Genomic DNA, 576,716 nt, shown 5'->3' on the forward strand with positions numbered 1-576,716 from the left:
AGACAGGAATTTAACTCTGCTATCCTTTTGTTGTGGGTTAACTCCAGCAGGTAGCTGAGCCCTACACAGCCCCTCGCTCACCCCTCCCCAGGCAGGACAGGCAGGAGAATGGCAAAGGAAAAAGTGAGAAAACTCACAGGTTGAGATAAAGACAGTATAATAGATAAAGAAAAAGCTGCATGTGCAAGCAAAGCAGAATAAGGAATTAATTCAGCACTTTTCACTGGCAGGCAGGTGTTTAGACATCCTCAGGAAAACAAGGCTACATCACATGTAATGGTTATTTGGGAATACAAACACCTTATCCCCAAAGTCCTCCCTTCTTCCTCCTTTCACTCAAGTTTTATTGCTGTGCACAACATCATGTGTCCCAGCTGTGCCCCCTCCCAAGTGGCAGTGCCCCTCCAGCCTACTCACTGGTGGGGCAGCATGAGAAACAGAAAGCTGCAACGCTGTGCAAGCACTGCTCAGCAGTAGCTAAAACATGGGCCTGTTACCAACACTGCTTTGGTCACAAATCCAAAACATAGCACCATACAAGCTACCACAAAAAAAAAGAAAAAAAGAAAATTACATCTATCCCAGTCAAAACCAGTATACTACTTCTTTTTATCACCACAGTGCTTATCTTCTTCAACTATCTCCTGTGGTCACTTCACGTTCAGTCAGCAAACCCAGTATTTTATAGTTATTCCGGCCTTTTTACTTTGTTTAAAGAGCAATTCCAACAAGCTAGTTCCATATTTTATTCTTTCAGTGCATCGGATGTATTTAGCAACTCTGCAGTTGTAAAAGGCTTTGCCAAAAGAAACCCCGTAGCTGACTGGCGTCACACTTAACAGCTCCAGCAAGAGGAGCTCTTAGCTACTGGCTCATTTCCATTCTCCTTTGCATCCCTATAAATCAGGAGATAGTTATTTAACACGTAAAGGGTATAAGCAGGAACGGAAACTGGGTTTAGGCTTCCCTACTTTGCACTGGTATCAGACTGTTGTGCTGCGGACAGCCACGAGCCACTGCAGGTCCCAAAGCTGCATCGCCTGCAGCTTTCTAAAGCCACTGTAGATTACAGACTCACAGGGGTGACGTGAAGGGATCTGTGTTGCACATATTTTTCACTCATTATGCTAACTAGAAGAAGTACTGATTAAAAAAAATAAATAAAATAAAAGAAATTTAGATAGCACTCTGTGGAGAACAGAGAAAAGGTGATGGGGACAAACACAGCAACGAACAGAAAGAGAAACCCAAACACTAACACAAGAGACTACTAGTGACTGCATGGAGCAGTGGAAGGCTACTGGATGGCTGAAGGCAACCGGAACACCCCAAAGAGAGAAATCTAGTGATTACCAGCCTCCTCCTGTGGTTTATTGCCTGGTGTATAATGTCCTGAATACATTAGGTATTACAGGCTCATTCATCACGAATGCACTTTAATGGAACCAAAGGGCAGGGGCAAAAATAATGCTGAGGAGAAGGAATGGCCTAAGTGTGTATGGAAGGGGGGAGATGATTATCTCTGTTTTAGCTTAAATTAAAAGATTGCTCTGTATTTGTATATGCAAAGCTTTTCACTAATAGCTACTGAAAAACCACAAAAGTAAGCAAAGAGTACAGAACTGCTGGATTTATGAGCATACAGATGATGGTTATCATAAAGCTCAATTAAAAAATCCCAGATATACTAGGTAAACATTACGATATGATTTTAAACTAACAAAACAAAACAAAACAAAACAAAAAGATGCTAGAAGACACAATTCATCCCTGTTGTGAGAATGCTGTAATATTTAGCCACAAGAAGGGGACTTAAGCACACAGAAGGAGCTTTATTCCAAGCTATTTCATTTTGCTTTGCCGATTTAATTCAGATTTTTAATGTACCTTTCTGAAAATCTTGAGAAAATTGGATGTAGGAGAGCTAGCAAGAGACTCTCTTGCAATTGGGACTTTATGAGATGTCAGAAAAATAAATGTGGTGAAGACTTCAGAGATCACTAGGGTCTCCAGTTGAGTCACTGAAGAAACTGTAAGCAAACACTATGGGAACCAATACGTCCCATTAGAGGCTATATGCACCTTTCTAACTTGCTCTGCACACAAAAGCAGCTCAGAGGAAAAAAAAAAAATCCATATTTATGAAATCTGAATTCACTTCAGAATATTTTAATAACAATAATAGCTTGATTAAGATCTAAGTGAAAATATGAAGCTCTAAAATGAGTTATTTTAATAGTACATAATTTTCCCTTTTGAAGCTTTGCCTAGAAAGGAGTTAATCCTCATGGACTAAAGAACACAATACACATAGGAAAGACCTTTTGAATGGTTATTCATTTCTGTAATGTTAATGACACACATGCAATTGTGCAGGCCCTACCCACACAATTAAGATGGCAAAATCAAGCTCTCTCAAACCCAGGTATCGCCAAAACTCAGATTGCCTCTACAGTTGCTGTTCAGCCCCCTTCCATGCAAGTTCTGTGATAGTATCATTGGTTTTATGGGTAAAAACTACTTTTTTTTTTACACTGGAGTCTGCCTTTAAGTACAGAATTGACTGTTCAGAGAGCTCAATAGCTGTAAGAAATATAGTCTTCACAATTCAGTTAGTGACCTACTTATTACCCACCATCCAAAGCCTACACAGAATCGAGTTTCTGCATGTGAAGGGAAGCTGCGGGAAAGAAAATGATGAGATCATGCCACTGAAGAAGGAACCGTAATGCACACAACACAAGAGGACTAAATTAGGGATGCTCACAACCACCTCAAGAGTTGCATTTTCAAGCACTTCAGCATTTCCTAAGTATATTTCATCTAATGATCTGACTTCTGAATGTTATTTCCTGGGTTTTCTTTATGTCTGAAGACCCAATAATAAGCCACCATCAAGAACAGGGCTGAATTCTGATATGCACTACTGCTATATAATTGAAAAATTACAATTAATAACAGAAGATTTATAATAAGGGTTATTCTTTCTCCAACATATATCCTGCGTCAAAATGAAGAAGTAGAAGAAATTGCCAAGGATATCCAGCCCAAATTGCTCTACTCATGCTCCTTGAGAAGATGTTTGTTCCCACAGCTCCAAGCTGACTAAACACTGTTGTTTAGTTCTGGCCTGGGAGCATGACTTCCCAAAGGCTAAGTTGAACCAAAGTTTCACAGCCACTGAAAAGGAAAATTTGCTCTCCCTTCCATTCCCATTGCTTTTCCTCCATCCTCCTCATTGCAGAAGAGAGACTCCTCTGGCCCCAAGATGCTCCCTCTGCTTGAATTTCAGCAGCTTTCCATACACCGAGGAAGACCTGCAGCTTTCCCAGATAGGTCAAAAGACATTTTTACAGTGGGAAGCATTCAGCAATCCAAATGCAGGGTTGCTCCCTGCTAGTTCTAGAATGTCTGGCCTGGATGGCAGTGTCACAAAGTACTGTTCATTCATATCTGTGATGGGAGTTTATATTTCCATACATTTATGTCTTTGGATTTCAGGCAATGACTTGTGAGAGACATGATATTATCTCAGCACTGGTGTCACATAAGCTCATGTTTATAGGGATTTACTTCTTGGCCATCTCAGAAGGAAATGATCTAATTACAAGCTAATATAGCAGGATCATTATTATGTTAGCTGCCCAAGCCTTCTCATTATAAGACCCCTTTTTGCATTGCCTGTAATGTTGCAGTTTTAACTCTTTGACCTGATTTCTTTCATCCCATGAGGCTTCTCAGTCTTTTTTAAAAGTAAAATTTTCTGCCAAAACCCATACTAATTCCCAAGAATGCAGCTGAAAAGAGAGATGCTATTTTCCTAATGCCAAATCTTCCATATGAAAACTCTAGCCTACATGTAGCTTTGAGAAGCTTTCTAGAAGACTAGAAATCTGGGTTGCAGGGGGACTTAAGGGATTCTCCTTTGAAAATCAAATGAAATCTAGTGATGCAGCAAAAGGCTGGAAAAACTGCAGTTTGCACACATTCACCAGAGACTTGCCAGAACTTCACAATGCAGCTCTTCAGAAATGCTGTCTACAAGGAGCACACTAGACTTTATAAGGCTTTTCTGCGGCAGGAAGGTTTATAACCTAATACCACTAATAATTGCTCCTTCAGATTAAGTTGCAGGTCTGTGCAACAGATTTAAAGTTTCTAGCATGCCGATAAATCCTGTTATTGTCAGGACAATCACACAGCTGAATTTTCCTTGTTTGCATCTTTCATAAGCTTAAGAATTTTGGCATAGAAACTCTCCTTCAAAAACAACAGGCAAAACAACAGTATAAAACCCATGCAAAGTGAGTATTATTATCCCCATTATAGAGATTTGCATCTGAGATATGTGAAGTTTAAAGCCAAATGTATCCATTGGTTTTTGGGTATCCAGCCAAAAAGACAAATTTGATTTTTTAAAAGTTTTATTTTTCTGAGCACATGGTTTGACACAGCTGTAGCTGTGTGTTCTCAGAATCCTGCAAAGCTGTTTCAGGTCTCAGAATCAGGCACTCAAAGAATAGGGAATGTGCAAGATGAAGACTACCTACGAAGAACATGGAAACAAAAATGCTCTCTCACAGCCCGTATCTGAATTTGCACTACACAGGGAAGTACAGCTAAGATGTGAAAGGGACTTCCTGACTGAGAACTGACTTACAGTAATATCCTTTTAACACAGTTTACCCACCGAGATTAAACTTCATGTGATATAAATAGGCATATTCATTTCCCAAAAAGTATTTGGTCAGACCTATTTCGATATCAGCTTAGTCTTTCTGTGGGTTTCCTCTCTTGTTTATATGACCAAAATTGTAGAAAATTATTAGCATATTTTATCTTGAAAAAGTTTAATCACTGTTTACACAGTAATTATGGCAAGTATTTGTATAACAAAGATGTTACATAAATACAAAGATAATTTCATTCTAAGATTAAACCTTTCATCGTGATGTATTATACAACAATTAATACCTTCTATTTCAGGAAAACTGAAGTTTAGCTAACAATAATAAAAGTATTACACTGTGAACTCAAGTACTGGAAAAAGTTGAGACAACTGGATGTAATGGTAGTCACACAGCACTAAAAAATAAGCAGGGAAAATAAAATGCATAATATTTTCTTTAAAACTGTTGAGCCATTCTAACAAACACAGAGAACCACTCGCAATTAAGATAAACACAGCATCCTCTTAGCACTGTTGTGTTTACAGCTCTTTCAAACAGCACATGTTTTGTGCTTTTATCAAGTGTGCTTAGACACTTTTCTCCTAATGAACAATTGTATGCATGATAGTTGAGGAGCAAAACAAGACTAAGTTAAATACACTCTGGCTGCCTTAACTCAGAATTTCCTTGTATTTATGGATTTATATTAAATCCCTAGGGTTATTTTAAAATTGTTTTCAGTGTTATTTTATCATTAATCTTATTATCATCCAAAAAAAACTGGCTGCAAATGATTGCTTTGGGGATTGGCAAACACATTTGTACAGCTTGGAACAATTTATTGAAAACATAAGAGAACATGCTGTCTTTAAGTGCTGTTATTCAGAAATGTTCATTTCTTGAATTTCCATTCTATTCATGGATTCTGAAGACAGGAGAAATACAATTTAAAGCACACCTACAGGTTGCATACCTTTTTTTGACCATCTTATTTTAACCTCAAGAGAAGGGATCTTCATTGTCTAGCCATGACTTTGCAATGGAATCCTCGCGAGTGGCACACAGCCACACACCAGCCAAGGTAACATGCCTTTTCAAAATACTTGATATTTTCTCCAAGGGAGGAACTTGTAGCCAGTCATGTTGTAAACCAGTGAACATTGCTTTAATAATGAGAAGAATTTTAGTTTCAGTTCAACAGAACGATCCTTTTTAGCCAAATGTGTTTCTGTGGGCATTGTAGGTATAATGAAGATTTATGGCAATGCGTTTCTTTATTCCCGCCTCCCATATATTTGCCATCTCTATAATACTTCAGTCGTTTGTACATTGACATAACTCCCCAAGATGAAATATAATTATTTTTGCTATTTTACAGCTGGTGAAAATGAGCTACAGCCAGAGTTGCACAGAGCACACCTAGAAGAGCAAAAGTATGAAACTCCCAAATTATGAGTTCCAGCTCAAACAAGATGAAATTTCCTCTTTCACGTGTGTGATTCAAGCTCCAGGGGCCAGATCAAGTCACTGACAATTATTAGTCACTGACAATTATTAACATGTGAGCTCCACACATCCTCGCCACAGCACGCTGGATGTTCATCTCCCCTCTCCAGGGATGCGTTGGGTGTCCTGCTCGGGGGACGGTCTAGGACTTTCCCTGATCACCAGCTAAGGCAGCAAACCAAACTGCTCCGTCTGTTCCATATATTTAAAAATAAATCTTCACTTTCCAGAAAATTGCTTATTTCAGATGCCATTTTTAACTGATACCTGATTTTTAGTAGTTTATATTGCCCTTTATGGAGGTTTTGAGAGAGTTACGTGATTTTTCTTCTGCAGTTGTAAATCTTATTACTTCTGCTGACTACATAAGTAGCAAATACAGAGTTTTTTCCCCTCCTTCTGCTTTCCTGGTCTGCCACTGATCAAGTACCTCGTCACCTGCTTTTCTTAAGAACACAGAAGCCCAGAGCTTTTCATCACAAATGGTTTCTTATGCTTTCATTGACTTGGGAAGAGGAAGAAAGGAATGAAATATCCCAAAGCTTTTAACAGAAGTTCATCATTCAGAGCATCTTCCAGAGGGACAAAAGAAACCTATTGATTACTTGGAGTACTGTGGGCAGTTCTGGTGTCCTCAACATAAAAAGGACATGGAGCTGTTGGAGCAAGTCCAGAGGAGGGCCATGAGGATGATAAGGGGGCTGGAGCACGTCCTGTATAAAGACAGGCTGAGAGAGCTGGGGCTGGTCAGCCTGGAGAAGACAAGGCTGCTTGGAGATCTCATAGCAGCCTTCCAGTATCTGAAGGGGGCCTACAAGAACGCTGGGGAGGGACTCTTCCTTAGGGACTGTAGTGATAGGACAAGGGGTAACAGGTTCAAACTTAAATAGGGGAAGTTTAGGTTAGATATAAGGTTAGATATAAGTTTTTTACTGTGAGGGTGGTGAGGCACTGGAACAGGTTGCCCAAAGAAGTGGTAAATGCTCCATCCCTGGCAGTGTTCAAGGCCAGGCTGGACAGAGTCTTGGGTGACAGAGTTTAGTGTGTGGTGTCCCTGCCCATGGCAGGGGAGTTGGAACTAGATGATCTTAAGGTCCTTTCTAACCCTAACTATTCTATGATTCTATGACTTTCAATGGTGAAATTCTGCTATAACACTTCTAGGTCAAGATTGTTTAAAAATACAATCTCAATTTCTGTAAATCCATCTACCTGGTTGGATACAAAGCTCTGCCTGCATTATCTGTCTGCACGTAGGTTTCCTACAGGAACAAATGCAAATCTTTTCTCTATACTGGAGAGAATGAGCTGGCTTGCTCAGGAATCAGCTAGAATCCCATACTTCTAGCTTGCTTCCTTGTGTGGTCACTTGTTTCAAGTTCACAAAGGCTGGACTCAAAGGCCCAGCAGTCCAACTTGACTCTCCCACATTATTATTACTATTATTTTTTATTTTTTAATCCAATTTTGAATGAGGAGAGTGACATATGTGCTTAAGCATTCAGAATAGCTTCCTTTTAAAATTAAATATAGCTGTCTCTTAAAAAACTGAACTTTGGAAATGCGCTAGATAGAAAGATTCCCCTGACCACAAGTATGCATAACTTACAATCACAGCCAGACTTCAAAGATGCTGCCTTTACACCCACACCAGGGTCTTTTTTATTGCAATTCTTTTCTAAATAACTAATTGCCTGCTAAGCATTAAATAAGCAATTTACACTTTCCCCTTTATGGTGTAGTTGACCTAATGCTGAGAGCACAACTACCAGCTTAACCAACAGCAACACAACATTGCTCAGGTCACTCCATCCCAGTTTCCCAGGGCTATGAGGCGTGTATAATGACGTCACTCCTGTTTCATTGTGCTGCAAAGGTTACTTGAGTAACTTTTACCATGTTCTATTTTAGGTCTAATTCAGCATCTCCTGCCAAGTAACCTAGTCCTTACTTAGACTGACGACAGAGAGCTTAGCAGTGCTTTTGTCAGCGCTCAAGAAAGCTGAGATTTTGTACAGAAACTGCACAACCACTGGCAAAAATTCAGCAGCTCGACTTGCACATTGACTTATGTGTCACTTCTGGTTCCCCAGCAAGACACCAGAGCTCGCATATTTGTTTGCCAGAGGGCCTTAAAATGAAAGTTAGCTTTTGGGAGTTGTATCTGTACTCTGCTGAAGTCTCCTTTCATCCCATCCTGAGCAATATGACTCTTTCCAGAGCTGCTGCCGAGGGAGGGGGCCCTGCTGTCCTAGCCACATCCCGTCATCACACTCACAAATGATGCAGAGTTAAATGCTATGGGTGCCACAGCTTAGCATACAGACTCATCTAGACAGGTAAGAAGTTTATCAAAGACAACACTGGGTTTGTATTTCCAGCACTTCTCCTCTCCCCACCCCAGTATCTCCTATTGAACTTCATACTAACAAAAAAACCAACAACCAAACCCCCCCAATCCTGCCCCAGCCTCCCCCTCCAAAAAAAAAACTATTATGGAAACCTAAGACCATCTTCAGCCATTTGTTATCAAGTTACTCATCTACAGACAGAAAGAGAGATTAAGATAGCAAGATCATAAAAAACTGAATGTTTATTGGCACTCTCAGTAGATCATGCTTGAGATAATCCAAGAGCATTTTCTTATATATCTAGTATCAATCATTTAAAGAGCAGTGGTCAGGTTTTCACAAACTCTGAGATGTTACATCAGGACCAGTGGCCTGTTTTTATTTAGACACTATGTACTTTGCAGCATACTTTTGTTTGGCAATATATAAACTAGTGACACAAATTCAACTGATCCCAATTACTACCAGGTAAGTAGAGAGTTTACTTTCTAATCACCTTGTTAGGTCAGCACTATTTATTGACATACACTTACATTGACATGGGCACTAAAAATAGTTCCCCTAGATTCTTCTTTAAGGTCAAGCCTGGAAACTTATGGTAGCTGTTGCAGTTTTTATGAGCTTTAGATCTTCCTGGAAAGCCACTGACTCAGGCCTCCTTCCCCCAACTGAGGGGGAAGCTTGGGGAATCTGACCTCTTCGGTCAGTGGTCTAAATTAGGCAAAGTGAGTAATTTTATTCTCTTCACATTCCCAATTGCTGTTTTATGGTTACAGTATGTTAAAACTCCTGTATAAAGCCTACCTGTCAGTATAAATGTTCAAAATAAAAAGAAACTGAGCCAATTATGTCCTGTTGACCAAATGTTGATTTAATCTCCATGAAACCCACCCCAAATTATTTTATAAAGTTTTAAAACAGGCATATTTTGTAAGTTATAAAAATTTATTTTCTTAGGACATTATGGTGTTGTTTATTTTTTATTTTTCCTGAATTCCATAAGTCTATTCAGGAGTGTACAATTATCATGGGCAACCTTCCCAAAGTGTTATGCAAGGTGATTTGGTATTCTGCTCCAGGAGCTTAATCCATCCCTCTATCTATCTATCTATCTATCTACATTTCAACAGTTAATTCCTTCCTTCCCCTATCTGATCTGTGCCAAGTCCTCTTTCTCCTTTCCCTGAGAGTCCATGTTAACTCACTCCCCACACTGAATCTGCAATATAATGATCCATTACTGTTCGCTTTATCCCTCTCACGGTTACAGTTGTCTTGCTTAGATTTTATACTTTGCATGTATTTTATGCACATAAACTTTATGCAGAGACTGAGATGTTTATTCTCATCTTCTCCCACAATAGCCCAACAAAGGAAATGACAAGTCCAGAAGAATATCATACTCAGCATAAGGTTTCTAAAAACGCTGTTAGAAGCTCAAATGGGGGCAAGGGAGCACATGTAGAATAAAAGCCCACTATGCTGAACGGCATACCAGTCTTTCTGGTATATCCTAGGAAGGGACTGAGCACCAAAGCAAAATGGCTAAGCTTTCCTGGGCTGAATGCAGTAAAGCATTTCAATCCAACCACGAGCAAGCAACCCAAGCACTTCCACTAACTAGACAGCCAACAGGCAGGCAGACTGAAGTGTCCAAGGGAAGGAAACACCTTAAATAGATTAAAATGCTGAAGTATTTTTGCTGAATAACAAGTACTGCCTGGAGGACACTGTCCTTACTAGCAGTTCTGGCTTGGTTTTGGTTACTGTATAAAGAATCCCCCAGGGTTCAGTATGGTTTCAGGAACTCGCATGCTACTCAAACGTGCAGCCTCTTTCCCTGAAGCCACGTCACCAGGCACTAAGAGATGAGCAGCCCAAAAATAATATTTTGGAAAGAGCACTGCCAATCCACCCTTTATGTGAACAGTTTTCTCACTGGCTTGCCTTGGGGAATTCAAAGTTATGATACAAAAGCCCTCCAGGCAATCTGTCCCTCCTGGTACTGTTAGCTTGTATCTTTAGTAATTTTAGTCTGCTGTGATGACCTCTATCACCTACCAGGCAGAGTTTTGGTTTTGATTAGTGCATTTAGCTATCTTACTCCTGGGCTATAGCTTTTTTCTAAATCTGCAGTTTTCTTCTCACACCCATTCCTCTTTTGTTTGTTGTTTCCATAAGGCATAATGCAGAGAAGAAATGCTGCTTCCCATTCACAGAAAAAAGCCCTAACAAAACAAATCCCAAAGCCACAATTTGTCCTCCCTCTCCTCATGCCTGCTGGCCATCAGACCATGATGCCATTTTCCATTCATCTGCTGCCAACCATGAAAAGGGTAGCAGGCGGCGCTCGTGCCCCTACTCCAGAGACAAATCCTACACCAGGTGTAGGGATCCTCCTGTAGCAGCTACTGCACACTTGTGGAGGAAAGCTGGGAGGCTGAGAGCGCTGGCTGAAGCTGTACATTTCACAAAATGAGGAGCAAAACTATCATCGCCTCTATGCTTCTAACAGAACCCTGAGAAACATGTTAAATGGTAGAGCTGATTGGGTAGATGAATGTACCTCAGATCAAAGATCGACGCTGCAGCTTCAGGCAGACGTACTGAACAAGTATGTGGAAGAAGGAGTGTGTATTACCTGTGAGGAGATTAGCTAAAATAACCCTCAGCTCCAGTGCTGGTGAGTGGGAAAAGGACTGTTGAACTTGCAGCACAGGGAGAAATGTAACTGCTAGGACACCAAGTGCAAAGCAAGACAACAGAGTAATGTTGGAGAGACAAGCTCTCATCTTTCAAACGGCAGAACTCCCTTACTCTGAAAACATCCAGAAAATCCTTAATCCTCCACCATTTGAAACAGTAAACCCAAGCAACTCAAGGCGCCAAGCTTCCTCAGGGCACCTCACTGCCCGCGTGCAGCATTTTAATGCTATGTGAGCATCACAAACTCATGCCCTTTCAAACTAATACGACTGGCAGTACAAGTCTGGTATATTCTTAATCCTAAAAAAAAAAAAAATAAAATAACTGCAATACAGTAAGAGGAGGAAGGAGAAAGAGCTTTATTACATGTGAAGAGAGATCAAAACGTTTTTCTATGCCTATAGGGGTTTCAGAAAAAAGTATGACAAAACGTAACTTTCAATGAGATGTAACTGATGAATGATTTATGGGCTATTTGTGTAGAAGTACTAAGCATGATAAAGTCTCATCTTGATAAATCAGCTCAAATTCCACTACTGCCATTAATAAATCAAGCGCAGGTCAGCTCCATTCTTAATGTTATTACTATGGTGCCTTCTGTCTGCTAATGCAAGTTTTAACATCATCTTCACACATTAGTATGAGACAAAGATACATACATCTCCTTAGTGAATTAATTAGCAGGATCTTGCATCCTTCACTTCACAGCCAGGACACCTCCCCATTCTCTCCCTCATACTCCTTTAGCTACCTGAAGGGGACATCTAAAATACACTGAAGGACAAGTATATAACACTATGATAAATCTGAGCCAAATTAACATGCCAGCCCTTCTAGAAATGAAGGACTTCCCTTTCCCCTTCTCCAATACCCTCTTCTCAACCCATTCCCTTCACCCCCCAGCTGCACAGGTCACCCCCTCCCTAGTGCTGACACCAGCACTTGTCCAATTGCACAGAAGGTTGATGCAATTTTCTGTCCCAGCAGAACTTAAAAAACCCCGAGCAAAAAACATCAACAAAAAACCCAACACCCCACACCACACTGTTTTGTATGCAAGCCAGAATATCTGTGGGAACATTCAGCAGAATAGAAAGGCATTTAAGTGCTTTAAATTGATTTAAATGCAGTCATGAACACCGAAGCCAGCTCAAGGTAAGAGGAGAGGATAGGATGATATCTCTCCCTTCTGATAGCTGCTAGTTGCTTATTTGGCTCATCCACGTATGAAACTTTATCTTAAAATTATATGACACATTTGTGGGCTTAAGAATCATTAAAACTACCAATTAGTCTAATTTCCAATTTCAGTTAGTCTAATTAGTTCCTACACACAAGTAATTCTCCACATGCCTTTACTGTGCAGGTCATTGCTCATCTGCAGGAAGAGCTGGGCACTGTATTACATTTCATATCTTTTACACATCTTAAAGACATTAAGCTTCTACTTGTAATATGAAGCATCTTTAAGATGACACAAGAATTATTTTTTTTCATAATGATTTGATAAGCTTATGTCCTCTGAAACAGAATCGGGTTCTGGTCAGTGTGTAAACCCCAGTCTTTACAGCTTACTTCCAAGGATATTAGAGAGAGAGAGAGATAGAGTACAGATAAAGACTGAGATGAAATAGCTTCTACAGACTCTTTAGAGACTATTTGGAAGAGAAGGGAGACTGAAGAACATACCAAAAGATAGACTGTGGAATTTAGAAATCTTAACACAAGTACTGGCATGCTAGTCTGAGTGGCTTTTTCCGTTTTAAACAAAAGCCCAAGAGTAGTTTCAAAAAACAAAACCAAAACCAATTTCTACAAGGCTATGATCTACTATTTAGTATTAATTTTGCCAATAACACAATTTTATGCACAGAAACTTAAGATGTAAAAACTCTGAATAAAGCTGTATTGGTCAGACACTGCTATACACATGGTCCCTGTTCTGCAGAGTTTACAAAGAGCTCATGAGGCACTCCCCTAAAAATGAAAGGACTTTATGTAAACTGCATATTTCAGTCCCAAATTTGAAAGTGCTTATTAAACTGAACATTCACTGACTTCCTATCTCTGCATTAATCAAACATTAACTAGACTCAGGAATGAGATGATGTAGTATGAAGCTTTATTCCCCAGTGTTTAATCTTCCCAGAGATTTTCACAAATGGTTGAGGCATGACCAAGATTTGCAGGTGTTTATAGGCTTAGGTTCTCACTTGTCAGTCACTGTTGCAGCCTCCAAGCACCTTGCAAGAGCTAAAAACACCACCATCAATCACCTCTCCTTCCTTCCTTCCAGTAGGTAGGCGTAAATTACCTGACTTGGATGACTGGGCTGGAGGGGAGGAAAACAGAAGCAGGGCAACTGAGGAAACTCACTGGAGGAGTTGAACACTTCATGCCAAACGTTCAGCGCCTGTGGTTGTTCTTGTATCTCGACACACAGCTCCAAAGCCAAGGTCTTACTCGCACATAAATTTGGGCTCCTACCTGCAAATCTTCTGCATTTTCTGCACAGGCCTGTGGCCACAGTGAAGCACACCTGCTGCAGAAAGCCATACAAGCAAAAGGATAACCATCTCAGAAGGCAGGGGCTAATCCCACAGAGGGCTTGGAAAAACAAGATAGCCAATGCATGGGAAGAGGACCTTATCAGCGTACGGGACATCAGTGTGATGATCTTACAGTGACCTGCATTGCTCAGCAGGCAATCTACAACAGGTTTGGACCAGATGGGACTTTGCAGGGTGTGATCTTGGTTCTTGCTATTGGAAATATTCATGCCTGGCTGTCTCAAGCGCATGGATGACTGTGGAGGATAGGATGAGATGCAAACTCATAACCAGAAGCAGATGGAAACATTTATTATTGTGGCTCTTCTGCACTCACAGAGCTGTGGGGGGTCTAAAGGGTCTGAACACCAGAGGCTGACAACATCCCTCTGTGGTGGTGGATGTTACGGAGAGGCAAGTTATCTCAAGCACACTCCTCTTTTCCAGCAAGAAATCAAGCTCAGCTTTTGTCCACTGCTGTTACACCAGGAGTTCCCAGTTAAACACCAATAATATTTAAACAGTTTGTCATGTATTAGTCTTCCTCGGGAAGATGCAAGGAAAAAGGATATTATCTTATTCTGACTGCTTTATTTCCTTATTATTATTGCTCATCAAAATTTACTCCATGTTTTGCCACACAAAACCCTGCACTGCTTCTTGTGATATACGTATATATAAGCTGGGCACTTTAGTAACTATCTCTTGCAGCCTTCCTCCCTCATTTACTGCTCCTCCCCAAAAGAGATTCAAAACAGGAAAGACCTTATTTTATATCTGAACATGGGATAAAATGCTCACCAACTGCTTTCAGTAAAGAACAAAGATAAAAATCACAAGATTACTTCATCATATAGGCTACGCATTCTACAGTGGCTGTGGAATTCACTTAACACTTCTTTACTCAATTATAAAGAGTGTTAATCTCTTTCACCCTTGCAAAGATTTCTGTCATTATTGAATGGAAGCTATCAGTAAAAACAATGCAATGGGAAAATACCAGGCTCAGTAGGAGTTGGCGAGCAGCAGACATAACTGTGGGAGTGACTCCCACAGCAGGTTCTGGCCAAGATATGCCAGTTATGTGTTCTTATTTTATCTTCATCGTAAACAGGGTTTTTGACAAACACCTTCCCCCCCATACAAGGTTATTGAACTAATGAAGTGTGCAAGGTATTTTGCAACTGAAAAAAAAATTGGCGAGGGAGGTTTTTCTTACTGTTCTTTCAAGCTAATCAGTAAAGGCCAATCTTATTTTGTATCATTAGACTAGTACTTATCCTAGGAAACGGGAACTCAAGTGCTTTATACATAGAAAGGCACTCTCTCTTGCCACAGGTGCTTAGGTGGTGACCCCACTTCAGGGAGAGGTGATGACCTGAAGAAGGAAGAGCACCACGTCAGCAGCTGAGCTGGAAGCCCAGCACCCATCTGGCCCCCACTCCCCACCTCCTTAGCCACTCACATAGCAGCAGTGTTGGCTTGGTCAGCTTGCTCACATCAGCAGAAGTAATAAATCTTTGTTTAGTTTATAGCTGCATTTTTAAAATCCAGCATGATGTTTCTGACTCATCAGAAACTGTAATCGTTATAAGCATCCCAACTGAATAGAATCACACCTGAGACCGATCTGGCCTCACTTTTTCACTTGCTACAGGAGAGATGGATTGGAATGAACCAGTTTAGCTCCCTAACATCTGCTCGGCAAATGCTCACATAAATCAGGATGCAGAATATAGTGTATTTGCCACACCCTGAATAGCAGTAGTCATGCAAGATGAAGAAAAGCGTGAAATCCTGGACTTGAAGTCCATGGCAAGACTCCCGTTACTTTCAGGAAGGGCAATATTTTAATGTAGATTGTTACCAGATGGTAGATTTTAGGACCAATTGCAAAATGCAATTAAAAGCAAAAAATAATTAAATAACATGCTAGCTGCATTTATTTATTGCATTACGATTATCAAAATACACAAAATTCATGTATCTCCCAGCAAAAACTATGACTGTCCTCTTAAAAGTACCCATTTTCACTTAGAAAAAACCTCAAATTCTTCTAACTAGTGAACATTTTCCCCCAAGCAAGCAGATTTTTCCATACCAATTTGACTTTTAAATGTAGAAAGATGCTATTTGTTAATGATATGTCACATAGTGTATTTTAGATAAATACACTATCTTATCTATGCTTAGATCATTTTCCCCACATGTTAAATAATATTAAATATTAGAAGTAGCAAAGATAAAAACTGAGGGTTGTTTCCGAGATAATACTGCAACCCCCTAAACCAAATTCAAACCAAACATCAGCTAATACGATAAGCCTAAAGGTGATTCTACAAGTTCATGTGTGGCTGTTGCTTCCCCCTCCCCCCCCCCTTAAAGTCCTTACAAACAATGTAATAAAGATATTGCCTTCAGACAGTTATTCTTAAATTCATCCAAGATTGAGATGAATTACTGTAACTCACACTTCTCAGTGTGACTGTTTCAGATTGCCTGTATATTTAGGAAAATTAACTTACACTGATCACATTATTAAAATTTTTCTATAACCCTAGGGGAGAATAAAAGCACCTTTTTCTCCTACAGGCAGCATCTTCATGCTCCAGAACTACAGTTAACAGTTCGGTGAGCTATTATGAACAGACACAGTTGGACTGCTGGGCAGCACAGTGAGATGTTTTACCCAGGGCACAAATTTGAGATACTCTTTCCAAAGTTATTTTGAAACATCTTTTTATGGGTCTGTTTATATTTTCTCATTGGCTCCATCTAATTTTCTCACAAAGTGAGTATAGGGATTGTTATTTTTAAACTGCTGGCCACAAACTCCATTTGACATCTTAAAGACAAGTTAGTCTTTCTCACTCATGCTACATCATCCATGAGGACTCCAGAATTTCAGCTTCAGTAAACTATCTCATGTCCAGCTTAGCTGTCTCAGCTATCAAAAGATTATTAATAAAAATGCTTTTTTAGCCACTGCTGCTAAGAATTTTGCCTTTATACAGAAAGGCAGGAATCACCTTGATTATACTATTGACTTTCCTGAGACCTTTGAGATACCTGCAGCACCAACAGTCAGCCATTTATCCCGACAGTCTTGGCACCAGCCACTAAAAAGAGGAATGCTAATCGACTTCCACATCGAAATCCATCACTCAGCTATTCAATACAAAGGAGAGACTGGAGTATGGCTGCAGCTCCAAACTGTGGGCAAATGTTAGCTTATCATTTCCTGCAGACTCCTCCTTTACACTCTTTTCCTCCGAACTATTTATAGCAGAGCTTCAGCCATACACTGATTTAGAGAAAAGCCAAGAGTCCCAATCCCAGCCCAGTGCTCCACAGCACAGTATTGTAAGACAATACTGAAGAATTTGATGGGAATATGAACTACGAGATAGTAGTGTCATTAGTGCTCTCTACTGGATGAACACATAATTACTCCAAAATTAATACAACACATCAGGGACATCAGTAACAAAGTGGTTTAAAACAACTTGTATTTAAATTACAATACTTGGATTATATTTATAAAAGCTTTCGCTACTCAAAGCAAGTTAAAATCTTACGTCGAGATGCAACAAAGAAGTCCTTGAAAACAAAACATAGCTGAAGCCACAACTGATACCAGAAATAGGCCAATTAGAGAAAAAGCAGGCAAGGCTGTACGATAACACTTGAATCAGGGTAGTCCTAATCAGAAATATTCCTTCCTATTCTTCACATACTATAATCCATATGCAAAGATTAATTTATAGCTAACAATTGTGAAATTCAATTTCAGAAGCTCCTTTGCCCTCAAAAGTACTAATGTATTCGTTACAAATTCGTCACAAAACAATTTTCTTCCCAGCTTTCCCTACCCTGCAAATAAAGAGCAAGCTTCTACTTGGCAGTCACACTAAAGTGTCACTTAGTTCACTGCGACTACGAGGTGAAGACTAAGTAAACATTTCTGTTACCCTCCACCATCACCACCGGTGCCTATGGCTCCATCTGAATGAAAAGAGCCATAATTTGCCATTTCCTCAAGCCAACAGTGAATCATCAAGCCTTTCTACGACCAGCAGAAAGGTTGTGCTGCCCTGTAGTTCAGCATTATTCAGAGCCAAAAATATCTAATTTGGCACTGAAGTGTTGATGGTTCAAGCACCTGCAACCACAAGCCTTTGCTTAAAAATGAGTAGTGATTGGCCTTTGTGGGAACCTCTTAATAGTGCAATTCCCTACAAGTACCTGAAGCACAGCTACCACTATGCTACTTCCTTCTACCAGTGGGCATGCACACTTCTTAAGCAGTTCTTAAAGTGTTGAAGAAACACAAAACTTTACTGTAACCGCTACTTGTCTGAATTTCTACATGCAAAACAGAGGCTTTACTGAGTCACATCAGGTTACACAGATGCAATAGCTCATTTTGATTTTTTAATTGCATTTATGTTATCCCATGTGTGATGACATTTAAGTTTATCACAGTAGCATTTAAAAGCTAACCAAGAAACACACACTATTACACACAGCCCAGTGCTGACATGCATGCAGTGTACAAGATGATCTGTGTCCTGTATCAGAGTCAACTGGCAGCTGCAAGGGACTTGAGGAGGGGGAGAGGGAAAACACCACAACACTGAAGAAGCCACAGCAAGAAACATCTCATAAGTACCACGAGAATTTATTCCACCGAATTTGTTTAGGGGAGAGTAAGATAAAAGAGTTGCCAGATGGACAGGGCAGAACTGGTAAAAACCACTACTAAACACAGAGCTGCTGAGAAATTTTCCCTGCTTAGTGATCCTGCAGTTTTTCTTACTGAGTCTCTAGTTTCATTCCTGTTTTTCAAGTAGGAGGGGAATAAAGACAATAATCTTGCTGGGTCCTAGTGATCTGAAGGAGAACATCTATTCTAAAAAAAATTTGGAGGTTAAGGAGATTTCAGGGATGAGGCTATCTACAACCTAAGATACCTATTCACATCAGATTGGACGAATTCCTACAATACGTAAGAGAGTGTGCATCATCCTTTAAGAAAGTGGGAAGAATATTCAGGCAGAAGAATTACTTGGAAAAAAATTAATCTCCTTTGAAAATAGCTATTAAGCTAAAAAGACAAACCCCCAAATATTTACTTTTGCCCAAAAATATTTGCTTGAATACAATGTAGACAGATAGGAGGCTGGGCATAAGTTTAGCTGAAATATTAATGAAAACACAAGTAGATCACAGTTACCTTGACCAAATGATTGCTGTACTTTTTCCCACATGGGTTTTTCTTTATGCATACATGACATGTGAAGTTGGTAAGGTTTTGCTTAAACATCTTCTCTTTGGTCTCAAAAAAAGAGTAGGAAATCCACAGCTTTGCATACCCACATACTCTGAAGCTCTTGCTCACCTTTCTTTCCAGCTTTTCCCTTCCCTTTTTTAAAATCCTCTTGTTGCTTTCTTTTCATCAAAACCTCTCCAAAGCTGAGCATTCATGTCCACTCCCAGAAGTGAACTCTGGAATGTGAAAGAGCTGTTATAGTTCATTCTGGTCTCACCCACTCAGCATATCCTTAGCACCAAAGATGACCAAGTTAGATGGAGATGAGCTGACTCCAAGTTTAAAAGCAGCCTTGTCAAATAAGCAGTTACAAGCCTGCTTAGTTGGAGTTTCTCCCAGCTTGTGGCTTACACTACACATTCACAACTGGAAAAGAAATACTGACCACAATATACAAACTCAGTATTAGATGTGCTCCCAGGAAAATGAGAAGTTTCAGGAAGAATTCTCTACTCCTCCATACCTGTGATGAAAGGAAATGTTCTTCATCTGTGACTACACTTAAGTCTGTGGTCTATGAACAGAGGGTGCATTTCAGGTCTTAGTGTACTAATAACATTTTAGTCTTTCCATGGATGCCTTTCACCTTAACACACCTTGTGAAAGCATGGGAGCAGCAGTACTATTGCAGACTGCAATGCAAGATCACACCAACACTACCTAGGATTCCATTCCAGGAACTGATCGCTCTTCTGCAGAACTGTTAGTAACTGCTTTTAAGAAAGTAACTACTTGAGGCCTGTTTGCTTTCTATTCCACATCCTCAGATTCATATTGCTATTATCCTCACACGTCTTAATCCACACCAATCCCCAAATGCAAAACACAGCAGACAAACCCAAATGATGAAATAATCCACCTAGTTGCTTGTTTATACTGCAGCCAATTCCCTTTCCCAACAAATTCTGCATAGCTGCAGCTTTCATGCTCTCATCAGTAGGAAATACCTTTTGCAGCCCTGGGATTTTTAAAGTACAGCAGAGAACAAGCAGCTCCCACTGGTGCCAAACAATTTTTTATTTTTTTTTTTTCCTTTTAATTATTATTAGGTCCTTTATTATGTTAAAGCTTGATCTGTCCTTTACCTTGGCTGTTAACAGATTTGTTACTTAATCAAAGCAAAACTGAAACAGCTCAGGTCAAGAATAATTCTTCAATTAGCCTGAATAGGTCTTGAATGAAGGGGAGGTTCCCACGATTTTATCCTCACAGGCAGTACCAAGCTTAATCCTGAGACCACATAAAGGCAGCTGTTTCTAATGCCAGAGGGAGGTGTGGGCAGCCAATTAGAAGAGATTCAACTTCGAACTACACATTCTAAGGGCAACCCAAACCTTTCCTTTCCCTCTCAAACAATTCACCACCCAGAAGTAATTTATCCATTATTAACTGGCCTGTTAATTGTTTGAGTTTCCTAGGTATTCTTGTAGTCAAGAAAAAACCAACCAAACCCAAAAACCTCCTTTCAACTGGTAGTCTGTGGAACCTTGAGGCGAAATACACAAAAATTGAAAACAGCCTTGAAGAACCTTGTCTTTATTTACAGGAGGTCTGAATGTTTCTGTGCTGTAACTTCCATGTTCATTGATAATGGCTGCATTTTAACCAATGATGATGATGTTTATTAATTGAACAGGTTGAAGGTCAAAGATGATGAAATGAAGATTTAAATAACACCAATTGAGAAGACAACTTAAATGAAACATTGCCTTACCACTGCAATTGAAATACACATGAAATTCAGCTACTGCCTAACACTTGGTTCTCCAGATCTAGTTGGCCCATTAGGAGCTCTCTGCTCTGATTTACTTTCCATGTTTTTGTGCAAGATCCTTCAAGCTGAGATTTACAGATATAATTTACAATCCCCGTAACAACCCCACCACTGTTATACTTTACTAGAACATCTATCTTTCAACCCAAGCCAAACAAAAACTTAGATACTTTCGGACATCTTCTGAAACATTAAAAAAAAAAATAAATATATATATTTTGACTTCTTTATGCAGCCCAACATGTGTATAGTGAAACACTCATTTATCCCATTTTTAAAAACTAAGATGAAATACCATTAAACATTTAAGCCATTTTACAACAAGATTTAAGAACAGGCACACTGCAAAAAATATTTCAACTGTAGTTCAGTAGAACAAACACTAAGAGATACAGCAAGAAAAGGAAATGGCTTTCTTTTCAGGAGTTGACAACTAAATATTGTAATTCTTTAGAGAGCACTTGAAAAAGGGCAAGTAATTTGAAAAATGGTACTAACCTTTAAAGCCAAGTACTAACACGCTCCTGCATTTGGTAAGGGATATGCCCTCCCCTCAGAACTGGAATGGCTTTGCATCTTTGCAAACCAGTTAAGGCTGACACCTTTTTTTTGTCATTTAATGCACACTGCAGAAAAACAAATGATGAAACAGTTCACAGCCCTTGCATCAAATTTTGTAAGAACTCAGAATAAACAAAGATCCAAAACACAGTCATGCAGCATAAAGTAATGACAACATTCTATATTCACTAAGTAAAAGAAACCACTATTATAAACAGGTCAATTTTGACACCTGTTCCCATCAAGGTAAAACTCTTTTCAAAACTATAACCAAGAGAAGTGGTCTCTAAAGTAAATTGCCTGCACCCCAGTGGATGTGCAAGTCAATCCATTTGGGTGCAAGAAGAAAGTATATTTTATACCATTAATAAACAAATTTTTAAGTAATTTAAAAATAGTGTTTATTTCATCTTTATCTCATACTTTTTCAATTTCTACTCTGTGTATGTACGTATTAGGACAGTAGTACAATATACTATAAATGAATGAACATACATATATTGGGTGCACCTTAAAGTTTTTACTGATGGGGTGTGCAATCAAAAAATGTTCGGAGACCACTGGCCTTGAGCAGCTGTATGATACTACAGCTGCTAACCCAAACATAACTGCTAGCACCATCCTGTCGCTGAATTTATTTTTTTACTGTCAATCTGAAACAGTCTCCTCAGCAGCATGTTTCATGTTTTCAATATACGCATGACAATTTTTTTTCCACTCAAGCATGCTGATATAACAGAAATTTTAGAAAGATGAGGCCTGGCTAACAAGGCCTTGTTGACAGAGCATCCTTTAGTGGAGTTACACTGAAGTTATAACTTTGTATCAGATACATATGAAATTATCATTAAAACATACACAACTTCTAAATCAGATTAAAGCTATCCTTTCCTTTTTGCAGTTTGGTAGTCTTGTTTTCGTCCTGCACCAGCACTTCTCTTTCACCGCCCCCCACCCCATCCCCATGTGAAACCATGCAACCTCTGCTTGCTGCTTGCCACTTGGTCTCTGTCAGTGCTGCAAGCAGTCCTTGAGCTACACACTCTGGGCCTTGGGATGCTGCTGAGGGGTCTGGGGACCGTGCCCTACTTGAGCTAGCACCTCAACACTTCAGACTCCTCTTGTGGCCCTTGCTGCAGACACAAATGCTGAGGAGACACCACAGGGTGGCGGCCTCTGGCCACGCAGAGATGCAGATGAAGGTGAAGGTCCGAAATGGCCACCCAGCAAGTATCCCAACATTGCAGTGCATGTGGTAGCGTGCTGTTTACCAAGGCTTCAATGGAAGGTTGTGCATTTTCACGTGCCTATTCCAGCACTCTTACAACCAACTCCTAAAAATGTTACCTGCACTGGAAAAAAACAGGAAGAAGACATGTGTATCCTGAATCCACATACCTGCCTAGAATCCAGCAGACATAGAAAAAATACTTCTGTTTTAAATAAGAAAGCAGCATATCGTATTTAAAACCACCCATCTCTGCTTCACTCTGGCTAGTTCTGTTTACACTTGACCTGACACCTGTATGATTTAAGAGCGTATTACTCAGCCATGAATTCAGATGAAGGTAGGCCTATGATGCCTGGCTGTAGGGAACATGAAAGTTTTTAAGATCATGTAATCTGATCTCATTTTTAAATCATAGATCATTTGAAAACATTGAAAAAGTCCAATAATTTACATCTGATTACAGCCTAAGGATACCAAGGGCTACAGCCCATTTTACATCCCATAGTAGGCTGTTAACCAAGGAATCACCCATGTTAGGAATGGAAAAAATTTCCTTGCATCACAAGTCTTTCTAGCTTTCAATTTCTATCACTTCATAATTTTTATGCCTTGCTCCCCTAAATCAGAGACCAACACCACCCAAAACTGCGCAGTCAGTCTTTGTTATGTCATTTTTAGCATTCCCTTCATTTACACTTTAATCTTGGAGCCTTAAAAAGAAAACCGGCAATGTGGCACAATGGGAAGCCCAAAAGAAAACTCTAGGAAAGGACCTCTGGTTTATCAAGTCTAGTTGCCTATTATTCAGACACCACTTTGCATTTAATTTCTTTCATAGATATACTTGGCTCTTCCTTCAAAGCAGGTCTCTGCCTGGAAGGCTGTTCCAGAATTAGTTCTAGTAATTAGGAACTTTGTTTCTAATCTAAATCTTATTTACAGAAAGTTATACCCACTTGCTTTTATTCTAACACTCCTTCAGCCCGGAGTACTTCTGCCCTTCCCCTTGACATTCATGTAGAAAAAAAAGTAATATTCTGACTCCATAAACAACTATACTGCTACAGCAAAAAAAACCCCCCCCAAAAAAACCCCAAAAAACCCCCACAAAACAACAAAAAAAACCCCAAACAAAAAAAAAACCCCCCAAAAAACAAAAAAAAACCCCCCAAAAAACTTACCCATTAAAACTTCCAGAGCATACGGAAGAGAAAATGTTTAACTTTCCAGAGTAAGGAACAACGGGGAGGGGGAAAGGATGGAAAAGGAGCTTCCAAAGAAGCCTTTTCTCTCCTTATCTTGGATAAATGAGCTTGTAGATACTGTAATCACTTGTTACAGGGGGGAGAGATCACAGCAGTCCACTGTAATGCTCCATGTGAGTAAAACTGTACAAAGTGACCTGTATCGAGGAAAGTTAAGACTCCACTGACCACTAAAACAAAAGCCAAAACACAATCTGTCTTGTTGAAAGGAAACAGAATTTTAAAAAGACATACCATCCTTGAGTTTGGTACAATAGCATATCCTTCGTGAAAGGAAACAAGAAAAACCCCTATGCTTCAGAAACAGTATTATGTATTTTGTATCTTTCTACTGATTCAACTTAGATAGTAAACAAAGAAAGAATGGAGTCAACAAACAAATCATCCAGCATTCATTCACAGGAAACAAACTGAAGTACCATATGTACATTGATCTCATATTATGTCCAGAAGACAGGAGCATGCAACATCATTATTGTAAACCATGAAAAAAGGTGTACATTTTAGAGTGGGAAACTTCTCCACTTTCACTAGTTTTATTGAAACCTTCCAAGTTAGGTCTGAATCGGCCTACAATGGTTGTCAGGTCAGCAAGCAGACTTGCAAATAGGTATTCTGAATTTTAAAGTCTATTTGTAAACCCCAAAGTAACTGCATCAACAGAAGCCAACAAGGAGAAAGGAAGAAGTTATTTTCAGTTTCAGACATACCATCATTTATACCTAAGGAGATCCAACCCTATTGGCATTACTCTCATAAAATTTCCATATTTAACACCTAATTTAGAACAGGCAAACAAGGGTGTAGAAAGCCTTCTATGATCTCATGAATTAAATATAGTACAATAGGTATACAAAACTCATACTGCACATTATTTTTAGGTAGGCTACATAATTTGTATTTTTACTGTGAGAACATAAAACCAAAGCTGAACTTTACCAAATTATTATTTCATTTAGAGTAAAAACACTTGTCCCCGCTTCTACTTACTAGCGTTTTAAAATGAATAGTAAATTGATACAGAGACGAAATATTCCCATTGTAATGCAAACAGCAGACAGCTTTTTAGTGTGTCCTCATAAAGTGGAAGAGAAAAGCCAAATTAACCTGTCATACAAAACATTTCGAAAACAGAGCTAACTGGCAGAGAAGCCTGAAAGGAAATAAAAAACCCTCTTAGACTGATAGTTACAGAATTTCAAAGCAAAGTGAGCTTTCAAGAAAACCTCGTCCAAGCACAACAAAATGAGAACGTTCCTCACACTAGTCTCATAACATTCGACATTTCCACAGCTGAACCCCCAGATTCAGAGACCTACAACTGAGATAGCAATGAAAAGCGTAGGTCAAAGCCAAGGTACTACAATCAAAACAAAGCTTGGAAACTTAGAAAAGTGAATTTGAGCTGCTCTAGCATTCTTGAGCAGTAATATCTGAACCTATAGCAGAGCAAATAGCATAGTTTTAGTAATAATATAAAAATAGCTTGCAAGCTAAGTTATCTTTCAGACTAAGCCCATATATTTAATATGAGCAAGGTTTAATTTTCAACTTACTTTATGCTTTTAAAAGGCATTTTTGAAGAAATTTATTTTGTACAGTTAAGCTAACACCTGCCAGGTTTGCATGCTTTCCAAGGATGCACTTTGTCACCTAGTAGAATATAAAAACACAGTAAAACTGCAGAATTTTGTAAAAATACTTTAAATAAATTTACACTTCACTAAGATTATTCAAGTTAAGAATTAATCACCAGATTAAACAGTGTAACTCCTTCTGTTACCCTCATTGCACATCAAAACTTAAGTTGCTACTTCTGCCAAGACTTTGGAGAATGGATCCTCAACCTCTGCTGGCCTAACAAGCAAGCCAACACTGCTCCATGGACAGCATCATTTTGGTCTTCTGTAGACAGCTAAAACCTGAACTCACCAGAAATTTCTCACTCAAGCAAAATCAGAAGGCAAAACTTCAGAGGATTCTTCGAGGCAGAGATCCTCAGCAAGGATCGATACAGGTAGCCTCTCTGCGATTTCACAAACACAGCTCAGTGTTTATGACCACCTTTTTGTTGGCAATGTAGGCTACTAAAGTTGTGGATCACTAGGTATATACTTTTTAAATCAAAAAAATAAGGGACAACATACTCCTTCAACTACCAGATTTGTACTGCTAGAAACCTAATAGCTTTCTATAAGTGTACTGATTTCTAATACTGACAAAAAAAACCCCCACCTAATTCATTTTTCCCCTTTTCTGCAGCCTCAGAAAGTTTGCTTTAAATTACAGTACTGCAAGGCACATACAGAATCTCTTCCTTTCCAATACACAGCAGATATATCCCCTGAAATAATTTTAAAATCCTCAAAACAATTAGAAATGCTACAAAGTTAACAATTTCTATTTAAAAACATTGTTCCTACAGAACATGCACTTTTTTGGAAAACAACTTAGCAAATATTTATAAATTATTTTTTCTTCTTGACATTTACACTGGAAATATATTGAATAATTTTTGACCTGCAAAGTACTGTATCATGTCACATTTAAGTTATTGCCTTCATTATAAATTGCATCATCTCTGGAAATCCATAGAGATACTGGATTTGAAAATAAGGTGGAGGTGACAGACTATGTATGCAGTTTAGCCCATCTGAAAGGATTTCCACATAAAGCAATCCCATCAGGGTAAAAAGACGAATGTTCTTCATTCAGTGGATGAGGAAAATAGAAACTGATGTAAGTGCATGCAATTCAGTTCAATGCAGTATCATTAGCAACTACTTAAAAATCTCCATTTTCTGTCTTTAGGGCAAGTGTATCTTACTATAAAAGCAACTGAATTTTAAAGAGGTAGTTTTTCCATTATGCGCTTATTTATTTCAAATAAAACATAACCAAAAAGCCCCCAACATTTGCTTTTGAAACAAAGATCAAGTCTCAGAACTTAGTACAATATCCGACAAAGTTCACTATTTTAGTTGTCCTCGGCAGTACAGAGCTGCTTTGGAACCAGTGTATTCCAGGGTGTCTTCATAGTCAAAAGACTAATCTACCAACAGTATTGAACCCACCCCCTCCTCCTCCACCTGTAGGTCCACAACTTCCCGGGGGGTCATTGTCATCAAATCCATTGGGTCGGAAAGAGCATGAGGCTGAGGCAGCTTGAAGCGCCTGTGTTCGAGCACTAAGCTCTTGCTCCTGAAATGAAAGAATAAAAGAGAATGAAAAAAAACCAACCAACCTCAAGTCCTTGAAGCAGCTTATTTCTAGTAAATTTTGAAACAGTTTTTAAAGTTACATCACTAACTTCTGGACTTCTAAGTCTGAATGGCTTTGCTGAACTTCAGGTTGAATATCCACAGCCAATCCAAGATGTGCAATTTTGCTGAACCTAAGTATATGTGCATCATAATTAAATCCATTTAAGTTTATGCTAAAATTGTATTTTACAGAAACATGGGATGTTATAAAGAATTAAGAGTGATGACCAAAAGCTAACAAAACATTAAGTTTTGATATGTTTCACATGAATTTTCATCCTATCAATTTTAAGATGCCCTTGTTCTTGGTTGCCAAATAGAAAGGTAAGACAAATGTTAACTATTTAAAAGATTTTTTTATTCATTCCATTCGATCAACTGCATAGAGTAACAACATATTCAGAAAAATGCAAAAAGATGGAAAGCTATTTAGTTTCCATTCAGACCAGCTTTTTAACTTTCAAGTCTTACTGCTATGCTAACTCTTTTTTAACATTAGTAAGTCTAAGGAACTCTCAAGCACTCCATAAAAACTAGGGTCAGCAGCTGAAAAAAGTACCTGCACAAGTAGAAGGACCAAGAAATCAAAGGCTCCTGGCAGCTGCTTTTTCAGCTGAACGCCCCTGTGGCTTCTTAGGCATCTAAGACGGGCATGAGCACAGGCTTTTCCCTCATTAGAGATACCATATACTATTTTGTCTCTGGCCAACTAGCTTCATAAACCTTGCAGCAATTTCTTAAGTATCCCTTTCTGAAATTGGTCAAGAGCTTCAAAAACTGAAGGCAGGTGTTGGGCTCTGGAATACTAACAAGAAAAAACACAGCAGACCTGTACAAGCTTTATTTCTTTAGGAAACAAAATGGAAGTATCCATGTGCTAAGGCTCAATACCAATAGCCTCCTTCACGTGACACTTCATCACTATACACCTCCCTAAAGGCAAAAGGAGGAAATTTTCACAGGATTTTAGTAATTACATGGGTCACCTTGAATTGTTCCTTTTCTTCTCCACCTCCTGGTGAAAGCAAGGAACAGAGCCAAGAACCTGGAAGACTGTTTGTATTATGCTACCATGAAAGCACTAAACTTAGTCTTGTTCATGTACTTTCACAGGTGCTAAAAAATAGTACTTGTGGGTTTAAATTACTCTGCCCTCTTAGAAAAACAGCCTAAGTTTGAAACTATTTTACACTACTAACGACTGAAAGGCATACTTGTTTCTAAAATTTCCAAATAGCTTAATTAAAAAACTACACTGCAAAACTGCTTAATACAGGACAGAATTTCTTCTCAAAAGCAAACAGTGGGAGACTAGCTACACTGTACCTGGGCTGGTCTGGCTTTTTTAGTAAAATATTTATGAAAAATGTTTAAAAGCAGCAAAGTACCAAACCAAAAAATGGAGTTTTCCTTACTCCCTCCTCCACTTTCACCCCTCCAGAGAAGTATTTTCTGGCAACTTTATACCTCTTAAACCCCAGTAGTTGAGTTTTACCTAACAAACTGTACTACAGATGTATATAAGCATCAACAACAGGTTTGCAGACTATGCTATGTTAAATAAAGGTCTTAAATTTGTAAACAAAAAGACCACTATAGTCTTACAGCTAAAGTTTGGTTGGTTGGGTTTTTTTGCCAGATTTAGCTAGAAACATGACTGAATTTGCCTTACCGCAGTTACTGAATAGCGTGAGGTTTTGGCATAACTATGCAGCCAACTTACTTTATGTATGTCTTTATTACATACCTTTCAAAATACTATTAACAGTACAATCGTTCCACTGTCACTAGGCTTTCTTACACAGGGGACAAGGCAAGAGGAGAAGCACTACAACAAACAGCAACAGCACAGTGCCTTGCACATGACTCAAGTTCAAGGGATAACTCATTTCTGGAGACATGCACCACATTCAGTATAGAGTGTAAATAAGCTGCAAGCACGGCTTTTGTCAGCCACCCAGAAATACTGTTCAGAAGCAGCCATAATACACTGAGAAAATAAACCTCAGTCCTGATCTTAGCTTCATTTCTACCATGTACAAAATATTTTCTCTAATGGATGGAGAGTATCTATATAAGCACGCGCACAAGAGAAATATGGAGCAGTGACTAAATTATCAGTTATTAATACTAATACTCTGCCAAGAAACTTTAAAATCCATACACTATTTGTATCTTCAATGCTGAAGGGAAAATTATTTAGCAGTTTAAGATGTTTCATGCTTTATTCCCGTTCAATAGTTTGTGCTAAATGAGCACATTTCTTTCTTCTCTCAAGGCACATACTGAGTCAATTAATATTAACCTATATTAAATTTTTCTAGTATAGCATCCAGCACTAGCTTCTTTCTCCAAGAAACATCCTTATTTCTTAAAAAAATTATGAATGTTTTCAGACTGACTGTATTTTTCCCAACATATACTAGATCAGATAAGTAAAACTTGATAGTCGATACAGTTCTCTGGACTGAGAATAACACAGAGCATCAGAGGATTTCCCCCCTCCACACACACCCGCTTTCCACTTGTTCCCAGAATGGGATTTTTAATTTGTTTTAACTGGAATGGGAGCTACCCATATTGCAGGTTTTGTTATTTAAAATAAAAATATTTTATTTCACCATGTGGCCAAGTGGTATGCAACAGTAAAACAAAAGCAGTAAGCTAAAGATTTTTGGAAGGTTTCTTTGAAAAAGTAAAGGCCTTCTCAGGACAGAAAAGTATCTGCTTAACTGGTTTAGAATTCTGCAGGACAATGAAATGCAACTTCTCAAAAATGCAATTACAGTACTAGTGTTAACTTGAGAAAAATAACTAATCAGCCTCATTTAAAGTGAGAAAATGACAAGATCTCAACAACTTTGAGATTAGTAGAGCACTACAAAGAAAGCCAATACTCAAGTACTCAAAATTGAAACGTGGGTAAAAATCAGAAATTAAAAAAAAAGTCTCCAAAATAAACCCCAAACAAACACTAGATGCTTGGGGGTTTTTTGTTTGGTTTTGGTTTTTTTTTGGGGGGCGGGGAGGGGGTGATTTGGGGGGCTGATTGGTTTTTTCTTTTTCCCCCTTTTTTTTTTTTTTCATTTTGAGGAGACTTTTTTTTTTTCAATTGCAAACTAAAGGTTTCCAAGAGACTACTAACTTGGCTTTCACTGGTAAGCTATAAGAGAAAATGATCGCGCTTCATAAAACTTCTGCTATGTGTTCAGTAGAGAAAGCTTTGGTCTGCAAGATTATCAAAAAGCAGTTTTTGTGTATATGTACCAAGTGACTTTAACTTCTATAAAATCACATTAATTTTTCACTGATTCTGGACATACTGCAAAGTATGTCCAAAATCTTACAGTAGTTAACTTCATAGCATATTCCAGAAATCCCATCAAAATGGTCTTGAAAAATGTTAATTCAGAGATATCTATTTATAAATAACTTCATTATTTAACAAATTAATTTCTTAATATCCTGACAGTGTTGCTTGTTTCCAAAACATCACTCAAATCTGAAGAGATGGTTAAAGCATTTCTTCAGATTTGAAAAAAGCTTCCGTCACACATACTCAGGTAATCACCTATCCTGTTGATAACAGTGAAATATGTTGGTGCAGACATTGGATTCAACCAGTAAATATACAAATAAGAATAGTTACTAGGATTTATATTCTGTGTGGATGACACAGTTCCACCTTCAAATGCTTGGCTTTATTTAAAAAAAGGTTAAGTATCACTGTAGTAGTTGTACTACTTTTCTTCAGGCTGTGTTCTTAAAATGGGTTTTTTCCCCCCATTACTCAATTACCGAGATGCTGTCACAACTGTACTCGAAAAATGAATCTGTCTTTAAGTTTGAAATTTCAATTAAAGCATTTACGCATCAGTGGTACTCACAGCAATTCTGACTGAAAGCATGACATTATTTTGGAGGCAAGTGCACAGGCAAACTCCCTTCTTGCCCACCTTGCCTTCCCAGGTGCCCCTGTACAACAGCCATGAGGCTCTGGCTGTGAAAGGCCAGTCAATGGATGAGATGGATGACAGCCCATCTACACCAGAGATGGTCAGAAAAGCCCATGCCCCACACCACAACCACCTCCACGAGAAAGAAAAATTACTTTAAAGTTGTAGGCAACTGCCTTCTGATGGGAACAGAGGGCCCAGTATGCTGGACAGACCCTCCTCTTAGGGAAGCCTGCTGCCTCCCTGGGTCCCCTGTTAAGAACATCACTAGGAAACTTCCCAGCCTGGTATGGCCCTCAGACTATTACCCATTACTGCTCTTCCATGTGGGTAGCAATGAAGCTGTAACATGTAGTCCAAAGAGACTTCAGGGCCTTGGGACAATTGGTAAGGGAATCTGGAACACAGGTTATTTTTTACTGTCCTCTTCCATCCGTGGGCACCAACATTGGAAGAAACGGATGGACCCTGACGCAATACAATAAGCGGTAATGGTTTTGCACTTAAAGAGGTAAACCTAGACTAGATATAAAGGAAGAAATTTTTACAGTGAGGGAGGTGAAACACTGGAACAGGTTGCCCATATTGGTGATAGATGCCCCATCCCTGGAAACATTCAAGAGCAGGATGGATGGGCTCTGAGCAACCTGATCTAGGTGAAGATGTGCCTTCTCACTGCAGTGGAGTTACACTAAATGACTTCCAACCAAACTATTCTATGATCTGCAACTGCTGCTAAAGAAGCCACATTTGTGCTACACTGTAGTCAGGAAGTGGCATATAAACAAAGATCGTTAGGACACAAACGCTTTAACCACAGTCTGAAAACAGCAGCAGAGTTGCAATTTGAAGTCTCAGTTCTCGTTTATGTTTGTAAATACCTGCAGCTATTAACAGATTTTCCACAGTGAGATTTAGCTGTTTTCAATTTGAATTTACCTAGTTTTTCTAATTTGAGTAGGCATAGAACTCTCACAGGAAAAGGTAACCCCTGCAAAAAGCACACAGTAAAACACACTTCTACTGTTATACGATCCAAAATAGTAATGATGCTCAAAGCAAAACAATTATAATAAATTACAAGAGTAGCTAAAGTAAAGCCAATGAAAATCAGAACCATTTGAAGTCTTTCCTGCATAGAATTACAAATGGTTGAACGACCCATAAGAGCATCTCCACTAAAAATTTAAACTGAAATGAGTTTAAGCCATGTTCCTTGATGCTTCCCATCTAGTGGTGATCACTCTACTACGAAACCTGTCTAGCTGTATCAAGATGGAAGCGAGATTGGTGATTTATGTTAATACACCAGAATATTTAAAAGCTGACTTTTTTTTTTAGACTCTGTCTTGTGAGTTTTAAGGAGATCGCTCTTCATACATGATTTCCATCTTACCTGCAAGTACAGTTTGTTATCTTTTGTAATTGCATCCATGAGGTCCTTTTGTAGGGGTGGGTCTCCATTTACCCAGAGTCCATTTGCTGAATTGGTGTTGAAGCCACAGGTGCTGTTCTGTTTTTTGTAAAACAGAACATAAGCAGTGTCCTTTGGAAATCTACTGGTAATTTTCTGGACTGACTGAAATGAGGTAAATGTCACTCTGCTATCATTGAACAGAAACCATTCTCTTGGCATCTCCATGTCCAGCTCATTTTCTACAACAGTACAAGGACTCTCCTCTGTCAATAACTTATCCTGAGGAGAAACTAAAGAAAGAGCTGTAGACTGGTGGCAGAGTCCTGAAGGCCCTGACCCAGTAATATTTCTAGCATATGAATAATAATGTCCACTTTCAGAGGATACACCAGAATGCACCACCACAGAGCTTAATGTGTAGGGCACCAATTGTGGGCAGGTCACTTCATCAGCACCTGAGGGCTTCAGTTTTTTAGCAAGATTTTCTCCAGTATCAGAAATCTCAACACCAGCAGACCAACTTCCTGGATCTACAGCTAGAGAGGATGTTGTTCTTTTGACTGGTAGTTCCAAAACAAGTGGCAGGGAAACATTGTCCAAGATTTTGCGCCTTATATGACACTTTGGATCATACGAAAATCTCAAGAGAGTGAGAATGAGGTATTCAGGTTCCTCGATGATTTGCATAGTTTTCTCAGCATTCTGTAGAGAGGCACACTTTTCACAATAATACTTATTGTCTCCACTGAGGATCTCAGGTGCCAGAAAATAATTCAGTAAGTCTGTAACTGACAGAGTGTTTTTACCTACTAGCCTCTGAGACATCTCTCTATTATCTTGAACTTTGTTGAGTTCAGAATTTGTGGTATTCTCAGAGTTTGGCTCAGTAGAAAAATCTTTGATGGTTCCTTCATTCATTATTGTGTCACATCCACCATTTACTTCCAAATTATTGAGAGGTGTTTCTCCAGCAGGACTAGTTGCTAAAGTGTTAGTCTGCACCATGTAATCGTCTTTCACTTCAGAACTTTCCATACATTTTGGGCCAACATTTTCCAAGGAAGTGGGAGGACAGAAAGCCAGAGAGAGATCTGTGAAAGCTTCTTCCTTTTGAGACATACTTTTGCAGTTCAAACAGCATATAGTAGTCCTCAGCTTTCCTCCAAACATCTTCTCTATCAGAGTTCTTTCTTCACTTTCTGTATAAGGTGCAAATACTTGTGCTTTACGATCAGCTTCTTGTGTCTGGGACTCTTCATTCATTATATTTTCAGAAGTCTTTACTGAAGACAGTGCTTTCAAGGTTCTCTCTTCTTCATGCAGCCTGAAGACAAAGAAAAATAAATCCAAGTAGCTGTGCTGTTTTCCAAACAAATATTGCTGCACCATTTCAGACCTTTTTTCCAGTTATGGTAAAAATATAGACGGTGAAGTGGCTGGAAGTGTCTTACATTTAAAAAGTTGCTATAAGCAAGCTGAACCATACAGGTCAGTACTATCCAAAAGAGTAGGAGAGAATCACAAATGCATTTAATGTGGGCTTCATTATATGTAACATAACACAATGGATATACTGAGAACTAGCAAGTATTAAAAAAGAAAACCCCTCACAAACAACATTTTTATTATTTACTATTACATTATCTTCATAAATCAGTTCTCCAGTTGACTGGTTCTGTATGTCAGATTTTGTAGAGAACAAGTAGCTATTTATCTAGTGCCAGACTATTTCCAAAGAAAAGGTCAGGATTTTGTAGCCAAGAAAGTTAAGAAACTACAGCAAGAAAAAACAAACCAAAAAAGAAACCCAAGATAGGGGAGCAAGGGGGGAGTTGAGCAATTTTTTTCTTCTTCTTAAGCTGCATCTCAGCCAAAATAAAAGAGAGCTACTAATAAATTTAGGTATTTTTATCTGTGCCACAGTTAATTTGCTTGTTTATTAAACTAGTTATAAATGCATGTACATCTCTTCATGATTTATCTGACCTGTATAAAATACAGCTGTCTCTCTTCCAACATGAAATTCCAAATGCACAACTACACTGCTTTCAGCAACCACATTAATTTTACAACAGGACTATGATACTAACATAACGCCCAAGTTTAGGTTTCTAAGAATGGAACATTACTACCACTATAACCTGCTTTACATGTGTGGGTACAGGATGGTATCCGTACTTTACCACAGATTAAACCCATGAAAAACATTTCAGACCACACAGAAAACCGGAGGCCCAAAATTCCTAGTCCCCACTTAGGCAGTGGAACTGTTACATGACTGCCCCCCAGAGTTCAGCATAATGTGATAAGAGTGTAGATTCATTCCCATTAATGGCACAATAACCGTACCTGTCTAGCAGGAATCTAAGATATTCTGAGCAATCTTGCTGGGATCGAGGGGTGAACCATGGTGGTCTGGAAGCCTCAAAGAAAATTCTAGGAGCATATGCCTCCCTCTGTTGGTATAAGAGAGGGACAGACAAGGTTACATAAGAACTACTTAAAAAACTGCTTATATTACTTCGATACTGACCACTGAACTTGAGAGTACATTGTTCTAGAGGAACCATACGAAACATAGTACACAAACATTTAAGCCACTTAATCATAGTAACAGACACCCTTCAATTTTATAGTAATCACTTCTAGTACAAAGATACAAGCAGTGGATCCTGCAGGCAAATATGTAGCAAGTGTAAAGCAGATGTTAGGTGTAATAGCAGTTACTACCCTTGCTCGCAAGCTTAAAAAAAAATAATAAAAAAATAAAAAGTGTTTTCTTCCTTCAAAACATCACCAGTATTTCATAAGCAGCAATTTATTTTAAGGTGATCCAGCCTCATCCCCTTCACAAGTCAAAGAGCACAAAGCATCTTATGTCTTTCTAGTGCTAGCAAAATATTCTGAACTTTAGAATGAACTTTAGTTCATTTTAGAATTTGAACTATACTGAAATTTAGTCTAAAAAATCACTGCAGAAAGTCACAATTTATCCTAGAAAGTTACATAAAGTCAGCTTGTACATCAAGTCAGTTCTTATTTGGATTTTTTCATTTGGCTTCTCAAAGAAAGCCTGTTACTGCCCACTTATAAAAATGACACAATGCCAAGATATTCCACTTATGAAACAGAGATTCCTCTAAGTCCATCCACACCACCTGAACATTTGGAGGGACTCATTCCCCTACAAATATATCATATTTGTATTTCCAATATAGTCAAGAGGACTCCCATAGCATTGTGTTTGTTCCTGAATTTTGGTATACAGATCTGCGCTTAAAAAACAGCAGATGAAGTGAACTGACGTACCTGAGTATGCGCCAAAAATGCAAAAAGATGCTGTAATTTTCTCATTAGTGAATTACATCCATTGAGATTCAGAGATAAAACATGTCTTCTGAAACTGAAAAAGAAAGATAGACATGAGGGTCCCTGGTAGATTTCTAATAACAATGCAGTTATCATTGCAGCTCAGATAATTACTTCAATTTGGGAAAAAAGCAAGCACGTAACACTTCCCTTCAATACCTGGATACAAAACTGTTGTATGGTAGGAACTAACATTGCAAAATCCCCATTCCTTTAAACATTTAAATGTATAAGAGTGGGCTGTAAACAGACAGGTTTTTTTTCCTCAACAACTTCCAGATTATAAGAAAAGCATCACCATAAACTTTAACAGTACTCAAGGGAGCAGGGACAGTGAGGAAAAAGGGACTTGACACTGGACAGAAGGATCAGGATTTTTAATGGCTAAAATTGCAGTTTCACAGAGCTGGACTTCAGCAAAGCAATCAGTAACTGAGTGCAAAGAAACCCACTCAGCTATACCAATCTGAGACACCCCAGGACATGTTAATATTCTGTGTAAAGCAAGACTGCCACAACTGTGGTAGTTAATTCACAATGAAAAGAGTTGCTGAAAGGAACTGTTTAAAAAGACTTACTCTGTAGCCATAAAAAGTGCCTGAATAACACTGTTCATGTAGCAAGTATTTCCCAGATTAATTAGGCCTGTCTTCCCAGTTTCAGATTTTCCAGAAAGTCTAGATAAACAAGATGGCAAAGAACTGGATTGCGAAGTCCAGGCACTCTGACTGAGAATCAACTTAATCTTCTCCTCAGTGGGTTTGGGCATATCCTACAAGAGAAACATTTAACACGCACACTTAACACACAAAAAACTGTATTTGTTTTTACAATAGGTCCTGTGATTCAGCAGTCTTATCTTCACCTGCTATCCTCAATAGTGTAGTAGATGCATCCCCTTCTCTTCCCCAGCACCCCCTTCTCTTCCCCACCACCCCCCAGCCACCTTCTTCAAAGCTGTCTTGCTTTACTCAACTCTCAAATTGCAGGAATAAGGAGCTGCTTGTTACCTTTGACCTGCATATTCACAGAACCCTTGAATTACAAGCTTTAACAGACCCCTAAATTATCCTCTATTCTGCTTGAATTATGTTCCTGCTGTCACATCAAAATATAAGAATGAAAGAATAAAGTCCAGAATTCTTGGAACTGACTTGATAGTGGCTTTTTAAGCACCAAAATATTTAACTGCAATACTACTGCTATGAAAACCAGGCAGTAATACCCAAGTCTTTTTTTTTTGTTTTTTATTTTTTTCCAAGTTTATTTTACTTGTTCCGGAAGTCTTTTTAAATTTTATTTTTTATTTTAAGCACATTATGAACTTAAATATTTATCTAAAAAAACGCCAAATTTTGCTTTGAAACATCATAGGCCATCATTCTTTACCCAGAGGCATGCAATACCCACTGCAATATTAAGATGTAGTACTTAGCAATGGTGTCTTGAGGTTAGCCAAAAATTAACAGTATGCCAAGTACTCCTCAGAACCTACTTCTCTTCAATACTATCAGTGCTCTGAATTTATATTTGAAGAGTTACAGTTTCTAGCTTGGGTTGAAATGAAATGCCTAGAATAAGCCTCAGAAAAGCATATTAATAGCTACATAAGGCTTAAAAAATTACGACTGTACTTTTATTAAAAGAACTCATTTCAGGCTTTTGTTAAAGGCTGCTATAATTGTATCATGGACACTCAGAACAATTTTTCTAACATATTCCCAATACAGTTAGAATGGACCTTAGATTATGCAGTTAGCTCTTCTCTCCTAACAGAAGTTCTCAAGAATTTGGATCTATGGAAGTAGAGCTTTCACGTTTGGGAAAGCAGAAAAACAACATTCCACCCTCTTAATATTCCTAATATACCTTAACAGCTTCCAGAATAGGTTCATAGAGCTCTGGAAATCCTGAATAATGATACATCATACAGTGTATTAACTCAGTCAACTGCATCAAAAAGGCTGTACTGGAAGGTAAGCCATCTCTTTTGAAGGAGTGAACCAAACTGACCACATGTGGGACAATCTGAAAGGGAAAAAACAAACAAGAAAAGGGTGTTAATTACTTTTTTTCCCCCCTACAGACACCTTTACTGTTTTACACATGCCAAATGACAGGGGACCTTTTGTTCTTACAAAAGAAGTGGTTCAGAAACAATGACTCAAAAAACATACATTATTCTTTACTTATGAAAATTTTTAAATAGCACCATTAAGTATTCAATGCTCTCTCTCGTTGACATATCAAGCTTTGTAACTTTATAAACTTCAACAATGCATGTTAAAATTTTAAATGGTCAAGTGTCCAAAGTACTCATCTTCAAAAGGATATTGACAGCAAATATTTTGCTTTTGTGCCACCACTAACAGTGCAATATCCCGTTCTAATTTCACAGATAAGGTTTGTTTTAAAACAAACCTTTCAGTTTTCCTTAAACAGAATCTAATGCTTCGGATCTGAAGCCAATGAATACAGTCATGCTACGTTAGCTTACAAGCAGGAGCTGGGTCACAGCTCCACCTAGTGAGGGAGCTAGGCTCAGTAAACCAAGACAGTCATTCATTCAAGAGCTAAACAAACCCAACAAAACGAAACTCAAAAACGTTTACTCCATCTCCTTCCCCTTCTTAAGCACAGCTCTGTATTTTTAAATGCACGAGGCTTTTTTATATTAGGCTTAAAACATCACGTAGGAAATTATTTCAATGCAGTCCCAAGGCGTAGGGACTTTTCACCATGAACCAAAATATTTTAGACACCTCTGGCAGTTTTCATGTGATCAAAATGGATTAACTGTGAAAGAATTGGATGGAATAATTTCTCATCACAAATTAGCTTACAAATTGTCTGGTAGTAAAGACATGAGATACAGAGCATAAATTGTAAAAATAATATAATTTTAGGAAAGTATACCCACTACAAAACTTCAAAAGATCAAAGAGGCCACATGCAAAATACTTATTTGAGGCTTTTTCAAGTATCAGTTGTTCTTTAAGTATAAGGAATATTATTATACCTCGGAGAAATAAATCCTACTCCTTTGGTACGATATCCACTGTTTAAAAACAAAACTACCAAAAATTAAGTGTTTGATGTCCTACAGCATCAACAGTGAAAGCTGTAATGACAAAATGTTGCTCTTTCACTTTATAAATGTGCACACATAGCAAGGAGAAAGCAATCACTGAGCTCCAAGAATGAGACTTGTATAAAGCAGGTCTGAGATACAATAATTTGGCACAGACAAAGAACAAGAAGAATAGAAAAAGTATAGGTTCTCAGCTCTCCCAAATTGAGAGCTAAAGTCTGTCTTACAGCATGCTGCATAATACTGAACATTACACTTCAAATACATACAGAAGTATCACTTCTGGCTTGAGGTTGAATTAACATTCAATTAACATTTTATACATCAGTAGATTTTAGAATTCCATAGTATACATCATGATAAATTCTACATCATAAGTGCAAGACAGAGTCCTTCTATAAAAAACCCAAGTCATTTATGCTAATGACACTCAAGCGTAGGGAAGGGGAACGTTAATTGAGATGCAATGCAAAGTAAATTAATTTATATTTATTAATGTCTATTTAACCATTTTTTATAATAAATGGTCTGAATGTAAAAGTAAACAAGTAGTTTAAGTGCAGGAAAATATTATTGGATACTAAATGACAGGAGTAGCTCAAGAAGTGACAGTAAAGAAAATGGTCACAAAGATCTGAAAACAGATATTTATGCAGTACTGCATGCAGGTATGGTAGAAATTTTTTTTATTAAAGCCAACATCTATTTCTAGAATAAGCCTTCTCACATTTATACATTTTTTCTCATGAATGCTTTTTCCCTAAGGAACAAAGAAAAGCAAAACAGTAAATGTGTAAAATATTTCTGTTTTGAGCGTATTCAAGGCTACTTGGCTCCTTCATTTACAACTTAAATTCCTATGCTAGGCCAAGATGAGGGCAGTGGAAGGGAGAGAAACTTCAGACTTCTACCATTAAAAACAGTGTAACAGGTGTAAGGCAATTACTCTGACGCTAATCAAAGGGTTGTGATCCCTTCAGGCCTAAAAGCCTTGGTGACAGCTTAGAGAAACAATGTGCTAGGCTGTTACTACGGTTAAATCTGAAGACTGACATTTCACTTAAACATTAAGTTAAACACCAAGTATAAGAATAGGGAAGACACAACACATCTTGCTCTACTAATGTACCCTATTATTACTAATGCTCTACTATTATACCCTGTTATTGCTTCAACTGGTGAATTGTGTTTTGAAGAGCGGCCATTAAAAACAGCATCTATCAGTTTGCCCATACATACGCTGAAACCTAGATAGCATAGCTTTCTTAAAGTCAAACACTTCTTGGTGTCAGGCACCTATACAGGGCGACCAGGTTATATATAGCAGATAATTGGTTATCCGTTTTCCCCAAACACTTGTGCTTGAAACTCTACTTGCTACCCAACCTTATCAGTAGACTTCACACCACATAACTGGACTTCCAGAAGTATACGGTCAAAGATAGGAATGGTGCACCCAGATACTATTGCCAGAAATATGTACGTACCAGGAAGAACAATGCTCATTTCCAGTTACAAATTAAGTGGTTGAACCTGGGAGTTAGAAAGCCTAGTAGTGGTCTGTGAACCACAGAAATCCGATTCTGGAACTTGAAACAGAGGAAATCCAAGCACACCAATTATGTTACTCTTGACACCTGCTTTAGAAATCGCAAGTGAATGACATTTCAAATAATTGAAAACCATTTATTTCGTAACTTACCAAATGAAAAGCTTCTGGAGAATGCTGAAAACTAAGTAACATATGGGAAAGGACAGCAAGGGCACCAGGCCTCACTAGAGGGAACCAAAGACGATTAAAGACCTAAAAAAAAAAAAAACAAAAAACCCATATGTATTTCAGCAAGTCTAGAAAATTAAATTTCACTAAAAATGTAAACAGATCTCCAAATCCACAATATTTGAAACAGTCAGAATCACTGCATGCAACTGAAAGCTATAGATAAATTTACATTCTCTTTGCAGAATAAGACAATATCCATTGCAGTACAAAAGATGCTACTCAATTGCAAGACTGTTACAAATTCCTTTCCCTCTCCTTTAATTTTGAATGTTCTTTTCCAACATACCAACTCAATCTTAAGCAGAGTGACATCAATGAGAATGGTAAATTTCTGGACTGCGGCCAGTCCTTTTAGCAGTGCAATCACCCATGTTTCCACGTGCTGAGCCAGAGGCCACGACAACCAGTCAATCATTCTGAAAGATTAAAGAAAAATAAAAAGATAACACAAAAAAGCCAATATGCCACTATTTTTAATCTCAGTAAAGTTCCTATATGTTACCCAGATAGTTACATACCTACAGAGACTCAGAAGTAATGCAAGAATGATTTTGATTATAATTTTGATCATATCTGAAGCAATTTAACTCTGTAATGAATACTGATCTATTTAATACATTAAAATACACCCTCCCCCCAAAAATATGGAAGTATATAAAATTAAGTATTATGCCTATTATTGTTACTTGTTGTTTAAGAATACGAACTCTGCTTTTACAGACATTGAGCTAACATTTTTATTTTGAGGCAAAAAGTTAGTACTGAAGGTGAAAAAGTGAACCTCTCCTCCTATACCTTTTACCCCCAAACCAGATCCAAACTATTAATTTAAATTTTAAAAGGAAGCTTTTTCAGCTTAGAACTAAGTTCCTGGAAGCCAACTCAAATACTCTGTTAAAAAGATAAAATCTACTCATTTTAACTACATTGCAGCAGGTGTTATACAGATCTTATAATAGCTATCAGCAGCCTGTGGTCTACATATGCCCTGAAAGGAAGAATTTCACCACAGCAAAGGAAAAAGGACTTCCTTGCAGAAAGCTCTTATGTTAATTAGACAAGGCCCTGAGCAGTGTCTGACTTCCGAACTGGCCCCGCTATAAGCAGGATTGAACCAGATGACTTCCAAACGCTCCACTCAATCTATAGAAACAGGAAGTTAGAAGTATATTTCTTAATTTACTTTCTGAAAAAGCTCCTTAAATATAAATTGTCTTAAGGGACTAAATTCTAGCACACAACTGAACAGGTTACAGTCTAGTAAACAGCCACTATCACTACCAATAGGCATAGTTAGCGATTATCACTCTGAAGCAAAACTATCAGCCCCTATGTTCTTCCCAGAGATCAAAAGTGCTCCAAAGAGACTGAAATGAGGGTTTCATTCCTCAGATTCCAAACTAAAGAAAACAACGGTCTTCAGCAACACCAGATATGCATTATGAGCATGCTGTATTACCATAAACAATTAAATTTCCAGAGTTTGTAATTTGGGTCTAAAAATGTATAGCACACATTTAAAATTTATGTATCTTAGAATTACGTACTATCTGCACATGTAACATTCAAAGGAGTCATTAGGACAGCCAGCACAGATCTTACAGGGTTTACCTCATATTACTAGGGAAAAAAAAAAAGTCAAAGCAAAACCCAGAACTTGGAGAAAACATGGCAAGATCATAATCATTGTTCTGAATTTACACAAAGCTCTCATTTCCTCAACATGTTAAATTCAAAACATGTTTATTCTGAGCACCCTTTCCATATACTTTTTAAAATGGGGACCAAAAAACTAGGCAAAAATTGCTTTTGCCTGCAAAGAATTAACCTAAAACCAGGCCCCAACCCTTGCAGTCCTATTGTCTTCACCTCCCAACAATTTGTAGGCTCGATCTTTTTCAGCAGTGGCACTAACACCTGTGCAGTTAATTTAAGCCTAATGACAATATATTTGGTTTTCTTAATTAACTTTCTATACAAATGAAGATGATTCTGTAGACCCCTACATTAGAACCACTGTTACAAACCATTTGATCACCACCTTTATACCACACGCACTTTCAATCGTGCTGACTCACAAACACCTAATGAAAAAGGGGGCTTTTTGGTGAGAGCTGGGGCTCCCCATACTCCATTCCTTTGCTCTGGTTACGTGATGGGCAATCTTGTGTCATCTCTAGTCAGTATAATTAACTACTAAGCTATTCAACCTTATTACTAATAGGACAATGGCCATACTTGCAGCATGATTAAGCTTGTAAAGAGAAGCGTCATTTTTTGTATAACTGATATAAACAGAATTCCCATCCTTAAAATCTGATTCTGCTCTTTTCTGCAGAATCAACACTCTTTAGAGCAGAAACGAAAGGCAGAAGAGGAAACAGAAGTGAACTTGCAGACATGCTTCGCACCGTCCTAAAAAGCATCAAATCTGAGATCTAGTAAGTGAAGATTAGACACTCTGCTTACTAAATCCTCTCTGCGTCTGCAGTTCCTGCTCTGTTGCAATCAATGACTGCATTTTTAAGGCAAAGGCAGATCTTAATATAGGACATGATGATCGTAAATAAAACCACAGGGGATCTTTTTTGTGTTTACCAGATTAAGAGAACTTTAAAGGCTTCAAGGGGACCTTCTGCCACATATCACCCTAAATTGAGCAGGTCTGCTCTTCATGTATGCGCTTAGCATGGATATTTCCATTATCTCTTGATATAAAAAAAAAAAAAAAATTATATGTGCAAACTCGGACAGTAGTTTCTTTCACAATAATATCTTCTTAGCCACATCAAAGAATTTGGCAGCTCAGGTGCAAATTCCTCAGATCAGAAAAAGAATAAAACAATAACAGAAGATCCCCAGACTACCTGGCACACACCCGCTGTCCCCAGCCCCCAACATAACATTTTTACAGTATTTTACATTTTTACCAATAGGGCAAAGGGCCTGGTCACATCTGGAGTTTTTCTTAGGAACATTTTTAGTTTCTCAAAGACACTTGGTTTAAAGTGAAAACAATATACTAACTATAGGCAGCCAACTTCCTCCGAGACCTCTGAAGCAGACTTTTGATGCAGTCATATATATTCCAGAAGAGATTCAACAATTTTCTGCTTTTCCTCACAGATGCTTCAGGTAAGGTTTCATGAGACAGCTGAGCCAATTAAGAGCAGCTCAGTGATACCAAAAAGCAAGCACTTTTTCTTTTACAAACCTGTGCCTAATGTAACCCTCCAGTGAACAGATTCAATTTATTAGTCTTCTAATTACAGAATATTTACTAATCTATGTTCTACTTCAGACAGATTTTGCCATGTCATGGAAGTGAGCAATAAGGGCTCTAATTTGCAGTCACCAAAGGTCTTCTGACTCTCACCAGGAGACCTTCTTGTGCCCAGAGCTCTGCATCTCCTGGGAATGATGCAAGCCTTATGACAACATTGTCATTTGGTGCTCCAGACATTCCAACTGCATTATCCTTTTACAATTACTCCTCTAAGCCAGAAGAGAGTAATTGCTGCAAAGTGTTCCCAGAGGTAGAAAAAGAAACTGGATACAGTGTTGACATGAGAGCATCTACAAAAATAACAAGGGGTACCAGAAAAGTTCCATGGAACAGAACTAGAGGCTCTTAAAATCAAGCACTACTTCAAAGAATGAACAAGGCAAATAAGATCTCACTGCCCTTTCAGAAACAAGGTGAAAAAAACCACCCCAGGACTAATATTCAGAAAGATCACTGATTTGATAATAACAGCTCCTCTTATACCCAAAGCTCAGCACTGCATTACTTCCCTAAGCAGAGGCATACAGAGAAGCCATTCTAAAGCTACCATTATACAATCACATTATGTTGAAACAGGTAATACCACATAAACGTTAAAATTGCACTAACATGAAAATTAATCACCAGCACACTGCTGGCAGATTATTAGCATGTACAAGTCCTTCTGAACTTCCCAGCTTTGAATTTTAGACTGGGCACACAGCTTTGTTAAAAACTGTTCAGTTGAGCAGATTCCTTTTCAAAGCCCTAAATGATATGTCTTACCCCATATTACAGCATTAATGATGCTGCTTCTCATTAATGATGTTTTCAACTGTAAGTACAAAGAATGTTTTCAGCGTGAAAACTCCTCAGTATCTTACTAAGATACGCAAGTGTTACATTACATAAATGTGCATTACACCAACTCAAATGGATGTAGTTAACAAATAATATAGCAGACGATTTTAGTTGAAAGACTTGTTAAAAGTTATTTTTTAAAAATACAAATTTCTAACAGATTCCTTTTTAATTGCTTGATTCATTTTTCTACCCTTCAGTGCCCAATAACAGCTTCTTCCATAGGCTTTTAAATAAATAATCCACAGACCTTCAAGGTCTTCGTCTTTCTCCCATTGTCATTCTTCTGCATCACTAGTATTCACATATCTGAAGATACTAACCAAGACTGCAACCTGAATCACAGCCTCTTAATAGTGCTACTAATCTCAGTGTTTAGTCATGTTTACATTAGTAACAAGCAGCATAATACACAATTGGTTTTCATTCTTCCTATTCTTCTATTCACAGAACATTCACAAAAACTGTGGAGGCTTGAGTTAAGATGGAAATAAGAGACTGTTCCCTGTGAATCCTACTAAAAAGTAATGGAGATATGTAAAGTAGAAAAAAGTCCTCAAAAATAAGCAGTAAAACTCATTTCTGTCTCCTCTCCTCGGAAGAGAGAGGATGGGTAAGAATCATGCGAAAGCATCACTGTTGCTAGAAAAAGTGTAAAAGTTGATCTTTCGAAAACAAGGCCTTATTCCTCAGACTGACTGTAAACCCTGTGAAGTTTCCTATTTATCCATCTCCTATAAGGTAAGAGATCTAAACATAAGATGACATCTAAAAGGAACAGAGCTGGCTTCCTTTTTGTCTCTATACAGCCCTCTTCATCCACTCTAGCAAAGCATGAGAAAGAAGCCACATTAGCAATGAAGCAACAAACTTAAACTGAAACCATACCAGTAACATCCATAACATCATAAACATACACTATCTTAACAGGCTAAACAGCATAACTTTGAATACCACTTTTATTTTTTAATGTGGGGGTTTTTTATTTGGTTTGTTTGGATTTTTTTGTTTGTTTTTTTTTTTTTTTTTTTAATGGAACCTAAGTGACAAATAACTTCAACAAAGGCAAGAATACGGAAAAAAAGAGACTTTTCTTCCCTTTACAATGAAACACAGTACCTGCACAGAGCTTGAGTCATACTTGCATCTTTCACATTTGGATCTGTAGTAAGGCTCCTGATGAGTACGGTAATCATCTGTAATGGTATGTGCTGCACAAGACTTGCCAGTGCAACAGAAGGTTCGAATGAAGTATCTGTAATAGTTGAACATGACATAATATAAGAAACTCAAAAGAAAACCTCGCAGAAAAAATATGCTTTATCTTCTACCCTACAACTTCAGTATAGTTGTAAAGTTTTGAGTGGGTCTATCCTATATCTAAGATTCTATTATCACAAACCAAAATAAAATTTAAGAGTTTCAATGGATTAAGGACAATGAACAGAGCTGAATTACAAACACCTGTTGTTTTTATGCATGCAAGGAAGTGAGAGTCTGCCAACTTCCTCCTCCACCTCAATAGAACTGAGAAGTAGGGGTTTTTTTCCTCTAAAAAGAAGTACCACACAATTGTTCACCATTCTCGATGTTAAGCCTAAGGATCCAATACATCTGATATTTCCCATATCCTATCTCAGCAACTGCTCGCTAACCATACCAGTTATGAATGATGTTAAGTTTCCCAGGTGCCTCAAGAGCAAAGGTACTTTCCAGGGTGAGCTTATACAGTACTTCACAGATTTTTGAGGTCAGAAAGGACCTATTTACAATCTCGCCTACATTATGCAGGCAGTGAACCCTCCCCACAATACCCAAGTTCTATGTAATCCTTACACACACTCCAGTTCCATAGACTACATAGTTTCAAGACCCAAGGTATCTCTCTGGAGAAAGCAAGGAGGAAGAGTAGCTTCTGACATTGAGAGTTTTAGCTTTTCCTAACAGGACCCCCTGAACACTGTTCCTGTGTATCATTTAAAGCATTGCAACAGGAGATGGGATTTTTTTTGTTTGTTTGTTTAAATAATAACAAAACCATGCTGCTCTGCAGCTAAATAAATCACCATCTCCTCTCCAGCTTTTTTTGCAGGGGGCTTTGTTTCTTTCACGGGCAAAACCTGCACTTTACCACCTGGGCAAGGAAGCAACGGGTCCAAGACAATGCCTGCAAAGCTACCCGATGCTAGCAGTCCGGCTCTTCCTTCCCGCTGGCATACCTGCCGCTCTCCTTAAGCGCCCACGTTACTGTGCGCGCCTCCTGCCGCCTTTCCCCCCCCGGGCCCCGTCGGGCGGCGCTCACCGGCGGCGGAGATGATGGCGAAGAGCTCCTGTAGGGAGGGCAGCAGCGTGTCGGGCTCGGCCTTCCAGACGCTGCGCAGGAGCCCGCTGACCTGTGTCACCTGCGAGACGTAGAGGCGCAGCTCGGCCTCCCGGCTGCCCTGGCTCTGGAAGTGGGCGATGCTGCGCACCAGCTGCTGGCAGAAGGCGAGCGAGAGCTTCCTGCCGCGGGGCAGGCACTGCGGGAAGTCGCCCAGCAGCTGGCAGAGGCGGGCGCAGAGCGGCGGCGCCGGCCGCTCGCACACCAGGCGCAGCGCCTCCACCTGCAGCAGCTCGAAGAGCTCCAGCACCGAGGGGCAACTCATGATGAGGCGCAGCCCCGCCTGGATGTAGTCGAGGATGGCGGGGTCGCGGTTGCTCAGCTCGCCGTAGCCGCGCTGCAGGAGGCCGAGGACGAGCCCGCGGTTGAAGAAGGCCTCGAACTCGTCGCGGTGGTACCGGCCGTAGGCCTCCAGCACCTGCCGCCCCACCTGCCGCTGGAAGGGGTCAGGGCCCTGCAGCACCAGCCGGGTGCTGAGGGCGAACATGGCGCGGCACTGCGCCTGGCTCAGCGGCGTCTCCGCCGACTCCACCACCCGCCGCACGATCACCCGCTTCAGCGGCAGCGGGTGAGACGAGCTCACCAGCCCCTCCAGGATCTTGTCCATGGCGGGCGCTCCGGGCACATCGGCCGAGCGGCGGCGGCGGCGGGCCGGCCCAGGCCTCAGCGGAGGCCGCCGCCGCCGCCTCCCCGCGGCCCTTCCTCCGCCCCGCCGCGCTATGCCGCCCGGGCGGCGGCGGCCGCCGCTCCCGCGCCCCTTTCTCCCCCCGTCCCGCCGGCCCCTCACCCGGGCGGCGGCGGCGGCGGCGGCGGCAGCCCCAGCCCCGCTCCTCCGCCCCCGGCTGAGGCAGCGCCGCGGCCCCAACGGCGACCGCCCAGCTGACCCGGAAAGGCAGCAGCGCAAACAGGAACCCGGGCCGCCGGGCCGAGCGAGCACCGCGCACGCGTTAACCGGCCGCGGCGTGCCCGCCTCCTTGCTGCGGCGCCGGCCAATGGGGAGCGAGGGCGGGGCGAGGCGGGCATGGAGGGCGTGAGAGCTCCGCGGAGTCCTTCGCGCAGCTTAAAGTCGGCGGGTGCGGTTCGGCCTTTACTTTCTGCTCCGCACATGCAACGTCCCGCCGGCCTCCTCGCCGCTCAGTCGCAGCCATGAAGCTACCCCGCTGTGGTGAGGCTATATCCAGGCGTGTCCTGCCTTTAGTCGGCGCCCAGAGCCTCTCTTCTGCTGTGACTGGCGTTTGTTGTATCTATCACTTATTCTTGCCTGTAAGTGTGTTTGTAACACTTATTTAGAGAAGCCTTTGCTGTTTAACAGCTGTAAGAATGCTCCCATCTTTATTTAAGCCCGCTTATCCCTCGTTTTGCACCAGTTAGCTTCAATTTCTAATGCTCACATTGTGTTGGGATACTGTGTGTTTTCATACCAGAATGTATTTCTAGCAATAGAGATTTCTGCAATTTCCAAGGACTGAGAACTAGGTAACAAGAAAAGTCACAAAATGGGATTAAAAGCATCATTGGCAGTATGCAAACCAGAAACCAGACTCTACTTCTGTAGACAAATAAAATCCTTCAGGCCAGCTCATCGGTCACATAAACTGGGTGTGCTGGCAAAGCCCTCCCTGTGGTGCTCTTGTTTCTCAATACAAACAACTTCATGGCATGTGGTTGACTAATACCTGTAATTCAGCATCAGGAGTTTATGGAAAATGAACCTAATTAATCCCTGGTAATATTTGATGTGTAACAGGTGCAGCGCAAGCAAATGTGAAAGAGCTGGAATGGTCACCTGAAAAGCTGGAGATGGCTTGCAGGTACATGAAGATGCAGGAAGCATGAGTAGCTCTAGATTAGCAGCATCACGGCTCCTGTGAACTGGGAGATCAAAGGTTTGAGCAGGTTTTCACTGCTTTGTCCTTCATTTATCTAGTGTTGTGGATGGGAGGGGAAGCAGTGCCGGCTGCTTGGGATGAGGGAACGGTCTTGCTGGCAGTCGGGGGGTCATTCTGTCTGGTAGCTTGGTCACAGTGATTCTGCATAGATAAAGCAATTTCTCAAAGACACAAAAAGGTCTGAAAATCTAGAGTCCTGAGAAAAACTAGAATTGCTGTTTGAAGCTCTATAGTTGGGGGGAGGGTTAGCGACCTCTAGCATAAGAACTTGGAAATAATATTCTTATTTGCATCTACATGGCCAAGTATGCAAACTCCTTATTTAATGAGCTTATTTCAAGTAGTAGAACTAGCAATGAAAACCGAGTGGTTAAGAGTTATGATGGTTGGCTGAGTCACTGCGTATGCTTATGACCTCAGAGCTAAGAATAATCTGAACTGTAGGGATGATCCTAATTACAACCTTTCTATTAAATATGCAATTATCAGTGTATAATTATGTGCTAAATTCTGGAACACAGACTGTTCCTCCGTTTTCAGTGAAATCTAACTCCTATATACAGATATATTACTAAGCTGTGACAAAACGAAAAATAAGTGAATTCTTCAGAGAATAAAAGATAAAATATTTTCTTAGAAAAAGTAAGGAAAAAAAACCAGTCATGTTTCATCAAAACCAAAGATTATTGGCAGATCTGAACAATAATTATTCTTCCTGTGAAACAGCATAAATAGCAGCAGAAGGTTAACCATGGTGGCATCTCCTTAATGACTCAGAAATCTTGAAGACAGTAAGGCAGAAAGGAAACTTTTTACTAAGAACCCTGATTAAAGATATTCTTTCAGCCTACATATATTTTGTACCTCATGATTGAGATAACTGCTTTCTAGCAGAACTTTTTTTAGGTAAGGGGACTATCCTGCAGGGCCATCCTAAGGGCTGGTGAGGCTCTAGATCAATATCTGCTCATTCCTTATGCCACCCACATGAGCAAGTCTAGCATGCTGGGCTTCCTGCTGATGTACAGAGATATCCACGTTGCATGTACAGTGAATTCAGTGTCCCTGAGAGGCAGGATCCCCATGTATCTGTGGTAGGTTCAGGGCATCTGACACTGGGCATCATGTGGCTTGGCTGTGTGGTTGGATGACTGCTAAATCTAGTGCAAGCCGGGCAAGAGGAGCCCAGGGGACACGGCAAGCAGGCCTCCCTTTTCAGTCACAGTTTGATGTTAGATCAGTTTCACTGTAACATGAAACTGCACTGTGAGTCAGGAGCTTCTGAGTGCTAATCATGGCTCTGGTATCAACTCCATCGGTGGCTGCAAGCAGCTTGCTTAACTGCAGGGTCAGTATCTGTCATGTATAAATAGTAGTAGCTAGGTACTTGAGAGCGCTGCAAGGTTCAATTAGATAATGTTTACCAAGTATTAATTAATTTAATTTTCAAAGTGTTGATTAAAAATGCCTGAATGTTGAGTCATAATGTTCTAGTTGTACACTGTCACATGTCCCAAAGGTTTATTCATCCAATAAACAGCAAGACACTGGTTTATTCATCAAAAAATCAGAATAGCACAGCATGTGGCCCCAGTGAAACCTGTTATCACGATGCAATTATTTATTTTTGAGGAAAGGAGCTTTGATTTGAAAGAGCTCTTTTGTCTCCCGTGGATACAATCCTTCATGATTCAGTTTTGCATATATAAGATACATATGTTTGTTGTGTCAAGGAGCAACATTTGACTGAATGTGACTTTATTTCTAATTCCATATTGGTTTTCCTCTGTTGTAACAGGAAGATGTTGCAGAGATTGCATTCAGTATTGAGAAGACCTGTGTAGTAATCGCTGTGAAAACGAGGGGCATCTGTAGCTTCAGCCAAATAACTGACTATTAACTGTGATTAGAGGCAGCGGTGGTGGGAGATCTAGTAGCTCTGTAGCATTTGTGTGGCAATAATATGGGAGGGTATTAGGTTGAGACACTAAAAAGTTTAAGGAGACTAGGGTCTCTCTTGGGATTAAAAGACATACAGTGTGGACTGTGGGGCCAGAAAGTTCGTATTTTAAAAGGCTGGCATATCCATGTGAGATAAACTGATAGACCACATCTGCCACTGGAAATTTCCAGGAATAAGAAGCATCTTGGTACTTCAGCATGGCTCAGGTATCTTTTGGCTGAAATACTGTCTTTAGACTCAGGCTTCTTTACTAGGTACATCTGCCTTCTTTACTAAGTACTCTTGTCTCAGTGAAGGGCTCAGCTGGTCTACTATGATGAGTGTATTTTGTGTTTCATCCTTTTACTCAAAAGGATAACTGGCCAATCTTTGTGCATTACCTTTCTCTCAGATCTCTATTACATGAATAAACAAAATTGCTTGTTACCAAATGTACCATTTTCACTGCTATCTCATTGCACATCCTACTGAAAGTGAATGTACTAGCCATAGTGAAACAATAGTGGTTAGACTGATATTTGGACAATTGGAAGCTTAGCTGTGCATTACACCCTCCTTGATTGCTCTTACGTCTTTGTGAAATTTGGAATTGCATCAGTGAAGTTCCTACAGAGATCAGGAAAGTTTAAGGTACCTTGACATTCACAGCAACTACCCCAGAGGCTATGTATATGCTGACAACTTAGGTTTCACTGGCAAGACGTGCATAACTTTTCAAAGCCTTGACAGTCTAAAAAGTGAATTTTCAGGCGCTCCATATCTCCTCCTTCTCTTGCACTACACAAAATGTTCACAGTAAATGTCCCAGATTTCAAAGTCAACAGAAACTGCATTATGTTTAGGATGCATAAGGCTAGATGTTTAAATATGGAGAATCAAACTAAGTTATGCCAAAACCCCTTGAATTTGTGCAATCCTTTATCTGTTTTGCTTGTGCAAATGCGTATTTTGCATGCATACATTTGCAATACAAATGCAGCTTGAGTGTGCTCATATGAAAATGTGGCATTATGTAGGAATTTATATGCAATGATACATACTATTTTCAGGAAAAAAATTTGTAATGGTGATCATCTCTTTCAAGTATAGACTGCTTTTAAAACAAGAAAAGCTGTACCTATATGAAGAGCTTCCTTTGATAAATGATATATTTGATTAAATTTAGATACCTGCTGAGGAAATAGTCTGTTTATAGAAATAGACTTATACATCAGCCCAACTATCTGACAGAAAGTAATAAAAGTAGATTGCCTGCAAGGTGATCTGTAACTCAGAAATTAGACAGAATATGGGCTGTGGAAGTCAGCTGTAAGGCTATCACAGAGAACAATGCATACTTCATTGAATCTGCCCCAAAAGATGTGTCAAATATCACACCTTTTTCTAAGAAGAAAAGATTCAGTAGGTGAAGAAAATATTAAGCATTGTACTTCACTGCATATTATGCACGTCTGACTTAACAGGTTTTTCACTGTGTGATGTTTCTGAAATTTTGGTGAAATGTTTGCAAGTTGAACATGCATCCAAATAGATATATATTCTAATTTGCAAAAATATGACAGCACACTTCATTTGGAAAAGTAGCAGGGTTAGCTTAAGTTAGGCGGCTGTTTCTTTTATAAGTTTTTAATGAGACACTAGGCAGAACCAGTACTGAAATCCTTACATGCATTGGCTGACACTTAGGATGCCTGCTGCTTAATGAAGGAGTAAATTGTATCATAAATCTCCTATTTTTATTGCCATTTCTTCATATGAGGAGTCCAAATCATCTTTCAAACTTACAGGTTTCTGCTGTCTCCTTCTTCATATATTATCCATGTGTATTGTAAAGGATACCGTAGAAGAGTGTAATTTGTCCAAGACCAAATATCAAAGAAGTTCATGCTATCACATCTTCTGGATATATATTTTATGGATGACATTTGAAGGAATAACTGAGGACCAAATGAGCATAACCATTAAAAGAAAAATCAAAAAATACGTGGAGAATGCAGAAGGGGGGGGGGGGGGGGAGGGAAGTGGCATGTTGAGTTTCACGACAAAAAGTTTATCTCTCACAGATATGACCATGGTTTGATTGGTGTGTGTACCTTAAAAGAGGTGCTTCAGCTTATTAGAGCCTGATGATCTGCCAGTATTGAAAGATTTATACATCCTGTGAGGAATGAAGCATCTCTCTGTACCTTTTGTAGTTGTTACCTTACGTTTACAACACTTTTTTCACTAACCCAGCATTTTGGCTTGTATGAAATCCTTTGCCGTGAGCTAAGAAAATAAAACGTTTCAGTATATGCCTGATAATGTGGCACAAAAGAAACCTTGTTTTTTTGAGTTGACTATTGTAATGCTCATCATTGCCCAGGACTTTGCGGCTCAACTAAAATGGGCAGACTTCTCCTAAGGGAAGTAATCCACTGTGCCTTGCATCTTGGTTTGTGTCTTGTTTTGCCTTGTGTTTGCTACAGCGTATAAGATCTATGCACAGTTTTGAAACTCTGGTGTCTTGGTGCTTTTCTTCTCTTAGGTTTTGGTTTTGTTTGGGTTTTTTGGTTTTTTGGGGTTTTCTTGGGGAGGGGGGAGGGGGTGTTTTATAGCATAGATAGAGTCTAAATTTTCTCTTACTTCTGTAGTGCTCTCATTATCTGGTCAGACTTCATATATTTCATGAACTATATGACTGGCTTTGTTCTGATTATTTTGTGAAAGATTAAGCATTGGTTTTCTCAGGGTCTGAGAATTTTGTGCCAGGTCATAACCATAATTCTTCTTTCTCCACTTAAGCCATCAAGAATCCAAAGATGGGTTTGTCAATTGTAAATCAGTCACAAACTTCTCTGATCATCTCATTCTTGGTCTCTGTATAAAACCATATTGCTGGGACCTCAAGGCAAAGTTCAGATGTCTACACTTGCACCATTATCTCCCTTCTTACTCCTGAATCTTTCCTGGCAGCTTGTTGCTTACAGTTCTGAAGCAAGTCATTGTTTAATTTATTTATGTTTGATTTTTAAGAGTGTCCATGCTCCTAAGTCCCAGCTCAGTATTTCCTTGGTTATGCTCCCAATACTCTGAATTATTCAGTAATCACTCTGTGTCAAAAATGTCTGACAGAGGGCCCTTTCATCCTCAGTCATCATTCTGACTGCATGTAACCTACATTGTGTTGTGGGGATACCCAATTTAGTTTCAGCTTGAGCAGGTGTGTCTGCACCCTGCCTCAAATAATAAGCAATGCAAACTTTTCATTCATAGAGGCACAGCTGCTGCTTCTGGCACTGGAGGTCATTGCCACCAGTTTAAGTATCTCCATTATATGCTTTAAATGCTTTTTGGGGTTGATTGGTTCTTCATTGCACAAAGAAAGTCTGCTTCATCTGGCCAAATTGGCTTTCCAAGCCTGCTTGGAGTGTCAAAGCATTACATCTCTGAAATCTCTACTTCTTGTAAAAAGTAAGTGAAGTCAGCCCTTTTATTCTGATGCTTAGGATGAGCAAGAGGCGGACACACACACACGGATGTTACTCCATACACCTTGTTTCCTTGCAACACTAAGAAAAGGTGTCTGACTTCAAGCTTAAGGAATCCTGAAACATTATAGAATCATAGAATAGTTAGGGTTGGAAAGGACCTTAAGATCATCTAGTTCCAACCCCCTTGCCATGGGCAGGGGCACCTCACACTAAATCATATCGCCCAAGACTCTGTCCAACCTGGCCTTGAACACCACCAGGGATGGAGCGTTCACAACTTCCTTGGGCAACCCATTCCATTATGGAGATCATACACTGAATAAGTTCACCTGGCAATGAAGTACTGTGGAACGAGGAACACAGTAGCTTTGGACAATATCAAGGGACAGAAACTAAAGTGTATTTTATGCAAGCATGTTTAATAAAACAGAAGTCAGATGCAGACCCACCAGCACAGGTCCTCCAAAATCAGGGACAGCATAAGAAATAAGGGGAGATCTTATAGCACCCTGCCGTTACATAAAGGGGGCCTATAAGAAATCTGGAAAGGGACTTTTTACAAGGGCATATAGTGATAGGACAAGGGGGAATGGCTTTAAAGTGACAGAGGGGAGATTTAGATTAGATATTAGGAAGAAGTTCTTTACTGTGAGGGGGGAAAGCCACTGGCACAGGTTGCCCAGAGAAGCTGTGGCTGCCCCATCCCTGGCAGTGTTCAAGGCCAGGTTGGACACAGGGGCTTGGAGCAACCCGGTCCAGTGGAAGGTGTCCCTGCCTGTGGCAGGGGGGTTGGAACTGGATGATCTTTAAGGTCCCTTCCAAACCAAACTATTCTATGGTATGATTCTATGAAATGCGTTATGTTAGTCTTTCACAGATCCTCAGAGACTTCACACTTAAGTGAGCAGATCACAAAGAGTAATATAGCCCTAAGACACAGTGTAGTCACACTGGTAATCAGAATGTACAATTAGTTTCTATCTTCTGCCAGAAATGTCAGTGCAGTTTAATGATTTTTTGGAAGAGTTAGCTCAGCTGCTCTTTCATTGACCTGTTAGATCGTGGGGTTTGGTGGTTTGGTTTTTTTTCTTTTTCGAATTGAGCTCCAATATTTGGATCCCTGGAAGAATTTTTAGCAACAAAATAATATATCTAATTCAGATTCTTTTGATTTGGAATCTGTGAGAATATTCCAAAATAAGCCAGCTTATCTATATTTTGACACTTTTTGTGGTGTTGCATGTATTAGTTAAAGTGCATAACAACAAAAGGAATAGCTGAATTCTCTAGTATAAATTTGGATCACTAAGAAAATTTTCTGTAGCTCAGGCTTACTTAAGATCCATGAAGAAAAAGAATTGTGGGGTATAGAAAAACAACACAGGGTCAGATGGGTATTCTGAAATGTGAAATTGTGTAAACACATTTTTATTTGGATTCCATTTTAAATTTCAGCACAGATGGAGCCTGTGATAATTCAATAGTGGTGGTATTTTGTCATAAACCAGGATCTGACATGTTCTTCACTTACACTAGCTGCTGAGGAGGGCTTAGGTTAATGTGTAAAATAATTGGTTCTCTGAACAGTTGGGCACAGTCTCAATCAGTTCCTGTTTCAGTATCAGATTTCTTGTAATCAGAGGGAAGTGTAGTCTTTTTCTGATGCTCTGTATGCACTGAAACTGGTTGGAAAGAAAGTGTTTTGAACAGTGCAGCATAGAAGCAAATGTTCAACGTTATAAATAACATATGATTAGACAAATACACTAAGCTCGTAGAGCTTATTTATGTTGAATCATGTGTCAGGGTGTACTATGGACTTTTCTGACCTGATTTCAGTGATCTCATTCTTCTAGGAAAGGACCTATTTAAAGTAAAACTTCATTGCATGTAAGGCGTAAATACATGTAGAAAATTAGTTCTTTTTCTTTACTGAAGGCAAAATTATCTACTGCCTATTATCTACAATATGAAAAAAAAATTAAAACTCATTACTCATGGCCCAAAACATTTAAAAAACATGAAGCAGATACAGCCCCATCTTTTTAAAAATCATATGGTGTATACTGACAGCTTGATACAGAACTTACCCAAATAAGAACGTGGATACTTTTTTCCCTGTAGTTGTTATATGTTTTTCAGTATCTTCATTTTCCTAGAGTGATTTAAAGGCAATGAGTCACAGAAGGTTTATAGTGTCATAAGCTACTGTAGGAAATTTTGGATAACAGAGAGAAAAAATATTTTTTATTTAAGTGGCTGTAAATCGCTTTTGGCTTGTTAATGCTTTTTAGCTTAATGTAAATCAGACACCTAACATATACATGGAGTGTTCTTTCTGACAAAAAGAATTGCCATTTCAGTTTTTCAACAAAGATCTGGCTTAGGTCTGTCCCCTGGGGAGGGCTCAAAGGTACTTGATACTCTTGTCATCCTCTTAGGCCAGTTGCCTTCCAGTCTGGCCACTCACCAGTCAGAACTTCAGTTGTGACATAAGGATTTTTGTCTCCTGTTGTTTCTTGCACTGCAGGTTATCATTGTGAGAGTAACAGCTTCCTAGCTCCTGCTCACTTCCTGAGTTTGCTTGAAGTATTCACCTGCTGTGCATCCGTATTTATGCTAATGCTGGAGAAGTATCTTCCTCTCAGAGTAGATCAAGCCTTGGAAAACCTGTGCCTCTGAGGGCAATGTCTGATTGCACAGAGCACTCAAATTCTTGTTTCCTATCAGCATTAGACAGGTCCCCTTCAAAACTGAACCATGACCAATGAACATCCTCTTATCCTGCAACCTCTCATAATAAGAGGATGGTTAGGGCAGCTGACATACTTGTGTTCAAGCAGTGCTGCCAAACCATACATCCCAGCCTGAATGTGCTCTGTTGGGTACTTCTGAGTCCTGCTTTCTACCAATACTCTACAAATACCAGTGCTTTTGAAGGTAAAAGGTCTTTAATGCTTGGTCATTTAGCCTTTCCTACTGTCTCTATAGCCCTTGCAAAAGATTGTGGCCTACAACTTGCTTGTGAAATGACATGGCTGCAGAAAGTCTAAATGATTCACCAAAGGCCACAAAATGATTTTACAGCACCTGAGACTCTCAGAGAATTATGCTTGACATGAGCTGATAAAGCAATTTGATTTTGTTTACACTGTAATTTATCTGTATTTTAAAAGTGGATCAGGAGGACAAGAAATTACACCCTGTGCTTTCAAAGTGCTTTGTAAGTATCAGGCTTACTAAAAGCCAGTAAGGTCCATGTTCTAAAATGACTTGGGTGCTTTTGAAAATCCTCCTCTGTAAACACAGAACATTTTTCCTGATGAAGCTCCATCTCACATACCCTCATAAATATCTGCAGAACCACCTCATTCTCTTTTCATGGCTCTGTCAAACTACGTCTTGATGTGATATGTACAGAAGAGCTCCAATTTGCTTTCTGTGATCGTTCTTTGTTTCACTGGCCTTGATTGTCTTGTTACTACCTCCATGCTCCATCAATTTATCTCTTCTCTCTTGGCTCATATTTGCATTGGCAGTGTTCAAGAACTGGATGGTTCTTTCCATTTTGTGCTTTTACAGCATGTACTAGGGCATGGCTTGCTTCACAGTGAACATTTCCAGCGATGACAAAATAATAACACACTAACTTTGCATAGCAGGGAAAAAGTGAATATTATATGAACATAGGTTCATCCAGCAATGTGTAAGTAGGGAACCCTACCCACAGAGGGACTTGCCACTGCCATGCTAAGAAGAGCTTCAGAATGGGGTGGAGATCACCAAAGTCTTGTTCATAGTTTTGCTTTAGTATGCAGGCTCGTGTCCTGACAGTAAGATTGCAGAGGACATGCCATGAAAAGATGTTTCATTACAGTGGAATTATGTAGCATTGGAAATAAGTATAAATAGGGATGTCTAAATAAAAAGGGTTGGGATTCATCTGGAAAGAATGAAGTGGAACTGATTTTTGCTTCATTTGGATAGTTAAAATAGGAAAAAGATAACCATTATAGTGACAGTGACACACTTGCTAGCACAATAGAAATAATCAGGATTCAAGTTTAATGAGATGTTATAGAACGTGAGAATATTTCGAAGTGCTAATGAAAAAGAAAAGAAGTGTTATGAGTGGTAGAAAATGGTAATTGGTAGATAGTAACACATCTAAGGAATACTGACAGTTTTATATGAAAAAGCATTGTAAGAATGTTGATTAGCTAAACTGGGACAGGAAAGATTTACAGAAAGAAGGGATTCAAAAGAAGAGCAGCCTTACTCCTGTCCTTGCAAAGCATTGCTTAGTATTAATTAAAACAGAGACAGGATAAAGCTTAGGGCATGCGTAATAGCACAGCTCCTTTTATGTGCAGCATAATTCCTTTCATGTCCATGTAGTCAACAAAATATCCTCTGAATGGCATTGACCAACACAGGTGAGTGATAGATGAGCGTAATATTGCAGAACATTTGGAATAATTACTAATTGTAGATCACTTTACATTGTACCTACGAGATTGCATGGGTAAAGTGTTCATATCCCAGCTGTTGGTTTACATTGTCCTGTGTACTAGGTGATGTGGGGCAGGAGCTCAGGGAATGAACATTCAACTCTCATTTTGTGTAACCACTAGCATAATATTTAAGCCTCTTTTTCACATGAAACTCAGAATTATGTAATATGATGCTCCTGGCATGGCTTTGTGCATCGTATTTATCTAGATAATGAGACAGTCCTACTGGCATGAGGTTTCAGTAACTAACACAACTGGATCCTATTCTGGGCTGATTGTGTGTGATCCAGGTCTCAAACTGCCAGTTACAACCTGCTCTTTGTTCTGAGTGGCTGCTGTGCCTTTCCCGATTTTAGCAGGATTAAATTAATGTGTTTATTAAGTGAGCTCTACAATCCCAGTTCTGGATCTGGAGCAATAGCAATAACCTGCTTTCTCAACAGGCCCCCCAAAAAGTGTACTAATAACCATGAAATCATCTTTACCTTTTGGGGAAGACAGCAAGAATCCAGTCATCCTGGCTTTGAATGCAAAACAGGGAAATGGCAAGTGACAACCTGAGCTTCTATCTGGGTGTATTTAGTAAGATCTGTCTTGTTCACACTGATCACTGGCAAAATTCATACCATCCTCAGGAAGCAGAATTAGATCCACTTTCTCCTTTAATGTTCAAAGGCTTCTCCATTAATGCAACAAAACTCTAATTCTGAAGATTCTGGCACTGTACCTTTACTATGAATTTTGTGCTCCCAATTGCTTTCAGCTAAGTAGGAATTCCATTTAATCTCAAAATACTAGCCATCCATGCAATGTAAACTTTTCCTTTTATTTGTTCTTTACTATACCTTATTTATTATACTGAAAATACTTTTAAGAAATACATTGAATATGAAATTAAGATTCTTTTTTTATTCTGAACCAGCTAATGTCATTGTCCGAAAACCTTATCTTGCTTGTCAGTAACATAATTAATCTCATAACACTGAAATAAATTACCAGATTCATCCTAATCATTCTCTGATTTGTCAGCTGAAGTTAGACCACATTTAATGGTAATACAATATAAAATCAGACGTGCTGGGAATATATAACATATTTCTGAAGGGTATGATGATAATCAGATTTGTCTAGACATGTAAAACACATTTTTGATGCTGTGAATTCCTCCAGTTAATTTCATGAGTCTTCGAGACTCATGATAATTTAACTGAGATGTAGTGTGGGAATTAGAAATTGTAATAGTCACAAAGTTTTTAGCAGAAAAGCCACTGTCACCTTGAAATAATAAGGCCACATCACCATGTGCTGTAAATAGTATTAGTGTGTTATTTCCATATTTGATGTATTCACTAGGCTTTTTGGTTAATGCAGGCACTTGTCTGTCTGAGGAGGAATAAATTTAGACATCAGCCAATATAGTGTATCAACTTGTTACTAAATGGCATACTTTTCTCTGCTGATAGCCATGCAGCTGTGAGCTTTTTCAGTTCATTACACTTCTCTTGTTCTGATGCAGCACATTCCGGCTGCAGCGGGAGTTGGCACTTGCACACAATCCCTCTTGCAATGTGGTTGAGGAGTAGTGGAGCAGGTCAGGAGATCCATGATTTTCCATCATAGGTCTGCTCAGTAGGAAAATAACATTGGCAAAAACCAGCACTGGTAAGCTGGTCACATGTTTTGAAGTTGCAAAATGAGAAGTACCACAATGCTAGTTTTTAAGCCGGTCAGTGGTGCTGCAGGTCCTTGCGGTCAGATCTCTGCCTGTTGCCGCCACTTCAGAGCCATGGAAAACCTGCTGGTTTTCATAGCTGTCTCTTCAGTTCCCCTTGCTTTCCCCCAAAGCATGGTGTACAAGCAGCTGGCAAAAACAGGCCTCTGTAGATGAATGTGTTCATCTGAAGCGCTGATGACATTTTGTTTGTCAAGCTTTTCGCATCCCAGTTTGAATTTGGAGTGAGGATTCTCCACACCTCGTTTCTCCAAGTGGAAAGAGAAGTTTGCCTTTCTCTCTTTCTTCTCGCCACCCTTCCAGCCCCTTATCCCCCCTGCAGACTGTCTATAAACAATATAACAAAATGTGGGCAGGCATGGGAGACCTGGGTGTGCTCTGAGCATAGCCATGGGAAGCTGAGGGCAGCCTGTTTCCACTGTCCCATTTCCATCATCAGTTTGTCTGTTTCCACTGTCAGCCTCCACAGGAGCAGTGGCCAACTGAGAAAGATGGGCTGTTTCATGGAAAGGACAGCCCCCATCCCAGCAACATATCTGGGCTGGTCTCCCCCACAGTCACCTTGCTCCTGGCTGGGGTGGTGGGACAGGCCCTGGCTGCCAGACCCTGCCCTGATGGACCCTGTGTGGGTAGCCCCCACTGTCCCCAGCTCCCATTCCTAAAGAAGCAGCTAGCTCTTGCTGCACTCAAAAAGAGCCACCTGGAGAATAAAGGCTTGGAAATCATGGTGACATTTAAAAAAAATATATCAATCATTGAAAGGTACGCTCCTGTGTTGGGTATTTTTCTTCTGCCAGGAGAAAATTACAACAACCTGCTTATTCAGCTTGACTGTATTAGTGTAACTGCTCTTTGCTGCTAATAATAGTTACAGGCAAAGATTACATAAAATAAAATTTGTCTTCCTTTTAAAGGTGTGGCTTGCAAAGTTTTGGTGTGTGAAATCCAGTTCTACCTAGGAGCTGTCTCACCTCCCTGTGTAAAATAAGCCCATCATGGAAGTGGAATTAAAAATGAGGAGCAAAAAAAGTGGCCAAGAAGCCATAGGGGAGACAACACAGGAATTAACTGGGGAAAGCTCCAAGTAGTTTAATCTGCTGGGGGTGACCGCCTCCAGGAGGCTCATCTGTTTGCAGGCCATCACCAGGAGACCTCTGTAGGGGTCTAAATGCCAACCTGTCAAGCCAGAGTGCATGGGCAGGAAAGACTGGAAAGCAGGAGATGAAGAGGTTCCTGCTGTCTTTCCTCAGTTAAAAAGTAAACTGTACAAAGAGGGTGATAATTTATTCTAGAAAGGTAAAATATCTCCATAGGATAAAGAAAGAGAGAATCTTTTAGGCAAGACTGGAATCATCGTTTCTCAACAGATGAAAATCCAAAAGGATGATGGAAAACATAATCTGAGATTTTGACAGTCTGGGCTTGAGCACTTGCAGTGCATTGTCGGATAAATGAGTCTCTGAGACTCTGGGGACAGTCTCCAAGTACTGCAAGACAGTTTGTTCTCTGCAAGGATGGAGAAGAGAGGGAGTATTCCCTCTGCATCTGGGGTTTCTCAGCATAGGGTCTAGCTGTACCTCTGCTCAAGGAAGATGGCAGAAGAACTGGCATAGCCAAAGCTAAGGCACCCAACATTGTCTTCCCCTTCTGCCCCTGTGTGCATGTGTAGGTGTCAAGGTCATTGTGTTGGGCGAAAAAAGCCTGACTAGAAACTTGCAGTTGTCAACTGTCTTCCGTTAGCAGTACCTTGGTTTGCTCACTTACCTGACTGCTTGCTTGTAGGATGCTGCTAAAAATGGTAGTCCCGTCTCTTCTGATGAATATTTCAGCACAGAAGGTTTGAAGATCCAGGCGTTTTTATTGTGAAGTTAGCAGCTGCCAGCTTGAATGTACAGTGCCAAAATAGCAGTTCCCCACATCAGACACCATATGTGAGCCTTATTCTGAGAGTGAGGTTAGAGGAGAGTGCAAATAGTTTTCCCTCAGTTGACAGGAAAACTTAGGAGCTTGAGGTAGCTCTCCAGGGGAGCTGAACATTATTCCCTGGCGAATACTGGTAGACCTGAGCATTATCATCAAAATCATTTAAAGTTGTTCCTACTCTCTCGAGATAAGTCTGAAATGCCAACTTAGCAGACCACTGAAAAAGTTTTCCTTGTTTCTGTAGGAGGTCCTGAGCTAAAGTATTCTTCATACTTGCTGGAAGCGGAATCACCTCTGCAGTATAAAAAGAAATTAGATTCCTTTTCTTTCAATTACATTGTTATAACACCTTACTCTGGTGTTCATATGGAAATATATTAGTAATGAAAAGTACAATTCTAAAATCTCTTGAGTTGGTGCATGAATAAAGCCGTCAAACAAGACAAAGTGCTAATAAAATCTTAGACAACTTGGAGAATATTACCAGAACACCACCAAATGAAGAATAAGTCATGCATAACAAAAATACGGTAATGCAATAAAAATAATGTAACTAGAGTTAAGTGTTACTTAATTAAAGCCCTTTCCCTTGATGTCATTTGATTATGCTCTCATTCCACTAGGGGTCAAATTCGTCCCTGGAGTGACTTCAAGAGAGCGCTAACAGGTGGATTTTTGCCTTTGATTAGGGCTACTCAGAAGTTTATGTCACGCTGCTTCTGAAGAAGTTCTGAGCACCCTCTTTTGTCAGTTGTGTAAACCTGAGCTGGAATTTTTCAGTTATCTTAACACCACGTTCCTGCATGTCCCTGCTCCTTCTGCTCCTGTCCTTGAATGTCTTGTAATGATACCAGCACTCCTACAGGAACAGAGATGTTTGCTTAAATCCTGGCAGTAGAGGCCTCCTAGTACCTGGGGTATACTCATATCAGCACGTGGGGCTGTACCACGCAGCAGGAGCTCATTTAGATACACTGAGTAAATCCACATCAGTACAAGCATTATGTTAGTGCAGATAATTTGAAGAAAATCTCCTCCCAGTTGTCCCTGCACAGTGTGCTTGGGCCAATGGCACAGAAGGCAGTCCTGTGGGATCTTTGCAGGGTCAGGACCATTCCACTGGCAGAGCAGAGCATTAAATTAAGAAGCCACTAGCACTAAAGACTGCTTGCTGAGTACACTTGAGATAAAACTGTTGCGAGGTTGATCAGAAATCAATAAGCCATTCTTTGTTTAACTACAACCTTTGTCTCCTACTAATCAGCTTGCCAACTATTTCATAATCATGAAATCGAGCATTTTCAGTGCTGCCCTAGGGTGTATTAGCTACAGTCAGGGGTCTGCATGTGCAGATTACTTTTTTAGTAGGTGTGTTTTCTGCCTTCTCACCGAAATAAACAAACCATCACTTGCACTCATTGCATTCATTTTATATTTGTTTTGGTTACTTGGTAATTTATTCTGTATGACTGCAGGTTTTTGAATGGAATACCTGTCTGAGTTCATTAACTCAAACAATGAGTAGGCTACTTGGAGCTATCTCCTCTAGCTTGTAAGTGGCTTTCTAGCATTAAAACTTTATTTCTATTAGTTTTATTAGTCCCTTTCACAATTTTCAGTTCTATTAGGCCACGCTGAAGTTTTTTGGGTTTTTTTTCGTATTAGTGTATCTTCAGCTCCACAGAAATTGCCTTATGGTGTTAAGACTTGGTTTTATCACATTAGTAACTCTCAAAAGGCATGGTGCCCCATACAGCAAGCAGTGGGACTTACACAGCACATCCTGTAAGCTCTCTTGTTTTTATTCTGATCACACAGCACAACATGTAGAAACATACGATTTCATTTGCCTCCTTTATTGCATATATGTACTGAACAGATGGATGTTTCAGTGATTCTTCCACTATAACTGCAAAATCCTTTCCCTGTTCACTTTGCTGGATGATTGCTCCATTTAGCACATTCTTGAACTTGATTCTTCACTTCCAGGCTAATTATTTTACAAGGTGCAATGGCTAATCTAAGCTGTTATGTCAAACTGTCAATACCTAGAACCCATCTTTTTTTCCCTCACAGAAACAGCAAACCAAACATTCCATGGGGAAAAAAAAAAAGAGGCCAACTCTCATGTCATTCATATTACTATATTAACCAGGTGACAAAGATCAGAGATCAGTGAAGTAGCACACTGTGTATTCTACATCTTTCTGAGTTTTCCTCCACTCTTTCATATAATTATCTAAGGGCTTCTTTGCCACAATAATACCTGAGAAGATCTATACTTACCCACTTTTAGCAATAATCTCAGTTAAATAAATACTGCTTCAGCAATGTTTTCTTTTAGAAACAGCCATTTGCTTTTGCTGCCATTCCATATCCTCCCTTGGGCTATATGAGCTTTATGCAGAAAATAATTTAGCATCTCTCAAACAGTGTTTTTAATCCTCGCTTTCTGATAGAGGCATTAACTTCTTTCCAGGGACTAAAGACCGATTAAGACATCCTTATCTTCTCTTTGCTAAAACATTCAGACTAAATGATGTAGATCTCAGTATTAGCAATGAAAACTTGTTTCCCTGCCAACCAGACAGTTGTCTAGAGTAACAAAAGTGGTCTTGTGTTGTACCCAGTTTTTGCCTCAATCATTGTTAAAAGGAGCCAAAAGAGTATGTAGACTCAAGGAAGGCACAACTTGCAGCAACAGAAATTCCAGGTAGACTCTAGTTTAAAAAAAAGGATGTTTGACAGTCATTGAAGCAGGCTGCCTTGGAAGGTTGTGGAATCTCCATTCTTAGAGATATTCAGCACTGGACAGGTAACTTGTTCTTGTTTTGAAGCAGGATCTGACTTTGAAGTTGGTGATGCTTAGTGCAGTGGACCAAATGACCTCCAGAGGTCCCTTCTAACCTACATGATTCTGATCCTGTGGTTATAAAACATCTGATGAGTTGGGATGAGAAAGTAAAAACTGGGAGGGTAAAGGGGAAAAGGCAATGCTAGTTTTGCTGCCCTCTGTAAACATTTTGCTTATGTTTTTATTCTGTCTTGAACTATTACAGAAAGCTGAAGAAAATGATGCTATGACCAGCTGACTAAGATACACAATGATTACAGTAGTACAACAGCAGCATGTTTATAAAAACAAGTTTTTGTTGAAGTATTTGCTCTTCTTAGCATGCATTTGATTGGATCTTGTTGAATTTAGCACCATTAAGAGCTAGATCTGTAGGAAAAAAAATCGAGATATAGCAGAAATGTACATAAAGATAGACCATTGAGAATCTATCTTCCACAGAGAGATATCTTTAAAACTACATCAAATGTACTAATTACAATATCTGCTTTTGGCATGGTTGAATCTTTTCTGTGGAAGCAAAACTAGATGGGATTTTCAGTATCATTGGTAGCCGGCTTATCCCTGATGACTTATATCAATTCCTATTGATTTTTACACCTATCCATTGATCAGTTGTTTTGTAACTGAATCTGCAAATACTTTCTGGCTTGAAACTCTACATTTTGAGGTGGAATAGCAGTTTCAATGGAAAGTTGCAGCTCAGAGCAGTAGAGAAAGTCATAAAGTACTGTGGTGATTATGTGGATTTCTCATGTTTGATTGTCTTGTTTATTTGTAAGTCTTCAAAAACAATGCTTAAAATCCTTGGGCAAGGACAGTAGGATGGTGGTCAGTGATCTAAAAATAGCAATGAGAACATGCGCAGATTTAGCAGTGACACTGGTGGTTCATGATTTATCTGATTCTTCCACTTCAAAAAATATTTCTTGCATCTCTGCATGGCATCATCTTACATCTTCTCTCCAAGATCTGCTGCATTGAAAAATCAGTAGAGCATAAAGTTGTTCCATTTTCCACATAATAGGAATCCAGGTTTTTCTGGATTTCATATTTTTGGGGGGGTCTCTGAGTGACATCTCTGGCTTAGATTGTACATTTGTTATATTTCATTTTCCTTTCTACAACATGCTGAACTAATGGAGGATATGTGAAAAGATCTGTAGTAGTAAAAATTGAAATTATTTATGCTCCGATCAGTATTTTTCCTGAGAAATGCTGTGCAAATATAGCAGCACATTACAGCCTTTCGCATACACACAAAGAGTATATTGTCATTTGGTGATCAGTGTAGGAAAACTTGCTGAAGTGACGTTTCAGTGTAAATTTATGTATTAAAACATTTGAAATGCTTTGCTAAATCACTTTCCTCTTTCCTTTCCCTTGTGCCTTCACTATCTTATTCATGTGTAATTCCTTTCTTGCTTATATGAAAACTCTATGCCATACAAACTGTGAAAGCTTTGCCATTAATGTGGTTACTACTTCTCTGATCCTGACTGAGGGACGAAGGCATTGAAAGCGATTGGGAATGACTACTGAGAAATAATTTTAATCTACTTAATTGAACACAGCCAGACAACAGTTACTAAAATGAAACTCCAGTGTATTATTTCCAGCAGATATTTATGTTTATTGTTCCATGTCTGTGTTTATGGTTCAGTGGTTAAACCAGGAAATACCACCATCTCTGCAGAGACAGTGAAACTGAGCTGCCTTTTTCATTCCCCATGGTGATGCCCTGTTTCCATTACCAGCAAAAGCGTTTCTGAGAGGAAGGTGTATGCTCACTGTGATCACTCTGCTGTTATCTTCCTGTGGGATGTAAAGAATGCTCCAGGGCAGTCCTCGCCAGCCAGTACTTCCAGGTGGGCTGGGCTGGACTGGACACATGCTCAAGGAAGGACCCTGAGTGTCATGCAGAAACGTTTATTTCCCTGATTTTATGCAGGAATTGAGGCTCTGTTTTTGTTTGAGTAAGGGTATTGGTGGCCAACTCATGGCAACTCACGAACAAGTCAAGAGCTGTTCTAATTATTACTATGTTTTCAAAGTTGAATGATTGGCTTCTGATCATCCCAAGACCAGATACTGAGATTTGTGGTCAACATTTAACCCTGATTTTAGATGTAATGGCAAATATTTTCTCTCACCTGACTAACTGACTGACAGGAGAATAAAGGGATTAGAGCTTAGGGGTGGGAAGATTGGCTGTGGCCCTGTAACTTCTTTCATTTTCCTGCAGTTTGTTAGTTAAGGGAATTTTGGAGGCTAAGAAGCTGTTAAATGAAGAGCTGCTACAGCTATTCTCCCTCTGGAGTTCCCTCTTGCTGAAGTGGCCTCCTTACTCCCTCGCTGCTGAGGATCAGTTTAGGAAGGCCCTGCAGTCCTCTACTGTAATTATTAGCTTATTCAGGGAAGTTCTTACATAGTTTTTTTACAAACTACTAAAATGCACACTCATGTAGCCCTGGAGCCTTAGTTCCCATCTTTGCATTTACAGGAGCTCCTGTGTTTAATTAACGGCTATGGCTGGTACACAAAAAAATAATACAGTAAATCAGAGGTAAATAAGCAACCTTTCATCCTGAGTCTGTGTGGAGAATTAGCCTTTATACCTCATTAGCAAAGTCTCTACTGCATATATCTCTGCTTGATAACAAATGACAGCCAGAGATGTAAAGTTTCTAAGAAGTGACACTCCTGTACTACTGAGCAGCCTGCGCTGCCACCGACAGGAACCAGGAACGCAGGGCTCCAGGCACTGGTCTTTAGGAATTATTTAGTTTAACAATGTATCAGACTTCTGTGCTTGGATTCCAGAGTATGTGCTCTTACCTGTTACAGCTCTAGAGTCTGACATGAGGAAAACTTGCTTTTTATCACTAAAATTCAGCAGATGTGATTCTGATCATACTTCAGGACTGGATTTGCTGCTGAAGTAGGAACTATTTTTGTGATTTTCAAAGAGCCATGCTAGAAATTATGTAAGATTTGCAAAGCAGACATATTTTTATAGTGGGAAAAAGCTCATGTTTCTATGCGTCTTGGTGATAACAACCCAAAGATACTGGTTTTGTACATTTGATATAAAAAATGAATTTATGTTAGCATATCCCTGCAAGTCAGTGATGAATAAAATCAAAAGGGAATGTGCACACTTTTATAGATACATGGATCAGTTGGTATTGTATCTCCCTTTAAAAGGAAATCAGATCAAACACTGCTGTCAGCATCTGTTTCTAAGAGTGCAAATGACCTATTATTTGAATCTCAATAAGAAAATGTGCAGTGCACCTGTTTCTCCCAGTTCAGTAAGCTTTCCATGAAATGTAGCTTGGTCTTCAAAGCCCATATACTGGTCATGGTGCATAAGAAGAAGATAACCTAGCTAAAGTTCCATAATCCTTTCCAAAGAGTTTGTAATTTGTGTGGCAATAGAGAAGGGGAGGTGGAGGAGGAGAAATATTTTTAATTTATAAACTAACAAATCTGATACAAGCCTTTTTGAGACAATAAGCTAGGTTCCTATTGAAATCAGCTGGAGATGCACATGTTTGAGAGGCTCTTGTGGATAATTGCTGTGTTGAACCTGTCTTGAGGGCCTCCTCTATGCTGCAGAGGACCTGGGTGCTGATGTATTAACTTTCAGTCTGGTTCATACTAAATTGGGCCCTGAGGTGGTGTTTCCAGTGAGGTTCCCAAGTAACAGAACGCAAGGTATGAAAGGAAACTTATACAGAAAGAAAATTCTCTCTTTTTTTTTTTTTCTTTTAACATAGGGTTCTGGTTTTTTGGGTTTGGTTTTTTTTTTTCCTTAAAAAATAGTAAGTGAAACCCTGTTATTTATCAATTCTAGATACAATGTACCTAAGTACAACTAGAAAATACCTTGGTCACAGTAACCTCTCCTCCAACAAGAAAATCCTGACCTTGCATCAAAAGCCTCTAAAGCCATTATTACCTGGCCCATTGCAAGGTTGTAAGCTGAGACAGGGACTACTTTTTGTTCAGTTGTAGTAAACATCAGGCAGAGTTAAGTCATAACCCTGGAGCAGTTTGATATTACCACATGATGTTGATAGAGTGCTCAGTGGCAAATGGCATACAGATGGAACAAATCATCTGTGATGCATTTTTTTATCACCACAATCATTTTTGTGTGATGCGGTTAGGTTTTAGTATATGAAGGCTCATTTTTACAACCTTTTGGTTTTTTTTCATTTTGTGCCAACTTATTTTTTCCTTCTCTATCATGATCAAATGTTGTGTTAGTGTTATATAAACACTTCAAGTGATAGTAATTTGGATGATTTTATTACAAATGTTAAGTGTCGTTTCCTTTATTCCTTCTATTTGTGTGCCTGATGAAAGTCTATAGTGGAAGAATGATTTACTAAATGTGTCTGAGGATTATATGATGCTTATTAATCAATGTCCCTTGTTGCTATTTTACCAGCAAAATGTGAAGTACAGAAATTCAGTATAAGAAATATATTGAAATTTCCTTAAATCATATGGAACGTAGCTATACTAATCATAATAGATGGTGGAATAAACGGATGAAATAAACTGAGTTTATCTGCCAGCAGGCACAAGTCAGTTAATCAAGAAAGTACGTTTACCATATTTCTGCTATCCAGAAATGAAAACCCAGAAGGAAAAAAAACCAAACCCAACCAAAACATATCTGGTAAGAAAATGCTTCTTTTTATAGGCATTTTATTTCCCCTTTCACAAATCTCTGTAATCCTTTTCGGTGGTGTATGTAGTTGTTTACAAATACTCTGAAGGAGCACCTCCTGGAAGAGCTTCCGGCAGCTGGGAATTGGCTTAAGTGCACACAGCAATGTTATCAGTGCTGTAGGTTTAACCACAGCACTTCATGCTTTCAGAGAGCAATATTCGAACAACTTGTCAGGATAAACTTTGTATTATGCATTAGCTGTCAGGAAAGCTGGTACTGGAGCAAGAATTCAGTCTCCATACAAATATCGCTTTCTCCCTTTCCTGGCCTTCTCAGAAGGGTGGAAACAGAAATATTTGCACTTTTCCCCACAGATTTCAAGAGACTGCAGCAAATCCTCACTTTTCTTCTTGTCCTTCTTACATTTTCGAGGGTAGTGAAGACAGGGACTCTAAAAATTAAAATTTTATGAGATAGTGTAAACATTCAAGTATTATGGGATCAAATTTATTTTTGGACTCTACCACTAACTCTTTGTCCACGATCCATACAGTCCAGCTTATCTGCAGTTGCCTACAGTCACGTTTGCCTGCTTCCAGTTCAGATGACTAAAACCCTACTGCGTACTTCCCTGGCAACGCTCCTTCACATAACCAGCTGCTGCTGCTGCTGTGACCACTTTTATGTGACGACTGTAGGATTACAGCACAGGAGGTACAGATGTGTGCCTACGGCCCCATCTTTTGGAGTTATACAGTGAGATAAAGTTGTCAATGTTCACTTAGGAATTGTTGATGGATACATATAATCCTTGTGAATATAAAGAATATCTATGAAGACACAACTCAGGTGTGACTCATGAGAACAGTGACCTCCTGAGGAGGTGGGAAGGTAGCTTCAGATGGTACTAGCTGTCCCTTTCATTGTAACTGGCTCCCTCTGCTGTGTTAAAGGAAGGGCTGGAACAGGTATGCATAATGGCCATAATGTGGGAGAGTGCAGGAAGAAACACTTTACAGATTCCATACAGGATCCAGAATGACATAATTTTTGTTCCACAGACACTTTAAGTACAACATGGAGATGTTGTGAGAGAGACTTTGCTTGCAGGCTGCCGAGGCAGAATTGCTGGACTGAGGGCTGGTAATGGGAGAAATAGCTGGAATAATATGAAACCCTAAAGTGTTGTAACAGGATGTATTTCCTAATGTAAAAATTTTATGATGGCTGTTTCTCGGAGTAGGATGAAATCCCAGCTGAATTGCAATTGGCATTTTGTTATAGCGGCTCGTCCTGAATTTCTCATAAACTGAGACAGGGTTGCTTTGGTTGAGGGTGAACAGTCCCCCAAAGAGAAGAATGGCACTAACACACTTCTAGCTCTAAATCAGAGACAATTGCCTGTTGTCCTTCTTTAAGTGGAATTTTATTCTAATAGCATTCAATCCTTCTGACTTCCAATTTTTTCCCTCCAGATAATTTTAAAGAAGCACGTGTACTCAAAGCAAATAAAAGATTTTATTGAAACAGTTTTTATAAAGAAACACATTTCTATCTGGTAGTTCTTCTCCCCTCCCCATTATATCTTTTACTTTGAAGAAACTTTATTTTAAAGAAAGGAGAAATATTTTGGAAAACATTTAAACATCTTGTTGAACAGCTGCAGAATGAAGTGTCTTGGGTTTTACTCATATTTAAAATGTCTTTGCATAAATTAATGTAATGGAAACATTTATAATTTATTTACATGATTGTGAACTTGTGGTACAAAAATCTTGATTAATTGAAAAAAATCACAATAACCTGCCTTTTTCTTCCAGCTTGGAATTTAAATATTTCATTTTCCAGTCACCACTATGTATTCTTACTTTAGAAAGAAGAACTATGGAAATGGGTAGGCATGACTGCTAATGAATCTGTCTGGGATACCTCTTTAGATTTATTTCCTTTCCCACAGTTTCCATCAATTGTGGTTACATTTGGGTTTGTTGTGCTTTAGGACAAAGGCCATACTTGATCATGGCAGCTCGCTATTTTGCAACAGCGACAGCAGCAAAACGTTGACTACCACAACATCAGACCAAAGCCCACAGTACTAACCCCTGTCTTTTTGTCTGTCTGCTGCTCTGTGCACTCCCATCAGCCTGGCCCTGGGAGATTATCATAATTTTGCCAGTCCTTCCACATTCAGACTGAGTCAGTTGCAGCCCCCTCCAGTGGGTTTACCACTGGGAGTTTTCTGGGGGGCTCCACACTCTCTCATGCAAACAAACACACAGTGAAAGTTTGTGCCTGACCTAAAAAAACTACCTTAAAGCTGTTCAGGCAAATACGTAAAGGAGAAGCTGGAGCTGAGACTAATTAATCTGGTGCGGTGACTCCAAACATCAATTAGCTGGGAATAAATTTTAATCCCTGCTTGAGCCAGGCAGGATTTAATCTGGTATCAAGAGGTGACAGGCTGTATCGTTCATTTGCCACACTTTGTGTTCTGGGAAGAGGCTTATTATATTAAGTCCTAATCTTTTTGGATTTCGCACAGACCCAGTCAACCTCGTTTCTGGCAATACAAGTGAAGCTGCCTAGGACAAAGGGTGCTCAATGTTATTTCTTGGTTTGTGTTGGGTGCCACCCTTGGCAGTAGCATCAATCTGCACCCCAGTTTGGGTACTGATTTGAGATAGTCAGCCTTTCACCACTGGAGTGCATGCTGCAGTCTGAGAAGCACAGTCTGCGCAAAGCATGGAGGCTGCCACAGCTTGTCCTTGAAGGGCTGGATGCTGCTAGTCAAAGTAACAAATGTACACCAATAAAAGACATTAACACAAATTTTAACGTAAGTCATATGTTAACTCAACACATAGGAAGCAAATTATTCTAGAAGCATCTGATTTGACTTCTCCTCAGTCTGTGCAAGAGCCCTTACTGGCCTGTCAGTCCTGGTTTCAGTGCTGTCCAAATCACTTTTAGACTTTCTTTTTCTGCAGAACTGGGGAATAATAGTTACTGTGCAATTGAATGTAATGTCTTGGGTTGTGAAGGGCAGAAAAATATTAACCACAGTTGGCAGAACAGCTGGGACTTGAACAATTAGCCTCTGGTCACGTAGATAAAACTCTCTTCCTCCAAGCTGTAAGACATTTTGAGGGGGATTAGTTCCTCATTCTCATTTTGCTTTGCAAAAATTTTGTGAAAGTTGCAAGATTATATATAGTGACAAAACAGCCTATAGCAGTGACCAGAATTATGTTACCTGTGATTAATAAAAAATGACAACACTGCCTGTATGTGGCCTATTTCAGCATGAGGAATCCAGAAGTTGCAAACACAAAGTCTGATCTCCATCCCTCTGATATTTATGGTGAAGGAGTCATTGCTTTTACTAATGTAAGAACAGGCTGCTTCCAGAACTAGCGTACAAGCTACACATTAATCTTCTGCTGTACTTTAGCCACTAGATGTTTGAAATGCTGTAAAATCCAACAGTTCATGGCCTCACTGCATAGCTGTGTAAGACAGTGGTGGGGAAAATCACAGGCACTTCAGGCTGCAGAGGCAACAGGCCCACCATCTACGGTCCCATCAGGGTACCTGTGCTAGGCTGCTCACACTTAACAAAATCTCTGTAAAATAACAAATAGTATTTGTTTCAAGACTTTGGGAGAGATGGTTTCCTTTTCTTTGGTTACTGTCTAACCCATCAGGGCCAGAGGAGCCAGCTGCGAATACAATTTGTGGGGCACGGGCCCAAGCTAAGTGTCCTGGAGGAACTTCCCCATTAGTTACAGGAGGTGGACTAGAGTAAAAGTCAAGTCCTTGTGCATGGCTCTGGAGGGTTTCTGAGGTGTACAGTAGTCTGCAGATCATATGGGATGATCTGGATGATCTTCTGTAAGTTGGAGTAATTGATAATTTGCTCTCATTTATTTGAGGTTTAATTTTTAACCTCCAAAATGGCCTGTACTCTGTAGGGCAAAAAATAAAAGCAACTATTAGTCATACAAATTCCTGTATCTTTTTGTTTTTCTGGTTTTGTCGTCTCCAACAAGTACAGCATGGCATCATGTATCTTAGTTGGCTGCTTTGGAAATCAGACACCTTCAGCAACTCGATGCCCCTTTCTCACAGCACTGAGGAAGTGATTCATTACTGACTGGGAGAGAGGACACTGTGCAGTGGGTATCTGTTATGACTTGATTTCTCTGTACTAGTTTATTTGCCTTTTTTCTAAATAAGAAACATTCCTGCGAAGTGGGAGTGGTGTTGGTTTTGTGATCAGATGCAGCCTGCAGCAAAATAATCATGGAAATGGTAAGGAAGACCTTCTCTTTACTCTCTGAAGCTTTTAGTTCAGTGTAAGATAAAGGTCATGCTGGAGAAACATGTCAAGATTTCTAGTAAGGGTGGCAGACATCTAACATAACTAGAGAACCAGGAGGTTTAAAAAGGATTTAAAACTACAAGGAGAAAAAAAAATTCTAGAAGTATTTTTAGAAATCTGAGAGTTTGCTGTTTGAATGTGAGGACAATCATCTGGGTCACGTCTTCTGAACTGGGCAGTACGCACAGTACACTGCAGAAAGCTTCGAGTGTAAAATGATCTCTCCTGTTACTGTTTAGAAATGCAGCAGTACGAACCCAGCCTTCTCCCCTCCCTAGTGTTTTGTAACCTCCTTGGTAAAGTGAGATGATACTTAGCAGACACTTATATACTAGATTACAAAAGAAAAAACAAAAGCATATCGCCGAAAGAACAAGCCTTAACAGATACAAGTGATAATACCAATTTCTGAATCACTTCCTGAAACCTCATTTTCCTTTGAGGTGTCTCATTCCTACTGAAATTGGAAGAACTGGAATGAAAGTTATTACGGAGGTCACTGTAATCAGGAAGTGTAAATTTAAAAAGAGCCCTTTAAATATTGAAAGGAGAGTGTAAGAAGTGCTTTTCATCACACCGTCTCTCCCCTCTCCCCATTGCCCAATTCAGAATGTCATTCATTTTCTTCTTTGGTAGTCAAGGTTTCGGAGTTTGTGTACTAACTGGTACACAAAGTATGAGAGCAAGGGCAGCTCTGATTTTGGAGCTGTTGGCTTCTTGTCTGGTAGGCAGATATGCAGGATCAAAAATCCTCTGGGTTTGGAGAGCTAAATGGACGAGAACTGGAGATAACAGCATCATTTTTGGCTGATTGACAGAAGATTTGGTGAAAAGTTGGCCTTGGTCATCAGCCTAAATCAAATCAGTAGTTTAAGTGTCTCTTTCTTGTTCTAATTATATCAAAAGAGCACCACCATGACTATTGCTAGTTGCTACTCTTTCTCACTATGCGAAGGTAAAAGGTAAAATGACAAAGCAGGGTGCCCTTTTGGGGGGGCAGTGGCTTGGGTGGGAGCATTGGCTGAACTGTAACTGATGTTTACTTCTTTTTCAAATGCAGAACTAAGCATGATCTGCCTCACTAGCTGCTGTAAAGGCCTTCCGCAAACAAAGTGGATAAAGAACATGTAAGAATTTGGCTTGGCACTTCCAGAGGATGCCTCTGACATTTGAAGTTGGATAATGCAGTTCAGAAAGGGTATTTACAAGCTGATCATAATACAGCTCATATCGGTTTGGGTCAGGCTTGCATTTCCCACCCTGTAGCTATTTATTCATTTATGTGTATGGCAGTATTTCTGAATAAGCAGATAATGACAAGTGTAACTATTATCTTTATTCCATTCATATTTGAGATGAGCTCCTAAAATCAAACTTGCTTTTGGGGTCTGCTGGAAAAACACAGTCTTGTGTCAGGCACTAATTTCCCAGTGCAGTGGGTGCTTTGCACCCTGGCTGCTGGGGTATGCCCTCCTTTCCCCAATAGCAAACTAAAATATCTCAAGTGTTAGTAATTTCTTATGGAAGAGCCAAAGCAACTGAGTTTTCCCAGCAAGCTGCTAGGTCAACTTTGGGCTCTCTCTCCTCCATCGGTACATCCCATTGCTCTCAGGTGCGAGGGCTCTTGCACCCATGCCTCTTACTTCACAACTCACCGGTGCCAACCAATCCTGCCAATGTTTTGAGGGTGGTGCTGCTTAGCTTTTAAATTAGGACAGGGGAAAGAGGTGAGAAGGGTGAAAAGGCAATCAGTTTAGGGTCGCTTTCTTGAAATGGAGCTGTAAAAGTATTATATTTGTATGCTAGACCCCGCGTCTGCGCACAAGTGAGTCCAAGAGCTTTTTGTCTGTATAGGAGATGACTTCTCCATGGTTTAGGACAGGTAATGTGGCTTCACTGCCACTTCTAGGACTCTAGGAGTGTGGCTGGGTGCAGGATGGCACATCTAAGACTATCAGAGCATGCCTGTCCTTGTCCTGGTGATGCTCTTACTTGCAGCTTGATGCTAGGGCAGTCTTAAAACAGCTCTAAAAGATGACTGACAAATATGTGGCCTAAGAAGAAACAATAAAACATTAGGAAACTACATATGCAGGCACTGAAAATGTGGACCATGGTACCTGAATGTGTCATTAGGCAGGTAGTACCAGCATGTATGATTTCCATGCTTTTTTTCCATTTCAGATTGATAAGCATTGTATTCATTTATTCACCAAAGTTAATAAAAAGTGCTGGTAGCAGGCTTCGAGACTGAATTCCTGTATTCACAGAAGATATTCAGCAGAGGTAGTGCCAATGTTCACTTCCCTATGATAGTTCTTTCATAAGTGCCTTTATGCTCAGTCACCATCTCTGAGATGTTAAAGGGCAGGTCAGTCATAATGTTTATTGAATCCTTGCCCTTTCTACTTAAATTACCTACAGGGAAGGCAACTAATTCTGGCTTCCTGGGGTGTAAGCAGGAAGGACTGTTTTTTAAGCACCCTTTTTTTCCCCTCCAGAAATTCTGTGATATATAAAAAGGTTTTATCGTTTTACTGAAACCTTTCTCTACTACAGTAATTTCCTTATTATGCTGAAGTATAGATTGTCATGTCCAAATACTCTTTGCTGTTTTACAGAGGTGTTTTTATTAGGAATAGCTCCTAAGTGGGCCATGAGACTGTCTCCCTGGCACAGAAACAAGAAATGAGGAGCTGCTACTTACTTCCAACCTTGCACCCCGCATCCTCAAGCACAGAATGATGGAGAGTAGAACTCCATCCCTCCAACATGCTGACTCATATACCTCTACTGAGCACATAAGTCAGGGGCATTTACGTCCTCCGTGAAGCATAAAAATACTTTTTTTTTTTTATAGCTCACAGGCAACAATATTTCTTCTCCTGCAACTGGTCATGTACCTAGAACATAATCACATTCTTAGCAGTTAATTTTAGGAAGGAGAATAAATACTGGGCTGTCAAGATTATCTGTATATTTAGCATCTTGATATTCTTCAGATTTGTTCTTAATTATTCATTCTTTGGCAATGGTAGATAAATGCTTTTTTTATTTTTTTTTCTCTTTGTGAAGTAACAAGACTTTCATTTGAACAGCTTATTGCTCTTAAGAAAGTGGCTGTAGAGAAAAATCACTCAGAATTCATAGGATCATAAAATAGTTTAGGTTGGAAGGGACCTTAAAAATCACGTAGTGCCAACCCCCCTGGCATGGGCAGGGGCACCTTCCACTAGACCAGGCTTCTCAAAGCCCCATCCAACCTGCCTTGAACACTTCCAGGGATGGGGCATATACGTCTTCTCTGGGCAACCTGTGCCAGTTCACAGAAGGCTAGCCTGTTTCTGGCTAGATTCCACTTTCTGTGGTGGGCTTATATATTTTGCACAGTTAAGCAGCCATTAAGCAGAAGGGATCTTCTCTTCTTTGTAGTAATTAATTACTGCAATAGCCTTGTGCAGAGCACATTGTAGCAGGAGATATACACCAAGCAGCAGGTTCCTATCCCACAAATTGTAGGATTTTAGAGAACACAAAAAAATAAAAATAGATATGAACACAGAATGTTGAGGGCTTGTATTAGCTGAAATCTTATGAGGGATCTTGGGTAAATGGAGCCCATTTCATTCACTGTAGTCTGTGTGGAGAAAAAGTCAGGAAAGATTCATGTCACCATTGCTCAACTTTTTTTACTAATAGTGCAAAGAGGGTATTAAAAGATACCATTTAGATATAATAGCTTTTTGTATTTGCTCTGCACTGATTTAGCATTAGTGAAAACAGATGTATTTCTTGTTTTCTGAAAGTGGCAGAAGCTGTGGCATTTTCTCGTCTTCCTCTTTGGTGTTGCTTTCCCTCTATTTTCACAGCCATAGTTCAATACAGATTTGACTCCCCCTCAGTGTTGAACCCTGAGCCAGTCTAACCAAAAGGAAGCACATTACCACGGTGAATATGAGGCAGCAATCACCTTTCCACTGAGGGAAATTTCAGGAAAACCAGCAGCAGTTCTGGGAGGATGGTGACCTTTACCACAAGGAACATCATGTTGTCTCATAGACCATCCATCTAGCCTGGACCTGCCGTGTTAATGTGGATCTGTGGCTTTCAGGATGGAGGTGGGCTGCACTCCATCAGCCGGAAATATGGGTAGGCATGCTGGGATTGACCTAAATATGTGTAGGGAGACTTATCCCAGATCCCTCTTATTCTGTTATGGAGAGCTCCACTAGGGCTCTCCGTAAGGAAATGGTCTCTCACCCCAACCCAAACACCACACAGGACACCTGAAACCGCAGACTGTCCCATTTTATGGCTACCTGCTGCTCAGAGTCTTTTCTTCATGTTCCTTGCTCTGATCACCAGGCAGGATCCCGCCCAGCTTCTCTCCATGAAGTCCCTCCAGGATTGCTGCAAGACTTGCCTGGAGGACGAGGCTTACTCCCTGCAGGAAGAGGGATGTAAGGCAGACTGCTCTTCACCTAGAGCTGCCTTTAAACATCCAGTGGTCAGCCTGTTATGCCAGATAAACCTTTTCCTTCTTTTTATCTACATTGTAGTATTACATGGATTATTTAAAAAAAAAAAAAAAAAAACCTTTCTTTTGCTGCTTTGTGGCAATTTAATCTCCTCTTACATATTTCTAACACCAGTACTTCCTGATCAAGGAGTTGAAACCTTGTGTTTTGTTTTCAGTATTCTGTGAGCAAAGGAGTAAGTCTGACTGGTGTTAAAATAGAGAGGAGTCTGCTTTCTAAGACCAAAATAGTTTATCATCCTCTGCCCTTCTCAGTATGTTCTCATCTTTTATCGGTTCTTTTATTAAAGACTGCTGTGCATAACTGGTTTGATGTTTACAGGCAGAGATGTAACTGTGAGGATGGTTAAGGGGTTCTGGTTCTGCATACATTTTTGACCTATGTTTACTACTGCCTCATATTTCTTTCTTTACATATCTAATTGCCATTCCCAGTTTGCACTGTCATTAGTTCCCCATGCCATTTAACTGATGCTGTTATGAACTCATCGCAGCAGTGATTTAGAAGCTCTCCTACCTACCTGAAGTTTTGTGGATGAAATGAAAGATTTGTCCCCATCTGCAAGGCTTGGGGATTGCCATGCTCTCAGTTGCGTGAGAGAGAAGTAGGTTTTGACAAGCATCCAAAATGGAAGTGCACCAGAAACTGCTGGAAGAAACAACAGTTAGCCTTTCAAAAACTAGGGGAATAATGTTTTTGGTGCCAGTCAGAAGACCTGATAAGAGGAGAGCTGAGTGAGTTTTGACCTCTGACTTGTCAGGTTTTGTCCTTCAGTTAAGATTTCTGCAGAAGGGCATTTTTCCAGAGCAAACTCACTGATAGGGAGAAAAAAAGAGATTGCAGTAAAAAGGAAGAAGAAAGGCTTAAAAGGTAAACAACTAAATGGAGAAAAACATCATCTTTTCCCTTTGAACCTTCCACCAAATCCTTTGATCTGTTTTTGGAGTTGTGATCTCTGCTGAGGAAGATAAAGCAATATCCCTTACAAATGTTTGCAGAGGTGTCTGTGGTTTGGTTTGTTTATACCAGACAATCAAATTCATTAGCTGGTTTTGCTCCATCACAATACTAGACCTGGAGAAAAGAGAAAAGACTAGCAGTCATTATACTAATAAAGCTTGATTAGTGTGTGAAACCAAAGCTTAAAATCAAGTGCATCCTGTCATTTTGGCCCAGCTACTATAATAAAATCCTTTTCCTGCTCTATGGAATGATGCTAAAAAATACTGTCAATTCCTTAGATTTCAGTTCAGGATTATGTTTTCATACCTATTTATGTGATAGCTGTTAAACAATGTTATGAGATTTTACAAGGACCAAATCCTCCACATGAGTAGCCCCACTGAGCTGGATTTCAGCTCAGTAACATGGGGGTAAATGCAGATTAGCTCCTTCAAAGGCAGTGGAATAAGTCCAGATTATGGTGGTGTAAACAGGTCGCTAACATTATTATGACTATTTTGGGGGAGGAAGGGTGGGAGACAAGCTTAAGACATTTGCTTAAGTTCTCCTGAGAGAGTCTGAAAGAAATTGTGTTCAGGTTATCAGATGTGACAGTTCAGGAGGACTTAAAAAGTGACTGTGAAGGTTTTGAACCAACAGTCAATGAATCAAAATTTCCAGACACCCCAACAGGGCGTTTGGTGAAGAGTGAAACATCTCAGTACTACACATAGGTCTTCTGTCAGAACAGTAATAGAGTAATTGCACAGGAAACAGGGTGACTGCTGTGAGCAAACTCACAAATTGTATAGGAGAAACAGTGGGAAATGGTGGGAAATGCTGACTTTAAAGCACTGGTTTTTACTCTGCATTTTAAGTCAGTGTACAACCCAGTCTAGCATTTAGATCACAATACACTTGCCTGAGAAACTACTGCCTGGGAAGATAGCCAAGAGCTAAGAAAATTAGTGAAGAGAGAAAACAGGTTCTGTGAATGTTGAGCTTCAGAGAAGGTATGCTCTAGCCTGATAGTTTTACATTTTTCTTGCGAGTGATATTCATATCCTTAAAGCAGTACACTTTTATGTCAACACCAGTTATTTCTTTTTGATGAGAAGTGAAAGGGTTTGCATCTCTGGTTCCTTTCACTTTATTTCCTCCTGTGCTTACTTCTCCTCTCCCCATCCCAGTAACAGGTTATACCAACTGTTTTACAGCAGCCAGAGAACTGAATTTAAGTTAACAGTGACACTATTTACATAAATAGTGTCACATAAATAGTCCTTCTATTTTGCCACTGCCTGCATCTTTAAAAAGGAAATGTAGATTGGGTGGTCTGCAATATTATTACTAAGCTATTCTCTAATTTTGGAGAAAACTGTACAATTAGCTTTGTAATAGACAGAACTGTAGTCCACTAAATACCATCAAATTAAAACATTCTTGAAGGTTTTAGTTCAGCACCTTATTAGCCTGCCAAGATGAATAGTTATACGCATGTTTTAAATAACAACACATGCCATTGCAAGAGTAGAGCTTGGACAGAAAAAATTCCCTTCAACTATATTGCATAAAAATGACTCAGAAGGGTGTAGTGTCTTGTGAAGATGCAACACTCTGTTTCATGGAGCTTACACAGGTGGCTACAGAAGAATTCCATTTTGGATAGCAAGCATGTTTTTAGGAAGGAAGTTATAGGATAAAGTTTAGGGCTGCTAAGTAAGAATGTTTGCAGTTTTTGGTATCCTGTAATAAAATAGTGGAAATAAACTGGAATAACATGGCTGATCTAATTTGAACTTACTGCCCAGAGATATTCATAGATCTTTCCTGTAATGTAAATCAAATCAAGGACTACAAAAGGTGAATAAAAGGAGCCTAGGTTACACATTAGTGATTTGTGAAGTGTGTGAGCTCAAAGTTGCTTCTTAAAGAGAAATATCTGAAATAGTGCCTCAACTGAATTAATTGAAAGTCTTTCTAAATCCGTGTAGCATTAAATTTGTTTTTACTTTCCCAAACTTTGGGGTTTATGTGCTAAATTTGAACACATTCCAAAAGCTGAACCAATGAAATATTCCTGGGGTTTTAGGAAATGGAGATCACTTACAGCTAAAGGAAGGCGTATGCAGAATGCCTGAGACTTTAGAATGTAAAAGGAAGGGGATAACTGTTGCAAACTTACCAGAACTGGCAAATTACTCTACCACTGGACCTGAAAGATTATGCTAGCATGACCAGAGTAAAGGTTTTGGAAATTGACAATGATAAAACCTACTTCTTCATGGGTCACCAAAAGTTGAACACATTAGATGCTTAGACACAGCAGAAAGTTGTCCTTTCTTAAATGATAAATTGCTTTGCAGCATAAAACCTCACACAACATGATTTCATACTCCTATTTCTATAAAATATGTGATTGGTTTTATGACCATTTTACTTTATTTTATTGCTTTCATATGGATTCTTGTAATACGTTTTCAGCATTATTTTTACCAGTGGGGTAGTAAAAAATAGTAAGAGTTATATGGTTGCTGAAATGATTTATATGTTATTATATTATATATTTTACCACTCAAAATCATTATTTATTACTTTAGATAGAAGGCAGATGAAACAATAAATAGAAACAAAAAATTGAATTGCTTTATCACTTTTCGAAAAGCCCTGTACACGAAAATGACCAATCAAGGACATTTATAGAAACACAGTATAATTATTGTAAAGAAATAATTACATAAGTATTATAATAATTATATTTTTATGTAATTACCAACAATAATGATATGAGAAAATGAATACAGACAACTCAGAAGCAGGGGGTTTTTTTTCTGTAACTGGCAATGTTCAGGGCCAGGTTGGACAGGGTTTTGAGCACCCTGGTCTAGTGCAAGGTGTCCCTGCCCATGGCAGAAAGGTTGGAACTAGATGAGCTTTAAGATCCCTTCCAGCTCAAACCATTCTATGATTCTGTGGTCATTTTTAATGTCCACAGAATGCAGGACTAGTTTCAAATATAAAACAGAAGCAGTTCTGCCCATAGACAATGCCAGGGAAGTTCTCCTGGTGTGCAGCCCAGCCCCATCCCACTTTTCCCTGCTTTCAGAACAGCTATCATGCTGAAGGCAAGCTACAGCACCTTTATGCCTACTGAAGGCTACCTGTGGTGAGATTCTTCTCTATACAAGTTGGTGCATTTTTCAGTGTCTGCTCTTTGCAGGAGCCCAAAGGGGATGGAGCAGGCCAGAGTCTGGATTGTAATTTTAGACACTTCAGTAAGAAAGAGATGCATAAAGTTCCTACTACAATATATAGCAGGGATCCCAGATTTGATTGGCCAGATATTTTGACAGCTATGACAGATTATAATTAAAACCTGGTTCTTTTACATAGGAACAACTTCAGGAGCCAGACACAAGGAAGGAGATTTGCCGATGTGTGAAACCTTGCTGCATGGTTAGGCAGGCGCCTTCCCCAGGGCTTCTCTGCTGCCTGCAGCGGATTCTGACCTCCTGCCCTGACCACACACTTCCAAGGAACTGCCTGGTTTTGCAAGTACTGTTAGAAACAAAGCCCTGTACTAACCTCCCACCTAAGGTTTTCTTCTGATTGGTTGTCATATGGGCCAAACTGATGAGGAAAAACCCCACAAGGCTGGGGTATGTAGGCTGGCTAGGTATGTCCAGTGGTTTCATTTTAGTGGACACAGCTGTGGAGAAGGAGCCTCTGTACTCAGTCTCTCCCCTTCCCTAAGCAATCTCTGTGGCCAGCAACCTTTGATCTGCCCATGATGCAAACACATTTAGGGTGTAGCACAACGTCTGCAACTTAAGAAGTGTTGCTATGAAAGATATATTCCATTACATTATAAAAACTATAATTTTCCTTCTTCTTTCCTATACCCCACAGTAAAAAACAACTACCATGAATTCGTTACAGAATTCAAAAGCTTCTTGCTAACCAGAATCCTGGCTCACTGTGTAGGAATGAGAGCAGAGAGGAGTTGCAAACCACTGTCAGAGACTGGGGTTCTGTTTTCACTTTTTTGGCCAACGCACCATGCATATTCGACATGTTAGTCACATTTGACATGACAATCTTCTTCAAATAAATCTTTCTTTCCTACGAAGGAAAGGTTTTGATATCATTGGTCATTTGGGTTTTTTGTCCTTCACAGAAGGCATTTAAGAATTCACAGCTTCAAGTAATGGCATAAGAGTCTACAGGAAGAGCCTAGCAGATATTAAGATGTGTGCCCTTTTGCCTTCAACCACTTTTCTTACATTAACCTGAAAACTGGATTACTATTGTGTGGTCTTGTAATTTAATATTTTGCAATATGCTGTGCATTTTCCAGTCTCTGTAATATTCATTGTACCTTGCAGAGCCCAGAAAATTAGCTGTTTCATACTCAGGTAATCACTTTTGTGGTAGAGGTGGATCTAAATAAAGACTTCTATCTGAATCACACACAATTATACTCTCTTCTTCTTGCACACTGGTCAAATTTGATTGCATTTAAACTTAGTTGCTAATGGCTGTTGTCAGAATGGGCAAAACAAACCCTATGGCTCCTGACTTGCTAGAAAACAGCATTGAGCTCAGATGTGCTGCACTGGCTGGAGGAACTGTGCTCTCTTACAGTAATTGAACTCCAGCGAGAGGGAAGCCACTTGCAGCAGAGAAGTATAGAAACCCCTCCTGTAAGGTGGTCATCATCATTCATTGGTCCTTTGCACCTCAAAAGCTCAAGCCTGAAAGTGTAGTTTTTTTCTTTTCTTATAATCTGAGCCCAGTACACGAAAAGCATTCGATTGTTAGGCAAGTATGCCAGCTGTGCAGGTATCTGGCACTAACATACATGTCAGAACTTGTTAAACAGTTTGCTTGTTTAACGCATAAAGAAAATCCCCTACGGAAAGCATCTTAGTTTTTACCTGTCATTTAAATTACCATTGAGCTCAGTCCTATCGTCTTTTCTTTCCTTGATGAGGAGAAACTCATGTTTAATTCCCTCTTAACTTGATGGGCATTTGATCTGTTTAATCAGTCTGAGTAACAAAGGCAGGATTTGGTCCAGTGACTTTAAAGGACTCCTATAATCTATAACCAATTTTGGAAACCAATTCCATGTAGATCCCAGAACACACCAGCAAGTATGTTGGGTGTTTTTTCTCAACTTTTGGGTACCAGTAGGTTTTCTTTCTTCATGAAAGTAAGGGTTAGAGCATCTGAAGTAAAATTCTGCAGAGAAGCAGAGCCATTCTTCATAGCCCCAGTATAACTATTGCATTAGCAAACTTTCCAATTAACCTATGATCCACAGCTTTATGATGCAGTGATCACTCAAAGATGTTGCAACTGTCCCAGAGGAATCTAAAGTGTCTAAAGTGCTAGATACATTTATCACAAAGCCTACTTTCTACCATGCCAGATATTGTCGTAAGTTCATTCTCCATCTGCATTAATGGCTGGTTTAACTAAAATGCATACTCAGGCTGAGTGGTCTCTGGAAAATCTGACAGTAAGTGAAGACAGCCTCTATGATGTGGGGTGCAAATGCACACTTCGTAGCCGCTTTAGTTTAGAAATAGCTCAGGCAGAAATCAATATACGAGCGAGGCAGAAGGTAGGTGCCAGACAAGATGAATAATCTTGTTCACCTGCCTGCACCCCAACCCAAAATCGCTTGGCTGCCAATCTTGCATCTGTTTTTAAAAGATTTTGATACATCATTAAGCAATCCTCATGTGTGAGCTACCAGCTAAAGTCAGCCTTTCTTTGAAGAAAAACAGGCTGCTGAGCTCCACTTAGGCAGTTTTGTACTCCAGAAACTACAGCAAACATGGGTAACCCCCCGTATTTGTATCTTAAATCCTAGGTTGCTTTTAAAGGAAGCACATAGTGAATGATGTACAGTACAAGAAAATGGGATGTTCCTGTTTGGTGCTCTTGGGCCGGGGAGGGAGCAGAGGCATCCCACTGTAGCTGTCTTCTATCTGGCACTGCTGGTGACGGCCAGCGGCGTGATGGCCAAGTGCCTACCAGTGCCTCAGACGGAGCTGAAGCAGCACTGTGTGCTCAGGGATGAGCATGTGCATCGCTGCTGTGCATCTCACCTCGTTCTCCATCCACCAAATGATGGCAGGGACAGGTTTATGCTCAAAAGCAAACAATCCAGCTTCTCAGTTTTAGCTGAGAAGCCACCTAATGCCTTCAAGTGAAACAAATGAAACGCTTCTAGGTCAGGTAGTCTCCAACACTGGATAGCAGACAAGCAGTAGTCTACATCTTAAATAAAGAAATATGCTGGGGTTTGCTTTTGTGGGGTTTTGTTGGGTTTTTTTTGTTTGTTTGTTTGTTTTGTTCTTTCTAAAATCCTTACTATTGTAACAGTATATTGATCTGGGATGTTCTGTTCTTAAATTCTTGTTTAATACTTACCTCTGTCTAAAACATCTGAATAAAACCAGAAACATTTGAAAAATTCAGGATCAACTTAATTTTTTTTTCTTTGGTGGTGGTGAAGCAGGCTCTACCAGCCATCACTGTGTCAAAACCATCTCTTTTTCTAGCATTTGATAGTCAGTCCTTAAAACATCTCATCTGATCAGGAAAATTCTTCCAGTATTTAAAATCTAACACTGTAAAGGTATCAGTTCACAAAGATAAAAGCCATCTTAACTGGAAATTGCCTTTTGTATTATTATTTTTTTTTATTAGGGATCGGATTATATCAGCTTCTTAATAAGAAATTTAATATTATTCTCAGACCAGTAAGTTACATACTGAGTAACATTTATAAATAATTTTACTTTGTTCCCTTTTTGAAATGAAATTCTACCGTTCTCAAGTACAAGGCAGATACTTTTTTATAAGTCTAGCCTTATGCAGTGTTTCTGGACTTAAGAACCAAGAAACTGCAGAATACTATGAGCCCAGTTATCCCTGATGCAATTCAACTGAAGTAATGAGAATTGCATTGGAGATTAACTTGAAGCTAGTTTTGATACCACATATTTCTGCAGCTAAAGGTTACCTATCTGGATATTTTTACATTACTGAAGTTACTACGGAACATCTGCTAAAATGATACCTTTTTTTTTGTTATTATATTATTTTTACAAATATTACAAATACTGTTGCTTTCTTATCAAAACATACAGCATGCAAGGGAGTCATATCCTCTGTAAGTCTGCACTGGGTGAATTTTGGACTTCAAAAAAACAGTTTAGTTGAGGGATTCCATGATGCTAAAGACATGAGCTTTGAAGACTTTAAGCTAAAATAGCAACGTGGTGATGCATTCTTAATTCTCACCAAAAGGCCAGCAAAGTTAAATCACTTTTTGCCTTATTGAAATTCAGCATCTTTTTGTCAAAGAAGTTACCAGGAGAAACTAAACAAGTGTCTTGGAATACACTGCATAGTTTAAAGTCCATCAGTTTTTCTCAAGACAAAATCATTTTCTTATTTCAGTGTAGAGTTTAAAAGCATCTAAGAGGTAAAACTTTTTTAGTTCAATGCCAAAGCTCATATTACAGAGAACAGAGGGACTTCTGTTAAAGAGCAAAAAAAATGAGTTTGCCTTTTCTGTTTTGAATAGGATGACATAGTAGAAACTGCTATAAATTAAAAGTGAGGTGAACATGGACATCATATGGACAAAGGTATGGACAAGGAGTATGGACAAGGTATTGAGACCATTGTGGTTCTGATCGGCATCTGTTCCATTAATTCTCATCTAAGAATTTGTCATTTAGTTTTAAAGCAACACCTCTTCTGGCTAAATGCCTACATCTACAAACAGGACAAAGCTCACAAGCAAGCCAGTAGATTACATAAATGCAGAGTATACTTGTAGAGTACAACTGTCCTCTATTAAATAATTTCACTGTTTTTGACCGATAAGCTCTGTGCTCGTGTTTGGAAGCCCCTGTGGTGCATGGAGGGAGGAGAGAATGTAGGATCCAAGGTGAGACAACAATGACTTCTCTAAGCACTGAAACTATCGAAGTCTGGTTTTCAATCATGCTTGGTGGATTTTAGCATAGATTTTAGAAGGTGTAAATTTAATGGAATGTTTTCCTGGCTGTAGTGTTATTCAAAAATGTCTCTGCCTCTGTCCCCCAACATAGATTCTCCAGTGTCTAATGTGTGAGCACATGTTGCTGCCTTTCCGTCAGTCCAGGCTCTGTGTGAAGTTTCCTTTCTGCATAACTGTCTATATTAACAGAACTTATAGAAACCAAATTATTTTGGGGATTCCTTTTTCATATTAGATTAAATGTGGCCAGGATATGAAAACACTGTTGAAGGAATGGAAATAATACACCCACAAGTACATATACACAGCTTGAACTTGAAGGCCAGTTTCCACGTAAACCAATCTAACATGCAGAAAATGTGAATAGAAGTTTCAACCTATGGGTTGGGTACAAGGGAGGGTACAAAGAAGCAAGAAAGAGTAATGTCCATAGTTCATGCGCCATAGTGCGTCTGCACAGACTACAGCCAGAACCTGGTATGTGTGGCAGGACCTTGTGATACAAACCTCAGCAGCAAGACTGCGACACATTATGCACATTGAGAAATCGCGATTGTGCAGGCGAGTAAATTAGGGGCATAGTTAATGTATAAAAGTGAGAATAGTTCTTCCCCTTTGGTTCAGGTGGTTGAATGTCATTCCCCAAAACCCTGAATGCGACAAGGGATCTAGAGCTTAATGGTACCAGGGCCCAACAAAGAAGAATCAGGATGTGGCTGGGGCATGGGCAACCGTGGGAGGCACATCCCAGTCCTCAAGTTAGACACAGGTCAGCAGTATATTTTCCCTGTAAAAATGGAACAATCACAAAAGGAACAACATACGTCACAGTAGGTATGAAACCTGTTGCAGAGTTTTTTTCATATTAAGTAAAGTGAAAGTTGCCTGCCTATTGTAAGTTGAACTTTAGCTACTGTTAGCTTATTGAAAATTCTCTTTGTCCTGACTTTGAAAGAGCCCTTCAATTTCCTTTTATATATTTTGAAACAATACTGTTTTTTGGAGCTGGTTATTTTATAGTCTAAGTTAATGATGATTCATTCATTTTGCATTTCTACAGCATTTTGTGCTGAAATTATCACCAAGGTAATTAAATGTTTGTTATCAGGCAATAATAAAACATAATAACCTCTAGCAATTAGGAAGGCCTTAGAACATGAGGTTGAGATTGGCTAAGAAGAGAAAAGGTTGAATTCAGAGAGTTACGCATTTTCTTGAAATACATTCCTGCCTCTGTGCCCAATTTTAATAATTACATTTTGGCTAAAACTTATGTTTCATTACAGCAATATTGTCCATATGTTTAGGTTGAGTTCCTTTAGTATAAATTTAATATCTTATTTCAGATTCCAGCTTTTACTATATTTTGATTGTTTTATTGTATATTGTATTGAATACTTTAGAGATATTTCTATGACTTATGATAAATCTGCTTTGAAAGGTCAATGATTCTTTTATGATTCTGAAGAAAGCACGATGCTCCATGTTTATGCTTTGCTAAATAATTCTATTGATTTAAATAGTGAATTATCTTAACAAATAGTATATACAATATATACAAATAATTTCAAAGTATTGTATTTACATAAAATTTAATTCTAAATAATTGTGTTAACTGTATACACGATATATAGTTATACATGCAGTATATAGTATATACTATATACAGTAAATAGTATTCTATAGCATACTATAATATACTGAAAAATCTAAGCTCTATATATAATATACTCTTAAATGTAATGTATATGGCTTCTGTATGTATGTATACTATGCAACTAAATATACAATTAAGTTTAGTATATATTTTTGCATGCTTATTAATGTGATTGGAATAGAATTTTTCTTGTTAAAGGAAACATAGGCTCCAAGCATGTTTTGTTAGATGCTCCTAATTTTTAGTAAAAGTATGGTAAATTTAGTAATATGGAAATGGAAAACTTGAAAGCATGTTGAAAAACTGTAATATATTTCCTTCAGAGCAACCAGGTGGCAGGTAGCAATAGGACAAGGGGGGATGGCTTTAAACTGAAAGAGTGTAAATTTGGGTTAGATATTAGGAAGAAATTCTTACTGTGAGGGTGCTGAGGCGCTGGCACAGGTTGCCCAGAGAAGCTGTGGCTGCCCCATCCCTGGAAGTGTTCAAGGTCAGGTTGGACGGGGCTTGGAGCAACCTGGGAGAAGGGCAGCTCTGGAAGCTGGGAAGGTACTGGGTTCAGATGCCTTGCTTAGCTCCCTCTGGATGCCAGCAGCAAATGAACTTTGGACTAATCTGGACTACTGGGTTTTTTCCCCTTGAAATGTACATTTTCTCCCAGTCAGCAGTCCTACCTGCACGAGGGCCCTAACTGCAGGAGACCCACACCACCCTGTCTGCAGCATACTCTGGCAGCAAGACTCTGCTTCTGCCTTTGCCTCTGCCCCTGCCTGCACAGATGGACTGCTCCCTCCTGGCAGACCCTGCTCCTGGGGCCTGCGGCACCGCAGTGCAATTGCTGGTGGATCCGGGAGAAACCCCCCTTGACAGCCCATCTCAAGCATGAACTGCAACAACTCTTGCTCTTGAAAGTCAGCATGACTCCCATAATTTATTCATCCCAAGATATATTCATCTATCCATTATTTATTTGCGTTTGTTTTACTACTATCATTACAATTTCATAAACAGTGGCATAGAGAAATGGGAAGTTAAAGGCAGAGGTAGCTGCTGGACAAGGGCCCTGGGCTTGCTTCTCCTTTCTGCTGACTTCCTCCAAGTTTTGTATAAAGGTATAGCACAGAACAAGCAAAAATCCTCTGTTCCCTTCACTAGGTTGGTGGAAATCCTTTGTTTCACCTAAATTGCTCTCTGCAGTCATCTATATTCTGTTAATGTGATGAGGACACTGGAAAGTACTGAAGTGTTGGGGAACACTGTCATGTACAGAAGCCGAGAGGAGGGTAAGGGTGGATGGGAAAGGGGTGTCAATGCCACAGGTTCACTGTCTCACCTCCTCTGTGTGTGCTGGCATACAGGTTTCTGTGAGAAATTAACTGATTTAAGGTATACTTATACAATGAGTAGATTTGGATTTAGTATTTCCAGAAGTAATCTGGTGTGGGGATTATGAGGGAAATGGGAGATTGTGTTGAAAGGAGCGGGAAGCAAATCCTGTGCAGAACATCACCTCTCCTGTATTCTTCCTTAACAGGCTCAACTACCTGGGCTGTGGAGAGATTTCAGTGATCCATTTCCTGCTTGGCCATGGCAGCTGACTGTCCATACATGCTCCTCACTAATCAGCTTCTAGGTAGTAAGTGTTGACTTAAACTGCCTTCTTGATTACAGTGTGGAAAGAGAAGTTCAAATATCAGGTATGTTAAGGCACAAGATTGAAGGCCACTGGGTTTCCCATTAGGGAACTCCAGCCATTCTGCAGCACAGGGCTTTTTGCAATGTGTTATTGACTTTATAAAAGCCATAGCAGCTTTGTTCTGAGTACTGCCCTCTGGACCTCCTTCTTTCAAACAATATACAGCTCGATTGTAAATCAATGTCCAAAACCATTGCAGCAATACTACTTTAATCTGGAGGGACCATTTTGTAGAAAAGGGATGTTTCTTTAAAAGGAAAAAAAAAGGTATAAAGAATTTCCTAAGGAATCATTTTGAGCCTTTTCAATCAGCCAGATTATTCACTTCATAGTACAGAAACACAGATTTGTTATTCAAGTTTTCAAGAGAAAAAAAATAAGGAGAAGAAAAAGATTGCTACTTTACTCCTATATGGAAGGAAAAATGAATTGCCATGGAATTAGATGGTGGCATATAAGGCTTTTAAGTAAGTCAGGAGGTTAAGAGGTTAAGAAGTTGTAAAAAAGCCTGTAGCCGTGTGAAACATGAAAAGTGAACTGTTTCAGATTATGTGTGTTCTGGATTTTTAAAAGGACAACTTATCTATAGCTTTGTTTTAAACAACTGGGGATTTTGAAATACATGAATCCAGCAAAATGAAATCGAGGTCTTCGAGATGAAATTTTAATCAGGGAAAAAAAAGCCCTAAATAATACATGGAAATGTCATGGATATTTGAACATTTAGTTGCGCAATATAAGGTACATAGAGTTGTTTCTTACAACACAAGAAGGTTAGATTCTCTTTTGATTTTTTCCTGAGCATAAGCACAGGTGAGAAGAACAGCTGTGAGATGGAGGAGCAGAAGTTAGCATCTCCTGTTCTCTTGAATAACTGTAGAAAGTGTGTTCTGCTGATTGTCCTTGCTAGGCATGAATGCACAGATAGGCTCTACGTCAGCAGACCTGGGGCATGGTCTGTGTATTTAAATGTGTAAGCCACCAAGAAAGGGAGTTTTTAGACCCTATTCTCTTACTTTTACATCCTTACTAATATCTTTCCTAGTAGATTTTAAGGAGTCCCTGGCTAGCTCTGGCTGCAATAATCAGTTTATTTCCCTGTTATTTTCAAACAAGAATACTAATAGTCTCTTAAGCTGAGGTAAAAGTTATGGCCATGGATGTACTATTAGATAGCAAGACTAGTAAGTAGCAACAGTTTCCTTATTTCTGTACTTGGAGGATGAAGAGGAAACACATTTGCCATTTGGTTTAGAAATGCTATCCCAAAATAATGTTCTCTCTTTTGCTGTTATGCATTTATTGGAACTCTCTGGTATTTCTTAAGCACCTGCATCGCATAATTCTGCTTCAAAACAGAGTAAATTTGGGTCAGTTTCACTCCCACGTACATCATAACACCAAATGTAGAGTGACTTAAAATATTTATAGTATTGTGCTGTATGATATCTTAATGCAAGCCTTGCATTTACGTTTGATTTAGCTGTTATCCTGCCCTTAGGGAAATCTCTTTTGCCCAAGAATGCACACTCTGTGTAACAAATAGGATCACAAAATCTCAAAAAAATTGAACAGTAGTAATATTTTTAGAAGGAGGAAGTATCTGTCAGTTTGCTATTATCAAGAATATTGACCTAGAAAAGCATTTTTGCACCCAATTAAAACCATTATTAAGCACATGGACTCAAAACTTTTCAGGGAAAAATGAGCAGGATGTTTATTACATAGTGTGATCCACTGTTCAAACTTTCTATAAACTGAAGATGTATGATGTGTCCATAACAATATCTCAAGGCACCTGATCCCCTGTGGTTTAGATCCCTGTTCTCTGATCAAATCCTGTGTGGAAAGGCTCAAGCAGTTAAGGGAGCGTGGACCATTTTTTAATTCTTCACAAACCTCAGAAGGTAAATGGCAGTTTCAGTGATCTAGGAAAAATAAACCAAAAATAAACTCTAGGGAAATAAGTGTTTCTAATAGACGTGTAGTTAAAAATGAAGGGAGTTTTGTCCAAAATTGAAATTCAACAGAAACTCCAATCCACATGACTTGAAAACAATTCAAAGGTGGAAGAATAGCCCTTTGATCAAGGCTTGAGAGTAAGCACAGGTTCATGTCCTTGCTCCACTGCTGACTTCCTGCATTGACGTGCGCTGTCTCTGTGCTGTGCTTTGTTTTCTGTGTAGCAAGACTGACAGCATCTAAACTGCACGCTGTTGGGGTAGGGCTATCTTTGTCTGCTGCAGAGAAGTGCCTCGTTCAGTGAAGGCTCAACCGTGTAGCATCGTGGCCCAGCAGTAATGCTGCACAGGTTGGTAGAAGCACATCTCAAGAAAAACGTTTCTGAATTCAGCATGTCTTTGCCATGCTGAGCTATGGTTTCACTGCACAATACTGCTTAGAAGTTTTTCAAAGGTTTTTCCATTGGAAAGAGCTGACTAAAGTGAATTAAAACATTTCAGTGGAATGTATCAACCTCATCACATGCTTTAAGGTGCATTATGAAAACATTTTGCTGTACAAGGGACAAAAGGAAATTTGATTTCCTTCAAATTTACCACTTCCTCTTTTACAAACTTAAAAAGAAGTTTGACCCTTATCAGCTCGAAGTATTTTATAACATGTTGGCTCATAAAAATAGGGAGATTTCTGACATTTTGCCTTGATTTGTGATTAAAACAAGTGTAAAAAATCTTTGCATTTCCTCTCCAACATATGTCCTACTTTTCAACTCATGTTGCTGCACAGTGTCCACTGAGATCACCATTTTAATAAAAATGCCTTCAAAGCATTAATTCCACTGTTATTAATTCAAAAAACCTTTCAGAAATTCAGTATTCATAGAAGAAAAATCTTCTTTGGCTCACCAATATATAAATGTAATCCTTCTAATACGGCAGCACTGAATAATAAGGAGTCAAAAGCTACAGATCTAATTACTGGGCATCACTGGCTCAGGAGTCATAAAAACCTTGACTCTAAATAAACAACCCAGATTTCTATTATTCAAGTATAACAATTACTTCTTGTAGCAAACAAACCCTGTATCTTCTTATGATAAAGAAATGCATCCTTATGAAAAGATTAAACCATCTGATTATGTAACAGCGTATTTGTGGCCTAAAAATATCCAACCAGAACCAGTCCTGCTATCATTAATCTTTACACTGAATTCTAATCAGAGTATGGTAACAAGAAAAAGAGAAGGGAGCTGTCCCTCAATGAGACAGGGCTTGCTGATGTTCCTCCAGGGAAAGGAAATTTCAGAAATCTTATGCCCAGCTCCACTGTCTGTCTGAGAAAAATATGTGTAGAGCGGTGTTATCAAAAATGCTCATCAGCTGGCTCATTGAAGTAGACTCAGCAGACTTGGCTCTTCAGAGAGAATAGAGCTGGGCCACTGACAAGAGCTCTCTGAAGTCCTTCCCTCCTCTGCTCTCCATAGATCAAATCACCCCTTCCTATGGCAGAATGAAAAAAGAAACTATTACAGGAAGAAAACCTCTAGATCGCTCCTTTGCACTGTTTTGTGTTGTTTTCCAAATTGTAGCATGCAGGAAAAGAGCTGGACTTGTTAACAAATGCGTAAAGTGTTTTCACTCAAAACCAGTGGTGGAATCTGGGAAGCAGCACGACAGCACAGACTAAAAGGGGAGCATGTTGAAGGCTTTGCATCACCTTGGGGATCTTTGTTCACAGCTGGCCTTGGAGCCCTGTAAGAAAGGGGGTTTCTAGCCTTCCAGGAGTACCACAGGAAAGGTAAATGGCGTTTGATCTTACTAGCTTTTCTGGTCCTCTCTGTTTCTAGGCAGCTTCCTTTTTCCAAAAGCATTACTGGGCTTTTACAAAGCCTACCATTGATCAATGAGAAGACAAGAAGATACTTGTGGAATAGCTTGCCTTGAAGTGGTGCATAGAGCAATAGCTTTCCATGTTTGCACACTGTTATTCACATTCGTTTGAGAGGCAAAAGCAGATTCTGTGTAAATCCTTACATTTCTGTCATGTGAATTCCAATGAATACCATTGAACTATTTCTCAAGGAGAAAGCTGATTTCCTAATTATGGAGATATCTGTCACTGAGAAATTAAAAAGAAATGAAATGAACCTACTAAAAAGCAGAACAGTCATTTCCAGGCTCTATTTGGATTGGGAATTTACAAACTTCAGGTCCATGCAGGCACAGAAGAAGTACTGGTTGTAAGACAAACACAGTTGTGTTCCAGCACCCTGGAATAAGAAGACTGTAGACATCAGAACAGAGGCTTGCAGCTCGTGCTGATTTAAGCAGATAAGAGAACAGTGAAATAGCTAGAGATGTGGCAGGGCTAGATTTCAAATGAATGAGGCTATGCATCAGGACTACAGGAGATAAAACATCAGGAGTGAATAAGTTAATTCGTCTTAAATTAAGGCTTGATTGAATGAATCCACTGATAGTTGCGCAAAGCAATAAAAATATAATCTGGGGGGAAAAAAACCTATAAAGAGCACTCAGCCTTTGTGATAATATGAGGCAAGAATTAATTTGGTTCTTGTCATACGAAATCAAGGGGCTAAGATCACCTTTACTTCAATGGTGCCAATTCAGCCCAATGTGAACAACAGACAACTTCTATGACAGGATATTCAAAGTGCCCTAATCCTCAGGGCATGTCTGAATAACCTACCATTACAGCAGAGGAAATTTATGGAAGAAATAGGCAATAAAATACTAATAATTCAAATACAGACATTATATTGTATTCATAATGGGAAAAATTAAAACCTTCCAGATTAAATTTGAGGAACTGGTGACTAGTGAGGAGCTTTAAGAGAAAGAGTGGAGAATAGTACCCTGGTGAGGAGTTGAATCCTTCTTGTAAGGAGAAGCTGTGTCTCACAAGCTTCTTGGAGTTGTCTAAATATTAAATTTAGGGTAATTGAGTTGATGTAATCCACCTGGATTTCCAGAAGGTGTTGGGTTAGGTATGAAATCTCTTAATGAAACCTTGCAACAATGGCATAAGGGGAAAGATCTTTGCGTGGATAAAAAAGTTGTTAGATGACCATTATCAAAGGATAGTAGTAAGTGAATAATTTGGCAGTGGAGAGAGCTGATGGGAAGTTCTGCAGCATCAGTGCTAGCATCTAGGCTATGCAATATATTCATGAATAATCTGGGAAAGATGTTGAGCAGCGAGATGAAAAACCATGCTGATAACAGTAAGTGATGCAAGAGAGTAAAAAAGTCCAGTTAAGAAATATCGCCAAAAGGTCCCATGATCTTAATAATAACACGGTGGAAATTGAAATTCAGTGTAACTCAACTGTGAAAGGGAAAAACCCCGTAAGTTTACATGAACTCTGCATTTACTAGTGACAGTAGAGAATGAGATACTGAGTTTGTAAAAGACAATTTTATGAAAATTTCTTGTCAGTGCCCAACTGCAGTCAAAAAATGTTAATCTAGCATTAGAAACTGTGAGGAAAAGAACAGAGAACACAACAGAGAACCATTTCTCACCTTTGAATACCACATGCTGTTCTGGGCCTTGCATTCTAAAGGATGTAGGAGAACTGGAAAGGTTCAGAAAATGGCAGCAGGCACATCAAAGCTATTGGAACAATTCCAGTTGAAGGCAGGATTAAATAGATTTGAATCCTTCAGACTGGAAAAAGAGATGCCTGAGGGATGTAAACCAATGAGTGACATGACCAAGTGGATAGTGATTGACTGTTCAGTTGCTTCCACTGTGAGAACAAAAAGACATCAAATACAGCCAACAGAAGACAAATTCAAAATAAAGGAGATGATTTCCATGCAGTTGATAATAGACCTGAGGAACTCTTTGCCACAGGATGTTGTGAACAGTTTACTGGCATTTGGGTGAAGAAGGCATGAACTTACGTAAGGGAAATCTGTGGAGGGATGCTCAGTGCCCAGAAACCAAGTCTGGTTCAGAAATCCCTTGAACCTACATAAGGTTGAAGTGTGGGAGAGACTCAGGAGAGGACCACGTATGTTCGTCCTGTTCCTCAGGCATTTGCATTTGACCCTTGGTGGAAACAAAATACTAGGTTAACTGGATCTTTTGTCCAATCCTGCATGGTTTGCTTATGTTTTTCTATAACATTATATCAGTAACAGGGCAAAGCAATTTCTAGTTGCAGGCCATGCTATGTTTGGAGGTTCAAGGCACTGAACCTCCAAACCTACACTGAAAACAATATCAATCTCAAAGTCTTTGTGAAGCTCCTCTGGCTAAAATACATATCCAGAGCAATTCACAGAGAAATCTTTGCCTAGCAAATAAAGCAAATAAACTCTGGCATCTCATCTTGTGCCCTGGAGAATTGTGTGACAGACAGATATTGAATTAAAATGCTTATCTGCAATTTACTAAACATACAAAGTTTCTGCATACTTTGGCCCTACATGAGTGTAATAGATAATACTGTAGAGACTATGCTGGAATTCTAAAATTTTCCTATGTCTGTGGCAACAGGACCAAATATCCCAAGTTTAGATTTGTAGCAATACCAGGCATGCAATAAAATTGTAACAGTTAACATTTAGGTCTGGATTGTTGGTTACTCTGAAGCCGCTTTATACAACACTGGCAATATAACAGGGTAGTTAAAGTGAGTGCAAGTTACCCTTTTACATCCATTTAAGTCTCTTTTATGCTGCCAGAGCAAAGAAAAATGGTCTTGGAGTAGTGAGCAGTAGGCTGCTCCAGTTTAAATCTGCCATTGTTTGGGAGAGGTGCTCCCTGCCTGTTTCATTTCAGACAGGAAAAAAGTACAAGGGAAATGGCAGGAGAATAAACTTGTCACTGATGCGGCCCATAAAGACATGCTGCACAGCTATTTCCTTGATTTTAGGTGACAAAGAAGAACAAGTTGAAACAAATGACACAGAAAAATGTTCTTTAGATTTGAGCTGTTTCAACAATAATTTGTTGTCCATCAGACTCACAAGGCTTAACTAATGCTTTGTGAACTGTATCAACTACCATATCCTTTTTCTTCAAATATCTTTTCCAGTTCATTAGTCTGTAACTAAAACGTCTCTTGGGTAACCCACCAATTCTAGAAGCCCTAATAAACAGACTAACCAGTAATTTGTTCCCACTGCCACGCCACTTTTGTAATTCAAGAGGGTTATTCCTGTCAGTATAATTTTTCTATAAAAAGTGTTAATTATTCCCCACCAACTCTGTATTTGACCTCACCCTTCCTGATGTAAATTTTTGAAATTAATGTGGTACTATGTGTATCAGCTGAATTCTGCATTTAAAGCCAGGCCTCCCCTTTTAATGACTCCACGAAGCCAGCATTGTAGAGGTAACCAGCAGAGTTCCTTTTTACAGGTTTTTGGCTGGTTTTAATTTTTAGATATATGTTGTCAAAAGATATCTATTAGCTGAGAAATATAAAACATCTTTTATGCTATGACATAGGTGTGCAGTACTATTTTTGTGGGCTTGTGGGAAAGCAAATAACAAGTACTAACCTCTAACTGCAGTAGACTATCAACATAAAAATCAAGCCTTGCGTTAGCACCTCTTCATCCTAGCATGGTGTTCAACAATAGTCAAAGCTTTTAGCCTGCAGGGACTAAGGAGGAAGTAATTCTGATATATAAGACTTTCATTATCATTAGGAAGCATGCTGGATTATTCATGAAAGTCCCACTCACAGAGATAAGCAGACATTTGCCATTTATTCCTTAGTGTAATTTCACTCAACATATCACTTTTTATGTTAACTTTGTGGAAGGTATTTTGATCTTAATTGGGTTTTTTATTAACACATTACTAAAACTCTGTATCCATTTGCAACTTCCCATCTAGCACTGGGTTGCAGAGCCATCCATCAGGGACAATATATATGCCTATGTTATGGGAAATTCTGCAAGGATTACCTAAATGAGGAGTCTGGATTTAGCTGGAAGTGTATTGGGAGGACAGGCTCTGTAGGGCCACCCCACTTCAGCAGAGGACAGGGAGACTGACACCCTGCTTGCAAGCATTGCTCCCAACAAAAGAGTGTTTTATAGGAAAAGAAGTGTTACTGTCAGATGCAGTTCCTTTCCAGGCTCCTCTTTCCACAGCACTTCTCTCCCTTCTTTGGGCCTCCTCGGGAAATCAAAATGCAGAGCTGTGTCCTGCACATGGTCATTGCTTCTCTGTACTGTGCCACTGATACCCTGACATCCAGGGGAGGATGAGCAAGGTGAGGCACTATATTAGCATGGCAAAGGATGGCAAAGGATAGCCTGCTTGTGCTACAATCTCATCTCCAAAGAAAAGGTTGAACAAACTGGTCTTTTATGTGGTTTTGGCTAGGCATGGTCAAATTACAGAATCATAGAGCCATAGAATGGTTTGGGTTGGAAGGACCTTAAATCTCATCTAGTTCAAACTCCCCTGCCATGGGCAGGGACACCTTCCACCAGACCAGGTTGCTCAAAGCCCCGTCCAACCTGGCCTTGAACAATTCCAGGGAAGGGGCAGCCACGATTTCTCTGGGAAATCTGCTCCAGCATCTCACCACCCTTACAGTAAAGAACTTCTTCCTTATATCTGGCATAACATACTGGTATGTTTTTAGCTGAAGAGCAAGTAAAAGGAATACTTCATAGCAAACTTACCTTGTTTATTTGGATGGGACCAGGAAGGAACAGAGATGTTAGAGGAAAATGATTTGCCTAGTTTTTATGTTAAATACACAAAAATATATTTACATATGGCTCCCTCTTCAAATGATGGTCAGTGAGGTAGTGGTAAAATGAAGTGTTGCCTATACTTGAAATCTGCTTTTTCGTGGTAAGGCCCGCAGAAGTGGGTAATTTCTATTTGCCAAATTAGAGTAAGGTTCTCTCTGTTGACTTGCATTTTTCCTTGACTATACAACTCCATGTAGTTATATGGCTGGTTTTTTTCATATTCATAATATGTAACAGTAGCTCAAATCAAACAAAATGCACTAAACACTTTATACTTTTTAAGTGATCATAATCAACCAAAAATGGTCTGCTTAGCACTGGTCTGCTTAGTGCCTTTAATTGGGTATATTCTTCAAGATTGTTAGCTGTGTATTTATTTCAGTTGCACTTCATCGTTACTTAAAAATAACTTTTTAGAAAAAATAATTTCTAGAGAAATTAAACAGAATTCCCTTAGAAATTGCTCTAACAAAACATATATTCCCACTAAAAAGTTATGTTATCTCTATGTGACTTGTATTATACAGTACAATTCTCTGTTAAACTGTACAGTACCTGTTTAACTTTACAGTGTAACTGTAAAGTACCCTAGGGTATTTTATATGTATATAATACCCCAGGGGAGGTTTTAATAGTTCATTATTCAGTGGAAATTTTCCATTAAATGCTTTGGTTTGTACGCGCTTCCTCTCACCTCTCCTCTTCTTGATTGTTCTGCCTACTCCAATATCTCTTCACCGTTCTAATAAATGACAGTCATGTCAAAAAGCCAGATAAATCAATGAAATCATCGATTTAGAGCAGAATAAAAAATGGTGCTGTAGAAATACCCCTAAACAAGAGGCAGTGAAGGTTTGACTCAGTCGTTGTGAAGGGAAGAGCAGCTTTTTGGAGGTGGATCTTCATCTGTTAACCAGAACGGTCTCTGTATAACGGCCTTATTTTCTTAAGTTCCTATTACTCCTTGTCTTGGCTCCTATGCTGAAACTGTTATTGTGGCAATAACGACATTTATGCTGTTTACGTTATCATCCTAATGTGTGACATGATTAGCTTGCTTACAACATGAAAATATTACAATATTGTTTATGGCAACTACTGTCTGGGAAAGCATAGAGAAGGGAGGAACATGCCACACTGCATTACAGCTCACACTGGAGCTGAACAAGCTGCTGTGTTCCTCCTTCATGGGGAACAGAAGATGAGTTCCTTTCTATCTCAGCTTGCATCTTTCTGAGCTTCTTTTTGGATTTTGTTTAAAGATCCAGCGAGGAGAAAATAAGAATAGGTCAAGCGGCCTATATAATCGTTGCATTTCACCTTAACATGGTAAATTCTGCATGCTTGAATGTGAAGCAATAAATATACCCAGGGTGAACATTTTGATAGAACCACATTACACAGTGATGCAGCAAAACCAAGGCAGGTTCCATGTTATTTCAGATTTTTGAAAGGAATTACAGACATTTCCTGCAGCCATCATGCTATCATTTTATATGGGCCAAAATTGGGCCACCACCAAAGGTAGAATTTCTGCTCAGTTATGGGTATTTTAAATCCCTGCCAATATTTCTGAACATCCACAAATATAATTAAAATACTTATTTCAGTCCAGCCACCAGCTGCAGGAGATGACATTTGGGTTTTGGGTTTTTTTTTTTCCTTTTTCTGAATCCACCATCCTCATTAAAAAAAACCCACAAAAAACCGAAAAAAAAACCCCCAACCCCCAAAAAGTAAAAGAAAAGTTGTCTCTTTGCAAGCCAGTCTTGCTTTAACACTGCATATCAGAAATTTCAGACTCTTACTTTGTCTGCAGATGGTTTGGTTTTCTTTCATTTTTAGGAGTTTTGCTTGATCAGTAAATAAAGGAACTTCAGAAATGTGCTTTTTTTATTGAAATGTACTCATATAGATTCAATTGCCTGCATGTAGCGCATCGCAGAATGCAATAGATATTTTTCATCTGCATACTACCTGATCTCACAGACTGGAAAATGGCATAAACAAAATGTCAGGCGAGAAAAATGCTAGATTCCGTGTACTCGATCAGTCACTACAGGTTTAATTTTAAAGAAATATTTTGGCATACTTCCTGACATTTTAACCTTTATATTATTACACTGTTCCCTTTGTTAACAGCACTGTAGAGGCATATGGATTTAGACTTGTTTACCACTCTTCTAGACACAATTTCTTCTGGAAATCCTAAAGTAAGGGGAATAAATGCCTCAGTGCTGATCAGGGTAGATTACATCTGTGCTGAAATGCATAAACTTGGTATCTAAATCAACACTACTCCATTTTGATAGTATTTCATGTTATGATAGCTCTTTGTTTTCTTTTTTCTAACAAGCATATTTACAGAAATAGTACTCAGAGATTTAAAGCATCCCGTTACATTTTATATGAAGTACTGTAACTATCACAGCACAGTAACTATCAGCCGATAGTCTGAGGGAGAAATTCCTTGATAAAACCATGGTCATTGTTTTAATGTTTCATCTCCTTTATTTATAACAAGTTTTGTCACAAGGAAAATATCATGCACCAAAATACATCTGGCAAGCAAGTGAAGATGCTGTTGCCAATAGCTGTTGAGGTAATAAATGTCATGCTAAATGAAGGACTGCAACACCTTGAAGAGCATCAGATTTTATTGTGCTTCCCAGTCCTTGCTCAGATTTTGGCTGGGTTATCTCTGCAGTCATATCGCTTTCCCACATTTTGAGATGATTGTCTTGATGTCAGTTATACAAAGAAAAGTTTCAATGTACAAGAAAAATAAGCATCTGAACAGTGAACGGCAAGAAGCCCTGACATACTTCTACCTTCCATCACAAAATCTGTTGTAATGCTTCAGCTCCCCTTGCTTTCCAGGATTTAATATGAAAATGAGTATGAAAATAAATCAATTTCTGCAGGTGTAATCAAGAGAGATGGCATTCAGCAGTTTCTTCTGAAAGTAAAGTGGTAGTGAAAGCACTCGATAGACTCAAGCTCTTGCAGACTCATTACTAGTAGCTATTTCACAGGCTTTTTCCTAGTACACTGTCATCCTATTCTCCCCTCTAATTGTGAAATGCTTGTTCATTCTCCGTGTTTTAACCCCTGCCCTCATTAAGAAGAGGAAAATGAATTCCTAACTTAGAAGTAGTGCTGTGATATTAACATTACCCAGTATATATGTTTCCCCTCTAGCCAGTTTCACGTGCAGGCTAATTTTGTTCTTCAAGCCACAAGGGACATATGTTCACCCTGTCTTTTGCAGGCAAGTTGGAGCTCATTCTGGATGTCCTCTGAGCAGGGCACAGGTGAACCAGCTCTGACTCAAGGACTTTGTTTAATCTATAGCCATGATTTCTTACATCCAATAAATGTTTGGGAAAAACTCCTCTGGGGGCATTATTTCCACCTGAAGGAGAATTTGTCTCAAAAAATGTTATACACAAAGCCAGAATTCCATAGTTCCCACACAATTTTATTTGCCATTGTTTTTTCTCCAAATTTTTTTTTTCTTCATTTAAAGTAAATTGCAAGCAACCTCCTCATGCAGGCCACTGTTTGCACACAAAAGACAGGAAAAGTAAAATATATGTATATTCTGGAATGAGATCTTCAGGAAGTCCTAAAGAAAATCAGTATTTGCCCCAATATACATTGCAGTAGGAATACAACATTTCTACAAGAACATGAATTTCTTCCCACAGAAGAAGGCAAAGCTTGCTGTACAGGGACCCTGTGAAAGCCAGCATTTGCTTCCCCTCTTCTCATCTAACCTTTTGCTCTCCACAAAATGTTTTGAGGTTGATTTGAAGGATTACTGTCTTTCCACAAAACAGCCCCCGTGCCATGTACAGCACAGGCTTTTCTCCTCGCTTGTCCCCAACATCCTAGCAACATCAAACCCTCTAATGGGGGGTGCTCATACGAGCTCGGAGTAACGCTAGAGAAAAGACAAGGTAGCCACAATGCCTCTCGTTACACCGGTCAGAGGGTGGAGAAGCCATGCAGTGTGGCTGCAGCATTTGCCTCTGACTTGCTGTCCACCTCCGTCCTTCCCTCTCAGCTCATCTCTCACTTCCTCCCCAGCCCACAGCGCAGAATTAAGCTACTTGGTTCACGTTTCCTGAGGTTCTGCTGTTTAATTTTAACAAGAAACATTAAAGGTGCAAGATAAATACTACCTGTGATTGGTTGGCAGGCAGTTACATGTTTATCTCTTACAGAGTGGTGGAATTCTGTTCTTAGTCAGATGCTGCAGCTTCAGAACAGTTCAGCTGGATCCAAAAGAATTTATTTGAATTTGTCTCAGGGGAAAAAAACGTGAACAGACTCTGACCCAATGTATGAAATGTAGATAACTTAATACTTGTATAAGAAGCTGTATTTTCTATTTCTTTTCTTCTTGACTTACAAGCAATGTATGTGTACACCAGTTTATCTCACTTTGTCCCTAAAAATAATGGGGGGGGGGAAGTGGTTACAGGGTTATTTTACATATTAGCACCATCTACACTTGTTAAAACATTTTTCCAGGAGCATGTATGTTTATAACTCTAAAGTTAACTTCTACTTAGCAACTAATGTTAGTTAACTAATAAAAGAGACAAAAAATATAAAGGATGAATGCAAACATTATATTGTAGTGGATTTATACTTTGAATGTGAAAGTAAGTTTCCTTTTAATAAGTAGTCTTTACAAAAATAGTGGTGGTCACATAGGTTAATTAACCTAGAAATAGCTGAAATAGTATTTACTCTTAAGACATTTATCTATATGCAGTTAACCAAGCAAATTAACACTCTGGAGTTACTATTACATGCCTACCAAATGTATATTTTTTTGAGGACAAACAAGAAAAAGTGTTTCTCTCTTGCTAGATGTGCTGTATATCTAAAGCTATCTGCACTACATGATTCTGCTCCACGACACAGAAACCTTTATTTTTTTGTGATAGCAGCAAGATATTAGAACGTTTGCAGACAAATACATAAAGCATAGAGCTAAATATTCTTACTGTCGAGCTGCAGAAAGAGGTCCTAAAGCTTCATGATCTTAAGGTCCTTTCCAACCCTAACCATTCTATGATTCTGTGATTCATGAGAGTAAATTCAGTGGAATATTTGCATGTATCGAGATGACCTAGATAGAAGTCAGGAAGGAGCAGGGAATAGTTCTTGAAACTAATTTACTGCTAACCACAGAAGCTGAGAGATGTTAATTCTTGATAAAACGGGCTTGACTTCTCATGTGACCTGACACATGACTTAAGTTATTTAAAATATGTTCCTCTTAAAATGAATAATAATACTTTGCTCTCGTGTAGTTTCTGTTGGTTGAGGATTTTAAATTGTGCTTAATGCCTCAATTAATTAAAGTTCTAGACATGGAGAGTGAAGCAGGCAATAGTCTGAGAAAGATTCAAAGAAAATATGGTTCCTTCCTAAGCTTTGTAAGCCACCTTAGGCCAACAATTTCATATGATTCTACTTTCTCCCAAGCTCTTTGAGGCAATCTACTGCCCTATGACACGCAAAAGAAACGGTTTCCCATGATGTTTCCCCAAAATTAATTCATTTTTCTTGGTCAAAACAAGGTTTTACACCCTGAATGGCACGCAAGTGCTGAAAGGCCAGCTATAGCTAGGGCCCAAATCTAACAGTACCTGGTGAGGTCTGTGAGGGAGATTATAGCTATTTTACAAGTGGGTCAGATCCATACAAATTTAGCAAAACTCTCAAAACTATGTAACAGGTCAGTGACAAAGCTGGAACTAAATGTGACTGTCCTCACCATCAATCACCTCATACTAATTATTTCCATTTATTTCATTTACTTTATGATGCAGGGCAGATACTCTTTCTGAACACAACGGAAGAAACAGACCTTGGCCAGCAGAATGTACAGCCCGCTTGAAGCAGTGAACATCATTAGCTCTTAGCTAGTCCATTCATGTTACATACAAGTTTCTACAGGACAGACAGGGTCAAAATCCAAAATATATCAAAGATCAGCAGATGAAAAGTGAGGGACATAATCAGCTAGGAATATATCAAGCTCTCCAAAATATTCTTTGTATTACTGTTTTAAATTGCAGTACAGGGAAAAGAATACACCATTAAGCAGTGATGATTTTAGATTAAGCATTTACCTTAAGACAGACTACAATGTCATACACAGACAAGAGACTGCTATTTTTGAATGGCATCAAATTGTGAATTGAAGCACAGTGGGTAGGAAAATGCTGCAAAGGATTTTGAAAATGATTGCTCATCTGTGTAGTAAAATATATTCTCTTTAAAGTCCTGCTGTGACCAGTATAAAATGATCAGGGGTGAGAGCCTGCATGGGGTCTGCCGTTGTGTAGGAAACAGAAGGAAAATCATTGTCCAGCAAAGGCCTGGATACATTGCAGGTAAATGAATAAGCCCAGACAAAATACTGACAGGAAGTTATCCTATAAGTAAAACTTCTCTGAAATTGAGGCAGCTGTGGTTTAAAACATTAGCTGATTAGAACAGGGACTAGCAAATTGTCAAACGAGGGGTGTCAGAACTGTATTTTTCTGTCTTAAATTAGAGGAAAAGTGTGACAGCAGGAGCTCAGCAAGAGCTCAGCAAGAGCAAGAAGAGGTTTCCCCTTCAAGAGATAAGATGTTGCTAATTAGCTGACTGGTAACATCCTACCTGTGTGGCAGGCAGACAGGAGCTCCCTGCCTCTGGTATTCATATGGAGCTGGAAGCCAGCCCCTCCTTCAGATGTCTCCTCTGAGATGCTGTACCTGCAACAGCCCACTATGTGCTATTCAAACCTGCTCGCTTGCTGCCTTGAGCACTGGCAGTATCTTACAAGTCCTTGATTTTGCCGGTCGGTATTTAATGTGGTTAATCTACTTTTGTCGTCTATGACATTCCCTTTGATGCATGTATGGACTTGCAGAAATCACTCCCTCAATTATCAGCTCCACCTGTCACACAGGCCTGGACTCCCATCCAATGAAGAGGGAATGGCCAGTAAATGAAGAAAATGCGACTTCTCAAGATTATTTTTCTATTTGCATTCACACCTTATTCCTGAAGGTTCTTTCCAAGCTCTAGAAACCTACTTTTATATGGAAGGGAGTATTGTTTTCTTTACTTTCCAAGTGTTTAGTTTTCAGACAAGTGTGGTATCTTGTTGAGCTACTCTTGCTATGAATTTGCAGACTATGCATTAGAGGATATATGTATGCAGCTTTAAAAGGAAATAGATTTTTAAATGAGAATGGAATTCACATAATCATTTTATGAAGCTACCAATGATGAGGTATCCTATCATCTTGCTACTTCAATCTGGCAGGCATTTGTGAATTTTCAGTTTTTTAGATGTTGCTTCAACCAGCTGCCACAAATGGAGCTAAAATCTATTTCAAAGGAGGGTGTGAACAAGTGTGTGAAATGCTCCACCAGAAGCACTGGAAAGCTCTAAGGGCTTGGTTTTCTGTTGCATCAAACCTTTTAATTTTCACCATGCAAAGTAAAAAACAAATAAATGCTATCATAATTTGAGAGAAAGTTATCTTCAATGTAATACACATAAGTAATTACACCAGTGGAGGGCAATGCAAATGTGAACTCAGCTGCTGTCTGCCAATTTGTCCTTTTGGAAAATGAGAGAATTTGGAACAGCTGGCTATTGCCAGGGATACTCTTTTTTGTAGGCATTGCTGGCCCAGAGGACAGTTTTGTCTCTGAATGGTGAGACAAAGGGATTAAATGTGGGATTAAATTTAGGACCAACACAGATTTTTCTGAGTTTTTTGCAGAGTTTTAAATGGAGAAGATCATTAATATTCTTTTTGTAAGTAGGGAATGGTTATAGTTCTAATTTCTGAGAATGAAACCGGAAGTCTGAACTCTAATTTGTAGGGGTGGTTGTGGGGGAATGAAAAGTGCCATGAAACTGCACTTAAAGCTATAGGAGTGGGGTTGGGGTTTGGTTTTGGGGGCCAAGGACGAAGTTGAGAAATTTTCTTGATAGTTTATTCTTTTTTCCTCTGGTGGACATCAGCACAATGCTTTAAAATAGGTCTGTTCTGGCATTGTACAAACCTTCCTTGAGATTCAGCCTACGTTAGGAACATGAAGAAAGCAATGGCAAAATCTCGTCGGCACGTAGGGAATCATGTATTGCTTCAATTTCAGCTTGTCTGATGACTTTATTGTTTCAGACAGTAAACTAACTGCTGGCTTGGCCTTTCACCTTCTGTCCCACACAAGTATTGCTGAAAGATATTGAAGTATTTTTGCTGTCTCAGATAAAATAGAGCAGTGTGATTTTTTGGCAGGGGTTAAGCATCCAACATCTAGTAACAGGGCACTTGGCCTGAAAGATGGCATACAATACTAGTAGACCTAATAAAAACTATGGTTTCTGCCCCATAAGTAGGTCAGTAAAAAGGCCCCTAAAGTCTACAGAGTTTGTACTAATGGAACTGGACTAATAATTTAATCCCTGATCTTGACTCTTTAAAGCCTTGCTTACTATCTAGTCATTTACGTCAGTGCAAAGTGACCACAAAATGAAACTAAAACTCTCTCTTTTTTTTTTTCTTTTGGCTGCAGCCCCCCCAGTCTTTAATATGAGATCTGCACGTGTCTGTCTGGCCTGGCAAATATGAACCAGCTTAGGCCTGGGCACACAACTGCATTATTGTCAAAGTGGCCAGAGCGCATGATGCAGTGGATAAACTTTAAGAGAGGCTACTTGACATAGAGGCTGTTACAATAAAGTCACTCTAGTACCATGCTTTGAACAGTAGAGTAGGATTAGGCTGTTCAGCATTGTGTGTCGTGAATATGATATTTCCAAGGTCATACTAGTGATAAAATCATGTTTGTTGTCCTTTGGAACTCTGCTGCTTGTTCCTTGGTTTGATACAAAATTTTGCACAGCAAAAAATGACAAAAAAGAGAACAGTAATAGTGCTTTGTCTGGGATTTCTAAGACTGACTTTTTCCTGACAGTGGGGCAAGAAGTGAAATTACTGTTCAGGTTGGCTTTGATGATAAATATTTGCATGATATATCCAATGTACAGAAAAACAATTGAGTTGGGTCATTTTGTTATCATCATTCCTTACTCGTACAACAAACACAATAAATATTGTTAAAGTGTAAAGGTAGCAAATCTGTCTTTCAGCAGGAGGTGTGATCTGCTCAGCACAGGACTTAATTTTGGTTTGGTTTTTTTTTTCATTATTTGCACTACCACCTCATCTCATTTAGTACACAGTATGACACTATCTCTGCAGTCATTTTCTCCAGTGGTTCTGTGATGTTTTCCTTCACTGTCTTTTGATGGAAGGTGTGTGATCATTTCAGATAACTGAGGAAGTGTTTTTCTTTGACGTTGCTTTCTGTGGTATTTGATAGTATGGTATTTGTCTTCATTTCAGTTTCACCTCCACTACATTAGTTATACAACTTTTCTTCTGGTGACTGTTGATCCTGAAAGTTGTTTTATGTTAGCAGTGGAGCCACTCGTACAATTGATTACCCGCACAGAACAACCTGTAAAGACCTTGATTTTTTCAGTAACGCTTGGTTTTCATTCCCTTGCAGAACCTAGTTCACCAGCATCTTGCTTCTTTTGCAATAATACTGTAGCTGCATTGTACTATGTATATTGGGTATAAATCATGATTAGATTAGCAGTGTAACTTTTTGCACACATTCATCATCTGTGTAAATAACAAGGTGTGAGGCACCAAGAGCCAAACTGTAGTTCATGGTCAGTGATTCTGTTTGTTAAGAGCCTGACATAGTTCACAGATTTCATTTTGTGCAGTAATCTACAGCGACACTGTTATGCAGGAAGCGGTACCAGTCAAGTTCAGTCCTGCTTTGCTTAGATGTATTTTTGCTGATTTTCACTTGGTGCTTTAGGTTTTGGTTCAGTGCCAGGGTTTCCTTTGGTTTCAGGCAGAGCTGCTGGTTACACCATGAGGAGGACAGTGGCTTTAAGAGGTGGGAGGCATCAGCCACTGATATGGGAATGGTTTATGCTTTCATCGGGATTTAATTTTTGATTGCCTATTTCTTTGCAGTTAAAAAGTATGTATAAATTCAATATTCTTTGCTGTATTGTGGTTAATATGTAGAAGCAATGCAATTATGCTATGCAGTCATTCATACTAGCTGTCCAGAGAACAAGCAGCCTTGGGTTTTTACTCTAGCTTTGCCTTCAAAGATGTTTCAGTGCTCAGGAATACAGAATGCTTTAGATCCTCTTCAGTCCCCCCTTTGATACTGATACTAAATTTAACTGCTCTGGCTGACACAGCCCTGCTTCCTAACAAGGTTAGCATGACAGACCCAATTGCGTTTGGTGTACATTAACTTCTCTCTCTTGGTAAACTGTTATACAGAACGCTGATCGAAGATAACACAAAAAGAACTTCCTGAAAACAAGCCATTTCTGTCCATCTAAATGTATGCTGAGCAAAGGCCTCAAGAAAGATTTGCATTTCCTCTTGCTTAGACCTTTGCCTTTCCTTGAAAGTTTAGTAAATTCTTGTCAATCCTGTTATTTCCTCCTGTGCAATGGGAGACTTGGATAGCTTGCTTAGACCTTCTCCAGCAGAGAGGCTTTACTCCAGCTGCTGGTAGGCCATTAAATCCTACTTGTTTTTCTCATCCTGAAGTTCTTTAATGATTTGGTGTTCTCTTTGATCCCAGGCCTTGGTCTGGAAACAGTAAACCCTGCTAGCCAGATTAGATCTGGCTAGCAGAGCAAGGATATTCTCCAGTAGCTCCATGTGCTGTTCTCTTGGGAAGTCTTAAGTCTGTCTCAGTTCAATTTCTTGTTTGCTCCTTCCCTCACTTACTTACTTTGCAAGTAAGAGATTCTTGATTTGACTCGGTGAAACAGAATCATATCAGACCAGGAAGCTTACTTATATCTAATATTTATAAGGTAGAATATGGGAGATCATACACATAGGAGTTGGGGAGATAGCAGAAAGGAAGATTTTAAAGAAGGAAGCACATTGATTTGAAAAATGTTGAGAAATACCATGAATAATAGGAAAAAAATGCTGCAGTAGGTCTTTCGTTTAAATTTTTCTCCTGCTAGTACAGTTATCTGCTAAAGACTGGTCTTCAGATGCTGCTTTCTATGCACCAGAATGATTTGAATAATCCAGTCAAGTACTTTGTCAGGTTGGTGTCTCTTCTTCTAATGGCTCAAGTCTGTGTTGCTTTTTAGAGAATGCTTTTATAGCTTGTCTGGAGCTTTCTGATACATTTATTATGAAGCACAGGTATATGTACGCTAAAGTTTTCAAGCTTGAGTGGATGTAGTTAGACACCCTAAATCCACATCTAGGCACTTACAGAAATGTGATTTTGAGAGGTAGGAAGCATTGAAACACATTTGAAATCATTTTGAGCTCAGTACTTTTGAACATCAGAAGACATTTTTTCTGCTTAAGTGTAATTTCAAGCTCTGAAAATTTTGACTGTATGATGAAATAGAGTTTTAGGCTATATATCCATTTAAAAACAATACAGAGTGGATAAAACTCTGATTATATTCTCCCCCCCCATATTGACACATGGAAGGTTTCTGAACAGGCACCATCCACTAACATCTTGCATCTTAACATCAGAGTAATCTAAAAATCAGCCTTTTTCCCTCTTGTGCTGTGCAGCATGACTAGCTGTACAATAAACCTGTACAACAATTTTCTTGGGCAAATTTTTCTTTGCCCAAGAAAAATCATACTTCAAGACTATACTTTTGATAACTGCTCCTTGCGTGTTACAGTGCTGTGTGTATTTAAGGTTTCATTACTGAAATAAGTAAGCAGGTGTTCTCATCGCAATTCCTTCCAAATCTAACAGGACAGCAATTTGACAGACTTTGTCCTCAGTTCTGAACACATCTAAGAGATTGAGATTGCTTTCATTTGAAAAGTAACCAAGGCTAAACCTAAGTAGTACTCAGTTCTTAAGGGAGCACAGAGAAAGAAGCAGCCTATGCTACTGAATTACATGTAGTTACGTTTTCAAGTCCGCTGCTCATGAGCCAGATTTTCATCAGTGGTGCTCTGAGCCTGCTGGTACCGATTCCTGGGTCGGCAGGATCTTTTCTGCTGTGTGGTATACTGTGGAACATTAAAAATTGAACAAGAAGGAAGATTATGAAGAAATTCCTGTTGTGAGAAGCAAAATATTGTTTGTGGGAGATACTCAAAAGACTAATCTCTGAATTTAAAAGGCAGTTTCACTTTGTTACAATGGTTTGTTCAGTATAAATGTAATTCTGCAAACATTTAATGCATGAGTAGCTTTACTTTTGTCATCAAGCTAGGTTTTTGTGTATTACTTCTTATGTTCTTATGTTATTATGTTCTTATGTTGGACACAGCCAAATCTCTCTCTTTTGTGCATCCTCAGAGTTTTCCTTTCAATTTTTATGTAGCTTATAATGCAAGTGTTGGGTTCGCTCCCCTCTGCTCACAACTTTTTCTCTCTGTATAACTTCATTTTTACTCCAAGCTCTTGAAACTAAATCAGTCTTGCTTTGCACAGACCATTGTCAGCCTTTGTCCTGGTACCTTGTAGATGACTGCAGCTACTACAACATAGAAAACCCTAAAATCCAGCCCTGTAACAAATCCTATTGAGTAAGTTAAGGTAGCTATCTAACCTGCATTAACTTCAGTTGGTTTGTGTATGATGGCGTAGGAGTTTCTCATGCAGCTCAAATCCCAGACGGTGTCCTGCTATAATGTACAAGTAGTCTCAATAGGATTAACTAAAGTTTGAAATACCAGAATTTATCCAACTATGTAAAAAAAAAAAAAAAAAAAAATTATATAGAGGTTATTATCAAGTGAGCAAGATGCTTTAGAAATTACTTTTCTTAATTCCTCTGTTGCATCTACACACCAAACTGATTTTCAGATGACGGTCCATGTGGCATGTTGTACTAGCTGAGCTTTGTGCAAGCTAGAGGTCAGCCTGGCCATCAGGGCCTCCTGAGGGGGCTTTTCGTGAGGAATCACGGAATGGTTCGGGTTGGAAGGGACCTTCAATGTCGGCCTGACCACGCAAAGCCCAGCATCGCTTAGATGCAGTCATTTATTCACGAAGAGCAACGCATACAAAGTGCCCCCTCACCTTGCCTCAAGGGTGGCCATTGGTGCTCCTACAGAGCCGGAACAAGGCGGCAGTGGCTCCCTGCGGACCAAGGGCTGGGTTTATGGAGCCATTAGCGGTTTGTGGAGGCTGGGTGAAGCCCTCCCACCTCCAATGCTGGCAGAAAGGGGCTTCCCTCATCGCCCACCCCCAAACTTTTGAAGCTCACAGGAAGCCAGCGCGGCGGCTCCCAGAAGCCATTCGCTTGTCTCCTAGTTTGTCCCTCGCTCCAGGTGTAAGACGGGGAATAACCAACGTTTCCCCCTGTTTCCGTGCTGCGTTCACCTCGGTGACCGTGCCCTGGGGAGCATCTCCAGCCTTGGGAGGAGGTGCAGGTCAGGAGCTCGGCAGAGCGCTGGCGCCGGTTCCCCGGGAGGGACCCCCGGCTCCTACGGCCGTCCCCTCGGGCTGGCGGGCTCCCGCCACCGCCTCTTGGCCCCTGGCGCTCGAAACAGGCGGCTGCGGCGGCCGGGCTCCCTCTGGGCGGCAGGAGGTGAATGGCAAGCGGCGGCTTCTCCCTCCCACACCCCAGTGTCGGTCTCGCCTCTTCCAGCAGCAGCAGTAGCGGGTCACCTCTGCGCGGCTAAGCCGAGCCGCGCCGCGCTGCCTGACTGCCGGCCGCAGGGCTGGGAGAGAGGCCGAGGCGGCTGCCGGTTGCCTTGCCCGCCGCGGGCTCAGGGGCGCTACCTGCGGGACTGCCGCCGAGCTGCGGGGACACTGGGAGGAGACTCGCCCGAGGGCGGCGCCGAGGGCAGGAGCGCCAGTGCCCGCGGCGAGCGGCAGCCGCCACTCGCCTTCCTTAAGGCGGCAGGGAGCGGGGCGGGCAGGCTCGGCAGTAGCTGCCGGGGCGCTCAGCCCTTCCTCTCCTCTCGCCGTCGCGCTGCTGGAGGCTCAGGACTATAAATAGGCTCGGCAGGCACCTAGAGACACACGCACGCACCAGAGGAAAGTGCCGGTCGCCCCGCCGGACAGGCGCCCAGCCGCCAGCAGGTAACTGCCGCTCGGGGCGGGCGGGACGCGGGGCTCTTTCTGCCGGCAAAGGGTTTGTTTCCTCGTTTCGCCGCTGGCTCCGGTGCGTCAGGAGAGATTAAAAGCCGGGGATCGGTTCCGCCGGACTCTTGTACTCCGTTATCAAGTTTCTTAAGGTTGCAGCCGCGAGGTGTGCGCAGCCCTTGGCAGAAGGCGAAGTCACTCTCGTCGGGGGCCGCCGCAGCCCTGTGAGCGCCGACCCGGCCGAGGGCGCGCTGAGAGCGGCTGCCGCTCTCCCGCCTCCTGGGGCGGGCCCCGCGCCTTCTCACGGCCGGGGCTGAGGGAAGGGAGGCGGCCCGGCCGCACCGGGGACCCCCGTACAGCCCGCCGCCGCTCTGCGGGGATCACCGCGGGCGCGGGGGGAGCGGGGCTGACGGGGCAACTTCCAGCTCGGCCCCGCGGGGCATGTCTCCTACTTTCTCCTGCCGACAGCGGCGTTGCCTGCCGGGGAGCCTCGGTGCCGCCTTGGCCGCGGCGCCTGGCCGCCCCCCGCGGCCGTGCCTCCACCGAAGGGGCGTTGTGGGGGGATTGAGGACCCTCTTTGCAACGGTTTTCTGTCACGTTTAAAAGTTGGAGGTACTTGGCTTATGAGGAGGGTAGCAGGCTCTGTAGGTGCCGCTAAGGGGTTAATTTGGTGGGGTAATAGAGCTATAGGATCCTCATATTGCAAATAACAGCGTCTGCTGAAATGTAATAGAAACCACAAGGAAGGTATTACATATAAATAAGTTGGGTAGAGTTGTAACTTGGAGTTGTATCAGCCGGAGAAGGGGGGATAGGGGTGATGTTTAATTTCTGAATTGTGATGAAGTGGAGCTCTGTTTTCTTTTCCCCAAAACGACATACAGATTTTGGAAGCACGGATGGCAGAGCTGGTGCTATCTGGTTTCCTCGTCGTCGAAGCTAGCCCAGTGCCTTATTTGAAATAGAAATAATAAGATGAAGTCTTTGTGGAACAATGTTTTCATCTGATGCAGAATTATGTTTCCATTTCTCTTCCTTGCCAGAATAAATTTACTTGTTTATTTACCCATTAATGATGTGTTAAAATAGAGATACTAAAATCAGGCTATGTATATATGCCATTTAAATCTAGATTTGAATCTCAACAACAAGACTAATTTTCAGTCTTCACTGGTTTACAGGCACCCTCTATCTATATTTAAAGGATATCTACTTAGCAAGAATGATGGGGGAAAATGTCTGTTTCTCAGTCTGTATCAAAGCAAAAATTTATGTAAATAACTAGTTACTAATGAAACTACTTATATTCACGTAAGTATTTATTTACAAGCGTGATAGCAGTCTTTAAAAGGCAATGTTCCAGTGATTTGATTTGGTTTTTTAAATGTTATTTTTATTTTGCTAGATTGAATTTGGACTAGCTTTAAAGTCCTGTGGTATCTTAGTTTTCTTATCTTGTGAACCTGTATATTGGATGAGGTTTGTGCATATAAGTCTTCATTACTGTAACTATCCATGCAGGACTGAACGGTGTTTACTTCACACGTTCTGAGAATTCCACTAAAATTAAGGTGCAAATCACAAGACTAATATGAGCAGAAATGAGTCCTGTGAGATTTTTACATCCCTGATGACATTAATGGGAACATGTGGCAGTGTTACTACCTCAGAGCCCTATTTTTGCTTTTTTCCCTCTGCTTTCTGACAGTTTTTATAGTGCTTAAAATGAGATTAAATCTTTCTTTAAAACAAAGCTTTTCTTTTACTGGCTCTCTTGGACTACTTAAAGCTTCAAGTTCCAGTTCTCCATGGGTTCCTCAAACCTTGCAAGTGCTGCTGATCTCTCATTTGCTCTGGTTTCTTTGGAGAGACTTAACTATGAGAGTGCCTTCGTTCTTTCTGATCAAAGAATTCTGTTTTCCTCAGGCTAGGGTATATCAGTTGGAGCAGGTGTATCCACATGCCTCCTACAGATCCTCCTTTATGACTGTCTCCTTATCTTCTGATCTGACCTGAAGATTTCACAACATTAGGTGGAGGTTTTGTGAATCAAAATGGATGATTTACACTGTGCTTAGTACCTGGATGCTGACTGTAGTGCAAGAAGACAAAAAAACAAAACCAACCCCAAAAAAAGCAGGGATAGAAGGTCTGCCTGGAGCATCGAAGTCAGCTGTGGAGGATAGTGCTGCTAGCTGACAGTCAAGAGTGGTGGCTGTGAGATAGTCTGCAGGTGAAGTAATTGTTCAAATAGGCCTAAGCCTAAATTCACTATGAATTTTGAAGAAAAGTAGTTGGATTGATATGTCTGCTGAATTGCTTAGCTTGTTGCAGATATGACTTCTGCAGTGAAATATGAAAACAATACTTTCTGGATTTATGCAGCAGATTTGTGGGAGAAGGTAAGATAGTTTGCTAAGAGAGACAAACGGAAAGGTGGACAATTACTGTCAACACTAACATTTCTTCAAAATTTGTGATAACTTGAACTAGCATTCTTAACCACTTCGACAGTTAGCTGTGTTTCTCTCCCTAATTTATATTTTCATAACCTTTCCTGTACGCCAAATGCTCTGACTGATGGAAAGTTTTAGGAAGGGCTAGTTAGTTTTGTTTGGCTTATTAAGTATTTTGTATTACATTAGTATTTTATTGTAACCATTGATGAATGGTGAATGATATTTATCACGCTTTTGAATAAGAATTCCTTCTTCTAAAGTAATCTGGACTGATATAAATCAAATTCTATGAAATACTTTTGCTTGGCTTTTTAGAATAGCTTGGAAATCTAACTTCACGTGTCAAAACTTGGCATGGATGGAAGGCTGAAATGTCATTTAGGGAGAGTTGGCAGTCCTGGTTTCACCAACCCTTTGGTCTCGCCTACTACTTACCCTGGGTTTAGGAGCCCTCCCCACGCTTCCTGATTTCACCTACGTATCAGTCAGTCTTGCTACAATTTTGTCCCAGATTCTCCATCTCCTCCTTTAGGAGCAGTAGTTGGTTTTGCTCTTGCAGCTCTTAAGATTCTTTTTTTGGGGGGAAAAAAAAAATTCTTTTTTTTTTTTTTTTTAGGAATGCCTAATTCTCCCTTAACTCTGCCAGATAAGGATCTGGTCAGTTCTCCACATAGGAGAGCCAGGTAAGCTAGATGAACTGTTACAGAAAACCTGAGACAAACCTTGAAAGGCCATCTGAATTGCACAAGGTTTGAGTGCCGTGCTGGACTTTAGCTCATAGATGTCTTCACAATGATAGAGGATTTTAATTAAAAAGGCAAAATCTTCATACAAAATGCACACTGGCAATTTTAAAATGGAGTTGAGGTTTGTGAATTTCAATTTCCTGCTGTTTGGAAGACTATGTTAACTGCTTGCCAACTGAATATTAAGAGAGAAAACCTATAAACTAGTGATGGAGGGATACTTTAGTTTATTTTCCCCATGAACTGAAAAGATAGATTCAGTTAATTTCTCCAGGTCAGTAACAGATCGTTTCGGAGAAGAGGCTTTTTCTGATTTCTTCTGTCAGAATCTCAAACAGCAAATCCGATTTCTATAATGCTTTCTGCTGTGAAAACTGCTGTTAGGAGACAGGATACGTTGTCTGTCTTCCAAGTCTTGCATGCCTTTTGGCAAGGTATACTAAGAAAACATACTGAAAAGTGAAGTGGGCATCTTACGCCGTACAAGGTACATATATTAATTTGTCTTTTAGGAGGGAGTGAATAGAATAAATTGTATGTGCTTACTCTATAGCTTTTTCAAGTTTATAATGATACAGTTTGCTTACATGTTTCAGAAATGGGTTTTAAATTGTTTGATGTATCTTTAGTGGGACTATTTAAGAACGTAGGATTACTTCTGTTTCTAAGGTGCTTTAGATCCAAGTTCTATAGAACTTACCACCCTTCTGAGTCCAGAAGAGATTGGGCAAGACAGTTCTTCTCTTTATAGTAGTTTCAACTCTGTAGCTGCGCAGGAGGTTTATTATTGCTTTCCATAGGTTAGGATGCTAATAGGCTTTTTGCCTCAGCCTGACAAACTAAGCCTCTTCTAGTTTGTCAGTGAATTTGCCCCATAGGTTCCTTAAAATTGTTTTTGATGTTGAAGAAGGCTATAATCAATGAAAATACAGAAGACAACACAAGCTAAAGGTGCTTACTTGACATAATACAGTGTCAAAGTTGTTCAATGTGATGCTGTTTATCAAGTTAATTTCTTCGGCAGGCTGAGTTTGTGCTCTGTTACTCTGTGCCATGACATGAAAAAACCAAATCCATCTGTGTGTTTTTGGTGGATGCTTTTTATTTCATTGTATATCCTGTTTCTATGAAATTTCACCCTATGCTGTGACCTCAGTGAGAATTTATCCTGTGTATAGTAGTATAGTCAAGCTGGACTAAGTCTGTCTGGGGAGCATTTTCCCTTAAATTTACCATGTGTATATAGCTAAACCACTTTCATTTGTGTCAATTTCTTTAATTTTGTTAGCTGTACACTTGTCAATAGGAGTTTCTCGCTTGCTGCGAAAACACTAATTTGGAAAACAAGTGAAATTCCTTAATAAGAGGCACTGAAAAGACTCAGTTTTTTATTGTAGTGGTAAGAGGTAGATGTGTAATAGACAATTAAGAGGGAGAGTGTCTTGTGGGAAATAAGCTTTTATTGTATTTTGACAGTTTTTCATGTACTATCAGGTTTTTTTTGTATTGTTTGTTTACTTATAAACTATGATCTTAGTATATTATAGCAATGCAATCTTACTAAGATGCAGTGAACCTAGGATGCATATTCCTGTTACAAAAATGACTCAAACCAATGAAAATGGGTGTAAAAGTCTAGGCACTAAATGTGACTTGGTGTCTTGTGTGTTTACTGCTGTGACAATGGAGCATTAGGCAGAACACATCAACGCTTTGGTATTGTACAGTATTTCTGTTACAGGAGTAACATCACTGCTCTGCTTGGATTTTGTTTACTTTGTGCATATGTAAATGGCTAAAAAACCCAGGTGTCAGTAGAAATTACTTTTACATATTACTTTCTCTGCTACAGAGACATAATTCTGGAATAATTCCTTTTCATGGGTTATTCCAGTTTATACTGTAAATGAGAACAGTATTTGACGTTCAGGACAACGTCAGCCCACTATTTTTATAGTTTTAAAAATGTACTTTCGATTGATGAGATCTTTACTTTTTCAAGTTAATAATCTAAAAGTTGGAGTGTACATTAAAAGTGCCTTTTTGCTTTAGCCAAGTAAGTGTGTGGGTTGGGTAGTTAATTTATTATTTTTTTCCCCCTCCAAGAGGCAGCTATAGAGCTACACTAGATCTCAAATTTCTGTTACTGTCTGTCATGACACACGATTCATGTGGCTTTTGTAGAACAGCCACATGGTGTAGCCTCTCTGTGTTAGCTGGAAGTGGTAAAGATGGCAATGTTGCCTCTGTGGGGGAAGCTGATCATAAAGCAAACTTTCCTGCAGTCCTGCACAACAGCTCTTTCCACAGGAGCAGCATGATCAAGTGGTGATCCAGTGATTAAACCTTGGAATAAAGATTGAGGATGTGAGTGTTGAAGAAACACCTGGTTTAAGAAAAATAACATATTGGAATAAGCATTCTCAGTTTAGACCTGCTGTTGAGAAATACTGTTTAATTTGATCTGTAGTTTCTGTACAAGCACAGATGCTTAAGATGCGTTAATTAAGTTTTCACTCGGTGAATCTACATTAAACAGTTTTCCAAATGAATCATATTTGCTGATTGTTTAGCCACTGAGTTAAAAATATAGATATATCATTCTTAATTGTATCTCTAGGAATTTTTTTCAGCTTTCGGTTATCTGTCAGTGTCAGATAGCTTTAGGTTTTGGTATTTTGTTTCAGCTGGCTAATGTAGTCTTTTCCTTCTAGGAACTGGCAGTTTCCAAGTAAAATAAACAAAAGCAGCAGCTGCTTTTTTTTGTGGAAGGTTTTGTGGTTTTGAATACCTCAGGTGCTGATAGTTGGAAGCTGAGAATATATGAGCACAGCCTACACTAGATGGCACTGTAAAATATGAGGAAGCCTTAAGACATTTGGAATTCTTAACAAACCCAGTAGAAGCTGCCACACTTAGGGCTTAGTTCATAGATAAGCATATTTTTACGACGTGTACTCATGTTAAATATCAGGTCACTTATCTTTCATGGTCTAATTTCGTCTTGAATTTACCTTGTTTGGGCAGTTACTGCAAGATAGCTGGCATACTGTAAGTTCAGTCTACACTTTATTCTTGGTTAGCTGGCTTGTGTTTGTAGTTATTTATTGGTTAGGAAAACCGCAGGTATTTTCGAAGATGTTATTTGAGATGTACGTTTTAAAACTGTAATACAAAAGCTATCAACTGATAAAACAACGATGGCTGAGACTTCATTTTAATATTTTGTAGCTGTATTATGGCCATTTATCATTTACCTAGGATGATCTGGTATGTATACGTCTGGGTTTTTTTTAAATTAATTAAACTGTACAAAATCTCCAGGGCAAATTACTGGTGTCAAATTGCATGTACTGTTACGGTTTATTATCTTTCCTTTACAGAAAGTGCCTATGTGTGTGAAGTGATATATATAAAACCTGTTGCTGCGATGTTAGTATTTTAAAATTTGGTACAATGTATAAGCCTCTTAAGGCTTACACATTGTACCATTATACATATACCAAATGCATCTTCATGTTATTCAAGCATTGCAAGGGGGCTTCCTTGACAATGGGAATTAAGAGAGTTGTTTGTGACCAAAGTACGTCCCTTGTTAGTAAACGTTGGAGTGCTTTGCAAGTTTTCTTGCAGCAGTGTCTGATTATACAAAAATCCTGATCAAGGTGGCAAAAATAACATTTACAAGAAACCTTTAAATCAGTTTCTGTACCATGAATATGTGATAGCCTAGAGGTAGATTACCCTACTAAAGCAGAAAAAGCAAGAGAGATTAGAGGACCCAGCCTATAAAGGTTGTGTGCATAGTTGTTGTACTGCTTTGTTACATATTTGCAAGTGAAATTAGAAAGCAGTTTGATGTAACACTGTGAAAGCTTTATGTTTTTATAAATTGGATTTTCTTTCTCTGACAAAAATGAAAAGCCTGGTCAGAATAGCTTCTTTGGAACTGAGTATTGGAAAAAGCAAAGCTGTCCACATCCTGAAATTGTTAAATCTACTCAGGCAGTCAAAATACACATGTGAATATATGTAGTACTTTGCACTAAAATTGATCAGTAATCAATCTGGTGGTAAATTAGGAAGATTGTACATGCTTAAGATGTAAGTCATGACATGCTGAATATGGTTGAGAAGAGAATATTGTGCAAAATCCCAACTTCTGAGAATGATTCCTTTTAAGTAGAAGATGAAAAAGTACTATAAAATAGTAGGAGTGTTCAGTGAGGAAATAACACATCTCTTTCCTTGCTTTTCTGCTACTGCTATAATGCTTTTCACAGAAGCAAATGTTAGGTACCATTAATACCTGTAATATCAGTATTTTGAAGATAATGTGAAAGATATACCAGCAGAAAATGTAAGTGTTCCAGTAAACCTGTGCTTGGAGAGATACTATATGTGTGCATATGGGTCTTTGTGTCCCTCTATGTTTATGTCATCTTTTGAAGATACAACTTTAACTTGTTTATAGATTGCAGCAAAGGAAACCTTGTGTAAATTCTCCTTGATGGCTCAGAATCTTAGTTGTTGCTTGAACTCCAAGTGTAAATTGAGATACCATGTACTCAATTCAGATCTTTCTGGTTCGGTGTTCATAGGTAATTTTCTTGTTTGTATGTTTTGTTTTGATTAGTGTTCTTAATTGAATGGCAAACTGTGGTAACCTTGCACAAAAAAAACCCAAACCCCAAACATGTTGAACACCACAGAATACAGACAGTGAAGCAAGATTAACTGGCAGTTTATTTTAGACCTGTATAAAAAGCATTCCAGAAATGAACTGTCTGATTTGGTGTTCAATGCTCTCACCTCCAACCATGATCATTGGGAAACTGAAACGCCTTTGTCCAGTTTGGGATTGTGTTTCATCAAGGCTGAGGAGGCTTGATCTGTGCAGGTGGGATGGTGTTAAGTCCTATTTTCTTCCCCCCCTAACCTGGAGGGTGGTCACCCATTTTCCTGGTATTTTTGTACTGGCACTTGGCTATCATTTGAGGTCTATCAGCTAGTTCTGTAAAACTTTACTCTTGAGAGTGGGTCTCATGGTTGTCTAAGTGTTTGGGATGCTACTGAGTGTATCATGCCTATGGCATGGTGTGTGATCAAAAATGCAGCAGGCTACCAAAGTAACCCTCTAAACTTCCTGTTCTTGGTAGTATGACATTACAAGGAAAGTTAAAAACTTATATTCATTTTACTTTTTTGAGCACGTAGGAGAAAATTCTTCTATTTCTGTTACTATGAGCGATTCAGTTGCCAGTTGCAGGTACAGCTTTCTTGTCTGTTGTGTGGGCATGGATGCAAGTTAGAGGAATTATTTGGGAATAAAGTGATGAGTCCCAGAAAAAGCAAAGCAAACAGAGTCTCTGGAGCTCCTGGGAACCAGTCACTTCTTAGCAGAGCAGTGGGGACAAAGGGGAACTAACCCATTTGGAGTAGTTTATTTTTCTAGTACAGCCAAAGCTTGCAGTCTTCTTCCAGGTGGTAGCATTTCTTGGCTCTCCTATTTCAATAAATCTATGTTCTACTTAAGAAAAATGCTACAACTGTTTCCATGTTGCTATGAGAAGATACATTTATAATAATTGTTTAAAATACCTAATTCAGCACTTGCTCAACTTGTTGAACAGCTTGCTGATGACATGTCCTAGAGTTATCTATGAATATTTATTAAGATTTATAATAACACAAGAATAAAGAAAAACTGTACTCTTTTTCAAAAGAAAAATTATGTTACTCATTTCAGTGCACTGGAACTACCTTAACAATCAATGTTTCATGTTACAATAGAATGACATGCTTGGGCATTTTGCCTGAAGCGGTGATCTGAGGGTTGTGGCTACCTCTTTTAGTAAATACAAAAATAATGAATAGCTTTGTCCTCATGAACTGTTCCAGTTGGGAAAAAAATAAACCAAAACAGAGCAGGGAACCTCAGGGGAGTCATATAAACATCACGGCTATTAGAAATTTTCTACCAGATGGGAAATGAAGGGATGTGCCATGAACAGTCCCAGTGTTGCAGCTTTCCTGAATCTTTAACAATGAAGTTAAATCATTGTGTGCTTGGCCACTTTCCATCTTACCTCAAAGGTTGTTTTGTCCTTGTTTATGTTTAGAGAACTGTGTATATGAGGAGATGATGAGCTGGCTGCGTCCTTAAATGTTTGCATGTGAGACTGTTTCCCTTTATGAGGCAGGAATGCATCAGGGTGCATTTGGGTCATGGAGAGCACCAGAATTTTCAGTGTCTTTAATTTTGATTTGTGAGTATCTTGATGAAACATTCCTGGGTCTCTTTTACTATTTGTATTGGCTGGGATAATGTGCCCTGTTCTTTGTCTTTTGTGTTGTTCATACAACACAAAGAACAGAAATCAGACTTTCCCATCTATTTCCTGTTTTTCTCCTTCTGTTGCCTGCCTGGCATGATGTCCTGGCTTGGCAAGGTCTCTAATCCTTTCCTTCTAGACACCTTATAGTAAGCTTCACATCTAGACACCCTATGGTAAGTTTTTACCATCCAAAGGGACCTTGAGAAAAGTGAGCCAATGTGAACCTCATGGAGTTCAAAAAGACCAAGTTCAAGGTCCTGCGCCTAAGTCAAGGCAATCACCAATATCAGTACAGACTACATGATCAACTGAGTGAGAGCAGCCCTGCTGAGGGAACTTGGAGATACTGGTGGATGAAAAATTAGAAATGAGCTGGAAATGTGCACTTGCAGCTCAGGAAACAGATTGTATTCTGGTTCACATCAAAAGAAGCATGGCCAGTGTGTCAAGGGAGGTGATTCTTTCCCTCTACTAAGCTCTTGTGAGACCCCACCTGGAGTACTGCATCCAGCTCTGGAGTCCTCAATACAGGAAATACATGGATCTGTTAGAGTGGGTTCAGAAGAGGGCCACAAAAATTATCAAAGGGCTGGAGCCTCTCCTCTAAAGAAAGGGTGAGAGAGCTGGGGTTGTTAAGCCTGGAGAAGGCTCCAGGGAGGCCTTACTGCAGCCTTTTACTACTTGTGAGAAGGGGGCTTATTAGAAAGAGGAAGAGAGACTTTTTACCAGGGTATGTAGTGACAGGACATAATGGCTTTAAACTGAGAGTAGATTCAGATTGGACATAAGGAAGAAATTATTTAAGATGAGGGTGGTGAGGCAGGTGAACAGGTTGCCCAAAGAAGTTGTGTGGCTGCCCCATCCCTGGCAGTGTTCAAGGCCAGGTTGGATGGGACTTTGAGCAACCAGGTCTAATGAAAGGTGTTCCAGTCCATGGCAGGGGATTGGAACTAGATCTTTAAGGTCCCTCCCAACCCAACCCATTTAGTAATTTGATGAGCAGGATTTGCCTTTTAAACTGTCCTGTAGTGTAAGTCTTGATGGTTATTTAGGAGATAAAAAGCTTTGTGTTTGTTCTAATTTGTTCATAATTGTAATTTGTTCATAATAATGAGTTTATTTGTTCCAATTCTTAATGAAGATGTAATTTAAGTTCTGTATGTAGAACTACTGTTGGTCAAGCAGACCTTGAACTAAAGTAAATTCTATTCTTACATACTGGTAAGCGGTCAGGTGTTTTTTTGTTATTTTTTAAACGAAAGGTGCATATAGTTATTTTTTGGAATTTAATGAGAAGTGTTTGATACACTTGTGTTCATTAGTGAAGAAAACTTGTAAAGTCTCTGTATGCAATTCTGGTTTTTGCTCTTTCTTCATACATGGTTGTCTTTCAGCTTGTTCTGGTTTTGCCAAATAGTATTGTTTCCATTCTAGCCCAGTGAAGGATATTCACAGCTTTCAGACCTAGTTCTTATCATACCCAGACTACTAACAGAAACAGACAGTGTAAGCCAGGACCTAGTGTTGAGGTGGGAGATACATGTAACTTGCCATGCTCTTCTCAGTACAATTTCCTGCATCTGACAGATGATGCAACCAGGCAAGTAAATAAAATTCATATCTTGTAGTATATGTAGGTAGCAGGTGTCTGTGTAGGTAGGTCATGGACTACAGTGGCTCAGCTAACTAAAGAAAATAATTTAAACTATATTTAAAATATACACTGCCTTAGTCCATCAACTTACAAGTCATCATAGGTGAAGAAGGGAACACAAAGGGTAAGTAAATTCAAAAGATCGAACAGAGAAAGACAGACAGATAATTCTTTTTGTTTGCTATGCTACACACACACAAAAAAAAAAGAAATGCCTTAAAAGAATTACCAGGCAAGAAGGAGATAATTAAACCATCAAACACAGGGAATTTCATGGCCATTGTGGGTAAACAACTCTGGCTGCTCCAGGCAAGGAACCAACTTAATTAAAAAAAGAAAAAAAAAATCAAATCTAATTTAGTTAACCCATTTATCAAAGACATATGTTGGAAAACCATTAGTCTTTCTACAGGCATGAACACTTTGCCTGTAAGTGTAACTTTAGAAAGGAACTTTCTGAACTTTGGAATGTGCAAACAGCGTGGTGTGCAAGTGTTTTGTTGTTTTTTATTTTATTTTGTTTTTTCTAATCCTAACTGCCTGATATTTCATTCCTTTTTTCTTTTTTCTTTTTTTTCCCCCCCCTAAAATATTTATTTTTCCTTTTTTAAATAAGGGGAAAGTGGAGATCTGTAGCAGGAATTACATTTTCTTGTACCATGGGCCGTGAAGATGGTCAGAGGGCTGGAGCATGTCTCCTAACAAAAAAAAAACCAAACCTGAAAGAGGGTAGCTTTAGATTAGATGTTAGGAAGAAGCTCTTCACTATGAGGATAGTGAGACACTTGAACAGGTTGCCCAGAGAAGCTGTGGCTGCCCCATCCCTGGCAGTGTTCAAGGCCAGGTTGGACACAGGGGCTTGGAGCAACCTGCTCTAGTGGAAGGTGTCCCTGCCTATGACAAGGGATTTGTCTTGATGATACATAGCTAATGAAAGCTTTCTCACTTCTACCAATGAGTCTGCTCAGGCTTTTTCATAGAGAAACGTGTTTTTTATCTCATTCATGGATAATGGTAGTTTTAAAGATAGATTCACTGTAAGAAAATATGCTTAGATATTTAAAAACTGTAGAAAAAACACCAAATAAAGCAAAACTCTTTTGTATTAATTTCTTTAGTAACAGCAGCCAGCAGAGATTTTTTTAATTTATTAACTGGTCTAGGAAAGAATGACTAGTAAGCAAGCCAACAAACAGTCTGGAGATTATTTAAAAAAAAAAGAAGTGTCGGTCCATAGTAAAGATATAAACAACTTTATAGTTGACAGGTGAAAGGCAGTTAGACACTTGAGAATCACAAAGTTAACGTATATTAGCATACCAGAGAACAAATTCCAAATCATACGGAAATGCATTGTTGTTCAAGAGGCATTATGTAAGCTGCAGTGCTGTGTTGGAGTAGGGGATGGATTTAAGCAACTGTAAAGTCGAGAATTTTGAAACTTGAAGAAGCTGTGTTTTGTGTTACATGTGATTTGGAATGAATGGCTTTTCAATATTGGGCAACATGAGAAGGAAAAGAGCAGTAATTTTTTTGAAGGAAGGAAATGTAGAGAACCTACAACAGAAAAATATGAGAATATCTTTCACCATGTTTCCCCTTGCTCTTACTGTGTTGAGAGAGATTTCTGCTCCCAAAGGTGAAAGTGTTACAAAATCAGCGTGAATCCATTTTTTTTTTTCCCTACTAACTCCTGTGGTATCTGGTCTCCTCAAAACTCCACTAGGAATAGGAGCTTTAATCAGTAGACAAGTTAACCTGGACAGCATTGATGGGATTTTTATTCCACAATTTATCCAGGGATTTGACCCGGAGATTCGGAATGGCCTGTTAAGAAACTGTCATCTCTGTCCTTACCAATCTGTATGTCATAACCAGATAAAATAATACTATATATGGTTGGGGTAATAGTATCAAGCCAGACATCCTCCTCCTGTAATTCACTATGCAAAATAGGTAAGGTTGAGGGATAACAAGTGAGTGGATGAGAGCATTAATTGGGAAATTACTACTCGTGTTTAAGGGCAGAGAAGAAAATCAGGGAGAAGAAGCAGGTGAGATCTTAAAGCTCTGTATACAGAGTTATAGTATCACTAGGTATGATTCTAGGTCCAGGAGTTTAACATTTTCAAAATATTCAAAGAAATGAATATATAAATTATTAAAAATAATGTTTTGGTCTGGCCAATTATCGCTTGTCTCTAAGCTTGAGCAGTACATCATCTGTGCAGTCAAGCAAGTGCTATTTGCACTAGGTTATACAGCAGATAGTGGTGTGAATGCTGTCTTGGCCTGCAAACCATGTCTTATCTGTTGTTGCACCGCTGTGGCTACAGCATTACAAGGTGAACATACTCATTAGCACTGGAAAGTGTATGGAAATGGTAGTGGCTGGATTGCCCAGGGAAGCACCCAATTGCTCAAGCAAAGATGAATGTTTGTGTGAGCTTGAGGCTGGACTGTAACCAGAGCTGCCATATCTAAAACTTTAAAATCACCGTTAACCTAAAAATTCAGAATGAATCAATGTAATACTTTCAGCCTTCAGTTTGAAATAACACTTGTACTTGGTTTCCTAAATCGTTACAGAATATATGATGTGGTATTTGCAAATAGCAGCATTACTTTATAAATTTCTGGCATTCTCACTGGTCTATGTAGATGCATTAGTCACTGACTGTTTTGCTGTAGCTGGGGAAAAAGCAGGAGCTGAGTGCTTAAGTGTAAATGAACTCAGTGTAAATAGAGCTCAGTGCCAGAAGGGCAGCAAGAGAGAAAACATAGGCATGCCAGAGGTAGCTGTGAAACCAAACGGAAGAAATCGGCATTCTCTTAAGAAGCTTCTGCTGTGGTGCTTACACTAGATTAACAGTATGTATCAGGTTTTCTTGTTGTGTCTAGTTGTGCTGCTGCGTTGTGCCTCTCTGATATGATTTTGGAAATGTTTTGAGTTGGAGCGTTTGCATGTGTATCTTTTCTTGCAGTGATTCTTGATAACAGCAACTAGATTCAACTTCAAATTCATATTATTACAGGGCATATTATTACATAGTTATCTAACTCATTTTTGCAAGTAGTTTTCCAATCTTACTTTTAATTGTGGATTTAATATTTAAAATGCGAGGATTCTTAATGTTAAGAGTAATATTAAGAAACATTAATATTTAATTCGATGTCATAAGAAGTGGCTTAAAGTCATTTTGGCAGATGAGATAGGTAAGATACCTCCATTAGTTCTACTGGAATTTTGGTGGTTATTAATCACTCTTTGCTTAAGGGATGAGGCATAAAGTCTTCCTTCGTATGTGTCTGCCAGAAGTTGAATTACATTGGAACTAAATAAACATCAAGCTGGGAGGAATTTAGATTAAGATCCATATTTGTAGATTTTTTTAATTGTCATAATCCTGAAAAACAAAGCTGAAAGTTCTCATCTGTGTCCGCACCACAGTAAACTCTGGGTTGGCACAGATGGCACGTACTTCTGTGCTGCTCTGTCCTTGGCACTTGATATTTTTCAGCTCTATTTTCCATTCACGGAAGTAAGTAAAAGTAAGATGCAGTGGAAAAGTTGTCTCCTTAGATGTATGCTTGCAAGGATTTCACTCCGCAGGGGAGTTTGCGGGTCATAGTTGATGACTTAACTGGAACAGAAGGTTCAGATCAGACCAAGAACTCAACCTTGATTAAGGTCTTCAGTTCTTCTTAGATGTATGCTCCTAAGGATTTCACTCTGCAGGGCACTTTGCTGATCACAGTTGATGACTTCAGCGTAACAGGTGGTTCAGATCAGACCAAGAAATTAACCTCGATTAAAGCCTTCAGTTTTAAAACTGCTGCCTTATTAAAACCAGAACACATTGGTGGGTTTATTAAAAGCCTTGCTGTGAGTTTTGGTTTGAATATCTTTTCTGAAGAATTTTTTGCAAGATTTCTTCTGGTTCCCTCGTGCCTCCACCATTTCCCCTCCCCCAGGTGCAGGGGCACTTTTGTTTGTGCTCCTGGCTGCTCACTAGCCCAGTTTCCTGTTCTTTGGCTTAGTTGTAATGCAAAATAATTAAGAATTATTTAATAATCTGGTTAGAACTATGTATTGCCATATACTGAAACTATATGTTCGTCGTTTCTTCTCTTTGTTCTTTGTATCTTTATAATTGATAGTTTTCTGCCTTAATCTAAAATGTAATGTTATTCTCCACACTGAATGCAGAAGGTATAATTATTTTCAACACAAAAGTATAGAGTTTCTGGCTGGAAAATATCTTTTCGTGAAATACATAAAACTGTTTAAGATACAGCCTTGTAGAGAATTTCTGCCTGTATGTGGAAAAAAAATAACCATGTCTACCTGGGAAAGATTTGGGAATAAGAGCGTTCTTTCTAGAGAAAGTTTATGTTGGAAGTGGAGGAAATCTAGCTTTGTGGGAAGAAAGACTAGGTAGTCATGTAATGACAGCAAGGGATAATTGAACTAGGAGGTAGGTACGAAGGATCAGGAGGAGAATATTTTAGTAAGAGTGAAAAGGATGAGCACTGATAGCCTGGAAAGCTGGAGATGAAGTGACAGTCCCTTTGTTTGTTTTGCTGTCTTCATTGTTTTCTTCCACAGTTTTTGAGGCTGTTTTCCTGACAAATTCTATTAATTCAGTGATGAGGAAAAGAAGCTGGAAGGTTGTGCGTGTGGTTTTAGACTAAGGAAATCAAATGGAAAAGTAACAAAGTTTATCTAAATTGTCTCATTATATGTCTTGTCTCCTGGTTTTGGTGGTGATAGCAGTGTAGCTGCAAATAAGTTGATTGCACAAACCTTTGGGCAGTTTGAGAAACTCTTAGACCAGAAAAATGAGAAATGACAGAAATGCTGGGAGAACAAGGGAAAAGATGACATTTCTGTATTTCTCCTAGTTTCTGCCTGTTTTTCTTTATAAAACTTAAGTGCAGCTTACTTCAGGGCATGACAGATAGGCTGTTGCCTTTTTCTTTTTCTTTGGAAAAGCCCAAACAAAAACCCTCTCGCTTGCATGTTGAAAGTAGTCCTTTGTTTTCAAATTACATTCTTATGCCTGTTTATGTATAACATTCAAATAGAAATTAAAGATTTTAAAAATTTAATATATTTTATCGATAAAATGCAATTTATTTTGGATAGTCTACAAATAAATTGCCTCTTGCCTATCAAAAATCTTGTGCAAACCATAATCAAAATGCTAATTAAAAAAGAAATCTAGTCACCCTTTTCAATTTGAAGAGAATGGGGAGTGATTGTAATTTTCTGATCTATCACAGGAATAAGTAATCTTAATTAAGCAATCTTAGTCTGTAAAACTGAGACTGATTTCTTATCCTACTGGAACAGAATGACTGGTTACAAGGTACTTGGATAGTGCTAAAATTTAGTTAGATGGAGAGAAAGCTTTATTCTATGAACAGATTAAAATTTGGTCACCAGGGAGTATCAGAAGACTTGGAAATGTATGTTGTAGATAGGCATGAAATGAAAGATAATCTAGTGGTAGTCACTAGTACTTTTTTGTTAGTCAGTATCTTCTTAAATGAAGGTTGGTTGCCTTGTTTTCTCCCACTCCAGGTGAACTGTACAGGAAGGTGGATTGTACTGGATTCACCTAGTCCAGGTCCAGTAGCACAGTGCCATGAGAAGGTGATAACAAGTTCTTATTTGTGAGTTTCTCTTCTTTTGTCACTTCTTAACACTGTCAGGGAACAACAGACAGAAGAGCATGCAAATCCTTTCCAGGTAGTATTGAGTTCACCCTTATGAAAGAAAAGAGTGATAGGAGTATTCTGGAATCGGTTGGTGCAGAACAGCAGTGTATTTATTGTACTGGATGACCTGAATGCAGTAACCGAAATACCTGATTTAGTAGCAACAACAAAAACTAAATTGATACCAAGTGCAATGCTGAGTTGGAATCTGTGTTTATCTGCCAGCAGCCACTTGTGAACTGGTACTCTTCACTCCTTGCAGCATAATTTAGCAAACCCAAGAAAGGAAGGGGGCAGAACTAGCACCACACAATCGAGTCACCTGATGACATAAAGAGAGACAAATTATACTTTTCTGGGCCAATAAGCTAAGGATCAGAACTTACTGTTGTATTTTTTTTTTACCACTTCTTACTATGGTTTTCTTCCTTTAGTTTTAATATGCAAATTACCAGTCAAATCTGTTGATTGTTTCATCTGCACCCATGTAAATGAAATAAAATGGGAGAGAAAGCAGCTGTCAGTGGGAGCTGTGCTCATTTAATGACTGTAAAATTTGACCTCAAGCTAGGCCTCCTTTTATTTCCTTTCTTATGGATAAGGGATTTGATGGAAGCATTTTGGTACGATAGCATTTCAAAATTTTGACATATTTAAATAGGCATGGACTGCATACTTGAATCTGCACGTAGCCTTTCACTTAACCTGAAGACCTATAAATTCAAACAAAATAAATGAACAAAGCATTCAGTAAAATTGTCTTGAGTAATGCCTGCCAAGTAAGAAAACCAGCAAACTGCCAAACAATGTCGGACCTAAAGGAGATAACCTTGGCTCTCGCTGGGAATGGCAAAGAGTTGTAGTAAGATATGGTTACTGCAAATTAGGTATTAGGCGCTAATTAGGAGCTATCCTTTCTCTATTTTTGTTTTAAATGCTCAGGTTTAGAGTAAATAGATGGCATAAATGCTGCTGATATGTCTTAAGATGTATGAAGTGTCCTAGAACAATGTCCCTCTGTGATACATGGCAGCCGGTGACACCACTGTCTTCTGTGACAAGTCAGTGTGGCACTGCTGGAGGCAGAGCAGCGCTACTGAGAAACCTGAGATATGCTTTGCCTTCAGGGCTTCTTTTCTGTTAAATAGATAGATGTCCCCACACTGACGATCATCTCCAGAGTGCAAGATCTGAAGTACAGTGCTGGATTTTGGGACAGCAGAAGATTAATCTCTTACTTTTCTCTCTTCAGGATCAATTGGGATTGTTCTAATTTATGTCAGTTTTGAGCTGATGCCTTACAGTCTCTGTGCTGTTCAGATTAGTCCAAGCATAAGGTGCTTTGGGTAAATTGCTTTTCTCATGCTCAGATTGGCTTCCAGCACCTCTCTCCCTGTGGTGAAGGGGGATTTAAGACCATTTTGTGGCTGAGGAGATGAGGGTTTAGTTTACTACCAGCCACATTATGGCTTCTTTTAAGGATTAGCCCAGACTAGAGAAGGGAAATACTTAATTTAGGCACTACTCCCCTCCTTTCCTCTTCTTTTTGAAATAGTTCCAAACACTGTGCAACCAGATACTTGAAATATATATACATTGGTAGGTGTCGGGTTTTTTCTTGCTGGATTTTTGTTTATTTATCTTTAACATGTTGGGTTGAAATGCAGCAGGCATTTGACAGAATGAAATAGCCACTGATAAGGACAAAGGGAAAATCGTTATCTATTTGAAACTGCATAGAAAATTCTAGGTATGTTTCTTAAAGTTAGTCAGACTTCGACCAGGATGCCATGGTTAGCGGCCTCAACGAAAGGCAAGACTTCATTGCTTAGATTCTTAATACCACCTGTATGTGTATGTTCATCCCAGTGTCAGAGAGTGCTGTGGCGCTATGAAGGTATTGCTTTTTTACCTTTTTATTTGAGCTGTAGGTACCCAGAAGTCCTTTACGTCTTGGTACAGTGATGAGTCCATGAAAGATCTTAAGACTACTTGCATTCTGTGTATGTGTTTTTGATCTCCTTACTGCTGAGAATACATAATACACAAGTCAATACACTCCCCAGATATTGCTGCAGTGGTGGAAGAATATTTAACTCACAATCATGGTTTTAATTATTTTTTCAAATGTAAGTGAAATCATAGCTCACCTCAGCATGAATATTCCATTAAGAATGTGAATTTAACTAGAAAATGTTCTCAAAATTAAACTTCCACTTTTTCTTTAGATGGAATCTTTTAGTAATATTTGACTGATTCTCCACAGCTGTGGGGTTTTTTTTGTGTTCTCTATCTAATACTTAGATATAAGCTTTTATTTATTTATTTATTTTTATTTATTTTTCCTGAAGAAAATTTCAGCAAGTTGATCAGTTTTTGCTTTTTGCTCCATTACCCATTCAGCTCAGCTTGATTTGTGTTGGTAGGAGTGGTAGAATGTAAGGAGCAGAAAAATAAATTGCTGGTTCTGCATGTCTCTTGACCAGAAGCATTTGTTAGTTAGCTATTCCATTCTTCTTATGCTTCCAATCAGGGCAGTCTGTACAGAAATGAATTTCTTCATCAAAATGAGAGAACATACCACTTATAGTGCCACTTTCATCCTGGAAATAGAAAATTAGTTTTCCTCTGGAAGGCACGAGCATTCACACACGTCTAATGTCTTTGCAGCTCCTTAAGAAAATGAATAAATCAACCTGTCAGGCCTATAATCTCTGTCCAAGAACTCGGTGATTCTTCCAAGGCTCAATGTGCAGAACCAGCATCTTGTGCCTGTGAAATGACAGTCTTGTGAGTAAGCAGAGGTCACTGTTTCACAACTTGTGAAGTGTATCATTGACCTTTCTCATATGTCTGAAACATTTTCTCTACAAATATACCATGCATTGGCTGATTGAATGCCAAGACTGAGCTAGGATTGAGTTTTTTTTTTAACTACTTTTCCTAATTAACCAAATTGTGTGTGGTGGACAACTGTGGTGCAAGAGAAGCAGAAAGTGGATTGCAGTTGTACACTCATTAATCAAGTGACCAGTCACTGAAAAGCCAAAGCATTTGCCCGATCACAGCACTAACATACATCTATCTGTGATTTCCAGGGCCTGTTTTGTCTACCTAGGTTTTGAGTAACATAGAGCCACCTTGTAAAGACCTCTGCTGAGGAATGATTTTGTTGCAAACAGGATGACACCAGTCTATAGGTAGCCATGTCTGGTCTGTAGTCAGACTCTGTAGGGCAGATTAGGTGCTCTCATAAAGGGAACATGACTGGAGAAGATTGGCAGGAGAAAACAACATAGATACTGTAGCACCTGGCCTTAGATAATTAGTACTCCAGGTGGGCAGAGAGATTTGTTTGGTTCTGAGTGCTTTCCTTAAATTTAGGCTGTAGGTGTCTGTTGCAGCATCATGTTAGATATATTTCTGGTCACACAGTGTCTGCTGTCTTTGTGCTTTCCCCATGCTTCTCTGATGTTTCCCCTGGTCCCCGTTATTCTACACAAAATAAAGCCCAACAGCAGTAAATCCTGCAATATGCAGATTTTGGTCCTACCTGCAGAGATCTGCTGTGAAGGAAATCTTGAGCTATCTATGTCTTTCTTATTGATGAGTCTTGTAAGTTAGAAAGTATGGATTTGTACTTTGTATGTTTGTAAATAACCCCACGTTATGCTTGTTCTTATATTTTCTAGAAGCTCTTTGGTTTGTCTCCCTGGGAGAACACCAAATTAATACCTTATCCTTTTATTTTGGGACTCACTTGTCTTTTTCTTTTCTTCAATAGCAGAACTTGATACCTTAGTATTTCCTGTCCTCTGAGGACATACCATTCTCTTATTCTCTATAGGCCGTGGTAGAAATTGCTGTAATATATAAAAAACCTGCTAAAGTGATTAGGAAGTCTAAAGGTTTTACCGGTAATCCTCATTAGTTTCCATTTAAGGATACACGTCTAGACTCCAGACTTTCTTCCTTGGACACAGGGGCCATTTGCGGTTGATTAGGTTGTTGACTGTGTTTTAAAATTTATAAAATTCACAATAAGTGGTTGTACATTGGTACATGTTTGTTCCTGTTGTGTCTGGAGAAAAAAAAATACAGATGCAATCAGTCATACTGAGAGTTACCTGCTGTCTAATCCCAGGGTAAATCCAGAATGATTTTTGAGTCATTCATCTAATATTACCCAGAAGTCCTATCAGTGAGTTGGTCTGTTAATCCCAGATGGATTAATTTAGGTATAACGTGTGCTTATATATCCTGCTAATCCTTTATATGATCAATCCTACTTTAGGTTTTTCAGTAAATAATTTTTTTCTCTAACCCCATCAATTCATGCATGCGGTTTCTTTACTGGCTATCATTTAACTGTCTTGTACCTGTATCAGTGAATTATATCTGAGTACATAACAGTTCTGGATAAAGAACTGGTAGTGGTTTGAGCATAATGTTTGGGAGAAACTTCCATCTTTTCATTGTTTTTGTGAAGTACAGGTTGACAAGTTTGTCTTCAATGGAATCCCCAAATTGCAAGTAGATTAGGAATTGATAATAAAGAAGAGATAGTCAGTAGTCAAAGACAGACCAAAAGTGTGCTGATCTGTGTATTGTAAGTATAGCCAGTATGTGGGATATCAAGCAGCATTTAAAATACTGAGGTACTTAAAAATGACAAGAAACAAGGTTGCTAGTAAGAAGTTAGGTAAATGTGTGTGCATGTTGCATGTGTATATATATTTATGTGTGTGTGTGTGTGTTCAAGCAGACGTTGTAAGTCTAGTTAAGGTCTGTCAGTTGCTGGAAAAATATTTTGGAAACCAAATGTAAATTAATTACATATTTTGGTTTTTAAACATCTAGTGTGCATTGAAGCAGCTTTTCTTGTTTTACTAGACTTGTCTGATCATATACTATAGGCAAGTTATTCAGACTTTGTCAGGGTGAAATACCTGTGGCTTACATTGTTCCTGAAATTAAATAACTGCTAGTAAAGTGAGGCTGGGTAAACAAGAAATAGAGTTAGGTTAATGCTTGCAGTAGAGCCAGACTTCCTTGAAGGGGTGAGTTGGTGGCTGTGAAATGCCCTGGGAGGATTTACGTGGTGCCCTTTCAGCAGATGTGGTAGAAGCTGTGTTCCCTCTTGTGTTTGTGCAAGTGTGTTTACACAGTTACTGCGTTTCTGTGTTGCTGCGTGAAGCTGCATTTCAAAATTCTGAAAAGGACTGGCTTTTCTTTTTCTTTGTGTAAAATGGGTGAGATTCTGTTCTGTGAATAGATGGATAGCTCTTAGATGCCATGAACTGGAGATAATGGTCATTGCCATCTTTAGTACTTCAAAAGATGCAATTGTAACTTTTGGTTTTAGGGATTTAAGCTTCTGTGATACAGTCTGGAGCCAAAGAGCAGGCTCTGTATTTTAAATAACCTGGCTCAAAGCTTTTTGATAAAGGTATCTGCATATAATTAGCTTTCCTACGGGAATATGAGGCTTAACTCAATGTCCATAAACTTTGGATTGAGTACCAAAATACTTTTGGTATTGAATCCATGTAGTGTTTTGGTAGTGTTACTGTTTGCATCTCCTCTGTACAGGAAACCAACAGCCGGTAAAAAACAACTTGTTACGGCTATGTGCAACCTCTTGTTTACTTGTCCTCCTCCATTTTTTAAATCATACAGTAGTAGAAAGAAGAAAATGATACCAGCTGCTGCTCTGTCTGTTCTTTCATGGTGGTAATATGATTAGGAGTTTAAGTGATTCCAAGGAGAGATGCAGTTTTTCTTTAAAAGCCATATACTGTTATTACCAACCATATTACTGAGATTGAGAGGGGCAGGTAAAATGAGGAAAAATATTATTTACTTCAGGTATGGGTGAATAACATTTGTTCTTCCCAATAAAGACACAAAGACCAAATACCTTCAGAAAATATGTGCTGAAAAGGTTTTCTTTTCATAGTACTTTTATAGAAGTACTTTTCATAGAAGAAAGTACTATCATTTCGTAAATAGGCCAATAAAATTAGTGTTCCATCATAACTTTATGAACTTAAGCAATTAATCTCAAAGAATTTTAAGCATTTTAAATGGAGTAGTTAGAAACCTGTCTTAAGGATGCAGAACAGAAATGTTATATTAATTTTTCCTGTTCTATGCCTTGAGAAACTGCAACTTTTTGTCTTTACTGCTTATATTCTGCACATTTTTAAATTTTACATTCTCTTTTAGTAAGTGGAGCTTGTTTTCCTATCAATATCTCCTAGTGACAGAGATAGTGCTTTCTATTGTTTCTTTATCTAAATTGCTTCTGACTTCATTTTACATGTAGGGACTGTGGAGGGGCAGATTTATGGCTGCTGCTTTCATATATTGTCATGGTTTTCTTTATTGTTGCTTAAGAAAAGTGACAAGCCACTGTTTGAGATTTGGAGCGTTCTTATTATGTTAGTACCATTGCAGTTCTAAGTTTTGCTGTGAATATAGGACTAAAGTGTTTAATACTTTTTTGTGTATGAAAAAAAATTCATAAGCCCATTTCAGTTTGAGTGTTTTCTAACTTCAGTTTCTAGTAGGGTACTTGGATTTTTGATACTAGAGGAGTATGTTTAGTAGCTTTTAGAGAGAATATTTAGAAATAAACCTGCCCCCTTTCCCCTCCCCTGCTCCGCCTCCTTATTAATGGTTAGAAAACGAGTCACTAGAAGCTCTAGGTAACCCATGGCAGTGAAGGTAATAACCTATTTTACTTTAGGGCAAGGTGGAAGGGAGACCTGGTCCTACAGAAAGGGTTTGGAAAATTTAACCATTAAAAATGCACTTACTGGAAGAAGAGTCTTAAAAGATGAGCTGAAACTATGATTTCCAGGGAAACAGCTTGCTGACATTGAGAATTCATGCAGTTGCTGAAGAACTTCAAATTGAGAAATGTGATAATTTGCATAATGCCTGTTATTTTTTTTTTTCCTTTAAAGTATACACAAAAAGAGGTAGGAAACCCAGGGTAGCACAACAGGAAAAGTGACGTAACTGTACAGAACAGTGGACAATTATTAGAATAAAACTTGTGTAATAAATATTTCTGAGAACAGCTGGTGGTTATGACTGTGCCAGCTTTGAATGCAGTTAAGGTTTTCTTAGGTGAAGCGCAAACAAAGCTGAAACACTTGTGTGCAAATACCATGAGCTTGGGGTATATATAAAATGGAATAATTTGAATTGCAGCATACTGAGCTGGATATCACAACCATAAGATAGTAGCATAGCAGTCATGACAGAAGATGAATATTGAAGGACGCAATCTTTTCAAGAAAGCTAGAAACAGAGGTTGTTGAATAGCACTATAATACATAATGCTTTGCTCTAATAATTTAGAGACGATGTAAGTGAAACAGAACTTGATGTCAGTTTAGTGAAAGGTGTTAAGAGACTGCTGTGGCATTGGTGGATTCCTGAAGTAGATGCAGTGCTGCATCTGGAAACAGGTAATTGTAATGGAGTGAAAATTAAAATTACTAGACATGCTGTGAGAGAGTACCTTCATGCATATCAGCTGGAGAACAAGTGTCTCTGATAATGGTAGGTAGGGCCAAGATACTGTGTTTAAGAGCTCTGACAATTTTTGACTTTGAAAATAAGTCATGGAGCCACGAAGAGATGCGGCTGGTTTAGAATACTGTGGTTCTAACTCAGACGTTGTGTATCCTGAGTACTTATATGTTTTCAGTCCTGTATATTTTCCTGAGAAACGGGTTCAGGGAAGGATTATGAGGACTGGAAAGCATTCCCTACAGGGCAAGGATAAGAAAAAAACAAACCCAAAGCTTGGCTTGCTTTGACACTTCTAGTAAGGGAAAGAAGAGAATATAAATGTAACTTAAAGGTCAGCGTTGGCATAATAATGTGGATAATTTGGACATTAAGACATGTAGGCTGGAAATAACAGAAGGTTCTTGCCATTAAACCAGTCAGGTGCTGGAACAACATTCCTTTGGGGATATTGAGACAAAGCTATCTAGCTGCTTTTTAGGTTTGAGCTCAATAATACAAGTTATGAAAAAGATTTGAATCTGATGCTGTATGTAGTAGTAGATAACTCAGAGGTCTCTTTCTGTTTGTTTTTTGTTGTGGTTGGACTAATCCTGTGTGTCCAGTGTGTGCTCTTTGGGTTCCACTGCCTCACTGGTGTCCATAAGTAGGTAACCGGTAAGTGACTGGTTGTAGTCAGTTTGTCTCTTTGTATTATCTCTACAGGCTTTACAAGGAGTAACTTTTTGTTACAGTTTCTTTTGAGGATTAAATCCAATTAAGTTGAAATGCCACTACAACACTTAGAAAAAGAGTTGCCCTAAGCCTTTCATTTCCACGTCAAGAGAAGTGTTTTATAGCACCTCAGATCTTTAAAACAGATGATGTTATAACTGACAAGTTTCTGACCCTTGGTAATTTTTTGTGCTTGAAAGGTAATCATAGGAACAGTCTTTCATTCTTGCACATTTCAAAAGCAGCAGCACAAAAAAAACCCAGGCAATAATAACAATACCCCTCCTTCACCTGCTACCCCTCTAGACTTCACACCTCTTCCATTCACCTGCAGAAAGAGTCTGATGTGACTGGTCTTGACACTTGTGCTAATGGCAAGGGAGTTGCTTTATGCATCTCCCTACACAGAGATTTTAGGTTAATGTCATACTGTTTTGCTAGATCAAAATAAAAGTTGAATCTTTATATTTTGGTAGAGCAGGAGAAGTTAGTTGATGTATGCATAGACTAATTAAACTTAGCAAGGTGTTTTTTGGGGGGAAGTAAATAAACAGTAAATAGCTTAATAAAGAAATCTTGTGGGTCAGTGTTACTGGTTGGAGCGGGGAGGAATAACATTTTAAAACAAAAGAGAAATGTTGGGCAGAAGTTAAAGCTTTGGTCATATTTACCTGGAATGTACAAAGAAAATGCCAAATTAGTGGCATTCCAAACAAAATGCAAAATTTCAGTCTTCCTTTTTTGCTTTTTAATTTTATTCTAAAAATCTGTATTCTGGGAAGGGAAGGAGACAGTTAAGTCTCAGAAGCAACCAGAGAATCTTGGCACTGTGCATGTCCTCCAACTAACATACTACTAATGGCCTGAATGCCTTGAGGTAATTAAGGAAGAAATCAGTTTTTGAGTCATTTGTGGATGTTTTGTTGCGGGTTTTGGGTTTTTTTTTTGCCTTCCTTGTAAGCTGAATTGGTGTGTATCCACAGCAGCCTATGCTAGATAAATTGAGTGGAATGCTTTCGTAAAATACCGTTCATGTGCTTGCATGTGTGTGTGTACTTGCAATCTGCAAATTCTAATATGTTCTCGGGATAAGGCAAACAGCTATTTACCAGTAGCATTTAAGTTTCTTAAACCTGTCTAACTCCCGCACAAGTTGCTTTTCTGCCTTGAAGCAAGGTGGGTAAAATAGTTTAGACTAATGTCTGAAAATTCAAGAACAAGAGGAAAAAATCCCAAAGCCATTGATGTTCTACTTGAAATAACAGTTTTAGGCTGTTATGCATCAATTGCAGAACATATTCCTACCCACCAGCTGCAGCAGAGCTGTTGGTTCACAGAGCAGCCACCTTTCCTGGGTTTGTTCAGAGAGTTGGAAGAAGCTGTGGTAGGATCATAAAACTGGCTCCCTGCAGGCCTGGACCCTGAGATTTGAATGTGCTCGTTTACCTCTGTGTTACCCTTCTAGATCAGCCAGCAGCTTCCACACAGGGTGCTCTTTTTGCAATCCTTCACATATCCTTCTTCCTGTTCCTGCCAGCTCACCTCTTCCCAGGCTAGACATTGCTCATTATTTCAGCTCTAAAAATCAACCCTGATCCTTCTCTTGCTTGTCACCTTTAAAATGCATTAGCATATTTGGTTCTTTCTTTCTCTGTCCCCAAACATTCCTCCTTTCGTGATGTCTTAGTCCAGTTGTTACTTTCTGGTGGCTCTTTCCACAAAGTCTGCAGTCTTGAAGCACACTTTGAGAAGCATATCCTTGAACTGCCTTTCTAAGAAAAATGCTTTTGCCTCACATTCTTGAGAAATGTGTCTCATAAGTTACCTAATATTCCTGATTATTTCATGCAAAAGGAAGTATTTGTTCTGAAATACGTAAATCTTAAGAGATTCACATCTCTTAACGTATGCAAATAGAGTTAAGATCAAAATAAACTGCAAGTCTGCAGTGCTGCAATGGAATTGTGTTGGAATGATGCAGTGAGGAGGAGGAAGGTAGTTCATTATGGTATTATTAAAATTTATTTTTGTGCTGAATTAATTGTACCATTATGTAGTCACTCTGTTTGTATGGGTATATTCTTCCCCAGTATCTGTGATGCTCTGGCTGTATGTCACTAGTACGCATTGGTAACTGTTCCAGTGCCCTATGGGACTTTCACGTGGAAGGCATCTTCCTCAGATTGTGCTTACTGTGTGAAGCCCTTCTCCACAGGCTGTGAGACTTCACTGCTGCATCACTGCCTGCTGCAAACATGTGTCAAAAGCTTATTAGTACCCAGACTGGTGAGAGGAGCTTACTCAGAGCTCTGCCCAAGCTCTAGGTATTCTACTTTGCCTCTATGACAAGATGACAGGAAAGCAAATAACGCAAGTGTGACCAAGGAACAACCTGTTTGTAATCACCACAGCAGAGCTTTGCAAGCTGAACCCCTGAGGGATGTTCTTTCTTTTTTAAGCCTTTTTAGAGTTGGGTTATTTGGTGCTTTGAGTTTGTTGGTCCCCTTCTGAGTTCTGTTTCTCTGCTTCAGGCTGTTTTCCCTGTTTATTCTTACCCAGAGGGTCTTTTAGAAGCTGAGTATCCTTCAAAGTGTGTAAGTCTGATTAAAATGTGGGTGATAATCCTTCAGTTAGATGTTGATCAGCTTTTCCAGGCTGGGCAATCAGGTGTGATTTTTACTAGGGATGGAAAAGAGGCTGTTACCAACCATTCACTGAGGCAAGCTCAGCTTCTGTGCCAAGGAGCTTGGCTTGTACTACTGTGCACCTTCAGTTTTTATCATGGGAACATTCAGCCCTGGACTGCCTCCAGTGAAAATCATAGTTATGTTTCATGTTTAATACAAAGCCATGCACTTAATTCAGTTTTGTAAGAATTGTATCATAACACAGAAGACGTGGGCTCTTTACCCAAATAATTCTGTACCTAAGAAGCATGAATATCTTGAGAATGAAACCAAGTCTTGAATTTTGTATTTTGTGTGTAACTGTGACAGCCTTATTTTCTTTATTGCTGTCAACTTTATCCTTGCATGTGGTGTTTAATCTGAAAAACACGTAATTTTCGTGGTTTTTATGTAGCTGGGCTATTTGTCAGTTCCAGCTTCTTAGACTAAGCTTATTGAATATTTGCCTATGATCCCTTATAGCTGAAAAGAGTAGGGTGTCATGTCTTGTAGAGTGGATAACTGTATGCAGAAATCCAGTTAAATATATGCGTCTATTGCCCAATTAATAACTTGTGAAATAAGATTTAATTTGTTTTCTAGGATTTCTCTTTTTTTTTTAATTTTCTCTCTTTTCAGCCGGTGAAAAGTTGCATATTAGTGAAAATAGGTAGTGTAGTGATGGATATTCGAGAATAGGAAACTGAATTTAAGTGTTAAACTTCTCAAATCGCCTGCCTGCATGGGAAGGCATTAGTAGATTTTGACTTTCCACACATGGTGCCTCTGTCACAGGTTGTAATTGTGAGAAATTCTGCAGCCACAAAATCAGCAATCACATAGGTCACTGTGGAACAAGCCAAGGAAGAGAGCTTTTGTACTTGCAAGTACACAGGTTGAGTAGTCCTAATCTTAACTGAAATAGATGTGTGAGGAGAGCTTGATCATCTTCTGTATCATCCTTTGGCCTTGGATTCAAGTTGTGGTTCTAAAGTATCACTTTGCACTTTATTCTTTTTTCACTTTAGATGAATATAGGGAGATTTCATCAGCCACTTGGTTTAAAACAAACCTGTGAAGCTTGTTGGTCTTCTTGAGGTGTCTTATTCTTTACTTAAAAATATATAAACTTTATTCCTATCTGCTAATTGAGGATATGTCAGTGATCTTGACTTGTTATTGCTTTAGCTGCCAGGTCAGTATAAAGCAGTAATGTCCTTAGTGGTTTTTATGTTCCATGAGTTTTATTGCATTTCTTCCCCCTGTAATTTTGTTTTGCATCTCTCTCTGAATATTCCCTTCCTGAGATAACATAATAGCTTCTGCTGAACTGAGACTTCCATTATATATAGAAATTGAATCATTATTAATGGGACACAGTTAAAGCGATTTATTGCTCATTCTTAATATAATAGCACTAAGTCACAATTTCCTAGATTTATTTATTCAGCAATTATGTTCTTACTGGTGGTAGTGGCTTTTTAATTAAAATTGTAGGTAACCAGATATTTGTGAACATTCAGGAGCAGTATATTTAAGTAGGGAATGTACTTCATACAAAGATTCTCCCCCAGGTATTTTGGTTGACTTCTAATTATCCAAATTAATTGTCATCATAAAATATTAACTCCCTTACTTTTCCATGCTTTGCTTTTGTCAGTTTGAGGGAAGCCCAGTAATCTCTTTCCTTTGAAAAGTGCAGGAGCAGGGGAGCTCATGGTGTCTCCTGGAACTGTGAGATAGTAAAATCAAAGCCTCTGCTAGATCTTCACATGTACGTTAAAGAGTTTCTGTAGGGGAGAACACTTCTGTTATTTTCTTGAACACTGTGGGGGGAAAAGACAGCCAAAGCAGAATTGATACTATTAAGAAAAGTGGGAGGGGTTCCTTCCTGTGAATAGCAAAATAAAAAGCGGTGAATTCCAGAGCTGTCTGAAATTTAGTGGAAGAATTTTTTCCCAAGTATTTAAGATTAGAAATAGAAGGTTGTATTTTACTATGTGGCTGACTTGACTCAGTTGTCTTCTAGGAAAATCTTTTTAGAGCTCAAATGAACACCAAATCTCTCAAATATGCTGTTAAAATCTCTTTAACATTTATAGCTCAGACAAACCCCAGATATCATAAATTTGGGGAATGGGGAGTAGTAGAGAGAAAATCTCATCACTGTGTTTTCTCAGCAATGTGGTAATCTTTCTGTCAGTATAGATGCGAAGACCGTTGAAGTTGTTTGGTTCTAGGATATGATGCAAAGCAAAAAAGGTTAAGAAATGTAGTCCCCAAACAGTTTTGTAAACTTTTTAAGATTAAAAAAATGAAGAAAATCCTGTATCTTAGACTACAAGCTGCTGTCTCACTGCAGTAATTTGTCACAGTAAAAATGACCAGTAAAACTGATGTCATAGTTATGTTGTACTTTAAGTTTGCCTCTACCTTTTGCGTCTTTTATAGATATTGGAAGAGAGAGGAAATAAGTCTTCTAGAGGCAAAAATTCCAGTTATTGCCGCTCAGATACTGTCTCTTGCAGAATGGAGCATGCTGCCATTTTTAATATTGTGCAGTATTTTTTTGAAATGGGTTACTGCGTCCTCTCCTCATCCTTTACTTTATGGGATCAGTGGTTGCAGCACACTGCCTCCTCCAGACTGGTTTACCTACTATGGTGTGTATAGGAGCTGCAAGCAAATAGAGCTATGCTATACTCAGGTTTATTTTGGGGTTTTGTTTCCTTTAAAGGGCGGGTTACAAAAGGTATGTGTGTTTACATCCCTAGAGCCTAGAGAAAGGAATCTGCTGTGTAAATAAATTTGTAACTACGTAGTCACTGAAATGCTATTATTTAGCTGGAGACCACCTGCTCTGAAACCACAGTGTCATAATAGTGCCTGAACTCATTGACAGAGTAATTTGTGTGTAGCTGGTGTCTTGGAAGCATTAATGATGCAGTCGCCTTTGAATAGGGTTTTGGAAGACTAACTTAATCTTCTGGTGTTTGTTTTCTAGTGTTGGTTTTAAAGTGGATAAGTTTGATAAATCCACGTTTCTAGCTGGCCCAAGGGAAAGTTATAGCCAGCGTGGTTGTGCTCTTCAGCAGTGGAAGGCAGGCAGTGTGGTGGGGCAGCAGTCACCTGGGCACATGTGGGAGACAGGAATTTAAGACAGTATTCCTTAAAAGCGTAGTAGGAGATTTGAGAAAAGCTCATGGATTAATTTGGATTTGCCAGGAAGCTTGATGAGCAAGGACTGTGATTGAAGTCCTTTATATGTGAATTTTGCCCTAAGGCTGCAGTTATACCATCGTACTAAGCTGACACATCTGTGGTCGTCTGCAGAAAGATTACCTGTGGATGCAAACTTTTGTCGTCTGTGGTGGGCTGGCACTGGCATTTCTGCAGCCAGGTAGCCGGTCTGATCAGGGAACAGCTTGATGAGGTTGGTATTGATCAAGGTAAGTTCCTTAAGCTGATGCTGCGTGGCTGCATGAGCACTGGTACTGCCATGAGGAGGAGGGACTCCCTTTCCCCAGGAGCCTGTGTCAGGCCGGAGGCTGCTCAAGCACAGCCTGAGGGAAGTTGCAGTTTGTACACTTTAATTCATGGTAAGGTAGCTGTGCTGGTGAAAGCAGCAGCTTCTTGTTCAGTTCTCTGCCTTGGGTGGTACAGGCTGTTTGGCCATGAACCACATGGGGCAACTCATGCAACTGAAAAATTACTTAATTTTCACAAAGCTGGTTTTTGGTTGGATCGGTATCCATTGCTAGAAGTGTATCATTCAGTAGGTGTGCCAGGTTATACCTGTTTGCAGTAAATGTTTGTATTATCCTTCTTGGGGGAAGCAAAATGCAAGAATATATATGTATATATATTTTTTTCCCTTTTCCCCTGAAAGGTCACATCTGAGCTCTGGGGAACTACATAAATCATTTAGGAATTTGCTTGACTGTGAAGTCTATCAGAGGAAGGGAAGACAAAGCTGTTCTGTGTAGTTGCTTTCTTTTTTTCTTTTTGTTTCAGCTGAAGGGAATACCTTCCAGCCAAGCCAGCTTTTAATTTTTCATCATTTGTCTCTAAATAAATAGCTCACCTCTTACAGGTGTGATTGTTTTTTTTCCCCTTCCAGTAGATACTTTACTTTTAAAGTCATGTTAGTCTTAAGACTTTAAAAGGCCCTTGCAGACAGTAGTGATACGGATAGAAGGGTGCTGGTTGGTTTGGTTTATGTAGTACTGTATTATGCCATTGCAAAGTCATGCCTCCTTTGGGAGAAAGCTGGCTCTAGTCAGGGAGAGTCTTGTTGGCTGGAGCTCCTATGTTGTTTTTTAGGGCACTGTGAGGTAAGGGTGATGGAGCTGAGGATAAAGACATAAAAGCTGTTAGAATATGGTGTGTGTGTGTGTTTCAGCATAAAATAGAACTGAAATGACCACTGGTACTATTGAGAAAAACAGATAACTATTGAAGATTTCTGTCACCTTCTCTCTACACTCACAAAATTCAAAATAGTTTTTCTATGTTACTGTTCTTTTGTGCAAACTAGGAAAGCTCAAAAAAGTGTGTTCTAAGAAGTGACGTGTCTCACTAACTTGCTGAATATTGCAGGCCTGTCATTCTTTAATCCTAATTTTTCTTTTGGAAGGCCGTAGTGGTTGATAAATGGTGGGAAGCAACATTTGAACTAGGTTAAAATGATAATCTATTCAAGTAGATTACAACAGTACTGGCAGCCTAACAAAGTATAAGGGAAAATGACAAACAATGTATGATCAGCCTAGCTTCAGTCTAGCTAGTAGGAAATAAGATAGCCAGAAGACAGAAATGAAGGGATCAGAAAGATAGAAATAAGCTGAATTTTTCCATCAGCTCAGTTGACTGCATGCAGCCAGCTGATAGGCATCTTTAACTTCTCATAGAAAGAAATAACTTTGTATTGCAAATAGATACCTTATGTAGACAATTTAGCATTTAGTGATACTTGATATATAGATCTTGCCTATCTTCCCTCAGTGGGTGGAAAAAAATACCAAAAGAAAGGTTCAGTTTAAAGACAAATGTTTCCCTACTTTTTTATCCCTCTGTATTAAGGTTGAAGTCTGCAGATCCCCTCAAACCTTCTTTGGAATACAGTCTCCAAGTTTATGTAAGCCAGGACAGTTTTCTTACCTAATCAGCTGATCACCTATTAATGATTTTAAAGGTAAAACTTACATACAATTTAGATTTTCAAACTTTTCATTTGGATATATGGATATATCTGCATATTTGAAACTCCTGTCATATATTCTTTTTGCTGGCACTGCATTGTATTCTTCTGTCTTGGACTGAGGAAATAAAACCTAGTATTTTGTTTGGCTATGCAGGGGTCGGTGGTAGAGTGGATCAGTGGTAGAATGGAGAATTTTAGGTGTGTGTGGGGGCATAATGTGTCCTATTTATATTTTATGGCCTAATAATTATGGGTGAAATAAAGAGACAATATGTGGAATTAGCAATACCTTTTTGCTTAAAAAGAATACTGTTATTGAAGACAAAACTGTGGACTAATTTTGCAGCTTTCCTTTTGAAGGCTGTTTCCTGCGCTGTGTGTGTTCCAAAGATTAAAGAAGCTCTTAATGCAAAATGATGTGAACTAATAATATTACACCTTTTCGAAGGAGGAGAAGGGAAATTCAGAATGTATTTGGAAGGGTCTCTGAGGACTTGCAGACATGAGTTCTAGTGTTTTTCTTCTTGAAATTGCTGAAATCAGGCAGCTGATTTTATTGGCTTTGTTTAGGAGGTTTAGGAGATTGCATCATTAGGAGGCTTGTGTTTTAACACTTTACCAAAATATCTAGCCTTAAATGCAGCACTAATGAAAGCTGCAAGGTATTATGTGCTAATTTCTTTAATGTTGAACTGCACTTAAGAAAACTTGGAACCTAAAAGACAGTGTTGAAGGTGTTTCAGGGTAGGGTATGCAGCCATGAAAGTGGCTACTCTCTTTGGTTACTCTCTTTTGTATTGGCGCTAGTGAAACTCCTGCATTTAGTACTTTGCACAGCTGCTGTTTGGTGGTTATCAGAAACTAATAAAACATATCTTAGTAGCTGTACTGCAGGGTGCAGGAGCTGCAAACTGTTTCAGTGTGTAGCTTTTTTCATGCTGGTCTTATGTGCTGAAGTCGATTTTGTACAGGTTTTTCATGGTAGAACTTCCCTGTAATTTAATATTACTTGAACATGCTACTAGTTTTGATTGACTTTTAACACTTATGTATAGGGATGAGGTGGTCTGACATTTCAAGTGCTCAAAAATATACATATTTCTCATTGAGATAATCAAAAATGTGCAACTATATGGCTGGTACTTAATAGTTACAATATATCTCGGCTCTTTCTGTGTCACGTGAATCAAATAGTTATGATTGTTCCATGTCCAGAGAAAGCGATCATCAAAACTGTAATGGCAAATACAGGGGGACAGGGGACATCTAACAGACTTAATAAATTTTGTGGTCTAGGAGCTGTCTGAACTTCATCTGTTATAAAATTATTGCTTCCAAGGACATCGACTCCTCCACCTCTTTCTTTCCTGGCCGCTTGCAAAGTAATTGACTGGTCTGGTTTCCTCATAAATTATGGTTGTGGTGATTGTGTGGGGAGAAATATTGAGAGAGACTTTAGATGCAGCATGACTCTCTCTAGCCACAAGTATTAAATAATGCCAGTCTCTTGAACCACCAGTATTAAATAACTGAAGATAATATCTTTCCTATCGGAGATCATGCTAGGAAAGAGATTAGCTAGGAGAAACATTTAGAGGCACTCTATAACTAAATAGTTTCCCCGACTGACAGCTTTATTCCGAAATGGAAGTAGATTATTGAGCTAAACGGTCTTGCTGCTCCTTCAAGGAGACCCAGTGCTACAGCTGAACACAGACGCTTCTATCAGTTTTTCACCTTTTAATTTTATTGTTGTGTCATCTCTGGCTGTGATCACCTTTGGATAGTCATCAAGCTTCTAAGTTAAATGCAAGTTTGAATCCCACAATCTCTTAGGCCTTTTAGGTTTGAATAATATTCAGACACTGGCAGATTAGTTTAGCTTCTCTGGCAAATTTCCAGGGAACAGGAGCCTTGATTATTAGCACGGTGGATCTCTGCTGTCCAAGCTGCCTCGCATTTAAAGTCTGAGACAGGCTTGTATGTACCAAAGCATGCTGTCTTGGGGGTTTTAACTGCTGTATACCACTCTTGCTGTCCCACATGATTTACATGTTATGGCTCGTATGCAAAACAAGTGGTGCACAGATGTGATAAAAGGAATTTCTAGACTGTTACCACTTTACAGGTAGATGTGTGCAATCGATAGACAATCTCTCTGGGGGGGAAGGGAAATAATAAAATCAATATGCGCATCACTTCCTGGTGTTTCTTTGTTCCTTTTCATGACCTTTCCAGAAAACCACAATGGTCTGTTTACCTGGTTCTGTTTTTCCCTTTGCTGGAAAGCAAAAGCTTCCTTAAATAGCAGCTTATAACTTGTCCTCTGGTCTTCTGTGTTTTGCAATTCTATGTAGATTACATATGTCCATGCATTACAGTAATTACTGCATTCAAGCATAATTAGAATTTAGCCAGTAACCTTCATTTCTTTGTTCAGTTACTGATGGTTTTTAATGACTTTTCCAACTGGGACCAGACTCATAGTGTCTGACTTCCTCCATGCTACTCAAAAAGATAGAACCAATCTAAGGTATCTGTATGTAGCTGAAGATGCTGTTTAGGGTAGATTTATAAGGTGCTTATACAATGGACTGGAACTGATTAGTTCACAAACCAGTAACTAAGTAGATTGCAGTTGAATTTCTAGAACTGCATTCTCTAAAACAAGAAGGCTACCAATAAGCTATGTGAAAGGTGTGCAAGATATCTGCCTGAGAGGGGACCAGGGGGTAACAAAACAGTGCACGGTTTGAGATCACAAAAATTATTTACCTTGCCAAATTTGTTTGGTGTTTTTAAAAACAAATAGGTCTATTGCAAACAGTGTGCTTTGTTGTTAAAAATATAGTTTGTGGCTGTAAACCAAAACCAACAATTAATTCCCCTGAGCCTGCAAAGGCTAGTAGGAATTACTCATTGCCAGTCCCAAAGTACCTGTATGCCCTTGTAAGCCTTTTGCAAGGGTCATGGGTTTTGTGTATCATGTGGCCGAGCCAGCAGCTTCTCCTGCCCCCTGATGGATTTGATCTTCAATGCTGGATATGCCTGTAGTATTAGATTACAGTGTATGATAAATATACTTTTTGTAAGTGTTCTATGACTCATCTTGCCATAGTTGTAGTCCATCAATTCACCAAACATAGCCATCTGCACCTGCATGGAACCTCCGCTGGAGTCAATAGCTCATTTTTGGCATAGCAGCATCCTTGCATGTTGTAAATTGGTGGCCTGGTTCTGTGATGACCATAAGGTTATAAGGCTGTAATTTCAACAAGATTATGAAATGGAGCCAAAGGCATGAAGGTGGACTTAAAAAAAGAAGTGTTGCTGCTAATGCTAAAGGGAAAACAAGAAAGAAGGTGTATGTATGGGAATGAATGGAAAAAGAAGCTGCAACCTTCTACTGCTTAGATATGTGCTAGGAATGCTTGCACCTATTCTGTTTCTTGCTTGCAAAGGTATTTGATAATGAAAAGGAAACTACTTTTTGGCAGTTCTCCATAGAATTGTAGAACCTTTGTAGGAGAAAAAAAAACCTACTTGGAGATTTGTCTTCTGAATGTCATATTTATGGCTCAGCTGTATGAATAGTTGAGTTTGGTCTGCTTTCACTGTTAGAATTGAGTGTGGTTTGGCCATTAGAAATTAAAGGAGACAGCAACAGTCATTTATTGAGGGATAAACTTCAACAAAAAAAGTGAATATAGAGGGGAAAAGTAGGAATGAAAGAGCCCACAGAAAGATACAGTGCAAAAGATGTAACTTGTCCTTCAATTGAACAATTAAGGAACTTGGTCAGGAACGAAGAGTTGTAGTTCTCCATCCGATGATGTCAGTGCTGTCCTCTAAAGAACAAAGGCTTCTGATTTAGAGACAGAAACTGGATTCTGAAGCCCATGTGCTGTGCATTAGGTGCCTTTTTAAAGTGTATAAGAGTATCAAAAGCAATCTGGAAAAAAAAAAGATTGCATGTTACGAGCATAGAATATTTTGGGGATTAAAAGGCAGATCTATTTAGAACTACTTTTCTGGCCTTATTTTCCCTTCCTTGCGGCATTGTGAAATGGTGGTGTTAACTGTAATTTGGACATAAATATTTGTTTCCAAACTTCCACTGGTCAAAACTACAGCTACAGAACCTGATAATAAAATAATTTCAGATAAACCAAGGAGGAGCTATGAGAGAAAAAAAGATCTCTCATGTGTATGTCAAGTATAATTTTTTCACAAACTTCAGTAGATGTAGTTCTAATAAATTAAAACTGTTGGTTTTGGGGGGGGGTGGTTTTTTTCTTTTTTTCTTTTTTTTCTTTTTTGATTGGGAGGTGAGGAACAACAACTCATTTCCTGAAAACACAGAAGAAAATGTTCCAAAAGTATTGAAAACTGTTAAAATATACCATAAACCAATGGGAAGCACTTGGTGTCCTAATCAGTATCAGTATAACAAAACACGAATACTTGAGTGTGGGGTGAACTTCTATAGTTAACACTTCATATTTTATTACAGTTATTGTTCCTGTGAAGGAGATGGAAGTACAAGGCAATCTTGCCTTCTCCCCCTGCCCCTTGAATGCCTGTTTGAGCTTTCTAGTTATTTATATGCCTATAGCCAAAAAGTATTTTTAGCAGTATTGATAAACTGTGGAAGTGCAGGGTAAAATTATACCTTCTGCATGAGGTTACAGAGACACTGGAAAGCAAAACTACATTTTTCTTAAAAAGTGTGTGGGGAGATGTCATCACCTATGTAACCTTGGGGTATTTTCCTAATGCGCTATCCCCATGCTATGAAAGGAAGTGTGGTGTTTGGAGTGCGCAGGAGTGGAAAACACAACAAAACCCACTATCTCTTGCTTTTTGTTTTGTTTTTAATATTTCAGTTGACCTTCATATCTGCTGCCTAGGTTTTCCTCAGCTTCAACAAACTAAGTAGCATCATCATTGTCTTCCTCTATCTCTTACTCATCTTCATCCTCTTCCCTGGCAGCCCCATGAGATTCAATGCTAAAGATCTGGCTTTGCTGGCCAGGCAACCACCAGGTTGTTTTGACAAGGAAGGAGAACTGAAGATTTGCAGAGTGGTCGGGGGTGAAAAGTTAATAGGTAAAAATGACTTGCACTGAAAACTACCTGTGGTTGATGCGCATGTTTTCTGCAGTTGTCAGCTTGCAGTTTCACTAATCACATGCACCTCGGGGTTTACAGTTTTCTTCATTACTGATGCTTGAGTGGTGCTAAATACCTTTCTAAAGAAAGAAATTTAAAGCCAGCTCTTTAGTTTGCTGAAGTTTTCAAGCTTCCTTTGTCATGTCCCTGAGAAACAGTACTTGATCCTTACATTATTATTGTTATTTTTTCCTGTAAGAAAGATTGATTTTTTACTACTAGTGATTGCTCGTCACCAGTCATTAGTCACTGTATTTCAAAGTTTAGATACCCAGTTCCTCAGGAGCTGCCCCTCCCATACCCAAAACCTGTGTTTTTTTATCATTATAGATTTTTCTATGGCTCACTTCCCACCTCCTTTGCAGGTTTCTTCAGGCTTTTATGATCATGTTTTAAATGTCTTTCAGTTTCCAGTAAGCTTGAATAAATGTCTGTTCCCTCAGTAGCTGTTAAGAAATAGCTCCTGTTTAGCTGTAAAATCAGTTCTAATACAATAATTTCAGCAACAGCAAATGTTTTATTTTCACTTGTCCCAGTTGATCTTCATTGTATTATATTTATGTTTATTTTATTAGTGAGGGAAAAAAACCCCAAACAAACCCAAACCAGCACAGACTCAATTATGATAAGTGGATGAGAAAACTTTGTGCCACATTTTCAGAATATTTTATAAATTTTCTAATGACAAATAGAGTTTCCTGTGGAGGATGCAGCAAACTTCCTGGACAGAGTACTAGTGAGCTTTTCTTTTTGGCCGCTTTGAGATTCCTCAGGAGGATTCTTTCCCCATGTTCTTGTTGTAGGCAGCATGTCCAGTGAATGTATGATGTTTATGAGGATGTTTTTAAGTTTTCTTCCCTTAAGAATACTGGTATTGCCACTAAAATCCTTATGTTGACCAGAGACAGACCAAACATTCATTTAGCCCACAATCATGGGCTCTCTGTGCCATGGTCAGTGGTGATAGAATCTAGGAAAGTGTTTAAAAAACTATGCATGTGTAGGATGTTCCTGTTGCCCTGTAAATCCTTTTGGCTCTCAGCAGTCAGATTATGACTCCTTGAGAGAAGGGTCCCTTCTCTTGAGGCGTTTTGGTCACTGTATGTACTATCCAGTGATAGACTAATCTTTGGACTTGCTTATTTTTCACACTTACGAGGTGGTGAGTTTCACAATCCTATATAAAAATAACTTTTATTAGAAAAAGCTGCAGTTTGAATGCAACAAGATTCCTTCCTTTTGGTCCCCACAGGATTCTAGAGGATGGAATTTAGTCTTAGCAGGGTCCTGTACTTGTACTGTAAAAGAGCATACTTGGCTCTGATAACTGTGTGTTTAGATTTGTAGTTGGTCGATGTGCATCTATATTCTTTTCTGTATTGTTCTTGCACTTTAATAGGTCTGGCAATACCTATGAAGTTCAATTCTTTTTCTAAACGCAACCCAGGTTTTAACTGAAATCAGTTATTTTATGTCCCAGTGCCTGTGAGTGTAAACCTTCCACTTTCCTGGGGGGCAAAAAGCTATTCTGACTTTTTTTTTTTTTAAATGTTGCCTATTGAAATTATCAAGAGGAAGGAAAAAGAATCTTGTTGATTTATTTTAACAAGACTTTCCCCTGGTCACGTTATGTCTCTAGATATCTCTAGCAATGGCCAGCTTTGAGGGAAGTCCAACAGTTCCACAGAGGCAGCTGTGGAATAACATGATCTTAGGGTACAGCTGTTCTTCCTGCTCCCTAGCAGTTCAAGACTGGCTGCTGTCTGAACACATGCGGTTTCACACGCCCTCTCAAACAGAAAAAGGAATACATCTTATGTAAAACTGTTCCTTCCTCTGTGAAGAAGTGGCATAGGGTTTGTCTAAAGCGCTCGTATTTTGTGAGATCTGTATCTGTATAGCAGGCATATGTATCTATCTGTACCTACAGATGTATGTACAAGTGCTTTTTAAAAAAGAAAAATTACACAATTTTAAAAGTGGAAAGTTCAGGAAGAGAAACTTTTGAAACCTTTTGGACCCACTCACCAGCCCTAAAGTTCTGAAGCATTCCTATTAGAAGCTTAAGTGCCTGCATGTGTATAAACACAAATATGTTGCTATTCCCATTGGTTAAGCACTTTTTAAAAGTGTAGTAAGAGCAATAGCAAAGTGACTGTAAGTATTTAGGTTTCATTTGCTTACTTTGTATTTTCTAACAATTGTAAATTCAAATTAGCATGTTGTAAGCTAAGTGGGATGGTAAATATTTCTGTGTCTTAACAAGGATTGTATTTCATCTCTTGGAATGATTGAAGCAAAAGCTGTTCCGTGCCCAAGTGGCTGTTTCTGCTCCAATGTGAGGAAAAGGGAGAAAAGCAGAGAAAACATTGTTGAGTGTATGCTGCAGTCACCAATTCTCTTGGCTGCAGAATACAAGAAACCTTCTGGGAAGTTGTTTGGCATTTAACAGCATGTTGTACATAGGCAGCTGCTGAGTGAAGCTGGCTTGTTTTTGGTTGTTAATGATTCTTTTTTTCCTGACCTTTATAACTAATGCATCTTTTTTAAGAAGCATTTAATGTGTGAAGACAAAAGGTTGTTTTTCTTAATCTCTTCTTTGCATGCAGAACCGAGAGAGATATGGTGCCGACTGAAAGGAAATCTGCTTTTTCTAATGAAAAATAAGGTAATTCGTTTTGCTATTGCTTTTCTTTATGTGTTAGTCTAATTTGTGAAAACTCGAGTGATTCTTTTTCATGGTAGCTCTTGGCATTGTGTTTTAGGGATAAAAAAAAAAAATCACTATTATTAGAATAGTGGAGATGAAGAAAACCCTACCCCGTTATTTGCCTTCTGTAACACTAGGTATTTTTCATGATATCAACATGCCTTAGCTGAATCTATGGCCAGGTTCTGCTCATAACATATCCAGGTCTAACCTAGAATTACTCCACCAAATCCACTGGAATAATGAAAGCAAAATCTCACAGCTATATGAGGTATTGTATTAATGTTCCAGATGCAATTTCAGACCCCTACTACAATTTTTTAGTGTGGTTTTGTAACTAAGTTTATCAAGAATACTTTTATTTTCTCTTCCTTTGTTGTAAAGAGTAATTATGTGCTTAAAACAAAGGGCCTATTAAAATAGGGTCTGACCGTGGCACACAATGGGGGTCTTGCAGGAGCTGCCGAGTGCCCTCCTTTGCCATTGGCTTTATTAGGAGTCGAGGCCACTCATCCTCTGGAAGGAACAAGCACTGAGTGTGGAATTGCTCTTTTTCTTGCCCTTTCTGCCTGGTATTATGAACACTGCTTCTGTAGTTGCCTGAAAATAGCACTGGATTGTAATGAATTAGGGAGTAGTATGAAGCTTGAGATACTTACCTGTTAACCCTAAGTATTTTGTAATTGGCTCCTAGGGTATTTTTGTACTCTGTGGTCTAGAAGTTGGATGGAAGTGACAGATTGCATGTTCTGTTTGAAAGATTTTTTTTCAATGGGATATAGTGGCTTATTTTAATATAGTGGTGAATGTGCACATATGGTATACTTTTAAAGCAGTATTTGCTATCTGTTCAGGAGCATGGGGTAGATTTCTGTATGTATGCAAACAAAATGAGACCATGTGATGTCAAGGTTTCTCTGGCCTGAGTTCCATATGGCTATGTTCCCCTGGGTGGTAGAAGGACCAACAAGCTCTACGTAGGTGAAAGCAAGCTTATGGTCACCCCTTTGTCACACCCTCATACATTGTCATTCTGCTGTATGACTTGCAGAAACTATTTCAGTAAAAGGCTTTAAGTTTCAAACTACTCTCTTCTACTCTGTATTCCTTCAAGCCTCCTATTTTCATGGGAGCCTCTGGCATTTTGTAAAACAGTTTCAGGAAATATTTTGAGCCACTTTGCGGCTGTGAAGAGTAGGAGAATTTTGCTGAAATCGAATATAGCTATCAGCTTGGCTCTGGAAGTTCAGAGAATTAATGTTACTATACTAGAGGGTTTAGTGTGGGTTCATATGGTGTGTGGCGTGCATATAATGTATAGATGAGGTGCAGATGGATGGAAGATGAGGCAATCTCAGCTGGACCAGCAAATCAACCAACCCACTAGTAAATAAATGGGAATTCCCCTTGAAATGCTGTGGTTTGACTGAACCAGTTAAATAGATGGATGATTTATATCTCTATGAATAGGTCACTTTTATAAAACTGCATCTCATTCTGGTTTCGTTGTGTAAAGAAGTTTTCAAAATTCGCAGAAGTTACGGAAGGAACCAGGAGATATGACAAATCTTATTTTATCACTAAGACTAGTGACCTGATCAACGTCAAAGTGTTTTCAAAGGGAATTTTAAACAGGTACTTTCCTTAATTAGGGAGATCAGAATAAGAGAAAAACTTGGAAATTGAAGTCAGACAAATTCAAATGATTACAGGATGATTAGTCACTGAAACCCAAGTGTGATGAGATATAGTGTGTTCTCAGTTTTAAAATGCCACAGCTTAGTAAGCTCAGTACAGAGATCACTGAGTGATTAAAGGGCAGCATCTTACAATAGATAAAACTAAATGATGTAGTACTTCCTGGTCAGCTTATAGCCTAGGAATGTGTACAATGGTCATTTTCAGAGACTTCATCTGTTGGGCACTGTAAAGGATAGCTGCTTTGACAGAGACAGATCTCCTCTGAATCTCAAATCCCTGTTTCAAAGGATGGAATTCGTAGGCACACTAAGTAAAACCAAAGCAATTTGTGTGCTGTGATGACGGAAGGGAGTGTACGCTGTATTTCCCTCTCCCCCCCACCTCATATCTTATTCTAGAAATGAACAGGGATCCCATTTTGAGGCAGATTCGTAACGTAAGAACTCACAGTTTGAATTCTGGGAGTGTAGTTTGCAGGATAATAATAACCAAAAATAGTCTTATCGTAGAAGTTATTAAACATCTTAATAAGCATAGTTGCCAATTTTCTGCTTTTAATATCCTACTGAAACCTTTGATAATCCACGTAATGTAGAGTGTGAAAGATGTTCCCAGAACAGCACTGATGAAGCCATGTTCCTATTTTTGTTGCTGGAACCTGATTTAGGTTATGGCTTGATGTGGAAGAAAAGTAACTCTGATGTTTTAGAAGCTCATCTGAATGCTGAACAGCTAACTCCAGAAGTCACTGTCGTGAAATGAAGACTGATTTGCTGCTATTCCTTAATTGCTTTCGGAGGCACGTGCATGTCTGCATATACAAATGCTTATAGTTTAATGACATATTGTTGTTCTAGTTCAAATGTACATAAATTATACTACTTGTATAGAAGAAGATTCTTCCCTATGAAATTGCAAAGGATGCTTCCCGACTTACTTGTGCTGTAAATCTTTAGTGTGGCAAAACATTTTCAGTGTGAGGAAAAAAATGTGGTTTATTCCTCTACTTTATCATACTGGATGCAGCAGAATAACCTATTAGGCATCCTAAGGACATTTATTTTCCTTGGTCTAGCAGTGGAATTGGTTATTTTGGACTTTGAGTGGGCTAAGTAGGAGACCTACTTGTAGGCCTGAGGCACAATTTGGCATTTGCTGGTGTTGGTGAAACTTTTTCCTTTGGAGACTTCAGTGTGGTGTGTGGTTTGTGTAGTGTGGGCAGGTGGGTTGGTTGTTTTCTCTGTGTGTGTATTTATCTTTTTATTTTATTTTTCCCTCCCTTCACCCTTGTTTGGCTCCCTACCACATGGTAGGTACTGGTTGTAGGTGGCAAAGTTACGGTAGTGAGGGATCTGCAGGAGTGGCCTTCGTGAGAAAAAGTCGGGGGCCTATCATCAAAGCAGGTGGTACTTCTGGGAAAAGATGTTTAAGAAAGGGCAAAATGGTGCACAGCAGTGAGGAAGAGTGAGAAACAGCCCTGCAAACACATGCAAGGTCAGAGAAGAAGTAGAGGAAGGATCTGCTCCAAGTGCAGGAGGAGGTATTCCCCTGAACTCTGTGGAGGAGATTGTGCCAGAGCACGTGGATATATACTGGGTGATTTAGAGCCCATAGCCAGCTCGCTGGAGGAGGTCCTTCTGGAAGGAACTGTAACTCCTATGCTGGAGCAGATGTTCAGTGTCTGCAGACCATGGGAAGGATCCGATGCTGGAGCAGGGGAAAAGTGTAAGGAGGAAGGAGTGGCAGAGGGGGACATTATCGGCAATATTAATTGGAGTGGCATTATTGACAGACTGCGACTCCATTCTCCGTCCTCACTCGGAGGATGGGGAGGAGGTAGAGAATGGAGTGAAGTAGAGCCTTGGGAAAAAGGAGGTGTGGAAAGAAGCTGCTTTAGTTCTTGTCTTTCTCACCATCCAGGTCTATTTTAATTGGCAATAAACTAGATCAGTTTTCCCTGGGTTAAGTCTTTTTGGCGTGTGATGGTAATTGGTAAGTGGTCTTTCCGTCTTCATCTTGACCCATGAGCTTTTAAATTTTGTTTTCTCTACCAGTCCTGTTAAGGAGGGAGGGGAGTGAGACAGCAGCTGGGTGGGTGACTGACAGCTTGCTGAGATCAACCAACCACAGGTATGATCCTCTATGGCAAGTGTATGTTGATTCCTTCCTGTGTGAAGTCCCAAACCCTTGAGTTTACGTGTATAGGCTTTCTGTCCACTTCTGGGGAGGTGGCAGATGTGTGCATTTGTGTCCTATGAACCACACTCAATATCCGATGCTTTTGAAGGCAGTAGTTTTGCAACTGTGCTCCCTAAAGCCTTGCTTAGCAGTGTTGACTGGGCTAGAGAGCCTCATGTGTGACAGGTTTCTAGAGATAAGTTTGACATTGTGCTAATCTTGGAGCAATTTTTATGGATCCCAGTCCAAAATACTTAAAAATAGTATTATTAGTATTTTCAAAGCAGTTAATATTTGGAACTAGGGAAACTAGAAAGTGCTATGTGCCTCACTGAAAGTACGTGGGTTATTTACTTACTTAGATTCTACCCAATTCCAACCTGGAGGAACTTTCTTCCAGAACTCATGTGAGTGGGAAACTGGGAGGAAGATTGTCAGGCAACAGTTGCTTATGCATATAAGTATTACATATTTATATGCCTTTTGTCATTGGCATGGGAGGGAACTCCGTATTAGAAGTTTCAGATCTGTCTGGGGATTGCAGTATTGTTTACTGGTTTTGGTTTTAATTACAGATGAGAATTTACAGCAATGGTTTTCTCTTTATTTTTTTTTAATCTCAAATGTCATGCTGTGTCATTTCCTTGTTTTCTGGTTTAGGTCCTTCAGAAAAATTTTCTGCCTTTTTTATTTTTTATTTCCCTCCCCCCTAAGAAAGCAGTAAACAGATTAACTTTTCTGAATGTCTCTTAATCCTCATGCCAATTCAGGGCTGGATTTTTCCCTCCACAGCCCCACCTGTGGCTAAAACCTGCTAAACTATTGTTTGCTCCATATGTATGAATTTGGAGTGTTTGTACTAAAGTAAAGAAAGAAGCTACTAACTCATCTATGGTTCATTTTCCCATATACTAATATTCCCAAATGGTAATGCTGATACTTAGCCAGTTTTCTAAATGACTTTGTAATCTACATGTAAAAAAAATACACTAAAAACTACAATTATGTTTTTGCATCTTGGTAATAGCTCCAGAGGGCCCATTATGTTTTATTGAATAAACATTTTGACATTCCTACTAATTTTTGAATATATATTTAGGAATTTATTTAAAAATGGTTTTTTGATCAATAGTCTGTAGTGGTTTCTCTAGGAGAGTCATTAGTGTCTATTGTGTAAATCTTTCTTAGTTTGTGGTTTAATGATCCTTGGAGGCGTAACCATTCCAATCTGTTAGGGCAATTTGTCCATGCACTGGCTCAATAAACCCACACTGCTTTTGTGTGTGAAAGGTTGCCTTTTAAGACTTCCATGATGTATTGATTTATAAAAATAATCCTGTAGAAGAAGTTTAGTTAAATGGATGGCCATATTTAAAATAAAAGTTGTTATGGATGCTGAAAGTACCTTAAATCAGCAGTCATATTTCAGACATAAAAATTATAAAGCTGTCCTTTTTTTCTTTAATCACAGAACCACGGAATGGTTTGGGCTGGAAGGGACCTTAAAATCGTCTAGTTCCAACCTCCCTGCTATGGGCAGGGACACCTTCTACTAGACCGGGTTGCCCAAAGCCCCGTCCAACCTGGCCTTTGAACACTGCCAGGGATGGGGCAGCCACAGCTTCTCTGGGCAACCTGTGCCAGCGCCTCAGCACCCTCACAGGGAAGGATTTCTTCCTAATATCTAATCTAAATCTCCCCTCTGTCAGTTTAAAGCCATTCCTCATTGCCCAAATCTAAATAGTGTTGTGGTAGCAAACTTGTATGGTGTGTTCATACTGTAGTGGATCTCTATGCTTGTTTCCTAACCCACTGAAACCAAGGGATTTATACTGAAGAAATGACAGTCTTAGCTACACAGGTGTAAATTGAAGTGCTACAATACATCTGGTGCCAGAGAGAATTAAGTGAAAATTGGTGAATATTTTGAGACTTCTCTTGTAATGATTTATCTTTCCTTAAACCAAATGCATTATTGAGCTTAAGATTTTTTAGATGAGATTATGAGCAAATCTAAATGGTTGTGCTGTCAATAATTGCGAGCTTTCTTGCAATGTTTGGAGAAACTTAACCTAAGTTATGTTGTTAGAGCATTTATCACAAGTGTAATGTATTGGTAACAGTTGGCAAAAAAGCCTTGAAGTAAGATTTCAGATTGACTCATAAGTCAATAACAAGAGAACCATGTGCAAGGTAGAAATAATAGAAGAATGACTTCTGATGTATTTCTGAGGCTCTGATGTAAATTACACTGTAATGCAGCTGTGAAAATGTTACTCAGGTTTTCATGGTGTAGTTGTATGTAAGTTGTGCCATAAAAATGTGAGACTATCAATGAATCTGCTCTGCAGTCAGGCGGGTATGCACAATGTATTTTCAGCATAGCTGTATAGCTCTGATATCTTTTAAATATTCTTACAGAGTGAGAATGCTTTATTTATATTGGAGCTGTGAGGCCTTTTCTGGTCTGTTGGGCTATGGGGTTTTCTCTCTGTGTGTGGTTTAGCATTCTGTAAGTCAGTGATCTCTTCAGGGCATCTTGAAATAAAAGTGTCTCTTCTGGCTAAGGATGTACTTTTTATGAACCATTTTTCAGCAGTGATTTCAATTTTCTAGAGCATGCTCTGTCTGTATCAGTGTGTTTAAGGTCTGAGCAGCCAGAATAAGTGTTACTGTGCTGTATAGTGTTGCTTTGGGATTGAATGTCACTGCTGATGCGGTGGTTTGTTGCTAAATACTACTTGTTTGATATTGGTTATGAACATGTTTTGTAGTGTCTGTAAGCTGATAAGCAGGTAAGTGAATCTATGTCTGTAATATCCTTTTAGAAAGTTTCAGTGAAATATGTTGTTGCTGTGTTGGTAAGATTTTGATTTACAGTAGGAAGTGGGCTAAATAGAGACGGAAGCAGAAAATGACAAAACTGTGGCATAGGCAGATCTGGAAACCATATCAACCCTTACATGGCTGAAAAGTCTTAGCGTGTTTCTGAAGATTCTCAGCCCCAACCTTGCACGTACTTCTGTCTCCACTTAACTGAGATGGGTACTGTTGGAATGAGGTTTTTATTATCTGTGTGTAATGGTACACACATGTACATATACATAAGTTTAGATATCAGGCAGTATTGAGTTTAGTTAAGAACTCAAATGAAATTGTGTTGAGAGAAGGGATCTTGCCATCTGGGCTTTTTAACCTTCCTCGGTAAGGTATTGCATCCTGTTGCTGTGGTAATGTGTTTTAAGTCAGTGAGATATCTTCTGTGCGGTTTAAGTCCCTTTCTTAGACTGGGCCTAACTTTAAATAACCAGTTGTGTTACCCCTTATGTTATACTGCAAAGGTATTTTAGAATGCTGCTTTTTTTTTTTTTTTAATGCCTTAATTTAAATACTAGAAGCTTTTTTCCCCCAGGATTTCTTGATGATTTTAGCCATATTGGATTGGAAGAATGCTGTGCAGAGAACTCTATGCTAGTTGAATGTTGTAAACTCTAGCCTTATAAACCCACTAAGCATGATACCTAATACCGGTGTAGTGTTAGGAGGGAGGAAGCTGCTGTCTTCAGGCTGCCAGTGAAGAGATCATGTGGGGACCATGAAGTTGTCTGCAATAGTTGGGGCAGAATAGTAAGTAGACAAACATAACCCTTGATTTTTCTTAGTAGCTCTTCCCCCAAAGCAGTTTTAGTGCTGACCCAGACCCATATGTTTTAGTTCTGCAGACCACTGCAGGCTCAGAATGCCATGTTTCTTTGTGGTAGCAAGGACACGCTGAGCTTTTGTTGCTGAGAGTCTGTGTGGTACCAGTAAGGTGTATGTACTGACTGTTGCTGCAGTCTGCCTTCCAACAGTACTTGAAAATGCAATTTATAGCCATCAAGTAAGGAGAAGCATTACTTGCTCCTATTTTTACTGTGAACTGAACAACTTTATATCTTGTTCTTTTCCCCCATCTTAACTGGATCCTGGCAAGCCCTACTGCCTTTATGCCATCTTTGATTCTCTCACTTATCTTGCTGCTGCTCCTTCCTGCCTCCAGATGTTACTGACTTACTTCAGATAGTGAAGCACTCCCTTTCCTTCTTGTGCTGTCAGAGGCAGACCTTTCTTAAAACCTATGCTTGCTTTGATAATTCCATTCTGTCTCCTGGTTTTCTTCTGTCTGCTTTAATCTCTTGCTTAACTTGTTCCATAATGTCTTCTTTTCCTTTAGCTTTTTCATGGCTTAAGCATGCTTTAATCCTTACTTTTTTTGTGCTGTCTTTTACCTGCCTTACTCTCCAGCTGTGCTCATTACTCTTTCATATCTGAAGTCTATGACTGCTTTGTTTACAGTGTCACCCATGGCATTTCCATCCTATTCTCCTTCCAAGTCCTGTTGCTATCCCTTGCACTCTTCAGAACAGTCTTGTAATAATCTCCTTTGAATAACCTCTTCCAAATGAGAGCTAAGAAGCATCTTTCTTGGTCATGCAATTGTCTGCCACTTTGAATGATAACTCACCCTCTGACTGACTCCATTTTCTCCTGGTCGTTTGTAGCTTCTTGCTTCGATTTTACGCTTTTTGGGGATTCATGATATGCTCTACCTAGAGTTGAGGCATATGTGAGAAAAACGTAACTTAAAACTGCATATTCTTCAGTATTAAATTGCGTCTGCCTAAATACCTGTTCCTCCAAACTCCGCTTTCATCTTGCCTTTCAGAGACCTCTTCCTGTGCATTTAGCCATGAATGCAATTTCAGCGGGAATCCAACAGCTGCTTAATCTTTCCTGTCAAGTTCTTCCCCCCCATTGCTTTTGATGGCTGAAGCAAACATCACTTCTCTTCCTGCCACTCATACCATTTTTAGCATTGCTTTCAACAGGAATGTGTTTCTAAGTATTCATGTTCTGGCTATGTCTGTGTTTTTGCAAATTCTTTTCTACATGGACCACTCTTTCTCTCTATCACCTAAAACTCTAGACTGGGATAATCTTATTTTGTGTTTTCCTTTACTGAAATACCTTTCTCCTGATCTTGGGAAAGATGAGGTTTAGTTATATCCATTAGAGCTGTTGAAAAATAAATTTTCCTAGGCTTTTTTTTTTTTTGACTGTTACTCTTTCCTTTGCATCTGATTCTTGTGTCTTTTCTTTTGTAAGCTCTTTATTTTCACTTCAAAATGAAGTTTTTTTCCCAGCCTCCAGTACTGTACCTGTTCTACTTTTAAAGTCCTTCTGATTTTGAGTGGTGTCTAGCACACAGAGCCTGCTTTCATAGATCTGTGAAACCAACAAGGAAGTACTAAAACAAGACGCTTAGTAAGAAATGTAATCTTTCTCTAAGTTCTGCCTTTACAAATCTTCTTTGCTATGATGCTTGCAAGTTCATAATGATAATGCCATTTATTTATTTATTTGTAATGTTCACTGTCTCTTGAACAGACTGACATGGGCTTGCATGTCTGTGGTGTATAAACTCTCTGGCTTTTCTTGTGGTTTGACATCTATGTTCTCTCTCTGTACAGTGGGTAATATCATAAGGTCCTGTGGTCCTTGATCTGCCTTTGTAAAGGCTCCAGTGATATATATATAAAAACATTTAATCTGGGCAAATCCCTGAATTTGTGTTATCTAATGGAATTAGCTATTTTTTTCTATAGTTGTTTGTGTTCTCTGCTATTCCTGCAGCAATTAGTATGTTACAATTGCATAATATATGGAATTGTATGTTACAATTATATGTTGGCAGTAATCAAGTACCAATCTTATTTAGACTAGATAATAGTGTAGATAACTACTTAGCCAAAGGTTATAGAGCATCCCTGTGTGGTTCTGTCTTGGTTTACTGGCTCTTGCTGTATACTCAGCTGTATTTGGTGCTGCAGTGAACCCTGTGGTGGTTCTTGGAGAGCATGGGAACTGGCAGATGTTTTTGTTGAGCAGCTTCACGCTTGGCTGCAGAGAGTCCTGGGGCTGAGTAGACATTTGCTATTTGAGATAATTTTCCAAGATCAGGACTCCATTAGCTTCCATAGCTATTTTGGGAGACCTGGGTGACAATTCTTGCTATGTAAGCTATGGTTTTTCGAGACAACTCTTACATCTGTCTGGTTTTAGTGAGAGAAGACCCAATAGCTATACTGGAAACAAGAAAGGCTTTGAAACTCTGTGTGCACATGCTGAGCAGACAGTGTGTAGCAGTCTTAGCTGCAACTGAAATATTTAGCAGTTATCTCATGGAATATTAGCTCCTGACACATGAAAGAAAGCTAGGGATGGAGGAAGGCTAATAATACCAGTGGATTAACATGCCATACTAAGGGGCAACTCCTGTGAATCTCCTCTGAAAGATTATGTTTTGAAGTTGGTATCAACTGTAGCTGGAAGAGGTGCTTGGCCTACGAAACTGTTTCACAATGTATTCCAGTGAAGAGCCCCTTAGGAAGATAAAACTGGATCAAGCCAAGCACAGAACGGGCACTTTCAGTTTTGTTAATCTGAACTGGGATATTGTTTCTAAGAGAAAATGCTGTGAAAGAAGGTTAAAGATTTATCTTTGAAATTGTATACCTGCATTTCTTTAGTACTGAGTGACTAGTAGTCAAAGGAATACGCCCCCTTCTTTTATTTAAAAATCAAAACCTCATTCCTAAAGCCAATGGGTTGCATCACTTTTTTTTCCTGTGTAAGACAGTAAACCAGTTTGTCAGGATACTGTTGCTAAACTCTTCCTTCACTGTAAGGAGTCTGAGCCTGAGATGAAGTAGTATTCATGTTTCGTTACCTTGTTGGATAGATAATGTAGTCTGGCTGCCAGTTTGTGCATGCTGGGCTTTTCTATGGAATCATTTTAGAATATAACCTCTGTTTTAGTTGTTTTATGTTTTGTTTATAATGGAAGTTGTCAGTAGATGGCAGCAGCAATCTCTTCAGATAATAGTTTTAGGTTACCAACCAAATGAGCATCTTAGGCTAATGTTAACTAATCCTAAGAAAGAAACATGCTACTGAAGTAATTCACCAAGGGCAAAATTTGCTTTTATTTTTAGCCAAAAGTAGGATTTTGAAGCCAGGGGCTGCTGATTAACCTCGGTTTAGACTTTTATGAGCTAGATGGTGAGAGAAGAAGGGAAGCTGCAATATACGTACAGGTAGAGTCATCTTGCAGCTTCAAAATGATTGAGCCAGCCAGCCCAAGGAATTCGTGGGTAGAGCCCTTTTACCATCAGAGATGATCTTCTGGCTGGTCTGTGCTTGCCCAACCATATAGTCATTAGTAAAGCTGTATTTAGCAGAAGGGAAGAGAGGAGCTGTGGATATATATCCATACATCAGGGTGCTGCTCTTTAAGTTGCATACCAGGTGATCCTGACTAGCCTTTCTTTATTTTTATTTTTATTTTTTTTAATTCCCTTAGTGTTTGCTACTTCAGTGGCTCTCAAGTTTTGAGAGCAGCTTGGTCTATGCTGCCGCTTTAGGAAGTGAAGCATAAAGTGGTGTTGTTTTGTTCTGCTCATGTCCATCCTTTTCTGCCTTTTTGAGTGGGGCTCCCTTAGGAAAATGTCCTATGGCTCCTGAAAAGTGATTTAGGGAAGGGCTGTTTTACCCCTCTTGAGGGCCTAACGGTAACCCAGCTGCCATGACTTTGTTGTGGTGGGGATGAGGGGTGACTGCTATGTGTCATCTTGGTATCAGCATGGAGATGAGTGTGGTGAGGACAAGGTCCTGGTTGTACTGGGACCTGAAAGTGTTTTAGGACAGTGGGGTGAAGGGGAGGGAATGAGGAGGTCAGCTAGGTAGTGTTGAAGGGTAGCCTTGCTTCCACAGGCTCCTGGCTGGGCCAAGAAGAATATTGCTGGTTCTCATACCCATCTTCACTCTGAGATTTGATGAGACTTTTTTTTTTCCCTGAATAAGTCAAGTGCCCCTAATTTATAAGAAAGGCTCTAGTCTCTGGCCTTTGGTTTGACTATTAGGGTCAAAACAGTGCCTTCTCCTTCAGTATCTTCACTAATAACTACTGTTCCCTTTCCCTGACCAGCTCTCGGAACTGAGTTGAATTCTCCCCATTGCCACTAGAACATATTTGCTGAGTAGTGATAGTAATGATAGCTAATTTTAAGTTCAGTGTTACAAAAGTGAATATTTTGCCAAATGTATACTGTTTGCATGTATCAGCACTGATTTGGTTTTTTTCTTAATATTTTGACTTGCTTAGTGAGGATACTGAGAGCCTGTAGCTTTGCCCTCAGTTTTAGGTTTGAGTCTCTTTTGTTGGCATTAGAAAATGTTACCACCTCACTGTACACATCCTTGTTCCTGGGCATCTGTTAATGCCAGACATCTGCCCTTTATGACTTTGAAGTGTAATTTTTCCAAGAAATTGGTGAAGGGCCTTGAAAAACTTTCTTTTTAAAACTTCATATGTGCTGCACTGATGCTTCTGATAACTCTTAACAGGTTTATGACATACAAATTATACAAAACCTGTTAACTCTCTATCTTCCTGTTTCTCTAGTTTTATTCTGTGTTATTTCTGTGCATTTGCCCGGTACAGCAGAGTTCTTCAACAGAAAAGTTTGAAATATACTATTATGTACCTGGTAATATTAATCACAGGCAAGGGCTGGCCTGGATATTAATCTAACTTTTAGTTTATTGGGGTAAGTTAAAGACTTTTTTTTTAAGCTGCAAATGTTATAGATTAATCAGGAACTTGCACTTGATGATATGTAGAACTTTATTGTAGCTACCTAATAGAAGTTCAGAAGATGCAAATGGTGCAGGAGACAATCTGTAGCTGAAGTCATGCATACTCCATTTTCCTTAATAGCAAAAAGGAAACAATGGCAGATGGAGACATTAAATAGTATTGCTAGGTTTGGGAGAGTTTGGTTGTGGGTTTGTGTTTTTGGTGTTTGTTTGTTTGTGTTTTCCCCTACTACTTAATTTTTTTTCTTGGGTGGAATTTTTATGGTGGGTTTTTTGTGTGTTTGGTTTTTTTGGGGTTTTTTGGTTTTTTGGTTGGGTGGGGTTTTTTTTTTTTTGTGTGTGGTATGTTTTTATTTGATGTGATTTTGGGTTTAGTTTTTTTAATCGTATGCGTCTGGCCTTTTGTTTTTTTAGGTTTACTCAAGTTCTTAGACTTTTGCTTCTCTTGACTATTTGAAAAGTCTGCCTGATATTGAATATATCTGTAGGCTTTTGCCATTGACCTTTCCTTTAGAACAATATTTATAAAGAATAGAACAGATGTGGAACGCAAAAGTTCGTGAAACAAAAATGAATATCTATGTGCTCTTTCAGAAGGGTGTAAAAGCTTTCCTAACATAAGAACATTCTGAAGTATTCCCATGAGAAGATAAGCCTCGGCATTACCAATGATGTCTCCTTTTTATCACAGCCTAACACGCTAATGCTAACTCTTCAAGGATGACAATTAATTCTATTTCTGTTAAGTGCATTGCAGATACTACTGCAGCACGGTACCCAAGTGACAAGCTCCTTCCAGCTTCAGGTGGTTTGATTTCATTGGAGTAGGGATTACATGATGCAGCACTACTTTCATGAGTAGATTTATGAGTGATTAGAAGAATCTGCAGCTGTTCACTCAGTCTCTTTTTCTTTCTATTTTTTTCTATTTTTTTTTATTTTGCCAAGAGTTATTTTGATGATAGCTTGTTGATCTGGTACAAAGTTAAGGCTGAAGGTAAAAATAAATAGATCATCTGTTCCTTTAAAAAAACCCTGTACAAAAATCCCCCTTCTCCAGAAACAGCCAGGACCACACCACCATTTCAAAACTAGTAGGTGGAACTGCTTTTAGCTGACACAGTCTTTGATTTTATGGATATCTCCTAGATACATAGGAAGGTTAAATAAACAGACTTAAACTCTAATGGGACATTTTGAGGATTAATGTCAATGTAGCCCAAGCACATAATGGGATTCAGTGAGGCCAATATGTTTGCATTTTGGAATGGATTTTAGAGAAATAAATACAGTGTACGATCAGTTTTTACTGCTGAGATTTTCTGTGTTTGAGGAGCAAGGCTCTTTTTATCGATGGTCTGATAAGTAATCAGTGTCACTTGGTCTGGGTTTTATCAAGGCTTTGATACATTCTACTCTGCTCAACACTATTTTGATAGCTGTGTATGGCCTCTTGAACAACTTGTTTGTTAACAAGCTGATTAATTCTTTGAGATATATGCAGCAGTAAGGAAATGTATTTTTTTCCTTAAAGTGAAGATAGGTCGAGAGAGAATGAAATGGGGGAGGAAGAAGCATTAGGGTGATACAGGTTTTCCTGGGTGTGTTCTCCATTTTCTATGTGTTGACCCTGTTGTTTTCGTCTCTTCTTTTGGAAAATTTCATCCAGACTTTAAGGAGTTAGGAGTTATGTCTGGAATGCTGGACATATAGCAGAAGCCAAGTTATTGTTTAGAATATTTCTGACTTCCTCTGCAGTTCTCCTTATTGAACATGGTAACTTTGTCATGAGAGGTACTTCTGTGTTCCCTGAGATTATTATTTTATTTTTTTCCTACCAGTCATTCTTTTCTGATCCATGGTATGGACATACACAGAGGCAAAGTCTTCTAAATGATCCTGTAAATCTCACTGAATGCTTTAAAGACCCATCTTACACTTTAAAAAAAAATGGTTTTAAGGTATTAGTGCTTGCTGTGTTTTGTCTTGGAATCTTTCCTTTTGTGGTCTCCAGTGATCACTGTGATTGTGTTAAAAGGATCTGAGACTTTTTCTGGTGCTGGTTGGAACAAGCTGTGCTGCATTTCTTTCTCACAGCTTCAGTTAACTTGCATGGGGGAAAGAAAATAAACCAACTCAATTCTATCCATTATAATATTAATGTTTTGAAGTAATTTTGAGAACTGTGCTGAGAAAGTAGGGCACAAACAGAATTCCTGTGGCAAAAAAATAATTAACACTTGAACAGTCACTATTAAAACCTAGGTTTTTATCTAGCCTATTCAAAAAAGATGTGAATTGAAGGAAAAAAAGTGTGTTTTTATATGTGTTAACACTAGAAACTTTAAAGAATTATTTGAAATGCTAATTAATCTAGAGCGGAGAGAATTGCAGGTGGGAAGAGATAGGCTGAGAGTTGTGCCAGGCATGGTTTAGATTAGAATTAGGAAGAATTTCTTCATCAAAAGGCCTGCCCAGGGAAGTGGTTGAATCTTCATCCCTGGAAGTATTTAAAAGACATGTAGCTGTGGTGCTTGGGGACATGGCTTAGTGGTGGACTTGGCAGTGCTGCATTAACAGCTGGGCTCGAAGAACTTAAAGGTCTTTTCCAACCTAAGCAAATCTATGTGCCAACAAAAGCCTGAAAAATTGTTGCTCTGTCCATGCTGCAATCGAAAGGGACATGTTTAGCTTTTATGAGTGCAAGTGTATTTGACTGGCTTGCCATGGTGGCAGCATAACTGTAGCAGCCTGGTCTTTGCCTGCATGATGTTCACCCAGGATCCTGGGCAAACTAGTGGGCTCTTGTGGAAAGCCAGCTGGGCTCTCCACCTGGACTGCTGCGTAGATGTGTCCTGTGTGGTGCTGTGAGTTAATGCTGTTAACATTACATGTTCAGCCTCGAGAAAAGAAGGCTCAGAGGATCAGTTTATCACCCTGCTCCAGTACTGGGAGGGTGACTACAAAGAAGATGGAGGCTCTCTTTTTGCAAGGAATCACATGGGAAAAATGAGGGGTAATGGGCACAAGTTACTCCTGAAGTCATTCTGGTTGGAGGCCACAGGAAAACTTTTCACAGTGAGAACAAACCACCATTGGAATAATCTGTCCAGGGAAGTGGCAGGTTCCCCAGCATTGGACATTTTTAATATTCAGCTGGACAGGGTGCTGGACCATCTTGTCTAGACTGTACTTTTGCCAAGAGAGGTTGGACCAGATGATCCTTGGGGTCCCAACCTGGTATTCTGTAATTATAGAAAAGGCACTGTGGGCTAAGTCACAGGCTATTAATAATAATCAGAGGGTTTAAATACTGCTGAAGTTTGACCTTTGTAAGGAAGCTTGATAGCCTCTGCTAGAAAACTTATGCAGTCTGTAGCCTGGAGAGAAGCAATTTTTTAAGATTTATTTTGCTTTTATTTGACATGTTGCTTAGTTCTGAGATAAAAATGGTTTTCGTTAAAGTGTTCTCTGCAGAGAAAGAAGGATTATTGCTAGGAAAGGCAATACAAATAAAAATGCGAAGTTTTATCTTGCAGATTTTTAAACCAGGAAGAAAATACAGTTTATCCTCTTATCTCATCTTCCTAATAAAGCTTTGCTAACCTTCCCTCTCCCCCCCCTCCAAAAAAAAGTGGATATAGGATTTTGATACACACAATCCTAGTGATTTTAAAATTGGTGATCTTGAAATGACAGGAAATAACCAAATAGTGTCACAAACTCAGAAATGCAAGACATGGAAGGAAGTTCAGAATTTCTCTTCCTTCCATGTTATGGAACACATGAAGACCCAGTCCTCTACCCTCTCTACACTGACATGAATTAGGTCAGTACAGCTTTCTACTACTTCAGGAACCTCTGAATCTGAGGGTAGGTGAAAAAAGCATCTGGACAGGCTTCTACCTGTGGGAATCTGCAGAGATGCAGGGCTTTGCTATTGTGTATGTGGGGTATGGTGTTGGGGTCTGCTTTTGTATTTATTTACTATTTTACTGTTCATGGGTATAAGTAGGAGAGCAGAAATCTTCATGCATAGTTTTCTAATTTGTTAGCTGTCTGTCTTAGGCAGATTCCTTTCATGGCCTAGACTTCCATGGCTGCAGCCAGATCTCATGGATTTACGTGTCAATCTTTGGTCCAGTCTGGAAAATACAATTCATATTGCTGTTTCCTGATATAACAGACCTTCCTTTTGAGTGTCAGCCTGACACTCATTCATACTTCGCATACTCATAAGCTGCTTCTACTTCTGTAGAAGCTGTAACTACTTCTACTTAAAATTAAAGTTGAGCTACTACTTTTCCATTGTTTTTTAAAAAATACTTATATTCTTCCAATGATTTTTTTGGCAAAATACTCAGATAAATATGCTACTGTTACCAGAGCTAATAGTTTATTTTCTAGAATAAAAGAATAAAGATTTTCAGTCCTGATAGAGAAAAACTGGAGGGGAGAAATCATTGAGACATTATTTGTGCATAGTTATCACAAAATGCATGACTTGTTTGGGTATTCCAAAAAAATTAATAAAAACTATTAATTAGCCAACAGTGCCAGAAATGACCCAAGAAAACATCTAAAATCTTAATCTGAATTTGGATTAAAATGTGTTTCTTGAAGACAGACACAAAAGCTTTGTATTTCACCCGAACAAATTTCCTTTGACCTGATGATACAGATAGCTGCCAACCTGTTTGCTTGCTCTAGACTGTTACATACATTGATATAATATAAAGCTTCAGAAAGATAGCGTAGGCAATCTGAAAGATGCATAGAGATGGTTTTCCACAACCCTTTTATATGGCCTGGCTGCATTTGATCCATGGAGTTGAGTAAAGCTTTCTGGTTACAGCAGTAAGCATCCAAACTAGGTGTTTATCCTGTAGAGGTATATTTTAATTGCACCCAGTACCATTCTGGTCCACTGATGTATTGTATTTCTTATTGATAGTTTTAGTCTGACTATTTTTGCATTACATGGGGTTTCATGCTAGTCTTTTAAGTAAAAACATTGCCTGAAATGTTCTGAATTTCTCTGTTGGGAAACTGTTGGGAAGAAGTTTTCTCTACCTTGTGGAGGAATAGATCATGTTCCCCTGTGCCTGCCTCCCTCCTGCCTCTGATAAAATTGCTAGCAAAAATGCTAGCAATTGCTAGGATGAATTTTCATACCTTATGGAATAATTGTGTCTTTGTTTAGTCAGTGGTATTTTATCTCAGCGTTCAGCCAGGTTGAATCAACATAAAAAGACTTCTTAAAGTGGCATGAGATCAGGAACAAGAGTGCTATGGGCAGGAGTGCACTATTTGCCTTTTATTCATGGAGACTCTGATTGTTCGGTGTATGTGCACCCCAGACACCTGATCCAGAGCAGATGCAAATATCTTTTGTGTAATTCTGTGAAGCATCTATGCTTTTAGCCTCTACATCACTATTTTTGCATTTGAAAGTTTAGTTTGGAGAAAAATGTCTTCAGTTTCTTTCTGCTTGGTGCTGGAAATAAGTTGGGTATCTGTCTGCTAATGCTAACAATTTTGTCATCTTCCAAAACTCAAAAGTATCTGTAAATATTCTTCAGAGTGGTTTCCTTCCTTAGCTGTCACTTACATAATAGGGAAGCCAAATCTTCTTTGCATACATGCAATCTGAGTGTTTTCAGCCCCATTCTGTGGAATTCTGCACATGCTTTTCTGTTGAATGGAGGAATATTCTTGTAATTGTTTTTTAAAAGAGGTTTAAGTACATGTTTTAAATTATACAAAGAGAAATCGAGTATGAGGTAGAACTATAATTAATTTGCTATTTAATAATTGCTTGCTCTGTTTTTTGATTATATGCCTTATTCCCCACCTGCCTTTTAGGAGGTTTTTATTTTTGAGTGTGAAGCTTGAAGTTGAGAGAATCTTTATAGTGATCATTTTACTGCTTACTTGTATTTCTAAACCAGATATTTGTAGAGGTACATTTTAAAACATTCTTCCCTGCTCATTGTGTAGAAAAACAACCTGAAAGCAAGGGCTTGCCTCTTATGAAGAAAGCAGTGTGATTTGAATGTAAACATCACAGGGTAAAATCAGTTATGGATGGAAGTGAGCTTGTGTTTCCCTAATTAGAATTTCTAGAATACATGAACTGTGCTTCCATGATGTTCTGGGAGATGATTTCTGATCTTCACCTCTTCCTGCTTATCATGAATCAGGATTGTGTAGGTGACCCTTCTATAATGGAGGCACATGAAAAAATAAACCTGTTGTTTTCCTGACTCATGGAAGATGTCACTTGGTGACAAGGTGGTTTTGCATTGAATTCTGCATTTCACCCTTTAAGGTTATTATTCCTACCTGTGCCCTTCTTGCTTTCTGTCAGCAAGGAGTTACCATCCCTGAAAGAAGGTAATAGGGTTTTTTTTCTTCGCCTGGTGCTAGATGCTACCTAAATTGTGACTGCTGTCTTTTAGGACAGTCCTGACGATACACGCTGGAACTTGCCAACAACATCAAAATATTCTTTTGGTGGAATTAAGGAATCTTGCTGATGACAGCTTAAGATCTCTGAATTTGGCTTTCTACACCTCTTCCTATTTTTTATGGGAAAGCTAAAGTATTGCCATCTACTTCTAAAGTGTATTAAAACTTTGCCTATTTAAAGATAGGAACCTATTCTGTTGAAGTTGGAGGAGATTTTGAGAGCTGTGCAGCTGGTATTGAGTCTTGTATGTGATCTTTGTTTATTGCTTAAAGTTTCCCCCAAGGAGAATCTCTAAATATTTTTTGTTTTTCAAAAAAGCAGGTTATATTTTTTTTTCTCCATAGAACAACTGGTGGAATATGAAACATTGTGAAAAGCCTCTTCAATGAAGCATTGTTCTAAAACATTGCTGGCTGCTTCTCCTTTCTTTCCAGTCATGCAGAGTTCCAAAACTGTAAATATTCAAGTGTTCTACTTGTACAAGAATATATATTTTCCTATCCAAAGTGAATAGAAGACTGTTGAAGGAAGCCAGCTCTTGCCTCTTAAGTAATATTGTTGTGGCTTGTAAAATAGGGAAATGGAATTTCTGAAACTGCAGCTTTCATTTTGATGTATTGCTGGCTGTTATGGCTTTCAGAATTATAAAAGACATACTTAAGTATGAATTGGAGAATAATATCAAGGGAAAAAAATGTTACTTTTTTGGCTGTGTTTTAAAATAAATTAAACTTCAGAAATGTTCAAAGACAGGTGTTCCCATTTTGATTCATTCCCTTACGTTAACATATGCTCAGCATTGTGTTGTGATGATCTCTACCATTTCAAATTAAAATGAAAAAAAAAGACTGAGAGGCAAAGCTTTTTCTTTTGTTTGTTTTTTTTTTTTTTCTTCTTCTTCCATGCTGAAATAGGAACATTTTCTAGTCCAGTAAGTAAGGAAACATTTACAAATGGGAGAGGAGTAGAATTATAGAGTGAGATGCTCTGTAAAGCTGGAGTAAACAGAATACTTTCAATTAACTGGTAACAGAAGGAAACAATTGGATAGTTTGGTTTTTTTGCTGTGGCATTTTTAACCTCCTCGAAAGATTCAGGTGTGTGTATTTAGGTGGTGTTTATGGGGTGTGTGTTTTGTTTTTTCCTGGGCAGCTCTTTCCACACTACTGCCTGTTTTTTGGATTGCGATATCTTAAGGCCATAAACATATTGCTAGCCTTGGGCCAGGCCACCTTTCAATAGCTGTGGAATCCAGGGACCCCAGCTAGAACTTAACCAGACTGTTTCGATGAGGTGTTTTACTTTTCCCAGATCAGCAGGTTGTAGCAAAGTCTTAATTCTGGTTAGCTCTGCTGAAGTGTAGCTTAACACATTTGTACTTCTAGAAGGAGATTAAGGTAAACTGTTTTCTAACAATTTCAAACCATAAAAAGTGAGCAGTGTGGTGGCCATTTCACTGTGCATTTGTGTGCAAAGCTACACTAGAAATTGGAAGGTCAAGACTGTTCTCTCAACCTCTATTGCAACATTTCCCCCCATTTCATTCACGCTAGATATTATTCACACTACAGCACTCTAAATGGAATATAGCTTGTCAAGGACTAGCTAGCCATGTGAATTAACTTTCTTATCTTAAACTAAACAATTGTCTGGAGTCTCCTACAGTAGGACCTCAGTTTATGCTCCAAAACAGACACCTCAGTAAAATTGCTTAAACTCCCTCTTTGGGTTCTTAGCAAAGGAAGACAATGATGTTCTGCAAATTCAATAAGCAATTTGAGATTTTATTGCTCTGTTGGGCAGGATGCCTCTAAAAGCTGGCTGAGAACAGTATTTGGAAACTTTCTCTTAGCTGGTAAAACCCTTCGATGCTGAGAGGAGGTGTAGTCGGATTCACAAGCCCGTAGGTTTAAAGAAGAGAAATTTTTTTGCAGTAACTGAACATTCTTTCAAGAAGTAGTCTTTGGTATACTTCACAGGAGACTTTTTTACTTAAACAATGAGTATATTTTTGGAATGACACAATACTGACTGTTTTGGTAGGCTGTATTATTCAAAAGGGTATATTATATTCTAATTAAAAGTTAATACAGGTTAAGCAAACTTTGAATTTTCCAAGTTTAATTCTGTTTAACTTTGTTTAAGCAAATATTTGTGTTTAAGCAAAGCTCTCCAAAGGCATATTTTAGGCATCTTTATCTTGCAATCAGTGTCAATATACTTCTTTACTTTGAAGATTTTTAAAAGGAATAGTGTATGTTAGTGTCATTCTTTCAAAGTACAGAGCTGAATGATTACAAGGTTCAGCAAATGTAGCACATGAGCTTTATTTGGAATAGCGCATGGTGCCAAAAATACCATTCCTTCACATTGGTATAGGTGACTGTATCGCGTGCTTCAGACTATCTTGTCTTTTTTGCCCTTTTTGATGACATTAAATTTTGTGGTTGAGATGTATATTAATGTGCAGTTATGTTTGCTTGCAGTCTTACTTAGGGTGAAAGTTTTGTAATACAGTTCACCTTACTTTATCAGTTAAAATTCTATACCAAGGAAAATCTATTGACTTTTACTTAATAACTTAATGTCAGCAATAGATAAGCTTACACCTGGAACGTTATTTTACATTTGTGTACTAGTAATAGAGGTTACAATAACAGAGAGGCAGACAAAGATTAGGGCTTTCCAAACTATTCCCATGTGGTTTGAGCAACCTGATCTAGTGGAAGGTGTCCCTCCCCATGGCACGGGGGTTGGAACCCCCGTGATCTTTCAGGTTCCATCCAACCCAAACTATTCTGAGTCATTTTGACTGTGATTACTAAGGGATTAAGGTTTTTAGTGTTATGCCCTGAAGAGAAAGATAAAATTCAATGTTCATTACCTTGAGTGTATCCAGCATAAATGAGAAAGATGGCTAATCAAGCCAAGAAGAACATGAATATTGAAATTATTAAAAATACCTTTTTTGTGTCTTTAGCTAGGAATTTGATGTCTCTGGAGAATTCAGGAACATCTCAGGGGACTATTTATAAATTCTCAGGACAAGCTTTCAGGCTTATTAATGACATTAGCGGTAAATTGTTGTGCCTTTTTTTGAGAGGATAACTTATAAATAACACTGGAAATCCTGCTTTACAATCTCACTAGCTTGAAAAAAGATCTTCATTGCAATCTACCAGTGGCAGGGTAGAGTATCTGTCATCTTTGAGGAAAAGAAGCAAATGTAAAATAGAACAGAGCTACACTGAGATTGCATAATTGTGATGTTGACAACAATACTAGTTTCCTCCCAGGTTTTAGGTGCAGGTTAAGGAAGGATTACTACAGTAGAGGAATGTAATACTGTTCTGTAGTAGGTCTTGTTTTGTGCTTTGCAGACCTCGGGAAGGTAATAACTTGACTGAGCCTTTTCGGGTCTTGAAATCCCCTTGTTCTCTTTGTTCTTCCTTGTAACTAATAGACTCGGCTGTATTATGTGTATTTCTACTTTGCTGCTGCAACTTACTGAAAGCCAAACAGCAGGATAGGTTTGTTTTCCAGGAACTGAATGCTGATATTCATCCCGCTTCCATGCTTTTCATAGAATGATGCAGAGATGCTATCTGTCACAGTAGAAGCAGTTCATGAAAAAGCGATCCTTCAGTGGCTGAGATAACCAAATGGGAGATGAATACCCTGTTAAATCATGGTCCAACAATCATGACTGTTGGATACCTCAGACAATATGTTGTGTTAAGAGTGAAAACATGAGTGGAATAGTGCTGGTTAATGTAAAATGTAGGGTAAGAGGCTCGGTAAGGTTCAGTGAAGAAAGACACATAGAGAAACAGCAACTTTCAAAGGTGATGAATCTAGGAGAAAATATCTATGTCCTTTTTACGGATTCTTTTCTTGCTGAGTTAGAATTTGAATATATGTGGAATTATTCTTAAAGGGTGTTCTTTTCAGAATGTACTTTGTGGTACTTTTCTCTCCGTGGTAGTAGGGCAGCCTGCTGTTTTTTGTAATAGCGTTGCCCTCTGCATGCTGACTTCTTAGTAAAAGTGAGAGTAGAAGTGAGTAAAAGTTTTGTTCTTAAGGAACTGCAGAAATTGTAGTTGAGTTGGGTCTGATTTGGTGAATGGGTCGTACTGTCTGCACCAGTTCGATCCTGCTGTCCAGTGTTTGATGACCAGATCTTTAGAGCAATTACTGCTGTAATTAATTCTTCATTGTAGCATTCGTTTAGATCTCTCTTAAAATAAATAAACCAACAAAAACACCAACCAACCAACCCAAACCGTCCCTCCAAAACTCTAACCAAACAAAAACCCCACAACACAACAAAACTCCCCCCACAAAATAAAAAAACCCCAACAACCCAAACCCTATACTTTGGAATTCAATTTCTTCATGATCTGTGTAAGCGAGAGCTGAAAATGCAGTTTGCTATGTGTGGGCTTGCTTTCATTAAATGAATTGAGAGGAAGAGATGCTTCTGAAGTGTCACAGTTCGAGATTTCTATGTCAAACGTGCTAAGCCTGAAGAGCTCTGGAGGGAATGTGCGTTCAATGTGGTAAGCACTTGGCCATATACTTGGTCTGAAAGAGTTTGTACCGAGGTGGGCATTGGTATCTTTTCCCAAGTAACAAACAACAGGACAAGAGGAAATGGCCTCAAGTTGCACCAGGAGGTTTAGGTTGGCTGTTAAGAAAAAGTTCTTCACTGAAATGGTTGTGAAGCATTGGAAGAGGCTGCCCAGGGAAGTGGTTGAGTTGCTATCCCTAGAGTTGTTTAGAAGATGCATAGATGTGGTGCATAAGGATATGGTAGACATGTTTCAGTGGTGGGCTTGGCAGTGCTAATGGTTGGACTCGATGATTTTAAAGGTCTTCTCCAAGCTAAACAAATCTGTGATTGTACATCTGAAATGTTGGACTGATGGTCCTTTTTATTCAGATGTCAGGGTCACCTGTTTCCTGAAAGCTTCAAACTGGGTTTCTCTGGTGTATAGGATATTTAGCACCTTCTTTGGGCTTTATTCTGGTCAAATTGTTGCAGAGATATTATCTGTTTCAGCCGTTCTCCTAATCTAGTTGCCTCATGTGGGACTTGGTGTGGTTTCTTTTAGTCAGGTCTTTTTGTTTCTTCTATCTTCATTCTTTTCATCTTTCTGTTGGCTTTCTCTCCCTGTTTCTTGGGGGAGAGGTGTTTTTCTTTCTTCCAGTTTTGTGTGAAATCCCCAGTTTCATTTTCCCCTATAGCTCTCTTTGTCCTCCCATTTTGTCAAATTTCTCCATTTTCATCCCAGAATCCTTTTTCCACATTAACTATGTTCTTTTTTTCATTTTGTACTGGCATTTTTTTTCTTATTTTCATGCAATCCATGTTTCAGATACTACATAATTTCAGTGTTACTAGGCATATCAATATTATGTTGCAATTTTTAAGAAGCCATTAAGCTTGACATATTTTGTGACTCTTACTGTTGTATGTTATAATAATTATCCCTACCTATTAATCCAGACAGACTAGTAACTGATATAATGAACTAATTCTTTGCCACATTGTTAAAGTAAATTATTATTTACTTACATAAAGTAAATTATTGTTTACTTTATGTAAGGAATATTTTAAGTATGTTAGAAAGGATGTTGTAAGGATGGGAAACATGAAAATGGTTCAGCTAACAAACTGTGAGTGCTTTTTACATCTACTCAAGAGTCTAGTTATTCAAGAGGTTGAATGACTTCAACACCTACTCATCATTCACCATGCGATAAGAAATACTGTGCCTCCTAAATCAAAATTTAACAGTCTGCTCCTGATTTAACACCCATTTAACCTTTTGAGCCTAATTATTTCTCAGTAAACCAGCTAAATCTTAGGCTATCTTATAAAGTCAGCCCATCTTCAACTCCAAGTAGAACATTTCTTAATATTTGGAATTGAAGATACATTGGGCTACAGCTGCAAGACTACTGCAGTTTTTCTTGCTGATAAAAGAATGCAAATTTGTTGCCTATAATTCTATGTGCGTTAACAGTGACCTTACTGCTAGAACTTGCTGAGACGTGTTGACTTAAATGTAGCAAGCTCTCAAGTTTCTGTTAGTTTAAATACTGGGTATGGAATTACATATGCAATTCTTAATAACTGAAAAGCCGATGGGCCTCAAATGTAGTGGGTTCCTGAATTTAATTTTCAATAAAGGAAACTTGTTCAAAAGTTGAAAACTGTTGCTGTTTGAAAACAAATTACAGCATTGTGTTAAAATTCTGCTCACATTACCCACAAAATCCAAGGTTTTCTGTAGTATAAATGTAAGCGCATTATGCGTATCCTCTGTTGTGCTGATTTGTTTTACTTCTACGGAGGCTGAGTGAAAATCACGGAAGAGGGCTATAGCTATGCTTTATTTATGACCAGAAGGCAAAGACTAGAGAAGTATTCTTCTCTCTCCCCTGGCTCCCCGAATGAAAAATTTAAGGATGTATGCAGTATCAGGCTTGATCATCTTACTCAGTCCTATAATGTAAAGTTTGAGAGATGTGTTCTCCAAAACATCTTTTTGGACCAAGACTAAGCCAAGCAGGCACTGCAGGAGGGATATTGTCTGGCTTTTGCTGTCTGGGAGAAAAGCAAGTGTTTGCTTTGAGTACCATCCCAAGAGTTGGATGGTGCTCCAGTTGCCTGAGGTTTCCCTGGGGCGGGACAGGGTTCCATGTGTGCAGGGCAGGTGGGAGGCCTCTGCTGCACCAGCCCTCCTAGAGCATCTTTGGAAGCCTATGGAATAGCAGTTCTTGGTTACATGAAGGCTCTGTGTTGACCTGTTTTTCAGATTACACTGAGACTAACTTGTGCTTCTCTCCGAGGCTTATGCCTCTGCTAAAGCATGAGTTTTCTAGTCTTGATCAGTTCTCCTTCAGTACCCTCTGAAAGAAATGTAGTAAATAATCTTTTTTCTTTTCAGCTAAACATTAGAAATATCATGATATAGATCAGCTGTCGTGTAAATACCTGTCAAAATAATAAATTGGTCACAAAACCCCTCCAACTGCTTACAAAACCATGAATCACAGTCAGAAATTGATCTGTTTTGGGAAGAGGCAGATAGTATGTAGCCGTGGATGGCTGGGAAGGTAACAAATTGCAACTTCCACAGATGAGCTCTCTGTTGCAGGAGAAACTCCAGGAAAAACAAAACAATTTCCCCCAACAATTCTGTTACAAGGAATTATGTACAAGCTTAACAAATGAAGAGATGCTGCTGTATGTCTGTTACCCAACTTCCCCTTCTCTTTGTGAGTGGGGTTTTTGTTTTACATATATTTTGTAAAAGCCCCTTTATATGTGTTGTCTTTGATCCATCTAGGATGGAAGCATTACTGGTTTGCAGTATGGAAAATTTGGCAACTGCTTTCAGTAATTATTTTGTAGCTTTAGGTCTCTTCAACTGCATTAATTTTAGTTTTCTTGTCTAATTTGATGTACAAAGTAATTTGGGAATCCTCTGTGGGAAGTCAAATTCATCCCCTAATCACACCATGAATAATTAGTTGGTTGCTGTATGTAACTTTGTTATGGATAAATAAAACAATCTTTAGTCATTATTATGCAGTTTATAAATGTATGGATGTGAAGGAATATAAAGATGAGAGGAAAACCCAATAAACAAAGCATACCGTTGTTTGTGAACACAGGGAAAACTCCTTACTTGAAGGAAAAAAGAGTTGGAATGGAAAACTGCATCTACCTAGTGTATTCAAAATAGCAAAATAATAGTGAAAGATTAAAGCAGAAGGTCGAGTCCTGGATTGCCAGCAGTGTTTTGTACAGTTGGTGTATTAAACAGCAGGTTTGGCACAAATATGTTGATATGATGGGGTTTTTCTTGAAGGTCAGCTGCCATACTATGTAAAAATTAGTTGCTCTGTCAGGGGACACTTTTCCTAGTGATTTTTAACGAATGGATTTATTGATTTTGCTATGGATTCTAAAAAAATTCTAATATCTTGAGCTTTATTAGGTTTGGTTTTATTATTTTGTAGAGTTAGTAGTAGTAAAATGATGCCCTCTGTCTTGTTTTAATCATCAGCATCCAAAAGGCTTAAATGCTCAAAAAGCGCCAGGGGACAAAAAGGCAGCTGAACCTTGACTGGTTTTAAATTAGTTCAGTTTGATTTCAGCCAGCCAGATCGGCATCTGTTGCCACGTGAGGCTCTGGCATAATAGGCAAAGGGCACTGATGTTGTAACTGTAATATGTAAAGTCTTCATTGACTGACAGGAAAGTATATCAGCTTTCTCTCTCACTCATTTTAGTTCCTAATCTGTCGGCAAGTTCCCTAGCTCTCCTCTTTGAAATTTGTCATTTACACCTTTATAATTTGGGTAGTTGTGCAAAATAGAAGGAAAAATTAATCTGACGGTGATGGGGGTAGGTGAGGTTGTTAACATATTTTCTTTGAGGACCTTTTGAGCTGGTAGTCTCAAGGTTTGGTATACAAGTGTTTTGTGTAGGACAGAGGTGGGAAGGAAGATAGCTTTTATATTATAATTTGTAATATCCTTAGTATCATGAGCAATTCAAAGTTAACCTTACAATTTCACACAGTCTCTGTTCTGTGGTGGTGTACCTTTTAATTTATAGTCCCAAAGAGTTACTCTAAATCTACCCTGTCTTTAGACTGTAGTGTTATTCCCCTCTGCTCTATTTCACAGAGCTCTATGTCTGCAAGGGAGCAGAATGTAGAGATTGAAAACGTGGAAAATCTCTAGGTATCTAATTAAGCCATGTCTTACATCTTCATCTCATGCTTCTTAATATAAATAAATGATTATAAGTTTAATCTTCATGTTAACCAGGTTTTAGAAGTGAAAAAATCAGTGTTAAATGTCCTAAAAACCTGAAAAAATTAATTTGGAAATTCTTGCATCTCAGTCATTTTGTCTTGAGAAATCTTTCTTTTAAATTGAAACGGTTGATGATTTGGGTATATACTACTCTGGATGAGGTTTGTCTGTTCTGCTGCAAGTAAATCTTGTGCTCTGAGCAGCATGCTGATTATATTAGAGACAGAATCATTCCCTTTGCTCTAAGTGATTTGAGATTATTTTCTCTAGATCAGTCAGTCCAGGAGGTTCTGTAAGCATGCAGCAGCTTGCTTTTCCTTTATGTGCTAAATGGTTGCCTGAAAAAACAAGTGTGGCATCTCAAGGTGTGCTTTTTCAAGTCAAATATTTGAATTCATATGCGTATACATGCACGTGCATGTGTGTGTATACCAATAAGGCCGTGATACGACAGAAGCAGTGATAAACACTTGAGAAGGCATCACAAACCATGCCTTTGAACTTCCAAAATTATTGCTACAGGAGAACGATAAATGGCACACAATGCATAGCACAAAGTTGTTTCTGTTCTTCTCTTTAGGTATGTGAGAAATGCCACAGGGTTCCTCATTGACTATTTTCTGCCTGAGTGGCAGGACTGGGATCCAGCCATGTAAGCTCAAGAGGATGGTTGAAAAGCACGCTATCCCCACACATATCTTATCCTACACGAGCCAGTATTTTACTGTTTTTCAAACCATGTTAAAAATTAATTTACTGGATTTTCTTTACTCCAAGTTCATAAACGGCTTAAAATAATCAGATAAAGGTCAAGAGTGTTGACATGTGCTACAAGCTGTGAGTATTTTTGAACTCCAGTTATGAATTTTTTAGTGTTTATTTTATTTACACATTCTTCAAGATGCTGTGCAGTTCAACTACAGTCACTAGCTTTCAGAGTGCTGTGAAATCAGGGATTCTGTGTTCTGCTGAGGCTTTTGAAATGGTGATGGCAAGTGGTGCTTAGAGACAGGGTGTTTTTTTAAAATATTATTTATAATAGATTGAGGACAGAGTAATAATAATTTTTGTTCTTGTTGTTTAAAGAATTTTTGTTTGCTCTCATAATGCACCCTCATAATTTACTGGCAAAGTTAATGGCTTTCACCCTATCAGTTCTTCTGTTTCTTTTTCCTTCTTAGTACTGGCAGTTAACCAAGTTCTCAGATTTATGCTGCTAAGTGTACATTTTAACATCAATATTTTCCCCTGTAAACTATCTGAAGCATTTAACTAACCAAAATATCTAAGTGCTTTGGGTTGTGCCAAATGTCAAAAATGTATGTTGTTCAATTAATTGTTCATTTCTTGAAATAATGTGTAGTCCTTATTGTGCTTTGCCTTCTGATAGCTTGGGTTCTAGCTGTATCACAGCAGCAGTGTTGCCCTTGCACTAAAGAAAATTCTTCTGGATATAAACAAGTTCACTTGTCCTAAAAAACCCTTTTATCAGCCTTTCCTTCTGCAGGTAAATGAGGTGATATACTGAGGAGTGAAGGAGTGGTTTGTGTTAAGGGTAGGGTTTTGCTCGAGGATGTCTCCCACCAACCCACTGTCCCATTTTATATTGTAGTGTTATCTCACCTGAGCTACTCAGCTCCACAGAACATTAGCTACCAGCTCTTTGCTATGCAGATCTGATCAGTGGAAAGTATAGCTTGCCTGGTGTTCCTCTACACCTTTCTGCCCATGCTATACTGGCATGATACCAAAGTAACTTCTGTGACTTCAGTGAAGCTAATGCGTTTCACTGTAAAATGCATGTATGTGATGATGGGGTTCCTATATTTTTCAGACGTATCCTCTTTCTTACAGTGGAATAGGTGAACAGAAGAGAAGAATGTGTTGAGTGAATCAGCTTGTTGGGAGGGCTGTGGGCAGGATTGAGGAGAGGTGCTTAAGGATTTTGCAAATACATGTGTGTACGTGTGTGTTTCCTGTAATATTCACTGGATGGTAAAATGGAAAAGTATTAGCCAAGAATTTTGTAGTAGCTAGGTTATTTTGAAACCTGGTAAATTTTACCTTCAGAGATCTTTTTTTTTTTTTTCTTTTTAATTTTTTTAAATTTTTTAAATTTATTCTTCTTTGTTGTCTTCTGGAGACAATCTGTTTTAGAATTAAAGGACGAATCTAAAAATGACCAGATGGCAATGAGAAAAAAACCCAAATAGAAGTTTCCCAGGCACAGATTAGGCATCCCAATCTGTCCTTGGGGGAAATATTCTCTAAACTTTCAGATAAGATTGGAATATTGAAAGAGGGATGTTCTACTCTCAAGCTCTCAATATGAAAGCAGGCTTGTTACCTTCAGGATGCTCTGAAAAGGTATTGAATAATTACATCTGTGGGGTTTGCATGTGAAGAATGGATGGATGCGTTTAAAAAAGAAATTGAGAGCAGTTCCAGTAGTTACAGATTTGGCTATGGTGCAATAAGATACTTTTTTGTAATGATATAATAGAAATAATATAAGCTAGTGTTAGGAATCAGTTTTCCATGTGATTTGGCTGTCTGAATTCATAAGAATATTGCTGTGCTAATAGACCTACACCGTTCTGAAGAAAGATGGTTTCTAATGGCCTTGGCAATAGTTGGGAAATCACCCCTGGGAATTTGCATATACAAATCAAAGAATACACCGGCACATGGAAATGAATTGCTGATCCCAGGGCCATTTCTTTCAGATTTGATAATAAACTCATAAAAGCTGGTGCAGTGCCCAAATGTGTGCCCCAATGTAATAGTCTTTCCTTCCTTCCTTCCTTCCCCCCCACGTTCTCCCTGTGGCACTTGGCTGAGCTGTGCCCCTTGTTCTCTGTTTATGGATAAGTAAAACTAATAATTCTAAATGTAATGAAAATGTGCAGTAGCCCTAACTTTTGTGATAAGTTCCAACCAAGTCACCATTATATGCAGTAATTATGAATGCTTTTACTGTCTATTATGTACTTGATGTTTTTAATTAACTCCCAGCCCCCCCAATATCCCTTTCTTCTATTCCTCTAATTAAGCCTCAGCTAATGTAAGAGGATAAATAATTGGAGAAGGATGAAAGCTATAGTCTAGTAGAAAAACCTGCTGTGTTTCAAAAATGACTTGTCCAATGGTAGTATGAACTGCACTTTGTTCCCAGTTCAAGCCATGGAAAGTATAAGGGTTTCTCCTTTGCTTTAAGAGAGTGAAAACTATTGTTGTATCTTAAATTGCATCACAAGTTTTGCTTTCAAGGGCATTCTGCTGATCTGCCTTGCATTTGACAATCCTGCATTCATTGAGAACTTTCTAAAATCGAAAACTGTAACTTTGAGTATTTTTTTTCTCCCTTAATTTTCCGTGTAAACATAGTATATGGGGCTCTAGGCTTTGACTAAGGCTTTGCCCAAACTGAAATAGTAGGGAAACAGCAGATCTGGAGCTAGACTGACCTATCAATTTCATTACCCTGGGTGGTTTTGTTTATACAACTGCAGCTGTTGCATGTTAGGTGAGGAACTTGGAGTTTCTTCTAATTTGTGTGAGTAATTTGCCCAAGACTGCAAACTCTGCAGGTTGTCTTTAAATAGAATATATTTATGATGTTTTCTTGTAGAACCGTTATAAAAATTCATATGGTACTTATTTTATGGATACTTGGGATAGGGTTGCTCTTGGAACTAGCAAATGGAAACTTTAATTCAATCAAAGCAATTAATTCAAAATTCAGGTTTATATATCTAAGAGCAACAATTTGAAGAAAAGGGTAATATTCTTCTGTCAGCATATGCAGAGTTGGTACCTCATGAGCAAAGACTGTCTCCAGAAGAGGCAGGGGTGGCATAGCTGGAAGACAACCTGCTTCAGGCTAGTAGATGGAAGTGATTTTTTTTATTTTATTTTTATTTTACTCCTGTGTATGGAAGTAGAATTTAATAGGTAGTTTTATTGCTTTCAGCGGCACTGGGCCTTAAGGGGAGTCCAAGAGAAATAAATGAGTTTTAGTTCATTTTGTATAACTTTTGTGAATTTAGAAATACCTTTTCACTGTATGGAGTTCCGGAATAGTGTTCTGCTTCTTGTCTTTGGTAGCGTTCCAAAATGGGAACCATTACAGTAAGTCTGTTTTGATTTTTATGACCTGGGTCAGAGAGAGAAGTGTTCTCATCTGTCTTATGAATAATTGTGAATTGCATAGATTTTTCTTTCAGAAATTATTAATTTCCCACAGTTAGTTTGTGTGTGTACTTCCATTTTGAAGAAAGGATTCCCTTGTGTATAAAATACTGCATTTCTTTCTACCTCTCTTAGTGGTGAGTTCAGAAGGGTAACTCCAGAATAAAGAAGCTTTGATAGCTTCCTTATCATCTTTAAAGATTCTCATATATTTATCTATCATAGTGGTAAGTGGTGAGACTGTCCTGTTATCTTTGGTTAGATGTCACTTCATATACATAGTCTTCTGATAGTCTTGGACTGAAAAGAACAGACTAGCTGCTGCTTTCGTTATTGTTCTTCACAAAACCCTGTTTAACATGAAAAGAAACAGAAGTAGAGGATTTCTAACTTGTATTGTATTTGAGCCCTGAAAAAGAGTTTGGTACACTGAGGTGTCTTACCAGGCTTGATTGGAAGAAACTGTATTTAATTTAGGTTTTAACTTTCTGATGTGCATCTGAGTTAGAGACTTGAAGCAGTTTTGAGTCTTGAACAGTATTATACATAATGTGGCTTACTACTGAGACCAGAAACCATTGAAAATCTTCTAATCATGCTCAGGGAGTCTCTAGTATGATTTGAACACCAGAAACTATATTACATTGTTTTCACAGACTGTGAGGGGTTTATAATTATTATTTTAATTTATATTATTTGGTTTTAAATCAGTGTAGCACACCATAATTTTGAAGTCTGTGTATGGAGTTGCTTACTGAAAGTTAGCCTGGTTTCAGCCTCTGCTGGCTAAATAAATATCAAGTAGCAAATGTATAAGTATTGCTTCTGGGGATTCTAGATGTGACTGCCTGTGATCTAAGCAGTATGTCCCTGATGACAGACACTGTTTTTTGCTATTTCAGCTTTTCTGTAATGCAGTTTTGTGCAACACTTAAATTGTGGTGGAAATGAAATAACACAAATTACAATTGCTATACAGAAAAGAGCAAAACATAAAGTCCTTGATAATGTCAACTTTCTGTTATTAAGAAACTATTAAACAAATAACCCTAAAATCTCTTCCAAAACATGCCAGATGACTAAGACTGTTATTAAAGAATGTTTTTGTGGTCTATAGAGCTGTATTTATATTATAATTGTGAGAGCTTTAAAAGACAGACAGGCAGTTACTGCTTTTGAGAAATTTATTTCATTACACACAGAAGGAATATAATATTCCAAATGAGATTAGAAATTTAAATTATTTAGTTGTGGAATAATGCGAGACTGCTCATAGCTTTTTTGTATGATGAGTGGTTTTAAGGACTTCACTGGTTGAATGCATTTCAGATTTTTAACTACAGCAAAACTGCTATTTTGTTCCCCTGGTGCTCTAATTTTGAAGGCCAACATATTCAGTCAGGAGAGTCTTAAAGACTCTGAGAAAGGTTTCTGTTGGCAGAGGCAAGTGTTGTTTTAGCCCCCTCTGTGTGTCTGTCTGCTCTGTTTTGAGCAAATGACCTGGGTTCAGACTGCTGGGATTCACAAATATGATGAAGTGTAGATTTTGAGGAAGCTCCAGAACAAAATGTGGTGAAGGAAGAAAGCTCAACTGCTGCCACATAAATATGCAAAGTTTGAATTATGGGACATACTAGACATGTTCTTGAATCCATGCCTTGCCAACAGTATAGGCATAACTAGTACAATAATTTTCTTTGACTTTTCAGAGATGGTAAGCTAATGAGAAGCAGAAGCTTGGGGAGAAGTTGTGGTCCTCGATTTAGGTGAAATTGTCTTCCACTTTCCTCTGTCACCAGGCAATTCTTAAGGTCAGACTTCACAGGAGCTAACCGAGTGTGAGATTAAATTATTAGAAGCAGTGGCAGAGGCTGTGAGAGAAATGAGTCTTTTTTGTTTCTGTGTAACCTCAAGTTCACCGTGAAATAGTACGCAAAGACCTTGCTGATTCAAAGAGGCAATACTGGTCAATGACCTGTTCATTTGGCAGTAACTCTGGTGTTCTGCTTGTCTGCCCTCAACTTCCATGGAGGCAGAAGCTGAACGACGTTGTTGAGTGAGAATGAGTGCCATGATGGCCTTTGAAATGCAGTAGGTGTAGTATCAATGCATGCCTTGGAAATTGTTTTTGTGAAGCTGTTGATTCTGTTTTGATTGCAGATTCTTCTGCGCTGTTGGCAACATCCCACATTCAAGCAGTATGTCATTTGAGCTGTATCTGTTTTAAAATCTTCAACTGAAAACCCCCACTTTTTGTAGTATTTATTTGCTTAGGTATCAAAATTGAAATTCTTAACCTACAGGAGTTTTTAATTTTGCTAGTAACCTTTCACTGATAGGTTGTGGTGTTTTTGTTGACCATAACATGAATAATTAAGGTAAACCAGCCATAAAATTTGCAATTATGTGAATTAAGAGTTCCTGTAATGAGGTGATTAAAGTTGTTGTTGCCTGCATGTGACAGGGTTGGCCAGCTGTTTAGTAGCTAACTTAAACCATTGTTTAAAGCTTCTAAAATACTGTTGTATATGTGGATGAGAGACATCCTTTAAAATATAGAGAAATTATCCAGGAAGACAAAAAGAGTAGATCACAGTTGTATTAATTGGGTTTCTTATTTAAAAAAAAAAAAAAAAAAGGTATTTGGATAGTGATGGTATGTAGGGTATTCTCATGCAAACCAGTGGAAAGAGATTCCCAACTTCAAATGAGAATACTGCCTATTAGGCAGCAGGATTATTTTTTTCCTTACTTTTTTGGAAGGTGTGCCATGAATTTGTGTCAAAACCAGTGAAATCTTGTAAGCTTCAATTTTTTCAACGTTTGCCTGTATTTTTGTAATTTGGAGACTTGGTTCAGTCTACTGTTATACCTTTTAGGTTAAGAGTGTGGAAACCCCGCAGATCTGCATGCAGCTTGGTGAACTGCATGTCATCTTTGTTTTAAAATGGTGAGTTCATCCCTGGCAGTGTTCAAGGCCAGGTTGGACAGGGCTTTGAACAACCCGGTCTAGTGGAAGGTGTCCCTGCCTGTGGCAGGCGGTTGGAACTGTGTGGTCTTAATGTCCTTTCCAATCCAAACCATTTTATGGTAGAGATGCTTGGTTACTCCTATTCTGGGGAAGGCTTTAAAGCTAAGATGGATCCTTGGAATTTACAGATGTTTTGAATCAGCTCAGGTTAGCAACTACCCTCCATGCTTAATCTGAGGTACCACAATTTTCATCTGTAAAGTGTGTGACCTGCTGTGGCTGGTCATATTGATGAAATAACAGTGCTATGCAAAGGTTTTGGTGGTACTGCTTTTAGTGTTACAGAAGCAGCATGAAAAGCTGGAGTTCTTTGTGTGTGGATGATTAAGTTCTTTACTGCCTGCTGCTTGGCTTCATTGAGGCCTACAAACTGTCTTCTCTTTATTGCGGCTCTTTGCTCAGAGGACGTGGAAGTATTGCAAGGAATATCTGTATCTTCTACTTGCTTGCTGCTATGTTGCAGTGTTCTTGTTGTTGGCTGTGGGAATTGAGAATGGACCCCTGTGTGCATCCAGAAGTGGACGCAGGAAATGTGGCAGTGTGGAGACTGAAAACTGCATGCTGAGGTAAGGTTGCTCAAATTCTTTTATTAGTATTTAAGCTTAGCTTTTGGAACTGCAAACTTTCTTTTAAGGCAGGTCGATAAGATAGTCATTTAGATTTGGCTACGTTTTTTTAATGAGGCTTGAGGATTTCAGATCCATTTTAAGACTTCCACTAAACTACCCTTACTGTAAAATTGTGTATTAGTGGAAATCTGGTCTTGAAACGTGATGGCAGTGACTTAGTAAAAATTTCTTTAAAAAAACAACCACCCAGCTCCTCCTATCCCCGTAACAAAAAATCTTCCCTGAAGCCTGTTGGTTGCCTTGGATTCTTCTGTTCAACCAGTGGAAGCAGTTATCTTTATTATGGTACCAGCTTGTACTGTGCTCTATTGTCACATTTCTGAAATGTTCTATTTAGATTTGTAGTCATAGCCAAAGGCGGCCTAAATTATGTAAATCTTGTCAGAACCACTGTTCAAATCTCTAGAGGAATTACTGCTTGGTTCCTGTCCATAAATATAGTTTAAAATGCAAGGCTTTCTAAAGAAGAGAGAGACTGACTGACTGTCTTCTAGATAGACTTAGCTAATACAGAGACAGAAATCTTGTTATGTCATGTCTCAATTCAGCTTTCCTTTCAACCACTTTATTTCCTTGTTAGCTGTTTTTGATGCTTCTAAGAAAACTCTTCCTGTTTTAATGTTAGAGATTAATATTATTTTATTTGACTGAGGAAGATGAAGGTGTTCTTTTTTTAATGTCTTTGTGTGTAAATTGAATTGGATTATGATTTTGTCTTGATGGGTGAAGCTTGACGTTGCAAACCTGCTCCAGGAAAAGGCAGCAGAAGGTACTTGGGCCTGCTTTACACAGGCTGCTCATAACTATAGAGGGACAGACATGGGATACTGTACTTGGAAAATACAAAACAACTAGATGGACTTCATTTGATTCTGACACTTTCAAGTTTTGTGGATTCAAATCAGCTTCCTCAGCATTGCATAGCTGGAAGGATGCAAACATTGTGCTGACGTCTTGCTAGATGGGGTGACAGTAACCCTGTAATAAGGGATATGCATTATAGGCAACTTACTGAAGCAATTTATTTTCATAGGTGGTCTACATAGCCTTCAAAAAGTTTGCTGGCTTATTTTCAGCACTCAGTGATTTTCACATCAGTCTAGTAGAAGTTTTTGTTGGCAAAAAGAGGCTCTGTTAATAGCTATGCTTTTATATCCACTGAAGTTATAAAAGGAAGAAAATTGTTTTATATGTTGTAAAGGGTAGAATAGCTAACGGCGTTACAAGATTATCTTGTCTTTCTGTCTCCATCCTAGAAGAACTTTTACAACAAAATAGCAGCCTGTGTTGTGACAGTGATTCTACTGAATGTATAGATTGCAACTTGATCCAAAATTTGAACTCTGAAATTGAATTAAGTCTTAGTGTAATTCCTGAGTCACTGTGGAATTGAAAGGGATATATTTGACACACAAATGTTTGTATACTATATACCAGTCTCTTGTGAGAAAAGTGAATATGGAGTCATCAGCTGGAAAACCTGGCTAGGTTGAGGAACAAACCATAGTATTTCTCAGTATACCTTAAGGTTCTGTGCTGCTTAATGCACCCTCTTTATATTTTGTTTTTTTTTAAAGGTTTTCAAAGCTTGATGTCAGTGTAAAATTAAGCCTAGTAGGCACTGTTTACCATGTCATCATTGGGTTTATAAGCAGTATAACTGTATAAATACAGCTTTCAATGCACAAGAGAAATCATTTATGTTCTCAAGCAAATGTAGTCTAAACCCATGTTTGGGAACAAGTCATTACAGAAGTGTTTTTCTTCTTTTTATTTCCTTTTTTCTTGTCTCTCTGAATGCAGTCTTCATGAAAGAGATGGAAAATGAAGGTTTGATTTCCTATTTTTGTTAACGGCAGCAGAGTTGTATGGGAGTCCAGCCAATGCATGCAAGTAGAGAAGCAGGCATGCAGATTTTCCAGAGTTATAGGCATCTGGAAAGAAGACTTGAAATAACCATTTTGAACTTTCTCTTTTTAGGCTTCTTTCTCAAAGTAGCTTTGAAGGTTCTTAATGAGTATCATTTCAATCTAGTAAAATCAAAACCTGGGGCCAGGGGAGAGATGATGCCATCCTAAGCGAAGATTTCTAGATGGCTCATTTATCTGCAGTCACACCTCTCTAGCACTTACAGTTTTCAAAGGTTTTCTGCTCTTTTAAGTGATTATTTTTGTTGCAAGGCTGGCTCTTGTATTACAATGTGACAGGAGTGGCATAGCACCAGGAATTTGAAGCTTTTTGGAGCCATACAGTGAAGCGTAACTGCTGCTGGAACAACTCACCAGTCAATACTTTGCATACAGAAGTCTTTTTTTCCAATGAGAGAGAATTACCAACCTTGAGTCTTCTGGTTAAAAATGTTCTTTTCCTTTTAGTTTCTTGTTCTTAATCTTTGGATTCTTTTGTACATGTGCCAAGCATGTTTTGGCACAAATACTTTACCTTTCATTGGATTTTCTTCTTTTTACAGTGTCATGCTGTATATTTCAATGGGTCTGATTATTTTCCACTTTTGAAGGGGAGAGCGGGGAACCCACTCACCCAGAAGTTAGGGTTGATTTTTCCAGTTACATCTTTGGAAAAGAAAAGGAAGTTTGGTTAGTGTGGCAATAAATATTTAATGATACTGTAATGAAAGTGGAAGCTCAGATAGTCCAATGTCCCTAAATTCTGAATACTTTTCTCACTCAACTTTTTTCAAGATAAAAAGAGGATCTTTAAAGAGTAATTTAAAATCTATGATATAAGGTGGTGAATATATTCTTCATATAACTTAAAAGACTGAAAGAGAATGGAGAAAATTAGGTAAAAAATAGCTCAGGGACATTTTAGATGTAACTCTCGGGTAGTTTCTGTACAGTTTCTATAATAATTCAATGTAGAATACTCGAATATAATTTTTTTTGTTCATAAGGTAAATATCTGGTCATAAAGTTCAAACACTTCAGACTATTATAACTCCTCTTTCAAATTGTTTGAATTTGGCTTTTCTGCCTGATTATTCTGTTATGAGTCACTGGATAATCAGCTACAGTTCATTCATGAATGTTCTATTTTCTTCTCCTTTATTGTCTTATTGAAGGTCGTGATGATTTTCGAAGTAATTCCCATTTTGGTGCTGAAGGGCTGATGATCTTTTAAGACAAAGCATGTTTCTCTTGAAGGAAAGAATGTTGTATTTTGGACCAGGAGTAAAGGGAAATAAAGTGAAAAGGTCCTGTTTCATAGGAGGAGGAGAGCAGTAAAATGAATAAAACGGAACATTTTATGAATGGTTGAAAATGATTTCTCCAGGGCAGAGAACCATTTTAAGGGGAATGAAAGGAAACTTGTACTGTTGTTACAGCCCCAAAGAGTACTAAATGTCCCACTTACTGTTACACAAATCATTCAACTTCCCTAATAGCACAGTGCATTTAATACTTGCATTTGAATTTCTGTCATTAGTCATAATCTTTAAGCAATAGTTCTTACCAAGTACATTCTTATTTTGGGCTCTTTTCCCACAGGTGTGTTTTCCTACATGTATTGAATCTGGATTTCATTTTATTTCTGGCCCATGCATTTTTTCCCTTTAATTTCCACTAAACTTTGGTTCTCAGTCTCTTTCTTTCATTGGCAGTAGTACTCCCACTAGTATTCTGTATTAGCTCTCCTGTGGGTATGAATGAAATATTTCTGTAAGGTCTGTCAAAGTTTCTTTACTTCAGAACTGAAAACCTTACAAGTCCCAAGGTAAGCTTATCTGCAAAGGTGAGATTTTACCTGAAATGATAAAGAAATATACAAGTCGGGTGTTGACAGTGGAGGAAAATAAAGGGAGGATGAGGCAGGATACAGTAAAATTGAGGAAACATGATGTCACTGTTACTATTGTCAACACTTACGGTGTTGTGGGGTTTTTTTGTTTGTTTTTTTTATTAAGGCTATTATTTTGGGGAACCAGCATGGCAGAAATGGCCATTTGTGTGTGAGCGCACGATGTATCATCTTTAGAGTATTTTGCATGTTATCTTTTCCAGCTCTTTTCACTAAATGGTGCCAACACAAATATTAACAGCTTCTAGGCCTGTATCTTCATATATAAACAGCAGTCTTTTGCATAGCAAATATATGTGACCCAACACTGCATGCGTAAAGAAAATTTAGGCAACGCTTCACAAAGCAGCTTTAGCACTAACATAGAATTGGATTGCCTCATTTCCTGCTCTTGTAGAAGGGAATAATCTTCCTATCTCAGTGCAGGGGGAGCAATAGCAGGCAGGGTCCCACTGAGGAGCAAGACTCAGCAGGGCCTCTCCTGTAACCTAAATATCAGATTGCTTCTCTTAGCAATAGGATTCATGATAGCAAATCTCCAAATAATGATAGTAATGAAATTCCAAAATTTCTTTCAGTTGCGGAACTGGAAGGCGTCATCTCCCTGCAGTATGTTCATGATAGCAGATAAACCTTAATTGCTTCAGTAGAGTGCAATGGTAACATTGTCAAACTATGTAGGAAGCTTGGTAGCCACAGTATCACAGCAGGCTAAGTGGCAGAATTAGGTCAAGTTTTCAGTGTTTGACTCTTCAGGGACTTCATATACATGGTGTCCAGAACTTATCTGGTGTGTTTTCACAGCTGGTTTATTTTAGGATTCACTTAATTTTGAATTGCAGAACTTGACCATGTTCATTTTTTCTTCAGAATCTCATGTTTGCCTGGAAACCTTATGCTTCCTGGAAGATAGAAACCAGATTGGCTGGCTTCACATGTTTTTCCCCAGGATTATAGGATATACTTTAGAGAAGCCTCTCAGTTGATACTGTACTGAGCACAAAAGTATCTTATTGAGTTGTTAAGCTGGGACAGTGGGAAACATAAGATATTCATGTACAAAAGTAGGTCATAGTTCCTTATTTTCAGTGGTGGTTTGTTAGTAGCATTACCATCAACTTCCATATGCTTCATGTTGGCTGAAGTCACACTGAAACTGGGAATTTTCTCTCTTTTTATTAGACTCATGGGGTTTTTTTGGTTTTTTTTTGCTATCATTCACAGAGGTATCAGTTTCAGTCATGCGAGTGACTGAGATCAAGTACAAGAAATAAAAGCCACACTGTTTTTTGCTCTTATTTTGCCCTGTTTGCTTATCACAAGTAAGGTGAAGCATCGTGCACATGCTTCTCATTCAGAACTAAAGTGTCCTTAGTCTTGCAGTTTCCTGCCTGAGAATGAGAATATCTACAGTGGAGCTGAACTAAATTTACGAACTAATGAGACACCTGCAGTTCATTCAGTTTTGCTTCCCTGTGTGCTTGTTGAGGGCTACTATTGGCTAGTATTGTTCAAATATTCTGCATTTTGGAGTGCTCTCTTTACAGCTGGGCTCCATGAATTTTTTGAAGTGTGCAGTATTTGCAAAAATTAATCCAATTCTCAGCCTAGACCTCAATACATTACATGGAACCCGTAGTGGCTGGTTAAAGACATAAGAGACTTCCTTCTTTATGTGAAAAGGACAGCCTAGTTTGGAGAAAGATTAGGTCTGGTTGCTTTCGGCTGAAAAGCAGTTGTATCAGGCAACTAAACCTAGTTTATTCTTCTTTTGAAAGCACCAACTGGATTTTAAAAGTAAATCTTGCTTTTTAAACTCTAAAAAGAGATACTGTTTTTGCCAAATACACCTTTTCGCTGTGAGCTTGAGTTGTACGTGGAAATTTTCCCCTACTTGCAAACCTATCAAAAGAATAATTAAAAAGAAAAAAGAACTAGATCTCTGTTTCCATAGAGTTGTTGGGTTCTTTATTTGTGTGTACAATGTAGGCATTTCTGAAGTTTATATCTTAGCCTCAGACTGAGTGACTTCATTGTGAATTGCTGATTTATTCTTTTTTCAGCACGTTTAAAAAGGAAGTTAACAGCTGCAGGGTTTTTTTGGCCTTTGTCTCCAAGTCTGAAAACGTGTGATACGATTCAGTATCTTTGTACTACACATCATCAAGTGAAGGGAGTATTATCTTTACTTCAAAAAGCTCACAATAGTTAAGTAGCAAAGTAATGGTACCACTTAAAATAGCAACCAAATGTATGGCCAAGTAGCGGTGGAATAGGGGAAAGTAATTAGTCATCGGTATATATCGGATGGTAGGACATACAGAGAAATCAATGGCAGGGCAAAACACTTCAGTGATTGAGGGCTGATGGGAACGTAACAGGAGACAAAGCAGGCTTAACTGTTGTACCTGTTTTACTCAGAATAGTCAGTTCATGTTACTTCTATGACTTTAATTTTTTAGGCCTAATCTGATAGAATTTAGTAAATAGGATTGAAAGATACACTGTTTAACCTCAATTAGTGAATTAATGGGAAGCAGCTTGTCAGACTCTGGGGTGTTGGTTGTTGGGTTTTTTGTTTGTTTGTATTTAGTTTATTTGGGGGTTTTGGTTTTTGAGGAGGTTACAGTTTTATTCAATCAAACTGTCCGCGTAATTTTTGGTGGTTTGTACCTGGCTCCATTTTTTGCCTGAGAAAATGTAGGGCAGTCTTAAAGAATAGAGTGAAAAAACCACAACCAACCAAAACAAACAAACACAAAACTCCCAAAAAAACTCAAAGAAAAAAGACAAAATAAAACAAAACCCACAAAAAACCCCACAAACCAACCCTAAACTAAAAAACCACACTCCCCCCCACCCCAACCAAACAACCCAAGGGATTTGAACACAACTGGGCTTAAAATATATCAATGACACCTCTAAAAGCCAGTATCAGTTGAGTGATCATAGAATGGAGATTTTGCTAATGGGAGTCTGCTGGTTTCAGCAAGAATGAGGCTTAATAGTAATCAATTATTCTTGAAAACTTCTTCCCTGCCTGCTTGAATGGATTTGAATTTATGAATTATGAACCTTGGTAAGGGAGGATGTTCCCAGACGGAGCGTCTGATCTCAGCTTCTCAAATAACAGATCCTGCCCCTGTGGTTTTCAAGTTCTTAAGTGTTTCAAAGGCATCCTCTAGATTTTAATCTGTCTTTTCTTGATCTAAGTCTCTCGAGAAGGAGAGCTGCTCACTTTCTCTTCAGGCCTATAGTGGGATATCACTTGGATCTCTCCAGAGCAGTAGCAGTGATTCTGGTCTGTGATTTTGAACAAGCAGAAGGACTTTTTTTTGACTCCTCTCATGCTTTGATAACAGTGAAAGTATTTAATGCTCTATAGATAAAGCTTTCTTAGGCAGAGGGGGAGACAGGTATTAGTCTAGATGGAAAAATTAATGAGTTTTTAGGGATACTAAAGGAATGTAGATCTGTAATCTCTCTGAACTGATTGGGAGAAAAACCGCTAATATAGCAAGTCTGTATGACTGAAACCTTAGTAGTCTCCAATTTAATGACCTTGTACAAGCTGATTTATGAAGGACACAAGGTGCTTGATGAGCTTGAAACTCACTGGTATTATTTAATTACAGCATTATAGCAGCGAGCTTGTTAGGTGGGAGATACTACATGAAAAAGAACTTTGCTGAAAATATTTGGAGCACTCTGTCTGTATTTTCAGACAGAGCTGGGTTCTGCTGTTCTCACAGCTGAATATGTGGCTGTCATTTCACATCCAGTGAAAAGTTGTTTGAATGAGGTCTGAAAAAACATTATCACAGTTGCTGTACTGATACACTGCTGTCACTACCTACTCTTCTAATTTAGGCTGTGATGATTATACTGCTTGTAGTGATTATTGCTGGCCCAAGTTGTCAAGTATTTAAGAAGAAAACCTTTAGGTATTGTGGAAATTTGCCAGCATCTCTAACTGATTATCAAGTTAAGTGGGGCCCTGTTGCTTTAGTTCACTCAAAGCATCTACTTAACACCTTCTTAGACTCTAGAAAAGGTGTTCATAATCTCGATAGCTGTCCTTGTGAAATAATAGGATAATTTGAGTTATATTGATGTGGGTAAGGACTCTGGTTTCTGTTTGCTGCAGTTCTACTATGTTAAGCTGCCTCTTCGTTTTTGGACATCATAAATTGCATGCACAGTTCCAGAAGGCAATCTCTAAACTGAAATGAGGTTATAGTTACCATTGCACTTTGGGACTGATTTTGGGATTTGAATGCTGTCTCTTGATTACACCATTCAAAGCATGTGGGTCTTTTCATTTAAAGACACTGGTTTCATTCTGCCGTGTAAAGATTAAATGAAATAAAATGTGTTATGGTTTTTTTTTTCTATAAAAATTAAAGAACTTTGGTTCAAGTGCTTTACTACTGCAGGAAGCATTCAAATGTATTCCCTCAGATTTAGTCCTACTACTAAAAATGCCCTGTGACATTTATCTTTAATCATAGATGTCTTTTTTCATGTCTCAATCAAAGCCTTACCACTGCAACATAGTGGAACCATATAATTGTCACGTTTAGCATTGGCATGTGTATTCTCTTGAAGTTAATTGTTGTTTTATGCAAATGTTTTGGCAATTCATAATGTTAGTATGGTGATTATTTCCTGAAGAAAAACAGGTGAAGCCAAAAGCAGATTGCAAGCTCACATTTCTTTGCACCAAAATGAAACCGTATATCTGTTCAGCTAGCAGTAAGGCAGATGTTCTTTGGATTTACAATGACATCTTGCAGCCATCGGGATTAAGAAGTATTTTTTTCTGCAGGGCTTCAAATGTCACTGGAGCAGCTGTGACTGCCTTGTGTATTCAGAAACTGGTGGCAGCTGTGGTGGAAGAGAGGCAGTGGTTTTTCCAGCCAGGAGTACGAGGTGGTGGTCAAGGTTTTGTGTCTTTTACCGGGCTTCTGTTTTGTTTGTTGTCTCTCATTTAATTGTTTTAAAAACTTTGTTTGCCCAGGAAAGTCTGCTCAAACTACTTCAAGAGCATTAGTTAATGGATCATGGTCTCTGCTTTTGATCTTTACTGACCTTGAAATGCCTAGTTGTAGTGCCTATTGAAGTTAAAAAGACACATTTTACTGGAATGCCAAATTGAAATTTTAATGGCAAAGAAGCCAGGAAATTTAAGTTCTGGTATGGATTAAATCGAGAATCCTGTATGCTTTCTGCCTGTGCAGTGCTTTTCCTTAAGGAATCCACTTGTTTGTTCTTTGCTGAAAAAACCTTGTTCCTGAACTTGTGTTTTCATTTATAAAAAAATTTCTGAAAGATGTGAGAAAACCAGTAACATTTGAAGAAAGAATATAAGTAATTCTAAAATTTTTTGAACCCTATAGTAAGCTTGAAATAATATTGATTTGAGTTATCATCAGGTCATTGTAACTAGTGGTTTAAATCTGTGGGTGAAGCTGTGCAGTGTAGGTGAGCAGATCAATAATGCGTTGCTGTTAAATGCAAGTCATCATGCTCCTTGGATCCCTTGGTCCCAGTGGTACAATTCTATGCCCATCACTTTGGTTTTCTCATGGTTCTTGTATTGATTCAGTTCACTAAGCTAGCAGAAAGAATATTTTCATTTATATCTGGCTGGGTTAGTCCTCTTCAGGCTCGTACTTGATGCTGCTTATGGAGACCCTCATGAAACAAATTCTATAAAAATCACAAGCAGTACGAGGCAGTGAATTTGGCTTAAATTTCTTGGATTTTTTGGCAGGCTGTTCCAAATCCCTCATTCCAGATAAATCTCTGGCTTCCCTAGTTCAAGAGCCTGTTGGTCATGCCAGGGCCTTTTAGATGTCTAATAGTGAGAGCTTTGAAGAAATGAACTGTGAAAATAGATCATGTAATACAGAAAAAAGATTTCAGAGTAATCAAACTTGTTTATAGTGGTGTTAATCACGATTTAACTGTGTTTTGTCTGCACTCGTATGGGGTTTTTTGGGTGTGTGTGGCATAGTATACTAGACATCAGCCCACTTCCTCTGTACCCAGGTTTTTGTAGTTCAGAGGGTTCTTGTGACAACCAAAACAGTTTCCTCAATGGTCTGTGTTCCACTTTGGAAGAAATTATGACCTGTAATTAAAAAAAAAAAGTTCCTGTGAAATATTTTTCATGGAGAATAATGCAGTAGAAGTTAAACCAGCAAAATGAGCTGCATAGCTGCAGCAAAATTGTGGACAGGTCCCAGAAAAGCTCTCACCCTTACTTTCCTATCTGCTGCATATGGGAAGACTGAGTGCAGGGTTTGGGAGGACTGTCTCTGTATGATGCGGCTGTATTTCTCATCTGCACAATTCAGGGATTAGGAGCTCAAATGTGTTCTTGCTGCTAAGTCTGAAGTCAGCCTGATGGAGAGAACAGTCTGTCTAGTATGAGCTTTTATGGAGGGGCTGCCAAATTGGCAGTAATGTAGGCTGGGCTGGGAAGTGCTCAAGTTGAACCTCCAAATCCTTGAGGACTGTTGGTCCTGGGTATGTGTTCAACTTCTTCTGCACAAGGAAACATCTCCTATAGGTTGAGTCTTACGTTGGCCTTTACAGCCTTTTCTTCCTGCTGCAGCCCATTTGCCCAACATAAAGGAGCAGGAATGGGAACAACAGACTGTATCCTAGAAATGTTCGTCTGTCACCACGCTGTACTGAAAGGTAGCGTGGCTGATTTCTTACTCGTACTTACTTACTGAAAACCAGAGTGAGCTTATTTGTTGATCTTATATGTGAGAATATTTTTTTTTTTTTCCATGAAAAAGAGTATTTAGGGATTTGTGTTTAATCAGCCCAGATCTGGGTCAAAATTAACACCTAGAATGGAGGAGCCTAAAGGCTTAACAGGAGTTTGTACCCAGTGATGCAGAAGCAGATTGATCTCAATACAACAGAACTTTATTACAGTTGCCAAGTTATATCGGGTTGTTTAACCCGGACTGAAAACACCAAATGGGACCTTTTACTTTTCACATTTTTGTCTTTGATAATTGCTTAACAGCAACAAATCCATCATGCATCTTTGATTCAGATGCTTTTATTCCTATTGGTATATAAAATTTACAGAAGGTGACAGTACATAACTGACAGTCTGTTTTCTTACCACCTCCTTGTGCTGTAGTGGTAGCTATAATTAATAATTTTTCAGAATGACACTTTTTTTATGGCGTTTGCAAACTAGCAAAGCTGTTTTGGTTATTAGAGCCATGGCAGTGATAATTTAAGTAATTTAAGTCTTGTGTTTTGAGCACAGATTGTTTTAGTTTATGTACTGAAGAAAAGTGATTCCACAATGCAATTACTCTGTGAAACAGACCATCTTTTTCCTGGCAAAATGAAAACATTATAATAGATCTATGTATCAAGTAGCTTACAGCCAATTACATCAAGGTGTGAGGCTTATGTAGGTCAGCATAGCTTTAGTTCAGGCCGAAGTCCTCGTATACCCAAAGACTTACTGATGAATGACCTCTTGAAGTTTAAATAGCCTTGGCACCACTCTCGGGAGGGTTTATCAGCAGTGGCATTCGTGCAGAGCTGAGGGAGCAGCTGGAAGGAGCCCAGCGCAGCTGCCTGCAGTTGCTTGGGCGCAACAGTCTGTCTGCAGTTGTGGTGCAAAGTTCTGACTCTGCACTGGAAACCTGGGAAACTTAAAATAGGTAGGCTATTTCAATCGGGGGGAATTGCAGGCGTTTAGTGCTGGCTTGTAATTGTAATAGGAAAGAGAAAAACTTAGACTTCCTGTTACGTCCAGCTCTCTGTAATGCTACTTTGCTTCTCTGGAGCTTTATGAGTCAGACAGATCCTAACTTTGGAAAGTACTAAAGTGATTTGTCTCATACTGTGTTTTTTTGCCCTTGTCCACCATTAAGGGCGTGGCTCCATGTATGTTTTCCTCAGAAATGGTGCTGCTAGTACAAATTCCTGCCCTTTGCTAGTGTTCACTCCCTTAATAGTTGTGCCAATGGTGGTGGTTGTAGGGCTACCCTGTACTTACTGTAAATCTGATTAGCTGCAAATTTACTGTGAGGTGCTGGAGGGAGTTTGTTCCTTCTCACATATCACAGAACCATAGAATGGTTTGGGTTGGAAGAGACCTTAAAGATCTTCTGGTTCCAATCCCCCTGCCACGGGCAGGGACACCTTCCACTAGACCAGATTGCTCAAAGCCCCGTCCAACCTGGTCTTGAACACTGCCAGGGATGGGGCAGCCACAGCTTCTCTGGGCACCCTGTGCCAGTGTCTCACCACCATCACAGTAAAGAACTACTTAATATCTAAACTAGATCTTCCCCTCTTTTAGTTTAAAGCCTGTCCCCCTTTACATACCTACAGGCCCTTGTAAAAAACTTTATTACCAGCTCACCTCTGCCTGTGCTTTAGCGCTGCTGCTCGGGCACTGCTGTCGGAGATGGAGCTTTCTGCTGAGTGAAGGGTGTGCGTCATGTGGCCAGTGGTGTTTAGCAGGATGGCTCTGTTGTTACTTCTGCTGTGCTCGCAGGAGTGGGTACAGGGTTTTTCCCTGCGGTGGTGGTAAGTGCTTACGATGCTTTTGCACTGTACTGTGAAGTTGCTGTGACTTTTGCAGTTACTCTTGCAATTTATCTTGTGGTCACCTGTCATGAGAGATTCTTCAACTATGTCCAAAAAGTCTGTTGCCTGCATTATTCATCAGTTTAAAACAAAAGTCTCTGAAAGCAGCTTAGAGGTAAAACACCTGTCTCCAGCCTTCACTCAATTATACTTGCATAAGAGATATTTTCATTTTAAATGTAAAATGAGGGTGGGTATATGTTTTCATGATGAGCTTGTTATAGGAATGGCATTTCACATCTACTGTACTTTCAGTTACGAAGCTGACTCTTCAAGTAATTCTGATGCCTTCACAAATGGCAAGATGCTAAGATTTGCATTCTGTGTTAACTGCTTTACATCAAGGCCAAATGGGGCAGGCAGTTACAGAACTGTTACCTACAGTTAATAAACGGAGCCAGATGAAGTATTGTACAAATGGATCTGTGGGATTTGGGGATGTTTTTCCAGCTTGATGCATTGGAAGTTTCTCAGGCTGAAACGAAAGTAGCTAGACTGTTACAGACTTAGCAGCAGTTGCTGGGGAAGATGTGAAGCACCAGGCTTTCTGCTGCTTTCCGGTACCACAAGTGAGGCCTCTATTTGGTACTGGCCCAGGGAGAGGAGGATGCCACAACCTCTCTGTTTGTGGGAAGTGTTGTGAAGAACTGTCATACTGAGAACTCGTCATTTTCTCTTGAAGTCCTCTTCCTGTGGCCTTTGTCATAAATCAAAGAATGGTTTCAGTTGGAAGGCACCTCAAAGACCATCTAATTTCAAGCCCCTGCCACAGGCAGGGACACCTTCTAATAGACCAGGTTACTCAAAGCCCCATCCAGCCTGGCTGGCTGATCATCTGCCTCAGCAGAGCATAGGAACTGAAACTGTGACAGGAGTTGTTAAAGTCTGGGAGACTTCTTGGTCCTTCCCCTGTGCTTTATGTACCCCTGTATCATTATGCCTTTGTGTTACCATCCAGTCCCTAGTGTGAAGTGGGGAAGAAGAGAAAAAAAGCGAACCAAACAAACCACAAACCCTTCCATATTTCTGTCTACTACAGTGTGCTTGCTGGGAAAACTAATTTAGTGATAATTATGGTATCATTTCAATATATTCCCTCACTAATATTGTATGCCTCTCAAAAGATGAAAATGCAAACAGGAAATTAAATAGACCAAGACAGCTGAACCTTGAGTCTAGCCTTTATATCTTCATAACCTGCTATGGTATTACATTAACATCACTTGATGTTAGTGATTTGTGTTTGCGGAAATACTTATCTGTAAATTTTTTTAGGCCTTTCTGGCAACCTTGACTTAAAGTGTGAGATAGATAATCGGCCAGTGTGAGTCTGTATGGCTGGAGGATCCCGTCATGCAAAGAGGCTTGTTAGCATCATTGCCATTCTAGACTCAAGCTGGCCTTCATACCATTGTCTCTGACACAGTTCAACTGTTTTAAGATCTAAAGACATGATGGATGGTAGTGTGTGAAGATAAATAAACCATGTGGAACTCTTGCAGAGTGCTACATTGTGATAGCAAACCCAAAATTTAAAAAAATTGAGTATTCTGTTTTAGGCATTCCCTTTTAAAAACAAACAAGCCAAACCTAAAATACTTAAACAACAATGATGTAGACTCCCAATTTATAGTGTGGCGTTTATATTCCAGATAATAGATATTAAAAAATTGATGCAAGAAGCTTCAAATTGACACAAGAAACATAATAATTGGGGATTAATTTATTTGGGATAGTAATTATTATGGCATAGCTAGGAAGTACTATCAAAACATGTTTTTAATGTTGTGTATTCAAGAAAATTATTGGTTTTTAAAGCCCAATAAAGACAAGACAGTTCATTTTCATATGACTATATAAAAGTTTATATGCATTTTTTAGTTGTGGAATATGAAAAATATCTTAATGGAAAAAGTCCTTGTCTTCTGTAACATTACTTTGTCTCTTCTGCTGTGTTTTTTGTTGGGTGGCTGTGCTCTGAGAGAAGAGCTCAACCACTGTGATGAAGAGAACGCATTGACTTTGAGTATAAAAGCATTGTATTTTCTCCTAAGAGCAAATTTCCAGTTTTAAGCACTATGATTAAAAACACATGGTTCTGGTGGTTTTTCTTGCCTTTTTCAGTGTTGGGATACCAGCACTGTTCTTATTCATAAAAGAGTCAGCCTTGAAAGTTTAGATTTATTTTTTGTGTGTGTGTGTAAACTTATGGATATGGTACTGCTGCTTAATATTCCTAACTACTTGCCTGGATTAAACTCTAGCTGAGTTTAAGAAAGGGCTCAGTGTGTGTTAATTTAGAGTCAGCGAAAGAGGTTAAATGCTTACTGTAGTTCTCCTCTTTAATACATTGCATTGGATAAGATGTTCTTGAAAGCTGACTCATTTGTGGACTTCTTGCTTGTGTGAGAAACTTATCTCAAGAGATGTTCTGTGGTAAAAAATTAACAAAGACCAATTGTGCACATCCTTGGCAATACTGAGGAAGATTAGGTGGAATGAGCCTAATTTAATTCTTTTTTTTTTTCCCTCAAAAATTACTGCAGTTATATTGGGTCCTTAGAACAGAGTAATTATAGCTACAAGCTTAAAAATGCTTAAAGTCTTAAATTTGGTTTCTCTTCTTTGCTGTATTGATACGAAACAAAAAAGCCCTTCAGAAGTGCTTCATTGTCTCTGGAAATGTTGGAGCCAGATCTTTTAAGTAATCTTCTGTATAATTTATTTCTGCATATGGGATTCTTTTATTACTTTTAAGGTACATATTTAGTAGTGATTAGTTTGGATTGTAAAGAGCAGAACAGGTAAAGCATTTTGTTCCCATGTTGCTTAATGTTTTTCCTTTTATATATATATATACACTTTATATATAGTTAATATATAACTATATATAAAGTTTATATATATATATAAACTTTATATATATATAGTTAATATATAACTATATATATATATATATATAAACTTTATATATAGTTTCACGTTTACCAGATTGAAGGTATTCTAAAGTACACAGACTGATGTGGTTAATGGTGAACAGGCATGTGGAGACACCCCTTTCCTTTCTCCATCCCTGACTACAAATACCATCAGCCACAGCACCAGTGCTCAATTTTGAAACACTTTACTAAGCTTTCTCCTTACTGCTTTTGTGTCCATTCTTTCCTCTCTTCCTTGTTTCTTCATGAATATCTACACCCAGGATCATTGTCCATGGTTCTTCTATGTATAGGTAGTCAAAACTTGGTTTGGTTGCATGGTCATATTAGTTCATCTTCCTGCAACATTGGTACACTGATTATACTCACTGTGCATTTGTCCAGGGTGATGCTGAGCTGTTTTATGCAAGAAGGTAGGACTTGTGTGACTATCAATCCTTTCTTCTGCTTGTTACAGGCCATCAGTACTAATAACAACACTTGTACAATAGGAAGACTACTAGAGATGAGAGCATCTGAACAGAATTACAGATATGCCTTTTTAATTTTTAGGAGTTTTTACCAAATATCAAATATGGTTATCTAATTTTTTGATGGTTTAGTTCAGATTTGACTCCATGTGACAGAATCAGCTTAGTCAGAGTTGTTGCTTCCTACAAAATCTTTGAGTTGAGGACTTCATTGGCAAGGTCAACATTGCTCAGCTTTATCCACCCTTTTGCTCCAAACTCTGGGAAGATGCAGGAGCAGAGGGGCCAGACCCATGTCCTGTGAAGACTTATGGAAACCAGGCTCCAGAGCTAATATGCTCATTGCGGAAAGAGAGAGCTGGTGGCTGCAGGCTTTCCCCAAAATAGGATTTTGGAAGAGATCTGTAGGGGTTCCAGTAAAGGGAGAAAATACGCTTATTTTTTCTTTAAAGTTCCAAAAGAGAAGGAAATAGATTGCATTCCCACTCTTTGAAGAGTTCCAGGAAGGAATACCAGACCACAGTTGATAATCTATTCCTGTGGTCCCCTGACAATACAGACATGAGAGCATTCATCTCTGGGTCCTGTTTGGTGGGGGTTAGTGGTGTTCAACCAAGAGAACTGAAAGTCCATGTGCAGCAGTGTTGCTGTGCCTGCCACGCTATTTTACCAGGCTGTTTGCCAGCTCATAATGTCCCGAAGTATAGCTGGGATAGACGCAAAATGGTTTCGTTAATTGTGTATATTACCTTTGAGATGTTCAGCTGGTAAATTCTCCTCATCCTTCATCAAATGTGATTACAGCATCTTAGTATGATAAACATACATCTTCTGTACTGCTTTGAAACCCACTGTTAGCTGCTTTGACATATAAATTAGTAGTAATATGATGAACAATACCGGGTACTGAAGTCAATGTTGTCAAGTCAATGAAGTCAAGTTTCACAGAGTTTCTATGCAACCGAGTATAAGCATTGTACTAATTCTTTAATGTGCCGTTATTTAATTATACCCTAGATTGTTGGTTGGCCTTTATGCTATGCCATTTTGATCAGTTTCCTGGGGAATATCTAATACTTAATGTTTAGGGCAAAGCAGTTACAGTGAGATGGTACAGGAAGCAATAAAGGGCTTTGAGGGTATTTAAATGAAGAAGCAGTGGTGAGGCTGCTAAATGAGAGAACTGTTTGTAAAAGTTCTTTTTGGGAAACATTTTTCTGTTTTGCTCTAGATGGAAAATAAAACAAGTGCAAACATGCGAAGTAACATTAAACTTATTTCACACTGAGAATGTTTGACTTTGCTGTTTGACTGCTGCTCGCGAAGTGTCTTTGCTTTGCATGTGAAGTGTTTGTGAAAGTCTGTCTTGAAGGATTTGGCAGCATGGCAATTAAGTCATTTTAAAACCACAAAGGGTCAAATGTGTAACGCTATATGTTAGCATTGTACACACATCTGTTTGCAAGTGGATGGACATAGTTCCTTGTGCTTGCACACAGTTGAAAGCTACACATAATTTGGAAACAGCTTTTTGAAATGGGATTATTGCTTATTTCAGTGTCTGTAAGGAAAAGAATGTTTTATGTGGCATTTTGGGCGGGTCTGATTTTTTTGTGAGGGCGTTCTCTGGCTGAAATTGCATTTATAACGTACATTGGAAAGTTGTTTTTTTATTTGCTCTGAGATCAGTGCTAAAACTACGACATTTAGAGATTTTTTTTTTTCTCCCTTTGTGAGACCAGTAATTACAGCTTCAAGTCAGAATGTGAAGTCCAGATGAAGGTTAAACTTGCCTCTGAAATGTGTTTCTAGGCTGTTATGTTGCAATAAACATTGACATTTCCAGAACACTGTACAGCTTCATCATCTGTAATCCAGGGCTTTCAGCTGCACCTTTTTTCAATAACAGCCATGAATGTATTTTAATTTTGTTCTGAAAATACTTAGGGGAAAGTTAATTACTGTTATCTGTAAGTATTTGAAATGATTGTTTCAGAAACTCAAAGCTGTCTTTTATGACCAAAGGAGGAGGAAAACGCAGAAGAATAAGATAAAGGCCATTATATTCTATGCTTGCTCAGAGAGTGAAATCGTTGTTGGTTGCCAGTGAGTTTTTAGAATATTTTATGTAAAGACTTAAAACCAACAACTTAAGTGAATGCTACAATGTCAAGTTGTTTCTTTTTCCCCCAAAACAAATGCGTTCATGATTAGTCTTAAACTCATTTGTGGTGAGATAAGTTTAACCTAGGTCTGCATAGTGAGTCATCAAATTTACAACGGATGTTTGCTCATACATAGTTTTGTAAGCAACCTGTGGCTTCTTGCTTGGGCTATTCAAATGCGCAGACTCTTTTGAGATTGTGTACCAGTGCATTGCACAGAAAGCTAAGTTTTCCTTGAGGATGAACTGCTGTTAAGTCTGCCAGAATTGGTCTCTCCAAATGTGGTTGCACAGCATTACTTGGCAAATGTATCCCAGGTTTAAAGCTTACTACAAATTTGGATGAGATTCTTGCAGTAGTTTCATATGAGTTTTGTAGCCAAGCTCAAATTTTCAGAGGTAAAAACTAAAGAAATTCCTCTAGTTTCTTTGTAAGAAGTCTTTAGTCATCTATATCGTTCTTTTGTGTGCATTAAACTTATCTGTGCTATATGCTTTCTGCATATTTACATGTTTTCAAACACAGTTTTACTGGGGATTTTATTTTTGTTTGCTGTGCTTGTCTTGGAGGTTCAGCAGATTAGAAGAATGGCTTTTGCAGAAGGTTATTTAAAATAAAATCAAAGTAATGCCAGAAAAAAAATTGAGGCAATTGTAATATAATGTAGAAGTGGACATATTGGCAAATGTTATATGCCAAAGGAATCGATACAAATTCACTAAACACAATTACCCATTGGTTCAGAAAAGTCTCTGAACAAGACTGGTAGAAGCTGGAGGTGTTTTGGAGAAGCATGGTGATGTGCTAGCCCTGTTCTTAACGAATTCCCTATTTATTTGCCTCTGTTCACTACCATAGATGCACACAGTGCTGTGTGGGTTTTTGGGCAGATGCAACAATTATTGTGTAGTTTATTTATTTAAGCACTTTTAATTTTCTGAGTTCTGTTGTGATTTAAATGGTTCTTTTACTGTGAAAGTAATCAGGTTAGGAAATTAACAGTTTGAATTTTTGTAAGATACTGACATAATTGGAGTGATAAGCAATATGGTTCCCCTGGAAGACAGAAAAGATAGAAAAATTTTTCTGTTCTTGTCTGTTTTCTTCATAGGCAGTATTTTTGGTGTGATGTTTACAAAATTAGAAGCAAATTGAGACAATTATCTTGGTGATGGTGAAAAGTGATGTTAATTTTCTCATTAGTAGCCAAAGATAGCCTGGGGAAATAGCCTTGCTTTTTTCTCAACTCCATATGTTGGAAGTTAAAGAAAACAGGTGTTTGGGTGTATTTAAATGTGACTTCTTTTAAAAATCCACGTCCTTTGAGTCTACGTGTTAACTTTTACCTCTTTGACTCCTTTCCATGTTTCTACTTCTGTATACTGTTGCTGGGGAAGATTTTCCACCTCTATCATCTACTTTTAAGAACATTCAGTAAAAGCGGCCTTTAAACAGACTTTGCTTTCACCTATGTGCAGGATGGGCTATTTTAAGTTGTCTTAACTTTTGAAGTAAAAATAACCAGGTCGGTTGTCCAACATCCACTATGTGTTTACAAGTATCAACATGTATCTTTTTTATTTTTCTTTTCTGCAAAGTGTTTTAAAAATTTTCATTAATAGCCTTTCAGGGCATCTTCGGAACATATGAAATGACACTTTCATTTCAGAATACTAGCTTGGAAATAAATTGATGTGCTTCTAGCTGAAGGTGTGGACAACTCTGAGTTGAACTAGTTGATCTATTGGATTTGCTGGAAGATCTCTTTACTATTTTTATATATTTTTATATATATATATGCAGGTTTACTTTTACTAAGGTGTCCTGTGAGGTTTTTTGTTTGTTGTTTTGGGCTTTGGTGGGTGTGGGTTTTTTTGCCCCCCCCCCCCCCCCCTTAAAATCCTGGTTTTCTTCTGTAGGAACAAAGATGGTATTTTAGGAAATGCAGTCGTTCTTTGCAACTTGAAACTTAAAATTTGTTTGTGTCATTATCAATGTACCACTAATAAGTTTGTGGGAACTGCTTCACAGCTTTGTAATGAAATCTTTTTTTATAACACCACAAACTCAAGTGTGTCTGTGGAAGTAAAAGCACTAATTGTTTTTTAGCTGTCTTTTCCAGATGAGTATAAAACCCTGAATTACTTGAATTGGTAAATAGTTTTGAACAAAGCCTCCATGTTTAAAGTGGAATGCTTTAAGAAGATGGAAGTCATAATTTAGTTTTTTAAGATTATGAATTCCTGTGTGTTGAATCAGTGGTTTGAATACTTTTATTACGATTCCATGGAGGATATTTGTTTTAAGGCATGTCAGAGCTTGTCACTTACCATTAATTTTAACAATGAATGTTATGCTAGTTCTTTATAGCCAGCACATGATACCGTAGACACTAGTTTCCACACTATATCGAAGCACGTAAAACGTATTGAAATAGTATTTATGTATAAATAAATATTTAGGGCCTCTTCATGCTGTAATCAACAGGCAGTTTCTGGATAATGGCATTTGAGTAAACTAACCTTATAATGTCTCTATTTGGTTTTGTGTCTGATTTGGATGTAGAACATGACACACTGGAGAATCTGGAAGACTGGTAGTAGTTTCTGCAGGTGGACTTTTTTGTTCTTCATGCTCTTGGCTTCAAAGAGTGATTGCATGGCTGGAGTTTGCAGTCCTGGGCTGGGGCTGCATTTTGTGATTTTCTTCTTAAATATTGTTTGATCTTTGTAAAGGGTAGAAAGAAAAGAAATTGAATTTTTTGCAGAGAGAAGGTGGAAAGGTCTAAGTACAGGTCAAATTTTTCTTTATTGTATTTAATCGTCATAATTTAAAAAAGATTTTCTGGTAAACAGGTTAAATCCCCAGTGCTCCTCTTTGATAAGTATCTTTGCAAACTTTATTTGCACTGCACATCAAGTCACTAAATTTTGTTTGAATTTAAACGTACTATGGCATGCCCACTCAAAACAAGTAAGTACCCTTTTTGCTCACATTTACCTATCAATCTTTCTTTCCTAAGTGTTAAAAATACCTTTCCTAAAATTTCTTTCTATGGGCTTATGACTCCCATTTTCTTTTGGTGCGTGTTGCTCTGAACAACGATGGTGGCGGTGTATCTGTGGTGATGCGAGAACATAATCGAGATTGGTAGTTAGAGGCTATGGTATTAGACCAAGTGACACAGCTGAGAAGTGACAAGCTTTTGACCACAAATGCGTTTGTTAAGGTTTGAAATCAAAATACCAACATTCAAAGCTAAATAGCGTTGCTCAGAGTTCACTTAAAGATGGATCAATTTTACCATCTCAGAAAGGAAAGGGAGCTCCTAGGAGGGGAGGCAGGAGAAGAGCAGACAGGGCGTTCTTTGTGGAGGGAAGAGATGAGAAAGCATTTGTCTCCTGAGGGGAAGAGACAGTCACTTTATAGCTGGTGGAATACAAGGAGTTGGCTCTGGAGGGAGAAATCATATTGAGCCCATAATTTTTATTTTATGACCAATTGGATATATTTGGTATCTAGCAGAGTTACACATTTTGGCTCTTATGTTAGTCTAGTTGCCTGTAAAATTTCCTCCTCCATGCCAAAGCTCATAGTTGAAAAGAGGTGTGTAGGTTTCCCTTGAGGATGGCCTGAGAGATGAGAGCAACTGTTTTATGAGAACTGCCCTACTGATGTCTGGCTGGTTTGGTCCTGAATCAGTTGTCTGCATCAATGTATTTTTACTTTTTTTTTTAAAAAACATTTGTTCATACTTACTTGCTGTTTTTATAAAGATCTTAAAATAGGAATACATGGTGTTCTAGTAAAGCAAGAAACACTGTTTTGAGAAGAGGTATTTGTTTTTTTAAAATCTATATTCAAAATTTGCTTATTACGTATAAAGTGATGGGCTTAATATTCGTGAGATGCCACCATTTCCTTTTGTATTTAACTGACTAAAAATTATTCTTTCTGCTTGCAATGTTTGTCTTCTAATTCCCAAGCATCTAACTTCTACAGTTTGTCACGTGAATACTTTACTAGGTCCTGTTCAGTGAGAGAGCTTCTGAGATGTAATCCTGAAGATCAGAAAGTCAGGACTATGTGTGAAATAATGGTGTTAATCAGTAGGTAAGGGAGCTGTTTTTCTTTTTAAAACTAAAATTGATGAGGTTTAATAAGTCTTTCCCATTCACCGAGCTTTCTAAACTGCAAGCTTATAACCTAGATGGTTTTCCTCAGGGTGCCCACACACGAATTGCTCACTCTGCCTTTTATGTTCAGTGACTTATTGGTTGTAAGGGAATATAAGAAGAAAAGTTTCTCTGGGAGGTAAAAAAACCTCTCATCTTTCTTTCCATGGCTGTAACAAAACTGAGTTTCTATATGGTCTTTTTTTTTGTTGGTTTTTTTTTTCCCTCAAACGTAAAATATAACAGATATGCATACAGAATATCGAGGGCTTAATTCTGTTGCTCTTGCAAAAAATACAGACATGTCTGGTCCTGGCACAAATGCCAGGACAAGTTAAAGGCAGAGCTGTGCCCTGGCATACCTTGTTACTCCCCTTTGAGCTTGGGAGTGATCTGGAGGGTTGCCATTCCCTTAGTTGCGAAAAAAGAGAAGAGAGGACAAACAAATGCTGGAGGAGCGAGGAATTTAAAATGAACAAGTTTAGAAAAGAATTAAAAGGCTTCTTTGATTCAGTTCTCTGTTTAGAAGTTGGAACTTACTGACGTTTGGGCAAGGGCTACCTGGAGACAATGTACAGATCTGCTAGAAATTTTTTTGGTGCTCTTAGGGACTGTAACTAGTCACACAACACCCATCTCTTAGCACGCTGAGTCTCGAGCATCTTGAAAAATATTTTGTTTGCTTCTTTCAAAAGCATTGTGCAGAAGATTAAAGCTTTGGGGTAGAGAGGAATCAAAGCTTGCTTTTAAATAAAAGTGAACAGCATTATGGTCAGTCCAAGGGATCAGAAGAGCAGGAGTTGTATTTACAATACATATACTAGATATATTAGCACTTACAGTTTATAATTTAAAATATTCAAAACACTTAAAAATTGGAATGAAAACATTGCAAAAATTCTAAGTTTTGAGAAAAGTTGATAGCATATAGTGAATTTTGGATTGATTTTTCACTTTGGGAAAACCTTCAGGGGAAAACACAAGACTTACATTGAAAGTAAGATCCTATGAAGAAAGGTATTTTGTTACGAAACTCCATCCTGAGGCTGTCTCTTTGGAGTTATGTGGATCATGAAACTAAGTCTTGAACAAAGCATGGTTCTCTGCAAAGGTAATTTGCATAACATTACTTGTTGGAGGCCAGGCAATGGAATGCAGTTTGGTCTTGTTTTTCTCTGCACTTGAAATATTTTTTTGAATACTGTATTTTGCTGCAGTTTGTCATTTATGATGTTCATGTTTTAAATGTGTTTGAGTAACTGCACATGCAGTTTGTGCATCATTTAAATCAATGAATAGTCTGTATGATCTCTGAAAACATACTTCATTTTTTAGTTATGCTTGTGTATAATAAACTGAGTGAATGTGAGGTGTGAATTAAGAGAATGTGTATTTGTACATCATTATTATATGCTACTGATGCATTTTGAAATTGAAAATTACTATTGGTTAGGTATTCACATTTGCTAAAGGTGATAGTCTATTAAAAGTCCTTGTCTGTTCTGCAGGACGTGTTCAGCGATGTAAGTCAACATTTTCCAGAGTGAATGCAGATTAGTGGTATTATATTGTCAGCTTGAAGTTGGGATCTGGTAGCATTGCCTGATGGATTAATCACAGTGGGGAGAGCATTTTTTGAAAAAGATGATTTGAGTATCTTTCAGAGAGCTGACAGTTTGTAAAGATTGTTGCAATGAACTACCAGGTTACAGCATGTCTGGAGTAATCGAAGCGCCTCATCAGATGCCCAGGAAGCATATTTTTCCTTATTGTGCAGCTTGGGTCTTAGGCTTTGCATTACTTAACAGATACAGGTTTGGAATATTAATATGGCAGAATAATATATAATATTAAAGGAGATTTCAGATTGCTGAATCCTGCTTGCCAACACTTAAAGGGGCGGTTTTAATTCTGCAAATTATATGCTTGTATATGTCATGCAGTTATTTGTTAATACCTCAAAATTAGAACAGTGTTATTTTGCTCTATTTGGCAATGGACATATTGCTGTAGAAATACATTGAAATAAATTTAAGACTTAACTTTTCTATTTGTGAATGAAATTACCCTGACAAATCGTGTTTCTTTTTTCTTGTTCATATATATATAAAAGCTGTGCTTTAATTGCATGATGATGAACCTTATCTGTGCTAACACTGAAATAGCAAACGTAGGTGGTAATGTTTATAGCGTAGTCAAAAGCGAGACCTGAGCACATGCATACATTATTGAGCTAGTATCCATCTGACTAGCTCATCTTCCAGTATCAGTCAAGTTGTAAAAACTCAGGATCATAGGCAAGTTGTACAGCTTGTGCTATTTTTAATGCCATTAGGACTTTGTTGCTGTTGGTGTCAGAGCAAGATAGGTTAACACTAGACTATCGTTAATACCGTTACATGCTTGGTATGTGTTACAGACCTCTGGTCACACTGTAGGCGTGCCAAGAGACACTGGTCATATCACGTCTATTCTTAGTCGTAGAATCACAGAATGGGTTGGGTTGGAAGGGACCTTAAAGATCATGCAGGGCAGGGACACCTTCCACTATACCAGGTTGCTCAAAGCCCCATCCAGCCTGGCCTTGAACACTGCCAGGGATGGGGCAGCCACAGCTTCTCTGGGCAACCTCTTCCAGTGTCTCACCACCCTCATAGTGAAGAACTTCTTAATATCTAATCTAAATCTCCCCTCTGCCAGTTTAAAGCCATTTCTCCCTTGTTCTGTTCCTACTTGCTCTTGTAAAAAGCCCCTCTCCAGGTTTCTTGTTGGCCCCTTTAGCCACTGGAAGCTGCTCTAAGGTCTCCCCGGAGCCTTCTCTTCCCGAGGCTGAACCAGCCCAGCTCTCTTGGCCTCTCTCTGTAGGAGAGGTGCTCCAGCCCTCTGACCATCTTTGTGGCCTCCTCTGGAGTTGCTCCAACAGGTTGACATCCCTCTTACGTTGGGGGGCCCAGAGCTGAATACAGTTTTCTAGCTGTCCTCCAGGAAAGCCCAGCCTTCAGGAGGAGCATGAGGACACTGAGGTTGTAGATACATGGTGGAAGTAGGGAAGAGGCCCTAATTAGGAGCAGGCACTTAACTTTGCTTTCCACTCTTGCAAGTAAGCTCTTAGTCTGTATATCACTGAAAGCAGCCTTGTAGGTGCCCAAATACCTGGTCTTTCGTGTTTCCTCAGTCACCAATTTTTCCTCTAAGGCTTCCAGTGAAAGGCATTAGATACATCTTCTATTAAGTGGTGGACAGTGATGACTTTGCAGTTTGAGGGAGAGATGATATGGGCTCAAAATAACTTCATAAAATTCACCTGCTGCTACTACTCCCTTCAGGCAAACTCCTCTCTTGCAAATACTTTAATAGCAGGCAGGAAACCAATTCTCATCACTTACATTTTGAAAATATTCTCCTTTTTTTTATTCCTTATCATAGCCTTTTTTGTACTTCTGTGTGACTATAATTTTGTCCATTTTAGCTATGTTTTGTTACCTTTCCATAACATTTGTCTTTAACTTGTTTTAATCATAGGAATACATTTAAATGCAGCAGAAAATAATTGATTTGAGAGGAAGGATAAATAGATAGGTATATGTAGCATCCCTACTCCATAAGACTTGAATTTAATTGTTTCAAGGTTGCAAAAATAAGCTTTTAGAAAAAATGAACTGTGAAATTCACACACACACACCTCTGCCCTGGTTAACTGTGGAGGTTTTTTATAATGTCTTATTAGAAGAGTTCTTACTTTCTGTGGTGGTTGGTTTTTCTACAATGCTATAGCTTCTCTTTTCTACTTACTGTTTTAAAACAGAGAAATTGCTTGGAATGTCACTTCCAATTTTAACTGTCAGTTTAGTTCCTGACTTGATATAGATAACAGCAGATTACTTTTTTGCCTCCCTCCTTACAAGAAGAACCCTCCTATTGTAAAACCCTTTTATAATGACACACTTCCTCCCCTCCCAGTGATACATCAAGTCAGATCTCCAGGAAAGCAAAAATAGTTCAAATACGACACTGACAGTTTTAAGAGTTTCTCAGTGCTTTATTTTTTTTACAAAAGCCTTCCCCTCCCTCCTCCCACCCCAATCCAAAGGAAAATGGCAGGCTTGAGTCTGCAATAATGTAGTTGTTATAACATAGTCCACATACATTGTAGGTTACAAATTCTGTGGAGTTAGAAACAACTAAAAAAAAGTACTAATGTAATTTCAAATACTGTGTGCCTCCCTCTCTACTGTAGAATGTGCTTGCAGTTTTTACGCTAACTGTAAAAATGTTATATTTTACTCTGTCAGAAAATGTCTCCATACAATGTATACCTCGGCTGACTCAGGAATCTGGAGCTAGGTACTTCAGTGATGGTTGCCAGTTTAATATCATTGAGCTTCCTTGATGTTAAAAGGAGCTGTGTACAGTTATGTAGGTATGAATATACAGTTAGCAGACACCTGCGCATGTGATTTGGTATAACTATCTCTTATTTCAGTTTTATGCATGGACTCCACAGAAACAGGGATGTCTTTACTACTCTGATTTGAAACTCATGACAGTTAGACAGTAGTGGCTTTAGTAGCAGAGCAGTACTTTGGATTTACAACAGCATACTGTTAGCAAAACTTGGCCGATCATTTGGCAAAGTGAATTGTAAGGGTTTCTGCTGATTCTAGGTGTTGGGCACTCTTCTACTTCAGCAGTTTGCTATGATATTTAAGTTAAATTTAGAAATAATTTAATTTCCTCCTCAGATCAGTGTTTTTAAACAATTTCATGGTCTGGGCGGTGGTGGTGTGCCTGTAGACCTTGTCAGTATTTTAAGAAAGATGTAATAGTTCAAGGCCTAGTTGCTGTTTGCCATTTGGATTGATCCAGTAAGTTTTTTATAACAATTATCCAAAATTACCAATGGTAGGAAGCAAACCCCAATATATTAGATAATAACACACTACTAGAGAGCTCGTTTTGATCCTATTTGCCATGCATAAAGACCAGATTGTTAGAAGTTACCCTTTTATTTAAAACCGGACCTGAGGGGGAGGGGAATCTAGTTCAAAGAAGGTTGTATCATGCATTTAGAGAGAAATTTTGGATCTCCTTAGATACTGAAAAACAAAGCTGATCTCTCAGATACGCATAATGGTTCCTTTGATTACAATTTTGTCATTTCATTTGTAAATGCATTTTTTGTTAGTTTTTTGTTTGTCAGAGCACAGCTCATCTAAATGATGAAAAGTCTGCAGTAATAGTATTTGGAAGGTATTTTTCTTCAGTTTTGTGTCATGATGTGGGAGATGTTTTGCAGCAGTATATACTTTCTTTTCTGGCAGCCTTATGCTCTTTAATCTTTTTTTCTTGTTTCTCTTCTTGTTCTCTCTTGCATACAGAAAGAGTAAATGCATCATATGCTCTGATCACTGTACTTGATTGTGTACCTTGGAAAACCAGATTAATTTGAAGATGTAGCATTGTTTCATTCACACTGCCACTGGTGTAGGGAGTTGAGTAATTTGTCTCTGAAGAGGCTCTTGGGCTGTAGCATCTGCTTTCTTAAAATGCAGAAAGCTTGAAATAACCCTTAACCATCTCCTTTGTGTTTGTAGGTACTCTTCTATGTCAACTGTGTTGAGACAAACCTTACTTGTACAAATTCTTGTTAATGATTTGATAGTTATCTTTTGCTAACCACTTGCCAATTTGTTTGTGTTATACATCTCCATTTCATACACAAATTCAAACATAAAGCCTTTAAATTTTGGCAGCTATAACAAACTACATGGAAGCTGTGATTCTTCATTCCTGGCCTTTCTGAATACCTGACTTGTCTGAAAGACAGGAAACAGAGAGTTGCTTCTCTCTACATACTGACAGGCTTCCACTTATTGTAGATACGTATTTTGGAGGGAATCTAAGTCTAGGGAGTTGTTACATTTGCCAGTTTCATCTGTGGGGCATGAATATCAGCAGAGGAACCATTTTCTGTAGTGGTGAAAAGAGAAAAAGCTGTTAGGTTTGATTGACTATTTTTTGGACAGAGGAGTCTCATGTACTCACAGCCAAGTGTTAAATTGTCTCAGATCTTTGTTAACTTCTGAAATAAACTCCTGGGTTTGGTCGTATCTTTCCTGAAAGATTGCCAGCTTTTAAAGGAATCAGGCTGCATTATCCACTTTTCATTCTAGGAGACTATTGATGTTGATACTTTTCTTCAAAATCTGAAGAATTCAAAGTGTTATCAGCAGTATTGCAGTGGAGAACTCTTCCAAATTAGTCTGATATTTGTTTTTGAACTATTATTGCCTAGTTTCCCAAGGTGACTTGAGCTGTTGCCCTTAAAGACTTTTTGTATTATACTTTCCCATGTAGAACCTCAAAGAGTGTCTCACTCAATAGCACCTGAGAATCGCCTCTGGGTTACCATCTATGCTCGACTTGCTGGATTCTACAAATTAAGAATTCCCAACACAGCGCTTGTATTTCTCCCCACACTCACTGCACTGTTTCACTGCTTTCTCCCTTTTAAAATTTTATTAACCAACCAATTAGCTGTTTTTCAGTCTACAGGACAATGCATCCCTTTTAGACCAACCCAGCCTGAATAATATTTCAAAGAAGTCAATGTACAAGTGGTTTCTAGATAAGTCTGATTGCTTTTTCTGAGTCTATTTCTCTCTCGACCTCTGGCATATTTCAATATAACATCATGTGCTTTTTCCTTGGACCTCTGTTTTATTTTAACCTTTATGACCTTTGGATGTTGATTTGTGCTTTGATAACTGGGTTTGGAGTGTTCATTAAATAAGTGGTAAAAGGTGGCAGGGAGGGAATAAATATAGACTTTCTCAAGGAAACCATTACTCATCAGTCTTACTGAGGTCTTATAGTCTCACTGTATTACATTTTCACATTTTTGCTTATGAAAGGTGATAGTATTATGAAGTAAGTAAAGGGTATTTTTGTGAGAAAATGCAGAATCAAACCATCCATTTCAAAACGAATGTGAACCTCTCGGCAGAATCTGATTCTGGCAGAACAAATAACGCAGTATAAATGTGGAGAAAGAAGTAGACAAGAAAACCTGTGTATATTAGGCAGGTGTTATAAATATGAACTGTTTTATGAAGTCATTCATTACATGTCAAATGTATGGAACTAAAGTTCAGGCTTTTGGTAAAATTGGTCTACAATATGAAAAAATTTTCATCTTTAGGATCGCTTGAATAAAGAAGTACCTGAGGAAGGAATGTTAAAATAAGCATTTACATTATTCTCTGCAGAATCTCACTGAAGTAGACAATGAGCTCTGCAGCTTTTGTGTTCGGAACCTGCAATGAGGGAGTGGATGGGTGCATGTTCTAAGGGTTATTTGTTGCCAGATGTTAGGGATAAAAAATGGATAATAAAAGTTTTAAGGGAAAAAAGATTAATTCTGAGGGAGTGATTGATAGCTTCACTCTTGTGAAAAATGAGTCATCTTAAACTAGAAGAAGAGTCTGCATCTTCTCTGCAGAGCACTCAAAAAATGATAGTGGTGATTTGTATCATATTGCACTCTGCAATAGGTCCCCATATCACTTAGTGTCATTTGAATTGCATAGCTAGAGACAACATTCAAAGTTTCAAGTGATGATAAAGAAATATCTTTTAAATAAAAATTGAAGAGAAATGCCTGCTGTAAGATTGCTATTTTGTTTCCTTGAAAGTATCCTACTCTTCAAACAGAATCTGACATTTGATTCAGTCTTACTAGTAAATATGAAAGTTGGAATGAGCTGGACTTGCCTGATTTGTTTAGAAATGAGGTGGCAGCTAAACTTTTGAATATCTACAATATGAGAAAAAGCTAACTACTGAGCTTCTTTTTTCTTAGTTTCTGGCATGGTCTTTTTTAGCAGTTTATTCCCATTATAGCTCATAGAGCTGAAGTAGGATGGCACAGATCAGTAATTAAAGAATGCCTGTATCCATCTGCCTGGTGACTTTTATGCTTTGTTGTCTTTATATATCTACATGTTACATTGGCTGTGAACAGCTAAACAGAAGGACTTCCCAGTCAGGTTCCAAATCCTAACATTGTGTCATCTTTTATGTCTCACAGAGTTCTGAAGCCTCTGAAGTGGTAATCCTGGAGCGCTGCTGGATTGTGGAGTTCAGGAGTAAAACAGATGTTTCAATAGTTCTCAGTAAGTAAGACATAGCTCAAATATGTTCAGTGTCAATTTTTACTGTCAACAAAAATAGCAAATAAACTGAACCACTGAAACTTTCTAAAAATTTAACTAAAATACATTCTCTTGTCTGTTAAGTGCCCATATCTAAACACCATTTCTCTCTGAATTCACGGCTAAAAAGAAAATCCTAAAAGCTATTGGCTTACTTTTTCTAAAATCAGGTGAAAGTCATATATCATAATCTTCATCTGACAATAAGTAGAACTTTGAGGTTCTGTTTTGTTAGATATTATCTACATATGGGTTTTATATTGATGCATAGCCAATTCATCTTATTCTTGAATGAGTAATCATTGCCAACCTCGCCATTAAATGAGGGGATCTTCTATTTTTCTCTTCTCCTATCAACTCTTCATTAATAAAATTGTTAAAAACAGTATGAAAAAATAGTTATGTCATAGAAATTGGAAAAATTATTTAAGTGCAAGGATTGATTTTATTTGGAGAAAAGGCTGACATAATTTTATCTGCAAGAATAAATCTCCAGTAACCATTGTGGTAGAAGTTTTTTATGATGTGGATTCTTTCTGATACTACTGCAGAGATTTGAAGATCTGTATGGTGTTTTCTATTAGCTGTAATGGCCTAAGAGCAGTTTTGGTAGGCTGGTAAAAGTACCTATAGGGGAAAAAATATTATGTTGCATTTGTGGGATGATGGCCAGTTTTGCATTTAGTAGAAGTTCCTACTTCCTTTATACTCAGCAGAATCTCCAGTCAACTTCAACGGAAATGTTACATTAATTGTGCTAATTAATTGTGCCTCACCTGCTGAAGTGATTCATATAGAATGGTTTGGGTTGGAAGGGACCTTAAAGATCATCCAGTTCCAACCCCCCTGCCATGGGCAGGGACACCTTCCACCAGACCAGTTTGCTGAAAGGCCCATCTAACCTGGCCTTAGTGTTTGGTCATGTTTGAGAAGGCAGCGTTGTGGGGTTTATCCTTTCCTGGGTAGCATTGTGGGGAGTAGCTTAAATCCTGCATCTCCAGTAGTGGAATTAAGTCTCTTGTCTCTCCCTCATGTTGAGGCACTGCATCAAAAAGGACTTCTTTCTGGATTTCGAAGCATTGCTTTGCCTAACTATAACAGCTGAATGATTGCCATTAACTCTCAAATTGAGACATTTTTAATTGTGCCCTTATTGAGTCCAATTCATTGATTGGAATCATCAGCCTTATGAGGTGGTGATGTTACAGTTTGAGTATAAATACAGTCATGCCAGTTCTGGCACTTCTTTTATAATACTTGAACATAATGCTACTAAACTGAACCAAAAATACAGTTGTGATTTCTGACAGGACTCTCAATTAGCTCTGAAGCCTGGAAACAGGGCAGTTTCTGTGGCAGTGAGACTGGCAGGTTTTAAGTCTAAAAGCTGGGAAAGTAGACAACAATGAATACTGAGTAAGCACTTCAAGCTGCCTGTGGAGAGAGACAGTGAATATGTGTGGAGGAAGAAATATGCTTGCATAGTTAAGAAGGAGAAATTGCTAGCTGAGAGACAGACTTTTCAAAACAAAGTTTTTGAAGGTCAGTAGTGTGGTTAGAAGAAAGGGTGGCATTCTGACCAGCCTCTAAAAACATATTAAAGAAGAAAAGAAGAAACAGTGCAGAGAACTCCAGGTATGCAGAGCCAACAAATGAGGCTGAATGCCTGGGGTGTGACTGAAGGAATACAGCAGAAGACAGACGAAGAGACAGACAGGTAGAGGAAAAATGGATTTCAAACTTGGCAATTTTACTGTGCCAGAGAACAAGGGCAACAGCATGGCTGCTGCTGCTTTTTTCGATGGGAAAAGAAAAAGAAAGCCAGACTATTATGAGGTATTAGAACAAAACTGAAGACAAATGAAAATGATATATTGTGTAGAGTGAGGATAAAATACCAAAAGAAGTGTAATAATCCATGTACCATAGGTGAGAACAAAATGCAGAAGACAAAATGGGGGAGAAAAGTGAAACTCGGGAACTGAGATCTTTGTCAGTGGGGTCTTTGATCATGGAAAAACTAGCTGTATTGTCACAAGAATATATCCCTTGGCCATTGGAAGCCAGCAAAACTTTAAAATGTCTATCTGGGACTTTAAAGGATTTGGGTGAAAGCAGGATAATAGGACATACCTGCTCATAATGTCAAATACATTGTGGAACAGATGGAGGAGAGCTGTGCTGGAACACAGGAGAAGCTCCCTGGAAGGAGATGGAATTGATCTTCGAGGTTTAACTTGGGGTATGGCTGGGAAGGGACTTGCAGGCTGTGGGATGAAGATGATCAGCTGGTGGCTCAACTTGGAACTGCGAGGGAGGTTAGAGTGAGCTTTTGGCCAATTGTCTCCATATTTCTCTGAGTGGTGGGCTGAATCCTAGGAGACATGAGGAAGAGTGAGAAATTGAGAGTAATTTGGATATCTAGGAAGAGAATGTAATATAGGGCAGTGGAGTAAACATGAAAGGAAAAATAACGACACTTTTATGCAACATCTAGTGATATTGTGGAGCTGATCATTGACTCGAGGTGGTGTGGACACTGAAACATAAGGGGAGCACAGAAGAGGTCAGGCAGTTGCAGCAGGTAATCCTGCCAGTGCTTCAACTGTAGTGGTCCCAAAGCAGACTAGCTCAAAAGGTTTCTAAGCAGACCATGAAAGAAAACAGTAGGACTTGTTAGGTGAACTGTTGTTCTGTATGGGGCTGGTTTCTTGCATGCCCTTGTACCAGGAACTAGTTGCTATTAGCAGAACAGTGTGAGTAGGACCTGATTGAATGTGGCAGTTCATACATACCTGATTCATTCCTGAAATTCCGGCAGGTGCGATAAGGAAAGCATTTCAACCATTTTATCCAAAAATATCTTAAACCTGGAAACTGTTGCTGTGCACTAAGATGTTTGAGCAGTGCAATGTTAACTGCCTTGCCTTGGATTCTTCTCAGGAATAACCACCATTTTCACACCATCAAAAGGCAATGGGTGACAATAGCAGGCAACCCTCTTCCGAGAGGTACAGAGGCACCCATTTACCAACCTGACACACTCCCTAGAAAAGTGTGCTGCTCACTGGGGGCATGTATCAGGGATGTCACTGAGAGACTACCAAGCCTCATACAGTCCACTTAACTGTTACCTGCTGCTTTTGTTTTTATGTGGGCACCAGTGATACAGCCAGGAGCAGTCTGAGGAACCTTGACAGGCTTGAGAGGTGGGCCATGAACCTCATGAAGTTCAACAAGGCCAAGTGCAAGGTCCTGTGCCTGGATCAGGGCAATCTCAAGCACAAATACATGCTGAGCAGAGACTGGATTGAGAGCAGCCTTGAGGAGAATGACTTGGGGGGTGTTGGTTGATGAGAAGCTCAACGTGAGTCAGCAGTGTTTATGTTTTCAGCGCAGAAAGCCAACCATATGCTGGGCTGCTTCAAAACAAGCATGACCAGCAGGTTGAGCAGGGAGAATCAGCTCCCTACTCCCAGCTGGAGTGCTGCCTTAGCTCTGAGGCCCCCAACATAAGAAGGACATGGAGCTGTTGGAGCGAGACCAGAGGAGGTCCACAAAGATGGTCAGAGGGCTGGAGCACCTCTCCTATGAAGACAGGCTGAAAGAGCTGGACTTGTTCAGCCTGGAAAAGAGAAGGCTCCGGGGAGACCTTAGAGCAGCTTCCAGTGCCTAAAGGGGGCCTAAAGAAATCTGGAGAAGGAGTTCTTACGTGGGCATGTAGAGAGAGGACAAGGGGGAATGGCTGTAAACTGACAGAGAGGAGATTTAGATTAAATATTAGGAAGTTCTTCACTGTGAAGGTGATGAGGCACTGGCACAGGGTGCCCAGAGAAGCTGTGGGTGCCCCATCCCTGGCAGTGTTCAAGGCCGGGTTGGACGGGGCTTTGAGCAACCTGCTCTAGTGGAAGGTGTCCCTGCCTATGGCAGGGGGTTGGAACTGCATGATCTTTAAGGTCCCTTCCAAACCAAACCACTCCATGATTCTCTGATCTAAGCTTGCACAATACAGGCAGGCATCACAGCCTCACCAGACACAGAAATACGTAAGTATGGCTATTTAGAGCACAGCTGTGCCCCTGCTGCACCTTGGAAACCCTGGTATCGGCGGTTACTCTGCTGGGTGTATGTGCCCAGCTGCTGGCGGGGGGGCGCTGTGCTGCAGGGCGGACTCCCTGAGGAGCGGCAGGGGCTGCCCCGTGCCGGACTCAGCCGGTTCCAGCCGGCTCCAGGTGCGCTCACACACACACATCCAGTGCCTCCAGCCGGTCCCTCAGGGAAAGCGTGTTTCAGAACGGGTGTCACACTGCCCAGCGGTGAGGAATGAGGGGGAAAAGTGGGGTAAACAGCTCTTTGAGTGCCAGAGTGAGAGCGCACGGAGGGGAGGAGGCTCCCCAGGCCAAGCAGAGATTCCCGTGCAGCTCCTGGGGAGACCGCAGTGGAGCAGGTATTTCCCTGCAGCCATGCGTAAAGTGCGAGGGGGAAGGAACAGCAGAGGAGCGCTTATGGACTGATCATACCCACCCCAGCCCTCCAGCCTTCATGTGGGAAGGTAGAGGAGTAAAAAAGGGAGTGAAGTTGAGCTTGGGAAAAAGGGGGAGAGTGGAGGAGGGGAAAGATCTTTCTCCATAGTCAGCACTCTTAATTTGCAGTATATTAAACTATTTTTTGTATGAGTTTGCTTTGCCCTTGGTAGTAATCAGTAAGCGATCTCCCTGCCTAACCTGACCCGTGAGCTGCTGCTGCTGCTGCTACTTTTCTCCCCCAGTGCTGCTGAGGAGAGGGGCTGGGCAGGTGGCTGGCAGCAGGCCCAGCTCAACACACCGCTGTTAATCTGTGTTTGGGGTTTTTCTTCTAAGTGTTTCATCCGCTTCCAGATGTGTCACTGTTTGAGCAGCAGATGCACACAGATAAGCAATCAGGAACAAAAAACTTGTGTTAATATTGGTAGTTCTTGGTTACTGTTGTGTTTCTCTGGGAACAGGACAATTAGAGCTGTGTGGCTAGGTGTTTGAACTGGTCCCAAAAGCAATGTGAATTTGACCACTGTGTTGTATATAGCCTCATGTGGGTGAGAGCAAAGAACTGTCTGCCTGCTTCTCTCCATGTGATGAACAACGCGAAATTGGGAATGAATCCAAGAGTCTCAGGCACAATGAAATTAAATTAGATGAGAGACAGCATTCATGGACTGCCTTGTTTTGATCTGTGAATCTCTTCTGCTTTTCAGGATAAGAGATTCCTTTAAAACAATATTAATTGCATTGTTGTGTGTGGTCCATTAGTGAGAACTATGGAGAGATAAGAGCTCTAACAGCCATGTGGGGCTGGTGAGGTGTGAGGAGGAAGGGCAGGAACAGGAAGAAGACAGAGCTTTTGATGGAAGGTCACAGTCATCTAAAACACATTGCAGTGTGCGTCAAGGAGGGGTGGTGGGAAAAGGCCTGCAGATAGGAATACCTTTAAAATGGCAAGCATTCCTTTTGCCATGTGTAGTATGTAAGCCACTTAACCTTGGAACTTTTTTTTTCCTTCAATAGTAGTGGCTTGGAAAGGCAGGTCAGTATCGCCCTGTTTTAGCTATAGCGTGAGGCATATGCTAAGGTTACTCTTGCAGACCCAGGCACAGATTCAAGATCTGTAAATCCTGTGTTTTTTACGGTAGACTGATGATCCAGCCAGTGATGTGATCTACTTCCTCGCAGCAAAAGCAGTCTACTGCTTTGCAAAGGCCTCAATTACTACGTAAAGTGAGTGCTGCGGTATTTCTTCTCAGTGATCTTGAGATACCATTGTGGTATTTAAATATTTGTGTAGTCTGCCTTGCTTCCAGCATAGGTGTGGTAGTTACTTAATGAAAGGGGAGAAGCAATGTGGCATGTGTGAAAGCCTGCAGGTATTAAAAGAAACAAAGTTTTGTACTGCAGTAGTCAACCTGGGATATCACACTATATTAATTTCAAATACCTCAGGCTTCTGTGGGGACTTACATATAAGTTACCATTACAATCTCTATTTAAGTTTATTCCAGCATGGCAAAATATAAAAAACAACACTGAAGATAAAATTTTTAATTAAATTTTTTATCTTTGATTGAAAATTTACCTTCCAAAGCAAGATTAACTTAGCACCATGAGTAACCACAGGATGATTTCATCACTACTAATTTGAACATGAAATGCATCAGCATATAGAATTCAGTCAGCTTTGTGAATTAAAAGCCTCTGATGTCTGTATTAGAAATATCCTGCGGATATAATTTACGTATCAAAGCTTCCATTCTACTTTTGTTACAGCATATGGTGGTTAGCTGTGATGGTGCTTTATATTTTAGAGTGGCAGTGGCTTGTTGATATTCTGAACCATTTTCCACTGCTGAGGTAACACCTGAGAATTACTTTTTGCTAGTGTGTGTGAAGAGAGGCAACCTTTAACCTTTTTGAACTCTCTTACTTTAAATGTTGGCATAGGAGGAAGAATAGTGATTCTCTAGAAAAAGGAGAGGCTGTCATCCTGGATATTGACCATATGCTTTGTACATGTTTTTATTTAAATCTTGCCAGTAATTTCTTTTAAAGCAAGCTGCTGGAAGGGCCGCTAAGCACCTGCTAGTGAGGCATCTCCAGTTCAAGAAGGTTAGCATTCTGTAATGTCAGTGTAAGTGATGTCCCTGTTTCTGCTGGCTTTGTGTGTTGAGGGATGGAAAGTCATAGAATCATAGATGGTTTGGATTGGAAGGAATCTTAAAGCTCATCCAGCTCTACCCCCCCTGCCACAGGCAGGGACACCTTCCCTCTAGATCAGGTTGCTCAAAGCCCTGTCCAGCCTGGCCTTGAACAGTGCCAGGGATGGGGCAGCCACACCTTTAGGTATTGGAGGGAGGAAGGTTTTTGGTATTGGAAGTTGAGGGTTGGAACACAGTTTTATACTGTGGAAGTTGGACAGTTTCTAACTACAAAACTTTGCTTTAAAATGTGTGCATAGCAACACCAGTGGCCAAGTGGTTGTGAGCTACATCCACCTGCTTTAGAGCAAACACAGAATGCTCTGCTACAGAATTTGTTCCCACAAATTTCATCAATGATCCCTCAGTGTTAGTGTGCTTTTGCAGCTTTATCCAAGTGTCGCTGGTGTTATCGGATTGTCAGTGCTAATATTTAGAGACCATTTCATGCATTAAAGTTAGTAATATTTGGCCTTTTCTCTCCCCTTCTCCCCTCCTGTGGCTAGTAGCTGTGGCCATTAATTTATTTTTAGCTGGAGAGTTCAAAACTGAACTAACAGTGTAGAGAAATTAAAAGAAGTGTTTTATAACTTGCAATTTATTGTAATTGCAGAGTAGTGTTTAATGGCAAATATAAATACATCTGACTTCACACATTTTGAGATTTGTTCTTGTGTTAATGTAAATAGTATAGTAGCAGTACTCTTGCTTTTAATCACTCTGCTAGCTTCCAGGAAGCAAGTGAGAGATCTTGGGAAAAGCTGAAGACAAAGCTTTGTAAAATGTTGATTTAGGTAGATGATGAATTCAGTTAGATATATACAGATCTATGGTTGGGACAAACACTCTGAGGTAACTGTTGGTTACATCAATGTCCCAGTGTCTGGCCTCAGAATCTTTCTTTTTATTTCTGTTTTTTGAGTTTATGCAAGCTATCAAAAGGTCTTACGTTGCTTCTTGTAGCTATGTAGACCACCTTTGGTTCAAGAAGAAAAAGAGATGAAGATAGAATTACGTACCATTTTGCATTGAATTTAGGACTAGTAACTTGAGTGTTTGTTTTGCAATGAAAGCCGTTGTGTTTAACATTGTGAATGTCTTCCCTAGGTTTATGCCATTGAACTTGAATACCCACTAGCAATGTCCAGCACTAAGATGAAAATTACTATTCTACTATTGCGGATTCCCAAGTAGATAGAAAATTTTCTTAGAGTTGTATATTCTTAAATCTTACGTGTCCTCTCACTCAGAAATTGTAGCAGTAAAACTAGGAATGTATACCAAATAAAGAACTGATCTCTTTGAAATCAGTAGTAAATGTCCTGAAAAGGTCAGGATTTTTTTCCAAAACTAACTCATGGTAACTCATGCTGCAGTGACAGCATAACAAAAAGGATGCTTGTGTACAGTAACTACTTAACTGTAAATTATAAAGTGCTTTTGTCCACCCATGAAATTCTCTTGTGTTTAGGATGCAATACAAATATAATTCTGCGGATACGTCTGCCACTCGTTCAAGGCCTTCATTACATTTGTGGGTCTGTTCATTTCAGACTCATTTTAGCTAAGTTTTGTCTGAGCTTGTTAGAGTTTGCTGTATGCAGCTGGTTTAAAATAACAGTCCCCATAGTCTGGGAGAGAAAAGAGCTGATGGTCTTTATTATATGTATAAACCTGGCTGCTCCCTTATTGCAACAGACATGTTTGCCAGTGTGCATTTTGGACGTGGCTTGTGTGTGTTCTAGTATGTAAACTTGTATGTAAACATTACATGCATTGAAACACTGTGGGTAATATGTAACTTGCCAACTGCTGGATCTGCAGAGTAAAACTTTCTGCACTTGCAGTGATGAATATTTTCAGGTATTTTAAAATGCTTTTCAGAATTTACCTTAGCTGTCAGAGTACTCCAAAGATCAAAATATAGCAGACTGTAGTGTTTTGAAGTGATAGTTTAGAATGAATTTCCAGATTGTAAAACTGGCACCTGTTGGATCAGAATATAGTGAATTATGCCCACTCCTACTGCATTTCGCTATCCATTTCTGGTTGCATGCATATTAAGGGTGATTCAGTATGCTTTTTGTGCTTGGCAGTCTGATTTCCACAGCTAAGAAGTAAATATAAATAGCATGATTTCAATTGCAAAACATTGATTTTCTCCCAAAGCAGATGTTTTTAATCTAGCTACTGGTAGGATATTTCAAGACAAGATCACTGTTCCTATTTACATTTAAAAATAAAAAGCAAAAAGAAAAGAACACCTTGGTATACTCATATTTTGGATGTTAAGTGTTGGCTTATTTCTCTGAAGTCTTTCCTTAGCTAACGTATCTTGGATTTTCAGACTGCTTTTATGAAAGTTGGTCTTTTAAAGGCTGAATGGTGTAAGCAGGTGCTTTGCATGCCAAGAATTTTTTATTTTTATTTTTTAATTAGAATGAGTGCTGGTTAATTTTGGTCGTGATGCTGGTTAACTACCTGCCTCTTTTTTCCTTCCTTTTTTCCACTGGCAGCTCCAAAGTGTTATGAAATAAAACCATACTTCTGAATCATTGAGGTCAGTGACAGAACGAAGTAGACCACTGTGCTGTTGCAGATCTTACCCCAGCATCAGAAAAGTTCTCACCTCTTCTAATTTCCAGTCTTTTTGAAGGTTGCTGCTCTCATGGCTCAAATGCAGTAGCAAATAACATAAGCGCTTACAGCTGAAACTTCTATGTCTCTAAATCAGTTTTTGACAAACAGTAAAACGCAGCTTGTTCAGGTTTGGTCATTCAAGTAGGTATTTTGTGTGTAAACAAGGACCTGATGAACATATGCAGCTCCTTCAGATTTTGAATATTCTTGTCTCAAGAACAGAATACCTTGTTTTATGACTGAGACAGGACTGAAGCAAGAGTTTGAATCCTTATTAGCACTTCTTAAATTGCTTGTGAATCCAGAAAGACATTCTCCCTCTTCCTGCTGCTCTTTCCAGTCTTTCCTCATGAATTCTGTAGTCCGACTGTTATGTGAAATCTAATCCAGCATTCTCAGCAGTAGCTGCAGTCACACGGATTTCCTTAGATACACCACCAGACAAGAAACTTGTCTTACCTCTACAGGGATTTTTGCTGGTACAGTTTAAGAGGCTTCCAGACTTGAGCTTTGTGTCTTTTGTTCCCCCCACAACAGTAAAAGCAGAGTTAATTGTAAGTGGCAGATGCTCAGTTTATGAAGTGCAAACGAGTTTAGAATAACATGTGGGTAAGTGCCCAAGGTGAGATACTCAAGCTAGTAAAAGGGAATTTAAGCTTACTTTGTACTGAAAAAAACTTTTCTGTGTTGTTTGGATTTTCAAACTAAGTATGAAAACATTTAAGTGTTCCGTTTCATCCAGTAATGTGATCTATGGCTTATTTGGGTCGAAATGATTCTGGTGTCCAAACAAATACTTCAGTCCTGATTAATACTGCAGCACAGGTGTTTTATAGAGCTTTATATTTCTAAATCAGTTGGTAACTTGTTTTAAAGAAGCATTGATTTTTTCTTTTTTCTTTCTCAGTTTGTTATTCTCAGTGCTTGTTGCACTAAATGTCACATTGAATTTGTGCCTCTATGAAGCCATCTATACTGCAGAATTTGAAATGCCTAAGGTGTTTTTTCTTCCTGTTCTAATCTTAATCAAATGACTGACCCTTGCTACTTACCTGGATTCCTTGGGAGCTTCAGGTTTTTTTCCCTCCTTTTTCATTTTGTTCGTAGAAAATTTAATCATTAAACAATTAGACTTCAGGCAGAACAGCAAACAACGTGGATATTAATGAGGTCAGAAGTTCCTATATACAACCTGTTGAGTCTTCACAGAGGAGCTGCTAGGCTGTGGAATCTGTGCTAAGGAAGGATTTCCTGTTTCAGTTTGATTCTGCCACGTAGTTTAGCAGTATGTTAATTGCTCTTGGAACCGCTCTGGGGATAGACTTAGTACAGCACTGAGTACAAAAGAACTGGGAGTTTGATTCAAGAGGTGGCTGGGGTGCATGGTTCTGTGACCATGAAAAGAAATGTGTGTGTGATGCTTTTAATTGTGTGACATCATTATTTTCATGATCCTAAAAACTGTGTTTGTTTTCTGAGTGCAGAGTTTCAGAGCGGAGAACCCGATCTTTACCTTGAAGCTGCATCAAAGCCAGATTGCGAATCCTGGGCTGTGGCACTGGGAGAGGCAAACTCGGAAGGTTTGCAGAATAAAATTCAGCAGCTCCGGAGGTTGATCATGGAAATCAAAGAGGAGAGATCATCAGATGAAGCACGACAGTTTGTCCCCTCATCCCAAGTAGACAGTCTAGGAGAGCCACAGTTTACGAGTAAGTGCATAATACTCATTTTATTGAGTATTATTGAGTGGCACAGTAAAAATGGCCTGCTCTCTGTATCAGTACAAGTAGATTCACAAACAGGGTGCATAATGTTGTTTAACTTGTTGTTTGACAAAGTGCAGTTGTTGAGGCAGCAAATTGATGAAAATTATCTATAAATGTCATTACCTGATGTATTTTTATTTATGCAGATAACCTTCAGGAAACAAATGTGTGATCACTGTGTTTTTGACTTTGTCTCCCTAATCTGTTTTCTTCTTAAGACTTAAGCGCTATTTAGTTAGAAATATTCTTTTCTTCTTTTGTGTCCTATATGAACATATGGACTACTGTTTAAAATGTAGCCTGATAACTTTGATAAATGTGCATAAAGCTTTAGTGATACTTAAATTAGTATTGCAGATTTGGTTTTTGTGATGTAAAAGCACTCTGGGGATTTGAAAGCACGTAGCCATATGTTGAGTCATCTTTGGTGCTCTGGAGTCTGGGCACTATATTTCAGTTGCCCAGCTATTTAATCAAGTCTGTATCCAGCATATTGATAAAGGTGTTCCAGACCAATATGCTGATGCTGCTAGCAGCAGAATTCAACTGGGAAATTTGGTATAATTCCAAAAAAAAAAAAAAAGGAAATGAAATCATGTTATCTCTTATTGACCAAGGCCTTCCTAAGCTCTGCAGCTGTAATTTTTCTTGCACAGACTAGAATGATTAGCTATAGTAATGAGAACAGTCTGGGTTGGGGGTTTTTTGGGGGTTATTTTTTAATTGTTTTTAATTTTTAACAAAAATCTTGCTTTCCAGTTCATATACTTGGTCTTTCCCATCTGATCAGTTTCTTCAGTAATGGCAAATACTCAATAATGCTCACTGGAGACAACATATAAATGTCAATGGGACAGTTTAATTTCTACAAGGTTCATTGATACCATAGTTGTGACGCAATTACTTCCTCCAGTGGGTGAACAACTGTGGTGTTTAATTATCCTTCCTAAATTTCTCTTGTTGCAGCTCTGTGGTTTACTCCTTCATTCCAGTGCAGTAAGAAGATATTGGCCTTTGCACTAAAATATGCACTAGAATATAATTCCATAATGAAGGGAATTGAAATATTCTTATTGCTCTTGGTGTATGAGAAAAAGAATTAATGTGCTATTTTCCAAAACCAAAAAGAAGTTGGTTTTGTTGCTTTACAATATATATGTAGCTGTTCTGTTCTACTGCATTAACCCGATTTACATACTTCCACAGAATGGGTTTTTTTGTCTGTTTTTAGTATGATGACGTCACTACTTTAAAATGAATCATCAGATGTAATATTTTTTCATCAGATATATTGTTAGTTTCTGTGATAGAAAATCTTAGAAGTACCCAACTTGTCAACTACAACTATGAAAGGCTCAGTCTTTCGCACACCCCCCCCCCTTGGTTTCCTTTCCCAGCAACAGAAAGTTTCTATTAAAAAGAAAAATGTCGTCTTCAAAAATAGAATTAATGGCAGATAGTTAGAGGTATGAATTAGGCATGTGAAAGTTTGACTATGTATTAAAAAGCTAGACACTGAAATCTAATTATTTCTAATATATTTTTTTCTTTTTCCTGACAGGTATTCAGAGAATTGCAAACGAGCCAAAGCTGGAGTTCAGTCTTGGTAAGACAATTTTGTCTTCTTGGAATTGCAATGGCCTGAATGTGTGAAGAGTCTACATTTAGCTGATACCCTAAAGCTGTCCCCTTTGGGGCAGATGCACTTCTGTCTGATACAATAACTTTTAGATTATCTTAACTCTATCATGATAGCTTTACCTGTATGCCTTTTAAAAACTGGACAGTTATAGCATTACAAAAACTTTGTTGAGTAGTGTTTTTTCCTGTAGGGACTGTTTCTGCTGCAGTGGTTTAATGTTGGCATGGAGAAAGGCCTGGCTCTGAGTTGGGGAATTACTGTGCAGTAATAATTGTTAAAAGTTATTTTAACTTTTCTGTGTGTTTCTATACACATTATAGGTGACGTGACTGTAGTATTTGGGCATAGGTAGTAATTGTTATACTCCAGTGATAATAAACTCCCAGAATGACCGTGATGTGGCATAGGAATGGAGAGGAAGGTGCTGCAAGCAGTGACTGTGAATTAGATGAGCTGTACATCAGGAGAGCTTGCTTTCAGTGATAAATGTACCTCAGCAGGTAGAAGTGTAAAACCAGTGTAAAGCCATTTTCAGACTTGTTTGGGCTCATGCTGAACGGAGCTCTGTTCGCTCATGGTGTCAGTATTTGTGTTTTGCATTTGTTTCTAGTAGGAATTTATGTTCTGCAGCATTATTGATTGAGTCATTGCAGCTCTGTGAGTGATCTTATACATCGACTTCTACTGCTGCTCGGGTAATAAATAACAGTGTAAATCTCTTGGTTTTGACTGATGTTCCTGGCTAATGTCCTAAGTCAGGGATATTTGGCAGTGTAGGGAACTATGTAAAGCTGATTCTTAGTGTCTTGGTCCTAAAATAATACTATATATGTAAGAGTAACACATTTGCATTAGGGGAATCCACTTTCACTGATTGCGTGGTCTATGCAAGACTTCAGTTTTATCATAACAGTTATAGTTCTCACTGGAGTATCAACCTATCCATGCCAAGACTTCCTAGCTCCAGCCACCCCACTCACCACCACTGTGCTATTTAGATGTTTAAATGTACATGTACACAGCAAACAGGTCTTTCTGATAAGTGAGACAGGAACAGTTTAGCTGTGAAGTATGCATGTGCTGTTTGGCCCAATCAGCTAGTTAAAATACCTCTGGCAAGGGCAGCCAGTCAAGATGCCTTTTGTGCTGTTCACCTGGTTATTGGCAGGGCTGGAAGGGACTCTCACTCTGACAGGCTGGTCTGTGCATCTGGAAACATGAGTTGCCTTACTGTGCCAGCCGAGCTGGATAGCTGCCCCTTGGCAGGATCTCTCCTTTTGAAGTCTTGGTTTATGTCAAATTAAAGACTTGACATTAGCTTTAGCTAATCAAGGACTTCCAAGATCTCTCTGTAAGGCAAACCGAAGCATGGTAAGCAGGGATGAGAGAGACATTTGCTCGAAGCAAGCGCATTGCTGCAATGTTTGCTTAACTTGGGTAACTAAGTCTTGGGGCTCTGTAGAGACATTTCAACTTGATTAGACTGGTCTTTAGCATTTAGAATTTGGAAGGCAAATCTAACAGTTGCTAACCTATAATACTGGTTTCTAGCCCTCAAAGAATGGCTTGTATTTATGATTTTGTTCATATGCTTTATATAAACGATACTAAGTAGCATACAGTATATGTATGCAAACAGACATTTGTTTATATCAGTTAATATATCCATTTTTTAACTGTATTAAAAAATTGACAGTTATCACACAATTCTAGTTTGTAACTCTTCTGGAACACTCTGGAAAGCGTTCTCTTTATAAAATGTCCAAAGTGTTGCCTTCCTTTTATTTTAAAGGTTAGTAAAGTGTTTTGGGTGTTTTGGTGGTTTTTTTTGTTTCGTGTGATATTGGTTTGGTTTTGGTTTTAGTTTCTTGAGGTTAAAGCAAATGATAAAAATCTTCTGAATTATGGCTTTCCAATGCAATATACTCAGTACTTTTGGGAGCGTACCTGATCTTGTAACATTCCTTATTTTGGAGTCAGATCTTCCTTTAGACTAAGATTTTTGATTTTTATATTCCTGAGGACTCTAGAAATATGGCTGGGTTTTGAGCCTTATAACCGTTGGGAAGTTTTACTTTTCAAACTTCGTCTTGTTTGGCTTTTCAAGTCTTTCTGTTCTGCATGCTGTTTTATGAAGCACTAGGAGATAGCATGTGTCAGTCTGTGCAGAGTGCAGAGTAAAGAGAAGGAACAGAGCAAAAGGAATACAAGCAGATTCTGGGCCTAAATAAAGACCTAATCTAATAACAGTGAAGCTGATAAGAATCCTTGCCATGACTTCAAAGTGCACAGGGTCACTTCTTTTATAGATGTTTATTTTGGAGTTACTGTTCTTGGCTGCTTCTTTAAAACATCCCAGCCCTTGAGTCCCAGATCTAACTAAATACGGTTGTAGGTTCCTGACTTTGCATTGATTTCAGTGTAGCTACTTTGTCAGAACTCAGCTGAAGCATTATGTAGTAAGTTATGGGAAAGAGATTATAATATGCATACTGGTAAACACTATTGTGAAGTTTTTAAGAGCTTCCACCTCTAAAGGTAGTTGCATTTACTTGATGGGGAACTGACAAAGCAGCACAAGAAAACTCAATAATGAAAAAAATGGGGGAGCAGGGCAGAAGGCACAGTTAGTAGTCAGGGTGCTCAAACATAAAATCAGTAGTGAACATGATGTTAATATGGAGAAATACATTTGAAAAAATAGTCTAAAAGGAAAGTTTGTTACTCCATCCAATGACTAATAGAATTCATTTTGACCCATTACAGTGTGTTTGAATTTGTCTAATTGGCTAAAGTTGTGAAGAGAGAGCAAAGGATATTGCAGTTGTGGCTGTAAGTATAATAATCTAGATAACTGTATAGAAAGGAATGTGTCTGCGCATATTATAGGCATATTCAGGTACTAACTTTAATGAGAGCTCCTGTCCAGCATCTCCAAAAGCTTTCGGTTTCTTGGGAAGTATGTTAGGGCAGTGAAGCTTGATGGCCTAATCTAATGTTGCACAGCCTCTAGGTGCTTTTCAAGGTACACAATAATGTAACCCATGGTTATGTCCTTTTACGAAATCTCATTAAAAAGTGCACAATTCACCAAAAACTGCAACAAGTAGTTGAATGAATTAAAAATAAAAATTTTGGGGATATTTATTTTTTCATTTTACTGAATAGTGGATTTGACAAAAGCCTAACTGTAAATGCAGAAGTATTTATTCTTTACGGTCTTATTTTCACTGAGTAATGTTGTGATGGCATCTTTTGGAAAAGGTCTTGAAGCGGATTTACCTCTGTATAGTGAACCTAAATGGTATATGGATGCTGCTCAAATACCATGACTAAATGATTTTTCCAATTCTGAAACATTCTCTGGAGCTTTTTCAGCAGCAGCTGGTCCTAGGAGAGTGATAAGCAGAAGTACTTTTTTCTTTTTAAATCCATACCATAAGCCTGGAGTCAGTCCTGATCCTAGCAGAATTGTCCTTTCTAACTTGGTTATCATGTTACGAGTTGGTGAACAATTGATATGTTGTTCTGTTAGCTAATTGAAAAAAAAAAAAAAAAAATTACATTTTTTGGTAGATTTAAAAAGTGATCATTTCTCCTTGAATCAAACTGAAAGTGATGCTTTATGCTGAAGGGTGTTGATCCCTTTAAAAAAGTCAAGTGTTGACCATTTTAGGAACAACATTAGCAAAAACATGAATATGAAGGATGGGTTTGTGCTTTACTAAACTGTTATTTTTTTGCTTACATTTCACCCTTTTTTGTTGACACAGTTTACTGAATTTTACATGAATTTGCTCTGGTCCCACACAAATTTCATCTTCCACCAAAACAGCTAGTCAGGTTTTTTTCCTAGTTTTACTAACGTAAAATTTTACTAATGGAACTACCCTTACTTGAGTGTATTTGAACTACCAGGAGAAAGTGGATAACAGCCTTGTAAATGCAAATGTGTATAAATCAGGGTTGTGACTAAGGGAGATTTTAAAATCTAATAGAATAAAGATTCTCTCACAGTGACTCTCACATGTTTTGATGTAAATGCTTATCTAGCGATAAATTTTGAAAAGCTATGGCTAATCTCTTTAGCAAGGGGTTTGTAGATACCTGAATTTGGAAAGCTATTTAACAGTTGAAAGGTTTTTATTGGAATTTAACCATTCTGAGAGACAGGGTTTTAGCATCTTAGTTCTTGGGTGATGCAGCAGATAATAGGATTAAATTCTGTCAGAAATGTACAAATTCTGGAATCTTGTCAGAGTTGGCAAAGTGCTGTATTTACAAGGCCGGGGAGGAAGGAACATAAAACTAGGAAGGACCTTCCTTTTTTACATCATAAATAAAATTGGTAGGCTTCTTAGTAGAATCAATTTCTTCTTGATATTAAAAATGGTACTTTTGTCTACTTCACTTTTTTCTTATAGGCTACATATGTGTTGTCTTGTGTGCAAAATTCCTTATATCCAGAATTTCAAAGGGATAAGGTTGTGTCTATGCTGAAAACTGTAATGTTTTCTGTGAGGTTTGTGTGCTAGTTCAGTGCCCCACTGAGGTTGGGTACTGGGAGCAGATTAATTATGACAGCTCAGTCTTAGCATGGTTCTTCTACCTCATTCCTTACCAGTAAGGGTACTTGTGCTGCTTTGCCTGAACTGATTCTAGGTTCTGAGGTATAATACTCCAATCAGAAACCTTTAATGTAACTTGTAGGGTTTATTGAAAGTTACTTAGGAAAAGGGTTCCTGAGTTACTTAAGAATTTATAGAGGTAGGTGGAGATTTAATGCAATTCTGTGAAAATTGGGCTATCTTATTAACTTTTCTCACATAGATTAAAACAAACAAGCGACTTGGTATGGACCTTAATTTGTCCTTTAATATTTTTCCAAGCATAATGCTTGGCTTCTGAAGTATTGGGTGTTCTGGTGGATGTGACAGGGACTTTTAAATTCTGCTGATGAAACTGAAAATATGTGTTTCCACGGTATTTTAAGGTAGTTCATAGGAATATAAGATTAAAGATCATTAAGTCAGAAGTTATTTTTGGCACATGCTGCTGCTCTTTTTTCTTCATTATTTTTCTCTTCCTACTTCTCCCCAAAATTACACCTCCTACTATGCATTCTTTCGATTGTTTGTCTTGCCAACATATATATACTCTTTCCAGTTCAATTTTTGAAGCTCATTCTCTCAAATGAGTCTCTTCAGATTCCCTGCATGCCTTCCACGTAGGTCTCTTAGACCTCATGCTATGAGACTTGATTTGGGGGGCGTGTGCATGTTTGTGTGCACGCACGCGTGTAGCCTATTACACATTTAGTCTTTAGGATGCTGGAGCGGGAGAATAGAGCGAGTGGCAGAGCTGTGTGAGAGCTCAGTGGCTGAGCTGGGAGGGCAGAACAATGCCTTACCCAGCAGTTCTCTGCTATGGGAGGAGTTTTTATGGGCAGCATCTTCCTAGGTGGACTGGCATCATGACCAACATATCCATGCTCTTACGTGACGTGATGGCTTTGTGCTTGCCTGATACATGATGAATCCATGACTGATTCCCCTGTGGTTCCAGGAAACTGTTCTGAATGAAAAGGACTACTTACTGAGTAATTTCTATTGCAGATGTTTATGCACAGAGAGCAACAAGCCAAATAAGGATGAGTTATTCCTTTGTTCTTATAAAAAGCTCCGTAAGACTTCCTTACCTGCAACAGAGAATTGGATGGCAGTCCTGGCACTGCTGCCTTCTTTCAACCTTTCCCTACCTCCTACCTCCCAGGAAGCTGACATTTTAACTATTCAGGATGTAATTGATTTCTTTTTTTCTTATTTATTTATTTAATTTTAAATTCCTTGACCACGCTGTTGTCAGGGAGGCTTAGAAGGCATACAGTGTCTGCAGATTCTTTTCAGCAATAAATTTTAGTCTACTCCATAGCTTCAATACTAGAAATAAACTACATTTTCATAAATGTTTTAAAACTACAATGCGTCTCCTAGTGGAAGGGCTTTTTTTTCCATCAGACTGCAGTGTCTGGTAGCATTAAAATTCTAAGCTTTATTTCTACTTAAATAAGAAATTACGTATGCCACTGTTTACTTAAGAGACATTTTTAGTATTCCTTGTTTTATGCCTCAGTGGCTGAAATTGTAGTTTTCTATGCTGTTGTCTGATGTCCCTTGCAGTCCTGGGACTTCTTCCAGGCAAGTAGGAGAAATAACTTGTATTTTGGAATTATTAGACAGTCAGTTGGGATGCCAAAAGTAACATTTATGATTCAGGGACTGGAGATTAGTAAGGAACTGGAGCATCCTTCATATGGGGAGAGGCTTGCACTGCTCAGCCTGGAGAAGAGAAGGCTCATGGGGGATCTTTTTCTTGTGTCTAAATACCTGGTATGGGAGATTGAGTGCAAGGGAGCTAGACTCTTCTCAGTTACGCCTGGTGAAAGAACAGGAGATGATGGACTGAGGCTAAACCCACATGAAATTCAGTCAGAACGCAATTCCCCATACACAGATATTTTTACTGTGAGGATGGTAAACACTGACACAGATGACCTAGGGAAGTTGTGAAGTCTCCATCCTTGCAGATGGTTGAAACCCAACTGGACACAGTCCTGGACAACCTGCTGTAGCTGATCCTGATTGGGGAAGGGGATTGGACTTGATAAGCCTAAGACTGATTCTGTGATCTGTGTGGCAGGGATTTGTCATGTAACTTGCCGATAGGATTTTCTTAGTGATGGGCTTGCAGTGGACTCTTGTCTCATTCTGTACAGTATGATGATAATAAGATGTCTGTTGCCTTGATCTAGAAATTCTTCAGGATCTCTAAATAGTCACTCGTAACAGTCTAATTTAAACATAATTTAAAATTGTTGCCGTCTTTGTGGACTCAAGCAGTTTTAGGGAACTTCCATTCTTGCACTGTTACTAAATCCTTTAGGGTATGTTTAGTGTGCCTTACATAAGGGTATGACAGCAGCCTGAATTGCCTTGCTTTTGGGGCAGAGAATGTGTTAGGACTGGACAGAGTAGAGCAAATGTGGAATTAAAATTTTGTGAATGCTCTTGGCCTGCGATAATATCTTATTGATGCTCATTTTTATGTTTTGGGGCCTTTTTTGTACATTTGCATGCATAGTTTAGTTTATTTTTTCTGTATATTCTCACAGGGAAGGCTTACTAGTGGGAATGCTTGCAAAATGCAAGCTTGAAATAGAATGTTTACTGAATATGTATTTGCAGCAGTGGAGTTGGCCAGGAATGAAATCGAAATGGACACTTGTACCCTCAGTTGAATCTCTTTCCCCTTTCCATGTGAATAAAAGAATTTGGGTCGAAGACAAAATAAGCTGAGGATGACTGTTGGATGATTGGCCCCTTTTTCTAGTGAGGTGGACTGAATTCTGGAGTGACCGTGGGCAGCGACCCGAATTCAGTGACAAGTGAATGTAAAATAGTATAGGTAAAATATAGAAATTCCCTTTCAAATTACCCGTTGTCCCCTCTACACCTTCTTCTCGTACATCTTCCTTTTTTAAATCAACATGGGACGAATTCAAGAGGAAGACCCGAATGCTCATATGCCGTCTCTTGTGTAATAATTGGCAACTTCGTGGTGTGTAGCTGCTATGTTAGCAGTGGGCAGAATGATAAACCTGTGGATCTGCCCTGTGTCTGACCTCTTTCTGGTCCAGTGTTCTACTGAGTTAAAAGGGGCACTGGCACCGTTTCTCCTTCAGCTGTCCCGCTGGGTCTGTGTGAAGGAAATCAGCAGTGATGTTTTTGCAGAGCATGGACTAGCAGCTGTGCCCTGCCACTGCCTACCAGCCTGATACTGTCAAGATAGGTGTGTGGTTTGCAAATCTGGACAGGGACAGAGATAGGCTCAGCATTGTTAAGGCTAAGGCAAGTGGGACATGTCTAGAAGCCAACCTGCGGGGATGTAGAGACCTCTTACAGTTGAAAGCTTAAATATCTGGAGACTTTAAATACCTTCGAAGCTAGGTAGCAGGTGTGCAGAGGCTTAGAGCAGTTTGTTTAAAACTTACTTGTGGACATCTCTGTCTTTTTGTGACTTTACACTTGACTTTTTACTGTCGCTTTTTGCAGTTGGTTTTTTCTGACCTTTAGCCCAGTCTGTAAAACACTTCATGAAGAATTGTCAGGAGAGCTCCTCCCATTTCATTCCTTGTATGTCTTTCTCCTTGGAGATAGTCACCTGGTAATCCCAAAGGAGTATAGATCACTTGGGAGACAAAAAGCAAATAGATTATTTGGAGATTACAGTGGTTATGTTGTTCATGCTGCTTGTTGTGCAGAATGGTAATGACTAAACAGACATGAAACAATTCTGTTAGGCCAATAATATATTAACTGAAACATTTTTAAGTAATTCAAATCGTGATAGCTCTTGACTTTTTTGACTTTAATGGTACAGCACAGCGTTAACTGAACATTTGTCTTTGAAATGGCAGTTGTTAAATACATCTCTAACTATGCCTATAGAAATAATTGCAGTAAGACTTTCATGTTATAAAACATTTCCCAATGGACTTTTTTTCACTCCTCATATGTGGAAACAGAAGTGCCATAAATAGCAAAACATCTAATTAACAGAAGATTGAAGTGATCCTCCTCTTTTGAACACATTAGTTATAGATGTACTTATTTTGGGCAGTTTTGAAATGCATGTCCTGTGGGGAGATTCAACTTGAAACTGAGATTCCTCTGCAGGTCCTGAAAAAGCTGGAATTCTCTTAAATGCAGCACCACAAAATGCCACATGATGTTGGGTGCAGCATGACAAGCAGACTGACCTGAGATGCTTGGAAGGGCTTTGCTGAAAACAAGCAAAGTACTTAAGAATGCTTTTCTTTATTGTTTTACCCCCATCTCCTGTGAATAATAAAGTTTCTAGTACACTTATGGCCACTTCAGTTATTGTGATAAATTAGATTTTTAGTCTGTTTTTTCCTGTTATGTGGAATATGAAAATGAAATGAAATAAATTGAACTAAATTAAAAAAAATGCCTGTCTTTGAAATATAGTTCAAATGTTCAGAACAAGTCAAAGCTGACACTTTAATCTGCAATCCTGTTGCATTTAAGATTGATTTCTGAGAGGGTGAATGAGTACGGAATTTCATTATGAGTTAAGAAGAATTTAGTCTTAGCATTCTTTGAAGACCAGAATTCTTCACACCCAAAAAGCCAAGGATTGTTGGATGTAGGGTTATAAATGAACTACTTTAAAATGGGCTAGCACTGTTTTCAACTTTGAGATCTGAACATGTTCCCGTTGAGATGAAGAGCAGCAATACCTAGGTCATTCTGGATTAAAATCTCAGATCTGCCAGGGGGTGTCTTTACAGAGACACATGAAGGACTTCCCCCCCACCTTTTAATCCTTAAATAATATTTCTTTGTACAGAGGAGTTGAAATAATTTACAATTATTTCTCTGTGGAGAAAACTGTATCTTTACATGTGTCAACTCGTCAAAACCAAGGCAGTTTTACCCTAGTATTGTAATGTGTAAATAGCAGGTTTTCACCTTTGAAGAAACTCCTGCTAGAAATGGCAGTACTTGTAGTATAAGGATCCAGCTTTCTGGTTTAGTATGCAGCATGTTGAAATCGTTAATATCTTCTCCTTTTAAATCTGTCTCAAAATACAAGCTTGCAGACCTTTTGTAAATCTGTGAGTTAACAATTTAGAGTAATAATTATGGGCCAGCATCTTTGAGGAGATGAACTCGCTGTTGATTTTGAAGAAAATGGCAATACAAATGGATATACTGCTTTAAAAATGTTACTTTAAAATGACATGTAAGTGTGTCACAACAGCTACAGTCAGTATGGTTTTTGTCACTCTATGCTTTTTTAAAGGCTGTTTATATCTATCAATAGAGTTCTCATGGTTGAGATGTACGTTTTGGAGGAGTCTAGGAGTAAATGTTTTTTCTTCAGAATATGTGAGTAAACGAATCCAAAATGCTTGTGGGAGATGAATTCTTGAAACTTGCCCTCTGACACAACCCTTGATCTGTGAGCTTTTATTATTTCTGGACTCTGTCATTTATGTGAAAAGACACAAGTATGTGTCTCTGGTCTGTTTTGGGTTTGGGTCTTTTTTAATTCCTTAAAAAGGGGTTATACTTTGCTATTTCATGCCGGTTCCATGCTATTAAAGTAATCTTAATTTATTTGTCAGAATGGCTGTTTCAAAATCCCCTGAGGAGTAAAGTGTTGTCTCTTACTTGGATCTCTAATTTAGGTATTAATCCAGAATCGCCACCTTTTCAGACAAGTCTTACTGATATTAGAACATCTTATCCTTTTAACTACGGCTTGCATGCAGATTACTTAGCAGTTATCATGCATTTCCTGCCTAGGAAATTTAATCATTATAGGACTTAAAGTGATTGTTCTGGATTGCAGAAATCTGTTTTCTCCTCTGATTAAAAGTGTCTCTTGCTTTTCTTTGCCTTGACTTTGAAGTACATTTTAGTCTGGTTTACTTTTAGACAAGTCAAAGAGCGTGGGTTTTGTTTTGCTGAAGGATGACCTGTGGCGTATTGGAGTGATTAATGCTTTGCTTTCCATTTTCTGGGAGGACCCTCTTTTTAAACAGAGACTCACTTATTTCATCGCTTGACAGGCACCTATGCAAAGAGAACGAAGTGTGAATCAAGCTATCATTTAGCATCCCAATGGGTGGTATAATGAAAAACACCAGTAGAATCATACAGCTCAATAATACCCTGACTACTTTTTTAAAAGGTTATGTTCTGCCTCATTTGAGCACTGCAGATGGAGAGTCTGACAATGCTCAAACCTTTCTGCTGCGCTCCCATGAGGGTTGGATTTTTTTGAATCTTTGTGAAGTTGATCCAAACTACACTGCTTCCTCTCCCTTCTCTGGAGGCTCCATCCTTGGCATATGTAAAGGAAGGAACACGACTCTTCTCGGACAAATGAATTTTAAAGGTTGTTCTGTTAGACAGTTGAGCAATAGTTTTGCTTCCAAGTCTGATTATTGTCAGTCTTTTGTGAGTTGCAGTCCCTACTGCATCTTGTCTTGGCACCTTCATCACCTTTGCTATGTAACATTTTCACTCAAAGAAGAAATTAATAGTTTTATTCACTAGCAGTGTCTCATGGGCAACAGGGCTATGGTCACAGAGTTGATTGGCTTATAATTAATTAGAGCTGGCTCCAAACAAGTCTATGTGAAAGGGACGTCCTCATCACAGCCTCTAAAACTGCACTATTGTTTAGATGTGCTCAGGTCAGTGTTACCGCCTAAGCTAGCTGCTGTTAATAGCAATGCAGCTGTGGGACCTTGAAGGCTTGTCCAGGCTGCATGACATGCTGAAGAAGCAGGGTGGAACACTCCCTGCTGAGATCCGAGTTCCTGTAGCTGGACTTCTACCCAGAAGCCAGAGTAGCTCACTCCAAGCAGCTGTACTGCAGTAAAGAAGCACTCTGAAAGATTGAAGGTTTTTTAGAATTTTTTGTGAAACTTCTTGTCTGCTGTAGTTCCTGGACTCTCTATTGCTTGACTGCCTTCCTTTACTTTGCAAGGGAAGCTTCTTCCCTTGCCAAGCCTGAAAGTATGTTGTAAAGATTTATATGATGACATGGATTTGGAGTAAGGCTAAGCAACAGCTGAATTTTCTTTACATATTAGAGGAGAAGACTGTCTCAACAGTGTTGTAAAGTAATTCTGCACTCTGAGGATCAAAACCCCGTAATGCTTCACTTGACAACTGGCATAGCACTGTAAAAACGCTTATGTCAAAGGAGGCAAGGTATGCTGTTAGAAAAAAACACATGTGGCAGATGGAAAACTTTGAGAGACACTTGGTACTTCTGTTTCTTTTCATCCTCTTGTGGTATTGCCGATATATTTTTGTACATTTATTTTATTTCTGAAGAGAAGGACAAAGTTAGGAACCAGCAGAATGTATTTTGTTTATAGACTATGAAGAAATTGTTACAGGTTCTGGATGTTTGCTATGAGCTTACAATATGAAGAAACTTAAAGCTAAAAGAAAATAAGATGTCTGTATACCATTTGCTGTTCTTCTAATTCCTCAGTTGGTACTTAAAGTTGTAACCACTCAATTTTTGGTATCATGAGAGATCTCAGAAAAATTACAGCAAGTTTTCTTATTTATTAGATACTTGATATGTTAATATTGGGAGAAGGTGAAGGGAGAAATAGTATTTCACTCTGTTTCCAGGAGGTTTAAATGCTTTTGTGGTATTCTAAAGCTTCAACAATACCAAAATGAATTACAGCCTTGGAATAGCAGTATCAAAATTAATTTTGATATGAATATATTTTGGAGTATAGTAATACATAGCGAGTTTTTGTAAGACTTCAAGCAATTTTTTTTTTCCCCTCTTTTTTCCTTCTTATTTCTCTCACCAGAGAACTGAAATCACCTTCAGGTTCAAGCAGAACTACCATTTCTGCTCATGGCTCTGCCTGTTATATTTTTGGACAGAAGGTAACGAGGGCAACTGAGAATCTAAAGCAACAGCAAGAGCCTCTGCTTTGCGGTCACTAGACTGCTGCAGCATCTCAGAGTTCTTTGTGCTGCTAGAGGCACGTGTGCTCAGTAAGGAAATGCAGTCTTTTGTAGAAGAATTACAAAGATACACAGAGACACACTTTCAGATACAGTTTCAAAAATTAGAGGAGCTTAAAATTTTGATCAAGAGTAGTTTGTTTCATAACTTAAGTAACCAGCTGCTCTGAGCAAAGCTAGGAATTCACTTCTGCGACCTTGTTGCCATTGTATAGCTTAAGCCTAGAGCACACAGCTGGCAGAAGTCAGTTACAGTCGTAAGTAAAGCTGGAAGAGCATGGTTGTTAGCAGCGAATGTGCTGAAACAGTCTATCGTTAGCAATGGATTAATGCACTACCAAAATGTAAATAACACTGAATGGATGGTTAACACATGTAGCCATGCATTCACTTCTGCAGTGGAAATATGATGCCTATGAGCCGTACCTTGATCCAGTCAGCCTCTTTCCTGAGTCTCTTCAGCTATCATACCTAAACTCTGGAAGCAACTGGGGCTGTCCAGGCTGAATAGCAAAACTGCAGTACAAAATAGGCCTGTTCTAACACGTCAAAAGAATCGAAACCCACATGCAGAATATGGCTATTATTGATGCTGGTAATGGCAATGAAAAGTTAGTCTAAGCCTTTGTGTTTATCTTACCTTCTTGGAGAAAGCAGAAGGATGCAGTTAGAAAGTGGTCTTCTTAATGTTCTAGTACAGCATGAGGCTTTCAGTAAAACAGAAAAGACATAAACCCTAAAATTTCTTTTTTTAAAGAAACCTGCAAAAAAAAAACCTGCAAAAGCCAGGGTGGGCAGAACTTACTCTGAAATAGATCACTTCTGATTTTCACAGTGGTAATTCTAACCAGATTTATCATTTCATATGCAAATAGGAAGATGAGTGCAGCTGGCATCTCAACTCCTGGCCATGATCACTTATCCCACCCTCCATCAGCATATTGCATTTTCCCCCAGCAGCACTCATGTATCTTATTTCAGTGACTCCTAAATGATTGTGTGCTTTTAGCTGCAAATTAAGTGGGTACCAACTGATGTTTTTCTGGACACCATATTGATGTATTACTTACAGTGAGTACTGCTAATATTAGTGGTGTTTGTGGGTTTTTTCACCCCAAACCTGTATTTGTAGAGATTTCTTAGAGATATCTTTCTTTATGCTTTACCTGATGAGACTTCCCTGTCATCTCTTTCTCCTTGGACTGTTGGTAGAAATCTTCTTCCTCCTGTTAATTACAGGCATGCCGCAAAGGGTACTAATTGTGCATTTCCTTGAGCTATAACTAGGTTACTTTAGCAACCAGCTGTACATTCCAGAGAACAGAAATGTATTTTATTTTTATGCAAGTCTCTCATCTCCAGAGACAGGAACAGTCTTCTTGAACATTTTCTTAGGTAAAAGCCAGTGGATCTCTGCTTATTTGTGTGTGATCCAAATGTAGTCTTCTGTTCCATAGAGATTCTTTTCATTGCGGAGTTTGCCTGAACATCTGTTTTAGTGACTACTGTTAATGAGTGTCCCTCCTAATACACAGCTGTTTCATGACTATGTAACTGTGCCCTCATTTTACAATAACATGGATATTATAATTTCTGTGGCTGTATCCTTTGATATTTTGTGTAGTATGGTAAATTTTACTGGGAGTCCACATTGCAAATTGCTGTGGGAGTAACTTCTCTGTTCTCTTGGTCCCTAGGTAGAAGTGCTCTTGACCTACCAGCCAACTGAAGCATTCCTGCTGAAATGTGAATGGGACAATCAATTAGGAGTATTTATGATAAACCAATTAATAATATTTATTGTGGAGCAGTAGCTGGAGGGGTGCTTATTAACAGCATTCCGTGCTAATACCGGTCCCCAGGTGTTTGTGTCATTTGCTTTCAGGCATGTTTTGCCATGCAAAGAACACATCTTTGTCCTGTCCTCATCCCTCTTGCAGTTGTATTTACATTCCTACTTCGAACATATGGCCAAAGCCTTTCGTCTGTATTCTGAAGTTGGATTATGCCTAAGCCTTTATGTGTGCCTTACTGAAGGTGTTCTTTTCAGCAAGCTTGGTTAGTGGTTGCAGCAGAGACAGAAGCAGTGATGATGTGCCCTTCCTTCTCATACGCCTCTGTATCCTCCTCAACGACACTCAGGGTGGAGGAAAGAAAACTGTGTACTGTTTAGTGTTCTGCATGTAGCACAGGTCTGAATGTAGTGTTCTCTTATTTAATGTGTCCTTTTGCTCACTAAGGAATAGCTGCACCTCAGTTAATTAGTCTACCAAGACAGACTGTACATTATTATTTATAAACTAAGTTGCTTTGGGATGATAACACTGCTGCAATGCCAATGAAATGAGAAAAAAACTTTTGAACATTATGTTCACATGTATATGTGTGTGAGACACACAGGCTTCTCCCATGCCTCTTGTCCTCAGATACTAATTTTCTGTTCTTTTTTGACAGCATACAAAATAGTGTGCCCTGGAGACAGCAGGGCTGTGGTGCTTAATTCCTGTCCCTTGCTAGCCCCTTGGAATAAGTTTTGGTTTGGAAAATCGGGACAGATGAAGCTGTGGGAAATTGTGTTTCTGTCCCTGATTAGAGGAAAAGCTACCTGTCAAATTGTCATGTAGGTTAATATATGCATTTTGTGAATCTGTAGTCTGGGAAGACATTCACCAGTGTGCTGTAGTTTCTCCCACTAACAAAAATAAACATTGTAATTTCAATGCCGTTTCCCAGTTTTTGGGCTAGTCCTTGGCTTCCTTCCCAAACAGCTCTGTGAACTCTGAGCTGGGGATGTCTTTCAGTCCCTCTGCCCATGTCCGTTTGTTCCAGCTACTGGACCTTTTTAAGTTCTAGGAGATGCTGCATCTCCCCATTTCTCTACCAGATTCACTTCTTTTGGCTCTGGTGGGCTTAGTACTTGGAGTAGTGCTGAATGCCTAGCCACTTGTTATAGTTCCAGGGAAGGTAGACGATGAGTTTTCAGACTGTTTCTATTTTGTTTCGTTTTGTTTTCCCCTTTTTCATTTTCATATAGTCACAGGGATTTTTCAGTCTTTCTGTCTGTGCTCTGTTCCTCCATGGAGGTGTGTTTTCAGAAAATACTCCCAGATCCAATGAATCAGTCACTGAAACTGTGAAGCAAGATTCTGCTCTGTTTACAGCATAGCCTAGTTTTGAGGAAACAGTAAGAGTCTTTCTCCTCTGTTGTCTTTATGTATGCACACAGAAGGATGAAGAGCACAGCCAGCATGTCAGTGCAGCATAGAAACCAGTGAAATATTGAATGTGGCAGGACTCGAGAGTCTAACAGCTACTTGTGCACTTTGCATTTACAGCATGTGTGGTTTGTGTACGTTGTAATGGTATTGGAATGTACAGGGCAGTGTATAGGCATGACTGATAGAGAAGGAGCACTTGTTTGCTGGAGAATAATATTATAGCTTTAATAGTAGAACAACAGTAATGGATGTAACAATATTCTCTTTGCTTTTATTCTTTAGAAAAGTAAGTGTTGAAGGATGATTGATTAAATGTTATCTGGTTTAAGGCATTTAAAATGGTTAGACAGTTTTATATGTAGGCCACAGAATTTTGCAAAATAGATAAATATTTGTAAATATATTCTAGAGCAATTCTTTTTCCTTGCAGCCTTTCATTTTTCTCTACACATACTTTGCTGTCTTTCTTTTCTTCTTTTTCTTTGCTTAATATGTAGAGTTGTCTTCCTGTCATCTTAGCTTCTTTGTCGATATAAAAGCATAAATTATTCCTAATGCAGTTCTTCCTTAAACATTCGTTGTACGCTGATAGGCTTAGGAGAGATGGGATCACCAGGAGAATGGATGACTCAAGCTTCTACACTGAGTCAACAGTCACAATGAGTAGATTCATATACTTTTGGCATGTAGGTACAAGCTGTCACTTCATTTCACTGAGTTTTGTTGATGAGTTTTTCCAGAAGTAATTCAAGCATAATGAAGTATTAGTGTGACCTATTCTGTGGTCTGCTTGGGTATAGGTTATGATGGAAAATGCATTGAAACTGTTACCTGCTTTTGCTGTGCTATATTTACAGTTAAGAAAACAGCCTTAGCATGCCTTAAATGTTTGTATTTTCATCAGTTTCTTTTTGAATAGTATGTCAATAATGCCCAATGGATGTGTTTAAATATATAACATGTAGCTGGTATTCCACTTCCACAGCCATATAATGTTTCGCTTTGTCTGAAGTGTGTTGACTTATTTTTTGAGAAGACCTAACATTTTCAGAGATACTGCCAGTAAAATAGTTCGAAGGGCAGTAATGCCATGCGGGGCTGTGGCACTTGCCAGGCTATGAACAGGATATAAAAAAACTTCTTGTTTCTTTGGCATCAGCTTAAAAGCAGTCCTTATGTTGTGTTAAATAGTTCGGTTGGGCTGTTTTTAAGGGAAGTGATGCACTGTGCTCAAACCGACAATTTCTGTGTCACACCAAATCATCTCTCTGCCAGCATCAACCTTACTGAATATCCTCTCTAACTCAAGAAATAGTTGTGACCAGCAGTAACCCAATGTCACAATAGAGACAAAGTAGGCACAGGTTTTATTTCATTTCATTTATCCTTCTGCCCTGGGATTTTCTGAAGAGTTCTGGTACTTTGTGCTGATATTCCCCATTGGAGAGATATAGGTAAATTATCTTCATGTCAGCTCTACCCAGTGAAATTCTAGATCGTGTTACTAAGCTGCTTTCTTGCAGGAAAATGATCTAATGGACTGGGTGGCCCTACTTTCATAGAAATTGTTTCCTATGCTCAGATATCGCCAAGTTCAAATCTTCTTCCTATTGTTAAAAGTTTGTCAACGGGGTAAAAGCCTGTACTCTTGGAGTTAGTGACACCTAGTTAATCTATTTGAGACATCCCACAAATAAATCAAATTATTATTTATGATGGATTTACCTCCATTCAACATGCACTTGTACTTTTTGCAAGAGTTCAGCTGCAGAGTTCCTGACAGAGTCACTGGTGGAGTTTTAGGGAGATTTATTTTCATTTTTCCTAAGTTTCCTGTCTCTGTTTTTCCTTTCTTTTTTCCCTTCTTCCCTTTTATTCTTATCCCACTTGTACCACCAGATTATGAATGGGTCAGTTTGAGACTGTCTACCAAGAGATTACATTGGAAGTTTGGGCTAAAGCAAAAACTTCAAAATGCTCATTGAAGATTAAATTGCTTCCTTGTTCCCTTTTAACTGTTGTGGAAGGAGTGGTAAAAAAGCTTCAGCCAGCTTTCCTTTTATTTCCTCAAGCAGCAGGTTTCCCCCCTGCCTCCCCCCCCAGAAAAAAAGTAGAAACCAAGCTGAGTTGGCCTTTTGTATGTATCAGAGCTTTCCTTGGCTTGGCTTCTCATCAGGCCAGCTTTGCTTGCTGTGAGGGTAATCAGACTCACCTTTCAAAACGTTAAAGGTCAGCTGCACTTGAGGAAGCCCCTGGTTGGCAGTGACTCTAGAAAATTTCACAGCATTTTCTTGACAATTAGCCTCTCCAAAACCATAGGCTTTTTTCTTCTCTCTGGATTCTAAGATCTCAGTGTAGTTTGATGCACCGCAGAAAGCACTGGGTAGGTGCTATCACAGTATTCACTGTTGCGTCTTCCTTACTGAAGCATGTAGGGTTTTGCTTTTGAGCCAATGCATACCTCATTAGTCTACATCCCTTCTGCAGAACAGCTAGTGGTGCGCTTTTTTCTTTCCTCCTTTTCTGTTTCTTTGGTGCTTTCATCCTTTTGGTTAGAAGGGATGAGGAGTATTAGTCTAAAGAGTCAACTCAGTCACCTGCATGAGTGAGCCAAAGATAACAGTGAATTATTAAATAAGAGCTGAATTTCTCTGTACTCGTTAGCTAGAATAAGTTTTAGTAATGATGTCACATAGCCAGAATACAATTATTCTTCTAATTTATATGCCAGTCTGACAAAAGAATTGGTTATTTTGCTGTCTGCTCTTAGGTATGTAGATTTTTACTCAGTGATTAATTCTACCAAAAAGTTCCTAATGTAGTATCAGACTGCATAAACTAACCTAATCACTGAGAGCATTTAACTGGTTTAGAATGTGTTTAAAATGGTCGTGTACTGTGAAAATTGTCAGACAAGAGATGATCAAATTAGGCTGCTAAGGGAGATTTCGTGGCAAATGAAATGAGTGCTTATGTAAAATTACCTACTGTTGCAGTGTGTGTAAGTGTGTGTGTGTATGCGCACGCACATTCATATACTGGAGCTGATGAGCTTCTGGCAGGGAGCTTTGCAGAAGCTGCAAGTATTTTTAGTGGAAACGAAATCTCAGTTCAGTGCTGCAGCATGTGACTTCCTATTTCTGTAAGTTACTTCCAAGGGACTTCCTCTGTTAAGTCGGCTTGTCTCTGGAGATCTGATCTGGAGCCGGAGCATAGTCTGCTTTGTCCTGTGCCTGTGCCAGCGTTTTCCCAGAGTTTTCTTTTGAGAATTTCATTTTTATTTTGTACTGTCTCCAGCATGCAAGGATCTAGTGGCTGCTACCCGTGATCGGAAGCTGAATACATTCATACAAGTCTCAGTGGTACATCCAGCAGAGCACATTTTGACGAGGTATTCAAGCACTGAAATCGTGGAGGTGAGAGTCTTTCTTATTCAATTAATATGTTGATTAATAAATTGCATGTTTCTTCCTTAGAAAGGGAATGAGAAATAAAACAAGTTAGTGCATAGTCTTAGGAAAGACAAGCACACTCTGGCAGTTAGTAAAGCATACCTAAGAGCGTTCTGTAGTTCTTGGCATTTAACCAGGATAAACAGTTAGAAGTGAACTTGGCTTTTCATTAAAGCTCTGTTGTTCCAAGTAGAGACATAGAGAATACTCCGGTTCTCCAGACGTGAGTCTAGAATGAAACAGGGAATAGTTGCTCTCATGAAAGAACAAGGCAATGCAAAGTAAAACTAAATTAAGAGTACAGTGAGTTGCTAAAGTATTTTTAGATTACAGAAGAACATAGGTGTGTTGTATGGTCTGTTATCCTGTTTCTTGTTCTATTTTTTTCCATTGGAAAGTTGATGCTTTTGCAATTTCTAGAAGTAGGCTAATATTTTTCAATTAGGGAAAAGAGTGTGTGTATGTAAGGTCTGTGACTTTATATAAAATAATTAGTATCTTGCACATATTATAGCAAAAGTTGTCCAAGGCTGCCTTGCCGGTCTTCGCTTTGCCCTATTAGCATAAATGTCAGAACCAGCAAAAATAGTTCACAGAGAAAATTAAGTGTGAGCAGGCAATGTAGGTGTAACTTGCTAAACTTACTGGAGAAACTCATTAAGAAGAGGGAAGTCTTATTGTAAACACACACATGATCTTGCCAAAGGCTTCTTTTAACTGTTAAATACAGTGGAAATATTTCATGAGCTCTTTGTGTGATCAGTTTCAACCAACTACTAATTAAATTGTTATAGTTTCAGCCGTCAACCATCCTGAAACTGCTTAATTCAAATATCTTGTGTCTCATCAGGATGTTTCATTGCAGACTGTTTGCAATGATGTTGTTCAGAAGATGGAATAGATTTATATTTTCTTAATAGAAGTTGATGCATTTCCTAACACAATGTCCTAGATCTGAATAAATCCCTGAATTTGTTGTGTCAAGGCTCTCAGCTTCACAGTCAGGCTTTCGGAGAGGAGCAAGGCAGGGGCACAGAAAAGTTATTTTCTACAAAAATTTAAGGATACTAGTCTGGTAATCTTTGGAAATTAAGTATAATTAAACATTAAGAAATTATAAACACCATGTTATATGATTCATGTAATTGTTTGTATATTTGAAGCTATGGTATAGTTACCTCTTTGTACAGCTTTTAGGTAGAATCATGTTACAAAACACAGGAATGTTGTCTTGCTCCACTACTGCCTAAGAGGAGTAGTGTAATCCCCTCCTCACAAATCAGTATGCTTAATGTAATACAGGGAGTCTCCATAGCATTTCTGTAGACTTTTAAATTGTGATTTAATGAAGATCTCTTTTTGTGTGTCTCTGTGTGTGTGTAAGTTTTATCTTTAGGTTATTTAAATTAATATGAAACTGTGGTACTTTCAGAGAGTATCGTGAGAGAAAGAAAGGGATGGTTTATTACAAGTTGTATTCCAGATACTGATACCTGCTGGCTGAGCTGTTTAAAGGCATGTTGTTAGTCTCTGTTTCAGAAGCACTTAATACCTCTTCCAGTTAAAAATCTTTCCAGAAAGTTATTTGAAACTTTCCTCACAAAGTTTTAAAGTTCTCCAGTTTTCTTATTGATTGGATGGTACTTAGCTTTTCAGATCTCTCTGCTGTAGAAGCAAAGTTCTTTTGAAGAGCCCACAGTTTCTGTACATCTGCACTGGCATGCTACACATTGCACAGCTGTTACCTTACTGAACGTTTACTCATGTTTCACAGGGTACAAAAGATCCACTGTTTTTGACTGGTGTGACATTCCCACCGGAATACCCTATCTATGAGGAGACTAAAATAAAACTAACGGTCTACGATGTCAAAGATAAATCTCAAGACACGGTAAGTGCTTTGCTTCATTTCTTGCATAAATCTTACTGAGGATTAAGTTTCTTGCCATGTTGTTCTTTGGCTCTCTTTAGCAAATTTGAAAATTGGGAAAGCAGGTTTATGTGAATTGGTTTTGCTCTTCTTTTATTCTTAAAATGTACTTTATTTTTTGTTGTTATGTTAGAGAGTAGAAAAAGAGAACCAGGCTTATGATGGACCCTTTGCTGTTGTTTAATCGATTGCATGAATCAGCACAGGAATTCCTGGCAAATAAAAGATTACTCTTCTGTGCTTTTTGATGGCAGAGAACATATGGAATAGAGTGAGATAACACCACTGTGAATAATTTTTGGGAAATATGTTTCTGATAATATATTTACCCACACCAGAATGATAATATAGCCTGTAACCTGATGTTTGAGAGAGATAATCGTATTTTATTTTAATCTCTTATGTGATGATACCTGCAGGTCTGCTGTGGCTGCTGCTATTACTGGTTTGTAAGGGTCCAAGGTCTTGTGTGTCACTGCTAAAGGTGAATCATTCTGAGTTCCAGTGTTGCATATTTTTGGTTACACTGTTAGCTTTTTATGCTGTGAAACAGTTACTCTCTTGAGATGACATATGGAGGTCAACAGGACTGTTTGAGTGATCTAACTGCTAAGGATAGGCCTTGAGTGCCATTTCATGTGCTCCAGGTGATGTAAGACAGCCTTATAAAGCTAGAAGATATCATAGGACCTATGGGATATGTGTGTTTTTGTTCTGTGGCAGTTGGAGTCCAGCTGATAGTTTTCTCTTGGGCATCAAAAATGGCCCTTAATGCCTGTATTTAATTTGCTGAGTTGCCCTTTACGTATCTGTAGTTGGCCCCCAGTATGATTAAAGACTGTGCAAACTCATGTCATGACTGTATATGCGTTTATTATCCATAAGAAGGAAATTAAAGCCATAACTTACAACTTGAGAATGTCTTTGAACTGCTTACAAAAGTAAAGTTATATGTTTAGAGGACTGTTAATGTTTTTCAGGTAGAAAATACTTGATATATTTGTTTAAATTTTGGACTTTTGTGAGCAAACAGGTTGGATCTGACTCCTCACTGTGATTTATTTTTTTTTTCCTTTTTTTTTTTTAATGGGAATATGTGGAATATTTTAGATGTAGAATCTGTATTTCTTTTGGTTTAGAGACTAAGTTATATTTTCTGTTTAAGAATAACCAGAGAAAAGAGGCATGTATGCACATTTTCACAGTGTGTACGTTTTAATTTTTGGTTATGGTTTAAGACTACAGGGCCTTAAAATAGGATCTGCTGTTTATTCAATAGAGTTGTCACCCATGGAGAGATAGAGGAATTGGGTGAAGGGAGTTTGTCTTTGTCCCTTCCCTTGCAGTTTCTATTGTGACTGACAGATGATAGAAAATAATATCCCATCTGTAAGCAAAAAAAGTGGACTTGATTCATAGTTATCCCTGTATTACTACTCTTCTAGTGGTAGATCTCTATATTGCTTCTTATACAGGACAAGATCTAGCCTAGAGAATGAATATAGTTTGAAAAGTTTTTGAAAACCTTTAAGAACTATTTATAACTGTTCCTTAAAATTGTAATACAGGAGTAAAGTCTCTCCCAGAGAATGCTATTAGCATAGCTTGTAAGTCACAAGAGAGAATACCTTTTTCTTTTTTTCATAGCAGTTACATAGTTCCCACATAAAACATTCCAGATCTATAGTTTATAGTACTTTTTTATAAGGAAAAATGTTAATACTTAGCCATCTTAAAACTGGATGTAGGTAAGAAAAATTTAAATAAGCTGTAGGGTTTAAATCAAGGTAGATTTCAGCACGTGTGTGATCCTGGGCCACCCAGGCTGTGACTTCATTTGTGCCAATATTTGGATTTCTGTTTTCATTCTAGGATATCAGTAATGATCTAACTAATAACTTGACTTTCTTTCCTATAATTGGAAGCCATTGCATTTTTCTGTTAGTTCAGGTGATTTTTTTTTTTTTTTGAGTCTGGAGGTGTGTATAGGTTTGTAAAAGTCAGGTTTAAATCTGCTACAGCTTGATACCATTACCAGGATAGATGCAGCTGCACAGACCTTAATGATTGCTTCATGACCCAAGAAATGGGATGTGTCCCTTTGGCTTCAAGCCTGTTTCAAGTGCTGTGGCTTCAGAGTTCTGATGATCCAGGCTACAGTAAAGCTGGCTTTCTTGTTTCTCAAAAATTGCTGCCACAGCTTATGGCCGCAACATGTAGCCCCACCATTTCTTAGACAGGTAATGCACTTGGGGGTGGAGGGGAATCCAAGACTGTTAGGTCACTTTACTCTTCTAGGCCATGCTTCCATACTGGTTACTAGCTCATACAAGTGAACATTTATGGCAGAATAAACCTGGAATCTGACAACTGCAAAATATTTTTCAAAAATCGGGCAACAAGCTACAGTAATAGGAATTTCCACAATGTCAGAGCTGTACTAAACCTGGTTAGTTCAGTCAGCCAGTTCAAAGCAGCTAATATCACTCATCAGAAATATATTCTTATTCTTTTCTTTTTTCCCTTGTAATTAAAATGAAACTAAAGGAAGTGAATTGTGTGCATTAAACTCAGCAGGACTTTACTACCACAAATAGAAGACTGTAGAGAAGGCAGGGAAAGGGCAGTGGGTGCATCACAGGGTGAAGTAATTTCTTGGTTTTTACCTAAACCTGCCTCTGTCCGTATAGAAGAATTAGGTCTTATTTTCAAACCCACTGGATTTTTACTATAATGCAAAAAGAATTAAATACTGCTCAGTTTGTGCACACAGGTCATAATGCTAAAGGGAAAGGGGATGCTCCCCAGTGAGGTACAACCAGAGTTTTGTTTTGGCATTGCTGACATGCAGTGTAAATAGAAACTTGTAATAAAGACTGTGCTATTCCTACTTTACTTTTATATATTTGGAATATATTTGGAATAAAGAAGCTAATAGAGTGTGTTACGAAATCTAATTTAAATACGTCCAGTGAAGCCATGCATACAAAACAGTGAGTAATGCCATATTCTGAAAAATGTATAGTGACATCTGTTTCTACATCACAAAGATTTTCTTTCCATATTGCCTTGAGCAAATTTATGTTTCACCAGCTTGAGCTGCACTGTCTTTAAGATTTTGGATAGTTGAGTTTTGTTGTAGTGATGGGGCTACACCTGTTCTTTAAGTCATTGTCCAAGAAAATTGGAATTAGAGGCTCATAAGATGTTAAAATATTACTTCTGTACCACTTTTGCACAGGCATGCTATTCTTTCCTATAAGCATGCAAGTTTGGTCTAGCAAGTTTTAAAGCTGAAGCCAGATTCGTTCTCTTTGAAAATACCACATAGCACAGATTAGGTACCACTGCCACATGACAGACTCACAGGAAATCCAAAATAGATGAATTTGTGTTACATTAAGCTGAGGGAATGCTTAGTGACTAATTTAGGAGGGAGCAGTCTTTCTATTCTGTGTTTAGAATACATATACTTGTGTCCTGCAGTAAGCATTCTGAACTTCATTGTGTTAAGCAGTGTGGCTATATTTTTAGGCAAGTGCTGTAACATTTAGCTCTGGCGAGACTTTTGTTTGCTTGTTTTCCAAGATTGGTTCTTCTGTTGCCTCATCTACATCTTATATTTTTATTACACCAACTTTTCTATCTGTAAAGTGGGTTTGAAAAATGTTTGTGTCTTGTATGGTGGGATTATGTGTGTTTTAATGCAACAAGATCTTCTTGTAAAAGCTGCTGTTGTTGACAGCTTTCTGTGTCTGGTCTCTGCATCACCCCTTCATAGATTCCCCTTATTTTCAAGAGGAGATGGAAACTTCATATCCTAACTAGGGTTACTGATTTAATGGATGTCTTTGCTGTTTACCCTAAAGACCCAGCAGGGAGATATAATCTTTGGATGGATATAAGTAGTGGAATTCACATGTGACATTCTAGATGTAAACAGCCACTCTAATGCAATCTCCTGAGAGCAAGGAGAAATGGGATGTATGAAAGTCAGTCGAAATACTTACACATTCTACAGTCTGGTCATGCATTTGTTACTTCCCTAATTTTCTCTTAATTGCTGAGAAGAAAATTAGATTAATTCAGTAATTTTAAGAGTAGGAGGGATATAAGTGAAGTTTTGGTTATGGAAACATAAAGTGAAAATTTAGATTATTTAGGCTTCAAATTACATGTCTTTTAACTGGTGAGATTTGAATCTTCTATTAAACTTGCTCACTATGAATGAAAATTTGCAAAAGATTTTTCTTCGCATTCTTCTTCGTATTGCAAGTATCCCTGTTAAAATGGAATCACACTGGAGCGAGTGGAAAAGGAAGACTGCCTGTCATGAAAAGATGCGTTTTGAGTCTGGTTGTGAAGCCAAATCCGAAGTGACAGCATTCCACGTTCCCTCATGGGCATTGATCTGGTTCACAAAACCACCACGCAGTTTAGTGTGGTTTGCCATCTCTGCTGAAGAGGCCCCACAGCTTGAATATTAGGAACACTGTAGAGCAGGATGTGAAATGCATTAGCAGAGATAAATGTGAAAGCTTGTGCATCACCTACCTGCACTCTGCCTGTACTGGAGTGCTCTCAGTCCCTCCCTCTTGTCAATGCTAAAACTACTGCAGCTGCTTTTCTTTTTCTTTAAAACTTGAAGCAGTGTTGAAAGTGCTTGACTTTGTTTAAAGAAAGAGCACTTAATTCCTGCTCTTCTCAGTTCTGGTCACTGTCATCTCCGCAGGATTTGTAGGAAAATATTGCCTTAAATTAGAAACATTCAATATCTCAGTGTTCTTAATAGAGCAGTGCTGTATAGTACCACGGTCCTACCAACAGAAATACTTGCAGTAAAGCTTCAGATGTTCATGTGTCTCTTCAACATCATGTAATTTATTTATTTATTTATTTATTTCCCCACAAATACATACTTGCTGATAGATGTAGTTTTCCTTTTGTATCAAACTATAAATTCTTACTAAATGCTATTATTAGAGATATTGGGGGGAGGGAGAGAGATCTTTTTATTCTTCTGGGCACATGCATGTGGAATCCACGTAAAGTATCATTTGTCAGTCTTTCTCAGAATTTTTAAAAAGTCTGGATACATAAAGGGAAATTCAAACTACTGACTTTCATTTGGGCTTATACTGAAATACAATCTCTCTTTGAAGTGGCTGAGGGTACAAATAAGGTTTCGTGTATCTGTAAGAGAATTGGGGATAAGTGTCAAGATCAGGAAAGTTACAGGTATAGACTTAAAGTCCATTTGTAGCCTTTCTGCTCTTTGTGCCTAGCCCTTGAAAATTCAATGGGAGGATTTGACTTTCTAAAAATCTTTCTCTCTTTGAAAGCATTCTACTTTTCATCCTGCTCTTTCTCATGCCCTCTTATTATTTTTTCCTAATTGAGGCAAACTCCTCCCTATTGCTGTATCTTCAGGGAAAGTTGTAATCTACTATTTGTTAATTTTCCATTTTCTTTTCTACCTGCTCTGTCAATCTGGTGTTACTGCTGCCTCACAGCAGGCAAAGGTTTGCTCTAAGAGCTGACATTTTGGAAAACTGTTGTAAAACTACATAGTGATGAGACCAATTGTATTCTATAAAAAATGTAAAGGGTTGCCTTGGAAATTGCTTAGAAATAAGAGAACCAAATAGTAAAAGATAACATTTTCCTGTGGATTTTTATTTTAACCAGCTAAGGATATCAGTAACGTAGGTATGGTTGTTCTAGTCTCTGTAGCACTGTCCAGAAAGTTTGCAAATAATATCATTTTTCCATGAGTACTTTTGTAGGCATATTCATAGATATCCTTCATTGCTCCATCCTCGCTAGACCAGCATGGAACACATAGGAATAGTCAAACAAATCCAAGGTGGTTATTGCACTGCCGTATCATTTCTACCTATGGCTTTTAGGGTTCAAGGGTCACATGCCTGCTACATAAGGCTGGAATGTTACCCTTTGAAATATGCACAATGCAGTGAACAGAGGAAGAAGAGCATGGTGTTCCTTTAGTAAGTGTGGAGCAAGCTGGCTGTAAAAACCTGACCTCAGGTTGAAGAACATGCTTCTTTCCTTTCAAATGGTTGATATGCTTTCCTTCCTAGTGCCTTTGACCTGGCGTTCCTTGGAGGAGGCATTGGAGGAGCAGCTCCTCAGGAGGGGTGACTGGTGCTCTTGTCAAGCAGGGTGCTGCAGCCCTCATGGGCAGGCCAGGCATTGCAAGCATGAAGGATTTCCTTGTACTAAAGGCAGCAACATGGGAATGTTTGAATGACTCAAAGGATAAGATCTGTCCTCACTGGTGATTTCTCTTTCTCATCAGGTGAATGATCAGCTCTTCTAGTTCAGGGAGCTGGGTACTTGGAGAATGACTGGCCTTACTATTAAAGACTAAGGCAGAGAAGGCATTAAGTAGGCTCAGCTTTTTCCTTGTCCTTTGTAACTGTGTTTCCAGTAAAGAATTGACATTCTCCTTGTCCTTCCTTTTGTTGCTGCTGTATTTATAGAAACATTTATATTTGTCGTTTACAGTGGTAGCCAGATTAATTTCTAGTTGGGTTTTTGCCCTTCTAATTTTCTTCCTTCACCACCTCACAACATCCTTGCAGTCCTCCTGAGTTGCCCACCCCTTTTGCCAAAGGTCGTAAGGTCGTCTGTTTATTTCGGAGTTCCAGCTGAAGTTGTCTCTTCAGCCATGCCAGTCTTCTTTCTGCTGGCTCATCTTTCGGCACATGGGGACAGCCTGCTTGTGCACATTTAAGATTTCCTTCTCTAAGAGTTTCCAGCCTTCCTGGACTGTCCTCCCAAGGGATTCTGTCAACCAGTCTCCTAAAAAGGCTGAAGTCTGCCCTCCGGAAGTCCAGGGTGGCAGTTCTGCTGACCCTCCCATCCTTTCTTCTCCAAGAATCAAAAACTCATTTCATGATCGTTGTGCTCAAGATGGCCTCCAACTATCACATCACCTACAAGTCATCCTCTGTTCACAAACAGGTCCGGTGAGCACCTTCCCTAGTTGGCTCACTCACGTCAGGAAGGTCTCCAGGAACCTTTGAGACTGTTGGCTCTCTGCTATGTTGTGTTTCCAGCAGTCATCTGGTAAGTTGAAGTCCCCCACAAGAATGCAGACTAGCAATTGTGAGACTTCTCTCAGCTGCTTACAGAGTATTTCATCTGCCTCTTCTTTCTGGTTGGGTGGTCTATAACAGACTCTCACCACTATATCTGTCTTGTTGGCCTTTCCTCTGATTCTTACCCATAAACACTCAACCCTGTTGTTGCCGTCATTAAGCTCTAAACAATCAAAACAGTCCCTAACATTCAGGGCTACCCCACCACCTCTCTTTCCTTGCCTCTCCCTTCTGAAGAGTCTAGAGCCATCCATCACAGCACTCCAGTTGTTGGCATCATCCCACTGTGTTTCTGTGATGGCAACTATGTTGTAGTTTTCCCACTGCACAATGTCTTCCAGCTCCTCCTGTTTGTTGCCCATGCTGCATGCATTGGTGTCAATGCACTTCAGCTGGGCTATTGATCCCCACCTTTTTTGGGGGAGAAGCCCTAATTCCTATGTGACCATTCTCTGATGCTTCAGTGGTTTCTAACGCATGGATCTCCAACCCCTACCTCCACTGAGATGGCAGGCCTAAGCACCTTGCTAGCACACCATCCCTCTAACACTGGGCCCCCAGGCTTATGTGAAATGAGCCTGGTTTAAACCCCTTTCCCTTTCAAATCTAGTTTAAAGCTCTTTCAATGAGCCCTGCTAACTCCTGTGCAAAAGCTAACTTTGCTAGCTACCTCCTCCATCTCTCCTCAGAGAAAGGCGCTTACCAATACTGATGTAAAAAGGTTCAGCATATTTAAAATCTAGTCCTTCAGTGGCAAAAATAGTTCAAAAATATAATATTTAACATATTTAGATGCAATAAGGATTGAAAGGATGAAAAGAAATGTATGTGGAGCAGAGGTAAATCTGCTCTTGCTGTTGTGTTATGGAAGCAGGCACTTAAAACCAGTTTGAAAACAGATTTTTCTTTTCAAGTTTTTGGGTGTATGTTCTGGGAAAACGCAACAAATTCAATTTATTAAAACAGATTTTTCTCCATCTACCATGTGTCTCACAAGAGTGTTCTTTACAGGTATGGATATATTTGCACCAGGAAATGTTTGCATTTGAAATTTTGTGCTTTTAAAGTAAAGCTGAGGAAATAATTCTGTTTAAAAAAGAATTGTATGCATTGGACTTAAAGTGAGACTATCTTCTTGAGCAAATTTTTGTTAGAAGAGCATAATAAATTGCACTCAGAGTAAACTAGTTAAATGGTTTGAATTATGCTGTACTTTAAATATTTGATGAATAAACATGCAAGGTTTATGTAATCATTTAGGAATTCCAGTGTTGTTAGAAATGTGTGTATCATTGAATTTTACAGTAACCAAAGCCTCTTTATGTAATCATTATGCAGTATATTACAGAAGCAAATTCCCATGTGGCTGAAATTCTCCATGCTTGCCTTTTTTCATGCCAGAAATGAAGATTCTGTTTTGATCTGTTCTTTGTTTTGTCCTCTTCGCCATGGATTGAGTGCTCATAAAAGGAGGGAAAAACCCCTACTTTCTAACATGCAGTTTTTTAATAAACCATTTGCAGTTTGTGCAATGTTGGCTGGAAAACCAGGAGAACAAAGGACAAATACAGTCGGTAGCATGCTCAAAGTGTAGTGCGCTTGCTTTTCTCAAAATCTCTACAGCATAAATGTGAATGAACATTACAAACATCAACAATTGAACTCAAGGTTTCAGTGTACAAAGCAGTTACTGCATTGAACATGGTATCAATGGCTTTGTAGTGTTATAGCACTTTGTGGTATATGAGAGAGATTTCCTTTCACTGAGGAGTAAACTGCCTTCCCTCACCTTGAATTTATTACTTATTGATGGGGTCATGGATCATTATCAAGCAGTCACTGGCACAGTGACGTTAGGTAGGATTATGTTTAGTATGTTTGATGTGTTTTCCCAGCATTCTGGGGTGTTGAGAATTTGGTGTATTTTTTCTTTCTTTCTTCATTTTTCCCCTCTGGAGTTCTTTTCATCACAGCTATGATATTTTTAAAGCAAGAATAGTTGAAGGTTTTTTTAGTAGCATGCAGCTGTTGATGCTTATTCTTTCAGTCTTATTATCCTTATATCCTTTGTCATATATGCAGTATCACTAATGTGAAATGAAAAAGCTGCAAGTCACAATTATCCAAACCATTTTAATAAGATTTTTTTTAATTTTGATTTGGAGTAGGGAGCACTCTGTCTTTCAATTTTCCTTATATTCCTTCCCCTAGCTTTGTTTTTCTTCCCCAGCTTTCTCTGCCAGCTTCAGCATGTATCAGTAAGGCACAGTATTTAAAACATAGCCATTATTAATGGTTCATATGTAATGGTTCATAGAGCTTTTGAGGTAACTTCGTTTAGAGCAAAACCAGAGATACCAATTAGCAAAGACTGTTCTATCAGTTTTGACTGTAAATATTACACCTGAGCCATATTCAAGTGAAATTGAGGCTTTCACTAGAAAGAAATTCAAGAAATTTATTTTGTCTGCAAGTTGATAAGCAAGTTTGTTGTCATACACACCAAGGAGGAGTACATTTGCACCAATACTAGTGTATGTATTCTTGTAAGATTAGAAGAAAACTTTTTGACAATGTGTGTAGTACATTGATCTGGCTTGATATGTACAATCATTGCTGGTGGAGGCTGAAGTCGTCTTGCTTTGTGTTTCTCATGCAACCGTTACATATGGTTGCCTACATTGCTCAGGTTTTTGGTTCTATAGTAAGACTATGGGCATTTGTCACTGTGTTATTGTTAGGCAACACAAAGAAATCATTGGATCTCTATGGAGCAGAAGTGAGAGTGGAGGGTACTACCTTCTCTCTTTTGCATGTATTAGCATAAAGTGATGCAGGTGTGTTATATCCAGCAAGTTTATGTCTCTACTAGTTCCACCAAAATCTGGGAGCAGGGCCAGAGGCAGCATTGGATCACAGTTTTATGTTCCCTTCCTTACCTTTCAGAAGTTTTACAGGGAGTGTCAGAAGCAGTCAAAAGCTCTAAACTTTTTTATCTAGATGCATTGAGTGATAAAATCTAATTCCTTTGATTGCAACAGCATCTGCACCATGAGCCGCTGTATGAATCTGTTTTGTCATAAAATGCAGATTTGTAAGTTTGGTTTTGGAGAAAACTATTTCACTGGTGAGATTGCTTCAGACAGGATTGTGTTCTTCCTGGCAAAATCTGTGTTGTGTGGGACAAATGTGATTTATTTCCTGTAGAAGGCAGCAGTTAGTATGTCTTTGAGATGCTTGGAAGGCTTGGATCTTGACACACGGCTGCCTTAGTGAAATCAAGCATGGAGGTCCTTGATTTGTTACAGCTATAGATCCTCACTGCCTCTGTTCCTGGGGAATAACTTGGCAGCTCTTCAAAAAGAAGTAATTGCAAGGCTCTTGCTCAAGAAATTATCTCTCAATGTGGAAGCTCTGCACAGTTACTGCCCAATTATTGCTACCCTGTTCTGAAATAACATCACCCCTGTGACAAGGAAGTTTCTGAATAATTAACTATGCCCAAATGGCTTTCAGGCTTGGGTATGACAGAGAAAAGACTGTCCTTGCAGTATAAATTAAAGTGTAGGTACATACACCCTGTTCCATTGAAAGACTGTTTCCATGTATGTACAATACGGAGTGAGACTTGTGTCCAGAGATTCATTATCCATTAAGACAGCCTTGGCCTTATCAGTTCGAAGTCCTCTCCTGGTGGATAAATCTGTCTTGATTTTGAATTAGTCTTAGTACAGGGTATTTTGTAGTGATACAGTGATGGATTCCTTTCCCCTGCTCCTTTTTTAGAGTGTTCCTCAAGTAGTAGCTCATTGGCCACAGGCGCAGGCTCCTGTAGCAAGTACCAGAGGGCTTAAAGTTTTCATGTGTTTTTAGATGTGAAACATCACAATCAGCAGTATATTCAGTATGAAGAAGACAAAAAGCCTGTTGACACCAGCTGTATTCAACTCCATAGGATACTGGCATTTTTAACATCTGTCTTGTCTCCCAAACCGCACAAGCTGTCTATTGAAGGAGTTAGAGAGACAGTAACAAGAAGTGAAGGGACATCATCTAGTTTGAAAAAGCAAACTATTATTTGCCTTGGATTTGGTTTGGTTCCCCCCTCCTCCTGCTAGTTCACTTTTTTCTTGACTTGCAGTTTGGTTTTCTGTACGTGTGCAGCCTGTTTTGTATGCCTGAGGTGGACCATGCTGTTTTCTTAGTGCTTCTGAAACTCTTAGATGAAGCTGTATCTAGAGGTACCTGATTATTATTATTTTTTCACCTTTAGTTAGTCATACTGGACATATCTATTGAAATTCTACTGAATGAGTAACTTGTCCTTTACACAGGTAAAATTGGAAATTCAGGTTATTTATATAAAGTAGTTCATACCTCTTATAATCCTCAACACTTGGCTAATATAACATAAAATATGCTGGATTGCCAACCTCCTTTTTAAGAGAAAGTGTCATGAAATTTGTGCTTTTTATATTTGCATCTGTGTTACAATTATAGCAAATCTTACTAGACTGCATTGCTTAGACACTCCTTTAGATTAGGCTATAAATGTTGATGTGTTTGAATGATTACCAGTGGAAGGGGCAATAAATTCCTTCCTTCTTTAGCAAATGGCTGTCATTTATAGCAGTTTATTGAGATGTTTATTAAGTTAACCTGCACAGCGTTGCACTTCACATTTAATTAAAATGGAAGTGGTTGGTTCTGACTTTGGAGTTCAGCACTGTAGGTCCTGTGTTTAGGACTGGGTGGTTTATATCTTGCTGTTTGGCATTTTCCGCAACTAAGAGTACACTGTCTGATATCAGATGCAGTTGAAACTTTGCATAGTATTGACAGGTAGTGCAATATGATGAGTTATGGAAGTCTATTTCTTACTATCTTAAAAAAAATCGTGTTCAGGGAATATGGAATTGTATGTAGTTTGCTTACTTGCACCATAACAGTAATTTCAAGTAAATGTTATTTGTGGTTTCTCATTCATGTGATTTATTCATGGCTTATTCAGATTCAGTGCTACAAACTATGAGAAAAAGCCTATAATACTTTATTAAAGCCACTTAATTTTTCAATGAAATATTTAAGTTGCCTTTTCAAAGAGGGAAATATTTTAATTGCGATTGAATTAATCTGGTAATCCTACATTATTATTAGCACTTATTTTAAGCAGATAAACACCTTCTCCCAAATTAGCCCATGCTGATGCTGTAAAAACACCTCACCTTACCGAAGAATACAATGTGTTTGGGGGACGGTTGGTTTTGGCTCAAATTTCTGAAGTTATTTTATGTTCTTGTCTTCCATGAAATGAATCCTGTTTTAAATGGTGGTATTAGTCAAAGGAGCCTTGAAGTGTTGGGGGGAAAAAAGGCCCAAGAATATTCATCTTGTATGTTTGATTTCTTTTGAAGTGGTTTTGGTTTGGTTAGGGGATGCTTTTAGGGGGAAGGGGTTTGTTACTAGTAAGATCCTTGGCCTGATGGTACTTTAAACTTGCCAGCTCTAGCTTACTGGGTGAGTCAAAATTTCCACATGGCATAATTTTTGGAGACTGGGCTGGCAGGGAGTCTGAGGGTGGGGTGCTGCTTGCAGCCCAGAATACAGGTTAGTATCTGAGCAATAATAGCATTTCCAAGGGAGAAGGCTGAAATTCTGAAAGGTGCATGTATTTACATGAAGGTTTTTTAATTCATTTTTAGATGAGGGTTTCAGTTGTTCCTCTTTAATCTCTTCCTCCTCTTCCCAGTTTTCGGATCACTGAGATCGCATTTAAGTAGTTTATTTTGTAAGCTGGGTGAAAAGATTGGAGTTTGTTCCACGTGGTCTAAAAGAGCAGTGTGTGCTGTTTAGTGCTCTGACTTTTCTGTATGTTGTTTCTAGAGTCGATAGACGAAAATGATCTGTATGATGAAAGATGATGATCTGTAAGATGAAAATGGTCTGTACTGAAATTCTGAATAGCATTGAAGGTCAATGACCTGTGTAAATAGAACAGTTCCTATGTATTACAGGAGGAACGTGTGTACCTGTATTTACATTCACACAGTATGTTAGAAATGATTCTACTTTTTGAGGTGTGGTTTCTTCAGGATGTTAGAAGAAAAGAGCTGAAATGTAGGCTACCATAGCAGGTATCTTTATTTACTTATTTATTTCTTGGTGCTTTTTCCTATCTCTAAATCGACATGGTCCTTGTAACCACTAATGAAGTAAACTATGTCTCTCCTTAACCTTTCCATTTTTAGAGGGGAAAATTGAAGAAGCAGGGCTTTTATTGTTGCTTTGGTAGCTTCAGATCCAGAATTGGATTTTTACCAGTTCTGTTAATCAATCCTTTTCTCTAAAGTCTGTATCTGAAAGTGGAGGTAGTGTGTGACCGCAGTATTTCTCTGGTGGCGTTAGTTCAAGCACAGAGTTTTTTGCAGCATGTACTGAGTCTCTTCTGGGGTTTTATGAAAACGTTACTATATTCAGAATATTTTGGTGCTGAATATTAACTTGCAGCAATTTATTCACTGGAAAATATTTGTACAAGGAAGGACAGTGACAGCCCTGCTAGTCTGAAGAAATCTGCATGTGTATCATCCCATTTTTAAAACAAAAGCCTCGTGGCAGCAGATAATTATTTTAATGTTGGTTATCTAATTGTATCTTGAATGTAGCACCATTGCAAAGTTTTGCCAAGTGTGCAGTCTCTGTGCATGCCTTCTGATGGCAAGGTTTGTGTCCTCACGTTTGCATAAATCCTTATATATAATGTGTAGGCTGAAGAGTGTGAAATGTCTTTGGAGTAAGCTGGAGGATGCTGAACCTGTGAGCTGCATGACCCCTCAGCTCCTGCCCACATTGCTTCTAACAATCTAACAGCTCTACCTCAGGCTCAAAGTGTCTGCGCCACACAGAGATTACTCAGTGTGGGGGGTATCTGGATAAAAGGCCACAGTGCTTTTCCCTTTGTGCTTGATCTGTTTGGACAGCTTCAGAGTTTGGGCAAGCTTGTCTGTAGTGTGGGGTTAGTGTGCTTACCCTGTGGAAAGCAGGTGAGTGTGTCAACTTCTGTCAATGAGACCTAGCTGCATCTGTACCCGTTTAAGGAAACTAGATTTATGTGCAGAGCTTGTTACTTGTAGGAGAACTCTAAGGAGTATTTTGCAAACTGAGGCATTGCCATTGGTATGCTGCCAGACCTCCAGCAGAAGGTGTGTCTGCATGGCAGTTTTGCACCAGGGAATTGGACCCTCTTGTCAAGTGTGAGTGTAGTTTCTATAGAGGAAGAGAAAGAGATACACTTAATTTTAAGTTAAATGTACTCCCCTCTGAAGTTAACAACTGTTTGACTAAGAGATGGCAACGCTAGACACTGCTTGAACATAAGCGCTGAAGTCATACCTTAGTGAAGGTATCAGGAGGTGTTTGACAGGCAGCTGTAGCTATTCGAATCAAGAACATGGCCGAACATAGGGAACCAGACTTCTGTTTCAGGAGTAAATCCTCGTGATAAGCAAAGATGTACTGAAGTAAGATACTTCCAGAATGAGCAAAGACACTCTGTTTAACTGGATTCTCCTGGCAGTCTTAAAGATAATGTTAATTGCAGCAGTTTTTACGATGGAAGACAATGTTTGCTGTACATCAGTGCAAGCTGCATTTCCTCCTCCAGAGCTGTTAGTATTTTTATAGGGTTTAAACTGAGCTCTGGATGTAATTTAACTCCAAAAATTTCTTCTTAATGAAATTTTTCTGTACTGTAAATGTACAGAAATGTCTCCAGAAATAATATATAAATCTAGTATTTGCAGAAATAGCAGAATACTTAATCAACAGTCTTACTTGGAACTGAAAAGGAATTTTTTGAAGAAAAGCGGAGAGAAAAAGCAAGGATGGATGCCTCACTGATCTTCATGGAAATTGTTGAACTCCCTATAAACTTTTGATGTGCTCATGTTGCTTACTGTTGGAGTTCCTATCGTTCAGTTCAGAAACTTGGAGATGTGGTTCAGTAGTGAGTCAAATGTGATTTGCCATGGACTCCCCAGCACTTTCTGTTGGTGTAGGAGCCCCATTTGACTAGAGCAGCTTGCACTGGGGCAACCAGCATGGCAGGAACCTGGCAGTGCAGAACTAGCAGCCCGAAAGGCTTGACAAAGGCACTAAAAACTTCACAAAAGGACGTTAGTCAGCTTTGTTTGGTCTGCTGGCAAATGTTTAGACTTCTGAAAAATGACAGTGAGGTTTGCGATAGCCTCAGGTTCATGGTCCTTCCTTGTTAGTTTGTCTTTTAAAGCACAAGACACGTTACTCTTGAACAAAAGAAAACTTTTTGGCATGATTTTCATTGAATATTTTTTGTTTAGTTGGCAGCTGCAAAGACTGAGTTGATTCTTACATAATTTTGTTCACCTTTAGATTTATGTAATTTCTAGCAGGCTCTGTTTCGTATCACTTTATCAGTTACTTTTTGTGTTTTAGCATAGATACACCACTCCAGTGGGGGGGGGGGGGGGGAAAGGATAAAAGGCAGTTTTCCAGATATTTTCTTAACAGATAAAGAATGCAACTAACCTACTTAGACTGCTGCTACTCATATGCTGTAGTAGTCATTGAAGAAATCGTAGCTTATACACTGGGCTGGAAAAAAAACCTGAAAGGTCTGGAATGGTACTGGATTGTCTAAGGTGCTTTTTAGGAATCAAACGTGAGGTCTTAATTTTTTTCCTCTCCTCCCCTCCTCTCTCCCTCCCCCAAACCCAATCAGTTTTCACTGTAGCTGAAGATTATGTTAAGGCTTATGGGTTGAATTTAGAATGATATTCAGACTGGAGACATTTACACACCTAAAGATGCCAGTAGGCTGCTGTATGGATTCTAATAAAGTTAAGCATCCAATTTTTCATTTCTTAATTACTTGAGGTACTTTTAGTCAACCCGTACTTACTTAGATACTTTTAAAGCTGCCTGAAGAAGTCTGCCAACACCATTTTTAGACTCTATGTATGTTCGAAAAATGTGACCCTAACTTTGCCAGATTGGTGTCCACTATAGCATCTCTGTTACAGATGTCCGCATGCCAACACAAAAGTGATGTGCTGCATAAACTTTCAAGAGGCAGGTCAGGTACCCTTACAGGAGTTAATCGACTAGCAGTCTGGATGGAACACATTCCTGGCCATCAGATCATACCTTAGACTGGCTTCTAACACTTGTCCATAATAGGAAAATTGATTACAGCTCTTCTGTAATCACGTGGGGGGTGGGAGGTGTATTGGCCTGCACAGTGATACATACAGCCTTTGGGCAGTCTGGGGGAGAACAGTGTCTCAGCATCCAGTCCTTGCCTTGGTGATTATTTTACAAAATCAAGATGAAGAAATTCACTTATATATGGCTGATAGACCCTGAAAGAATGGAGAGGAACGTAGGTTTTAATGCAGTTTTACTAGGTACAAGTACAGTGAGACAAACACTGTGAGGATTGAAGATTGGGTAGGAGCACCTTTGGAATAAAGAATCTGGAAACCCATGTCTGAGAGGTTTATAGACAATCAACAACATGTCACGAAAGTGAAGTATTTTCAGGAAGAAGTTGCCATAACCATAACAAAGTAGTAATGCAGCAGAACAGACTGTTTCCATTGAAACATTTGGGACTGAATTCCAAAATATTACTAATGTGATCTGCAGCTTCCCTGACATTTCTGTTGGGAAACTGGGTAGGTATCACTGTGTTTGGTCTGTCATTCTGTTTACCATTCTTTGAACTTGAACATGCAAATTGTTACTATAACATAATTCTGTCTTATGTGCCTGAAGAGAAATATATTGTGGAATTTGGTTCTAATTTCACAATTAGGAATTACATAATGTCTTCTCTATTTTGTAAATGGACTGTTTGGTTCAAAAGCATGGGTTGGTTTTTTTTCACTATACTGTGTAAAATTTGTGTTTCGTTTTGTTTTCTAGAAGGGATGAAGGTTGATGTTGGCTAGTTCAGTGAGTTAAAGTCATCTTAAAATTGAACTGACCATTCAGAACAGTGAGAACAGGTGCACTGAATCTGAATGACTTCAGCCTTGCAAAAAGAATGAAGATTTTTATTTTGAGAGAGGTAAAGCAATAGCAAATATGTGACAAAGGGGGATTTTAATAAATAAAAGCGTTAAAAGACAATTAGTAAACGTGGATTCAGCCTATGCCCGTGTTTTTTAATGAACAGTTAAACTTTTGAACTGAGATATAAATAATATCTTCATTATTCCTGTTCTTAGAGTCACAGGGAAGCCTGTGAAGGCTGTGATCCTTTACTTCTAAATCTTTGTTATACAGGGCCACTGGAAAGGAAATTAAGTGTTTGATATAGCAGTGAGAATACTCTGATGAAAGTTCAGCTCTGTCAGCATGTCCTTTCTAAATTCCTGTTCTCTGAGTTTCGGTGGGCATGAAAACTGGCTTCAGGCTAAATATATGAAGATTTAAGGCTAAACTCTTACAAGTCTAACGGGATTTTGATGAAGGAATCTTTTATTGTGACAGTGTGAATATATGTCATAAGGAATATTTCTTAAAATGAATTTTAAAAATAGGTAGTCATTTTTAGGTACCCGAGTGTGATGGTTTTGTGTGACGATTCTTGGGGGGTTTGGTTGTTCTGTTTTGTTTTTTTGGTTGTGGTTGTGGTTTTATTTTTTTTGGGTGTGTTGGTGTGTTCTTTTGGCTTTTTTGTTTGTTTTTCTTTCCATTTAAAGTAATTCAAATAAAAAGGGAGAATAGGCTGATAAGAAATGAGGAAAATGGTATGTGGAGTAAAATACTGATCTGTGCTCATACAGATGTATATAATTAGCACAATTACTTACTCAAGCACCTCAGGACCAGACAGGAATTTGGATTTATGTGTATTTCTCCTGCTGCATATTGGTTGTGCATAGGTTAGGTGGTTAAAAATGATGGAGGCTTCATAGCAGGGTATCTCTGCTCTGGTCTAGAATAGCAGTCATAGCCCTCAGGGCAACGCAGGCATAACAGCAGCCAAGCAGTGCCCAAAAGAATTGAAGGGGTGTAAAGCTCGAAGGTGACTTACAGTGTTTCAACTACATTCAAAAATATGGTCTTTTGGATGGGGGTATAACTTATATTTGTTTTATCAGCATATGCTAAAAATGTCTTTTGTGTCAAATGTCAGTCAGAACATGAAATTGCAAGGTGTGTTGCCCTTCTCTAGTTTCCGACAGCCCCAGTTTTAAAGTCTGGGGAATACTACCTTAGTTTAAACAGATCTCCTTCCTTTGATGTTAATGGGTAGTTGCATTCATTTAAAATAATCATATCTCCTTTTAGCTCTTGTTTTGTGATGCTAAAAAAAAAATTGAACTATTTTAGTCTTATTACCTAAAAGTGGTTCACCATTCTTATCAGCATTTTTAATCCTGTTTCTTGAATATGAATGGCAAGTGTATGCAGTATTGCTGATAAAGTGGAAATACCTTTCCTGATGTATTTGAAAAGCAATTTGCTTTTTTCAGTGTTGTTGATGCCTCATACTCAGCCCATCTATGAATGATGTGCTTAAGTCTTTCTGCTGCTGTATTTTCTGAATTGGCATGCTTCTAGCTTGGAGAGGAAGTGCTAGTTGTTACTAATTGAATGCATTGCCTTGTACTTAGTACAGTTGCGTGTCTGTTACTCAGATCTTCCATGTGTAATTCTTTCTGTATCCCTTTGCGGTTTTACTTGTTACAGATTCTGCCTTTTAAATTTCATTATAAAGCTTCTACAATTTTTGCTGTAGTGTTCAGTGAAAATCCTGAAATAAAATTAGCCCTGCCGCTGCGTCTCAAGGAACTCTTATTACTGTTTCAACCCTGCCATTTCCTGATTAGCCAGTCTGTTATTCTCTCTAATTTCTTTCCAACTGACTAATAAATTTGGAAAAGCCACTATATCAACTGCTTTATTGAAGTCCAGAAGATAAAAGCTATTGCATTTCCTTTGTCTAGACAATCAGTTATCTTACTGAAGGAAAATAAGAAATCAGTCTGCTTGATCTCCGTTTAATGAACATGTGTATTTTCCTAATAAGAATATACATATGTATGTATAAATATTGTGGCAACCATCAGTAATAACAGTCACCAGTCAGGGGGAATGCAAAATCATGACTAAATCTTAAATTATTGGGAAGATCCAGAATAACTTGCAGTTTTTAGTAACATGCCAACTAAACTATCCACTATCTTTGTCAGCCTACGGATGATGTTAAAGTCTAACTATGAAGAGCATGAAACACTGTGAGCTTATGGGCCTTGAGGAAACTGCATTAGCAAAGGTCTGAATCATAACCGATGGGGTGGTGGGTGGTTTGATTTTTTTTGTTTCTTTTCTCCTATAACATATTTTAGAGGCTTGACATCTGTGAGATCTTTCTGAGCTCCGAAGTCATGTTCTTAAGAGTCTAACATGGAGGGTTAGTGTCTGGTTTCATTATATTAATTGGTGGTTTATATTTCCAAATACTTTCCAGGTTAAACATGTCACTCATTCTTTTTGCATTGGGCTACATGGTTACATTTCGCTTTAGTATCTACCACAGTTATTTGCAGTGTTTCTGACAGCAGCTTTAAATCTGTTTGGATCTTAGGCTGTTGGTGTGTTCCAAATGGCAGCAGGAGGTTCTAGATTGCTCACAGGTGAGCAGAACCCTGAGGTGGTCTTACATGCTTCACATATCAGTGTTGTTCAGTCTTTAGATTTTTCCCCTTCTCAGTTTTATGATTCCTGAGGGAGCTTTAGTGTTAACACTGAGCTAGAGTAACATATCAGAAAGTAATGCAGATATCTTTAAAGCGCAGAATTGCATTTGTTTTGCTGGAAGTCTAGTCAAGTGATAAAGAATCTCCTTTGGACAGTCTTAACTTTGTCTTCATGAAATAACGAATAAGTATAATGAATAATGAAACTATTGTGATTGCATTTGGTTTATGTACATTTGAAACACTGTTCTCTCATGAGCATTTTAAACTTGGTCAACAACAAACTTCTCAAACTTTTAAATAAGCTTAGGAAATAACCTAAATTTCTGCAGAAAAAAATTGATCTTATGGGATCTCAGTTCATTGCATAATTTTCTCTTGTTTAACAAGTAGTTGCTTTTCTATGGAGAAAATAAGGGTTTCAAGCTTAAGGTATATTCCTGGTGTTCTGCATTTCTCCTTGGCAGTTTTGGAGTTCTCAAAGATTCTGCTCTTGTATTTAAAGGAAAGAATGGGTCAATTTTGCTCAGAGGTAAATCCATCTGTTAAGAAAACAGGCTCCTGAATTGTCATCATGGGTCCTCGGAATATGTTCTCCCCTTTGCCTGCTTAGTGAAAGAACCTTTTTCATGTAAGAAACAGCACTGAAGTATCAAAACTCTTAAGATGAGGTTGAAAATACAATACTACAAAAATTACGATTAGGTTCCTTTTTTATACCAGATTCTCTTTTACAGGCCCAAAGCTGCTGTTTTTGTAGTGGTGTTACTTCAGTGACCTGGGTTTGCCTCCAATTCACATTGACACAGCTAGGACTGGCCCTTAATTGTTTTAAGCAGTAGCTATTTTACAAAAAGCATGACTGGAAAAGCATTTCATGTTTGGAAAATACCTGTGAAACAGCATACTTTTCATTACGCTTATTGACTCTTTCCCTGTAAAGAATAATTTTTGTTCAGACTATACTTTCCTTACTAAATTGCTGCCATTTAGCATTTAGCTGAATCCATTTTCCCGTGAGATATCTCGGTGAAAGGGCCATTCTGATTAAGTATATCACAGTTAATTAAAATGATACTGTAATTTCATTCTTTTTGTTATGGTCTAGAAATTCTGAAATTTTAACAGTAATTTCTTGTGTCCTTTTATTCTTTTCACCTTGTTTTGCTGGCTTTGAAGAAAATAGCCATTAGCAGCTTAGATGTTATTAAGGCAGAAATTACACTGGAAACCATTGCAGAAACCACATGTGCTACCTTAGCAGTGAAGTAACTGCAGCTGCACAGTTTGTTTCAATGACAGTGATATTACTGCTGTCAACCAGCAGTAATTTCAACTGTCAAGTCATCTGCTGGATGACTTGAACTGCATTGTTTGGTGTTTGGTATTGAGTTTAGGGAAGTGGGAGGTAGAGATGAAATTAAGAGTTAAGATGCTCAATTTAATGTGGATATGCCAAAAAGAGGCATTATCAAAAAAAGCCTTGTTAAATACAAGGAATTAAGACTTCTTTTTTCACTTATTGAGTGTTAACGTATTTCCTGCTTGTTTTACTGGAGAACAGAAATGACATATGCAGCTAGTGCAGAAACTTTCATTGGCACCAATAGGCATGGGACATAGCTTTCAAATCCCCAAATTTTGAACTGTGAGTGAAAAATAGTAGTTTTATCTTCCTTGACAACATTTCCATTGTACAGCCTGAATGAAGAGGGTATTAAAAAGTGATGTACAAGTGTAACAATTTCTTTTACTTAGTCTAACTTCAATGTTGTTGTTTTCCAAAATAATTTTATATTTGTCATTAAAAAACCTAGGTTACTGGTTTATTAGTAAAACCAGTCAAGTAACTGGCTTTAGTGTATTAACAAGATCTGAGGTTATAAAAGAAAGGTGGTTAAACAACCATGGCCCTTAAAATAATTTCATATGTAGTGTTTTATGTCTTGAGGCAGCACGCAAATTCTTCTTCAGGATCAGAAGATGCTCATAGCTGAGAGGCCCATTGTGTTTTGCTGACCGTGTTTCTAAATGCTCTGAGGAAATAAATCACTTGGATAGTGTGCTGGAATGAGAGACAGTATGGGAGTTACACATCAGAAGTCTCTGAATAGCCTGGCTTTTAATGTAGCTCTGCCCAGCTGGGTTGTATGGCTGAGACGTGTGCATTTTGGGAATGATTTCAATTAGATCTTGGGCTTTGAAGAGGTATTAAAATAGCACAGTGGTTGGAATACATAAATGTATTCGTTAGGGGGATACCCCCAACTGTGAACAGAGGAAGGAAGCTGAGTAATCCAGTGGTATGTGGAAGGGGAGACAAGAACCTGTGTTCCTAATTTTGCCCCAGGCTTACTATATTATCACAGGCAAGTCACAAGTATTATATTTCTATGCTGTAGAGGATTTGATTTTTATGGGATTACTCCCAGTGCATGAGATTAAATATGTGTACATTGGTAGGATCAGTGTGTTAGGTAACCAGTCTTAGTGTCTGAAGATGCTGAGCATGAAAATAGTGGCTAGGTAAAGAGGAGCTTCTGCCTCAGTAAAACGGGGGAACTGCTTAGGTGTTATGCAGATGTTCTAGAGTTAACTTTCCATTTTAACAGAATATAGTGTAAAAAATCAGAGAGTAGTAAAACGGTTTGGGTTGGAAGGGACCTTAAAGATCATCTAGTTCTAACCCGCTGCCAGTGGCAGGGACACCTTCCATTAGACCAGGGTGCTCAAAGCCCCGTCCAGCCTGGTTTTGAACACTGCCAGGGATGGGGCTCTGGGCGACCTGTGCCAGTGTCTCACCACCCTCATAGTAAAGCGGAGCCTTTTCTTCTCCAGGCTGAACCACCTCAGCTCTCTCAGTCTGTGTTCCTAGGAGAGGTGTTCCAGCTCTTTGATCATCTTGGTGGCCTCCCCTGGACTTGCTCCAGCAGGTCCACATCCTTTCATCCATTTGTGTGCCCTTTTTCATTTTATAACAATACTTGGTTGCAAGGAAGCTCTCTTGCCTAACAAAATTCTGTAATTTTTGTTGTCATTAATCATTTTAAACAAAGGAATGCTGAGAAGATTCAAGCAGTTTGAAGTCTTTAATATGCTACTCCTTGCCTTGTTTGGATGTTGCTACATAAAGTTGTTGCACGAAGTCTGGAATGTTCCAAAGCTTCATCTTGACCCCTTTCTTCTTGGTTAAAGGATTTCCCTGCTTTTAGGTAATGCTGGTAGCTACTCTGACATTGAAGATCTGCATTCTAACTGAGGGGGAAATACTAAGTGTGTCTTCTCTTCCCCAGGATGCAGTGGGCTACCAGTGGCATTGGAATGGAGTTTTCATCCTGGTGCAGGCTTTTTCACCTCTTCTTGATGCAGTATGTGTACTACTGCTGAAAGGCTGCTTTCTGACTGCATTGACCAGCAAGGAGTTTTGAAATGGAACTGCTAGTGTTCCTTGTGAAAATATCAGTCACAGAGAGAAATAGTTCTAGTTTCCTGTAGCTAAATTCCCTATAAGTAATTTGTTGTATTTCCTGCAGTCTTGGGGTGCGTGGAAAAGGGGAAGTTACTGCTTTTCCCCCACCCTTTCTCTGTATGCACAGTGCTGACCAGGATGGAGTAAGAGTGCTGCAATTTAAAGCTGTCTCTCAGCAGCTAAACCAAATAGCAGGACTGTAACGTGTTTCTTTTTCTTCCTCAAAGGTAATAAAGGCGGTAGAAGCTGAATTTTTCTTTTAATGGTTTTGTGTCTAGAGTTCATCTGTCTACCTGAAATGAACTGGGATCTGTCGCGAGGAATTGGTACCTGAGGTGTTGCTGTAGCTGCTGGGTTTATTAACCCTTTGTTGCAGGAGGGGACAGAGTGGAGTGGGAGTTCCACAAAGTATTACTATGGCTAATGAGAAGGAATGTGATTTGAACTGGTATTTCATTTAGTTACCTAATTGAGCCATCTTTAATTTAAATGTTACTCTGTATAACCTTCACTGAAATATTTTGTGTAGTCCTACTTTATTTCCGGTTAGCCCCTGGGGACTTCACTTTAATTATTTACTGCAGCTTGTTTTCACCTTTTTTTGAGTGTGGTCATGTTGCTTATTTTAATATGCAGACATGTGGAGATTATTCGTTCCCCTCCTTTCTTGAAAAATGTCAGACTCTCCTGATCCATTGTACAGGAATTCCTGTAATTTGCAGGAGCACAAAGCCATTTGTGAGAATTTTTTTTTTCACACATGGAGAGAACAGATCTTTATTCTCTGTGAGTAAAAAGCAGGGAAGTCAGGACTAGATTACAGAACAATCACAACTCAGATTGGTGTGTGTGTTTTCATGGAAAATGACATAGTGTAAATACAGTAATTAAGTATTTGTACATCAGAGAATTTCTATGGAACCCTTTTATAAATGCTTGGCATATAACATCCAAGAATATGTTTGGCCACAGGCTGTGGTGAGTAGTAAAAGAAAGCTGAAAGGCATATTTGTGAACTTCCATCATTTTGAATTTGAAACTCTGCAGATCCAGTTTGCAAAGGCCTTAATAGAAAAAGACTGCGAATGTGGAGGTTTAGGAAAGCGGAGAGGACTTTCCTTTGTGGCATGAACTTGATGAGCACAAACCAGCTGCTGTAAGTCAAGCACAGAGCCTAGGTCAATTTCTGATTACTGAAAAAGAAAAAAAAAATTACAGAAAATGAGTAGAGCTCTTTTCTGAGAAAAGGGTTCAGTGTAACCATGCTGACTCCTAGTGTCTTAAGTATATGTGTTATATTGGCCCTGTGCCGTAGGGCAACCTTTAGCTGTGCCCTCCATGCAAGAGCAATTGTGTTGTCAGATGATTCATGGGTTGCCAGCGGAGCAGGATTTATAAAGAATGTGTTGGGACTGTTATCGGTGGCGGATGTGGGAAATTTAGGGGAGATAAAAGTGAGAGGAAAAAATGTTGCTGTTAATACAATAGAACTGCGTAACTGGAAGAGGCTTTTGTTGTTGCTCTTTGGGAAACAAACTGAGCCTTTGCTCAGGAAGCGTGATTTTCTTAAGTGATACTCATTAGGTACTGGCACTTATCTTTACAGAGGAATGTTTTCAAGACAAAATGATGGTCAGTCTGCAGCTTTTCTTTCTTGTAAAGAATAGTTTACTGAGATGACCCTGTATTTAGGTGAAATGAAACAAGAATAGTAGCTCTGCTCTCAGGAGGTCTTTAGCACGACTGCAACACAGATGTAACACATCTGTAACACAGTAGATTAATTAGAGGTTAAAAACATGAATAATTCTTTGACATTGTAAAGATCAGTATTTAGCAGGGAAAAAAATAATCTGCCAGACTTTTTGAACCGTTTTTTCTGAAGTTTATTCGGTTGTTGTTAGTAGCTCTAGTACTGGCAGGAGGTCTCTTAAATGTAGGCACTTGTCAAGTGAAGTCCATGATTATGAAATTATCTTCAATCTACGCAGGAGCAGAGAGGGATTAGTAGGAGATCTTTGGCCACAGAACTAATGATGTTAATGGTGATGTTGATGCTTCCAACTGCTTCTTAACATTTTCCTTGGAAGAACTAAGGTTTTTAATATAAATTCTGGAGTATTAGTATTTTTAAGTAGGAACCGAAGTCAGAAGTGAAATATGCTCTAGCGGTTAGATGATCTAAGGCAGTAACAAACTGGTACACCAAAAAGTAGTCCTGATGCATGTCCTCCAGCAGCAGTGGATCTTTTCCAAAGGCTTCTACCTTTAGGTTTATAAATAAAATTACGAAATGGGAAATGGTATTATGTTTTTTTATAAGAGGGTTTCTTTACGTGTGTTTCCTTTTTATGCCTGTAATATAAAATAGGGTAATATGTTTTATGTTTGCTCTACACATCAGTTGTAAAACTTAAATTATATGAAAAGAAAACTTCTGCAGCAAACTTCAGTGTTAAATTCTTGGTGGTAAAGAATGGAAAAGAGTGGAAGTCTGACATTCCAACTTGAGAAACTTTCTGTTTGGGGGAGGGCATAAATCCTGGAAAGTTACCTTCTGGTGTGTGATCCTTACTAGTACTGTCAAGGCTGAGATGTAAATATTAACTTCCCTCTGCAGGGGCTTACAGCTCTCTGTGTTCATCTCATTGTTGAGGGAAGGAGAATCATACTCTCTTATAGGAGAAAAAGACCCCAGGAAGCAGATATGCTGCAGTTGGCATCTGAGTTTTGAAGAAAAGCAAGGTCTGTTTTTTTTCTGGGTATCATGGAATCTGAATTGATACTCTCTGACAGAGGCTGAAAATACCATTTTTCTGTTGTCTTGTGAGCAATGGTGAGATATTAAGTAAGGTGCCATTTCAGGAACTGCATGTTTCACTGTGGCAGGGCTTACTGCACACAGTTGTCATGGGAAGAAATTGGTATGGGCTAAAACCAAAGACACTATGTAGGAGAAGAAATTAACAACTGTATTAAATTGTGATGATGAATAAACAAAAATTAGCATGACAGAAATGAAAGGACATGGAGAGCATGAGAAAGTATGGAGAGTCCATACTTTCTGTATGGACTCCACTAGCCTCAGCCCTCAGTTCTGGAGGGCAAAGGAATTTAATTTTAAATAGATGTTAGATGGCTTTCTAGAGATGAATGTAGATCAGAAAAGAATTTCCATGAGGTCACAGATAACAGGCTTCTAGATTTTAAGTACTTGTTATTTTGCATGGTGAGTGGGCTTCCCCTCTCCCTGAAGAGGTCTGGAATTCTGTTGTTGTTGTGTTTGTGAACCATTTTGTGAATTTCATTCAGGGGTTTTGGTTTCTGCTTGTACACAAGGAAGAGGGCAAGCATCATTAATGCAGAGCAATCTTGAGGGTTTTTTTTTATTTTTGGGGACCTTCATATGCCCTTAAACTGTTCCTTTCAACATACATGCAATTGCAGATTGCTCACAGGTTTGTGGAGCGATGATGGTGTAGAGAGTGGAGCATAATTCACTGCCTTTCTGTACCATGATCTCTGTGTGGGAGGATGAGAATTTTAAGCTGCAGTGTTTAAATCTGACCTGTCACACACATTTTGTTAATCCAAATATTATCTTGAGCTGAAGCCTCATGTGCAGTGTGAATCAATGTTAGGCTTTCCTTGTAAAAGAGCACTCAGCTATTATTTTTAAATGTGGCCTTTCAGATAAGTCCAGGTATGTTTTGGTTTTCACAGGGAATGGTGAACCGAAGGTCATTAATGTTGGGTTCGTTTCACTCTGATCTTTTTAAAAACAAGAGACGCAGAATTTAATAAAGTGATTACTGCTCTGTGATGATGCTTATGCTGGCAATTTTGGAGTTAAGGTTCTTGCGACAGTATTAGATTAGGTATTATTTCAAGATCTTTTAGTGCTTAAAACTGAGCAGAGTGACTTCATGAAGTCACAGAATGCAACAGAAAAAAATCAACTTCTTTTAGACTGTGTCTTGAAGGCATATAAGTAAACAATTTGTATATATGTTATAAACAATTTTATATTTTTTATGTAAAATATATATTTTATATATTTTTATTTTGCTGAGGGCTTTTTTAGTTAAATTCATAACCCACTAGATTTTAAAAATATTTTTCCATTCAATAAAGTTTTGTTAGTCAAATACTGAAAAGCATTTTGACCCCTTTTATTCTTTCTTTTGAGATATTAAGTATGTATAAATGAGGGAATAAATTAAGGCATGTTTTATGGGACATTTTAAGATTGGGGAAAAGTTTCACTCTTCATTTCAAACAGTCTGATGATACTAGTGCTGTGAAAAATAATCACCAAGTGAGGGTGGGATTTTTCAATCTTCAGAAAGATTAATAACCTATTGTATTAGCAGTTTCAAATCAGGTTTATAAAATCTCTGCTCCCCCCCCTTAAGTTATACACTCTTTCCACTATATCATGTATATTCTCATAAAGTATCATTTATCATTAAGCAAGTTTTTTCCTTCAGATTAATCCATTGCCTGTAAAACTGAAGATTTCCTTTTTAATTACTTCTAAGTTCTCCTTTGCTTTCATTTGGGATAGCAATGGTATTTAGACAGCTGCTGAAATACCTCAAAATAGAATGCTGTACTGAATCAGGACCTTTATCTCCTCTCCTCCTTATCCCATTTCTCATGTTCCTCCATGTAAATTTGGAATACAAATAGCTTTTTGTAGCCTGTTGCTCTAGTAATTTTGCCTATCTTATATCCAGACTTCTTTGTGGTCTTCAGTTAAAAAATTATTTAGGGATTTGTTCAGAAAAAGCCACTGACTAATACAATATTTAATGCAACCCATAATACAATGCAATTAGCTGTTTGTTCTTGCATCTTATTAGTATTTAAAATGATCTGACATGAGAGCAATAAATAAAATGGAGTGTTATTCAAAAATACCATATCACTTGGTGAGACTAATTAAATTTGTAATATCCAAATAAGCTTGTCACATGCATACATATGCATTTCAAGTAGCTGATGCTAGAAGAGCAGGTATGACCCACGAGTCTTACAACTACTCTAACATGACTGATTCTGAATTTAATTTTCTATGTATCCACTTTCTTGTCAGCTGTGTTATCCTCTTCTCATTTGTTCCACTCATAGGTGGGATAAATTACAGATGTTAAACAAGAGTTCATCCCAGTACCTCCAGTATTCATTGCCCTCATTGCATTCTCATGTTCTTTTTTTGCCATTTGTAACTGTGGCTTATCCAGCATGTTTATCCAGAGCATCTCTGGATAAGCATCCTGGCTGCTCACCTGCAGAAGGGTGAAGAAATGAAAGTCATAAATGGGGAAGGGAAGGGTGTTTGTGGGTGGTTTTGGCATCTGGGGTTTTATTTTTGGGATTTGCTTCTAAATGAATTTCTACGATTCAGCTGCTGGATGTGGCTTTTTTAACACTGGAAATTGCATGGGTTTTATTAGAAAACTAGGCACGTGAGCCTTGATATTCATGCTAGATTATTAGTTCATGTCTTTAAATGTGTGGTGGGTTGACCATGGCTGGACACCGGGTGCCTATCAAGCCACTTTGTCATTCCCCTCCTCAGCAGGATGGGAAGCAGGGGGTGGGAAATAAGATGAGGAAAAAAAACCTCCTGGGTCAAGATAAAGGCAGTTTAATAAAGCAAAAGCAAATGTCATTTGCGGAAGCAAAGGAAAACAAAGATTTTATTCTCTATTTCCCATCAGCAGGCAATGTCCAGCCACTTCCTGGGAAGCAAGGCTTCAGTACGCATAGTGGTTGCTCCAGAAGGCAAACGTCATAAATAATGAATGCACCTCCTTCCTCCTCCTTTCTTTTAGCCTTTATTGCTGAGCAGATGTCATGTGGTCTGAATATCCCTTTGGTCAGTTTGGGTCAGCTATCCTGGCTTTGTCCTTTCCCATGATCTTGCCCACCCCCAATCTGTTGGTGAGAGGGGATGCTGGAGAGGCAGCCATGATGCCAGGACACTGGTGTGTTATCAACGCTTTTCTATTTACAAGTACAAAGTACAGCACTACGAGGGCTGCTATCAGGAAAATTAACTCCATCTCAGACAGACCCAATACAAAATGCTAGAATTAAGTCAAGATGCATGCATTTTATCCAGAGGTGTCTTGACTTGCTTCTGATTTCTGTTTAAAGCGCCCATTTGCAAGATGCTGTGTTCAGGCAGCCGCTATAATATAATCACATTGGATGTAGAGGGTCTGCAACAATTTACAGAAAATTTATTTCATGAGTTGGAAGGTGCTCTATGAGTACAACATTATTTCACATATAAGCTGTTCTTTGTTGCGTATATCTTTTTCACTTTTAGGTATGATATGTGGAAGGGGGAAGCCTCTAAACATTAATTTTCTAAAACTACCACCATCCTGTCAGCATATAGGATGCTGTGCAATTATCAGAGCACTATATCATAACCTATCCTCAAGCTGAAGAGATTACCATATTTTTACATATATAACTACCATTCGTGTAATACATCTGGTATTAAAATGCTTTTCTTCTATAAATAATTATTCCCTGTGTCAGGGGGAGAGATTCTACTGAGTGCTGGGGGAAGGAGTGAGGAGAAATTGTAGGCTGCTCTGTACTTGGTTAAAGTGAAAATGAACACCACTTCATGATGCTAAAGCCTGTATTTGCTAAGTTTTTCTGTATTGTTTGCAGTATTACCTGTGCTGGAGTGAAACTAGTGCTATTCCTGTGAAGTTGATAAATTAAAATTATTTTGATATGTGGGGCTACTAACACATTTTTGGAAGCATAGCCTATGTCTTGCTTATTAAGTAGACAGAATCTCCCACTTGTTTTCAAAAGTCCTTCTCAAGATGTTGCAGTATCTGTAGTCAGCCATTAAAAATTATATGAAGTTACATCATCTATGGCAAGATATGGCTGTTCCTTTGATTTATTTAGACAGAAAACAAATCTTTGTCATCTAATCTACATAACATAAAATCATTCCTGCTAAAACGTGCATGTGCTTCTTTTATCCTCTACTTTCGTAAGGCGGACTTTCTGGTGAATTTCTAATACTAATTTTGATCTCTCTCAGAACTGTTAATGACTTAAAATGCAGGTATCTTCCATAAGCTAGTTTCCCTAGACCTGGACCCAAGTTAAATGGAATCTCATACACCTCCTCAAACCAACTCAACTTTTAACGGTTTTGGAAGACATCTAGCTCAAGATGTTTACTGACAGAGTAATTTTTAAAATGAGTTGCTGTTTGGTGACATTGAAATGCATGTCTGTGTAAAATTTTCCAATTCCCATTCCTGATATCAATTTGAATATATCCTGAGATATGATATTGACTGTAAATCTCTCCACTCTATGGTATTTCATGTCATTTGGTGAGGAGGTAAAGGGTGAGTCAGCAAGCGCTGTCATCTTAGCAGAGCTCTGTTGGAAGCAACAAAGGATACGATAGTGAAAAATTGTACTGCGCATCAGAAGGGAAGGAGCAGCATGTAAAATATGAAATGGAGGAGAGCTGTCACCAGCGTTCGTGCTATACCTTAACTGTCTCCTGGTTGAGGCAGCTTCATTTAATAAGCTGTAGTGTTGTGGCTGACATCTGGATATCTCACAGAAAATGTCTGGTGGGTTAGAATGGAGTTGGTAGCATTTTGTTAGACAAGCAGGTATGTTGGAGGAAACGAGTTTTGAGGAGCACAAACTTTGAGTTCCTGAAAGAGACTTCATGTGCAAAAAAAGAAAAAAGTTGTTCATTTCTTTCCATCTCATATCAGCTCGTCTAATAACAGATTTCTTCTTTGCCAGAAAACATTATCTTGCTGAATTTCTGAATAAGAATTTGCAAGTTGAAAGCAAGAAAGAATTTATAACTGATTTCTAGAAATAGAAGCATGATCATATTTCAGACCTAAACATCTTTGCTAAGAATACTGTTCTGAATATCTTCTGTTTATTTGCTGATAAAGCATGATTGAAACAATCCTGGAAAATTACCACTTTTCAGTCTCAGAAAAAGTGAGGTGGTGGTTTTTTTTTTTTTTTAAGTAGTGAAAATATTTAAGTATATTTGGTGTTCACTCTGAGCCTTAGGATTTTTTTGCATCAATAGTATGTAAATTGTGAAAGAAACAAACGATTACTTTAAAATATTTACCTAGTATCTTTATTCACACTTCGTGGTTCATAAAAGTCAGAATTTAATTACTTACCATGGGCAGCCATGACTATCAAGTTTCACGGCCCTACTTACCAGTCGGAAAGTAGGCTGCTCGTAGCTTATTCACTTATAACTCTGCAAGACATTGATTGTGCTTATGGAAAAGGATTATCTCTTGCAGATTGCAGTTATGCTTAAAAAAAAAAAAAAAGTAAAAAGATGATAATGTAGTGGGGGAAAAAAAGGATTTATCTGAATACGGCAGTCAAGCACTGCGACATGTACTCAGATGAGGAAAACCAGTCTTTCTGTAAAATGGTTGTGAGATCAAAATCGTGCATTTTATGCAGAAGTGACTAATTTCACTGGTAAAACAATGAAATGCTTTTAACATAAAATTGTCTCTCTTACAACTTTGTATTGAGAAGTGAAGGACGTGAGGTCTGCTTTTTGCCTTGTCTTGTAGGTGCAAAGCTATGCTTAGGTTGCTGCAGAGTAAATAGGCTCACGGTGATACCTGTGTCCAGTGACACCTACTTCTTGCCTTTAAAGCAGAAACTAATTTAGATTGTGAGAGAGATGAGACATCTATCTTGAAATCGTTTCTGAAGCCAGCAGTGAATTTACTTAATAAATAAACAAACCCCCTTTCAGTTTCCCCTCTTGGAACAGAGAGAGAGGGTTGTGCAAAGGTCGGGGCGCTATCAAAGATTGTCTGTTTGTTTAAAGATGGCTGAGCAGTAGGTTATTTGTTGGACTATTTATGCACTTAAGAACTTGGTTCCAGTTATGCAGGTTTAACTGGTGTAGTCCAATAACAAAATGCTTTCTCAAAAAAAAAAAAAAAAAAAAACCCAAACAAAAAAAAAAAACCCCAAAACATTTTTTTCATTATAGATAGTTTTGGAAATGTTTACATTTGGGTAGTTGGGAATGTTTGGATTGTTGGGAACGTTTATTTTCCCAGGGACTTCCGGAGTTTCCTGTGAGAAAATTCCTTGCACCTCTCAAGCCTGGATTGCTAGCAATGCGGATGAAGCACGTGGGAACCCTGGGCACAGGAGTCATTCTCACGACAGTACTGCAGTTCTACGGGTTGGGAGGGCCATTGTTTATGGAAGTACAGCTCTAAGCTTGCTAAAATGGACTTTTGTTCATAGATAGATCCTGTCTACTAAGACAAAGAAAATAGAGCTTGTAACAAGCCCCCCAAAATTATATGTACTCCCTCTCATCTGTCTAACCTATATTTATGCCTTCTACTGCAGTATATCTGATGAGCAGTCTTACCTAGATATCCCCAAAGCAGAAGCGAATTACCATCTCTTAGGTAATATTGCCACCAGCCCTTAGCCTCCACTATTTTTTAAACATTATCACAAACTGTCATAAGAACAAAAGAAAAATCCTTATTGGTAACTCTTACTTTCCCTGCTTTTCTGGAAATATATGTGAGAGTCCTTCAAGCCTCCACTTAAAGAAAAATCTGTTGTGTGCAGAAAGCTCCCGATCTCCTAAGGGAAAAGGGCTTGCCAGCTGAGAGAATTTCTTTACCCACGGAGCTGCTTCAAGGCACTCAGTCTGGAATAATAGAAATGGGATGAAAAAACAGTAGTCTCCAAGTACATATATATATATATATATACACACACATATATACATGTACAAGACAAAAATATATATTTTCTACTAACATGAACTTTTTGATGAACTAAGATTTCATGCATCAGAAACAAATTACATGAAGGACAACACAGGTGAATGAGTTGATCAAAGTGAGACTGAGCGGCGGGTGTAATGCAGCAGAGAGAGGCAAGCGTGATTCCTGGATGAATGCAGGGAATTAAGTTCAATAAACCTGAGTTAGGCCTTTTCTAGAAAGCTGTCAGTAATGTGATCATTCGCATTCAAGAAAGATGAATTAGGACTAAAACAGATCAGCTAGTGTGAGGAATGGAGAGCCTGTTGTATGACAGTGTATTGGAAAAGCTTGGCTAATTATCCTAACAAAATGAAGTATGAGAGAGCATATGATTCCTTTCTTATGAATACATCAGGAGACCAGGATGAGGAACAGAAAATAATTACTTAGCTAAAAGACCATGTTGGCAGAAGAGCAAATGAGTATAAACTCTCCATGAATAATGCTGGGCTGCAAATTAGAAAATTACTCTGAACTATTACAGCAATCATTTTTTGGAATGGCCTTCCACTCACAAGGGCGGGAGAAGAAATGAAAATAATTTCAAGGTGTATTTCAAAAATGTGTGAAGGAGGTTTTATTATGTGGTGTCTGTGACAGTAAAATATTAGAGCAGATGATCTAGAGGTTCTTAGAGCCCTGTGTTGCTAATATTTCTTCTTATTAAAATATCAGGCTCTTCATTGCTTTTCCAACTTTTATGACCGTTTTTGAGGGGAGTAGGGTTAGTCAGAAAATGGGCACTCTACACATATTCTTTTATACAGTAGAGCTGAAGCAGCTTTCTCTGCTTCTCTCAAAAACTCCTATGGATGTCTGGAGTACTGGTGGATGGGTGCTGCTTGTGAACATGGCACAGACTTTAGGGAAATGCTACTCATTCTAAGTCTTCACTTCCATGGATGGATGGATGGATGAATGATGGGTGCCCCATCCCTGGCAGTGTTCAAGGCCACGTTGAACAGGGCTTGGAGCAACCTGGTCTAGTGGAAGGTGTCCCTGCCCATGGCAGGGGGATTGGAACTAGATGATCTTTAAGGTCTTTTCTAACCCAAACCATTCTATGGTTCTATGACAGAAGTTCTTTCTGGTGGTGCTATTACTGCAGCTGCATGTAGCAGTAACTTCAGGAAAAATCCACTGCTGGAATTCCCAAGAGAGACACCCAGTAGGAAATGAAAAAGGTTGAGACTGGCTGAGCAGAATCAATGTAAAATGTTCACTTTAAAATTTAAAAGCTCATTTTATAAAGTTACCTTACAACGGAGGAGGGAGAGGATAAAGTCTTTAACTTTCTTCCTGGGTAATCTCATGACACTTTTTTGCTTCTATAGGAGCTGATAGTTTGTCAGTTCTGTACCTCAGGTAAAAACAGCTCATTCAAAGTCCCGACCTTAAGGCCCCCAGCAGGCAGTGCATTCAGGTATAGGCAGAGGGCTAATACCAGCTTCTAGGGAAAACTTAGGTGAAGGTGTGTACTGGGGGCACGACTGACCCAGCTGCAGAGCAATTTAAACTCTGAGTTCTCATTTTCAGATGCTCCCATGAGTCAGTAGACCGATGGAGATTTCATATAGAGTGTTGAAAGGTCTGCATTTGGTTAAGGCAGCAAAATTCTTTTCTGTATTCAATATGTGAATAAGCTTCTGCCATTTGAGTAAATGTTGCAATCTGTTGAGGAACTGGAAGTGTTGGAAATACCTATGCTAAGTGCAAATATAAACTTTGCTTCTTTTAAGTAACTGGCTCATCAGTGTAAATGGTGTAATGTATAATTTATAGTAAGAGTTCTGAAGAACTTACTGTGATTTTTATGGCAATAGATACAAATTATGAAATGCAGATTTTAGCATACTCAAAAATAGGCTGTTTATTCAGTAAAGAAAAAATGGGATTTTCAGTTGATTTTGTCAACGTAGTCATGCTCATAGTGCAATTTTTATTCAAGTTTTGGTGCAGAAGATTGTGTTCTGATAATTCTATATTGCCATTGAGCTCATCGTCTGATCAGTCCAGCAATATTTGCCTTAATTTATGTTGTGTGTCATGTACTGAAGTGAGTCTGTGTTGACTGGCTGCTCATCAGATAACTGGATGTGCTTTTCACCACCCTTGGCTTGTAGCCTCTGAAATCTCCGCTGCAATAAGCGGTTAGAGTACAAGTTCTTTCCTTGGCTTCTCTAGCATGGGGTTTTGGCACAGGTTCTCTGATACTCATATGGAAATGAGATGGGTTTTTAAATGTTTCCTCCCCCTATCCAGCTGCCTCAGGCCCTGTGAGCAGTGCTGAATACTTTCAGTCTCAGAAGGCATTTTTCCTTGAAATTCCAGCTTAAACACTTGGGTTATAGTCTGCTGCTTCAGGGGAGCAAGATGCTCATATGGACAGACAGAGAGATTGCCAGATCAGTCATGTTTTGCTCAAGCAATGTGCACAGCTAGATGGGGGTGGGGGGGGGAGGGATGGGGTGGTGGTGAGAAAAAGTGGGAGAGAAATGCCTATGTATATATTTCTACATCCTATTTTCTTGGTCATTCTGGAGTGAGTATTCTTTGGGATGTAAGTTGCCAGAACATCTGGGTTTCCCTGGCTGCAGTTAACAGCTGCTTTTCTTTGAATTGTGGAGTCTGTCTCAGTGATCTTTGGATAGTGGAATTGTAATAACCAGCCTGAGGCATTCAGATTCGAGCAAGTAACAACTCCCCATTGGCTGGCCCATATAAATGAATAGCCAAAAAAGCTTAGGAATGCTCCATCATTAGCTTGCTGACAGAAGCTAGAATTTGTCTTCTGTGACTTTTATTTCACAGTGAAAGCAAGCAGGGAAGAGCAGGCATCACAGGCACTTTGCAGGGGATTTTTTACTCTTCAGATTTTGTGGATTGTTCCCAGTATGCAACAGATTTTGAAGGAGTGATTCCCAGAAATTATGGTGGGGGCAAGCGGAAGAGCAACCAGCCTACTGGCTATCTTTAATGACTACAGACTTCAAACATGATGTAGTGTTATATAAAAATGATAGCTGAGGAAATGCCTAGAATATTCAGTACCTGTAATGAGACTACAGAAGGCTTCTTCACATGGTTGGGCTTTATTCAGAAAAACTGAGAGATGGAGGAAAAATCCTGTATTTAATTATTTTACTACCAGTGGTCATTATAATGATTGCACATGATGAGCGCTGTGTCCTATTTTCAGTTGCAGCTAAGAATGGATGGTGTTTTGGACCCCTGCAATGCTTGGAGCATCACTTGTAGGTGTTTCTTCCAGGATGCAAACTGTGTGCACTGAAACCACAGTGCAAAGGTCATCTTTTGCTAGCAGCAGATCACAAGGGGGGTGACAATGATCTCATGGTGCAGAAAAAGAATGCTTTGCAGGAGAGGTCTACATAAACTCTTAGCTGAGAGTTAACTGGGTGCAGCAATACACAGCAATTTATTCTCCCTGAAAAGCAGTGTACTGCAGCAACTGATACTGGCAGAGTATATGTACCCCAAGTTTCAATAAACAGCAAATTACTAGCAGCAGATGAGCATCTATTTTTAACAATGCTAAGACTCAAATGTTAATTATATCTAATTTATAAAGACCATTTTTCTTTGCTGCTTTTAATCTCTCGCATACCCTTATAGTTGACAGATCTTAGTGGAAAAAAAAGCTGTTTTAATGGGTTATAAACATTGAATCTAGTGCTCATGCTGTGTACTATGTTAACAAGGTAAATAAACACTTTCTTCCTTTTTTTCATTGTATACACTGAAAACATAATAAAGATTTATATGGGTAGATATGACAGCTTTTTCATATTTATATTGACTCTAAGAGAGAAATCAAACTTAGGACTTTACCTTCAAGGATTAATTATTTCTCATATGAATAGCTGTGAAAGAGACTAGACCTAGATAGAGAGAGGTTGTTATAACTGTGTTTCAAATTTGTGAGTTTCAGTTTTGTGTGTTTCAGTTTTGGAGCATACTGGGGAAAGAAGCTGTGTATGTGATCGTAGTGCTTTGCGGGGGAAGAACATTATAACAGGAGCTGCCTTTTTTCCTCCTAGCACATCTTCAGTAAAGTCAGCTCCTAGTTGTGTTTGGTAATTTGCAGACCAAGTGTCAGCAGCTGAAGTGGTGAGCCAGGCTGGCTCAGGCCCTGTGCCCAAACCGTAACCTCCTTCTCGAATCTGAGATACAGTGGGCCCTTGTATGGATACCATCAGTACCGTTCTGCATAAGAGGCACGGTACAAGGTAGCACAGCTCTGCTGTGGCTGGCAGTTATGCCGAGTTAATAAGCCTTGCTGGATCTGATCTGACTCTCTGAGCATGTCCAAAGCACTCGTACGGATTTTTCTGTCCCTTGATCTCTTCCAGCTTCCATTTGGATGTTGCAGAGTGCATGTTCTTTGTGGTGCACTCAATACAGAGAGAGTTCCTGAGGTTTTGGAGGCAATTCTGATCACATGTCCAAGCTGTAAAAATAAACAAAACTGTATATGTAGTCAAATACTCAAGGCTTTTGTGTTTTTCTGCTCCTTATTCAGCCACTTAGTTATGCACCTACATAAGGTGTTAAATTCTGTTCACCTCAGCCTTTGCTCAGAGGGATCTTGTAATGCTTATCTTGTACCATGCGTTTGCACTCTTCTCTGGAAAGCATACAAAGGTGCAGCCTACGCAAAGAAGAGAAGGATACTCAGTTGCAGAGAATTTGGAAAGAAAAGCAATTTATGATGATGATTCTTACAGACTGAGAAGTTTGTATTTTCTATTATACTCATATTATGCTTACATTATTTCTTGAAAAGTGTGCCTGGAGGTAGTAAATAGTCTCAGTGCTGCACAAATGAATGATTCTGACTCCACACACTGCAAGAGAGTCATGATCGAACATTGCCTATAAAAATTATCCAACCATATGCAGATATGCCTGCCCTTCTATTTGACCCTTTCAGATAAATAAACAGCTGAAAATGTCACTTGGTATACAGCAGATAATAGGGGCATGCATATAGTAGAGAAAGTCACAGTTTCCTTACTATAGATAGTAGAGAAAATATATACAATGTTTTATCACTTTTTATTTTATATTTTATTAATATAAATATATGTTTATTATATAATATATAATAAAACATAATACATGTATTATGCCGCTGCAAAAGCATAGCAGTGAAGTTTATATAGCTTATGTTCCTTTTACTTGTTTTCATCTTTAATTTTAACATTTGTTAGTGTCTCTGCATAGCAACTTTCCATTGGAACTGTAAACCCTGCAATTCCAGATGCATGTCTATTGGGAAAAGATTATTTTTTTTTGCTTTATATGGGCTCTGAGAAATAATTATGCACTAAGGGTTGGAAAATTACTGTATTGGCTTTGTCCTCCAGCCAATAAGCAGGTATCCAGCAAAGTATTGATGAAAGTGTTTTACTTTGCTGACTACGCTATGCTGATTGAACTATTTAGCAAATTGTTAATCTATATAATGAAAATAAATAGCTGGTAAATGTGCACAGTGTCTCATCAACATCTTCTTTTAAAAATTAATTTGCTGCATGTACTGGAGCAGGATCTGTCCTATAAAAGCTGATCAATATTGTTGCAGAACCTAGTAACAATTTCAGCATTTTCAGCTCATCCAGCGCATATACATGAAGCTACAACTTCAGTGATGAAAATTTGCAAGACATGTGGTTACTCGCCAACTCTGATGGCTGGTGCTGCACGGTTGGCAGGTGGTGGTGGTGGTGAGGCTGGGGACTGACTGTCCATTCTGGCTGGCTGTGGGGTTTTGGTGGCTATGTTAGCAGAGTTCAGTGCTCACTTTCTGTGTACAAGGGCTTTTGGGGAAAGAAAGGTGCAGATGGTCACTGTTCCAGATCACCTCCAGGTAACATAAAACTGAAATTGTCTGCATGCGTTCTTTTACCACTGCCAGACTTATACTGAAGGGGGGTGATAATTGTGAATGCCTTCCTGGAAGGTGCTGTATTAAAACAGTATAAGTCAATTTTTCAGTGGCTACTTTCAGTGGTCTCTCATCCTACACTTTGTCTGAAGTGGTGTGTACATAATTAGAGTGAGATGCTGGGAGCATGTAACAACAGTGACAGAATAGTCCATTTGAGCAGCCAACAGCAATAGGTACTGGGAAGTCATTGGAAGCCGCTGGTGATTTGATGAGGTAAATCTAGAGTAACTGAGAAAAGGATCCAGCATTATTTGTTTGAAAACTTAGGTGCCTTGTGAACATGGCCTTTGATCACAAACTGAAATGCAAAGGTTTTAATTAAGGGCAGGCACAAAAGTTTCGTTAATGATAATGATTCAGTCTGCTGAACTTTGACAGTGTGTGCGGATGTGTCTCAAACTGCCATGAATGACTGAAAGAAATGTTCTTTTTAATCATATGAAGCTGCCTTATACTAAAGGACAGTTAATTAAAGCTGAATTTAACATTTATGCCTAGAGAAATTTGACACTCAGATATGTCCGTGATAAATGCTCTAGAAAGTGTAAGAATAGCTACTCATTGCATTTTGTTCTATATGAGATTTAAAGAAAATGAAATGTATCATGAGTAGTCACTCAAGTGTTCTTACTGGTTTGCAAGCTGTGGTGTATACAAGATATCTGTATTATTTTACAAACTAAATCACTGGAATGAATACTTGTCACAAACATTGCATTTGACCTAGGTTACAAGCTGTCTTTGTTGCTTACTTCTTTTGTCTTTTCATACATCTCTTGTCTGGGAAGGTAAGGCTGCAATGCGTGTTATTCCAGGGATGTTCAGCCTTACCCCAGTTCTGACTAAACTCACCATTCAGAGGTTTGCATTTTGCACAGGAAAACCTAGAGCAAATAATGACAAAACTCAAATTCTAACAGAATAATGGATGCTTGAGATTAAAATCTGCCTTTTTGTTTGTATTTATATTTTGTAGTTGTTTTAGGATACTATTAGGGCCGTTAGGGAAAAGTTGGTTTATGATGATGTTTTAAAAAGTACAGCAGTTTGTTTCATCAGGCAATGTACTGGGAGAATATTTGCTTTTATAAATCTTTTGTATTTCTTTATTTTAATTTTGTGCATTGGGGTTGGAGTTGAGTTGTTTCTTAGATTTTATGTTTTGTTGCAAACTGTCTGACTGTATTTGTAATGTTGCTGGCCTGGGCCTAGGTGGACATCTCGTAATGGAATTTTGATAATTGCAGTATTCTGAGAGTATGTTTGGGAACTCAGCCAATAGATAACATGAAAGAGACCAGACAATAGCTCCTACGTATATATTTACATACACATATATGACTTTTCTTTTTTATGAATATTTTTAAAGTGTTTCTAAAGAATAAAAAAAAAATCGTGTACACTTGGATCAAAAAATCTAGTTTCCTTTCGAAAGAAATATATTTCAGAGAGGAGGGAAGCACAGCCTAATGCCAGTACCACCAAAAGTGGTACTTAAGTACATTTGGCTGTATGATAAAGTGATAAAGTGGTTTAAACCAACTGAAAACAAACAAAAAACCATGGAGCTGCACTGAAAAGTATTTTAGAACTGAAACCTGAAGTTTATGGATACTTTTTCTATTCCTTTCATTGTGACACTGATGAAATTGAGCTCGGAACTGAAAATAAGCAACAAATTTTTTTTTCCTTATTTAACTCCATTTGGAATTATGTAATTTTTGTTATATGGAGGCTTATACTGTAGGTTTGTCAGGTGCTGACATCCTTTTCCACTTCTGTGCTGGGCCAGAAAAACAGAAATAAGTTCTCCTGAACTGAGACTTCATCCAGCAAAAGAAAGGAATATTCTATGATTCTAAGTATATGTTTGGAGTACATTAGTTTCAGTAAGCATAAAAGATACTTAGTCTTCCTCTTGCTTTAAAGTACACCTTAGTCTCATGCAAAAACAATTACACATGTTTGAAAATACTTGCTGGGCTGCTTCTTCCTATAAATCAGTAGTGAAGAGAAAGGTTCATTCTTAATTTATTTGTTGGGTTTCTTGAATAAACATCCATATTAATTAGAAAATGGAAATACCTCACTTCCATGTTGGGCCAGATGTTGTTTGTTTGAGGCTCAGCTTTTTAATGGTGTAGAATCTTATGGCCTGTCATTGACACCCTTCCTTCTTTTAAGAAACAGATCTATAAGTTATCTTCCCAACCCCTGAAAGTGTAAAACAGGTATTACCAACAAGGAAATATCAGTAATTTTATTTTAATCTGTGACTTGAAGTATTTACAGGTAGATTTTAGATACAAATTTTGTGTTGAAAATTTTGTACTAGTATGCTATAGAAAGCCAAATGCCTGCGAGATGCCAATGCTATATTAGTGGGAAAAATCGAAATGTAAAATTACATCCAAATGAGGAATCCCACAGATTTCTAAAATATGTTGGCCCTCATTACATTAATTATAGCATTTCTTTACTATCTTCATGCTTTTGTGGAAAAATAGTTGTTCTCATTGTAGAGAATCAAAGGATAAAAGCTAACTCAGAAAGGCTATGGTTCTACTTTGTCGTGTCTCTTTGGCAGATTTTTGCTGACCTTTTCTAACAACACACTGTATTTGGGATAACAAACAGGTAAAATTATCTTTGTTTTAGAGGAAGGTTTTCTCTTTATACAGTAAATTGCAGCTAGAGTAAAAGAACTGAGAGATGCATTTGAGGTCATGGGACAAAAATGAGTCTTTTGCTGACAGTTTTGCAAAATGAGCTTGAGTTTTACTTTGAAATCAAGCCAAAAATTGTTCCTTGGAGAGCTGTGCTCTAAATGGGTATCTGTTATTTAGACTAGGTAATCGAACAGATGTGAATGCTCAGTACATGCCTCCCTTGTGTGTTGCTGAAGCTGGCATCCTTTCACCAGCAAGCTAATCCAATGGGCTGTTTTGGCTCAGGCACACCATGTTAGAGGAGTGTTACAGAGGTTCTCTTACACTTATTCTATCTCAGTTTTACTGTTTAATCGGTTCTCTGTTATTAACCAACATTCAGTAATAAAATTATACGTACATTAAATCTACTCCCCTGTATTACTGTATGTTATCCCATACTTTTTCTGGTGGGATGAAAGCAGTTGTGTACAAAAGCAGCTCCACCCTGCAGCAGCTGCCCGGACAACTGGAGGTCCCTGTTGTCCCTGCATTCCTTCTATGAATACCTACAAATATCTGTCACCTCAGAGATGCTCAGAAATTGGTAGGAGGAGACAGGGCCATACATTGTGTGAGACAGGGGATCAGGATGTCTGTGGCAGATCAGCCTGCAAAGGCAAGTGCTTATTTGGAGAGAATACTTTTTAATGTACTGTGTTCTTTCATTTGTGGTTGAAAGTTTTGGTTCCAGATAACAACTCTAGATGAAGAATTCTGGCATTCAGGTTAGAGGCAAAGAGCCTCATTTGGGGAAAAGAACAACTGAGCACAGCCTTTCTCCTTTGGAGAATCAGGAAAGTTCAGAATGATAAATGTTTAGTGGTAAGAGACTTTCCTCATAGGAACCAGAAGATATTGTGCTTCTAAATTATAAATTATTTTTTATTAAATTATGTATGTATTATTCCTTTTAAATTTATCTCCATAATGTAGAAAGTATGAGGAAAAAAATACATTGGGTTTTTTTGTTTTTTCCCTTAGGTCCGCACCAGTGTCCTACCTGATCACAAGGAGCCGAGAGCAGATGTTGGAGTAAGCAATTTTACTTTTTTTTTTCAGTAATTGGGGTTTTTTTTCACCTCATCAACAGACACAGACACCCAATGAAGAGAAATGGTGTTCTGCCTAACTGCTAAACAGGAGCTGGCAAGCTTTTTTGCTAGCAGAAGTTGGGTTAAATGAATAAAAAAATCAAGGCACCAGTAATGGTCTCAGTGACTGATGAAATCCCATTCACATTGTCCTTGAAAATCCTATTCTACTGAAATTATCTTGAGGCAAGTACAACTATCTAGGCTTCCTGCTGCTGCCATACAAGCAATCTGGATGAGATCGAGAGCCTTGGAATCACGTTGCCTGAATGAGCCTGACCTGTTGACTTCTGGTTTTCATGTGCAGAGTATAAAAAGTACTGCTGTAGGAGTTACCTTTGAGTCTACCTTAAGAAATTACACTGGTGACATATGGAGGACTTATGTTGCTGTATAGATCTGTGGAAATTTTGGCAAAGGTATTGGGATGTCATTTCTGGGTCTGAGAAACCTCCCAGATAATACAGATACCTTATGGGGATGGGATATGTTGATCCTGCTAGAGCTGAATAGAAGACCAAGCACCATCTGGTGCAGGTATCAGACTTATATCTGCAAACATTTAAACCAGCTGGATTTTGAAACTTTTAGCCTAAGGTGACTTTCCTGCATTACCAGGGCCTCCTTGGCATAGTTTCCAGGACTTCAGCTAGTGTTTGAAAAACCTGTAGCTTGGCAGCAAGTTCAATCTGAGTGAAATAATCGGTATGTTTCAACTTTTCATATAGCTATTATAGAGACTTCTCTCTTTGGCTAGCTGAGATGATTCATCAAACTACGCAAGGCACATATCTTAACATTTATAATCATAAGTACTCCACTAGCAAAATTACAGAGGAACATTATAATTAGCATTACAGCAGCAGTTCTGTTTAAAGCCTACTTTTAAAGCCTCTCCAAGTCACATGTGCAAAGTTAGATTGGTTTGTAGGCTGCCAGTTCAGGCCCCAAGGTAGACTACTGGTACCTAAATCAGTATGAAAAAAGTGTTCTGCAGCATTGTTTGAAATTAGACCCCTTGAACATTAGCATAACTCTCTTCATGGGATCATTCACAATTTTATTTAATTTTGCAAATAACTCCTAATTGCATTGTCAGGCAAAGAAAATTTAATTCTAAATAAGCATAAAAATAAAAAAAACAGACAAGTGAGTAGAATTTTTTTAAGCCCATAAAATTGTTCACCTTTAATTTCATGACCCTGGAGAACTAGATATGACGCTCAGAGGTCGTTACTGGGTGCAACGAGCAAAGCTCCTAGATTGTGTAAGAGAGCAATATAATTGTTTCTTAGCCCTGGTGTGACATGTGAACTCTGACTCAGGGTTCTTAAGTGGATTTACAGTTCTATTGTGCTGCAGAAAGAACACCAAAGTGACCCAACTTCTATCAGTTTTGTTCCAAATATCGTACTCCTTCTCTCCAAATGGTAAGGTTGAAAATACAAGCAGTCATATGCCATAAAATGCCAGAATAAAGGCTGCTATATAAATGTTGTGCTGCAGAATGTGTTCTTATGGTACTAAGGATATGTATCTTCTTACTCTTGTAAAGAGAGAACTAATTTGTGCTTAGCATGCCACCACAGAGTTTTAGTGAACAAACACTGTCTTTGATCTAAAGGAAGACAGAACTATCTGTGTGTTCACTCTAGAAAGGCTGCGCATCACCGTGTAGTCACACCTGGACATATTTCTTGTAAAAGTACATGTTTCTTTTTGACAGGGAAATCTAACTATCATCTTTGCTTGTTGGGCTGTGGGATTTTTATTTTCTTACTTCATGTTCCGCACTTCCCAAATCTGCTGTTTTCCCAGCCTTGCCTAGATTCTCACCTTGCATCTTTTTTCCTTTGCTACTTAACTGCCAGCCAAAGCACAGGAAATCTAAGCCTCTGTCATGGACAGGAATGGGCCATAACTAATGACTTAGTTTACCCACTTGGAGACCGGTGTCAGTGCTTACCTAAATTGAGAATTCTGATTTGAACTGTACGTTTTACATGCAAGAAAATCTATCTTCACAGAAGGCTTTATTGTTAGCATTCAGACACTCAATATCCAGCTTGTCTTCCTGAAAGAAAGCAGGCTGCAGGGTTTTTTTTTACCAGAGGAAGTTACACTTCTGCGTAGCACCAAATTCTCTGTTTCCCTGAAGGGGAAAGTTAGTCTCTACACGCAGCCTGTGTCAACTCAGAGCAACTTGCTGCTTCTTTAATTTGTATATCCAAGAACATATATAATTTAGCTTGGAATTTTGCTTTGCATTCCAACAGTAGAGTAAAATTAGTGTAATGCGATGAAAAGAAACCGTACTTCTCATTATTTTCTTGCAAAAATTCAGCTTAGTCTTAAGATCTCATTATAATTTGTTCGGAGCAAGTGATGTTGAGTTATATATTTGAAAGATAAATGGATAGAAGATGGCTCTAGACTGTTACTTTCTTTCCCATTGTTTCTGGGGCAAGAACACTAGCGTTGGCAAAGTTGACCAAATGAGATTTTTTGCAGTGCATAGATGGTAGTGCCTAAGGTTTAAGGAAAAACTATAGCAAACCCAACTTTGATAAGATACTGAAAACTTAAAATTTCTTGTAATCTAAAAATGACAATTATAGAAAGATGATGCAGAATCCAAGTGTATTTGTACTGAACGGAGGTTTTCCTATGGCTGTACATTTGGTAACCTGTTGTTTTGTCAGGTTGTCAGACTGTTCTTAATAAAAGAGAGAGAGGTTCTTGCCTGTGAAATCAGAGTTAAATAGTTTACTGATGATCATGCTACAGGTGCATAAAAGAATTTCTACTGGATAGTGTGTCAAATTGACTATATTGGAATATAGTATTTTCTAGGTAGCAAAGAAAGATTTTGAAGTGTGACACCAAAAAAAAAAGTAGTAATTAAAACTTAAAAAATTAATGGAGATGTTACCTTTTCTTTCCGCTTTGTTTTCTAGCGAAGCTTCCTGGGCTGTACAACTTTTAGAGTAGCAGACTTGGTAAAGTCAAAGGAGCAACAGTTGACCCTTACCCTCAGGTAAGTGTTCTCCTCTGTTATAAACTATATTGAATTAATAACCCATGGGATTTCAGGTCCAGAGAAGAGCAATGAATCCGGTGAAGGGTCTAGAAAGCAACTTCTGTGAGGAGCAGCTGAGGGAACTGGGATTGTTTAGCCTGGAGAAAAGGAGGCTGAGGAGAGACCTTATCACTCTCCGCAACTACCTGAAGGGAGGTTGTAGTGAGGTGAGAGTTGGTCTCTTTTCCCAAGTAACAAGTGATAGGACAAGATGGCCTCAAGTTGTGCCAGGGGAGGTTTAGGTTGGCTATTAGGAAAAATTTCTTCACCAAAATGGCGTTAAGCATTGGAACAGGCTGCCCAGGGAAGTGGTGGAGTCATCATCCCAGGAGGTATTTACAAGACATCTAGATGTTGCAGTTAGAGACATGGTTTAGTAGTGGATTTAGCAGTGTTAGGTTTATGGTTGGACTCTATGATCTCAAAAGTCTTTTCCAACCTAAATGATTCTATAATTGCTGCTTGACTATGAAACTCTGTATTACTTCAGGTATTTTAGACGTCAACTTGAAATGCTTCTATTTCGACCAGGCACAAAGTCAAAATGAAATATCAATTCTTTAAGCTGGGGCTTTCTATGTGTCAGGTTAGAAAAGGTTAGCAATTTTTTAGTATGATAACCTATGGAAGAATTGCAGGGAATTTTAAGTAGAGGATGTTCTTTCAAAGTTTCCTTTAGAAAGGAGCAGAAGATTCTTAGTTTCATTTGATGTATTGGGTTTAAAGAATTAACACTGTACAGTTTTCTGGTTTGGTTACTAAGCATATTTAAAGACGGTGGACGCCATGACTCAAGGCTTCTTGTATGTGAAATTGGTTGTAATCTCCTAAACCATTGTTACATGCAGCCAAACTCAAATGGCAGTAAGGGGGCAATGTACAACTCTAATGAGTGGCACAGTGTACAGTGCTGCAGGAGAGTCAGAGCCAATATTCAAAAACTAGGGTTGGGCTGAACAGATAGTTCTTAAAGCTGTGCACTGAAGAAAAAACATTCAGTTTTCACCCTTGATACGGACTTGCATGGCTTAAAGTGTATAAAGGTATGAATCTTTTTGAAGGTTAGGGGAAACATTTTAGGCGCTGATTTTCTGAATGAATTCTTTAGACTTTATATGGTGCTGGGATTTCATTGAGTTGATTTTTGCAAGCACAATGGAGGCTTATTTGCAGTTACTGGGTAGGTACATGTAAGCGTCACAGAGCAAGTGCCTGAACTCAGGACACATTTTCGTGAGGACTACGTAGGCACATTTTTGGGAGGAAAGAAGCTGTGACTAGGAAAACAGAGATACTGGTATATGTTCTGCCTAGGATACTGTACATAAGTGCTGTGGAAAACTTGTGTTACATTCTTTATCCCTTGCACCAGGCTTGATTTGGATGGAGGCCGAAATTACAACCCATTCAGTGATGTTGTGGTATTGTCACTATGTCAAGGACACTGTATGTTTTTTAAGCAGAAACTTCCTGAAGTATTTTGGGTTTATTACCACACCTGCTTTCCTGTTATAACAATAGTAGTTGCATACCTGTGTGTAGTTTAAAGGGCAAAGTTAACAAAATGCCTTGATTTTAATTTCTCCCAAACACAGAAAATGTCATGCCTAAGCAGCAGGTAACTTTTTCTTACACAAGAAACCAATCACATGAAGTGTGAACTGACTGCTCCCTGTGGAATTGTATGGCTGGATAAACAAATATCAATTTACTGTTTGTAAGAGCCTTTTCTTACAGAATTTCAAGTTGTCTCAAGTTCTTTGGGACAAACTTTGCCTCTCTGATTGACGTATTGAAAACTTGATCTGAAAGAATGCCTCTGACAGGTGCCATAATAATTGGCAGAATGTAAAGTGTCAGGAAGGTTTGAGAGTATTTTGTATCTAACCCATCTAATTTGTAAACAAGAAGTTCAGGTGGATAACTAATAATCCACAGATGGCAGATTGCCAGGTTGGTTTTAACTGAAGCTCTAAGCCTTTTCAGATTTGCTTTTACTTAATATTTTTAGTCTTGTATGTCCTCTTTATGCACCTAACACTAAAAGACAAATATTATCGTAGAATCCTGGAATGGTTGGGGTTGGAAGGGACCTTAAAGACCATCTAGTTCCAATCCCCTGCCTGTGGGCAAGGACACCTTCCACTAGACCAGGTTGCTCAAAGCCCCATCCAGCCTGGCCAATTATACCAATTCAAGTTAATTTGCAGATATGTCAAATAGTAAGTTTTTGTTGGTTGGACTTTTTTTTTTTTTTTTTTTCAATTTTTTTTTAAGAGAAAAACCCTAACCTTTTAAATGTGGGATTGTTTCCTGATTATGTGTTCAGGAGCACAAAAGCAGTAGAAATTATCCACATGTCTTCACTGGCAGTTTAACCAGGGCAGTCTAATAATCAAAACTTGCTTTCCTCTAATTGCCCAATTATATTAGCTCCCCTCAGGAGGATAAGGGAGCTTTGTCAGAGCATGCAGTTCTATTTAATTCCTGTTGATATACTTTGGATGGGAGTTTACCAGAGAGTGCTTGGGACTGAGATACTCCTTTGTTAGATCTGAAGTAAAGATTTAAGTATCCGGAAATAGCTCTTTGGTGTGCCCTGTAAATACTGGCGTGATTATAGTAGCTGGTTACTTTTTCCAGGGTGTTGGTTTTTGGTGGTTTGTTTTTTTTCCCCCATTTATTATATCTTGCCATTGTCTTTTGTGAGGTACACAACAATATAAAAGTGTTTTTTGAGAAATATCCTTGTATTTTTCTCAGTTATTTTGTGGAGGGCTGGCATACATCTACAATTCCTTACTTTTCCTCACCATTGTACATTAATAGTAATTAGGGAATCAAGTTACAAAACCACTGGAGAAGAATTTATTGTTATTGTCTTTCCTTCCCTATGAAGGTGCCCTAAACTGATGGCTGAGTGTTTATTATAGATATGTGCACCTATGTCTGTCTAAACATCAAAACCTGAACAGGTCAATTTGTAAAATTGCTTTGATGATGATGATGTACACAACTGATGTTGGCAGAGGAAATTCAGTTAGTGGAGACTTGGGACTGCGGTTTTCAATATGAAATTTATAAAAACAGAAATGCCTTCTATAGAATAAAAAGTTTTATTTTGTAGTGGTAATACAAGGCCACTTGCTTCCAGCTTTCTCATAGGGTTGTGATGATGAACAGGATAAAGTGGGCTGTTGAATAAAACAAAAGCCAAAGCCACAGTCAGTAACAGAATATTTATTAATACTGACTATATGTTGCAGTGTATTCAATTTAAAAAAAAAAACCTAATTTCTTTGTAAATGAGGTAACTGATTGCTATTTTAGTAACTAATACTAATTTATTTTTTTTTTTTAGTTGATTACCATTTCATGTTCAGTTTAGAGGATCTTTTTGCCATGTCTTTCTTTTAAGAACAGCACAATGTGGTTTTTTTTGCTTGGTTGAGGCTTCTGTAAAGAGCTAGCAATTAGTGTTTCCATTAGCTGCTTCTCCTGTGGTGGTAGTTTGCCTTTTTCCAAGAAGGTCATCTTTAGCTGGGTGATTTTCGTATGATTTCCAGTAAGTTACATGTAAGAAACAGCAAAGGAAAAAGATAATAGTGCTCTTTTGCACTCTCTGTAGAAATAAGGTCCATCTGCCTGAGATGCTCCTCTTAGTAGACAGTACAAAATTGTAAGTAGGCTACTTCAGTAGGAAACCAGGGTAATATCAATACCACTTGCATCCTTCGGCCCCTGTAAGCAGGAACTTTGTAGTGATGGAGCTAACCAGACAAAAACAAGAACTAGGATGCAGTGCATGAATTATACAGATCATGTGAGACAACGTGCCTGTGAATGTCTGTCAGTCGTGTAGTATACAGACTTTCTTTAAACATATGACTGTACTTGACCTCTTGGACAATATCTATTTGTCTATCAGTTTGATTTTTTTAGCTGCCTTAGTTTCATTTATCTTGGGCAGGACTGAACTTCTTTCCTTTAAATAAAGGAGATAAAAATAAGCCATAGTTATTTTTGGAAAGTTAAAAAAAAAAATAACTCCAAGACTCCGTGAAAGAAAGTCCCCCCAACTTCCCTCCCTCCTAACAGCGTCCTCCAAGCATCTTGTAGTTCAGCGGGCTGGAAGACACATAACTGCACTTCAGGAGTAGTTACATTCATAATGTTTAACTAACTAAAGACAATTTGAAAGCAGCACACTAATTCTTGCAGTCGTTTATGTACATATAACTTCATTAGCAAATGTCGACTATAAAATACTATATATTTAGCTGCTTTTACCTATTAAAATTCAGTCCAAGTCTGCCTACAACTAGTTTTATTTGGTCTCCATCCTGAAATTGTTTCTTGGCTGCTTTATGTCATGTCATCCACCCCAGGAAGCAGGTGAACAATTGCTTGGCATTATAAGTCAGGCAAATCTTCCATTCAGTTGAGGTGAAACTTGTTTTGACTTGAAGCTTAATCAATAGTACATTGAAATCATGAAAACTGAGAAGGAATTGAAGAGTGAAAAACTTTATTTACCTTAGAATGCAGTGTTAGTCTATACTAATGGCATTTATTATGTATTATGCATTGGAGAAAGGGGCTGCCTGCTAGATGGCAAGTCGTGCAGTTTGCGTTTCAGGAGGCAGTCACTCACTTTGGCATGTATAATTAACATAGCTATGCAAATACACCGTCTGCTTCTCTTTCTTTGTGTTCTCGAATTGGCTTTTTTGGGGGGGGGAGAAAGGTATGGCCCTGGGAACCAATTAGCAGGCCTAAATTTGCATATTCACTGCGCAACAGTGAGACTTGATGTGCACAACATTGAAGGCAAATGGCTGCTATTCTCAGTCCTTCCAGCTCATTTGTTTTTCTACTATTAGCTTGTTACCTTCTTTCTTTCTGGATGCTTGGGTCAACCTTTTATTGCTAGAAGTATTCAGGTGGGCATGTATTCCTGTTTTACTTGAGCAACATGCCTTTTTGGCTACATGCAACATGCAAATGTAGCAGTTCATTTGCAAATTGAGCTCCATTTTGCTCAACATCTCTTTATACTCTTAATTTCCTCCGAGGTAGTTTTAAATCAGATCTGTTTTATGTAGGTCAGTCTCAGACTTGCAGGTCTCTTTAGCCTTAGAAAAATGTGTTTCCTAAAAAAGGATGGGCAAGATTTTATTTCTGAAAGTCAAATGAATGCAACATTTTCCTTTCAGACCAGAATAACAGCAAAGTGCTGTTGCATATTTATGTCAGCCTGGTAATGAGGTCATCCACTTGTACGCTTTAGTTGGGACACATTAAGCTGTTGAAAAATTTTCAGTCTCACAGCCACACATTTGCTCTGATTTTTAAAGGTATAGGTGATTTGCTAACATATTTGTCATATCCTTTCTCCTTGGAAATGCTGTAGTCCATTTGTTGAGTTAGCCTAGTTTGCATGCTGGTTTGACACGGGAAGGAGAAAACAAATCAAAGCACTAAGCTGTAGCAACTCAGGGCAATGGTCTTCATTCAGAAGACAGTTAAGTTCTTCTCATGCATTTCAAAATTATTGTACGTTTTTGTTCATAAACACCGTTTGGACATTGAACCCTTCTTCCTCATTTCTTCTGTGTGCTTTGTTAATGAACGTAGGCTTCTTTGGTTGCGAGGCTCTCTGGAATTGGTTCATTTTTCATTGTTCCTTTATTGTCAGTAATGAATTTGGCTTAGAGGAAATGAAGTAGTGACATATGTAAAATCTGAAGAATTATGTCTATTTTGCAGGGTTTTATATAAGAACATATTTAATTTGTGTAGTTACAAGATGAATATATTCTAGTGAGTCACATATTAAAGCATAATGGTTTGCAACCAAAATTACTATTTAAATTTGAAGCTTGGGGGTAGCTATATTTTGAGACTTCACTGTAAAAAATGAAAGTTTTGATTTAGAATAATAAATAAGTATCCATGCCTGAAAAGACTCACGTATGTGCTTAACTTGAGCCAGTGTGAAGAGCTGGCGTGCTCTGGCATGCAGAAATACAGATGGTGTCAAATTGTGAGAGGCAAACGCAGAGACATGTGCAGGCAGAGGGGAAAGCCTGTGCATGGCAAAGTCCAAGGCCTGCCCTGCCTGAGAGCGGGAGACAGTGTGTGCCGGCGCAGTGCTGCTTGGGGGTTCTCAGCGCTTCCAAGGCAGTGGGAATTATCTGACTGAGCTGTACAGCCGTGGTGCCTCTGCACGGTACTGTGCCATGCCTGTGGGTGTACCAGCAGGCCAGGCCTTGGACTGCAGTCTTTCTCCTGGTTGGTGAAATGAGGAGAAGGCTGTTTGGTTTGGGTTGGTTTTTTTTCCTTCCTATACTAATCTAATGTGAGGACTGTTTTTTGAACTTCTCAAAGGGTATCTGTGTTGAAGGGGGTTTTGACGTTTTCCTACAGCAAGGATTGTCCTAGGAATATGGCAGGTTTTAATGGAAACACTTTTTTCTAGTATTACTGTTTCTGAAAGTCTTTTTTTCATTGCCTGTCCTCTAGTCACTTTTCAGTGTATTCCTTTGTCCTGCTCCATCACTTCTCATCTTTGCTTCTGAGATTATACACAGTATTGCCCCAAACCCATTTGTTTTCATTCTTTTCATTCCTCTCTGTGATTTTGCAATTCTGCTAAACTTAATCTCATCATTTCCTTTTGTCGATTTTTACTTGGTGGCTGTCGTTTTACCTTCCTCATTATTATTAAATGATCTGCTACCCTTCTTCCTTCCTTCCAAAAAGTCCAGCTGTTCAGAATAAGCCAGGGGAGATAGACTGCACATTAACCTTGGTGTTTTGCTACCAGTGAAAGCTGGAAAGCATTCAGTATCTCTTCGGAGTTTAAACCTTGTTTTCTCCTAAAAGGTAGTGAGCAGTACTCTTGGGAGATGTAAATCTGAATTGCTATTTATTTTTGCTTAATTGGAAGTAAACTGTTTGCAGAGATGATAATAAAGGAGTTCATCTGGAACTACATTATCCTCTACATAGTTGAAGAAACGGGACTGATTCTGAATAATTACTCTGCAGAAGGACTACGAAAGGAAAAGTGATACTCAGATTAGTTTCATTATTTCGGTTTAGCAGGGGGTTTATTAATATACTGAGCATGCCCTTTCTTCACAGATTCTGTTAGGAAACAAAGCAGTGTATTGTGCGATGAGATTGCAGCTCGTAAGCAAGGTATTGGTGCAGCGTTACAGCCCTTTCTCTCACGGTCCACACACATTCTAGACATTACTATGTCTAGAATAAAAACTTAGCATGTTCATGGATTCTTCCACCATTTATAGCACTTACCCATCCTCAGTTTTGTGACGAAAACTTTGATTGCTGTATAGAATTTGGAGAAAATACAGTATGCCTTATCGTTAGCATTTGGTTTATGATTAGAATCATAGAATAGTTAGGGTTGGAAAGGACCTTAAGATCATCTAGTTCCAACCCCCCTGCCGTGGGCAGGGGCACAGGTGACAGAATGGAGAGGGAACTAAATGTTTATCAACAATGTTTTTACTGAATGAATGCGGTGCTGCAGGTGACCCAATATGTGGGTTTTTTTCCCTAGGACTTCTGATGGTGGGAAGACAGTTGGTACCATTGAAGTCAATCTTGTGAAGATGGGAGAGCTAGAGGATGGTGAAACAGACCACATCACAACAGATGCCCAGGATCAAAAGGTAGTAACTCAGTTCATTGTGCAAACCTAATTAGAATGATCAGCTTTGCCAAATACCTAATTTACTAATTCCAAATTGGGTTAAGGACTTAATAAAAAATTTCCAGAATAAAGTACTATGTACACTTAATATCCCTAAACTAAAAATGTTTTTTAATGAAAACCTACGGAGTGATATTCTGCCCTTAGTTTCCTAATCTCTCCCCTTCTTTAGGAAAAAAAAGAGCTTATTTTGATCTCAACTGAACATATTTGATCACTCCTGATCAAAAAATGTCCATGGAGACACCATAGATCTTATTTTTCCCTTGGACAGTTCCTCCATTTTCTGCTCTTGAAGTCATGTTCACATGGATTTTTATGTGCAACCTGTGTCCACAATACTGAAAACCTGGAAAGAATGACAGACAAGCAAGCCAAAGAAGTGAATCCCCTTGCAAAGTGGAAGGTTCAGCTGCATTTCATGGGAGCACGCAGCGGTGGGGAAAATCAATGGGAGGGATGGCACAGCAATAATGCCTTAAAGTGCTAACATAGGGCAGTGTTGATCAGAGGGTTGTATGTAGGGATTTTAAGCTGGGTGCTTATGGTGTGGGACAAGAGGAAAGATAGAAGGGTTTGCAAAGAGCAAATATGCCCTTAAGTAGGCAGGTTGTTGCAGGCAAAAGTGGTGGAGGCTGGAGCTGGAGTTGGTATGGGGAGAATGGATTTGAGAGTAATGGAGAAGCAAAGGAACGAGTGTGGAAAGGATGGGCTGTCTCTATGATGACAAGAGGTTTAGGATTGGAGAAGTTTCAGAAATGACTGCTCAGAACAAGGAAATCAGGGTTTGAATGATTTGCAGTTAATAAGAAGGTCTCTCTAGCTGGGTCCCTCACTGATGGTAACTGACATACCTGTACGGGGTTGCCTACTCCTCCTATCTCTGTGTCTGCAGCCCCATTCTTACTAACAGAATTTTTGCAGCCCTAATACTATGGTGTACTGCTATACACTATGGTGTATTCTGTTATTGGGGAGGAGGGGGGGAAGGCATTAGATAATGCTGCAGGGAATGTAAATTTAAGGATTGCATTTTTTTGTCTGAAAGTAACATATAAGAATGTAGCTTTGGGGGAATTGTTCTGAATACCTTTTCTGCTCAGCCAAAGCAGTCTGCTTTTGGGCCAAATTCCAAAGATAGATTTTTACACTCCTTTTTTCACCATTCTTCTCAAAAAACTTCAATGCCCTTTTAAAACAATGGACCAGTGGTACCAGTTCCAAAGAAGCCAACAAACACTGTGAAATCTTTGTGGTTTTGTACTGCAAAACTTCTACAAGATACACAAAATGAACTGTTTTTTCAGTCTTCTCTTTCACTGGTGAGGCCACACCTGGAATCCTGTGTTCAGTTCTGGGCCCCTCACTGCAAGAAAGTCATTGAGGTGCTGGAGTGGGTTCAGAGAAGGGCAACAAAGCTGGTGAAGGATCTGGAGAACAAGTCTTATGAGGAATGGCTGAGGGAACTGGGGTTGTTTAGTCTGGAGAAGAGAAGGCTCAGAGGGGACCTTATCGCTCTTGACAACTACCTGAAAGGAGGTTGTAGTGAGGTGGGGGTCGGTGTCTTCTCCTAAGTAACAAGCAATAGGACAAGAGGTAATGGCCTCAAGCTGCACCAGGGGAGGTTTAGATTGGATATTAGGAAAAATTTCTTCTCAGAGAGGGTGATCAGGTATTGGAACAGGCTGCCCAGAGAAATGGTGAAATAGCCATTGCTGGAAGTGTTCAAAAACCGTGTAGATGAGGCCTGCAGTGACATGGGTTGGTGGTGGTCTTGGCAGTCCTGGGGTAATGGTTGGACTTGATGACCTTAAAGGTCTTTTCCAACCTAGCTGATTCTATGATTCTAGGGGGTTCTAATACTTGTTAAGAAAGACAAGCCTCATGACAGCTCCATTTTCTGTGATCATTAAAGGATTCCTTAGTTTTTATATATTAGTTGCACCATGAAGTCTTGGTTTCTATGCTCACAGTGAGCATGCAATTGTGAGACTGTAGAGTTATTGAATTATTTCAAAGAAATAAGTTCTGAATCAGGTTTGACAATTCATTAGATTATCTATGTACAGGGGATTCCTCATGGAAGTGTAAGGTGATAGTTAAATTCAGTCTGAGGTATCAACTGGCAGGACAGTACATCATGTCTTGCTCTTTGATTTAAGCTCTCCAACAGAATATCTAGGAACTGGGGAAGCTGTAGGAGCTCCCTGTCGCCTTTAGAGGCTTTCTGTTGTTTTTTTCTGACTGGGGGTAGGAGGAGCATTAAAAATGTACGTTTAACATAGGTTTACACTGTTGATTTTGCCATGAACTTTGAATACCTTTATTTTATACAGTGATCAAAGAAATCTTCCAATTCACTTGTATAACAAATTACTTCAATTGCACACCACAAGTACATTTTGAAGACTTTCTGTGGTTTCTACTTTTCCCTTGTTTAAAAATTAACAGAGTGCTTTCTGACACTGTGCATGTGAAAACTGCCTTGTCACAAGAAAGCCCTCTGAAAGCACAGAACTTGTCAAAAATCATTTTAACCTCTGCTGTAGGAAACCTTTCGGTTTTATTATGAAATAGCTGATTATGTTTTGCCATTTTCTCTGCTATAGTTCTGGTTATGTTACAGTATAATGGCATGGGAATATAAAGAGGAAAATGTAAATTATAATTAAGGGTTGGGAAGTTACGTTATCAGTGATGTTTTTCAGTCTGCCATTTTTAAACTGCTATGAATTTCCTTGTGACACCTGAATGCGTTACATTTGTTGTTGCATTCCTTTTGTAGTGTGCATTGGTTCGTGAATGTACAGCCACTGAAGGCATAAGTGGTAAAGACAACTTGCCTTCATTAAGTGCAGGTAAGTATTCTAACATCCATAAAAAATGAGTGTTGCAATGCTATGTCAGATCCTGAAGAAATCACGAAGACTTGGGGCAGAGCTCTTAAAAGGCTCTTCAAATGATGCACAAATTTTTAATTGTAGTGTTTTAATGTTTGGTACCTATTTAACAGTGTAATTTTACGGAGAAATGTGACGAAAACTTCCAGAAATTTGTCAGTTTTGCTTTCTGAAAGAAGCACTCCTATGTCTTTACCATTCAATGATTTTCAAGACTGCCAGTGACTTCAGTGGGCATGGAATTAACCTCATTGTTTTGCCTTTTAATATTCTGTTAATTATGCATTATTTGTAACTGCATACCCTGGAGAATTAATCTCTCTCATAGTTGATGAAGTGGCAATTTCAGTTTGATCTGGAAGCTATGTGTCCTAAAACGAAGGAAGCTGTTGGCAGGGCATTCTCAATTCTGGGTGAACTCTGGGCTAAAGTGTCCAGTGTTCAACCAGATCTATTTCTCTTTCATTATACTGAGAAATATTACATGCTGATATGCTGCACCATAAAAGTTTTATTAGCCCGAGTTTATGAATCTCCATTACTCTGCAGTAACAATGTCACAAATAAGTTATATGGGTCATCTGAAACCCATCTGAAATGACTGTTACAGCTGAACCCTGGACACACAGCGCTGTCAAGAATTCTGTGTGTTTGCTGCATACAGTTGAGGACAAATGTTACTGAAGTTTTAAAACCTTTACTGAAACTCATTCATATGACTTCACGGATAGGACAGACTTATTAGACTAGCTTTGCAGTCTGAAGGAAGCACTAGAAACCTTCAAAAAAGAGGTTTTTTTCCATGTATGTATGAACCCTGTGATTTTTTTCTGTGACTTGTTGAGCCTAGATCAAAAGGAAGGAAAAATTTTTCTTCAGAGCTGCCATTTCTTTTCAACAGTTCAACGTGAGACTAGATATGTTTGTGGTAAAGATACTCATTGAGAATTACTAAATACACAGGAACTACATCTGGCTCCGGAAATTCCTGAACTGAAAATAGCTGGAGGCAGGGAGAGTATCTTGCATCTTTAGGTATCTATTTATGGCTCTTGGAGACAAGATACAGAGCCAGTTGAACAATTTGGCCTAACTCAGTGCAGCCATTCCTTGATTCTGATTCTGTATGTCCTCCACATAAGTGGATCTTAAAGAAATGACATTTCTGTTCAGAGAAAATGTTACTGATTCACAACTGATTTCTTTCAATTTGCTGCCTCTGTTGAGTGGATTTCATTGGGTTGTTTGGTTTTGGGTGGGTTTTTTGTTTTCTGTTTGGGTTGGGTTTTTTAATGGGGAAATGCAGTGGTTTGGGGATTTTATTTTGTTAGAACTTCCAAAGTAGATGCTAGTTTTATGAATATTAAAGTCTAGATCACTTTGTCAAGGGTATTTGCACATGATTTTTTGGTGTATCTAAACAGTGCTTAACACTTCTACATTTATTGTTCTCATATACAAACACACTATATAAAACCAAAACCCCCACCCAACATTGCTAGGGTGGGTTTTTGTTTGGTTAGTCATTTTTTTGTTATTTAAAAGAGTTGAGGGGAAAAATTAGAACTGCAGATGCATATGAAAGAAATGACAGCACGCAGGATATTGGAAAGAGTGTTCAGTCACAGGAAGTTTGTTCTAATAAATACTTACTCTTCAGTCTGTTTCCTGTAGTTGTGACTTCCTCTTCTCTCTCCAGCATTGCCTCCACTTCCCTGCTGACACCTGGCACTAATTCCAGCTTTTGTCAGTCCCAGTCTCTTTATTGAATTGCCAATTTCTTTTCTTATGATATTTCAGCTCTCCTTTTATATTGTCAACCTTTTTGCCCACCCAGTCAGACTTCTTCCCCAGCACACCGCTGTGACTGGGCTTCATGTGGGTCAAATTCCTGTGTTGTCCGGAGACTGGCTTTCTCACATGGGTACCAGTGTTGCCCTTAAGCATATTGTACCACACAATAGCTCTCCCCAAAAACATATTCATCCACTCTGTATGATTGTCATGTGCACAGTTTTGCTGGTGTTAGAAACTGGGATGGGATGCAAGAATTTTCAGTAGAGGTAGACCCTTGGTTCATGTATGAGGTGTAAAGTTCAAGTTCTGAGTTTTTACATGCTGAAATTTCTTTCCCACTGCTTATGTTGTTATTATATATGGTGAAATTACATATCTCTGTAAAAGATTTACTGTCAGAATTCAAGTTTATAAAGCACAGAATTTTCTATTGCAGGTTTCTGGCCTCATTCTGTGCAGCTGGAAATTTCAGAAAATAATCAGTTTAAGCCAGACAAATTTGTGTGGCAAAATTAGAGGCAATCAAAAACAGGGACTGAAAGGAAAGGAACAATATCAGTAATGCAGTAGAAGTATATTACAGGCAACCTGATAACATCAATGTTGCTTGCACTACTTTCCCTGCTGTGTACACACAGAACTATTACAGTGCAGTATATATTCCATATGGATATGTATGTAGTACATGTGTATACTGTCGTAAAAAATTCTTGTTTCTATCTCCTGTTGTTTATCAGGCCTTCAAAACTATGAAACTGAAAAAATACCCCTGTGTGAATCTTGAAGTCTGTAGGAATAGATGCACTTTGGCATTCTTCTGAAATTTAAATCTTAATATAAGAAACTCGAGCCCTCAAGTGAGTTATGAGACACTTATTGAGTGAGTGGGAATGAGTATTATATTTCACAGAGGCCTATCACTATTCCATTTATACCCCAAGAGATTGACTTTATATGTCTCGAAATTCAGTTATTCGTTTATAACACTGGAGAGTTTGCCGATCGTTTGCATGTAAACAAATTGCGCTTTGCAATAAAAAAAGAGAATAAAAGTAATTGAAATTAAGCAAAAATTAAGAAAATTGAAATTATTCTTCCTGAGGTTATATGCATAATACACCTATGTTACAAAGGAAGATAGAGATAGAAACACTGTTAGTTAATTAGTATACAGCAGCAATATGTTTTGACCTGTGTTCAACAGGGAACAAAAATGAAAACAGAGTGTTCAATGTTCTATTATTTTTTCATTTTACTTGCAGGGGAAGCAGTGTGAAGGGTATCGCATGGAATAAAACCACAGAGGTCTTTAAATTTAAAAATGAGAATGTCCAAAAATATGGATAGTTAAATATATGGCATTGGCTTTTAGGCTTCATTGCTATAGAGAAAGGCTTTTAAAATAGGTTTTTCTCTTTTTAACCCCAGCAGTTCATCTGTTGGGTTGGGGTTTTTTCAGTGCCTTTCACGATCACTGTCTAAATACAGGAAGGGTTACCTCTATGAAGCTTTGAGTCATTTTAATAACTACTTTTTATAAAAGCTAAATCTAGTCTTGCCATTCTTACTGTTTGGGTGGCTTTACATGCCTTCTGGAATTTGTTTTTAGATGACTTGTAATTAGAAAGCAATTATTGTTGTAATTGGAAAGGAAAACGCATCTGAGATTTTTATGGAATCACATGACTTTAGTAGTTCTGATTACAAGAAAAACATCAAGTATTTTGCAGCTCTTGTTGACAGTCTCAAGCTTTAGTGATACTGCAAATGGTTTTGTTTTTTTTTTTTCCCAAGTTGGTAAATGAAATTTTCTTCCTAAACCCATGGAGAGATGTTTTGGCCTTTTTTTTCTTTCTTCTTTTTTTCTTCTTTTTTTAAACTTGCAACACATTTGAGATTAGCCCCATCTGAAAACTCAGACTTTGGAGGTAGTACCTGAATTGCAGTTTAATAGTTCTGACAGTGATAAAAATCACAACTTTTAGATCCACATTTTCAAAGTTATTCCTGGTCTCCCTTGCTATCATGCTGCAGTTCTGCTGGGGTTTTTTGTTTGGTTTTGTGTTTTCCCCATGGTGGTGGTGATGGTGGGGAGATAGGAGGAAAGAGATTGTGGATTTACACATGTGCGTTAGGTTCTCACAGACAAATGTGAATTTTTGAATGTAATAGATTAAGGGCTGTTCTTGGAAAAACATCCTTTGATAACTTCTAGGAACTAGGTATAAGAAGGTAAAATAGAGAAAAGAGCCTTTTGTGCCTGAGGCACCATACTTTGAAATATCCTAATAAAAAAGTATCAACCTGCTTCCTAGAGAACATGTGGCACTAAAAACAAAAAAACCCACAACACACTCACACACACATACACAAAAAACTCACCCACACAACAAAATCATCATCAAATCATCATCTGTGTTTTGGCAGTTGCCTCTTTAAGGACAGACCTGAATTATTCCTGAGTTTCTTGATCCATTCCTGACATCTGAAGATTGTCATTCCCTGTTTTGTTAGTGGAAGATGATTGGTGCCATATATCTACTCTGTGGATTGGCAGAGGCTGTTGATATTATTGACAGAACTGATTTTTTTAAATAGAAGTATGCATTACAGCGTATTTTAATCAAGTAATATAATAAAGCCCAGACACTAAAGGGTAAGTTGATCATAGGCACAGGACTTGGAGGCGATTTTTCTTTTGTAGTAGACACTAGTTAAGTCTCTGTAATGAGGTTTCTTGAGCTGTGTAACGCGTGTTAAGATGCTCGCACATTGAAGTATTTCAGGTATTAATAGTAAAGAAAAATTGCTGTTATTCAGCATATGTTATGCCATAGGTATCAAGCATCTAGTAGGCCTATTTCGTAACAGTAAGTCAGAATTTAGTTTTTGTAAGTAAAATTGCTGCTAAGTAAAGGCAAAATGACTCTAAAAAGACTTCCAGTTTCTCTTCAAGTTTGGTCTTGGTTTAGGCCTTTCCTAAAGGACTTTTGTTAAAAACAGTTTGATTAGCTAGACAAGACAGTTTGTGTATATTCGATAACTTGGTCTGTGTTTTTCGTTCCCCATAAATAAGCCTACACAAACAGTAATGGTGGAAGTGAGTTCTGAAGCTGAAATTTCTATTAGTAGGTGTTATTTTGACAGCAACAGTTTCCTCACAGCACACATGGGAGATGCATTCCTATGAGTTATAGACCATTCAGTGGCAGATCAGTGGGAGCCTGCTCTGAGGTAGCTTTTTCCAGATGGCTGATAGAAAGGTGCTGTTGGAGGATTTGGATGGCTGTCCAAAGTCATTCTGAGTTGTGTGATGTGTGTGTTAAATGACAGTCATTTGTCTCTGAGTAAGCTTATCAAAGTAATCAAATAAAACTTCTCTTTCTCAGATATTTCCTCATTTGCTCTTTCTGGAAAATTAGTTAAGAGTAGGGGGAGACAGGGGGGAGAAGGAAGGAAAGGAGAGAATAAAAATTTCTCACCTTTGTTGTAGAGCATCATTGTAAGATCTGAACGGAAACATAGCTAACACATGAGAGCTTTAAGATAAAAAATACAGTGGGTTTTTAAGCAAAACCTTCTAAGACATCAAGTAATGTGATTTTCCTATGTCAAGGTAGACACCAAGAACAGTGTGTGTGTAACATGTTTACGGGTTTGTTGTGCTTATTTATAGGTAGTGTCAGTCTATTGATGAAGTCAATGATCACCTTGGCTCTAAAATAGCATCCTTTTGACCACATCAAGTCAAGTTCCCTTTAATGCAGATGCACACCATCTCTTTGTATTAATGACTTCTGTGTGTGCATATCATGGAGAAGATGCATCAGATATAGCTAAACTCTGAGGCATGCTTCACTTGTCCCATGCAATTTATTAGCAATGTGAGTGATTCTAGCAGATGGTGAGCGATGGCTTTGACTGTATGTGAGTTCATTGTCTGTTTCTGTATTCCACTTTTTCCAACTGTAGCCTAAGTGTAAGAATAGAGACCATAATTTACGTTCTCACTACACTGAAATGCTAAATTCACAGGATACCTACTGTGCAGGGAAAACATGATTTATCTACTCTACTAGTAATACTTTGTCCTCCACATGCTGCTATAATAAATTAAATAACAATCTAATGTTTTTAATAGAATTGTAATGGTTCTAAAATTAATTCTGGAAGCAAGGGGGGAAATAATGTGTTATTTTTTGATATAGTTTTTGTCATAAATTTTCAGAGAGTCATAGAACCACAGTAAAGTGATGATATAATTTTTCCTCTCTGCAGTGTTAAAAAACCCAATCTGTAAGTTATATAGATTCCCTACTTCTGACAACAAGTGGATGCGGATCCGGGAACAGATGGCTGAGACCACCCTCTCTTTCCATGTTCCTAAAGAGCTCATCAATCTGCACATAAAGGAGGATATGAGAAGGTAAGGAAGAAGAAGTAGCAACAGTAAATACTAGATTTTATTTTTCTGAGTTGCAATAATGTAAGTGATGAGCTAAAAATATTAATTTTTAGTATGAAATAGGCAAAATATAGCAATCATTTTGGCTGCTAAGAATTTACAGCAGTAACTGAACAATAGCATAGATTGCTCAGAATTTTTAGGACTCCAGTGACTTCATAAGTTCTGAGCAATGAACTGTGCTAGAGAGCAGTTATGGCTTTAAATGTGTAAGCATCAACATTGGATAACAGTGTAACTGTTCTGAAAAGTTAACATTTTATCCAGAAACAACACATGACAAGGGAATGAACTACATTGGAGTGTGTTTGGCTTTGTGTCTGGGCAGTGCTAATGTCACGGGCAAGCATTATGCAAGCAAGGGAAAATAACATCTTTGTAGTTAACAAAGGAGCACTGAAAATATAAATCACATTCCTCTGGCTAATGAAAATTAGTTGCCATAAGAAAAGTATACCAAAGTAAGTTTGAAGTCTTTGTTTATGTTTGGTCTTGTAACCAGGAGGGACATCTGAGGTTCATTACAATACGTACGGCCTGGGGATAAAAGAGGATAGGGAGCACAATTGTCCCAAAATCCTTTGTATGTCCAATTTCCCACTGCAGCAACTAGAATGGTAGCCTGTCATTGAATACTTGTAGGTTGTGCTGATACAACTGTGGGAAAAAAGCAGTATTTTAAGCAGTCCAGGGCTTCCCTGAAAGCATGAAACTTTCTTTGCCATGAAAGCTGCTTCATAAATAGTTGAGCATTTGGTCTCATGTGTGAGATTAACACAGTGAGCCAGTACTGCTTCCCAAAGCCACTCTGTGCACTTCCAAGTAACTCCCTCTATCAGAGGAGGTTGCTCATGGTTATTTGTAGTGGCTGTTTGTCCTGCAACAGGAGATTCTTTTCTCTTTTTTTTATTCACCCCATCTGCTGCTTCCGTATGATCTTTTTATGCCAATACAACAGCATGTGGGAGACCAGAACCTTGCTTTTAATAAAGTCAGTGGACAGATACATACTTATGCAGGGTGATAATAGCTTATAAAAATCATATGAATTGTTATAGTACTTTTCTTTTTATTCATTTATTACTGTGTTTGTGCATTTATGGCCTGATCTTGTTTGAGAATACTAATGTGTAAGGCTTTTTTAGTAAGCAATAAAAATACATTATGCTGACTTGCACAGTTCATCCACTTTCTGGATTTTCATTTGCCCCATGGGTAAATGCCTTCTAAATGTTAGAGGATTGCTTTAACCACTTTTACTACTACAGCGTTATTTTCTCCAAAGGCATAATGCAAGTAATAGTGCTTGCTGTTATTTCATATTATAGCATTCACCTCCTTGGATAAAGACATAGTAAAGAATCACCATAGTTTGGGGTTTTTTAAGTGATTATTCAATACTTACCAGGATAAAGAAAGGCTTTGAGGAAGAAACAGAAGTAAAAGTTGCTCAAAGATTGAGTGGTTCTGATTTTCCTGACTGCCAAAATGTGGTTAGCTGTTAGAGCATAGTAGAAAGTGTGGGTGTGAGAAAGAGAGAGAGACATAGTGGTTGTATTGATCTGACAGAGGAGGTAAGACCAACCAAGAGGAGCAACAACTTGTGGATGATGGGAATAGGGACATCTGTGTCACCTATCGTCATGTAAATGTGTAGGTTGAAGCTTCAGTTTTGTACAGGCTTTGCTTATTGAAATAATTGCGAAGATGCGCAATTATTGCACAATCTTGTGGACTCCTTACATTGGTAAACTGATAAAATGATGTTAGAAGTATATTATTATGTTAGTTCTTGAACTTGTGCAAAACTTACGTTGCACCATTTTGACGCTGTTCTCTTCTGAAGTAGTATTCTCTGCATCTTTTTTCTCCAGTTGGTATAAAAGAATAAATATTTTTTGTCTCAGAGGTAATTTCTTATCATCCTCAGTCTACTTCATTGTATTCCTATTCTGGCTTCAATGAAGCAATAGTCTTTAAAAAAATATCCAAGTGAAGTGTTAATCCCATTCAGTATTGTATTTTAAATTGTAATTTAAATTCCCTTTTCTCATAGCTCCTAAGGTTGTTTATCTCTTGTATTCATTGTTAACAAAACTTTTTTCATTTACTGATATGATAGTATGTAACTTCTAAGGATGTTTAGCTTTGTTTTTCAGGATGAGATAAGGTTTTTAAAGATATGCATACATTAAAGATTTATCCTTCAAACCTCCCTGGAAGAAGTTTTAATAGGAATTATATGGTCATTTTTATTGTTCTAATAATGGTCATACAGTCTGCTTTGCTGGTTTTATTAAGAAATTATTTGTTTCCTCCATAATGTTTTTCAATGAGTCCTTTCCCTAGTTTTTAATATTTCTTTACACAAATCTCATCCAGATATTTTGCATGATTAGCTAATCATGCATGATTAGCCAAGTAGTTCTTTGAACCTAATGGTTAGAAGAAAAACTTAGTAGTTTACAGTCATTGTTCAGAAAGTTGGTTGACCCATATAATCTAAGCTTGCAGGTGTAGATGTAACTGGTGTTCCACTAGATAGCACAACAGGAGAATTTGACTGTAGTGAAAGTTGCAGTACAAGCTTTTTCAGATTTGCCACCACTCTTTTGCGTCTCTTGGAACCAAACTTGGCTTTGGCTGAAAGGAGATTCCACCTACTTACAGCTGAATTTGGCCCGTGGCATTTGCGGTCACAACCAATAAACAGATTTCAAGGATAAATTGCTGAACTTTGCTTGAACCCTCTTTCCAGAGTACAAAGCACACTGAAGCTTGCTTTCTGCATCAGGAATGGCTGTCCTGTCCCAACTCCAATAGCCTTTTCTTGTACAAATCTCTGCTGTTTGTCTGTTTTCTGTTTTCTTTCTTGTAACATTACAGGATGAGGACAAAGTTCAGACTGTCTGAAAGATGTATGTTTTTATACTATCTTTTAATACACAACTTCCATAGAGCAATGGAGCTCCAGGCAAAAAAATCTGTGGATTGGGAGTAGGCATTGCTTTTTCTGGACCTTTGCATGTTATTTTTTACATGACTTATTTTTGAGCAATTGCACTGCAAAAGCATTGTATTGATAAGAGGTAATAGCATAAAAAAAAAAAAGAAAAAGAAAGTTATTCTAAGTAAACTTACCATGACTTTTGAAGCTGTTTGAACCAGCCACGTTTAGACGGGCACTGTTAATATGCTGTCTACTTAAGGACATCGAAAACCTTACTTCGAGTAACTACCTAGCACAAATGTTCAAAGAAGTAATTTTTCCAGCACTTTAAAAATGTAGCTCAAATACATGCACGTGCATCATGGTGCATGCTTTTTACATCCTTTTTGAGGCACCTCACTGTGTGTCAAAAAGGATGCAAAATCTTTCTCTTCTTATTCTCCATCAGTTACTGCATGGAGGAATAGAGGTATATGAATGTAAGTGTAACTTGAGGTTTTGGGAGTAGTATTTGGACAATTGCCCTCCTCAAAAATGATCAGTTTAAAACCCATGAATTAATAAGCTAAAGGATAAAATATATTGTAATACATGAACACTACATAATTCTCTGTCCTCTTGATTTTGCTGTTTATAACTAATTTTGGAAAAGTCTAAGACTTTATGAGGTAAAATTTGCTAGGCTTTAGTTTGTTATTGGGTATTTAAAGTTGTAGTGCATTGGAATGGAGTAACACTACCCGATTTGTTTTGTGATGGTTACCTCTACATAACATCACCTATTATTCGGCAGTGCTGAAACCTATAAAATGTTAACTTACATTCTGGCTGTTTTGTCAGAGAGGGGTTTTTCTTGCTGTTTCTGGAAATTCCACCCAGGTTTTGAGACTCCAGAAAATTGTTCCAGTTAGAAATGCCTCTCAGAGACCGGCTGCTAAAGTTTCTGGGCATTAAATCTGTGCACAGCATGCCCCAGTCCATACTGAGCAAATGATACAACTTGTAGGCCTTATTAGAGCCTCCCACATCATTGTGAAGGACAGAAAACCAAAACAAAAAATAATCTTTTTCTCAAGGTCATAATTATTTTAACACACTCAAATTCTGTCATAAAAAGCATTTGAATTTTTACATTGTTAACTAGAGATTTTGCACTTAGCAGTACTTATCTGTGGTCCTAATAGCACCATGTTGGGTGTAATTTTGTCAGTTCATGTCAGTGGGGGTGCAGAGAATATAAATTAGAGGCATTAAGGCAATTAGAAAAGCTTTGTGCAGTTTTAATATGTTGCTCATGTCATAAAGATTCTGTTTGTTTTGAATGAGGCACTCTGATTAATAAATCAGAGGAAAAAAACCCCAGAAACCCACAAAACTGTTTAAATGCTTGAGTAACAATGCAATTAATAATGTGATTAATCTTGTCACGTGTGATTCCAAGCTGAAAGAAATGAAGTTATAAGCTATGAGAGTGAGATGTTTTTGCTTATATCATCCAGCTAAAGCAACATTGTCTTGAGCTGATTCTAGTGTTTCTTGATGAATCAGTAGAATTTAAAAAACAACTGAAGAACCCTAAAAGAATTCTACACAGCATAGCTTAAATATACTATAGGATTAAAGTGTAAATTCCATAGGTGCCATTTAGAGTATTACTGAATTTGAGACTCTCTGCAAAGTGTGATGCAGATTATCCTCTGCTATTAAATGCAAATCACAGAATTAACCTCAAATGATCATTCTATTTGAAGATCTTGAGTCTTTCAAAGATAAACCCAGGCAATAAGATATCCAAGGAAGGGCAAATTTTAAGGCAGGAAGGAAGAGATGAGTTTAATTTAGCTTATATATCGTCTACACTTTTGGATAATAAAAAGGGGATGATGATAGATAGAAATGCAAAAGGAACGTAAAACGTCCATCTTTCAGGAACAGTATAAAATATTCTCAAGCCTTTAAAAATCCCAGTCAATTCTCCATATATATACAAGAAACAGGTTTTTAAATATTTTTAATGTGTGTAGTGGCTTGTTTTTTGGATGTGGTTTGGATTTGGTGTTTGCTTTTTTTGTTTCTTAAACAAATGTTGAAGGCATGCAGGAGGTAGGCAACCACCTACATTTTAGTTTTTAGTTACCTGTCAGGTTTACCAGAACTTGAAATAGTTCTGAGAAAATCTGTAAGAAGAAAAAAACGACAATTATTTTCTAGAGGTTCTATGTGAAAATTATTAGGAAAGAAAAAAAAATATCCTTTTATTCATTTTTTTTTCTGTAGCTTCTCCACAAGAGATTAAATCCTCCTTAGTAATTACTTGTCTGTTTGAGAAACATTATAGCAAGAAGGCTACAATTGTTTTATTTCTTGACAGAATGTTGTATTGTTTTGATGGGTCACTACCTGTACATCACAGGACAATAACTTGTGGTAAAGTAAAATGAGAGTAATTTCGTCTGTTTCTATTCTACAAAAAAACCCAACAAAACAAAAAAACAAAAAACAAACAAACAAACAAAAAGGTTATCCATAAACATGTACGCTTTAAAGTAAAATTTGTTAGGGAAAAATAATTCTTGTGTTCCTTTCCTTAAAAGGAAACTTCTAAGCTTCCTTTACTTATAAGTGATTGAGTCATGCCCCAAAGCTTATGGTGTATATTTACTCCAAAGCTCCTCTTCGCTAAATATTCAGAAATTTGTTGCATTTATAACATTATACAACTTTTGCAGATATATTCTGCAGAAATGTTTCATCTTGTTTTGAATCCTGCTAAGCACTTTGCTTCTGATGTTTTCTGAAAGTGGATTTCAGAAGCCAGTTTTTCTTGGTGAAGGCAAAAATCACTTTTGTATTTGAATTTGTCATGTTTGCTTCACTGGGAAGTGCAAGACTAGATTTTTGAAGCTGAATGAATCAAAAAATTACTACTTTGTCTTCATACAGCATTTGTGGTTTATATGCTTTTATCATATATCCTCCTAATTCTCTCTTTTTTGTGTAATTACACTGATCTTTTCAACTTCATCTTTCAATTTGGGAAGATGTGTGCTGTGTCCTTAATGATGCAAATGGCTATTCCTGCTGTTCCCTTTTCTGCAACAGAATAATTGGATCCAAAACAGTTCGTTGATGATATGCTCCCTTCTGACTCATCTTGCTCATCTTAATATCTCGCTGCTGGTTTTTCGCTTTGTTTTGATTTTACTTTCACTAACCACAGGTTTTCACTGTGCTTTCCACACTGGTGTGTGGACTGTTGAAGCTAGTTGTAGTTTTGCAGGACACGTTCGTTAGGAACAGAATTTCAGTATTAGGACTTTCTTCTAATAATTTTGAATATGATGCATATCGCTTGTTCAAAGTACTCCTTACAGAATTCAGTATTTTGCATTTTCAGCATTGATTGTGTTTCCTTTAGACTTCTAAGCTGTTCCTATATCCTCATATCCAAAGTGATGAGAGTCTTTTTCTGTTACTGTGGTCATTAGAGTGCATGACACAAAGCACAAACTGATTAAGTAGAAATTATTTGTTCCTCTTTCAGGTACTTTTAGTAGTTTACTATAATCATGCACCTAAGGTGTTATTAAAAAAACCAAACAAACAAACAAAAAAACCAAGGCATGAGTTGGTAAATCAAAAGGCAGAATATTAGTCTGAGCCTTGGGTGCTCAACCAACATTTCATAATGGGCTTCATCAAACATTTTCTTGGAAGAAAATTGCATGTAGTTTTACTTTGAGTCTAATGGCAGCAGTATTTAACTGCTACTGTCAGAAATATATCCAGTCATGCAGTGTTGGGTGCCCTGGAGCAGTTGTTCATAAAGAAAAGGATAGCTGTTTCAGCCCATGCACGGATCCTCCTAAACCACCCTGCATATCAGTCCAACAGCTTGTGCAGTGGCTGTTCTTCCACCAGCAGGGAGAGGCTGGGTAAAGCTCGAGTTCCCTGAAGGGCAAAGTGCCCATGAATTGTAGCTGTGTAAATCAGTAAGTCATTCCAAGTAAAAGAAGTTGTTGATTTTAAGTAAGAGCCTAGAATGAAGGTTCATGACAGTTCTAATAGTGCTTGTGGGATCCTGAGGAGTCTCATAACTTATTCTTAGAATTTTTCATCTCTTCAAAATTGTGTTGCGGTAACATCAATGATCATTAATCTTTATACTAACCATCAGTGTGGTATATAGCACTTTCAGCAGACCAGGATCCATTATTGAGTTTTTCTGCCATAATGGCACAAAAGAGTTTTGAAGAAAGGGTAGCAGGTAGAGTTTAGATTTTTTTTGATGGGGAACTACTTCTAACCATAATGGGAAGTGCTCGATAAAAGCTGCCATAGTTTGTCTACTAAAGGAAAGAATGGATGTGAAAAACAGAAAGTACCTGAGAAAGGCTTAAAAATAAGATGATTAGTTGATGTTTGAAGTGGACTAGGAGGGATGGGACAGACTGTTTACATCCCCCTTCTCGTTAGATACAAAAGGGCAAGACTATGTCAAGGCCACCAAGGAAGATGCTGAAGTAATCAAGGCAGGAGACAAAGCTGAAACATGCTCCTGGGTGGGAGTTTTGTTGTGCAGTGACAGAAAAGACTATCCAGGAGACAGCTTGAGGAACTGGACAGCAAGAGGTAGATAAAACTTGCATTTTATTCTGTAAAAAGAGTTGAAGTTGATGCTAAGCACCAGATCTGTCATGATGATGCGTACAGTTACTTGGAAAATACTTTGAGAGGGGGTTTGGAGTGGGGGAAGATGATGATAAATCACTCTATTTTAACAATATTGAGTTTGCTCTGAGCTTACTGCTCTGTTGACAAGCTATTCAAAATTCCATGGCTGCACTGAAAAGGTGAATCAGTAACTGATTTCCCCTCTGTAGAGCCAATATATATTATAAATATTAATTTTCTTTTATAGCACAGTTTGTTTGACACAATTATTGGTTGAAGTGTGTTTTTAAAAATTATTCAATGAAATAGGTTCTGGTAGAAGTATTATTAAAACAAAGGTTTTTAAGATTGTTGTTGTGGGTATCAGTGCAAACTATAAACTTCCAAATTTGGAAAATGTTATGTTTCTTCAATCTGTTTGTTTGCTTTTGGGAGAAGCCCTTCCCAACAATGATGATAAAGCTTGGTACTGTGGAATATTGTTGATGGAGCTTAGATATAGGAAAAATAATTCCTTTTTCAGCCATAACTCAGAGTTTTACTGAGCGACAAAAGCAGTGACAAATAGTAAGAAATCACAAGACACAAATATTATCTAAATCCTCTCATATATTTGTATTTGGAAAAAAAAGATATATAATGTGCAAAAAGGCTATTTTTGGAGGAATCGCATCTATGCCATATAATCCTGTGACCTCATGTGTTGATTTTACTGCATTTTTAAATTAAAATTAATTTAGAAAAGGTGCTATTTAAAGTTTTCATGCTATATATGGTCTAGATTTACTATAAAACTATACACTTTATTAAAACATTGTAGATAAGATGTGTCTTTTTATGACATACTAGTGGCTGTGTTTTGACCTCAGTGATGCGTTTGTGTTTCTGAGATGAAGCAAATAGAAACCTTGTATTCAATGATAAGAGCAGGATTTGACATTTCTTGAAAATGTGTTAAAGATAATGTGGTGGGAGTTGAACTGTCCCTTCCCGTTGCTGTTGGTGTCAATGCAGTTAACTTGTAATCAGCCAGTTAAACCAGTTTTGGTTTTGGGCTGGATATTTTAGTCTGAGATAAGGGATTTCTATTCCTGCTGTTGTTTGACTTGAGCTTGGGACCAAAAGCTCCAGGAGTGGGCTTAGATAAAGGCAGGGAGCAAAGCCTCAACAGTGAGGCATAGAGGGCTGTGCATGTAGCATATGGATGTGGTCACCCCTCACTGTGTAGTAAAATCCTTCACAATAAGGGCAGTGAGACAGGTCACCCAGAGAAGCTGTGGCTGCCCCATCCCTGGCAGTGTTTAAGGCCAGGCTGGACACAGGGGCTTGGAGCAACCTGCTAGTGGAAGGTGTCCCTGCCTGTGGCAGGGCAGGTAGAACTACATGAGCTTTAAGGTCCCTTCCGACCCAAACCATTCTGTGATTCTATGAATACTGTACTCCTGTATGGGAGGAGCGGTAAAGTTTTGTAACTCAACCAGATCCAGACGTTGTTGCTAAAACTATTAAATAAGACAATATAAATACTAAGTGCCAAAATATTGCAACTGCAAATAAATAAAATTGTATACCCTGCCAGATCTGAGGAGTGTTTTTAGGAGGAAGCCCTGAGATTTTCACTTAATGGGATGCTTCATTTTAAGCTGATAAAAACTTGCAAGGAGAATGGTGGTTGAAAATGGTGGGTTTGTCCTCTTACTGCTGGTAGTTCTGCTGCTGCAGCATTGCCAGCTTGTATTGATGACGGAGGAAAGTTGAACTGTTTCGTCTACTTCTGTTCTTCAGGTTGACTGAAATGGAAAAAAGTAATTGTAAGTCATTAGTAAACTCCCAGCGAGTTCATATATTGTAATCTTTGTTTCCATTTTGGTGCATCCAAGAACATACATAAACAAACTGTCTTAATTCTGCTTCCAGTGCAGTCTGCTTCATTTTGGTTGTCCTGTTAACCAGGAACCGAATTATGACTATATAGCTTATTCTAATACTGTTCACTCTAATTCAAAGCTAATGATGATGCAGGCAACATCAGTGTATCAGTGTGGGGCTTTTCTGTTTAAGAAATAATTTTAAGACGTTATGGCTAATGGTCAGAGCTGTTGCAGTAAGTATAGCTCTGTGTTCCTCTGCTGCATTCTCACTGGTCTTTTTTTCACCTTTCTGCCCCTTGTTTTTTTCTTTTACTTTAGTAATTTTCCTCCATGCAAGAGGAAATCCGGAAATCTTATTTTGAGACTTCCCAAGAACTGCAGTGCAACAGTCTGCTCAATACTTTGTGGAAAACTAGTTGGTTGTTGTTGCACAAGTTTTCTCCTGAACAAGTTCAAGTGTTTGAAGAGTCAAGATCTTTCATTTTCAGTTTCTTTAACAGCAGATCCCCCAAAGTGGCTCTGGGATATGTATAGGATGAACTTCCTTTGCAAGTGGGGAAAACAAACAGAAAGCCCAGTGTACCGTAGCTGTGCTTGTTTGTGTAGGAAATTAAAGTGATCTCTATTTCACTCAGGTCAGCTCTCAAGAGTGTACAGGAAACCTGATAATTTGCTAAAGGATTTCCTTTTGGATTTTCAGTGACATGTTTGGTTACCATAACACTGCTGTTTGACTTGATGAACACAGCTGTAAGGCTGAAGATTAAGTTTAAGGGGACTGGTGGGTTTTTTTCAGTTTGTGTGTTTTGTTTTAAGCACTAAAGAAATGTGGTGAGGGCTGGTGTATTGGTTAAACTGACTTTTGAAGAAACACTGCTCAAACTGTGTCTATGATATATATGAAAGTATCTAAAGAGTAGAGTGTACCAAAACAGCTATGCTGCAAGCACTGGCAAAGGAGCAAACTTTGTGTTCTTTATAATGGTGTTTAATATTTCTTCACAAAGGATTGCTGTGAACACAGCTTTCTTGAGCCTGGAAGCCTTCTTACCTCCAAGGAAGAAATAATATTTCAGTTTGCAGGCTATTGCATTGGTACCAGTTGAGTTTTGAACAGAAATTACTGTAGTGTTCACTGATTTGACTTTCTTTATTGTGTCGCTGAAAAAATAAGCTGAAATCAGCAGATTTTACAAGTGTCATGAAAACAGATTTTATTTCAGTTAGAAAGTCCTTTTGATTTTTTAATAAACTGATTTTGGATTAATTTGGATGAATGTTAACACATTAATGGGTTAATTAACCTTCTCTTTTTGCCTTTTGGTACAGGAATCAAGAACTTAAAGATTTGGGAGAACTTGCTCCTCACTGGGACAATATGCGCAAAAGTGTTATTGCTCACTGTGATCAGATGCTGAGCATGTACCAGGATACTCTTGCAGAGCTTGGGAAGCACACAGGTATGAATCTATGGTTCCGTGATTCTATGAAAGTAGCCTCTCCTCTTCTGGAGCAGTTAAGGCCAGGCTGGATGGGGCTTTGGGCAACCTGGTCTAGTGGAAGACCCCTGCCCTGCTCTTGGCAGGGGGGTTGGAACTAGGTGATCTTCAGGGTCCCTTCCAACCCAAACCGTTCTGTGATTGGTGTATTCAGCAGAAATAAAACACATAAAAATTAAATATTTGTAATTCTGAGATCTCACAGGTGCCCTATTTCTTTATCTATTCTTTTTTTTCTTTTTTTTTTTTTTTTCATGCATTCCAGCAGTTTTTTGCTGTTAACGTGGTACATGGTTACACAGCAGCCAAAAAAAAAGTGATGGGAGTGTGTGTGTGTGTGTTTTAATTGCGTGTTCTCTCTTGGATAGACTACTCTGCTAGTATTGAATACTGGGTGCTAATTGAAACCACCCTTAGCGGTGGTTTTGTCAGTTTTTCTTGAAACCTAATAAGGTTTCATTAAATAAGTCACATTTAACAGTCTGCAGGAGAACAGTAATGTCTGTCTATGCTTTGCATCTCCTTAGTGTAGTGGTTGTCATTGCCCACTCTGTGCCAGAAAAATGCAGAATTAATATGGGATGGGCAGTCTGCCCTCAGTCCGGAAATAGCAGCATGTGCTGCCTTGCTTTTCTTCATGTGAAAGTGGTGGTCTTACATTCTGATGTGTGCTGGGTGCTTGTTCAGTTCATATCTGCTGGAGTCCTGTGGTCAGAGACTATAATGCATCGTAGCATTTGCATGGCAGTGACAAATGTGCAGAAAAGGCAGCTGGGCTTTTCCTCCTGTAGCAATTCTTACTCATAACAAGACGAGACTGCAGAACAAATTATTTCTGATTTTGAATTTCTTTTCTTTTGATTGTTCACAAAATCATTCAAGGAACTTAGGGTAATTCTTTTCCATTTTGTGAGGCTACCAGAATTATTTCCTGTATAACACTGTATTTAGAACAAACAAAGATCTCTGTCAGTTTATAGCATGACTTTCTGACTCTTCCTGCTGGTGTGCCTCCTACCCCCCTTCCCCTGTCCCCCCATTTTTGAGATGTTCTGGAAGGAAATGGGCACAGTTGTTCTAAATTACTACAAAGGCCTTGTTATTGTTGCTGCTTTCTTGCTGGTGTCAGATTTCTAGCACCAGTCCTCACAATCACCATCTCAAATAAGTGTTTTTGATGACATTATTGCTTGCATATGCTTTTTTGCTCTATAGTCTCACTGCTAGATGTTCCCACTGTGGCCCTGCTGCCACACTTACGTGTGTGTGGGCACAGCAATATGTGTCAGAGGTCAACACTGCTCTTCGCGTTACATATACAGAAGTTTGCAACCTAGAATATTCCTGAAAAAGGGATACATTATGGTTATGAAACTTTGTAAAAATAGAAGTACAAATTATATCATCTTTTGAAATACCTGGTGTATAGTTATGGAGAATTTGCAATATTTTCTTAATTATGTATAGCTTTCTACATAGTCCAAACAAAGCTTTTTCTGTGTCTACTGAGAAATGGAGCAACCAGGGTTTAGCTCAATATACAACTAAAATGCATAGCAAAATAACTATTTCTTATAAAGAATTAGGTGCGTAGAATGAATCTGCTGCACTGAGTAGGTGAGACACAAATCTTTCCCTTCCAAAATAGGCATTCAAACTGTACTTTTATCCTTTAGCAATCATCTTCTAATACAGGACTGAGCAAGGTGTTTCTAATTGCAGATTGCTCTCTGTAATGCAGTGGCTTTCTTGGTCGCAGAAAAAGAGAAATCCTGTTTTAGTGTCTGAACAAAAAACAGTCCCTAAATGAAACTAAACATTCTGGGAGCAGTTGGTCACCTGCTTTAATGAGTGTGTGTGTGTTGGGGAAAAAAGCTCATCCATTACACTAAATGTTGTATAACAATTTGCATTGTGGTTGCAAAAGTGTAATTTCTTGTATTTATGATTGTCTTCCATCATCAGATCTGATTTTGGCAGACTGCTGTCTGATCCAGCATGACACTTCCTATGTTTCTGTGTTTTAACTGATATAAATGTGTTTTTTAATGCTGAGCTAATTACATTTTGAAAACAGTCCATAAAGTGTCATATGCAGGGCAATAAATACAGATCATGAAAGAATCAATGTAATAATTATAACTTGCAGGAAAATATTGAAATAACCTGTTGAGAATGAAAAAAGAAAATAGACAATGTAATCTATTAAGCATAAATCCTGCAAGTCCAAGTGAAATTAAAAAGGGTTGGTGATGTTAAATGACCTGTCTTAACTGTGGTTTGAGATAATGGCAGCAGACCAGGTAACCTGGTCTGAAGAGGACAGTCCCAGCCCATATGAAAAAGAGTGGGAACATCTCTCTGAAAACAGAACAAAGCAGGAAACCAAAGCAACCTAATAAGGGGAGATAAAAGAGAAATAAGGGGAAGATGTTAATTTGCTGGCCAACACACAGGTACACACCTAAATCTTATTTCTCCAATAACCATTTTTCCCCTCCTTTCTAATACAGTACTGGTAAATGCTTGTTTATACTTGGAATACCCCTGATTTTGCATCTTATGTGAAAAGTTACTTTAACATTCAGAGACTTATTTTATTGCAATCAGTGGGCTAACTGCACATTCTAAAGCCAAATAATAGCCCAGTCCTTCTAATGAAGACAACATTTACTTTTAACCCTGCAATATCTTATTAGATATCACAAATTAAATTAGATGATAAATCCACTTCTGAAGGACCAACTCCATGTGAGTCATCTAGGTGCATATATCTCCAGTTGCCTTTTATATCAGCACTAGGGAATACTGTTAACTCATAAGCAGTGTAGAGAGGGGAGATAGCATCCGCAAATACTTCTTTTTTTCCAAAATACTCCCTCATTTCTCCTATACAATCACATGCTGGGTTTTCTGAGAGGTACTTACTTCAGATTCAATTGAGCTATTTGTGGAATTTAATGGAGAAGGCTATTTCTTGTTAAATTTGGGAGATTGCACTGAAAGTATCAGGAGACTGCATTAGTGTTAGACAGGAGTTTTGATTTAACAGTGTATTTACTGAAAATGGAGGTTTAAGGAAGTTAAGACTATTTCAAATTTGAGTTGTTTTGGCAAACAACTCCTCTCAAAAATGGGGGAGAGTTGTAGAGAATGCCAAGTATTTTGTTTCAAAGAAACATAACAGAAATCTAAACGGGTTAAGGAACATCAGAACAAATAATTTCAGGTTCACTTAGAACATGGATGTGGTGGTTTGGGGAGGGAGTTGAACTTTGAAACTTCTTTCTGTTCATTTTAGTTTGATGTGAGATGATTTCCACACACACAACTTTTTCTTTTTTTTGTTGGTTTTTTTTTTCTTTTTCCATTTCAGCCATCAAACTGAAAATTCTATTATTCATCCTGCCCTAGAAGGACAAGAAAAGACCATCTAGGTTAAGGCAATCCCTGCCTCTATCACAAAGTTCCTTAAGCGACACTAGGCAAGCCAGCCTTCTGAAGTGGTTAGTGTGTGGAGTTCTTTTTTGGAAGCCTAGCAATAGACACCAGCTGTTTTGCAGAAGTACTCAGTACTCACAGATGTAATTCAGCTCAGTGGGAGCTGTGCTTCCAAAATGGAATGTGATGTTGCATTATAATGTGTGCTCTGCAGAATGACATCCTCCATATCTCATATTGATGCATTGTTTTCTTCAATGATGTGACCTTAAGTTATTGTCTGCCATTAGACTGGCTAAAATTATAACCCTTTTACTCAGCCAGTTAAAATTATTCTATAAATATTTGCAAAACCCTTAGAAACTGTTGGCACGCAGTAGACAGGTTTGAGGAAATGAAGAATCCTGTCTTTGTGGGAGGCTTGTGCAGTATATTTGAATCCAGATACCTAAGTAAAAGTTGGAAACAAAATATTGGATCGCTGTTTCTAAAGTGAGCAGCAAAGACACTAAACATTCAATGAGCTGGAAAAAAGCTAGAATGTGATATGTCATTGAAGTCTATTTCAGAGTTCCTCTTCAGGTGGATGTCAGATGAAGGTTGCATCTATATTCCTGTATTTCCTAACTTTGAAGAGTTTAATCTTGCAACAACAACAACCATTTTAATAGAGGGGTTGTAGTTTTCTTGGTCATTAAATACAACTTACCGAGCTATTTAAAAACTAACAAACTACACTAAAAATTAGTTTTATCACATGGATGGAACTGGCAAACACAGATTGAGATATTAATGCCACTGCATGGATTTCTCATACCTGAGTAAACAGAATAACTGATAGCAGTGGGTGGTTATTATCCCATATGTTTCTGGCACTCGACGGGAAGGGATTCTGCTTCACAGGTTTTCCCTGAAAAGAGGAGTAACAAGACTCAGCAATGCTGCATGTATGCGACCCCAGTGCCTGACAGAAGTGTACTCTAGGGAAAGCAGGCTCTTCTCTTCTGTTCCCTCCTACTCTTCTTTTGCCTGTCCCTTTTAATCTGCTGACATCTTATTCTTATCATAGTCTGCCAGTGTTTCCTTGTCTCAGATGCAGTTATCATTCCTTCAGCTTTGATCTTGGTCTCAGCTGAATTCTGATAAATAATCTGCACCCTTTTGAATTTCCTTCCTAATGATATGCAGTCTTCTCACCTGCACTATTCCTCTTTTCACACAGTTCAAGTTTCCTTCACTGCTCCTATAATTTGGTCTTTCTATGCTCTCCAGGTGCAGGTTTCCTGCTGCTGTTCTTCATCATTCATGGTTCCTGATTTGTCTGCATCCCCAAGTTTTCTATCAAATCTGAATCTTTGACTTCTGTCATTTGCTTTTCTTTCTACCTTTGCTCTTAATCTTTGTTAAATTATTAAATTGTTAAGCTTAGGTAGCAGCCTAAGCAAGCCTGGCTGGTCTGGAGCATCATTGGTGCCTTCTGGCAGTGTGATTTGCGTGGGGAAGCTCAATGCTTAGTCCTATTGGAATCTATCGCAGTTTCAATAAATAACCTCTAGCAGATCTTGATTGACCAAGTCAAAAAGAATTTCAAATATTTCATTTTTTCCCCCTAAGAAAATATTGGACAGATTGAACCTTTTCAAAGACCTTTGAAAATGATAGTGTGCTAAAAAAATGGTCTAAATAAATGTTGGTGCCTGTGTGAGAAGATAGGACTCTTTTCTAATCCACACCCTTTAATTTTATATATACATATGCTGTTATCAAATATCTCCAGGTAAATTGCATTTTCATACTGTCAGGCTTTAATTATATTCCTTTATGCCACTATAGAGTTAATCATAATCTCATATTTTGGAATTATGCAACCAGATTTATTTACTTTTTTTCCCAGCATATTGTGCTGCTTCTGGTTCTGGCTTTTTAGAAAGAAAACCAATTTATAGCTTTTCTTAAGCTAGTTTATATTTCTTTATTTGAAATTTCTAGGAAGAATGCATAGCCTAGTCAATGTAATCCTTTTGCTTGAAGAAAAAAAATGTTACTTGGTGAAAATGTAGTATCACCACAGCTCTGTATCCCTGTGTTTTTAGCACAGAATAAACATAATGCACACTAACTGTGACATTGTTTCCAGCAGACTGCAGAGCAATTTCAGACAGCAGGAAAAAATGTCTATCACCTAGAATAAAAAATTAGATAGTTCTCTGAATTAAAAGCTGCTTTGCTGCTTCGAATATGGATACATGCTGAGACTCAGTTAGTGAACCATTCTTCTCCTAATATACAGTTACACATTAAAAGTAAATTAAAGAAGACTCCTAACATACAAGTATTGTCCTCACATTAAAAAGAAGGCAAAACATCTGCTGGGTGCTTAAGATAATGATTCTTTAAACTTTTGTTTTTCAGGTTCTTCCTTCAAATCAAGTTGTAGCAAAGGAGAAAAAACATTAGAATTCATCCCAATAAATCTTCATCTGCAAAGAATGCATGTGCATAGTCCTCGATTGAAAGGTAAAGTACATTCTGCAGAGAAATTTTCCAAGTATGACAAAGTATGTTTTGAAATACAATTAAACTTGCAACTAAGAGGTGTAGTTTCCATTGTAGCCCATTTTAAGATGTAAATATATTAATTTATGTATCCTGTTTTAAGGATAAACATTGGGTGGGCGTGCTTTCAGATTTAAAACTGGAACGGAACTGAAAGGTATGCTGTTTAGAGAGCTGAATCTTGGTAATTTAAAATTTTTCACTTAATGGTAGGATACTGGCAAAACTCTTGTTAAATTTTGTAGGTGGGACAAAAAGATGCTACAGATAAAAAGCATGGAAAATAATAGTATTAAATTGATTCATTTTTTAGTAAATGTATGTGTAATTTGGACTTTCATGGATTTGGAGAATGCTGAGGAGAAAAGTGAATCACAAGAAATACAGTGACTTATAAAGAAAATCCCGAGATTCAATCCATGTTGCATGCGTTTTGCCGATTAGTGAAGTTCATGCAGCATTAGCTTGTTTGTAAAATTTGTGCAGTATTGTAAGATTCGATACAGGAGGTTTCTTGCGTGACCAGGTTGTTGCTTGGTTTGGTTTGGCTTGGTTGGTGGTTTTGTTTCTCTAATAAAATCAAAATCAATCTTCCAAATTTATTATTTAAAAATCGGTGCCGTACAGGCTTAACGTGTTTATTTTTTCACTTTAGTGGGCTCTAGAAACTTTGTGTGTTTATTTCCTGCCTTTGTTTTGTGTTCATATCTGGAACCTGTCTTCCCGAAGGTTTTGATTTCATTCTCTCATGCCTGTGCATCTGCTTCTAAAACCCAAGCTCTCCAGTTTGGGTGGTGTTAGGAATATTTCTAGAGCAACTGAATGTGTACTGTCCATAGAAGACATCCTTCTGGGGCATCGGCTTAATTTTCCATTGTGGTGTATAATGTCAGTGTAGTGTGAAAGCCAGTCTTACCTGTCTTGTTTCTAAAGTGTTTCTGGTTGGAGTTTTTTTCTGGGTTTTTTTTTTTCCCCCTCACTGTGCTACCAGAGATAGTGATAAGAGCGCAAAATATTTCCTCCTAGAGACTGCCAAGATAAACTTACCAGCCTAGGTGATGGGGTTGCACGGTTCCATTAAGAATGGTGTTACTTCTAAACTTAATATCATAGAATGGTTAGGGATTGGAAAGGACATTAAGGTAATCTAGTTCCAACCCACCTGTCATGGACAGGGATGCCTCACACTAAACCGTGTCGCCCAAGGCCCTGTCCAGGCTCGCCTTGAACACTGCCAGGGGTGGAGCATTTACCACTTCTCTGGGCAACCTGTTCCAGTGCCTCACCACCCTCACAGTAAAGAACTTCTTCCTTATATCTAACCTGAACTTTCCCTGTTTTAGTTTGAACCCGTTACCCCTTGTTCTGTCGCTCCAGTCCCTAATGAAGAGTCCCTCTCCAGCATCTTTGTAGGCCCCTTTCAGATACTGGAAGGCTGCTATGAGGTCTCCACGCAGCCTTCTCCAGGCTGAATAGCCCCAACTTTCTCAGCCCATCTTCATACGGGAGGTACTCAAGCCCCCTTATCCTGGTGGCCCTCCTCTGGGCCTGCTTCAACAGCTCCATGTCCTTCTTATGTTGAGGACACCAGAACTGCACACAGTACTCCAAGTGGGATCTCACGAGAGCAGAGTAGAGGGGCAGGATCACCTCCTTCGACCTGCTGGTCATGCTGCTTTTGATGCAGCCCAGGATACGGTTGGCTTTCTGGGCTGCAAGCGCACACTGCCGGCTCATGTTCAGTTTCTCATCAGCAACACCCCCAAGTCCTTCTCTGCAGGGCTGCTCTGAATCTCTTCTCTGCCCAACCTGTAGCTGTGCCTGGGATTGCCCCGACCGAGGTGTAGCACCTTGCACTTGGCCCTGTTGAACTTCGTGAGGTTGGCATCGGCCACCTCTCAGGTGTGTCCAGGTCCCTCTGGATGGCATCCCTTCCCTCCAGCATATCAACTGAACCACACAGCTTGGTGTCATCAGCAAAGTTGTTGAGGGCACACTCAATCCCACTGTCCATGTCACCAACAAAGATGTTGAACAGGACCGGTCCCAACACCAACCCCTGAGGGACACCACTTGTTACCCGTCTCCAGTTGGACATTGAGCCATTGACCACAACTCTGTCCATGCAGCCATCCAGCCAGTTCTTTATCCACTGGGCGGTCCATCACATATATGTCTCTCCAATTTAGAGACAAGGATGTTGTGTGGGACAGTGTCGAACACTTTGCACAAGTCAAGGTAGACGATGTCAGATGCTTTGCCCCTATCCATCAGTTCTGTAGGCCCATCACAGAAGGCCACCAAATTGATCAGGCAGGATTTCCCCTTAGTGAAGCCATGTTGGCTGTCACCAACCACCTCATTGTTTTTCATGTGCCTTAGCATGCTTTCCAGGAGAATCTGCTCCAAGATTTTGCCAGGCACAGAGGTGAGGCTGACTGGTCTGTAGTTCCCCAGGTCTTCCATTTTCCACTTCTTGAAAATGGGGGTTATGTTTCCCTTTTCTTAGTTGTCAGGAACTTCACCAGACTGCCATGATTTTTCAAATATGATGGACAATGGCTTAGCAACTTCATCTGCCAGCTTCTTTGGGACTTGTGGATGGATTTCATCAGGTCCCATGGACTTGTGCACATTCAGGTTCCTAAGATGATCTCGAACCTGATCCTCTGCTACAGTGGGCCTAAGGTCTTCATTCTCACAGTCCTTGCATTTGTATTTTAAGGCTTGAGTAGTGCAGCTAGAGCATGTGCCAGTGAAGACTGAGGCAAAGTCATCATTGAGAACCTCAGCCTTCTCCAAATATATCTTATTTCTCAAGAAGCCTTAATGAGCCCAGTGCTGCCTGTGCCTAAATCAGCTTCTTCAGTGCTAACCTGTGCCACGTAAGCATTTGCTTAGCATTAAGCAAAAATCTCTCTCTGATTATGCTGAAAATACTGTGAACTTCTGATACCTTCTGGAAAGGGTGATAATTTTGTGTAATGTCGTCTGTGATTCTGTTTAATACAGAATTCTGCTGCTGCTGCTTGCATATAATTTTAGCAGCATCCTTTACAGATAAAAGATTATGTTGATACATACATATAAGCAAATCATAGTACAGTGAATATTGATAAATAGAGATTATTAAATTTGCTGTCACTGTAGAAACATGTAAATTACACTGTAAGGTTTTGCCTTGTAAATACACTCTGCATCTAAGCAGATTGTAAAATGGTCAGTGCAAACAATGATTGTGGGAGTATTAGACTGTGTACTGCTGATGTTCATTCACTTCCAATTTGGAACGTGGGAACTTCTGAGTGTCTGTTAGGTACTGTATTGTTTCAATATTTTGTTATTTCTTCTGCTAAACAACGATTCCTCCAAATGTTTTAACAAGATGGGGAGTTACTGTGACAGAATATGACAGCATGAGTTTTAATGTAGCTAATGTTTTGAAGTTAATTAATTAACTAACTCAAAAGCATTTTTAGATTTGTAATGACTACACGTGGCCAGAACTGCAGTTTTGCATCTTTTCAAGAAAACCTCTGGCAACAGGACATTGTATGTTTATTTGCTAAATAAAAAAGTGGAATGAAATATGCTACTGAATCACCCCCAACTTTTGCACTACTGGAGTTTTGGGGGTTTTTTGTTTTCAATGAATTTTCTCCTTTCTCCTCCAAAATAATTTTGCTTGTGGCATATGGTTAATCCATAATTGAAAAGGGTACAGAAAGAATTAAATGTTAGAATAATCTTCTAAATTTAGAACTTTAAGTTATAAAAATCTCCCTTTTTTCTTTAGCTAATGTTTGCTCTGCTGACATAAGAGTTAGGTAAAACTGGTCTTGTTACACTCAAGTTTAGAGATTGCAAAACATTAATAAAGACGAGAACTTGTGTTAAAATCAGGGCATTTCTGCTTGCCCGTATTTTTGGGACTGACACCTTAGTTACGAAGAGCTCTTTTTATTTCTCTATTTACAAAATGGGTTCCTCAATATATTTAGGGTATTTCGCTAGCACTATGGTATGGATACAACAAAAAGTAATTGAAGACTTTTATTATATTTGTCTCTGGTTGGATAAATGATTTCTCTATCACATAGCTGTGATCCCATCTGTTTAGTTCTGTAAACATTCACAGAGGTAGTGATTAAACAAGCTGATGAGCCATAAAACTGTCATTAACCCTTACCCTGTCAGATGTCTTAATTTTGGGAATGCAAGATAGGTTTTAATCCCGTTGATCATGTGCATGTCCATTGATAGGTGTTTTTTGTTCAACATGTTCAATAACAGGATTACTTTTACTGAACTTTGATTTGGGTTGGTAGTGGGGACTGAAATGGAATAGAAAATCCCAGTGTGTTTAAACTTACAGTAGGAACAGCTTTGAGAAAAATACTATTTCTTTATGGGATAACCGTATCCCTATCTATTTGTTAAACACCACGTTTTGCTCTGTTCATCATACTACAAAGGTTAAATTTATATATTGCCATCGCTTTGCTTTTGTCCCTGCTTATACATTAAGTGTGTTTGTTTTAAATAAATTTGGTGGACTGAAGAGATTTTTATTTTGCTTCTGGCCAGTGTGAGACACTGACTGTCTCTGTGAAGGCAAACAAGTTACTTCAGTTCAATATTGAGCTGTGCTTGACATAAAAATCCTGCAGCTCTTTAAATTGGTCTGATAAAGCCTAGTTTTATGGACCTTTTATCCTGTCACTGTGGTTATCACCATGTTGCAAAAGTTGTGTTTTATTTGTGAAGGTGTGATGAGCAGGTAGTTTGTATTTCTGCACGGTGAAGGGATTGTTGGTTTTGGGCAAGTGTGTAACTGGTGTTAGTGTTTCACTTGTACCAGTAGGAGGTGAGTGATATTTTTGAGTCAGAATAATTAGTGTGAAATGCTGATTGACTCAAAGCTCAATTTCCTTGCACTCCAATCTTCTGCATTTTCTTCCTTCAATTTCTGAAGAAGGTATTTGAGGAAGGGTTGAGAGGTCTTTCTGACATCTATTAAATAATGCTTTGAGAGAAGCATGCTGACAGTATGATATAGCTCCTACAACTCTCTGCTGTATTTTAAGCTCTGTCTCCACTGTAGAGAATTGTCAGCAGTCACCTGTTCTTGAAGTGGACAATGGTTGTGAGTTACTGGAGCATTCCTCTACTAGTGCACTCGTGCTGACACTGCATGTCCTTTGTAAGAAGCTTCATTGATGTGAAAGTGGACCATATCACAGGGCATTCCTTGCAGCACTTCCCAGCATACTGTGCTCTGGAAAGTGGGAATGAGACTGCCCTGTGCCTGTCACTAGGGTTGTAGACATTTTCTTCTTAGCCACCCTCACTCTGCCATGTTTGCTTGCATGGGGTAGATGCTCAGCTGTTCTGGGTGTGTTTGTGTCTCCAACATCCTTGACGATGCTGAGAAGAGGCCATAGGCTGAATTAAAGATTCGTTGTGGGTAAATCCTCCATAAAGTTAGCTGTAAGAAAGGTCACTATTAATTTTTAAAACAGAGTCAGCAAAACCACCAGGGTTTTTAGAAGCCATTATTCAGTTACCCTGAGGGGTTCATATCTTATTTTGATTTCAAGCTACCATTTTTATTTATTTTTTTTTTTTAAGGAATAGAACTACTTATTGTGAAGTGCTGATGGAGCTCTAATAGCCCAAGATTATGTAGTATGGACTAATCTCTATTAAGACCTGAAAGAATGGGCTATGTAAGAATCTTGATGCTCACCTTAGGCTAATGAAATTATGTCACTTCTCCTTTTAAGTGGAAATTGAAGAGTCACCAATTCATTAGAGTGCAAATCAATTTCAGCGAATATGCTTTGAGATTCAGCTCTGGAAGTAAAACATAGTTCATTAACTGTGAATCATTTGTACAGTGTTCTTGCTTCTAGGGATATTTATCATCAAAATGCAAGAAAAGTTCTATTTTAGGAAAGGATTAGATTTTAATTTACATGGAAAGCTTCCTTAATGAATAAAATAGTTCACAGAAAAAGAAGCCTCTAATGTTTCCTTTAGAGATACATTTTAAGAATGAGGCATTCTGACCTGTATTTTTATACCTCCACTAAGCTTGGGCACAAAACAGGTACTGCTTACTGCAAACATAAATTCTGCAAATGTAAATTTAAACTTTGAAGGAATAATTATTGTGGTTTGGGGTGTAATTAAATCTTCATCTCTGCATTGACAATCGATCACAGGCACAAAATAAAAGGCTGTTTTTAAGATGATGTTCCACCGCCAGTTCTGTAACCATCCAGAAAAAGTTCATCCTGTATGTCACAAGACATCAGATACATGCAGAGAGTAATAACAGTTTGTTGTCTCATCAAGAATTTCAATAGTGTGGTATATTTTCCATTCTGGTAGCTTTTCATCTGAAAACAACTGACTTACTCTGTGTTTGTAAGCATACATAAAAAGGAAGTACATGTCATAGAACAGGGTTCTTCAGTTTAATATTAAACAGGTAATTATATCAGCAAGTGGAAGCTAAACAAATTCAAAGCAGAAAATAAGTGGAGATTTGATTGATTGATTAATCTTTGGAGCGACTTCTCTCGGAATGTAGCAAATTCATTGTCACTTGAAGTCTTTAAATCAGAATCAGATTGTGTTTGTTTGTTTGTTTGTTTTTAAAGATGCCTCTACTCAGCCAGAAGATACAAACTTGATGCCGGAATAATTAGCTGTAATTCTGTAGCCTATATTATTCAAGAAGTCAGACTCTTCAGTTCCATCATAACGGTCTCTTTTGACTCTAAAATGTGCAAATTTTTGCATCTCAACATGATTACAAGTTAAATAATGGAAGGGATAATAAAGTGAAATACACAAAGGGCCAATTTATTCGGCAGCTTTGTAAACTGCAGAGCTAGAATATTGTTCTACGCTGTGGCATATTATTTAGATCTAGCAATAAAGCAGATAAACTTTAGAAGGTGTGCAGGTGGCCATATGGGAAGATTGATCAGCCTTTGGGCCTCCTTGAAACACAGCTTCTCGATTATTCCTTGGAACTAATATAGACCTGTTGTCCTCACGTCTTGTAGAGCAGATATCATAGTGTTGCCATACCATGGGGATAGGCCCATGCAAATCTCTGTGCTTGTCTGTTCCTGTTCTAGATGCTCTGTACGATGTCATCACCGTGGGAGCCCCGGCGGCGCATTTCCAAGGATTTAAGAATGGTGGTCTCCGAAAACTGCTGAGTAAATTTGAGGCAGAACGACGAAAGTAAGTAATTTTATAAGTAGCTAGGAAAATATCATTGAAGTTATTTTAAAGTTACATTAAAATGTTATGAGCTAACTTGAGTAACAAAATGGTTTACCCTGCTGAATGCATGGAAGATGAAAATCTAGTAGGACTGGAAAAGGATGCATTCATAACCTCTTTCCTTTATCTTCGCTGCTTTACTGGGCTGCAAAATTGAAGCACAGTTTACTTTTAGTGTCAAGACTTATTTTTGAACACAAACTCAAAATTGTGACATTTTCTTCCTATATTTTGGGAAGCTCGAGGAATATCACTGCTTGAAAACATGCTGTTCAGAATGAGATAGCACTTTGGTAATTCTTGTGCTAAGTGGAAAGCAGCTAGAGACAATTTTTCAATAAACAGTAACTTCATTTCTGACAGCCCTGGGCATATGTGAACAAAAAGTATTTTTAGCACATCTATGAAGTAAATAAGAAACTACTCTTGTTCTTCAGAAAGCCGAAATGAGCCTAAGCAAAGATAAGACCCTAACTAAGGTTTCAGTTTATTGTGGTATTCAAATGCTTTGTTAACCACTCAACATGTACAATACGGTTAGTTGCATGTTTTGCTAACCAAGAATTGGACATATTTGTGTTTGTTGCTGTGGCTGTTAAGAAATTTCAAGCAGCCACAGCTGTCACTGGCAGAACCCATAGCTGTGACTGCTCAACACTTCAACTAACTGTGCCAACCCCATGCAGTCAGTGACACAACATTCAAAAGGGAATGCCAAAAGGTACTGCACATATGCTAATTTAAAGCATCTGCATGCTCCATAGAAAATGAATTCCATTGTTTTCAATGCTAAGAAAAGTTTCGTAGTTGCAATATCATAAAGAATGAGGAGAAATTATAAAAATCTACTGTTGACTTCTAGGTTGACTAGAAATTGGCATCAATACTAAAACCAGCAGATGTATTTGCTTCGAAAACTGCATTATTATTTTTTTCTCTTTGCATTGCATGACATAAAAACCTTATTAATCTTCTAAAGTCTTTCATTTCCCTTGCCACCTCTGATGACAAAGCTTGCTAGTGAAACATGAATATCATTGATCACACAAGACCCATGAGTGGACTTCGTGTTAACAATAGGTAGCTATTCTGCTGTCAGTGACTGTATAGGCAGCCTCATCCCCATGATATGGAGGCATATGAAGTACATGATGAAGAAGATGTCTAAAGGCATTTCTTAAACTAGCTGCTTTTTAACTATCTGATTAATATAGTTGCAGTCGTAGTTAGTGGGGTTTTATTATATTTCATAGGAAGAAAGTAATGTCATGATATGAAGAACTTCACGGTGTTTTGCTTTCAGAAAATGAACCGTTTCTCACTTGCACAGTCCTGCAGCATATCTACATTGGCAGAATGTCATTTCCCAAAATGGAGGATAGCTGTGAGGCAAACTTTAAATTATTAACTGAGATTTCTGTTCCTTGAAGAAAAGGAAAATGCTTTATAGGGAAGAGACCTAGTCCTTCTGGAGTTCTTCCTGGGAGAACACGTATTGCAGTATCTCATAGGAATGAATAGACAATGCTCTTGTTTCTTAGTTGCCCATAACGGGAGAAGAGAAGAAGATGGGCCAGACTCCCTTCTTTGGATCCTATGCAATGTTGTACGTCAAAAGGCTAGGATGGCAAAGGATACTCACTGCTGCACAGCCTCTTCTCGTTTTCATTCGCTCTTATTTTACTGACTCAATCATGTAGACCTCTAAGTTGATAGATTGTGTTCAAGAGCACACGGTAGGCTTTGTGCAGATTTTATCAAAGCATTTCATACCTATTTCAAAGTGCCTACACATCATCTTATATTTGCCTTGCTGCTTAGACTTATTTGCATCCCTCAGAAGCACTTGTATTTTGGTGACTTTCAAGGACAGAGTACTGGACCTTTACTCTGACAGTGCAGTTTTCTTCATGTTTCCTTGTTCCCCTGGAAGAGCAAAAATCTGTCTTTAGGATGATATAATTAGAGTAACTGTTACTATCCTCTCAGACTCCTCCTAAGAAAAGAGCCTTCGTCAGGCTAACAAACATAATTTTGAGTACCGAAAACAGGGGACTGCAATTTTAGCGGATCACTCACCAGACCTGAAGAAATGGACGCTTAGCGTATGAATTCCCATGAAGTAGAAAGGAGGAAATCTCCAAAATTCGTCTTCTCTTCTGTCTTTGAGAGCAGCACAGAGAAAACTCAACTAGAAGATCTTGTGTGAGTCAAAAGATAGGAGCAAGTAAGCTCTGAATATGATCGCACTTATTTGAATATTGAAGAATTGGTCTACTTTAAATAGATACATGAAATGACCATTCTCATTCTTACCATGGAGAATTTCTTTCACTGTGGCAATGACAACTTTATTTTGTAGGCACCTGTTTGTTTAACTGCATGAGGATAGTTTGAGTACACAGAGCATTTCCAGGGGCAGCTTTTACAATTTAAATTTTCTGGTTTACAATGGGAGCAGCTTTTCTGAGAATCTGGTCAAAGGAAGAAGTGACACCTTGAAATATCAGTCAGAATGTAAAATGAACAGAAAAAAAATGCAGATTTAGCAGCCGTTTCCTCTAGGCAAACTGAGCTGAATACCTAGAGGAAGATGTGGGAAGAGATTATTTCTCAAGCCAATCACGGTAGCTTTCAAGATACTGTTAGTATACTGTTAGCACATGACAGAATGCCTTGCATGCCTTTAACCTTCAGGCTGATTATTAGAATAGGTTATTGAAATATTCAACAGTGTCAGCGTATCACAAAATATTCCTTGCTCAAATCTATGCTTGTGGAATTAACAAACGAGGAACTGTCAGCTGATAGCAAGGTTATATCCTACTTTGCAAGAGCATAATTGCATTTGCAATTGCCAAACCAAAACAAGATTGAAACATATGTTTCATGAAAGTTTATCAAACAGAGGAATGTGGAAAATGTGTATCTGAAGATAGGTCTATTTTCTATTACATATAGAAGTTTGCTATTGCATATATACAGTTTTGTGCAGACAAAAGAGGGGAAGGTATTTTATAATATTATTTACTAAAAAATGCAATATTTTTGCAATTCTTCTCTCATTTGTTACCGCTAAGCAAGTCATATTAAAAAAGAAGAGATTTCTAAAAATGTGATCTCAAATAATAGGGAGAAGGTGAAAAGCAAGACTTAGTGGTGTGTAATTTGAAGGCAAATCTGTTGCTTTATTACCCATTCACAATCTGTACTGGTTTTGAGCCGCAACAAAAACACAGATAAAAGGCTTTGCTACTGCAAACGTCAGGCCTGTCTGTAAGGCATGGCTCTAGTATGTCTGTCCCTTTAGTAGCTAGTGGTGAACTTGACAAGACCAGTTAAGAACAATGGATTTTCTTTTTCAATCTTGTTTAGGGATAATAGCATTTAAATCCAAATAATTGAAGTTTGATCACAGTATGCTAAATCATTGCACAATGTGAATTGTATGTCTGTAATACAGTACAGATTCATTTTAGATCTTTTTTCATGGTGCTGTATTGGTTTGTTCTTTTTATTTTTTCCTTCCTTATTTCTAGCTAAAAGAGAAAGTCAGTTGTTCAGATTCAGTCTTCTGTTGGCCTGCTAGTATAGGTTACTTCTCCTTCCTGCAAATGGAAGGGCTTGTCATCTTCATCATCATCATCACCAGTCTAGATGGTATAGCGAATTATTTTTAGAGCTCAGTTGTGCAGGAACATAAGGCAGTATACAGTCTACAGTATACAGTAAGTTATACACATATAATGCCTTGCTGCTTGAAATGTGCATAAATCACTTTCAAGGTACACCGAGGACTTTTTTCTTATTTAAAATCTAATTTGATAATCTGTGGTGTAGCCAAAACACATAGCCTGATGATTACAAGATTTTTAATGCCCTGGTACTCGCCATCAAGAAAAATAGGTGTCCCAGAAGCTGCATTAGGTGGTGTAATTCACTATGGTTATGTAGACCATTTCTAGCAAGTTCTTTAGAAATTACCCTGCTTTAAATTAGCACAAGCTTAAAGCTGGAATAGCACTGGAAGGGATTTTCTGGGGGTTTTTTGGGTTTGGTTTTTTTTTCCCTAAAAGCCATAATAATTTAATTTGTGTTTGAACTGCCCAAAAGGACCCTTTTTTCTTTGAATAATCCTAGCTTTTGGTCAAAGTGTGAGGTGTGTTTCTTTACGAACATACACGTTACCAGAGATTTTATTAATGCTGAGGTCTTCCTTCAACCCTTTTCCGTTCTCTGAGGAACCTGAAATGGTACTGTTCCACAGAAAATCCCAGAGCCATTGAAATAATAATGATTTGTGTTTGATCTAGTTGTAGCCTTTATTCTCAAAGGGAAACCGCAGCCTGTCATGCATTGCACTGTTCACAGAGATGTTATTCTTTGCTCACTTTCCCCTTTTGTGTATACCTACGTGTGTGTGAGAAAGAGACATTAGGCTTCATGGAGATGAACTTTCTTTTTTTACTGGCCATACAGTCAGTGTATTAAGGTTGTTGGAAGTTTTGCTGGGAAACTGCCAAAGATTGTACTATTTGTTGAGATATAAAAATCTCATCAGTATTTGCCAGCTACTAGGCACTCAGGACAGAATTGCCTGAAACATTTCCTTAAGCAGGCATAAAAGAAAAGGGACTAGGGCTGGAAAAAGAAGGGAAGAAGGAGTCAAGGAGCTTTTTATGTGAAGGTTAGGAAGGATCACATGTTTTGGAGAGCAAGAAACTGTTCCTCCTACATGGACTTCAGGAGTCCCACCAATGTAAAATACTCTTAAATTAATTTGAAGAACTGTGGAAGGCTTTCCCTGGGCATTCAGCCTGCCTGGACTTAGTCTTCCTAGGAAGATTCACTATAAGATTCACCTATGCTCCTATGGCATCTCTCCTACTTATGTCTCCAGAGGGCTGATGAAGTGCATCTTGACCTTTCTTTTCACTGAAACTCATATTCCATTACCAGCTTTGGCATTGATGTAGAATTATTGAAGGGTCAGTTAGGAATGAAAATAAGATAGAAGAGCAGCAAGAGAAGCTCTGTGCATATGGCCTTAGCCATTGCTTCAAGATAAGGATTCATGGAGATTTGGGCTTCGTAAGTAAAGATAGATTAGAACTAATAATTTAATTTTCCTCAGTATTCAAAGTCAGAATTTCCAAGTTTGCAAGGGAAATCTTCAGCACTGATAACATTGTTTAGTTTTGTTTCCTGAAGCAGTGAATTGCCCTGAGGTTGAGGGGTTTTTATGTAGCCATTTATTTTTGAGCCTCACTTCCGTCTCCAGACAGAATACACATGATGCATAAATAAGCCACTGAACTGATATCTTCCGTAATGTACGTAAGCTGGAGGTTATTTGGGGGTACATGTTCTTGCTGTGTACACTTTGACTGGATTCTTGCTGCTAACGTCTGTGGTTTTGACTGTGGAAAAAAGCAAGGTCAAATGTTCATTGTTGAAAGATTTTAAGCCCGTCCCAGATGGTGACAATTTAACTCAGTCACACAAATTACTCAGTTAACAGCAGGAGTGGAGTTACTTGGAGTGTCATTAAAAATTAGACATTTAGCATATTGCAGTATTTATTTTCAGGCAAAAAACTTCGTTAATTTAAATTGCAGATATAGTCAATGTAATCTTTATTCAAATTACATGACCGTGTCATTGAACCGATTTTCAAAATGAAATGGCCACTGACAGTCATGTGTACATAGTTAATGGTGGTGCCAATATGTGGAAGTGATTAAATGTGATTTTATATGCTTAGTGAAAGCTTTGGAACTTAACCCAGAAGACATTATTATAGAGTTTTTCAAAAGGTGCATGACTAATAATACATTTTGCATATCAAAGGTAGGTTTTCATAGTGCCGCTGGTATCCCACACTGGACCTACTCATGCAGCCTTTGCCCCAGTGCAAAAGTTTCTTACTTGTAATTCCTTTCATCTAGTTTCTGCATTATGACACTTGTGAAAAGTTTCTCTACATGTTCTGTTGGTAGCTGCTTCTTTTAAGTAATACTACTTATATACCATAGCTATATGTGGCAGCAAGCTCTAAAAATAGTTATTTATAAAGAAACTAATTTCAGTGACTTGGAAGTAGTAATGTCTTTTCACGAATGGCAAGGCAACAGAAAATCTTAGGCTAGTCTTAGATGCAACACTGTTGAGACACAACAATTAGAAATACCAGATACTCCCAAACATGTTGTTTCTGAAAAATAATTATGCACTTTCTTGGGGGAGAGAAGTTGCCCTCAAATTCTGAAAGAAACTGAATATTTGGAATCATCTCATGCTTTCTAGGGGTCAGGAAATGTTAAAATTAGCCAAATAACGAGGCCTGATAGAATACTTCATTTTGAAGAAAAAGTCATTCTCTCTTCATTATTTCCTTTATTTAAAAGCTATGATTGCCTTTTTTAGAATGAGAACTACCTGCAGGTTTAGTATCTCTCTTTCCTCTTTGTTTTCTTATAGCATTGTCTGTAGCTTTTCTGCTGCAATATTCGGTGAAGCTTAGAGCTGTGAGAGATCAGTGAAAATGATCTGGGAATTAAAGGCTGAGGGGAATCCCAGAAAGAAGTGTGTGCGTGGTGAGCTTGATAACAGTGTTAGCCAGATTCAGCCTGCAAAAAGGCTGTTTGATAATGGGAGGGAGAAGCCTGAAGGGGAATTAGAGAAGATTATTCAGTGCTGTGAAGCATCAAGACTTCTAAGACTATGTCTTCACTGCAATTAACATAGACTGTATTACTCTTTGTCCCTGCCCTGTCTACTGAGTCTGACAGCTTGAGAGCTGTGGTGAATGTAGAGAGATCTAACTTTGGAAGTTCATTTCACTAACAGTGTTGCCACCTTGAAGGCAGTCCTGTGGCCAATTCCTCATTTCCCAGAGGGACAGGGATTTTATTTTTTTTTCCAAATCATTAGGAGAGACAGTTTGTACAATTCATTTTGTTGAAATATTCAGAATTCTGACCTCTGCGCTCAGTGGTACAGCAATTCATGTAGTGGACTGCAAATTGGAGACGCATAGTGATTTTGATGTGGCAAAGTTTCACTGACTCAAATGCTGTTCATCCCGACTGCCTCCACAAAGAATTGTATCTGAAAATAGAGACATCATTGAAAGACAGAGAAATAGGTTGGGGTATTGTGGAATTTGTGACTGCAACTTAGCAAAGTATCTAAGCAAGAGGCTTAATTTTAAGACTGCTTGTTTCTATCCTTATTTGGCAGAAGACTTCAGCGTTTTAAGTTGTAAGGAACTGGCTTCATTTGGACTTTTGAATGTGCATTGCATATGTCCTTTATTGAATTAAATTTAATTTCTAATTAATTTCTGATGGGGGAGTGAAGAGATCTGGGAAAAGACTGAAATGAAAAACAGTGCGTATTTTTCAGAGGATTGCACAAATTTCAGGTCTTGCTATGTGAAATTAAGAAGGAAATTAAAATGGTGGGGAAAGGGTAGAAGAGTCTGAAAGATACATGGTAAAATAACACAAGAGAAAAGAAGGGATAGGCTTACAGAACCAACTGAGGAGTAGCATGTACATTGTCTGGCATTAATAATGTTCCAGGAGTTGCTTGGTTACATTTTTTCTTTGTTAACATTATAGGTTAACCTGAAACTGCGGAAGGTTTTGGTTAGTTTCTCTGAAAGGCTGAAGCAGGGCTTTATAAACGGAAGGATGAGGTACAAGAGTTTTAGGTGGGGAGATGTATACTACAGTGAAGAATCAGTAGGTGTGTGCAGGCTGTCTAAAATGGTATTTTGGAATAATGGTATAAAAAGAGTATTGCATAATTAGTAAGTGTTGGAGAAAAAAAAAACAAGGGGTAGGAATGCGGAAGAATTGCGGTAGTTTGCAAACAGTTAAAAGTAGGAAGTTTGCAGTATGCATTTCTGTGGTTTTGTAGTAATTAACTCCCATCCCCTATTTCTGTGTCTTTTCTTGCAAATGAGACACATGCTTTTTATTTGAGATAACTCTGGTTATTACCAGTTCCTGGACGTCACTGATGCTAATCAAAACATAAGTGTGGGCCACTGATCAATTAAACATTAATAGCTCATTCTGAAAGTCTTAGTGAGGTAGGTAATAATGTGATGGGGAGTTCAGTTGGAAAAATAAGGAGCCTTATGACCTTTGTGATTGTTAAGTGACTTGGTCAAATCTTTCATTTCTCCAGAATTACATTTTTTTAAAACAAATAAATAAAAACCTGTTTTTCTTATGTTAAGATCCATCACTCAAAGGGATGATTAGGTTGAACAGTGCTGCTTGGAGCATTTTGTGCTGGGCAGTCTGTTGTCCTCTACTGTTCAAGCAGAGTTGTTTTTAGCCTTAAATAAGGAGCATTTCAGTGATATCAGTGAAGTTTAGGTATCTATCATTGTTTCCAAAACCAGTGGTAAAATTTTTAGCACATTAAGCATCGCTATTAATAGCAGAAATTATTTTGATATTTTGTGACCCTTTCTCTGTTACTACAGTACCGGATACCAGTGTATTTACTATTCACCTGAAAACACAGCCAAGGCGAAAGAAGTTCTCAGCAACATTAATCATCTACAACCTCTCATATCAAGCCATGCAGACCTGCTGCTTAATTCTGCAAGCCAGCATTCTCCAGACAGCTTGAAGAATTCTTTAAAGATGCTTTCAGAAAAAGTAAGATTCAAATCTTCACTGCAATGGAAAATGGAATAACCAAGTCTCTAACTACTGGGGTTTTTTTCCTGCATAAATTGACTTTCACCACATCAGCAAATGTTAAATAAGCTCTGCTAAAATAAGCTTCAGAATGTTGCTATTAGAAAAAGAATATTATTTAGCATTTCTGTAGGCTGCCTGTGTAGAAAATTAATGAAATCTATAAAGGTTGTCTTTATTTGAAAGTATAATTAATTTCATGTGTGTCTGTTATCCTCTAGTGGCCACACACTGGGGTTTATAAAAAAAATAGATTATTGTAAATAATTTTGCGGCATGATAAATGGTTATTTTATTTCTCTTTCTTTCATACTTCAAACTTGAGCTTGTGGGAGGTAGCTCAAAGCCAGGTTTGAGCTAAGGTTTAGAATAATGCCATGATCAGAAATGGTGAGGCGGTCTGGAAGGAGAAGTTAGCACCAGGAGGTCTCAAATTTTAATTCTCTTTCTCGTATTATATTCCACTGTAGCTGTAGGCTTTTCCTCATCTTAGCTTCTTTAGCTCTAAATTAAGGAGGATGATATTTTCCACCTGTCTCACAGAGTGATACTGGAGATTAGCAGAAGTCTGAAGTACTTTTAAGCGTATGTTATCTTACAAAAATATTAAGCACTATAGCTCTGACCAGAGGGGTTGAAAAAAAGTTTCCCATCGTTTCATGGGCCGTACCTTCTGTAATGTGATCTCAATATGGCTTAATAACACTATCAATAATCATTTCAATATATCTTCAGCTATTGGGAAGTAGCAACCCCTGTGGTCTGTTGAGCACTATTATCCCAGCAGTACATCGTTCACTGGGAGAGTTTCAAATCTGAATATTGAGCTCAGTCACGTACTGTGAAGGCATTGCATTGAGCCACGGGGGAGATAAACGTTGCTCTCGGTTACAGATGTGTAAATCCACAGTAACTCTGAGAACATTGGAGTCGCTGTGAATGTCAAGAACAGTGTAGGAAAGTAGATTCTGTAGATTCTGTAGCCTGTAGATTAAGGAGGATTTGGGGGATTCGTGTTGTGGCAATTATAGCATACCTTTCCATGTCATACCGAAGGAGACCATTCTTAGCTGCATGTAGAAAAAGTGGAGCTGCTCTGTTAGTGCTTAGTTCAAAGCGCTACAAAGAAATTTATATGCAAAAGTTCAAAGAAATATACATGCACAAGTAAAGCAAATCAAACAAAGAGGTGTTTGTTCTGAAGATCCAAGACCCGGTTGCTAAGGAATTTGTATGTTATATATGTTATGTTTGTATGTTTATAGCCACTAGCTTTGCCCTTCCCACCTTTGTCTGTGTGGGCCGGAGGACTGGATGATTTCAGAGTGGCTGCAGGCAGCTGTGATACTAACTGACTGTTTGAGCCATGGCCTATTGGAGAGTCTGGCCACAGCGAAGGGCCAAAAAAGGCAATCCATTCAGTTTGGAGAAGTCACAGATATTTTAAATTTATAGTTTGTCATTTAGTTGTATATATTCATATCAACTTTTCAGGGCCAGGATTAAATTGCTGGTTAGTACATGAGCACAGGTTCCCAGATGTGGAAGCAGCAGTCTCACCTGACATGGTCTACCTACAGCCCATAGTTTCTATCTGTCCTCTACCTTCTGCTTGGAAGAGATGAATCCAGTTGTCTGAACGGCTGCTGCATGAATGATTGAATATCTGCTTCCCTGGCTGTTCCCAAATTTATTCTGAGGAGAAGACAGATAATTGAGAAAAAGGGTGGGACCATTGCTGAGGAAACTAGTGTAGAGGCACAGCTGCCTGTAAAGAAGAGAGGAGGTCTTTCATTTGGGGAGGAAAAACCAAGAAACAGCTTCAGAGAAGGGCAATATTAAGTTTCAAAAACCCAGACTGAGTGAAACCACACAGTGCTGCAGTTGAGTCCCTCCTGGTTAATTCAGAGCATCATCTCGATATTCTAAGATCTGTATCTGGTACAGATTAACCTATCTGTATAATCTGGTCCAGTATGGGAGAAGTAAGACTAACAAAGTGTCCCTGCTTATATTAAAGATAGGTTGGTACGCTCCTCTGAACGGAATTATGTGATGCCTACCTTTATTCTTATGCATATGAGGTGCTTCTGCTCTCCCACCTTTTGTATACATTTTATAAGTAAAATAGAAATGTTCTCTTACATTTTAACTTGCTAGAAATTTAGAAATGAAACTGCTATTTGAGGAAGTTGTAAAAATGATTTTTCTGGTGATTAAATTCCTCAAATATGTTAAAAAGGATAACACTTTCTTTTAAGATAATGTTAAGCTTGATATAAAGAATAATTCTTTCTGAAAATATTAGGTAGCAGTGAGTATATCTGAGCTATCAGTGAGCTGAATTACAGTTAAGTATTTATGTTAGAAATGGAAAGACTGGCTGCATGGCTTGGAAGTGGAAAATTAAATAATTCCACTGCTGCTGCTTAAACTGAGCTTATTTTCTCATAGTAAGCATGGTTTTACTTCTCCGTGTATGATTTGCAGTTTGCTGTAGTGTTTTCCTGAGACTAACCTTTTATCAATGCTTTCTGTTAATTGATTAAGGAAGCCTTTAGCTGTCGACAAATGTATCAGCATTTGCAGCTTGCAGAAGGCTTGATAAGTTCATTTTCCAGCTATGCCTGTCTTTGTTTGCAGAAATATTCTTTGGTCGAGTATCTAAAAGAAATTGCAAAGTTTTCATTTCTTTGTATAGACTTGTTTTGTGATTTCAATACAAATTTATAAATAGTGGTGTTCTGCAAATTTAGCAGTACTGAGCTGAAAGAAAATGCAGCTGAAATGTAGATTGTTGTTAAACGAATGGAATCCCTGAATGGAATTTAATTACAGAAGCATTTTAGTCTCTCTATGAAGAAATGGAGGTTCGCTTCCATGCCAGTTTGCTTTTTAAAATGCGTTTTCCCTATAAAATATTTACATTAAATTGCTTAAACTTTTCAGGTAGTTACCTAATATGCATTGCAGTCATAGTGGGCATTCCTTACTTCAAATTGTCTGATACATAAAATTTCTGAAATTTAAAGCTCTTTTGAGTCTGCCATGCCTGATGCAGAGACCTGAAACAATCTCAAGCGACTTTGAGCAGAAAGGGAGGCAGGAAACCTCAGCAAACTGTGATGTTGTCATTTCTAAGGACAGACAAGCAAAGTAGTTTGGACTCTCCCGACACAGAACTGTGAAACAGTCTTGCAAATAAGCTCTGCTGTTATCATGTAACTCCACAAGTCTGACTTTGCATCTTCTTTATAGAAGATTGGTAGGGCTTGCTAGTAGGATTTCCCAAAGACTATGCATTCTCTGAGCATGCACGATGTGGAGGCTGGAAATGTAGAAAACTGAAATTGTCCTATAGTACAGTTCAGGACTATCACGAGGCGGTCCTGAAGGGCTCTGCATAAGAAAACTGTCTCTCTTTAAGCACCCTTTCCCTCAGGCACCTTGTTAGTAAAGAGGAGATGGAATGGACCTGGTAAAATTGCCAGGGAGATGAATAGTGTTGCCAAGCCTAATCGCTAGAGAATCCCAAATCAGGTCTGAAAGCAGTCCTGATGTTGGTTTAAAAAAATTACAACTTAGCTTAGATATCCCTAAGGTTCTTATTTTAAAGAGTTTTGAGTTTTATTTTGAGCAAGTTTTCAGCCTTTCCCTGCGCAAACATTAAGAATAAAAATACCTTTTTCCTAAATGTTGCAAAAATGGGGAAAAGCAGAAACTTCTCAAGCAGGTACCTAACCCAGCACCCAGCGCTTTAAGAAAATCATCAATTATTTAGAGCATCATGGTCTAAATGTCAGTAAACTTTTGAGGGCGTATAGAGGCAGGAAAGTAAGATAAGTTGAGGAGGACTAGAGGCATACAAAAGGGCAGCAAGTACTAGCAAAAAAGGCATGCCTGGCAGACTGGTGGCAACATCAAGTACTTTCACATGGAGAGGGTCTAGAGATGCTAAAGGCCATATGGAGAAAGCATTTTCCGTTTCTTGTTGGGGCGGAAAGGAGATAAATACTGCAGAGAGGTCGAAGGTTTTTAAAAATACAGTGAACTTTCAGCTGTCACAGTCAACAGGAAGGAATGAGAAAAATGATGCAGTAATTGAATAACATCTTCAGAGAGCCTAGAAAAACTACTTCAAGGTTTCCTCTCTTTGAAAATAATTAAACTAAAGCTAGAAATCAGGTGTTTTCACCTGCCCTGATATGTGGGTTGATACCAACAGGTACAAAAATTTCTCTCTGGAAACTGCTTTTGCAGGTAGTGCAATCTCAGCAGTGTAGAGTGGTGTGTTTTTATTGAATTTGTTAATCACATTTTATGTGACACATTCAGAAATTATTGAGCAGTGGCTGCTTAGTCTTGGAACTGATCCTTGTAGAGGTTCATCCTTGCAGGCAAATTCTGGAACGCAAATAGAATAGGATTGTGTGAAAAGATAATCATGTCTATGACAGATACTGTACTTTAGTCTTAATCCTTAGAACAGTGGGATTGTAGAATGTGATGATATCCCTATACCCCTTGAATCATTCCTCATTGTACCTCTACTTTGTTTTCTACCTCTCAGGCCTGCCTGAAATCAATATCCACTCTGCCTAAGGGTAATTCAGTCCTATAATAGCTATGTTGCGGTATTGCATTCTTTGGTCTAACCTCTTCATTCATTTTTCTTTTTTTCCAGACAGAGTTATTTGTGCATGCATTTAAGGATCAGCTGGTCAGAAATGCCCTTTTAGCACTATACACAGCTCGGCCTGGCTGTGTCCTCAAGAAACCAGCTGTGCCTAGAAACAGTGCAGAAGAGGGGGGTGATCTACAGCATCAGGATCATCCTTCTCAGATTAAAAGACAGGACTCTATACCCCATCATTCTGAATATGATGAAGAAGAGTGGGTAAGTAGTCATAAACTCTTAGTTGCTATTCAATCCTAAACCCCTACAAATCGGCATAAACAAATACAAGCCCTAAATGTCCTTGTCATATACTATAGTGGGGGGAGAGAGAAGGAAGGGGTGCAAAACTGTGAAAAACTATTTTTCAGGTACAGTACAGATTTAAAACTAACTTGAAAGAATTTTCCTAACTAGATTGTGCTTCTGTGTGGCTCCTTGGTTGTGCATGTAACAGCCAGAATATCTTTTTGCCCAGATAGGGAAATAGTCTTTGGTCCTTCTTAAGTTCTTTTTGCTAGTTAGGCAGATTTAAGGAGACTAGAGTAGAATATGTTATTTTGAGGGGAAATTCTTTTCTTTTCTGTCTCCCCCCCCCCCCCCCCCCCCCCCGGCTGGATATAAATAGTTGAAATACATATGAATTAACTCCTCTCAGCAAAAAAGAGCTGTTTTCCCTTAGACCCTGTTCTTAGAGGATGTCTGAGATTGCATAGAAGAATTACACGTGGCTTTTAGATTTTAATGTTCTTAGCATATCTTCCAAAGATTTGTATTATTTATATGGCTGAGGTTTTGTAAATTAATTATTTTGGTGGATGTGTTCATAATAGATCTGCTGCTTTGTTACATGCACACTGAACTCAAGCTATTTTTATTCAGTTCAGGCTCATACTTTCAGTTCATTACTGTATTCTCATAAATGTAAAGGATGCCAGCATATTAATTGCTATTGTAAATTATTAATAACTTGCATGAGCTACAGAACTTGCACCTGAACTGTAATTTTTATCCATACCACAAATAAGGGAAGAAGAATAAATTTATTCTAGAGAAAGACAATTATCTCCAACCCCATGCATTAAGTAGTCATGAGATTTAAACAATAACTAACTCATTCTTTTATTTGTCTTCTGGTTTTAGAGCCTTGAATTAACTTTTTCATGTTTTCTCAACAACCCGATGGGCCAGAGTGGTGGTTCTTTCCTTGAAATGAAACCCAAAATGTTTGTTTTCAGCTGCTGAAACATTCAGAGAAATAAATATCACAATAGATTTGATAAAAGGGAGAAATTTTGCATTGGAAAAGTAGCATTTTTGTGCAAGCTGTATTTTAGTTTAGTACTGTCATTTAGCTTCTCTGTAGAGACACTAGCTTTACTGTATTTCATGATTAATTTTTTCAAAAATTTTGTATAGGCACATTAGTTCACAGTTTATCTATTTTTTTCTGCTGAATTAGTAAGATTACCTGCTTAATTAAATAGAAGGTATCCTAAAGTATTTTCTGAGTTAAACTGAGTCAGTTATTGTCAAGCTTGAGACAGTATAAACATTAGAGAAATCTGGGGTTTTTTTAAAATCTGAGAGATTAGGTTTCCATTATTTTTCAGTTCTTTCTGTCAGTCTAGGTAATGAATAATGCTAGTTGTAATGATCAACTTGTTATTAGCATGATGAAAAGATAAAGAATAAATGCATATAAAATATGAAAAAATGCTTATTCCACTCTCAAAGTCAACTATAAAGGGAAAAAACTTTGAGATACATTGCTCTGTATGCACAGTACTGTATCCTCCTTTGTTGTTTTGGTTTTTCCTCCACTATCACTAAGCACTAGAGTTCCATTTTACAGTTGGATTTTCAAGCATAGTTTTGTCTGAAACCTAAACCAGTGGCGTCCAACAACCCTTTAAGGTAACCCTGTTCCATCTACTTCCAATGACTGCATTACCTTACAAACCATCACAAAAGTGAATTCAAGGCAGTAGGTGAGATCTACCCCTTTCCCTGGCATCTAAATTTACCTGTAAAGAATAACTCCCAATTTCTTAACTGTGCAGGGTGTCATTTCGCTGAGTGATTGTTGTTTTCCAAAAAGCCTCCTTCTCAATAGCAATACTGTGTTGCACCTCTCTTCTTTGATACCAAGTACAAATATTCATCCCATAGTAACTGACAGTAGTACACATAGGCAATAGTAAAGCATTACTGTTGAAGGAAAAATATTTAACTTGAGAGTTTTAGATTGCCTGTGGGTAGATATTCTTTGCTCCTGCCAGCTGCTTCTGCTATCCTAGAACTTCCCTGCAGGAGGGAACAAAGCATGTTGTCACGTATAATACAAGAAGAGGTGGGCACATTGCCATTTGGAGCTGTTTCTGCTTTACATTTCTGACTGACTACTTAACGTGGTTAGAGCTACAAAGAACAGATAAAATGGTATTTTTAATAAGTGATGTTCAACTACTGACATGGTACTCAGACATAGGTCTGACTTACTGATCTCTGTGCGATATATTCTGTTCCAAAGCAGTGTCACGTTGCAGGAGGGAGGGCATTAATCATGCACATTAGTTAAGATATTTGCTTTATACAGGTTCATTTTTAAACATCCTAAGAAAAGTGCTCAGCTTTCTGTGATGACAAGGCCTGGCTTTTCGTGGGCATCATTCTGAGTATGCATTCGTGCATGGCTGGCCCTGCCACAGCAGAGGCAACAAGAGAAGTGCAACTTGTTGCTATCTCTAACTAGCAACACCCACCCACATGTGCTAGGACTCATTAAACTCCTAAATGGCTTCTGAAATTTGAAAGAAGTAAAAGATGTCAGTGTGTCATTGCCTTGTCCCAATGGGGTCAAGCCCTTTCCACCTTCCCTGTCATTGGCTTGACTTCTGATCTTAAAGAAGCAGTAAGGAAAAGGAGCAAGAGACCTTGTTTCTCTTGTTCTTTCACACCACGGTAGTAAACTGACCATCCAGTTAGATCCACAATAACTGGTGGGAAAATTGGTATCAGGAGGGAAGCATCGTGCTTAGGAATCTAGGGTCATAGTACTTCGGTGTATCGAGAAATAAGACTTATTTTCTTCTGATCACTCACATCACACAGAGGGTTTACAAGAATGTTTATTTGAGAGGCTGTGGGTGTTATTTTGCCCTTTAACGTGGGACATGCTGCAAAATGGTGGCCCATAAGGTAGTTCTTAAGCAGATTGAAAATACATGATTTACCAAGGTGAAAAGTAGGTGTACAATGTGCTTGGCTGCAGGAAAACATTATGGGAATACTATGGGATAGCAAAGAATGTGAAATGGATGGATTTCTGATTGCAGAGAATAATTGGGAGTCACTTGATTTTCACTGATTGGAGGCTGCATTTTTACTTGAGAATTGTTCTTACCAAACTACAAAATTTCAGCAGCATTCTTGGCAAAACATGGTCATCTTTGGTGCAAACAGAATAATGTCACAATGAACGGTAGACACATCTACTTTTTCTGTCTGCCTATAATGATGTCTTCTAATTCCAGGAACATCCAAGGTGGAGAAAAAGGGCTGTGGGACAGGCTCTTGCTCCCTCTGACATGCCCAATGTAAAAAAGCCAGATGTATGATAACAAGAGTGAGATTTCTGTCAACAGATGTTTATGAATTTTGCTTCTAAACCCTCAGGGGATGTTTATGTGAATATTGTATAGACATCATCTCAATGTTGGGCTAATAGGTGGCTTGAAAAGAGAAAAGCGTTCTTTCCAAAATGAAACAAGGGCTTATATTCATGTTGCTTGTGCAATAACTCCAGATGCTCATTAAGAGCTTAACACTCTGTGTTGGGATTAAACTCCCCCAGCAGACGAAAGAAAGGGAAATTATGTTGCTGCAGCAACACTGAGCAACTGTGTTGCTGTACAGATTCAGCAAATACAGCTCAACAGTCTGCAGGCCCATGTCATGTCCCTCAGGATCGGATGCATGCTTGTCGTGGCGTGTGCCCTCAAGTGGAGGGGACAGGGAAAGATCAGATTCCTGTAGTCAGGATAATGGCCTAAGAAATGTGGCATGTAATGAAAAATAAATCTTAGTTTAAATTTTTGCCTTAGTTCTAACTTTGCCTTCACTAAACTTGCAGGTGTTACCATTTCTACGGAACTACAGTATTTCTCAGGTTTCAGTTTTCTTTAACCTTCTTTCTTACTGTCTTTTGATCTCCCAAGTTTTTCGCCTCAAGGGCTATATATGTATAATGCTTGTGGCTATTATATCATAAAGTAGAAAGAAAACCAGTGATATTATCTTCCCATTTTTTAACCTTTAAGCAAACTGGTTGCTCTGCATTAGTTTCAGAATGACTCTGCATTAAAACATGTACATGGTGGGGTTTTTTGTGGGTTTATGTTCTGGGTTTAGTCTGATTGCTAGCCTTGTGTACAGCCTCATTTCTGTACAGCTTGGTTGTTTCCTTTTTCTTATTCAGCTCCATATAAGTAGGTGCAAGAGCTTCAATTTCTGCAGCATCCAGCACCTGAAGGACCCTTCCTGTATCTGTGTTCCATAACAGCTTTGTCTTTCACTCCGTATTATCTCTCTTGTTGTACAGAATTCTCTGTTGTACAGAATTTATTCCATCATTCTATTACGTGTGTAATTCTCATATTTATTATGAACTCAGTTAAGCATGATGGTTGCAGTTTGTGTGAGATGTGAAGAACGAATTTGAAATTGTGTTACCTAATAAACATGTCATGAAAGCAAGTTTCTAATTCTAGGCTTTTAATTTTACATTTGCTTTAACAGAGTAACTGATGTGATAAAATAGAGGGTATGTTAAATTATCAAAAAGAGATTGTCAAGTACTATGGCAAAACTGGCAGTTGCACAGGAGGTTTGATTTGGCAAGGCTTTGAATGTCTGCTCTCTTACTGTATTATTTCAAATAGACAAACTGCTCAGTTTGTTGTAATTGGACATGAAACCTTGCATGCGTTTTCATGTAGACTTTGAAGTACGTGTGTTTTAGTGTCTAAAAACCCCAAGGAGTTTCAGTTCAGTCATTTACACTGCAAGAAAAAAAATCCATGAAAAAGTATTAAGTTGGTAGTAGGCTAAAGAATGAGAAACATAGTAATATGCTGACACCTAGTACTTCTAGTAATACTTACAGTAATTTGCACGTCTCTGTCCCCAGTTTAAGGTGTTAATAAGAAGTTAGTATTGTCTCTGCTTTTAATTCTTCGGTAATGTGCAGTGATAATTGTGCTTTTTCAGGACAGGGTGTGGGCCAATGTGGGAAAGAGTTTAAACTGTGTTATTGCCATGGTGGACAGATTGCTTGAAAAAGACAACGTCAGCAACATTAAAGAGGGCGAAAATGATCCTTCAGCAGCAGATTGCAAGGTGTTGCATACAGGTGGTAAGCAAGCTTTTGGTTTTTTTAATCACTGACTAGAGTAAATAAACATGGAAAAAGTCACAGAAAAACAATAGAGAGAAGGGTCAATAGTATCTTTGATGAGAGTGCCAATAGCAAGGTTTTGCACAGTTGTAGCCTTGAAGGATGGAAAGCTATTTATCAAATTATAGCTCCATTGTGTGCTCAGACTCCTTGCTATGCTCATTTTTTTTGTGTGCTACGATGAAAACCTTTTGAAACAACAATGTTTTCCTTTGAAGGCCGATGTAGTTTAATTTATTTCAGATTTTACTTGAATATACCGTTTTAAGAAAAAAAATTGGAGCGTGTCTTACTTATAAGGAAAGGTGAACATTCCGTTTCAGCGTCATTCTCCTGTAAACCCTTCCACTTTTCTGAAGTGATATACTGATTTTTGTTTTCTGATTTGCTAAAATTCATTTTTCCCTGAATACAGGTGTCAGTCTGAGTCAATACTGAAGGCTAAGTAAAGTGATTGATGAGATGTGAAGAAAACTTTATCCACAGCAGGCCCTTGTCACCAAATCTTTTGGTCTTCTCTTACGGCTACATTCCTTATTGCTTTCTCTAAGCATAGATTAGATCTGATTCTGAAGTCCAGCAAGAGTTTCTGATGTGCAAGTGTGTTGGAAAAAATGAAACAGCTCCTTAGTGATAATGATGGGAGGAATATAAGGAAATTGTAACCAAACCTTCTGTCATCCTTCAGTTACAAAAACCCCAAGCAAACAAAAAACCTCCACAAAACAACAAAAATGCCACAACCACTTTATTTTATGGAGCTTCAGATTTCCCCCTCCTTCCCCAGTCTGAAAAAAGTAATGATTTAGTATAATTCTTTCTGGATGCTTTTTGACATGCTTAGCAACATGAATGTTTGCAGATTTTCCTTCATTCTCTTCAACCCCCTGAACATGTCCTCTGTTGTTCTTGTGTAATCCATGAAATGTACATGAGCAGTCCATTACGGTTATAAAAAACATGCTCTTAGCTTTGATTCAGGCTCACACCCTACCCGGGCAAATGAAATATTGGTTAGAGCTTTTAGCTCACAAAGCCAAAACCCCTTAAAAGTTACTTCCCTTTAGGTACTATAATAAGCAGTCATCAAATAGAATGAAAAGTACCTCTTGCTAAGGAATAATGGTTTGAAAATTGTAGATGCGTTTCATTCACCTGAGCTGTCTTCTGAAGCTGACAGGCCGAGGACCCAAAAAATACCAAGATGTTACTATGGCACTGGAATAAATCATTCTTTTTCCCCCCTCGTTTCAGGGCCTTCCCTATTTCTCTTGAATCAGTATAAGTTTCCTTCTTTGAGAGCATAATCAGTGCTTCTGATGAGTTGTGCTGAGTGTTCTGCAACATGGAAACTGCAGATTTGTGGCACAGATCACATTGCTTTCATGCTCACCTTTATGAGAAAGACACAATTTCCCAATGATATTTTCATGAGAGCATCTTGCAGTGCATTTGACAGTTTATAGGACTTTCAGGGTCGTTTAGAAATGGAGATGTTTTAAAATTGCTTTCTTTTATAGGACTAATTTAAAAGATGGAGCTTTCTGAAGAACCATCCAGGTTTTTGGCACACACTATCCAAAGTTGGTTGCCTACTGGTTTTCAAAACTGTTGCCTTTGGTGTCAGAATTTTTCATGCTTGACTTCTCTATAAGAGTGTGGGTTTATACGGGGTTTTTTTAATCTGCATCCCTTCTCTGAAGTTTGATGTGAAGCCTTAAAGATTCACCATGAAGCACCTACATAGAGGTTATGATTCTAAGTTTAGGGTTATAAATTGTGCCTTAATTCTGCTCCCTTTTATATCTGAAGCCTCGTTTGTACGGGCTCATAACTTTTTCCTAGATATAAAGTCATACCATGTTTACACCCAGAGATATATTTCTAAAATTAGAATTTTATGCTACATACAGTTCGCAAACATTACATATGTGAAAAGCTTGTTGTATCTTGCAATTATATCATAATTTGAGCATAATGTATTTCATCAACACTGCAAATGTATGGGCACAGATAGATCTTTGAGTCTGAAACTGCTTCAGTGCTGGACTTGATCTGAAGAAACGTTGTGCTGATGTTTGTAAGAAAAATGGGAAATACTCAGGGTTTGATCAAAACAATGAAAAGTACACCATAAATATGGGATGAAATATTTGCTTATATTAGTGAACCCGACTGTTTTAATACTTTTTTTCCTAGCATATAACAATGATAAAGATGAAAAAGACTGCACGCATGTTCATTTTAGATGATAGAAGATGTTATGAGAATAACTTGATGCAATAGCATATTCCTATAACAATAGATGTTGTCATATATTCAGAGCTTCCTAAGATAGGTTTATATTTGCAATCTCAGTGTTGACATCATGTGATCTTACTCTCCCCCCCCCTCCCCCCCCCCAATATGCTTATATTTATTGTGTGGAGTCTTTGTCATCAGAAATATCAGTGGCACTTTTTTCTAGTGCTTACCTTTCAACATGAATTTTACCTTCCTCAGCCTAACTTTTCATGCAGTCTGACCTTTGAGTGTATTCTTAAGAGTGAATTTGAGTTATCAGTTACCAAGGTAACATGCTATGGTTTCATCAGTTGCAGGATTATGATTTCTCTGCAGGATAAATCAAGAAGAGTAGATGGATTTTAAAGGAGAGGGAGGATTTTTACTGTTGTAACTCCAGGGCGGTTTGCCTTCGAGAACTACTTGACAACATTAAATCCTTTTTATTTTTGCCTTTTCTTTTTCCATGAGAGTCAGAATGTGAAAGCCTGTCCTGCAGCATTAGAGGTGCCAGTGAAACATGGTAGTTTGCTCTTATGCTTACACAGCCCCCAGCAGATCTCCATGTGTAGCTGTGCTGCTGAAAGAGTCTGTTGGTTCCATCTGCCTCCTTGTACCACACCATCAGAATGATCACCAAGCCATTCCTCCACTGGCTCTGTGCGAGTACTCCCTACTTTTTCTACATGCAAAATCCACCACATGATCTCAGGCAATTTAAGCTGGCAGTGCGATTGTGCCTGGATTTTGCCTTAAGTGAATTACAGAATCATAAACTATGTTGCTGGGCAAATGAATGGGCCAGTGGTAACCTTCAGCAGGGGTAGCAAAGAGCACCTGGGGAGCGGTGCCATATTTCCTAGCTGGAATGAAGGGAAACGTCTGTTCATAGCCACATTGCTGCAGGCATATGTGGGTTAATTTTTATTGAATAATCTGATGCCTGGCGGGGACTCTGTAAGTCTAGATTCAACCTTTCTGTCTTTCAGTGCATCCCTCCTAATGCAATACTGATAGAAAGGTGAAATAAAGCTGTGTTCTGGTTTTGTTTGCATCTTCAGAAGAAGAGCTTTTATTTTAAGTTACCATTTAGTCAGGAAGATGAAAAATTCTTCCTTGGTCTGTGTTCGCTTGAGTAGCAGATATTTGTTTTGAGGAAACAAAAACACTTCTGAAAAACTTTCTCTTCCCTTCATTTTCCTCACATTTTTCTTCCGTGTTCTCTTAGGCTTGCCTTTACTTCAGCTCTATTTCTGTGCTTTTTTTTCTTTTTCCTCACACTTTTGTATCATCCTTCTCTTTCTGGTAGGGTCCTTACCTGGGCTATATGTAGCCCAGCATATAATTCCAGTGCTTTCTCTAAGTAATTTGGCTAATAAAGGAAGCTTAAAAATGTGTAAGGGAAAGGAATACTATTTAACTGAATCAACAAATTAATTTTTAAACAAGACATCAGAATATTTAGTTGCACAACACTTCTAGAGCAAGGTTTATCCATTACTCCTATGTAATGAGTATTTTAGATTTCCTTAGCTTAACGTCTGTTATTGCCGTTGCTGCCTTTTTCTGTTTTTCTTGTGACTAAAGCTGCTGGCACACTTGTATATGTAGGATTAGATGGTTTCCATTTTCACTATTAATCCATGTGACAGTATAGCAAATCTCAGATGATTGCAGTGGAATAATAAATACCCAAGATTTCAAGATTGTTCTTCTGGGCACCCAAACTGTGCAAAGTAACTGCTGTTAGAAATACCAGGAAGACTTTGCAGGTTTTTGCAAGTTTTTGGTGTTCCTGTGAGAAATGCCACAGAGTTATGAGCATAAAACCTCATCCTTTCTTCAAAGAGCTTAGCCCTCATACTAGAGTTAAACTGAGCTCCAAGAGCTGAGTGGCAAGATGGAGTAGGAAGCTGACCTTTTTGTGCTGCAAAGTTGAATACTTGAACTCTACTAAGTCAGTTTTTAAGCCTCTATTAAGAAAGAAAATAAAGGAAATCGGAAGGATGTTCCTGTCCTAGGTGAGTAAATTCAGACTGTGGGTTTACATTACCTGGTTTGAAGGGTTTACTGCTGTTTTATGCTGGTTGGTTTGTTTTGCTTGACTTTTTCCATACGGCAGATTTTGCCTAACATTTGATCTATGATGTCAAGACAACTCATTTACATTCTTTGACCTCTATAATTTCAATCCTATTGTGGATTAATTGTATGGCCAGGTAATAAGGGAGTAAGCGATCAGCTACAGTGAAAAGTTAAGTCGTGGGTAGCTGCTGTTACATTCATTACCATATGTCTGGGCAGCCCTCTGTTTGTTATGCTTTCTTCTGCTTTTAATTCTATGTTTAGTTTTTAACTTCGTATCATTTATATTTTGAGGTGACTTGAATCCATCGAAAATGTCCACTGATTCTTAAGTGGTGCAGACAGCAGTGGCAGAATTGGCTTTTTTCTCTGTTGCCAGGGCAAAAGGAGGTACAAGTCCAATTCCAAAGCCTCAGAGCTTTTCCTGTTTTATTACCAGCACATTTCAATAAGCACTTCAATGGGTCTGACTTTGAACAGAGCAGAAGCTTGCTTTTCTGCCAAACTTTATCAAATTTAACATGCAGTTTGACATATTGCAGCTTGAATATTAGCACATAGAAATGACTGGCTGGGTGCTAAACAGGTCATTTGCCTGTACAGGCATGCTGATTAAGAGAACATAGGACTGATGGGCGTTTTCCAGCAACCAAAGGGCAAATCCTGTCATAAACTGAACTTCCACAGCTCTCTGTTAGCAATGGAAGTAGAGTATTACTAGTGCTTTGTTGCACATATTCTTATGTTTTAATCTTACACTAACTGCATAGTGGTGATACCACTTTTAATTTCATCCTTCCATTTTCCATTTTAATGTGTTTGGCTTTTATGCCTTTAGTTTCCTTTCCAATGGCTGATTAGAACAATTTTTGAATTGAGTTTCCTTGCTTCATCAATAGACCTTGGCTCTTGTTTGGATATTCCAAACAGGACATAGAATCAGTAAGGTTGGAAAAGACCTGTAAGTTCATCAAGTCCAACTGTTACCTCAGGACTACCAAGTGAATCACTAACATGCTGCCCTTGTCATTTTAGCAACCTGACAGTTGTCCTTATTCCTTCTGTTCTTGCTCCTGATGTCTTTTTTGAGATGTTTATTCATTCGTTTAACTCTTCAGTCTTTTTCAAAGGATTTTCCATGGTGTTGAGGATGCAAATCTTGTGATTTGTCACCTGAAGTGTCAATATATGAGTCCTTGAATGTGTTGAACACGAAAGTGATTCTACAAAGCTAGCATCAGTCTCTGCTGGAGCAGAGGTCCTGCGCCATAATTAGCCCCCTATACCTTCTTTACAGCAACAACTGATTCTGAGCTGACTGCCAGTTTTCTCATGAAGTAGGAGTAGTAGGGCGTCTTGCATCTCTCTCCAAACTCAGATGTATAAGCAGTAGCTTGTAACCAAACAGTATCCTCACATGTCAACAATGTTGTAGCAAGTTAGGTCTAAACCTGATTATAGACCAGGGGTTTAAAGCTCCCTTTACAAATAATAGCTCTTTATTAATTTTATTGGTATTCCATATTTATGCCTTGCATACAAGACAATATTTTCTGAATTCTACTGAATTTTCTTGTAAGCTTCAAAATACAGTATTTTTTGTTTCATAAGCTCCAGTTTCACAGTGCTTCTCAGTTTCAAGGAGCAACTTAAGAGCGGTTGTTCTTGCTATTAAGCAAGTACTTCTGATGAATATTTGGAGCTCTGTGCATTGTTAATGAATGACCCTGATTTATATTCTTGCTAAAGTATTTGCAACAGGATATTCTGCATAACAAGTGACGTATGGTTGATTTCTAACAGACCAAAGATTGAGCAGCTATATAGATTTCTCTTTAGAGTTGTCCTTTCTAAGATCCTGGTCTCAGCATATGCCTCTTATTTTGAGTGTAGCACACAAAACTTGCTTTAAAATAAATAGATAGACATGGGAATATACTAGTCCACGCATAAATATTCTGTTTTCAAGAAACAATGCAATCCCTCTCTTAGATTTACTAACTAGCTCCACCTTCTGGGGATTGGACATCCTTACTAATTTTGAGCAAGGATTTTCAGTGTGAGTAAGGAGTAGGATGATAGCTACGGATAACTTAATCACAAGAGGCTTTAGTCCTATCTTCTTTCCTTTTGGCAACTACAATTCTATTTATATTCTGTAATAAAGTAATTTATCTTTCCTCAGTCATTAGGGTAATGTTTCCAACAAACTTTCAATTTTTATTGTTTTCTACAAAACAAAATGTATATGTAAGTAAAGCTCTGCATTCTTTGGGACATTAAATACTCAGTAGGATTTATTTTTAATATATATAGCACGAATGCCCTTCAATGAAAAAATGGCCTTGAGAATTTCAAATCTTTGGATTCCTTCTTAATGCAACTATTACTGACAAAAATTACTTAGTAAGTTAGTATTCCAAACACGTAATTTCCTCCAAAACAGCCTTGTGAGAAAATGATCTTGAAGGTACTGAAAGGTATGTGCAAAATAATTTGGAAAATCATAATAGAAGGTGGTTATCAGTTGTTTACTGCCAACCTGGAGGGCTGTAAGAGGTAGAATCCACTTACATTTGTTCTGGGTCCAGTATTATTCAATATTTTCATTACTGACTTAGCTTATGAAATATGAATGATGCTTATAAAATTTGCAGATGCTTAAGCCTGGGAGAGGCTTTAAGCACCATGGGAGCAGGATTAGAATGGATCTTGATGAAATGGAGCACTGAAATATTAGGATGCAGCTCAGTAAGGGCAAGTACAAAGTTATGTTCATAAAGCAGCAGAAATACAGTGCGGATTGACTGGTTAAGTTTGGTAGCTCAGTAGAGTCAGATCTAAGTATTATATGACCAGTATGTGACCCCCTCTTTTATGAAAAAGAGTGTCAGTAAAGCTTTTTAGCCCTATCCACATAATCTGAAATTGTAATAGCAGGTTCACAAAGTGTGGCAAGTTCGGGAAGTTCAGCTTTTTCTCTCTTGCCCTGGCTGTCAGTGTACTTGCAAGATCCTTGGCTATGTCTGTATGCAGCTCTGCTTTCCCATGAAAGTAGAGCAGATGTCTATTTAGCAAATACCTTTAGGTCTACTTTAAAGTGGCCGGGTATGATTATTTGCGCAAGTTGGAAGCAGGCAAGAAATTCTGTTTTAATTGTATACAGCCCTGTTCATGGGTTCAGTAGGCATTGCATCTTTTGAGCTTGTTCTGCTGCAGTTGCTTTCCTTGGAATTTATTCATTGATTAATTTAATAAATTGCTATAATTTAAGACCCAAAAGGAAAGTTTAAATTGTCTGGTCTGTCTAGTCTGGCTTCCAGTATGTCACACCTTGTTGTTTACCTTATTTCTAAAATTGACTGTGTCTCACAGCAGCCTCTGGCCTGTGGTTGTTCTTTTGCTTTTATTCCCTAGAATAAACATCCCTGTTAGTACTTGTTATTTTCTTCTTATGAAGAGGGGACATCAAGTTGCTGCTCAGCCTTTTTGATAGGCTTAAGGAGATTAAACTACTCTAAATCTTGCAAGCTCTCAATTTTTTTTTCAGCAGTCTCCTTAAAATGTATACACCAGATCTTGGCACATGGTGTATCAGTGCTCTCTTAGACAATGGCATGTATAAAATCACCTCTTTTTGCTGGAGCATGAAACGGGGATGGCTTATGTTCTGTTTTGTTCACAGTGGCTCTGACTTCAGAACTGCTGTTTTCCAGGGAATGGTTCTTCAGTCTGTATTACTCACAGTTAGATATGTGTGACTGTTAGAATACACGTTGCCTGATCACAAAGACATTATTTGCAAAGGAACTTGAGTTGTTCTCTGTGACTGCTTTGTCTTTGTTCCTATTTCCTCATTCCTGCACCTTATTTTTATTTTTGGCAGTTTCTCCCAGCTTTCGAAGTTCTATCTAGTTTTCTTGGCTACAGTTGTATTAATTTACATACTTTTCTGGAGCATAGCCAGATTGACTTTGCAACAGGCAGCTATGTCTTCCTGTCTAAAGAACTTCTCCAGAGCTAATGAGTATTCCATTGGCCTGACTCAGAAGGTTACCTGAAACAACGTGCTGTTATCTTCCATCTAATTACAATTTAAATGGAACAGATTTTAATTATCATTGATTCTTAATTACACTAATCTACAGAAAATATGAGTAAGTGATGGACTGTGTTAAGTCAGTAACACGCCCTTTTTTTATATAGATTCTTCTGCAGTGTTGATTTTTATTATAAACTGTAACAATGAAACTGAGATGCAGATTCTGAAGGAGGGTGATTTACTATTATTATTGGGTTTTTTGTTATTATTATTATTATTGTTATTATTTTATCAGCTTGGAGAGACAGGCAAAACCATGTGCAACTACAATGCAGGTATGGGTTTGTTTAGTCCTGAAAAATTCAGGAACAGCTTGGGAATTAGGCAAGTTGGAGTAAGCTGCTCTGATTTTCCTCCGTTCCTAGATATCACTTCATTACATTTGTAATTTATTAAGGAGTCCTGTTTTTCAAGCATTTTCACTGGCTTGTGTTTGCTGATATTCCTAGCATGTATTTTAATAGAGCAAAACGTATTAGGAAAGTCCTAAATCTCTTTACTTGAAGTACCTAAAAAAAATGAGTTCAGTATCTCTAAATATTTAAAGAGAACAATATAGAGACAAGCTAAAAAGAAAAGGAATGTGACCTGAAGGTTAGTATTTTTTCCAGCCTGTATATTACACAGATAATATCCTTCCAGATATCTATTTATTCTTCTCTTTTGCTTTCCAGCACTCACTTTTTCTTAATTATAGTCTCTTTCCTCTGTTTTTTGGTGATACTTCATTTGTTTAGATAACAAGTTGTTGGAGCTGGAAAGAACAGAACTTCATCTCCACTGTATTCACCTTGTGCTAAATGAATTTTCATGTGTATCCCTGTATGGCACTTCAATGCAAGTTTTACAGAGAGGTTAGGTCTGTTAAAAAGTCATTGTTTCAAGATGTAGTTGGATTCAGGCCAAGGATTTAGTCCCAGTCCTAGTGGTATGCTGGAGTCCTACCTCTAAGCATATTCTTTGGTGGTGTTTGCTGTACTGCAGCGGTTAGGATAGAGCTGCAGAGTTGTTTTAAAATGTAGGGCAATCTGTGCAGCCACTGCAGTCCTCTTTCCTTTCTAAAAAGGATTTTCATTGCAAGTTTTCTGTTGTGGAACGAATGTTCTGTCTTGTTCTAGGTGACTGGTATGAGCAGCTTTATCCCCTGGTGATTACACTGAAGGACTGCATGGGAGAAGTGGTGACCAGGGCAAAGCAATCGATGGCGTTCGTTCTGCTCCAGGAACTTGCCTGTGGTTTGCCACAGTGTTTGATGCTGACCCTAAGAAGAGACATCGTCTTTAGTCAAGCAGTAGGTTGTCTTGTGTCACTTATCTCCTACTGCTGCTATAATTAAGCATTTTGTTCATGCCAGTGTTTGTGGTTCTCTTTATTTCGTTGCCTTTTTTTTTTTTTCCTCTTCGCAATTTAACACAACTTTTTTTTTCATATATTTGCCATTACATCCACTTAAATATGTTATAATGTGATAGGGAAAATAATAGTAGATGGAAATCCATAGTAGCTGTATCACTGAGTTCGAGAAGGTCTGCAATGGACTGGAAAAGGTTACCCAGTCCCCTTTTTGCACAAAGAAGGATCCATAAAGTTACTTTTAGTCTTCCTAGATTAAATGCCAGTATCCTCACCTGTAGGTGAAATTCTCAAGTCTAGCCTGGAATATTTCTTGCTGCTGTTCAAGCTAGGTATTTTTTTCCCTCAGTCACCTTGGAAATGAAGAGCAGATTATCTGTTATCAGATTGTAGCACTATTTTATGTGTTTGAAGACTATGTCTCTTCTCAGACTTGTCTTCTTTTGGTAAATAACTGAAGTGCTTTCGATCTTCTGTAGATCATATTTTCCAGGCAGATTTTTCTCTGAATGATTCATCTAATTTCTCTCTTAAGTTATATGTTTTTCATAACATAATTAAAGAGTTAGAGTGCAACTGCCAAGGAGATTCACTTGCATTAGGTGCCTAACTGCTTTCAAATCCATCATAATTCACAGCCTTATGTGTTTACAGCCTGCCAGCGGAGGTTCTGCTCTCACTTATGTCAGTGTAAATAGCACACAACCCCACAAAATAAATGAAGCTTATCTAATGTAAAATAAGGGAGTATTTCACTGCTTTTTACACCAAAAAATGCCTCAGTAATATATTAATAGGAAATTATGTATGTAGTCACTGAACAGAAATATCTATGCTGTTTTCCTCAAATGTCTAACTACTACTTCTGTTGCGTATAATGATAGCAAGCCTCATTTCAACTATGTTAGAACAGTACATCTGTTAATTTCATATGTTTTCACTGTCTTTATAGCTCGCTGGATTGGTCTGTGGGTTTATAATCAAACTGCACACAGGTTTACATGATCAAGGATTTTTACAACAGCTTCATACTGTTGGATTGCTTGTGCAATATGAAGGACTCCTTAGTACGTATAGTAAGTATTGTTCTTGGACAAAGTTTCTTATGTATTCAGACCAGAAGTTTACCCAGGAGGTTCTTATTTTAACCTCTGTTCTGCTTCCAGTAATTTGGCTTATGAATCAACAAACACTATCCTTAGGAGACAGTAGGCTTCCATATAATAGCACAGTTGAAGTCATTGATACTGTGCTGTCAATTCTGCATCACAAATTACTCATTCATTTTATTCTCAATTCCTCCGGGAACACTAGCTGCTAATTAATCCATGCAGAGTGCTGAACGACATCATCTTAAATACAGGAGACTCCTTCCTCAGTACAGCTAGTGGAACTTTCGGCTTTAATAAAAACTGTCTCCATTTCTATAGGCGTTTGACCTAAGCCGGTTTACAAAGCTAATCCAAATAGCAGATGTGAACAGTTACTGGCTCTTATCAGCCTCTGCCCTGACCACACCAGTATTGGTGATGTGAAGATAGCTTCAAAACTTGTTAATTCCTAGCTTGTTATAGATGCCATCATTTGATACTTATTAAAAAGAATATTTGGAGGGAGAAACTGCCTTATGTTTCAAAATGCTTTGATCTGGCTGTATTGGATCCTTCCCCAAATTAGAGATTTTGACCAAAGTAAGGATTTAGCATTTATGCAGCTCTTTAGTGCACAGGCAATTGCAGATCCTCACTTGGAGATTGCTATCAGGCTCCCTTTTGCATGATGCTTGTTGTTATTCTCAAAACCTTTGTCCTCCATCAGCAGGACGGTCTTTAAAAACACTTTCAGAATAGACAAAAAAGGCTTTTCTGAGGTTATTCTATGCACATACAGAGCAGCCTGATTTTCAGAGGTACTTAATACTCATAGGTATCATTTAGGCCACAGAGAATTGTCAGCAGTTCTAAAAATCAGTCTGCTTTTATGTAGGTTACTTTAATGTAGATTTAGGACTGTGATTTTTTAGAAGCACAGACTGGAAAATATAATCACTGTATTGCGTTACTATAACCTATTCAGTGACTGATCTGTCTACTCTGTTAATAACCTCTGTAATCTTTCCATATAGGTGAAGAAGCAGGGATGCTGGAAGACATGGCTGTGGGAATTTCAGATTTGCAGAAAGTAATGTTTAAAGTCATCGAAGCCAAATCAGAAGATTTTTTGCCTATCATAACTGGAAGGCGGTAAGAACTTTGTTTCCTGGAGCCCATGGCATGTATTTTAATCTGTAGCACATGAAAAGCCCAGATAGCGGTTTTCTTGTTGCTGAATTCTATTACATGGAAAGTGCAGTAGTTTTACTTTTCATCAGGTGTGTGGAGATGTAATGAGGTAGTAGAGATTTGTAAAGCTAGCAGTAATATGGGCTCTGGGTTACTTTCCTGATGAAGAACTAAAAGTTCCAATTATTAAAACAAATTAATCAAAACAGTATCTGGGTTATGCAGAGTTTCTGTTGTGTTTTTCATACTGAATCAAAAGAGAGGTGTCAAGGTCAGTATTTACAGAAGTGGCCTCTAACTGAAGAAACCTTGGGTTTGATGTTTACAGAACTTGTATTCCAGTGGGACAAATGAAACTGCATTTCAAAGAGTTAGGCCTTCATTATCTTAAAACGGAAACTGAAAAACTCAGGTGCCAAAACCTACTGGTCACCTCTGAAACAAGAAACCTATCTTGGTTGCTGAAGATCACACAGGACACACGCAACCTCAGAAATCCTTGCGCAAAGCCACTGATACATTATGCATCTCTCATAAGCGCTGCTGAATATCAGGACATAAACTGGTATACTTCATTAATTATGGCTATGAGAGGGTTAATAAGATTGTTACACAGGAGGAATGTGGGTTTTATTTTCATTATAATTCTAGTCTGAAGCTCTGAATGTTTTTACTTTGCAGAAATCACTTCCTTAGTAGTATCATTATTCTTAAGATGACTGTAAATTGAATTCAGCTAAAAGCAGCAACTTTTAGAAAAGATGTGTTTCCTCTGAAGGGGGTTTTCACCACTGATTTACTTAATTATCCTGGATAATTCACTCTCATTCTATGGGCCTTCTGAGAAAGGATTGATATAAATAGCAGGAAGGCCGGAGTATGATAGGCAACGCATTGGGAATAATTAAGAATAATTATGGTGTGTAGATAAAACATAAGAAATACATCCTTTGCAAATCACAGCAGTCAAAAAGCTTGAAAAATCCAGCAGCTACATTTAGTGGCTTGCTGCCATTACTGCGGTACACTGAACTGACACGCTAGGAGGTCCTGGACTGAAAAGAGACTTGAGCTTTGAGCTGCCTCAGGCATTCTGGATTGATGGAGTAGTCAGTCTTTAGGAAGAAGAGTTACTGCCTGTGATTGCTGAACTGTACTTACTGGCAGGTATTCACTGGATGGAATTGGTATCAGGGAGAAAAATATTAAAATCTTAAAAGCTTACGTGTAGGAGCCCCATTCTTGTGAGAGTTGTGATGAGACAGCTCCTATCACACAGCATTGGAAGTCAAGCATAAAAAGAGAAGACAGTGGAAAACCTAGTTATTTCTAATTAATGTGTAAAATCATTTGGCTTGTTATATGGTCTGGCTCAATAAAATGAGGCTGAAAGACTCTAGAAATGCAAGACAGAAAATTAAGCTACAAATTCTTATCTTGCAGAGTCAGAGTATTCACTGGTAATTGTTTTTCTCGGGAAGGGCTTAAGACTGAGATTCTGTGTACACAAACAAATCAATCCAAAGAGCTGTGGCATTGATTAGCAGTGTACTAACCTGCTGATGTGGGTGACTGGCTCTGGCCATCCAGGAAAAGTGAAGTTTAGTTCAGGTGCTCAGGTTCTTTTATTATTATAGGCACTATATTGTAGTATTTTATTATAGTTACATTCTATCAAAGATTTTTATAAAAGTATTTGTGCACATGAACTTTGAGGCGCTGCAGGGTTTGGTACCATTGTTTTCATTGAAGCCCACTATCAGACTAGCACTTACAGCCAGATTGGAGTGATCTTAAAAAGTCATCACTTAGTTAAAAGAAGAGCTGGGTAAAGCACTTCCCAGCTGAGGTGCTGTGACTGACCGTGTGTGCATTGTTTTTTCTGTTGCAAAGCAAAGGTGCATATAAGTGACTTGATATGGAATGATAACAAATATTAGAGAATAAGGCAAATAAAGTCAAAGAAAGGGATATTAAACAGTCCTGTTTTAGTGAAATCATATACATTTAAATGTATAATGCCTATATTTATACAATTCATTCTAAAAGAGATTATGATTTATTATTTACTCTCTTAAACATGCTGGATTTCTACACCCTGCTGCCGTGAGAGATCATAAAATGTTAAAAATTATGTACTGATTTTTCCTTCTCATTGGAAAATGTAGTAGCTACCTTACCCATCTCATGCCAAAACCACCTGGTATTCTGCACTGATTCTAGCCACAAAAAGACAGAAATGACATGGCAATAAAATTTACTGCTGTATTAGTGTTTCATGTTTAAATAGAAGCACAGGACCTTTAAGGTCTTTGGTAAATTAACATCAAACAAGTCCTCCAGATTTCAGTACTTTGAATTATTTTTTCTTTTTTTCTCCACCTGACTTCAGTACTATTCCTAGACAGCTCTGTCAAAGCTTGGGAGCCTTTTACTTACATGGTCAGAAATGAATTGGTTTCATTGTGCAATTAGTTAGAGATTTTTTTAAAGTTACCGAGGATTATCTCTGAGACTTCTAAAAATGTTTTGAAAAGAAGAAATAAAAAAAAAGGGCAAATGGTACCATGTTAATTTATCATGCCTAAAGGTCAGCATTTCGCAGTGTTCTTTCACACACTGAAAGAATAGTAGTGATTTTGGGGGTGTGAAATGTAGCAGTGCAGGAATTTGGTGGCATTTTGGTTCAGCAGCGTATGCTCTTTGAATTAGACTAAACCAACATTTCTTCTCAACCTCATGAAAGCACTCCATCCCAGAACAATGTCCTGGCAGTATCTGACAGCAGCTAGGAGTGCTCACATGCAGGCTGTGAATGAATACGAAGATCATTTGAGTTCTTCTCTGTCATCCTTGCTCATTCTTCATTTCCTTCACACGGGTGAATTAATTAAACAAAACACAAGCCAAATAGACTTATCTGGGGAGTGAAACTATTTCTTCACACACACACCCCCTTTTTTTTTTTTCCCCCGTCTAAGACATGTATCCTCCATTCAAAACTGATAACCCCCCTCAGGAGGGAGCATTTGGCATTTGCTCAGAGATTACACACTAGTTCTAGCCTGTACCAAGGCAGAACCAAGGCATATGCTATTGCCCTAGTTGAATGTAATTACAATTCAGTCACAAGTCTCTACTGGATCTGTTGTATTTTGCTCTAGGATATGTGGACAGGATAGAGGTGCAAGTACAACCATGAACTCGTCTAAGCTAAAATGCTTATCCGAACACCTGCTCTGAAATAGTGCCACTCATCCCTCCAGCTTGCCAAGGCTGTCAGAGCTAGTGCAGAAACTGCCCTTCTTCTTCGAGGTTTTCTGAGTTTTCTCTCCCAAATCCTACAGTTGGATAATCCAGATTGTATTTTAATTATTTAGCAAGCATGTGATTGATTAAAATAAGGGTTGGAGCGACTTCATGATAGAATTTTTTAATAGCTGCAAACAGTTTTCCAGCTGCAGTTTACATGCAGAAGTTGTGCGACTTCCTAGGCCTGGTTTCTGTAGGTAGGATATAGGTCCTCCTTCCTTCCTGTTGCTGTAATACTCTTCCTTCTTGGTGGTGTACCGAATGTGTTCTGCAGGAGAGAAAACCTCAGTCTTCGTTATCAGTTGGCCTTCTTTGAATGATTAAAATGCCAGATCCTGGAGACAAATGGATTTGCTTCTAGTCTGTTCCTCTTTTATTAGACTGATTGCTCTAATAATGGAAAGAAAGCTAATAAACCCCAAGTTAACAGCATGCTGTTCTTTCTGTTGTGGGGTCAGGCATCAATCCTCAAATTCATCTTGGAGGGTTTCACGTAATAAGAATTTAGAATGGCAGCCAAAGTAACATGTTTTTCATAAAGTCAGACCAAACACAAACATATAACCACAACTGCTCTATATTATATTTCTTCTCCTAAAATAGGATTCATGTTTGTGTAATGAGCCTTCAATTATTATCTTCACAGAGCCAGTTTTGTTACTGGTAATGCTTTCTATCCCCCGGGAGAAAACCCATCCACTGAAGAAAATGGGGAATTTTGCTTTGAGCTTTTCTGAAAGGTTTTTGCTCATATTGCGTTTAGAGTGGATACAGGATCAAGGCATGACTTCTGAAAGGGAGTTGTAACTCAGCAAGATACATTTTAAGATTTGAGAAGTTCTCACGTTTTGGTAGCAGAAGACTTTTTACTGCTTTCATCCTTGGTCCTATTTTCACTTTGGTAAAGAAGTCACTATCAAGAGCGTGTGACTATATTTACCTGCCTTTTTTCCGTATAGCTCAGTTATGCTCTTAAAGCAAGCAGACTGAATCATCACATTTTATGGCTCGAAACAATTAAGGGGAAAAGGGAAGAACTGATTTATAAGTCTCTATGTTCTCTATAATTTAGGAAGGTTATAATTTCAAGCAAACTAATTGATATTCCCATCCTTTTTCATCTTTTTATTTTCTTAGTGAACATTATGTTATAGAGGTCCAGCTTCCAGCAAAGATGTTTGAATTGCTGCCACAAGAGATTAAAGAAGGAAAGCTACTTCGCATGTATCCAGTACTCTTTAATGTTGGAATCAATGAACAGCAAACACTTGCAGAGAGGTAAGAAAAAATCGTGTTTCATTTTCTGCCCAAGTATGCTGTGCTAGTACAGGATATCTCCCAGGATTAAAAATAAAACTGTTTTGTTATTTGTGGTTGGACAATCTCACATTTGCTTGGTGTGTATTTTAAAAAGTATTAAAGGACATAAGCACAAGCTTATGAAGCCATGCAAAATAATGAAAAGTCCAAGTGAAGATATGACCATATGCAGGGGTGCATTTCACACAGCCAGTGCCAAGTTTCCTTTGGATACACATATTAAATGAGTTTCTATTTCACGGATGTAGAAGTTTGTTTCAAATATGAGTTTGAAAATTGAAAATTCTTATTATCTTAGAAGCAGGGTTGAAGATGCTGGGCAAGTAATAAGCTAGAAAGATATCATTTTTCTCAACTTTTTAGGGCTTTTTTCCAGGGTTGAGGAGTGGTAGTTAATAACAGGGAATGCTTAGTAATATGTTTGTAGAAACATGAAGTCTAATGTTAAAGTTCTGATACGCTAATATTAATCCTCTGAAAAGACTGCTGGAAACTAATTAATTAGCACAATAATAGTCAAAGTTTCAGCAGCCTATTAATTTTCCAAGAGAAGGGTATCTGTCAGTGATGTTTAATTATCAAGTTTGTGCAATGCTAAAACTGCAAGGTAGACATCAACAATGAACAGTTACTTTTTCTTTTCTTCTTTAACTGGTTTTATTAACAGGGCATCAGAGAGACATTTATCATTAGACTGCATTCACTACAAACTCAAAAGCAAAAGTGTAGCTGGGGAAATAGAGCGAGATAGTGAAAAAAGAAGTTAACCTGGACAATAGGCAAGAAGTTAAGCACAGCAGGAGTTTCATGTCCTGTTCTTTGCAGACAGCAGAGTAAAAGCAGTCTTCTGTTTTTTAAGGAACACTTCTAAGGAATGCCATCAGGTATCTTTTTGGATGTCTGTGGGAGACTTCTATGAATTGTGAGTGGTGATGTATGAGAAAATTTAGATAGAAAACTGAAATGAGAGACATAGGCTGAATCATAAGATAATAAAACCTGGCATTTTACTGTTGAAAAAGTTGAATAGTGGGTTAGAGAACTTGAAACATTCTTGAAAATTAAAATGGCTTATACTTGATGCCATAAAGAAGGGAAAAGTGATGCTATGAGAGGAGTGACATGAGCGAGGTGATAGGGTACAACATCAACAAAATGAGTCATGACAGTTGTGACTGGGGCACGTCAGGTTTCCCCAAAATCAGAGGAGTATGCAGTAATGAAGAAGCAAGTTCATGACAGCTTACATGGGTGGGATAGGCAGGAAGGACTGTTACGTTACAAATGTCCTGAAGAAAGATTTTACAAGATTTCAGAACAGCCTGGATATATGGGGGTTTGTAGAGAGGAGTTGATGTGAAAGATGTCTGGCTTGCAGGAGGAGTGGCAGCCTTGTTCACAGTGGTGATTTTACATTGTGGACAAAGAAAGCTGTGAATGAAAAATAATATCTGTAGGTCTATAAATAAAAATATATATAAAAATATATATATGTATCAAAAAAGTCAAGTTGAATTATTCCATGCAGAAACAGTTTTTTCTGCATTCACTTACAGGTGTAAACGTTAAACTTAATTCAAAATACTGCTTAGCTCCTAAAGCTGCACCTTTGTCTTTGAGATTGGAAACACTGCACATGCTTTTAGGTAAAAAATATTTTTTGTGGGGGAAATGAACATGAGAAGAGAAAGAAAATTTTGTGATAAATTTCTAGAAAATGTTGCTTTATTTAGATGAAAACATCTCTTCATTCAGTATAGTGCAGTTGTGAATGTATCTGATTTAAAAGAAATATTTTCATGTGACAGTGCAGCAATGGCTATTGGGGAAGTAGTCTTTTCCCTCTTCAGCACATTTGAATGTTTTATTTCCTTCAGCATGATATAGCAGTACATTTGGTATCTTCTGATTTGTGTTCCCTTTTCTCTACCTGGTGGAGAAAACTTACCTGTCCGGAAAAGATTTACCTGTCCATGTCTCTCTTTCTGTACTCCACCATTTCCTTCTCTGTCTTCCTTTTCTTCATTTCAAGGCTATTCTAAAGATGAGTCCTAACTGCCCAAGGGACATTCCTGTCTTTATATTCATATCTCTCACAGCAGAGGTATCAGGAAATTTCTATTATATATTTCTTTTGGTTTTAGCTTATATTTTCTACAACTTGGGTGTTGTAGAAATTCTGATTTCGCTAAGAAAGATACTTGCCTATGTAGCTATGGTCGGTTTGTGGATAAGTGTAATGGCATCCTGATGTTGTCTGGATTTTCTGTGAAGTGCAGAATAACAGGGGTTAGGGGATGTGTTCCCAGCAGACTCTGCTGCTGCAAGAAACCCCAGAACATGTTCCTGAGCCAGCTGCAGCACTGTCAAGCGACTGCTGAGGTCTGTGTGCTGCAGCAAGCTTAGATGAAGACGACTGAAGTCAGCTAGCCTGCAGGTCATAACTCTGTGAAGCTTAATGGTAAAATCACTGCTCAACAACAGAGAAATGGTTCTGTCATTGGTTTCAGATACAAGAAACCAAGATAACAGCTCAGGAGCAGTGTAGGGCAGAAAGGGCCCAGAGAAGTAATCAGTTTGACTATTTATAGCAAATATTCTCAGACCAGAGCAGAAAATATTTCTTCAGAAGGTTTTCCACCTGACACTTGAATATCTTCCATCTTGTGTGGCTTCAATATTGTCCAGCTCTGGTAGAAATTAATACACTTAAGCGAGAGCAGCAGTAAGAGATGTAGAAGTTGGTGTTCTCTGCCTGTGGTGCCATTTGAAATTCCCACAAAGAGCCCTTGCATTTATTCAGGATTTGTGAAAGTAAAAAGAATATGTGCTTTATTGAATATTTGTCTTTAAATGGATTATTTTGTCCATATGATTTTGGAAGAATTATCGATGTGTGATGACCTTGTTCCCAAATATTAAAGTATTAGTTACAAAGCATATCAGAGATTAGCAACTGCATGTTTGGCAAAATCTAGTACATTCAACACTGGGGGGGAGGGGATTAAAATAAAAAATAATCAAAGTCCAGTGGAAGGTGTCCTTGCCTGTAGCAGGGGGGGTGGAACTGGGTGATCTTTAAGGTCCTTTCCAACCCAAACTGTTCTATGGCTCTATGATTTCTATATGCGAAGAAATCATTCTGAAGGATAATTTAGCTTTGGTTTAGTTTTGGTGGTTTGTTTGGGGTGGTCTTTTCCATCATTTTATTGTGCTTTTTTTATAGGTTTGGAGATACCACTTTGCAGGAAAACATTAACCAGGAAAACTTAGAACTTCTAAAAGAGTATTACAAGCTGTTTACGGAAAAAATGCCTCCTGATTGTAAGTACAAAATAATGCAATATGCAGATGGCTTTGAAAAGATATGATAGATGAAAGATTCTAAGAAGGTAATATTACCACAGTATTAGTGTGCAGCTTTTAGATTTAGGCCCCAGTCCCATAACTTGTTCCATAAAGTTAAACACTGTGCCTGTACACAGCCCTGCTGAAGTCAGTAGTGATTGCAGGTCCAGTGCCACAGCAGAAACTACAGGGAGAATGAAACAGCGTAATGATGAACCAAATAGCTTTTTTAAATTACTAGCTTTTTATGCTTTTTAAGATTTCAAGTAGAGGACAGTCTGGACCTAATGTATTTGAACAGAAATACTTGGTGGGAATTTTCATCAGTTTCAGTTATTCCCTCCATTCTTATTTTGCAAATGTATTAAGGTATGTCAAACCACTGAGAAATTGGCAGATGCAAATGCAAGCAATGAGCCACGTCGTAATGTCACTGATGTGAATAACCGGGTTCCATTAGAATAGGCCCTATATTCCAATTTTACAGAAATTTGCTATCATAAATATTACTATTCTGTTACTCTGATTCTTGAAAGCAAACACTGAAAAGACCATTTGTATCAATCTAATCCTGTTAAAGTGGTCTAAATGCCTAAACTGTATTCCCAAATGTTGCAAATTTTACAGCCTGATTTTAAATAGCTTGGATTTAAGCCTCTGCTCCTTCCACTCGTGTAAGGGGGCGGGGATATGACTCTTCTGAATCTAAAGGTCTGTCATGTTACAGGATTTGCACATGCCTTCTCATGGTGAATACTGCCTGTTAAAATTCCTTTCAAAGCTTCTGTTCTCATACAGAATGCCTTGTGTTGGTTAGTTTTGCAAATTATCCACTACATATATGTACTAGGAGTTATATCTAGTGTGTCACTGTATATGTGTACATATTTATCTTTTATCTCAGGATGATTTTCAGATGTTGATAACTGTGACAGAAGTGAAAGTTCTGTTCTTAAACAGTGGGCAGTACGCCCACCCGTTCACCCCCAGCTCTAGGATTTCTAGGATTTCTACAGAGAAACTCATACAAGAAGTTAGTAATTAATTTAAGGGAATCCTGCCAAGAAAGCATCCTGAAAAACTAACCTCATCTGGGGTTAGGTCTAAGGTAGATTTGCTACCTCATAAATGGTTCAGATTATATAAAAGCAAAAATTTGCATGCAGATAGGATTGGCTGCTTTTCAGTAACAGAAACTAACCTTGTACTATCTTCCTGCAGAAGGATTATTAGTGAGCCACACAGTCTTCCTGGACTTCTTCCAAACTGTGCAGGCTTTTAAGAACTATGCTTATCTAATTCATCATGTCTTTTCTGGTTATTATTACCTTCTTGCTTTTTCTCTACCTCTAAGATCTGAGTCTGTTCTTCATCCAAATTTTTACAAAAGACGAAGCACCTTCTGGTTCCATTGCTCTTCTCAATAGCTCCCTGCCATTACATGGAATCACACTTTTGGCTTGGAGAAACGTGCCTTTTAAACCAGCTCCCTGGGAAAACGAAGTGAAGCTCTCCAAGTCATTCAGCTGGGGGAGGACTTCAATTCCTCCCCTGTCCCCTCACCTCTGTGCTCAAGTTGTTAAGAAGCTAACCCTCCATCCATGCTGGCAGCAGCCCTGGTGTTGTGGCCAAGTGAGAGCCATTCAGCATTGATGGCTCCTTGATGTTTTTTTCACACCTTTCCAGATAGTTTCCTGTAATGCCAAATCTGTACTGCAAAATAAATGCAGGACCCAGCTCACAATGCTGTTAGTTACAAACAGTGCTCGTAAAGCCAGGCAGAATTTAAGGACTCACAGCCCTGTTGACCAGGCTGTTGGATCCACCACCCTTAGGCAGCCTCACTTGCCTTCTGCTTCATTTGTATATTCCATTTCAAAGAATTTATTTTCCACTCCCATAAAGGTATTGCCACCTTTACTGTTAGGTTTTCTTCTCGTCTCTGTAATTCTGATTGCAAATAATATTCTAGCTTTCTCTCTCTTCCCAATCACTAAAAGTCTTCAGCCGCATGTAACTGTCTATGCCAAACACTGACTTTCCATCTTCTTTTAGGTGAATATGCACCGTGTCACTCACCTGTTTCTTAATCTCTTTAATTATCTAATAGGAAACTCTGAAAACTGTAAATAACAATGTGCTTCCAGAAAGATTCCTACTAAAAATGCCAACCAAATGTAGCACTTATTTAGGCACCACAATAGTACTGCTTTTATGGAGTAGCTAATGATAGTAAGGGTAGAAAAAATGTATGATTGTCGTTTAGGAGTACCTAATTAATTGAAAAGAACAGTTTAGAACTCAATTTAAACAGCTGAAAACAAGAAGAAATCTATGTCATGAGTGATATTCAGTGTTGCTGGTTTGATACCCAACACCCCCAGCAACATCAGTTTGTCATTGTCCCATAGGAGGAAGGTTTAGAAATCCTGCAAGCAAATAAAGATTTTATTCCATAGCATGATAATGAACGTAGTGGAATATGCGTTTTCAACACTAAGTCTGTGAGTCTGTTATGTACTTCCAGGCTTTTCCCCCTTATAATCTATGAGAATGATTTGATGGTTTAATGCTGCTTTATGACACAAAGAATTTAAGTCATCGATCATATCCAGTCAAGATGCAGCTCCTTTGCTGATATTATAAATTAGGAGAATCTTACTTTACCTGTGGTGAAGTCATCTCTCCGAGATGATGCATTTTATGCTGTGAACAAAAGGAAAACCGCTATGAAGCAATAAAATGTTTACCTAGTGATACATTTCCATAATCTGGAAGCATCTTTTTAGAGTACTCATTGTATGCGATGTGTTTGAAAGAAACAGATGCAGGATAAGTATAATAGTCTAGCAGGTTGTAATGTATTTTTATATGCTCTGCAGTATCTAATTGTCTGATCAGGAATTGTAATACAAAGATAAAACAATCCTCATTAAGATTATTGCAAAACTAGTTGGAATGTGCTTTTTCTGCATTTTTTTTCTTTTTGGCAGCACAGTATGAGTAAGGCACCTTAGGCATTTTTAGAATAGTTCTTCTTGAGTATATTTAAATTACTTCTTACTATGAATCACGGATAGGGGAAACTACAGAATTCATTACAGATAAAAGGTAAAAGCCGGTTGATAAGAGGGATCATTCCAGCTGTGATCACGTTAGGAGAATGGATTTTGACCTGCATTAGTACTTGCCTCGTTTTTACTCTTTGAATTGAATGTAAATCTTAGGCTTGGGGCTTGAAGAAGTAATTTTGAAAAATAGATTTTGATTGTTTCTGTTGATTTTCAAAGCTAATGAAGATAATGGTAACATTAGAACAAACCCCTCCTGTATATACCCACAAAACAGAAGAGCAAATTAAATTGCTTATTCTTGAATTACCACTAGACATCCATGATCACAAAATGTCAGCTCAGCTGCCATACCTAGGGCAATTAGGTATAATTTTGGATTTTCAGTAAACCTGAGATTATTTTGTATTTAAAAATTAAAGTTCCTCAGACTGAGAAATATCCTTTGTTACATCTGGGGGGATGTGCGTGTGGTGGTGGTGGTTAGTGTTGTTTAACCCTCCTCTTATATTAGGAAGTAAAGTGTCATTTTCAAACAAAAATGAGATGTAACAAAAGCAAAATATTTTGACTGAAAAAAAATCATCCCATCAAAGCAGATTTTTATAGTCTTGGTTATTTCTCTACTCATCAACCTTTTTTTCCAGGTCTACCACATTTTCAAGAACAAAATGATTTAAAGGGATTGCTAGAAAATCTCCATCAAAATATCCAGGCCAAAAAGAGAAAGAATGTAGAAATCATGTGGCTGGCTGCGACGGTAAGCCCTCTCGTTTCAAATGCGTTCACTTGATTTTCGTATGCCTGCTGATACTGTAAGCGCAATGCATTTTGAGGATATGATTGGGAAACTTAATGATTAAAGTAGATAGGCTGAAGTGGCTCTCTAACATTTCCATTCTGATGGGCTCTCATCCCACTCATGCATATATCTCTTCTTCCTACGCTTAAATTACAGATATAATATTTTTTCTGCTTGCTTAACTGGTAGAACTGGCTAGAATTCAGAGAGATGGGCTTGGTCACTTTGCTGTCCCCTGCATCCTCCAGGCTCTTTACTGCAAAGCTTCTCCTAGGCAGGCAGTCCATGGCCTGTGCTGCTGCTCAGAGTTGTTTTGTCCCAGACACAGGATTTTTCATTTAGATCAGTGAGTTGTATAACAGGGTAAAAGAGGTTTATGTATTGTTTGGGGCATGTTTTTAGTTTAACTGAGTCCAGTTTTAGGCAGAGGAATCCCTTCATCCCCAGAACAGGCAGAATTAATTCTTTGATGATTGTGCATAGGTATCGATGTGTCACTTCATATGGGAGAAACAATGTGGTATTCAGCTACAGTATCTAACTTCTTTTGTTTGCTTAAAATCATATCCATTCTTTGATAATATAAAATTTGGATATTCAAAATACCTTCCTTTTATTGTTTAATGTCCATAACCCTTGAGGACATGATTACTTGCTCTGGCTTTTGCTTAATCTTGCTCTACTCAACTTTTGGTTTTCTTCAATTGAGGTACACTTGTTTTATAAACAAGTGTTTAATTGTATCAGCACAACTTCTTGTCAGTCACATTTTATGGGGTTTTTTAGCAAGTGTCACTGTGACAGCCACTCCAAGGGCACTGATGAGCTTTATACGCAAAGGGCAGACGTTCAGGCACAGGGAGAACACAAAGAAAAATGTTTATCAAACAATGAGTGATACTTATTTTGCTTCATTTACGTAATTCCTTTTTGTTTCCCAATTCTGTGTTAAAAACAAGCAAACAAAATCCCCAACCAAATAAATGACCTTAGATGTTTATAAAGAGCTCAAGATTTTCAGGAATGTGGAATTCAACCAGGTAATAAGAATAGACACCCTTCATATCTCTGACCGTTATATAGGCAGACACTTGATCTTTACTGAAATTGAGGCAAGACCTTGTGTTTGGGGGAACTTTCAAATGCATATACCCTTCAAGGCAAATAAGTGTTTGATAAAAAATAGTAATTAAATTTTCCATGTCTTTTCATTAACACAAGGCACAAGACAATGTTAGCTATGTCTTTGTATTAATAATACTGCTGTAATTTTTTATATTGCTAATAACATTTTGTCTTGTGCTTAATAAATATTATCACATGCTATTACAGTATAAATCTGTTGTGAGTAAAACCAGAAGCTTTTCTAGCAGTACAAGTTCTGCAGTTACTATGAAACATTGCTTTTTAAAGAAGTAAAAGATATATCAGTACAGGATAATGTAAAATGAGCTGTATGAAAATTTCCTTAATCTTTGGCGATAGAAAGTTGTCTTCTACCATCTGTTCAGAATTCTCTCTGAAAACAATTTCATGGGTAAAAAGCATTCTCTGAACATTCAAACTGTTTCAGATTTTTCCTTCACTGTATTCTACTTCTCTTTATGTTACCTTACTGTAACTTTCTGAAATGAGTATTTCTTGACTCATTGATTTACACAGTTACATTATATTGCATTTATTTATTGGAAAGTATGTATGGATATCACTTTGTTTTGCAGTAGATTCTGGATAGATATGCATATGTATCTGCACCTGCATGTAATCTCTGTTGTAATGGGACTCTGAGAATACAGCTGTGTTTTAAAAGTCAGCTTTTGCAAATTGGTGTCACAAATATTTCTTATTCTAAATATAATGGGATGGAGACTTAAATGTTATATTCCGATTTCCAAAATTGCCCCTTCATCTTTTGTCATAGATCAGGAGAAATAATTAGAGAATATTCTAGAGCAATGAGATCATTGTTTGCCCATTTTAATTATTTGCTTCGTTTAACTGCTGCTGCTTAGTGATCTGAGTCATTGTGAGGATTTATCTGGGCCAGCCTATCAGGTTAAGTTATGCTTCTCCTTAAATCTGAATCTAAGGATTTTTTAATTTGTTTAAGTGAACAAATTGTTTTCTATTTAATCCACTTTAAAATGATTGAGACTTTTGTACTGAGCTTCAATGCAAAACAAGTTTGTGGTTACAGTCATTTGCTTGTTGTGCCTAGAATGCTTCTCAGTTAAAAACCGACTCTTCTAGCCAGCACTTTTTATGCTGTCAGCCCAGATTTGGGATTTAGTCTCCCTTCCCTGCATCAGAGGCTTATCTGGAAGAATTACCTGGTTTTTTTCTTATGACTCATTCACTTCAAATAGTCACAATTACTCATGGACTTCAAAATGGACTAGTGTAAAGAGAATTAATCTCTTCAATTAAACAGTTAACTTCTTTCACAGCATTATCTAAAAATGTTGTCTTATAGTACTTTATTTAAAGCGTGATGCAACTTTCCAAATTTTTAAAGAGATTCAACTTTCAAAATTTTGAATTATAGGAAGGAGGAAATGCTCACAGGTTCTCCTTTACTAGCCTTACTTCTTTGGGGTCAAAGTTAGGTTCAATTCATTACTTTCCTAGATTCAACTTTTGAGATTAATCCAATTAACAGATAAAAAAGTGTTTATCGGCTGAAGTGAGATTATAAAGTTCCACCTTGTAAGATTCCAAGTAAACCCTTGATAGCCAAGCTGGGAAGTCCCTGAGGATGAAGCTTAACTGCTGTAATTTATTGCCTTGCCCTATTCTTGTAACTATTTCCTTTTTAGATACCATTATAGCTATGATCATCCAGGCATAGGAGCAAGCAAATAAAAGTATTACCTTTTCTTAGGACAAATTATACCAGGGGAAAGGTAAACCCACACTTGGGCACACCAGCTCTCCTTCAAAATTTTCTTTTTCTAGTTAAATATTGTTTGAACCCAAAGCATAAAATAATGGGCTGGTACAACCACAGATTGATTCTTAAGGTGAGAAACTATTCTCAAAAATATGTTTGCCTTATTACTTATAATTGTGCTAAAATGTGCAGTGAAAGTAGACAATCCGTGGCAGTCATTTGTGTGAACGTTCAGTTGTTCTGGGTCATGCATGGCACAGTTTACCTCTTAAAAATAAGGACCATATTTAAATATAGATGTGTCTGAATCCGTACCCTCATAAGAAGTCAGTCCTCTATGTTCATGAGCTTGAGTTAAAACTTGCTGAAGTTTTTCTTTGCTTTTCAGCATTAATTAGGTGTTCAGACAATTAAGCTCTGATTGAATAGGGTGGTTCTTACAGAAAATGAGGAAAAAATTGAGGCAACTTTTCCTTCTATAGTCTAGGCTAACACAAATGCTTTATATTTCAAGTTCAGGATGTTGGATGCAATGGTTTGGTAAACTGCAGTCCATGCACACGTTTTAGTGACTTGCTTAAAATGCTTAGCACGAACAGTAGTACATTTTGGTTTTAGTTTTGTTGGATCCACCACCAGTTTCTTGCTTTGCTGAGGGGGTGGTGTTGGGGTGGGCAGGAGATAGACTTGAGTGCAATTGCAGTACAAGATTGTGTGCAGCGTGCTCTTAAAATAAATAAGGGCTTTTTTTTCTTCAGTGAGCAAGTTATTTGTACGTTTGTCTTCCTAGTGAAAGCCTTGAAGATCTGCTTTTAAAATATGTCATTTGGACAAATTGGAAATGGGCTATAGAGCAGTAGCTATAATCTTTTGGTGCTATTTTAGTGGAGGGTTAATGCTGCAAATTGATAAACATTGTCATGGCTGCCCCATCCCTGGCAGTGTTCAAGGCCAGGTTGGACACAGGGGCTTTGAGCAACCTGGTCTAGCGGAAGGTGTCCCTGCCCATGGCAGGGGGGTTGGAACTGGATGAGCTTTAAGGTCCCTTCCAACCCAAACCATTCTATGGAAAGATAAATTTGCAGTTCTTTTCAGCACATTTTCACTTTTTGTGGCACTGCGTCAGGCCAGCATGGGCATCATCCTTGGAATATTAAAATCCCCACGGTAGAGTTGACTGCAAAGACACACGTCAATAGCCGTTGGAATTACTACCTTTTATAGCTTTTTTCTTCTTGAGAAATACTTCAGTTCTCTGTATTTCTTGTCTGTGATTGCAGAACTGTGGGAGTTTCAGAGTCTGCATGGTGTGTAGAGAACACAAAGTGCGAAAAGGGCAATCCTTTGACATCTGCCTGTGTTTCAGATCTGCCGTAAGCTGAATGGAGTCCGTTTCACCTGTTGCAAAAGTGCCAAAGACCGGACATCCATGTCAGTGACGCTGGAGCAGTGCTCCATCTTGAGGGATGAGCATCAGCTTCACAAAGACTTCTTTATTCGGGCGCTGGACTGTATGAGAAGGTATGTGGAGATCTTTGCGTATCCCTTCCATTTTGAGCTAAGCCAGGAACGAACTATGGTACAGAAGGGTCTAAAGCCAGTTGCAAATGCGTGATAGGCCCCAGTCCTGATTTAGCAGAGAGCTTGACCAGCAGCATGCCAGCTGGTAAGTCACTTCTGCATGCCAGGGCTTTACAACTGTGTGTTTTAGCACTAATAGTTTCTGAGATAGATATGTGATACCTTGGAAGTGTCACCACTGACTGTAGAATTTGAGCAAGGTAAATAGCAGTTATTTTAACAATTTCGTAGGCTTTCATAAGACTTAAAATTTTAACAACCTTCTATGACAGTATAAATTAAAAAAATATGTTAAGTAACTTGTATCAAATTTATACAAATATTGTGAAAGCAGTGTAAACATTTTTTACAGATGGCAATTCTTATTATCTCGTGTTATTAAAAATAAAGTTTGTTTGGACTGATGGTGGTTGCCATTAATATCTGATAAAATCTTTACTATGCTTTAAAAAAAATAAATTTTTTAATTCTAAATTACAGCTATGCAGGAATTGAGGCTGATGTTATCAGGAATGTGTAATTAAAAGATGTAAAGTCTTCTGATTGAATGACCCTGATGAATAAAAAAAAGAAAACATTGAGCAAACAAGTTTTGATCATGAAATGAATTCAGATGCTATATTCTCTAAACAAGCTTTCATCATTGGCTTTAATGAGTACTGCAGTGTATTTTCTATAAGAGTTTAAAAAATGTATCTACAACGTTCAAATTAGGTCACTAGCAAATAAAAAAGGTCACTGCAAAACTAACAGAAAATGTTCTGGTCAGTCAGCACAGAATCATGTCTTGCAGTTCTGTGAAACACAACTTGTTTGTATGTTGGATTTGGATCATACTAAGTAAACAATCACGTTTAAAGTCTGTAATTGGTAATTCCTGACCTTAATGTTTAGTATTGTCAGATCAGGTGTTTAATGTCTATATTAACACTGTACGTTTACACAGGTAGGGTCCTTTTGAGAGTAGTTGAGCAGAGGACTGAGATGGCTTCAATGCAGGTTTGTTCTGCAAGGTGCTGATGCAGTGTCCTGTATTAAACTGAGGTGTATCATTTTGTACGTACCTTGCAAAAATCCCTTAGTCTCTGCAGTATTTCAGTGAGTGAATGACTTTGTGTGCAGTCTTTCATAACCACATATTTTACCATTAATGAACAATTTCTGAGTTTTCTGTGTTAAATTTCATTTGTGTTGGCATTTCAAATGTTGGGGTTTTTTTTCCTTTTATGTCTCCAATAAATACAAAAGTCTGTAAGCTACAGTAAATTACCAGATACAGGCAAACTAATTACATGAAACCATTATTATGTTAGAATAGCATAGAGTAGTAGATTGGAAAAGTTTCACAGATACAAATATGATTTTAAAAAGAAAAAACAAACCTGGTATTTGTACAAACTTATTAGTATGAAAGTGTAGTAGGTTTTTGTAGACTAAAATGTAAGTGACTTTGAGTGCTTTTATATCACATAACTGATCTGAAAGCTGAGATTAACACATCAGTTCTGTTTGAAGCTAGCAATACATTGGAGTCACAGAAGAATGGTGAAAAGCCCAGAAAAAAAATCTGGAGAAAACTTCAAAAAGAAATGAGCAGATGGGTATATGAGGTTGAAGCACCATCACAAAAGTTACTTCTATGATTTTGCTGTCATTTTAAACAGAGAAAAGTTCTATCCTGCTAATAGCCAGTAAATTAACTTGAAACAGCCTTGAACTGAAGTTAGATGCTGTGTTGGATGGAAGGTAATAATTTTGGCTTAGGAAATTGTAGGGTGGTAGGATTGTCTGGTAGGATTGTCTGGTGGTAAGGTTGTCTGGGATTTAAAGCAAGAGCCTTGCAATTAGTGGCAGTGGCATACAAAATAACCTGCACCATCAGGATAAGAAATGAACAGATCTTTTACCTGTGCGAGTTTTGATCTGTATAACATTGTTCACACAAGTGGAGGTTAAAAAAAAGAAAAGGCAGCTAATTTATTTTTTTTCTCATGAGCTGGCAAATGAAAACCCAGAAATTCAGAATAGAAAAATAACAATGTCAAATGGGGACACACAGTGCTTAACTCCGTGGTACTCTCACCAAGAGCTGTCTTTAGGTGCTTTTTTTGGTATCTTTGGTGCTACATACATTCAGCAGGGACTGTTTCTCCCTCCCCACTGCCCATCTGTTGCTGGAAGTGCTTCTGGAACAGTGCTGGATGACACAGGCTTCCCTCCCTCGCCACCACTGACTAGGTGGTGTGGCAAGGACCCTCCAGCTGGGCTCTCTACTTGTAGGCAGATGGAGAAAGGTCATTTGCAAAGAAGGGCAATTTGAGAGAGCAAACTGGGGAGGAAAGAGCAGCCAGGCAAAAGAGATGGGGGGGGAAAAAGCCTAATTTCCACAGGAAGAGAGACGGCGTTTCAGCTACATCTCATGTAGTTTACCTGAGAGAAGTTTGGCAGCTATGGTTTTGAGGTTTGTGTGAATGAGGTCAACAGACTTACTGGATAGTCATTGTGATGCTTGATCCTTTCTTTTTGTTTGATTGCTATTGCAGAGTGTTATTTGAAAGATTATGCTGTGCATTTCTATGCTTTTCATTGGCTACCGGTAGAAGCTTTTAGAATGATTTTCACGTCTAAAGGAACCTAGTTTGTTTTAAGAGCAGACAGACAAAAACTCCATTTGCCGTTTAGTTTATGATTTTAGCAATTTTCCCCTGATGAATCTTGTCTAGATCACTTAGTTAAACTCTGTCAATCAAATCCCTTTATGCTGATTGCCACAAATCACTTCTAAACCTTTCAAAAGAACAAGTAGAACAGAAAAATTCAATTTTAACATCCAGAATCCTAATGGCCTGGATTGATCTTTGAAAGGCTTCTTTCAAGAGTGAACAGTAGGAGAGACAGAGTACTGTGAAACAAAGTGAGTGGTAAAAGCAAATGGTGAATCAAAAGCAGCCTCTATTGGAAATGCCACAATTTTGAGATACGAAAATTACAAAGGTGCCTGTGTAGCTGTAAAGCTTTTTCTTTTCCTGCCAGTGCTGACACAGGTTTGCTGGCTGTTGTAAAATGGAAGCATGTGCTTATGGGTTTGTGTTTTCTGGCCACCAGAAGTTTGGAGATATTGGACTTCTGCTGCTTTTCAGCTTCTCTAATGTCCCTAGAATTTCGAGCAAACCAGAGGCAATTTCAGATGTTTTGGTGTGTTTGCTTTAATATACATTGCACAATGCTGTTTTGGAAAATAACTGCCAGTAGCTGTTGTTTAATGACTTAGTTTGTAAGTGGAATCAGTGGCTTGTAGTGATAAACTGTATGATGTTTATTGCTTCCTAAAACGAGGGGGGGGGGGGAAAGCTGTACAAAAATGTTTCCATTAGTTGTCCCTTTAGCACATGAAAAATGTGGTGAAACAATGAGAGGAATTCCAGCTTTATCACTTATAGTATGTTATACATGGTTTTGTCTTCTGGGTGCAACTCTAGCCATTATGATGATGCAGTTGATGTGTGTGTGAAGCGGCTGTTCCATAAATAATTCTCCATATTGTAGTTTCCTTGGTATGTGTATGTGACATCCATTGATTTTAGTGACAGGCATAGTGCAGAATAAGGAAATCAATACATTATCCCCCTCTGTATCAAGTACTTGCAGTTCACATCATATTAAAATCATATTTATAATATTGCTGATGCTTTCAGATGATAATCTTTTGCAGTCATCAATACTCTGTCCTTGTTTTTCCCTTCCCCAATATCAGAATATTTCCTATTATTCAATGCTAACTATATTCCAAGAGGCAGTGAAGAGACAAAACTGATTTACCTGAGTTCCTTGCAGTATCTGTCAAAGGATTATGCTTTTTGTCTTTAGAGCTGGCCACTTACCAGGGAGGTTGGATCCTGGTAAGCAGCACACTAGAAGCAGTTCTGCAAAACTCATTGGATTTTCTTTTTTTCCCTTTTGTTCTTCTCCGAACCTGTTTAATTTTAAAGTTTCAGTGGCAGGGCTCCTTTTGGAGGCCTTGGGTAGTGAGTAACCTCAGAATCTCCCGGGTTTTGAGCATGTTTCCAATAAAGCCTCAAAAGTAAAAACAAGCAAATGAAATGACAAATCCACTGTATACGGTGAAGCCTCCAGGCTTTCAGCTTTATCATCATTCTTAGTAGGGCACAATACCTGTCAGGTGTTTCAGATATTGAATACAAAATTTGTCTCAATGTAGGACACACTGTTTTCACTTGAAACAGCAGTCAAGGATATTTCAGATTATTTTAGATAAATTGCCTATCAAAAATCTGATTGAAGCATAAGAATGAATGGTCTGGGCAACAAGGTATGGGATTTTGATGGCCCAATTATGAAGCAAATAGTTCCTTTTTAAAGAGCTGTTTGAGGACATCTTTTCTTAGAGATCATCTCAAAGATTTGTGGGTTGTAAGGAAGGGGTAGCTCTAACAGCTCTTTATCAGGTGCTCTGGGCAGAATCTATAAATCCAGGCTGAGATGACCTTGGCCATGAAGGGCCTATATCAAACAGCACAGAGTTGCGATTGCTGCATGGGCTGGGAAGCAGAAGCAAAGGGGCAGGATGAGAGACTGGGATCCACGTGCATATCTTCCTCTGCCTTTCTCCCATCTCCCAGCTTTCACCCTGCCCCTGTGAGCTTGTGGCAATAGATGCTGTGCGTGAGGGGTCACAGGAGAGGAAACCCTTGTTCTTCTCTCACATGTTTCTTTTTCCAGCCCATCTGACTGCCTCCATCTTTTTTTCTGAGAGTATTAGCACAGTGTAAACAAAACTTAAAAGGGAGAGCCTGGATTCCGACATCGATTTTTCCATCTTTCTATGGTTCTTTAGAAACTTAACATTCCTATTAGAGGCACAAACTTTACATGGAAAGGTTTGCCTAATTACCTAATATATTGAAAGAGGCCTGGCATGAAGTAACAGCGAGGTCTAATTTTGGTGCATTGGTGAACCACCATCAATTTTGTTTTCTAAACCTCAATTACTACCTTTTTTTAAATACTAACAGTGTGCAGAGGAAAGGAAAACAAAAAGGAGAGATGTCACAAGATGTAAGTAGGATCAATGCAATTGGCACCTTATTGGAGTCTTTTAGAATAAAGGTCTACTTCTGAGCATCTTTCTGGAAGGAGGAGGAGAACTGCAGACAAGCATGTTGACAAAGTATCAAACAGTAGCTTGAAAAGGCTGTGTTAAATCTAAGGTTTTCTAATATAAGTACTCAGTTTCACAGAAATTATCTTTATAATGTGTCTTTAAAGCAATGCTCTGTTTTTTAAGACTTAGAACAACAACAAAAAGAAAAGCCACTAAAAAAAAAAGAAACAAAGAAACCCAAACGCACTCTATTTGCACCTTGTCAGGCTCAGGAAGTTCATTGGTGAGGTTCAGGCTTCTACATGGGCAAATTAGGTAAGTGAAATTGGCAGTTGTTTTGTAATACGTTCTCACATATTTTGTCTGCTCCACTGGGGTCAGATGTTCGAGTCCATGTTTTGCAGGGGAATATTTTCTAGCTGACTGCAGAAGTTTCATTTCTCTTGTACCTCATTTCTCCAACGTCTTCCCAGATACTGATTTCAGACTCCTTTCTGATCAACACCCCAGTCAGAGTCCTGAGAACTCTCTCATGAGAATGTTCACATCTTCCTCTTTTTCACCAGACTATTGCTTGAATAGTTCCCTCTGGTTGCTCCTTCCTCCTTTGTGATGCATGTGGCTGCCTTTGTCTTCTCCAGAGCTCAGCCCCTAGCTTCAGTAACAACGTAGAGAGAACAGCAAAACACATCAGTCCCCCTGCCTCATTGCCTTTACTTCGCGTTGTAGTGGTCATCACCTGCGAGGGAGAAGAACAGCGAGGAAAAGTCTTTTCTAACCCCTTGACCTGGCAGACGCTCAGCATAAATTGAATCCTCAAAGCATGTACCTGCTGAATTTTAATAAGTCTTTGTTAGAAAGAGGTGATTTGAGATTCTAGCAGGAGCAGGCTCTTACAATAGTTGTCTCTCTCATACCTTTATTACCTTGGTGCAGAATATCAACTCCTGCTCTTCAAGGTAGAGGTTCTAGTAACCATCAAAAAAAAAAAAAAAAACTGGTTTTTTTTTTACTTCTTTACATGACATTTGAAATTTCAATTTTATCCATTCAAAATGAATGAACAATTGAAAGTAGAATCTCAATGGAAAACATTGTGTAACCTTAATTATAGTTGCCCTTCCCCTGGAACCTATAATAATATTCTTGGACTAATCACTGGGGAGGAAGGGAGTGTTCAAGGGCAACAGTAAAAAACTTTGCCACTCTTTGCAAGGAATATTTAGAGCTGTGACCCAGGCTCTGTCACCAAAACACTTAGCTTTTCAGCAGGCAGTAAACCAGAATTTCTCAAGTAAATGCATGGTGTTCCTGTTAGTCCAAGAGAGGAAGGTGGTACTGTAAGTAGTCTGTATCACCTCTACATGTTGACACCCCCCCTTATGTGGGCAAGTCCTTGAAATGCGCTTTCTTCTCCTTCATCGATTATGTAGGAAAGGTGGGTACTTTAAGAAGACTCAGAACCTGAAGGTAAATTTTAACTGATGAATAGTAAAACATACTAACATAGCAATTGCAGTGTATTACAGAAAAAATTGAAGTTCCTTTTCATTGGAAAAGGAACTGTTTGGCCATTTTGTGTTTTAGCTTTGTGACAACAAGAAAGAAACCTTGATTCCCTCTGATCTTTTTGCTGAAGGGAGTCTTTGCCCTCTGACTTAAACATGTATATGACACTGTTCTCCAGAGGAGAACCAGATTTAATGGAACTCTGATCATAAACTCGCCCTACTCTGAGTTCTTCTGCTCTGATTTGTACTTTCTGTTTCTGAGATAGCAACAAGGTAAATGATCTGTTACCTAGCCCATATTAGTATTTGCCTTATCTTGACCCAAATGAGACTCTAGAGACTTGAGCTGTGCCTTCTCCCTCAGTGCATGTTTTAATTATTCGGTCGAGGCAGTGGGAAAGGTGTGTTATTAATTATCAGGTGCCCGCTAGGATCACTTAGTTTTCAAAACCAGCCAAATGAAAAAACCTTATCCAATAAATTTGTTTTCCCGTTTAGTACCACAGTCTGTGTTTGGATCCTTACTAGTGCAGTGGCGGTTTTAGACTCTGCATCTTGATTAATTAAAAAAAGAAAGTGCTTACACTGTTTGCACCCCTAATGTAAAGTGTTTGTCACTTTTGTTGTGCATAGATTATAGGACCATAGACTTCACCTGCTATAGGTGGGCAAATCTGGCATGCAAACAGTCAGGTTATCTGAAGATATGGTTTGGTGTTTACTTTTGAGATTCTTCTAGTCATCCATGGAAGAGTTCATTAATTGCCTCATTCATTTGGTGCTTTAGTGCTTATGCCATTGCTTATTCAGATCTTCCTGTGAAAGACTAGGTCTTACCTGAAATCAGAAAATAGATGTATTTTATTCACCAGAGTGAGGAATACCAGATTTCTTCCTATTATATTTCACTTCTGTTAAGATTTTCTGGGAGAGTGTGTGGGAAAAGTCATGCATATTTATCATCTGTTAAATCTCCATGTGCCACAGCTGAATTACAGTGGCTTTGACCACGTACAGCTAAATCTCTCGGGAAAAGCCACACTGCCAAGTCTAAAATTTAGATAAGAAAGGAGCGGGAAATGAGAGCAAGTAGTAATAGCATACAATAACTGGCTCAAGTTATCATGGATCCAATCTCTTCAAGAATTTATCTGCCTCTAAAACAATATTCCTCTCAGAATAATATGACATGGGCAGGGAGAGCTTGTAAGTTCCTTCCTGCAGTCCCAGCCATGTACAGACTGTGGAGAAGTTGGAGGGGACACAGAAAAGAGTGGCAACTAGCTGCTATTCCAGAAAGGTGGTTTCATAATAGAAGTTCCTTCATTTCATCAGGGGAAAGGTGATGCAATGTTGGGCTATAGCTTCAGTTGGCTTGTGTAGAAAGCTAATAGACACTTTGAGGTTAATTTTTGCTCTCAGTTTAGGCTCCCTTAATCCCCTCATCCAACTTAGTTTCTTTTGGAGGAGTACTCCCTGCTCAGATAGTCATCATCTGTTCTCATCCAACATCCCTGTTCCAGTTTTCTTTCATAGGATCCCTGCTTTTTTTTATGCGTGTGATTGTTGTTGTTGTTTTCCCCTTCTGTCTGCTGCTCTATTTTCCTTTTCCAGTGAGCATTTCCATGTTTCTTTCTCTCCTGCAGTGTATGATATTGGTGTATAATGTGTTCATCTTGGTGTATGATATGTTGAAGAACTCCTCTGAGAGTAGACTTGCTTAGCTCAGTTTAGGAGTGAGTTTTAGTAGTGGTTTCTGGTCATTACTTTCTGTGGCAGCTCTTATTTGGTGAATGTCGTTTCATAAGTGTGTCCTCATCATTACAGCAACTGCTTTCACTGGCATAGCTAGCAGCAGCACATTGTTTCTCAGTGTTTCCTTGCCAGTAGAAGTCCTGGTAACTGTCAGCAGAGGAGTGACCAAAGGAATTTCCATTTGGACTGTTATGCACTTATTATGGATTTCCTATTTCCATGATGTTATCTGTAGTTGGCTGGAACTACACCCAATAACAGAGCCAGCAGCATTATATTGCCATCCTGTTCTCTCGATCATTCAGAGATAAATTTGGGAGATAATTTTGGAAACTTGTGTTCTTAATAGCCTAAGCCTCTGGTATAATCTGTGTGAATAGGAAGCGTGTGTTTATAAGGAAGTTAATGCAAAGGAAAGGTTAGAGCCCTCCCAAATTGCACAGCCAAATCACTCCACAGTTGACTCCCAGTGTTCTGACAGTTAAAGTGGTTTCTGCAACCCTGGGACTTAGAGGTGCTGTAGTTGTATTGTGAGTCCAAACATGGCTAGTGCCAGAATCACTGGGCACTTGGCTGTGCATCTGCAGTGCTGCTTTTGTGCCCTGCTGTGCGCTTACTTCCCTGCCAGCTTATCTTCTCTCCCCAACCTGGTGTTGCTGCCACATGCGTATTGTCTTCCAGCAGTGGCTTTTCTCCTCAATTGGAGATGCTCCTAATGCCCCAGGTAGGTGCCAGAGCAGAGTTTCTACCTGTGCAGGGCCCTGGGATCCCAGGCAAGGCTTAGCCAAGTTAAAGTCCTGTTGACAGGGGAGGTCGGAGTATGGGAAGTGAATCAAGGTTCCCTGTAACTTCTATCATGGGATGAAACATTTGGGGTATATGACTTAGCCCCCTAGTTAGATCAGCTGTTAATGAGGCAGGAGATGCCTCTGCCTGTGGTACTTGGAACCTTCACTTACCCTTGTGTGAAAAATTTCATAATATTGTGGTATTAGGGGTATCATTCTTTATTTGAATCGGTTATTTGTAGCCTTTCTTTTTTTATTCCTTGAAGGAGTAAATAGCGCTTTTGGGAGTAATTTCATAACTCCTGAAATATTCTGAACATCTGTAATTTTAATATAAACACTGTTACTGGCAGGACTAAAGCCTACCATGCCAACATAGCTCCATGAAGGAATATGAGGTCAGGTTTATGTCTCTTTTTAGGGTGGATAGAAGTTTTCTGTACTTTCATAGCTTATAGACTTTACTGGGGAATGATTGTCTGACGCCCAACTGAAGTTTTTCCACAATTGGGCATTTATAAGAAATCACCTCTTTCTACTCCTCTCATTCATCATACGTGTTTCCTAATGTATAAGCAGCTTCAGTCTCATGCTACAGCCTCCCCCTTTCACCATGTCTCTCTGCAGCTTGACTATTTCCTTACGCTTGTGAGAACATAATAATCTTTGAGGTTTCTTATCCCTCATTTGAATTCAACGGAAATCAGTTAGCGTGCCCAAAGGCTGCAAGAATACACAGATGCATCTCCCTTTGCCTCACAACAAGCAGTAGCATGTAACCTTTGCTTCTATAGAAAGACAGACTGAAAAGGCAGCAAATTATTAGCAGCAGTAGATCACTGAGCTGCACCTTGCTTTTAAAAAATAAGTATTTTCTCCTCAGCCACAGACCCACCCCAGTCACAGTTGATATGAGCATTGACATGAGGAACTTGTTTAGATTACTTAAAAAACAAAAAAGGTTTAAGGAGCAATCTGATCAGTCATATATTTATAAGAAAGGCCTTGCTCTAAGATCGTCTCATTAATAATTTGTGTCTTGGGTAGACTGGTAAGTCTGATGAAAATATATTATTCCTGCCAAAATAATGTTCTTTATATGCATCTTACAAAAAAAAAAAAAATCACTCCTTACTGCTCCAAAGTTGTTGATTTTTAAAAATTTAAATCCATGTATCACTCACTCATAACTGCTGACAGTGGAACATCTACAGATTACAAAGTAATCAGCAACAGAAAGGTTTGCTGAGCATCATCCAGCAGACTGCCTTGAGGTGGTATGGTAAGCAGAAGAGGGAAGTGTCCACAGTAGATTGTTGTGGAATGTTTTTCATAATACATTTCAGCCAGGAAATAAAAATCAGCACCTTTAATCTGCTTTGTTTGGGGAGTTTGTTTGCTTTGGGGTTTAGCTCACTTAGTTTAACCAAGACTGGCATGATCTGTGTTCTAAGGTTGTAATAAAATGACTGAGGGAAGCTAATAAAAATGGCTGGACTGGCACTCTGTCAAAAAGCATTATACTTTGAAATGATCAAAGTAGCATCAGACAAAGGCAGGCAGTTACAATATCATCACATTCGCAAAGGTCTATGAATTGAATCTGTAATTCTAGAAGAGTCTGCTTTGATAATATTGGTTGTAACTGGTTAGAGTATTTATTCATGAGTTGTTGAGAAGCCACTGACATGTTCAGCCTTTTCTGTTTCACCTTTTGTTGTCTTCAGTGTGAAGTTAGAATATGCTCTGTCCTACTTATATGTTGCTAGTTAAAGTTGCTAGGTATTTCTAAGATGTCCTCTCTTTTTAAGATCTTATCATAAAAAAAGTTGCAACATGAGTTTGTTTCCCGAAGAAAATGTGAAACTTTCTAATACCTTACAATTTCTTATTTGTATTGTATTCTTCACTTTCTCACCCATATAGCAACTGCTAGCGTGGTAAGCTGCATATATACTAAATGCCTTTCATTTAATAATCACTAGGTAAATGTTTTAGAAGTAGGTCAAGAGCTGAGATTTGAGCAGATGTGCAAACACTTCTTAATGTCAAATGTTCTTGACTCAAAAAGCTTATAATTGAGAAGCAAAGGGTGAGATAAAGAAATGCACTTGTATCTTTTTCACATCCTATTCAGGATAAATATGGTATGGAGATGTCAAGTCACTTGCTCATGACCACACAGTCCTTTTCTTTGTTGGAAATTGAATTTCGATCTACTTTTTCATAAACAGAGACTCTTCTCATTGTCTGGGTTGTGTTAAACAGAAGTTGTGTTGCTGTACTTGCATGTGCAATAGCAATACTTATAGGTTCATTGCCTTAGTGACACTCACTATTCTGCACATTAATAATTTTCTTTCCCCATTCGCTCTTGCTGCTTGGGTTCATGCTGACATGACTGGGTTCACATTCACTGGCTGCGCAGTTAAAGCCTCTTTCCCTCCTGGACTCTGCTAAACTGGTGCATGGACTGCCTGAGCACTGGTGGACAGTCCTTCTCAACATCACACTGAATAAAGTCCTCTCTTGCTTTCTTACTGCATGATTGCTTAGGGGGGAAGGTTGCTCCCTCTTTTCTCTGTAAAAACTTGCTGCTATAATGGTATTATCAGCAAATTTGTGGACAGTTGCTTTAAATATAGTTTGACATTTCTGTTACACAAATTAACATCATTTCTGTCCTGGGTTCAGCAGTAGCAGTCATTTTTCTCCTTCTTAGTAGCTGGTGCAGTGCTGTGTTTTTTAACTTTCAGCCTGGGAACAACGCTGACAACACCGATGTTTTTAGTTGTTGCTAAGTAATGTTTATTCCAACCAAGGACTTTCTCAGTCTCATGCTTTGCCAGGGAGGAGGGGAAGCCGGGCGGAAGCAGAGACAGGACACCTGACCCAAACTAGCCAAAGGGGTATTCCATACCACAGCACGTCATGCCCAGTATATAAACCGGGGGGAGTTAACCGGAAGGGCTGATCACTGCTCGGGTCGGGCTGGGTATCGGTCGGCGGGTGGTGAGCAATTGTATCCTCTCCCCTTGTTATTTCACTAATCGTTATTATCATTGGTGGTAGCAGTAGTGGTTTTGTATTATACCTTAGTTGCGGGACTGCTCTTATCTCAACCCGTGGGAGTTATATTCTTCCCATTCTCCTCCCCATCCCTCCGGGAGCGGGGGGAGGAAGAAGGAGGGGGGGAGTGAGCGAGCGGCTGCGTGGTTCTGAGTTACCGGCTGGGCTCAAACCACGACAATTTCCCATATGAAGATGCCACTTAAATTCGTTCTTAAAGTGAGCTCATGCATGTCAGGTGGCTAATATGCTCTTTATTTTCCCTCTTGTGAAGTGCAAGTGGCCCAAGAGGTGCTGCCAGGCAGAGGAGCATTCATTTTACTGCTGTAGGACTGGTTTTCCCCTGCTAGCCTGCCTTGCTGAGCTCTATAAGATACTGTCTTGTGTTCTTCTTGCAACTTACTTCCTCCTGCCCTTTCTTGAAGGGAAAATCACATTGTTTTATGAAGCCCTTAGAGTGGATATGACCTTATGCTTCATGCTTACTTACTCTGCAGAAGTATTGTAGTGGTTTTTTGTGACCAAGGTTATTGTCTGCCTGGCTGTAATTTGTATAATTTTAATCCAGTAGATTAAAAGTCAGTAAAATATTTTTCTGGCTAAAGAGGACTGAAACCACCTTTCATTGGTGCCTTCACACGGCACCATTGCATACACCAAAGTTTTGCCTCCTCAGTATGTTGGTCTGTGTGGTATAGCCCATAACATGCACACTCAGACATGGAGTCAGATAAAATGTAGAAACATAGGAGCCGATGCATTTCATTTTGTCACATGTTGCTGTTTGATTCTGTGACTTGGATGAAAAGAATTTTTAAAAATGGCTTACAAACTCCACAAATATTTTTCCAAGACAAGAAACAGTTCTTAGAGTACTTTTATTTCTGTATCACTGTGGCTTCTGATTGTTTCACATGCTTTGACTGGCAATTAAAATTTAGCTAAGAGACTTGAGACCTTTGTGTCCTGAGTTGCCCTGCAGGTTTACTGTCTTCAGATGAAGATACTTGTTTGGAGACGAAGATTTTACTGAGTTAGAAGAGCTGGGAAAATTCGATCACTTGATAGAAGGTGATAGAGCTGTTGTTCCTAGTGTTTCAGGGAGGATAATGAAACTTGAGTGTGCCAGCATTTTTCAAATCAGACACTTTTTCTCACTTTCAGATAATGGGTGTTTGCTGGTAAGAGGGTGCTGAGCAAACACATAGCACACTAGTCTAGAAAGGTATTTGTAGTCTTACCTGATTTTTTTTTAAGTTATTCTGTGAAAGAGGTATCTCAAATTCGATGTTTTCAGTCCCAAAGGCAATCATTCTTCCTGCTGTCACAAAGAATCTTCCTCTGTGCAGCACAATAGGGACAACAAAACTCATTTTAGTCTCAATTTAAGTTTAATTCCAAGGTAAAACTTGAAATGAGGCAGTAATGAACTTGCACTCACGGTTTTGATTATCTCCTGCATGCTTATACAAGCACTCAGACACAGTACAGGTTTTTTTCCAGACATGGTTCTGTTCTGGGAGTGTTTGTCTCTTGAGCAGATTAAAACCTGAAATTTTCTGCATTGCTTGCGCTTAGAGTTAATATAGTAAGAACATCTGGATTTCAGCTCTTACGTTTGAATGAGACCCACCAAAATACATACCCAAAAGAAGAAAAGATAATCATGCTGTGATAACCGTAGGAAATAATGAGTTAGTAAGACAAAGAGACTAATCCTATGAAACAGAGAATGATCAAACCAGTTAAAACCATTTGGAAAGGAGAACTCATAAACGTGTTTCACAGTCCCAGCTGTGCAGGTCAGTGTGTGCTGTGGTGTTAACAGCCAGTATCTCCCTCAGATTCTTTGAATTTAGAAATTTATGTCTTTTCTAAAATATTGGTTTATGCCCTGTACCTTTAATATACTCAGTTGGCAAACTGCCTTTATCCAAAATAAAACTGGAGTAGTTCTAGGAATGTCCAAGGAACTCGACCAACAGACACTGCCTAGAAATTTACATACCTCACAGATGAGGTAACAAGCGTTCCTGCATGTGGCTTTCTGTAGCGTCGACCTCATTGATGTCTATGATCAGTGGTTATATATTACCATATAGCCACACTGGGCTAGCAGAAGGCAAGAGACCTTTTCCCAGACAGGACCAACACCTGCTATTGTGGTGGGCTGCTTTATTCAAATACTACCACTTTGTTATTACTGCATTACAAAATGCATTAAGCATCCAATTTCCTTTGTAAATGAAGCAATGTATTACCTCAATAGCTACTTTTGAAGCTATCTGCAACTTCAAACACAGATGTTAAAACTAATGGAACTAAATGAACCCCCTCTGAATTGTAACCCTTGAATAGAAAAGTGCTTTTTAGTAAGGTTTTCTTAATTATAAAGTTTATTAAATGAAATGCATATTACAGTGGAGAGGAACAAGTCAAATGATCTTTTAGGGCAAAAATAAAAACTTTAAATGTGCTATCCATACTCCACTGGGCATGGAACGCCAAAAGAGAAATAAAAAGACATTTAATCTTGTTGCAAAGCTTAATGTTCTGTACCACATTGTAACATAGCCCAAACCAGACAATTGCTTCCTCATAAATCTTTTCTTTTTTTTCTTTTATTCATATTACAGAGAAAAAAATCAAGACTGTCCATTAAAAATAGTCTGTAGTCAAACAAGCTTGAAACATTATGTTGTTAGCCATCCTGTTTGACCATATTTATGGTGCTGGAAAGAAAATCTGAGGCTTGTGTGGTTCATTTTGTAAGTGATGCAGTGGTAGCGCAAGTACAGGCTGGAGATCGTAAAGCACTATAACATGGGGGGAAAAAGCATTGGTATCTCCTCTTTAGGGAAACAAATGTTTCATAGGTAATTCTTTCCTTGTCCCCAGATTGCCTGTTACTTCTTCAGTGCTTAATTATTCTAAAGTCAGAGAACATCGAGCCAATGTAAAATTGTCATTTTTCTCCACTGAAAAATTCCAGTTTAGGATGGGTTATCGTGTTTTCAATTTTCTGCAGTATTTTTACATGTATTTCATTACTGTGTACCATACCTGGGAAAATGTCATGTATTATTTCATGCCCAAAAATATTCTGTCTGCACTGATGTACATACTCTGCTGATCAGTGGAATTGCTGGCCTGCACTCACATGCCTTTAGCTTTATTTGAATCTCGTATCTGCCATCATTAAGTATTCATGCAAAGAGCAAAACTGAATAAAAATAGTGCTAGTAATAGCACTAGTAAGAGTTAAATGAAAAGAAATACTGCTGGCTTGTTTTAACGTGTTGTAGGAGAGTAGGAAGGATGTTGTTAACCTAGTGGTATGTAACCAGTGCACAAGCAAACTCTGGCCCCTGTGTTTGTTAGTGAGATAACAAGAGACACCCGTAGCTTGGCAGTGGTAATTTTTAAAACTTACTTCTGCTGTTAATTGCAGCTTTTGTGTTGTATTGATTTTATTGCCGCTGTCACTAGCAGCACATTAATAGCACGTTACAGAACTTATTTTTAACTAGCACAGAATTAAATACTAATAAAATGAGACAAGCATGATTCTAGCATCCTTTCCATGTGTAGGCTGGGCGCTGATGAGATGATGTGAAGCTGATTTATTTTTTAGTAAAGGTTAATGGAGAGTTAAACTATGAAAATGGTTGAGATCTTTTAAAAAAGAACATTGCATACTTGTCCATATATATTTGTGCTCATGGCAGAGGATAATTTAAGCAGTTTAAAAGTCTTGGTCTCTGCTGTGTTCTTACCACTGCAGTAAATGTATGCCAAAAAGGGAAATTGTTTAGTTACTAGAAGCCTGTAAGTGCTTCCAGCAGCCCCAGAAACGCAGTGTTAACCAACAGACAAGGAGAAAGCAGCACTTTTTCATAGTTCGTTGGCCATGAGCAAGTGCTGGAGAGGGCTGTGAATGCTGACACATCTCGCTGGGCCTGGAGAGACACTATCATTCCCAGGGAGGTTAATGTGGAATATGTTACAAGATAATTGAAGGGCATTAGCATTTATTAGAAATTAAAAGGGAAGCAGAATTCCTTAAGGCCTGCCATTGTAATAGGCATCTGGGGAGGATGAAGTGTTTCTAATTAACAACCTATGTGCTTTTTGGCTACACTGTAGGTTTTTCTATCTGACCGCCTGGCCTCTGGCTCACAGTTACTCAAGCCAAACACTTTAAGCATGTGAATAAGTGTTACTGTTTTTCTTAATGACAAAAGAAGCACGAGCAATACCAGGATTAAAATGTCTCAGAATTGACTGGGTTGAGAACTGCATTCTTTTATAAAGTGTGAAACAGGAGGTGCTGAAATCGCCCTCAGTGCAATCTCATTCAGTGCTGTGTTCTAAGGATGCTGAAGATATTTCAAAATACAGGGATTTTCTGGAAAATTGGTGCAGCATTTATCTAAAGCAGGAGCACCATCAGATAGTGTCTTACTGAAATGTTTCTTAAACTGTTTACCTTCCAGCATGCAAAATTACCAGCATAGATAATAGATTACACTATAGGCAGAGATAACTCTCCACCATCTCAGTGAGGGAAAATTTATACCCTCCTGCTATCTTTCGTGTCCCATCCTGGGGAAGGAAGGAAATGCTCAAACATTGATACTGGCTTGCTGCTACTTCAGAAGGAAATAATAATAGATTATAGGTGAATAAGTTATCCAGAAACTCTTTGATGTTTCTAATTTTATGTGACATGTTTCAGAATTTTCATAGTAAAACACCGTTTTTTCCACAGTTAAAAACATTTCTAAGATAGTATCCATCTGCTTACTAGTAAGTGATGGGAATTAGCACCATTAGTGGAAAGCCCCACTGCTTAACTGCTTTACACTTACACATGCAGCTTGCTGTGGACGTGTTTGGGGATAGTCATTCTTAAAATATCTCTATCTCAGACACTTCCAAGTTGCAGGAATTGGCAGATTTCTGTAGCTTTTTGCAAGCTGCAGTTCCCAAGGCATTGTAGTGACGACTCTGGTGAGAATGTTTCCTCTCTGCTGATCACGAGTTTGAGATAACACAGTCTGCCATACGGAAAAAAAATTAAAATATTTTAAAGGAATAGTGTCTGCTGGTTCAATCCAGGTCAAGAAGTAAGTTTGTGGGTTTTGTCATCTGTCGGTGGCTTACCTCATCATTAAGTGACACTGCAGTGCAGTGAACTGTTCTGTTCAGGGAGTCCTGAATGTAGTTCATAGAGCATATCCTGAGAGCTGCATCTTTCATCTTTGGCAAACTCTGAATTACTGTGACTGCACTGAGCCAAACCACGTCCTTCATTTCTTCGTAACAGTAAGGAAAATGTAGCATTACTATACAGAGGAAGGTATTTGCCCCTGTGTTATAATTTGTTTTCTTACTCCTTGCTGCTACCAAAGGCTTTGGGATGCAGGAGGTAAATACAGTGCTTATTGAACCTTCAGTCTATAGTGATCTCAAGTCTTCAAAAAGGTCATTTTTTTTCTGGAAATTGTAGGAGGAAAACTGTATGGGTTTGTCATGGTCAGACTAAAGCAAAAACACAGCACTGTAGCACCAAATACTAAAAAGAAATATCCCAGCCAAAACCAGGACAGGGTTTTCATCTCTTCACTCTCTCCATCATCGCAGTGCTATCTTTGCTTTAAATGTGATGGTCTATGCTAATATTCACTTTCTGGAATATGATAAAGGGAGCTGGGAGAATATGTCTGAAACTTACTGAGGAACCTGCAGCATCATTTGGCATAAAAATTGCCTTACAAACCTGAGTAGTGACAACAAAGAGAAAAAGCTTGTAAAATATTTCAGCTTCATCCTCCTCCTTGGTACCTGAGGAAGAAAAGCCTGAGAATAGGCTCCAAAAAACCTTTGGCTGTCTTCTAAATGCTAAAACAAAACAAGAGAAAACAGTCATATCCACTCTCAATTTCCCATAGAAAGGATTTGTTCTTCAAAGTGTCTACATATAACCTGTTACCAGAAGGGATGACAGACACCCTCAAGGCACTTCATGAGAATTTCAGCCCAGCCCTGTCATTTGCTCTGAAGGAAGTAGATGGAAAATGTAGTGCATTTGGGATTCGAATAGGATGTTTCTTACATTTTATAAAACTCTCTTAGTTATGACTAAAATCAACCTGCTAAAGAAAAGAGAAGGCATTTTATTGGTAGGACTGTTGGAGTGCAACCTCCAGATTGCTACAGTCTGCATCCCAGCCTATGCGGTTTTGGGTAAGTTTTGGTTAGCTGTCGACCTAGCCTGAGTAGGGGTGCTGCATTTAGTGCTCCTGGTACCAGCACCACCAGCTCAGATTTTGGTGCATTTTGTGATTGGAGAATCTACATGTGCACTAAATCTCTTTGCATAAATGCACCGACGTCCTGTGTGGGATACTAGTACTTGAAGAATGGCTGGGATCAGAAGAGACCAGGTATCAAACTGCAAATGTGTTCTAAAAAAAAACCGTATCAGTATGTTGGTTGAAAGTAATTAATGAACTGGCATCATTTACTTGAAATGGAAGAGTAGTTTTCAGATCTTTCCTGTGATTTTTCTTTTTTATGATTCACACATTGGTTAATCTCATGAAGAGATGGTGTGAATTGGTGTCATTAATCAGCAGCAGTCACGTTCCTCCTGTTGTATATCTCAAACTGAATTTGCAGGTATAAAACAGTAAACTACAATATTCAATCTTATACTTACTGCTGTTCAACACCCTCCTCACTTAAAATGACCTGAATTACAAATGCAACACAGATTGCGATCCTGTTTACACCAACAATTCTCTCTGGTTTTAATTCTGTCGTTCTACCCATAGATTTGAACATGTAGAAATTAACATCAGATTTTAAGCATCATTCTTCATGCATGACTGTTTAGTTGTACAACAAGCCTTTTCTGCCTCTTAAATCAGCTTTGCCACTTGTCCTCACCATAGGGGAAAAAAGGCTGGAAAAAATCTTTGCCAAAAGAAGAAAGATGATTCATGAAGATTTTTCATGGTCAACAGAAAGTATTTAAAATCTGATTAGACATATAGAAGCGGTTATTTATCATGGATTTATGTTTCACTGTGCTATGTGAGCTAAATATATGATTCCATTCTTCATAAAACTCCCTTGCTATGACAGAAACAGACTGGAAGTAAGTGTGACTCACCAGCCAATTATAGTAGTGCCATAACCTTATGGCAGGGAAATGTCTTGTGTATTCAGAACTTACCCGAAGGTTGTCATCATCATTTCACACATGCTTAGATCTCTAAGAAACCCGAGATTCAGCTTATGGGTTGGTTGTGGTTTTTTGCTTGGTTCTTTTCCTGCACGAAGACATAGATCACATTTGCTTTAGTATTGGTTGCACATTGGATTGAATTTCAAACCTTGCAAGAGAAGTTTGTCAGGAAAGATTTTGCAATTTTGTCCTGAGAATTTCCCATATATGTAATCCTAATACTTTATAGAAGAGTGTCTGGGAAGATTATTAGAACCATATTTTTTGATAAAAAGAGAAACCTTTGTAGAATTGATGTGTAATACTGCACCGCAGTATTGGTAAATAGTAGAATGAAACAGCAAATCCTCTGCTTGGAGAATAATAAAGGTGAAAATCATGTTTCAAAAACCACTCAGCTGGCTTGACAGGTAAAGAAGAATCTCTCCTGCAAACCCATCACTTTTCAGTTCTGGAGCTAATCTCTGGTAAAGAAGACCAGAATGACTTTGCAGGACTTGAAGCCTCTGCCCATACTTGTATATTAAAACCCCCTGGGGAATGCTTCCAGGACATGATCTCAGTCATGAAATTATTAAATGTTTCCTGGTATGATTTTGGTGGATTTTAGCATTCTCTTAGGTGAACCCAGGGCAGTTTGGGAGTTGGCATGACCAAGGGAGTGTTCCCATGTGGCGGCCTCTGGTTGGTAATCTCTTTTGGCCAAAAAGGGGACATAGACACAGAATGTGAACTTGATCTTGCTGTTCGGCTGCAGCAGCAGGGATCTGCTGAGGGTGGATTTAAACTGCTAATTCAGGTGTCTTAAAAGCAGCAGTGAGGAAAATGGGTTGCGATTCTAACTGGAATGTTTCATGTATTTTTATTATATTTTCACTGTATGAATTTTGTCAATGTTACCATTTTACCACATATTTACTCTTTAATGTCAGGGGAAGAAACATTCTTGCAGGAATCTTGTATCAGTCACAAAGGAAGATACTAATACCCCGCAATCTGATGAGATTTCTCAAGTGCTGGACTAACACTGGGGGAGATGTATATTATCAAATATCACGTCTTTTGTGCATATTAGATATAAACTTTGAAGTTGCCCTTTCATCTATTTTTCAGTGTTAATGGTATGTTAAAAGTAAACAAGGGCAAACATTAGGGGGTTTGCTTTGTGGTGAGCCAACAATTTTGGGACAGAACAAACCAAACTGGGAATTTTTCTGTTGATCAGATCTGTCTGAAATGCTGTCTAAACAAACTAAAAATGTTTAACTTAGCATTTAATATCTCAGCTTTTTCTCTTTGACTTTTGTAATGTAGGACAATATTGAAGCAAAGATGGCTTTCATAAACAAGAAGCCAAAATATTTCTCTTAGACCTTCTCCTGTCTTGGGCTGAAACTGTCAGGTGTGGTCTGTCATGAATCAGTCTGGGTTAACCTGTACTCTGTTATACAATATGTGCCATACAACAATCGAGTTCTAGGTATATTGTCTAATTTTGGTGAATAACAAAATACCTAATTTAGGAACTATGTTTGTTGTTACTAAGCTGTAGTCCTGTGAAGAAACAAATGGTGCTCTGATGTTTTATCATTGTATATTTAGCAAACAGTAGATGACCACATGCTTTTGTACCTTTTTTTCAAAGTATGGATATATTCCTAAATTTTTTCTCAGAATTAACTTAGTGTCTTCCTCTTTATCTAGAAGAGTACATACAATCAGCTAATTGATTGCGAATTCCTGGTTCAATCTGTAAGAGTCCACATCTTTCAGGAGGGATGCTGCAGAGCAGGATTGCAGGGAGATGTTTCTGTAGGCCAAAGCAGGAGTGAGTTGTGCTGTTCTATTGCCTCCAGATGTGGGGTGTGCCTCTGTCTCACTTGCCCCTGGAAATTCAAAAACAGCTCAGCTGATAAAATTGGTGGGAAGTTCAGACATTAATAGTTAGTTTTAATTAGTTTGACTTCAATGAGAACGCATACACTGGAGGCTGAAAGAGGGCAACTGTGTAATTTGACTTTTTACTTCACCATTTCTTCCAAAGTACCCATGTCTGTCAGTGTGATCACATAAGACAATAGGGTTTTCCTGGATGTGTTTGTGTGGGTGCAAGACCAAACGTCTCCTTGCCTCTTATTAAGTACTACTGCAAGAGAGTATATTTATTAATCTGGTTCTCTGCACTGAACTGTTATGACCTGTCCATAATGGTATTGAAAATCTGTAATGTGACCAGAGCTGAGCCTCCAGTACCCTGCTGTTTCTGGCCAGCTCCTCAAAATGGAATCTTTTTCTCTGGGCAGACTGAGAACTCTTAGTAACAGTGGTATAGTTTTGAGCACAGAATACTGAATTACTGTATATTGACTGTTTTTCAAGATCTAGGCGTCATGTCATCATGACTACATTGTGAACTTGCTGCTTGGTCAAACTCAGTGGACAGGCCTCATGTTATATTTTGTGCTCTCCTTTTTATTTCCTAAATAATGGTGTTAGGAAAGGAACGTGTTATGACCAAACAAGAGATAGATGAAAGGAGTAGGGAAATAGGGGATGCTGGCAAAAGCAAAAAGAATAGGGAAAAAAGTTGCAGTACAAAAGGTAAAACAAAAAGAGGGGGGTTAAGGTGAAAATTTGTTAAACGTATTGGATTGTTTGTATTGTTAGTGTATGTTTATATATCAGCTGCCTCCAAATCACTGACTGGATTCATCAGTATTCTTTGATCTGAGACTGCCCATCAGTTTCAGTAATGCCAGTTGTTTGTTTTGAAGCAGAGTCAAGATTATAGGATCACATAACCAGCAAAAATTGATTTCTGGCATCTTTTACTGTATCTAATACCATCTGGATTTGAGGAAAAAATTGTGTATTGTTGACAACAATATGCATCAGAAAAAGAAATGTTGTAAAGATTGTTGATACAGAAGATGTCTCTTATGGTTCCATTCCATTTCGAAACAATGCAGAAATATTTTCTATTTTTAACAATTTATTGGAGGTTTTATTGTATTGACTTTATATCTTAACATAAAAGGTCGTTGCCCAATATTTTGTTACGTGTTTTATCTGAGTTCTGCTCTGATTCAGCAGTCCTCCAGGACTAGGCTGAGATCTATTTATTTCCTTCTGAATCACATTTTATTCTTCTAGATACTATAGTGCAGCATCTACATGATGGCCAAGAGATGTTCACAAGGATCCCATCTTTCCCCTTTGAAAAATTGAAGGCTGCCTTCTAGAACTGTAGTGCAGCATGTTGAAACACTTGATTCTTCTCTGAAGCATTCAGAGTGAGTCACAGTAATGTGTAACGTAGAAACGAAGCTGCTTTCACTCCAAAAATTTTATTTTTTTATTTTTTTATTTCCCCCCGCCCAAAAAAGCAAGCAGACAGTATCTGTTTAGAGTCTTTGAGAGGGCTGGAAACACAGTTTAGAGATTTTTTTTCTTAAAAGTTCTTGATTGTGATAGTCGTAAAAGGAATAATTAAGTAAGCAGAATTGTGTAAGATTGAGAACTGTTAGCAATCCCTTCTGTTTGAAGAAATATTTGTGCTGCTGTTGTTGGATGGAGTTTGACAAGAAAAACCCAACAGGCTCAGAAACTGCTTGCTTGAGTCTGTCTGCAGAAAAGGAAAATTTCCCCAAAGTACGCATGCTGCAAGACATGAATTCAGACTGAAGTCGCTGCTAGCACTCGGGTTCCTTGCGTTGGTAGAGAGCTGCCTGTCTAGTCTACCTGAAGCACTGCTTTAGGGCACTTTAGAATTTCTAGTATCATTAATAGCTGGAGCTGGAAAAGTTCTAATAAGAGAAGCATATATCCCAAAGTGATAAAATGCAACTCCAAAAAACTTGCACAGGGATGTCAGCGTGACTGATAATCAAAAGGCAGACTGTGCCCTCGTATGTGTGCTTGACTTTTTAAGGACTCTTGAGAGGCTTCTTTTTACCTCACATCATTTTAATTGTCTCTGCTCCACTGCTTAGAGGTTCAAACAATTTATCATCTGAATTTAAAAGCAACAGAGAATACCTGCTGTTTTGCCATTGCCTCATTTGATAGGCATGCAGCATTATCCCAATAGGAGTTTAAGATGATAAAACACCAAGTGAGATAGAAGGCAGACTGAAATAGTTATATCATCATTAAACGTACAGCACCCTTGGCTGTTATGATGTTACATTGGTGCTATGTTGTAAGCCTCAAATGAACAATTTGAAAGTAAATGCATAGAAACAGTACTCTATGTTGGAGAGGTGTTCACATCCCTAGATGGTACGGATTTAGAAGCTTTCACTGTTCCTCCTTAAACTGAGTATGTGTGTACAAAATAAAAACTTGCTGGATATTTTGGGAGTCTTCTTCCTTCCCTTTGGTGTGAGTTGACAGTATGGTTTATGGTGGAGAGAACATCCAAGACAATAGTTGTACCATCCGAAACGATAGCTACACCATAACAGGGTCAAATGTCCCCTGTTCTGGTTGTGCTGAATGTCAGTCAGAAGGCAGATCAATCCAGCTGACATGGCACCAGCTGAATTCATGCTGTTTGCAGTAAAACTTCTACAGGTGTTGATGAGCCAGGGGAAACAGTGTTGTCACGCTGCTGACAGCTGGGTGTAGGGCCTCGCTTTGTTTAACTAGATACGTTAGTCACTGCGGAGAACGCTTTAAGATGCATTAGAAGACATTGTCACTGCAGTGCATTGAAAAGTATTAGCAGAGCTTAGCAAGGCATCTGTCTGTGATCAAATATTCCTCTTAAATTAAATGCATGTTTAGGTATTCCTCTCAGCCTGTTCTTAGGAAGCTGACCATGGAGTCGGATCCTCTTGCTCTATTTTGAGGATGTCTTATTGAATCATGCATAGAATGATGTGACTAATTTGTGGAACAGAAGTCCCTGTGCATCAGCTGTTCACTGTGGTTTTCCTGGGGGGAAGATAGGACTTTTTATGTTGAAAGACACCGATCATTCTTTTCAGCATATCAAAGAACAAATGTACTGTATGCTTTTCTGTTGGAAATAAAATTATAGAAGAAATGGCTTTTATCTGTATTTCCATCATTACGTCTGCATAAATGTCACCAATGCTAATGGGACTTGTAGCAACATAGATAAAAGACAGTCACACTGTCAATGAGACATGTAGCAAAACAGAACAAGGTACACGGCAGAAGTAGGAGGGTTCATCCCTGAAGAGCCAACCTGTAAGTGTGTGTAACTGTTAGCATGCAAATCTAAGGATATACCTCACAGTGGCTAATGCCATGGCTGTGCAAACCGAATGTTGAACTTTGTTGCTGCCTAGATGGATCATTTCAGAGAAAAGAGTTTGATCTCTGTGTCTGCTGTGCCATAGGTGCACATATGAAGTCTGTGGTGGAAGACACCCAGAAGGACAGTCCAAAAGCACCAGGGCTCTGTGACTGGGAAGGAATAGGCAGGACTGAGAGGGTTGAGCTAGAGCTCTCCATTATGGGCATGATGGGGGAGAGCTGAATCCAGCAGGCTCACCTCCAAGAGTAGAAAAGGGGTGAGGGGACAGTGCAAAAGGGTCAAAGAGGCAGATTTGTGGGGTCCTAGAGAGATGAAGGAAGGAAAAGGAAAAACAGCAGGCAAAATGTTTTTAAAAGTATATTAAGATACATGATGAAGGAGAAAATTAACAAAGAGCAATACAATTAGTCCTCAGCTGATCCCAAATGTTAATGTTATCACTGTGAGCAGAAGAGGAAGGAAGTTCTGGGGGTGGACCATAGGAAAAAGGTGTTAACTGGATTGGTCTGATAAAGAACACAGAATTATTTCTTTTGGTATAAGCCACAATGTTGGTAAGATCAGCATATCATACAGTTCCTTGTTCCTTGACAGTTTCTGAAAGAATTTTGTCTAAAATACTGTAAATGCAGTTCTTGTACCTCTCTTGCTGTCCAAGCTCAAGAAACTCCACATTGCCTTTTAACATGCAGGTCAGAAGGGCAGGCTTTCTGTAAGATGAAGTGACTGCTGCTGTCTTTGATGCACCCTTCTCATTTTACCTGGCGTTGTGTGATATTACCTTTACTGTTCTACAGCCTCTTTATAGTCTGCCAGCATTTTCTTTCTTGGAAAAATAGCATTCTTGGGACACGTGCTTCTGAAAAAGCACTGTGTTGTAATTTGCATATTTGGTTATTCTTAGGTCCACAGAGAAAAATGATGAGTTATCTTTTCATCCCAGAATATTCATAGTATATAGAAAAGTAAAAATCTTATCAGTCCTTACTGGCCAAAGGGCTAATAACGACTCCTAAGTATATGCCAATGAAGTTAAGTTTGGAGGGATTGAAGGGTATAGTTGAAGAATTCTACTTGCAGAGAAGCTACCAAGGCTACAATAGAAAAGGCTGACAGTGAGTTGAAAGTATTCCTGCTGCTCTGACAGGACAGTGACTGTGCAACTTCAAGTGATTCAGTAGAACTTTGCTGTAAGCAGATTAGTTCCTGGCCGAGTTGACTTGACAAGGTATAAGGTAATTACAGGAATGTAGGTAGGTGTGAGCCTTTAAATAAAAAGAACTGCTGTTGACTTCCACCAGCATTGGTAAATTTTTTAAGAAGTCGATTTACCATCATTTAAAACTGTTGAAGAACAGTTGTTAGTTCTTTCCAAAAAAGAGCATGTGCCTATTCTATTTCTGCCTTTGTATTTCCCAATAGATAGTGAAGCAGGACTGAAAAGCCTGCAAACACCATGGAGACGCCCTTTTGTCAGTGTTGCATCGTGACATATTCATGATCTTTTTTTCTTTGTTTCCTTAACTTTTTGTTAACTTATTTCATTTCTGTTTGGTGTGTGTGTTCATTTTAGTGATAGTGTAGTTCATCTCATAAGTTATTTAATGTTAACTTGTGAATGCTACTCCAAGGCAACTAGCAGGCTTAATAACCTCTTAGACACCTTGTCATCATGCTGCTCATATCAGCTGTAGACACAATAAATATATTGGAAGTACTTAGCATAAATTTCTTTCATTGAAATGGTTATATAGTTTCACTTTGTCAAAATACTTACATGTTGGCTTTCTTTGCTGTTTAAATGCTGTTCTATTTGTTCCTAACTTCCCCTGTTTAACAGCAGACAAACCCAGGGAGCACTGAATGAATCGGATGATCCCGAAACAGGCTGTCTAACTGATAACAAGCCAACTTCTCGACACTTCTATCCTGTCGCCTTGCTGCTTGTCAGCTCACACTTGCTGGTCGTGTGGCTTATCTTAAGTCTTGCTTTGCTATTAGCCAAGTATCAATAAACTTCACTCGTGTTCCTTTCTTTTCTACAAACAGCAACAAACTAACTTTAAAAAAAGGAATTATGCTGTAATATTTCTACAGTCTCAGACCCCAAGGATTCATCTTTAAGATACAAATGACTGAAATGTACTATGTTTTTGTTATTTTTTTCTCCAAACTTTAAGAAGTATACTATGCATTGAGTGAATTGATTTGCTCTTTCTGTTCATGGTAAAGCTTTCCCACTTTAATTAGCTCAAAGAAAGCCCGCTTACAATGCTGTCACTGTATTCAAGAAGATGTGGAATCCTGAATGCTTGAACCCCTCTTTCCAGAGTAATTAGTCTGACCAAAAAAAAAAAAAAAAAAGAAAAAAAAAATTAAAAAAGAATTTGCACAACACAAACTAACCCCTAGACAAATACGTCAGGGTGGTGGTTTGTGAGACTTCACTTCCATTGTGTTATTTTCATTGCTACTAGCTGATGGGATCTTTTTTGTTTAACAAATGATTATTACTTCGCTACAACTAACCCCTTTCTGTCAAGTAACTAAATGGAATGGAGCAAGTTCTGTTTTGTAATGAAATTAACCTGTTTGTAATTGTTGCTTTAGTTGCTTTTGCTTTCAAGACACTTTTATATTCTTTTTAACAAAGTCCTGTTTATGTCTTGATGCACCACTTTGGCACTTGTGACTTTTGTACTGTATGTGAAGAAACATCATTCCTTTCTAAAGCAGAGTGTTGCATTGGGCTGTTTGAAAAGCTATTTCTTTCTTTTTTTTTCCTTTTTCTTCGTTGCAAAGCTGAACATACGGGAAACGAAGCAGAGATGAAACTTTCCTTTGCAAATCTCTAGGGCCAGACTTAATAAAATGCCTTATTCCTAGAATACGCATTTTTAGGGCAACGTGTACTCTAACATATATAGCAAACAATTTGGAAAAAAAGAATGAGAAGGTTTAAAAGGCAAATATATTTATGGAATTAGAACAAATGTATAATTAAAGTATTTAAATTATTTTTACGAAACTTTAAAACCTCAAGGGCAAATATATTGGGGGGTGGGAGGGCGGAAATCTTATCACCTATTTCTGAGGGCAATAACTGTACTGGGCCTGGCCTTGGATTTAATTTTGTAAGATGTATCATCACTTGTGGAAAACAAAAATGTAGAGTTGAATCTTTGTTATTTTTACTTCAACTGTTGCTGAAACTCTGCAATGAACAAATAAAGCATATTTATTTATTCTGTGTTTCATGAAGTTGTACTTTTTCCCCCTTTCACTAGAGAAGGATGCCGCATAGAGAATGTACTGAAGAATGTCAAATGCAGAAAGTATGCATTCAACATGATACAACTGATGGCTTTCCCAAAGTACTACAGACCTCCAGAAGGGACGTATGGAAAAGCTGACACCTAAGTTTAACAAAAGCGTGATCAGGAACATACATCACGCTAATTAGTGAATATAAAAATCGCTGTTTATGACTTATTAATTGGGAATGTGTAACCAGTTGAGGTGTTATTTTTATCAGGTTTGATCATTATACGTTAAAATAACTTCAGTTAGTCATTATGAAATAAAATACCATGAAAAAGCAGCGGACTGAATATTCTCAAAACCAAATATATTCAACTTTTCTTTGTGAAGTTGAAGGTTAGTATGACTCATAAGCCAGCTAGAATTAGTTACTTGGGTCATTTGATTGAAGATTACAGAGGCAAATGTCGTTTGCTATAGGAACTGAGGTTAGCAATCTGGAAGGTGGCATACTGACTCCGAACCAAAACCTGAGATTTGATTTAAGGGGTCTCTTACTGCTGGAAATAGTGTTTTCTGGAACCAGCATAGCACCGAGGTCTTGATCACTAATGATGAAATCCTTCACAGAAGTGTTTACGAAAGATTCTAATGTTAATGCCTGGGCTAAATATAATTTAGGTAATTACATTGAGCTTCTTGACATAAGCATGGTAGCTTCTTAATATGTTTTTAGTAATTACAGCCTGTAGTTTCAGTAATTCCATTCTGATTCCGTGCAGTTCATTTGGATGTATCATTCTTGGCTTTCTGTACCACAGCCAAATAACACTTATTTCACTTTCTCATAAATCACATTGAAATCAGGGGGGTGAATTCTTCAGTAAGGTGGCCTGAATCTGACCTGTCCTGTTCACGTTTACTGTAAACCCTTAAAACTGAATTTTCGTTAGAGGTAAGGAAAATGAGTTATATATACAGGAGACAATGTATCTTCAGTCTATAAAAACATGTATGTTATTACAGAGCCTGAGAGAAAGGTTATAATTATGAGTAACCTGCTGTATTAGGACTAGTTAGCCACTGCAGCTGATTTATATCGACTTTGTAATGCTGCATGTAGACACTCTAGGATGAAGAACTATCAGCTTTCAAAATGAATGTTAATGCTTCTGCCAGCTTGTGTTAGTCCTGAAATTCGTCTTGCAAAGAACATTTGTGTTTTCTAATTGTGTCTATTTATTGCTGCCTTCTGCCTCCCAGAGAGAAATACAATTAAGCCCCCCAAGTATTCACTGGTTACTGACCTTTATGTAATGCTTTCAGTTTGAGAAAAAAAATATCTGGAGCAGAAGTGTGAGAATTTTATTCGGATGAAATTGCACTGGGAATGTGCGCATCTGTAGGAAATTGTAATTACCATGGATAAAGAAGTTAATGTTGTCTTACTGCTATGGAAGTCAAAGAAATCTCAATGCACTGTGAGTTATAATTTGTTATTTTTAATCCATTAATGCCCATTACGTGGGTATAAATCTGGAACTATACCAGTGAAAATTCATATTTAAGAGCCTGATTCTGTGAATTCTAATTGGATAATTACATGCAAATGATGTACAGCTAAAGCCATCTTGTATATTTGCAAGATCAGGCTTTGGGGCTTGTAGAACACCAGGAAGAGACCCTTGTTCCAATATTCATTGACTTCAGTGAAGCCAGGAATTCACCTATACAATATATTTACCTAACTAACTGGAAATTTTTTCAAGGAAAAGTCACTTAAATGGTATTTTGGTGCATTTGTTGATTATTATATAATGTACTGTCATGAATTACTTCTTTGTTCTTCTGGAATGTATTGCTTCAACAGATGTCGAAAGAGTTGTTGTTACATCATAGCTAAGCTCAGGCAGATGAGAATATAATGCCTTTCCTGTCGTATACCAGTAGAAGTGGGCACTACTCACTGGGTGGGTGGGCATGTTCATAAATTTGTGTTTGGGTCTTTGACTATAACATAGCTGATCTGTACAAAAATTTTTTGTGGATTTATGGAACATAAATCTTCCTAGGACAGTAATGTTTTGCTCTGTTGATGCACTAGCTCTCACTATCTGCCATATTTGTTATTAGCTTAAAAATACCAATATGTGCAATTTAGAACTAGCAGTAAATTCCTTGTGCATCTCTGAAATAATTCTAGAGATGTACAATGGAGAATGCTGCCTTCCTACAGTAATTCTGAAACAAGCTGTAAAAGCCTCTGTGGGGATGGTATTCACTGGTGAGTACTATGGGTTCCTATAATTCTTCATTTCATGTCCCATGGGCATTCTGTCAAGTTCAAAATATCAAATTCTGTAGATTTTCTTCTTATCAGGAAAATAGCCTTTCAAGATCTTGTCTCAGCATTTTAATCCCATTTGGGTTCTAAATTGCCATTAACACTATCATGTTACTTTTATATTGAAGATTTTTTTTTCCTATATTGAAGCCTTTTTTCTGGGGGCTGGTGGGGTGGAGAAAAGAAAAAAGTCATTGGATTCCTGTCCTTTTTGTTTTAACAGCCGTTCCCATCATGTCTTCTGAAACTAAATAATATGGAAAAGAAACCAAACCCCATATCAGTGTGCTGCAGTGAAACTTCATTGAGCTTGGGCCATTACAGAAGAGTAGGCTGGGTTTTGAGCTGAATAGGCTGAACTTTTTCAAGTCAGTTTTTTTATTGGAACATCTTTTTGTAGGTCATGAGGCCCTTGTATAACCAACTGATGTGGTTCCAAGTCTCTTAGAAGAGCCTTGTTGCTCCTTCAGTACTGAATCGGGCTCAAATGTTCTCTGGTTTTTGGTCATTGCCTGCTGTGGGCTTTTGGAGGCCATACAAGCAAAGGCTGGGTCATTAAAGCAGAAAACTGTAATGGATTCCAAATAAGTGGGTTTTCTGGTTTGCTTTTTATGAAGAAACAAAGAGGGTTTGCTGCAGGTTGATGGTTACATTACTAGGAGTACTCTTTGTGGAAGCTGCTTCAACCCCTGTGCATTGTTTGAATGCCTAACAGAGGAGTTAAATCATCTTTGAGGTCTTGCACATATCCTTGTAGTTCACTGTGAATATCAGAGGAGTAAAATTAAGCAGGTGAATTTTTATGAGCAAGCTACACCATTTGTTTTGCAAAAGGTTAAGGGAAGTATTCTGGTTTTGGTGGCAGATTCACAGAAGATGTTCCATATCTGCTCTCTTAAAACTTTTCTAGGGTATAAAATAATCTGCTTTGAGGGGAGAGCAGTTCTCAAGGGCTAGATGAACCTTCGAAGATACATCTGGTATCTAAGGCCAGATCCTGCTTACTCGCAGAAGACATTATTTGTAGAAATAAGGTCATCAGGATCTGCTTTGAGCAATCCTGAAATAAGGGCCTCTAGCTTTAAATAGTTGTACGATGCATTACAGGCTTATATGGGGGTTTTGTACCACAGACTGGTGACTAAATAGAGGTTAAAGTAGGGTTGGTTTTTTTTCAGAGTTGACTGTAGTACTGTTATATAGGCCTGACGTTATTAAGTGGCCTTCTTTTAGGAAGTTTAAAATATGTTCTTGTTAATGTTTATTCTTTGGCTGTTATGGAGCAATTAGGAGACACAAGTTTTTAATTATGTTATCTGATTTTTGTCTATGTGAAGCTGTGTATTTTCATGGAATACTAGCAATGTATGTGTTATAAAGAAGAAACAATTTAGGAGGACAGCTGAAACAAAATATTAACTGAGGAAGAGCCTTAATGAAGCCGTTTGCGACGTTAATTTTTGTGCTGTCTGAATTTTGGCATTAGGTAAATGAAAAAAGGAAATTAACAAACACTTTCTGTGTCTAAATCGATCAGTCCTGATGAAAATTCACTTATTTGTAGTGAAATTAATTGTAATGGTATTCTAAATAATTGCTAGTAATTTAGGTGGAAAAAAGTGCAACATATCATTTCGAAGCCCACTGTATAATATGCCTATTAACAGCTTCAGAAAATAAGCTTATTTTTATTTCTAGTTTAAACACAAGTTCCAGGAAGTCCTATGGGCCACTTATAAAAAGCAGAAAACGCACTGAACATCAACCGGTGTAGTAAAGAAAGAAATAGCATTAAAAACTATGCAGCAAAATTACTTGCAGAATTAATGTATGTAATCAGTTAACAACCTTAAATGTGTATTGTGTCAGTTAGCTATGTTGTACACTTGAAACCATTTATATCTATATTTATGCTTTTTCTAATTGTAAAGAAGTGAGCTGTACAGGCAATGCCATGAGACATGAATTTGCATCTTGCTTTTCACTTTTTTGTAGCTTAAAAGCAGATGTCTACAATCAGAGTGCTTTAAAATAATTTAGTGTTCTTCACAACAAAACTAACCTTGTAAATTGCATGTTGGAAAAAAAAAAATTTACACAGATACCTTTTTAAAGCAAAAAAGAAAAAAATCCCAGACTTCAGTCTCTGGAACATTGCTTTTGTTTTCCCTTAGTCACGCAGCACATTGACTACTGTGTTGCCAGAGCATTCAGCTTACACTCTGCAGCACTCAAGCACTTATTTAATCTCTCTCTCATAGCACCTACTGAATAAGTAATATAGCAACAATAAATTTCAGCATGATACGCATGATGCAAGATTAAAAACTTGCATGTGCTCAAATAAACATGAAACTGAATACTTCAGAATGCATAAACCAGAGGACTCTTCTGAGCCAATATGTTTTTATTCCAAAGAGCTGAAACATAAAGCATGAGGTTTGTGTGCTGCCAGGGAGGAAGAGTTACAGTAGAAATCTGGCTGTGATAATAGAGCGCCCTGGATCTGTGTGGTTTGAAATGCTGAGATTTGGACTGTACTGCGCTTACTTAGATCCCTAACTGTTGGCAGTGGTGTTTTGTACTCTTTCCATGCATGCAAAGTACTTCAAAAGTTTTCAGCACTTCTCTTTTGTTTATGAATGGTCTCACTTTAGAATTTCTAAAATCCCCGATTACTTTGGTATTTGTTTTCATTTTGTATAGCTATACCTTATAATGTTCCTGTCTCATGCTCTGGAGCACATGGGGCTGTGTATAAGTTAACATCAATAGCACTTCAGTCCATAGTGTGTGTTTGTTCAGAGAAATGACGCACAACTACAGCAATTCAATTCTTTTTATATTTCAGGATTTAGCATTTTTGTTTCATTGTGTCTGTAAGCCATGTCCATTGTACACTGTGTGTATATTTTTATTTAAATAAATGTGATGTTTATTTTTTATGTTTCTGACTTTTTTTGTTTGTAACTCATTTCTCATTTTCATTATGGTGGTGTTGCTCAGAGGGCAGATCACGCATGATGCTGGGAGTGGGTTCCCTCCTAAAGGAGTCAGTGGAAGCCCACCCACAGGTCTCATCACTGCTAGGAGCAAGTTTTGGGAATACAACAGTAAAAAGTCTGCAATGGCCATAAATTAATTGTTCCTGTTGTTCCTAGTCTTACTACAACTTTCATCTCAGAACCAGGTGGGTCCTGCATTTTCTAATTAAAAACAATGTTCATGTAACCATAAGGAAGCCTATTTCCTTATGGTTGATCTATTGATCTGTGGAGAGTTATTACAATGTAACAGAGGTGGAATCAACATCTTCCATAATTAAGACTTTTGAAAGGTGATGTGGCATTGTTTGGCTGGTATTGTTTCTTCACTGTCTTAATGCTGGACGTTAGACCTTGGACAATAAGTAAGGGTTGCTTCTGTGCTTTTTTTTGAGCTGCTGTTGGTAACTAGATTTATTGTATGATCTGTCATTGCAATGGAAGGTAAGTTCTCCATGGTTGGCTGAAATGTAGCACATAGGCCTTCTTTTGGGACATATGATAAAATGTGGCTCACCTTCTGTATTACTAGTGCTATGATTAGAAGCTTGTTGCATACTTCACTTTGTCTATTTATATGTTAGCATGTTTAGTTGTTCTGTTGTGATATATAGAGTGAAATGTTAATTCCCTGCAAGGTTCTTGATAACTCCCATTAGAAAGCACCAGGAACTCATGTTGAAAAGCTGTTAGCTGAGCCTAGGATTTTTTTCTCGGACTAATAAAAGTGGCAGTCTTTAAAAACTACTTTGTCTCACTTTGCATGCTTATGGATTTTATCTTCCATGTCAACTGGGAATAATTTTTCTCATGACAATGTAACAGTGAAAAGGAGAAAGAGCCTACAGCTGTAATGACATGATAGACTGGTATGATAGTAAAAATACATTTTCACCAATTCCCTTTCCAAAATTACTTTGCGACATGTTTGAGTAGAAGTACGACCTGATGTTTCTGAACCACGGTCTGCAGTGGTCTGCACTGGTCTGTCCGTTGTTGGCACTGAGAGTATATGTACACAAATGCCGCTTCTGGTAGGCAAGTCAGTGAGAGCTCTCCTGTGCACTTAGTGTTGAATCTTGTATGGATCACAACCTTTCATAGTTGTGACAGCTGTTGTTAATGGAATTAAGGGCAGTAAGGTTCTAGATGCAAACTGGTCTGCGTGCTGCTTGCTTTGCCTGAATAAACAGATCCTATGCAATTCTGTGTAGGCTGTCTAAGCACAGTCCTAACCTAGTACAAAGATGAGAAGTACGCTTGCTCTGCTGCAGGAAAGATTTTTGGCATTGTTAGGGGAGGTGATGTAAATGCTTCTAAATTAACTGGGATAAGAAGTTGAATTCAAAGAGTAGCTGAGATTTTACTTTTTTTTTCTTGTGTATATATATGTATACACATGCGTATTATATGTACACTTGCATATTTTTGATATACTGGAATGGGGAAAGGCAGTTAAATAAGATCAATTAAAAAGCTGAACCTTATACTTCTAGCAGTTGAATACAGTTTTGCTATTGGAAGTGTTGCACAAAAGAGCCGTAGTATGGCAGACATAGACTGTAATGGGAAAAGTTACTCCTGGGGAAAAGCAAAAGGAGAGAGGGAAAAGTGAAAGGGAATATGTTTCCCAGCAACTCCCTAGGGGATGTTTCCCAGACTGATTCTGCCATTCCTGTCAGGAGCCCTAAGAGCTCAAGCCTTGAGCTGGTCATTCCTGCTTGTAACCCTGTCTGCACTGACCAAAGCGGGCTTTGATCAGGGCAGTTCTGTCTGCTGACAGGTTTTGAGGCTTTGTGCATGTGTGTCTTTGGGTCTCTAATGGAAACCAAAAGCTACAACTGAGAGGCAGGAAGAGGGGGGAAGGAAGGAGAGATTTCTGTGTCAGTGGCAATCAGTTCAAGTGCCTGCCCTAACAGTATGGAGCTGCAGGTGCAAGCCTGCGAGAATAACTGTATAAGAACAAGGGAAAAATGCTGCTGTGTTTGTTTTCTTTCCTCACCAAAGTCCATGTGGATATCCATTTTTCATGCAAGAATAATTTGTGATTGCTGTAATTTACAGGACAAAGCAGTTTAAACTGCTGACTTGAACAGAATTAGAACAACTGTCATACATAAGCACTGATTGCCATAGCAGAATTTGCACCTTCGGCGATACCACTCCGTAGAGGTTTTCTTTCAGTGTGAAACTTAACATATTTTGAAATACACAGAAGTTTGAGGTCTGATCCTGAAGTCATCAATCACAAGTGATGGATCGGAAATGGGGCACTTCAGGTGAGAAACTTCAAGGACCAAGATTTTGAGAGCAGATTCAGAAGCATTCAGATTCCTGGACTTTGGTTCAGAACTGCGAATGTCAAAAACTTTCTGTTTGTACAAGGCCATGCAGAAGAAGAACTTACTCATGGTCATGGTCTGTGACTACTCTTTTAGTATGCATAAAAGTTGATGGCAGTTTCCTGTAAATGATGATCATGAGTAGCTCTAATGAACTTACACAGGGAAGTAAGTACATGTCTTTAACACGGTCTGTTTAGAAAGGATATGTGCAGTAAAATGTTCAAAAGCATGTGAATGGGGGCTGGTTTTGTTAGCAAGATGTAGATTTCCAGCTTGTTTTGGAACTTGTCAAAGGAAAATCTACATCTCATAAATGAAAGTTAAATTCTTTTTTCCCTAGCGCTACTTCAGTCAAAGCAAGTTCTCTATTTTAATAGATTTCTACTTCTATTTTAATTCAGTTTCTCTCTGGTATGCCAAATAGTAAGGGAAAGGCTAGAGGAGCCCAGGTTAATTAAATATCATAATATGTCTCTTAGTATTTTTCCAACAAGACCAGAATATCAGGAAATAGTAACAAAGATGGGTCAGAAGGATGTTTATAAAACGGGTCATCTGACTTGGTGCTGTTTCCAGATGGAGACTTAAAAAAGTCTTTGTGGGAAAGAAGAGACTGATGTTAATGTGTGACACACGGGACTGGTTTCCAGCAGCCAAATTCTGCTGCCTGCTCCATAGTATGGCAGCTCTCAGCTAGGCTCACCTGGGGCTCAGTAATCCCAAAAGAAACTTCACAGCCTTCTTAGCACTTGATTCCGTGCACAATGTTTCAGTCTTAGGGAGCAATAGGCAAGAGAAACCACTCCACCCCACCCCCGATACCACACCATGGCGCCTGGATTCTCCTCAAATATAGCAGCTGTATGACTATAACTAGCTTAGTCATGTTATGTGATGGAACTCCCAGATAAGTTTATGGGATGTATATCAAAGACCCAGCAGATAAACAGCTGGATAATAAAATCAGGGAGCAGAGATCTCTGACTAGTCAAGGTCAGATAAGGAAGGTCACATCTTAACCTAAGCTGTGCATCTTAGACTGCATTCAACTTTTGTCATCTTCTCAGATTTTCTTGGAGTTGGAGTGCTTTGTTGCTTCGTGACTGCGGTAGCAGCTACGATGGAAATAGACTACCGGTTTATCAACATAAATATGAAAAATGACCTTGAACAAATGACAGGATTGTTTAAGAGCCATGGCTGCTCAGCCAAGCGGGTGTCATGCACATACATCCTCATACAGGCAAAATAATTTTGCAGAAAAATGGCTATAACACTTCATTTGTTCTCACAAAAAGAAGGGACCAAGACAGTGCTTACTGAGAAGGTAAGAAGTGAGCTTGAGAATGCATCAACGCAGTCTTTTTATGATTGATAAGTATTGGGTCTCTTGATTTCACATCCAAAGTCTAGAAGACCTTTTAGAGGCTGATTACAAGACCTAATATAAACAGAAATTACTTGCTTGTCCAGATAAGTTCAATATTTCTGCTGTTCCACAGGAGCTTTTGATCCAAACCAAGCCAATTTTCACCCCGAAAAAAACCCCAAAATCCCAAAACTCATTGAATACCCTTAGCTAATATAAACAGTGCTTTTAACAGCTACCTTTAACTTCTAATGACACAGCACCTCCACACTTTGTTGAAACAGAGGGTTATTAAAAAACAATAAATTAAACAAATCAGAGCTTTTACTTTTAAAATGTCAGTATGGGGAAAGGAAGTATTTCATATGAGTGGAAAGTAGCAGCTGTTAGCAGGGTTTTTTGTGTGAATTAATTCAAAAAAAAAGAAAGGTGAAGCACCCAGTTTATGTATTCATGGGCTTAGTCAATGGACATCAGGAGAGATGTGCTCCCACACTTTTTAAAAATCAACAGTTCAGCATTGCACACAATGCAATTCCCTTTTGCATTAAACTTATTAAGTCAAATCAATTTTTACGAGCACATAGACCAGAGCTCTGGCACTTAATTCCTTTTGATCTTCTGCCTGCTAAATTCCATTTCACACTGTGCTACAACGCAGTTTATTTTTAACAGATAATTTGTTTGGACATCATGAAAAAGAAAATACACTTCTAGCGGTACTAAGGCACTAAAATGCCTGTCAAATTATTAACTGTCTGCATACACACGCACAGAAATAACCATTTGCACAAAGGGGAATTTTAGAGTTAAGAAAAATGCCTAATTGTTATATTCAAGAGCATGAAGCAGACTACCTACCAATACCAACTTATGCAAAGCCAGCATCAGAGATAACTCTTGCTAATTTCTATGCTTGAAGAGCAACTTCCAGTTACCATGGCTGTTAAGTGTCTGGAGAAAGAGACTGCTATGAAGTGACAGGTTTTGAAGGGAAGCTCTTGTACCTGAATCAATGGATTTGTCTTGTAATTACAATTATGCTATCTCAGAACTCCACTACGATTAGTGCCCTGAAAGGCACATTTCCTAATTATGGATTCTTTTTCCAGCTGACTGCTACTTAGAGTTGGTGTATTGTCTTCTGTACAAATAATGCACGTCTTTGGGATGAGGATTTTCATGCTGCTTACATTTTTCTGTGATAAGAATCATGAAGTGTTTTAGATGTTTCAATTACTGATCATGCTGTGATTATACTTTAGTAGATTTTTTTGTTTGTTTTAGTTAGAAAACTAGTAGTTCAGTGCTATTTAATGATGGGTCCACAAACAGATCATTGTTCTTACAGGCGTGCTCCACTTGCCGATCCACATGTGGATCCTTGCATCAGTTTGAGCACCAAGGGTTTAAATACCTGCAAAAGCTGATGAATTGCATAAGGCCCTTGAGCCACTGATGTCATGGAGCCTCAGCAATGGCAGTGAACAAGATCATGTTCTCAATGACAGATTAACTAATTGGTCTGCATGCCTCATTCAGGAAGGTAGGTCTGGGAGAAAGGAATGGCACGTTATCTGGGCCTGGGACTCTCTGGATCCAACAATCTTTGGATATTTTCACTGTTTGTGATTGCACCTCTATGGATTATAAAAGCTGCCACAATCCTGTGGTCTGGTAAATATCTTGACCTTTTTGTCTCGATCTGCCCCCTCTTGGCTTCTTTTTAATTAATGATCTACTCAAGTAGATATGAGTTCATGTTCTCAGAAAGGTTGGTATTACAGAAGATAACCAGATACATGAGAGATGTCTTCTTTGAATGGATGCTTTGCTGAATCTGAATCATCCATCTTTGAACAAAACCCAAGCACTATCAGCAATATAGAGATATAACTCCACTTGAATTTTCTTGTACTTAGTTTTCCTCTGCCAGAATTTTTTGCAGTCTAGCTTCCTGCTTTTGCTTCTTTTTTTGTGTAATAACTTGGGAACCTGGATGGAGAACTGAGTTAGGAGAACTGCTATATAAGCTTTGCTCTTTGGGCAGTTGCAGAACTCCTCCTCAATAGAGTACTCTTTATTAATTAAATGCAGGCTCAGTGAATACTATGTACAAGTCATGCTACTAGATGATACCTCCAAAGCAGGGATCAGATTCACCAAGAGAAAATCCTACATGTCCACTTTGCTTATGATGTGCCTAGCCAATTGCAAATACAGGGGACTTCAGTAAAATATAGGCTCTGTGAATCAGTTCAGATTTTATTACGCGGTAGGGATAATATGCACATTAGCCTTTTCAGATGAAGGCAATGATAAGTAGAACACCTGCTTCTCCAAAATATAAAATTTATATTTTAAAATGAGTTTTCATGAAACTTTGTTAAGAAGGCAAAGTTAAGATGTGGATTCAAGCAAGAACACCAAAGCCTGGAATCCGTAACAAAATTATTCCAAACATGAGCCAAAGAGATCAGAAACTACCCACCTAATCTTCTGCAGGGTAATCAAATGCAGTTCAGGAAATGTCAGGTATAATTGCCACTTACCTTCTGCAAAATGCGCATTTGTTTTATCTATCAGGTATAGAGCACATTTTGATCTGACTTTTGTTCCATTTCTTTAACTTGAGCTTACGTCTTTCATCCACACCAGGATGAATGTAGATAAACTTCACATTTGCAGGTGCACACTTCATTTACCCTTTAGTAGAAAATTATCTGGTCTTCCAGTAAAGTTTCGAAGTCGCACATGCTGTAAGAATGGAGCGTGCACCCACAAATATGAAGTCACCCTGGCTTGTGGAACACAAATAGAACAATAAATATGACAACAGGGAAAACAAAAAAACGTGCTTTATAAATAATGTTCTTACAATGTTATTTGTAACACAGCACAACCCAGGATTTTGGTGAAGTCTTCATATAAATTTTAAAATCAGTTAAGCCAATAATTGCTAAATTGGAACACAAAGTATGTCAGTCTTCAGTATTCTATTTTTGTCCTAAATTTCATTTTGGATGGTATGGTTTGTTTTGGGTGGGTTGCGGGTGGGGGATGACTCTTAAGGTTTTTCTGATAAGTTATTTTCAATTTATGATAGGGTCAAAGGCCAGTGGAGAATTTATTCCTAATGTGCTTATCTGGGGGGGAAAAAACCAACCAACCAACCAACCCAAACCTATTTCTCATTCCATCTGAAATCAGATATTAAATGAATGAAAAAAGTTAAAAAATTAGCCGAATCTATCAGGAAGACTTCAAGTATCCTGGGTGTTGGCATTTTTGATCAGCAAGTTTAAAACTTAAAAAGAATAGCAAGCTCAGCCCTCTTGCATGGTAGTAAAGACTATTTTTCCACTTCAACAGTTTCCTCAATCATTTTCTCCCAGTGCACTGCTCAGTACATGACTGTGTTTGACAAGGAAATGTGTCATAATATCTGCTATTAATGTAATGTGTTATTGAAACACCAAAATGAAGATGAATAGCAATTAATGTAACTTAAATTCTAGTTCGGCACACAAGGTAGATAGAAGTGTGTTATATCTATTCCTATTTTAAGCATCCGCATGTTTGTACTTAAACACCTTTGCTTTCCTAAAGCAATCCATGTCAGAGGAGCTTGACCTTGGAATGGCGGAAGTATGTTAAACTCCTCTATTACCTTGTCTGGCATTTGCTACAGTTTTTTATTGCCTGATAATTTTCATCCTCTTCCACTGGCTAGAAAAGGACATAAAGCAAAAGGGCAAAAAGTGTAAGGGGATCAGTGTAGCGCACAGTAATATGTATTTTTCTTCATAACTATGTATATATATATATTATGCACCAGTGGGAATAGAGACATTGCACATTCTTCTCTGTGCCTTATTCTACAGCAAATTACGCTCATTGTGATGATATATTCTTGAGGCTGAGATGTAGACTTCAGCAGCAAAAACAGTACTGATCACACATTTCCAAGCTGCTAACTGTATTGAGATTTTTGCAGATGATTCAGGATATAATACATTGCCATTGCAGTGCTAAGACTGCAATCTAAATCCAATGCTACTTTCTTTCTTTCGATCAGCTGAAGTAATTGTGATGAATTCCACACATTAATATGTCTTCCCCCCCCCCCCAAAAAAAATAAAAATGTTTGCATTTCTTCAAGTGATATATTAGGTATCATTAAGACTATCAAATTTTAAAATGACATGTTTTGTTTAAGATGGATCTTTATTATACTTCCATATTTTATTAGTTATATTTGTAGGGAGTCAATAACTCATTCACTGTTTCTTTTCCCTGCAGAGAGTTTTGTAACAGGTTATTTATATGTGAACATATCACAAAAAAGACAAGACAAACAATAGCCCAAATAGATGGATATGGGGAAAAAAGTTGTGCGCTTGTTTTATGTCATGTCGGATCCTATCATAACTGATAGAGGAACATAAATTAAAAGCAAAGGATTTAATTTCACACATGTATCTAGGTATCTTAGGCAAAACCAGCAGTTTCCTATTACATCCATAAGTGGGGAGGGTCAAAGGAAATACTTATAATCCAACCAACTACCTGTCTGGAAGGAGATGGTTGTTATGAAGCAATGATGCAATTAAGAAAGCGTATTTTTGAAGGTATTCTACAGTTACAATTACACTAAACAGAAAACAATGCCATGATCAAACTACTTTCACAATAACTTGTTGCTGGACTGCAGTTAAAATCAATCGAATCATTAAATTAATCATAATCTCCCTAAATATTGAAGAATTTGGTTGTCTGAGTACAAAATCCCACTGAAGAAAATCAGCTTTATGCCATAGAATTTCACAGGGCTTGTGGACAGAAGATATGATCTGTTCCATGATTTATATTAAAAGAGGTACTTCTACTTTAAACCCAAATATTTTAGTTACACTAAAGGACTTTACTCTTCAGAAATATTAAACTAATTGCTTGCAAAACCCAGCGATTATTGTAAGTGCCTTTGGCCCTTGTGTTAGTTTGTCATGAATCAGGTAAAATATGCCCAGATAATCACATATAGCTGAGAGCAAGAAAAATCCCAAGGCCACTACCAGTTTGTCTTGGGAAAATTTCCATCTGATCATGAATGAGACCACATCCATGCATAAAGACTCATTAGTAGGATATGTAAGAAGCACTTGTGAGCTTTCTCAGAGCATGGGTCTCATATACTGTTCTTCGCCAGTCATGGTTATTCTATTCTGTGTTGACTACTGAATCCAAACCATCTAGTATGAGAAACAGAAGCTGAAGCTTGACCATGTTTGGATGAAGGAAGGAACACTGTGCGTCTTAGCTCAGATTAGGTTCATGTAAGGTAATCCTCAGGTTTAGGTTAGGCAATTCAAAACCAGCAAGTTGAAATACATAGGGGTTTTATGATAAAGTGGGGGCTGAGGTATGGGGTTATGTCACCTAACTTTTGTTGTCTAATTTTAGTATAGTTGTCATTTACATTCCAAGGAGAGAAATGATCACAGCCAGAAACATCTTAAATCCAGTTCTTTGAGAAATGTGTGAACTGTCCTTTAAAGGTGCTGATCTCTTTCTAGTTAGGAAGGGACTAGACATGGAGTTTTGAAAAATAGTTTAGATTAGTGTCTGAATCCTGGCCACAGCAGTTGCCAGTGCTGTTCAGCTATGCGGGGAAGCTGTTAAAAAAGCAAGGAGGAGCCTAAGATGTATTAGAATAGGTATTTTCAAGAACCCTCAAGGTGTGAAAAGCAAGATAAAAGCTGTTTTAAGGAAGTCAACATAGGCTTGTCTTGATAAGTCTGTATTATGTTGACAGTCTGCAAAATTTGGTACCAGAAATCCTTTTTAATTATCAGGAAGCACTTGCATTTAGCCAGCTACAACTTTCACTCTGGAGTGACATTAAAAATAAGCAAGTTATTTATGGCTGTAGCCCTTAATCCATTTGCAGACAAGACAGTAATACTGAAAGTTGACTATTGGTCAAACTGCTTATCTACTTTCAATTTTTTACTAGGTGAAAGAAAGTTTCAAAATGAATGGTAAATAAAATACTTTCCCATTTCAGGTAGGGACTCTATTGGCTCCTTCTCCATGTGTTAATTCAATAGCAAAGCCTGTGCTGAGCTGTAATGTCATGTTTTTTAACCTGTAAAGGTAATAAATCATTGCTATTGTAAGCTGCATGGAGAGCGCAGCAGGTAAAGCCATCAGCCGGACACCCGCCAGCCCTGTGATGCTGAGCGGCAGTGGAGGGAATGCAGGACCGCCATTTTAGGGGAGAGAGCAAACAGCCACATTACTTTAAGCATCCAGATTGTGAAATTAAACTGTCAAATAAAGCAGCAGCATGAATGCCATACACTGAATTCCTCTCCTCAGGGACCTGCTTCTCCGATTCTCCAGGAAGTGTAAGACGTTGCCTAGACTTGCACTGAAATTACATGTTATTTACAGCAGCGCTGACAAGAAATTCGTTGGCATTTTTCAAATCTGTGCTATGATAAAAAGCAATGACATCACAGGTTGGCTGCCCCAGATCTCCTCTGGCCTGTGCCCTGCCAAAATGGCTTCCTTTCGTGCTAAAGGGAATAAGATGAATGAGGAGATTCGCTCTTCGGAGGTTGCAGCCTGTCAGTGAAATAACAAATATTCAGCGCTTCTGAGAAACCTCCTTTAATGACCTCTACTTCTCAGTCATTTAAATGCTAAGAACTGGAATGGTAGTGGAATAGCTATTTAAACAGTGGGGTTTAAGCAACCATCCCAAACACAAGCAATTTTATTTCCACCACCCCCTGCCCCGTTTCTCAGGCCTTCCAGATATACTTAAAATGTAGTCACTAATGAAAGCAGCCTTGAGTTTAATCCCTCTGATGGCAAGCAGAACACGTTAGGTCCGGTGCCAGAGGAAATGGCACGGCAGAGAAAAACCACCTATCCATGTGCTTTCCTCAGTGCCTTGCAGAGAACTGCTTCATCATAAACAGTGTATGCATGCAGCCAGGAACATCGTTAATATCTAGAGAACTGGTATCTTTTTGGATATACCTTGGAGAATTACTTTGTAATTTGAGAGGTAGTCAGATACATGGAAAGAGAAAGCTCCCAGCGAGAGCCGACATCTCACCTTCCCCTGCCCCACCTCAGCATGTGGCTGCCGTCACGTAGGGAGCTCTCTGACCCACCTTCCTCAAAGACAGGCTCTCCAAGTGTCAAGGACTGACTGAGAGGGTTTTCCAAAGCTGGATCTTCGCTGGGGGGCGCACCCCACAGGTGGGCATGGCTAGCTGTGACCCTCTTGCAGAAACTCCTCAGGGCTGCTTTGCTGCGGGGAGGAGAATCTTCTGAAAGGTGTGGGGAGGTGAGGAAAGTTCTGCAGTCCGCGTATGTGTGAGACAAGGAGGTCGAATGAGGTCGGGGGCTCGGGGTGGGGGATGCAGGAGGCCTGGGGGCACCCAGCTGGAGCCTCTGAGGCCATGGCTGTAACAAGGCTTCTCCGCGGAGGCGCCGGGAGGGCTCTGTGGTATTCCCGCCCAGGAAGCGCCACCTGTCGGTGAGCTGAGAACAACCCTGAGGTGAAGGCGCCATCTTGTCGCACAGGAGCGGGACTAGGCGGGAAGATCCGTTTTCAACATTGTTTCCTCCTATTGCCTTAAAAAAAACAGAGCTGTAAGGACTCTTTTGTTTTAAAAGCAACAAAAAACCCCCCAAACCAACCAACCAAAACAAAACAAAAACCCCAAACAGTTTTTCTATAGAAACTCGTGGCAAAAGGTCACTCTGCCGCTGCTGTGGTGTGTTTTGAGGGAAGGCTCAGGCGGCTCCACCTCAGAGCTGTGGGGGAGCCGGGCGGCTGGTCGTGGTGTGGGGTGTGCAGAGGCTGCTCTCCCCAGCCATGGCCTCAGGGGATGGGCTGCACTAACAGGGTGTTGTTAGTTATTTCCAAGGGTGGCTGCGTCAAAGGTGTGCTTGTGCAGCACGGCCATGGATGGCAACATTGCAAGAAAAACTTGCAAGATTCACAACTTCAGAGTTCTTCGTCTTGTTACGGCGTGCAAAAGTGAGTACTTTGATTCTTTTTCCTTTTTAAAAATCCTCTTACAGAATGAAAAAGAACAATCGAGACCAACTTGCCTGTGGCAGATTCAAGGAGATATATATATGTGTGTGTGTATATATATATATATAGGTGGATATTTCTTCTGGCTACAAACCCAGCAACATTCAAGTTCCTTGAACTGCTGAAATACCACCCTTGCAGGGTGGCAGGCTTTGCTGATTCTTGCAGCAGAATCTGTCAGCATGTTCTTCCAGGTCCATGGTCTTTTCCTACAAATACGTTACATCAGGAAGTAAAAACTGAAAATGTTGCCTCCTTGGCATTGTCTGCACCCTGATTTCTAAAAATTTGCTTTATCCAACAAATATTAGATATAAAATGGCAAAGAAAACTATCGTTAAGAAATCTATACAACTATAACTTTTTTCTACCCTGATTTCATACTCTTGGAGTTTCTGGAGTTCATGGGAGCACTTACTGCATGTGTTATGTGGACAAATCAGTTTTTCTTTGAGTGGAGTGGTTCACTTAGCATTTTCACATCAAGACAAGGAAAAGTTAACATTGGGCAAAGACTTTTGTGGATCAGACTATTACATCTTTCCTTTATGTCTGTAACCACTTGTTCTGTAGCATCTTGATGTCTGTAACCACTTGTTCTTGTTGATGTAGGGCATCATGTTTCAGCAAGTGCTGTAAAGGACATTGTTACCTTATTGCTATCTTCCTGATACATCGTCTTCAGGCATCAAATCAGGGCCCTTCAGTGTACGGGATTTCAGTGTGGGATTTGAATAGCCTTGTCTGTCTCTTGAGGCAACGGTGGTTCTCAGATAGAGTTCCACGTAAGCCTGCTTACAGAATTAATGATGCCTGACAAGGTATGTGGGTTTTGAATGCTATTATGTTGGTTTCTCACATTTCCTGGACACATGCCTCAGGTGAATACACATGTGACATACCAAACGTAAAACTTACATGAAATGTTTGTTCAAGCACTGCAATTTAGTAAATACTTACCTCTGTGTAGCAGTGCCTTTTCTTTCATGTATACGGTCTATTAAATTCACTGTATGGCATACAAGCTGTTACAGCCTGACATAGATGGGATCTAAAACAAATACTTCAGGCTTAATTTTTTGTTTTCTTGAAATGAAATAAACTTTTGCAAGGGCTGCAGGCTAGAGATTGTATTCTAGTGTAAAATACAGCAATGCACTGAAAGTTTCTTACGCTCGCTATTGATTCTTGTTATTCACAGGCCATGAGTCATGCCTGCATAAAAGCAAATAATTCACTATGGTTAGACAGCAGTTTACATACAAGTTAGGCACCCTCAGAAGTTAAGATTCTTATCTTTCAAATCATTGTTGGGTTATGTGATACAAATGCATTCACGGTGTGATGGTATATTCAACAGAATGGTGCTATCTGTTCTTTTTTTCTCCCTTGAAATGGCGGTAAACCTTGGCTGATCTGAAAGCAATCTTGTCCTAATTTTGTTCTGGGAACTTTGGTGTAACTAGGCTTTTGCGTACTCCTTTGTGGTAGCAGTTGAGGAATTTGAGACTGCAGAAAAGAACAGAGGTGCTTGAAAGTCTCCTGTTCTGCAGTTAGCTAAGATCAATCAATGCGTGACACTACTTTTGGGCCAAGATTCTGAAACAGCTTTTAGTCATGTGGGCTATCGGGGCTCTGGCAGTGTCAGCAGAGTTCACTGGAGAATAAGAGGATTCTTCAGGTGCCCTGGGTCTGAGGACTCTGTAGAACACCATGACTTTTCATGGGAAAGAAATAGTCCCATAATGCTACCAGGCTTACGATGTCAAAGTTAAGGCATTTTGGAGTTACCATTTGTTAAGGATTTTCTCCTTTTGACCACATTGTGACACGTTAAGCCAACCTATCAGATAAAGCAATTTTATTACATACGTACAATAAACACAGTATGTGCCGAAAGTTTGTGACTCACTCTGCATGCCTGTGCTTACATAGTGAATGTGAGCTGTAGACAGGCAGTCTTTCAAGCGTATAAAGCTCTTGATGCTGTGTCCAACATTTAATAGACATATGCGCAATTACTGTACAGCATTGGTGCTGTAGCATCAGGATTTTTGGTTGAGAATAGAGCAGTCTCAGGTTGGAGACACAGAAATTTAAAATGGACAATAGTTTCAAGTGTAAATACAGGCATGCTGGGGAAAGGGCAAGTGCATATTAACAATGTCTGTGCACAGGGTTCCAGAAGTGGCCTCTGTAACATTGTTTATACCAAATATATTGTACATGTTGGTGCAGCCTTGTTTTTGGGCACTCTCCATGGTGCATGCACAGAATAATTTGAGAATACACAGCTAGAAATTCATGGAGTCTGTGCAGAGATCTCCTAAAACTTCCTATTGAGTCTAGCAGTGCAAGAGTATTTTCTGAAGCAGTGATGTGTCCTGAGGGGCCACTTTGACTGTTTTTCTCATAGCCTTTAAAAATCTGCTCTGCTTTTCTCAGAAGAGTTCTTGGTTTTACTTATCTATACAAACAAAGGAAAATTGACACTCATTTAATTCAATTATGGATCAATATGTGATGCTGTACTTAACAGACAACAGTGTGGAGATGCTTGTTTCAATTACGAAGTATGAGCAGTGAAGAATTTTTTCTTAGCCATGGAGGAGAGAGAAATTAAGCAGCAGTCACTTGAGCTATGAAATTTAACTATTACATGGTATAAAAAGGCAGTGAAAACCAGGGGAAAATGTAATGTGAGCATAGACAGGCCTGTCTGCTGAGGAAAATAACTGGCAAAAATTTGCTTGCAACTCTTTATAAGGTGTGTGCAGTGACACATATGGGACAATTAAGCAGATAGTTGACACGCAGTGTAGTTTGGTTTTGACTGTTCCTCCTTACAGTGAGCTATTCTTATGGCAGTATTTCCCTGCCTTCAGTTTCACATACAGGTGGACATGTCATTAGCAGTTATGAGCATTTTATTTTTTGCTCCCACGAACTTGAAGTTTTCTGTCACCTGCTGCTATGAAGCTTATATCCTTGATCACTGCATATGAGGGATGTCTAGAACTTTTACTTTCTCCTTTGTTCCATGGCTGCAGTCTAGCAGCTAATTTCACACTAAGGACCTAATTACTTTACCTTTCCTGGCATTTCTCCTCTGCTTAAAGCATTCATAAGGGCTGTATAACTGTTTCTGAAGTCCTCATTAGAGTTGAGAAAAACCTGCCTGGCAAGGAAATGCTTTAAGAAATAAATGTGAATGCATGTGTATTTTAAATGCTATTGAGTTCTTATGGCCTAGTGAAATAGTATAGTGCTATTTTAAAACAGAAAAACTGTTGCCAGTGCTCTGTCACACACTTCTGTAGTGCTGAAGCAGAAGCAGACATAATTAATAGTGACAGAGCAATACTTAGCTCCACAGAGCTCTCTCTCTTAGCTGAGATCTCTTTATGCTGGCGGGGGGGGGCGGGGGGGGGGATCAATTAGATGGACATGTAATTTTTTAAAGATATTTTTATCTTTTGTATATTCCAGTATCTTTCTGCTTCAACCAAGAACAAAGTCTGGAGTCTCCTGAAGTCTGAATTTACTGAATTAATTCCAGTAAAGTCAGGGTTCTTGTGTCTGTTCCTTGCTTCACATATCTCTCTCCTCCATGTTGGTAAAGACGCCAGTGTAATACAAACTAAGCAAATTTCTTGTGTGAAACCAGTGGAGTGTGGCAGCATTGATATTCTGCCACTACATAGAGTACTGAAGTTCTAAATTTCTAAGCAACATGCAGTGGCACTTGCAGCCAGTATTACCAGGATAACCATTTCGTGTCCCTGCTTTTCACTGCCTATCTCTTCTCTGCCTCTTCCTTGACCACTTGCTTCTCGGAGCAGGGTAATGCCACTTGTATGTCTTCTCCACTTCAGCAGAGGGGGCTTCTTGTACTACATCTTTGCTCTTCTGCCATATGGAAGCATACCACACTCCTTCCTCCAAGTGCTGGAGCAGAACAGAGGTATACAGTGGGTCTATGTGTTGCAGAGAAGAAAGGGGTGGGAGAGAGATTTGTCCTATGGCTGATTCCCATATGACCTTATACAGCTGTTTCCAGCAGAAGATGTTCTATGGGGACAACTCCAGCCTTCTGGTAAGATCAAATCATCTGGGAAAGAGACAGTAATGGAGGGATGTAAAGATAACCTTCCTCTTGCTTTTCCTGACCAGCTGGCTGAACTGAATAACAGTAAAATACTTGGTGATACTCTGATGCTTTAGGAGATACCATCCTTGTGAAAGATTCAACTAGAACTGCTCAGCACAAAACTTCAAATGAGCATTCAAGTATAATTCAAACACAGTAAAGTTTAATTTAAATGTTAAAATATGTGTTAAAACTTCCAAAGGATGGAAGAGGAGAACATATTCCCACATAATTCCCCCCGCCTTCTTTCTACTACTCTCATAATCAGATCTCAGCTAGTGTGGCATACCCTAACTGAGTCAAATTCTTCCATCTTTCAGTTCCAGATGATTACGTATCAGAAGCTATATAAGAATCTGTTTTAAGTAAACCCACAATCTAAAACATGTTAAAATGGCTCACTTCACATATTTATAATTCTGCCACCTGAAAAAATTGCAACACTTACTTCTTTATTGATTTTGCCAGTAGAGTGGCTAGACTATGTAGGTTTTTGAAGCTTCTCTGTCTTTTAGAAGTGCACATAATGTGAACAAAAAAAAGACTTTTCAATCAGATTTTAGGTGCATTCGCTCCCTTCAAAACAAAGTTGCAGTTACCAGTCTGACTGTCAGTGGCATATTTTATCTGACATAAAAGCCAGACAGGAGTGAGAAGAGAAATCAGAACGTCTTCAGCAAGACATGTCTATTAATGCCAAAATACACCAACAGTGAATTTTTAGAGCAGTTTCAGCCTCGCTCACTTGCTGTTAGTAGGAACCCAGCTGGGTGATTTTGTTTTGGCATTAAAGTGATGAGTTGTGTACAACTCAAAATTCAGCACTGAATGCTGAGTTGATGTAATCTGAGACAAAGTTGATTTGGAATGCCAGGTGCTTTCTGATGAGGAAAGATCTCATTTGAAACTGCGATCTGATCTGTCTCCCAAATATGATAAAGTTCAAATCCAAAAAGTTGGACTCTCCCTCAAAGAAGGTGCTGCAAAACCACGTACGTAATTTATCTTTAGGTCACTAAGGTATGGTTACCAACTTCAGGTTGCCAATGATAAGTACATCGATAAGGTACTTGCAGTTAGACTATACTGCCTTCAACTAGAACTGCCTTCAACTGCCTTCAACATGCCTTTTTTATTATTTATTTAAAGAAAATTCAGATTCAGCTTGTGTATATGCAGGGTATTCTGGACCTATGGTTTTGTTTTAAAATCTTTTCTTGCCCTTGCCGTCAAATAGGTTTTACATTTCCTCATCCTAACATCAGCATTGGCATATTTGGAACCTTCTGTCATGCTAACTGATTGCTAATAAATCTTTATTAAAAACTATAATGAGATAATTAAAGTTTATCCTTCTCTTGTACTTAGTGATAGCGCTTAGAATTAGTTTTATACTCCTCAACAGTTTTCCTTTAAGCAAAGTGTGCAGCTTTAAAGAAGTATGTTTTGCACTGGTTTTCTGCATTCTGGGGTATGTTAAATTAACCAGCTGGTTTTACAGGCGTAGTAGTGGCTGAAATACAAAAGGAATTATTGCTTAATTATCTCAGCTTTATGAATAAACTAGCATAGATTTTGAGCCATGTCAGAACAAAGCCCTCATCATCCTTGACTGATTTCGAAGTCTACTGGAATAACTAAGCCGGGATTGAGTTTACAGATGCTAGCTTCTTGCCCTCACACTGGGTTCACCTCATGCAGGTTTCCAGTTCTCATGTACTTTGAGCATGCTTTCAAAATGTAATGGCAGAAATCCAGCAAGAATTGACCTTGTCCCATTCTAGATGTGATTTTTGCCATTTTCACTGTTGGAGTAAGTTGCTTGGACTGAAGGCGGTTGATGGCCCCCAGGTAGTGGCACAGTTTATGAACCCATCTTCAGCCTCTTTGTTCAGATGTTCTGCTTTGCCTTGGAGCTCACTAGAGTGAGTGCACAGCATTGTATTTGTCAAAACTGTTATGGAGGAAGCATTCTTGAAAAACATTTCATCATACAGATCTGTGTTTTCTTGCATCTAAATTACTATTTTGTGCACTTAGGGGGGAAGGAAGCAGAAGCATTGTAGTAAAATAGCTGCATTTGTTGGATCAGGTTTCACTTGAAGAGCTTTTGTGAAGCCGGTCGAGACATCGCTGTACTTGAATTTTTGCTGAACAAGGTGATCCATGGGCTTCTCCACACAGAGGAGGTCTGCCCAACATGTTTCCTGACACACAGTTCCCATATGAAGAAGTTATGTAGCACATTAAGGAATACATCAATTGCAATCTCTTAAAAAGAATATTCCTGAAAAGGTGAGAGAGAATCCTGTACCTCTGAAGGTGTGTTTAAAGCCTCTGCCAACAAGATCATTTTAAAAATTGGACACAGATTTACTTAGTCAGTTTGCATCCAGTGCTGCTGACTTTCCTGAGAAAGAAGCTGGTAATAAACTAATTCAGGAATGGGTTTGTGCCTGCAGGCAAGTGCTTGTGATGCAGAAATAAGAACGAAGTGTAGCAAATCTGCTTCAGCTGCATGCTGGAGTCTGCAAAGACAGGTTGCAGCATCCTGGCAAGAAAACTGCTTACAGATAAAAGGCTGAGTGTTGGGCATAGATTTTCCTCAAGTGGACTACAGTGACATGTCTCAGGAAGACCCCATACATGCCGAGGGGCTGATCAGGGCACTGCATCAAGCTGTCTGCTCTGTCTGTGGCCTGAGCTCCCTATGAACAGGCTGTCTGAATCGTGTGCGGTGCAGTTCAACCTCTGCAGTTTGTAGCTCGGTGTATTAAAAGTAAAATTGCAGCAGTATTAGGTTACTTCAACATACTTAATTAAACTTGTTCATACCTCGGACACAGTAGTCCCCACAGATAAAAAAGTGCAGAAGACCGGGTGTAGCAGGCACTTTAACACTCTCTTGCTTGTGAGTCAACATTTCTCATGTCAGCAGTGTTTTAGATTTTCTGCTGTAAAGAACCTTTTAACTTCAACAGAGACCAGATGCTTTTTTTCTTCTTCTTCATCTTTTTCTTCATCTTTTTCTTAATCCCAAATTGCCAACAGCCCTTGCAGAACTAAAAAATTCTGTCTGGTTCTGCAGATGCATGCCTGACTTTTAATTAACTCAGTGAATGCATATAAGATCAAATTTGCTATATCCATTCATCTGTACTTGAATTAAGGGATGTGTTGAGTGCTGTAATGTAGTAAAGTTTATTTTTAATTAACCTGATTTGCACTTGTAAGTTAAAGCTAATTAGTACAGCTCATTCATTGTTTATATCTAGGGCCACTGGGAATGGTTTGATTTTCTACCTATTTGGTTCTAGGCCATACAAATATGCCCGTTACCTCAACTTTCATGTTTTTCATTGAGTTGATAGTATTTGTAGGACTTAATATTATGTTACAGCAACATTTCCTTAGGGCTGGGTCCCTGAATCCAGATTTCTGAATCTTTGTCCGCTTTAGCTCTTGCAGTATGTAAATTATGGATCTGAGTTTTGCAGATTGGACCTATTTTTATTCCTCCTAGGCAGCTGTGAATTGTCCTTGAATAACTCCTTTTGATGGGAGAGCATATTGAATCATAGGAAACTAGGATTTACAGAGCCGATCTCCCTCCCTGTTTCACTCCTGAGTGATGTTTAACTTGCTGGCATATCACTGAGATTCCAGAGGAAAATAAAAACGATGAACCCTCCCTCCTCACTGTCCCCCAAAACAGTCCAGGCAAATTTATCCCAGTGACTTCCTATCTTTGATCTTGGAAAGATTTTCCTAATGTCTACGTGAATCTCTCCGGAATGCTGCAGTGAATCTTTCAGAAAACAAATGAGCTACAGCAGAAATGGCCTGGGAAGGGTGTTCGGAGAGAAAAAGTAGTACAGGAAGTTGCATTCAGTGTTGCTACTCAGCTGCCACAAGCTAAAACTAATACGTTGCAAGAAAGTTCACTTAGTTTTAGGGGTGTTAAAAAGAGAGAAGACTGGGACAAATTCTGAGCTTACTTTTATTCCCTTAATGGAATAAAAAAGTTGCAACAAAATTATCCCTGGTATTCTGTAGCTGCTGTCACCTGGAGTTGCTTAAAAGGTGTTTGTTAATGGTGTATATAGTTAGGTATTTTCTTTCCTGACAGCTTTTCCTGAATAAACAATTTCAGTTGGATGTCTTTGCACTAACTGAACTGGTCTAAATGTAGTCCGACATTATTCTATATATGCTTTTTACTACTCATCAGTGCATAAGCCCTAATAAATCTGCAATGGTAATGTTACCTTGTAAAATGCAAATACAACTTTTTGTATGGGAGAACCTGATTCTTCCTGCTAGCCAACGCAAAGGGAGATTGGGGCACAAAATTCCTAGCATGGCACAAAGCAATCAAGTAATTTTTAGGACGGAAGCAGGTCAGAGATAAAAATCAGATTCCAAAATAAGACAAACTAGGAGACTACCAGATAGCAAGTTGCGAGTTGGGAGTGGAACTAAACCTCCTTCCTGAGTTGCATTGTTTTCAGTGTGGGCTTAAACAATCTCACAGATGGAACCAGGCAGGTTCCCGATGCTGCTGAAATTGTGTACCCAATATGTTCTTTTTCTCAGGTGCTACATTCATTTTCAAATAGGACGTTTCCAATAGGCTACAGGCCCTGCTGACCCTTTATTCCTGCACAGATTATATTGCCCAACATCAGCTGTGCTTTAACCAATACAGATAAGCCTTTGTAAAAGGCTGTGTGGACTCTCATTTTCAGCCACGCTTATTTTGGTTCAGATCAGTAAGAAAACACAGGTAGGGGCAAAATTAGGGCAGTTTTCGATGAAGTAGGAGTTTCCGCACATTTATTCCTCTGTTTAACTTGTTTCAGATTTTTCGTCTGCACATATATATAGATGTCTTTCTTGAATAAAGTCTGAATAAAAATTTACTAAGGGCATCAAGATTAGATCTTTTACTTTTAAAGCTTAAGTGTAAATTTATGATGGCTTTTAATGAGTTATCTTGTGAGTAAGGATGTAAAGATTTGACCAGCAGAAATAGAACCACACAATAAGCTAAGCTGTTAAACACTATTTTTAGTTAAGAGCAAACACCATCTTTGAAGTTTCTCTGTGCTTTGACAATCAAGGGTTTTAATGGTCTGTATGAGATGGATAGCATTAGCAAGGACTTTGTGGAGAGCTACAAGGAGACAGCCTTTTAGAATGGGAATACATTGCACTGTTTGACAAAGTAAAACCATTGTATACTTTTGCTGCAGTGCTGCCGTATTGGAACAAAGAGAAAATTTCTTTTATACGAGTATTCTCCAAGGGTAATAAAGTAAGGTAAGAACACCTACAGCTGGTATATTCTCTTGACTGTTTATTCCCACCTCTCCACTCCCCTGATGATTTAGCAGAGTTCTAGTGAAGGGAAGGGGGAAACTGAAGCAAAGAAAGGAGGTTGCAAAAGAAAGGTGTCCTTCTGAGATGCTAACGTGTTCTTCGGGAAGTCACCTGTCAACACAAAAAGTTATTCACTTTAGCATCTACTGTCTTTGTGCAGTGAAGCTGATTAGTTTTGGCAGTTTGTAATGTACCATCTTTGGGTCCTTTTACTCAACGTTTTTTCCCCAGAGTCTCTAGTATTCTGTATCAACTGCTGCTTCCCTTCAGAACAGAATTTTCTGACAATGTATTCTTATTTGTAAAACCTGGCTCTTCGCTTCCCATATAGCATTTTCTCTTGAATTTATTTTTCTGGGACTAGTATTTTTATTTACAGTATGGTGTAGTTTCTCAGGAGTCAAATATGTATACTCAGAATTCCCAGAATCTGTGGGTACAGAGGTTCTGTTAATATGAGCCATATAAACCTCTATATGGATGTTAAACTGACTACCTGATGGCCACTAAGTCTGATATACATACCTGCCAAATCCACAGAAGGGGACTATTAAAAAAGCCTTCTACTTTTAGCCATATCCGAGCAGTATCCAGTTGAAAATTCTTTGGTTCTGAGCTTCAAACTGGCCAGGATTAACCAAAACTAAATCATCAAGTGAACTCCAGAGGAATATGCCGCCATTCTTCCCCCAAGGAAATTCAGCTGCTTTTATTTGTATCGTGACAACTCTTACTGACCCTGCTCAGAAACTAAGATCACATTTTGCCTACCACTTGAAATTTATGTATAATGAAGAGAGAGCCGTTGTGCCAAAAAGCCTACTGAAATGGTGTTAAAACAGACTGGATTGTGAGGCTGGCTTCTAAGTGACTTGACTGATCATAGTGTCCAACACTGGGATGAAGTTTTCCTCTTGTTCAGTCTATATTGATGTTTTATGACAGAAGGAAATATTGTAATTCCTTCATAAATTAAACTGATGCATAACAATTTTATCTTCTAAAAACTATTTCCCTAGCCCTAAGTTGTTGAAGGCATGATTTTTTTTATAACTATACACTTGATAATAAATAGTACAAAGACCCATCACCCTGCCTGTGTATGACTTTCTGTTTAGCCACACACCAAACTGAGTGGCAGTGGTTGGACAGGAACTTTTTTTGGTATTACAGTCCCCTTCACTTCTTTTTTAAGCATTTGTAGGATGGATTTTCATGGTGAAGAGGCTGACAATGTAATATAATACTCCCAGAAGGAGTGTAACTAAACCAAATAAGTAAGATTGCTGAATTCCCGCCTCCCAAGAAAAAAAAAAAAACAACAAACAAACCAAACAAACAAACAGAAAAACCAACAAAAAAGCAGAGAAAGCTGAAGAACATCATACCTAGAAGTACGTGCAGGTGCGACACAAGTACCAAATTCAGGCCTCAAAGTCCTATGACGACTTTTCTGTTCCTTGCAAGGAAGCATGCTTGGAGGGTGATTTGAGACTCTCTCCATCAAAGAGCATGAAACTGCCTAGAACAGGTACAGTCTGTGGGCAGTTGAGCACAATTCTGCTAATCTGGCTTTCCTTCTATATTTAAGGTGGCTTTTTTTTTTTTTTTTTTAAGACTAAGCATGATGAGTTCTTGAAATTTAGCACAATTTGGTTGCGTTGTAGTTAGTGATTTTCTGTCAAGCTCTGGTTCGTTAATATCTCAACATTCGTGAACGTAGGTTTGTATTCACTTCCCCTCAGATTGTATTATGATAGTAGAAAGGAATCACTGTATGCCATAAAATAGAATGAATATGAAGTTTCAGTATAGAACATTTGAATATTACATAGAAGAACTAAGATGGAAAATATGTTGTGCTAAAAATTATATACTCATTTAAAAGTTAGGGGAGTGAAGGGTGAAAAGTTCATAAAGCAGTAGGCTTTTACTTGTCTCATAGCATTGTCCAGAAGCTTTTATGAGAATTTACAGTTTCCATATGGATTATTGATTAATAAATACACACAGTGCTGTATTTGCAAACCTTGGAGTACCTTTTCAGTACTTGAATGTAAGAGGGGATGGGGGTGATATTTGAATTTTATGGATAGGGAGGGTTCTTTTTTTCACAAGTCCTGAATTTTAGCAGGAAGAGAAAAGAGTAAACTGTAAATCTCATTAAATGGATCAGTCAATGCCTTATGAATTTTGGTTTCATAAGACCATATTCCTCATCTGAAACTACTTGGCCACATTTCATAACCATGTTTGTGCTGTGGCCAGTGGTGGAAGACAGGAAATGGGACTGAGAAAATTGTACTTAAATGGATCAGTCATTAAATGGATCAGTCAATGTCTTATGAATTTTGGTTTCATAAGACCATATTCCTCATCTGAAACTACTTGGCCACATTTCATAACCATGTTTGTGCTGTGGCCAGTGGTGGAAGACAGGAAATGGGACTGAGAAAATTGTACTTATAAATTAATCCTGTATTTAGTAGTTGCTCTGGTGCTAATGTGTGTTGGAGAGTCTAGAAAAGAGTCCCAGAATTTAATTGTTAGTATCATGCTGGTTTATGTTCTGACATAAAGCAAATTTGTACTCCCAATAGTATATGAATTTATTATTATTGTGTTATTTGTTTATTGTGGTATTCTCTGGACCTTGAGATCGAGACTTAATAAAAATAACTAACTAGTGTTGTCCATAGCAGCAACACTAGTAATAAAGAATCTGAGTAATCTACAAATAGAAACTTGGCATACTGAAAAGGAAGATTATCTAAGGAGTAATCACAACATTAATACTAATCCCAAATTAATCCTCTTGAAATAGTAAGCTTATTCAAACCCCAGCACAGGTCATGAAAACTCAGCGCCTGAGCGCAACTTGAGATCTTTCTTGATATCTGAGGAGCATGTGCAGGGGTTACAGGCTTTCAGAGTGCTAGAGAGCAAATTTCACAGGGCTGGATATTGCCCCATATCTACCTGACAGTAAGTAGTGTCAGAGCTGCCCTACGCTTGAGCGACACTGCCCTTCCCTGGAGGTTATGAAATAATGGTTGCTTTTTCTCTGCATGAATGATGCCAGAGGAAAGGACTTGGTGGTTTATCAAAATGTCATGCTTAACTTCCAGCTCAGGATATTTCTGCATTTGAAACAAATTCAAAGGTGAATGTGCCTTTAAGAATCTTATAAAAGAGCTGAATGCTTGCATAGCACTTCTTAATTAAGCCCTCTCAATTGCTCTGTGGAGCCAATTGTATTTTAAAAGGCAGGAGGATTAAAAGACCTTTCCAAAGAATCACTTGGAAGCTGTAATGTGTGAGGGGCAGAGCAGTGAATGAGTCTTTGGGCCCTTTATTATTAACTGGTGTAAACTGGCAAGTGATTCCAGTATTTGCCTGGTATTTGGAAATGCTGAGCATCTTGAGTCCAGCTCTACCTTCAGAGACTGAACATTTTCTGAGAGCAAAGATGTCATGCCTTTGATGCTGGACAAGAAAATCTTGTGTTTTCAGAATGATAATGCTGGGACTGGATTTGTCCCAATTTTGCATTGAGCTATTTGGATTTTTTCCCTTATTGTGTATGCTTTGTTCCCCCATTGGAAGCTGCTCCATAATGCATACCTCTACTATTTCACCTCTTGCTGGTGTGAAATTTAAAGAATATATTCCAAAGAGCTGCTCAAATAAAGGAAGATGCCTGGGATGATGTTTTCCATATTCTTGGACAAAGTGACACTGGCAGTAGCTTGATTGCTGTAAGTAGTAGCATTTTTGACCCAATCATGGAGTTGTAAAAGCAGCAGTCTTGCCATCTTTGCAGCACTGGAAAAAGCAACAGTCTATCTTCTTTCTACAGTGAGAATTATTTTTCTAATGAGTTAAATAGGCAGAAGGCTTTCAAGGACTTGCTCTGCACCTCAGGAACTCTTCAGTACCATAATCCTCTGTTTGACACACAAACATTCCGCCTCTTAAGAAGAGCCAGCTAATAAGCCATCTCAGCTTTTTTGGAGATCTGCATAACCCTCTTGAAAGGCCATCTGTGAAACTCCTCATGTAGTTCCTGCAAAAGACGATCTTTCCCAGCCTATCTAAACTGAAAGGGAAGCAGAGCTTCAAGGAGTAAGGGTAGAATAGGTGGGAGTTTTTTAACTCCTTGGGCTTCTTGGCTGGCACATCTGCATAAAATAATAAGCCAAGGCTAATATTGTGAGCAAGTGTTTTCTCTAAATGAAATACCTGGAGAGATTCAGTGTTGGTCAGGCTATATTTAAGTCTAGACATTTTATGTTCCTTTTGACTTTCTGACATTGTCATTCCCTCAGGCAAACTGATTTTGTTGGCAGTGTCCACTCAGCAGCTTATCCTTTTTACAGCTGGTAGGTGGTTCATAGGAAAGCTATGTTAGACCCTTGTTCCTTGTTAGATCCTTATGATGAGAAATGACATAACAGCACATAGAATTATTTCAGGTTTCCTTTACTTGGTTTGATAAAAAAATCCGTGGAGAGACTGATAGGGAAGGAGGCTGCAACCTCTGAGAAACAGATGTCCATTGCAGGTAATTAATGCATGGAACTGGCATACCCATGAGTTTTAAAAGGGATCTGACACATACCAGGATACAGCTGACTGCTTTCCCTGCAGCTCTTTTTCTGTCAAGCATACTTACCTTTTGACATATCTGTAACTACCGCTGGGTACAGAGGTCTCAAACTGGGAGTCGATAACTTTTTTCTTGATTTATGGTGAGAGGAATGAGAAAGGATGTAATGCTGTTCAGGTGATCAGTTTGTGTTTTCCTTCCATTTATGCTTGAGCATGGTTTGATCCGAATGATAGCCCCAAAATGAGCAGGAATTGTTCAGATTTCTGTCACTGTTGAATTTCTTAAAGAATTCACAACAGATTAACCAGGACATTTGGTTGCAAGTGTCCCTGGAAATGTTGCTGGAGAAAGCAATAATGTTTGTGCTTGTAATAGACTTTCTGCACAGCAGGTCTTGAACAAATTCTTACACTATTTTGTGACTGGAATAACTCTTCCGTGGCTTAAATGTAAAATAGGAAATCCCTTACCAATTCTGCAAATTGAAGTTTCTTCAAAGCAGCTAATAAGTAAGTGCATTTTTCAATGCTCTGAGGTTCAAGATTAGTATTTTTCTGAGCTTTTTGGGATGCCAATCCTTCCCTTCCATAGGGTATAGTCGAGAACTTCTCAGGAGCTATATCACTGACATGGTTATCTCAGTTGCTTAATGTTTGAAACTGTATTTTGAATTAAGGACTTCACAAATTCTACAGAGTATTTTCAGGGCTCGTCTACCAATCAGCTGAACACTGAAGAAGAAAACAACCTTCTCAATGCAGGATGGAGAACTTGGGCATGCACCATCTTTTCTGATCCTACTGCTTTGTTCTCCAGTTTTTCAAGCAACCTGCTATCAAATAATTTACGATCACGTTTCTCAGTGACTCCCTGCCAATTTACATCTGTATTTCATATAGGAGACTACAGTTTTTGGTGTCAGAAATCTACCCTAGCATATGACCAGCCATCAAAATGACTTCTGGAGTTACTGGAATTCTGGAATTCCACAAGCTGTCCAGTTAACAGCTAGCTCTGGTTTTCCAGTCTCCAGCACAAACACATGCAGCCAGGAATGACAGGATGTATTTTCTATTTTCTGTATGCTACTTATGTTTACTAAGTCTTTGCTCACAAATGGTCAATTTTTGTCATGTCTGTGTGAGAACATTTGACTTCTTAACATCACAAAACAAACTTTTGGTTGATTTGATCTCATTTTCAGGGGCTTCTCTTGTTTGGGAAATAGGTGTTCAAAGAATAACCTCAACTTTAAAGACTAACTCTTGTCTTTTTTCTTTTCTTTCCTTTTTTTTTTTTTTTTAACATTGTGTGTTTTAATTGAATGAAGCAATTATCTAGAAAATACCTTTCAATTTAAAAAATAGCAGGCTAACTACTTGTCCATTTTGCATTACTAAGAGACAAGACTTTGGCTGTGAAAGGGAATTACAATTTCTAGTATAAACTATATTTGATGCTTTTGGTTAGAAGTTATTTACTGACAGCATGCAATCTGCAAGGGTCAAAAAGTCTTTAAGATCCTTCCTTTCCAGATTAACTTTTGAGGTTTTTTTCTGTGTCTGAGGATGTGAGGTACTGAGAGTGCCCTGACTCCCCACCCTCACCCCCCCTTTCTCTTTTAGAGGATATTACGCTGAGATCTATCTCTGCCTCCTTCCTGGGGACTCGCTAATGTGCACTGATGCTGATAAGGGAGCACTGTAGTGGAAGATTCAGCAGCTGAGGGTAATTGGCCTGTGGTTGCTTCAACTGTACGCAATTTAACAATGCCATTCTGTCTCCATAGAGTAATCCAGTATAGCTGGAAAGCACACTGTGGCTTGTCTGAGCAAGCAGGCAGCTGGCAGCCAGAAGGTTCCAAATTCTCGTTCTGCTTCTGCTATCCATTCCGTGTAGGGCCTGTTTCATCACCTTCCAGCCTGAGTTCAACATCCGCATTGCCTTCCTGAAGAATGAGGGTTATGCCTGTATAACCACCAGCTTGGCATAGCCATTTCGAGTACTAACTTGTTAAAGCCTCACTCATTGCCCTCAACACATGTATTGTTATAAAATCATGCAGTCCAACACAAAATGTAGTGGTGGAAGCAACTGGAGAAGAAAGCACACATATAATAAGCATATTATATTAAAATACCTTATATGTTGCATAAAGCTGCAAAGAAACAAAAGAGTTTGGTCCACCAAAGCTGATGCTGGGAAGCTGATGCTGAACAGACTAGAGGAGACTGGAAACAAATCTTAAAATATTGTGCAAAAAACCAGTTTTTAGTCAGTGATGCAAATGGTTAAGAAATACTTCCTATGAATACTAAAGGAATTGCTATTTTGACAAATTCCACGATTTTTCTGTAAGGTGAAGGGGAATTACTGCTGTGCAGCTAGGTGAACAGAGCAGTCCATGCACAGAACAGACGCCAATACTGCTCCATTGTTAGAAGAAAGAATAGAAAGAGGAAGGGAAAAGTTAAAAACAGGGCAAGAACACAAAAGCTGAATTGTTAAAAACCACTTAGATAAACATCAGCAAAGGATTGGATTACACATGCCTGCTCATTTATTTGGTTTTAATCCTTCTCCTCAAAACCCACTGCTTCCTGTGATGAAACTAGAAGTCCAAATTATCTCTGCCTGACAGAGGCTGATGAATCTTTTAATGCAGGAATGGAACCTCACTACTAGATTACAGGGAACATAACACCTTTGGGAAACAAGTATAAAGGGTTAAAGTAGTTAAAAAGGTAAGGATCAGGAAGTAGTAGCAGGTGGGTAGATAAAGGCAAGATTTACACTAACTGTGTGGAAAGTGTTTTTGCTGATGCAAATTATACAGGTGTCTATATAGTTCATTATTAATATTGCTAAAAAGTTCTGAAAGTTATCAAAGAGTTGTGATTCATTTTATAGAGGGGGCAGGTATAGAGACAATGTGTTGTCATAATTTGAATGGGATTAAAAGTGAGAATGAAGTTTAAGGTGTTTATTAAGTTTTCTGTGTAAGATCACTACTGCCATAAAGAATGCAAGAAATAACTGCAGGTGCATTAGAACCACAAAGAGAAAAATCAACTAACAGCTGAAATGTTTGGTGTGATATGATGTTATCCGATGTGACATTAGGACCTGGATTTTCACCGTGCTCTTCAAGTGCATAAGAGGAACATGGTACTGGACGAGCTAATAGAGCTTAAACTTGGATTGCATAAATATCCTTTCTACTGGCAACAGCAGCAGCTGTTATTTCTTCTAGTTATCAGACGTGTGGCATTTATTTTCTAAATCAAAATGTATAGAGATATATAAGCACATTCTCACAACCCCCCACTGCATGAAATCCCTCCACTAGCTAGGAATTCAGTTTATACTCTCCTCTCTTTCTAGCCTTCTATTCCAGTTGTCAAAGTTGGACAATCCCTGAGTACAAGTGGAAGACACATTTAATTGATTGTGGTAATTCTTAGAAAGCTGGGTTCAACTTGGACAGTAAATCCATGTAGTTGGATTACTATATTTACTATAAGTGTCAAGAAGATCAGGTGGTTACAAGTAGGAAAAAATACAGAATATTGAAATGGCTCAGCCAAGAAAAAACAGAATAAGAAAGACCCATTGAGGCACTCAGGGGGCTTGATAAGCTCTGACAGTTCAGCCAACACTGAGATTAAAAAAAGATACCTCTTAGCTGCTAAGTGCTGCAGAGAAATTGACAAAATTACAATATAATAAAACATTGCATTTGATATCAAAGTGAAGCTTTATTCAGACAGTGCACTAATGGTATCACTCTCTGGAGTGGAAGATAATGCATAAAATAAAACCGACATGCAAAGGTTGTTAGACAATGTTGGTGAGAATTCTTCAAAAAGATGACAAGTGCCAAATGGAACATTTTAAAATCAAATGTGGGTGTTTGTTAGAAAAAGATTGAGATCTGAAATCATGGGACAGGGATAGCTGTAGATAGATTAAGAACAGGCCTGGAAAAACTAAAGGGCAGACCAGCCGCAGAATAATTGCTGACAGGAGGGCAGGATGCTATATGGGAAACATGCCCATGACTCTCTGAACAGTGCAGTAAGCCCTGGCCAAGCATGAATGGACACACTGTACTGACATACTGAGGCAGAAAAGTTTAGAGATTATCCTTGTACGCTTCCCTCATAACAGCAGTCAACTGAGTGCAAGAAGACATTCCTGTGCCCTTGGGTCCATTAACCTCTGCTTGACAAGTTGTGGTAGTGGCTGACAACTTACCTAGCTCAGACCTCTGTTTGCTAGGAGGAAGGTGAAAGAAGACAACTTTCATGTCCTCTAAAATAGAAGGCATCAGATATGATAAGTTTATACAAAAGATACAAATACTCATTATAACTATTCCTTTTACACCACAGCACTTGTCATTTAATAGTATGCTGTCAAACTGAGATGTCACAAAAGATATACAATAAATACTTTGGTGTGAAACTGAATTTGCATCAATTACATCTGACAAAGAATGGAATGAGCAATGTATTTTTGGCAGGCAAGTAATTAATGAGAAGTGGTTGTGATAAAAGGACTGTTTTACAGCTCAGACAATTCAACTATTCAGTGTTGCTTGAACTGAACTGAAAGAAACTATCTTTTCCCATGTCTTGCCTCCAAAGCTATAAGAAATCTGCAGCAGAATGGTATTACCCTCTGTACACAACTCCTCCGCTCACACACCTGGAGTGCTGCGGTACAGACTGTGCCTTGATTTCCTGATTTTCTTGCCTCTGTTACTATGTTCTGCCACTGTGTCCCCACCTTGTGCATTAGGTTCAACTATTCTGTTCCTATTTGCAATTTTATGCCAGGTAGCCTTTTCTGTGCCAGCATTCCCGTTGGCGTGACTTTTCTGTTATTCTCAGAGGGGGTTTAAGATGAAAGCTCTTGGGGTGGGGCAACTGTCACATCATAATGAATGATATGTAAGTAGTTGGGATAGATTCCAAACCAGCAGAATTCGAGTAAAGAAAATATTACAAACTTTTTGGGTATAAAGATAAAATATTTAACACATTTTCCCCTTTCACTACTAAATGCTGTAACAAAGTACTTAACATCTTTTCCATTCATTTCATTTCAGTATATTGTCTTCATGAAAGCACACATCATAGAAACAGACTGATCTCAGTATAACACATAGGAGGATAAAGTTCATATTCTCCAAGGCAGTGGGACTTTGGTAAGTGCTGTAGAGACGATGGTATTCCATAACTGAAAATCAGGTATGTTGGCTTGGAGAGGCATCTGGTGGTAATGAATGGATTGATACTGGCAGGCATACTTTGTGCAGGTTTGAATCTTGCTTCAGTTTGTTATTTGCTCATCATGACTTGTATTGTTCTAAAGTCATGGGCTTGAGAAGGGCTTGTCTGAACAAGAATGTGCTACACTAATTGCTTGAATCAGCTGATAAACCTGCAGTGCTAAACTGCAGAAGGGTTTGGGGAAACACTTGGTTTGGTTTGGGTTTTGTTTTGGGCTTGTTTGCTTTTTTTTTTCATACACTGTAGATAATTACCTCAACATTTGCTTTCAGTGCAATGTTCTGGGAAAAGATCAGTTGCCATCCTGGAATGAACACATTTTTAGGTAGAAACAATGGAAGTGCATTGCCTGTATGCACAGCATACACTTGCTGCTGAACTAAGGTGTTTGTGAAAACTAGTAGAGAGTTCAAACAATAGGCTACATAGATTAGGCAGAAGACAGCTATGTGAATCTTACAGAATTCAATGTGCTTTATTTCTTAATAGGTCTATCAATGAGGCTGGATAGAGTTTTATTATATATAGATGTCTTTGAATATGCAGATACAAGATGTAGTAGGTCAAGGAAGGAGGATGGGCTTTTTAATCTCAACAGAAGCCTTGCAGTATGTTGGGGCTGTGGAGTGATGTAATGATCTTGTCTATTGTAATCTCTTAGACAAGTTTATTCCACATATTGGAATCTATTGGAAGTTAGAGTAACATCCATCTTGTGATCCTGAAGTATAATATGCATAAAAACCTATTTATTTTCACAATTAAAAAGGAGGTCTGTATTTATCAGCATTAATTTTTTCAAACTGCGATTTCTTTATTGTATTTCAAAGGTTGCAGCACTGAAAAGAAGAATGTGCTGTATTCTAGAAAGGTTTGGATCTATCAAGGCAAATTCCCTAATGATAACTAAAAACATCACTGAGTACCATGTCTACAACTGAGGAGACAAAGTAACTGTGAAAGTCGTACAAGGTACTGCTTTTGATCATAAAAGGAAAATTAATCAGCTGAGGAGCTATGATCTTTATGTGCAAAACCAAAGTAAAAAGAAGTAGGTTCATATAAAATCCTCGTCCTATTCACTGACTGAGTGTTCCGCTAGCGTTTCAATCCAGTTTTCAAATTTACTCCCTGGCCCTGTTTTATTTAAAATACATTCATTTTACTCATTCATCCTTTTTTCTGCAGCAAACTCTATAATGACAATTTTGGTCATTTGAATGACTATTTAAAAAATACCTATTATGTTAATTGCTGTGTGAATGCTACCATTTATCTTTCTGGGTGAAATTAATCCATTTGGTTATTATAACTTACTAGATAACTTTTGAATCTCATGGCAAGAATGCCAGTTTTCAAAAACAGGTTAAGCTGGTACAGAACATTTAATTTTCTCTGGTTAGGAAAAGAATATAGGTGAGTGAATGTCAGTAAATGTTCCAGAAAATCATCATCTAATGCATTACATCAAATCTTCTCTGGATCCTAGTAAGACTAGTAAGTCGTTCAGCCTTGGTTCACTGACAAATCAAATCATTGCCTGCTCATTTAAGCATTTTTTTTCACACCAGTGCAACGAAATGTCATACCAAACCTAACATATATATTCTCAGGAGAAAATCAATACAACACTTGGGCTACAGAAGCTACTAATGTAATAGAAAAAAAAAGCATGTGATCTTATCACTACAGAAATCTTGGTAACAATTTTTAATGACAAATATCTGAAAAATGTTGTATTTTGCCTTCCTAATTAATAAGGACTCAAAGTTGAGTAACATTCAGATAAAAGGTGTTTTCATCTTTTCTCTGCTTGCTAGCCCTGGGACTCCATTTTGACATTAAATCTGTGCTACTAAATCTGTGTGTTGATCTGACACCCACAGATTTTGGAAAGAATTCCATGTAGACTGTGTAAAAATCCATCTTCATTTACTGATGGTAATATATAAAAGATTTGTATGTTGTAGGTAGCCTCTTTCGCCTACATGATTCCACCAAAGATTTCCAAGAGTAGATATGACTGACCAGTGGACAAAAAGTAAAATGAGAACTCTCTAAACTGGATTAATAGAGAAGATTGACAATCACTAAAAAAATAACAAAGAAAGCATTTTTCTTTCAATTTGTAATATGCATTTCAGGGCTTAGTGTGTGTTTTTGGGGTTTGGAGGTTTTCAGGTTTGTGTAACAATTCCATATAAAGAATAGGAATATTTCAGTACAAACACCTTGTTGAAGGCACTGACAAATAATTTTGGATTTTCCCCAAGTCTGATGAATATTCTAAAAAGAAATACGTGTTCTTGAAAAGCATTAAAGCAAAGAGGGTTGCCCATATCTCCCACAAATGTACAGCCTGTGCTTCCTCTGTATATGGTACTGCCTCTGACACAGGAGAAGCTGACAACTGGAAAAGGAGTGTCACACAAATAACTTCATCAGGAAAGAATAGCCTGCACTAGCGCCTGTCAAAAGTGAAAATAGAAGGTTCACTGAAGATTCATTTTAGTTTTTTGTAACTGTCAGCAGAGGTCTTCTCTTCGCTATGATATTAAGTATACCTGATTCTAAAAAGGGATGGCTGAATGAGGTCTTATACTATATTCTTTTTCTGTGTAGGTGCCAGCAGGTCATCAAGCAAGGATTTTCAGTTAAGGTAAGCAAAGGTGAATGATAATTCACCACATAAATTCTTCCCAGTTCTGCATGATGTGCGCACCTTTGCTTCGAGAAAACACTAACTCTATGTGAAGTAGTAGCACCAAGATCTCCTTACAAGAACTGACGTAGGCATCTCAAAGCATTCAACTGTGCCCTTGTGCTGGCTCCAGAAGTTTTCTATATAGGTCACCGTGTTATGTTTTACTGGCTCCACAGACCACTGTATGTCAGAAAGTGACAATGACTGCTCCAGTTAGAATTTTAAACGGGAAGGTAAGAAGTCAGAAGTTGAGACCATCCTAAAGAGAAGAGACTTGCCATAAATGTAAAGAAAATGGTAATAGGCTTTTAGCCATGTGTTGGAAGTAAAGTTTTCTTAGAATTGGCCAACAGCACGGGGCAGGATCTGACAAGGTTGCATGTTGCAACTCCATTAGTGTCTGCTTAATTTGTAAACAGAGAGAGTGGAAAAAAGCTTCCAAAGCTTGGTCTTTTCTGGAAGCCTAACACAGCCAGCTGTAATATGAATTAATTAGCAGGTGATTCTTACTGAGTTTTTTTTTGTAATGAAAGTCACAGTGCCAATATCCCTTTTATATGATTGGGGCTTCTGATATATGACAAATTGATAATTTTATTATGCTTAGTTCCCTCTGCCACCTAGGTAGGAAAGAGATCTTATAGCGCTTCCAGAAAGGTCTTCAGGAGACTTGAATTACAGCACATAGCACTGTAATTAAGACTTGCAGTTGGGAGTTTGCCTTTTACTTGATTCTGCTTTTAGCTGGCAGATTAAGACGTTGTTAAATTTCTTTCCTAAGTTTTAGAGCTCAGAAGAATTTTCTTGAAGTGCAATGAAGGGATCTCTGGTGCAGGTTCAGACTTCTCCAGCTTCCCACTGTTGGCCAAACAACTCCTGAAACGGTAAGAAATTTTGGAAAAAGAATGCAAGTTAAGACAGGAGAGGAACAGATACCAGGTGTCTTTTAAAAATGCTGCTCCTTCTGAAATTTCAAGGACTACATGGAAATACTTTCTTTTGAGGAGAACTGGCAGAGGTGTTCTCAGGTCCTCCTCCTGCGTCGTATGTGGGCAGTCATCTTTGCTTCGGTGGTCTTCAGGAACGTGCGTCCCTTTTTAAAATCTTCATCAAAGCTGGGCACTACCCCATGAAAGCAGCAGAATGCAGATTGTTTTAATATGTTGTTGTGGCGTACCAACTCTATTTTATGTTAGCTTAATCAGGTCGGGGAACAGACAGGTAAGAGTTAAACAATCCCAACTGGGGAGTGAAGCAGGGAGTGAAGCAGGGAGTAAGTACTTTTGTAATATTTTCCCTTTGCATTCCCAGCTTAGTGTTTTGGAGACAGGTTGACTGATGTTATCTGGCTGTGGGTGTCACAGTACTGAGACAGCATCTAGCAGCTAAACATGACAAGGAGAAAACACACCTAGCCTGAGTCCTCCTTGTTTCCTGTATAGAATAGTCGCAGCTCAGGATAGAAAAGAAGAATACCTTAAAAAACAAAACAAAACAACTCCCCACAACAGGATTCCTGTTAAGAGGTGTGAGATCTGTTCCTTCTAATATGAGTGAAAAAAATCTCTCACTAGAGATAAAAAAAATTGATCAACATGATAATTATTCTTTTTGTCATGGCTTCATATAGGAGATTTGTGAATTGAGTGATTGAGTGCTAGTCTCTAAAAGAAAAACAACCTTGGATCACATTTATAATACCTATAGTCGGTATGTTAGGAAAAGATCTGACCAGTGTAGATTAAAACTGAAGTCCTTTAAAGAATGCCATGAAGCAGGGCTTATGCCATTCTGCTCGAGGGCTTCTGGGAGTTTCACCCCCAGAGTTTACGTGTCATCAGGGTATCATGGTTTTTACTTTTCTGGAAATTAAAGATAATCTGAAAAGTGTTAGATAGGTTTCTGAAGGGCATTCTAGTACAGTATCTGTCTTGCCGAGATCTATATACTTCTTATCCCAGTTCTATTAATTAGGCTCTGAAAATGTTCCTGTCTATTTGAAGCAAATGCTGTGACACAGAATTTTGTGATGAAACAGGGATATTGTAGATTATAAAACACAGCAGGACTCTGAAACTCACAGGAAGGAGTAACTCTGAGAAGAGGGAATGGAGAGGGAAGAATCTCAAGACCTGCACTAAGATGGTAAAAATCAAGATTACTCCAGAGCATCACAGAATGCCCTTTTAACCTTCCTTTTTAAAGACCCTTTTCACTTTTATGACAATGGTCCTTTTTCCACAAGGCAACTTAAACCTTCATTATTAAATGACTTTTCTATAATATACTACAGAAATACAGTTCAAAGCTAATAGTGTCAGAAAGCATTATATCTATGTATAAAACAGAAATGAAAAGAAACTACCGTTATTCAAGAAATATTTCCTATTTCCCTCAGCTATCATATTTGATGTTTATTAATTTTTAGAAGACAGCTCCAGGAGAACTATTTTCTTAAAAATAAAATTGATGCATAAACTTGTGACCGTTGTCTTTACTACTGTTTAAAATCCTCTGAGGTTCTCACCAGATGGAAAGATACTTTGCTATTAGCAAGAACTCAGTAAAACAACGAAAAAAAAATCTACGCCCAAACCCCATCTCTTCATAGGAAAACATAGTAAGCAGCAAAATAAAAGAGAAAATTATAGCTAATTTAGAATGACAGTGTTTTCCAACTAGGCAGAATGAAGTCAACTTTTTAGACAAGATGTTAGGCTAGATACTTAAAGGATGTAAATGCGCGTAACCATTTTCTTCTTTATTGAGATAAAGTCAATAATTTTATTTTTGAAGAAAGTTAAAAGAGGCAGGACTTCAGATTCTCAGAAGCACAAAAGATTAACGTAAGCAGGATAGAGTGTTTGAGGCTAGATAGATCTCACCTTGCTATCTGTACCTTGGAAAGTTGCAAAGGGTAAAACTGGCCTGCAAATAGTTCAGATCACCTAGATTGTTCGAAGGTCTCTTGTTTCTATGAGGGTTTTTGTCATTCATTCAGGGACCATGAAAGTACATTATTTCTGTAATGTCATCACTCTTCTACTGGAAAGGTAACACAGAATCAGCACAGTCATCATTAGAAGCCGGAAATATATTTAGAGTTATTTTATGACCTGTAACAGTCTGCCTGCCTTACAACATCAAACTTCTCTGTAATGTGATATGCTTTCCAACTTCTGGACAAGGAAGCGTCAAAGGATTCACTGAGTTTGTGAACCTTAACCTAGAACCCATTGTGATCTTCAAGGCAGAGCATAAAACCCAGCAGTTTTGGGGAACAAATTTGAGAGTCCTTTCAACCCTGTTTTCTGCTTTCTCCTTATCCAGAAAGAACAAGCATTTCAATGAATACTGTAGGAGTAAGATGAATGTAGGAGTAAGGATGAATATTAGCCATCTGCCTGAAGACAGATTTCCTGCTTGAGGGGTAAGAAAATAAGAGACTGATTTGCTGGAAACCTTGATCCTCTCTGATACGGAGTTTATATAGCTGGCATGAGGCTTCAAAGAATTGCCTGTCTTCAAGTGATTTAATGTAGTCTGTGTTAACTGCTTTCTCTGAATAGAGACTTGGCTGAACTGATACTTACTCAACAGAGTATATTCATGAAAACATGTCACCATTGAAAACATAGCTGAGGCCACACACATTTAGGGAGAGCAGGAACATGGAGCACTAATACTGTTCAGAGTATCATTTGCCAAGATGTCTGAGCTTGTATCAGTACAGTATGGGGTGCGAACTTACATCTCTAAGCATCAACCCGTCAGTGCTCAGGTGCAAGATGATGTGCGTTTGATTTTGCCCTAAAGGAAACTATGACATCATTGTCCATTATAGTGGAAAGGAGAGTTACTACTCCTCTCAGATTTGATACCTGGCTAAAAATAGGGCTGGACTTACCATTCACTCACCTCTCAGATGTGGGTGCCAAATTTACATTTTTAGCAGGCATCCAGCGAATGAACTTGATCAGGATATCAGTCAGAGAGGCATACAGACCCAAAGTCTGTGGAAACTGCAGAGGTCAGATAGCCAGTCTGTTTCCAGCAGCATTTGGCAATAGCTCAGAGAAGCTATTACTGTGTCATAAAAGAGTTCAAGATAAATAAATAAATATAATTTTACTTATGTATAATATGCTCTTTGTAATTTCCTTAGGGATGGAAAGCTGCTTCTCACTACTTGTTTCATTTCAATAAAAATAAGAAGAAATACAGGATTAATGTAGTTTACAGCTCATTTTTCCAGACTACAGATATCTTGATATGCAGTTGCAGCCAAGTAAGTACCATTATCACAAGAGAAGCTACCACTTCAGGGATAATGGGAGCTAATTCAGCTCCCTCCTGCTCATGTATTGATGTGATGGCTTTGGTGGGGTTTTTTTTTCTTTTTTTTCTGAACAGTGACAGTCAAATTTGTTCCAGAAGCAGGTGAAATTGAATAATTCTAAACTATTAGGAAAAATAAATAAATCAAATTTTTTTTATAAAAAATTCTGAGTTGTCTCCATAGTGTATAAATGCAATGCAAAAGCTTCTGTTGTGATTTTATAAATATCAAATGAATGACTCAGTGTGTAATTGTGCCTACAAGGGCTCTACTCGTAAAGTGTACAATGTGTAAAGAATTCAGTCAAGGAACAACTGAAATTGGGCTATGCTTTGGGTTGTCCATTTCAGGAAATTAATTTAAATTAATTAAATTTAAATTCCATTTAAGAAAAAAAAAAAATCATGAACATCTCTTAATTCTACAGTACATGAGATCTGGTGGGAGCCTTATTGAAATAGATTGGAACAGATCCATCACTTTCAAATTGTTTTGGATGGAGTTAGATTGCAAAATACTAAATACTAATCTTCATTTCATATAATAAATTCCAGTGATGTATGGTCCTGTCATATGTGTTTTTTCACGTTTTCACTTAAAGCATTTGAAGTTCAGTTGCATAATGTAATTTCATACATCGAAAGACTGTAAACAAGTTGAAAAACTCAACCCATGAAAACGTTTTTTTCCAAATGATTTTTTTTTTTTTTTTTGGTGGAAAATATCAGTGTTAAATGCATTTTTGACAAAATAAGTTTTGTTTGACAATTTGAACCAGATCTAAAGTTTAAACGTCAGCTTAAAATATTCTCAGACTGAGACTAGTCTGTGAACCTTCAGTTTATTCTTGGTCAGTTTATGAAACAAAAAAGAAGCTAAAAGAAACCAAGGGATACCAATGTGCCTTTACGTGCACTTCTTTGTCTGTGGTCATGTTCTCATTGTTCTAAACCATGAGCTGTATTCTCTCCTTAGGGAAGTTACAACACTTCCTGTTCACTTCATCTCTGCATTTGCCCTTGCTTACTTGATTGACCACTGACCCAATTTTCAGTTATAAATTTTATCACAGCAAAATAAGATTAATGGTCAAATTCCCTGGAAGGCACTCTGCTGGTTCTTCAGCTTTATTCAAACGACTGCTTTTCCCTTTAAAGTACTTTGCCTCTTTCCCCAACAGACAGAGAATGGGATAAAAAGGCCTTTATGTGTATTGCTGGGTAAAAAATATTCATTTATCTCCAATATGAGCTTTCTCATATTGGAAATTTCTTTTTAGGGCCATCCCATATGATTTTTTTTTTTTTTTTTCCTTCTGTTTTATACCTCCCCTTTATTGGTAGGACTCGAAGAAAAACAAAGGTAACTTTATGGTCCAGAAGAAGCTGCCAGGTGAAATTCGGAGCTGACCTGGCACGGGCTGTCTAGTTAGGTGTGGATGTGTGTCCCAAAGGGGTTTTTGATAAGGTTAAGGATTCTTTTAGGATAGAGATTAGTGTTGATACTTGGAGCTACTGGTAAATGTCGGCTGAGGGCAGAGAGAGGCTGCAAGATTCAACAGGTTCTGCCTGAACCTGATAGTGTTATGATCTATCCAAGTCTGATAAAACCCCTGGGGACAGACAGGATCATGGTTAAAGTTAGGCTCTGCAAGGGTCAAGTGAGCTAAATTTATGGGTTAAGGGTTACTAAGAATACCTCTTTCACATTGGTTCAGTGACTTCATCTTTCTAAAAATAATAGTGGACTGCTATGCTTTCTTTGAGCACATCATTAATTTTTGTAATCCCATTTTTTACTATTTTAGTATTATGTTCTTAGGACTTCATGAGTTTTTTTGGAACATTTGAAGAATGTTCCCATGAAGTCATAATGGAATAAATATTTTAGGTTTTATGTGTTCTTGCTATGTGATCCATATGCAGGTCTTTTTGCATGTTTTAGAGTTTTGTCAGTGATTTTGTGTTTTTAGCAGAAACATTCAGGCTTAATGCCTTATAGTTTAAAATATCACACTGATTAATATATCTTGCTGTCTGTCTACCCACACTATTATGTATGCATTATAGAGACACATACTAGTATGTATTACATTGTGCGTGTTTTTATGCACATGATAATATGTATGTTGCATCACAGAGATACAATTAATATACTTCATAGACTACTTTTTAAAACTGCATTCTTTACATGCTGCTAAGAAAAATCCAAACCATGACATGACATAGGAATTAATTTCTCTGAAAACATGTATTTGATTTTTCCTGGATTACAGAAGAGGACTTACCAAGTATAGTCTTTCAAACATGCAAGACAGTGCACTTTCAGCAATTGACTTATGTTGTTACTGACAGAAAAAAATTAACACCTGTGTTAAAACAACCAACACGCACCAAAAAAAAGCTATACACCATTTTATAGGACTTCCAGATAATAACGAATATTTTTTGCAAGATTGTTCTTTTAGAATTTGTTCTACAAGCTTTAATTAACACATCTGATGGGAGGAGAGAGAAGTTGTGGGGTTTCCCTTACATTCTAATTTAAAACATTTTGGTTTGTTTTCCATCAAAATGTGACTGATTGATTGAAAATTGTGGTAGTCTTTTGCTTCAGATGACAATATTCCATATCAGGTGAGTATAAAATCTTTAGTTTTGGTAATTCGATTTTTTGCTTTTGATTAGATAACTTTTTTCCAGTTTGTCTTGCTGAGAAATTTTTGGTTAAACTTATGTTAGACCATCCCCTCATTTTCTCACACATTGTTTTTTCAGAAGGGATAAAATAAAGATTTTGTGTTGGATTTGACCCAGCTGTGTTTGATGGCATAAATGAGGGCAGAGGAGAAGTCTGACTGTGAAATTGGACCTTCTAAAGAATTCAGCTGTGGGCACATGAAAAGCAAAGCAATACAGCTCGTTCACCACCTCATCACTCTTTTGAATTTGATGTCTTTGATATGATGAAGATTTTATATCAGTAAAATAGTCAAACATTACAAACTAAAGAAAGCAATTGAGGTTGAGAGATAAAACAGTACACATTGCCGTTTTCATCTCTAACTCGTTTCACAAGATACGTAGTGCCACAGAATGAGATAGGGATGTTTGTAACTGTTACCCTTAAAAGGTAACTAAGCTGTGTGTAGGTTAACAGAAGCAGGTAAGTCAGAGGAAGAGAACCTTATTCCTCAGTAAAGACTTCAACCATATGAGATAAAATAGAAACTGTAGAAAATTAAATTTTATGTAATAGAGAATGATGAAAGCGATAGGAAAAAGATTTAAACATCTGAAAGTTTCTACTTTCTTTAGGTTTCTACTGTAAGTACTGAATTGATGTAGTCTCTAGTCAGTTCAAGAAGCAGGAAGAGGAAGAACGGAGTGGGAGGATATCATCACTAATTGAATCTCCTCAGAAAGTAAGTTTGTAATTAAGTCAATATGAATGCTGACTTAGGAACTGAGGGAAATCAGTGTTTCGTGTCTGTACAGCATTTAAGGAGATACCAGCAGATCCAGTGGTGAGGAGTGAAAAGTGTCAGAAATCATGTGTGTACTGGATTTATTCCTGCTGTGCTGACTAATGTCAGTGGCAAAGTTCTCAGTGACAACAGTCACATGCTCAGGCCCAACTGCTTACATTGTTTGCATTTTGGTCATGAGGAAAACACTGAGACATGAAATGGGCAAAAGAAAGTTTCATTGGAGTAACTGTGGTCTTCAAGAAGTCTAACAACATCGTAATCTGACTGCAGGTGCAGCATTGGCCATTTTCATTTACATGAGACATTGATTAAACTCCCTGAACAAAATATATCTGACTGACCTTTATTCGTACTTCAAACAAAACATGGCCTTTATTGTGTATACTAGCAATACTGTTTATAATATTGGGGTAGCAGTAAAGGGATAGAAAACTTCTTTTTACAGATCTAAGTGGCTTGATGAGATGAGCAATGTTCCTTTCAGCTTGATTTTGTCTCCCTTTAGGTAGGGGATGCATGAAATAGGCTATTAACTTTTTCATGTCGAGCCTTTTTTAGTGTGCTAAACATGGAAAGCATGAAACGTAACTGATGGTGTTAAGCAAGTAATTTTAAGCAGAGCTCCCCGATATTCGTCACTGAGTAGAAGCTGGAAGATACAGTAACTGCTCTGTATGAGGAACAGCATGTTTTCCTAATAGGTGTTGACTGGGGCTTGAGGTTTAGGATTTGTTGGATTATCAAGAACTCCTTCCTTTGCATTAGATATTTGAAGTATTTCATCATCAATTAAAATAGGCGAGGTACATGGTCATTCTCTATCAATAGATCTAGAAGGAGAATCATAGTATTCAATATGTATTACTCTGTAATCTATGTAAATTACTGAGACTGTAATCTCTTCAGGGCAGTCACTATCTACTATGTTGTGTTCATATAAGGCACAGCATAATGTGCCTTTACTTTTGTTTGCCTTCCCAGGGCTATATAAATACAAAATAAGTAACATCATTGTGATTCCATCATATTTACTTCTTTTAATCAGTTTTGCCACAGTTCACAAAATCACATCACCAAGACTCAAATTATCACTGCCTTAGCCATAATATTAGAACTGACAGCAACAAGAAGCACTCTTCTTTCTTCTGAAAGGGAGTCCCCAATAAAAGTAAAATTTAAGACCTTTGCAAGGCCATTTGCTACTTACAATTGATGTGGCTCTGTGGCTAGTAGTGCAGTCTTTAAATGTTTAACATCTCTGTCGCTTAGGTGAGTAAAATGAGTTGTGGGCATTAGAATACCAGGTAATGAACCATGAGTTCTACTGATACTGAGGTTTAGAAGGTTGCTGTGGAAGCCTGGACACAAATATGTTTCAAATAAGCCTACTAGTTTAAGATAGACATATCCACTATAAATTGTGGGTTCTAAATTCACGAACATGCTTGCATAATTATAGCAGTAAAAGCAGAAATAATAACAATAAATAATATGTATTCATTATTAAATAGGAGTGACTACTTTTCAAGTAGTCCTATTGCTACTGTGGTAAGGAAATTCATAGGAGACTGAGATGAAATCAAGACTCAGACCATGATTTGTAGATATTCAGAATCTGACACCCAAGTTTAAAGATTGGTCTGCAAACCACATTCCCATTACTTGTTCTTGTGCTTGTGATTTTTTTAATCAACCTCATAAATGCATAAAGCATGCAGCATTTTAAATGTTCAAAGTACTGTAGAGGCATTACTGTTAATTATGTCTCTCTTAAGCCCTCACAAAAAGAATAATTTCTTACTCCTCACTGTCTTTCTTTCCTCTTCAGTGAAGTGTTATATTCAGCGCTGGGTATTGAGAATTTGCAAGGCCTCCCAAATTAGGTGCCTGATTAACTCCTGCTTCAGATTTGATGAGATCTTTCTCTGCCTGTCCTGAAACTGTGCTTGGACAGACTGGAGAATGGCACGTGGTGAAGCAGAGTTGTAAGTTCTGGACACAGGAGGGCAAGACTCACATCTGAACAGATGGGAAACAAGGTCTGAGAGAATTAGGAGTAAAAGTGTTAAACCTACACAGCCTCTTGAAACCAGCTTCTCCAACTGCTCTGTTAATTGTTTTGCTATGTTGCAGTAATCTTTATCCTAATTAAATAGCAAACCAAAGAAATCTGAAATTGCCCTAATGGGAATCATGCTTTCTTCGCATCTTAGGTGTTTTAGTGGCCACTACGGAGTATATTCAAAATACTAGGAAAGAAGTTTGATATTCTTAAGTGTTTGGGAGTGAGAGGATAACATTCAAATTTAGCTTTGGAAAGTCTATCAGTGCAATACAGAAACATTCTTGCTGAAGTGAATGATGTAGCTCCATCTTTAAGTCACTAGAAAAATAATAAAGTGCAGTGATACACTTTGCAGGAAAGGAACTTGGTAGTGGTGTTGAGGCAATACTTCTGCTGTCATATATACTCATGTCTCAGGTCATAGCCTCTTTGCCATTTCTGCCATGTTAGCCCCATCTCTCTCTCATTTGGGGAGAATCAGCTGATTCCCTTGGTAGGAAGACTTAGGAACATAGCAAAAACTGACTCAGAGGTTGGATTCACCCAGAACTCTTTCCAACTCTGATTTCAGCCTCAAACACCTCCAGCTATCAAAAAGAATAGCCAGGGAAATACAGGGCAGACGTCCTCAATGCACGTCCAGTGAGTAACACAGATTGGTCTTCAAGCCTTAAGAATCTGTGCTTGCCAAGGACATTTACCATGAGCATATGTGATTGTGCTTGTTAATGGGGTTTGATGTCCCTTTTTTTTTCTGATGGAGCAAGTATGTCATGGTTTAGCCCTGCCCATCAACTAAGCACCACACAGCCACTTGATCACTCCCTCTCAGTGGAATGAGGAAGAGAATCAGAAGAGTAAAAGTAAAAATACTCATGGGTTGACACAGTTTAATAGGCAAAGCGAAAGCCGTGCACGCAAGCAAAGCAAAACAAGGAATTCATTCACTGCTTCTCATCAGCAGGCCGCTGTTCAGCCATTCTCCAAGAAAGGAGGGCTTCCTCACATGTAACAGTTAGGTAGGAAGACAAACTCCATCACTCTGAACGTCCCCTTCTTCTTCTTTCCCCAGCTTTATATCATCATATATATAATGTATCTCTCCCTGGCTTATAACACCATATAGTATTGAAAGTCCCTTGGTTCAGTTAGGATCAGCTGTCCTGGCTGTGTCCCCTCCGAGCCTCTTGTGCACCCCCAGCCTACTTGCTGGTGGGGTGGGGTGAGAAGCAGCAAATGCCTTGAATCTGTGTAAGCACATAACAAAAACATCCCTGTGTTACCAACACTATTTCCCACACAAATCCAAAACATGGCCACATACTAGCCTCTATGAAGAAAATTCTGTCCCAGCCAAAACCAGCACAAAGTTTGACATCTATCTCTATCTGTCTTAGGTGAACTCTCCATGATAACACACTCCTCTAATAATAACAGCACTTGTATGCACACTTGCCTTCAAGGCCTGAAGTGTGATAGAGCTGCTACCAAATTTTCATGCACTACTGCTTTTCAGCAGTCAACCTCTTCCTAGATAAGCCTCTCTCCCCCAGTTCCCCATGACATCTCTTCCACCCCTGAAAAATACAATCCGTTTTCTGCCTCAGGATAGCAGCATTCAAATTTTCTTTCATAGCTATGTAGCTTTGAGTACCCATGCTCTAAGGTAGTCCAATAGTTTTAATGGGGAATTATCGTGTTAATCTGTAGGATACTTAGAACACCCTGTCAACTTCTTTTCTACTACAGGAAATGTTCTGATATGAGAAAAGAAGGAGTTACAAACTGACTTCAGGCTAGAAAATAGTTATAATCATAACAAAAGTAACTAACTGACTTTTGTTTAATGCTGAAATTCTCTGCTTTAATGCTGTACAGAGCTGCCCATCCCATTGACAATCTTTAAATGAGACTTCAGGGAAATAGAGTGCTAGAAAAGGGCAAGGACTTTTCTTGATTGCTTAGTGCATGTTTGCTGAACAAGAAATATTTTTTTATTAGGGTGTGACTGAAGGGTAATCTTATGATGAGATGTGCTCAAGTGTTTTCAAGCACAATTTGTTCAAAGGAAAGTACTTGAAAAAAGGGGGTGGTCTTAAGTGAGATTCCAGAGGAAACTGTTTCTAGTGCATGGCTGGAGGAATATACGCCAAGGTGAAATATTCCATTATCAGATATAAAGTATTGACTGTTGGTTGGTTATATTCTAGTAATGAACCATCTTTAAATAATGGATCAGTCTGTCTTTGATTCCTATGCTGTGTTTTAATGCACAGTGAGCTATTTTCTCTGTGCTCTTCCATTTTGCTTAATTGTCCATATTGTTGTTAAGTACCTAGGAGAGTCAAGGGGTTTTGGTTGAATATGGGAAGAGTACACTAAGCTATTAAATGGAGAATTTCTAATCTACCCTTACATTTAAAATATTGCAATCTTTTACCAAATTATTAATCCAGGTGTGACCATTAAAATCTGAAATTCTTTATACCAGCTTTTATTGACCATCAAGCAGATGTGCAGTCTAGTTAAAATGCATAGAATATGATATGAAAAAAGTTCTAGTTCTCTTTAAAACCATTCCTTAAGATTGAGAACACATATCATATACAAATATATGTGTTTATACCTACACACATGCACACACATACGCTATCACGTCTGCAGTCATAGCAATGTTGGTATATTGTTCTTAGCAGGCTGAGTTCAAAGACCACAATGAGTCAGAACGTTGTTTCCTGGGTGCTGTAGGAACTGGGACAAATTTTACACAAATTAGAACTATTTGTTTTTCTGCATGAAGAGAATAATTTCTTGGTGATCACCACAGAGCAAAACAAGGCCACCATCCACTAGCAGCTCTGGTTATTTCTTAGCTGCAGTTAAAGAAAACTGATATTCTAAAGCCAACTGGACATGCTTATGGGCAGCCTCCTCTAGATGACTCTGCTTGAGCAGTGGGGTTGGAACAGATAACCTCTAGAGGTCCCTTCAGTCTCAACCATTCTGTGATTCCTGAAATCGAGTTTATGAAGATTAAGCCTTTACCTGAATGGAACTCAAAGACAAATGTTTGTTATGCTTGAAGGCTAACAGACAAACATTTAATTGCATTTTCAAACTCTTTAGTGAAGATTTAAATCTTCCCTGTCCAATGCCATGATAATTATCTACTTCTTTTGCATACTTTATTAGATAGACAAAAAAGTCTCAATGCTGGGGCTTACTTACAGCTGCAGATCTATAACGCTTGTCTGTTGCTTAAGAACTATTCTAACTAAATTTTCTGCCCAGTACAACTGAAAAAAACCCCAAACCCCAAACAACTGTATTTTTATAAAATTCAATCAAAATTTGCTAGAAAAACATAGGCTTACACTTCTTTTATTATCTTCTTTTCATTAGACTGATCCAGCAGAAATCCAGTCTAATAATGAAACTTCTTATTTCTCCTCCTAAGTATAGCACTACATACACCTTCGGGAATTCATCACCCATCGCAGGGTATCTGAAGCATATGCTAAAAATGGGATAGTAGGAAAGTATGAAGTGTGTGAGCACTGGAACACAAGGATTATTTTCAGTCTTTGATATACAGCTGTAAGTTAAAGGAGAAGTTCAATGCCTTTGTTGAAATCCAAAACAAGTGCTAAGACAGTTTTCTCATCAGGCACAGATTCTGTGGGAAGTTCAAGACAGAGTTCTACTTCAGAAAGTGACAGTTCTGGTTTGTGATCCCTATCCTACGTCTACATGTTCTTGGAAAAAGTTTAGTCTGTTAAACTTCACAGGACAGAGGAGATGTTTTTGAGATAATCATATTGAAGAAAATACAACTTTGTGCTGGAAAAGGTCGGATTATACTTTGTGAACTATTTGAATTATTAGTGTATATATGTAAAATGAGCTTTCAATTGTATTTAGTATGGAACTGCCAATGCCATCTATGAAATACAAGAGACCTGTAGGTGGTGAATGTGCCGTTAAGTTTCCCACTTTTCAGAAATTTCTTCAGATATACATATATTAAATGTGGTGGTGTGATTTGCAGAACATCTGCATGATTAGAAAGTGAAACTGTGCTCTGAAAAATATATGTTGAGGATCATTTCATTATCAGAATCGCTTTCTCTAGAATTATTCACAAACTGCTGTACTAAGTCTGTAGCCAAGTGCAAAAGAGAAGATAACACTCTGTAGTGTATTTCTGAATAGAGGATTGGGCAGTAAACAGAAGTATGGTTATAAATCATACAAAGGTCATGAGGCAGCAAAGCAGAGAATTTAAAAGAAAAAAGGGTATTACTGCTGACTGATAATTTCTGTTTTAGTCTAATTTTCTATGCTCAAAGGCATAGCAATACTTCTAAAAATGGCTCACCACAGTATTCGGTGCTTAGTACTCTGGCACAAATTGTAAGTTTTGCTTCAGCACTTAATTTCAGTTATAATATTGTACCACCTCTGCTTAATAATAGGTGTTCTTTTGCAGTCTGCCCTGTAGATTTCCTAGCTTAGGGAAGCTATAGCCCATAAAGATCCCATTACCATATCTTTTCCAAGAAAAACTTAGTACTGCTGCGGCGACAGTGTCCTAACCCACAAAGTTGAAGTACAAAATCAGTTAGTCTGTGACAGAAGCGCAAACTTCCTTAGTCCAAAACACTAAGTAGTTTAGTTTAGTTTTTAAAAATCAGATTCTATTTAACCTGATGTGAATCATAGGCTTGAGGAACTGAACTGAAAAGGGAAGAGAAGCTCTTTTAGTAAGATAAAGTGGCAAATGCAAGCCATTTTCATAGGACACCTCTCACAGCCCTGTTGACACATGAAGCACAGGAAAGTATGAAATTGGTTATATGCCCCAAAATTTCTTTTAGAAGGTAAGCAGGTGGCAGCTACTTCTCTTTTACACACCTATTTTGTATATTTACAGCAACTGATGATTCCAGATTCAGAGAGTTGCAGGTGGGGGTAGTGGTTTTCCTTTGATGACTGCTGATTTCTCTGCTTGGTCTCCTTCCTGGAAGAGAATCCTAACAAATTCCTCTGTTTAGCGTGGGCCTAGAGTATAAAAATACCTTCCAACTATTTTTCTATCACGCTTTCTTCTCTGTTTTTATTTTTGTTAGGGCTACTTATTGTTATTATTTTTTAAAAATATAGATACTCTAATAATTGTATTATGGATGCCTCAGGTTTAAAGAGAGATACTGTTGCTGATAATTATAATCTATCATGTGCTGCCTGTTCCATAAAAGTCATCGCACAACTGCATGTGTTGCAAGAGGGTTCTGTTAATAGAATTGGTATCACTTGAACACTTACAAGAGATTAATTAGTTCACTGAGCTAGACTGCGATCTGTTCACTGCTACTGTTAATTTGGCCTATCTTCTTTGATATCCTAGAAGCTATTTGGGAAATCCTCCAGCATGTAAAGGGCCAGAGTGTGTCACAGTATTTCACTGCTGGGTTTTTTTTAACTGTTCTAGTCAGATATTAATCTCTAATGTGCAACTTCTTGAGCATCAAATACTGTTGAGGGCTAGAACAGACTAATCTTTCAGAGTAGGTTTGCTTTTGATAGAGGACGTTCACAATCATAACTCCTTTGTGTTTTCTTCTGTGGTAGTGTTATGGCTTTGTAGGGAGGAAAGGTCTGTGCACATTCGTTCATTAACCCTGGTTCTCTGGCTATGGTAAGAAACCCTCTTTGGGACTGCATGCACATAGAAATGGGAGCACAGGGGCATCCATATGCAGTTTGTTAATTTAGTAGTAGAGCCTACAAATTATTTGTGGCCATGTAGTTTGGATAGCTACTTGAACGCATGCTTTGCCTGTGTGGAACTGCAGCATTGCTTAATTGGTATTTTCCCCTTGGTTACTTGGTTGAAAAGTTCATTTTGTCACAGCTAATCTTTAATCCGCAGCAACTGCCAAATGTAGTACGTGTTGAGGATGGAATAATAAATTAAAAGGTCGTTTGTGTGCAGTGAAGTATGATTTGGGATCTCTGTAGTTTGCATGCCTCTGATCTCAGATGCCTTCTGGCAACAGTTTTGTACTGAAAGTGCGTGGCATGGGTATGGTGCGTTTACCTCAGCTAAGGGACAAACTTTCCCCATCTTCTCGCTCACTCACTCACTCCCCTTCCTCAGCAGGGCAAGGACAGAAAATAAGATGGAAAAGCTTGTGGGTCAAGATACAGATAGGCAGATTGCTTACCATTACTGTAGCAGGCAAAACAGGCTCCAGTTGGGGAAAGCTAATCTAATTTATTGCCAGTTAAAATAGATTAGGGTGTTAGAACCAAATACAGCCTTTTAAACACCTTTCCTCCCACTTTACCATGTTCAGCTTCATTCCATCACTCTGGACTCCTCTACGCTTGCCCCTGAGTAGAAGCTGGGAAGGTATCAGCAGGGTGGGGTTGTCAGTACGTAGTGGATTCTTTGCCATTCCTTCTCTTTCACACTGCTCCCCTGCTGTGGTATGGACTCTCCCCATGGGGTGCAGTCCTTCAGGAAAAATCTGCTCCCGCATGGGTTCTTCATGGACCACTGCTCTTCTGGGAAATATCCAACTGCTCCAGTGAGGGGACTGGAGGGAGTATCTGCTCCAGTGGCATAGAGCACCTCCTCCTTCTCTGATCTTGGTATTCCCTCTGCTGTTTCTGATTTTTTTCATTCCTACCTCCCCTCTCCCTTTCTGTCAAACTCTTGTTCAAATTGAGGTATGACATACTTTGCTTATCAAAATGGGGATTTGAATTTTCTTTTTATTCTTTATGTAACCCTTTCACTGAGAATGTTGTAGGGTTTCTTCCCAGAAATGTATTTAATTGCTAACGGTTGGAATGGTGAAGATATAGAAATTCTGACCTAAGATTTATAGTAACATTCCCTTTAGAATATATTCTAGGCAAGTTTTGAGTATTTTTAAATGGGGTAAAAATGGGGTTGGAAACTCCCTCAATTCTAAAATAACTTGTGTATATTTGAAAGAACTCAACTCTCCGACTTTAATACATAAAAGACACTTTCAGGTCTATTCATCAAGAAAAAATACGAACAATCTCAAACATAAGGTGGGCTTTTCCATTATAGTTGCAAAACGAGAATGAGTTTGTACAACTCACAGTAGCATTGCCAAAGGTACATAACATACAGTATTTGAACAATCTTGAAAAAAAATACCCAAAAGCACTGCCTTGTATTTAAAAGATTTTGCAGTTTTGCCTTTACAAAAAGAATGTCTTTTGGAAAATTTATAGTCATTACAGATATAGCCAAAATTTTTACTGATGGGCTGAGTTTGCTGGATTGACTGTGAGCCATTTCAGGCTAAGTTTAAGTTGGCGTATTTTTTAGATAGTAAAAGTTGAAAATTACAGTAATTCTGGTTGGAATACATGTTAAAAACCACTGTAAATTTCCCTCAAATCCTGAGAAATTTTAAGAATGTAATCTATAGACTCTTTATATGTGCTAGTAATCCACATGGTATTATCCTAGGACAAAAGAAAAATGCCGACTACTGCAGTACACATTTTTGACATATATTTGTAATCCTCTTTTCACAAGGACATCAGTAGTCTTACAATAAAGCTTAAGTTAGGAAGTTGCTTAAAAGACTGTTTCTGAAGATGTAATGTGTCTCTGCTAGAAAATATTTTCGAGTAAAAAAATAATTTGCAACTCTGCTTACAGGCAGAAAACAGCCAGTAATAATCTTTAGCATTAATAGATTTCTGAGCTCTCTTGATATGCTTTTGTTGTAGCATCAGCTGTGAGTGAATATTGTTTCAAGTAAACAGCTTTTCCTTGCGGAAATGTTGTCCAGCTGCACTGTTTAAGTTACAGCATGTGTCCCAGTGTCCTAACTATTGTGCAAAAACTTGTCTGGAATACTTTCTGGCAGTATCTGAGGAGTTAAAACAACTTTTGAAGTGAGGATTTGTTTGCCTTTTTGGATCATAAAAGACATTTTTAAGGTTTTTGGTTTTTTCTACTAAGTAATTCTAAGATCTATTTCCTGTAACTGTAGTTATAACTGATCTATTTGGTACACTGTAGCTGATGAACAGAAAACTGTAATACAGAGTTAGGGTTGCTTGGAGATATAATCATGTCCTTCTGGAATGGCAAAATTCACCCTGATGACCAAAAATGCACAGACAAAGTTAAGCAGTACAGATCTCATAGCTAAAGGAGATTTGCCTGCATTGAAGCTGTCTTCACCCTTAAGTGTTGCTACTGTGATATTGTAGGACTTAATTAAAGCAGTTTGACAGCGAGAGACTGATGCAGTCTGGAAGGAATTCACTGTGATGGAATTGAGTGAAACTTTTTTCTTGCATGGGGAAGCACATGGCATTAAGAAGGGAGTGGATGTGTGTCTCAAGAGTCCTAATTGTTCAGTACTGCTTCAGCTGCAGAACCTGGAGTGATCTTGCTATTGACAGCAATTAGATTGGAAATGAGTGTAGCCTGGGTGTTTCAAGGAAAAGAGAATTCTAACAACCTTAAGGAGGAGAGGGCTATAAAATGAAGCACATGCAATATTTTTTACCATGAAGAAAGGAAGCATTTTACTGTGCAAAGGATAAAGGCAGATTTTTATTTATACTGTTTGTAAACAAAGATATTCATGGCATGGGTTGCTGTTGAAAACAGTGACTGATGCATATGTTACTTAATTCTTACTCCCTAATTCTCAGAACTTTGAGATTTGCTAGTCTCGGCGTTCATGGACATGATATTCAGCCAAGGAAATAACTGTGTGTTATTCTTTTATCTCTCAATTTCCCAGGGTTTTCTTGTTTGTGGCGGTTACAGAGAACCTTTAGGTGTTAAGAGATCACCATTACCAAGATGGTTTGCACTTCAGATGCTACTTGTAGGGAGAAAAGAGGTTCTGGTTTAAACATACAGTACACCTTGAGTTGGTCATGGTTTGCAGCTTGGGAGACACAGCTAACAGCTTAGTAAGAGGAGACACAGTGCGTCTGAATTCCAAATCTTGTCAGCTTTAGTATTTAGTCATTATAATAACATGAAGGACCAGAGAAGAAAAGCAAATTACTTTCTATGCCTTCACCCTTTCCCTGTGACTCCTCATAGCATATTGTCAGTGGTGCTACCATTTTTGCCCTGTCCCTCTCTGTCACTGCAGTGCTTTCTAGTGCTTTCTGGCACTAGATGCAGATTCATTCATTCGTGTGGTCACCCCCAAAGAAGCTGTGCTTTGCCATTTGGTCTTGAGACCAAGAAATAACTCCTCACCCTTTCTTTTTATTTGTATAGGCATAGAGTCCTTTGAGAAAGCTGTGAGAACAGGATTTTGGAATTGTTTTTTAAGGCAGCTTGTCTAGAAGAAAATTATCTGCATAAACTCCATGTTCTATAATAGCCTGATAGCTATCATCACCATCCGACTCAGCTGCTAATGGGAGTTCTAGAAGCTCCTCTACGCGATGGAGATCCTGTACAAGCACATACCTGGAAAAGCCTATGTCCCACCTGCTGACACAATTGTTGCCTGCTTTGTGGAAGTTTATGTGCTTGAGATTCCTTCACCAATGCTGAAACAAAGCATAATCTATTCAGAGTTATCAGTGCTTTCAGAAGATCCCAGAAGATCATGAGGTCAAAAAAGGGGACATTAAACTGACAAAAAACCCTTTAAGCCAATAGTTAACATCTGCACTTTATAGGTCATAGCTGGAGAACTTAAAAACAATTTAAGAAATTCAATTACTTCTGTCTAAGTTGTCCCAGGTAGATCTTCATAATTTATTAGTGATATAAAACAGTAGAGGATGAGGTCCTAAAAAGGAATTATGTCAAGTGATAAAAATACAGTACAGCCAAGGGATTTTGGATTAGTTACCTTATCCAAATGCCTGATACCAGCTGTAGGAAGATTGTCTAGGGTACAGTGAAGCCCAGTCACTGTAGCAGGCAGTGTAAGACAGAGAAGTGTTGTCTGAAGGCATCAGTAAAAAATTCAAAATGTCAAATGATTCATGAAAGCAGGAAACTTGCTATAGAGAAAAGTTGCAGAAAATATTTATAATGATCTCATTTTCTCTGAACTAGTTGTAGCAAGCTTGCCAAAGGAACAACTAAAGCAAATATGGATTAACCTCTCATTTGTTATCTTGTGAATAAGAGAAGAAAAAAAAGATTCTTATAAAACGTGCTCTAAAAGGTCACAATTAAGGTTAATGAAGAGAAGAAATTCCCAGCTGTCACAACCGGTGATGATGAGCACCTGCTATTCAGTATTGCTACCTTGCACTGCTTTTGGCTGGGATAGACTTAATTTTCTTCATAGTAGCTAGTATGAGGGTATGTTTTAGATTTCTGCTGGAAATAGTTTAGGTAACAGAAGGATATTTTAGCTGCCTGCCGATAGGCTGAATATGTGATGAACTGTCAGCAACCCCATTCCCTGTCCCCCTCTGCTGCTTAGGGGGAGAAGTGGAGAATTTGGAGGTAAAGTTAAACCTGGTAAGAAGAGAGGGGTGAGGGGAAGGTGTTTTTAAGAATTGGTTTCATTTCTCGTTAGCCTACTTTAATTTGATTGGTAATAAATTGAATTACTTTTCCTCAAGTAAAGTCTCTTATGCCGGTAACGAAATTGGTGAGTGATCTCTCCCTGTTCTTATCTCAGTCCATGGGCCTCTTGTTACATTTTCTTTCCCCTGTACAGCTGAGGACAGGAGTGATAGAGTAGCTTTGGCGGACACTTGACGTCCAGCCAGGGTCAACCCACCACAGTCCTCTATTACTGCAAGACTATAGATTTCAAGCTAACTGCAGGAAATATATGAGTTTTCAAAGAGCTGGGAAAGGCAACTTTTAAATAGAATGGTTTCTCAGTTTTACCTATGGCACAGGTAGCACATTGCTACAATACAATGTTATAATTTTTTGCCATCTTAGAAATGTTCAAATGCCATATTTTAAATTTCTCTTAAATTCTCTTTTGTCACTTTAACAAGATCTGTCATTTGTGGTAGAACAGCCATTAAGGTTGTGTAATGATACATGCAGTATTTGATTTTGAAAAGTCCAGTACAGTTGCTTCCTGGAAGGCACTGAATAAAAAGAAAGCTGCAAGCTGAAGGCTTCTGTTCCTCTCACAACAGAAATTCTGTATTTGGGTCTAATGCAGGTTCCTTTAGCAATACTGTCACTGCATTTTAAAATTTAATTTCAAGAAAGCAACTTGACATATAAAAAGTTAGTTGCAGTTCTTTGTTTTCCTCAACTACAGTTTGTGAAAAAAGGGTGTTAGAAACCATTCTGTATATATTGAAGTAGAAAGCATGGAGTAGTACTGAGTGTCACTAGGAAAATTTTAAAAAGGGCAAAGTTTGTGGGGTTCAGGACTTTCTGGAGTTACAGTCTGGTAGTGAAACGATGCTGCTGATTTTTTTCTTGCCTAGGGAATTTGAATATGATAAAATACTAGCTGTATTACAAGATAGATCTGAATATCTTGTATCTGATCTGAATACTTGGCTTTTAGAAATTTGAAAAAACCGTGGACACATCCCCCTGGAATACAAACCCATTTACATTCTCCAGGGAAATCAGATTTTGAAGGAATAGGGTGAAAGATTCAATTCTTTTCTTGGGTGACAGCATTAGAGTCACAGTTGATAGGAACTCAATCTGATCCAGTTCTATTGAGCATATGTTTTTACAAATGGACTCTAATAAATTACTTAAGGATGAAGGTATTTACATCAATTCATTTCTTTTGTCCACGAGGGCATGTTCTGAAGATTATGACTCACACCTTAGATAACTCCTGATATTTCTTCAACTGCTTCCCTCCCCATTCATCATCTGGCTTAGACTTTAAAGATTTTACTCAATAGTTAGTCACCATCTATCTCTGAAAAATCTAATTCACACTCAGAAGGAAGAGAACCACAGTAAGATATTAGTTGGTATGCTAAAGTTAAAATAAGCTCTTTTAGTCTTAGGCATTTCTCAAGAAATTTCCCAGAAATCCACCTGATTTCTATTCTAACATTATTCCTTTTTCCCCTGTGTGTTTTTCATTTTTAGAGGTAGTGATCTGCCTATGCCATGGTATGAATGTCAATCATTAAAACAGGTATTTCATTCTTTATTGTATTTGCCCATCTTCTCTCTCATTTTTACAAATCCAAATGATTCCTGATCAGCTTGACTTGACCAAGAAAATACCACTGCTAATAAGCATTCAGAAGGGGCTGAGGTTTTGGAAGATGTTTATTTCTTTATATCTTTATTTAAGGTGTTAATTATTGCCCTAATTAAGCCTTTTGATGTGGAGAATTCTCCAACATTGCCATGTTTTGGAAGAAAACAGTTTAGAGATGCTGATTTGATTTTATTATTGCAAAAAAAGTAACCTACTCATTTATGGCTTGCTTTCCCTCCTTAAGTGCATGCGAGTAACATTCCACAGTGAGCATAGTGGCAAAGTTTAAATGTTTCTTCTCTTCTTTTGGTGAAGATATAGCTCTTAATGCACTACAGAATAGTCCCATTTTAAATGTGACTCAGTGTCCTATCAGTCAGTCTCCTGATGCTGTACTGAAATTCTGGTTTGCAACATTATTTCTATTGCTAGTAAGGTACACCTTCATATGGATAAGCTGCCAAGTGAAGGCCACTTTGGATAGAATTTAATGCTATTTCTATTCTTAAGAACAGCAATACTGACTTAAGGAGACAACGAAGTTTGTGTCTCTTGCTTTGGCTTCATCCATTTGTTCTAAGCAGCTAGTTCATTGTCACATTCTTAATCCTCCTGTCAAGACACCCAATCATGACCTTGGTGCAGGGACTCAGGATGGAAATTTCCAAAGTCTTCTGAAAGGTCCCTTTGGTGCTTTTTAGAGGGAAGACGTGAATGATTTGACTGCAGTTGAGAGAAGGACTCTGAAATCTACTGTTTAACTTTGAAATTGCAGGCATATCTTTCTTTCCATCCAGCCCCTTGCCAAATTCTGCTACTCAGAAAAAAATGAGGCTGTAGATTCACAGTGAGTTGGAATAATTTTGTTTTCACTGTTATCATTTAAGGCGACTTTCACTTCTTTTCCTTCCTCCTGTTTGCTTTCAGTCCTGTAGTGGATGTTCCATATTTCCTGCCTTTCTGATATTACAAGGAAGCAGTTGGCAGCTCAGTCACCTTTGAGTATAACTGTGAGAAAAGCAAATATTATGGTATTGGAGTTATTGATAATTACAGCTAGGCTAATTTTAGATTACATTATTTTAATACTGTCCCTCTATATTTGTTCCGTATTTTTCCTATGAGAAATGCAACAAAATATTAATAGCTCCATCCTTTTGTGGTGTTGCCCACATTAAAGTAGGAAAGGATGGCAGGCAGAGAAAGAGGTTCGCAAGGAAGACAGGGCACTTAGTTTGGGTTTAGTGGACAGCAGAACCACAGCATCTGTGATGCAGCTGTCTATACATATGAGATGGCCAACAATTGTACACGTCATTTATGTACTTGGCATGGGTAGTGATGTGATTATCTAGTGCTATGTGTTGTAGGAGAGCTAATTTGCAACACACCTCTGTCCCAGTCAGTTTTCCTGGAGGCCATAAACTACTGAGCAGTAATTTTCTGTGTAAATGCAAATGTCCTTTAACTCGCTTTGCAAAATAGGTGATACTACTGGAAACGTTAACTGGTCCTCTGGTGTGAGAGGAGGTTAATATTATTGCTCCAGTGTAGCCACTTGAATCCCTATTATCTGCTGCACTTGTATGTTTAGTATTACTACTTAAGAAGTAGAAGTACTGAAAAATTGAACAGTTCTTTGGTACTCAAAAATACAACTGTCAAAACATCCAGGCAATGGTAACTCAGTGACATTTTCTGTTAAGGTATGTAACAATATCACTATTTCTGAGATGCTGAACTAGACTTATTAAAAAACCCCAACTGAATCTCTACTGGAATCTCTCTTGGGCCTGTTTAGAAAGCTACAGCAGGAAAAAAAGTGAAGAAAGAGCAGGTTGTTGCTTTCAGGAGATTAAATCAACATACACTGTACTGGCTTCTAGAGTAGCTGCCATCCTTGGCTTCTATTAAACTTTGGATCTGGATGTTTGGTTAAAGGGATGAAGCATCTGAAACACTGCCTTAGCTACTGATATATATATGTATGTACTGATATATGTATATGTTTATATACGTAACAAACAGTGTCTGCTCCCCTTTGTAAGTGTTACCACTGTACATGGGTACTGATTCAAATGTCTGTCTCTCTGAGCTATTGCCAAAATAGCTCCTAATATATGTTTCTATTATTTTCCTCACATAGCCATATGAACAAGACAGATAATCTGAAATTTCTCCTGAGCCCACAACTACTTCACTGCAGGTGAAGAATCCTCTTTTTTTTATATTTTCCCCAAAACAGTGAAGCTCCCAGCAAGAGAGTTTGCTGCCGTTCAGAATTTGCCTTTTTCCACTACCGTTAACGATTCTGGCTTTCACGAAGTTCTCATTTCCAAATGACCTAGCATCAGTGAACACTAATATCGGTCCCTTAAAAAGGGATTTGAATGGACAAAAGATGAAAGCACTCATACTATCACTCAAGTCAAATGAGGAGTTACCTGTTTCCTCCTGGGTAAAACAGACCACCAGCTATAGACCTGCATGTCTCTTATTAGCCTGCTATTTCCTTGCTCTTAAGGTTGCCATGGCTGCTGGCTTCTCACTGAGGGCATCTCACCCATTAAAATCTCATTGGTTAAAGAAGGGACAAATGCACCACTACACCAGGCAGTGATTAGTTTTTTACAGGCTTATGCATCCACATAGGTAAATCACTGTATAACCTTAGTCAGACATTTAAGTGACTTAAAAAATCATGAGGAAACTGGCAGATGCTACTTTTAAGGTTCAAATGTCTACGAGGGAAAAGAAATTGATAATCCATACTGCGTCCTGTAATTGTAAAAGACAGTTGGATATTGTGGAAACTGAAACCTATTGATCATGCAGCATAGATGGACTGCTTGAAAGAAAATCTGGACTGCAGAAATTATTGGTTAAATTCTCTTACGTGTTTTAGGAGGGAGGTATTATAGCTAATAGTCCTAGTATAAATATACTGATGCTGATCCAGAACTTACTTTAAACTGTGAGGACTTTCAAACATCTCCTGTGAAATTATCTGCATGGTACCTGATCAACAGGTGCTCAAATATTCAAAGACACCAGAGACATTCTATTGATGAGCTACCAGTATTGATCTTCAGGGTATAACAAAACAACAGGAAGGTAGGGGATGTCAGATATTATCCAGTTAAAATATAGACAGAAATATGGATACTGAATACCAGGAAAGGAAAAGTAGATTTTAAATTATTGCAAAGTCAGGAACACATACTTATGTAGTTCAAAACTTGTGTGGAAGAGCATTATTCTTCTCTTGTGGAGTCAAAAGATAAAGATATTTTTCTTTCTGAACATAAAAAGACTGCTGTGAGTCACCTTAGTCCCAAACTGAGTATTAAACTTTTCTTAACATTTACTAACAGCAGTTGGAAAAGAATAGATAGTAAATGCTACAAAAAATTGCAAAAATTACTAGGCTTTGTGTGAAAGAAACACCTTCCTTTAACTTAGGGATGTTTACCTCAAAAGTAGGCACCCTGAATTAGTTTTTACTGTTCTGCCTGAAGTACTAACAAGTCAGATCAGACTCATGCATGTCTTAGTCATATAGAATCTTTTCCTCTGGGATATGTTTGAACTCCCTCTCTAAAAATCATACCAACCTGGCCTTAATTTAGTCCATAATTTATACTGATTAGATCAATTCTTATAACCATAGGAGTTAGGATGTAGTAAAACTTTCAATTGGCAGCTTAGCTATCAGGAAAAGGAAAGAGCCAGGAGAAATACTGGAGAACTGGATTAGCAAATGGCCTTTTTTGGTTCTAGAATATGCATCTGGCACAGGTAGAGGTGAAATGAAATAAAATTAATGAGGTAACTGATTTTCACAATGGCCAAGATAAAGAAAACTTTGTGAGCAAAGGAGATGTTTATGTCTCCCATCATGAATGCTGCTGGACTGTGTGTCAAGCTCCCTCACAGATAGAAATAATGAAAATCCCTGCATATCTTTGATTAAAGACCACAGCTGTAACTTGGTATTACCTTGTCTATGCATGTGACATCAGGTAGGAGAAAATCACATTCTCTGCATACCGTTGTTTTAAGGAAAAAATTAAAATGTAGAACCAGTTCACTTCATCCAAACTATGTAATAAACACCTCTTTCACTGGCGTTTTGCAGTGGCAAATAATTTGTTTATTTCTTTTGTGATACCTCTGCCAGTGTTTAATCCTGATATCAATGTGCTTATGAATTTACCAACCAGCCTATAAGCCACCTGGAAGGTGACATCAACTATGCTCACATTTATGTTCTTTCTCTTGTAGTTTACTGGAGATTCAGCTTCTCAGAGTGCTGAAGATTGACTGTTGGGACTAACCCAACCATAAGAGAGTACCAGACAGTATATTTGTTGCCATAATGAGATTGAGACTTCCTTCCTGGTAAGTGGACAGCTGAATGACTCAGCCATTTGTCAAATGAAGATGGAGAACTGGAGGTGCCTGGAGGAAAGAATTACTTGTTATGGATAGCAGTTAGTGTGACATGGTTATGAATCACGAAGAAATCAGTTATGAGACAAGGAAGTACAAAATTAAATATAATCCTTTGTAAACAAGAAAATTCAGTTTTAAGTAACTTTAAGCTTGGTGGCTTTGTACATAACAACAAAACTTTCCGAACCTAAAAAGCCCAACCAAAGAACATAATAAGGATCATTGTATAAGATAAATCATTGTAGCTGACATAGTTTTAGAACCTTACGACCTTCGTATAAAATTTATTGTAAGCAAAATAAGGGCTGTAGATAAAGAGCATCTGAAACTAACAGATGTTCAGGATGTGCTGTAGCTAAGTTAACCAATAAGTAGAAGGACGAGAAGAAATCACTCACTTATGTCAGCAGTGTTACCGAACTAATTAAACTGGCATAAGCACTTATCTACTGCACAGGCCTCAAAGACTACCAGAAAAAGAATTCAAGGAAAAGATAAGGTGATGAAGAGGAAGATGATGAAGACACGACCACCAAAAACCACTACCATAATAAAGTGCGCATGCAGGAAGAATGTTCTAGGAATGTGATGTCATGTATAAACAACTTCATTAACATGTATACAATATAATGAATATGTATGACTAACGACAATATAATCACAGTTTGATTGATGCTCGGACAGAACATGCTAGGAGGAGCTATCCCCCGTGTGTTCTCCGGCGCCGCAATAAAGAATACCTGCTTGTCAACTTAAAACTTTGTTGACGAGTTTTTAGCAAGTTCTATGAATCAGTTACTTTAGGAAGAGTTGAAAGAAGACTGTGCAACATTTCGGACCTACCAGAGTCTTAGGTATACAGTTATGATGATTTCCAATAATTGGTCAAAAGTGATTCCTGCCTGCTTACCCCAAAAGGAGGCCAAATTTACAAACTATTACATAGGAAGGATTTCTACTATGTAGATTTTTTTTTTTTAAGTAAGAGTCTTGATCATGTCCTTTACTCATAGAAAAATCAAAAATAGCAAGGAAAACTGTCAGACATGACTAGCAACAGAAGTGAGAAATGAGCTAGGATCTTCTAGGAGTACAGATGGTAAAGGGATAAGGTTCAAATAGCAGAAATAGCTATAGACAAATCCTTCAACAGGGTATGATAATTTTACATTAATATTAATAATAATAAAAGAAGAACTTTTCTCTGAAACCCCATTCAGTTAGCCCTGAACCGATGTTCATAAGGAGGTTCCTACTGCAAATAGATACCCTGAGATCTTCTTAGAGAATTTTGTTCAAGGTTGATAAGTTAGACAGGATTTCTTTTCCAGTGGACTTACCAAATATTAAAGAACATTTAAGCCAAGAAGAAGCTTTAAACCCTGTTAAATCCCTTTCATTTATAATACATAAGTAACATAATTTGTATGTATTCAATATACAGGGATTTTATTATTCTTTGTTTACATGTTATGCTGTGTAAGTAAGATTGTGAGTGATGTTCCTTCCAGTTTATTGTTGGCAATAATCTAATTTCTCTGAGGATGCTTGTGGAAGAATCCTGTTCCCAGCTTGTGTCTTTTGGTCAGTGTTTGCATTCCTTCTGTATAACCTTTACAAAACTCTGTATAAATTCCGTAAAATTTTTTTCTTCATACTCTTCACATTCTTTGCATTTTGCTGATGTTGTGGAATTCAACTGAAAAACAAAAGGCAATAGTAAAGCAGGGGCCTGATCTATTTGTTCTCCTAGAGAACTAGCCCTTGTTTGTCCTGTTCTTGTGAATAACTCCTATGTAGTCAATGGCTACAGAAAGCATTGCTGGAAGCTTCTATGGTACTCATGGTGTGTGCAGCTCCTGGCTTGCTTTCGGAGTAGGATCAACTTTCAAAAATACAGCATTTCAGTGAGAGAAGCAAGTGGCTATCCCTTTGAAAATTAAGATATTTTTCTGTATGTGTCTGAGCATACCTGACTTTAGATGCTGAAGTTACAAATTGTTATTTATGCATACACGTTCAAACACTCTGATATATGTATGCAAGCACAGTCAGAAGTATTTACTTTAATGGGAGTCTTTCTAAAGCACACTAAATTCTGCATTTCCATTGTTGTATGTGTAGCTTTTTCATTGTTATATGTACAGGTTACTGGATCTCATTTGCTTTAATCTGTACCATTCCACTTTTTACATAACAAAAGTGGTATTTCTGCTACTGAAGAAACAATTTTTATTTGTTTGGATCTTTTTTTTTTCCCCAAAGACTACCGGTGTTACTTACCTTGTTATTTTCTAAGCTAGCATTTCCATTTTTCCATATGTTTAATACATCCTGTGTTTTACTACAGTTTTTGATAAGACATTCTTGAAGAATCACATTTGTCTCCAAGAAAAAACATCTTATTACAGGTTCTTGGCATTCTGTCTGGAAAAAAAAAGAAGTTGTAAGTTTTACAGTTAAAAACAAATAAGTGAATGTAAGATATTTATCACAAAGTGGATCTTCTTTGTTTACTGGATATCTTTTCCTACTGTTCAAATAGTTCTAAATATCTCCAAAGATTGGCTGTGAGAGCGTTAGCGTTAGTTAAGATCATCATATTTGTTAAACATAAAGGCCAGCCAATATGCTAATATGAGGTGAGAGGTAGTGTCTTGGTGAAGAACATAGGAAAATATTTATTTAGGCTAGGAATCTGGGATATAAATAAACATAGTCAGTTTAAATTAGTATTATTCTTTGTAGTTCTAGCACTTTCATTCAGAGATCTGAATTCAGATTAGGTAGGGGAGAAGAGAAATTAAGAAGAAGCAGCAGAGCTACTAATTTCTCCACCAAGTCAACAACAAAGCCAAGAATAAGTCCCAGGTTATCTGATTTTAAGAAAAATTTCCTGACATTATCAGGTACTTAATCAGCCATTACAGTGGATTAACCTCTGGCTCACTTCACTTAAGAGAATGTGTGTGTGGATACTAATGTGTATGTTTTGTGACCTTTTTTTCCTGTCATGTACAGGGCTAACTGTACAGACACATCAGACTATGCTTCCTCAGGCTTGCCAGATCCACTGAATACATCAGCGTGCATGCTCACTGAGGATATTCTGCGCTGAGGTAGTCAGTCCACCATTTCTAGGAAATCCTTGATTAACTCTTTATGCACAGTATTCATGTATTGTCTGTTTGGCACTGTTCTTGTGTGAAGAGTTTGTGGTCACGAAAGTGGTGTCTCAGGAGCAGGCTACTACCACAGTAATCAATCCAGCCAATTCCACCAGGGCTATACCTGAAGTTACCTCTAGGAGTGGGATATTGGCTGGATTCATTTTCTTGGTGGAATGCATGTGTCCCATGGAGTGCAGACTGAGCTCCACAGCAACAGATTATGAAAAAGTCTCTTTAGGAATGAAACTGCATTTAAGATAATCATATTTTACATAGGGTTCTGTGATTGTATTAATAATTATATTGGCAAATTAACATACTTCATCCCTTGCAGGTGTTGTATAATCTGCAACTACTAGAAGTCTAAATCCTTGAGAGTACCTAGGTATTTGCTGTTAAGGTAAGGAATGGCAAAAGATGAGAAATGCACAGGTAGATGTTGATAGTTACTCTCCATATTCCACTTCTCCAGTATTTTATTCCATAAAATAGTGCATGGTGTTAAGTAATCATCTTTGGAAGTATTTTCTTTGCCACTTTTTTCCTCCCTCAAGTTACAAAAGAATACCAACATTATTTTAACAGGGTTTGTTTAAGATAATTTTGGATCATCGCTTTTAATTGATTCATTTTAATAGCTGGTGATTCAATAAAAATAATACCTGCTTACATAATTTATCATAAGTACTTTAACAGAACTGTTCCTTCCAAGGCAAATTATTTGATTTATGAAACTTTTCTGAAATATGACCAAGGCTGCCTTAGGAGTAAGTTGTGGTGAAGAAACGAAGCTAATATATTAGACCAGTTGTGGTCAAATTTTGACTTTACTTACATCCTCATCTGTGTCTGCAGTATATAAACTGACATCAATGTCCTAAAAGAAAACAAGAGTTAGAATTTTGAACATTAACTAAGTTTTACAGATAACATATCCAACTGCAAGACATGGATTAGCTCCAAGTACAAAGGCCCAATCCACCCAGGTACTGGGAGCCAGCAAGTCAGAGTATCTTAAAGTCACCTAGTAACCTGTGTGGAGGACTCATCAGAATAGAGTACTTTCTCCTAACTAGCAAACTCTCAAGCCCACTGCCCCTTTTCTTAGGAAAAGTGAGAAAGAAAATAATATTTAATTTTATGCAGTATTTGCTCAACCCCAGTTCCCTTTACCCTTCTAGTCCTTTGCTTCCACCCGTGAAACAGCACTAGACAAACACCATCCCTTTTCCTGCTCCCCGTCACTGACACTTCTTATCTAAGTACAGTGCTAAATATTTAATTATGTCTGTTCTTATGATTATATGAAATGCTGACTTCTTTATGCACTTACTTTGGACGTCTTGATCTGCTCCAAATCTTTCAGAACTTCCTCCCACTTGCAATGACCTGCTGCTGTCTTTGGTACATAAGCACTAGAACAAGAAAACCAGTGACCATTTGCCTAAACAGTAGGTATGCATGTTTATGCTGAAAAAGAGTCAGAGATTAAGATACTATAGATATATTGTTTACATGTATACAATATGTAAATGTGTGGGGCAAGTATATTTGACAAATCATAAAATCATGTAGATTCATAAAAACTGTATCTCAATCACATATTGTATAAGCAGTCAATGTGTTTTTTGAAAAGACCAGTTTTATAGAATGTAATGCAAGAGAAAGGTTCAACTACTTAACGTAAAATTACTACAGTTCTTTTTAAGCATACAAAAAAATCACAAATTTCAAAGTCTCTCATACTCAAAATTTTCCACCCCCTGCTACTATGGAATTTCTACCTTACACCCTGTAGGAATATTATTTGCATCTTAGATGTAATTTTTTGTGTACAGGGAAGTTTCCTCCTGCTATGGATAAGATATATTTACTGTATAATTAACATTGACTTTGTAGTTACCATAGGAAGAAGATGATTAGTCCCCTCTCATTCTTTAAAAGGCAAAAGAAATGGCTGTTCAGAAGAAGATACAGCTGATATTGCAGACAAATACTTTTCAGGTGTGTTTTCTGAAAGACACAACCAAGATGATAGCATGTCACAATCTAATTTCACAGAATTTTGCTGTGGTACTGTCTTAATTAACCAATTTGACAAGACAGCCAATCAAGACAAGACTACCTGTTGTGTGTAGATTGAAATACCAACTGATCTGTAGCTTGCAGAAATATATAATCACTTTACAAAACGGTGGAAAATCAGATGCTGAAGACACATTGCAAAATTTGAACTCATCCTGGGCTCCCTATTTATTTATCTGTTCATAGTGCAAACTGCAATTTAATGCAGGGAAAATATTACAGAACTTTTGTTTTATTTTTCTCCCTAGAGAACTTTCCCCTGGCTACCTTTTGCCACCTAAATTCTATGAATTACCTACAATTATAACATTACCTACAATATTGTCATCGCATATATGAGAAACTCTGCACTGAATACATCAAATGCTATAGTTATGTGTCTAGATCTGAAATATAACATTTAGATATAGTATACATTTATACTTCTTTAAGTAGTGTATGTATATCTAATACTGGGAAGTGACGCATTTAAGAGTTCTGTTAGTGGAGTCTGACAACTGAAAATAAGGAAGAGCTGTGAGATGTGCATTGACCATCAGCAAACATTTCACTGTGCACAGCCTGTGAACCTTTGCTCCAAAGTCACAAGCCCTTTGATTTTAGCTGCTACAGCTCCTTCACAGAGCTAGGTTAATTATCAGCAACTGTGCTTTTGATCCAAAGTTTGACATCTTATCATATGTGCAACACATTTGTATTAACTGACTTAAATTCTTGAGCAGTCGTTTATTTACATATGAACTTGCAAGTGAATATTTAAAAATGGACCAAAGAACATAATAAAACAAGAGATAGCATTGCACAGTGGTAAATATATTGAAATGAGGGGTCATTCCATACTTTGTCCCTGCCTGTGGCAGGGGAGTTGGAACTAGTAGATCTTTTTTAAGGTCCCTTCCAACGCAAACCATTCTATGATTCTGTGATTGTCAGTCTTGCAGCTAACTTACTGAAAGCTGCCTTATGTACTGGCAAATTTGTAACAAATATTTTTTATTCTCTTAAATAGAAAATGTTTTAAATACATTGCAATTATTTTGGTTTCAAAACCCATAGATATAGCTGAAATAGCATAATAACCTAATCAGTACATAAATTTCCACGCTCAATAAGGTAAAGCAGTGCCAGACCCTTTTATCACATGTGTTTGTCCAAAACCTGTTAAACAAGTTTATACATGAATGATAAACAGATACACTTTAAATTACAATACGACCACAGCAAGTAATAGCTCATCTATTTTTTGAACCATTTCAGTAACGAGAATGCTATGTTGTTACCCAAAGGATGTCTAAATCCACGGCTCAACCTGTTACTGTTTCCACAACAAATGGAAATTGAAAACATGTGAGTATTAAAACCAAAATATCAAGTCTATATAAATACATTTTTTCCAAACATACAAGAATGTAATGCAAAATAAATATGAACTGCTTGCCTATGGTCAAAAGAGCTAGATCATTTTATTACAGTATGACAGAAATGCTGTAACCTTCCACAGTTAATATCGTTTGATCTAAAATTTTTCATGGTGCTAATTTTGTTTGTTTGTTTGCTTGTGTATAAATCTGCACTCTGACTGTTTTGATTTGGTTTGCCAGTCATTAACAAAAAAATTCATTTATGGCTTTTTAAAAATTTATGTAATTGAAGTTCAAAAGTAGCCTTATGGGGAAACCTCAGGTACATTTAAAGAAATGTAAAATCTGATTTGTTGGATACAGCTGAAGAAAACATTTTTCAATCCCATATTTAGGTGTCTTAAAATGTTTTCACAAAATTATTTAAAATGTATTAGAAACTTTTAAAAATAGGTAAACATTCTGATAATTTTACAAGCCAATTTTTATCAAATGAGGTGGCTACAAATGAAAATATGAAAGACTAATGTTGGGCCCAAAAGCACTTACCAGCTTTGTGTTTCATAATTAGTATTATGGGGCCCTAAAAAGCTCATTTGAGAGGGAGTTTCAGTCCAAATGCATTGTCAAATTTATGCTGTAGAACAAAGTGTTCAAGGTGAGGAAAATAATACATTATAGTACCTATTGAATAATAGGCCAGGGTTATCATTAGTTTGTCATTTTGTTTCCTTTTTTTAAATACTTGTTCACTGTTATGACAATGGAACACTGTGTTCTTAATGATTTATGTAGTTGTCTTGGTCTTTGGTTTTCTTAAATGAGGTAGGTAACAATTTTATTGTAAGGAAATAATCGTTGCTAATTTAAAATAAAAGTTTTTAGAAGTAGTAGAGAACTTGTACTGATTGTAAAATATATACTCTAAAGGGTATTCCATTTGTTTATAGAGAAAGAGGTTCTTAACATCAAATAGATCAGCTAATGCATTCATTTCAAAAATTTAGGGCCATTCTTTAGATAAATGTCTTAATTATTTCATCCAAGCTATTACTCAACAACGTAGGAATTGTTAGCTCACTTACATGTTTTGACAAATTATTCTCCTGCCTTGAACACACATTGTTGTAATGTAAAAATTTCCTTTGGCTAGCGTCAGTTTTTCTTCTCTTACTCTGTTTAATCATTAACCAATTCCTCTCAGTCTTCGTTATATCTCTGGTACCCTTGTTCTATAGAAGCTTGAACGTTGGACAAGGGAGTAGCTTGTAGTCAAATACATATACATTTTTATCTGTAGCTTTTGTTTTGATAACATACAACTCTAGGTTAAGGATTAAAACCTTTGTAAGTGAACACATGCTATTCTGAGATGCAGTTAAGAATTATGATATACATAATAACCTGTTTGGAAAAGGAATACTCTTTTTTTATACAATGAAGTTAAAATGAAGCACTTTAAAAGCAGATACCACTGAGTAAAATCTAAGTCATGGTAGTACTGGGTTTTTTTAGTATTTACTTATTATAAGTAAATATATTTTTTTATTTTTTTTTTTTTTTTACCAGAAATGGGGGCATAAGCTGCATCGCTTACCCTGTGCACAGCCTAGAGCAGTTGCGTGTCTCGTAGGACAGTTCTATACACTATCAAACACAGGGTAAAGGTTGGACTTGATGATCTTAAAGGTCTTTTCCAACCTAGTTGATTCTGTGATTCTATGAATCCTCATCTGCTTCACTGTTCTTGGGAACAAGTGCCCTGAAGCATACAACGTACTGAGATCTCATGAAGAGTTTAGAAACTGGTGCTAATATTTTCACCTTCCATGGGAAATAGGGAACTGGATAGTGGCAGTGTTTTCTTCATGGTTGTATCATGCTAGTGGTTCATACTTGACTATGTTCCCCTGCCAGAACTTTATATCCAGCCCCTTCAGAGTCCTGGAGTGTCCGAAGAATATCTCACTATTTACCACACCACCACCACTTTCCCTCCCACCCCTCCCCCCAAAACCCAAAACAAACAAAAAACAACAACAGAAAAACCCCCACAAGGTCTAACCTTTTTTTTGGTTACTCTCAATTTTCCCTGACTTCTTGACCTCTAGCACACAGCTTTTTTCTTGGGCAGTCCTTTCTCCCTTTGCCTCTAGGCTTTCTGACTAGCCTCAGTGGTGCTGATAGGTGTCACCAGTCCTTCCATTTCTCACTCTTGTAAGCAAATCTTTCTCAGACTGTTCTCTCTGTAACAACCTGTATTCCATTTTTGTTCATCCTTGGCTTCTTGGTTTCCCTTTTCTGTGTGCATGATGTGTTGCTATTCTTTAATTTTTTGCCACACAATGTTTTGTTTCTGCTGGTTTCTCATCTTCATTCTCTAGTGCTCTCAATCTTCTCTTTTCTCTATTACTGCTGCAAACTTCCCTCTAAAATCATACCATCACCTCCAGCCCTCTAGTCCTTGAACATTTTACTAAGCAACATCTCAGATCTAAGGTATTTTTTTCCAGATTCATTTTCAAGTACTGTCTGCATCGTGCGGAGCTAAGCTCTACACCCATTCATTTTCATTGTTTCTGCAATTCTTCTCCTTTAGTGTCTCCCTTGCCAGAATAATTACAGCCTCCTTTAGAGAACTCTGCCTCCTCCCCAACAGTACCATCCTGTGGCTCTTCCTCTGCTGTCCTCTTGTTTGTTGCCTCCACTAAGTAATTTTTTTGTCCTCTTGTGCTAACACAATTGCTTTACAGGGGACAAGGCACAAATAGCTGCACAACTAGTGTGCTGCATCTATTGAAGTTTTTACATTGCACGTAATATTGGAGCTCCTCCTCTATGGTCAGAAGCAAAGAGAACATTTTTAATGTCAGAATCTATAGGATTGGAAAGAGAAGATATTTTTCCTATTCGTATCCTAGTTTTGTAAAAAAAAGATTTTTTTTTTTTTTTAGGAGAGAAGCTGTGGAGAGTAAAGATTTCAGAAACTAATGGAAGTGACTAAAAAAAGAATAAAGCCCATAAAGAAAGCAATACTTCTGAACTAAACAGCTGTTTCAGCATTGAGCCCTTAAATAAGTAATTTTGAAATCGAATTTTCATGGATCATAAGTAAGTTTTAAAAGAAAGACATGTTCTTAGTGCCTTGTTATGGAGTAAATGCTAGAAAACACTTCAAGTCAAGGGAGCAGACTCACTGAAGAATCTCTGTGCTCTTTCATTCCTAAGTTCTTCTAGACAGTGTAAAGGGAACAACCAAAGGGAAATAAACAAACGAAGACCCCTGAATATTAATTAGTGTCAGAATGTATTTATTCTGATGGGATAGAATTCAGAGATAAAGACAGAGAACCACAATAATGTAGTCTGAGACAATAAGAAACTCTGTAGCAGATGCAACCTATAGGTGCAGCCCTCTAAACAGACTTTGAGAGTAATTTCATTTGTGTATCAGAAATGTTGTGCGTCAACAGAAAGCAATATTTTCCTATGAAGGAATCTAGTACCAGGGCCTTAAATCTTTTCCCAATTTTTACAGACTAGTCACATCTATCAAAGAAATATGTTTTACAGCTCTGATAAGTTCTGTTCTAAACATCGTTTGATGCAGCAACCGTTACAAAGTTGCTTCTTTGCTATGGTGGTGTCTGAATCCATTATGATTCCACAGCCATTTTAATTTCTCTTCTCCCTTCCTACCTTCTTTGCATAGAAGCTCGTGAAATCAGCCCTCAAACTCCACCAGGTGTTACCAGCAGCTCTCCTCCTCAAGGTTTGAAGGCAAAAAGCAAGCTTTCCAAATTTCTGTCTAGCTTGTGCTGATCCAGAAAGGAAGTCAGTGGAATTACTGAGTGTTAAACTGAATCACATGCTTGAACGCTTGTATGGATGAGGGCCAAAACATGACTTAGATTGTTATGCCTTCAAGCCTTTATTTTACAAAGCTAAAGTGCTTTCTTAGAAATTTTGTATTTAGCTAGAGTTAGGCAGGATAAAGCACTTTTGCAGCTGTCATTTTAAAATTGGGCATTCTTTAAATATTTTTCCTGTTTTATTTCTTCCCTTTCACTCCCCTCCTTCAAGAACTATAGTTTTCCTTCTTTTTATTTCATAGTGGTGACTCGCCGGTAGAGTACTATCCTACCTAGCTTATTTGTCTTGTACGCTCATCGTGCTGACCTTCAAAAGAGTATTCTCAGTTAGCAGCACAGCAGGAAACTTTCAGTTTAATTGCTTGTGCATTTATGTGTTCCTGGCTTGCTTACATACTTGTTGATTTGCTTTTGACAGCCATCGAGTAGGACTTCCTTCTCCTATATGCTTTTGCTAATTGGCATTTATGCCGGAAAGCAAAGTTTGCAATGCCTGTTTGAAAATTGTGCCCAAAGGTCACAGAGTCATTGCTGTTCCACTCAATAACTTAAACTTCAGAATTTGAAATGTAAGAAGTTAAGTATTTCCTTTGACCTTTTTTTGCAAAACATGCTTGAGACCTGGGTCTTATACCATTGCCTTATGAAGATGTGTCCTATACTTACTCGGCTATAGGCCTGAGAGGAAGTTTGTCTTTGGTGCAAAGAATGATCCTATACCTTTCCAAAGGGCCTTACAGTCCCACTAGCAGTGAAGCCCAACAGAAGCACTGCAGTATTTAGGGTTGCAGTATTAGTAGTGGAATATAAGTATAAACATTGTGAATTAAAAGCTTTCCTTTTAGTCTGTCTGCTTTCGCTAGTTTGTCAGTCACAGTTTCAGAACAACTCATACTCCAAGACCACAGGCCTCTGCCACTAATAGCTCTGCTTGAAATAGGGGTGCCAGGTCCCTCTGTACATGATTGAGAGACCAGGACATCAAACATGTTGCATACTCCATAGGTTAGACTTAACCCTTTGCCTGTCAATTCAGGATCTCTCGTAAGCATTTTTTGCCAGCAGGCAAAATCCAACCAGAAGAGAAACCTAATATATGTTGCCTTCTTTTTACATCCTTCCATGTAATGTCAGTCTTTTCAAGGTGTTGATCACTTCTTAAATCATGAAAGATCAACTTAACGTGGTCCTGATGCAAGTATATATGATATTAATGCTAGGTTTGCTTGACAAACACTGCGATTGATAAATGGAGAAGCCCCAAGCCTTGGTAGTGGCAGAATTGAGTTAAAGGCATAGTCAGTAAAGAAGCAATACACAACAAAAAAATCTCATTTGTAGGGTACAGATGGTTAGCTTTGACCATTTATCCCCAAATAACCCCCCTCAGGATGCAATATGCAATAATTAGTGAAAAGACCTTTCAGAGTATACTCTCCCAGATTAGTAAGCAGTTCAATCACAGGATATTAGAAATGTAAAAGGCATTAATAAAACACACAAAAAAAGAGGGAGAACTAGTCATCACTGAAGCCTGCTTAGCAGAAGGTGTCCTGATCTATACATATGCTGTTAGGCACTCCCTGCAAATATTATTTGTGATATTTTTACATCACAGAAACAAATATCCAACAGGGAACAAAAATGCAATTACGGATAAAATTTTTGTGCACTTAGGGGTAGCATGTTGACATATAAACCAGTCCCAAACATGGAAACTTAAACAATAAAAAATATAAAGGACATCAATTCTAGCAATCAATTCTATTAAATTAATATATATACGTATTATTTACAGAGTTATGATTAGTCTTGCTAAGTAAAAGGAACATTTTGGGAGATAACATAGCCTGCCAGAAAAATTAATACTACTTATAAATTGGAAAGTGCACATCTTCAGATCAACGTCAGTCAATCAATCAGTCTCATTTTCAAAACAGACTGTTTTCAGCAGCTCCCACTGAAATAAATGCCCGATTCAGCTGCAGGTTTAGTAAGTGTGCCACATCCCCCTTGTGGGAAGGCATAAGAGGAAGATAAGCTAAAGGTAATACTTCCCCATAGCCTCTTTTCAAGCAAGTTTATTCATCACTTTTAAATAGTAAAGCCTAGGGATTAGTTCAATGTCATTCTAAGCAAGGGCTGAGACAGTGTTTGATCTGCCTCACAGTCATAGTCTTTCTTTTTTATGGAAAAAAAAAATTAAATTAACAAAGATATTAATAACTGTGTTTTGTACCATTTGGCTGAGTAATACTGGGTTTGCTGAAGGCAATATTAGGCCTGCTGTCTTATACAGACCTCTCTTTACTCTTCCACCACCTTACTGCTTGCTTGCCACCAAAGGAAGACAACATTGTGAAATGATTTACCTTGTTTTCTTTCTAAGACAAGATAACAAAGTTTGGTTTTGGCAGATATTCACCCAAATGCCACGTAAGTTCCACATGGTCTTATTTCTTCCAAATTGATTAGGCCAGATTTAATACTATCATTTGTTTTACATTTGCATATTGAGCCTGCAAGTTGCTGTGTCTGCACATGGGGTTTTCTACCTTTTGCTTTCAGAGCCTGACTGACATGCTGATCTTTGTCTTAGACATGTATAGGCAGCCAATAACAGTTTTGCATTAGAGTGGACAAGCAGGAGTTTTATATTAAAGCTTCTTTGCACAGCTCCTATACACTCAAAGGCCTGCAGAAAATCGTGTCACAAATAATGACTCTTCATTAGCCCCTGATGGTCTCCATGTAGTATGTACCTTGAGGGTAACTTGTAATATGCAGATAAGAAAGGGTTATAGTCCTTACAGCTTAAAAATTGGGCACATATCCCTGATATGAATTGAAACAGCACACTGAATTTAGGAATAGCAGAGCTGACCATAAGTAAAAGTCCTCTAGGCCTGGTGTCTCCAACCACAGCCAGTTGTGAATGCCAAGAGAAGAGTATACCGAAACCTCCTCCAAAGCTTGTCAGATTTGGGGCTAGTGTTCTCAATTTTATAACTTCTCTAGCCTTTTTTCCTGCTGTTTATTGGCATAGATAAATATTTGCTTCTTAATGGATTTTTTAGAATTTTATGTAGCAGTTTCTTCCACGTAAATATTTTTTTCATCTTCATTTCAAATTTTGACAGGCAATGTTAAGCTCTAAACTTAAGATATAATAGTAAGTAGTGTAAAAATGCAAAATGTTACATTAATGAGGCCTCTTCATAATATAATTTTCTGAAGAGTGCTGTTTTTACAAGCATGCATAACCTAAGGGAACATATCTTCAACTTTTTAGGTCAGCTTGAGTTTTCTAAAAGTCGCAATGTCACTACCTTGAGTAAATGTACATATTATTTTCAGACATTACAATGGAACAAATTCTGGTATTTACCCTTTTCCTGAAAACAAGTATTTCATTTCTTTGTGGTTTTGATCTATTTATTTTTGTTTCAGTCCACCAGGCACTATGAGAACATTTTCATCATTTACAATAGCTATTTCAAAACTGAGCAACCTAGCTGAAAAAGAGTAAACAAACTTTCTTCTCTCTTAGTTGCAAACTATGAATAAAAAAATGCATGGAAGTGCTATCATTTACTACATCTGAATACATGGGACAATGTATCACACTTTCAAGATTACTTTTGGCACCAAGGCACATATAAAGTTCTTCAGAGCATATAGCAAAGTTGCATCCCATGACCCAAGCTTGTGGTCAGCTGAAGGGATGATAAATATAATCTTGTTCTTTCAGCTTCAGTAAGAATGAGGCTTTTATACTACTCAAATGCCTAGCACATTTTTTCCCAAAGGTGTTTCCTTGTCCTTCAGAAGATCTGAGCAAAAAGAATAACTTATTACTTTGAGAATCCACCTTTTTTCTTCTGTATCAGAAATAGTTTAGCTACTCAAATTCACACAAGACAAGATTCAAATATTCTTTGAACATTCCGTTCCCATTTCTTTGGAATTAAAGACTGACCAAAGTTGTAAGAAAATTACAAAACAAACGAGCAAGTAAAGAGATCACTCACAATCTTATAGGGTAAAACATTGTAATAGTTAAGAATCTGAGTGTGTATGTTACAAAAGTGATTAAGAAATGTGGCTCATTGGGGTTTTTTTGTTAGAAATACTAAGTAGTATTTTTAAACTAAAAGTTTCTTTCATTTGCAAAAATGTTTAGTGGTTATGTGAACTAGAGAAAATGACATTTTCTTTAGAACAGAACTGAAGTATAAATATAAATCAAAATGAAGATCCATGATTTAAATGAAGGGGTTTTTGTTTGCTGAGAAGTTAAGTGAGGACAAAACAGGTGTCTTAAATTGCTTTGAGATAAAATCAGTCCCAGTTCTTGGATGCTACCAAGTATGGTATGGATGCTCACTATGGTATGAGCACTCAGCTGTTAGCAAAGGTACTTGCAAAAACTTTCAGGTTCTAGAAAGCACAGGGGATCACTACTAGCCCTCCATCTTGTTGATAACCTTATTGTTAAACAACCACTTCTACTAAGTGTAATACAAAGCTTGAGTTGGCATTCTCAACATTCATACTTCAGTTCACTTTCAACACTTACCTAACTCAGAGTGGTAGTCAAATTATCCATTGGTTTATTGTTAAAAGTTGTCACATTCACAGCATATAAATCTGTGTTATTGTCAAGACATTCATCTTTAGCTGGATGAAAAGTACCAGAAAACTACTTTGTCCTCACTATGACTTATGTGTCTTGAAATTGCACACAATTTAAAATGAGACCTGAAATATTCATGTGCCATTTAAATTATACAAAATAATCTACAGATGTGCATAAAATCTTATGAATCTGAGAGATATTTTCAGTTACATAATGGCTGGAGATGGCTGGGGATTTTGTCCTTCAAAAAATAAAAAAAAAAAAAAAAAGAAGAGGAAGACAGGAAAAAAAATGAATTGCTTTAAAAGTAGAACATGAGAAAAGTTTCACAAAGATTCCCTTGGGAAAAAAGTCTCATAGATACTTAAGGAGTGAACATCTCAGTAATATATCTCCATACATTTATAGTGTTGTATTTATGCTCAGGTTCTCTTAGATAACAACTGTTAGTAGTGTAGAGAGTTTTGTGTACAATATACAAGTCACGTGGTTTTGAGTATGGAATAATACGAGAGAGAGAGTAGGAAAGCGAGTAAAGCTGCTTGGATTATAGGTATCCAACTGCTGAAGATGGTTTTCTCAAAGATCCAGGTAAATTTGAATACTAGAAAGGATAGCTACACTTTGTGTGCTGATCAGCTAGAGAGAATGCAATTGGTAACAGCAGATACCCATAACAGAACTTTTTATGCCTGTGTGGAATTCAGAGCTTTTCACTTGGGTTTCCCCATATACTCTCTAGCTCCCAGCTCCTTGCTTCTACCTGGTAAGAAAATGAAAGCAAATGGATTGATTTTAAACTACTGTCTCCTATGGGTAGAAATGATGGCATCAGCCAAGGAATGCATATAAAAAATCAATGTCGGTAGTGATAACCCAACTATTTCATATTCCCAAAATATTTTTGACTAATCAAGGTAGGCATCCATTCAGTTACAGAATAGATGTGGTAGAAATCACATTCATACCAAAACATGGGGTAGGTTCAGTCTATGAAGATTACCTTCTAGCTCCTGGTGCTATTTTCACATTTCCCAGCAGCACTGAAGTTATGGTGCTGAACAAAACCTCTAGAAGGTCTCCTTCATCCTCAGGCTGTTACTCTGAAGTATTCTATACCAAATTACCTCATAATAACTTACAAAGACAATATAGATGTTTCAAGAGTTCTCCACTTGAAACTGGGACAAAAAAATCATGTGAGTACAGCACCTTGACATACATTTTCCTTCAAAAATAATAAGTTTCTCTCCTGATCCAAGGTGCCTTCTGAGGCACTTCCTTATACAGAGCTTTCTACTGGGAACTGAGTAGTCCTCAGTTCTACTCCTTCTCTCTCTGGCCTTTGCCAGCTCCAGCTTGCACATCACTTTTCTTCAACACATATGCATACACTGTGTTTCTGGCTAGAGGAGTAAGTCAATCCCCCTCATAAATCAGGATTGCGAGAGCAGACTTATTTCACATCATTCAGCAGTACTACACCCCAAATGCTTCATCACATCCTGAAAAACTTTACATTGAAAAAATCCAGCGTTTATGAAAGGGTGGGAGTGTTCCTGAGATAAAGTTGTCAGTGAAAATGTCTCCTTAAAATCAGGCCAAATTTAATATCTTCACTGTATTTCCTTCAAGTTTTACCATACAAATTAAGTGTGTGTGTGTTCTGTGATAAGCCTTTGTTTCAACATTTACAGAAAATGAATGCTGGACTGACTAACTAAAGTCTTTATTTTTTAATCTCAAAATTAACCTACACAGAGTCTGCATAAAGGTACATGTCTCTTATTCCAAATAGACTCTTTGTATATGATATTGTTAGCTCTCATATATTTGAATTCAAATTTAGAAAGAGTGAATGCAATAACATTTTAACTATGTCATTTAGCAGAAACAGAACCAAGCACCTTGATTCATGCACCAATTGAAGCAGAATAGCTTAATGCATCCATTTAATATTCTAAAGCCTTGCAGTTTTTATAGAGCTGCAAGATCTAATAAGATATTTTCTAGGAGTAGGGTCTGGTATAAATTTTCTTCAGTAGTCATATTCAGACCTGATAGCAACACACTGTATATCAGAATCTCAGTAGTATATGAATGGTTTTGAAGATTTCTGGAGAAAAAGAGTTTGCCCGTTGCTCCTAACCATCTCTGATGTGATGGAGCAGATTTACATTTTTGTAAATTTCCTACCTGCTTGTAATTGTCCTCCATGGATCTGCAGGAGCGAAGCAGAAGTGAGCAAAACCAAGCACAGGAGATCAAAATCATTGGAGCAAAATACCAGAAAGCTCTAGCTGTGTTTGTTTATTTTAATTGCAATGATTTCCTAATGGCATGAATTTCTCAATCCATAGCATATTCATATTCCATTTGGTTTACAGTTGCAGAAGATGCTGATTAACATTCAGTCAGAGGATAAGCTCAGTTCAAGGATACTTACTGAGTCATTTCCAAAGTGGTTAAAATTTTGCTAACAAAATTTCACTAATACAGAGCCAAACTCTGTGTCTGATTTTTGTCTTTTATAAAGTGCAGTGAATAATAGGAATTAATTTCAATAGTTTATATGCTACTTAGTTACTTGAATATCAGCATGATGACTATCAGAAAAAGATAATAGCTTTGCTGAAACAAACTGATTGTATTTGCCTCTGGATTTTATTATTTTTTTTTTTTAGAAAAAAAGAAGAAGTGGAGCTATCATCTGCATTTTTGAAAAACTGAAAATGTTGAGAACTTATACACTGTGTTAATGCTATACTACTTTTTTTTCTAACGGAAGCAAACTGAAAATATCCACTAAGATGGAACCAAGTGTGCTACTGAAGATTGGCTACTAAACCAAGCACTTTGCAGTGACACCTAGGCCAGGTTTCAGTGGTCTGGAAACACTGCTTTTTCACCCTGCCTGCAAATTTAGGCAGACTGGCTTTGCACAGGGACCTATCTAGCCACAGTGCAGCATGCCGGCAGGGAGGGATGGGGCTGTGAAGACATCATGGAGGAGCGATGGTGGCAGGGATGAATGCTTGCCTTGAAGCCCTGCTGCAGCTCTTGCACAGGTGAGGGCCCACGGCTGAGGCACTCAGTTTTTATCTCCATGGCAAGGCACCATGCAGGCAGCTCTCTGCTCTGCTTGTTGCCGTTGGACAGTCAAATGGGAGAATCCCACCTCAGGCTGCCACATCCCTCAGCTCCAGGAGGGAACTCCCTCACTGCTCAGGAAGGGAGCCTATGTGGAAAAAGGGAAGGCCAGTGCAGAGTTGTGGGTGAGCCTGGGGAGTACTGAGTGCCATATGTTAATGGCTTCTGGGTTACAACAAGGTCACCTGGCCATGCTGCACAGTGGAAGTGCAACTGATACATAATCATCTAGAAAGGGTGTTGAGAGCTCTGAAGAGTGCTGCAGAGGCTGGACACTTGCAAGGGTTTTCCTCCTGTATCAAACACTTGAGGTTCAGGGGTTATGGTCTTGCATGTTACGAAAGGTCAGCTGGACACAAGTATGACTCTCAGCAAGAGAAAAACGGTAGAACTTGCTGTGCCACAGATAAACTGAAAAATGTGAAAAAAAAATCCAGGCATATTTACTATGTAATTCTGGTACAAATGAACAACAAGGAGTGGAAAAAACAGAGCAGAAAATTACAGGGTGCTAGTGATCTCATCTAAAGTACTGGAAATGTTTGCAAGCCTTAGATTTGTTATATTGCCTAGCTTTCTTGTTGGGCTGTTAAATAGCATTTAAAGCTGTCCTGAAATTTCCTAAAATGTCATGTTTAAGTGACACTTACCTGACTCTCCAGCCTGCTCAATGCTCTGGCAGAGTTTTGTGTTGGCTGTGCCATCCCCAGCATCCTGCCTGCTGAACCATTACTCAGAAGCACAGAATCTGGATCAGGAAAGTAGACTGTGGGACCTAAATAAGGAAAAAATATGTGTAATGTTGCAATAGAGTTCTGAGTGGCTCTCAGCCCATTATTAAGAGCATTCAAAGCAGGAAGTTGCTGAAATTTCGCAAGTAACTGTTGCAAGTCCCCTTTAAATCTTCTAAATTAAAGGAAAACACAAGATGGACTTTCTGAAAGGGTTCTTTTTATCTAGATAATAGAGACCCATCTTTGAATGTTGTAATGTAAGGGGTGTTCCCCCTCAAAAATGTATATTGTCATCAAAAGAAAGTGTTTGTGACTTCTGATAATAATCAGAAGAGAGGTTGTAGCCCAGGTAGCTAGTATTAAAGTCATTGACATCAGTATAATTCTGCTTTTTATAAAGGGCTGGTAGAGTTCTCCTGTTACAACAACACAGCATGACAATTGCTTTTCATAGTTGCCTTTTACATAGACACAGTACAGTCCAGCTATGTGGTTTTACCTTTGGTCTCCCTTATCTCGTATAATAAATTAGAAGAGAATAAATGAGGAGAACCAAGGCCGGGTCAGCAGCAACCCACTATACAACCTCCGTTTAAGCAGTGTTTTCATAGTAAGGATCACGACAACTGTTTAACCAGCTCGTTCCCCTTTTTATTTACCTTTTTACAGATGACACAATAAAAGGAGCCCCAACACAATCAGCAAGAAAACAAGTTTCTGAAGAAGCCTGCCTATGGAAGTTGTGGAAGCTCCATCCTCAGAGGTATTAAAAAATCAAGCAAGACTGGAGAAACCTGCTCTAATTTTGAAGTTAGCCCAGCTTTAGATGGGAGGCTGGAAGGGTGACCTATAGATGCCTCTGCCAACACAAATTATTCAGTGAATTAGGCCTTGAATTAAAAAATGTGGAGGGAGGAAGAAATATACAAAAATGCACAGATATGTGATTGCATGAGCATTATTTTCTTAGATAACTAAATTAAACACTGATAATTTCAAAGATATAGGCTAGGAGCACAGTCCTATTTCTATATAGGTAAAGGGGCTATTGCCTACAGTTTTGTTAGGGCCTTCTGCAGCTGGGTCTCAAACAGGAGGACTCTTTCAGTTGCTTTTGGTTTGGTCAAGCTGAAATAGAGCTGAAATTTCCAACACTGAATTACTTACTCAGGCTAGTTATTTTCTTTTAAGTCACATCAAGAGTAGTTCAGTCATTTCCAAAAATAAATTAGCAGAAACATGCATTTCTTTCATCTAAAGAAAACGCTTATAACCATCTAATTAAAGCTGTGCTTTTCAGTAATGTGTTCAAGTTTGGCAGCCTAGAAAACCTTCATAAACTTGTCCAAGTCATGAGTGGCTTAGTTTACATAATTGTGGAAGTGATTTGTTGGCACTGTGTAGTTCGTCTCCAGCAGTCTCTTCACAATGAACATAATCCATCTTGGAAGCTCAGAGGCAAGCAGAACTCTTTGTATTCAAAAAAAGCCTTCCTACAGGAAAACGTGGTGAATGCTGAGGAACAGAAATCCGTGATGCTGCTGGTGTACAGCAGTGGAATTTGAGTACTATGAATGGAAAGCACAGCAAAGAATTAAGAAAGGGTAGAAGTGAAAGGAAGGAGGGAATGTTGAGTGTAGCAGAAGGATTTATGAACACTAAGCATATTCTTCTTGAGAACTTGAAACTCAATCCCATGCTCACTGCTTTGCCATGAATTCATAATTTTTAAAAGGTATTAAATCTTTAAGCACAGAAGCTGTGGCTGCCCCATCCCTGACAGTGTTCGAGGGCAGGTTGGATGGCGCTTTAAGCAACCTGGTCTAGTGGATGGTGTCCCTGCTCATAACAGAGGGCTTGGAACTGGATGATCTTGATGGTCCCTTCCAACCTAAACCATTCCATGATTCTATGATGTAACAATTTCCTTTTTCTCTCACAGGATTTATGAACAAAATGGATTCTGTTCACCGAATGGACCAAGCTCTTGAAAAACGCATCATATAAATGTCCTTGTTTAAACATGGAAGATGTATAGAAAAGGAGGCAGATGGTCACAGAAAGAAAAACAGGAGTTCAATGACAAAGGCAGCTGAAAGCAGCCCTGGAGAGTCCTGTCCCTGCCTTCATCACCATCTTCTTATGATTCAGGCAAGTTCCTTAACCCATAGTTTTCGCAAGCGGCGATCATTTTCTGAGTTCCATCCTACAAGAAATCTAGACTTTCAGTTGCTTTGTGTATCTGCCTTTAGGATGAAGTGTTTCATGGTCCCCAATTATGTATTTCTAGTCATAGTCAGGTAGCTCAGATGCATGTTTCTCCAATGTAGATGCTACAGTTTGAAGAAATTAGTGCCCTCTACAGAGCTTAGTTTGAAAAAGCATTGAGTTCTCACAGCTGCAACAGAATATACTGGGTGAACAAAGACAATCCTTGAGAATGCTGAACAATCTCTTAGAAAAAAAAAACCCCAAAAAAACACTATCTCCAGGTGTCACATACTGGGCGCAAAATCAGTAGGTTATTCTAATATCCCAATCTTTTTGCAAAGCAAAATTCCCATTTTCTTATTCTTCAGGACTTTAGAGAAAAATGAACTAATTCAAGTCCAATAAGCACTTGCATACTATACTGATAGATGCCAAAAAGGGAGGGCAAATAAAATTAATTATTCTGGATTTACAATATGGCGCAAGTAATGTGTAGCAAATCAGATATGGAGCCATAAAAAAGAATGCATGAAATACAGGATATCTGCTTTTCCTGCTTTTCCTTGGTTTTATATTTATGTGTATATATTTATATATTCTAGCCAATGTAAAATCACATTTCTTGAGCCCATGTAACAGATTACTGTAAGATACAGTGCAACTAAGGCTGAAGACATTCTTTTATTAAATAAAAAAGATTTAAAATTAAATAAAATGAGTGAAAGAAAGCTGTAAGCAGTGAGGGAGCATGTAAACCCCAGTCTGATGATTTCTGCCATCACCAGCGTCCAGTGTTGGTCATCACAGGGCAAGATTACACTTGGAATCCCCAGGTTGAGAACAGAGACCAGTGCAATCCCAGGTGGGCTCCCAGTGCCACTCTCCTTCTCATCCTCTCTGCTGCCCAGCGGTGATCTACACTCCATGTGGCAGCCCTGAGTACAACTAATCACGTTAGCTCAGAACTGATCTAAACTCAGGAATATGAAAAACTATTTGATCTATTTATCCTGCCAAGAAACAGCATAAAGAAAAATTCCACCCTGCAACTACACCATTACCAAACTACACTGGGAGGGAAACAAACCATACTTTGGTTTTCTGCCACATGCTACAACAGATGAGCCTGCAAGAATTACTGTGACTCCCGTTCCTGTGTTCTTAAAAGCACACTACATGCACTCGTTTTTAACAGATATGCAGATGTCGATTATTTTAATGACATTCAAACTGAGGCTCCATGACCCAGGAGAAAGCCAGTATGGCTTATACAAACAGGTACAATTAGCTATTTTTTAACAGGTTTTTACATTGATATCTTTTACTCTCACAAGCAGGTTGATGGCAGTAACCAGCTGCAGCTTTCAGATGTCAGCCACATAGATTTCCATGTTCCTGCAATACCTCTCCTTAGTCCTGGAAGGGCAGGTAAGGTTTCTACTTCCTTTTGCAGGAAGAGACAGTTACACTTTGTCACTTGGCAGAGATAAATGCAGACACCACTGATACAAGTGCCATAATTCTTAATTAGCCAATGCAGCATAAAAAATGGCCAGAGTTCATGCCTGATTTTCCATCATGTAGGTTACAGAATTGATATTATGTTGATAATAGTTAACAACATGTAAACTATTCATAACAAGTTCATACATTTATGATATTTGAAATTAAAACTTGTCAGTGTTGTTATTCCTTTAGATAAAATGGATCTTCTACTGCAAGAGTTGTTCAGAAGATCATAAGCTCAACAACTGCATCATCATATTTTGTATGCGCAACAAACAGAATATATTGTGGCAGTCGGTGACCTGACATCATTGATGAGTTCAAGTCCTTTCTCCAGCTGAGACAATAAATTTCTCTACAGTGTCCTTATTTATAGCTTAAACTCTAGGGAGGAAAATTACTGAGCACTTGACATTCATAGCCTTCTGGCAGAGACTAAAGCCAGGGAAAGGTGCAGTGTGAACCGTTTTTGGCTAGTGGTTTAGAATATGGTGATTCCTCTACTCCAAAATGAATTACAGCCAGTAAATTATATTTACAAAAAGGCACCCTAAAAAAGTGATAAATTCTACTCATGGGTGTACTGGCTTAGCAACTTTGCTAGAAGATTCTTTAACAGTCACAGAGTGCAACCTGTGACTGGCTACAGGTAATTTGATAAAGCAGGATCTTACAAACAGTTCCTTAGTGGGTAAAAAAATCAGCCATTTTTTGTTAAAGAATTTTTAAGCATTGGCACTCAAGTTAATTGATAAACTATTAAACTGTTAAGTTGTAATTTATAGCAGCTATAATGGCAAGAATATCAGAGTTATCACCCTGTGCTGCCACTAAAGACATACTTCATCTGTTATAACACAAAATACTGTAAGATAGTTTATAATGATGCATATATCTTGTTACCTGCTGATATTAACCTATCAGCAATGACAACAGTTTAATTATATTGCACATCTCCTGCTGGCTTCCAAATATTTCTGCTGCTCTTCACTAATTTCCTGGCTAAAAAAAGTATCAGTCTCCTTATTTTACACTAGTACAATAATATATCAATGGAAGACAGAAAGCTTTTATTATCTGCTGAGGTGCCTGAATTCTTTGTATTGTCATCATGATATAAAAATCTAACCCCAGCTGCCCATAAATCCTGAAAGATGGTGGAGAAAAGGCCCCATATCAGCTAAAGAATGTGGAGGAAATCCCAGACTAGACCTCTCACAGAGATGTGCAGAATATTATCTCAAAGGTGGCACTCAGCCCTGGCCAGGCGGGATCTTTGCTTGTACTGATATAGTACAGGCAGTTTGGATGATATGTCTTTCTCTTATCTCTTACTTCTTTCTTCCTTTCTCTTCCTTCAGGCTCATTCTGAGTATGGGATCATAGCGCCCATCGTGGGAACAGCTCTGGCCCAGCAAGAGCAGAGGAGCCTTCAGTAGACAGGAACCTTTGAGGTGGACACCAATGGCTAAGGCTTTGCCAAACACTAACCAGTGTTTGGCAAAGCAGCAGTGAGAAGGTAAATTTATCTGCGATTAATGATATGAAATCAGAAGTCCTTTTGTCTGTGAAAGAATAATCTGTGTATCCAGGTATTGGGGATCTCCAACATGGTCCTATCTCTTTCAACTCCAGCTCAAAAAGGAGTTCTGAGCATATATTCTCACGAGGACCTATTAATAGTGCATTCTACCAGAGTTTGGTCTTTGCAAAGACAGCTGTATCAGCATGTTTGTTAATATGTCAGCATTTATTCCTAGAGTGAAATTCTGTCCTATCAAAGCCTGTAAAATGAAAATCAGAAATGTGGGTTGAGTAAGAAGAATGTCTTTAAATTTGGGAACTCCTGATGAAAAGGAAGGTTTTGCTTTACACACATTTCTCTGAATAATGAATAGCTGATAATAAATAATTGATAGTAGGGATTTCTCCCCTCAATTTCTGAGCAATTACTTTTGAAATACTTTTGAAAATTAGAAATATTTTAGCATGCATGCAGAGCAAATGGGCATATTTGAGATGTTTTTGCTTTGCCTAACATGCTATAATTCAGTGTAGAAAATTGAAAATGTATTACAATAATGAGAATTGGCAGTGCATTACATTCCTGTAGTTAATATAACCTTTAAAGTCACTATTTTCCAGTCTGAGTTTTTAAGTCCATAGAAAAACCTCATGAAAAACATGAATTCAAGTGTATTTACTCTCCAGGATTTTAGCTTCTACTGATGATGCAGTCGTGAAATAGAGGGTATAGCAACAAGACCATGCCATGTAAAAAAAAAAAAAAGAAAAGAAAAAAGGAATAAAATATGTACTTCTGTGCAGACTAACAAGTTTGTTCCAGCAGCTGAGGTTGGGCTGCTGTGCTTTACTAATCCCTGCAAGCAATAATACTGTACTGGCCTGCAGAACAGTGATCTGCTTTACACCACAAAACATATTATTTCTATAGAATAACATGTCTCAAAGTGGGACTGTTCCAGATTGTCCTTCTCCCTGATATACTGGCTGCAGCAAGCTGAACTCCCTCAGCACAGAAGAGGGAACATTTGACAGAACCCTGGACCTGACACTGGAAGGTTTGTGTCAAATCTATTACTGGCCATGGCTTGGAAGAGACTGCAAGCTGAAGTAAGAGGGAACTTTTCAATCTTCAGAAAAATTCCAGCACTGTGTTATCCATACTACCCAATTACTCCACATCAGCTTGTACTTCTGTCACCTGTGATCTCTCTCTATTTTCATTGAAGATCTAGGAAGCCTCAGAATTGATCTGACCATAATATTTTTTTTCCTAGACAATTCAAACCTTCCTGAAGACAGCAGGGTATCACAGAATCATTTAGGAACAACTGTTAACCTAGTGCTGCCAAGTCCACCACTAAGCCATATCCCTAAGCACAGATCTACACATATTTTAAGTATCTCCAGGGGGATCACTCAACCACTTCCCTGGGCAGCTGTTCCAATGCTTGATAGCCTTTTTCGTGAAGACATTTTTCCTAATAGCCAATCTAAACCTCCCCTGGCGCAACTTGAGTATGTTTCCTCTTGTCCTATCACTTGTTACTCAGGAGAAGAGACCAACACTCACTTTGCTATGATATCCTTTCAGGTCGTTGTAGAGAGACATAAGGTCTCCCTTCAGCCTTCTTTTCTCCGGGCTAAACAACCCCAGTTCCTCAGCCTCTCCTCTTAAGACTTGTTCTCTAGACCCTTTGCCAGCCAACACTCCCACCCAACTTAGTGTTGTCTGCAAGCTTACTGAGAGTGCACTCAATCCCCTCATCCAGATCACTGATAAAGATATAAAACAGAACTGGCCCAAACCAGCCCTGGGGAATACCACTTGTGACTGGCCACCAACTGGATTTAACTCTTTTCACCACAACTCTTTTGGCTCAGCCATCCAGCCAGTTTTTTTACCCAGGGAACAGCATGCCTTTCCAAGCCATAAGCAGCCAATTTCTCCAAGAGAGTGCTGGAAACGGTGTTAAAGGCTTTACTAAAGACTAGGTAGACAACATCCACAGCCTTTCCCTCATTCACTAAGCAGGTCACCTTGTCATGGAGATCAGCTTAGTCAAGCAGGGCCTGCCGTTCATAAACCCATGCTGACTGGGCCTGATCATTCATAAACCCATGCTGACTGGTTGTTCTGTACATGCCATGTGATGACACTCAAGATGATGTGCTCCATAACCTTCCCTGGCATTAACGTCAGGCTGACAGGCTGTATTTCCCTGATCTTCCTTCAGCCCTTCTTGTAGATGGGTGTCACATTTACTAAATTCCAGTCAACTGGGATGCCTCATTTTACCCCTTTTCCCCTTCATATCTAGTTTAAAGCTCTTTCAATGAGCCCTGCTAACTCCTGCACGAAGGTCATTTTTCCCCTTTGAGACCAGTATACCTCATCTGTTGCCAGAAGGCCTGGTGTCATGTAGACTGACCTATGATCAAAAACCCCAAAATTAAGCTAGTGACACCAGGCTCAGAGCCAGGTACAGATGTGCTGACTCTTTCTTATCATTTCCTGCAACTGGAAGGATAGAGAAGAACACTACTTGTGCTCCTGATCCATTAATCAGTTGTTCCAAGGCCCTGACGTCTCTCTTGCTTGCTCTCAGACTTCTTCCTGCAACTTCATTGCTGCCTACCTAAAAAATCAGTAATGGCTGATAATTTAAGGGCCATACCAGGGTAGGAAGCTTTTCTCTTCACATCTTTCACCTGGGCCGCAGGGGGGCAGCAGCCTTCTCTAAGCAGTGGGTCTGGTCTACATATTGGGCCTTCTGTTGCTGTCAGAAAGAATCTCCTATGACAATGACCTGATTTTTTTCTTTATGGAAACTGTTTTGGTGCAGGGCAAAAGCTAACTTAACCTCAGTGACACCTCCATGCTAGATGAGCTATTGTTTGGTTCCACTTGCACAGTCTCATACCTGTTATGTGAGGGCACCTGGGAAAGTGGAGTAGTCACAGAGGAGATATGCCTGCTGTGCCAGGCAGGAACTTGCTGCCATTGTCCTCTATCCCTTAAGGGTTGCTGCGTTCAGCCAGACAGAGAGAGGATAGGGGATCCTCCATGTTACATCAGGCCTGTCTCAGGGATGGTAGGATGTGATTCCGGTGGTCCGTCTGTCTCTCTTGCACTCCCTGATACTCCTCAACCTACATACATTTCCTTGGAGTCACTAAGCTGAGGAGTTCCTCTACCTGGGCACACCCCACATAGGTGTACTCTCTACTGTCCTATACTGGCATAAGAGCAGGGCACATGCTGCAGCCTCGCACTGGGCTGTCAGCTGGAAGGATAGAGAAGAACACTACTTGTGCTCCTGATCCATTAATCAGTTGTTCCAAGGCCCTGACGTCTCTCTTGCTTGCTCTCAGACTTCTTCCTGCAACTTCATTGCTGCCTACCTAAAAAATCAGTAATGGCTGATAATTTAAGGGCCATACCAGGGTAGGAAGCTTTCTCTTCACATCTTTCACCTGGGCCGCAGGGGGGCAGCAGCCTTCTCTAAGCAGTGGGTCTGGTCTACATATTGGGCTCCCACTGGAGCTCTGTCTGGCGCAGAGCTTGGAGAAGCCATGACTTTCCACTGAGTGGATACCGTTGCTCCCTGGTTGAGCCGGCAGGGCCCTTCCTGCATGCCCTTCTGCCGGAGCTGCTGTGCAGACTGCCGCACCACACCCTGCTTGCCTGCCCCGCTGGCTCGCGCTCCCTAAGGACTTACCTTATACACCAAGCAGGAGGCTTGCTCACCATTGCTCCAGGTCCCATCAGTCACTCTTGCCTGAACTGCAGGCTTCTGGCGGCTCTCTCAACTCCCCTCAGGTTTCCCAGTTCAAGAACCACCCTGTGCACCCCACTAGAGCTCTCCACTGCCGATCATGCCGGCACTGGAGCTGCTTGCCTCCTTATAATGTTGCACTCTAAAGAGCTGGCAAAGCTGACCTTTATTGTTTGAGTTCATAGAGCTGAAATGATTGTGACAGACTATAAAGCCATGCTGTTTGTTCTTAAAGAATTTATAACAGTCCATTAGGCTTCCAAAGAATGAATTTAATACCTCTAGTGATCTATAAAGATCATTTGTTTATACTAAGTTGATCTATAATCAAGTGTCTCCTTCCAAGATAAAATAACCAAGTGATACCTTTCCATTTATCTAGTATGTCGTATAAATTGATAACTGTAAAAAGAAACAAATACAATCATAACAGGCAAAGGAAGTGCTGTGCTAATGACTATTTGGAAAGTATATCAAAACGTACTGCGATAAATATAATCACGAATTTGTTCTGCAAGATCAGACTCTTTTAAAAGAAAGCAGCACAAATATACCTGCTGTATACAGAAGGAATCACAAGGTAGTGGTTGTGCACAGCAAGGAGAATTTCCTAATACTGACTTATACAGATGATATTTTGCAGGTTTTGACAATAGAATCCTTCACAAGTTTCTGTCCCATGTCTTTTTTCTCCTGCCTTTTGGTTTTATTAGGTGGAAAGTAGTATTTTTAACAACAGACTCATAAATGCATTTGCTTACTCTGATTTACAACAGGCTAATACCTCCCTATTATATTGCTATCAGCTACAGTATCTCCATATCACTGTTTTCAGTAGGTTTCCATTTGACTGAAGATTTTCAGTTCCTTGCCTGCATTTAATGTTCTTTCAAGTGTATACACTAAGATAGTAAATAACTTTTCTCCCAGCTTTTTATTTCTGTCTTGCTATGTAAACCACACTCACAGCAATATCTTTGTTTTCTCCTCATGTTTTCTGTGTGAGTTTGTTAGAAAACAGTGACAAATTTTCACTGGCTAGCACCCATTCTCTGTACTTGCTGATGTTTTTCACACAGCAGAAACAGAGAAACAGGTGCCCAGGTATAAGGTTAAATACAGTACTTATGCTATGTCTTTTATATTTATAGCAAACCTTATGAGACAATTTTAGTAAACATTAACTAATTGCAAGCTAAGGAATGTATATTTTTTAATACAAGAGAGAAAGAAAACCAAGAGGATGTTAAAAGCTGTAAAATACTCACAAGTCTCGGAAAAGCTGTGCAGCAAGCCGGCACAGAAGTTAGGATAAAGTTTGCACTATGACAACGACATAGTGCAATGCTCCACCCCCTCCTCCGTTCTGTTTTACTTTCAGTTGTTATATAATAATATAGGACTATGTTTGTACTAAATATAACGCAGAACTTATTCTCACTACAAATAGAAGATACTAAGGATTTCCTGTTTCTGAGAAATCTTGAAACTTGGGGGGAAAACCAAAACAAAACGAAAACGTGGGGAAACACATATGCCTGTGATTTAGAAGGCAAGCAAGCGACTGACAAACAAGAAAGGCAGCTTATTGCTGGTCCAAACAGCAACATTTATGCGTGCTACCTCCTATCCTTCCTTAAAGGGAAGAAAGGGCACAGTTGTCTCTGCACGGTCACTTCCTCCTTTGTAGCTTTAGTGTATGCTTCCCAACCAGAGCTCCGAAGAGTTGCTTAACTTAGAAGCAAACACTGTAGCTTTATGCTGTAACTCCTCCTCCGCAGCCGGCTTAGTGTTTTACTGTGCAGCTACCACAAGGGGGGAAAAAGGAGTTGCCTCTGAGGGCAAGACGGAGAAAGACGAGCACAGCCGCGGAAGAGGATTTAGAGGACAGAAAAGAGCTTCTCCAAAAAGTGCAGCATCTGACTTGCTGTGGGACGACAGGGCAGAGAAGTGCTGTAAGTCCAGGTGACAGCAGAAGAGGATCTCTGTAAAGGAACTGAAACAATACTCTGCAAATTGCACTAAACTCAAAAGTTGTGGATTTTAGCTGTTAATGGGGTTAGTGCCTATGATAATCACAGGATATGGCAGCTGTAATCCTAAATCGTGCTTAGACACCTCACAATGAAAAACCTTTCTAGCTTGAGTTAAACTTCATGAGCATCGTCCTGCAGATGAAACTTGGCAGCTGCCTGGGAGTGCTCTCAGGTTTCCAGGACCCACCTCTGGAGGGTCATGCACTCCAGAGGCAACAGGGAAAATGGTACTTCCTCTCTGTGTAGTCTTCTCTTAGTCCTCTTCTGTGTTATTCTCTTGTGTGGGTGCTGGTTGTTATTCTGTGCATGTCACATGTGAGCTGGTAAAAATATTCTGCAGCTAAACGAGAATGCTTTAAAAATGACTGTCTTCTTACTGAAGAAGAGATGAGTTTCTAGAGTTGGATATTTCCTTCCTGTTTCTCAGTGAAATATCATTTTTTTCCAGGACGACTATTATGAAACCTGGTGAACAATAGCAGTCAGTTTCCTGTGCTGTGATATTCTATTACCATCAGATTCAGAAAATCTACTTAAGGACATCAGTAAGACTGCTGTATCTTGAACAACTGTTGTACAAGAGAGAGGAATAAGGACTGAAACTGAGTGTCCCCAAACAGTGCTGCATGACGGATTCACTACATGAGGCAGCTTACTGCCATTTCTCAGCATCTCTGCACACTGTACCCTGTGGTCTGATGCTTGGGTCCAGCATCCATTCTGGATGCGGAAGAGGCATCAAAGGGGAATGCCACCACGCTGATTAGCTCCTGTACATGATCTGGTTTGCAGTCACTACCACTGCAAAGAACCTTCCAGCAATTGAATACAAGACAAAAAAGCAGAACTCACAATTTCATGCTCTCCAGGGACTCTTGTCTCTCTCAGGTGACATTGCATCTGTGTCTCCAGAAAAGCAGCTACTCGTGCTCCTTGCTCTCTGTCTCAGTGTAGAGTTTTAATGTCACTTTTTAAGTGGTTGTGCAGACCTCAGAGGTGAAATCTGCCTCAACTGGAGGCTGCTAGGAACCTGGGCAGGATTTGAAAGAGAAAATGAAAGTACAGACTTGGCTGGAATTCTTGCCATGACAAAGTACAAAAGTGCAAGTGAAAAGGAGGTACCAGCATTTCAGGAAAAAACACCAGCCTGAATAAATATTTAAACCAAAGGAATATGCTGATTTACTAACTGTCTTGTTATAAGGGCAATTCTAAGGAAAAGTGGTCATAAATGCCTCTGTTTCTTCAGCTTGCTCCAGCTCAAAGAATGAGAGTGAATGATTTCAAGTATACAAGTGAACGTATTTGGACTTCGGATCCAAATACGGATCATATTTGTTGCTCATATTTGTTACTGTTTAAAACTGAAAGAAAATATGTTGTTTTCCACTTGTCTTCGCTTTTTGACATGGTACCTTCACTATACTATAATTTGTCAGAATTTTCTCAACTAGGAAAAATTTATAAGCAAACAGCCAAAACCAGGCACACAAAGCTTTAGGTATTCCTGAGTTATTCTGTGGGAAAAGAGGAAGAATCACTCGCTGAATTTTTTTTTAAATCACTTTCCAAGCAGTTTCCTTTGAACACTGGAAAATGGAAATACTGCATATAGGGTGGATTTTTTATTTTTTTTTTTAACTACCTTTCTGGGTTTGTTCCTTTTTTAGGAATTATATTTTGCTGGCAATTCTGAAGTTAAAAGATTTTAATTTCTAACTTAATATAAAAACTGCCCCTAAACACTGAAGTAGTTGCATATAAAAATAATGCAAGTATCAGTACGTATTATGTCATGAGAGGGTGGCAATACCACCTGCACTCCCTCAAAATTTAATTCTCATTCATTTTCTTAATTAGACAAAAATATCCTTCCTAATTACACAAGGGACATTTTATAGTCACTTAAACACTACTAACCACATCAAGGTGTTTATTTGTAGCATAAATTATTCTCATACTCTCTTACGAGCATAATACCCCTTTCTAGTTTATGCAAGTTTCATTTATAGTGGACACAGGCTATTTGGCAAGATATTGGCAATTGCTCTAAATGAGCTACTAAATTCTAATTTAGTATCGTAAGTGCAGCGACAAAGCATGTGAGTAACTTACATCATGCGAACAGTAAAGTGAAAACAGAAGCATGAATGTCATCTTGAAAATACGACAGGATAACTGAAAATTCAAACATGACCATCCTGATTTGAAGCGACAGTACCCAAATTTTTTGTTGGCAGTTGTGCAGCAGCACAAAACATTTGGATTTGCTATACTGTTGAAAGTTTGCCCGTGCTCTCATGAAATTCGTTCCTTTGGAACTGGTATTGGTTCTGTTGCTGAGCACCAGGAGAGGAAGTATTGCTACAGGGGCAAGAGTGAAGAAGAGGGGAAGAAGGCTTTTTCAGAGCAATGTGATGTGAGTGATTATAGAAAAATGCCATATTTTCTGAAGGTAGTCTGGAAAAAAAAGGCAGAGCTGGATACCTTCAGGATGGCCCGGGCTGACCCAGCTCAGAGCAACTTCCTTTGCGAAATTTCTGAATGCTTAAAGATGAGGCTGCACTATGCTCTTCCCACCTACTGTCTCGGTATCAGTTCTTTTTAAATGAAGTCTTGAAATGGAGGCCTTCTCTGATAAGACATCAGCTCTGTTAAGCCATTATGCTCTCATAAGTATAATGATTTTCTTTTTATTTATTTACACTGAAGTCCAAGATTTTTAGGGAACCTGAACCCAAATGTACAGGCAGATGGAGAGGATGGTAATTGCAACTTGAATAATGTCTCTTCCTGAGTATTTTTTTATGATACTGTTTCTGCTGTGTTTGGATTTTTGCTGCAGGGCTGAACTACTACAGTCTCAGTTATCAACCTCATGAATTTCTGCATAGGAAAATTAAAGAGCTGTTGTTTTCTTGCTGTAGGTGACAGAGTGGATATAAAGAGCTGATAAGCATGTACAACTTTGGCTCCTTCCAGTCCCAGCATGGCAGCTGGAGGAGGTAAGTCAAGGGGAAACAGCCTTCTGCCTCTGAGGAGTCACATCCCAGTCATCCCACCAGCGTTCCTCATTACTGCATGTTGTTTCAGCTAAGGTTAGTGCTGAAACACTAACCTTATTAGTTAGTGTTAATAGCCTTGATTCTAGTGATAATGGCCAGCTGTGGAGTGCCTTGCTCCTGAGCAGGAGAGGACAGAGAGGAACTTGTACAATGAGGGACTTACATAAATCTGTCTTTGATATATGCTAGGAAGGTGCATTTCTGGAAATTATAAAACTTCATTAATCCATACACAGAACTGAATTTGGGAATTGTCCTGCACCAGTGCTGTAATAGCATATAAACCTATATTCAAGACTGAAATAATTCTATGGTGGAGTAATTGCTGTGATAGGATATGCAATATACTAAACATGTTACTAGGTGGGAATGTGTGAAAATCTACACAACTTCATGGCTGGTATAGGACTATAGATAATCTGTCTTTTTTTCTTGCTAAATTATAATGTGTCCTAAATTATAGACTCTTCAGATTGGTTCTTAGAAACTTGTGGCATCTCAAAAATGCTATTTCATTTCTACACACATCTGGACATACATTAATATTCTGCCTTTCAGAAGCATGCACAATATTTCTGGTATGTTATAATTCATCAACTGTTGTCACTAAGCATGAGCCATTCCTATTTGAAGAGATAGTGTTTCCAAAATAAACCTCATCAATTGCTAAATTAGGAAAAAAAAAAAAAGGGGAAAAAATTTAATGCTTAAAATTAGTAGGAATATGTTTTTGAATCTGAAAAAAGCTAACACAGAGAAATGAGCAGCTCTTAGTTGGAGTCATTTGAGGAACCTACAATCTTCAGTGTTCTGTTTAGTGCCTTGTGAAAAAGCACTATCCTATTGAGACAGAATATTTGCAATATTGCAACCTAAAATTTTTCCTAAAAGAGTCACTCCTTAATTTGCATGACAAATATGGGAAAATCATGCATAAAATAAAATAAATATGTGAATAAAAAAAGCTGGCCAACATCCCAAAAGGCATGTCTTCACTGTAGCAGTTCTCTCAAGTTGTACTATGTTATTGCTTTCTGTCTTAATCAACCTGGAGCACAGTGGCCAGACCATAAAAGTCTTGCAGTCCACTCTGTCTCAGTGGTCTCTGATGGAGAGAACTACATGCCAAATCCACAAAACTGTTAGAGAATCTAATCCTTATTTAAGTTCCCAGCTAGTTCCCATAGGAATAATTCTTGACTCAAATGCTTTTTGAATTTAGGTGCTATGCACATACTTTAGATAACTGGGCACTTTTCTGAGCTGGGTAGCTGGACTCCAGTGCAGTGCCTTGGGAGTCAGGCACATGTAGCTGTTAGGTTTCACGTGCTGGAAGGACACAGTCTGAATCAGCCAATTAGCAGGGCTGGGAGAAGCCTTTTGAGGGTTTGAATGCCCTTGGCTGCACTGGCCATACCAGGAATCATAGCTCAGGATCCTTCCCTGAAAGCAGTATCTTTCTTCAGTTTAAACCACAACATTCAAAACATGTCAGTCAATTTTAATCTTTTCTTTTATTAGACATGCATTTTATAAGTGTTACTCAACAGAAATTCAAGAACAGTGAATTGAAGAGTCAAAGTGATACGTCAGAATAATGAAACGGAGTCACAGGGAAGGGGGATTCTTAAAGAATTTCTGAACTATTTGTCAAAACAATTTGTCAAGATTTCTCAGTCTTGGTCCATGTAGACACCCTCTCTGAGGTTAACAGTGTGCTTTGTAGCTCACTTTGCCATTTGCAGTTGGAGCTCTCAGGAATATAGGAGAATTAGATCCTAACTCATATGATGATACAGATAAGTAAGTTCTACCAAAAAGAAATAACATACAAGAGAGCTGAAAGAAGCAAGAATGCAACTGAGTAATGATGTGCATTCCATCAAGATTATTTCTCTTTTTTTCTCTTTAATACTAAATACAATAACCATGATTTATGTATTGTATTTCTCATTTGATAATACTGTTCTATAGTTTCACTATACTGTAATACCGCTGCTCTTTAATGCTCAGAGCTTTTATGACAAAGGTATAAATCACTCAGTGGAAAGTAATTTCTGTATAAATAGAGAAAACAAGAGCTTTGGCTACCAAGTGGACAGAATGTATTCTAAACACTGGAAATTTAAGAGATTCTGCACAATATACTGTATTTAGCCAAAAGGAAGAAAATGGATTTCTCCAAGTAGTTTAACTTTAAATTAAGAGTCATACCAAATTCAAGGTTGTCTTCGGTTTTGTCACATCACTTTCAGGTCACTAGGGTATATAAAGAGCCTTTTTATATATTATGACACACTTGTGCAATATTAAACTCCCACATCACCCTGCAATATATTGCTCACTCCTTTACATGAAAAAATCAATGTGCTTTCTGTGGGAAGTCTTAATATGTAGCCTACTATGTACAGAAAGGATGAATGCACTGGGAGTTATCAAAAGTTTTGACTAGATGATGAAAAAATAGTGTTTTGAAATTTACTATCAATAATTGGTCATTTTTCATTTCAGTCCTAGGGGGTTTTTTTGCTAGCTTACTGTCCTCACACCAGCAATTTGTCCCATCTGTTATTTCTTACCTTTCCCCAGATCATCTGTTATTCAGAAGCAGCAGCTCCCTCTGAATGGTGCCTTTGATTTCACTGGCCCTGCATGGGACACAGAAATGTTCAATATGCATAAAAATAGAGATTCCCCATTTCTAACCTCCACTGCTTGCCCCAGATTCTTCTATCATCATGTGACTGTCTAGCCTGAGTCACTAAAATTCGTTGTAGGAAATCATATGATGGTATGTAGCAGCAGAAATGTACAGGGCGTTTCCAATCCTCTCCATTTCCCTGATTATTTAGCTGTGTGTACTTTGATGTACCCTGAATCCAGAGAAAGATACGATGTTCATGGACAGGATTTCGTATAGCAGGCCTCTGAACTCTTATCGAATGAGCAGTTCAGGTGAATTGTCTATATCAAGGTCCAAAATGGGGTTGGCTTGCAGGTACAGAGGACAAGAACAGAAGCAGAGACTGTTGAGGGTGGCTTTGTAGCTGCTCAGACCCATGGCCAGGCCAGGCCCACCCACAGTGAAACAAGAAGATCCCTGCTTTCCAGAGATACAAGGCCTATGAAGTGACCTTTAGCTGTGTGAGAATTTCAGTGTTTCCTAATACCAGCATGTCTAGCTGCCCCTGATCTATGACTTGCAGCTCTTGCTTGTATTCCAGGGGATCCGCAATCTGCTCGAGATTATGCAAAATAGAGAAAGACCAAAGACTGACTTCTGGGTTGTGTCCTAGCATGAAGTGTAAAGTAGCAGCAGCCCTTTAAATTGCCACTGCAATAATGTTCAAACTGGGGAAACTGGCAGTAAACCAAAATCTTTTGTCAGTACGGTTGGATCAAAGTTTCTGTGTGTTAAAATAAACGATGAAAGGTGCTCAGCAGATCATGATACTCTCTGCAGAGTTGAAAACGTGGGATTAAAAAAAGCAGCTTTTCGTAATAAAACAATGCTGAAGAGATGGCATACCCCAGAAGAACAGTCGACTTGATGTCACCTGAGAAAGGCTAATAAAATCTCTCCAAACCCTTAGATGCAGAAAACTAAGGCATTTCTTGTCACTTCCCAGATACCTAAACCACTGGCAATAGCTTGTCATTTGGGGTTTTTTTACCACAGGATTCCTTCTGAAGTGACTCCCACTGAATTTAGCAAAGCACATCTATTTTTGTGCAAGTCCCAATGTAACTAGTTTCCTGTCTTTAAAATGAATGTTGTGTGGCTTAGGGGAGGGATATGATTGAGTTCCTGCTGATATTACACTTTCTTGCAAACCTTTCCATATATTTATACCAGTGGAGACTCTGTAATTTCCTAGATTTACATTACATGCAGCCGGTACATAAAATTGCATGCTTTCCTTGTTTCATTCCTGGGTGACTGTATGAAATCAATTTTACTCTACCCTCATACACATATCAATAGAAACTTGAGAATCTGATAAACACAGTTGTCTTCTGGCACCCCAGAGGAGCAAGAGATCCTTTTTGGCTGAGAGGAAGGGCTAAGTCTTTACACTGAATGTATGAAAAAGTGATTTGAAATTTTGATGATGGTGTAAGTTAATAGTATCCTGAACCACAAAGTCTTGGAGGCTTTATTCATTGCCAGTCACCCAAATTAGCAAAAGCTATATTCAGCAATTTTTAATAAAATCCTGTATGCTTTACTTTGGCTTAAATAGGAAGTTTAGCTTAAAATGATGGGTTTTGCTAATTTGTACATTTCTCAGAAGCAGGGTGAATACATGAAGCTGGTGACTTTCTCACGCTGCCTGGGGAATGTAAATGGCCATTGCGTGATTCGTGAGGGACAATTGCTGTGTAACTTGAGCAATTGAGGGTTTAAAAGTACTAGAAATATGAATATATTCCACCTGATCGTTTGAAAATAACAACTTCCTCACCTAAGAAGGAGCAGAAATGGTTTCCTGTGGTCATTCACATTGTGATTCCTGTGGGGGTTACTCTATCCTCCTCCTTGCTCCAGTGGTTGCTGAAGACCTGCTCTCAAGTTCTGCTCTTATAGCACTAGTCTCCACAAATCCTTTTTCCCTTCCAAAGCAAAATTTAGATTTCATGGTCATGTTGACCCATACTACTCTGCTTTGAAGATGAGCACCGCTACCATAAGGAGGCAACTTCACACTCCATAAACATTGGTCAAGAACAGAAAGCTTCCTGCGCCATGCTAATAGTAATTCAAGAGGTAATGGTGAATATGCATGTAGTCTCTCTGTCTAAAAGGGTTAGTTAGGATCTGAGATTTTATCAAGGACTCTATTATGTAGTTTCTCTTCTTTCCATCTCTTTGCCAAATAAGGAGATTGGCCCTTCAGATTTAGACGAGTCTTTCACTTGTGATTATACCTTCTTTTAATATTTCGCTTAAAAATCCATCACTGATTTTTCTGATGTATATGGAATGTTCTTCAGTTGTGTGTATAATACAGATTTTAGATTTATCTGTGTTAAACCAAAAATTGAGTTGTAAAGGTTTTGTGACATTGTTTATTCTATCCTTCTGCCTCAAGGCATGAATGTGTGTGTATAAACCACACCTAGTGGATATTTTATTGAAGTGCTCTTCAAAACCTCCAGTGTACTGAAGAACTTCCCAGGGCTGTGAAGAGAGGAGTACAGCAAAGGTAGGATGCTGTGGCAAATGCAGGGGAACTGAGAGAATGAGAAAACGCATAGCAGAGACACAGGTCTTAGATGTACTCAAAGAGAACTTACAGAGGACCAGAGTGAAGTGAGCATTATATGCTGTAAATCAGGACCAGAAATGCTGTTCCTCCATGCAAGCATGAGTGGGCAGGGAGGGAGATATGTTTAAAATATCCATGATCTATTGCTACTAGTTTATAGATTATACATCTATAAACAGGCAAAGCAATAAGTGTTGTCTGACACTGGAATGCATGCTTCGCTTATAAACCTATCCCAAACAGAGGATTAGAAAAATAGTATGGAACAGAGATAGGACAGGGGTTTTTCAACCCTAAGTTATTCTACAAGATCATTGAGTGAAACCATTAACCCAGCACTGCCAAGTCCACCACTAAACCATTTTAGAGATTAAGACAGATTTGAAACACATGTCAGGTGAGGAAACAGCAGCTGCTATGAATTGGTATAGCCTGCTGTTTTACTGCTACATGGTCAGGGCCTACCAGTATAGAGGATTTTGAAATTTTTACTTCTAGAGAAACTACATTTCTACCCAAAAAAGTGTTATATGACATCCTTCTCTGTTATAACGGCTCGTGGTGTTATAACAAACATTAGGATGCTAGTTAGCATATCTGAAATAGGTGTTTATAGGAAAGGGTCAGTTTTCTAAGATTTTTCACTCCGAAAAAGTTCACTTGCATTATGGTCATGTAGAAAGATGAAGGTACTTACAAAGTGTGAATATCAAGATTAGAGATCATTATCCTGTGGGTGAAACCATTAGTATGGACTTCCTGAGGAAGATTTATGGAAGATTTTCACATCCAGGAATCACAAGGATAGGAGAAAGTGCTGACTTTAAAAACCAGACAATTCTAAACAGTAGATTAGCAAGGGGAATTAGCAGATATGCGGATGATATCGCTGAAGCTGAAAAGATTTGTGTTCCAAAAGCCACAACCAATTTAATTGGTTTTCTAGAACCTTTGACTCTGTTGAGTGCATGAGGTTTGAAATAAAGACCATTCTAGTAAAATATACAAGCATTATTGCGAAAAGGAAGAGAGATCAAAAAGAGATGTTGACAGGAAATGAAAACATATTATTTCTAAGTTGAAAAAAGGGTAAATGTTGAGAGGAGCTTAGTGGTTTAATGTTGCAGGATAGTTCACTGAATTTTGTAAGTTTTTTAATGAGCTTCAGTTCATTAAAAGTATCTGAACTTCTCTTAGCCAGATAGCAAAGAGACCAGGTAAAATAGATTTTCAAGTGGGATTTTAAGCAATTTAAATAGGAGTTTAATTCTTCTATCCTTTTTTATTATTCTTTTTCCTCACCCACCTTAGAAGGTAAGGAGATACGGAAACTGCAGTTTCTTAACCTTTTGAGTGAAAAATGAGTTTACAATTGCTACGGAAGAACTGTACTTTAAATCAAGTTTTTGTGATTTGTGAACAAATCTTAACATTGTTAAGATTACTTTCATTTATGTTTTCAGAATTAGTACTGCAAATTCAAGCGCTAGCTTTGTTTCATGTGGGACTGAAGTGTGTTATATATAAAAGCTAGGAAATGCTATCTATTTACTCTGTGCTATTCATAGTGAGTAGTATGTGAAACTATGCAGTAACGTGTCCTCTTTCTTTAAATGAGCTGACCTTTATGAGCTGCTGCTTCTTGACTAAATGACTATTACAATTCAGTTTTCAATTGCATGTCTGTAAATGAAACCATTGTCGAATGAGGGATATTAGTGCATACTAAACCAAAAAGATGTGTAGTTGAAGAATTCGCTTGTTTGCCCAGCTTACATCCATACACAATGGATTTTTTCCTGCAGTCAATGGAGATTTATTCTGCAGAACTTAAGCTTTTATTTTTTCTAGGCTACATAGCCTAAAGAGTCGTGAGAAGAGCTTTCCATAAATTAACTAGATGTAATTGATGGGATATTGTCCAGGAAGTGTTTTGAACAGTAGAGAGTTGTGTGAACTATACTCTTTTAACACTGATAAAAAGCCAGTCAACAGTATGAACAAAATGTGTTAACTACTGTACTGGTGGCTCCAGCAGATAGAACTAACTATTGTGTCTATCTGTTGACACATGCTAGGGAAAAGTTTCTGTCCAGGGAACAGAGACACAATCCCTTCTCCATCTTCCCTAGGCCTTTTCCACCACGCTTAGAAACCTGGGACTACACACAAAAGAGAGGTGGAAACAGGACTTGCAAAAGGCAGTGACCCTTTGGAAGCGCTCAATTTCTTGATGTATTGTTGTCTTCATTACCAAGGAAAACATTGCAAACAGTACTGGTATATATTGTGATTTGAAAAGCAGGGCCGCTCTGTGCCTATTCACTCTGTGAATATATGATGCAATGCTTATGACCCCATGTAGGCACTTGCTGAAAAGTATCTTGTCTGTCAGAAAGTTAGCTGGTCTGAGTGGCAGCAGCTGCTGAAGGCAAAACCAATGTGCGCACGGGTTTCCTGGACTGTACAGAAGTCAGACTCTTACAGACAACTAAAGCAATCTACAGCAGAACAGAAATAGGATTGATTACTTCAAATATAACCATGTCTTGTTTCTATCAGTAGTATGATTAAGCTAGTGCTTTACTCTGAGGTAAATAAATATTTGTTTTATAGCATGTTGAAACAAGTAGTGTTTTTTTCCCCTGCTGTTTTAAGGAGCATCAAGACTCAATTCGAAAACATAGTTGTTTGAATTACAAGTTCTGCTTTGCTGACAATTTTAGGAAGATTAATTTAGGCCATACTTCACACTAGCGTGAATGTCGATTTTTTGTTAATATTTCTATTAACAACCAAAACATGTGTTACAAAAGTCTGAACATGTTATAACAACTTTGATGTTAATCCACGTAAGAGCTTCTCTACAGAGAGATTTAGAAAACTAAGGCAAAGCAATTAGAGTGATATGCATAAACGAAGAGCTTTACCACCTGTGTTCTGCTGCCTCCATTTGGGAATAAAGTGACTTTAGCTCAGATCACTTCAGTAGCAACCTAAAAATAAAGGTATACCTTTCATTTAAAAAGAATTACAGGTAAGAAATGTATATGCCAACAAAGATTTTCATCTTTTGATAGGATGTCATTTTGGGAACTGATAAATAATCTAATTCTTATCTTGCAAGATGCAGTCTCAGAGTTCAATATGATCCTTTTTTGTCGGTGTTTTAAGAGTTGCATTCATATTTCCACATAACTGAGTATGGCTCTGAGCTCACTGGCTCCACCAAATAGTGTGATTACAAAGATAGATTTTTATTTAAATGATGTCAGTGTTTTGAATCTTGGCAGAAGAGTAGTTGCTGAAAAATTTTCTTTAGGTCACAATGATTACTGTGAAGAAAAGAATCTTCAATACGAAGCAATTACAATTTTTGAGTGAAGGGTTATTAGGAGATAAACCTTGGGTTTATTTAAACCATCTTTTCCTACAAGTTGCCATTGTCTTTGTTTCTCTTGCTGTCTTCTCCGGATGCCTTTGGTTTTCTTCTTTTCTACTAAATAGATTTGAGTTGAAGATGTGTTTTGATAATTTGTTCAATACACTTCAGTTTGTTTGGATAGACTAGGGCTGAAATGTATGTTTACCTAGAAATGCTTATTTCTAGAGGCAGAGGAAATTGTGTAATTTTTCATGTAGATATTCAATAGTTTGCCTGTTGTTTATGACACTATATTCGAGCTTAGAAGTCTGAATCTTCAGGTGTGATCACTCAAAATTCTATTTCTTGATGAAAATTTAATCACTCTGACCTGTAAAAATGCTTATAAACTGGAGTTCTTTGCAAAGTCTTCTAAGAAAATCAATCTGGTATAATTGCAAGAAAGTGGTTGTTACTAATATTTTTTTCCTTCCTCTTTGTAATCATACCTTTACTTTTGTATTTTCTCATCTAGTACTTGCTAGTTAAGTAAAATCTTTCTTTAAAATTCTGGTCTTAATTTTTTAATCAGCACTTCAGTATTCCCCTGTGAGATTTCTTACAAAATCCTGCAATTTTGGCATATGTTGCCTCCATAATCCAATTCCAGCAATTTTGGTTGTTCTGTGGCATACTTTATATTCCTTTCAGACCTGTATGTTTGTCCATTTGCAGCCTCTGGGTAAACAACATTAACTTATTTGAATATGCAAAGCCATTTGAGATTATATTTGTCTTTTCAGAAAGACAGGTCTTTCTACTGGTCCCTTTATGTTAACAAGTTTAACAGAAGATAAATCCATCTTACTTAAGAGTGTGTTGTAAAATGCAGAAACCAACCAGAGGCAAAGATCTGTCGCAAGTTTGCTTATTTACTGTCTTATTAACCAATTGCCTTTGCATTATGGAAAAGCCTATAAAATCCAAACACTGCTTTCTAGAGCCTTTGTTCCTGCCTAAAAGTAGTAATATCAGTTATTAACAATTAGACGCAGGACAAGTAGGACTTCTTGTTACATGCCTAAGCCCAAACTTGCAAATGTGGTTTTCATGCTTAAATATGCTGACAATTTCTACAGCACCAGAATGAAACATAAACCATACCCACTGAGAAGGGCATGTTATAGCTTTGTAGCTAATACTTGTTCAACTGCAACATCTTCTACTGAGACTATCTCAAGACAGCAAGAATACTAGATTCCTTAAGTCCCTGTGAACACATCCAAGCTCTTCTGGAGCAAGAAATCTGAAACCACCATCAGGTCTTCTGTAATTCATTATTTTTATTACCTTTTATGTTGTTCATTATGGTCTCTTCCTGACTGAGAACAGTCATCCTTCCTGCCCTGCCCTTGAAGTTTCCCTTCAAGCACTGAAATGACGACAAACTGCTGTGCAAAGGACAGTCTCCTAGATCTGAGCCAGCACTCTTCTAACTGTTACTTAGCAGGGGTTCCTGGAAAAGTAGCCAGCCCAAATACTTCTATTAAAAATGGAATAATTTCATTTATGCACAAAACTACATTAACCCAGTGTAGCAGAACCCTTATTGTTCATCTTTGTGGAGTAGTTTAGGTTACTTGGTGGTGAATCCCAAAGCTGGCTTCCTTTTAGCTGCAGGGCATAGGCTGCATGCGGTCATTGGCCTTCGCCCAACTTTGATCATTGCCTTATCAAACAATGTTACTTTGGAGAGTTCTACACAGAATTTTAGAACGGCAGAATTTCTCAAAGCACATATTTTATAGCTAATCTGTGATAATTATCACTTAACTTGATATAATAGAAGGGTGGGAGGGCAAGAGGCTTAACTACTGCTACATGGCTGGAGCATTGTATCATCATCAGATAAATTGCTGCATAATTTGTTTGTAGAGTTTTGCCTTGTAATATCTCTAATGGTGTGTTATCCCTAACTAGTTTTCCATGTATGTTTGCAAATTTCATTGTTAATAACAACCCTAATATGGTATTCATTAGCCTGTTAATTACATTGTCATTTAGAAACCCTTGCTTCCAATTACCGTTAATGACATCAGAGTCATTTTTCTGTGCTGCCATTTTTGTGCAACACTTTCCCATTTAAACTGCCTGCTGTTCTATCTTAATTAAATTTAATAACAGTGGCGGTAGTTTGTAGGGGACTTTTTAACCTCATTTAATGTCAGACCATTTATAGTAGTTTGAAGTAGGCATTGAAAACGTTTGCATTAATCCAATTACTTTGGAAAGGAGCAAACTTCACTTGTTTCAGATGATGTTAATTAAAGCAAAATCCCCATGAAAGGTCAAACTCCCTACCTGGGCAAATATGTAGAAACATTAAGGTTTGCAATAAATACACTGAAGACACAGTGAAAAGTCAACAACACAAAGAACGAGGCCATAACTTTTTTTTTTAATTTATTTTTGTTAATAGCAAGAGAAAAGGGCGAAAGAGCTGTCAGTGTCATTCGTGACTCAATACTGCTGGTCAGACAGAACTTCAGGGAATGGTTGCAGTATTTTTGAACTTGGGAAAACTCTACGGGACCTGAATAATATGCTTAGCATTATGCAGCACCCTGGAAGTTGCACAGTGAGAGTAGAATCGTGGCTGTCATTAAAAATCATTATCTTTTTAGCCCACACAGATTTAAAGCCCTTTGGAGAATCTCTCCATGAGTTGATAGATACATAACTAAGATTCAAAGAGATGCTAGAGGTCACCTAGTCCATCTTCCTCCTCAAGCAGGCTGTCTAAACCAATACAATTTCTGAAGAGAAGTTTGTTAGACCTTACAGTCCTACTTTAATAAGGATTTCACAGCTTCTTTGGTGGGCTCGAATGACAAGGTCAAATTGCTGCAATGAAGATTGCTCCAATACTGACTGTCTCTCTGTGAATTTGGAGATGATTGCAGACACTTATATCCTAGACTATTTATTAAACTCTAGAGAAGCTGTGCTCTGAAAAAAATCCCAAGGCTTTCTTTGAGTGTTGTCTAGAGCTAAGACATGGCTTTGTATGCAGAGGCTGATAAAGGAAAAATTGGAGGTATTCCGGGGATCTGATAAGGAAGGTAGCTGCCAGGTAGCATGCTGAATCTAGGAGATGCAGCAAGTAAAGGAGAGGGAAGGGGGGATGCAGCTTCACAGTTGGAGGTGAGAGGGAACAGCCAGCTGTAAGTACAAGACAAGCTGCAGGCAGCAATGGTGGCCTGTGCTCGGAAGAATCTGTGATTGTGAAGGAGAAGTGGAAGCTGAAGGAGCAAAATCCTTGACAGCCTCAGATGGTCATTTTTCCATGACTGACAAGTAAAGTAAGGTAACTACAAAGTGGTAAAGAGACTGAAGCTGATAACTGTCTCTAGGGGCTGCTCTCTCTGTAGCAGATGCCAATCAGAGATTTCAGGGGAGGAAAGAGGAAGACGGGTCTTTCCTTCCAGAGCACTGCTTAGATCTTGCTTGCCTCTCTTTATTACACAGCACAAAGGTCTAATAGCTTTCTTCTCAGCTTGCTGAATTCTATAAATCTTGCTGTTAGGCTCATAAGTCACCCTTAGATCTGGTCAACAGTTTCATAGAATCATAAAATTATTTAGGTTGGAAAAGACTTTTAAGATCATCAAGTTCAACTATAAACCTAGTGCTGCCAAGTCCACTGCTAAGCCATGTTGCTAACAGCCACATCTACACATCTTTTAAATACCTCCAGGGATGGTGACTCAACCACTTCCCTGGGCAGCTGTTCCAATGCTTGATAACGCTTTTGGTAAAGAATTTTTTCCTGATAACCAATCTAAACCTCCCCTGGTGCAAATTGAGGCCATTTCCTCTAAATTCTATTGTTTGTGACCTGGGAGAAGACAGACATATATCTCACTACAATCTCCTTTGAGGTAGTTGTAGAGAGATATAAGGTCTCCCCTGAGCCTCCTCTTCTCCAGACTAAATAATCCCAGTTCCCTCAGCATCTCCTCACAGAACTTGTTCATAGGACTTGTTCTCTAGACCCTTCATCAGCTTTGTTGCTCTTCTTTGGACACACTCCAGCACCTTAATGTCTTTTTTGTAGTGAGGCCCAAAACTGAACACAGCATTTGAGGTGCAGCCTCACCGGTGCTGAGTACAGGGGGACGATCACTTCCCTAGTCCTGCTGACCACACTGGTTCTGATACCAACCAGGATGCTGTTTTCAAGGATATTGAGATCCAGACTGTGTCTCCTTGGTACCAGATACAAATAACACGTGTAGTATCCGCTCTAATATTTCTAAAATATAATTTAAGATAAGTTCAGTGAGTTACATACAAAAAGAAGTACTTATTATGCTCTGTCTTACAAGCATTGCCACATGTCTGGCTTCTTCTCAACTTCACACATGTAATTAATTTCCTGCTTGGCTGAAAATCAGTAGCTTACCCCAGTGTTTGCAGCTGTGTATCTTAGCTGTGACAGGTTAAGTACCTTGCACCTGTGCTTCATTGTTTACAGCTGCTTCTGTTACAGAAAGGACTTTGCTGTTTGTACTCAATGAATTAGAAAGAGTGCTTTGTCCTATTCTGGTTTCAGCTAACACTATGTATCTCTTCAACAATACGAAGCACTCCCACTAATAGTAGAAGCAATTTAGTGAGGGTAACAAGAATTTTTCACCATGCAGGTCTGAATGCAGGATGTATCCTTTCTCTTCAGCTGACATTCTCCTATCTGATTTTTTGTAACTTGCTGAAAACTACAGGAAAATGGATTACTGTGTTTTGTTTTCTATAAAATTGGAACTGCAGGAATAATCTGTCTGTGCAAATATACTGGTTTGCATTGTGCAGGGCCAGCTAGTGCGCAGGAGATCTCCGGAGAGGCTTCCTTACCCTGAAGTAGCAAAGCCTTCTTAGGGCCAAGGGTTCTTTTTGGCCCAAGCTACAACATTGTGCAGAGAAAGGGCAAGATGTAGGACAGATGTTACAGTACCAGGTTCTACAGGAGGGAACAGATGCAAAAAGGCCATCCTGCACCACCTAACAGAACATTTTGTGCGCTTGCTCCACCAGTAGTTTCAGTAGATATCTTGGTGCACACTGTTCCATTTGTTTGGTCACCAGCTCTTCATCTAATGCTGGTAGACACTGATCCCATTATGAGATCACAACATTTTTAAAGTAGGAGCCACATCTCTGCTTTTATAGAGTGCATATAACAACTGAGATTGTTTGGACAACCACCGCAAAAAAAACCCAAAAAACCCCGCAAAAAACAACCAACCAACCCCCAAAAACCCAAACCAAAACAAAAAAACCCACACAAAAAAAGCCCAAACAAAAAAAAAAAGAAAAAAGTGTTTAACGTTTTAGCTATTGAGGTAATATTTGGCATGGTGAATCCACCACTTCCCTGGGCAGCCTGTTGCAATGCTTGAAAACCATTTTCCCTTTTGGTAAAGAATTTTTTCCTGTTAGCCAATCTAAACCTCCCCTGGTGCAAATTGAAACCATTTCCTCTTTTCTTATTGCTTGTTACCTATGAGAAGAGATGGACACACACCTCAGTACAACCTCCTTTCAGGTAGTTGTAGAGAGAGATAAGGTCTCCCCTGAGCATGCTTTTCTCCAGACTAAACAGTCTAGCAAATTAATAGCCTAGCAAAAAAGCCCCACATCATCTCGGAGGGATGTGTGGAAAAAGTATCCTAAATGACTCTGTGCGTTGTCCCTGTTTACAACATCAAACGGGATGTGAACACCCCACCACCAAACAAAGGTGGCGATTTTAAGACTTGGGAAAGAGTTAACTCCCTCGTTCCATAGCAAAGGCTCACAAGGAATAGATTTGTGTCTGCAGCAGTTTCTCAGTGTACTTGTAGGTGCTGTAGGTATCTTGCAAAGTTGAGTGCCTTCAAGAGGCAAATGGGATTGCAGAAGCCTCCTGGGATGAGGAGACAAGAATGTGGTGTCAGGCACATTGCAATGAAGAGTAGCTATGAAATTTAAAGGCAGATAGGAGCTAGGATGAGATTTAAATAATAAAACCAATAACAATAATCCTCAGTGAAGCTCAAAAGCAAATAAAAAGGACATTTCAGGATTACAAATGACAGGAAGGAAGAAAGGTGGATTGGGGATTGGAAAAAAGCGGTCAGGGAAGAAACTCCTGCAATATGATGTCAGTTTGATATATACATGTCTGTTAAGTTTGCCTGAATTCAATAGCAAGAAATAGAATAGTCTAAATACTAGTTTTACAGACAAGTTTTATTGCTCAAAACTTCAAAAACAAACTGTGAAGATGGATCACTTGTGTGTCTGGTGACACTAACTCTGTTTTATGTATATTGTAAGATACTTCTTTTTGTCCAGCTTTAGGAATCATCTGGCATTTGTTACCCAGCTTTCAGAATAACTTCTCAGATTATTTATTTTTTTAGTACCAAGAAGAAATGAGAATGTGAAGGAAGCATAGCTGGACAGTGAACAGAGTTAAAGAAGTTGTCACAGTTTGCAGCAAAAATGTGAATATTATCTGGTTGGGGTTCAGTCTGCAGAACACTGCAATGTAAAAGAGCCACGGTCGGGGGAAGCAAGCAGACTGAGGACTAGATGGTAAACCCTTCAAGTGGGAAATCCTTCCTGGACAACATGTCTTTGTGAAATTTATTGTAGCGCCCCTTCCCTTCCTGATCCTTAACGTGGAGTGTACCCAGAAGAAGCATTATTTAATAGATCATTTAACTGGGTATTTAGAGTTTAAATTGGAGGCGACATAGGTTATATGCTCTCTTTCAGACAGACTCATTAAGGGAATTGACACTTTGAAAAACAGGTATTTCAAGATGTTGAGTTCCCTAGATTCCAGTTAATGATGTGATAGCCAAGGACAGTGAGGACCATGCAATGCAGCATCTGTTTTCCTCCTTTAATGAAGCAGTGCACTGTAGAGACATTCTAACTAACTAGGCATCTAAAAGTAGGATTCTTTGCATCTCTGCCTCTCTCATGAAGAACTTCCTTGGTTACCAAGAGAAATACTGAGGACATGAAAATGGCTTAAATCTGGGGTTTAGTAATGAACATAGCTAAATACAGGCCTACGTCAGCCCTTCCCATAAACATAGTTTGTACATGGCATGGCCCTCACCTGTTCTCCTTCCTGAATGAATATTGACATGGAGAAATGCCACTGATCATGAACATGTTTTCTGTTGAAAGTTTTCACTATTGCTATTACAAAGGCAGCTTTTCCAACACAAGCTGGGGGAGAAGGTTTTCCTGTTCCTTTTGACTTCTTCTAAGTATAAATAGCAGAATAAATGGTCAGAAAAGTTCCAATCCAAAATCTTTCTTAACAAGGATTTTACTAGGTGCTGTAAGACCTTTCTAACTTGCAGCTCAATGGATCAAATAAATTCAGAAATTCCATGAAAGCATTTAGTCGTCTTGTGACTAACACATCATTTCTTCTAAACTCTTCTTATGTTGAGAGCATATACCAAGGTTGTCCTCAAAGTTCCAGTGCTGGTTGTGGGCAATGAGTGTACCTAAATTCCTATTGGCATTCTTTGTGATATCCAGTATTGTTTAACTACCAATAACACCTTTGATTCTTTAAATATGTTAAGTCTGTACACGTTTGTATAATGTCTGAAACTGAGGGGGGTCTTTTTGTATGTATGTCATTTCCTTTTTTCTATGTCTTGGCCATGAATATATGTTGAGTTGCGAACTGAGAATTTTAAGCTTCTGAACTTTTTGGCCATTTGGTTTTCTCTTAGCTCCTCTCTGTTCAAATCCACAGCCCTGAGCCCTCCAGAGTTTGGTAATTACTTCCTTCCTTTCAATAAAAAACACAGTGCCACTCTTTCCTTTTACAAGTTAGTTGTTTGGCATCCCTTTTAATAGTGTAGCTCCAGATGTAGCCCTCAGCTGAGTTTCTAGGCCTTTAATTTACCGTGGCTAATGCCTTGGCTTTGGATTGCTTTGAGATCAAGGTGGCACTTTTCATTGTGAGGCGGCTCCTAAATGATTGTGTCCTTTCTAGAAGGTGATGTGTATAACCAGAGACAGGCATAATAACCCTAATGAAGTCTTTTAACTGGTAAACTGGATCCAATGTTGTTTATGACTCTTGCCTGAAGAAGGAAAATAAATTCCACCTGAAATACAGCAGGCTGCTCCTAATTCCATGCCTGTGCTGCCTGTAGCTCTTGGCACAGACTGCAGAAAGAGAGCATGCTTAAATAATGTGTCTGCCACTGGCCAGAGGAAGAAGAGAAAAGAAAAGCTGAGCTTCTTGGAGGCTTGGGTTTGAGCTCAAATGTCCAATTTCAAAAGAATGATTTTAACATAATGTCTTGCAGAGACTTGGGTTTTATGGCATGTGAATGTGCTGTGAGGACACCTACTAGATGGAGGCTTTCAGTCTTGTTTGTGAAATCCAGCTGGGCTCGAGCAGATAGTGAACTAGGAATGGCAATTTGGTGTATGTCCAGAAACGTAATTGCAAATACCTGGAGAAATGTAAAGTCAAGTCTAGTCAAGAAAAGAGCGATGTATGAAGTTTAGCGTTTAAAGTACTGGTTAACAGCGGCATGTCTGAAGGCAGAAAAAACGGGGGCATTTATGAATTACAGGTTTGGGCATGAACTCTTACATTGCTGTATCGTTATTGTTCCTATTAGCCTTTTCTTGGATCTATCTTCATAAATACAAGAGCAGTAGGGAGAAAATTGTCAGGTTGTTTAGGACAGTTTTGCACTGACAACAAAGCTCAAGGGAAGATGCTGTCAATTCATAGTTCAGAGTTGAAACTTAGATGCAAGTGTAGAGATACATAAAAATGCTAAGGTTTGTAGGTTCTTCTAAAATTTCAGTCATACTTTTCTGTGTGTTAATGGGAGCTTTTCTCTAAACTTCCATGGAAGTGAAATATATTTCTTAATGTATGCAAACCACTGAATTAACCCAGGTGTTTGCTTCAATAGTGACCCAAGAAGGCTAAACCTGGGAGCTGTAACCTTCTTTAAAAACCGGAAATTAACTTGCTAATGAATAAAACCATGGACATCATTGCCTGTCCATCTGTAGCAACCTGCTTCCATTGACTTGCTGAGTTGCTGGTTTGTTTAGTTTTGTTATTTTATTTTATTTTGCTGTGGTTTATTTTTCCTCTCTTTAAATTTCTTTCAGTTATGAAGCTATTTGCTGGAGATTTCGATTGGCCCATTTAGTCTCTAGAGGGAAAAAAAAACTTCAAATCAAATAATTCTGGAACTTTCCAGAGCAGAAATAGTAACCTTAATTTTTTGATTTAGCAGGGAAGACTGTCCAGTGACATTGACTGCAGGACTTTTATCACTGCACTTACTGCTGTTGTTCTTTGATGTGTTGTGAGAATTTTTTTAGATGAACTTTCCTTCCTGTTCCTTTAATTATCTGAGGTTGTTCACAACACCTATTTCTGCTACCTTTGAAAGCGCTGTAAAGCCATATGCTACAAAGCCAAAGTGATAAGACATATGGAGACAACTTTGGGCAATGTGCAGCCAGCTGGCTGAAAAGATTTTAGGAAATATATCTTCTTACTTGAAAAAGAAAGAAAAAAAGACAGGGGAAAAAAGAAAAAGCTTAATGGCAAGTATTTGAAAGCATTTAAAACATCTCTGTATATTAAAAACAAATTATTGCTTAGAGCACTATCTGTGATTCCAAGCTCAGAACTTGATTCCAAATATCCAGTTTTAATACTAACTAAATAAATAGAGGTATCTTGTGAATGATCTTGGGGTCACTGAAATTAACAGGTCTTTTTTGTTTTGTTTTTTCTTCCCTGCTGTCTTCAATGATCTTGATATGAAGTCCTATTTTCCACTTGCTTAATATTGCTTATTTTCTTGGACATCCTAAGAGATGTACAATATTTCTTGTTGTACAATAATCTTCTTAATCTTCTTGTACAATATTTAGTGAATGCAGCCGCAAAAAGTGGTTTTTGGATTGGGTTTCTTGTAAGATTTTTTTTTTTACAGCTTCTCAATCCTTTTTTAGCTTTATAGCAATATCTTCATGTACTTTTTTGATAACGTGAAATTAGAAGAACCCTTTTGCTAAATGCTGGCACAGAATTGTCACTGATAAGCTGCTTGTTATCTTCTAGCTATAACAAATGCTGTCTTGATTTATTTTCCATAGTCTTTCCAGCTGACTGGTTCTAAATTTCTCTGCAATGACACTCCATGATCACCTGCCAGACTGCTGGTTTGTGACAGGATAATGGTAGCACAGATTTCTCAGCAAGTTTTGACTTCGTTTCCTGCTGTCATCGGTATCTAACTTCTGTGCTTTCTGATATTTATGTTCTTTAGCAAGTGTAGAACTGCCACTGTTGTAGATTAGTGCCCCAAGCAGTTCTTTGCAATGTGGCCTTCATCTAGGGGTCTCTGGATGGGGTTTTAACAATGCAAATGAAATATATTACTTCTTCTGCATAAGCTTCCTATAGGAAATGTTCCTTGGGCTTTCTTAAAGCAGACGCTAATCTGATGGTTTTGAACGATAGCTGTCAAGTACTCACCATAATCTTGGCGATCAATATTTTTCTCTTTCATGATTTCTGTGCAATTTCGTCCTGCCTTATGCTGTCTTTTTATATAGGGTCATTGTCCTACAGGTTTTTCAGGAAATCAGTTTTTCGGGAAAGTATGAATACTGACCCACTTCGCTCTTCTCTAAAAAACTCTCTGGAAAACTTTTTTCTATCTATCTGTGTTGTTTCACAGGAAATATTTAAGAATTTGAAAACTTTTCTCTTGTATTTTCATCATTTAAAAAAAAAAAAAAAGCTATGGGTGTAGAATGAAAATAGAAAAATTTCACTGCCCTTGGAAATAATTGCTGAAAATGCTACAAAAACATGGATGTATATACATAGATGTTAGTCAATCAGTTTTAAAAGTAATCTATTCTTAAAATATTTGTCCAGACTTCAATACCACTTTCCTAGTATTTAGAAGAGGGGACAGGGTGTATTGATTTATTTTTATTAGATCAAAACTGGTTGCCCCTTTGGTTTTGTCATCATGGTCTGTTTCAATAGACTGTAATTAGAAGCTACATGCTGGGCTTGCTTGCTTAATTGCCTAATAGCAGTCTGGTTTTATTGCATAACTGATACAAAAATATTTATTTTTAAAGTCTCTTACATTAAAGTTTGTACATATAAATCAATAATGTTAAATAGTCAACCTATAATAACTTGTTGGATATACTGTAGAACATGCCTTGTCTTAGGTTTTTTCCTTTCTGAAACTCTTCATGGAATAAAAGGGGCAAGGTTTTCATGGAGAAGCAAGATCTCCTCTTAGATCAGGCAAAAGGATGTGGGAAGCTTCCTGGCACTCTTTTGTGAAGCAGAGGTGGTGAGTTGCAATCTAGCAGAGATTAGGAACAACTGTCAGGAGTTGAACAGCTGTCCTGGGTTGCCAGAGGAAGCCACTTAGGAGAAAAGTGTACTTTGCAGAGAACAGTGGGATAATAAAAATGAGAAAAGGAACATAACATTAGGCCACTTTGGCTGAAACAATTCCGCTGTTGCCACCTTTCTTGAGTAGAGTCTTGGTCCTAAAGCACTTCCATTGCTTTCTCAGAAACAATGAGAGCCAGCACTGGAACAGAGGAATTACTGCACTAGAAATAACATCAAAACACTGCTCTTACCATCAGATTTCCTTTGTGCACCAAAAACCCATTCTTTGTCTCATCTTTTTTATTTGTTGCCTTAAACATATTTCTACAAATCCTGTGCTGGCCAGAAGCAGCTTTTCAGGAAAACTGTGTCACCAAAGTACCTGGCAGTAAGAAACCACAGCTGTATATGGCATGGCAGCTCTGTGGTTATACATTAGAGTATTTGTCCTTCATTTGCTTTGTCCTGCGGATGGATTTTTGTGATTGTATTGATTTGACCAAGATCTGACAAAGCTGAACAGTCTCTTGCAATCAAGCAATGTTTCAGGGAATAGGCTTTGGAATGACTAACATGATACTGTATGGTTCTGGCTATTTCCAGTCAGTCTCAACAAAGGAACTGGAATCCTTCCTGGGAGTTATTTCACTATTTCAGTGGTTTACTGTTCATTCAGATCTTAAAGAAATCTAAGAGGTATTTAGCCTTAGATGGCATTCCCTTGGCAAGATTTGAGAGGGTATGTGTTACAAAAGCTGAGCTGGTGCAGTCTGTTTAGTGCCACTGATCACTGAGTGTCAGAATTTCAGTTTTAGCAATAATCCAAGTGTCAGGGAGAGCACAGATGGAAATGTTTACTTCACTGTTTTTCAGCCAATGTTGAGCAGTTTCATGCTGCATGTGTATTATCGCTTTCTTCAGCCCAGCTTAAGTGTCTGGAGTGATAGTGATTCTGCAGTGTCCTTGGCAAGTGTTTTATTGTATAGGTGGCCTTGACATTCTGTAACTGCTTATCCTGGAAAACTAAAAAAATAAAATACTTGACAGTATTAACTGCAGATCTAAGTGGGTCGTGCCATGGTGATGTCTCTGATTAAAAGCACAAGAGATACTGCTCTATTTGAAATAAAAAAATACACTTTAACACAAGTACTAGAAATGTGTTAGAATATAATAAGCACTTTCGTACCCAAGTGCAAGTGCTGAGCAAATGCCCATGAGGAAAGGGTTAGTAGAGTAAATCAGCAGAGGTTAAACGTCTGAGCTTTCAATATAGGACTGAAATATTATATCTTGGGGTTTTTTTAAATTGAAAAGTTGATCCTCATTTTCAGGTACCAAAGACAGAAGATATTACATCTTCAACTGTTCTGAATTTATATATTTTACCAATTCTCAAAGCAGATACTATGAACCTTTTCTTCTTTTTGCTTTTCCACTGTTGTGCCCTGACTCCAGAGTTCTCTGTTTCTATTCTTTCTGACAATCAGTACTAGCGAGTGCTGCTCCTGTTCTGGTAGCATTTGTGAGAACAATCCAGTAGTCTGTAGCTACCTCTATAAAGTTTGACAGAGTTACAAAAATGGCACCAATAGTTTGGAAGCTTCAGCAGCTTCCTGAAGGAAATTCATAAACAAAGATCAGAAATTTGACTGACCTGATCACCAGCAGCCAAGTTCCTTTAGGTCATTTGCTGCTGATGATCAGGTCAGCCAAGTTTCTGAGCTTTTATTTAAAGGGTAGGGGAGAAGTTTGTGGGCAAAGTTCTTTCACAATATCATGCTTTTCTAGAATACATTTTAGTTCTTCAAAAATTTTTTTATTAAATTTCTGTTTAGAGTAAAATATGACAATCAGAGATTCATATTTAGTGCCAGTTTATCCTTTTACTTCATGGTAAGTTTCTGCGTAATACGCAGTGACTTGTTCAAAGGCTCAGCCATTCTTCAGAGCAGAGTTCTCACTGAGCTCTCTTTAAATGGACGAGGTGAGCTTTATTGAGTGTTCTTCTCAATGCCTACGAGAAAAATGGTGACATGAGGTGCCCGGTGGCACTTTAGAGATATTTTTGTGTGCTTTTGATGTAAAATGGTGCTGTGGACCTAGGTGGATTGGTCTGTAGATTTCCTTTTCAGGGATAGCATCTTTAATTTTTCTTTAGATTCTTTAGATTTCCAGTTGTCCTTATGCTCTCTGTTGTCACAGCCATTGCAGTATGACAATGGCACAGTTACTGTGGTGTTTTGTTTGCTTCAATTGCCAGCACATTTTTCCGCATGCATTGAAATTCAGCTAGCATGTGTTTTCACTTCACTAAAGTCACTATTATTAGCAGCTATTTTCCTAACAGTGTGTGTACATTGCGTGCTGGTCAGTCAGAACATAAGGATGTCTCTAGAGAGCAGGTAATGGACAAATCTAATAGATTAAATTAGTGCCTGTTGTAGTCTGAACAGCTCCAGCTAGAATTACCTCAGAAATTAACTTGACCCAACATGTGAACAGAACTGTTATTATCAAGAGTGCTAGTGATATCTTTTTTTCTACTGGTATTATTAGAACTATAATACAAACTTTTGTCCTTGTGAGTGTGATCAAGGAGAGATCTGCTCTCACTGAGGTCAGTCAGATGTATTCTTCACGCATACAACCAGATCCTTGGCTAGTGTTATCAGCCCAGCTGATTTCAATGCATTTGCAGAATCAAAGACAATTCTCTGATGTCCTCCAAGAATCCAGTATTACAATAGGTTTGCACAATGCTCTTGGCACATAATTACACAATTTAATGCATAATCTTTTGGTTTATGGTGTACAGGCCACAATGGAAGCTGAGTGTCCAGGCAGCCTTGCAGATGCATAAGGCTGAGACTCAGCCTACTGAAACCAGTAAAAGTAGCAAAATTGCTAGACAACCAGTTAATAGTTAGATGCATGTCACTCCACCTGATTGAATAAATGCCTGCCTTCCCCCTCTCTCCCTTTCTTTTTTTCTTTCTTTTGATTTTAATGGGTTTGGGGCAAATTCGTTATAGTAATGAAGAGCTTACAATATGAGAGTTTGTCTCATAAATCAAGTGTATCTTGTAGTCTACTGCCATCAGGCTCTTAAAAAAATAAAGAAAGAAGAAGACAAAAAATAGGCTTTCTGGTGCTGTGAGTAGCTATCTTGCAACTGTTACTGTTGTATTACGTTTTGTTGATAAACTCTGCCACAATATGAAGTAACAACATACTATTTTGGCTTACTTTTTTTTTCAGGGTGCAAATACGGAATATTTGGATTTCTTCTTTGCCAGTTAGTGCAATATGTGTCTTGTTTGCTTGCTGCTTGAAGAAAAAACCAGAGAAGAAGAATTCTGATATTATGGAGAAAATTTTCATTTCCATGGGTAATCTACTGTATTCTAAAGATCTTAGATGAGTACCAATATTTTAATGTTTTTCAAAGACTAATAGAGTGACCACTAATGCAATCTCAGAGAGTAGAAACAGACTAAGACTTTCTTGCAAATTTTTTCTGTTTAGCAAAATAGCTCTTTCACTTTCATGGTCAGTCTACCATGATGCTAACCATCTTTATGACTTGGAAGTAATGTAGGTGTCAAAACTGGTTTGATGTCTCAGTGAGAAGCCACCCCTAAACGGAAAAAAAACCATCAAATGAAAAAAGTAGACAAAACCCCCCAATTATAACTATTCATTGACTCATAACAACAGAAATCCTATCTTTTGAGCCCAATAAATCTTATTCTCCTATATCTCACTCCAGGTAAAAATTGGCATGGGGCCTGGCTTTCAAAACCAGGGTGTTAAAAATATTCCACATTAGCACAGTGTTTATCTTGCTATTCATTAGAAAAAAGCTAGAGAAGTACATGCTGTATCGTTTTCCTGAACTGGGTCATTCTACATTCTAGTGTGTTGTATATTCAATATTTTAATAAGCTCATTTCTAATTGCATATCTATTTTCAGTTAGTGCTGCCTGTTCCAAGGAGGGCCCTGCAATCTTCTTAAAGCTCTGAACTGTTTGAACGTTTTCCTCCAAAATGGGTCTTCATTTTAAGATAGCCTTCAAAAATTAACAGCAGTGTAAGGTGTGTAAGATGAGCAGAGATTCTGATGATAACAGATTCTGTCAGTCTCTAAGTCTCTTTTGTGCCCTTTGAAAAGTAGGACTACCAGAGAGGGAGTTTTTTCCCCCGAGGCATTTCTCTAATGTTTTCAAATGTTGCTTCATCAAAGCCAAATGGTCAGAGCCGCCTAAGAATGCTATTAGAAATGCATAGATATTTTTTACCTGTTCATTTCCAACATATTTAGCTGTATTCCTGAAGCTGTAATTGAGATAAAGCATGTGTAAAAATGCTTATAGACTTCTCCACAGCTGAAGCTCAACAAATTTTCCTTCAAGATGCATTAGAAACAAAGTATTCCCAAGTGTTACTGATGCTGGTTGCTTTGTGTTATAAATGGTTAATCTGGTTCATGTGAAACATTCCTTAATCGTTAAGGAAACACCCTTTTGGCATACCCTTGCATAAAACTCGGCAGGAATTCAACAAATTACTGTTCAGCAGCTGAAGCACAGCCAGATTGAACTGCTCTGAGTATCTATAGCTCACTTGTTCCACTCTCCATTTTATTATCCCCTACACTCAACTAAAGCTGAAAAGAAAATGGGGAAAACACAGAAGGAGGGAAGAAGTAAGCAGTTCTGTGATAAAAGTGATAGCCAGGAACAGGTATGATAAAAATTAAGATTGTATATACTTAAACCAAGTTGAAGCCTCTGTGTATTGTATGTTTATCAAGCTTTCCATCTGAGGCTGTCAATCATATATACAAATGAGCTGACTGAAAGTATGAATTCATGGGCAGTACTGCCTATTTACATGCAGTAGTGCAGCAGCACATTTACATAGCACTACATACCTATTCACAAAGGTGTTTCAGATGTAATTTTTAGGCATGAGTAGTGTATAATTTCTTGTTGTCTGAACCCTTTCCTTTTCTTTCTCCAAATTCTGTTGCTCCTGTCTTTAAAGCCTCTTTGTCGAGAAGTTTGCCTGGATTTTCACTTGAATCATTTATGCCTGTCTTTGCTGGGATGGACATTTTATGGATGGTTCTCTGCAGGATCCTTGCTTTTGTTGCCAGACCACTGAAGCCTACATAACATCACTGTTATGCTGGGAAACACATGTCTATTCTTGCTTTCAATAGTATAGTTAAGAAAAGCTGTTCTTCATAACTAGACTGGAAGTAACAGGGACCAGTGGCAAATTTAAGTGGACCATTACTGAAACACAGCTTGAGAAATGCAGAAAATCAGTCTAACCTTTCTGGTCCTAATGAGCTGATTTTCTTCTTTTGTAACAACAAATTAGTTGGAAATAGCAGGTGGTGCCACATTAAAGAAAGAAGAGAGAAAAATGAGCTGAAACCTCTCCACCATAAGCTTTGCAGTATTAAACCCAGCTTTCTAGTGTGCAACGGGTTAATGTTTTCAATATGTAAAGAAGTCAGTTGACTTCAATAACATCTTGGTAAGGAAAAAGGAAAAACGCCAACAAAGCAGCCAGCCAGGGTAACGCATAATGCGTAATTCATGAAATGTAACTATTTGGCTGGGGGTTTGAGGAAACCCATGAAGGCAACTATAGTATCCACATGCCGCTCTCCAAGCCTGTTGTACACCTGATTACTGATCCACATAATGGCTAATCCAGGTGTATGTGTGCCTTTGTGTATAATTGATCAATGTGCTAGCAACTTTTCTGAATTGTGCCTTTGTTACTGGTATCTGGAAAGAGCCAGCACCTCCCCTTGTGCAAATCACCAACCTTGGCCCCACAGCAACTCCTGACAAGTTTGGCATTGCCAGGCTAAGCTGGGCAGCCAGGTTCACCAGCACCTGATAGCAACTGGCATAAGCGTTACTAGCTGAGCCCTGCTTTCCAGGCATGACCACCTCTGGGTTTTGTTCCAAACCCCGACTCCTCCTTTCTTCTGCTTTGCACCACTGCTGAAGCACCTCCTTTTTTCAGGTTCTAGTGAGAAGGATAAATTTTCTTGCACATTTGGGAGACTTCTAAATAGATTCTTGTCTCTTGGTTCTCAGAAGGCATCAAAAGTTTTTCACACTAGACAGTTACAAGAGTCATTTTAGCAGAATCTTGCTTTCTTTTTCCTTTTTTTAGGCTACCTTTGCACCGCAAGCCTGGAAATTGCTGTTCTAAAAGTAAATGCTCTCACCTCTATGCCCAGTTTGGGCACAGGCAGTTCGCTCTTCTTAAACTGCGGGACTGTACAAACTATATAAGCAAAAAAGTGTCTCTCCTTAGTATTTCATTAGTCATTTTCATTCCTCTCTCCTCCCTATCACTGCAAAGCTCTCTAGTGAGAGTAGGGGAGGCTCTGCTCCAAATATCAGGGGTAAAGAGCTTTCCTTTGCTTTTTGGCCTCAGGCACTGATCTTAAATAAGGCTACTATTGCAAGACAGTGGCAGAGATTGATACCAAACAGAAGTTCCCAGAGTCACTATTAAAGCAGTGTTGACCTGATTTTAATAGTACACAATATTTCCTTGGATTGAAGCAAGTAAACAAGCTTTGACAAATACCTTATATAAACAGACATTGAAACAGAAAAGATGGATAAAGAGTTAAAAAGGATGAAGAGGCAATTTTCTGAAGGGGGAAAAAAAAAAAAGATTGTTTTGTAGAACAGCATTTTACTGAGTTGGAAGCTCTTCGCATCACTAATGTGCCATTTCTTGCCTTGAGCAGATATTATAAAATGTTATTGGGAAAGCTTTTTAAAAATCTTAGAGTCATACCTTGTCAGGATCAACTGGGGAAAAATGTAATTCAAAAGTCATGTAAGTGACCTGAAAGAGCAGTGGAAAGTTTGTCTTGGGTTTAATCTTCTCTCAGATGAGACATGTGCCAAACAGCGGCTAAAATTGAGGTACTCCATATTACTCTTTTGTAGATTCTTCATTATAAATACAGGAGGGAAATGGGAGTGCCTCTTCTAATAAATTATATTTGGGATAACAATATGAACTTCAAAACAACAAAGTTCAAGAACTGGCGATAGGCCAGTAGTATCTAAATACCTTGATCCTTCAACAAGAATTAACTTGTTAGTCTTGAGTTCAGTATTGTTGTTGACATGCCTAGAAGTGGCTGATGTCCCAAGTGCGAAGTAACCAACCCATGGTTTTCTGGATTATACTTTATGCCTTCTAAGTAAACTTCTCCTTGCTTAGACAGCTGCTTACTCCTTAGAGAGCAGTCTGCGTGGCACTTACTCATGACAGAATCGCCAACCCTGGTGTGTGTTTTGTCTCAGTAAAAGCCCCGTGGAGAGATATATGTTGAGAGAGTGCTTACAGTTCTGCGGAGCCTTTAGCAGTGCATCTGGGTATAGTGCTTGTCCCTGGAAAGAGTTCTTGCTGTACCTGTCTGCTACAGTTAGTGAACTGCCCGGTTGTTACTGTGCTATAACCAGTGCTACAACATGAACAACCTCTTCTCGGTTCTGTTTTGTTATGAACAGACCACGTACCCACTTTATGCTGCAAAATAATTGCTCTGTGCCCAAGAGCATAGATTATATCTACTTTTCCACCTGTCCACATTTGTGTGTCTGCCTACATATGCATGCTATTAGCTTTACACAAGTGCTGCTGTTTCTTGGACTCCTATCTGGGCACAGAACTGTTGCTGTACTTGTTGTAAAGGATGTAATACTTCAAAACTGGTGTCTCACTCATAGCGTGGTTTTTTACTTTGTTTTACAAATTCCAGTTCCTGTGTCTATTCTTACCTTACAGCATTCATTGTAAATCAATCGTTTTAAAAGCTTTACGAGCTGCAAGAGTTATGCAGTAGCTCAAGTCCTGTCAGTATATACTTAATGGTTTTCAGTTCCTCAGAAGGTATCTAATGTTTAGGGGTTTTCGTTTCTGCTCAGCTGCAGTCTGTGAATATTCAGTGTAATATTGCATTCCCAGCACATTTAATAGTTGCCACATCTTGGCACCTTCTTCTTTGACCTCTACTCTCTTCAGGTGGGAGTGTTGTGATGTTTAAGACAATGAGTCTCTCTGGAACTGGTTCAGTTGACATGGGATCCTTTGGCAGGCAGCTGAGGTCCTGTCTTCCATTAATAATTGTACCTAGTGATGTGGCCAAGGTTTGGACGTCTGATTTCTATCTTCTGTCACAGTAGAAATTCTGCCTGGCAGAGCCTTCCTACTTTATATACCTGTAGCATTTGCAGGTATATAAAGTAGGAAGGCTTATTTGCTCAGGTCAGGTGACCTCAGTTATTTACAGTGCAATGCTCAGTGGCTTTCGGTAACACCAGCTTTGTGGAAGAAGTTGTGATGCATTTGCTGCTGGTTTCAATGGCTCTTCTTTGCAGATCTGCCTGCGCTTGACCAAGTTCCATGTTGGGAATCCTGTGTTTTGGCAGGCTGGAATAGACTGACCAACAGACACAGAGGGGTTTGCTTTTAAATTCAATCTGCTGTCCTGGAGACTCTCTCCTTATAGATGCTTTATAAAGATCTTCTTTAGGAGAGAAGAGAGACTTCCTGATTACTGTTCTCTTCCGCCTTGTATTTCAAATGAAATCTGGTACTTAATTCAATATTCAAGCCTGTGTTTTGTCCTGCCCTGCTAGCCAGCTACAATTGATATTCTGTACATCAGCCATAATGTGTTTTAAACAGTGGCATGACTTGCTTTTCTGAGTTATCTTATTGGCAACCACATTTGCTGTTTAGTCTCAGAATGAGGCTAATTCTTCTATCTAGTTATCAAGTGTAATATTTCTGCTTTATCACTGCTCCTGAGATTATATGTCAGCTGCAGTCAGCTGCCCGTTGTGTATACACTATGTCTGCAGGAATGGCAGCCAGCTTCTGTAGCCTGTGTGCATGTGAGCTGAGTATCTTTGCAAGCATTAGTCACACCATTGTCATTGTTCCATTACCATTGCTTCATAACATGAATTACTGTTTTCTTTTCTTGAGGTAGTTGTGGTAACGCGTCCCAGAACTGCTGTTTCCCATAACTCTTACATCATTGCCTCTCAGCTGCATATGTATCTCTCTATGAGGCACAATGTTTCCATAGAATATTTCCTGGCCCTTGACACATACATCCTCAGTTTGTGTGCCTTTTTTTCACTGGATCTCTTTTAGTTTTAGCCTGTGTGCATGTTCCATCTCAGTGGTCCTTGCTGGGAAAAAGAGAAGGTGCACCAGAAATTGCATTTAAACAAGCCCAGGGACAGAAGTTAAATGCTATAACAATGTCACTAATGGGTTTAGCCATATGCTCATCCTTTTTCACCCTACTGGGATTCTGCCTACTGCTGAAGCAAATGGGAGAGGGGCTAGGGAAATTCCAGCTGTCGCTGAAACATACTTCTCTACTGACGTAGTTAGTAGCAGTGTACCAGGTGGTGCGCAGTGCATTGAGCAGATTCATTTTCAAGAGTTCAGCTGAGGCCATCTATTGATTATATAGTAAATGCAACTTTAGAACTTCTAAATTGGGATCAGAGAGGTTCTGGCCACATGGCATACAGCACTGATCCAGTGTAAACTCACTCTGCCAATTTGGATTTGTTTAAAAGCAGTATGTTCAACAGCTTAATGGTGTGCTAGCATGCTTTACGTCAGATTGAGTATTGCTTATTCTCATTTAACCAGCATAAAAAGCACTCTTTATGGTGTGCACTCTGGCTAGTCTGCCAGAAATACCAGGACGTGATCCAGATCAAATTAGTACTGCTGGGTCATCATGCACAGCCCTGGCATTATTTGCTGTGGACCTGCAGTGACAAATACATACTAGTAAGTGCTCTTGAGCTCTTGGCAGAACTCATGCTGCTATTCAGTCTGCCTGAGACATGGCTAATGCCATTTGCCTTTGAGGCCACAGAAATTAGCATCTTTCTTCTTCAGCCTTAGCCAGCAGACTGTTTTGGCTCTGGCCTCTATGGGAAATGGTTCTCACTTGTTCCTTATTGTCTCTGTATTTTTTATCGTTTCCAGCATTTGAAGAGCAGGAGTACACCCCAAGTCATGAGAATGCCTTCTCTTGCCGAGCTTTACCCCTGAAGCACTTATGAACATGTGTGGATCAGATCAAAATTAAGATGAGACTCTTATGCTGTCCATTGGTGCAGTGTAGGGTGAAGAGTATCTCAAGAGAAGATAGAGGAGGTAACATCATTTAGGCACCCCCATTTCTCATTCCCTCATTAGAGTTCCATTTTGATTTTTTGCTGGATCTGTTACCAGAATAAAAAAAGAAATATTCTCACATGGTAAATGTCTCCTCACTATATCCTTTGAGGAAAAGTTTTGGGATTTTTCTCTGATAAACTGCCAGTTTGGCCAGGGCTAACCCTCAGGGAAGGAAATAGGGTTGGGGAGGTGTGTGTTTTTAAAAAAAAAACAAAGGGCAAAAAACCACAGAACCCTACAACCTATTCTGTGTTCAGAATCCCAGTTTGCACAGGCTAGATGTCATTATCGGGTATTAGTGACAGGAGTTATAATTTGAGTTCCATTGCAGAATGAAAATTTAGGCACTGTCCCTTCTCTGCCTGCTCCTCTGTTCATCAGGCACTGATGTATGGGGAAGAGATATTCGAATCCACTCCATGTAGCCACCCTGTTCTGTTAATCATACAAAACCCATAGTTTAGGCTATGCATTATTAAGTATTATCTCTTTGCACACCTACCTGTAATTTGCTGTTGGCATTCAAACTGGTTTGGACTATTTCCTGAGCTGAGATAGCTATTTGGTTTCTCTCATGCAGTTCAAATGCAGTGGGGTAGTGCCAGAGCAGGTCTTCTGGGTGAGTCCCACCACCTGCAGGAGAAAGGGAGTGACCAAAGGTCAGTATTGAAAGCTGCCTTAGATCCCAGCTGCGTATCCCGTGGAGATCTGTCTAACAGAGCCATGTCCTTCTTTTTCTCTAGGCACACCAAGGAACAGAAGTCTGTCCAGTGGCTCTCTGGATACATGACTCACAGGTTCAGAAGGCATGACCTTTGAGTTTGAAAGCTGCTTCTGTGGTAAGATACCAATTGCATGAGCAGTAGATATGATTCATCTCATTTTCTTCAGGGTCAACCTGTTTCAGGCTCTTCCCAGCTTTTTCTGTGCTTTTGCTTTGAATCCATATCTCTGTCCACCGTGAAGCACGGGGACTTTCTGTGTTGGATCTACCAGTGCGACCTGTTACGAAGGATCTGGGACACAAGTGCCTTGTCTACCAGTAAAGCCCTGGATTCCTGTAAGACAAGTAAAACTTATATCCTAAGTAAAGTGAAGAGACTAGTTCATTCTCCCCTGAGCTGTTTGCTGGTGCTTCATCCTTGCTGCATTCAGTGCTGCAGTGAGCAGTACACAGCTGGAGCACCCATGTTTCTTCTGGCACATCTAAGCCAAAGCAAGTGTCTGGGCTTTGTTTCAGCCACTGAATTCCCACTTGCATATATAAACAAGCCACCTGGTTTGTTTATTCAGGCCTGGCCCACATCAAAGTGATGAGTAAAAGGTATGGTAGAAGCGATTCACCTAAAGAGACCAAAATAAGGAAGGTGCTTAGCTGAGATATTCTTTAGTTGCATTTCTCCACTCATCTGCTACTGTGCCTTTTTGGGTCAGGGAGGACTCTCAGACAGTCCCCAGGTCTTGATATTCCCTAATGCTCTGTATTATATGAGGCTGTCACTCTCTTTGAATGGTCATATCACTTAACAACCTCCTGAATAGCTCCAGGGGACAATTTGGAGTACATGGATTATACCATATTAAAGTGTGTCTGTACTATTAGAGTGCCTGTCCTGGCTGACAGGCAAAATCAGAAAGCATGAGAAAAATATCAGTCAGAAGGGCTCCACGTAAGCAATTTGTGTCACTACTGGGTTTGTGCAGCTGATCTTTTATACTGCTGTCTGCCTCTTGGCCATTCAGAGAATTAAACAATACACAGTGGTACAGTGCAGAGGTATATTACATCTTCCTGCACTGAAACACCACCCCTAATGGCAGCCACATTTTAAAATGGAGCCTTCTCTCCAGTTCAGCTGGTTTAAATAAAAACAAAATAAAAGCACTCTAATTGGGAGAAAGAAATGCCAAAAAGTGTCAGGGATGATGCAGCTTCTAAAGGTACTGAATAGAAGTGGGATTAACCGTCACTGATACTGGAGTCCTCAGTCTGGGTCATGCAGCAGAGGGAATTCTGGAAGTCTTCTCTGGCTGACTGAAAAGATGACAAAAGGTGGTCTTGACTGCAGTGAGTCACAAATTTTGCCCTGTGTATGGTGCCTTATTTTATGTAGAACACTTCAGCAGCACAGCTACAGACTCTGCTCTCTGTGGAACACAGAGGAGTAAATCTACCTGCTAAACAAAGCCCAAGAGGTGTGCACCCGAACACTGCCTCTCTACCTGCCCTGGCTATGGGTCTCAGGCCGTGCCTCAGGCAGCTCTGTGTGAGCCAGAAGGCTGCCATTAGTTACCCCTTCAACTGCAGTACGAAGCACACATGGATGCTTTCCATACTGGTTGCTAACCTTGGAGCATTGTAATCACAATCTCTTTCTGAACATGTAAGTGATTGCACTGACTGGGCCCCAGGTGTTCAGCCACACCTTGCCAGGCTCCCAGCTTTTAAGGGCATAAAGAGAAGACTGCATTTTTCCTTAAAAAATTACCTCAAATATCCTTTGAGAAAATCTTTCAAAAATTTGCATGCAGTATTTTGTTGTTTATGTTGACAGCAAGAGAAAGAGGGATCTTCAGAAGTTCTAATTAATAGGAAAGATAAAACTGAATGAAAAAAGAGGATGTGGAAAAGGAGATTTTCTTAACAAAATCCTTTTCGAAATACTAGCTATTTGTGGTATTTGGGCCAATTTCATGAAGTACAATTTTCATGAAGCAGTGTTGTGTTTGTTTTAGTATTTATATCATTGAAAGTGATAGATTTGTGGGAAATAGTAACTACTGGGGAAATGTTTTGGAAAGAAGGAAACTCCATATAATGGGTTAATAAATATGTTACCAAATTTGCTACTATAGAGGTATGCTTAGAATCCTTATTTTCTGAGCATGACACACAAGGTCCTTGTTCTTCCTCAGGATTTACACATATAGTCTGTCATTTTTTTCCCTTATCAGCTTTCTCAGTGTTACTTTCAGCGATCTCTGTGACTATTCTCTATTCAACCTGTATTTTTGTTATTTACAGATACCTCTGTACTATTCCCAAAAAGTTTTTCATGTTGACTTCTTTATTTGTTATAGTTTATATTTTTCTTTCATGGGTGGCTATAGGTTTTCCTGAAATGACATTCCAATTTTAACATTGCAATATAATGTCAGTGTTAAAATGTTATTAAGCAAGAAATGCATTGATAATTTAAGCCTCAGAAAATGAAGAGGAGGCTATTATAAATGAAGTGGCTCCTCCGAGCTCAGGCAGGATTCAGCACTGCGAGAGCTTGCTGCTGCCACCTTCACTCACCTTGAGCAGCCCATGATTTCTGAGAGGCCGCTCTCCTTCAGATGACTCGGGCTGTTTGCCCGTTGCAAGACTGTTCAACAGGGACAAGGGGAGATGAATCTAAGAGTCTGCTGCCTAGAAGCTTCTGAAAAGATTACTCACTCTGTGAAAGAGTCCAGTAATGAGAAATGATGTCGCTTTTGTCGTAGGCCATTGGGTCCTGCATGGTTGTTCCCATTTTCCAGGGCTAATCTCTAAAGTAAATAGTTTCCTTTTTGTTGACTGTCAGCAGTGTGTCACTGCGCAGTGACCTGGATGTGCAAGTGCTGTGGACTAGATAGAGATCTTGTGACCCCTGCCAAACCTATACAGGGCATATCTTCTGCTCCCCAATGCCCCCTACGATCAATTCCTTTCAGTCTGAAAGGAAGGAGATTGAGCAATTTGTCACTGCATGTTGAGAAGCAGACTTCGCTGCTTGATGGCCAAGTTCTTTCTTGCTGGCCTTTCTTTTCTTACTTCTGAACCTCTTCTTCATTTCAGCAATGATGCTTTGCTCCATTCCTCCTTCTGCCTTATTCTGCTTTTTTCTTTTCTCTGCTTAACTCCTTCTTTCTTTACAGGATATAGTTTTACATGTGTATGCATGTACATACACAGAATTTAAGTAAATTGTAACATCTGCTTCCAGTAGACCTTCCCATTTACCTAATTTTTTCCTCTATGATTTCATAGTGGTGCAGCAGTGATTTCTGCTGTCAGTCCCTGATTAATTAGACTGGTCATAACACTAAAGTATCATGCACACACTCTTATTTTTGTCTTTAGTTGCATGTATTTTTTATTTCTTTTCTAAGAGTTAAAAGAGCAATTACTGATGTGAATGAATGATGTGTGGGTAGTGATTTGCAGCGCAGCTGCATTTAGTTTTCCTCATATATAATAAAGAATGAGAATGCTTAAATTAAAAATCTTGAATTTTATTAGAATCTTGCCTTGATCATGCAAGAAATTTCACCTGGTTACAAGTTTGCCTATGTATCTACAGACAGACATTAATATGTGCCCCAAAAGATTGAAAAGACTGCAAAGGGAGGACGCTCCCCAGATGTCTGGTCCTCCGTATCCCACAAAAATCACTCTTTGTTCCTGGTGTCATGCTCCACAGCACGGCCATCTTCCTCAGCGACAAGATTGGTGACTGCAGTTTGGCTCTGGGAAGAAAACCAGGTGCATAGACTCTATTTGGTGTACAGCTATACAACTATTTATTTTTCAAGTGGTTGTCCCATGACAATTCTTTATGAATAAAAAGCTGCAAAGAGGAGATTCTCACTGTGATGAGCCCTGCAGTGCTTCAGTAGTGCTTCCACAGCTCATGACTGAAGGCAGCCGGAGGGAACCAAACCTTAGGCATAGCAGCCTAATAAAGTAGATTGTAATGCAGCAATGCCACTTTTTGTCTCCTGCTCCTTTCAGGCACTCTATTTCTTTCTCATAGAATGCTCCAAAAGGGTATCAGTGGGTGACTGCTCCCTCTAACTCAGGGTATCACAGTGATCCGTTCCCACCTCCCCAAGACAGCTGGCCAGGAAGCATATTGCTTTTTCACAGCTGAAGGGAAAAGCCAGAGATCTTTTTGAAACTAAATACAGCATCAGCACTCCCTGGGGCATATAATAAGCTGGCTTTCAGCCATGTATATCCAGGCTTTAAATGAGCCAAGATCTTGTGCACACACCTCTGAAAGGCTTACCCTCTCATCTTGTAATGGAGTGTTTCTAAAGCAGTCACATACTGTAGGAAATATAGCCCAGCCCTCACCTCACAGATCTTGCAACCAGTAGGTGATATGAAAATGAGCAGATGCAAAACCAAATGCAACATCCAGCTGAGCTTGAGGGTTGGAAGTAAGTATACAGGGAGTAACCACAGCATAGGGACAATGAATCACTGCCAGGTGTTATGTGCATGGGAAGGCATCAGTAAATCTTAAGCAGAAATTTGAAGTGACTTTGTAGATTTTCTTTAGAGGAAGCTTTTCATTTGAAAAAGGAATGTGATAAAAGAGGAAGGAGCTCTACTGGAGTGCACCAGCAGCTAGAGAGCTATCTCTTATCTTCTTGGTCAGCTGCAAGTTGACCAGCATGTGTTTTGAGAGAAGTGGGTAACAGCAAGGTATAGAGCTTGTATGATGTATTAGGAGAAGAAAGACATAGATTAGGGATGCAGGGTACATGAAAATGCAATAGAGGTGGCAAGTCAATAAGTTTAATGTTTACTGCAATGTGTTAAATGGTTTTGCAGAGAGGGAAAGTAGATTTGTTGAAACTAGGAAGATGAAGCTTCAGTTGTGGACACGTGAGACAACAAAAACCTGAACTTTACCAAAGAAAAAGGAGCTGGATTTTGAAGGCAGTATGCAAGAAGAATGAATATGATTTGTGTCAAACAGGTTGCCGCTTGCAAGCTGTGCACATTAAAGAGAACACTGCTTTTTGCCATTCACAGGTTACTCCTCTAACAAAATTACTGAACGTTTCCATGTCTGTCATTATTTGGAAATGGTTACAATTAAGCTAATCTAATTATTTCAGTTCCCTCTATTTTGTTTCCTCTTACTGTTGAAACTAGTTCCTCTGCCCGAATCTGCAAGCTTTTGCAACTTTTGTTTCACCCATTATTCCTGATGTAACCATTATGTAAAAATATACTCCCATAAAAGTACTCCCAGCCTGCACAGTATTATTCTATAGTTCTGCCTCTGGCCATATAAACTGAAATACTGTGAGAAGATTTTTGTTGAGGAACCTAAAACTTTAACACTACCCAAATTGTATTCCTCAATTTTTATCCTCCTGTTTATTTCACTAGTAAAAGCAAAAGCTCACACAACTGTTGGGCTTTTTAAATTAACCCTGATCTGCCTCCCACTAATGTTTGTAGAAATACTTCCTTTCATATCAGTGAGCTTGATCTGAGTAAAGTTAAAGCCTAGTTAATACCAAGCTTACTTCATGAATCCCAAGGATTGGCATAATATGAGCAAAGACCAATGGTTATTGTGACCTGTAAGGAATACTCTTTGTAAAAATTAAATGAAAAGAAAAATCAGAATCTGTTATCTTCCAACAGCTAATACTGAGGTCTGCTGGAAAAAAGAAAGTTGTATCTGAAACCGTGAGAAGTTGCTTAAACTCTCAACTATAGAATCTCTGTTTTACCATATGGTACAGATGTTTTCCAGTACAGCAGATGTTACTGAGGATTTTCCAAGTGCAATTCTTACAATCTCTATTTAGCATGAATTGTAGTTGTGTTTGAATGGTCCTTATGACATGTAACCTACAATGAAAGAAATAACCCCTCTGGCTTGAAAGCACAAGGAAGTGATAGGACATGGCACACCAGAGGGAGAGGAGTAGCCAGAAGAACTGCAAGTATGTGGAGGCAGTTGCCTCCCCTGGCGGATGTCAGTGCTGAGAGGAATCAACACCCAAGTTGTGCTAGGGAAGAAAGGTATGACACCTTTGGCTTTTGTTAGGTTTAGTGCTTTGTTTCCCTAACAAAATGAAAACAGAAGTCACCTTTGGGTCAGGAATGAACAAAAAGGACTATTTTGTATCGCTTTTCATTCTCAAACAGAAAGGAAGTTCTCCATGTTGTGCTGATGCTTTTGTTCGTGAAAAGCATAGATGTGGAAATTCAGTGACTACGGGAAAAAGTGCCTTTCGCCAGAGTAATCTGAGGAAGGTACAAGATAATACAAGATAGCCTCACTCCTTGTTACAGCGCCTGAGACCGAGGATCCAAATTATGATATTATGACACTATTCACAAAGCTATTCAATAGGACTGACACAAGGGGCTGTGGAAGTAAAGGTAACATATAAGGGCATGCCTTCAAGCCATGGTCTAAAGTTTCTCTTTTGTCTTCACGAGACCACACGAGTCTTGGGAAGATGACTAAAGCTGAGGCTGTGATTCTGCAGTCACTCTGTACTGACACGAGCACAAGCTGCTGCGAAAGACACAGCTACACATTTTGAAAATAGTCTGCCCTTATATTTGCTCAGAGTAATCAGGGAGCTAAACCTTCAGTTCATTCAGGCTTAGCTGCTGATAGAAAACAGGGTGTTACTCTGGTTTGCATGTAAAAAGAAACAAAAGCCACAAAGGTAATGTATTATAACTCCCTAAGTACATAGGTAAGATTTTTTTCTAGGTTTAAATTTTAAAAGCACTAAGGTGTTTGAGGCAGTCTTATCCTACCTGCTCACCCAATTTTAAAATAAATTTGGTGGTGAACATCAGCCATCAAAACAGCAAAAGAAAGGGAGTTAAAAATGATACTAGCAGGTTCAATTAGCCATGGGAGTCTCTCGCTAACAGGCACTATGCTTGCTGTGCCCACAAGGAGAGCAGTTTGTCTGTCCCTTGAGAAGGTATGTTGGAGCACACTGGGTGCCTGGATGTGGTGGTGGCACTGCCTGCCTCCCTCCATCCCTGCTGTGCTCTGGCAGTAGCATCCAGCTGTGTGGTGAGCTCCAGCCTTTCTCACTTTTTCCGTACTGGTGCTCTGCCTGCAGGAAATAGGGATGAGGAACCTCAACTCCATTTGCTGCTGCTGATTCCCAAAGTGCTGTCCTGTCACTGTGCTGATTCTAAAGGTCACATCTTCATGGACATAGCGCCACCAGCTCAGACAGATCCACAGACTTCAGGAGAGGTACAGAAATTAATTATTCTATGATTAGCAGAAGAAAACAGCCAGAATGACTCCAGATTACTTGTGTATACTACCCTGCACACAATTTTTTCATCCTCTTGTAGAGAATTCAGTACATTTAAATTAAACTGAGGAAAGTATTTGTTCTCCTGATCCCTGCATGCAGTTTCTTTCCTTTCTTAAGATACAGCCTCTTTATCCAGTACAACCATTTTCCTTCTAATCATCAATGCACCCCACATCTTCCCATTCCATTTTCTTGATAGTGTCCAGTCCTCTTAACTGTATCCCCTTGACCAGCTTTTTCAGGCAAATGCCTGAAGTAATGCCTCCAGCTGATGTGCTGATTTTGGGAATAGCCTCTCAACATGCAAACAGTGTAAAGGACAGATGAAGGTGTACACCCTATTGCTAACTATCCAAAACATACACAGTCTGTGACTGGTTGGTTGGGTTTTTTTGTTACCCCTCCTCCTGCCATTCCATTTGATACATGTCTGTATTTATCCATGTTAGATGCTTTTCTTTCCTATCTGCCAAACACACTTGTACAGGTGCATGTAAACAGAATGCAACACAATCCCTGATGGAAGCCCGTGTACTAAGTGGATTTGTGAAAGGAATATGGGCAAAACAGAACTAAAACAAGCACAAGGCTAGTTCTGAGTAAAACGATGAAAAAGTAAGAGCTGGGGAGGGGGTGTGTTTATTAATCCTGACACAAAACCTTCCTACTGCTTCTCTTTTCCTGAGAGAAGAGTAGAGCTTGAAATAGTGGAACAGTATCATTAAGCACACCATAAATGTAAGCTAAATGGGTCACCACAAAGGAGTCACTGGCTTTGAAGCCTGCAAATACTGTGTATAGAAAAACCGTAGGCACTTAGGTGTTCCTCATTGTGAGGGCTGACTCTGTGAGTTTTTGAACAAAAGGGAACGCATCAATGTTCTGCCTCTTCAGCTTTACTTCATTACATGGAGTGATTGTGCTTTTTCCACCTACAAAGGAGGATAAAATGGTTTTGTCCCCCTTTAAAATTTTCTTTTATAGTGATGCCTGAAGAAGCACAGATAGCAGGTTGTGTACCACGATACTGCCTCCCTTCCTGATCTCTGTTGTCTCTTGTTCTCATCGTCTGTTGATTTGTGTTTTGTGAAAGGTGTGAAGCAGAGATTATTTGTGTACAAAACCCAGCACAGTATGGCTTTGATCTGGGACCAGCTCTTATTATCAAACTCATTAATAACAACATGGAGTTCCTTACGCACAGTTTTTTTGTGGAATACTGTCCCCAGGGGGGAGTTAGCATTTAATTTCCGCAGTGTCTAAAGAAGGCTGTCGCTCAACTGGTGCGCAGATAGCATTCCTCTTTTCTTCCTGACTACATACTTTCATGAAACACGCTGAAAGGTAACATACAAGAAACCTTTCCGCCTCTATCAAGTTGAATTGCAGCTGTCCAAAAGTTCAGAATGGTGAAGGTGGGAACTGAGAAATGCCAGAGCAATGACTTATGTTTTACCTTCAGATCCACTAAGATAAAAATGGGCTGCTTTATTTCCACTTAAGGAAAAATTAAACTGGGATGACACCATGGCAAGCAGCGTGCAGACCTAGTGTAAAACAGGCCACAGAGCAAAAGTAAGGCTGCCTTGCTAGGCTGTAGGTTTAATGCTGTCCTGGGGCCTGGGACTCAGGGGTTTTTTGTTTTGTTTGGGGGGGAGATGGGGGTTGAGTTCTGTAAGCAGAAATGTTTGGAAATTTTTTAGTCCTAGGATATAGGCACCCCTTCAGCTTTCCTGCACAGTGTAACGCATTGGCAGCAAAGCATCTTTCTGCTAAGACCACGTAATATATAAAAGCGAACATGCACATATGAAGCCTACACTTCTGTAAGAGTGTATTCAAGCCATTTTTCCTTTGTTTCTTCATGTTAAGTCAGATCCGTGTTTCTAGAATTCTTGTGCTTCATATAAGATCTTAAAGTATCTATAGCTAAATCTGTGATGAGGATACCCCAAGTCACTGTCCTTATGAAAACCTGCTTCTGTCCATAACAAGTCGCTGTCTTCATACTAAGCTTTCTTGAAAAAAAAATCTAGAGGAAGTAAAATGGGATCTCACTGTTTCCATTTTTATCCCAGCTTTTCAGAAATAGTTCCATTAGGAGACAATACTTTTGCAATTTTAAACCTGGGTTTAGAGGATGCTGAAGAACTTGCTTTGCTTCATGAGAATGTGCTTCAGGTTCCTCATGCAGAGATGGGAGAGCAAAGTCTTGCTGCCTCCTGGTCTGTAATGCTAATTGGGGAAATGTTGGGAGACAGGCCAGCTTTTTGTGGTTTCTGGCTGGTTAATCAGCAACGGGATAACGAATCAAGAAAATGATAACAGGGGTTTTTTTGTCTTTGTTAGATATATTTGGATTTGGTAGGGATTAAGTAGGAAACATCTGAGCATAATCTTTCCTTACGTGCATAGCAGCCATTGATATTTGACATTGACATTCTGTGCTTTGGGTAAGAGAAGATTTCCCGTTTGTCATCACTACTGCAGTGCTTCTGTCGACAGAGTGGCTGCATCTCTTGCCCCTCTACAGCAGTTGCTGTGTATGCAACAACAGCAGCCAGCAGCACTGTAACATAAATATGTCCAAAATCATACTTCAATTTAGTTACCTATAAAACTTATCCCATAAAAGAGGGGAAAAGAATTCACTATCACTTTCCTTAAATAGATCAAACTGAAAGTTTCTTTAGCTTGAAGGAATGCACGAAAGTCCTGGATAGTCACTAAATCAGCTGTCCACTGGTAGAAGGAGCTTGGTACTGCAGCAGAGATTCAATGCTCTAATTAAAAACTCTCAAGCTATTAGAATTTTCCATTATGAAAACAAAATGTTTGTTTGCCTTACAATTATGAGTCTTGACTGGCCTCATACATCACAGACATGTAGAAATTAATGGGAGGGGAAGAATTTAGAATGTGTTCATTCTCTTTTGGGAAAGAGGGGAAAAAAAGAGCACTGACCTTTTAAAGGCCCTAAAATTTGTTTCCAGTGCTTTTATATTGCATTCTGATAGCTGACTTCCCTCTCTCCCCCATCAGAAAAAGAAATGCATCTGTATTTCTTTTGTTCCTTAAGAGGTGCAATCCCACAAGAGCTAGAAAGTGCTTGAAATCTCTACTTGCACTACAAATTCTTCCAATTTTCTGGGTGTAGGGCTTTATACCACTGCCTGTATTTTCTCTGAGCAACCTAATCCAGGTTGGTTTCTATTTCAAAAGAAAGATTTCTATTTAAAAGCACTGTTTCTTTTGTTCCATTCTAAATGTTTCTTGGAGGTCATATTTCTAAATTATGTAGGCAAATCTCCATAAGAAAAAAAGGTGGATCCTATCAGGAATCAAAATCATGGAAACTGTATTCTCTGCTAAGTGGTATCTGGGCATCTTACTATTTAATATAAAGGCAAGAAGGTAATACAGTCCCAAGTACTTAGGAAGTCCTGTTGAGAAGAATGGCAGAACTGAAGAACAGAGAAGCCATTTGATGATTGTGTTTTCAGCTGCAATTTGCAGTACAAAATTTGCTTGCTGCACATCTTCTTTTCAAGGTCTATTACAGACATGTGGAGAGATTGTGTGTGTGTGTATGTATATATATAAAAATTAGTCTTTTAGGTATTGGGCTACGGAGTAATTGGCACATGGTGACTTGGCAGTAATGAATACTGAGCTTCAGTAAATGAGTGTGTAAGAAGTTATTTTCACTCCTTTGCGAGTAAAGCTCCCTTTCATAATTAGCAGAGAAGGCCTTTTGTAAAGGGGAAAAGAAACCGCCCAGGTTAGACTTCTCTTCTGAATTGTCATTCAGAGGAATCTTTTCTCCCTATTGAGGGCCCAGCCTCCTGATTTTGACATCAATCTCCAAAACTGGAATATACCAGGGTAAACATCTGTATAAACACACACTTAGGTGTGTAAGTCTGTGCATGTTGAAACTAATTCTGAAAATAAACTCTCTTGAAGCTGATATTACCTTTTCTAAAGCTTATTTCACACTTCACCGTTCACTTCACCTGAAACCACCTTTTTCACATCTCCTGTGTGGCTGTTATTCACAGAAGACTGTTACAGAACTAGGCTATATGTGAATGGCAGAAGTGGACACGGTCCTGCGCTCACAGACTTAAGTGCACATCTAGTCACATCCCCACTTACATCAACCTAGAGAATATGGATTTACAGTTTAGTTTCTGATGAGGGATTTTGGGCAAGTTTATGATTTGAGAATAAATTTGGCAATATTTTTAGTCTGAAATAATGTGATCTGCATTTGTAAGTCTCAAATGAAATAGTAAATATCTTTGTTGTTAAATGTGGAAATATTAGACTGTTAATTTTCCCTGCATTGAATTTTTTTCTTTTTTTTCAATGTATGTTATTTCTTTTTTATCCTATCTGAATTTTATGTTGGAAGAAAGAATCTCCAGTTGCCACTGAATTGTCATGGAGCTCATTACCTCTGAAGAGATGAGCAGTGGCATGGAATAATTAAACTTACTTCCTGCTGGCAAGTGAGAAATCTTTCCACCCTATTCCTTTTGATTTGACCTTTGTCTAAATACATTTCTTTTTTTCAACATAGTTGGTATTTCATCCCCTGGCTGCAGCGTGTTGCTGTATCGTGGATGAGACAGTGATTTCTGCAGCATTATTTTTCAAAACTATGTTTGCAAGAAAGAAAATGTGATCTTTTATATTGTGGAATGTAGACAAAATTTTGCCTGTGCACTATTTGTTAGATGGCAATAAAATCTGATTTTTCTGCCTATGTGAATTAACTTCCATAAATGAATTTCATATGTTTTAATGCAGTTCTGTTCCTTTGTTTATACAATGTAGTGTTTAATCACATAACAATCTAAATCGGAGCTTTCTGGTGTAACCCACCATGTAAAGATGGCTTTTGGGAGGCTTCACAGAGACTCTGTAGTTAATTCATGGTGGAATAGAAGCGTTAAACCTCTTCATTAGAAGTTTTTCCTTAGTTACCAGTAAAAAACATCTGAGATCTTTTTTTTAAAAAAAGGGGGGGGGAGGGATAGGCAAAAAACCAAAATGAAAAATAAAAAAGCTGCCTGTCAAAGTGAAATGTAGCCTAGTAACAGTATGACAGTATGAGATTGATTTAGTGGTATCCAGTCATTGCCTGTGGGTAACTGGCATTTTCCAACAGCAGTTTTTATTTCTTTGATTTTTAGATTGTTTGAATGCTTATGAATATGGGCACCCTATAGACCTAAATGTGTGAGAAAAACTGTATGGGAACCAAGAGCACATGCTTACTCACACCATCCGCATAATATTTTCCAGCTGGGTTTGGTCAGAAAGAAAAACAAGGGGAATGTCATTCCTCATCCTGCTAGAGGTTGATCTCTGGGGATCTCTGGTTCTTTTTTCCTGCTCTGTTTTTACGATTAGTTTTATATTAGTAAAAACAGTCTTAGTATAATATCTCTACCTCCATAGGCAAGAAAGTAATTTTTCTGTTCTTGATTTCTCATTCTGACCCTACTTTCTTTGTCTTGTTTTTCAGTGGAGAAACTTGCCTGCCAGGGAAAACATGTGGGCTTGAGCCCCTCTGCAACAGAGAAAGGAGCATTAAACAACAGTCTCCCCAGTCCTGAGGGCATTAGCTCACCCAGCACTGATGGGAGCACTGGACTTCTTGCAATTCTTCACCCCCAGCTGGAAAAGACTTGTTTGCTGCTCAGTGTGTGAAAGAAATATATTGGCATCTTTCGCCTCTAGAGAATGAATGGAGGTACGTCCCTGAAAATCCCTGTGGAAAACCTTCTTGATGCCAGCTTTGCCTTCTGATGTCTGCAGGCATTTTCTTGGGGAGCATGGGATACCATGCATACCCTGCTCAGACCTCACAACTTCAGCTTGGTTTGCCTCCCCGCATTCCCCAGAGGCAGCTTGCGCAACACATAGCTGCCTGCGTCCTGTCTGGGCTTTATTTCCAGTATCACTGACTAGAATTCAATCCCCAGTGATGGATGACCTCCCTGCCAGGTGGGACTGCAAAGGCTGTGGAACCAAGTGTTTCAAGTGGAGTCTCTGATCTATTCAGAACTGCTTACGAATCACAGCCCAAAGAGAACTTAGGAGGCCATCTCTGGCTTCAGGACGTGAAAGCAGGTATCAGTGTGTTGCGTAGAGCAGATGAGCTGCTCTTCACTCCACCCCTGCTCATTCAAATGGGAACAGTGAAATCCATCGTCAGCAGTTGTACCACTTTTTCTTTGCCTTTCTGTCCTGTTGGCTTCACTGAGCACCATGCAGCTGAAAATTTACAAGGCTGACAGGGTCTAGCTTTTACCTGCTGTGAAATCACAGTTAGACCACAATGATAAATGAGGAATTTTATTGGGAAAGTTAACTTTTGCAGCTGGACTTCGCTACCAATTTCTTTCTTCATTACTGCATGCCAGGACAAATGCCCCCCTGCTCATGTCCTCAAACTTTTTGGAAGCATCTAGAGAAAGTCTGTGCACACCTCTAGCTTCACTGTATGTCTGAGAATAGAAAGAAAACAATCAAGGACAAAGCTATGAAAGTTCTACCCCAACAAAATATGGTGTCATATTCTTGGACTTATTTAATCAGAGGCTGGGGGTGGTTTATTTTAGAAAAACTTTTCAATATGCTTAAAATAAACCTTAAATAAGCTGAAGATTTCAACCTGAAATAGTCCTTTAGATTTCTGTGCACATTTTCCTACAGGACTGCGGCTTTTGTCATTTTTCTAAATAACAAACTAAAGCATAAGGTCAGCGAAAATATTTTACAGTCATTACTGTAATACTGTTCACAAGGGCAAAAAGGCAGCTTGAAAAACAAAGCGGATTAGGGAATTTCATTGGTTGATTCATGTAGAAATTTTCTTGTATTTAGATGATTCCAGCTAGCATACAACTTTATTCCTTACAAAATAAATCCCAATTGACTTCTAAAGTGCTATTGGCATGGGGCATAGTTATTATTCCATGCTCTTGGCTCAAACATAATTTTTGCACCATGAGGGAATTTAACATTCTTTTATTACTCTTGACCTTCCATAAACAGCATGGGAAGATGACAAATGACAAATACAGTATCTCCCAGATGTCAAAGATTAGTCCTTAAAATCAGAGCCAAGGCCTGCTTTTCAGTAAACAGGACAGTGATAAACAGAAAAGCAGAATTCTGAAGAATTTTAATAAGGCTCATACTGCCCCAAATGCTGCTTTTTGTTGGTTTTTACCAGTCTTTGTGCTACTAAGTATTTTGGAATTGAGGTTTCCAAATCATTAAAACATAAAAGAAAACAACAAATGCTGCTATCTGTAGAGACATTTGTGAATCAATGAGTCAGGATGGACCACAAGAGCATTTTAACTAAAGAAAGCATGGACATTTAAACATCCACGGAGTATGCAGGCAACCTACATGTGCAGAAAAAAGGACATACCAGGCCAATGGCCTGTTCGAGCTGCTGCTAAACTTCAAGACTCACTAGTTGAAATATCTGAGCTGGATCTTCAAAACATGCTGCTCCCAGCAAAGTCCCAGTATGTTTTCTCTCAATTTCTGACTTTCATGGCTATAGAGATTAGAAAAAGGCATTACTGACTCTAGAGAAAACTCAGGAAAAGCACCATATGAACCCAAATTTTCACCATTTCTCAAAACTCTATCCAATTTTGAAGCTTGAAGCTTGAAAGTCACATTTCTGAGTGATACCTAAACACCTTAAAGATGCCGAAGTGCAGTAATAACATTGAAAATGGCAAAAAGGAGGAAAGTTCAGGTGAAGTAGTATCACTAAGTTCTCCTCTCATGGAAATTCTCATACAATTTTGGGAAAATGCTGACATGAACTGCTGACAAGGTATTTATCCAGTTTATATCTGATATATTCCTTCTGTCAGGACAAGTTTTATCATTTGCTACTTTTAATTATTTATAGCACTGAGCTGTGTATAAGCGGAGTGGACATAACTCATAACCATGCTTAAAAATGTGTGGAAAATCTAACAGCCAGTAATGTAACATTGATTTGAAGGCACTTTTTTGTATATAAGTAGAGTTTCCCACTTTCTAAAAATGTTTTCCAAAGTGTATTAAAAGGTATAACTTTGAAACTGAAGCTGATACTTAGGCAATGGAACTGAGGTAAAGCTACCTAGTGGTATATCGGCACAAGTTAGTATAAGTACATGGTAAATAGGAGATAAATGAATAGTGAGTGTTAGGTTATGTAGAAATGAATGTTAGGTTATGCAGAGAGAAAGTTAGAAAAGCAAAGGCACAGATGGAACTAAATCTGGCCACTGCCATAAAAGATAATAAAAAGTACTTTTACAAATGTATTAGCAATAAAAGGAGGGCCAAGGAGGACCTCCATCCTCTACAGGATACTGGGGGAAACCTAGTGACAGAGGATGAGGAAAAGGCTGAGGTACTTAATGCTGCCTTTGCCTCAGTCTTTAATAGTCACACCAGCCATCCTCAGGGTACTCAGTCCCCTGAATTGGATGGCAAAGATAGGGAACTCATTGAAGTCCCCAGATATTGGGAATAAATGGTTAGAGACCTCCTGCTCCACTTAGACACATACAAGTCTATGGGGCCGGAAGGGTTGCATCCAAGAGTGCTGAAGGAGCTGGCAGAGGAGCTTGCAAAGCCACTCTCCATCATATATCAGCAGTCCTGGTCTAGTGAGCAGGTCCCAGAGGATTGGAAGTTGGCCAATATGGCACCTCTCTACAAAAGGGCAGGAAGGAAGACCCTGGAAAGTACAGGCCCGTCAGCCTGACCTCAGTGCCAGGGAAGGTCATGGAGCAGATGATCCTAAGTGAGATCATAAAGCACGTGTGGGAAAACAGAAGGATCAGGCCCAGTTAGCATGGGTTCATGAAGGGCAGGTCCTGCTTGACCAACCTGACCTCCTTCTGCGATAAGGTTACCCAACTGGCTGATAACCAGGGAAAGGCTGTGGACATTGTCTATTTGGACTTAAGTAAAGCATTTGACACTGTGTCCCACAGCGTTCTCCTGAAGAAATTGGCTGCTCATGGCCTGGATAGGTGTATTCTTCAGCAGGTTGGGACCTGACTGGATGGCCAAGCCCAGAGAGTGGTGGTAAATGGCATCACATCTAGTTGGTGACCGGTCACTAGTGGTGTCCCTCAGGACTCGGTGTTAGAGCCAGTGCTGTTTAACATCTTCATTGATGATCTGGATGAGGGATGCTCTGGAGAATAAGTCTTATGAGGAATGGCTGAGGGAACCCAGCTTGTTTAGTCTGGAGAAGAGAAGGCTCAGGGGAGACCTTATCGCTCCTTACAACTACCTGAAAGAAGGTTGTAGTGAGGTGGGGGTCAGTATCTTCTCCCAAGTAACAAGCGATAGGACAAGAGGTAATGGCCTCAAGCTGCACCAGGGAAGGTTTAGACTGGATATTAGGAAAAATTTCTTCTCAGAGAGGGTGATCAGGTGTTGGAACAGGCTGCCCAGAGAAATGGTGAAATAGCCATTGCTGGAAGTGTTCAAAAACCGTGTAGATGAGGCCTGCAGTGACATGGGTTGGTGGTGGACTTGGCAATCCTGGGGTAATGGTTGGACTTGATGATCTTAAAGGTCTTTTTGAACCTAGTTGATTTTATGCTTTTATGATTCTAATAGAATTCTGAGGAAAGCTGAGGATGAAATATCCAACTTGCTAACCTCCTCCCTCAAAAAAAAAAAAGAAACAAAAAACCAACAACAGAAATTCCACCTTTATTTGCAATCCTGCTACAGCTAGCTATTATTTTTTTAAAGGATTTTAGAAGTTCTTTTTGTTGTGCTTTGGGTAGGGTTTTTTGATTAAAATCACTGTAAATTGGAGATCAGTGAGCCTTGCTTTGGTATAAGAAGTTAAACGATAATTAAATTTAGTTTAAAATAATGTAGTCCTGAGCTAGAGTGGCTTTTTAATGGAAGATAAAAAGGAGCTCAAAAGATCAGGAGTTAAAAATGTAAGAGAAAATAATCTAATGAGGGCCGCAAAGCACGTAATTGACCTCTTTCAGAATTGAAAAAGATATGGGTTACCTTAATTTACCAAACACTTAAAAGGGATATAAATTCTCATGCTTCAGAGTTAAGATCAATTTCTAATGAATGGAACAAAGACAAGAAGCTTCCATTGTATACACCTGTCATTTCTTCATGGCCCATAAGGTAAGTTCTCGGGATTTTTCTCCAGTACTAACTTCTGCCAGAAGCAGATTGCTGGGGCTGATTCTGGCTCGTAAGTCAAGTTACGCTTCTGCTGTGCAAGTAACTGCAAGGTGAAGTAGACATGGTGCAAAACCAGAAAAGGTGGGAAAGGAAGCAGAAATATTTCCCCCTTTGAGAAACCGATCATAGCGCCAGCATGTCTTTTGTATCCCTGCTGCCCTCCAAAGGTGTCCTAGTTCAGCTACTGGAAAGAAAACGCATCCCGAGTGACCCATTAGCAAAGAGAGGAATTGGGAAGCGCACATAGAAGAAAATAGGATCCCACAGGCCTTTTTATATTTTTTGTGTTTTGTGCAGGATTCACATCAAAGGGAGTTTTCCTTTAAATATGTATTTCTTGTTTCTATAAAACCTTCTTTGTGAGAATGCTGATAATCTTTCCATAGCAAGGAAATAGCTTTTTTTTTTTTTTTTTTTTAAGTTTGGGCCAATGATCCATTTCTTTCTAGCTCCATTCCAATAAAGCTAGTCTTCTGAAGTCCCCAAGTGCACAAACAAGATAGATTGTAGTAAACTCTCTAACAGCAGGTTCTCATTTCACTGGAGTCACAAGCAATATATTTTTATCCATATATCCAGCAGCAAAAGGTTCTGATATGGTAATTTTTACCTCCTTTACTTCCTTTTCTCCTCCTTCCTTTGTATTCATCTCAATGTATTTAAAGCAAGAGACACATGGCTGTGTATATGCATTCAAACTGGAGAGCTGACAAGCACATGTGCTACATGCACTAGAGAAAAACAGAGAGTAGGGCTGGCTTAGGCTATATTCAGGCTGATCTATTTTGTCAGGAATAGCAGCTGAGAAGAGAACTGGTCTAGAGAGGACCAGTCAGGCTGCTCTTGACAGGATGGTTTGCTAGATTGGGTTTGCTATTACCACCATGTTTTTAATTGCCTACCTGCCTTATAAAAGGCAGCACAGCCACCATGGACCCCTTGCAGCCAGTTGAATAAGTACAGCTTCTAGATTTTGATGTGATTCCTTAGATAGCTTTAGATGCTGCTATCAGATATGCTATTTAGATAAAGCTATCAGATTCCTGATAGCTTTAGATACTCCTGTCAACTGAGAATTAATATTTTGGCAATACTTTCGCATACTGTCTTCCAGGGGCTCGTACCTCTTTATTTTTTCAAAAGTTGTTGAGTTGAATAAAAATTCTAACAGATCTTTGGTTCCCTGGTACCTAAGATGCTCTCAAAAACTTTAAGCTGTAACTTGTTACATAAAAAACCCTGCAAAGTTTATATGTGCAATTTTAACAAACAAACAAACAAACAAAAGGTATTGAAGTTGCAAATGTTGACATTCCTCCTGCTCAAAGAAACAGGATTCAAACACCAATGGGCCTAAGGTCTGTGTAAGCATTGCAATCAGAACTGGCAACTATCTGTAATTCTATCACAGCCATGGTGCAGAAAATTTCATCTCAAGTAAGAATGGGAATACTGAAGAAAGTATTTTAATTTTCTAATACCTCATGTAACACAGAAGCGGCTCTAGAATTCACATCTGAGGCTGCATAATCTCAGGAATTAGCTAAAGAGACAACGACAGTGAAGATTCTTTAGTTCAAAAAGCCGAGTGCTCAAACCACACATAAAATGCTAAGGCGCTACAAAAGATGAAGGGAACAAACTGCTGGCCATGTAATTATTCTCTCAGCAGGCTCATCAAACAGTTCACAGCATGCCCTCCTGCCTCTTTCTGGGGATGTTTTGACTAAATCTAACAAAATAAGGGCTGCTGTGACCTCTTTTTCACAGTCACTTGCAATACAAATTGGATGCAGTGTCAAGTCCTTGAAGGAATTGATGGTTGTCATCAGCAGTATTTGGCTGTCAGATGCAAACCACCTGGCAGACATGCAAACCTTTTGAAGGCAATTGGAAAAAACATCCATTTCTCTCCAGACTGAGAAATCCTCAGGGAGGAAGCATGCTGAAACATGCACTTTTGATATGTTTCTTTTTAAGAGGAAAGGGATTTTTTTATATCATTTCAGATTATTTTAGGAAAAGGTACCAAAGCTTTTGGAAACTTCTCAAGCAAATCACTCAGTTCACTCTTCCTTAGCACAGGCATCATCTTTGTCCTCATTAGGAATAAGCAAGTTGAGCAAAACTAACTTCAGAAACTGTTTCAAGGCTCTTGTCCATTCATTCTATCTTTTAATCCTAGTCACAAATATTTATTGTTTTAAGAATTTGCTTCCAAAAACTGAAGTAGAACTGAAAGCTTAATTACCACAGTTCTTCAACATGAATACAACACTCAGCTTTAACACACCTTGGTGAGACCTGAACTGCTAATATAAATGTTTCTTTCATCTTCTCTGTGACAAACGCAGAAAATAACCTGGAGCCAGAGCTTCACAGTTAGGTCTTTCACACTCATTGGCCTCACAGCACAGTTTTGGTAACTATAGACATGTTTTATATCTGAGTAGCATATAAAATGGCAGCAATTTTAGCAACTTGTAGGTTTTAACTGCAGAAAAACATCTCCCAAAAGAATAACAGTATCATAAAGCTGCAAGGTGAGGTGTGATTTCTCTGTGGTTTTTTACACTATCAGACATAAATGTAACGCAGTCTTCTGACTCCTTTAGGTCATAAGAAGTTGAAAAAAAAAAATCAGTTTCCCTGAGAAACTGCTAGTTTCCCTGAGAAACTAGTTAGTGGAGACTAACAGAAGTCTGTTAGTCTCCACTAATAATCTGCAATACGAGTTCACACAGCTCTTAGATTTTCTGGATTTTAATGAGGAACATCTTTGATATCCACTTTGATAACAGACATGAGCTTCAGAGCACCTTGCCTTCATTCCGGCTATATGTGCTACCTATGTCTTGTCACAGTTTTGTGGGGGAGAAAAATTATGAATCTCTAAATGTTCCTGATTGCTTCACAAATTCATGTCATTTAAGGTGAGAAAGGACCATTAGCTTCTCTCTCTCCTGACTGTGCCTCACATGGGTTGGAGCATCTCATTACCAGGGTAGCAAGGCATATAACTGGCAAGTTAGGAATAAGGACACAATTAATCAGCCAGGATATAAGCCCTGGGGTATTCCTCCTGCTGCATCCGCAGAGGGTAGTAGTAGCGTGTTTGGTGAGTGCCCATTCAGTGCTGGCAAGGAGCCCACTCCTCTTTGAGCCCTGGCAAGAGGCCCTGGCTGCCCCACTCTGGGTAATCCTAGGTAGGGAGGGTGCTATGCTTCTAGAAACATTTGCTTGTGAAAAGGTTAAGAACTGGAAAATGTTATCTTAAAAACCTCTTTAGATCACCAAATCCTTGTAAAGTGGAACATTTTAGGGATTTTATCTTTTTTTTTCTCTTACTCTGTATGGTTTACAAGCTTAGGATAGCTGAAGAATCCAGCTTGCCTTTGGAGAAAGCTGTTTTCACTGGTGAAAATTCAAAATGTTAGACTTCTTCAAAACATGATATTTGCATGTCTAAGTGGATAGATCAGTTTCAGCGTGTGAGTTAGGAAGTCTGCTCTCATCTGTCACTGACTTTATGGAAGTGTACGTTCTTGGAACAGGCTTCTCTTTTTTCTCTTTTTTAAGGTCCTTATCCACAAACTTCATCTCAAGTTACAGAACTGACACCGTGTTAACACAGTTTACTATAGCTTTTATAGCCTTTAGGGTAGTATGTTGGATAATTAATTATTTGCTACAGATTTCACTGTAAGCTCAAGTTATCAGTAGGATCATTCAGAACATTCCTCCTTTACACTGCTTCAAGAATTGCAAATATTCTTTCTACACTTAACAAGAAATAGGATCCCTAGCCTTTGCAAGGGTAAACTTCATCTGAGATAACTGGGAATTTCCTGCATCTTCCAGAAAGATTCGTTGTCTTCTTCAGTCCTCAAGAGATCTGTTTCTTCATCCAGCCTGCCCCACCGCCTTTTCCTGGTCACATTTGCTATGTAAGGGTTGCTTCTGTCTCCACTGTTGTCTCTTGTTCTGAACCAAACAGCGCCAGCTCTGAGACCAAATTAACTTTGAGCATATGGCTGCGATGCTTCCCAGATCTCCTGGGAGCACAGGTCCCGCAGGACTTGCCTTCCTGTCATGGTCAGAGCTAGCACAACTGTGCCACAGTCCCAGGCTTTTCATTGTCCCGAAAGAAGGACATTTTACTATTTCCTCTGAATTCAGTAGAGCTGGGTTTGGCAGATGCTCCTTCTGCTCAGCCCCCAGAAATTTGCATCTGTGAGTACACGTCATGGATTCAGGTTGGACAATTTCTCTGTCAGGATGGCCAGGAGTACTGGTCACAGTGGTGATGAAGGGTGTGGGAAGACAAGTCTTTGCTGCCTTCCTTTCACTCACAGGGACCCAGCCCTGCTCCCTCTCGTCCTGCTGCAGCTGAGGCAGAGCCAATCCCTCCATCTTCCCAGACTTAAATTCATTCCCCTCAGGTCCGAAGCATTGACCTCTGTTTTATCTGAAAACTTCTAGTTTAAGATGTGGTCTGAGAAAGAAGAGCATTCCTTTCTTTGGGTATATATTTCCCCCTGCACATCTCATTACAGCCCTGGTCTGTTTAAACATCAAAAGTGCTTGTGTAAATATATACAATGAGGCTAAGTGATTAGAATAATCTAATGCAAATTTCAAAGACTCCGAGCAGATCTGAGAAATCAACACTGTCATAAGTTTTATTTCCACATCATGAATGGAAATAATATAACTAAAATACAGATTGTACTTCAAAGGAAAGCAGTGTTGAAATTCTAATAAAAGGATTGCTTGAAGATGGGAAGGAGAACTTGGCAGGTGGGGGTATGCTCTTTCCCCAGCTGTAGATACATTTTATTTGTTCATAAATGCCTTAAAAATGCAATAACGTCTCCATGAGCAACGGGGCACTCTTTTCCATTAACTTTTGCCATATACTGTTTTCACACATCCTCATTCGTCTCCTGAGCCTGACTTCAACTTCACAGGCAGTCATTCCTTGGGCCATCACCCTGGCCTCTATCTGTGGCACTAGCTATGGCTGCCGCAGCTGCTGAAGGAGAGAGCCATCCAAGGGCATCCTGGGGAAGTGAAGCCTTCCTCCAGGCACCACCCTGGCCTCAGCCACCAGTTTCCCAGAGACACAGGTCCCTGCGCAGCTAAAGGAAACCTACAAAAACCCATCAGATTGCCTACAGGCAAGGAAGGGCAGTGGTGGCTCCATCCCTACAGCATATTTGCAGTTCCTGAAGTGATGTGGTCTGAGCATCTGTCCTGTCCCGGTCATGTCCCTGGCGTGGCAGCGTGCATCTCCTCTGAGGGGGACAGTGGAGAAGGGATTCAGATGGGGAAATGAGGGAGCCTCGTAAAAACATCCACTTCAGATTCAAACTCCCACAAGGCCGCACAGTTTTGCCTGCCAGCAGTGAGCAGCAAGCTGAGGAAAAAACAACTCCTAGGCTCCGGAGCTGCCAGAGCAGAGGTGGCTGCCTTCCCATGAAGGATGTGTGGTACAGAACAGATGGTGCATCTGGTCCCTGAGCTGGGGCTGAGCCTCCCACCTCTCTTCTCTCCACATTATCCACTGTGACCCAGGGTGGCCCCACAGCCCACAGTGCTCACTTCCTCCATCAACATCACCACTTCCACCCAAAGTGCAGTGGGCATCTCATCAGAGAGCTGATGGAGAGGTGGCACACCAAGGCTAGGAGCATGTCTTTTTTTAATTCTGAGGACAGGCATTTTCATAAGAAAAAAGTTACATTTTGAGATCAATAATAGGTGAACTGTTCAGAAATAAAAGCTTTTCCCTCAGAAATGCAAATCATCTGGACTGCTCTAACATCTCCAGGGCTCTAATGATCCTAAAGCACTGTCTTTTTGCTGTCTGCAAAGCAACCGCAGCTTGACCTGTGAAGGACAATTTCAAGTGACCCGGGGAAGCAATAAAAATGCAAAGGCAAAATGGGAAAAAATGTTTATTTGAACACTCATGGTACTATTTTTATTTGCCATCATAGAGATCATCGACCAGTTCTGTATGATCTTTCCACTCTCTGGAAATTGCAGTGTTCCACTATAGCAAATGCACAGAGTTGAAGGTCAATGTCGAGTCATAAAACAGCCACAAGTACAATTTAAGCACTTACAGTTATGGGCAAAACAAGAAAAAAACGTACTTTCGTATTCTATCTGGAATTCTACTCACTCTGTACACAGCGTTAATAAAACACAGATGCAACTCAGGCCAATGGTAATCGAAAGTCATTAACATCAGAAGCTGTTCAGTGGCCTGTTGAATTGTATTTTGTTGGTCTTAGACCACTGCCTGTTAAGACAGACATCTACATTACAGCCAGAGCGTTTGTGTCATTTGCAAGGTCCAAGGGCTGTTATGCATTTTCCCTCTGAATTCCCTTTTAATAGAATCATTTTTGGACACTGTGGAGTTCCTCCTGGCCAGCACCACTGGTGCTCATAACATTCGCGGTCTCTAAGGACAGAATATCCATCTGCAGGTTTGCTGGGTAAATAATGAAATGCAAATATGCATGGGTCATCCAAGAAATCTGTGACTGATGTAAGTGCAGCAAGGAAAAACAATCAGAGTGTCTATTTTACACAGAGAGGGATGTTACCTCTTCACCATCTCCCCACTCAGAATCAGTCCCTTGTGCTGACTGCAAAGGCGTTGCTGCAGACATAAGACACAGGGCGCCTGTAAAGCAGCTCTCTGGGTGCAAGACATCCAGCACAGTCAAGGTTTTGCTATCTGATAGAACTCTAATCAATTAGAGGAAAAAGACACCTCTCTTTGCTGCCATGCAACTTCTCCCTAACCTGCCTGTGCTTTTTCTCCACAGGAGATAGCTAAATAAAGCTTAATATTGAGGCAGCGTCTTCCATACCACTCTCTCTGGTTTGTCCTGCTCTCTATAAACCAGCCTTTACTTGCATTTGGCAGGAGGAAGACAGCAGTTTCCAGTCCATATTTTGCAGGATCACCCTTTCTGAGAGACACAGTCATTCGCTGCCAGCAGAGCATGCCTTAGCCCACTGCTCAGCCCAGCTTTCGAGCCTCATTGCATCCATATGCTTTGAGTGATCGGGGTGAATGTTCTCCTAGTTTCTGCATGGGTATGACTTGTGGATATCTCATCCATGTGACGACAGCCATATGCTCTTGGGTACCAGCAGAAGCAAGAGAGAAAAGGTTATGATCTTCAGAGAACTGTGTCATTAGTGCAGCTGCCAGTGTAACGGTACAGGGCTGGTGAGCTTCGAGTTTTCCTGTTAAGACTGTCTATTCTTCCATGACGTGACCTTTTGCACTCAGATTTGTTATGCACCTCACAGGTTAGAAATCATAGACTGAGACATTAAATCCCCCAGTCCTATCTTGAATAACACGCTTTGTAGAAAAATTTCTTGAAGGCTTTTCTGTGAAAATACAAGTAAATTTGTTTTTTAAGGCTGTAAGGATCTGGAAAGCATTCACTGGGATGCTTTAGAAAGAGTACAAGGCTTAGCAAGTGAAAATAGAATAGTTTTGATTTATACAGTAACACAGTAAAAAGGCCATGCAGGAAAAAATGCAAACAATCATTTTATGTATGTTTATGCACGTTAACTCTCTAAGTGATTATACAGTCTAATGTTTAGATTTTCACGGGGTTTTATAATGCTTCAAAGGAATAGAGCTGCAAGTAGACAAGTATAAGTTTCATTTCTCCCATTTCAGTAACAGCAAATGTATTATTTTTGCGTTTGGAAGCGGCCTCTTCTGTCAGTTGTACTTACATTTTTGTATGCTTTTATGCCAATAGAATTCCACTGATATCAGCTATAACAAACCTTCATACTTGATAAACGTGTGAGCAAGAAGAGAATCAGGGTCACACTAGACAAACAAATGTCAATCATCAATGAATAAGTGGGGAGTTTAGCTTATTCAGAGGAAAGTTAAGTGGAAGGGCCTTTGTATAACTTCCTCCATGCTCAAAGGTAATATGTGAATGACTTATCTAAATAAAAGCTTATTTTTTGCCGTTTTTTTTTCCTTGCATGCTCTCAGAGGAAATGATGCTGAAAAGGCTAAAGCCACTGACATTTTGGTGGTGTGAAAGAGTTAGAATGTAAGCTAGAAATTAACGGAAATGCTCCCCTAAGTGTATGATCCACTAAGTTGTTTTGCAACACTGAGAAATGAAGCATAGAGTATATTGTTAAAGTCAGTATTCCATGGGGATGAAAGCAAGATGAGGATCTTTCACTGCAACAGGCCAAGCCCTGCCAGTAAGGATGGAGGTATAAATCCAGAATACCTCCAGTTCAGTTAAAGGAACTGCCCTGAACTCACACCGGTGCAGCTGAGGACTAACACAGGGCTTGTATCCCCAGTTTGATGCCTCCAGGCTGAACGAACAGTATCTCAAATGCTCCAAACCAGGCAGTTGCAGCTTGCTGGCCTGTGTGCAGAGAACTTCAGCCAGATGTGTTGATATTGGAGCAACGTAGGACATCACGGACTTGCCCTGCCCACTCCCAAGTGACGGATACCTTGTTCCAGTGCTAGGATTTAGTTGTAGTTTCTGAGTGACTTGTTTTATTCTGACCGCACAGAGTTGATTACCCTTTCACAAAAATAAGATATCTGATCAGTGGAGAAAGGAGGTTGCAGCATTATTCTGCAAAATAGCAATTTATAAATTCAGTCATTAATGCTTGGCCCACAGCTCCACAGATGGCTTTTCACTCTGTCCTGGCAGAACAGATCGATTACCAGTTTTCAACTTGTACATATCTTGATGTGCTGCTGCCTTTTTCCTACAACTACTGACTAACCTTGACACTGCAGTTGCTTTGCTCAGCAGTTTCTGCTCACTCTTGCCAGAGTGTTTCAGGCTATTCAGTTGGTGTTCCAGCATATTTTCTTCTGCTTTGTCTACAGACCTGAAGGACAGGAAGAGGATCTCCCAGGGCTTGGCCTGAGATGGATCTGAACTGGTGTTTTCCAGGGGTGCTCAGCTGCAGCAGGCTTTCTTTTCAAACTCAGCTCAAAGGATGAAATAAAGAAAAATAGCTCTCGGGGGGGTTCTTTACATTGCATACCTGAAACCTGAATAAAAAGAGAAATCAAGCATTAAAAAAGTGCCAGCTTCAAAAAATTGTTCGCACTGACAAAACATGGCTGATCAATGGATGTTTTGTTGCTAGAAGGGGAGTTCTAATTGAAGCTGTTTCCCCTTGGACTGCTGCCACGGACAGCAGCAGAGTTTTCTGAGGAGCTCAGGAGGGAAGGCAAAGGAGCCTTTGTGGCAGAGACTACACACCAAGAGAAAGCTCTCAGCCATGAACATTTTTTACAGCAAAAGCTTAGTAGACCCTAAAAACAGGCAGTACGCTGTTGAGCAGAAAGGCAACTCAATCGTCTGATACCCTTTTGTAATATTCTGTCTTCAGGTTTTATGAAATGGCAGGGGAAATGAAACACATCTGAAGACAATTGGGACGTTTTTCCCTCTTGCATTTGACATAGTGGGATCTGAAATGCGGCAGAATTATGAAGCCACAGTTGCCTGATCATCAATTCCAGAAAAGATAAGACCTCAGCAGGAGATTTGCCCTAATGAGGAGTCTTACGCAAGTACAGCAAGAAGTTTGCTTGTGAAGTTAGTGTGCCTTGGCCTGGGATTTCTGGGTAATCCCCACACTACAGGTGCAGGGAATCTGATGCTTCTAAAACCTGATGTGTTTGTGCACCCCACACACCCCCCTGCCAGGTTCTGCAGGCCCAGAGGGAAGAAGCAAGGGCACTCCCTTTCTGTGCACCAAATGTATGGGTCCTGAGCAGAGAGGATGATGCTCCAGGGCACAGCAAAGTTTCTCTCCTGTCCTGGGACCAAACTGCACGTGCACTGTGAGTGTGGGCCTTGCTTGGGCTTCTGAGGGAGGCTTCAGCCTCTGCTGTGAGCAGGTCAGGAAGCCATGGTGTCAGGCTTGCAGCAGCTGGCCAGATGTTGAGAGACAACGTTGGCCCTTCTGCACACAACATTGCTTTATGCCCGTGACCCACCTCATTCAGACATACCCAAAGGAGCTTCAACCTACGCAGCCGAGGTGCTGGGTGCTGCTGAAGCACTTTGGGCTCAGGAAGCTGGGGGTTCATCCTCTGGCTTTGGGCTGTTTTTTTATCACTACACAGCTAGATCAGGTTGGTTTGCTGAAGCTAGACCCACACATGTGAACCTGCAGCTGACATACTCCACTTAGTACATCTCAGGCAGTGAAGGAGTTATACTGAAGTTAACAAGACTGCTGATGTAACCGACAGTCACAGTAAGGGGTAAAGTCAGGACCTCTGCTGTGATTTCACAGATTTAAAGTAACTCTCTCTTTCCAGTTCTGTCACACACGTTCTGAAGCAATGATTTTTATTTTTTTTTTTCTGGAAATAAAACCAGATGCCTTTAATAAACAAGCAGAGCCCTTGGGTGCTGCATCTTTTAAAACAGATGATAGTGTGGCTAGAAACCATTTCTCAATATGATAACTTTTGCCTTATCTCTAAAGTAACACATTTGCCTGATCAATCAAATATAAAAATAATTTTAAATGTCTGCATTTTGATTTTCTGAAATTCACTACATCTTTAGGCTGTTTACTATTTTCCCTTAAACTGCAATATCATTTTAGTTAATAACCTTCTCCTTCACCTTACAGTACAGTTCCATCCAAGGCT

General features: G+C 38.6%; 3 protein-coding genes across 10 annotated transcripts; 1 reads left to right on the forward strand and 2 right to left on the reverse strand.

Annotated features, from left to right (window-relative positions):
• Positions 1-24,314: 24,314 nt before the first annotated feature.
• On the reverse strand, positions 24,315-48,939 carry USP38 (ubiquitin specific peptidase 38). 2 transcript variants are annotated; one of them, XM_030492254.1, is made up of 10 exons: positions 47,253-48,939; positions 46,070-46,205; positions 41,111-41,240; positions 40,744-40,845; positions 37,820-37,978; positions 36,529-36,722; positions 35,891-35,984; positions 34,931-35,037; positions 32,561-33,905; positions 24,315-27,146 (listed from the first exon to the last, which is right to left on the reverse strand). In XM_030492254.1, the coding sequence occupies exons 1-10, from the start codon at positions 47,935-47,937 to the stop codon at positions 26,985-26,987; spliced, it is 3,114 nt and encodes a 1,037-aa protein (XP_030348114.1). In that variant the 5' UTR covers positions 47,938-48,939; the 3' UTR covers positions 24,315-26,984. The 2 variants fall into 2 exon arrangements, with proteins under 2 accessions (XP_030348114.1, XP_030348115.1); XM_030492255.1 differs by lacking the exon at positions 40,744-40,845.
• Positions 48,940-114,290: 65,351 nt separating this feature from the next.
• INPP4B (inositol polyphosphate-4-phosphatase type II B) lies at positions 114,291-423,480 on the forward strand. 4 transcript variants are annotated; one of them, XM_030492258.2, is made up of 25 exons: positions 114,291-114,518; positions 221,487-221,571; positions 232,459-232,683; positions 234,302-234,346; positions 253,497-253,615; positions 255,426-255,542; positions 298,459-298,509; positions 301,526-301,605; positions 309,239-309,350; positions 312,177-312,249; positions 318,367-318,514; positions 329,378-329,508; positions 335,401-335,505; positions 342,699-342,807; positions 351,353-351,530; positions 356,257-356,469; positions 361,519-361,663; positions 371,294-371,466; positions 372,481-372,604; positions 373,654-373,771; positions 378,260-378,400; positions 381,669-381,766; positions 385,509-385,621; positions 389,920-390,074; positions 418,209-423,480. In XM_030492258.2, the coding sequence occupies exons 3-25, from the start codon at positions 232,593-232,595 to the stop codon at positions 418,339-418,341; spliced, it is 2,772 nt and encodes a 923-aa protein (XP_030348118.1). In that variant the 5' UTR covers positions 114,291-114,518; positions 221,487-221,571; positions 232,459-232,592; the 3' UTR covers positions 418,342-423,480. The 4 variants fall into 4 exon arrangements, with proteins under 4 accessions (XP_030348118.1, XP_030348116.1, XP_030348117.1 ...); XM_030492256.2 differs by lacking the exon at positions 418,209-423,480 and adding an exon at positions 416,762-418,190; XM_030492257.2 differs by lacking the exon at positions 418,209-423,480 and adding an exon at positions 416,762-416,936 and having other exon boundaries at positions 361,519-361,660.
• Positions 423,481-484,901: 61,421 nt separating this feature from the next.
• IL15 (interleukin 15) lies at positions 484,902-515,263 on the reverse strand. Of its 4 annotated transcripts, XM_030492589.1 has the most exons (8): positions 513,406-513,904; positions 503,035-503,158; positions 501,430-501,464; positions 489,180-489,289; positions 488,610-488,691; positions 488,112-488,153; positions 486,390-486,533; positions 484,902-485,805 (listed from the first exon to the last, which is right to left on the reverse strand). In XM_030492589.1, the coding sequence occupies exons 3-8, from the start codon at positions 501,448-501,450 to the stop codon at positions 485,692-485,694; spliced, it is 513 nt and encodes a 170-aa protein (XP_030348449.1). In that variant the 5' UTR covers positions 501,451-501,464; positions 503,035-503,158; positions 513,406-513,904; the 3' UTR covers positions 484,902-485,691. The 4 variants fall into 4 exon arrangements, with proteins under 4 accessions (XP_030348449.1, XP_030348447.1, XP_030348446.1 ...); XM_030492587.1 differs by lacking the exons at positions 501,430-501,464; positions 513,406-513,904 and adding an exon at positions 515,026-515,263 and having other exon boundaries at positions 503,034-503,158; XM_030492586.1 differs by lacking the exon at positions 501,430-501,464 and having other exon boundaries at positions 503,034-503,158.
• Between the last annotated feature and the right edge of the window lie 61,453 nt (positions 515,264-576,716).

Source organism: Strigops habroptila, chromosome 7 (assembly GCF_004027225.2).
Source record: "Strigops habroptila isolate Jane chromosome 7, bStrHab1.2.pri, whole genome shotgun sequence".
Classification (NCBI taxonomy): Eukaryota; Metazoa; Chordata; class Aves; order Psittaciformes; family Psittacidae; genus Strigops; species Strigops habroptila.

Excerpts from the sequence above, each read along its gene's own strand:
- USP38 (XM_030492254.1), bottom strand. The coding sequence starts at position 47,937 with ATGGACAAGATCCTGGAGGGGCTGGTGAGCTCGTCTCACCCGCTGCCG. Across the intron at positions 35,985-36,528 it reads GCACTTTTTATGGCTACAGA|TTTCAGAAGACATGTTTTAT; the intron begins GTAAGTCTTTTT and ends TTTCTTTTTCAG. Across the intron at positions 35,038-35,890 it reads CATTTTTGGCGCATACTCAG|AGGGAGGCATATGCTCCTAG; the intron begins GTACGTCAGTTC and ends TTATACCAACAG.
- INPP4B (XM_030492256.2), top strand. The coding sequence starts at position 232,593 with ATGGAAATCAAAGAGGAGAGATCATCAGATGAAGCACGACAGTTTGTC. Across the intron at positions 381,767-385,508 it reads GGAAAAAATGCCTCCTGATT|GTCTACCACATTTTCAAGAA; the intron begins GTAAGTACAAAA and ends CTTTTTTTCCAG. Across the intron at positions 385,622-389,919 it reads TCATGTGGCTGGCTGCGACG|ATCTGCCGTAAGCTGAATGG; the intron begins GTAAGCCCTCTC and ends CCTGTGTTTCAG.
- IL15 (XM_030492587.1), bottom strand. The coding sequence starts at position 503,096 with ATGCTGGGGATGGCACAGCCAACACAAAACTCTGCCAGAGCATTGAGC. Across the intron at positions 489,290-503,033 it reads TGAGCAGGCTGGAGAGTCAG|AAAACACACCTGAAAAGTAT; the intron begins GTAAGTGTCACT and ends TGTGTCTTTCAG. Across the intron at positions 488,154-488,609 it reads AGCAGATCAAGACGTCCAAA|GACATTGATGTCAGTTTATA; the intron begins GTAAGTGCATAA and ends GTTTTCTTTTAG.